The sequence below is a fragment of the Macaca fascicularis genome, chromosome 18, assembly GCF_037993035.2.
Source record: "Macaca fascicularis isolate 582-1 chromosome 18, T2T-MFA8v1.1".
NCBI classification, from domain to species: domain Eukaryota; kingdom Metazoa; phylum Chordata; class Mammalia; order Primates; family Cercopithecidae; genus Macaca; species Macaca fascicularis.
The window spans coordinates 57,285,745-57,862,460 of NC_088392.1; the positions used below are offsets into that span (position 1 = coordinate 57,285,745).

The 576,716-nt window shown below is 40.2% G+C and overlaps 4 protein-coding genes, 1 non-coding gene and 3 pseudogenes across 19 annotated transcripts; 3 read left to right on the plus strand and 5 right to left on the minus strand.

The window, feature by feature from the left end:
- Nucleotides 1–86,831: 86,831 nt before the first annotated feature.
- LOC102144251 (WW domain-binding protein 11-like) lies at nt 86,832–89,185 on the minus strand (annotated as a pseudogene).
- Nucleotides 89,186–132,783: 43,598 nt separating this feature from the next.
- GAREM1 (GRB2 associated regulator of MAPK1 subtype 1) lies at nt 132,784–452,321 on the plus strand. 9 transcript variants are annotated; one of them, XM_045378109.3, is made up of 7 exons: nt 132,784–133,338; nt 140,172–140,317; nt 205,702–205,842; nt 288,136–288,266; nt 309,765–310,937; nt 326,523–326,689; nt 328,155–333,351. In XM_045378109.3, the coding sequence occupies exons 4-7, from the start codon at nt 288,240–288,242 to the stop codon at nt 329,050–329,052; spliced, it is 2,265 nt and encodes a 754-aa protein (XP_045234044.1). In that variant the 5' UTR covers nt 132,784–133,338; nt 140,172–140,317; nt 205,702–205,842; nt 288,136–288,239; the 3' UTR covers nt 329,053–333,351. The 9 variants fall into 9 exon arrangements, with proteins under 9 accessions (XP_045234044.1, XP_073878765.1, XP_005587004.1 ...); XM_074022664.1 differs by having other exon boundaries at nt 328,158–333,351; XM_005586947.4 differs by lacking the exon at nt 140,172–140,317.
- MEP1B (meprin A subunit beta) lies at nt 373,788–402,423 on the minus strand. Its single transcript, XM_005586952.4, has 14 exons — nt 402,361–402,423; nt 400,659–400,677; nt 399,802–399,846; nt 399,675–399,718; nt 396,998–397,076; nt 389,192–389,309; nt 387,851–388,029; nt 384,745–384,963; nt 383,948–384,100; nt 381,179–381,394; nt 378,344–378,787; nt 376,640–376,819; nt 374,802–374,928; nt 373,788–374,155 (listed from the first exon to the last, which is right to left on the minus strand). The coding sequence occupies exons 1-14, from the start codon at nt 402,421–402,423 to the stop codon at nt 373,942–373,944; spliced, it is 2,100 nt and encodes a 699-aa protein (XP_005587009.3). The 3' UTR covers nt 373,788–373,941.
- On the plus strand, nt 389,924–396,469 carry LOC135968303 (clustered mitochondria protein homolog pseudogene; annotated as a pseudogene).
- A 5,924-nt stretch (nt 452,322–458,245) lies between the features above and the next one.
- On the minus strand, nt 458,246–497,492 carry RNF138 (ring finger protein 138). 5 transcript variants are annotated; one of them, XM_045378230.2, is made up of 7 exons: nt 497,294–497,492; nt 478,489–478,654; nt 476,556–476,671; nt 466,278–466,334; nt 465,026–465,137; nt 462,784–462,891; nt 458,246–460,587 (listed from the first exon to the last, which is right to left on the minus strand). In XM_045378230.2, exons 1-7 carry the CDS (start codon nt 497,401–497,403, stop codon nt 460,519–460,521), a joined length of 738 nt encoding a protein of 245 aa, XP_045234165.1. In that variant the 5' UTR covers nt 497,404–497,492; the 3' UTR covers nt 458,246–460,518. The 5 variants fall into 5 exon arrangements, with proteins under 5 accessions (XP_045234165.1, XP_005587014.1, XP_065390014.1 ...); XM_005586957.4 differs by lacking the exon at nt 497,294–497,492 and adding an exon at nt 496,647–497,231; XM_065533942.1 differs by lacking the exon at nt 497,294–497,492 and adding an exon at nt 491,732–496,747.
- LOC123570117 (small nucleolar RNA U13) lies at nt 495,751–495,853 on the minus strand. The gene has a single exon (XR_006694123.1). It is a non-coding gene; the product is annotated as a small nucleolar RNA U13 (small nucleolar RNA).
- A 2,451-nt stretch (nt 497,493–499,943) lies between the features above and the next one.
- RNF125 (ring finger protein 125) lies at nt 499,944–569,216 on the minus strand. 3 transcript variants are annotated; one of them, XM_074022670.1, is made up of 6 exons: nt 569,014–569,216; nt 549,035–549,188; nt 545,422–545,516; nt 541,947–542,037; nt 524,041–524,148; nt 499,944–500,870 (listed from the first exon to the last, which is right to left on the minus strand). In XM_074022670.1, the coding sequence occupies exons 1-6, from the start codon at nt 569,175–569,177 to the stop codon at nt 500,799–500,801; spliced, it is 684 nt and encodes a 227-aa protein (XP_073878771.1). In that variant the 5' UTR covers nt 569,178–569,216; the 3' UTR covers nt 499,944–500,798. The 3 variants fall into 3 exon arrangements, with proteins under 3 accessions (XP_073878771.1, XP_045234168.2, XP_005587016.3); XM_045378233.3 differs by lacking the exon at nt 499,944–500,870 and adding an exon at nt 515,857–521,103; XM_005586959.5 differs by lacking the exons at nt 499,944–500,870; nt 524,041–524,148 and adding an exon at nt 515,857–521,103.
- On the plus strand, nt 512,739–513,163 carry LOC102122611 (small ribosomal subunit protein uS8-like; annotated as a pseudogene).
- Nucleotides 569,217–576,716: the final 7,500 nt, after the last annotated feature.

The following is a 576,716-nucleotide window of genomic DNA, read 5'->3' on the forward strand; positions in this document are numbered from 1 at the left end:
TTGTTTATTTAGTGGAGACCGGGTTTCACCATGTTAGTCAGGCTGGTCGCAAACTCCTGACCTCAGGTGATCCACCCACCTCAGGCTCTCTTACTGCAGGGATTACAGGCATGTGCCACTGCGCGGCTAGAGCTTTTAATAAGAATAAAGTTTTGACACATAATTCAACATACATGAACATTGAAGACATCAGTGTCATCACTGAATGGCATTAGATCAACAATGAAGACATCAATGTGAAATAAGCCAGACACAAAGGACAAATATTGTATGATTCCACTTACATAAGGTCCCTAGAAGTAAAAATCATAGGGACAGATAGCAGAATGGTGATTACCAGGGAATGGGGGAGGACAAACTGGGGAGTTATTGTTTAATGGTTGCAGAGTTTTAATCTGATGAGAAAAAAAATTCCTGGAGATAGATAGTGGTGATGGTTGCACAACAATGTAAATGTACTTAATGCTAGTGAACTGTAAACTTAAAAATGGTTAAAACTGTATTTTTTCTAATATATACACATACATGTGTGTGTGTATATATACATATGCACACACACACACATACGTGTGTACATATATATTACATCAGTAAAAAAGATCTCATCATGAGAAAGAAATCAGAAAATGTTGGAATGTGGAACATTCTACCAGAATGTTTAAAAAAGAAAAAGCAGTGTTATGAAAAACATAAAAAGGTGCAAGTATTGTTTTAGAGACTTAGATTAGTGACATAATGACTAAACACAATGTGTGAACTTTAATTGAATCCTAGGTTCCTTTTTTAAAAGCTATAAAAGATCTTTGGGGACATCAGAAGATAGGCTATATTAGATTACATAGAATTATTGTTAATTTTCGTGACAACAGTATTGTGATTGTGACGGGGAATGTCCTTATTCTTGGCAGATTTTGTGCTGAAGTATTTTTGAGCTGTGCTGTGATCTACCACTAAATTTCAAATTGTTCAGCAAAATATAAGCATAGTGAGAGACAAAACAAATGTGGCAACATGTTAACAATTGGTGAATCTAGATGATGGGTATATGGGTAGTCATTGAACCACTTCTTCAACTTTTTAAAAGTTTGAATTTTTCAGAATTAACCATTTGGCTTGAGGAGTACTGTTTGCTGACTTCTCTTCAGTATGGCAGATTGGGCAGAAGCAAGAAATTCTCCCAGTTCCTACTCTAAATATGTAAAAATTCCATATAAAAATATGTTTTTCCCTTAATACATGGTGAGGCTTGCAAGCGAGAAAAAGAAATCTCAATTTCCAGAAATGAACAGAATTTAAAGGCAAAGAGTTGAATAGAAGCTTAATCAAACAGCCCAGAAGCATCCAAACCAGGAAAGGGTGTTGAGGGCTGGAGGGGACCATTCCTGGGTGTCTGCTGACAGGGGCTCGACTATCCTTCTGGGATAGTCAATAAAAGCCCCTCTCATATACGGAATCTGTTTGTTTGTTTTGAGACAGAGTCTCGCTCTGTTGCCCAGGCTGGAGTGCAGTGGCGCAACCTTGGCTCACTGCAATCTCTGCCTCCTGGGTTCAAGAGATCCTCCTGCCTCAGCCTTCTGAGTAGCTGGGATTACAGGCAGGCACCACCACGCCTGGCTAATTTTTGTATTTTTAGTAGAGACAGGGTTTTCGCAATGTTGGCCAGGCTGGTCTTGAACTCTTGACCTCAGGTAATCTGCCCACCTTGGCCTCCCAAATGCTAGGATTACAGGCATGAGCAACCACACCTGGCCCCATATATGAAATGTAAAAACAAAAAACCCAGCCAAGCACAGTGGTTCACGCCTGTAATCCCAGCACTTTGGGAGGCTAAGGCAGGCAGATCACAAGGTCAGGAGTTTGAGACCAGCCTGACCAACATGGTGAAACTCTGTTTCTACTAAAAATACAAAAATTAGCCAGTCCTGGTGGTACACGCCTGTAATCCCAGCTACTCAGCAGGCTGAGGCAGGAAAACTGCTTGAATTCCAGCCTGGGTGACAGAGTGAGACTCCATCTCAAGATAGACAGACAGACAGACAGATAGATAAGATAAACAAATAAATACAAAACACCCTCGACCTCACAGACTCTGCATGTCTGCTGGCTCTCTGCCCAGAGATATGAGTGGAAAAAGAAAGGGAGAAATCAGAAACTCAGCCCAGCCCCATGAGTGGGTGTGGGAAAATTCCCCACTGCTCCAGAATCTATAAAATCCCAGCGAAAGCAAATGGGAATGAGTCCTGCAGGAGCATGTCCATGATCCATGCAAGAAGAGAAGCCAGACTGGGATAGAAATGAAAGAATTTGTTGTTACTTCACTTGGCTTTGCTTTTTAAAAAAAAACAAAAAAACAAAAAGTCAACTCTTGGTAAATGTTGTTAGAATTTCCCTTGCCTCTTTGCCTCTTTGCAGGAACTGGAGGGTAAGAGAGAGATATTTCAAGGTGGTGTGGCCTTTCCTCCCTAACCTAGCATCTGGAAATACGTTTTAAACCTAAGCATCAAATGTTTCTGTGTGGCCTTAATTAAGTGCCCTATTATTAAACAACTAGTATTACTCGGGGGAAGGAGTGTCATTTTCTCTTTTATTTGGAAGCAAAGGGGCACAGATTGTTTCCTGTTAATGTAGCACTCTGGATATTTCAAACCTTCACCAAAATGCATCCTCTCTTCCTGCTTTGGTTATACATTTCTGAAAGTGACTTCCTCCCAGAGAACTTTCTGTCTTTAATGTTCTGATGATTTACTGAAGAACTTATTCTTCCAGTTCAGTGACCTTTCCTTATCTCTTAGCATTTTCCTCTTCACTGTTCTATAATCTACTAAGTGCTGCTTGTGGCTTCCAACATCTGACAGCTTACAAGAATAAAGGACATTTATGCACACATTCCCAGTTAAAAGAGCATTGCTTTTTTTTTTAATGCTAGATATTGTCCTGATTGAAATTCCCTTTTCAGTATGAAAAAATGGAGATTGATTTTATAGAATGATCATAGTGATGGTAACTATATTTGGCTTTTTCTACTCTTTCTGCAATCATTGCTCATCTCATAGCTTGTGGCCTTCTCTCAGGACCTAAATACTTTTCGCAAGGCCACTTAAATCATGCCCCTTCTACTAGAACACGTGCAATGATAGGGGCTCACTGGCAAGCCTGTTGTTCTCTTGATGGACAATTATAATTAGTATAGGGAAACACGCTTTTTGAAGCAATGTGAAAACTGCTCTCCTAGGATATCCACCAGTCAGTCCCAATTCTTCCCTCCATAGGTAGTCAATCCTTATGATTTGCAAATTCTGTATTTGCAAATTCACCTACTCACTAACATTTATTTGTAACCCTACAATTAGGACTTGCAGCATGTGCAGACTGGCAAAAAGACAGAGTCCAAACATGCACAATCCCAACTGAAGTCAAACAAGGCAACATCCTGCCTTCCTGTTTCTGCTTACATATACAAGCATCCTTTTCATGGTCTATTTAGTGCCCTTTTTCTTTTTTTTTTTTGCATTGTTGTGCTTTTTTTCAGTGATTTTGCTATTTAAAATGGCCCCCAAGCATGCTGCTGAAGCATTGTCTAGTATTCCTAAGCACAAGAAAGCTGTGATGTTCTTTACAAAGAAAATATGTGTGTTTAAATAAGCTTTATTTAGGAATGGATTGTAGTGCTGTTGGCTATGAATTTAGCATTAATGAACCAACAATATATATTAAAAAAAAAAAAAACGTGTCTAACAAAAACACACATAAAACAAGGTTACATGTTGATTGGTTGACAAAGGAGTTGTGACCAGAGGCTCTCCGGAACCTAACCCTGAATTTCTCCTAAGAGGAATGGTTCATTATTTACCAAATCAGTGTTGACAGTGAGTTTATAAAACATAACTACCTTGAATAATGGAAATTGACTATACCTCTTTATGCTGGCACATAGTTCACTTGTTATTCAAGAAAACAAACAGCTTTATATGGGTTTCACTTCTTTAGAGATGGAATAGATGAGGACAATAGTAGAGATTAGTGAGGAGGAATGGGGAAAGCTGTGGACACAGATAACCTTTGAATTTTTCTAAGTTCTTCTTAGAAATACACTGGGTGTCTCTCAGTACATGTTGAGAGTCTGAGAATAATTACACTAAGAGTATTTCAATCATAATCATCATAACAACCACTTCACTCATGGTGTACTTCACATTTTATGAAGTGTTGTCATAGGCATTATTTCACTTGCCCTTTGCTTATAACCACACTGTGAGATAAGGCAGGGTGTTATCTTTGTTCCTAAACGAGGAACTGCAGGACTTACAAAGGAAGCAGATTGATCGGGTGTTACAGCTTGTCAATAGCACAGCTGGAGTTAGTTGCTATTATACCACGGTTTTCCAAGCAAGCTGTGGCTCTCCTGCCTCTTTTTGCTCCTTCCCTTTATAAGTGCATCATAATTGACCCTCAATTTCATAATCCATCAAGCTAGATTATTACTAAGGACCAAGCCCTCAAAAGAAAAGATACATGTCTTGGCTGCACATACAGCAACTTAGAAACATACCATTGTTAAAGAATCATTTATCAAGAGCAGGTTGTATGCCCAACTCTAGACAATGGGAACAGAAAAGTAGAAGTTTTGTTGGTCTGGGAAGGCAAAATAGACATATGTAAAGCTGAGTAAATGAGGACTGTGTAGTTAAACCATTACCACTTAAATCATTTCACGGTTGGGGCATGCTGGTAGTGCAATCTGGAGACGGTAGTGATTTGCTCGTTGGCAAAGGAAAATTTAGCTTTCAGTTTGGAATATATCTGCACATCTAATATGGAGTACAGCCATACCCCCATTTAGTGCTGAATATACATTCTAGAGAATGGAGAGGTTAAGGGAATTAGCAGAGACCTTTCGGAGAAGCAGTTTCAACATCATTTGTATTGCCTATAATCACAGCCTACAACCACTACTCAACCAGGGGGTGATTGGCTGTTATTTATATATCTCCGTATTCTACAGAGTTGTTCTAATGGTGTACCTAGTTAGGCCTAGGTAGCCTAGGTACTATCTAAGTAGACTCGAAGCTGCATTTACCTGACCAATGATTACCTATATCCAGTCAAACTTGCAGCTGTTAACCTTTAAAGTAATGTCATTTATTTATCTTTTGGGGAACAAGCAAATTATTGGCTATGAATTAACAGACTATGATAAACAAATAAGCTACTAAAGGCCAAAAATGTCCCTATGAAAAAACAAAACAAAGAGATGAGCTAGTGTTTGTCAAATTAAAGATGGCAAAGTATGACAGCCTCTACTTTCTCGCTGGTCCATCAGCTGCTCAGCCCCAAAATGAGGTGGCTCTAAGGAGATAAGGCTCTGCTGGATACAATGATTTCAAAAGCTCAGAATCAGCCTACCTAGTGATGTGGTGCATGGAGTAGCCCTACACACACACACACACACACACACACACACACACACACACACACACACCTGCAGAGAAGTACCTTGCAAACTCTGGGGAATGCGCTGGGTACTTTAGAAAAGCATCCCTTAGGGTCGCTTACCTGGGGATAGGGAAAGAGTGAGGAAGGGGTAGAAACCCTAAAGTTACTCTAAATTTATCTTCAGGTCACATATGTAACAGTCCACATAGTCCACATTCTCCTTCCTGAAACTGGAAACAGAGTGGATGCAGAGAAAGCTGGACAGACAAATAAAGCCCCTCTCTAGATACTCCCCGCTGCTGACCTGGGGCTTCCAGACTCCAGAAGGCCATCCTAACACCCACGCCATTTATCTTCCTGGGCTGAAAATTCCCAGCCAATGGAGCAAGGACTCAGAGAGATGAGAAGGGAAAGACTTCAAAGACCCGAAAGATAATGTTTCTTAAGGAAATACTAAGGGATAGTAAGGCTGGGAAAAGAGGTTTAGGAATCAGATACATTTGCCATGTTTTAATAATTGAGAAATACTAAAAATATCTATTCTATTCAGAATTAAATGCTAGTTTAAAGGATAGGTGAAAAGAAAAGCTCCACTCATCCACACTCCTGGTCTCACCTGGGCAGGCGGGGATGGAGAGAGCCAGTCCTTTTGAACAGAAAATATTTGCTGCTGCGGCTGCTGTTATAGCTATTATTATTATGAGCAATCTACTTCCTTAACAATGGAAAAATGTATTGACTTATTCACCTGATCAAAACCGTTTTGAATGTCTAAAAGCCATTAGCAAATAATTGGGAAGGGGCGGGGATGACCCATTGCATTTCTACGCTTTCCTAACTGTCACCAACAGACTTTGGGTTTGTATTTTACATAAGAAGGAGACTGGGATTCTAGGTCTGCCCCTCAGTGAGGGGGAAAAAGAGGAGGAGGGAGGTGAGTAGCAGGTCACTCATTTTTGCCTTTCTGACAGAAAGTGACATTTATCCTTACCACTCTGCCAGATTCCTGAAACTCTCGTGTCTTTACAAAATATTTTTCTATTTAGTTGAATCAGGCAGCACAACTACAATATGTCTTCTCTCTGTGACTGCCTTTCACAGCCTTTGCCTTCACGAGACTTAGATGAGGTTTGGGTGATTCATGGCGCTTAAACTTCTCCAGAGCACTTTTTCAATTGGAAAATTCTCCTAAACTGAATGCATCATCAGCAGGGTTGTCCATGCATAAAAGAACTACAAGCAAAACAATGAGCACCATTTTTTAAAACCTACGCTTAAGCCAAGAAAAACAGTTATATCACAAAATGTTAAAAGACCTTATTTTTCAGTTTCCAGGGATCTTTCATGGAGAACATGGCCTATCTTAGTCTTAGAGCCCCTTATTCTAGGCTTTCTAAATTACAAATAAAAGAAATAGTTTATATTCAGTTTAGCTTGTTTTCAAGTTATTAACATGATATATAGCAACATAAGTAATTCCACCTGCTATATTTATGTAGAAGTGATTATCCTTCACCCTCATTAATTCTTTTCTGCATTCTCTGGGGAAATGCTTAGAAGTTTTTTGCATTTTAGGTGGTTTTCTCATTATTTTTATTTTTTATGCATTAAAGAAGCAGTCCTTTAAAATATTTTAATGTAGAAGCTAGTCTTTTGGGAAAACATAAGTTATACTGATAAGCCCCAAATCTTACCTGGAACTTCAAATTAAAAATAGTTGCCTGGATTTTTAATTCATAAGTCAGCATTTTATAATGGCAAAGGTGTCTTAGTAAGAGTTGAGAGACACAGGCTCTAGTTCTGCTCATTATTGACTCAGTTTCTCCAAAGGTAAAATGGGTATCATATCCCAGTGTCAGAGATATTTATTCCTTCATTTAACAAGTAATTACAAAGCATAACTGTAAATCAGGGAAAGCAGTGGAGGGCACTGGTTAGGAAACTGACTGTGTAAGATTGAATCTCAGCTCCACCACTGACGAGCTATAAACATCATTTCTCCATCTATAGAATGGTACCCACGTCCTAGGTTTATTGTGAGTATTAAACAAGTAAAACATATGCATCTGTGCCTGGCACACATAGTAAACACTCAACATGTGTTAGGCACTATCAATATTGTTTTAACTGTTTTCTAAAGATTTTTTAAAGGGAAATACACAGCCCCTGTCCTCAGGAGGCTTACGGTCTAGTGTGAGGTAGGTAAACAGAAGAAACCAATGACATAATTTCTACCACAGTAAACAGTGTAAGAAGGTAGTGGCACACACCTGTGGTCCCAGCTCCTCAGGGGGCTGGGGTAGGATTGCTTGGGCCCAGGAGGTCGAGACTGCAATGAGCTGTGATCAGACCACTGAACTGCAGCCTGGATAACAGAGACAGATCTTGTCTTAAAAAAAAAAAAAAAAAAAAAAAAAGAATTTAAAAAAACCTAAAAAATAAAGCTATGTAGGAATGACTTGAGTAGAGGTGAACTTCACTTGCCAGGTTCGGTTGAAAAAAACTGAAGCTACTTTGTTCTTCCAAAGTTACATTTGAATCCACAGGGTTAAACATATGCTGTTGCATTGTGTCTTCTCCTTGCAAAAATGAACATTTTTCACACCAATAAAAATGTTAGAAATTTTTATAATAGGACTTGAAATCAGAAGACATGATGTATAAGTTAGAACTCTTATTATATGGAAAAGAAATTCAAATCAAATTCACTTAAGCAAAACGAGAATTCATTGCCTCATGTAGCTGGGAAATCAGAGTTCAGCTCACTTAACAAGGTCGGTATCTCCCACTCCTGCTTTCTTTATTCAATGTGTGCTTCCTTCTCAGGCACAGTCTCCCCAAGGTGGGACCAGAAACCTCCAGGTTCATGTTCTCCCCTTTAAGTAGACTTGGCATGAATAGAACTCCTCTGCCCATAGGCTCCAATCAGTCTCCCTGTGACTCTGACCTAACTTGGGTGACAAGTCCATTCCTGAACCAGTAGGGGGATGAACTACTTTGCCAGATTTTGGTCACATACCCACCTTTGGAGCTAGGGGTGTGGTTATTTCCATCAGAACCACATGAAGTAAAAATGAGGAGTGGGCAGTTCCCACAAGGGAAAAGGGATGGTGTGGCATGGAAAGGGTCATTACAGTCAGAGGAAATGGGTGCAATGTCCTGAGACAACAAAGAGCACGAAAGCCAGACATAGTGGTATGTACCTGTAGTCCCAGCTACTTGGGAAGCTGAGCAAGGAGCATCTCTTGAGCCTAGGAGTTCAAGACCACCCTGGGGAATATACCAAGACCCCCATCTCTACAAAAACATGAAAGAAAGATAAAAGGAAAGAACATGGAATTTTTGGTAGGCTGCAAGTATGCTGGAGGGCATGTGGAGTGGGGAGATGAAAAACTGGTAGAACCATGTCATGATGATACTTTATGCCCCTTCCTCCTGTGACCACTTGAGAGTGTCTCCTGGTAGACACTGGGGGTTCTAAGGGAAAACTTTAAAGGATGAAATGGAGAGAGGCAAGACTTACATATCTGAAAAATGTTGAGGAGATGCTGTTAGACACTGGAGGTTCTAAAGGAAAACTTTAAAGGATCAAATGGAGAGAAATAAGACTTACAGATCTGAGAAATGTTGAGGAGATGGACAAGACAGTATTTGCTCATTCAGTGAATAATTCTGACCTGTTTAAATTAGATCAATGAAACTTTTAATTGACAAATTACATGCATAAAAGAGACAGAAGACAATCTCATTCAGGGATGTTTGTTAAAAGGTGCATTTTTTTTACTCATATTCTCAGCAGTTAATCTTCTAAAAAATAGTTCATAAATTTATGTTTCCAAAGTACCAATATTGAAACCAATGTTCATCATCACATATGATGTTGAACGTTTCCTGCACAATCTTCTCTTCCTATGGCTGGCTTCATCTTGAAAGCTTTCAATAGGTGCCCTATGACTCAACACCATAGTAACACTTTGGTGACCGTCATTCCTAATTAAATCCAAATGGCTATTTTCTACTCCTTATCCACGTTTCAGCGTAAACACTACTTCCTCCAGGAAGACTTTCTTGATCTCCCAATCACCCCCATCCAAGTTAAGAGACTTTTCCAAGTATTCCCAGAGCCTCTGCCCTTCCACCGTCATAGAACTCACCTCACTGCATGATAATTGCCTATCGGTCATCTGTCTCAACCACCAGAATGTTGGCCTCTGAGGACCATAACTATGTTTAGCATGTTTACTATTATCCCCTTAATGTTTGATTCAACATCTGTCACACAGTGAGCACTCAATACTCCTTGAATAATCAAATCAATGCATGAATAAACAAGTAGGAATTGAGAGAATCACTGTCGATCAATCACCATTGCACAATTTATAAACATATAGTGAGTGCTAGCTATGTTCCAGGAATAATGACAATGTTGAATTTATATTTTAAAGGACAATAGGGGGCGGTTCCAAGATGGCCAAATAGGAACAGCTCCAGGCTATAGCTCCCAGCGTGAGCGACACAGAAGACAGGTGATTTCTGCATTTTCAACTGAGGTACCGGGTTCATCTCACTGGGGCGTGTTGGACAGTGGGTGCAGTCCAGTGGGTACAGTTCACCAAGAGAGAGCTGAAGCAGGGTGAGGTATTGCCTCACCTGGGAAGCATAAGGGGGAAGGGAATTCCCTTTCCTAGCCAAGGGAAACCGTGACACACAGCAACTGGAAAATTGGGTCACTCCCACCCTAATACTGCACTTTTCCAAGGGTCTTAGCAAATGGCACACCAGGAGATTATATCCGTGCCTGGCTTGGAGGGTCCCATGCCCACGGGGCCTCCCTCATTGCTAACACAGCAAGTCTGAGATCTAACTGCAAGGTGGCAGTGAGGCTAGGGTAGAGGCGCCCACCATTGCTGAGGCTTGAGTAGGTAAACAAAGCAGCTGGGAAGCTTGAACTGGGTGGAGCCTACCGCAGCTCAAGGAGGCCTGCCTGCCTCTGTAGACTCCACCTCTGGGGACAGGGCATAGCCAAACAAAAGGCAGCAGAAACTTCTGCAGATTTAAATATCCCTGCCTGACAGCCTTGAAGAGAGTAGTGGTTCTCCCAGCATGGAGTTTGAGATCTGAGAATGGACAGACTGCCTCCTCAAGTAGGTCCCTGACCCCCGAGTAGCCTAACCAGGAGGCACCCCCCCATAAGAGCAGACTGACACCTCACACGGCCAAGTACCCCACTGAGACGAAGCTTCCAGAGGAACAACCAGGCAGCAACATTTGCTGTTCAGCAATATTCACTCTTCTGCAGCCTCCCCTGCTGATACCCAGGCAAAGAGGGTCTGGAGTGGACCTCCAACAAACTCCAACAGACCTGCAGCTGAGCGTCCTGACTGTTAGAAGGAAAGCTAACAAACAGAAAGGACATCCACACCAAAACCCCATCTGTACATCACCATCATCAAAGACTAAAGGTAGATAAAATCACAAAGATGGGGAAGAAACAGAGCAGAAAAGTTGAAAATTCTAAAAATCAGAGCACCTTTCCCCCTCCAAAGGAACACAGCTCCTCACCAGCAACGGAACAAAGCTGGATGGAGAATGACTTTGACGAGTTGATAGAAGAAGTCTTCAGACAATCAAACTTCTCCGAGCTAAAGGAGGAAGTTCAGACTCATTGCAAAGAAGCTAAAAACCTTGAAAAAAAGATTTGATGAATGGCTAACTAGAATAACCAATGTAGAGAAGTCCTTAAATGACCTGATAGAGCTGAAAACCATGGCATGAGAATTATGTGACAAATGCACAAGTTTCAGTAACCGATTCGATCAACTGGAAGAAAGGGTATCAGTGATTGAAGATCAAATGAATGAAATGAAGCAAGAAAAGTTTAGAGAAAAAAAGAGTGAAAAGAAACGAACAAACCCTCCAAGAAATATGGGACTATGTGAAAAGACCAAATCTACATCTCACTGATGTACCTGAAAGTGACAGGGAGAATGGAACCAAGTTGGAAAACACTCTGCATATTATCCAGGAGAACTTCCCCAACCTAGCAAGGCAGGCCAACATTCAAATTCAGGAAATACAGAGAATGCCATAAAGATATTCCTCAAGAAGAGCAACTCCAAGACCCATAATTGTCAGATTCACCAAAGTTGAAATGAAGGAAAAAATGTTAAGGGCAGCCAGAGAGAAAGGTCGGGTTACCCACAAAGGGAAGCCCATCAGACTAACAGCAGATCTCTCAGCAGAAATTCTACAAGCCAGAAGGGAGTGGGGGCCAATATTCAACATTCTTAAAGAAAAGAATTTTCAATCCAGAATTTCATATCCAGCCAAACTAAGTTTCATAAGTGAAAAAGAAATAAAATCCTTTACAGACAAGCAAATGCTGAGACATTTTGTCATCACCAGGCCTGCCCTACAAGAGCTCCTGAAGGAAGCACTAAACATAGAAAGGAACAACCGGTACCAGCCATTGCAAAAATATGCCAAAATGTAAAGACCATTGATGCTAGGAAGAAACTGCATCAACTAACAACCAAAATAACCAGCTAACATCATAATGACAGGATCAAATTCACACATAACAATATTAACCTTAAATGTAAATGGACTAAATGCTCCAATTAAAAGACACAGACTAGCAAATTGGATAAAGAGTCAAGACCCATCTGTGTGCTGTATTCAGGAGACCCATCTCATGTACAGAGACACACATAGGCTCAAAATAAAGGGATGGAGGAAGATCTACCAAGCAAATGGAAAACAAAAAAAGACAGGGTTACAATCCTGGTCTCTGATAAAACAGACTTTAAACCAACAAAGATCAAAAGAGACAAAGAAGGTCATTACATAATGGTAAAGGGATCAATTCAACAAGAAGAGCTAACTATCCTAAATATATATGCATCCAATACAGGAGCACCCAGATTCATAAAGCAAGTCCTTAGAGACTTACAAAGAGACTTAGACTCCCAAACAATAATAATGGGAGAGTTTAACACCCCACTGTCACTATTAGACAGATGTACAAGACAGAAAGTTAACAAGGATATCCAGGAATTGAACTCAGCTCTGCACCAAGTAGACCTAATAGACATCTACAGAACTCTCTACCCCAAATCAACAGAATATACATTCTTCTCAGCACCACATCACACTTATTCCAAAATTGACCACATAGTTGGAAGTAAAGCACTCCTCAGCAAATGTAAAAGAACAGAAATTATAACAAACTGTCTCTCAGACCACAGTGCAATCAAACTAGAACTCAGGATTAAGAAACTCACTCAAAACCACTCGACTACAGGGAAACTGAACAACCTGCTCCTGAATGACTACTGGGTATGCAACGAAATGAAGGCAGAAATAAAGATGTTCCTTGAAACCAGTGAAAACAAAGATACAACATACCAGAATCTCTGGGACACATTTAAAGCAGTGTGTAGAGGGAAATTTATAGTACTAAATGCCCACAAGAGAAAGCAGGAAAGATCTAAAATTGACACCCTAACATCACAATTAAAAGAACTAGAGAAGCAAGAGCAAACACATTCAAAAGCTAGCAGAAGGCAAGAAATAACTGAGACCAGAGCAGAACTGAAGGAGATAGAGACACAAAAAACCCTTCAAAAAATCAATGAATCCAGGAGCTGGTTTTTTGAAAAGATCAAGAAAATGGATAGACCGCTAGCAAGACTAATAAAGAAGAAAAGAGAGAAGAATCACATGGACACAATAAAAAACGATAAAGGGGATATCACCACTGACCCCACAGAAATACAAACTACCATCAGAGAATACTATAAACACCTCTACGCAAATAAACTAGAAAACCTAGAAGAAATGGACAAATTCCTGGACACATACACTCTCCCAAGACTAGATCAGGAAGAAGTTGAATCCCTGAATAGACCAATAACAGGCTCTGAAATTGAGGTAATAATTAATAGCCTACCAACCAAAAAGAGCCCAGGACCAGACGGATTCACAGCCGAATTCTACCAGAGGTACAAGGAGGAGTTCGTACCATTCCTTCTGAAACTATTCCAATCAGTAGAAAAAGAGGAAATCTTCCCTAACTCATTTTATTAGGCCAACATCATCCTGATACCAAAGCCTGGCAGAGACATGACAAAAAAAGACAATTTTAGACTAATATCCTTGATGAACATCGATGCAAAAATCCTCAATAAAATACTGGGCAAACCAAATCCAGCAGCACATCAAAAAGCTTATCCACCATGATCAAGTGGGCTTCATCCCTGGGATGCAAGACTGGTTCAACATACACAAATCAATAAACATAATCCAGCATATAAACAGACTCAAAGACAAAAACCACATGATTATCTCAATAGATGCAGAAAAGGCCTTTGACAAAATTCAATAGCCCTTCATGCTAAAAACTCTCAATAAATTTGGTATTGATGGAACATATCTCAAAATAATAAGAGCTATTTATGACAAACCCACAGCCAATATCATACTGAATGGGCAAAAACTGGAAGCATTCCCTTTGAAAACTGGCACAAGACAGGGATGCCCTCTCTCACCACTCCTATTCAACATAGCGTTGGAAGTTCTGGCCAGGGAAATCAGGTAAGAGAAAGAAATAAAGGGCATTGAATCAGGGAAAGAGGAAGTCAAATTGTCCCTGTTTGCAGATGATATGATTGTATATTTAGAAAACCCCATTGTCTCAGCCCAAAATTTCATTAAGCTGATGAGCACCTTCAGCAAAGTCTCAGGATACAAAATCAATATGCAAAACTCACAAGCATTCTTATATACCAATAACAGATAAACAGAGAGCCAAATTATGAATGAACTCTCATTTGCAATTGCTTCAAATAGAATAAAATACCTAGGAATCCAACTTTCAAAGGATGTGAAGGACCTCTTCAAGGAGAACTACAAACCACTGCTCAATGAAATAAAAGAGGACACAAACAAATGGAAGAACATTCCATGCTCATGGATAGGAAGAACCAATATCATGAAAATGGCCATACTGCACAAAGTAATTTATAGATTCAATGCCATCCCCATCAAGCTACCAATGACTTTCTTCACAGAATTGGAAAAAACTACTTTAAAGTTCATATGGGACCAAAACAGAGCCCGCAATGCCAAGACAACCCTAAGCCAAAAGAACAAAGGTGGAGGCATCACACTACCTGACTTCAAACTATACTACAAGGCTACAGTAACCAAAACAGCATGGTACTGGTACCAAAACAGAGATATAGACCAATGGAACAGAACAGAGCCCTCAGAAATAATACTACACATCTACAACCATCTGATCTTTGACAAACCCGACTAAAGCAAGAAATGGGAAAAGGATTCCCTATTTAACAAATGGTTCTGGGAAAACTGGCTGGCCATATGTAGAAAGCTGAAACTGTATCCCTTCCTTACACCTTATACGAAAATTATTTCCAGATAGATTAGAGACTTAAATGTTAGACCTAAAACCATAAAAACCCTAGAAGAAAACCTAGACAATGCCATTCAGGACTTAGGCATAGGCAAGGACTTCATGTCTACAACACCAAAAGCAATGGCAACAAAAGCCAAAATTGACAAATGGGATCTAATTAAACTAAAGAGCTTCTGCATAGCAAAAGAAACTACCATCAGAGTGAACAGGCAACCTACAGAATGGGAGAAAATTTTTGCAGTCCACTCATCTGACAAAGGGCTAATATCCAGAACCTACAAAGAACTCAAATTTACAAGAAAAAAACAAACAATCCCATCAAAAAGTGGATGAAGGATATGAACAGACACTTCTCAAAAGAAGACATTTATGCATCCAACAGATACATGAAAAAATGCTCATCATCAATCGCCATCAGAGAAATGCAAATCAAAACCACAATGAGATACCATCTCACACCAGTTAGAATGGCAATCATTAAAAAGTTAGGAAATAACAGGTGCTGGAGAGGATGTGGAGAAATAGGAACACTTTTCCACTGTTGGTGGGACTGTAAACTAGTTCAACCATTGTGGAAGACAGTGTGGCAATTCCTCAAGGATCTAGAACTAGAAATACCATTTGACCCAGTCATCCCATTACTGGGTATATACTCAAAGGATTAAAAATCATGCTACTATAAAGACACATGCACATGTATGTTTATTGTGGCACTATTCACAATAGCAAAGACTTGGAACCTACCCAAATGTCCATCAGTGACAGACTGAATTAAGAAAATGTGGCACATATGCACCATGGAATACTATGCAGCCATAAAAAAGGATGAGTTCATGTCCTTTGTAGGGACATGGATGAAGCTGGAAACCATCATTCTCAGCAACCTATCGCAAGGACAGAAAACCAAACACCACATGTTCTCACTCATAGGTGGGAACTGAACAATGAGATCACTTGGACACAGGAAGGGGAACATCACACACTGGGGCCTGTTGTGGGGTGGGGGGAGAGGGGAGGGATAGCATTAGGAGATATACCTAATGTAAATGACAAGTTAATGGGTGCAGCACACCAACATGGCACATGTATACATATGTAACAAACCTGCACATTATACACATGGACCCTAGAATTTAAAGTATAATAAAATATTAAAAAATTAAAAAGTATAATAAAAAATAAGTAAAATAAATAAAACATAAATAGAAAAAATAAATAAATAATAAAGGACAATAAATGTAATCACTTTTTTCCTCTTACCAAAATGAAATGCATTATAAGAAATATTGCTTAATCATTCAGAAGATTGTTTTTTAACTAGTTAGTAGATAGTAGTCAATTTTAGTCTTCCCAAGATGGTCATCTTTGGAATGCCAAAATCGAAATGCTTAGAAAGACCATAGATCAAAATAAGCTGTAGCAGCCCCATGCAGGAAAGGCTACCCCTAGAGACCCGACAGAGGACAGCCACAAATCAAGTGAGCTCTTTTTATTTACTCCTACAAAATTTATCACCATTAAAGCTTTTAACACTTTATTGCCAGCATGTGTTGTTAACACAGTTCTTATCTGTTACATCTATTGTAAAGATCACTTAACCAGCAATTGAAATGTTGTGTCAATATAACTAGAGACAAGGTATATAAAGTATAGTAGTACAAAATGATCAGTGCCTAACATGAGGCAGGGGCTGGGAGACTTGGGCGTAGATGGGATTCAACAACTGAGTTTTACCGTCCAGTAGAGGAGTGTGGTTGTGAGGGGAAGAAAATAGAGCACCTGCTAACTAGAAAGTGGGAGGAGGATATTTAGGATTGCAAGGATATTCTAAATGAGTTGATATTTTAGTATATCTGGGTCTGCGAGGAACGTGTCAATAAAGAGGGAAAAATTGAAAACACAGAAAAGAGGGAGGAAGAAGGCCAGAGAATAGTCCAGAAGGCTCCAGAAAGACAGGAGAGAGGACACACCTAGAAAACATCTACCTGGGGAAAGTCAATGGAATCAGAGGATGCTCACCAAGGAACAATCCTGGCAATGCTTAGAGTCTAGTCCTCCAGGGTACTACTTCTCATCCAAGCTTCACAGAACCCTGGGACCAGGGGATTAGTACAAGGGGTCCAGGAATTCAGAAGTGAGCTAAGCATTATAAGCTGACAAAATAAACACTTATTCTCAGCTGGACTATTTATTTAAAGTACATAGATGCTGTTGTGAATACTTCCATACAACTGCAGTTAAAAGTGTAGTGAATCCATTCTAATGCGGAAATAAGGTGCTTCTCCTTTTTTAACTTTAAAAGGCATCCTTATTACTCTGAAAGATCGGGAGTTTGGGTCTAGATAATGTGGAATCATTTGATTCCTGAAATAGGGAATAACATGATCACTGCAGAGTTTTTTGAAAGATCCATGTGTCAGTAGTGGATCAGGTGAATTGAAATAGGAGAGAGAATCGAGGCAGGAAAGTCATCCAAGCCAATCCGAAAAGCCGTGAACAACTCTCTGCAAGCATCTCACAGCACCTATACATTCTGTCTCTTCCTGACATTTCCTCTCGGCTTCCAAAAGAAAACAATGCTCCCAAGGATCCAATGTCATTTAAAATAGCAAACCTGGTTTTTGTTTTTGTTTTGAATGCCCTCTTTTTCTGAAGATAAAATCAGCTGCAGCATCTGGACAAAACAATGGAATCTGTGGTTCAATCCCGCCACAGCTGTGCTCTGTCCTTTCTAAAGAGTGTGTCTGTCTTAACTTGATAGAATTCTGCTGTGAGAGCAGCAACAGCCGACTCTGACTACGGCACTTGCAGCCCCCTAGTGGGGCCTCGGCGGTTCCAAGTTGTAGTAAGACTAACTGAGAACAAATGCAGATAAAATAGTAAAACCATAGTAGGTGAATGTAAGAATGTCCTGAGATGTAATGAAGTATTTTCTATAAAAGTCCCATCATGGAAAAAAAATACAACAAACAATAACAGCAACAAAAGCTAAAGCTGAGACAATGAGACTGAGTTTAAGAGAAACTGAACATGGAGACAGGAGGAATGCTGAGAAAAAAAGATTAAAAGAGCAACATCGTTTGCAAAATGGATGTATGTGGAAATGTAAATGACAAAACTGTCGTCCCAATGAGAGAGTAAGGTTCTTTTCCTTTTTTAATTTTTTTTTTATTATTATTTTTGAGACAGAGTTTCACTCTTGTCGCCCAGGCTGGAGTGCAACGGCGTGATCTTGGCTCACTGCAACCTCCGCCTCCCGGGTTCAAGCAATTCTCCTGCCTCAGCCTCCCAAGTAGCTGGGATTACAGGCGTCTGCCACCACGCCCAGCTAATTTTTGCATTTTAAGTAGAGACGGGGTTTCACCATGTTGGCCAGAATGGTCTCTCTCTCCTGACCTCGTGATCCGCCCACCTCGGCCTCCCAAAGTGCTGGGATTACAGGTGTGAGTCCCCGCGCCCGGCCAGGGTCTTTTCACAAAGGGCAGGCAGCACAGCCTGCAAGGCTGAGGATCACAGCCATAGCTTCACTGGGTCCCCACAGTCCACAGGGTTTTCTTCTGGTGGTGTCACCCTACTAGATTCACTGCTTGCTTAATTTGGAAACTTGGGGCTGGTTAGGGGAGGAAGAATCGTTGTTTTGTTTTGTTGTTTTTTTCTAGAATTTTACTATCTTTTCAAACACAAAAGTAAAAATGGTGACGCTTAGACCTGCTGTGTCTCTGTGCTAATTACCACCTTCCATACAGTCCTGTTGGGTCAAAATGCAAATCACACTGGTAGCTGTTGGTGACTCACGGATAGTCACCAAGCTTGTTGGACCCTCTGAGGAGCATAAACTGCATTAAACCCGGGACTGCAAGTTGGCAAGTCACATCTAAGATGTGGGACTAGTAGAGAAAGGCCATTAATCTCTTCATCCCTCTCATCACCCCACAGCCCCCCACTGCACTCACCCTCCCTTCACTGCAAACTTAGGCTTCAGTTCAGGATCCTACTTTGTCCAAAGAGAGAGAAATCTATGCTACTCGAATATCCCATGCTCCCTTGTTGATTCACACCAATAAATAATTCTCACAGTCTGGAAAGTCTTCCTTATCTTCAGCCAAAATCTAGGGAGGCTCTGTCCACCCTATTTCTTCTTTTCTGTCCTCAGGGAAGATATACTAAAGTTGATCATTATGTTTCGTGTAAGAGCCCTTTGTGTCAAAGAAAAATTAGATTTGCTCCTGATCTTAGAGAAACCTCACATTTTACAGCTGGAAGTGATATCAGAAATCATCTCAAGCAATTACCCTCTCATTTTCATCCCACCCTCCACAACTTAAAATATGAAGGAACTGAAGCCCAAAGAGTTTGGGTGACTTGGCTAAGGACACACAGTGAATTAATCGGGTTTTTCCAGGGTACTACATATTTTTCCCTGGTTCCTTTAACATTTCCTCATGTATTTTTCAACTACAAAGAAACGCTGGGTTTTCTTGGAAGTAACAACCTGTACCCAGGTGATCACAAGCCCTAATGCACACAGAGGCTCCCAAATGTGAGGGGAGGAAGATAACATAATAGGAGTGGTGTATTAGTCTGTTCTCACACTGCTGATAAAGACATACCCAAGACTGGGTAATTTATAAAGGAAAGAGGCTTAATGGACTCAGCTCCACATGGCTGGGGAGGCCTCACAATCATGGCAGAAGATAAAGGAACAGCAAAGGGATGTCTTACATGGCGGCACACAAGAGGGCATGTGCAGGGGAACTCCCCTTTATAAAGCCATCAGATCTCATGAGATTTACTATCATGAGAACAGCATGGGAAAAAAACATCCCCATGATTCAATTACCTCCCACCAGGTCCGTCCCTCGACTTGTGAGGATTATTACAATTCAAGGTAAGATTTGGATGGGAACACAGAACCAAACCATATCAAGTGGCAATACTGTAGCAAACTAAATTTCCTATGTCTAGTACAAAGATGGCAACCCTGCAGATGGTTATCATCGCTATTATTCAAATTGAAAACTATGACTCCAAGTGGCTAAGCAGCTTGTCCATGGGCCCCAGCAGGTGGACAGCACAGGCAGCCTCTGAACTCAGCTCTGCCTCCAAAGTCTTAACAACATAGGATATATTGGCTCTGATTAAGAACACTGATTGCTATTAAAAACATAGGGCATATTGAAAGTGCTTTTTTAAATTAACAGAACATTTGTTCCTAAAGTATTACAATGCTTTACTTGTAAGTTCTGCATTGAATCTTCAAGACTTCATGTAGAAGTTAATCTGAGTGTTGTCCCTTTTAGCCTGTAAGATGCTGGAGAACAGATATCATATTTTTTAGAAGAGTTGCACAGGCAAATATGCAATAACAAATACTGCATTTTACTGGTCTGAAGTTGGCAATGCTGAGTACAAAAGGAGCATTTTCTCCAGTATCAAATATGCCCTGCCTGTGCTTATCACTGAACTAATTTTGCTTTTTAAACCAACTGGCTACATGGCTGGCCCAGATGCAGTGTCTATTCTGCCATTACTGCTCATTACAACTACATGCACTACCACATGACATATTTCATGTAGCCCATCGCCTTCCCGTTGTTTTTCAAAGGTTGTTTTTATTTCCCCTGCATAATCACACCACCTTTCACTGTCCATGCTTCCATCTCTCCTCCCAATTCACAGGGTCACTGTAGATTCTGATCTTACTCCCCAAGGATCTAGACACCTGATGACTCTGTTCTGCCAAGCTTTGGAAAATGTCTCTCATTAACTGACGTACTGTAGTCGAGGCTCTTCTTGTTACATGGAAAATAAATTCTCTCATGCCAGATCAAGAAAGCAAGAGGGGTCTGTTCAGAGAATGTGAGACAATCTCACGCTTTCTAAGGGCAACAAGTAAAATGGACTATTATTTCCAATGTCTTATGCTTTGTGTATACTTATCCTTCTGCATTTAATGTCTCAACCTTCTGTATATGATGGTTCATCTGAGTGCTGTTTCTTTAATATTATAAGCCTATAGAGAGCAGAGGCGGTATTTGTTATTTTAGATGGGCTCCAAAGTCAAACATGTGTCTCCTGGGATAGGAGATGGGAATTGAAATGTGAGGCACAAAGCGCTCTCAGTCTCTTTGAAAAGTCTTTTCTTCTGTCTAGTCTTTGTCATCATCTCTTTCTCCAATGTTATCTCTGCACTCTCTTCACCATCTTTAGCACCATTACTATCTCTTCATCATTTCTTAACATTGTCATTTTTCTTTCTCCTTCAGGTTTCCTTTCCTGTGGATGACCCATTATTTGTTCCCTCAGTCCCTAAGTCTGCATGAACTTAAAGCTCAAGGGTTCAGAACCAACCATCAACAATGCTCTCTCCTTTCCTTCACTGCAGTTCTCAACAGGGATGCTGACTTGGCATCAGTCATCCATGGCATCAGCTGGTCTCGGCTGAGAGTCCGTGCCTGGTAGCCACAAGGGAAATGGTTTAGGTAGCCACATGGGGAATGGTCGAGGAGAGAGATGTGTCTCCTACTGAGCTGCTCCAACCAGCAGCAGTGAGTCCAGCAGGTTCTCTAGGAGGAGCCAAAGCAGTATAGTCAATCAAATTTTTCTGGTACATTCCCCTGCCATGGCATTTACAATTCTAAAGGCATGTGTACATACCTGACATATTTAGAGTATCCACATTAAAATCATAATTACTTTTACCTCTACCCAACAATCCTAGATCACAGACAGCTATTCTGTCCTGAGGTGATGCCACGAAGGTATTTTTCTCCAAGTAAAGTCTTCTCCTCTTATAGCTCTACCTCAGTTTTTCACATTATGGATGCAATCATAGATTTAATCACCACCTCCAAACATATATTAACAGAGGAAAAACAGAACGCCTACCAAAAAGATAGAGGAGAAAAAGAAAAAGGTCTGCAAGATGGCACCAGTTTAAAGCACATACACCAGAAAATAGAAGCTCTGCCTTACCATCCTTCCCCACCCCAGACACAGACACATACTTTGTTGCATCAGGACCCATGACTGGCACTGGAGGTGAGATGATCACATTATGGTAAATTATAGGACAGGTTCAGCAAACCCCAACCACATCAGCCTATTGACATTTTCTTCGCAAGCTAGCGAACTGCCTTAAATTTGATGTAGGAGGAAGGCTGCCCACTGGAGGATTTCTCCTCTCCATCTTCCATCAATGAGACTAGCACTAGGGAGCATTCCCACCTCTCGAACACTGCAGCAGTCCATTTTTACAGACATAACACTTTCTGGAGATTTGAGTCTGACTTGGAAATTACTTGAGACAGGAACCTACCTGAAGTCTTGGTCTGAGTTGAAGGCCCTTGTCTTAGCTCTTACATCCGGTTCCCTAGAAGCAGAGCCTGACATAGGGAAATTTTATTTAAGGGATTTATTGGAAGAGTGCTCTAGGAGAAGGGCAGAGGAACAGCGCGGAGACCTTATCATATTAACCCCAAGAAGAAGTGGCTCTTATTTGTCTGAGGCAATTCTCTGACAGGATGCCAGCAGCATCCACTCCGTGTCTTAGTTCAAACTCTCAAAAACAATCTGAATTGTTGGTGGCCAGGGCTGTAATCCCATGGCATTTAGCCCTGCCCCTTTTAGAGGCTGTGAGTGATGCAAGCTTTTTGGAAGTTGTGGGCAGAGTAAGCAGTGAAATCTGCACATATGTAACATAAATTAATGAATATTTATTTTACATCCGTTTTATCTGCATAAGACTGTGGGAGAAACAAAGGAAAATAGCAGAGTTTCTGCCTTTGAAGAAATGTTAATGTAATTGGAGGGCAAGATAACCACACCTAAAAATAACAACACATGATAATAAATTAACAGTCAGATGACTGTATCAGAAAATAAATACTGGCTGGGCACAGCAGCTCATGCCTGTAATCCCAACACTTACGGAGGCCAAGACAGGAGCACTGCTTTAGGCTAGGAGTTCAAGACCAGCCTGGGTAATACAGTGAGACCCCCATCTCTACAAAACAACTAAAAATTTTAAAAAGCTTAGTCAGACATGGTGGCATGCACCTGCAATGCCAGTTCCTCCAAAGGCTGAGGCAGGAGGATCATTGAGCCCAGGAGTTTGAAGCTGCAGTGAGTCATGATCATGCCACTATACCAGCCTGGGCAACAGAGTGAGACGCTATCTCAAAAAAAGGAAGGAAGGAAGGAAGGAAGGAAGGAAGGAAGGAAGGAAGGAAGGAGGGAGGGAGGGAGGGAGGGAGGGAGGGAGGGAGGGAGGGAGGGAAGGAAGGAAGGAAAAACCAACACAGGAGTTCAGAAGAATGATCAATTTTGTCTCAGAGAAACTAAGATATGTGCCAAGCTAAGTGTAGGAGTTGGCACACTTTTTCTGTAAAGGGCCAGAGAATAAACTGTTTAGGTTTTGTGGGTCACACAGTCCTTGTTGCAATTGCTCAACTTCACCATTGTAGTACAAAAGTAGCCGAGATAATATGTAAACTAGTTAGCATGGCTGTTTGCCAACAAGACTTTATTTACAAAAGCAGATAGTGAGCCAGATTTGGCCCATGAACTATAGTTTACTGCTGTGGACTGAATGTTTATGTTCCTCAAAATACATAAGTTAAAGTCCTAACCTCTGGTGTGGCTGTATTTGGAGATGGGGACTCTTAGGAAGTGATTAAGGTTAAATGAGGTCATAAGGATGGGGTCCTGGTGTGATACAATTAGTGTCCTTACAAGAGGAGCCATCAAAGGGCTCTCTCTCCACTCATGCTCTCTTCCTTGAATTATCTCCCAACCCCCAAGGGCATCCATGGAGGAAAGGCCATGCGAGGACATAGAGAGAAGGTGGCTGTCTGCAATCCAGGAAGAGAGTCCTCACCAGAAACTGAATCAACCAGAGCTCTGATGTTCGATTTCCAGCTCCAGAAAGTGTAAGGGAAAAAGTTTCTCTCAAGGAACTCAAGATTTAAGACACCCAGAGTGGGGTATTTTGTTATGGTAGTCTGAGAAGACTAATACCTTTACTAACTCTTAGCTAAACGTAATTTAATACACAGGTAAGGAGCAGAACACTTGTGCAGGGCAAAGTGTGAAGTTGGACTCTCGTAGAGGGCTCCAGTGACCCCTTTACTCCCAAAGCCAGTGGTCAATGCTCTTCTAGTCCTCTTCTTACCTGACCCATCAGCAGCATTTGAAGCAATGGATTCCTTTTTTCTTCTTGGTAATCTTTCTTCATTGGGCCTAGAAGCCATTGGTTTCTTAGTTTTCCTATTCTGTCCACCCTAGCTCTTCAGTCTATCTGATTGGTTATCCCCATCTTCCTTCCACTCTCTTAATGTTGGAAAGATCCTGGACCTTGTCTTTGACCCTCTTCCCTTCTCAGTATATCTACACTCACATCCAAAAAAAATTACAAATGAAATAACATGAGTGTTTTTGGAGTTTAGAAGGCTTATGTAAATTAAGCCCTCACTCCTTTTTTAGAAAAATGTCAATTTGGGGGGAACAGGTGGTTTTTGGTTGCATGGATAAATTATTTAGCGGTGATTTCTGAGATTTTGGTGCACCTGTTACCCAAGCAGTGTACAACATATCCAATGTGTAGTCTTTTATCCCTGACCCTCCTCCAACCCTTCCCCTGAGTTTCCAAAGTCCATTATGTTATTCTTATGTCATTGCATACTCATATTTTAGCTCCCACTTACAAGTGAGAACATACAATATCTGGTTTTTCATTCCTAAGTTATTTCACATAGAATAATGGCCTCCAACTCCATCCAGGTTGCTGCAAATGCCATTATTTCATTCCTTTTTATGGATGAGTAGTATTTCATGGTATATAAAGACAGATATACCACATTTTTTTATCCACTTATTGGTCGATGGGCATTTTGGTTGGTTCCATATTTTTGCAACTGTGAATTGTGCTGCTACAAACATGCATGTGCATGTGTCTTTTTCATATAATGACTTCTCTTTCTCTGGATAGATACACAGTAGTGAGACTGCTAAAATCGAATGGTAGTACTACTTTTCATTCTTTAAAGAATCTCCATACTGTTTTCCCTAGTGGTTGTACTAATTTACATTCCCACCAATAGTGTAAAAGTGTTCTCTTTTCACCATATTCACTCCAATATCTTTTTATTTTTTTAATTTTTAAATTATGGCCATTCTTGCAGGAGGAAGGTTGTATCTCATTGTGGTTTTAATTTGCATTTCCCTAATGATTAGCGATGTTGAACATTTTTTCATATGTTTGCCAGCCATTTGTACATCTTCTTTTGAGAATTGTCTGTTTGTATCCTTTACTCAGTTTTTGCTGGGATTGTTTCTATTTTTCTTGCTGATTTGTTTGAGTTCCTTGTAGATTCTGGATATTAGTCCTTAGTCAGATGTATAGTTGGAAAATGTTTTCTCCCACTCTATGGATTGTCTCTTTACTCTGCTGATTATTTCTTTTGCTGTGCAGAAGATTTTTAGTTTAATTAGATCCCATTTATTTATTTTTGTTTTTGTTGCATTTGCTTTTGGGTTCTTGCTCATAAATTCTTTGCCTAAGTCAATGTCTAGAAGAGTTTTTCCGATGTTATCTTCTAGACCTTTTATGGATTCAGGTCTTAGATTTAAGTCTTTGATCCATCTTGAGTTGATTTTTGCATAAAGTGAGACATGAGGATCTAGTTTCATTCTCTTACTTTGCGGCTTGCCAATTATCCCACCACCATTTGTTGAGTAAGGTGTCCTTTCCCCGCTTTATGTTTTTGTATGCTTTGCTAAAGATCAATTGACTATAAAGATTTGGCTTTATTTCTGGATTCTCTATTCTGTTCCATTGGTCTAATATGACTATTTTTATACCAGTACTATGCTGTTTGGGTAACTATATCCTCGTAGCATAGTTTGAAGTCAGGTAATGTGTTGCCTTCAGAATTGCTCTTTTTGCTTAGTATTACTTTAAGCCATCACTCCTGATTAAAATTTTTAGTGTGATACAAATAGAAGCAACTTACTAAAATTGACAAAGGATATAATACAGAAATATATGACAAACATCTTACTTAAAAGTGAAATATTATAAATATTTATGTTAAAACTATAAACTGAACAGTGGTGCCTGCTAACAATACTTCTATTCCACATTATTTTCTATACCTCTATATCCTAATATTTATTCATGAGAAGACAACAGTATTTTTGTGGAGGTGATATAATTGTATATCTAAAAATATCCAAAATAAGTAACCGAAAAACTATGAGGACTAATAAATATACTTTAATGATGCACTAGATTGAAACATAAATTAATTGCTTTCCTATCTAAAAGTAATACTCAGTTAGAAACAGTAAAAAAAAAAAATTCATTGACAATTGCATACCAAGAAACAGTATGCCTAGAAATAATCTTTAAAAGCAAGCAAGAAATATAGACAGGAAATAATATTTTGCTGAAGGACATTTTTGAGGGACTGAGAATAGAATACATTACTATCATCTTGAGTGAGAAAACTCAATATTCTAATTGCTCTTAAATAATTCACAAAGTCAATGTAATTCCAATAAAAATCTCATTGAGAATGTATTTGTGTGCCTGTCAAAATTATAAAGTTTATCTAGAAAAGAAAATGTACAAGAGCCAAAATATTTTGGGAAAAGAATAGTTTAGTCAAATTTGATCTACTAGTTATCAAAGCATAGTATTATAAAAACACTATAAAGTTATAGGAATTAGAACAGTGTGATATTAAGGTTGGTAGAGAAAGATGAATTAGCCAAAGTAGAAATACATACACAGAGCCACGTACATACGAAAATTTAGTACACCATTATAATGGCACTTCATAATAATAGGAAAGGATATAGTATTCAGTAAGTAGTATTGTTAGCGGCGGCAGAGATCTGAGTTACACCGAGTTACCAGAGGCGTATTCGTATGGGTCTGTAGCAACTTCAGCCCTTGCCTCCTCAGAAGAACGAACTTGACTGAAGGACATAAAACAGAAAAAGAGACTAAGGCAAGTTTCAGAGCAGGAGTGGAAGTTTATTAAAAAGGTTTCAGAACAGCAAAGAAAGTAAAGAACCCTTGGAAGAGATCCAAGTGAGCCCCTGAAGGTCAAGAAGAAAAGAAAGACAAAAGAAGCACCTTTAAACTTGATCCTGGGACTTTATAGGCTCACCTCTTTCCCATGATTCTTCCCTCAGGGTGGGTTTTCTGCATGCGGTGCCTCCTTACCCTTGCGAATTGAGCACATGCAGTACATTTAGGATTTGTATTCATGCCCATCTGAGGCTTTCTTCCTTTTTCCGGCGGAGTGATCCGGGAAGATCATACTTCGCCATTTTTGTTTCTTAATGTGCATGCCCAAGAAGCTGCTTCTCTCTGGGGCCTGCATTCAATTAACACTTTAATGTTAACAGGTGTGAACCATCAGAAAATGGCCTCTCCCTGGCGCCAGCTGCCAATTTATCACTTTTAGAGATGCAATGCAATCATTGCCGAACCATCACCCAACATTTCTAGTGGGTGGTGGGAAGAGCCCTCTCCTGCCCCACTCATGCCTATCTACCTGTAACAGTATTGAAACAATTAGCTACTCATTTGGGGAAAAAATTAAGTTTAATCTGTATATTATGCAAGTCATAAAAATATCATTCCAAAAACGTTTAAAAATCTAAAAGTTTTTAAATTAAAACATCTGTGTAGTAAAAAAAATACTACATCTGTGTAGTTAATTGACCCAAACAGAGGTATGACCTTTGTGCCAGCCTTGGGAAGTAACCTCTAAACCCTTAAAATATCTCCAGTGATTGGAGTGCCTTTGTTATTCAGAAGGGGTTCCTCAGACCACACCTGATAATCAGATGACTCATCATGGGCCCCTAGATAGTTTGTGCTAAAGAGTTAACTCAAGATGAGAACTGGCCACACCAGAAAGACGAAGGCCATGATTAAAGGATTGAGGCTTTGAGCCACATGGTATCAAACTGATCACCCCAAAAGAAGGGGCTGGAAATTGAGTTCAGCCACATGGCCAACAATTCAATTATCCCTATGCAATGAAACTTCAATAAAAACTTAAGATATCAAAGCATGGGTGAACTTTCCTGGTTAGCAACACTCTGAATATTGTCACACACCAGAGCTGGAAGCGGTAACATGATGAAGGAATCCACAGGGAGAAGATAACTGGAAGCTTTGCATTTGGACCCCTCCCAGATATCAGCTATGCATTTCTTTTAGCTGGTTCTGATTTGTAATTTTTTGCTATACTAAAATTGTAATCATAAGTATAGCACTTTGGGGGCATTCTGTGAGTCTTTCTAGTGAATTATTAAACTTGAGGGTAGCCATAGTAATCCCTGAATATGTAGCTAGTTGGTCAGAAGTAAGGGTGACCCCAGAGACCCCCAAACTTGCAGCTGACATCTGACATAAGAGCAGTCTTGTGCAGGGCTGTGCCCTTAACATTGATTTTCACAAACATTTTAATGTTATGGTTTGAATATGTCCCCCCAAATTAATGTGTTGGAAACATAATTACCATTGTAACAGTGCTAAGAGTTGGGGCCTTTAGGAGGTAATCAGACCATGAGGGCTGTGCCATCATGAATGAATTAATTCCATTATCACTAGAGTGGGTTAGTTATCACGGGAATTTGGCCCCCAGCTTGTCCTTCTGTCTCCCGCACTCACTTCTGCTTTCCACCACAGACGACCCTTGCCAGATGCTGGCACCATGCTCTTTGACTTCCCAGCCTCCAGAACCATGAGCCAAATAAAATTCTGTCCTTTATAAATCACCCAGTCTGTGGTATTCTGTTACAGCAGCAGAAAATGGACCAAGACAACATCCAAAATAAAATAGAGGTATACAATAGAATATACAAGGCCTTCCTAGCACAACTCAAAACATAGAAACTATAAAGAAAAAGATGGACAAATCTGATAATATAAATATGTAAACTTTCTGTACAAAAAAAAGGATACCATAAAACAAAATTAAAAGATAAGAGACAGATAATGAGAAATATTTGAAACCCATGATAGAAAATGAAATGTTATTTATTAAAGGAATTTCCTTAAATCATAGGAAAACGACAACTCATATTTTTAAATGGGATTCATAGAACTACAAACATCAAAAAAAAAACCACACCAAAAAAAGAGACCTCTTCAATCATAATCCAAAAATGCAAATTAAGCAGTGAAATATTATTTTTTAGTCTTAGAATGGCAAAAAATAAACATCCAGTATTCACAAAGACTTGAGCAAAGAAAGAACCTTCTGAACTGGTCAGTGGAAGATACTTTGTTTCAATATTTTTGCTGTTGAAATTTGGCAATATCTGACAAAATTTAAATAAGGATGTTTTTGAATTTTAGGAATCTATGCCATAAAATCACTCACATTGTAGTGTCCCCCCTTCCCTCTCAGCTTTCTTTTTGTGTCCTGACCAGAAGTCACAGAGTGCCTTGACCACTCTGTGACTCAGCCAGCTGCAGGATTTTTGAACTCAAACTGGGACCTTGAACATTTCCAGGCACTGATAAAGGTTTCTACATTGTCGCCCAAAACACTGAAAGAAACTGGTCCTGGCCTTCTACCAAATTCCTTAAACTCTCACACAGACTTCATACCCTAACCCTCTTGCTGTAGACAAACCTAGATAGAACACCCCTTTTCTCTTGATGTCCATCACAAACATTGCTGCAGTACTCTATAAGTAGGTACCCCTTATAAGCGCTTTGGACTGATTACCCTGGTATTTAGTGCTTGTTTCTTTGGAATCCCAGCCAGCCTCATATCCAGTTTGGGGCATTCTCTTGTGGGAATTCCCCTGCTACCATTTTTGGGGCAATTCCAACTGCATGTTTGGTGGATGAAAACACACATATGCACCAAAATGTACATGCAAGTATGTTTCTGCTGCAGTTTTAGTTCCAGCAAAAACTAGAAACAACTTATATGCACATGCCGGACACTGTTAAAAAAAAGAAATAATGGGCTCCATTCACATCCACTCATGAAGAAAGCTCTCTAAGACATATTTTGTGTCACCATACAATATGTTTAAACATATTATACTTTTATAAGTCATATACTAGGCCGGGCGCGGTGGCTCAAGCCTGTGATCCCAGCACTTTGGGAGGCCGAGACAGGCGGATCACGAGGTCAGGAGATCGAGACCATCCTGGCTAACATGGTGAAACCCCGTCTCTACTAAAAAATACAAAAAAACTAGCCGGGCGAGGTGGCGGGCGCCTGTAGTCCCAGCTACTCGGGAGGCTGAGGCGGGAGAATGGCGTAAACCCGGGAGGCGGAGCTTGCAGTGAGCTGAGATCCGGCCACTGCACTCCAGCCTGGGCGACAGAGTGAGACTCCGTCTCAAAAAAAAAAAAAAAAAAAAAAAAAAGTCATATACTACACATGTAACATAATTAGGAAAAGCTGTATTAAAAAAAAAAAAAAAAAAAAACTAAAACAGTTCACCACATTGTGAAGGGTAGTGCAGTTTGGCTTTCTCAGTCACCTTTATGGCCTCATCCTAGTTCAAAAGGTTGAAAAGCTAAAAATCACTAGGATTCTGGATACGAATGAGGCTTAGCATATTACAGGAACTCAACACAAGATTTGGGAGATGGCTCTCAGGCAGAGGCAATTTCCCTGTTCATCTTGACTGTCTATTTTGCTTTTTCTTTTTTTTGAATTTTTATTTTTCTGAGACAGGGTCTTGCTCTGACACCCAGACTGGAGTGCAGTGGCGCCATACTCCTGGGCTCAAACAATCTACTCATCTCAGCCTCCCAACTAGCTGGGACTACAGGCACATGCCACCATGCCCAGCTAATGTTTTTTTTGTTTTGTTTTGAGAGACAAGGTCTCCCTAGGTTGCCCAGGCTGGTCTCAAACTGCTGAGCTCATGCAATCCTTCGTCACCAGCCTCCCATAGGGCTGGAATTACAGGCGTGAGCAACTATGCCCAGCCTTGGCTGTTTATTTTGGCAAGCAAGGTTATAGAAACAGCTTTTCTTCAGAAATATTCTAGCTTCCTGGTGCTGACATGCAGTTGTGGCGACAGCTGGTATAGTAGTGGATGCTCGATTCTGGCTTTCTAATCCATCACTTACAGCCACAGGTGTCCACCTTCCAGCTTTCTGGATGTCAGGAGGCTGTTTCAATAGTGACCTTGGCAGCAGCAGCAACTTTTTGAACTCGGGGTCACATCTACAGTGATGAGTTGTTGAACTCATGTTAGCTCCCCTAGTGAGTCAATTCTAGATCATTCTAGAATCCCAGCCTATACCTTATTCCTATATCCCTTTCAATGATTTTGTAAGCCCATAAAGCCCTGTTATGGTTTGAATGCTTGTCTCCTCTAAAACTCATGTTGAAATTTAATTGCTATTGTGATGATATTGGGAGGTGGGATGTTGAGAAGGGTGTTTAGGTAATGAGGACTCTGTGCTCACAAATGGACCAATGCTATTATCATGGGAGTGGATTTGCCTCCTTTTACTCTTTCTTGGGCACCATGTGATGTCTTCCATCATGTACAGTGCAACAAGAAGGCTCTCACCAGATGCTGGACCTTGATATTGGACTTTCCAGCCTCCAGAACTATGAGCTATCATCTTTCTGCTCATTATAAAGTACCCAGTTTCAGGTATTCTGTTACAGCAGCACAAAATGGACTAAGATAGTCCCTGTCTTCAATCTCTCTATGTTTAGAATGCCTAGAGAGTTTTTCATTTTCTTCACTGAATCCTTACTAGCTGAGAATAAGGAAATTGGTGCAGAGACCCAAATCATTTCACACTAGGAAATTCTCAGGTGTTTCAGTCATGTTTCATTTTGAGATGCAATGCTTTAGGAAGTGAGTGTCTGCCTCAAGTTTCCCAAATATATCTGTAATACAATTTGGTTGGCTTCCTAAATGCCTCAAGACTTGGGGTATCACCTAGAGGCTTGGCAACAAAGATGTCCCTATTGGGTAGCAGGGCCTCTAGTTAGCTATACTAGAGCTTACTAAGTTTATAGGTTTGGGAGGAGTGATGTCAACACAGAATTACTTGAATTACTTATCTGACAAGATACAATAAATTGCCATCTAAAGAATAATTTTTCCAGTTTTAATATAATTTAGGGTTTCCTGGTTTGATAGATAATCACAGAATACATTATGGTCAAATTTCCACAGTTCACATATAAGTTAACAACTAAGTATAAAACATTATGCCTTTAAAAGAACTCAGAATCACAAGAACAGAAAACCAAACACCGCATGTTCTCACTCATAGGTGGGAACTGAACAATGAGATCACTCGGACTCAGGAAGGGGAACATCACACACCGGGGCCTATCATGGGGAGGGGGGAGGGGGGAGTGGGGAGGGGGGAGGGATTCCATTGGGAGTTATACCTGATGTAAATGACGAGTTGATGGGTGCAGCACACCAACAAGGCACAAGTATACACATGTAACAAACCTGCACGTTATGCACATGTACCCTACAACTTAAAGTATAATAATAATAATAAAAAAAAGAAAAAAAGAAAAAAAAAAAAAAGAAAAAAAAAAAAAAAAGAAAAAAAAAAAAAAGAAAAGAACTCAGAAATCCTAACTTGCATTCTAGTGCTTTTTTTTCACCCTAACACTATGTAATAGACATATGATGACTTTATTTGCCCAATATCCTTTTTCCCTTATTTTGGTAACAACATCTCAGTGTTCCCTCAGGAAGCTATGCCTCCCCACCCTCAGTGCAGAGCGAGGAGGCCAGTCGCTGAGCCCATACTCGTAAGCCCAATGATTGGCTTCAAATGGGTACATAACCATTTTGGTCCAATTAGACTCCCTTTCAATATTGTAACTGGAAAGTCTGGGAAAGAGAAGCTTTCTTTTCATTGGGGGTGACTACCCTGGAGCTGCTGCGGGGGAGATTCTACCCAGGAGTGAAGCCACACAGACCCGAGAGACAAGGATCCTGGAGGCATTTTGAGGACCAGCACCTCTTCATGCTTTGCAACTTCATGAAGCAGTAAACTTCCTTTTCTGCTCAGGCCAGTTTGAATTGGGTTTCTTTCACTTGTGGCCAAAAATCCTGACAACAATTGCCCTGAAAATTATAAAATAAAAACAATTGCCCTGACTTATTAAAAAAAAAGTCTTCTTGGCCTGGCACAGTGGCTCATGCCTATCATCCCAGCACTGCGGGGGACCAAGGCAGGAGGATCACTTGAGGTCAGGAGTTTGAAACCAGCCTGGCCAACATGGTGAAACCTTGCCTCTATTAAAAATGCAAAAATTAGCCTGGCGTGGTGGCATCCACCTGTAGTCCCAGTTACTTGAGAGGCTGAGGCAGGAGAATTGCTTGAACCCAGGAGGTGAAGGTTGCCGTGATTTGAGATTGCACCACTGCAGTCCAGCCTGGGTGAAAGAGTGAGACTCTGTCTCAAAAAAGAAAAATAAAATTCTACTTGACCATCTATTTTGGTATTTATAATTCAAAAAGAAATGAGGCAGCCAGTTCTTACTCCTCCTTCAGAGATTCAGTCTTACAGAGGAGACATATAGGTTTTTGGGGGGTTTTTGTTTTTGGGTTTTTTTTGTTTTTTGAGACAAAGTCTTGCGCTGTTGCCTAGACTGGAGTGCAGTGGCACGATCTCAGCTCACTGCAACCTCCACCTTTTGGGTTGAAGCGATTCTCCTGCCCAGCCTCCTGAGTAGCTGGGATTACAGGCACGTGCCACCAAGCCCAGCTAATTTGTTTTGTATTTTTTAGTAGAGACCGGGGTTTCACCATGTTGGTCAGGCTAGTCTTGAACTCCTGACCTCATGATCCATCCACCTCAGCCTCCCAAAGTGTTGGGATTACAGGTGTGAGCCACCGTGCCCAGCTGGTTTTGTTTTTTAATGTAATACAATGAGGGAGGTCACAAAGGTCAAAAGAGCTCTTGATGCAGAGATGGGACAAACTAAAACAGCTTGGAGGTTGGTCAAGGTCTTCATAGGGTTTCCCCCAAATAAGGAAGAAAATGAAATCAAGGCGCTTCAAGTGGAGGATTTTCAGGTCAAGAATGGCAACTTGTTCTGCGGAGCTGAAGTGCACAGGACACTGGAATGAAAACCAGGGGAGGAGCTGGAAAGGCAGATGGGAGCCAGCATGCAAATTTCGTTACTGTGACAGGGTAAGGAAATTAGATTTTCATCCTGGAGACACTGTGCTGAGATTTTGAAGGATTTTTAAAGGATAGTGTTATGATTGGATTTGCACTTTAGAAAGATAATTCTAGTTGTACTGTGGAGAGCAGATCACAACATGGGACCACTAGGAGCATGTGGCCACCATATTTAGGAGTCTGTCTGCAGTAGTTCTCCACATGAGGAATAATATTAATAGATGCTTCATCAAGATGCAAAGGAACCTGGGATCTATTTAGCAAGACTCAGAGACTTAAAGAGTAATTATACATAATGGACCAGAAGGGCAAGGGCAGTGGAGAGTTAAGATTTCTATCATGAGAGGCTGGGCACAAGAGAAGAACAGCTTTGAAAAGCAAAGTAATGAATGGCTTGGGACATAATAAATTGGAGGTGTTAGAGATACATCAAGGATAGAAGACAAAGATCAGCAACAAAAAAGATGGGGTAATTACAATCAGAGAGGCAATAAATAACTACTGAGATAACATACAGGCCTCAGTTAAAAAAAAAAAAAAAATCTTAATTCCAGACCAGGTGCAGGAGCTCATGCCTATAATCCCAGCACTTTGGGAGAAAAAGGTGGGAGGATAACTTGAGGCCTAGATTACCCTGGGTAACATAGCAAGACTCTATCTCTACAAAAAATTTTAAAAATTAGCCAGGCAGGTTAACACACACCTGGAGTCCAAACCACTCAGGAGGCTTAGATGGGAGGATTGCTTGAGCCCAGGAGTTCAAGGTTACAGTGAGCTATGATGGTACCACTGCACTTAAGCCTGAGTGAAAAAGTGAGACCCTGTCTCTAAACTTAAAAACCTTAATTCCACCACGTTATAACTGTGGAATCTGTTTGAGATTTTTCTGATGTGTATAATGGGAAGAACATCACTTCTCAGAGTTGTTGAATGAACAATATGAGACCACACATGGAGAACAGCTACACACTTCATGACACAAGAAATAAACCCTAAATGTTAGTATCTTTCCTTCCTCCTACTGGCTCTTGCTCCCTGAAATTTTACAGCTAACCTATGTGGCCATAGGAGTGAGGTAATGACCATTGCTTGGATACATCTACTCTGCTGTATTTGAGAGAAAAGTACAGTGTAGTGGTTAAGAGCAAGACCTATAGTTCAGGCATTTAATCACAAAGACTAGGGCAACCTTGCCTGTTCTTTACAGTCACATAAATATGCCACACTTTTAACACAACTGCATACATTCAATATATTCTGAAGGAAGAAAAGGTAGATTATAATCACATATTCCCATATGTGGGTTTAAAGAGGAATGCTAACTTTACCAGTAAACCACCTTCTCTTCTGGCCCATCAACTGGAGTTTTTGTATTCCTGTCAATGAGCCTTAAGCTCTTGTAATTGGTAAATTTAATAAGTATTTTATTGACTATGAACAGGAAGTTGATTCTTAAGGAAAGAAATATTAAAGATTGATCTTGCAACTTTCCATTATGTTACATGATGGTTGGTTTCATATTAAGAAACAAGTTGCAGATTTTTTTTCAGAATAATGATCAATGTCAGTGTATGATATTTATGGGTATTTCTTGGGAACATGGAAAATTTTATCTGAAATCAGTGAGCTCTCTTGGTGTTTCTTATTTTTCACTTTTTCCTGACCAGTTACTAAAATTGCTTGAAATGTCATATAAAGACAAAGAATTCAGGCATGCAATGAATATTGACTTGTGTATTTTTCACTAACATTTGCTGACCTCTTAGGTCAATATGTTTTGAAGTTTACTTAACAAGTCAATATGATTTATTTCAGCTGAGATTTAGATTGTTTTAAATTGTCAGAATTGTTTCTTGTTTACTCATACAAAACCACTGCCAGAGTATAATAACATATATGTTAAAAACGAGTTCTTTTGAGAATTAGAAATGTCCTGCAAGATTATGTTATTTTTCCAAATAATATAAGCAAATTGAAAATGACCCTTTGTCTTTCTCTCTTTCATTTCATGTGCCCTTATTTCCTTTAAAGAGCTCTAATGTCTAGAAAGCTGTACAAACAATTAAGCTAAATCATTTTGTAAGCGGTTCTACGAAATGCAAGAGTGATTTTTTTCTTAAAGTCCAAATGTGTAACTCAGCTTACATGAGCATATAAGCATATTTTGCTTAAATTACATTTCCATCTGACAATATTAATTTCATCAAGGAAGCTTAGTATAAAATTAATTATAGCTATCATTTATGTTATTTCATCTTCCCCTTCCATTGAAGCTTCAATGAGAATTCATCAACTGAAGGGCATGATTCACATTTTAACAACAATAATAAAGAAAATAACCAAAACTACATTTTTCCCCCTCCTACTAGAATTCCGTGACTAAAGACCTATCTCTTAATGTCATCCGAAATGTAATAATGTATTTTGAGGTTCAGAGGAAATGCTTCCAACGGATATAATGAGACCTCTTCTAGTCATATTCTCCTGCTGACATAGAACATTTCAGTTTCATTGACTTTGGTGAATAACCTCCTGTGATTAAGAAACAAGTTTCAAGAAGGAATCTGTACAAGTACTCAAATGCCATACTGTTAAACATGCAGACAAGGACACCAGCTTTTATTCACTCACCAATTCCAGAACATCAAGATTTACATAGAAAATAACCTCAGCTGGGCACAGTGGCTCATGTCTGCAATCATAACGCTTTGGAGGCTGAGGCAGGAGGATCACTTGAGGCCAGGAGTTGGAAACCAACCTGGAAAATAGAGCAAGACCCTATCTCTATGAAACAATTTACCAGGCAAGGCGGTACACACCTGTGGCTCCAGCCACTCAGGAAGCTGAGTATATTGCTTGAGCTTAGGAGGCAGAGGCTGCAGTGAGACATGATTGAGCCACTGTGCTCCAGCCTGGGCAACAGAACAAAACCCAGAAGAAAAGGAAGGAAGGAAGGAAGGAAGGAGGGAGGGAGAGGGGAGGGGGGGAGGGAGGGAGAGGGGAGGGGGGGGAGGGAGGGAGAGGGGAGGGGGGGAGGGAGGGAGAGGGGAGGGGGGGAGGGAGGGAGGGGGGAGGGGGGGAGGGAGGGAGGAAGGAAGGAAAGGAAGGAAGGAAGGAAGGAAGGAAGGAAGGAAGGAAGGAAGGAAGGAAGGAAGGAAGGAAGGAAGGAAGGAAGGAAGGACCGACCCATATTTTAGAACTCCACAGCCCAATTTCCCATGAAAGTTCACTGTTGGCAATGGAATAAATGCTTCTAGGAATTGACAGTAAGGCATGATCCACATTGCAGGAAGCAACATCAAAGCAAACAATAACAATACACACCTCAGCCTGGGCCAGTGGTTCATGCCTGTAATACACACCTCAGCCTGGGCCAGTGGTTCATGCTTGTAATACACATCTGAGGCTAGGCTAGTGGTTCATGGCTGTAATCCCAGCATTTTGGGAGGCCAAGGCCAGGAGTTTGAAACCAGCCAGAGTAACACAGTGAGACTCTGTCTCCATCAAAAATTGAAAAGTTAGCTGGGCATGATGGCACATGCCTGTTGTCCCAGCTACACAGGAGGCTGAGGGGCAGGAGGATCACTTGAGCCCAGAAGGTTGAGGCTGCAGTGAGCTATGACTGTGCTACTGCACTCCAACCTGGGCAACAGAGTGAGACTCTGTTTCAAAAAAAAAAATACACATTTCAGATATCCAACAAAGTGAGAAGATCCCTGAAAAAGACAAAGACTTTCTGAGGTGTACAGAGTATGGATAATTATTTTAAAAATCAATTTTCATGTCTTCAACTTTATTTGTACATCTTCCCAGAACTGACCTGCCTGAGAACCTGGGGGAGGATTAGCCTGTTTCTCTTTCATTCCTTCCCCTCCACAGCTGTTCAGTACTGGAGGGTTTCCACTTCAGGAATAAAAGACTCACCTCTCACACACTGTGAACTGAATTATGGTGTAAAAACTTCCAGGACGACACAGAACGGGACATTCCAAACACTGGTACAGGTGAAGCCTCCCTCGGCCATCATGTTCATTCTGCTGGAGAATGGGAAGGCAGAAGTGAAGACTATTTCTTTTAACCTTACCTCTTCCACCCCCTAATTATGGTCAAAGAATGAAGCACTTCTGAGAGAGGAGCCTGGGAAGGCAAAGCAACAAATGTGGGTACAAATGGAAAGAGTGGGCCGGGCGCGGTGGCTCAACCCTGTAATCCCAGCACTTTGGGAGGCCGAGGCGGGTGGATCACGAGGTCAGGAGATCGAGACCATCCTGGCTAACATGGTGAAACCCCGTCTCTACTAAAAATACAAAAAACTAGCCGGGCGTGGTGGCGGGCGCCTGTAGTCCCAGCTACTCGGAGGCTGAGGCAGGAGAATGGCGTAAACCCGGGAGGCGGAGCTTGCAGTGAGCTGAGATGGCGCCACTGCACTCCAGCCTGGGTGACACAGCGAGACTCCGTCTCAAAAAAAAAAAAAAAAAAAAAAAACAAATGGAAAGAGTGTCACTCTTATTCCATCAAGGTGACAACACCCAGCAAGATTCCAGGCCTTTTCTATGTATCTCACAATAGGAGATGTTCGTAAAAAACAAAACAGAGGGTGCTGAGAAACACCAATTTGCTGCAAAGCCAGTCTTTCTGCATTTTCACCATTTTCAGTACTAACAGTTTAGTGTCAAGATCTATAGATGAGATACTTACTGCATCCTATTGTCTACCTTTTAGGCCCACCTTTGCATGCCAGCCAACCAACTGCATTCCGGGATAACCTCATTATCACTCATCTTCTACCCCAGTGCCTTTCTGCTGCTGCCATGTGGGATGCTACATTTGATGTTTGCATAAACCTGGAAGTGGGGTAAAATTAATATCTCATGAGGTGACCCTTGACCAATAGTAACAAGACCCAAAGGCTAAATACTCCTCTAATACATCCCTTGGGTGGGCAATTTTGAGGCGTATCTGACACGGTTCCTCAAAGGGTCCCTAAGAGAATTGAACTGCAGTTGCCCACAGTGGTGACCCAACTCAGTAACATTCACCTTTAAATAGCTTTTCCTTCTTCTTTCTTTCAACCCTTCCTATCTCCCACTCCCATTCCTTGGGAATCACTTCTCAAAAGAAGCCATCTGCATGCAATACCTTGTCTCAGGCTCTGCTGTTGGGGGAAGCCCAGGCCAGGGTGTCTTCGTTGCATATTTTGCATGATTTCAGAAGAAAAGGCCAAAATTTCCATTATCACTTCTGTAGAAGGACGGTATAACTTTGAGTATAAAGAATATATGGTAATAGGTAAGTTAATGTCTTTTTTTAATATTATTCACACAGGTAGAAGAAACATTTTATTAACCTTTGCCAAAGCATTATTAGCTATAGGCTGGGTGCGGTGGCTTGCACTTGTAATTCTGGCACTTTGGGAGGGTGAGGCAGGTGGATCACCTGAAGTCAGGAGTTTGAGACCAGCCTGGCCAACATGGTGAGATCCCATCTCTACTAAAAATACAAAAATTAGCTGGGCATGGTGGCACGTGCCTGTAATCCCAGCTACTCAGGAGGCTGAGGCAGGAGAATTGCTGAACCCAGGAGGCAGAGGTTGCAGTGAGGTGAGATCGCACCACTGCACTCCAGCCTGGGCAACAAGAGTGAAACTCTGTCTCAAAAAAAAAATTTATTAGATGCTATAAACAGGTATTCATTTTTCATTTGGGCACAAGTCTCCCATTTGCCTGCATTTGTCAACTACATCCATGCGTATATAATCCACAGACTTCAGAGTTTAAGATTAAAATAAAAGGATTATGTTATCGGCGTCTATCATAAATCATGTACTGAGAGCAATATTTAATTCATCTTTTAATTTAGTGCATCTTTTAATTTAAAACATCTTTTATAAGCCCTATAATTAATAATGGTCTACAGTTTTTATGTCAATTTTTACAAAAACTTAAACCTATAGTCTTAAAACAGAATATCCTCCTATATGCAGGTGTCAGACAAAATGTTTCCATATCATATTCTAGTACATAACATATTAAATCCTAGAAAACCAGCTTCATTGAATTAGAATTAGTTTCTCTTTTGAGGATTCAAATCTGTTCTAATTCTGTCAAATATATAATTATAAAAATTTATTTTCCATTAAAACATAATATTAGAATTTATATATAATTCTCAGATGTCATGACTTTTAAAGACTTTTGAAATAATTTCCTAGATAATTGAAATTTGGCAATAATATATAGATCTCTGCTCAGAAAAAAATGGGTACATTCCTAAAGTACAAAGCATCCAATTTATGGAATTATTTTTACCCCAGTTTTATGTCATTTTAGCCCCATAAACAAGGGTCTCTAAGTTAAAGACTAATGGGAATAATAGCTAATAAGTTGTATTCAAGTCTTTTCAATATACTTCCTAGATATTGGGAAATTAAATGATTTGCAAAATCAGAGGGTTTCCAATGCTTGCATTTTATAAAATTACATGAGGTCATCAGCTGCCAAATAATTAAAAATATTTTTGATTATGGATTACTATATTGTTCTGGCATACAACTTAGAAGGACTTCAAATAACAGAATGATAGTCCTATCTCAAAACTCCTTCCATTCCGCCAACTTTTGCCAGCAAGATTTCTCAGGACCCACCCCTAGGTTAAGAAAGAAAGGGAAAAAGAGAATGAGGAAGAAGGATGGAGGAGATGGGGAGGCACAGAAGGAGGAGAAAACTGAAGGTGAATTCTGTCCCTTTATAGAGACAAGAAATATTCATCTGTAGATTGGCAAACTGATGGGAGGAAATGCCATCTTTATCTATTTCAATGGGAGATGCATTTTTCAATAAACTTTACACTTTATATTTTATAATTATGAATTTTGCAACACATTTACATGCTTTTGATGAAGTCTATACAAGTAATTTTGTAGACAATTCAGCATATTAAAAACTGTTAGCAGTTACAGACTCATCAAGGGTAGTAACGGCTCTTTAATTGAAATGTGCAGGCATACTTTTATTGTCATAGCAGTGTGCTTCTAGGAAGCAATTTTAGCAATCCAGGCTTGAGATTATTAGGTCGCAGACTGACGTGACTTTAGACGTAGAAAGGAAGGAGCAAAGCTCAGATATTTTTTAAAAGATTCTAAAGGCACGATGACTTACAGGATATGGGAGATGAGATTAAAGAAGGTATAAAAGAAGACTCAGGAATTTTGACTCTGGGTTCCTGGGAGAATTGTGATTTTAGTGACCTGATAATGATTAGGCCACTGCTTTTGTGAAGCTAAGGCTTGCGAGGGTAAGTCAAAACTAGTGTTCCACAAGGTCTTAAAAATGCAGAAGGTAGGATAGCAGGGGGCTTGTAGTCAGAGTTTCATATCACCTGGCATCTTTACCTTTTTTTTTTTTTAAATATTTCAGCAATCTTGGACCAAATTAGGCAAGCTTGGACCTTGCAGCTAGGCTCCATCTATATATAATGGTCATCTCTATTTAGATTATTAGTGGCCTCTGACATCATTTTAATTTGAAGAAGTCATTATGATTTTATTCTTGTTTTTCACAACACTCATTGACTAAAAGCTTAAGCACCAACTGTGCCCACTTTTCTCAGGAATCCTGCGGCTTCACTGTTCTAAAGAGAAGGTACCAATTTTGCTAAATCTGCCCAACTATTCTGTATAAAGCCATTCCCCAAGAGTTAAAATGCTAAATCACAAGCACTTCCTTGCTTTCAGACATGACTCATTCTTCAACTCCAGACCTGAGGGGTTGATGCTTTTTACAAAATTTAATGCTTTTCAAAATGCATTTTTTAGAACTGTGCACATCTCTCTGTAATTACATGCCACATGACTCAAGTTTGAGACGCATGTTTTTCTTCTCCCCAGTGACGTCTGCTATCACCAACTTCTCAACCTTGTCTTATTGTTAAACATTTATTTTAAGTGACACCAACAGCATTTTAATTTCACTTGAAAAGATGTCGAAATTAAAACAATAAGATGGGCTGGTTTACTTCAGCTGCTGCAGTGCCATGTTGTGTATGAGGCCATTCTCACACTGCTATAAAGAACTACCTGAGTCTGGGTAATTCATGAAGACAAGAGGTCTAATTGACTCACAGTTCTGCAGGCTGTACAGAAAGCATGGCTAGGAGGCCTCAGGAAACTTACAGTCAGGTGTAAGGTGAAGGGGAAGCAAGCACCTTCTTCCCAGGGCGACGAGAGAAAGAAAGACTGAAGCGGGACGTGCCACACACTTTTAAACCATCAGATCTCGTGAGAACTCACTCACTATCACGAGCATAGCAAAGAGGAAATCCACCCCCATGAACCAATCACCTCCCACCAGGCCCCTCCTCCAACACGTGGGGATTACAAGTCAACAGGAGATGTGGGTGGGGACACAGAGCCAAACCGTATCATTGTTGTTTTAGGAAAACTACATTGGGGGCCGGGCGCGGTGGCTCAAGCCTGTAATCCTAGCACTTTGGGAGGCCGAGACGGGTGGATCACGAGGTCAGGAGATCGAGACCATCCTGGCTAACACGGTGAAACCCCGTCTCTACTAAAAATACAAAAAATTAGCTGGGCGTGGTGGCGGGCGCCTGTAATCCCAGCTACTCGTGCGGCTGAGGCAGGAGAATGGCATAAACCCGGGAGGCGGAGCTTGCAGTGAGCTGAGATCCGGCCACTGCACTCCAGCGCGAGACTCCGTCTCAAAATTAAAAAAAAAAAAGAAAAAAAAAAGAAAACTACATTGCATGGCTCATGTAATGGTCCATATTTTCATCTGCTTTTAATAGTCTTTTCCACATTGCAAGTTCTATTTCATAAATTTGTGTACTTGACAATAGGTTAATATTCCTGCCATCATTTGTTTACTGACTTTACTGTATAAATCACTACATGTTGACCAATGAAATTATGCTTACTTCTGCTCTACCAAACTTCAAATATTATGATTCTTGAAGCATATGGCAACCAGAAAGATTATTTTGCTTTTTTGTAATTTCAAATGGCTCCCCACAAAAATAATTTTTCCATTCTTTGTTAACAGTGCCTCAAATGGCTTTTTTTTCTGCTTCTCTTTCCCATTCCCTGTAATCATGTTTTGTCTTCCTCATTCTACTTCATTTAGCTAACTGCAACTCCACCTATATTTCTTCTAACATCTGGTGTAACTTCATTCCTCTCCCATTACCATGTGTATTTTTCCTTTTCACTTATCTCCTTCAAGAAAGGAGAAATAGGTAGGATGGGTAAGGAAGGGAGGGAGAGAAAGAGAGAGGGCAGGCACCTACAATGAACATTGACAGTTCTGCATTCCTCTTCATGCTTGGACCACTCGAAGGCCCATTCGGCTGTATGTCCTTCAAATAAATTGTGCCTTATTTAGCCAAAGGCATTTACTGATGACATCCATCCATACACATATTTCTCTCTTCATTATTGTTACAGGAGTGAGTTATGCCTTCCTGTGCATTCTACTAGAACTAATAGAAAGGTGATATTAAAAATTATTTCTTTTACCCTAAGCAAGTCAATCTTTCATGAGGTCTAGAGTAGGCTAAACTCCTACATATAAAGAATAAAACCATGCATGCCTTTGCCAGTACTGCAGAATAGTTTCTTGGGTTTTCAGTATTGCTTTAGGAATGTGGAAGCAGTGAAGTCTCAATATCTGAAACTCCATCATTTATATAGATAGCTCATTTCAAGATTGTTTTTAAAAACTTTGACTTCGAAAGTCACTTCTATGGAGCTTATTGAAAATGATCATTTAAATTTAGTTTTTAACAAAGAAAAAAATCTTTGACTTTATAATATGTTTCTAATATCATTAAAAATTTTATCAGGAATTTTAAATTTGCTTTTTAACATATCATTCTAACACGTCATTTTAACAGTGACAACTTTTTAGAGCATTAAATTTATTCTGTTTCCGTGACTCTTTTTTATACTAAGAATCATACAATCTTAAACACTCTTGGTAACTCATTCTATTTCTTTCTCATTGGAGATCAAGAGAATTAATTTGTCTAGAAGCCAAAGACATTCATAGAGTTGATGAATTTTCAAGGATATATGTGCAAAGGCCAATCCTGCAAAATTATAAAATATTCACACTTCATCTTGAAATATGCAAACTTTGTGCTTTGGCCTGTTGGTTTTGAACATTTTTCCCAACTTTAAAATGATCCTTTTTTCATCTGCCAAGCATCCACTAACTTCATGCTCACTCTGTTATAACTGCCTTTTGGAAGAAAATTTGACACTAATTCTCATTGGACTGTAATTATTGTTTTCCAGGTGGGGATGTGAGGCCAGGAACTGCTCCAGCTGAATTGAATATAAGTCTTTAAGCTAAAAGATTCAATCTTCTACATAGGAATTTCAGAATGCTGTTGGAACAAGATGTGTCAATGTGAAGATCTCCAGCTGTTAAGGTTCACTAGGCTCTCATGCCAGCCTATATTTTCCGGGCCCTTAGCCTGTGGTACAGGCTAGGCCCTCCTACTTGGGGTCCTGCCACTTCTCACGAAGAGGACTTACCCAGCATACTTTGTGCCTTTAGATAAAACCACTACCATTCTATCACTTTGGAGATTTGAAATTACAAAGAAACTATTCATGAGGCTTTCTCCTTTCTGTGTATTCTTTCACTGGAAAAGTAGGCCCTGGCCTTAGTGAAGATAAACCTAATGTGGGAGGTGGGGAGGTGAGAGCCAAGTTACAATAAAGTAAGATAAAGGTTTTAAAGAGAGGACATTGGTATCCTCTAAAAACAGAAAAGGAGCACTGATCCAGGATTAGGAGGTCAAGGAGGGCTTCCTGGCAGAGGAAGCTCAGCTGAGCCCCAAAGACCAATCGGGATTAGCCAGGCAAGGAGGATCACAAATATAGTGACAAGAGTAGGGATGCAAAGGCTCTGACGTGAAAGTGACTATGTTTCACTTGAACAGCCACTTCCAAAATAGAGAGTGAATGGCGCAGGAAAACGGAGAGAAGGGAGCTGGACGGGAAATCAAGGCTCAGGTCCTGGATGACTCTGTAAGTCACTTTAAGGAATTTAAACTTAACCCTAAGACAACAGGAAACAATTGTAGGGTTTTCAGCAGAAAAACGTCATGCAAGTTTATATTCTAGAAAGTCTTTTCTGGCAGCAGTGTGAAGACTGGGTTAAAGATGGGCAAAACTAGAGTCAGGAAGACCAGTTAGAAGGCGGCTGCAGCAATAACTCAAGCCAGCAATACTGAAGGCCTGAGCCAAGATAAGAAAGGCTGAAGTGAAAAGCAAATAGCCACAAGCATTCCTAGATAGTAGGAGCCATAGGACTTGGTCATTGAGTGGACAAGGTGGTGGTCAGGAAGAGAAACCAGCATTGCTAGATAGTAGGAGCCACAGGATTTGGTAATTGAGCTGATGAGGTGGTGGTCAGGAATAAAAGTGCCAGCAATGACAAAGGAATGAAGGGAGCATCATACCCGGATAAGGGCTTTCAGAGGGGCAATAATGAGTTCACTTTGGGTCATGTTATGTTTGAGATTCCTGAAGAAAGCCTGCTGCAGTGCACTACCTAACCCCAGGGGGATGCCAGTCACATAGACTACCATGAGAATGGCCCCCCATGGAAGTACAGGGACCAAACTGTGTCAATGTATATGGTGGCTCTGGCTGGAGCTCAGGAGAGAGATTCTTGTTGGAGATGAGGACGTAAGGGTCATCAGCATGTAGATAGTATTTGAAGCTCAAGAGTAAATGAATTTCTCCTGCCCCTCAAAGAGAGACTGTAGAGTAGGAGGGTCAAGAACCTAAAGAAACCACGATATTTACTGAACAGATGAAAAAAGAGAAACTCACAGACAAAAGTGAGAAAGAAGAATCAGTAGGAAGAGAGAAGGCAAAGAAAAGTAGTCACCAACACCAAGGGAAGAGGTACTTGCAGTTTAGGTAAATTGCCACCAGGTGGAGTGTGGTCTCTGAGTAAGCGTCTCTTCTTAAAATCAGCTACGAGGGTGTCGGGCTGGCAAACAGATTCGCACACCCTATAGGTCACGTGGTTCCTGACTCCTAATAGACCCAAAAAAATGGAGGAACAAGAGTTTCATGTAATAATGTAGAGAAGAAGAGCATTGATAGAGGAACAAAACTAGGTTCTAGTCTCACCTTTGCTACTCTCTAGCAAGAAAACCTTAAGTAAATCTCTTTCTCTCCCTGTCCTCAGTTTCTACATATTCAATATAAAAAGGTTGGATTAGGTGTTTTAAAGCCCTTCCAACTATAGCATTACGATGAGAAAATAACAGGCCAGGCACAGTGGCTCACACCTGTAATCCCACCACTTTGGGAGGCCGAGGCGGGTGGATCACCTGAGGTCAGGAGTTGGAGACCAGCTTGACCAACATGGTGGAATCCCATCTCTACTAAAAAATACAAAAATTAGCCAGGCGTGGTGGCATGCGCCTGTAGTCCCAGCTACTCGGGAGGCTGAGGCAGGAGAATGGCTTGAACCTGGGAGGTGGAGGTTGCAGTAAGCCGAGATCACGCCATTGCACTCCAGCCTGGACGACAGAGCAAGACTCCGCCTCAAAAAAAAAAAAAAACGAAAAGAAAATAACAATGACAAACACATATACAGCACATATCTGGGTCTGATACTATGTTGGGAGCTAGAGATGAAAAGTAAAAAAAAAAAAAAGAGAATAGAACAAAGTCAATTCCTGCCATTGCAGGTCTAATACACTAGCGGGTTAGATACACTTGTAAGCTCGGAGTCACAGAAGTGTGGCAAGCGCTGTAATGGTCGTACACACTGCTATGGAAGCACAGAGAAGAAGCTAACTGCTCTCAAGTCTTCACGGAGGAGGTGACCCTTGAATGAACTTTAATCGCGAGTAGAAGTCTTCAAGAGATCATGGTGAAAGGCATCTTACCCAGAAGATATAGGCTGTGCAAAGGCCTGGAGGTATATGACAACGCTATGTTTTCAGTTCAATATGGCTAAAATAGAAGCACACGGAGGGACATAGCTGCAACTGGAAAAGTGGACATGGACCAGAGAGGTCACTACAGGTCTTAAGTATTATAGTACATGTGTATGTTTAAACCTTATTTAGTTAACAAACATTTCTGTAGAGATAGCTGTATACTCCAAGTACTGTTTTAAGTGCATTATGAGTATTAATTCATTCAAACCTTGCAAAAATCCTACACAATATATACTATCATCAGCCCCTATTTTACAGTGAAGAAACTGACACAGAGGTTAAGTAACTAACCCTTGTATAAACATAAGCCTATCAAGTGATGGAGTTGGGGTTCCAGCCGAGGCTGTCTAGCTCCCAAGCTCCTGTTCTTAACAATGCCATATGCTATCAGAGGAGAGAGTCAATTAAATTTAACTGGGAATAACAGCATCTAATTTGCATCTTAGAAACGTCAACCAGCAGAGGTGCAAAGGCTGAAATAGAAGGAATGACACGCGGGGGAGGGGGTGGGATGCTGTTACAGTATCTCAGGTAAAAGACAACATGTGCTCAAAGCAGTGGAAATTTTGAAAAGGAAGAGACTTACAAGGTGTTTAACAAGTATTCTTTCTGGGCGTGGTGACCAATTGAATGGGAAAGAAAAAGAGCAAGAGAAATCTAAAATAACACCCAGATTTCTGACTAAGAGTACTGGGCAAATGAGCACATATCACATATGTGACTAACTGAAATTGAGAATAGAAGAATTTTGAGCATATTGAGTTCAATATATAATAGATCATTAAAAATGTAGGGTCTGGAACTCAGGAGGAACATCTGGATATTGACTTGGGACTTATTAACATGAATGGTAGGCCGGGAGCAGTGGCTCACGCCTGTAATCCCAGCACTTTGGGAGACTTAGGTGTGCGGATCACCTGAGGTCAAGAGTTTGAGACCAGCCTGGCCAACATGGCAAAACCCCCGTCTCTAGTAAAAATAATAATAAAAAAAAATTAGTGTGGTGTCGCATGCCTGTAATCCCAGGTATTCCAGAAGCTAAGGCATGAGAATCGCTTGAACCCGGGCGGCAGAGGTTAGCGAGGCTGGCAGTGAGCCGAGATTGTGCCACTGCACTCCAGCCTCAGTGACAAAGCAAGACTCCATCTCAATAAAATAAAAAATTAATAAAGATAAAGTGAATGGCGGTTGAAGCAATAGAAATGAGTAAGGTCATCAGGAGAGAATGGGTAGAAAAAGAAAGCTAAAATCAGAACCTTAATGTTGAACAAGCAAAAGAAAAACAAATAGGGATAAGGCTATAGAAGACAGGAGGAAAGCCAGGTAAGAATGGTACCACATTTTCATTATTTAATTTTGTGATTGTTGTTTCTAAGAGATTACTTGAAGTTGTGTGATAGAATAGAGGTATGAGATATGACATCACATGTCTACAACTTTATAAGTTCTTTGTGGGCAGGAATCATATTCAATTCATTTGTATTTCTCCATACCTAGAATAAAACAGATCCTTGATAAATACTTGCTAGATAAATAAATCTTCTTAATTTGTAGGCTTTGACATTCTAACAGATTTAACCTTTTCTCACTTCTCTTGGATACCCACACCACCTTGGCAAAAGATCTCATCCAGTATTCCAAAAGATGAACAGTATATCATTTTGGTATGACAAATACTTATTCTTAAATGTGCCCAAAAATGAATACATTAACTGTGGGTCTAAATTCTGGATCGATCCCTTAAAAAAGTCATAAGGCATCTCACCACCCTTTCTTATGCCAAATTCAGGCAGTAAGCTTTGCAAAAACTATGGGCTCTGGAGTCAGGCAAATCTGATTTCAGCCCATAGCTCTGGCAGGCCCAGTTCTCTGAGTCTGGGCAAGTCACTTGATCTTGCTAGGTGTTGGTTTTCTCAGCTGCCAAACAGTGATATTATATACAGCATAGGGCTGCTAGATGAGATACACAAAGTCCTAGAGTGGTTCCTGTCCTAAAGTAGATGCTCAGTATAGTATTAGACCCTTTCTCCTCTTTGGCAGTATAGCAACTGAATCATATTCACTGAAAAAAGAATTGAATTTGTAAGAAATGCTCCCCAGAAGCTAAAGGCTTCCTCTGAGCCTTTACTCCTGCAACGTCATCAAAAGCCACCAGGTGGTGGTGGTGCCTGTTAGGGGACCCTAGGTCAGGCATCCTTCCCAGCAGGGTAATTACCTTCTCAGTGCTTAGCATGGAATTCTGTATCTCATATGCTTCTTTCCATAGTATTTTATATATAACCTTACTAAAATAGCAACCTCTACAGATTAAACATAAACCACCCCCACATGTGCATGTTAATGATAATATATACAATTTGAAATAAGATTAAATGAAAAAGAAATACTTAGGTACACATCACATAACTTCCTGATTCCCTTAAATGGTTTTTAATTATTTTTTGACTTAATCTAACCTTGATTTTAATTCCCTCACATTACTTGTGATTCATTCTCATATTGGCAGAAGGCTAATAGCTTTTGGACTGTGCTTAACCTTAGAATCTGGCAAAACACTATGGAAAGAGCCCTTTGTCCTTTTCACCTGCTGGGAGATGAAATCCCCTAATTAGCAGGCTTAGATGAGAGCCACTTCAGCCAGTACTTAAGAAAATCTGGGCCTTTGTCTGCCATTTCAGAGCTCAGCTGTCTTGGTGCTTCCTGTATTTATCCACGCTGAAATAGGAAATTACTCACTGGTCTCTCCAAGCCCCATGACCACTGACTTCTAATCAAAACCCGGTTCCCAGAGGTCCCTTGGGTCCTAAAAGGGTACCCTGATTCTCCATGCTTGCTAACAAAGCTACTCCACAAGACCACTCTGCTTTCTTTTGAATGCTGCTGTAGAGTCAGGTTTGGGTTGCTTTGTGTCCTGCAGTTCTTGGTACCCTGTGCCCATTTAAGCCCTCCGCTTATAGATGTCAAGCATGCTTCCTAAACTTTTAAGCAATATTGAGTGCTAAAAACAAGTGATTTTTTTTATTAAGGTGTCATTGTCTATAGGGCTGTCAAAGTGCTCTGTGTGATGCTATAATGGTGGACACATGTCATTAAATATTTGTCTAAATCCATAGAATGTACAATAGCAAAAGTGGACCCTAATGTAAACTATGGACTCTGGGTGACAATGTGCCAATCAATGAAATTAGTTTCATCCGTTGTAACAAATGCATCACCCTGGTGGGGATGTTGATAGAGGGTGAGACTATGCAGGGACAGGGGAGTAAAGGTACTTTCTCTGTACTTTCCACTCAATTTTGCTGCAAACATAAAGCTGCTCTTTTAAAAAGTCTTTTTTTTTTAATAGTGTCACTGCCCTGACAATTTTGCACTGTGATGTAGGTCCTTGAGGCAACTGTGGAGAAGGAAACAGGAGATGTGCTCTTGAGGGTGTGTTTATCAGATTGTTATTAAGCACCCACTCTGTGCTGGTAACTGTGTTGCTGGAGGAGGGGATGAATTAGGCACATCTGGCCCCTGCCCTTAGAAATCCTGCAGTTGAAACAGAAGGAAAAAAAATTAAACATCACATAAGCCACCTAATTAATTACTTAATTTCACTGTGATAAATGCAAAGAAGGTGCTCTGAGAGTGGTTCCCAGGGAGCAACTGGAAAGGGCTATGCCTCTTCCCCGTCATTCATTCTTTCCTTCTTCAACAGCAAAATGTTGAGTAGTTGAGTTAGAGCAGTAGGTATCAGTTGCTCACCCATTTGACACCCCAATCGTGTTAAAAGCAGGCCTTTAAGACCCAGAGAGCTGAAATATGACTACTGTGAGCATCTTTGAGCTTATACCTGTGCTAACCTCAGCCGGGCCCCACCAAAGAAGCAATGCTGTAGTTCCAAAGCCATCCAGAAGTCAAGAGGGTTCAGCCTCCCCCAGCTGCCCTCAAGCTTCTAATTTATGTACTTGCAAGCCAGCATGGCAAGCCAGGCAGAAGGCCATCAGACCCTTTGTCTCCACCTGTCTCCTCTATTTGTTCTCACCTCTCCTTGCCTCCTGGCTTTCTCCAAAATGTCTTTTCATTTGGTGTGCAACAGAGAAAAGGGAGAAATGTAGACCGATATCACATAATAGGAAATTGTATCTTGAGAGTATTTTCATCAGACTCCGTAATTGTCATCTTGAACATGTGTAGGGAAATGGACACTGTCATCCATTGTTGGTGAAATGAAAGAACCTTTCAAGACAGTGATCTGCTATCTTCCAACAAAACAAAAGTATCCATAACTTTTGACCAAGCCATTCTACTTTTGGAGTGTTTCTTTAAGAAATCAAGAGTACATCCATGAGGATATCAATTGCAGCACTATTTAATATAACAAAGAAATAGATAACTCAATGTCCATCAATTGGGGATGGTTAAATTATGGGTGATCTGTACAATGAAGTATTATATATTTGTCAAAAGACCATGAGGGAGAACTGTATTAACTCAATGGAAAGAAGGCTAAGATACAGAAAGTAAAAACATTATTCTAGATACACTGCAGAACAGTGTTCTAGAATATCTAGACTATACAGTGTTCTGCAGTGTATCTAGTGTATCTAGAATAATCTCATGTTATTTAAAAACAGAATGCTTACATATGTGTTTGATATGCATTATTAAAAGTCTGGAAGTATGCAGATGACTTTAAAACAATTTCCCCTAGGGAGTAAAATTTAGGAGAAAGGAGCATTTTTTTTTTTTTTTTTTTTTTGAGACGGAGCCTCGCTCTGTCGCCCAGGCTGGAGTGCAGTGGCCAGATCTCAGCTCATCACAAGCTCCGCCTCCCGGGTTTAGGCTATTCTCCTGCCTCAGCCTCCTGAGTAGCTGGGACTACAGGAGCCTGCCACCTCGCCCGGCTAATTTTTTGTATTTTTTTGGTAGAGACGGGGTTTCACCGTGTTAGCCAGGATGGTCTCGATCTCCTGATCTCGTGATCCGCCTGTCTCGGCCTCCCAAAGTGCTGGGATTACAGGCTTGAGCCACCGCGCCTGGCCAGGAGAAAGGAGCTTTTATTCTCTAGATGAGAGAGTAGCACTTTGGGAAGCCGAGGCAGGTGATCACTTCAGTCCAGGAGTTCGAGACTGGCTTGGGCAACATGGTTTCTACAAAAAATACAAAAAATTAGCTAGGCATGGTGATGCATGTCTGTAGTCCCAGCTACTAGGGAAGCTAAGGTAGGAGAATCACTCAAGCCTGGGGAGCTCAAGGCTGCAGTGAGTCATGATCACATCACTGCAGTGCAGCCTGAGCAATAGAGCAAGACCTTGTCTCAAAAAAAATAATAATAATTTCATTTAGTTTGACCGTTGCGTATAGTGAGCATGAATTACTTATTAAGGAGAAATAAATTAACGAACCAGCATTAAAAAAAACTTATGTGCTTTAGAACAGGATAGTAATAGTAGACTCATCGGTCTATTTAATGTAATGTTGATGCTTATTTTATGACAGTTCAGTATTTTATTGGAAACAGCTCATTTTTTTTTTTTTTTTTTTTTTTTTCAGACGGAGTCTTGCTCTGTCACCCAGGCTGGAGTGCAGTGGCCGGATCTCAGCTCACTGCAAGCTCCGCCTCCTGGGTTTACGCCATTCTTCTGCCTCAGCCTCCCGAGTAGCTGGGACTACAGGCGCCCGCCACCGCGCCCGGCTAGTTTTTTGTATTTTTAGTAGAGACGGGGTTTCACCGTGTTAGCCAGGATGGTCTCGATCTCCTGACCTCGTGATCCGCCCGCCTCGGCCTCCCAAAGTGCTGGGATTACAGGCTTGAGCCACCGCGCCTGGCGGAAACAGCTCCTTTTTTAGAGCCTCTCTTTTTCCCTATACTTGGCACTTCATATAAAATACATATCTGGAGATTGTAGAGATGGAAAGGTAGAGAAGAAGGCACAGGAAAAGGAAGGGGATTCAGGAAGAAATAAGGACTTATCCAAATTTTAAAAAGCCATCAAAATTATGTTTGGGGGAAATTTTATAATAAGGTGAAATATAGATAATGAAAAATGCCAAATTCAAAGATGCATAATTAGTATGACTATTCTAAGAAATAAATGGCCTCTTCCAGCCTCCAAAAAGGATGCTGGAGAAAAGTAAACCAAAATGTTAACAATGATAGACTCTGGATGGTGTGACTTTAAGAAATGTTTCGGCTGGGCACAGTGGCTCACGCCTGTAATCCCAGCACTTTGGGAGGCCAAGGCGGGCAGATCACAAGGTCAGGAGATCGAGGCCATCCTGGCTAACACGGTGAAACCTTGTCTCTACTAAAAATACAAAAAATTAGCCGGGCGTGGTGGCGAGCGCCTATAGTTCCAGCTACTTGGGAGGCTGAGTCAGGAGAATGGCGTGATCCTGGGAGGTGGAGCTTGCAGTGAGCCGAGATCGTGCTACTGCACTCCAGCCTGGGCGACAGAGCGAGACTCCATGTCAAAAAAAAAAAAAGAAATGTTTCATTCCTCATTCTAAAACGTTTTTAATGAATTGATTAGTTTTATCACATAAATAGTCACACTTTTATTGAAGATACGCCTATCATTACCCAACATTTTACCCTCCCAAAATACCAACACAAGTACAGGTTATACAAGGCAGAGCTGTGTCTAGTTTTAGTAGAGATGGGGTTTCACCATGTTGTTCAGGCTGGTCTTGAACTCCTGACCTCAGGTGATCCACCCACCTCAGCCTCCCAAAGTGCTGGGATTACAGGCATGAGTCACCGTGGCCGGCCCCTAAACTCATTTTTGAAGCCTGGGTATCTTGAGTCTGAGAAGCCCATTAAGTTTTGAGTCTTCCCTTCTCTCTGCATTAGAGCAACAACTTAAAGATTCCTTTATTTTCATAAAGAATACAGTCTAGGGAAGTAAATTTCAATGGGTTGTTTGATCTGTGACTGGGAGATAGAGTATAATATTCATTGAAAGTATTCAGTACCTCAGGGTAAGAATCCATAACGTAATGTAGATTGTCTTTATTGCTTAAATTTTATTCACAAAGTTGAAGTGAGAAACTGTAGGAGTTCAACAAAAAAATCAGTCTCAGCCCCTCAAATCCCTTGCTCTGGATTTACTGAAATTTTTTTTTTTTTTTTTTTTTTTTTTTTTTGGCCAGAAGGCACTCACACCCAGTATTTTCTGGTGAGAATTTATGTTGGCCTGCTGTTCTTGGTTTGGTTTGTTTGCTAACAATTGCCAACTGTGCAAGCTCCCTCTATAATTTCTTGTAACTTTTTTTTTTTTTTTTTTTTTTTTAAGAATAGAGCCTCAAATACAGGGTTTCATGATAAGGTCTCAAGTTCTATGTAAAGTGGAAAATGTTCAGTACCAATGCATGCCAAGGAGGGGTGGGACTGCTTTACTCCCTTTAACCACTTCTAAGTTAGAAAGACGTCCTGTCCCTGTAAGCCAGGTTTCTCCGAAAGTATCACAGACTCAAGAGAAGAGATGCTAGTTGTTTTTTAACTTTGAAATCTATGAGTAAAAATAGCCCCTGTCCCTAGATTCTTCTCCTTGAAAGCTTATCAAAAAGGGACTTCTGATCCCTAATCTTATCCTTTAATACTCACTCACTCACTGCATTTGACAAATAATTCTATCTTGAACAGTAGATCTGAAGAACTATGGGTAAGGGTTCCTTTACCTAAGAAGTGCTAGTCCTTTTTAATCTAAGTTTCTCCTATTATCAGAATTCAAAATGTTATTGTGGCTTACTTTGCATTTATAAAATATTTGACTTCTAGTACCCCAAGTAGACAAGAACTTATACTGACATGAGCCATGAGTTTAATATAAATATATGGTTTTTCTTTTAATTTTTGCAGTTATTCGATAATTTTATAAATGAGGAAATTGAAGCTCAAAGATGTATGTAACTTGTGCAAGGAGAGGCCACACTGCTGTTAATTGTAGAGTCAATTTCAAGTCTGTTTCCATCAAAAGTTCATGCTTTTTAGTTGTATCATGTTGTTTCTAACAACTTAATACAAGAAAACCAGTATTAATTGGCCACTTATGATACAACAGATGTTTTCAAGATATTCTTTTTTTTTTTTTTTTTTTTTTTTTGAGACGGAGTCTCGCTGTGTCGCCCAGGCTGGAGTGCAGTGGCCGGATCTCAGCTCACTGCAAGCTCTGCCTCCCGGGTTTTTACGCCATTCTCCTGCCTCAGCCTCCCGAGTAGCCGGGACTACAGGCGCCCGCCACCTCGCCCGGCTAGTTTTTTGTATTTTTTAGTAGAGACGGGGTTTCACCGTGTTAGCCAGGATGGTCTCGAACTCCTGACCTCGTGATCCACCCGTCTCGGCCTCCCAAAGTGCTGGGATTACAGGCTTGAGCCACCGCGCCCGGCCAAGATATTCTTTTCATCCATAACCAAAACCTATTCTACTAGTAGTTATCCCATTTTTATAGAAAAACCTGGGGCTTAGAGAGGTTAAAAATGTGCCCATGACATAGTTTGCAGGAGACAAATCCAGGATTGAATCCCAAGTCTATTTGTCTCCAGTGCCTCTACTTTCTATGCTATCATGTGTAGCATTTTACATGAATTCACTCACGAGAACAACTTCGAGATGGGTCCTATTATCGTTCCCATTTTACAGATGAGAAAAATCAAGTTTCGAGACATTAACTAACTTGTCCCTCAAGTCTAGTTAGAGTGTAGGAAAAGGAGATTAAGTCCCAGGCAGGCTGACTTTGGCATTCTCAATCACTTAATGGACTATCCCTTCAGAAACACTTTTTAAGAATCAATGTTCTAACAAAAGTGAGAGAAATTTTCTTAGGTGTGCAAAATACAAAATGTAATTTTAAACACAAGAAAAGATAAAGAAACTATCTGTCAAACTTGGCCATTAGGGTCTAGCTTAGAGAATGCTCCTCCACAAATACCTCATACAAATTACTAATTAATGTTCCCAGAATTTTCCATTAGCATATTGTCTCATTCCTCTTAACTACTGCACTAGTGAAACCTTGCAACTTCAGAGGAAAAGGAAGGCAGCTCTGGAGTAGTATAAACAAGAACATTGTGCAATGAACCCTGTGGGTGCTGGTAAGGCATCTAGTATTCAGTCCCTCTGCATTTTAAGATTAGCTTACTCATCCTCAGGATTCTGGGTCAGGAAAACACTCTGCCAAATGAAGGAATGGGCCATCCTTCATAGGTGAGGCCAGAGCCACTGACCCAGCATCAGGAGGGCATGGCTTTGAAATTGCCAGTTCAGTAGTGGTGATGAATTTGCACGTGTCTCTATGTGAGCTCTCAGCTCCTCTGGCCCATTGTGAGTAATGACAAGTACTTCGGAGGGCATTAGAAGTCAAGGGCCATTGTTGTCATGATATATGAGATTAGCAACAATTTAAAACTTTAGCTACTTGGGAGCCTAAAAAAAAGAAATGGAGCAGGATTTCATACGAACTTAAACCCCATAAATGTGTGACCCAATTTCTCTCCAGCTTTGTGCAATTAAGGGAAGAGATAAGAAACTATTACAAGATGCTATGTTTTTAATGTCAGCAATAGTTCATTTTTCCAGGAATAGGATAAAACAGAACTCAAGCAGGGTACCATAAGCCTAGTCTAAGACAAGTTCTTTTTATGGATATGTGTTAGATTTATATACCTCCAACTTCTATGCTTTATAACAAGGCCATCCAGCATGAATCCCCTTAGTGAGACAGATGCAATATTTCCTTCGAGTGGGAAGCAAGGAAGCAGAGGAGGGATGGCCGGCCTTATTATGCAAAGAAGCTATAATAAAGCTGCTTTTCAGCACTCCAAGTGGCCCTTTGAGAAGATGAGTAGTGAAGGAGAGCATGCAAAGGGCTATATGTCTATTTATCTAATAAAACCTGATTACAAGCAACAGGTGCACTCGCATATAAACTACCTAGGAGTCATCAAGAAATCCTGAAGAAAGCTGCATCAAATTGCAAATGATATGACTTTCATCTAATGATAGGTATTAATTATACAGAGAAGACTGCGATAGGCCCATAAAATGGGTGTTCGCATCCTCATTATTCAGTATTTCATGTCATGATGATAAAGCAATAATGACAGAATAATAAACAAGCTTTTTATTTATTTATTTGCCTCATTGAAAATGAGACTTTGAAAGTCAAATCTCAAAGTTTACAGGAAGTGGGTAAAAGACTTACAAAGACACCTGCAAAAGGTGAGCAGAGATAGCAGGGATGAGAAGAATAAAGAAGAGACCAACCAATAGATAGATGGGGGAATAAAATCAATAGATAGAAGTTTTTCTCTATGATAAACACACTCCTAAAATTCAATCAGAATTAAGATGGCAATTTTCCCTTGTAGGTAAGAGCAGCATTTTGTTGATGTGTTTGAAAATGCCTAAACCCTTGGAAAGAGCAATAATTCCTTTAGGTAACATGATAGAGGGGCCGTGATGATACTGAGGGGAAGGAACACATGGGGTCCCCTGTCTTGTATGCAACAGCGCCTGTCACTTTTATGATTGCTAAAAGCTCTACCAGCTCATGAGGCCCTAGTAGATCACACAGCCAGGAAGTGAGAGATGAAGAGTGGGTAGGAAAGAACTGGAAGGACTGAGATTGCTTGGAAGGAGAGAAGTGAGAGCAGGAAGTGGTGGGCGGAGAGGCAAGGAGAGCGGTACAGGGGAGAACACTGGGAGCAAACCAAACCACCACCACACATGTGCAGAGGGATGGCCACAATCTTTATCATGATAATTTACTAAATAGTGCCTCATAAAGATTAAGGGAAAATGGGGAGAGGAATGTGGTGAGTTGGGAGAGAGGGGAGTCACAAGAAATGACTACCTGGAATCCTAAAATAACCCTCTCAGAAGAAATTCTGCCCAGAATGCCCCATTTGGTTTAACACAAATAAACCTGCATCCCGACACCATCCAGCCAGATCTCCTTCCTGCCTGCATGCCTGCCTCTTCAGTATTTCTCAATGCTTTGAACTCTCATCAGTTGAATGTTTGGATAGATGTATTTTACGAAACATTGGAGAGTCTTGATTGCTTATGACTCAACTAATTTTGTCCTAATGAAGATGAGGAAAATATTTTTCTTTAAAGAAAAATAAAGTGACCTAATTGTGTATCCATGGTAATTTTTATTTGAATATTATCTCTGGAGACAAAGGCAGAGGAGTCATTTTGGGTGTTTACAAATTATGTTATTTGCATACAGATATAATCTCACCTAGTTTATCTGGTTACTGATATGGGCACGGAAAACCAAACTGGAAAAGACAGACGATGGATGAATGTGGAAAACTCATTAAGTTAGATCCCACTAATTCAGAAACGGTGACATATCCAGCCTTGAAAAAACGTACCTCTCATTTATTTAAAGAAAACAGTAGGCAAATTAATAATGTAAAAATAGTAGAAGAAAATACTGTTTGACCTACTAAAGCAAACAATACCTCACCTTGCTCAGATATCAAGTACTATACATGTCTAAGTTTCAAATAGGAAAATCATAGCCTATTTTTCATGAACACGGTCATGAAATAAGCCAGTGGCAGACTTTTTCTTTTAAAATTTGGAACAATCTCTTGTTTATAAAGTAAAATAAAAGCGTAGCTAGAATACTTTGTCAACTTAAAAGGACACTCTCGATTTACATACAAGATGTATGCTGCTATGTTCTAAAGTTAAATTTGTATTTACTTAGTAGTTATTTTATTTCTGGATCCTGGGACACTTTATCCCAAGGAACAGAGTCACTTTGTTCAGCAGACTCCAAAGTTCCCTGATCTTTGGTGAGATGGCTGCAGAAAAAAAGACTTAATCATTGTCTGGAACACTGGTTTTTATGTGTACATGGAGGATTTTCACAAAAACAGGTGTCAAGATGATTCAGGGCGATTATATCTTCTGAGTGGGAAGAGAACAAGGAAGACAGAGATGTGACACTATCACTTGCTCCATTTTCACACCTTAAATATTTTTTTTTTTTTGAGACGTAGTCTCACTCTGTTGCCTAGGCTGGAGTGCAATGGCATGACCTTGGCTCACTGCAACCTCTGCCTCCTGGCTTCAAGTGATTCTCTTGTCTCAGCCTCCTGAGTAGCTGGGATTACAGATGCCCGCCACCATACCTGGCTAACTTTTGTATTTTTAGTACAGACAGGATTTCATCAGGTGGGCCAGGCTGGTCTCGAACTCCTGACCTCAGGTGATCCATTGCCTTGGCCTCCTAAAGTGCTGGGATTACAGGCATGAGCCATTGTGTCCGGCCAAAAGCTGGGAGATCATTGGTAACACTTGTCATTCGTTCTATCTAAATTCCACAGGAACCTACTGGCTTATTTAGACTTTGGAAGATATGCATGATAGCTACAAGTCCTCCCTGAGATACTTCAAATATGAAAATTCAAGAAGGGAAGCCAAGGTCTCTTCACAAAATTTGCCTGGGCTCATTCACCTACGTTCATTGATTCATTGGTTCCATGCATACTTACTGGGTCCTATTACATATACAGTAATTAGAAAAAGTAAAGATTTAGATTGCCTTCCTCCTAAAGTACGTATAGTCTGGAGGTTCTGGAGTTAGGGGTAGCACTTTGAGCAAGATTTGAATGGAAGTAAACATAAAACAGTAAAAAAATAGAAAAACAGCCACCTTTGCTCTTTTTAAATGAAGCAGCAAAATGGAGTAGAAAGGGAGAAAAATCATTTTCCTGGGAGGAGACTTGAGAAAGTATTTAGAGAATATAGTGGTAGTTGAGGTGGATTTGCAAAATTGTTTTCAAGATGACATGAAAGTGAGCTGTCCAGGAAAGAGTAACTTGGGAAGCTAAGAAATTGACATGGAAAACTAAAAATATAGGGTGATGTTAAAATCATAACTTGGGATTTAGGTACACGAAAGGAAATATTAGCAAAGACTTTGGAAAGGTAGAATAGGCTATTTATTCAACAGACATCTGTCCAAAAGTCTGCTATGTACCAGACCCTCTACTAAGCACGGGGGATAAAAAGTTGGATAAAGACTTTTCTACCAATAGTAATCCCCTTAGACGAACAGCAGTGGTGTCACCTGGGTCTTATTAGGAAGGAATCAGATTCCACTCCACATCTAATGAGTCAGAACACGCATTTTAACAAAATCCCTAGGTGACTCCTACTAACCTTAAGTTTAAGAACCGCTGACGTAATACATTGTTCATATTTAAGGAGCTTACAAATTATTGGAGGAGACAAGCAAACCCGTAAACACAGTGTACTATGATAAAGGCTGTGAGAGGAGACAGGGAAGCCTACTGAGGTAAGCAAGTCAAACAGGGGGAAATGTCAAAGGAGGCAGAAAAAGAATGCAGTTGTAAACCCATATTACAAATGCAGCACAGATGTGCCAGTGTCATCTAACTGAAGCCATTTACCAATTGATAGAACATTTATTTTATTCTTTTTTTTTTTTTTTTTTTTTTTAGAGACAGGGTCTTCCTGTCACTCAAGCTGGAGTGCAATGATGTGATTGTAGTTTAGTGCAGCCTCCAACTCCTGGGCTCAAGCAATCCTCCTGCCTCAGTCTCCCAGGTAGTTAGGACTATAGGCTAGCACCACCATGCCCAGCTAATTAAAACAATTTGTGTGTAGGGAGGGTTGGGTTGGTAGAAATGAGGTCTCACTTTTCTCCCCAGGCTGGTCTCAAACCCCTGGACTCAAGTGGTCCTCCCAATTTGGCCTCCCAAAGAGCTGGGATTACAGGCATGAGCCACTGCATTCGGCCACTTTTTCTTGATTGCCTTTGTGTACCAAGTTCTATTCGATCAATTATTTTATTTAATCCTTCACCTCCACTTGTTTGGTTCAAGGCACCATCATCTCTTGATTACAGGATGTGTTAGCCGCAGCCTTAGCTGGCTGATAAACTCCACCCATTCTTCTCCCCACTAGTTGTATTTTGCTGCAGCCTGAATAATCTTTTCAAAACCTGAATCTAATTTTGCCATCCACTGTTTAAAGTCTTCAATAGCTCCCTATTGCTTCACACCTCAACATGCTTTATAATGCTCCAGTGATCCCTCTCCTGCTGCATCTCCCTCGCAGCACTCCTGAGTGCTCTCCATTCAACCAGACCTTTTTTCAGTCCTGTGTACTCTTTACACTGCCTCCTGCCATAGGCAATCTAAACATGTTGCTCCCTCTGCTTAAACACGCTCCTGTTTTTCTCTTATCCATGCTAAGGCTGGAACACCCCTCAGATGTCCATGTAAAGGACTTTCCACAGGAGCAGCCTTGCCTCACCTCTCTGATGAGGTCACATCTCCCTGTTGGAGGATTGCTTGGTCACTCTTTTCACAACTGCAATGTTAATTACTTGTGTGATGAATTGACTGTCTCACCCACCAATTAAGCTTGAACTTCCAGCAAGGATCAAGGACCTCATCTGGTTTTGCTCACCACTTTTTCCTCAGGATGGTGCTGGTCCATACCAACTTCTCAATATTCGTTTGTTTAATCAATCACCATAGAGATTAGATTTTAGATAGAAATGTTGATGGTCATATTTTGACAAAAAGTCAGCAGTGTGAGATGCTTCAGAGAGGTTTAGTGGATTGACCACTAAGAAATAATATATTTTGTGACTAGAAGATCACTGATAGTGGCTAAGTAATTTCAGCAACATCACCAAATCGGATAAATGGTGATGAAATGGAGGCCCAGATGTAGACAACCTGATTAGCAATGAAGAAGAAACCACGATTTAGAGAGAAGCTCAAAAGAGGTAACAAGGTCAAAGGAAGGGATGATTTTAGAGTAAGGAAGGCTTAGGCATATGTGTTGGAAGCAGAAGGAGCAAGCATAGAACATAATATTGAAAGGGAAGAAAGAAGGTATGTAACTGATGAACAAGACAAGAACAAGGTTAACATCCCATGTGAGAAAGCACCCTTGAAAAGAGACTAACACATCTTGCTTTGAAACAGGAGGGAAAGAGATGAAGATGGGTTAAAATACAGAATGGCTTTTTGGTTTTGTTTGTTTTTTATTTGCTTGTTGGGGTTTGGTTTTGTTTGTTTTGAGACAGGGTCTCATTCTGTTGCCGAGGCTGGAGTGCAGTGGTGCAATGGTGGCTCACTGCAGCCTCGCCCTCCAGGGCTCAGCAATTCTCCCTACTAAGCCTCCTCAGGAGCTGGGACTGCAGGTGTGCCCCACCATGCCCTGCTAATTATTGTGTTTTTGGTAGAGATGAGAATTTCACCATGTTTCCTGGCTGGTCTCAAATTCCTGGGCTCAAGCAATCCACCCTCTTCAGCATCCCAAAGTGCTGGGATTACAGGCATGAGCCACTGTACCCCATCAAAATACAGAAATGTTGTTACTCGGGAGGCGGAGCTTGCAGTGAGCTGAGATCATGCCACTGCACTCCACCATGGGTGACAGAGTGAGACTCCATCTCAAAAAAAAAAAAAAAAAAAAAAGACAAAACAAAACAAAAACAAATTTTGAGTGTGAGAAAATAGATGACCTTGAAGAGTCTCTCTCATCATCTCTATCACCCTCCTTCCAGTTTGTTTCTTGTTTTTTGACATTCCTTGAGGATAGAATGATGGTTCACTACACAGTCCTCTTTATTCTCATTTTGACCTTCATATTTTTTTCTCTGCTTCTCTGCTTTAAAAGGTCATTCTCTCTACTTATTACCCTTGTCATCACTGGTAATCAACACACAAGAAACTCTCTCACCTTCTGAGACTTCAGCCCTGGTTCCCAGTCATCCACTTTGCCTTAACCTATGGACTGCATAGTGCATAATAATGATCCTTTCAACACAATGATCTAAAACTTTCCCAACTAAAACCCCTACTGAAACTGTTCATCATTCATTTTCATTAAGCAAATAAATACTTATTAAACACCTTCTCTGCTCCAGGCTTTATGCTAGGGTTTGAAAATACATAGGTGAATAAAATATGGCTCCTGTCTTCAATGAGCTTACAGTCTGGCATATGAAGAGAATTATTTTTAGTGATAAAAAGTGGTAGATAATATAAAGCATATAGGCCAAGGGCGGCAGGTTGGCAAATTCTATCTTGGAGGGCTCAGGAAAGACTTCAGAGAAAATAGCCTAATATATGATGTTTAGCCCCAGAGACTTCATGGCAGAAATTGGGGTCACCCAGGTTTCAGGTTGAGAACACAATGAGGGCTCACCAGGAAGTGTCAGAATTCACGCATTCAATAAGCATTCGGTGGGCACCTATGGGTGGCAGTCACTGTGCAAAGATGATACCCAACATGAACCCACTCACAGGCTAACAGTCTGCTTTGACTCTCAGGAAAATTGTGGAGCAACTCAAATTTGTCCATCACTACCTCCATTTCTGAATCTTTTGCACTCCTTATTCATGGAGCTCTTCTTCCTCACCTCTGCAACGTCCACTGATATTCAGGAAGTCGGCTGGGGGAAGAATATATAGTTGCCCAATATACTAAGTAAAAGCCATTTGTCTATGTCCAGGCTTTGAAATCCATCACCAACAACAAAGCAAAGGCAATAGCACTTCCACTTCTCCCTCTCAAAGAGTTTTAGGCTTAATAAATAATAATGAAGATAACACTAATAAGTTCAAGTAGCATTTATTGAGCAATTAACAGTGTTCCAAGCTTTGCGAAAAGTGTTTTAGAGGAATTATATTTTTTAATTCACATAAGAATTCTATGATGTAAGAATAACGATTTTACAGAAAAGGAAACTAAGTGTCATGTTGCTAGTAAACAGTGCCTCAGACTTCCCTGTTTATGGCTTTTCTTCTTCCAGGCAATCAATCAAGTTCATCTTAACTGAATTTTATATATAAATTATGCTGAAGCAAAGAACTGGCTCAGGCCTTAATTAGAAGTAGCCCTCTCTAGATGTTTCTCTACTTCAAAGTGTTTATTAATAGATACAGAATTCACTAATGTTGTCAATAGAGGTATTTTAGACTAGAGGGGTCTTCTACCACCCTTCAAATAATCCTAGGTATATAACCCCAGTGGATCTGCCCATCCTACCTTAGAACTGGCCTTTGTTCTACAGTTTCAGTCTCCATACGTATAATAGGCCTACCATCTGTCTTTATTATGACTAACCACATAAAATGTTTAATGGATTTTTAATAGATTTCAAAGGGCTTTTTTTCTGTCTAGCTCTCTGTAATTGCTGCTTTTGTTACTCCTCAAGCAACTACTTCGACATTCTACAGTTATTGTTAAGACATGAGCTGCTTGTTATTTTATTCCACCTAATGAATACTGTAGCAGGCAGAATAGTCTCCCAAACATGTCCACACCCTAATCTCTGGTACCTGTGAATGTGGTAACTTGCGTGGTCAAAGGGACATTGCAGATGTGATAAAGTGAAAGATCTTGTGACAGGAGATTATCCTAGATTAGTTGGATGTACCCAAGGTAATCACAAGCATCCTTATAAGTGAAATGAAAAGGCAGGAGGATCAGAGTCATAGAGGTGTGAAGATACTGCACCGCTGTATCTTTGAAAAGTATCTTTGAAAGTAAAGTGGCCGGACACAATGGCTCACACCTATAATCCCAACACTTTGGGAAGCCGCGGCAGGCGGATCACCCAAGGTCAGGAGTTCAAGACCAGCCTAGCCAACATGGTGAAAACCCATCTCTACAAAAACACAAAAATTAGCCAAGCATGATGGCAGGTGCCTGTAATTCCAGCTACTTGGGAGGCTGAGGTGGGAGAATTGCTTGAACCTGGGAGGCGGAGGTTGCAGTGAGCCAAGACTGTACCATTGCACTCCAACCTGGGCAACAGAGCGAGACACCATCTCAAAAAAAAAAAAAAAGAAAAGAAAAGAAAAAGTAAAGGAAAGCACCATGAGCCAAGGAATGCAGGCAGCTTCTGGAGCCTCCTGAAGGCACATAATCTGCCAACACCTTGATTTTAGCCCAGTGGAGTATATTTCAAACCGGTGACCTCCAAAACTGTAAGATAACACGTTTGTTTTCTTTTAATTTGTGGTGATTTGATGGAAGAGCAATAGGAAACAAATTCAAATTATTTTTTTCTATTCTTGATACTTTGGTATTTGTCAGGCCTCTGAGCCCAAACTAACCCATTATATTCTCTGTGACCTGCATGTATACATCCAGATGGCCGGAAGCAACTAAAGAATCACAAAAGAAGTGAAAATGGCCGGTTCCTGCCTTAACTGATGACATTACCTTGTGAAATTCTTTCTCCTGGCTCAGAAGCTCCCCCACTGAGCACCTTGTGACCACCACCCCTGCCTGCCAGAGAACATCCCCTTTGACTGTAATTTTCCACTACCTACTCAAATCCTATAAAACGGCCCCACCCCATCTCCCTTCACTCTCTTTTTGGACTCAGCCCACCCGCACCCAGGTGAAATAAACAGCCTTGTTGCTCACACAAAGCCTGTTTGGTAGTCTCTTCACACGGATGTAGGTGACATTATTGGAAATACTATATGCCCCATAAAATGAACAGGTTAAATTACCAGTATATCAGTAGCCCCAAGTTTCTTTTTCAGAAGTACTCACGTGATAGCTTTAGAACTAAGTCCTCTACTGAGTCCTCTATTACAGTGTTTCTCAAACTTGAGAGTGTATCAGAATCACCTAAAGGGCTTGTTAAAACACAGATGGGTGTGTAGTAGGACAAGCCGCAGACAAAACTCCTCAGACACCGAGTTAAAGAAGGAAGGGGTTTATTCGGCCAGGGGCATCGGCAACACTCCTGTCTCAAGAGCTGAGCTCCCTGAGTGAGCATTTCCTGTCCCGTTTAAGGGCTCACAACTCTAAGGGGGTGCACGTGAGAGGGTCCTAATCGATTGAGCAAGCAGGGGGTACATGACTGGGGGCTGCATGCACCAGTAATTAGATCGAAACAGGATAGGGATTTTCACAGTGCTTTTCTATACAATGTCTGTAATCTATAGATAACATAACCAATTAGGTCAGTGGTCGATCTTTAACTACCAGACCCAGGGTGTGGCGCCAGGCTGTCTGCTTGTGGATTTCATTTCTGCCTTTTAGTTTTTACTTTTTCTTTCTTGGAGGCGGAAATTGGGCATAAGACAATATGAGGGGTGGTCTCCTCTCTTAGGTGGGCCCCACCTCTAGCATTTTCTGAGTTAGCTATGCTAGACACCTTGACTGTACAGGTGAATAAAATGCAGTAAGAGCTAGAATGGGTATGGAATGACACTAAATTGTTAATTCAGAATGAGCGCAAAATCTGCCATTCACTATATTACCACTTACAACTAGGCACAGTGCTTAATGAACGGTTCTTGAACGAATGGATGAATGAATGACTGTTTGTCGTGACAGCAATTCTTCATTCACTCAGTTGCTATTTATTGATTGTCTCCTTTCTCCAGGTTCTGTTTTAGGTGGTCTTATGGGAACATAAAGTAGGGAACCAAACAAGGAAAAAAAAAAAAAAAAAACTCTTTGTGGTAGACTGAGATAAATAAGAATAAACTAAATAAGTAAGCTATGTGAAATAGTAGAAAGTGTTAATTACCATGAGGAAAAAAATAAAGCAAGAAAAAGAATCCAGGCTGGGGAGCCAACTCTAAATTTAAATAGTGTGGTCAGAGCAGGCCCTTCCTCAATCCCCTCAAGCACTACAAACTCATTCACAAAGAATATGTTTGTCCTTATGCTGCCATAACAGAATACCTGAGACTAGGTAATTTACAAAGAATAGAATTTTATCTTGTCATAGTCCTGGTGGTTGGAAAGTTCAATTCAAGGAGCATCTGGTTGACCTAAGAGGAGGTCCTTCTTGCTTCATCCCCTTGGAGCAAAAGAGCAAACTAGGCTAAGGCTTTGTGAAGCCTCTTTTATAAAGGCCTCAATGCCATTCACAAGGGAAGGGGTCTTACTGCCTAATCTCGTCTTAAAGGCCCACCTCTCAATGTTATCACATTGGCAACACCTGAATCTTGGAGAGGACACATCCAAACCATAACAACGTTCCTTGAACTGCAATTCGGCTGCAATTTGGACTGGACCCCAAGATACCACAAATACAGAGAAGCAGCATGTAGTCTTTGTCCTCCAGGAGTTTACAACCCGTAGGCCCAATCTAGAGGATGTAATGACCTAATGCCTGCCCAGCTGTGCCCATCTTCTAATTATAAGAACTTAGATGTAGCTGCAGAAAACACAATCATTCTTCATGGGTAAACCTATGAGCACTGGGAAGTCAGTGGAAGAAAAGTCACCTTTTTTTCTAATCTTTGGGCTATTACCTTCCCAAGCTTTAAAAAGAAAATGTTGAGAAAGAAAAACGTTAAAAACTTTTTTTACACTTTTACTTTACATTTCAATATTAGTGTCTTTTTCATTTTCAAAGCTCTTCTACACATTATCTTACAGGATCAAAAGAGGGGAATAATTTAAAAAGCTAGTTCAACTTTACAATCCCAGACCGAATTACTCTTCTAAAACAAGTGGATGTAAATTATACATAGCCTCAGGTATCTTGGGGGAAGGAATTAAGTAGAATACGCAAAGCAATATGCAAATTTTTTAACATTTCAATAAAGTAATGATGGAACTAATTAAGCTCTTTCGGAGATGCTTCCCCTTCCACTTGAGAAAGACTCAAGAGCCAACCTGCCTGTCTGCACACGTGACTGGAAATACAGACCACAAATCAGTCTTGTCTGACTACACAATGAGTCCGATGCAACAAAGCAGTTCTTGGCTTCTCATGTAAGTATGTACAAGACTAGAAATACTGACACTTCCTTTAATATACCGGTACAGTAAAACCACAATACTTTGAAAGGTTCTTCTTGAGGTCAAAGCAAATTCGTTCATCTTTAAAAAAAAAAAAAAAAAGGTATCTCTATTACTATCATCTGTTCTTTTCCCCAGCCTACTTCTAAAACACTAGTTCTCAAACGTTATTTTTCATCAGAATCACCAGTATGGCTTGTTAAAAACAATTGCTGGTCCCTATCTGCAGATATGATCTGATATGGGTCGGCTTTGGGGCCTAAGCATTTGCATTTCTCACAATTTCCCAGGTGATGCTGATGCTGCTGGTTTGGGGCCCATGTTTTGAGAAACTCTGTTCTAAATAAAATTGAAGTAACCAATTGAAATTACTCTTCTTAGCCATTATAATAACCAATACACTTAAAGAAAGTAATAAATAACTATCTTAGTTTCTCCTCAGGATAAACACTTCAATCAGATTTAATCTTCCAATTAATATCCCTTTAATCAATTCTTCTGCTCTTCCTTAAATTCTCTGGGTAAAATAAATCACCCTGAAAATATAAATTAAAAGTGGACATCATGTGTTATTAAGGACCTAATAGACAGTGAATTAAGTGGAAGTAGCGTTCCCCAGCTCTTGCAAATAACCCAATAACTTAAAAATATCCAAGTATCGTATTAGTTTTTCAGGTTAAAGCACAACATTGCTCATGAAAGTCCCCATGACGCTAGTCTATCAAGCAAAACACTTATTGTTTGAATTTCCTGTTTATTTAATAAATATGTAGAGATGGGTAGTCTATTTTCCTTTTAATATTTTATAATTGGAACAATTATTTTTAAAAATCTATCTTCCCAAACCACATTTTAAAATAAGGGTTAAAAATTATACAAAAGGACAACAAATTTATTTTCCTAACTGATTAAATGAAACAGGACTCCTATAGCAACTAATAAAGCATGTCTTAACATTTGTAAATTCAGTAGATGCCACTTTAATACAATGTAGAAGTGTATATTGGTCCTCAGTTCATTAGTTTTAGTATGCCCTGTTAAAATATCTTACTTGCATTTTTGTATCTGCCAGGATGTCAGTTCTGACATGACTCTCTTCAGGCGAAATGCAGTTGGCCTTTTCTCATTTTTCGCTGACACAGAAAATGAACAATTTCTTAACATCATTTAGGATAATGCTATCTGAATCATAGCAAGTTCAAGTATAAATGAGGTGCACATGTTAAGTCATCTGCAGAAAGGTACAATTTTACAACTGGCTGAATTAGTTCAGGGCATGAAAATTTAGCAGCCAGACTCACTAGTTCTAGAAGTACGTCTAACAGGAGAAAAATTTCAAAATACATAAAGACAACCAGCCTTTAATGGCCTCATTTCCACTTGCATATAACATTGGACTTTAATCTAATGTATATGCAAGTTGCTTCCTGCAATGTTAAGCATTAACTATAACGCACCCTTATCTAGAGCACATTTGATAATTTGGGTTGGCCATTAAAATATTTAAATTGAGCACTTAAGTACAGTTCAGAAAATTATATTCTCTACATTTGAAATAACTGTAAATAAAACTCTCTTTAAATTATTATGGAAGAATAATGCTAAGTGAAAAAAGCAGAATACAAATTGAATCTACACTGTAATTGCAACTATATAAAATTGGTTATGCATGCAAACAAGACTGGAAAAAAACATGGAAAATACGTGACTGATTTGTTAAGAAAATAGATTGAAGGAGTTTCTTTACAAAAATGCTATAGTTTGTATAAAGTTACTTGTATCATTTTCAAAAATATTAAAACAACTTGGGGGAAGAAACTGTTTTCTCCTTAGATTGAATGTTTTCTTATGTTGGATGGTAATTTAAATTATCAAAACATAGGAAAGATAGTTTCAGTATTAGAGTAACAGAAAGGTATCTTCTTTCCTTCAAAGAAATTCATTTTTAAAGCACATATTGTTGTAGATATATTAATGCATATTCTTTACATGCACACATTGTTATTGCCATTCATCACTAACATTACAATTCTCAAAAATACTAGTCTTCTAACCAGAAGTAATCACGGAATCATAATAAAGACAAATGAACTAAATTACTGATGAAGTTGAAAGTTGCACTATTTTGATTAAACAGCCAGCAGGAATTGTCAGACTAATTAACTAAGGGTCAAGTTGCTGCTCAACCAAATGCCAGAACTATCAAAATCCAATACAAGCTATGCCCCGTTACTTCACTAAGACTATGTATTTGTACTTAAGAGTAATGATCTGATATGTTAAGAAAGTTTAGCTCAGTAAAATAACTGCTGTTGAAAACTGTTTGTGCCAGGGCTGTTGTCAGCAAATCACTCAAGTTCTGATAGTCAAGTTAGATCTTAAATCTGAAAGCTAGGGATGCCTGGCATCTTTATAGGTAATGCACAAGTGGGCTTGGGCAGGGTCCATAGTCTAATGTTCATATCCCTGACCACAGTAATATATGGTGAGAAGCAGGGATGAACTGAGGCCTCAAGAGAACCAGAGCACCCTCTTAAAGACTCGGGATTAAGCTGATAGATATTAGTCGTTATGCAAGGAGAAGCAAAATGACCCATGAGCCAGAACTGAGCTCTTCTTACCCTCTTCATCCATTCCCTACAACCCCCAACATTTGTCCCTAAAGTTAAGATTTTGAGCCAGGTGCAGGAGCTCACGCCTGTAATCCCAGCACTTTGGGAGGCCGAGACGGGTGGATCACGAGGAAAGGAGATCGAGACCATCCTGGCTAATACGGTGAAACCCTGTCTATACTAAAAACACAAAAAATTAGCCGGGCGTGGTGGCGGGCGCCTGTAGTCCCAGCTACTCGGGAGGCTGAGGCAGGAGAATGGCGTGACCCCGGGAGGCGGAGCTTGCAGTGAGCCGAGATCGTGCCACTGCACTCCAGCCTGGGCAACAGAGCCTCCTTCTCAAAAAAAAAAAAAAAAAAAAAAAAAAAAAGATTTTGAGCACTTAAACCACTCTGGTCTAATTTGTCTCCTTCCTTTCTCAGTTTCCTTCATTGCTTTCATTATTATAGTAAATGTTAGTCCATTGTACAGATATTTAGAGAGTCTACTTAAAGTTACTAGCCCAAGTTGCAAGTCAGTAAAATGTCTTAAGCTGTTAGAGTAGTGATGTTAACTGCCCACGCTTCCCTCCCCCCAAAAGCTAACAAACAACTGAAGTCTACTTTCTAGCTTCAATTTAAGTAAAAAGTGGGATTGAGGCCGGGCACAGGGCCTCATGCCTGTAATCCCAGCACTTTGGGAGGCTGAGGCAGGCGAATCACGTGAGTCCAAGAGTTCGAGACCAGCCTGGCCAACATGGTGAAACCCTGTCTCTACTGAAAATAGAAAAATTAGCCGGGTGTGGTGGCGAGTGCCTGTAATCCCAGCTACTTGGGAGGCTGAGGCAGGGAGAATTGTTTGAACCTGGGAGGTGGAGGTTGCAGTGAGCCAAGATTGCTCCACTGTACCCTAGCTTCAAAGACAGAGCAAGACTTCCTCTCAAAAAAATAAAAGGCCGGGCGCGGTAGCTCATGCCTGCAATTCCAGCACTTTGGGAGGCCAAGGCGGGCAGATCACAAGGTCAAGAGATTGAGACCATCCTGGTCAACAAGGTGAAACCCCGTCTTTACTAAAAATATAAAAATTAGCTAGGCATGGTGGTGCACGCCTGCAGTCCCAGCTACCTGGGAGGCTGAGGCAGGAGAATTGCTTGAACCTGGGAGGCGGAGTTTGCATTGAGCCAAGATTGCACCACTGCACTCCAGCCTAGTGACAGAGCAAGACTGTCTCAAAAACAAAAAAAAAGTGAGATTGACTAGGAAACCAGATCATTATTGTACACATTAAATTGGATAAGATATAATGGGAACATGATATTCAGGTGTACATTGGCAGTTTTCAACCAGGGCAATATTGTATACTTGTCACAAATGAGGGAGAGGGGAAGATGCTACTGGCATCTATGTGTAGAGGCCAGGAATGCTGCAAAAATATCCTACAAATGCACAGGACCACCAGCTACAGTTTTTTAAAAAGTATCCAGCCTGGAATAGGCTGAAACGTTCCATTTTCCTACCTCCCTAAACCTTCCTGGCACTCTCTCCAGATGATTCTAACAAATCTAATGAGGACTGTAGTGATTGGAAATCAGATTTCATCTCCACTCCAGTAACTATACATGGGAAACCCATTTAACATCCTAACTGGATATAGTTTTGGGTTTTTGTTTTGTTTTTTTACCTCCTCAGATCCAATGACCTTTACTTCCTCTTCACTCCAGTCACATAATCACATAACCATTGCTTAGACCTTGTCACCATGAAAACTAATGACTTTGTCTACCTTCTTTCCAGCTCCTCTAATGAACATGGACCTATCCAGGTTAACCAACTCTCCTAGGGGGAAAGAAGGGAAAACCTGGTCTTTTTTTTTTTGTTTCGTTTTGCTTTTTTCAAGAGTGTCTGGAGGTGGGGGGCATGAGGATCCAGGCCCTGTTACACATATATCACCAGTAGCTAGGTCCCAAATATCCACTGACTCTCTTACGTGGTGATCTTGGCTGACCTATATTGGAAAATCAGTTCTTGTATCTACATTTAGCCCCAGATTAAAAGTTTAAACAGTTTATTCCACCCCCTTTCCCCTAGACTCCACCAGATTGCTCTGTTTGGGGGAGGTGTTTCTGCCCAAGTGTTTCTTGCTGTACCTGATGAGATAATTATCAAGACTGATAGCAGAAAACAGCCAACAAGAGAGACAAGAGGAAGACAAACCGAAAGAGAAGCAACCCAGAGAAGACGATCTCCCTTCAGAAAAGTGGGTCTCAGTTGGATTTTTGATTTTGATCTTAGTATGGCTTCTACATGGGGGTAAACACAGATGAGAGAAAGGGCCTAGGCCCCCAGGGGTTCACATGTATCCCTAACGTTTCCTTTGACTATTGCTCCTTCTTCAATGACCCCAATGGATTTAACAGCCAACCCTAAGGTCATCTACAGGTGTTGAAGTCCCTCTCAAGGAAGAAGAGTAGAGAAGATTAGACCTGTCTGCCCCCTCCTAACCATTCCCCTACATATCCATTCCAGACAAATGAAATGGATGTTCCAGTTGCTCACGGGCCTTTCCATCTCCAGGTTTTCCCTTCCCAGTCCTCCATTTTTGCTGATCCTTCTTCTACGGCTTCCTTTTCTGTGCCTTCACTCTTGCACTCTCTGTGCCCTCACTGGTCTTCCCCTTTTCTTCATCAACTGACATGAATTCCTTTGTTGTTCAGGTAGGTATTTTGAAGCCATCCCTGATCCCCTGAGTCTGGAAAAGCAACCCCCAAATTTTTGTTCACAGAGTATTTATATATATCACTATTGTTATTACCATCACATTATACTGAAAATATCCATTAGGTTGGTGCAAAAGTAATTACAGTTTTTGCAATTACCTTTGCACCAACCTACTATTCAGAAATAGTAGGTCTCCTCCTCTGGAGTCTGAAGTGTTTTTAGGCAAACTCATCCTATTAACTTTTTTATCCTCTGCACTATGCCTGTCACAAAGAATACACACAATAAATGTTCAAATGAATTAACTAAACATATTGTAAGAGAACGTCAACATACAGTCAATGTTTCATTCACTCGACACACATTTACTGAGTATCAACCAAGTGCTAGGTATATGCAAAGCTATTCAATTATATCCTTTTATTTTCTCTAGGAATGCTTTTCACGTGTAAAAATTTTGACCTTTGCAAATATTTAGCACAAAACTATTTTATTGCAGTTAAAAAGAAACTTAAAATGTTCCCCTACAATCAACTGTGCATTAGCATGCACAGCCTAATTAAAAAGCAAGAACTGTAACAGGAGAAAGGAGATGGGCCATACATGGTTTGCAAAGAAATAAAAAGAACTAACTTGTACAATAAAGATAAGACATTCTATATCTTAAAGGTCAAATGAACATTGTCAAACTAGTTTTTCCACTTGGGCCCCTACTTATAAGATTGTAGATACAGCATTTTAAAAATCACATATAAATATATTTTTGTCTTCACTTTATAAAGAAAAAACATATCCTTTTAAATAATGGAAAACGGTCTTTGTCAAATCATAACCTTCAAATAGGCCAAGACCCTAAGTGTCTTATCGCTATCTTTGGTTGGTATAAATGTGATCTCAGCAACTAGGATAGGGTCATCTAAATGTTCTTATTCAGAATTGTTCAGCTATTTTGTTATTTACAAATTAAATTATTCTGGAGGATTAGAGGACTAGTGATCACTTTTTAGTTAAGTTAGAAAAACTGCAAATTTCCCAGGAAGAACATTTTACTTTGAGGGTAGAACCAAGGAATTGCAGGGACTTAACGCTTCATTTTGAAATTTAAAAATTAAGCTAGGATAAAACTATGCATCTATTTATGGTAAAAACCATGACTTTCATCTTTATGTTCCACAAGCCTAGTACAGCACCCCGTGCAAAATAAGAGCTAAATTAATATGTTTAATTTTTAATGGACATATTATTCTCTCTTTATTACCATTTAACTCACTAGTTGTTCCTTTGTTATTTCTATGCAATATTCCATGATGTGAGTGATCCACAGTTAACCATTTATGACACATTTTGCCATTTCCAGTTTTGAGAAATTACAAATAAAGCTGCTATGAATGTTAATATCCAGGATTTTGTGAAGACATAAATTTTTATTTCTCAGAGATAAATTTCAAGAAGCATGACATAGTTATTTCAAATATAAGCCATGAAGTAAAGCTACATTACGTAATAGTGCAATCTATAGAGTGATTGGCATACCATAATCAGAAATTTCATTTCATTTGAAGAAAAGCTAGCAGAAATGCTTGCTAGCATTTCTTTAAATGGCATATGCTTTGCACATTTCAGATTTCTGCCTCTGCCTCCAGAGATCTTTGTGTTTTTACTTCATATGAAATTCATGTCATTCTCTGCTAGAACGCTTTAAAAGCTATGTTTGATGATGAATACACTTGTATTCTTACGCCAGAGATTCTCGGAGTGTGGTCTGAGGATGCATGTGTCTCAATGACTTTTTAAGGGAATCTGTGAAGTCAAAACAATTTTCATAATAATTTGAAGATATGACTGGCCTTTTCACCCTCATTCTTTCCCAAGTCTACATGATACATGTGGACATCACTACTAATGGAATATATGCTTGTATACTAAAATTTGTAATTTAACTTTTTATATATTATATATAATATATAAATAATATAATAAATATATATAATATAATATAATAATATAATAAATAATATAATAAATATTATATATATATATATATATCCCATATAAACAAAAGCTTTTGGGGGTCTTTAATACTTTTAAGAGTGCAAAGAGTTTCTGAGACCAAACAATTTGAAATCACTAGTTTTCATTATTTCTGTTATTTCTAGTAGTTCTGTGTATCTCCTTATACTATAGAGTTTCAATGGCAGGAACTATATTTTTGCAATTCTTTACGACTATCAATAGTGCTTATAACAGTGATATGGGAACACAACAAATAGTGATAAACGGATGATAAAATGAAGATGTGATAATCGAATAATAGCTTTGCTTTTCTGAAACACGTTTATAAAATGTAGTGTAAGAGGGAAATTATTTGAGCTATAAGACAACTTTCATTCTTAAGTTTCAGATATAGGCTTCATGATTCTATTTGAAACAGAATCTGAAAAGCATCAGAAGCAAACTTATTTGGGTAGAGGTTTTGGGAGAGAACTGATATGTTTTATCATTTACCCAATGTCACCCTCTATTGGAAGAATAATTAATAGGATAGAACTTCGAATGGGTCCCTACTCAGCTACCTCCTGCCACATGCTCATATACTAGAAAGAAGCCATTTTTCATAGAAATAATAGATTAAAGATCTATTATTTCATTTTCAGGGGTAGAATAACAACACATGTATAGAAGATGGAAGCTCTCTTGCCTCCTCAAAATTTCCTAAACTGGCCAAGTATGGTGGCTCAGGGCTGTAATTCCAGCACTTTAAGAGGCCAAGTCAGGAGGATCACTTGAACCCAGGAATTCAAGACCAGCCTGGGCAACATAGCAAGACCCCATCTCTATAAAATAATTTTTAAAATTAGGTGTGTGCCTATAGTCCCAGCTACTCTGGAGGCTGAGGCAAGAGGATCACTTGAGCCCAGGAGTGCAAACCTGCTGTGAGCTATGATCCTGGGTGACACAGTGAGACCTGTCTCAAAAAAAAAAAAAATTCTAAACTGTTTTGTTTTGTTTTGTTTGTGAGGGGAAGTTGGTTGTATATAGAAAGACAAACTATTGAAACGTAACATTTATATGGATCTCTGAGTGAAAAAATTAACTCTTAAAAGGTCACATATTGTATGATTCCATTCACATAATGTTCTCAAAACAAGATTCTAAACATGGAAAAGAGATTAGTAGTTGAGAATTACTGTTTAGGGATCATGACAAGGGAGGGGGTAGGGAGATGAACATGACTATAAGGGGGTAGCAGGAGGGAGATCTTGGTATTGATGGAATAGTTCTGTATCTTTTTGTGGTGGTCACATGAATCAACAAGTGTTGAAATGTCACAGAGCTATACACACACATTTTACCAATGTCAAATTTCCTATAAAAATGTAACCATCACGAGAAACTAGGTGAAGGGTATACTGAACTTCTCTGTACTATTTCTGGAACTTCCTGTGAGTCTATAATTATTTTAAGATATAAAGGTTTTTGGTTTTTGGTTTTTTGAGATGGAGTCTTGCTCTGTTGCCCAAGCTGGAGTACAGTAGTGCAATATTGGCTTGCTGCAACCTCCGCCTCCCGGGTTCAAGCAATTCTCCTGCCTCAGCCTCCCAAGTAGCTGGGATTACAGGCACCTGTCACCATGCCTGGCTAATTTTTGTATTTTTAGTGGAGATGGGGTTTCACCATGTTAGCCAGGCTGGTCTCAAACTCCTGACCTCAAGTGATCTGCCCACCTCCGCCTCCGAAAGTGCTACGATTACAGGTGTAAGCCACGGTGCCTGGCCTAAAAAGGATTTTTAAAATAATTTTTAAGATGGAGAGACCTCAGTATGAACCCCTGTTTAGCTTAATATAGATAAATGGTTACATTCAGAAATATTTATAGACATGTGTATTGTTATGAGCTGAATTTTGTCTCCCCCAACCACATAAATTCATATGTTGAAGTCCTAATCCCCAGTACCTCAGAATGTGGCTGTATGTGGAGATAAGGCCTTTAAGGAGATAATTAAGGTAAAATGAGGTTATGTGGGTGGGAACTAATCCAGTATGGCTAGTGTCTTTGTAAGAAGAAGAGATTAGGACAGACACACACACAGGAAAAACCATTCAAGGACACAGAGAAGGTGAACATCTACAAGCCAAGGAGAAAGCCCCAGAAGAAATCAATCTTGCTAACACCTTGATCTCAGACTTCCAGTTTCCAGAATTTTGAGAAATTTCTGTTGTTTAAGCCACCTAATCTATTGTATTTTTACAATAGGTTGTTAAAGCAACCCTAGCAAACTAATGCATATATATATAGGTTTGCATTTATACATGTTTATATATTCATACATATATTTTCTTTCTGTGTCAGCTGAGAGGCCATAAATGCAATGACACTCCAGTAGTAACAAGCACACCTAGCACCCTAAGTCTTGGTTTCTAATACCATTCTCTAATAAAAGAGGCCAAGGCTACTTGGAGTAATGGCTGATTCCAAGATTAGGGCAGAAAATCTACAAGATGACTTGGGAACGTCTTATATTTCCAAAAAAGAAGGCAGTGCTGAAAAAGAAAACCACAGTGATGGTGATATGTGAAAAGGGAACAGGAGCCAGCTGAAAGGGCTCCCAGTGGCCAAAACTGGAACAATTTGAGCAACAAAATAAATAAAATATGATAGGATTGGCCAGGCATAGTGGCTTACGCCTGTAATCCCAGCACTTTGGGAGGCTGAGACGGGTGGATCACGAGGTCAGGAGATCAAGACCATCCCGGTTAACACAGTGAAACCCCGTCTCTACTAAAAATACAAAAAAATTAGCTGGCATAGTGGTGGGCGCCTGTAGTCTCAGCTACTCGGGAGGCTGAGGCAGGAGAATGGTGTGAACCCGGGAGGCAGAGGTTGGCAGTGAGCCGAGATCATGCCACTGCACTCCAGCCTGGGCAACAGAGCAAGACTGTCTCAAAAAAAAAAAAAAAAAAAAAAAAAAGGATTATCCTCAAAGTATAAAATAAAAATCTATCAGTTCATCCTGTATACGTAAATAATATCCTTTTTTTTTTTTGTAGACAGGATCTCACTTTGTCATCCAGGCAGGTGACAATGGCACCATCTCACCTTACTACAGCCTCAAGCTCCTGGGCTCAAGTGATCCTTCTGCCTCAGGCTCTGGAACAGCTGGGAGCACAGGCACACGCCACCAAACCTGGCTAATTTTTATATTTTTTTGTGGGTTTTGTCATGTTGCCCAGGCTGTCCTTGAACTCTTGGGCTCAAGCAATCTGCCCACCTCAGCCTCCCAATGTGCTGGGATCACAGGCGTGAGCCACCACATCCATCTTGATACACGTACATTATTGAATAATGAAACAAATCAAAAAGAAGAGATCAAGCTCCTGTGCAGAAGAATTCTACATAATTTACGTAACTATTCCACCCTCAGAAGTGGAGCACAACTCCCATTTTCAAGCTTTGGCTATGCATACTGACTTCCTTCCACTAAGTGTCAGCTATGTATAGTGACTTACTTCAAAAGGATTCAGTATAAAATGAGGTTAAAAGAAAAGGAGTAACTGTACAGTGGAGAAACCTGACAAAGATTATCTCAGCCAGGCGATCAAGATCAACATTAAGGGGGATGTCACGTAGGGCCTGGCGTGGTGGCTCATACCTGTAATCCCAGCACTTTGGGAGGCTGAGGCAGGTGGATCACCTGAGGTCAGCAGTTCAAGACCAGCCTGGCCAACATGGGGAAACCCCGTCTCCACTAAAAATGCAAAAACTTAGCAGGACACGGGAGCAGGCACCTATAATCCCAGCTACTTGGGAGGCTAAGGCAGGAGAATTGCTTGAACCCGGGAGGCAGAAGTTGCAGTGAGCTGAGATTGTGCCACTACACTCCAGCCTGGGCAACAGAGAGAGACTCAAAAAAAGAGTAATGTCAGGTTGATATTATGTACCCTTGATATGATGGCATGAAAATGGTACTTTATGTTCATGGTCTTGCTCCAAAAACCACATAATCTCAACCTAATCACAAGGAAAACATTATATAAACCCCAAGTAATGGACAGTCTACAACTACCTGTCCAGTAGTCACCAAAACCATCAAGTTCATTAAAAGCAAGGAATGTCTGAGAAACTGTCACAGCTAACAGGAGTTTAGGGAGACATGAGAACTAAAGGTAATACGGTTTTCTGGATGGGATCCTGGAATAGAAAAAGGAGCTTAGGTGAAAACTAAGGAAATCTGAATAAAGTATGAATTTTAGTTAATAATAATGTATCTTTCTCTTTCTTTTTTGTTCTTCCATTTTGTTTTTTGTTTTTTGTTTTTTTTTGAGATGGAGTTTCACTCTGTCACCTAGGCTGAAGTGCGGTGGCACAATCTCGGCTCACTGCAACCTCTGCCTCCCCAGTTCAAGTGATTCTCCTGCCTCAGCCTCCTGAGTAGCTGGGATTACAGGTGTCCACCACCACGAACGGCTAATTTTTGTATTTTTATTAGAGATGAGGTTTCACCATGTTGGCCAGCATGGTCTTGAACTCCCGACCTTGTGATCCACCCGCCTCGGCCTCCCAAAGTGCTGAGATGATGGGCGTGAGCCACCGCACCTGGCCTTGTTTTGCTTTTTTCATGAATTCTTTTAAATTTAGTAGGCCATGGCATCAAACTTAGATTTGTTCAAGTGTAGGACAAGATAGAAGAGTGGTTTACCATTTAATAAGATGTCATGATTGTAAGCCTGAAGGCCTTAAGTCTGATATGATCCTAATCAGAAAATTGCTTCATATTCTTGCAAAAGAGAAAACTACCTATTCTAAGCAGATATGTGTAAGTGAACTGGAATCAGAAGAGATTAAAATTGGTAAGACTAACTCAGAATTTTGCAATAATGCAGGTGAAAGATATCAGAATGCCTATGAAATATTTTTTTGCTTGAGGCTTTTTATGTCTTTTCGTCTTTGGCATTTAATATTTGTAATGACAGACATATCTTCTAACTATCTTTTTTCTTAACATTAAGTCCTTGTTAACTCATTAAAATGTGGGAGCTTCTGCAGTATATAATATGTTTATATACAATAATACCACTTAGCTAACCTTGATAAAGAGCTTAAGAGAGGGTTAATTTTTACTTGGGGAAAGGGTAAAAACTATTCTCTGAGTATCAGTACCATGTAAGTAACTATTGCATTGCAGAAAAACCAAATGGTTACTTTCCTATGTCGTCTTTTGTTGCTTTTGTCTCCTGTGTTACTTTCCTATGTCAGATCAGATTGTAAACTTTGATTGCAGGGATTGTATCTTACATTTATTTGTCTCCAGATTAACATTTAGCTTACTGCCTTACCCGATGCTCCATGCATTGTTGCTGATTTTGGCTTTATAAAATAGTCATCATTTTCAGAGAGAAAATTTAAAGGAGTGACACCTTGTAGTAGCAAAAAATAAAGAGTCTATGACTCAAATATTAAAATCTCAGGATTGATTAATGTATCTCCATTCTAAACAATGGGATTTTTAATTACCAATTAGAATAATTACCAACTTTTAAATGAAGATTTACTATGGACCAGCCACTGTGGTAAGTGCTTTACAACGCTCAATATTATCTCATTTAATCCTCTTAACAATGCTTTAGTTGGCTATTATCATTATTCTCCTCATTTACAGATGAAAAACAGGCTTAAGGAAGTTAATGGTGAAATAATTAGTTAATTACATTTTACTAATGCATTCTTTCTTAGTATAAAGCCTACAAGTTTATTTTCTAACTAATCTTTATTTTCTTTTCTGTGAACTCAAAATGTCTTAAATTGTCTAAGTTTGTTACTAAATACAGGCTTTCTTAAATTACTACTGCTCTTCCTTAAAGAAGATGTTAGTATGATTCTAGTAAAAAGCAAGTTATCTTACCAAGAACTAGAAATCAGCTGTCCTATTAAATACAAGACCATCATTTAATGCTTTAATGTGTGTATATTTAAAACAAATGAACATGCTTTTTCTGATTTAGGCTATGGAGTTATACAAACCTAAATTTGTTAATTATATCTTCAATATAACTATCAACCACATAGTATTTATAAGATGAATTTGAATATGAAAACAATTATTCTCTCCATATCAACGTAATAATATATTTGTATCCTGATAATCTGGTTTATATTTGCTCTGACACTCTATTTTTATAACTGGATTTGTCTTTTTTGAGATTTAGTGTCCAACAATTGATAACTCATTACTGTACACTTGAGACTTCTCAGGAAGATTTACCATATAGATGGCAACCACTATTTGAACAGGGTCATAAGTTTATGGACATATCATATTAGAAGTTACAAGCATTTCCCGAAAAATCTCACATCCTCCAAAACTGCACGAAATACGACAAGATGTATGGGGAAAATGGAATTAGGAGCAGTAAACTCAAAACTTTGCAGTCAAAGAACTAATGAGATCAATAACGGTCTTTAAGAAAACATTATACAGTTAAAAAGACATGCTAAATTTTTAAATAAACAAAACAATACTACAGAATATAAAAGACATTACCTTGAGAAAAAAATGATAGTAGCTTGACAGAAGTGGACATAAGGAAAGTTGAGGCTGCTAAATGATAGAAAAGAGAAAACTGAACAAGATCTGAGAGTATCACTCTCAATAGACAGAGTGCAGGGCCAAACAAATAAGAGGAAACCTGAGTGTGAAAATACAAAACTGGGCTCCTCTATGGCTTGCTGCTTTCAACCCTGCACTTACTTTCCAATTTGCTGCTGTTACTGTACTTGAGACCACAAAGCATTAACGTGCTTGAAAAACTGATATACTATTTTATTCACATTATTTCTCGATTTTTCCATCCCATATGAGCTAATTTTGCTAATTCTAATTTCAAAAATACATATCGTAGCCAAACAAACCTAACCTGAAGAGATTACCTTTGCCGCTCATCTCTAGATTAGTGAATACACATCCAATGTATTAATTATTTACTAGATTTTAATCATTTAAAAAATCTTATAAATAAATTAAAACCTTATTATATGGAGCCTTAATTTATTATACCCACAACATACATGTTAAGATTAGATTTGGAAGAATAAGATAGCCATTAGATTTTCTCATTGTTTCCTTGGGGTTTCTTGTGTATTCAGTTTGGGATTTTTAACACTTGAAAAATTTTTAGACACACTTTTTACCCCGTTTTAAGCCATAATTTCAGGTTTATCTAAGTAACTTTTAAGCTCTAATTAAAGTGGGTTTGAAATAAATCGCTTCAACATTTTATTAGTCCTGTTATGTGCTGCCAAAGGTACTTTTTATTTCACTGAAATTAAAACTTTTCATGAAACAAAAATACAGTTGTTATATAGTTATTTTTAACTTTTTAATGTGCTTTCACACTTACCATTTTATCAGAAGTAACTATCCTCTGGAGAGTCTGAACTATACACCAGATCTACTTCTGCTACAATTTCCCTAATAATGAGTCCTTGGATCCTCAGTATGAAAATTATTTTTTCAAGGCAAATTATTTTTTATGGCAACATTTCATCCAAATAATTTCATTCTCACCTCAATGTTCTCACCTTAAGTTAGTTTAAGGGCACAGATGTTACCTTTATGAGCTTGGTTTCCAGGTTCCTTGACCGTTCAAAGTTGTTTGTTTTTTAATCCCCAGACAGGTATACTTCTTTTCCAGACTTTAATCTCTTCTCCGGAAATCCACTTCTCTGCTTCATTAAGCCTCCCTGTAATATCCAGAATTAAATCTCATACCTCATTTATTGTTGTGGCTGTGGGTTGCGTTTTTTCTCCCTGCAACACTGGAAATGACTTTGAAAGGAATGACCTGAAGTTTTCATCATTCAATTTATAGTAATTTTTACTTCTAGATAGTTGTGGAATAAGAATTCATTTAACCTAAAAAAGAGAGAGAGAAAAAAAATTCATTAAAAGTATTGGGAGAGGGGAAAGAAGGGCAATAATGGCTTTCTGCTAATAATCAAAGGGATTTGTCATGTGAAGAAATAGTATTTTTCTGTATAGTTTTCAAGATAGAGCCAGGACCACTTGGGAAAATTCGTAAAATGCACAAGACTTCTTATCAAATGAGTTTATGAGTCTGAATCCATTTTAAGTCTTTCGTGTCTTTTTTTTTTTTGAGGAAAACTCTCCCTCTGTTGCCTCGTCTGGAGTGCAGTGGCGCAATCACAGCTCATTGCTGCCTCAACCCCCTGGGCTCAAGCAGTCCTCCCGCCTTAACCTCCTCAGTAGCTGGGACCACAGGTGTGCACCACCACAGCCAGCTAATTTTTTGTAGAGACAAGGGTTTCCCTACGTTGCCTAGGCTGGTCCTGAACTCCTGGTTTCAAGCAATCCTCCCACCTCGACCTCCCAAATTGCTGGGATTACAGGTGTGAGCCCTCTGTGAGACTTTGACTAAGGCCAATTACAGCAAAACAGAATCCTGCGGTGCGTTAGAACAAAGACAATGAGGATGAATGAACCAGGTTCAAGTCCAGATTCTGCTGCAGGCAAACTTGTATGACATTGGGTGAGTTTTTTAACTTCTCTTTGCCTCAGTTTCCTTGCCTATAAAATGAGATTGAAAGTCGTGTCATAGAGTTTTTGTAAGGAGTAAATTAGTGTATCTAAAACATGCCTGACAACCTGTAGGCATCATCTGTTAACTCTAAATATTAAGCTATTTTGTAAGAATTTCTGTGCTCTTCTAAATTTTTTGGAATTGGAGAATAAAATGGAAGGCAGCCTATGCTTCTGAAAATTCTTCCTTCCACTTTCCATAAGTACACAATACATTTTCATGAAAACGCACAGATTCTCAAGAACAGGGACCTTTGATTTGTTCAATGCTGATTCCCAAGCAGTAGGAACAGCTAGTCTGTAGTAGGTGCTCAGTAAATAGTGAGGAGCCCTAATTAGGGAAAAGGAGTCAGGCTGGTGGAGGTAGCAAGGGAAAGTAAGGAGATAAAGCAAATAAGCTATAACTCTGCCTGTCTTCATGGTCCAGGACATATAAACAAAAGAGGAGGCAGATGAGCTATAGGTCTGCTTTTCTTTATGGCCCAGGATAGATGGTCCTCCTGCACAGATAACATACATAACTCACAAACTTCCTGCTTACCATCAGATGCCTCAATTTATCTAATGCCTTGGCTGACAGAAGAATGCAATTTAAGCTCTCTGGTGCCTTGGCATTATCAATCAACCCAAGAACCATCCTATAAAATCTCCAGCAAGCCTTTGTTTCCTTGCAGTCAACCTCTCTTCTGCTGGTCTGCCCATTGCCTTCTCACAAAATATTTTCCTACTTTCTCTAATAAATCTGTGTTTCTTTACTTACAACTGCCTTGGTAAATTCTATTACCCCTGCACCACTGGCCCAGCTAGTCATCGCTCACCTGTGACAAAAATATATTGAAGAAATAGATGAAAATGTCCAATTGCCTCACATTCTGAAGAATAAATAGATGTATTTAGAAAGGTTATACCATGATAATTCCATTAAACCAATATGAAGGCCTTGTTTGTCATAATCAGGACACTCAAAAAAAAAAAAAGTCCTCAAAGTCAGGAAATGTCTAATTTCTCTGTTTTGCTTCTTTTAAAATCTACACTGGGCCAGGTATGGTGGCTTATTCCATCATTTTGAGAGGCCAAGATGGGAGGATCATTTGAAACCAAGAGATCGAGACCACCCTGGGCAACATCATGAGACCCCATCTCTACAAAAAAATTTAAAAATTAGCTGGGCATGGTGGTGTGCACCTGTAGTTACAACTAATTGGGAGTCTGAGATGGGAGGATTGCTTGAGCTTTAGGAGTTCAATGCTGCAGTGAGCCATGATCACACCATTGCACTCCAGCCTGGGTGACAGAGCGAGACCCTATCTCAATCAAGCAAGCAATCAATAATCTTCACTGGAAATGATCCCTTGATGTATTAGTTTGTTTTCACACAGCTGATAACGACATACCTGAGACTGGGCAATTTACAAAAGAGGTTTTTTGGACTTACAGTTAGTTCCACGTGACTGGGGAGGCCTCAAAATCAAGGGAAGGTAAAAGGCACATCTCACATAGTGGCAGACAACAGAAGAGAGCTTGTGTAGAGAAACTACCCTTTTTAAAACCATCAGATCTTGTGAGACTTATTTATTATCAGGGGAACAGCAGGGGAAGGATCTGAGCCCATGATTCGATTACCTCTCACCGGGTCCCTCCCACAACACATGGGAATTCAAGATGAGATTTGGGTGGGGACACAGCCAAACCATATCACTTGATAAGTGATATGTGACACTTTTCTATTCTTGGCATTTTAAACATCAGTGTAAGTCTTTTGGTGAGAGGGCAAATATATGGAGCACGGACCAGGTGCAGAGCTGACCCGCAGTAAGAAGGCTCCAGAATTTTTATTTAAATGATAACAAACGAGATTAGTATATAATATGAACCCTGTAAACCACGTGTTTCACTATCAAATGATCAAGGAGTAAACATTTTAAGTGCATTGATGGTTTGGTAGATCTTGGCATGGTCTAAGGTGTGTGGTTTTCTGCTGTGAATGGATGACTAAAATCTACTCCAACTGATTATTGTTTCCCCAGCCTCTCCCACTCCTTTATGGTTCCCACCCGTGGCAAAGGAATTAGCTCATTTCCAAATAAAAATTAGATAATTAGTTTGACGTATCAACAACTATATAAACTGTATAAAGTTTCTCCTATTAAATCTTTCAAAATCTGCACATAATACCACAAAATTTACATCTTATACTGTGTGAATGACCATGTTAGTGTCATTAATACTCAGATATTTGTACCTGAATGAGGTTCAAGATGGGACTAGGAAATCTTAGAAAATATCAGCAAAATATCAACCACTCAAAAGACCTAGGTTTATTCTTTCATTTACTATGACTTGGACCAACTATTTATACTCTCTAAATTTCAATTTACTCATTTATAACACAAGAATGTTAATCCCACCTTATAGAAATATTGTGTTAAATGAGATAATGTAAGAAAACTGCCACATAAAAATATTAAGAAAAATGTTATTGTGAATAATAATACTATTTATGATATTCATCAATTTATTAAAAATATTTACTGAGGACTAAATATACATCAGGCACTGCTCCACCCTGTTGATACTAAGAGGCATTCATTTGACTCTAGAGAAAAATAAACTTTTTTTTTTTTTTTAACAGGGTCTGGCTCTATCCCCCAGGCTGGAGTGCAGTGGCACCATCTCAGCTCACTGCAACCTCGGCTTCTCAGGTTCAAGTGATTCTCATGCCTCAGCCCCCCACCAAGTAAATGGGACTACAGGTGCTCAACACCACACCTGGCTAATATATATATATATATAAAATATATATGTATATATGTATATGTGTGTATATATGTATATATACATGTCAGTGCAAAATAATTTTAATCAAAGGATTGTACATTTTCTTCCCACATATCCTGCCTGGTATTAGGAAATGACATTATGATCTATTTCATAACAAGTAAAATATTTCAAAATATTTTACAGGAAAATATTAAAAGTAACCCAAACACAAAAGGCAAGATGAAATAAACTGGCTTTTCAGAAATCTCTACTCCAGTGTCCACAGCACATAAGAAGACAGTCAAAACAAATAAGCAACTAAGATCCTCCTGATCACAAATTTCCAAAGGGGAAGAAACAGGATGAAGATAGTTGTGTGAAAGGGAATGGATTTTAGCAGCACTGCTTCAATAACTGATCTATTCTGAATGAAATACCCTCTTTTATGTGCAGGAAATTCTGAACAAGGCTAAATTTTAGGATATTCCTTGAACTGAAATTAGAAAATACACTGACAATGGAAGCAGCTCTTTCATCTAAGTTTAAAAAGGGCCTCTTTCTCCATGGGCTACTGTTGTGAACAGAGGCCTGTTCTGGCATCAAAAGCTGTCACAGTAGCCCTTCCATCTCTTTCATGAAAGCCTCATAGACATCATCCTTAGTTTGTACTGAGACAGGAACCGAAGGACCAGATTTGGGTGCTGCTTTGGCAAGAGGCACAGGAGAATTATCCTCTAACTTTCTTTGGGAAGCAGCAGTCGCCCTTTTATTCTCCCGACATACTCTCAATGCAGTGGGCACAAATCGAGTAATCTCTGCCTTGGGATTAGTGATCTGTGGCTTGGCACTGATGGTTGTTGTGGCTTTCTTCTCAATGGTGGCTGCACTTGTATCCTCTACCTTGGGTCGCTGAATCAAGTTGGGTGGGGCACTTAAAACCCCAGGGTTTGGCAAAGGAGCTGGTGGCAAAAGTCCGGGGGGGGGGCAGATCCCAACGGGAGGCACCAAAGGTGGGTGCATCATGCCAGGACAAAATATACTTGCGTTAGTAAGTATATTTGCTCTTGTATTTGGTATTTGGACTAAAAGCCAAAATGAGCTTATGACAAAATATACTTGCGTTAGTAAGTATATTTGCTCTTGTATTTGGTATTTGGACTAAAAGCCAAATGAGCTTATGGTGAAGCCTACAAACTCCAGGAATACCTGGAGGTGCAGGGGGAGGTATCCTTGGTGGGAGTCTCCGAGGAAGGAGACCAGGAGGCAGACCTGGAGGTGGACGTAGGAGACGTAGTAAAAGTTGGTGGTCATGGAGGTAAAAGTCAGGGTAAAGGCCGAGTCCTGGCATTCCAGGTGGTCTCAGGAGGACCTCCTGGAGGCGGTCCAGGAGGAAGGTCCATAGGTGGCCTAAGAGGCCATAATGGTGAAGCAGGTGGTGATCCAAGAGGTAGTGGTCCTGGCATGGGTAGTGCTTGTATCTGAGAAGGAGGAACAGACTGAGGGGGAGTCTGCTGCTGTGAAGAAGCAGTGGATGTGCCATCAGAATGCGATTCCTCTTTATGGAATCGCTGTTTTTATGGTTCCTTTTCTGCTTCAGAGTCAACAGAATCATCTTCATCACCGTCCTCTGAAAATTCCTCTGCTTCCCGTCCCTCCTCTGGGATTTCTTGACCTGCCATACGAAGCATCGTGGCTTGAAGAGGAGTCAGTTCCCTCATGTTCTTCTTTTCCTTCGATTTTCCAGGTATATCTGCAAACCATACACTCAGACCTGTCTTCTTTTCTTCATTGTTGTCTCTCTCACCATCATCACGGTGCACACTTTCTCAATCCGATCCGTCGGTGTCACTGTCATCAGTACTGCCATCATGCTTATCTTGATCCATGTCCTCAGGATAGCCATCATCTTCACTGGTGCTAAAAACATCATCATCACGACCTCACTGGGCAATTTCAGGACTATGTAATATGTCTTCATTTCACCTAGGAGGGGGAAGATCTAGGGCCAAACCCACTTTACGGCCATATATCTGCACGACTTGAGAAGGAGGTGGAAAACGGCGAGGACCAAGAGTTTTTCTGCCAGGGGGCAAATGTGGAACACAATGTCCCAAGAAGAGGAAGGATAGAAACTGCCCAAGTTGGAAGTCCATAGGCTGAGGGTTTCTTAAGGATGGAGGGTGACTGGACACCAGGAAGTGGAATGTCCTGGATCCAAATGTTAGAAGGAGCCTGCGGCATATCTGGCAAAGGAATACTCTCCACTTCCACATGCTGAGCATGCTCCACAGCATCCAAATATTGATTAAGTTGAGCCCTCTTCTGTTCATAATCTATTTCTAGCTTTCTCAATTCTTTCTAAATATCTGGATTCTCTTTGTCATAGAGTCGTAGAATATGTTCAAAGGTTTCACGCAGCTATTTTTACACTTGTCTTTCTGTCCTTTCTCATTTAATTGTGGCTGTTGCACTGGGTTGAACTCCATTTCATCCAATTTCTCCATGTCTCGGATCATCTGTTTGGGATCCTTCATCTTTAAAACTGCAGCTGGAACCATCATAAGCGGTTTTTTGTTCTTCAATTCTCTCTTCCGGGCTTCCTTTCGGGCTTGGTCTGTGGCGTTCATAAATTTTCCACTCTTGGTGGATGATGTAGATCCCCTTCCCATGTTGACAATTTGTATGGCTTACTTGTTCATTTAAAAAAGAAAAAAGAAAAAGAGGCCAGGCGCGATGGCTCACGCCTGTAATCCCAGCACTTTGGGAGGCCGAGACGGGCGGATCACGAGATCAGGAGATCGAGACCATCCTGGCTAACACGGTGAAACCCCGTCTCTACCAAAAATGCAAAAAAATTAGCCGGGCGCAGTTGCGGGCGCCTGTAGTCCCAGCTACACGGGAGGCTGAGGCAGGAGAATGGCGGGAACCCGGGAGGCGGAGCTTGCAGTGAGCCGAGATCGCACCACTGCACTCCCGCCCGGGCGGCAGAGCAAGACTCCGTCTCAAAATTAAAAAAAAGAAAGAAAGAAAAAGAAAAACACTTCTGCTGTGCTCCCACGACTGCGAGAAGCCAGGAGGGGGTGATTCCCAGCCTCTTTCACTTCGTAAGGGCCTTCAACTCAGCCTGGCGCTCAACCCCTCAGCCCCACCATCTTGAAACCTCGCGCCCCTCGACAGTCCTTACGTCATTTCCCATTCTTCTGTCCCGCTGTCTCTCCAATTTTTGTATTTTTAATAGAGATAGGGTCTCGCCATTTTGGCCAGGCTGGTTTCAAACTACTGGCCTCAAGTGATCTGCCCACCTTGGCCTCCGAAAGTGCTGAGATTACAGGTGTGAGCCACTGCATCCAGCCGAACATAGACTTCTTAATAAATGGTACAATCAAATATGCCTGGTTGTGTGATATAAGTCTGCAGTGGGTTCAGTGAGAGCAAAAAACTTCAATTCTACCCAAAGAGGTGGTGTCATAAAGAACCGTACTGCATTAGTCATTGTCCCAGCAAGAGAGAGATAGCACACTCAAAAGCTACATGACAAGTGTTTACTGGAAGGACTATTTAACGAGACAGGGCAGGGTTAAAGGGACTCACAGGGACGGTGAAGGTCCCAAGGATGAACAGGAATGGGAAGAAGTTAACACCCCCAGGCTGAAAAGGATGCAGAGGTTTGTTTCCAGCGTCAAGCAAAAGCTGTAGCCATGGGAGCTGTGGTGTTAGTTAGAGGAGCAAAGCCACTGCTAAACCACAGTCCAGCAGGGATGAAAGTGTGGGGAGGTGGAGGTCAAGTGATTCGGTTAGATGGTGAGGGCATTTAAGGGAGGTAGTACTACAAAAACAAAAATACAGAGGCGTGGGAGAAAACCATGTCACATTGCTGGAATTGGAGTGTAGGATGAAGTAGAAGTCAGATCATGAAGGGCCTAGTGTATCGCGCCAAGGCATTTGGACTATATCCTATATAACCAATAAGAGCCTGTGCCCCATAAATGACTAAAAGAATCTATTGCTAATTAAGTCTTTGTGTTTGTCTTGTGGGTTGGGTTGGGGGAGTGGGGGAGGGGGGGAGGTTGAGCGATCATTTTGAGTAGTTTGTGTCTGTTCCCCAGCTTAAGACTTTTCTGAACCAAGGCTGCTAATACAAATCACATATGTTATGGAGGACACTGTACCATTCCTAATTATTTTAGGGTAATGTATTTAGTTACACACTAAATTAACACTAATTGAAGTTGGAAGAGGTTCAGAAAGCAATTAAATATTATTTGGAATTGAACAGTGGAGTAGGATATGTTGCTCTTTCAATACAGAATTCATGCTGAATGATTGCACTGGGCTAAATTGACATTTTTCCCCTGAATTCCAGCAAGCAATCCTGTCTTCTTCACTTTTATCCAAATCACATGAAAACAAGAGAAAAGATGCTAATGTAAGTATATTTGCTCTTGTATTCAGTATTTGGACGAAAGGCCAATATGAGCTTATGGTGAAGCCTACAAACTCCAAGTCACATAAGATGAATCATCTGTTCTGCTTCTTTCCTACTCTTGCCCATGGAAGTACCAGGGAGGTACTCAGAAGCTTATTCAAAGAGAAATTGAAAAATCGTTATTAAAAAGAGCTCTTAGACACTGTATCTATGGCTTTTTTGGTCCTGTTTATTATTATTATATTTTTTGTAAAAAGAGAAAAGATACACTAATTTTCTTTGTATACAAACACACATTATAATTTGCAGCACTTTTTTACATAAAAAGCAGACATTCATTTTGCAGCAGATATTTTTGTGGCACAATCTGGGGCCACAGAGCAGCATGGCTCATACTAACCAATTATAATAATTAAACCCTCAGTTCTAGCTCTATTGGCTACTATAACCTGAACTAAAAATTAAGCCTGTTTGTGGAGGTTTTTTTTTTCTGTATGTATATTAGGTTTTATAGCATGAAAGAGTATCAAGTTATACTTGCTACCTAACTGTATTTTGGCCTAAGTCAGTTATTGCTTTCTATCCAGTTTTAGAGTGTTAAAAGCAGCAGACTAGCTTAACTTGTGGACAGTACGTGATGGTATGCACAGTTCTATTTGCTAAGCTTATATACATTCTGGCTTTTGATCAAATTAATTTTTAATTAATTTGTTGCATCTTAAAATAAGTGTGGGCTTAAAACCCTAATCTGATAATGTATTTACTCAGAGATTTCTTGAGAGTTTAGCTGGAATCAGAGGAATAATTAAATTACTTTGGGTCACTAGTGTATCATGGCAGTTCAGAAGTTCAAAAAAAGATTTGCTCCCTCTCACAAGGAAGGTTTTCTACAGTGGAAAGAAGTAAGGATGAAAACTCAGAGGAAATGATGACATCCAAGGGAAGAAGGGAAGATTTTACTCCAAAAGGAGAATGATTTAGACCAGTTACTCTGAAGCCCGAGGAAGAAACAGACCATAGACATTCAAGAACTCTAGCTCATCTTTTAATGAGCAAAAAGAGAACCTCCTCCAGGGAGGAGGCTGTACATCGTTCAGTGTTGCTGGAAGGCAGAATGTGTAGGAGGAAATGGTGTCAGGTAGCTGGAGAGTGGTCCTTAAATAGATAATCATGCCAGGAATGTAAACATCCTTCTTAGGAAGAGGAGGGGTATGCTAAAATTTGCCTTTCAGAAATATCACTTATAGTAGTATGGAGGCTCCATTGAAGAAAGGTGAGCCAGGAAGCATCTTAGTAGATGGGGATAATTCAAGCCAGGTTTACCAAAAGAACTATTTACACAGCCGCGGATAGAGTGCAGGAAAATGTAAGAGACAGCACAGAACCCAGGGGCTAGGAGCTGTTAATACCCCTAGGCCTGAAGAATGAAGGAAGAGAGCAGTTACTGGAAACCCGAAGGGGAGTATTGTGGGAAAGAGACCACCTTGGGAGGAACCATGACCTTGGGCAAGGGTCACAGCCAACTTAAGGCAAACCTGCAGTGAGAAAGCTGAAAAAATGTATACCCTCACCTCATACCCCTCCCTCCTCCGAATATCCTACTTGGTCTCCTCATTGGCCAAGCCCAATGAGAAAACAGAAGGCAAGGAGGATTTTCGATGTAATTTATACAGAACTGTCTCCTGGAGCAAAGAGTATGGTGGAAAAACATGGCAAGAGGATCTAGAAGGACAAATGGAAGCTATCTAGCACAGTCCCCATTTTCTGCCCCTCCACATCCCCTGTTCTTCTCCATTCATTTGAAAACTTTATGTCCTAAGCCACAGTACACATGAAGTTCCATCAGCTACAAAATCATAGCAGGTTTGCATGCTTATGCCATGTAATCGCAAAAGCAGTTGGAATAGAATGGTAGAGTAGGATATGTTGTTCTCTCAATACAAAATTCACATTGAATTGCTAAATGATTGACATTTAGCAATTACATGGTGTATGCATAACTACTACTGGTGTGTGTGTGTGTGGCTAGTCTAGTGGTATATGAATAACTACTACTGCTGTGTGTGTGTGTGTGTGTCTGTGTGTGTGTGTGTGTAGGCTAGTCATTTAGCAATGACTAGCTAGGTGACATATAGCAATTACATGGTGTACGCATAACTACTACCACTGTGTGTGTGTGTGTGTGCGCGTGTGTGTGTGTCTTAGGCTAGTCATCGGAACAGCCTCTCTCCTCTACCCATTCCATGTTCCCCTTACTCTCTGCCAGCACCTCAGTTGGATGGGCTTCTTTACCTGGTAGAGACCAAAAACTTCATTTATGTACACGAGTCTTTGGTGGTCTTGTCTTTATTAAACTGTCTCAGTTTTCTATCAATAAAAACATTAGAAAGGAATACTAAACAAAAAGGAGTACAGCCCCATCCTCCAAAAAAAAAAAAGCCCTCTGAGTTCCAGACACAGTCCTCCTTTTTCCATGGTGTAGCAGCAACCCAATTTCCCCCATAATCAATTATCCAGGCAGCACAATAACTGGGGAGATTGGCTACAAGTCAAAATCCTATGTGTAATCTTCCAGGCCCTAGCAGAGGTAATTTCAAAGGCTGAGGAGGTGGGAGGGTGGGTGCTAGCGTGGGACGGGAGAGGGCATCTGTTTTTCTCACGCCAGACTCGGTGCACAGCTACTGCACTGCCACCTTTGCAGGGAGTTACAGGCAAGAATTCAGGCCCCCTGGGTCAGCCATGCTCTTGTGCGTATCTGTATTCCTGCCTTGGCGCCTCCATTTGAAAGGCTTTTTACTGGGACAGGCCTCCGGTGAGACATTGTTCAGATGGTTCTGACAAAGCCTCCTTATTGAGGGGCCCTGAACACTTTTTTTCCCGTCCGACTCAGAACTTTTTTGACTCTACACTTTTCTTTTTTTTTTTTTTTTTTGAGACGGAGTCTCGCTCTGTCACCCAGGCTGGAGTGCAGTGGCCGGATCTCAGCTCACTGCAAGCTCCGCCTCCCGGGTTTACGCCATTCTCCTGCCTCAGCCTCCCGAGTAGCTGGGACTACAGGAGCCCGCCACCTCGCCCGGCTAGTTTTTTGTATTTTTTAGTAGAGACGGGGTTTCACCGTGTTAGCCAGGATGGTCTCGATCTCCTGACCTCGTGATCCGCCCGTCTCGGCCTCCCAAAGTGCTAGGATTACAGGCTTGAGCCACCGCGCCCGGCCCGACTCTACACTTTTCTACCACTAGCCCTTCTACCTCTCCTCCCCACCAGTCCCAGAGACCATAAAACAGCAGGAACTTTTTATTCGGAGCTCTTCCAGCATGAGACAATCCCCTAGTCAGTATGGACGCATTCTCCCCTTGCCCGTGCCATTTCATAAGGGGTAAGTGGGACATTGGGGAGCTGTCACCCTTTCTTGTTTAGCCTCTCGTTTATACTGTCAAAGTAAGTAAATAAAGTGTTACTTTCAGTTTGGCTCATGGTCTTAACCGAACACCTTGACACCTGGCTTCTCTCTCTCTGAAAAATAATGACCTCCTTCCCTATCAATTCCATGGCAGGAGGAAGCTAAAGTTATTATGGAACAATCTCTGCTTCCAATTTAACCCCCAGCCTCTGCCAAGAGAGTAACCTAAAAACAATGCCACATCCTGGGTAGAATGGGAGGTCTTAGTCCCACTATTGTACTCCCATTTATTTCGCCAGTCTGGCCCGCAGAAAACCTGGGTAGGTAGAAGACAGTGGACCACCACAAATGTAACCAAGGACAAACTCCAGTCTCAGCTTCTGGTACTGAATGCACTATTGAATGCATTCCCTTTAATACCCATGAGAAAGAGGCATCAGAAGCGATTCAGATTTAACCGAGATGGACAACAGATTATATCTGCAGTCTTGTCCTTCGGCTCTCCTGCCCTTTATCATGATAAGGGCCAAATGAACATGGACCATCTGAACATTCTAGAGAACATTACATGTGTCTGCTATATTGTTGATATCATGTTACTCAGACCAGATGAGTAAGAAGCAGTAAGTACTCTGGATGGTCTGATAAGACCCAGGTATTCCAGAGGGAGGGATATAAGTTCTATAAAGATTTAAAGAACACCACAACAGTGACTTTTTCAGGAGTCCAATAGTCTGGGGCATGCCAGGACATTGCCTTCAAGGTAAGGGGCAAGTTATTGTACTCGGCACCTTCTAACACCATGAAACATAGTATTCGGTAGGCCTCTTCATGTTTTGGAGGCAACATACTACGGTTGGGAATACTGTTCCAATCCATTTACCATGTGATGCAGAAGGCTGCCAGTTTTGAGAGAGACCTAGATTGTTCTGGTGGGACTATAGTACAAGTATAAGCCAGATTGTAATACAAATCATCTTGTTGCTTATGCTGTATGACAAGGTATACCCCATTATACTAGAAGTATATATGATAGATCAATAAATCATAAGGAATACTTAGCAAGCTCCAATAGGAAGCTGCAATATGGACCTCCTAGAGTTCTGAATTAAGACCATGCTAAAAGCAACTGCTGGCATATTATTAGGTTTTGTTACAAACCAAGCTCTGACCACTAAGGTCACTAAGGGAGTATTTGACTAGAGGTGCCCATTATGAGTTGGGTGCTGTCAGACCCACCAACTCATAAAACTAAGAAGGCCCATGAGCAATCTGCCATACAATGAAAATGATGCATTTTGTATCAGGCCCAGGCAGATCTAAGGAGCACAAGTGAGCTGCATGAATAGGTAGCCCAGAACCACACGTAACCCATTACTACTGCATATATACTTTGCCTTCAGCTTCTTACTACGACCTTATCAGAGTTCTCTGTGACCAGTTGATCAAGGGTTGTTGTGTAGATGGGATGGCTCAGCATTTTGGTAGGAAGCAAAAATGGATTGCTATTCCACTATAGCACCCCCGGGGTGGGGGGTGGAGATCCTAAATAGTGATAAGGGAAAATCCTCCTGGTGAGCAGTGCTTTTGGTGGAGGGAGAAGGAGTCAAAATAAGAATATGTATAGACTCAGTGGCAGTGCTGAATACTTTGGCTAGTCAGGGACTGAAAGGAGCAAGATTGAAAGACTGAAGACAAAGAGATCTGAGGGAAGAGATATGGGGATAGACCTATGGGGGAGGATACAGAGGGAGAGGATCTTTGTATCACACATCAATGCCCAGCAGACAGCCTCCACTGAAGGTGAAACACAAAACAACTAAGTGGAGAGGAACAGTCAGCCAGTAGATGTTGGCTGGCTCTCTCCTCAGACTTACCAATGTTTGTACACTGGACACATAGTTGTAGCCACAGGGGCTATACACACACTGTGCAGGCACCTAATAAGTTGGACTTCCTCTTTCCAAGGCTGATCTAGCTACTTCTACTGCTGGGTATGTTGTGTGGCCTGCTGTCAATAGAGAAAATGCTGAGACCCCACTTCAGTATATCCCTCAGGGAACCTAATTAGCCCAGTGCTGGCAAGTTATTGGGCCCCTTCCACCCTGTTAACACCAACAGGGATTGACGTGCTTTCCAAACATGGGTTTGACTTTGCTGACTATGCTTTGACTGATACCTATATGAGAGTTCTTGAGTGTAAGGTTTTCTAACATGTGTTCCTGCTTCACTTCACTTTGTACCAAGGGACACTGTTTGGCAAAGGAGGTAGGTCAGTGAGCTCATGACCATGGACTCCATTGGTCTTATTATATGCATCATTATCCAGGGCCTGGCAGCTTGATACAGCATTAGAGTAGACTCAAAGGTGAGTCTAAGGCACCATTTTAGAGATGTCATTCTTCGATGATGAGTGGATGTTCTTCAGAATGCACTATGTACCTTAAACCAATGCTGATATAGGATGCTGTAACCCCAATAGGATATGTTGGTCAGAGAATCAGGGAGTAAAAACAAGAGTGTCCCTTTCTACTGCTACTCCTCATGACCCACTTGGAGAATGTGTGCCTCTCCTCTCTGCAAGGCTCTATGAGTCCAGAGGCCCTCGTTCTTAGGGTACACATTAAGAGTCTCACTAAATTGAAATCTACAGCTGGCATCTGGTAACTTTGGGATCATTGTGCCAGTAGGGCAATAGGCACCAAAGGAGTTAACAAATCACTATAAAAATATGAAGTTGCTACTAAATAGTTTTGGCATAGAAAAACATGTTTGTCATTCAAGTGATCCCCTGTGGTATCTCTTGCTATTCTCTTGTCCACTTTTAACTATTAATGGACAATTACAGTAACCACAGTCTGTTAATGTCTGCACCACTCTGCAAGTAGTAATAGTCAAACAATTTTGATGATGGTTAGACACAGTTGGTAAGCCTATGTACAGCTTGGTGTACATTCCTGTCACCATAGCCTATTAAGCATGCACTTAAGTGTCTGGAGAAAAAGAGTAACTGACAATGACCGAATGAGTCACCTTGCCCATCTGATTATTGAGAGGCTCTTCTACTATGAATGGTCTCTGATGGGCATTTACATGGGACACAAATATGTTCATGTTCTGTTCATTCCAAGAAGCCCATCCACATCTCTATCTCCCCTTCCACATTGTGATCAATATTCCAATAGTGTCCTTTCCAAGTTCCTGAGTGTAAAAAACTATTATCAACTGCTCTTGAGTGAATGTAGATCTACTTCTGAGGCCATTTCTCTCCACACACAAAGTGATCAACTGTATATGCAGCTCAAGGTTGAGCCCACCAGCAGTGGGATCATGGTACAGCAGCCATCCCTGTTTTCCTATTGCCAGCACACCAGACAGATCCATCCATAAACTGAGCCTATGTCTTTTTCTCTGCAGTTAACTCATCATAGAGAGGGTTGAAGGCAAAGCAGTAGGAGCAGATGCCAGATGGGAGTTGGAGCCACTGGCTCTCCTGGGACAGTTTGTTGTACCTTCTGGACCTGCTCAGGTGTGGCTTCATATATACCAGGAACTGACAAACCACAGCTCATGGACCACATCCAGCCTGCCACCTGTTTTGTAGCTTGCATTCTTTGCAAGCTAAGAATGAGTCTTCCATTTTTAAAAATGGCTGGAAAAAATCAAAATAAGAATAATATTTCATGATACATAAAATTATCTGAAATTCAAATTTCAGTGTCAATAAATAGTTTTTATTGGAACACTGCCATATGCATTCATTTACATCTTGTTCATAGCCACTTTTGTGCCACAGCAGCAGAGTTAAATAGTTGCAACAGGAACCATATGGCCCACAAAGCCTAAAATATTTACTATCTGGTCTTTGATAGATAAAATTTGCTGACCCCCTGATATATACTACTTCCATTTTATAATGCAATGCACTGTGCACATCCAATTTTATGGTTCAGTGAATCAGAAAACAGAAGTTTGGCAATTTGGATATCCTATGGTCAAGAATTCAATCTGTTCCAAGACCAGCACAGTCAGGATCTTTTTCTCTAATGAATAGTTGTTGGCAGAATAGAACATAGCCTCATTCCAAAACTCTAGGGTGTCTGTCTTGTGATTCTTCTACTGGGGCTTGCCAGATGCTCTGCGTAGCAATTCTGTCTGCCACTGACAGAGCAGACCATTGGTTTGGCTTGGTCACAGGGTCCATGTGGCAAGACTGGCTGAACTGCAGCCTGAACTGTCTAAGAATTCTTTCTTATTTCAGGTTCCAATCAAAACTGTCAACTTATGAAGGTACCCAGTAAGCGGGTTGGTACAGCATGCCTAATGTGGCAGATGTTGCCTCAATAACCCAAAGAGGACCATAAAGCATTCTGAGTGGTACAAGGTACAGTAACTTCTCTTCTACTTCAGATGGATGTCCCAATATGACTCAGACCACTTGTCCTCCATAAACCTCAGTATTGTAGGCTCTTGACCTTCACAGACTTTCCCTCTCATCCTTGGGCAAACATGTACCATACTCTTTTCACAGGTGTTGATCTTTATGGGGATATGTTTATGCTAATTAATATTCTGAATGCTTAGCTCCTTTTCAGAGAGTGCTTTCTGGAGAACTCAACTTGTGAGCCCTGGAGCAAGATTGTAATGGCATATTGCTGTCCCTGCTATGTAAGTGCAAGCCATTTCTGAGTCCACTTACTAACAGAAATAGAAAAGAAGGTATTTTTATACCAGGTGCCAGTTGTTCTATCAATTTGCACTAGTAAAGATACTACATCTGGAACCTCAGCTATGCTAGGTATCACCATCTGTAGTAGAGTTCTTTAAAGAATATGAATATTTAGATTTGGATTGTGATGGCGGAGGGGAGGCAGTACTAGATTGCAGCTCTGACTCGGATGGACAGAGCAGCATGCAGAGGCTCGCATTGTGAATTTTAGCTCCAGAACGACTGCGAGAATAAATCAGGAATCCTGAAAGGAACCACAGACCCTCTGAAGGAAGTGGACTACTCTTGCAGGATCTGGGAGACACCCCAAATACTGTGAGACCCCAAACTGCAGAAGTGGGAAAGGGAGTTCCTCTGCCGCTGAACACACATCCCCACTGGGGAAACTGAAGGTCTAGTTTGAAAGTTAAGATTCCAACCTTATCTGGAGTTGAGTCCATTTAAAGAGCTGAGTGAAATACAGGGGTAGAGCAAGCAGTGGGAAAGGCCCTGGGAGCTTGCTGGGTCCCCAAGCAGGCCATTCCTACCTGGCATCACAGGGATCCTTCAGGAGGACTGCCAGCAGCTTTGAACTGGTCGAGAAGCCTCCTGGCCAGAACTCAGGGGAGGGCGTGAATCTGGTGTGCAGACTTCCCAAGCGGAGGAAGAACTAAAGCCCTTTTCTTTTGCAGCTGGGAGGCGGGTAACCTGGGGCAAGTTCTCAGCCCTGCTTGCCCACTGCCTGGAAACAGACTCAGTGCTGTTGGCGGGGGCACGGTTGAAGTGAGACCACCCCTTCAGATTGCATGGGAGCTGGGTGAGGCCTATGACTGCTACTTTCCTCCATTTCCCTGATAATAGCATGACTCAGCAGAGGCAGCCATAATCTTCCTAGGTACACAGCTCCACTGACCTGGGAACCTCAACCCCATCCCCCACAGCAGCCACAGCAAGACCCACCGGAGGAGAGTCTAAGATCAGACATGTCTAGCCCCGCCCCCACCTGATGGTCCTTCCCTACCCACGCTGATAGCTGAAGACAAAGGGTATATAATCTTGGGAGTTCTAGGGCCCCACCCACCCCAGGTTCCTCTCCATACTACCATAGCTGATGCTCTCTGGAAAGTGCCACCTCCCTGCAGAAGGCCAACCAGCACAAAAATAGAGCATGAAGCCACCAAAGCTAAGAACCCTCAGAGAGTCCACTTCACCCCCCTGCCACCTCCACTGGAACAGGTGGTGGTATCCACAGCTGAGAGACCCATAGACGGTTCACATCACAGAACTCTGTGCGAACAACCCCCACTACCAGCCTGGAGCCTGGTAGACATGCTGGGTGGCTAGACCCAGAAGACAGATAACAATCTCTACAGCTTGACTCTCAGGAAGCCACATCCATAGGAAAAGGGGGAGAGTACTACATCAAGGGAACACTCCATGGGAAAAAAGAATCTGAGCACCCTTCAGCCCTAGATCTTCCCTCTGACAGAGCCTACCCAAATGAGAAGGAACCAGAAAACCGACTCTGGTAATAAGACAAAAACAAGGCTCTTTAACATCCCCCCAAAATCACACTACCTCACCAGCAATGGATCCAAACGAAGAAGAAATCCCTGATTTACCTGAAAAAGAATTCAGGAAGTTAGTTATTAAGCTAATCAGAGAGGCACCAGAGAAAGGCAAAGCCCAGTGGAAGGAAATCCAAAAAACAATACAAGAAATGAAGGGAGAAATATTCAAGGAAATAGATAGCATTAATTTTAAAAAAATCAAAACTTCAGGAAATATTGGACACACTTAGTTCAATGCAAAATGCTCTGAAAAGTCTCAGCAATAGAATTGCACAAGTAGAAGAAAGAAATTCAGAGCTTGAAGCCAAGGTCTTCAAATTAACCCAACCAACAAAGACAAAGAAAAAAGAATAAGAAAATATGAACGAAGCCTCCAAGAAGTCTGAGATTATGTTAAGTGATCGAACATAAGAATAATCAGTGTTCCTGAGGAAGAAGAGAAATCTAAAAGTTTGGAAAGCATATTTGGGGGAATAATCAAGGAAAATTTCCCTGGCCTTGCTAAAGACCTAGACATCTAAATACAAGAAAAGCACAAAGAACACCTGAGAAATTCATTGCAAAAGGATCATCGCCTAAGCACATTGTCATCAGGTTATCTAAAGTTAAGATGACGAAGAAAAAAAAATTTTTTTTTTTTTTAAGATGGAGTTTCACTCTTGTTGCCCAGGCTGGAGTGCAATGGCGTGATCTCGGCTCACTGCAACCTCCGCCTCCCAGGTTCAAGCCACTCTCCTGCCTCAGCCTCCTGGGTAGCTGGGATTAAAGGCATGTGCAGGCACCACGCCTGGCTAATATTTTTGTATTTTTAGTAGAGACAGGGTTTCTCCATGTTGGTCAGGCTGGTCTTGAACTCCTGACCTCAGGTGATCTGCCCACCTCGGCCTCCCAAAGTGCTGGGATTACAGGGGTGAGCCACTGTGCCCAGCAAAGAAAAGAGTCTTAACAACTGTGAGAAAAAATACCAGGTAATCTATAAAGGGGTGGGGACTATCAGACTAACTGCAGATTTCTTAGCAGAAACCCTATAAGCTAGAAGGGATTGGGGTCCTATCTTCAGCCTTCTCAAACAAAACAATTATTAGCCAAGAATCTGTATCTAGTGAAACTAAGCATCATATATGAAGGAAAGATACATTGCTTTTTAGACAAACAAATGCTGAGAGTATTTACCACTACTAAGCCACCACTATAAGAACTGCTAAAAGGAGCTCTAAATCTTGAAACAAATCCTGGAAACCCATCAAAACAGAGCCTCTTTAAAGCATAAATCTCACAGGACATATAAAACAAAAATACAATTTAAAAAACAAAACGAAACAAAAAACCAAGGTATACAGGCAACAAAGAGCACAATCAATGGAATGGACCCCCACATCTCAATCCTAACATTGAATGTAAATGACCTAAATGCTCCACTTAAAAGATATAGAACTGCAGAATGCATAAGAATTCACCAACTATCTTCTGCCTTCAAGAGACTCGCCTTACTCACACATAAGGACTCATATAAACTTAAAGTAAAGGGATGGAAAAAGGCATTTCATGCAAATGGACACCAAAAGTGAGGAGGGGTAGCTATTCCTATGTCAAACAAAAAAACTTTAAAGCAACAGCAGGTAAAAAAGACAAAGAGGGACGTTATATAAAAGGCTTTGTCCAACAGGAAAACATCACAATCCTAAACATATATGCACCTAACGCTGCAGCTCCCAAATTTATAAAACAATTACTAATAGACCTAAGAAATGAGATAGATAGCAACACAATGATAGTGGGGACTTCAATACACCACTGGCAGCACTGGACAGGTTATCAAGACAGAAAATCAACAAGAAACAATGGATTTAAACTATACCTTAGAACAAACAGACTTAACAGGTATATACAGAACACTCCATCCAACAACTGCAGAGAACACATTCTATTCAACAGTGCATGGAACTTTCTCCAAGATAGACCATGTGATAGGCCATAAAATGAGCCTCAATAAATTTAAGAAAATTAAAATTATATTAAGCACTTTCTCAGACCACAGTGGAATAAAACTGGAAATCAACTCCAAAAGGAACCTTCAAAACCATGCAAAACCATGGAAATTAAATAACCTGCTCCTGAATGATCCCTGAGTCAAAACCAAAATGAAGATGGAAATTAAAGTTATTTGAACTGGGCCAGGTGCAGTAGCTCATGCCTGTAATCCTAGCACTTTGGGGGACCAAGACAGGTGGATCACCTGAGGTCGGGAGTTAGGGTCCAGCCTGGCCAACATGGTGAAACCCCGTGTCTACTAAAAAATACAAAAATTAGCCAGGCATGGTTGCAGGTGCCTATAATTCCTGTTACTCGAGAGTCTGAGGCAGGAGAATTGCTTGAACCCAGGAGGCGGAGGTTGCAGTGAGCTGAGATTGCGCCCATTGCACCCCAGCCTGGCTGACAAGAGCAAAACTCCATGTCAAAAAAAAAAAAAATATATATATATATATATATATTCGAACTGAATGACAGTAGTGACACAACCTATCAAAACTTCTGGGATACAGCAAAGGCAGTGCTAAGAGGAAAGTTCATAGCCCTAAATGCCTACATAAAAAAGACTGAAAGAGCACAAACTGACATTCTAAGGTCACACCTCAAGGTATTAGAGAAACAAGGACAAACCAAACCCAAACCCACCAGAAGAAAGGAAATAACCAAGATCAGAGCAGAACTAAATGAAACTGAAACAAACAAACAAACAAAATGCAAAAGGTAAATGAAACAAAAAGCTGGTTCTTTGAAAAGATAAATAAAATTGATTGACCATTAGCAAGATTAACCAAGAAAAGAAGAGAGAAAATCCAAATAACCTCAATAAGAAATGAAAGAGGAAATAATACCACTGACACCCCAGAAATACAAAAGATCATTCAAGGCTATTATGAACACCTTTATGCACCTAAACTTGAAAACTTAGAAGAGATGGGTAAATTCCTGGAAAAATACAAACCTCCTAACTTAAATCAGGAAGAATTAGATACCCTAAACAGACTAATAGCAAGCAGCAATATTGAAATAGTGATTTTTAAATTACCAACAAAAAATGTCCAGGACCAGAGAGATTCACAGCAGAATTCTACCAGACATTCAAAGAATTGGTACCAATGCTATTGACACTATTTCACAACATAAAGAGGGAATCCTCCCTAATTCATTCTATGAAGCCAGCATCACCCTAATACTAAAACCAGGAAAAGACATAACCAAAAAAGAAAACTACAGACTGGTATCCCTGATGAACATAGATGCTAAAATCCTTAACAAAATACTAACTAACCAAATCCAACAACACATCAAAAAGATAATCCACCATGATCAAGTGGGTTTCATACCAGGGATGCAGAGATGGTTTAACATACAAAAGTCAATAAATGTGATATACCACATAAACAGAATTAAAAACAAAAATCACATGATCATCTCAATAGATGCAGAAAAAGCATTCAACAAAATCCAGCATCCCTTTATGATTAAAACTCTCACCAAATCGGCATACAAGGGACATACCTCAATGTAACAAAAGCCATATATGACAAGCTCACAGCCAACATAATACTGAATGGGGAAAAATCGAAAGCATTCCCTGTGAGAATGGGAACGAGACAAGGATGCCCACTCTCACCACTCCTCTTCAACATAGTACTGGGAGTCCTAGCCAGAGCAATCAGACAAGAGAAAAAAATAAAGGGCATCCGAATCAGTAAAGAGGAAGTCAAACTGTCACTGCTTGCTGATGACATGATCATTTACCTTGAAAACCCTAAAGACTTCTCCAGAAAGCTCCTGGAACTAGTAAAAGAATTCAGCAGTTTCCAGATACAAGATTAATGTACAAAAATCAGTAGCTCTTCTATACACCAACAGTGACCAAGTGGCAAATGAAATCAAGAACTGAACACCTTTAACGATAGCTGCAAAAAACAAAATAAAATACTTAGGAATATACTTAACCAAGGAAGCAAAAGACCTCTACAAGGAAAACTAGAAAACACTGTTGAAAGGAATCATAAATGACACAAAGAAATAGAAACACATTGTGCTCATGGGTGGGTAGAATCAATATTGTGAAAATGACCATCCTGCCAAAAGCAGTCTACAAATTCAATGCAATCCCCGTCAAAATACAACCATCATTCTTCACAGAATTAGAAAAAACAATTCTAAAATTCATATGGAACCAAAAAAGAGCCCGCATAGTCAAAGCAAGACTAAGCAAAAATAACAAATCTGGAAGCATCACACTACCTGATTTCAAACTATACGATAAGCCCACAGGCACCAAAACAGCATGGTACTGGTATAAAAGTAGGTACATAGACCCATGGAACAAAATAGAGAACCCAGAAATAAACCCAAATACTTACAGCCAACTGATCTTTAACAAAGCAAACAAAAACATAAAATGGGGAAAGGACACCCTTTAAACGAATGGTGCTGGGATAATTGGCTAGCCACATGTAGGAGAGTGAAACTAGATCCTCATCTCTCACCTCATACAAAAATCAACTGAAGATGGATTAAGGACTTAAATCTAAGACCTGAAACTATAAATATTCAAGAAGATAACATTGGAAAAACTCTTCTAGACATTGGCATAGGCAAGGATTTCATCACCACTAACCCAGAGCAAATGCAATAAAAACAAAGATAAATAGTTGGGACATAATTAAACTAAAGAGCTTTTGCATAGCATAAGGAACAGTCAGCAGAGTAAGCAGACAACCCACAGAGTGGAAGAAAATCTTCACAATCTGTACATCTGACAAAGGACTAATATTCAGAATCTACAGCGAACTCAAATCAGCAGGAAAAACAAACAAACAATCTCATCAAAAAGTGGGCTAAGGACATGAATAGGCAATTCTCAAAAGAATATATACAAATGGCCAACGAACATATGAAAAAATGATCAACGTCACTAATGATCAGGGAAATGCAAATCAAAACCACATTGCCGTACCACCTTACTCCTGCAAGAATGACCATAGTCAAAAAAATAAATAAAACAATAGACGTTGGCATCAATGCAGTGAACAGGGAACACTTCTACACTGCTAGGGGAAATGTAAAATAGTACAGCCACTATGGAAAACAGTGTGGAGATACCCTAAAGAACTAAAAGTAGAACTACCATTTGATCCAGCAATCCCACCACTGGGTATCTACCCAGAGGAAAATAAGTCATTATTTGTAAAAGATATTTGCACACACATGTTTATAGCAGCACAATTCACAATTGCAAAATCGTGGAACCAACCCAAATGCCCATCAATTGACAAGTGGATAAAGAAACTGTGAGATATATATATGATAGAATACTACTCAACCATGAAAAGGAATGAATTAATGGCATTTGCAGTGACTTGGATAAGATTGGAGGCTATTATTCTAAGTGAAGTAACTCGGGAATGGAAAAACCAGACATCTTATGTTCTCATTGATATGTGAGAGCTAAGCTATGACAATGCAAAGGCATAAGAATGATACAATTGTAACAAGGCTGCACATTCTGCACATGTATCCCAGAACTTAAAGTATAATAAATAGATTTTGAAAAGAATGATACAATGGACTTCGGGAACTTGGGGGGAAAATTGGGAGGGGGAAGAGGGATAAAAGATTACAAATAGGGTGCAGTGTATACTGCTCGGGTGATGGGTGCACTAAAATCTCACAAATCACCACTAAAGAACCTACTCATGTAACCAAATACCACCTGTACCCCAATAACTTATAGAAAAATTTAAATAAGAATATTAATATGTTATTTGTTTATTTATACATGTATTTTTATGTACACATACATAAAGCCAAAGATTAATGCCACTCCCAGGTGCTCAGGAGACCCTAGTCAAAACCTTGAATAAATTGATTCATCTCTCTTGCTCTAGCACTTCTATATATGTTCCCAGGCTTTTGCTGATTAGAAAGCTTTGGTAACTCTTTCAAGATATCCTCCTTGAATAGGCATTTTACCTCTCCCTCCATGTTCTGTTGGGAACTAACTCCCATGTGGGCTTAGAAGAAATGAGAAAACAGTGAGAAGAATTGGCATCAATTTATGAGTTTTAAGGAGAGCTTGAGGATCAAAGTTCTTAGAGGCAGCCATGATGCTAATGTGACCATATTATCTGTTTGGAGGTCTCATTTCTTATCCAATATTGCCCTTACCCTAGGCTTGGTTCTCAAAGCTATCTGTCATGAAACTATGGAAAAGAGACTGCTTTAACGATGCCATGGTAGATTTCCGGCTTTCCACACATATTCTTAATTTAAATTTGTAAAGCTTTTAAATTCTCTTTTTCTTTCTGTATGCCCTCTAGGGCCATAAAAGCCAAGTGACTCCACAATATTGTATAATCCTTATTGTTGCCACAGCAACTATGTGCCACATCATTTGCTCTCCTACAGCCCTTGTCTTCTATGGCTCTCCATCCTCTGCTAACACCTGTGATCGTATGAATATCATAATGACACCACCATAATGCTATTGATTACCCACATTGCATTTCTCCCTGGAAAAGTGTTTATTCCTGCACTCCTCAGATATATGAGAAACTAATCCCAGAATCCTATTTTAAGGACCTGTTTTCTTGGGTCAATTATGGAACCAATCACGGTATTGGTCAAAGTTGAAGCAGAAAACAGATGGCAAAAAAGTATCAGGATAACTCTAGAAAAAATTCATAAAGGAACTATCCACAAAAGTGTGGATGAGATAAAAGAAAACTGCAAGAGATGGTAACCACAGAACCAACACAATCTCTAGGCCCAGCAGATATAACCTCTGGGCCCAAAGGGAAGAGAGGAGACACTAGTTCCTGGGACCCAGAAAGAGTCATCTAGCGGGGCTGCCTTGAGGGGAGTAGTGACCTTCAGTTAACTTACACAGCCAGCCCAAGAGGACCCTGATGCACGGGAGTTGGGGAGATAAATTCTCTCTTCCCTCCTTTTGATCTCCCATTGTGGTTTCCCATTGGTTCAACTCAATCACAGTTAGTAAGGGAGAAAAGAGTCCATCGGTCTAATAAATACACTCTTTGAGTAATAAAAATGGCTTCCAGAGGCAGACAGCAGGATAAAGAAAGGTAGAAGGTGCATTCAGAGAGACAAGTGGAAGATACCAAACACAGATCAAATAGAAATTTGCAGACTGAACGACAAGACCTTAACCCAAGCCCTTTCTTGGGCTATAATATTCTTCTTTGTAGAACTGAATACCTCCAGAGGAATGATATACAGATAAGGACTCTGGAAATCTCCCAGTAAAAAAAGTCAGCTTGTTGCCCAATTATCCTACTGCAAACTCATAAATATAAAAGCCTTGTCCGTGTAGAGAGAATATCAGATCATTTTTAATGCTTTGATCTCAAACATGAAAGTACAATAATGAAAGCTTACCAAGTGAACAATGGCTGAAACAATCAAACAGAATAAAAAAGAATGAAAGAATAAAACAGGGAGCAGAAAAAAATAGTCTAAATATTATCAATTTCCTAAGAGGATTAAAAGGAAAAATTATATTCATGAAATAATAAATAAATAGCTGTAAGAAGCCACAATAATTTTTTTAAAGTTCAACATTTTGAGTCTAAATTTAATATTCAGTGGAAGATTTTTAAGGTAATATCAAGGAACTATCCAAGAAAGTAGAACTAAAAGACATATGGGCAAGAGAAAAGGTAAGAAAATTTAAAAGGAAATCCAGAGAATGCAAGATGTCACTGATGGTTCCTCAAGAAAAAAAAATATTGAAGGAAATTATCAAAGAAATAGTGTGAGACAGTGTCTCAACACTGAAAATATTGAATCTCTAGACTAAAGGGACCCCCATTTTAGCTTAAGGATCATGGAGAAAAATCATTACCAAGGCACATCACCTCAAAATTTCAAAACATTGTTAATGATGAGTAAATGCTTTCATAATGTAAAATGTCAAAAATTTCTGAAATTAGTATAGTATTGTTGAAAGCTAGAAGACATTGGAGCAGTGTCTTGAAAATCAATTGAGAAGGTCTAACAGACATTTGCAGACATGAAAATAATCCAATTTATTTCAGGCGCATTGTTCCTTGAGAAGGGATGGACAGAAGATACGCATTTTAAAATGAGGATGGAGAGAACTACTCCAAGAGATAAAACATGAGATTCAAAAGAGAGGGGATTCCAACACTGGAAAGCAATAGAGCGAAGTCCCAGAACAACAGTGATACAGCAGACACAGAGAGTACCTCTCTAGGTTGGAGTTGGAGCCTGAAGTTCTCTAGGTTGGAGCTATATCTCCAGCACATGATAGATCATCTGCTGCCTTTGAATTTACAGAACATTATATCAAAAGTTATTTTATAAATATGCTGAATTTGGGAATAATTTTTAATATATATATTGAAAACTAAGCAAAAGAAAAATGAGTCAATAATTCATAAAAATCCAAAAAGTTCATGTAAGGATATGTAATTGTTATACTCTACTTAGCTCAGCTGTCAACAATATTTACATAGTCAAAAAAACATAAACACTGAATATTGATATAAGAATATTGAGACAGGCCAGGCAGTGGCTTACACCTGTAGTCCCAGCACTTTGGGAGGCTGAGGTGGGCAGATATCCTGAGGCCAGAAGTTCAAGACCAGCCTGGCCACCATAGTGAAACCCTGTCTCTACTAAGATTGCAAGTTAGCCAGGTGTGGTGGCGTGCACCTGTAGTCCCAGCTCCTTGGGAGGCTGAGGCACAAGAATTTCTTGAACCCAGGAGGCAAAAGTTGCAGTGAGCTGAGATCACCCCACTGCACTTCAGCCTGGGTGACAGAACAAGACTCCATCTCAAAAAAATATATAAATATTGGGAGAATGTGGGAATGGGAATGAGGGCATAAGATAATTCAATCCTTGTCTAATATAATAAGAAGTTTATTGACAATATCTAAAATTAATCAAGCAAGGATATTACTGATAGCTTCTTAAGACTCTGCCTTCTGTCAACCCATACTAGACTCAATTTCTTACATTGTCCTAGTGCTGGGCCTGAGCAGTACTGTCATGTCAGAATAGGTGGCATGGGGATAGTGGTGTGCTGGTGGACGTTTAACAGTTGGATCTCCAAGAGAAAAGAAACCCCTGCTTTGTAGCATTTGCCCATGTCCATGGTGTAAATATTCTCACTGTGGCCAATGTCAAGCTACCAACATGATGTCACTGAACATAGAGTTGGAAAGAGGTGCACACAATAGGTGCTCTTGAGCTACCACGAGCCAGCCTCAGCACACCACTGTGTGTGAGAAAGAGTTCATCCTTCCTCTCCTGACAACTGTCCCTCTTCCTGCTCTAATATTAGCAGCAAAAGCATCCCAATCTAATGCCTTCACCTCTCCTCAAACCCTGCTGTACAATGAAAAACTGTGAAGAAAGAATAATCTTTTATTTTTATTTTATTTTATTTTATTTTATTTTTTTACTATTATACTTTAAGTTCTAGGGTACAGGTACACAAAGTGCAGGTTTGTTACATATGTACACATGTGCTATGTTTCTGTGCTGCCCCCATTAACTCGTCATTTACAGTAGGTATATCTCCTAATGCTATCCCTCCCCCATCCCCCCACCTCACAACAGGCCCTGGTGTGTGATGTTCCCCTTCCTGTGTCCAAGTGTTCTCATTGTTCAATTCCTGCCTATGAGTGAGAACATGCAGTGTTTGGTTTTCTGTCCTTGCAATAGTTTGCTGAGAATGATGGAGAAACAATAATCTTATGATTGTAGTATGCTATTTTGTTATCAAATCTTATGATAATTATATTGTCTTAAACCATGTATAGGCTTATAGGCCCTTAGAAGAAGCTCCCATGCCAGGGATCCTTTTCTCTGGTAATTCTGAGTCAAATGGAGGAAAGTATAGAATAAACCGTTAGAGCAATCCAGCTAAATAGCATCAGAAACCTTGACTTACAACAAGATGACTATTACATTTTTTTGTACATCTCATATGTATTCTCCTCTTTGCTCTTTTAGTAAAGTATTTTTGTAAATTTTAGCCTCACCTATCTAATAGAAAACCAGGTAAGATTTTAAAATATTATAAAAATATATTAAGATAGTCATAATAGGCCTGGCATGGTGGCTTATGTATGTAATCCTAGTACTTTGGGAGGCCAAGGCAGGGGGATCACCAGAGGTCAGGAGTTCGAGACCAGCCTGGCCAGTATGGTGAAACGCCGTCTCTACTAAAAATACAAAAATTAGCTGGGCGTGATGGCGGGAGCCTGTAATCCCAGCTACTTGGGAGGTTGAGGCAGGATAATCCCTTGAACCCAGGAGGCAGAGGTTGCAGTGAGCCGAGATCACCCCATTGCATACCAGCCTGTGCATCACAGTGAGATTCCGTCTCAAAAAAAAAAAAAAAGATAGTCATAATAGTTTATCAAGTAAAATATAGCAGGATGCACACAGCATGTCCTGAATTATCTCATTTTTATAAAATATATAGATGTAGAAATATATGGGAAGCTTCAAGAACATCAAGATTCAGCATCCTAGACTTGGACCAATGACATTCTCTTTATGATAGGCACTTTTAGCATCACATTATTAATAATTATTTCAACAGCAATGGAGAGGCATCTGTCAAAATGCACTGAAAGGAAAGGACTTTTGTTGAGGGAAAGACTAAACAAAAGAAGAACATGTGGATGTCTCATGACCATTGTCCTAATAGAATGACTTAGAGGTACAATTTAAATTATTTTTATCATAGAAAATAGAACAAAATAGCATAATGAACACTTATGTATCCATGACCCAACTTCAACAATTATCAACTTGCAGTCACTCGATCTTGTGTTATTTATATCCAAATCTACTACCTTCCCTTAGCCCTGGATTATTTAAAAGCAAGTCACAGATATCATTTTATTTTTATTTTTAAAACTTTAAAATTACATACTATATATCTCTAAGACCTAAGGACTCTCTTAAAACATAACCATAGCACATTAGCATACCTAAAAATTGACAATAATTACTTAATTTCAAAACTAAAAGGTCAGTGTTATAATTTTCCCAATCATCTCCCAATTTTATCTCAAAATTTTAGTTAAGTCTGGATCAAGTTTAAGTCCACACATAGACATGATGTGGTTTGTCTTTGAGTTTATTTAATCTTTAGGTTTCCCTCTCAACTCTTTTTTTTCCTTGAAAATTTCCCTGAGTATCTTATTGAAGAAACCAGGTCCCACTGTGTAGATTCACTTATTACATCATGCTGGTGTCATTAAACATATTCTTCTTTCTTCTGCATTTCCTATAAATCGGTAGATAGATCTAGAGCCTTGATGAGATTCAGGCTCAATTGTCTTGTCTAGCCCACTTCACACATGATGTTGGGTACTCCCATCAGGAAGCACATAAGGACTTACTGTCTCCTTTTTATGATGCTAGTAGGCCTTTGTGATCATCACGCAGGTCCATTAATTCAGTAGGGGTTGCATAACAGTGATAAGTCTTTGTTTGTTGACTACTTGGAATCCTTCTATTAAAGAATATTTTACCTCATCAACTATCTGGCTACTCTAAGATACTCTGTATAAAAAATAGGCAGGATAATGCTTGAATTGTTCTCTTTATTTACCAATATTAAAAATATTTAACCAGTTCTTTAGTACTTTCCAATGGTGACCAGTTAGTTTATTGGTAAATATATTTAATGAATTTCAATCCAATTTATTTTTATTTTATTTTATTTTTGAGATGGAGTCTCACTCTGTTGCCAGGTTGGAGTGCAGTGGCACGATCTCGGCTCACTGCAACCTACACCTCCCAGGTTCAAGTCATTCTTCTGCCTCAGCCTCCCAAGTAGCTGGGATTACAGGCACCCACCACCACGCCCGGCTATTTTTTTTTTTTTTTTTTTTTGCATTTTCGGTAGAGATGGGGTTTCACTATGTTGGCCAGGGTGGTCTCAAACTCCTGACCTCAGATTATTCGCCTGCCTCGGCCTCCCAAAGTGCTAGGATTACAGGCATGAGCCACCATGCTCAGCTTCAATCCAATTTAAATATTGACGCTCAAACTGACCAGTGAGAGCCTACCAGGTGGCTTCTGAGTCCTTTGAACACATCTTTGTTAGTCTTGGATTCCTTCCTGCTTTCATATATGACAAGATGCTTCAGGTTCATATTGTAGAATTATTGTCCCATATCTGTAACTAGTCATTTCCTGAGGAGTATGGGTTCCTTCTCAAGGGAAATGGTGTTTTGAGATACAATCTAAGTGCTAAGAATGCTGATTGCCACTGTAATGATTTTTCTCAGCCTTTTCAGAGGATATAGAAAATATGTATTTTTAAGATCCTGTTGATACTTCCTATCAAAATCAAGACTACAGGATTTTAATTTAACCTCTTTCTTCTTACTTCTGTATTTCCTTTCTCCTGTGCCAAAAATTCAAGTAATTAAAATAAGCCAGCATATTTATTTGATTTATCCTATGATATGCATCAACAAAATAGGAATAGCAATAACAATGTCTCATGAGAACATTTAAAGAATCTCCTGAGGACTTTCAGATATAATTTTTGAGAAACTAAATATCCTGTGTGAGCAGGTATGGGCAAAAACAAATACAGGAGTTATTAGACGGAATGTGCCATAATTTGTATTCAGAATCTAGTGATCTCTAAGATAAGCAGGGTATATATTCATTGGATATATTGTGGGCCACGGGCCTTAACCACATATTGTAAATTGCATTAGAAATGCAATTTATTATCAAGCAATTTTCACATATTTTGAAGAGTAATACTAATTCATCAATTGAGGACTTACTGTACTTTTTCTTTTCCTAATAGATATTATTGATAAAACAAATCAGCAACATAATGGTTGCTTCAAAAATATCAACATTGGTGCAACCTCTTACAATTCCTAGTTGTATAATTCTATGCCCCAAAGTGAAACTATAGGTAGAATGAGCAGTACCAGTTTTCTAGGTAGCAGGAGGAAAACCAGTTGACTGTGCTCCAGAGAGAGATCTAATGCATCTCTTTAGAACTTACCCAATCTTCAACAGGGACTATGAAGTCAAAGTGAATGATCATCAAGAGAAAAAACAAGGTAAGTGCCCAAGCAGCATCTGTTTAATGAGAAACCTACAAAATACAGGAGTCCTCTCTACTGAAAGGATTGTTCTTCTGTAGTGAACAGAGAGGGGGATAATTCAGAATGTACTCGTATTTTCATTCCAGGACTTAGAGAATTTTCTGTCATCTCAAAAGATGATATCTAGTATACATAACTTAAAACGTTCTTGGCTGTGATGTCCATGCCTATAATTCCAGCACTTTGGAAGGCCAAGGTGGGAGGATCACTTGAGCCCAGGAGTTCGAGACTAGCCTGGGCAACAAAGTGAGATCCTATCTCTACTTTTTTTTTTTAATAGCTGGGCATTGTGGCATGTGCCTGTGGTCCCAGCTACATGGGAGGCTGAGGTGGGAAGATCACCTGAGCATAGGAGGTCAAGGCTGCAGTGAGTCATGTTTGTACCACTGCACTCCAGGCTAGGTGACAGAGCAAGACGCTGTCTCAAAAACAAATTCTCTTTCTGTCATTTAGGCAACTAGCTTATTTCATTTTTTTCAGAACGTTTTCCTATAGGACTGGAGGTTCAGAAGTAATTTATAAAGGAAATTTGTAAGGAAAAACATTTACAGCCATGTGACTTAAAAGTTGCCTTGCAAATATGTGTCTTCATTAGTCTTCTTAAAGGCCATGTTTCCTTTACTTTGTATCATGCACTTTCCTTCACTCACTAAATTTGGTCTGCGTCTGTATTAAGGGCTACATTATTGTCTTCTGACTTCCAGACAAACTGCTAAGCACCAAGAAAGAAAGCACTTAGCTGCTTTTAGTCATGATCAACAGTTTGCTCATAAGAGCCTAAAAGGATCAGAAGTGGGCAGGGAAAGGATATAGAAAACCTCTAATAGATCACTACAAGACATCTGAGGTTGTTTATAGAGAAAACATCATGTTTAGACTTCATTACAAGCACAGTTTGGCTTATAGAGTAGTGACTGACAGGTAATGATCACAACTGATGTTGTTGTAATTCTAGATGGGATGTAATAGTATGTATATTTAATGTACAATATCTGTATAAAATTTATGTCACATCCTATTCTAATGCTCCCATACACTTCTGCACAGGAATAGAAGGAAATGGCATTCATGTTCTCTTTAATCTCTCTCTGGGGCATTAACCTGTGCCTGGGGAGCTTCTCCACTCATTTGTCTCTGTATTGGTTTGGGAGTAGTCCCAAGACAAATAAGTGGTATTAAATAAAGAAGCATTAGCTAGAGACGTTTAGCTAGAGACCATATAGACAAATCTAACTTACTCATAATTTTTCGAGAACATGCATTTCTAGGGGTAATAATAACAATAATGATTACCAGTTATAGGATAAGCATTATCTTATTTAATCCACAAGTACTGTACCTTCATCCCTGTTTTACAGCTAAGGAATCTGTAGCCTGGGGAGATTAAGTAGCCTGTCTAAAGTATTCAGCTAGCAAGGAATTAGAATAAACATTAAAGTGCAGATATGTATGACTGCAAAGCCAAATTTATGAATATCATCATCATCATCATCATCATGTACATTAATGTTCATTATCAGCCTTGAATTTGCCTTAAATTCCTTTGTAGATTATAAGCATATAGAACATTGATTTGCGGCCCAGGTACCACATCAGGAATGCCCTGGACAACTGATTTGATGATCATTTAGTATAACTGGCATCCCGGATTTCTAGGTGTTAGATTCTAGAAGGAATACTCATTCCTAGAGTTAAACATGTCTCAATTAAAAAAAATGTCATACATTCAGAGGTAAATCATGTGATCCTAAAAAAGACTTCAGTGACAAATATGTTATATATTTTCTCTATGGTGTGCTTTGAGAGGCTGTTGATAGAGGAGGTGAAATAGGTACTGATGTCCTTAGAAGCTTAGTTTGGGGCTGGGCATGGTGGCTTACACCTGTGATCCCAGCACTTTGGGAGGCCGAGGCCAGCGGACCACCTGAGGTCAGGAGTTCAAGACCAGCCTGGCCAACAGGGCAAAACCCTTTCTCTGCTAATTTTAAAATACAAAAATTAACTGTACGTAGTGGCAGGCACCTGTAATCCCAGCTACTAGGGAGGCTGAGGCAGGAGAATCGCTTGAACCTGGGAGGCTGAGGTTGTGGTGAGCTGAGATCATTCCACTGCACTCCAGCCTGGGTGACAGAGAGAGACTGGTTTTTGTTTTGTTTTGTTTTGTTTTTTTAAAGAAGCTTTGTTTGGTTTTGGGAAGAAAGGAAGCAGGGGTGAAGGGCACTGCATGGTTAGGTGAAAAGAACACAAGGTTAGTCCCACCTTCTTCGTGTACTGGATGCTTGGCCTAGGATGACTAGCTTAATCTTGTTGCCCTTAGTTTTCTCATACATTAAAAGGGATTAATAATACATACTTCATAGGATTATTATGGGAACAGAAGGGAAAACTTCTTTACCTTTTTTTGCAAAAGGTCTCAAGCATAGTACACACTCAACAAATAGTGGCACTTAATTTTTACTTTAAGAAAATCTAGTTCAAGAAAGATTTGTTGAGCCTTTGCAAGTGCAAAACAGATTTTTAAAATTATTAAGAAACAATCCCCCATAAGCTAGAATAGGAACAGATGGGTAAACAGATACCTGCATTGTGAAATTCAAAGTGCTACTTAGCAGAATGGACAAAGTGGGAACATTAAGAAGAAAAAGGTTAATTCTTTCGTTGGGATATCAAAAATCTTTTGCAGAAATGGTAGAGTTTCAACTGTATTTATAAGGAAAGAAATGGTATGGATTCTGAAAGTTTTCAGCTCATGTAAGGTTAATAGAGATTTGCATGACACTCATCCATTCATTCTAACATTTCTTGAAAGCCTCCTATGTGCCAGGCACTGTTATAACCTAACAGGGTGAACCCATGGTACTTCCTTCAAAGAGCTTACAGAGTAGTGATTTATACAGAGAGACACTTTGTATTTTTATTCTGAAATTTCCTATAACTTATTATTTTGAAAAAATTAATAGTATCCTTGCGCATATTGTAAAAAGCAGTCATTGAGGCCATAACTCAGATCGGTAATAAAGTACAATGGAAATTCTAGCACCATTGCCATTCTTTCACAGTAATTTGTCATAAAGAAAAAAATCACTCTGTAAATTCCCATTTTTTCCTTCTTCCCTCTACCAAATTAAGACTTAGCTCAAGTCAACCTTTGAGCTTCAATTGTATGCACTAGATACACAAACATGAACAAGACACATCCGTCTTTGAAGAGTTTACAATTTAGAGAGGGTATGAAACATTTAACATCATAGATTATGGCAAAATTCCTTCCCAAGATTTGTTTTCTATGAAAACCTAAGGGAAAAATAATAGAAAGCAAAGTAGAATTTATTAAATTGTTCTTGTAGTGCACCTGCAGAATCATTTCTATCCTAATTTCTGTAGGCACACAAGGAAACCAAATTAAGTCTTGGGTTTATTGCCTGTGTTGGGCATCTTGATGTGCTACTGTGTAAACTTAAATTTCTGTTTGCTCAAAACTGTTAGCCAGAGGCATCTTGTATTTCTCACTAAGAAATTTTATAAAAAACAGACAAAGGAGATTAAGGCAATAGATAAATTGGAATGGCTTAAGTAGACCTGGCATTCTTCCACAATAAGTGCTCCTGTTTCTAAGACCAGATCGTATTTTTTGAAAATTCAGCTACACATTGTTTTTAAGAGACATTCTTAAAACATAATGGCACAGAAATATGTAAAAAAAAAAAAAGGGAAATATATATTAGGCAAACATCACCCAAAAGAAGGCTGACGTAGGATATCAATATGTAAGGCAAATATAAATAAAGATGGATAACATAAGAATAGAAGGAACAACACATCAAAAAGATATGACAATCATAAACTTTTATGAACCCAATGACAAACCAAAATGGAAACAACAAGGCAGTTACAAGTTGAAATTGACAAATCCAAATCATAGTAGGCAATTTTAACGAATCTCTATCAGAAGCAAACATATCAAGCAAACAAAATTTTACAAGTGAGAAGGATAGAAAACATTTCAACAGTAAAATTAATAAGCTTGTACAAATGAGTGAGTATAACAACCTGCAGTGAACAGAGAGAAAATATACACTTTAAAGTATACATAAAACATTTATGCAAATTGATCATAAATGAGTCACAAAAGAAGTCCAGTGAATTTTGAAGAATTATCTACTTAATACATTTCTTGACTACAAAGCAACAGTTAGGAATCAATACAGTTGTCTCTGGAACAACATGGGTTTGAATTGTGTGGGTCCACTTATGCTGAGATTTTCTTCTACCTCTGCCACCCCTGAGACAACAAGATCAATCCCCTTTCTTCCTCCTCCTTCTCAGCCTACTCAATGTGAAGATGACGAGGACAAAGACTTTTATGATGATCCACTTCCACTTAATGAACAGTAAATATACTTTCCTTATGATTTTCTTAATAACATTTTATTATCTCTAGATTACATTATGGTAAGAATATAGTATATAATATACACAACAAATAAAATATGTATTAATCGATCATTTATGCTATTGGGAAGGGTTCTGGTCAACAGTAGGCCATTCGTAGTTAAGTTTTGGGGAAGTCAAAAATTACATACGGATTTTCAACTGCATGGAGAGTCAGTCCCCCTAACCCCCACATTGTTCCAGTGTCAACTATAATTGGAAAAAAACCAAGATGTTTATAATGTTTTAATACATCCCTCGTAACTCATCAAAGAGGGACTCATCATAGAATTTACAAATTATTTTGGTTACATCAAAATATTTTGATATATTAAAACATGTAGGATGGAACCAAAGTGGTTCTTAGAAGCAAATTTGGAGCCTATAGATATATTCATTTTTTTAAAAAAAAGAATAAAAGGGATTGAAAATAAACTAGTTAAAAATTCAGCTCGGATGTTAAAAGACAACAGAGTAAACCTGAAGAGAATGAAAGGTAAATAAAGTATTGGAAATTAATAAAATAGAAAATAGAGGAAAAGTAGATCGACCAAACCAAAAACTGGGTCTCCCCAAACAACTAACATATTCGTAACTCATAATTTTTAAGATGATTTTTACAGTAATCTTGTAGACACTTAATGTTTCACAATGGAATGTCAATTCAATCTTTCTTCACATTCCTATGTCGTAGCCCATGTTGCTGGACCAAACAATAAAAGTTTCCATTTCATACCAAAGGGAACAATGTGAGACGTTTGTACTCGAGTAATCAAAATGGAATATGTGTTGGCTTAAATTAGCATCTACATATGTATGAAGCACTGTTCCCACTGGTGTATGTTACAGATGATTAAAATAAATTTGGCTTGGGGTCTCAGACATCAATAATGGATTTCTCAGGACATAAGAAAATTTTACATTCCTGTACCCACTTTCAAGAAAATAAAACTGCCACAAATTAGATTTTATCTTATGATTTCCCTCCCCTCTTCCCTCCCTCCTCTCACAAACCTAGCTCCCAAATTTTGGATTGAAGTTTTCTGCATATCCTTCAGTGTTCCGATAATCCCCAGCAACACAGTTCTTCCCCATGTCCATAGCTTGGTTTCTGCCTCAGGCACCCCACAGCTCTCCACTTCTTTTGTACCACCTTGACTTTCCTTTTTCATTTTCCCCATTTTCAGGTTTTCTCTCTCTCCGCTCTTATCCTGTCTTTTAAACTTCTCTATTGCTTTAGTCAGACAAGTATAATAGGACATTCTCATCTTTACTTCTCAGGGAACCTGATATGAATTCATCCTAGAAGATAGTAACCTTATTTCCCTTGTCATTGTTTCATTTTATACCTTGACCATACAATGTAAAGAAAGCGGAAAGACCCACTTAGCCAACTGCACTCTTCCAAGTGTTTTTTAATCCTGAGAAAAGGTGACATAAACTGCTTACTGAGGGGGCTCTCTGAAAAACCAAAGGCACTAAATCTCACATGTACGTCAATGAGACACAAGAGTGCTTACTTCAAATAAAAGTAAATTAACTACGTCAATGCATATCTTGACATCAAAGAGATTTACTAATTAAAAAAAAACCTTATTAACTCTAAATGGAATTATGGCTAATATGAAAAGGCCAAATGCTTTATTAAATTACTGCCATCTTTCCTCCAGATGTGGGATTTGCTTTTTGACATTGCATAAACCCAGTGGCAACACTTAACAAAATTCTGAAAGCACCAAATGGATTTCATCAGGATTTTTTCATTTTACATGAAATAAGCTTTAAATAAATACTCTTGTCATCTGCCTTCCACTTCCTGATTTGGTCTGACCTACTGACGTTTTCTGGGCAGAATAGCAGGACATAAATAAGAAATCTTTGACTCCCTCAATATCTTTGAGTAATTATTATTTATAAGTACAAATAATATCAGAGGATTCTATATTAAAATAAAATTTTAGGAGCAACTTTCTAGATCTTCAAATAATTTTGAAATTAATACCTTCCCTCACTACTAGAAATGTAAAATATTGTAATATTGAACATGCATTCCTCTGGGGAGTCTGATTGCTTCCTTCCAGTTAAGTATCAGCGTATTAAAAGATCAACCCCAAATAAAATGAGAAGCAATTGAAAAATTCATTACCTTTCTTTATAGACAGGTATGAATCACATAACCCATACTAAATGAAACGGACAAGACCTTGGAAAGACACAGGGCACCAATATTTAAATTGTCTAGGAATAGTGATAATTTATTATACTTCTTAGGAATAAAACTTGGTAATAATGTCTTTCCATGATCTATGCAGTGATTTACCACATCAGAGTATAATTTTTTCTTAAGTTCAATAGTAATCTTAAAATTTTATGCTACTACAAATACATTTCTGGGTTTAACATATTTGTGCTTAAAACTTCTTTTCTATAGTTAGATTAATTTATTTGGGGCAGTTTTTCCAAAATTGAATTGCTGAGTAGGCATTTAAAACCTCATTGAAAATAGCCAAATGCAGATATAAAGATTATACCAATTTACATTTCCATGAACAAGGTATGAGAAAACCCATTTAATCATATCCTTGACATCCAGCCTGCTCTTGATGTAAAAAAAAAAAAAAAAAAAAAAAGAGAGAAAGAAAAAACTTTCTGAAGGAGTAATCTACCAGTTTACAAACATTCAAACATTTAGCAGGAATTGGTGTCTTCATTTTCCTTTCTTTGGCTACTTTAAAGGGTATAAAGACTGCTGGCATTGTTGCCAAAGAGGACCGGAAGTGCTTGAGGAGGAGCAAACAACCTTGTCAGTGCTGCATCATTCAGATTGCTGAGCTCGTCCACATATTCCAGTTGATTTAACATATCTTAGTTGATCAAGTATTATGTTCTAGGCCCTGTTTTAGACTAAAGGAAGCAAAAAGGATTAAGATACATTGTTATTCTCAAGGAGGTTATAGTTATGACTAAACCATTTTTCTAAATAGCTTATATCAGATGTTTAAGGCAACCTTCATACTGCCTATTATAATTCTAGGGGAACATCTTCTAAACCATGGGTCCCCAACCCTTGGGCCATGGACTGATAGCAGTCCATGGTCCCTTAGGAACTAGGCCGCACAGCAGGAGGTGAGTGGCTGGCAAACAAGCAAAGCTTCATCTGTATTTATAGCCACTCCCCTTTGCTCACATTACCGCCTGAACTCTGTCTCCTGTCAGATCAGCAGAGGAATTTGATTCTCATAGGAGGCGAACTCTATCATGAACTACACATGTGAGGGATCTAGGTTGGGTCCTGTTATGAAAATCTAAGCCTTATGATCTGTCACTGTCGTCATCCCCAGGTAGGACCATCTAGTTGCAGGAAAATATGTTCAGGGATCCCACTGATTCTACATTATGGTGTATAATTATTTCCTTACATATTACAATGCAATAATAATAGAAATAAAGTGCACAATAAATGTAATGTGCTTGAATCATCGAGAAACCATTCTCCACTGACCTGGTCCATGGAAAAACTGTCTTCCACAGAAACAGTGCCTGGTGCCAAAAAGGTTGGGGACCACCGCTCTAAACTATCTCTGATGTTGATATCATTTCTAAGTCATTATTTCAACAACTATTTATTAGCAACTTTCATACGCAAGGCACTAACCTGGGAGATGCAAGTGGCACATAAAAATACACAAGACATTAAGCATGCCTATTGAGAGACAATATTCATGGGTCTCTAGGGTTTCTGAACATCTTGTGAGCAGGGGCATTGACACCTTTTGTTCTAGCTCATCTTTTGGAGAATGTTTGTATCATGAACAGCCTTAGAAGGTAGAGATAATGTCTCCCTTTGGATCAGAGGGCAGTGTCCGTGCTGTCTAGCATAATAAATTCAAGGGCTACCTCTGGAGGAAAAGGTAGGTCAGGTTTGCTTATAAAGGATTTGGTTTCCTAATCTCTGCTATAACACAAGCCCACTCGGTGTGCAGAACCTACTTGGGCCTCTCTGAGTCACCTCATGAGACTTGGGGAAAGAGGGGACTTCGTGTGAACATGAAGTTCATGCTGACTGCTGCGCCAAAAGCAATCAATACTTTGTCTGTGATCTAGGAGTCTCTTATCTTCTGCCAGCTTCCATGTAAGTGTGGCACGCTTACTTGTTAGCTTCCAAGCAGGTAAACTCTCAGACTTTCACACTTCTTGATTTACTGTTTAATAAGGAGATTAAGAAATGCACAAAGATAACCATGATAACCACAATACGTTATTATTGTGGTAATAGTCACTCAAAATACTATAGAGAAGGACAAAATTGATTCTGACAAACAGATGTTTTCTTGAAGGCAGTTAAAGATGAGCCTTTGGCCGGGCGTGGTGGCTCAAGCCTGTAATCCCAGCACTTTGGGAGGCCAAGACGGGCGGATCACGAGGTCAGAAGATCGAGACCATCCTGGCTAACACGGTGAAACCCCGTCTCTACTAAAAAATACAAAAAACTAGCCGGGCGAGGTGGCGGGCACCTGTAGTCCCAGCTACTCGGGAGGCTGAGGCAGGAGAATGGCGTGAACCCGGGAGGCGGAGCTTGCAGTGAGCTGAGATCCGGCCACTGCACTCCAGCCTGGGCGACAGAGCAAGACTCCGTCTCAAAAAAAAAATAAAAATAAAAATAAAGATGAGCCTTGGAGAATTTTCAAGGTGTAGGAAAAGAACTTGTGCGGGAAAAGGAAAGCCTAACAATTATAATTCGATTCATATTTCTCTGACTATTCTTTCTCGGTATCTTCTGCTTTGTCCTCCTCTGTGACCCTTAAGTGTTGGTATTCCCCAAGATTCTGTCATTTGCCCTTCTCTCTTTGCAATCTATGTCCTTTCTGGGGATATCACATCTGTTCCTATGACTTAAAATGTGCATCTCTTTCCCTAATTTCTTTCCAAGCTCCAGATCCGTATTTCCAATTGTCTACTTCATATATTTTACAGGTGACTCAATCCAATATGTCCACATGGAACCAATTCTTTCTCTTTCCCTTCCTCCTCCTGTTAACGGAATAATCATTCCCAGGACCCAAAGCAAGGAATCTACAAGGATTTCTCACTACTTAGGCGGGCAAGTCACCAGAAAAAAGAAAGTCAGTTTAATAGCATCAGTCTGATATCAACGACATTGCTAGAGTTCACTAAATGTTGAGACTGTCAATAAAACCTGCTCTGACCTGGGAACTATCTTGTCCCTTCAAGGTGACTTTGCTTCCAAATAGTGGAAGTGAAAATTCAAACATTTCTGGAAAGTAGATTTTCAGTTTATATCAAAAGCCTTTAAAAAAGTTCATACCTTCTAATACAACAATTCCCCATGTAGGAAATTATATTAAGGGGAAAAATGTCATGGTTATGCCCAAAGATAAATCTACAAGGATAGTCATGAAGGAATTATTAATAATAAAAAATTATAAACAATAAAAAGGTCAAATAATAAAGAGTTGGATAAATTACAGTATGTGCATATGATGAAATACTACACAGTCATTAAATATCACCTTTTGGAATATATATCAATGTGGAAAGTGTTGACAATATATTGTTAAATGAGAAAGGTAGACTACAGAATTATACTATAGTTTAATCCAAACTAAATAGATATACACATACATATATAGAAAAAGTAAAATACACAGCCAATATGAAGAGTGATAAAAAGTTAACTTGGGGTGATGGGATTATAGGTCATATTTTTCCTTCATTATATGTTTTGTATCTTAAAATGTTATAAAATAGATATTTTAAACACAATTTTTGGGAAATTTTTAATTTGCTTCTGAGGTGAGGGAAACGCACAAACTCTTTAAGACATGGGTTTGGAAATGATTAGAAATTCTACTAGGGAAGTTAAGTATAATCTTAAGCAGTTCTAAGTACATTAATGTGATACTCTCAAGCCTTCAGAGACCAGGAACTTAATGTGTCCAGTTTGAACAAGTATAGCCCAGGGAGGTACCCAGCATAACCACCATCTTTCTTGTCTTTCCCTTCTCCCTGCTTACTACAAGAGATGGGAGAAGAATCTGCAACCTAGGAAAATATGTATGACAGCCTTTCTTTTTTTTTTTTTTTTTTTTTTTTTGAGACGGAGTCTCGCTCTGTCGCCCAGCCCAGGCTGGAGTGCAGTGGCACGATCTCGGCTCACTGCAAGCTCCGCCTCCCGGGTTCACGCCATTCTCCTGCCTCAGCCTCCCGAGTAGCTGGGACTACAGGCGCCCACAACCGCGCCCGGCTAATTTTTTGTAATTTTTAGTAGAGACGGGGTTTCACCGTGGTCTCGATCTCCTGACCTTGTGATCCGCCCGCCTCGGCCTCCCAAAGTGCTGGGATTACAGGCGTGAGCCACCGCGCCCGGCCAGACAGCCTTTCTTTAGAGGACTTGTCAGCAGGGAGCTAAGATCTCATTATCTTTCTATGGAAGGCTTAAAACTGGAAGCCGTCTGTAAGTCACTGACACTGAAACTCCTTTCAAGATTCAAATCATCAGCTCAACAACAAACTCGTATACATCCTTGGAAGATTTGGGGCACTAATAAATATTTAATAATATGAATGATTAGTTTGACACTAAAAATAACAAAATGAAAGGTTTCCTACCTCTGCTTTGCCACATTAAGTCAATAAATACATTGAGAAAAATCTAAATTATGTCATAAACCATAGACTCTTGTAGGCGCAAAGAACCTCAGCTTATTTAGTTAATGAATGACATAACCAATTAAGCTATCTGTTGCTTTAACCAATAGTTTAAGTGTAGTATTAAAAACAGTTCATTCACATATGCACAATGAATAATTAGTGATTAGTTAGCAATTCTGCTTTATTTTCAGAAAGAATTTATTCAAATGGCAGAAAAGCCACACCCCACGCAAGACCATTTCTCACTACCAGCAGCTTCTCAAGAGGAGGTCTTGTGCTCGGTTGAGAGTAAAAGTAAAAGCACCACCTACAAAGAGGTAGCTTTTTCATAAACCCAAACTTACAACCTATGAAGTTACACATACACATGCATACACATACACATAGAGACACATATATGATGATTTTGGTAAATTAAATAATTAAGTTATCATCTACATTTTTGCTTCTGAGTATTCATAAATTTTAGAAACTCCTACAATTTTAACCTTTAATGCCCCCTCTTTTGATGAAATGTAAATACTTAATGCACAAAAGGAACTATTATTTTGAATGGTGGATTTTAAATTGCAGGTTGTGGCCGATTATAGACTGTGAAAAAAAGTTAGTGGGTCATAATTAGCACTAAAAATAAAGAAATAAATAAAAAGTAAAAGATCAGGAGGCAGTAGATACGATAAATATGCAAATAAATATTGTTTGTATAACTTTTGTTTCAATTTATATGTATGTGTGTACCGGGTCACAATGTGATATGTATTTCTAAATGGAGATTTGTTATGTATTGTTTTGAAAGCAAACAAGCCTGCATCAAATTTCATTTGCAACTGGTGATATTTTCCTTAATATTCCTATATTGGCACTGTAATATCTGTCTTATCCAGTGATCTACTTAAGAAAGGCATGTCCTATATCAAAAGGGAACAATGACAAAGTAAATTTGAGCTTTTTTTTTTTTTTTTTTTTGGAGACAGAGTCTTGCTCTGTCGCCCAGGCTGGAATGCAGTGGCATGATCTTGGCTCACTGCAACCTCTGTCTCCCAGGTTCAAGTGATTCTCCTACATCAGCCTCCCCAGTATCTGGGATTACTGGCACGCACCACCATGCCTGGCTAATTTTTGTATTTTTAGTAGGGATGGAGTTTCACCATGTTGGTCAGGCTGTAACTACTGACCAAAAGTGACCACCCGCCTCAGTCTCCCAAAGTGCTGGGATTACAGGTGTGAGCCACTACACCCAGCCGGTTTGAGTATTTTTTAAGAGACTTTCAGAAAGTGTCCATATGAGATATGCTTTTTTATGGTACTTTTATCCATTCAACATATGTATATGAAAATATACATATGCATGCATATATGTCACTCTATATATCTATTCAACACACACACACACATACAGACAGTCTACTATATGCCAAATGCTAGGGATGCAGAGATAATAAAGAAAGCTCTTCTGGGGGTAAAGTCCTAGTAAGGAAGATAAAAAATTAACAAACAATAACACATATGCTAATGATTTTAATACATGTTAGAACTGCTAGTCTAGAAGCATAATCTCTAGTTGGGTAATAAGAGTGCAGATCTTGAATTCAATGAAATTCCAATTTTCAGATGAATAAAAAGAATTGGGGCCAATCTGATAGGAAACATTGCCATTTGGAATTAGAATCTCAAAAATCTTGAACATTTCTAGACTTGATGAATATTGTTTATAATCAAGAGATTAGAGCAGCGTGAAAAAGAGGCAAGAGTGACCCTGGGACTGAGCAAAGCCTGCAAGCTGCTGCATCTCTGATTCCAGCACTTATGTCCCAACCTGCAGTCGCCAACCTGCAGTCGCCAACCTGCCCAAGAGAAAAGATGAAGGGGATGCTAAGAAGTTGAAATCAAGGTGAAGGATGGACCACAGAAGACTTGCAAGGTTGTCTGCTAAATCTGCTTCTCCTAAGCCAGAGCCCAAACCTAAAAAGGCCCTTGCAAAAGAGGGAGAGAAGGTACCCAAATGAAAAAAGCATTCCTGATGCTGGCAAGGATGGGAATAACCTTGCAGAAAATGAAGATGCCTAAACAGACCAGGCACAGGAAGCTGAGGCGCTGCAGATGCCGAGTGCAGTGTGTGTATTTTCGATATCTGTGTACTCTGGTGACAGCACTTTGAAATAGGATTTTTTACTTTGAAATAGGATTTTTTACCAAATTATATGAAACTGCAGAATTTTGTTTTCCTGTTTTTTTAGGCTATGTTGTTAGCACACCGAACACTTCATTGTGGTTTTCTGAGGAAGGGGCATATATTACCAATAGAATGTTCCTGAAGCTGGATTGATGTGGGAAAATACCTTTCCTTTCTCGTTTTGAGAGTCTTCCTCTTGGCGTCCAGGAGGAAGGATTCCCTGAGGCTGACACACATAGCCACCTTGGCACAAATGCCTGGTGGTGTGGAAAAACTAAACTGCATTTTTATGTCCTCCTCTCGCTCTCTGCCTTCAGCGTAGACTTAACTCCCTTAAACCCAGTCACCTGTTGGAACCAGACCTTCCCAAAATCAGTTACCCGTGTGCCAGGCAATCTGGACTTTCCAGTGGTACCATTCAGATGGCATCCCTCAAAAGAGCAGCGGTTCCTGTTCTAGATTGTGGCTTGTCAGATAAATTCCACCATTTCTTTTCATTTCTTGAAAGTCAGGGTTGGCTCATGAAAAGTCAAACAACATGCTAACTGTGAAATGTCAACCCTTCATCTAAACTTTCCCTTACATGTTGGTTTTCCTCATGACAGAGTGTCCTGGCTCACATAATATTCTCGCGGTCAAGTGTGATATCAAAGTTCACAGCCCTAGTGATTTTTTAGGTCTCCACTTTCTTTTCCCTTTCACTTAATTGCCATGTGATCCCCAGAGCTAACTTGAAAGACACTCCCTGGCTAACGCCTTTTGCAATATCTATATCCTCATTGTCTATGAAATTAAGTGTAAAGCCCTTGGCATGGCATAGAAGGTTCTTCCCTTATGTGGCTGGGTCAGGGTATCAAATGAAGAGTTCGTTTGGGTTTTAGAATGGCTTTCTGATTTGAATAGTCCATTGAAGGAGAGAATTTGAAAGCTGTTCTATATTCTTAATGACTGTCTGCACATGTCCTGCCTGATACCATGATTGTTTACGAAAAGTATCTTTTTTTTTTGAGATGGAGTCTTGCTCTGTCTCCAGGCTGGAGTTCAGTGGCATGATCTCAGCTCACTGCAAACTCCTCCTCCTGGATGGCGATTCCCCTGCCTCAGCCTCCCAAGTAGCTGGGATTACAGGCACGCGCCACCATGCCTGGCTAATTTTTTGTATTTTAGTAGAGATGGGGTTTCACCATGTTGGCCAAGATGGTCTCAATCTCCTGACCTCGTGATCCACCTGCCTCAGCCTCCCAAAGTGTTGGGATTACAGGCGTGGGCCACCGGGCCTGGCAGGAAAGTGTCTTAATAAAGCTGGATACAAGGCCAAGCATAGTAGCTCCCAGCACTTTGAGAGGTCTAGGTGGGTAGACTGCTTGAGCCCAGGAATTCAAGACCAGCCTGGGCAACATAGCAAGACCTAGTTTCTACAAAAAATAAAAAAGATTTTAGCCAGGCATGGTAGTATATGAGTGTAGTCCTAGCTACTTGGGAGGTTGAGGCAAGAGGATCGCTTGAGCCCAGGAGTTGGACGCTGCAGTGAGCCATGATAGTGCCACTGCATCCAGCCTGGGAAACAGAGTGAGACCCTGTCTCAAAAATAAATAAATAAAATAACAAATGAAATGAAATAAAATAAAATAAATAAAATTTTAAAGCTGTATACCGTTTGGCTTGGGGGAAAAAAAGGAGTTGCAGTGACCTACAAAATAATATAGTGTGAGAAGATGACAGTGCACTGATTACTCAATTCAACAAACATTACTTGAGCACTTGCCATGTGCTAGGCATGGTAACAGGGGCTGGTGAAACAGAGGTGAAAAATAATACTCTTTTTATGTCCACAGTCAACTGTTGTCTAGTAGGCAAAGCTAATATAGGAAGATAATTAATCAGAGCACAATTAGTACAGGCAAAAGAGGTATTGCAAGTGCAATGGTAACACAGAAAAAGGAATCTCCTTGGAGAAGGAGACACAACAGTTCATGGAATGCAGGAAGTTGGAGCTGGAATTAGGTTTTCACAGTAAGAGAAAAGGAGAAAGGCATTCTAAGCTGACAGAACAAGCTCTGCGAGGGTATGCATTAGCATGACACATTTGGGCAACTACAAGCAGGTGCTACCCCGGATCATAGGGTATTAGAAGGTAGCCAACAGGAGTGAGGTTAGGGAGGCAGACCCAGCCACATAAGGGAAGAACTTTCTATGCCATGCTAAGGGCTTTACATTTAATTTCATAGACAATGAAGATATAGATACTGCAAAAGGCGTTAGCCAGGGAGTGTCCTTCAAGTTAGCTCTGGGGATCACATGGCAATTAAGTGAAAGGGAAAAGAATGTGGAGACCTAAAAAATCACTAGGGCTGTGAACTTTGATATCACACTTGACCTCGAGAATATTATGTGAGCCAGGACACTCTGATATGAGGAAAACCAACATGTAATATTTTTATCTTACAAAGCTGATAATGCAGAGAATTAACAAGTTATGCATATATAAACAGTAGACTCACAGTTAGGAAGCCGGCAAGTGTCTGTCACTTGAGTCCTGTAGTGTCATCTACCTGATTCACCTTTGGGCTTATCAATAGCATATACAGAGTCGTCATGATCACTGCCTGGGTCTGCTGGTAGCAGGCTGGCTCGCTGTGGAATAAATTAACCCCGCAGACTCTAGATTTGCAATGAAGTCCCCCAGCTAGGTTTTTCATTTAAAAAGTGTTCTTCTATTCGTTGCCTGATACAACTATTTTCCCAAATCTAATCATTTCTTACTTTTCAAATCTATTCAAATCATCATTTGTCTCTTCATCTTTTCTGTAAATTTTGCCCTTTAAAGCCAATGGTTATTTTAATAATAATAGCAAATGTTAATACTTCCATAGCACTTCCTAGTATTCCTAGAATAGCACTATTCTAGTATTCTGATACTAGAATAGTATCAGGCACTATTCTAAATGCTAAATGTATACTAAATGATTAAATCCTCATATCAACCCTATGAGATGAGTACTGTCATTATCTTCATTTTTCAGAGGAGGAAACAGCAAGTTTCCCATGACACTAAATAGGAGCAGAGCCACTAATCCAATCCAATCCATTTGGTCCTGGAGCTGATATTTTAATTCACAAGTCTTAGTTTGTAAAGGTACTCAGTAGGAACAAGGGACCAGTGCATCAAATGTTGCCTCAAAGAAAACTTTTCTTGGATATTCCTTTTTCATAAACTTCAAAGTCCTGTAAGTTTTGCTCCTGCACCAAGTTGTAATGCTTTTGTAAACATAGTTTGCATTGTTCCAACAACCTTAACAAACATGTTTGGAAGTACAGTTCAGCCAGACTGAAAGATTACCACTCTCAACTGTTTTTTGTTTTTTTTTTTTGGTTTTTGACAGTTTAACCTATACTTTCCATCTCACAAATAAGATCCTTCTGTAAGAGTTCTTCCAGGACATGAAACTTACTAAGGATTTGCAGCTCATTAAAATTTCCTCCTTTTAATACTCAAGATTGAAATAAAACATTTTCTGCAAGGTCAGCAATAGCAGATCTAATGTAAGTCCTTTATTGATTTTTAAAAAGTTGACTACATTAATCTTTTTACTTTTTATCTTGTCTTTAGGTCATAAGTCACCAGTCCTTTTGTGAGAGGAAACTACTTCTCTTATTCTCTGAAGCTTTTCAAGAGAATATAAAAGTAACAAAGTAATTTTTTAAAAAATCAGCCTACCATGTAAGGGTTTAGGATCTACTTAGAGGTTGAAAGACCCTTGACCCTGCACAGTCTTAGATGTTTCCTATGCCATTTTTGGAGTCTGAGCTTTATTTCCAGAAATGATTAATCATTCAGAAAAAAAAAAATAGTTGCCACTTAAATCTTTAAAGTTTTGAAACTTTTTTTTTTTGAGACAGAGTTTCGTTCTTGTCGCCCAGGCTAGAGTGCAATGGCAAGATCTGCGCTCACTGCAACCTCCGCCTTCTAGGTTCAAGCGATTCTCCTGCCTCAGCCTCCCGAATAGCTGGGATTACAGGCACCTGCCACCACGCCTGGCTAATGTTTGCATTTTTAGTGGAGACGGGAGACAGGGTTTCACCACGTTGGCCAAGCTGCTCTCAAACTCCTGACCTCAGGTGATCCGCCTGCCTGGGCCTCCCAAAGTGCTGGGATTACAGGTGTGAGCCACCGCGCCCGGCCGAAACACTCTATGTGAGCCATTCTTAGAACTTTATGGACTTCTGATTCTCCATACACTCTATAGTAAACTACTCCCCACTTTTTTCCACAATTTTTTCAAAAAATCAATGTGAATGACTCAAAGGGCAAAACTTTCAGATGAATTTTGTGAAAATTATAGCTAATGCTTCAAAGGGAGAGGATCAGGAAGGTGGGTGTAGAAGAATCTGTTTTTCTTCAAATGTTAATGGAGTGGTTTATTAGCACAGACCTTTTAAACCAAGCCAGGAAAAGGCAGCGGGATGTTTTCAAGTCCCCTTGGGCTGGCGAAGTGGGTACTTGCTGTACCTTATCAAGCACTAAACACTGAATACGTGTTGAAAACAGAGCTGATACGCATCCTTAGCAACCACTCACCTCTGCTATTTTAACAAAATGTCAAGCAAGCAAGAGAAAGAAAGAAAGAAAAAGAAAGAAAGAAAGAAGGAAAGAAAGAAAGAAAGAAAGAAAGAAAGAAAAAGAAAGAAAGAAAGAAAGAATTAGCATACAAGGCAGGACATGCCACCTTTATATTCTGAGCTCTGTCCACAGTGAGCAGGCCATGCCAAACATTGGGAGAGACAGAATGGTTGATCATGCAAAGCAAACTGTAGGTTTGAATCCCAGCACGGCCATCTACGAGTTATGAAATCTTGCTAAACTACCTAATGTCTCGGTACATATACCTAGAAAACGAGAATGATCCCAACCTTTAAGATGAGAAGGGAACTGAGTGGGAAAAGCGGATGAGAACAGCTGACCCAGCAGCCTCCCAGTAACCTAGTTTTCCCTTCCCATCTCTGTGTCTACGGTGTTTGGTGGCCTCACCATCTCCCGCCGCCTCCAGCAGTTCCTTCACTCAGTGAAGGTCCTAGACCGAATGGCCACCTTCCTGTATGTGGGTACTGATCACCCACCACCTTTCTGCTTTTCAGTGCTATGCCCTTTTTATCTTGTCTAGCAGCCAAAGCTGAGACTGGTGGGAGTCATTTCCAGCTCCGATGGTGGAGGAGTAGGGTTGACGGGAAATGCCAAGGCGTGCTCCACGCCTGCTGTCCCCAGCCGCGTTGGGCTGTGGCACTCTCCTGACCAATGTCTGGGTCACCAGGAAGCAAGACGGAGCGCCACTAAAGGTCTCTTGTGCCCTGTATTTCGCCACTGCATTGCCAGGATAGGAGTGGAGGCGGACGGTGTCCGACACCAAGACTCAGGGAGCGATCCCTGAGCTCGCTCGGCAATTCCCGGGCTCCGGGAACGGGCCTGGGCGGGGAAGGAGTCGGGACGCGCAGCGGCACCCGGCGAGACTGCAGGGCGCCCGAGCGGTCGGACGGGGGAGCGAGAGCTAAAGCTTGCGGAGCGCGCCGAGCCGCGGGCGCTGGCGGCCACGGCCAGGGAGCTGACGCCGAGCGGAGCCCGCCCGGCCGCGGGAGCTGCGGGAGGCGGAGGCCGAGTGGGGGGCGGAGCAGGCGGCGCCGGGGAGGCGGAGGCGGTGTCTCCCAGAGCTGCGCAGGCGTTGCTCGCACCTTGTTGATTAGTCAGTGCTGGGAGCGCTGCTATGGCGTTTCTCAGACCCGCGGCTCCTCCTCACACGCTCGAGGCGGAGGGAAGGAGGGGTAAGAGGAGGAGGAGGCGAGCGGGCGGCCGCCGCAGCTGCAGACCTAGGGCCAGAGGAGGAGGCGGAGCGGGAGCCGCCGCAGCCACCCGGGCCGCTGCCGCCGCCGCCGCCGCCCGCAGCCGCGGGGCTGCTCTAAGTCTTCTCCGGGCGTGAGGGCACGCGGGGCGCCCCAGCCATGCCCCGCAGCGGCAGCTGAGCCGGGCGCCGGTCCCCTCCCTCTGGGCCGCCCCAGTCGCCGCGCCCCCCGGCTGCCCGCGGCCGGAGCTGCCCGGCGCCTCCCGCGCGCCCCAGACCGCGAACGCCAGCAGCGGCGGCCGCTGAGGCGCGGGTGGTGCCGGCGGCGGCGGGGGAGATGGACCCGGCGCCCTCGCTGGGCTGCAGCCTCAAGGATGTGAAGTGGAGCTCGGTGGCCGTGCCGCTCGACCTCCTGGTCAGCACTTACCGGCTGCCCCAGATCGCGCGGTTGGACAACGGTGAGTCCCAGCTGGGGCGCGGGGCAGACGGGCGAGGACAGCCGTCTCCACGCGGGTGTGCGCGCGTGTGCTGGAGAGGGTGGGACCCGAGGGGAGTGGGCTGCCCGCCCCCGAGCGCCGGAGTTGGCCGGAGCGGCTGCCGCAGCCCTGGCGCGTTGCTCTCAACTCCCTCCAGCAGCAGACAGGGAGGTGGAAATCAGAGTCCTTGCAGTGTAATTAAAAAGGACGCCCTAAAAAAAAAAGTCAACATAGGGAGACCTCTGCAGATCGTAATTTTGGACGCCAGCGATCCCTCCCCACCCGCCTGCAAGAATTACTCAACTAGGGAAACCCTGAAGAGTTATCTTAGGCAACTTTCTTGAGACTATCATTGTGCTCTGGGTGGCATCTTAATTTGGGTGCTCTCCTCCCTGTCTCCCCCATCCCCCGCCAAACAGATTTAAGAGGAAAAGCTCCTGGGTGACCATTGAAAAGGATCATATTTCTCAGAGACCTTGTATTACCGCTTGTCTGTTTTGTTTAACCCAACCGAAAGTAATTTAGGTCTGTGTGTAGAAAATGTTTTTAGCAGAAGTGATGGTATGCTTAAGGTTAATCATTAGGTTAGCTCATTTCCAGCCTGGAAAAAAAAAATAAATCACCAAAACATATTGATTTGGAACCTGAGCTCAGAACTAACAAGGGTGTATTTCCTGAAACTGACCACCAGAAACCCACCCAGCTCCTTCCCCCAACTGTTTATTCTGCGGTGTGACAGCTGCAAACACATCGTTGCGCATACTGTCAAGCAAGTAGACACCTTTCAGTTTGAGAGTGATGACATGTAAGGTGGCAATTTAGGTGTGTTTGGGCTTCTCTTGTTTTCATCATAACTTCAGTGGGCTTTGGCTTCATGCGATTTTAGACTGTTTGCAGAAAGAAGCCTGCCCTGCTGTGGGGCAGCTGTGGAAGTACCCGGGCCCAGGCTGGCAGACAGGCAGGCAGAGCTGTGGCTGCACAGGCCAGGTCAGGAGAACACTAAGCAGAAAGATGTCATTTCGAGTCACAGGCACTAGGGTTACTCCTTGTTTCCTAGGGTAAAAGAGTGGGTAACATGAGATGTATACATATACAAAGGAGTTTTTATTCTGTTTCTTATCTGTGGGGTTTGATTAGACATTTGTATATCTGATGTGAAAAATAAATGCAGGCAACTTCGTGAAAGCTGGAAAACAGCCTTGGCTTGCTTGCTATCCTCGTTTGATTGTTGGTAGTAGTAGGGTGCATCGGAAATAAGCTGGAAGTTTTAAAACTAGTGATGAAGTGCAGATCACAGTAGCTGTTGAAGCGGAGGGGGGGATTGGGCGGGACACACGGGTGGTGTGCTGAGGCGTTTGTGCTTAGAGTGGGGGTGGGAAAATGTTGTGTGCTTTAAATAGCATCTGCAGACCTGAATTGGTGTGTGTGTGTGTATTCGCAACGTTTCATTTCCTCCTCCAAAATTGTGTATATTGGAAGGTTGTGAGTCTTACCTTTTCCTACCTTCTCTCATCTCTGCACACTGCCAAATTTGGTAGCTAGGCAGAGAGCATTGCTGCATGTGGTATAAAAGTCACTCAAAAGCTTCATTAAACTGAAAGTTTAAAGGGGCGGAATATCACTTTCAGACATGACTTTTAGTTTTATTTCCCACTTTTCTATCCCTGCCATTCATAAAAAGGATCTGAATCAGCAGTGTACTCATCCCACACTTCTTTCTAAAATGAGGACGTGGGTAGTGAGTCTTAACACTGTGTCCTTTCAAGCTGTGGAATGGATTTTGATCACTACATGTAATTCCAATTCTTCATTGTAAATTTCTCTTATTTCCTTATTGCCGCTTGAGAATCATAGTGGCACATACACATTTGGAATCATTGCCAGATACTGCTTTATAACTTGCTTCTTTCACTTAACAGTCCCATCTCATTTAAACATTTTTGTTAACATGATTTTTAATAACTGCCAAAGAGTTCATGGGCTAAGCTATACCATGTAATTTCTGCCCCTATTGTGGACATTATTAAGCTATATCATTTTGTGCTATTAAAAATTGTGGTATAATGAATACTCTTGTACATACATCTGGGAGTTTTTTGGTTAGAATATATTTCTACTTTGCTGAACAAGCATGTCAGTACTATTTGTTTTTTTTTTTTTTTTTTTTTTTTTGAGACGGAGTCTCGCTCTGTCGCCCAGGCTGGAGTGCAGTGGCCGGATCTCAGCTCACTGCAAGCTCCGCCTCCTGGGTTCACGCCATTCTCCTGCCTCAGCCTCCCGAGTAGCTGGGACCACAGGCGCCCGCCACCTCGCCCGGCTAGTTTTTTGTATTTTTTTTAGTAGAGACGGGGTTTCACCGTGTTAGCCAGGATGGTCTCGATCTCCTGACCTCGTGATCCGCCCGTCTCGGCCTCCTAAAGTGCTGGGATTACAGGTTTGAGCCACCGCGCCCGGCCGCATGTCAGTACTATTAAAATCCTTGATACACATTGTCAAATTGCTTTAGCGACTAAAGGAAATCCTCATTTACACCAACGTGAGCATTGTGGTAGTATCAGTCTGCCCACATCCTGAAAATACTAAGTATTTACAAAAAAATTCTCTACTAATTTGATTGGGGAAAGTGTTGTTTCAGCAGTTGAATTTGGGTAGACTTTAAAAGAGTCAATTGTAGATTCTGTGCATGTTTTTAAACATGTTTCACACAGTTTAGGACAGGTTGAGGACATGCTGGCATATTTATAAATGTTATAGGTGAAATCTTAAGTTTTGTGCTATCCTCATCCTGTGTTTGCCTTTTCCCCAGTTTTAGTACTGCAGGTACATTTTACATCGCACACGCCCACCCTATACTTAGACATGAAAGGTAGTCATTTTCCAAATCACTTGTTTTTAAAGAGACTAGAACAAAATTGAAAAACATGCCAGTAGTTGACATTATGCCAAGAGGAAATGATTGGCTAATTTTAAATACTTTTTAAAGAACATTAAAAAAATCTAATTTCACAACTATTGACTATCAAAAGCCTACTATGGGCTGGTACATTTCTGGATGCATAATATGTATTGTCTCAAATCCTCAGCAACACAATTTTTAAGAACTTCAGAAACCTAAGATTCAGAGAAATTGACTTGCCTGAACACTCGTACCTAGTAAATGGTGGAGTGGAATTTCCAGCCGACCTTCTGTCTCTGAAGACTGACCTCTTATCTCAAACTGGGCTACCTCCTTATGCTAAAGGAGAGAAGGGTTGAGGTTGTTCTGACATCTGCTCTAAATAGGTTCACTGTGTCTCTGAGAGCTTGAGGACTGGAAAGTCAGTATTTTAAAAACAATGTAGATACCAAATTAAGTGCTGGCCTCATCCATCATATATACGACTTTCTGCTTCCCAAAGGAGTGGCTGAAAAGAGGCAAGAGGCAGTGGGGAAGAAGAGGTTACAGAACAGGAGAAAAAAAGGAAAACATTGGGGTTCGAGGGCCTAATAATGTAGATGTGTCTGTTGAGATGACTCTTCAGGACATTCGCCATCCCTAGAATATTCACTACACGATATGTAAAGAACTCTCCAATTCTTTGTATTATATGTGCCACTCCTGAAGTGCCAGGTAGATAGATGTGTTCAATATTACATCCTTGATGGTGAAATTTGCCTTTGTATGATAAGATAAATACAAAATAAGTGAGCCTTTATAAATATTGCCCCATAAGTTTTTTTGGAGAACCGAAGGAAAGGTACTCTAGCAGTTCTCCTTGGGAGATTTGATGAGATATATCTCATGAGCTGAGGTCTAAGCCCAGTCAGCAGTACAGTTAAGATCAGATATTTAAACTGATTGATATCAGTCTTATAAACTGTTGGCTGTAGAACTGGGTTCAGCAAATGTACTTAGGACCAAGGAGAGGATGGAGAAAATACTAATCCTCACTCCACCCCCAGCCATCCTCACTGAAAACTGGATAGGTGGGAAATTGTTCATTTTCTCTCTCCTCCTCATTTCATCTTGGATAGACCCTGAAAGCTTGTATTAGAGTACCATTCTTACAACCTTTTTGCTTCTGTGCCTTGTAAAAGATTTGGTGAAACTCTATCCCTAAGCACATTCTTCAGTTAAATGCTAAAACTTTTGATCCTAAGTTTAAATACTTCCAGGGGATGTAATTTCTCAGCATATTGTAACTGTTAATATTTTAAAGTGTTACATCATTCTAAAAACTCTAGTAAAATATATATTTGATTTCCAATATCATTTGTTTAAAAAATTCATGAGATTCAAGAATCAATCTTTTGAAAGTTAAACATTTTACATCTTTTCTTTATCTCTTTAAATTCTTACTCCATTTCCCTTCCACTGTATAGAATTCTCTCTCAGTGTAATATATTTTTATGCTTGAAAGTGTTCTATTGATCACTCTGCCATACTCTCTGTAACTTAAAAAAAAAGTATATAGATTGAAATCCAGTATTTCATATTTATTTTGATCATAAGACTTTCCACATTTAATGATTTCTGGTTGTTTTTTAAAACAAAGAATTGGAAGTAACCTGACTTAACAGAAATAGTTGTTACCTAAATACTAGAGGCTTTCACCCTGCAACATGAGTGAATATTTTTGTTCCTTTGTTTGGTTCTCTACCCAAGGTCTTTGCACCCTTGGGCAGTGCATCTTAGAAAGATGTAGAGAAAGTAATACAGGTGCATTACTTTTGTAAAGTGGTTGAAGAACCATTGTGAAGGGGAGATGGTGAATGACAGCTTCCTTCCATCACAGTGAAGGTCATCACTGGATGGATGTCCAATACAATCGTGGACCCAAGCCCATTAATTTTTAAACAAGAGTACTTTTGGAAATTTCGAATATAGAAACTGATTCCTTTACAGTTGGGATGATGAGACCCTTGGGAAGCATTAGCTTTGCCTCAGACATGTATCCCAGTTTAAAGAATGCTGGTCTAGCACAGTAAAAGATGTATTAATGGCCCTGTTTGCTGAAAGGAAAAGGAAGACCAAGGCTGTATGGAAAGGCAGGGAGAGAGAAGAACAGAAGGTAGTAGGGGTAGGAGACCACTAAGTAGGTAGAACAGGAGCAGTGACCGTGTCTTTGTCCTGTGTGTAGGAATCACATCGGATTCTAAGTCCCGGATTTGTTGGGACTGTGGGAACTTTGGTCCTTGCTTTACACTCGGAGACTTCTGCAGCTTTATCATTTACCGGCCTCTAGGAGCAAAAGCATGGACACTTAGGCCCCAGGGAGGCTCCAAGTGTCTGTAAATGTCAAAGGTCTTTCTCGGATCCATGTTTTATCACTGAAATTGATGTAAGTTCTCAAAATCTACTTTGTAATTGATGTCTTTTTCTTTTCTTTTCTTTTTCCCAAAGTAACTTACTTTTGCTCTTGGAAGGTGTTCTGTGTTTATCTTGTGGCTTCATTTCTCCTGGCCTTCTGTATTTTAAGAGAGTACACATGGCCAGGGTGGGGGGAATGGTAGTTTAAAGAATGCTGGATTTGGAGCCAAGAGACCTTCGTTCTGTTAGAGGTACTGCCATTTCATAGTCATGTGATCTTGGTCAGGTCTTGCAACCCCTTTGATTTGTAGTTTTCCCATGTAGAAAAATTGGACATTATACTTGCCCATATTCTTCATTCAGTAAATTGTTTATTAAGTCAGCTAACACTTATTAAGCCCCTACTATGCGACAAGCGCTGTTACAGGTGTTGGGACTACAGCACTGAACAAATCAGACAGAAATGTCTGTTTTTGTGGAGCTTACATTCTTGTGTATCTACTTATTATCGGAATTAAATGCAGTATTATATGTCAGATACATGTGTGAGATAGCTGTGGTAGAGCTACAGATCAGTTGAGGGAGGCTTCAGAGTATAGCATATCATTCAGGCAGCAGCAGCTTTTATTGTCTTTGTACAGAAGAAGAAGCTGAGAGAAATGCTCTGGGTGACTTGAGTGTTTCCATTTGAGTATTCCAGGTTACTGATGTAGTAATCCACAGGTTATAAAAAGGTGGCAAAAGGTCTTTATCAGACAGAAAGTGTTATAAGCTGACTAATCTAACCAAGATTGGCCTTCGGAGGGACTGGAAGAGTTAGGAAAGGAACTTTTCTTTTTTTAAAAAAAAGGGATGGGTTCACGTTATGTTGCTCAGGTTGCCCTCAAACTCCTGGGCTCAGCTGATCCTCTGGTGTCAGCCTCTCAGGTACCTGGGACTGTATAGGCCTGAGCCACCACATTAGGCCAGGAACTTTTAATTTAATCCAGAATCACAGGTGAGTTTTACCAAATGGTACCAAAACAATGAGCTTAGACACTTGTATCTTTTTTTTTTCTTTCTGTGTCGCACAGCCTGGAGTGCAGCGGCTCAGTCTTGGCTCACTATAACTTCCTTCTCCTGGGCTCAAGCAATTCTCCTGCTTCAGCCTCCCGAGTAGCTGGGATTACAGGCATGCACCACCATGCCCAACTAATTTTTGTATTTTTAGTAGAGATGGGGTTTCACCATTTTGGCCAGGCTGGTCTTGAACTCCTGACCTCAAATGATCTGTCCGCCTTGGCTTCCCAAAGTACTGGGGTTACAGTCATGAGCCACCGCACCCAGCCTTGGTTTTTTTTTTTTTTTTTTTTTTACCATGTACTCATCATTATATTCACTGATGGATGATCATTTGTTTGTAACTATAGTTGTATAATGGTTTACAGGAAAGAGGTGCCTACTATAATATTATACATAAAGTGAGTGATTTTAAAAAGTGTCTTTAATATTCATTGATACATGGTATACTTTCACTTTCTTTCAGTTTTCACCTATTCTGACTATTGGCTGTGCCTAAAAATGATGAGAAAAGAACAAGAGAGGACATTGTAGCAGGCAGTGGACAGTGACAAACATAGACCCACAGGACAAGATTTGCAGATAGCTCTCTTCCAGTGTCTTTTTTTTCAAGTAAGATGGCTGTTTTGAAAGTCTTATTTTTTTTTCCAGAGAACAGTACTGTAATATCTATTTAGAAAGGAAAGCAAGTATCTTGAATGTAAGGTGAATATTTACATATTCTAGTTAAAAAGTATAACTTTTTAATTGACACAATCATTAATACATATTTATGGAGTACAATGTGGTGTTTCAATATATGTACACATTATGTAATGATCAAATAAGGCTAATTAGCCTATCCATCACCTCAAATATTTATCTTTTTTTTGTGGTAGGAACATATAAAATCCTCTCTTCCACTTAAATTGAGATACACAATACCCTATTGTTGACTGTAGTCACCCCACTTATTCTTCCTTTCATTTAATTGTAACATTGTACCCAATGGCCACCCTCCCCCAATTGCCCTGCTTTTCTCTGCCCTCCCCAGTCTCTGGTAGCCACTGTTATATTCACTACATGCTGATTTCATGTCCTTTTTATATATACTCCGTAGTGGGATTGCTGGACCGCTATCTATCATCTATTACTGAACCCCTATTTAATGCCATATATAAAAATCAACTCCAAATGGATTAAAGACTTAAATGTTAGACCAGAAACTATGAAACTACTCATGGAAGAAAACATAGTAGAAACACTTTATGACGTTGGACTAGGCAAGGATTTTTTGGATAAGACCTAAATATATAGGTAACAGAAGCAAACATAGGCAAATGGGATTACATCAAACTAAAAGGCTTCTGCATGACAAAGGAAACAACAGAGCAAAAAGTCAACTTGCAGAATAGGAGAAAATATTTGCACACTGTGTATCTGAGTGTTCATATCCAGAGTACGGGGAACTCAACTCCATAGCAAAAAGACAAATAATCCTATTTAAAATGGGCAAAAGGCCTTAATAGGCATTTCTCAAAAGAAGACAAACAAATGGCTTATAGGTATATGAAAAAAATGGTCAACATCCGTCATTAATCAGGGATGGCAAATCGAAATCGCAGTGAGAGCTCATGTTACTCTAGATAGAATGGCAAAAAGACAAGATATCCAAAAGACAAAAGGTAATGTTGGCAAAGATGTGGAGAAAAGGGAACCTTGACATACTGTTGGTGGGAATGTAAGAGTGTAAATTTCAATTAATAAAGTCATAATGGAAAACAGTATGGAGGTTCCTCCAAAAATTCAAAATAGAATTATCTTGTGACTCAGCAATCCTACTACTTAGGTATATATCCAAAGGGAATAAGTCTTAACTGAAATGAGCGTCCACATTGTCGGTAAAAACCTTAAGACACTCAGTTCATTTCTAAAAGGAAAACTGGTTTGACTGTTGTGATCAACTGCATTATAGTTTAAAGAGGGAGTATTTTAGTCTCTTTCACTCATTGGCTGCCTTACTGAAATAGCAAGTTCTTGTGGACCAGCTTGTAAACTCGTTTATTTTTGTTTGAGATTCCTGAGGTATCTGTCTTTTCACTTACTGAGCTGCTGGTTCTAGGAAGACTCCTAAACTCCCCACTCATCTTCAGCAGGACTGTCAATCTTAAGAACACCAGCTATGATATGCCATGGGAAAAGTAACTTTTATTTCTGGTTTATGTAGTTTTTGTAAAATATAAATACCTGCTAAAATATTATTTATTTATTTATTTTGTGAGACAGAATCTTGCTCTGTCCCTCAGATTGGAGTGCGGTGGTGCGATCATGGCTCACTGCAGCCTTGAACTCCCAGGCTCAAGTGATCCTCCCACCTCAGCTTCCTGAGTAACTGGAACTACAGGCACTTGCTACCACACCCAGCTAATTTTTGTATTTTTTATGGAAATGGGGTTTTGCCATGTTGCCCAGCCTGGTCTTGAACTCCTGAGATAGAGCTATCTGCCTGCTTTGATCTCCCAAAGTGCTGGGATTACAGGTATGAGCCAACACCCCTGGCAGGATGAATTCTTTTAGACCTTTCCGCATGAAAAGCCTCCCCTAGCCCAGGTGCCGTGGCTCACGCCTGTAATCCCAGCACTTTGGGAGGCCCAGGCAGCGGATCACAAGGTCAGGAGATCGAGACCATCCTGGCTAACACGGTGAAACCCTGTCTCTACTAAAAAATACAGAAAAAATTAGCCGGGTGTAGTGGTGGGCGCCTGTAGTCCCAGCTACTCGGGAGGCTGAGGCGAGAGAATGGCATGAACCCCAGAGGCGGACCTTGTAGTGAGCCAAGATCGCGCCACTGCACTCCAGCCTGGGCGACAGAGCAAGGCTCCGTCTCAAAGAAAAGGAAAAAAAAAAAAAAAAAAGCCTCCTCTACCACCCTGCTGTACCCCTACTCCCAGTTTCATAAGAATTGCTTACTTGAATTTCAGGTTAAAGGCATCTAAAATTATTTTTGCGATTTCTCAGCTCTTAGCACAATGCCTGGCACGTAGGACACACCTGATAAACATTTAATAAATGAATGAGCAAATCTCGGTACTAAAAATTATCAGGCCCGAGATATCTGTATTACTACAGCAGTGTATGAGCTCTGCAAATCTGAAATAGAATGTCACTTTTGTTTGATTTGAGGTGACATTTTATATTTTTAAATATATAAATTGGAACTAAGATGGCAGGTCTTAGTATTAGCAGAAGGAAAAACAGAGACTATCGTGATTTATAAAATAATGATTCTTAGGGTCATTAGTTATCCATAAATAAAGTATTTCTGGAAAGTACAGCTTATTTTTCGATTTTTCACTTTTTTGCTAGTTCTTTTCATTCTGAAGTTAAGATGCCTCCTTTACATATTATGTGTTGCCATGTCACTGAATTTTTAATCTTTGGTATTATCATGCTCTTCATATGACTCTTGAGTATGTGGACTAAAATGCAGTATATCTTAGAAACTCGTCAGTTCTTAACAAAGACCTGATGGCATAGTCAGCTAACTATTTATCTATATCTCATCTCTGGGCTCCACGAATTTTACTTCTAAGCAAACAAGCCATTTGGTTCAAATAATGTTACAAAACTACAACTGCTAATTTGGTACAGTTGTCATCTTCCTAGAATAGCCCCAAGTTTGACTTGAAAAAGTAGTGTCTGAATCCCAGACAATGAGTTTCCTTTTATGCTGTGCGGGAGCATTACATGGTGGTAAAAGAAGAAAAAAACAGTATTCCCAAGCTCCTTTCCAGTTCTGTGGATGAATTGCTTTACAATTACAGGGCAAGTTATTTTAATTGATTCTGCTCATTGTTAACCTAGTTTGAAGTATTTGAATACCACGTGGGCTTTGATGACCTTATGGTTGTTTAATAAATCCCAAGTTATTGAGCTTAAAATACAATATGAATTCTTTATAGTTATGAAGACATTTTAGTTAATATTTAACATACATAGTAAATTGTTATGATTAAGCTTGGTGATAGTGTTCAGAGGAATGTAACTGTCTCTGAGCAGTGCTTATGTAAGTGTCCCTGGGAAGATTTAAAATGAGTTGTGTTCTGTTGTTTTTTCTCCAACTAGTAGAGAAAAATTTCCTTGGTCAGACTTTTTTTTTTTAAAATAAGATGACAGTTTTCTCAATTATCAGACTTTAGGATGTTAGAAATGAAAATTTGCCTTCCTAGCAGGAAACTAGAGTTTAAATATCTAAAAGTACCAGAAAAAAGGTAAATGTTTATTTTAAAAATTTTAAAACATATCTGTTACTATTAGGTAATTAGAAAGCACTCGTCATAATAGAGTCTGTCATCCACTAAAGAAAAGGTTAGTGAAATACCTGAGGAGGCCCACTTGAATACCCCCAGAACAGCTGTCTGTGCAGATGCTAAATTCCATGATTGATTCTCATTTTGGATTGCTGCTCTCTTCTTTTAGCAGCAATGGGCAAGTAAGGGTTGGTTTGAATAAAAAAACTAACATTGTCATTTCTGGTCCCCGGTAGTTTATGCTCCTAGATCTTCATTTTTAGCCTGCTTTAGGTTTTTAAAATAATGCAAGATTCATTTTTTACCTTTGGATCACTGACCCACAAAATCAATCAAGCACTAGACCCAAGTTAAAAACTATTTAATTGGTTGTGTCGAGAGAGAGACAGAGCATGAGAGAGAGAGAGAGAGCATGCACTTTAGGAGGTTCAGATTACTTATTTAAAAATAAATAACAAGTAACCAAAAGCTTTATTAAGATATTCTACTCTTATTTTTTTCTGTTTATTTTGGTCCTGTCTTTGGCCAGTTAAGAGGAAGTCAGCCACTAAGAGGAGATAGGATCAGAGGGAATCTTCAGAGCCTCATTATGGCCAGGGACATCAGTTAAGGTTAATTTCAGTTGTATGTACGATAGATGAAAAAACAATAGCAGCTTATACAACATTGAGAGTTTATTTTGTTTTGTTTTCATATAGAGGTAGTCTGAAGATATGTAGTCCAGGACTGATAGAGCAGTTCCACAGAATGAAGAATCTAGACTCTTTCTTTCTGCTCTGTCGTCTTCTGCAAGTAGTTTTCACTCTCAAAACTTCATGGTCCTAGATGGTTGCTGGAGCTCTAGCTGTCATGTCTACGTCCCATACAACAAGAAAGGCAAAAGGCTATGTCTTACCACTTGTCCTGCACAGCAGTTCACTTACATCTCATTTGGTCAGCACTTCAACAGTCCTATATGGGAGTACAGGAAGGCAGAAGCTGAAGTCTTTTAACTGGGCATAATGCCCAGAGCTTCCTACTGCAGGAGAAGGGGGCATTGGATATTGGGATCCACTTAGCAGCCTTTGCCATCTAGATTGTTGCTGTGATGCCTTTCTTCACTTTTTTTTTCCTACTAACAAACTTATTAAAATAGCCATGCATTGGGCCCTAACTCCTTGACATCTCCGGAGTAGCTGGGATTACAGGCATGAGCCACCATGCCTGGCTAATTTTGTATTTTCACCGTGTTGACCAGGCTGGTCTCAATCTCCTGACCTCAAGTGACCCTCCCGCCTTGGCCTCCCAAAGTGCTGGGATTACAGACATGAGTCATTATGCCCAGCCACTTATTTTACTAGTAAGGACAGGGTCTCGCTGTATTGCCCAGGCTGGTCTTGACTTCCTCAGCTCAAGGGATCTTCCCACCTTGGCCTCCCACAATGCTGGGATTACAGGTGCTAGCCATCACACCCAACCTGATTTGATACACACAATGATAATAGTAGTTCATTTAAAAAAAAAAAAATAGAGATGGGGTCTTGCTGTGCTGCCCAGGCTGGAGTGCAGTAGCTATTGACAGGTGCGGTTATGGCACACTGCAGTCTCAAACTCCTGGACTCATGCTGTCCTGCCTCAAACTCTCAAGTAGCTGGGATTACAGGCATGCCACTGCCCAGCCTAGTTGTCCAGTTTTTTTAGAGGTGCTTTTTTTTTTCCTGCGCTATTCCTTTTGTCAGAGAGACTTTATGTTTGTGTTTAAAAAATAATATTTACTCTTCTCCCCAAAAATATTACCATTATAGACAGCTTGTAAAATATAGACAAGGAAAGACAAAAAATGAACATCAGTTTTAATTCCAGATATTGTATAACTTGTTAAATAACCATGACCAACATTTTGCTATTATGCAGGCATGGGATGTAAATCAAGAACACATTTACAAATGGGACCAAATTATATATAAAACTGCTTGTTAACATTTACATTAGATCATGAGCCTTTTCCTTCATTATTAATATTCTTTGGAAATAGACTTTTTGTGACTCAATGGAATTCTGTTATTACCAATCAACTATTATTTATTTGACTGTTGTGAGACATTAGTTGTTTTGAGTGTCCTGTTTTTGAGACTTTTTACTTAAATTTGCCAGTTTTACATCATTTTATTATTTGGGGTTCCTGGAAGTGGGATGATTGTTTAAAATTCGTTATTTTTGGATTGTTGGTATGTATTGGTAAATTGCATCCAGAAGAGATCCTACCTTCAGCAGTGGATGAGTAAGCTCATGACTCTGTATATCATTGAATATCATTTTTTTTTTTTGGCCTTTGCTAGTTTAGATAATTAAAACGTTGTATTTCTTTGCTTGATAGTAGAATAGCTTTAGCTTCAATAATATCATATTTTGTTTGTGAATTTCCTGAGCTCTTTGTTAAATTTCTTTTGCTAGAGTTTTTTTTTTTTTTCAAATCTTCTGTAATAAAATATCCTCCTGTACGTTTTTCTTAGTTTTCTATGGGATGTTTATAAATAATGTTTCGGTTTCATGTGGGTTAATCACTTTTTAACTTATTTGTCTTCAGCAGTTCATAACTACTAATAGCTATTACCTCTGGTTTTGAAATTGAATAATTGTGATTCATTTACTTTTCTTAACCAACCTGGATATTGGATTTAAATATGATATGTTCACTCTTGTATTGCAACTGTCCTCTGAAAGAATCCCCTTGCATTGTATGAAATCAAATAGTCTCATGAAAATCTTGGTAAAACCATGTTGTGTGTTCACAAATATAGTTATATTTGTGTCCCATTCATGCAGAGTTCCCCAAAGATACTTCATTGTTGATAAATTCCTGTGCATTGCGTGAAACAAAGCTGATGAATGATTGTCATTTTTTGGCTTTAAATACTAATAAGTAAATGGACATGTTTGTAAAAATATTTAATTATTTTTACATGTAATACATAAACTGAAGTGCCACATTTGGAATAATTAGATAAGAGATAGACGACAACAACTTCGGAGTCTGTTGAAGTTTAGTATCTATGTACGGACACTAGTGAATAAATAATAGAAATTCACAGATCACTTCCAGATATGGGGAGAAGCACAGGTGATAGTTTGAAAGTCATTTCATTTTTTTCTATTGAATATCTGTGTAAATATTGACTTCACTGTAATGACTAAGAAGAAGATAAATTAAAAGTCCAGTTTACTTCTCTCTGGACATAGATCCAGGGGTCGATGGGTAATAAAGTACATATCACCAACAGGACACATGTATACATATGTAACAAACCTGCACGTTGTGCACATGTACCCTAGAACTTAAAGTATAATTAAAAAAATAAAATAATGAAAAATAAAGTACATATCACTCTGCCAATTTAGCACCTGAGGACTCTATAAATAGTTGTATTTATCAGAGTGTTGAGGTGACAGTTGCTAAAAGTGAAATAACAAGATAGCTTTAAGAGAATCTTTTACTGCCAAACCAAAGAAGCTTCAAATTAACTTTATAGTAGATCAGGTAGACTGTGAATTTTACTCACCCCTCCCCCATCTTCTGTTTCTTTTTTTTCCCCCTTGACTCGACTGGGAAGATACGTATCTGAGTAGATTGTGTACAATTGAATCCTGTGTGTTATCAGAGGAGAATTTCATGCTAAGCAGAGACCACAGAGTTGGGAGGGAGGAAGTGTATGAACTAAGTATAAATACTATTTGTAGTCTTCATTCCCCTCTGATTGTAAACATATGTATTGTGAAGAATTTGAATACCTAAAAATATTTAAAAATAAAGGTATTCTGAAGTCTTGGGATAACCACCAACATTGTGATTCATTCTCTGTTCTTTCTCTGCACACACACACACACACACTCTCTCTCTCTACACACATACACACAAAATTTTACATAATAGTGGCATTTTAGCTACTTTTTTAACAAACTTTCTTCCTTCATAACAGACCCCATTCCTCCAACCCTGCCTACCTACATAATCCAAACGTAATCCACTCTAACAGTCCAGTGCATATTATTCCTATCTTCTTCATACTAATGGAATCCTACATCACTATTACATATACATACAGACATGAAGAATTCTGTCATTGTTCCATAAAAATTGGATTATATGACAAATACTTTTTGGCCTCTTGCTTATATCACTCATGGGAATCTTTCTAAATCACCCGGTATAATTGAAATTCATAACAACTGCGTAATATCCCATGATGTGAAAATACTCATTCTTTTATTGACAGGAGTTCAATTTGTTTCCTTTCATTGGCCTCTGTGAATTATACTTCACTAAACTTTCCTGTACATATCATTAATTTGTTCATGGTTTCTGTAGAATTCTGTGATTTCCAATAAGTTTCACTTCTCCAAAACATTTTTGATAACATTGTTTTCCTGATTCTTTTCATTTCCTATGCAGCTACCCAAACTAAATAATTTTAGGAAAAAAAAATGTAGGGGAAATATGATTGTCTAGCATCCCAATAAAACTCAGTTCACAGAAGTGGAGTTGATTTAATAGATTCTGCCAGAATGCTATCCAAAAAGTCCATAGCAATTCTCATTTCTATCATGGATGTGTGAGAATACCATTCCTCCAAATCTGTGTCAACCATAGTTATTATAATGTTTTAAAAAAAATTCGCCAGCGTAATGGATATAAAGATCTTATTGCTGTGTTAATTTGCATTTCCCTGACTATCGGTGATTTTGGGGGCTCTCTTTTTGTGTATCTGTTCACCACTTGGACCTGCTCTTCTATGGATTAAAATCATACTTTCTGTTGGTTTTTCTGTTGTCGGCTTGTTCTTGTCAATTTCTAGATGCTGTTTGTATATAATGGAAATCTTTTCTCTTATTTACATTTTTGCTATCAAATGACCTAATATACATTTTTCCATTTGAGAGTTTTAAATTTTCACATGTACAGAGAAGTCTGTTGTTCCTGTTTTCAATCTTGTCTAAGAAAGTTTCCCTGACACCTAGATTGTACATGTGGTCTCTAAGATTTTCTAGGAAGATTAATTTTTTTGTTTTTAATCCATCTGGAATTAATTTTTGCATATGATGTAAGATTTTTATTTTCTTCCAGGCTGTTGTGCCAGCCCATTTATTCAAAGACCTGTTTATTCTTGATATGAACTATCTTTGCCAAATTTATTTTGCTCTTTTAGTAGTAGAAAAACACTTCAGCAACACCTGTCTTTCAGGGACTACCTTGGGCTGTGTTCCAAGAACACATAAAGTTAATGAAATCGGAAAACAATTATTTTATTCCTAAAGAAGTGAAGTTGTAGCTAGAACTGTTCCTGATCCTGACTTACCCTTCTTCTCCAATGGCTATGAGAGGTCTGATATGTGTTTTTCCAAAGAAAATTTAAATACATTTTGAAGCCAGTGTACCCTGGTGAGTCTCTGAAGTAATAGTAACTTGTTAAATGCCTTCTAGAAGGATAGTCCAGATGCTTTGGCAGTAAGTTTTCTCCAGGGAAGAATTTGCTTTTAAAATGATACTTTACAAAGCTGCTGCTCAAGTAAGTGTGTGTGCGTGTGTGTGTGTTTCAGAATTTAAGAAGGATTTGCACGTTGCACTCAGCTTGACTACTTAGTTGAAAGTGTATTTCCCCCATTATTTTTTGTAGGAGGGGCAACTTTCACGTGCTATTCTCAATGTATACGTGTGTCTCTTTCTTTGAAATCCCATAATGACCTACATCTGTAGACTTAAAAATTCTTAAATTTCTCTTATATTTTGTTTACTTTTCCCCCAATTTTTCATGGCCTTATCTTCCTGATTCCTCTTAATCTCACGTGCAAAGACCAGAATGAAATATACATTTTAGAAAAAAAAAAATGCAGGGCAATGTGAATCTCACATCTTAATGTCAAAACCCAGACTGAATAAATATAGGAGAAATGAGTGTGAGAAGAGGACTCATAACGTAGATTAGTCCCTGAGATTTTGTCTACTACATAACCTTTGTGTGAGATTATAACAAAACTTTGATCCTGGATTCCATGCAGATTTTATTAGGTTGGAGTTGTGTGTGTTTAAAAGTTTTATTACTTCCTTTTTCATATTTGTCTTTCTAAGCTGTCCAAGAGCAGAGAGCAGGAATCCTGCCTTGTCTTTGCACTGTTCATTTCACACGGTTCACATGATCTGGTGTGATGTTCCAACAGATGGATCAAAAATTTTGTCTGAATGACTCATCTACAGAGTTGTTGGGATACTCCAGCCTATCCCTAAAGTATTTACAATCTTCCCCGACTAATACACAGGTGCACACACTCTGTTCTTTACAATCTGACTTTTTAGCAGGTTCTGGGCAAGGAAAGAAGTGATGATTCCAGCAGCCTCTTCCTGCTCAAGGAATTTAGAGTTCTTTCTCAGTCTCTGACTTTTCCAACTATCTCAAGCCTGGAAGAGACCCAGCATATGAGAATATGTCCTACTTTTAAGAGTTAGTGAATTATATTTACATATATTAGCCTGATAGAAAGAGGTTGAAAAATACTCTGAGGCTTGTGAAGCCAATTCAGCATTAAAAGTTTGCTGGGAAATCATTGAGATTTGGCCATACTATTTAATCAGAAGCTGTTAATTTGTCTGGATGTATTGTAAGAATGTATTTCAGAATGGAAATTAACATGTTTCATTGATTCTAAGGTGTACATTTTAATATCTCTGAAATCAGCATGTAACTTATAACTAATAGTGTGACAGTTTTATCAACAGTCTTGGTTGTTGTCAAACAATGATTGTCTTGCAAGTGATGGCATTCTAAATTGTATGAATTATGGTAGTGCCATGGAGTATCTTTGGGTCCAGTAATTCAATGTGCAAAGCAAACATATGAAACAAGGACTTTTTGTGAATGTCCCAGTACAGGGTGGGAGATAATCTAAACTGAAAATCAAGTAGTATTCCCCGAACCCTCCATCCCTAATGGAGAAAGTGTTAGCTTACTCATTTAACAGCAGGTAAGATGAGGTCACTATTATATACAACCATGGTGTAATTTTTTCTCATACTACATTTTCCAACTTTAAAGAATAAATTAATTTTCATATTCACCCCACCCCCCTATAGATTCTGACTCTATGAAGGCAGAGATTGTGTATTTCATGTTCATCATTGTGTCCCCAGCACCTTGGTAACATGTAGGTGTTCAATAGAGCTTTGTTTAAGGAGTCTTCTTTGTACAATATACAACACATATGCACACAGGCATGTGCACACACAGTGTAGTTGATTGAATGGGGGGCCTACCAAAAGATTTGTCCACATCAAAATCCCTGGAACCTGTGAATGTTACTTTCTTTTGAGAATAGATCTCTGAAAATGTAATTAACAGTCTTAAGAGGAGGTCATTCTAGATTACCTGAGTGGGCTTTAAATCCAATGACAGTGTACTTATGAGAGAAAGGGAGACAGAGTTTTGACACAGAAAAGGAGGCAGGGTAACGATGGTTGCAGAGATTGGGGTAATGCAGCCACAAACCAAGGCTTGCCTGAGCCACCAAAAGCTAGGAGAGGCAGGGAACAGAATCTCTCCTAGGACCCTCAAAGTAAGTGTGGCTGTGCCTGCAGCTTGTTTTTGGACTTTCGGCCTCTAGAGCTGTGAGAGAATAAATTTTCTATTGTTTGATGCCATTCAGTTTGTGGTAGTTTATTATAGCAGTCGCGTGGTTTGGCTGTGTCCCCGCCTAAATCTCATCTTGAATTGTAGCTCCCCTAATTCCCACATGTTATGGGAGGGGCCTGGTGGGAGATAATTGAATCCTGGGTGCAGTTTCCCCTATACTGTTCTCGTGGTAGTGAATAAGTCTCACGAGATCTGATGGTTTTTTAAGAGGTTTCTTCTTTTGCTTGGTTCTCATTCTCATTCTCCCTGTGGCCACTTAAGACATGCTTTTCACTTTCCACCATGATTGTGAGGCCTCCCCAGCCACATGGAACTGTGAGTCTGTTAAACCTCTTTTTCTTTATAATTACCCAGTCTCAGATATGTCTTTATTAGCAGCATGAAAATGGACTAATACAAGCGGTCACAGTAAACCTGTTACAGACACATACTCAAACACACACCCACGTGTAAACACACACACACACACACACACACACATAAATTTCGCTACCCTATAGTTAATAACATGCCAAGTTTCTTAAACAAAAAAACTTGTAAGTGTAAAACCTCCTTCTCTGGATTTTCAAAGTAACAGTTTCCCCTAACATTCATCAATAGGCTGATGGGTAAGTGGGAGTACGGAATGTGGTTTCCACAATGCTATTCATTTAACAGCTGTGGAGCATGTGCCTGCTGCTGTGCAAGCACAGTAACAAGGGCTAGGCGCCCAAAGATGAATACATGTGATACTCATTCTCAAGGGGTTCAGAGGCCCACCGAGTAGGTAGGTTCTTAGACAATTAAATGCTGTCATGTGATAAGCAAGGAAATGCTTCAGCCCAGAGGCCGGTTAGTGTTGCCGACAACGCTTGGGACAGGTTTTACAGAAAACATTAATTGACCACTGAACTAGTTGTTGAATGAGTAGAATTTTGCGAGGTTTTAAAGAAGAAATGGTGGCCTGACAAAGGTTTGGAACGCCCTGAACAGAAGAATGTGAGGGGAGGGCAAGTTGGGAAACAGATTTTGAAGAGCCATAATATACTGACGTTTGACCTTTCTCCTCTGGCTAACCTGGTGGTTCTTAACTTCCCTTCCCCTTCCGGGACACAAGTAACAGAGGGTGTTACAACAGAATGGATTGCAACAGAATTCACTGGGGTCCTAAATTTGATGAACTCTATTATAAAAATGGTAACAAACTACAACGATGTATGTTATAATCATATGTAAGCTGCTAACATCAGTAGAGTCTCAGGAGGGACTTGATGCAGAATCTTGGGCCATGTGCACATCTTGGCTAGCTAGTAATGACCTCCATCTCTTCTCCATCTCAAGAAAGCATGTCAGAATATGAGTGAAAGTCAAGTCTTCATAGAACTTGAATTAACTCTAAACTTGAATTAACTCTAATTTTTATTTTTTTTATTTTTTTTATTTTTTTATTTTTTTTTTGAGACGGAGTCTGGCTCTGTCCCCTGGGCTGGAGTGCAGTGGCCGGATCTCAGCTCACTGCAAGCTCCGCCCCCCGGGTTCCCGCCATTCTCCTGACTCAGTCTCCCGAGTAGCTGGGACTACAGGCGCCGCCACCACACCCGGCTAGTTTTTTGTATTTTTTTTTTAGTAGAGACGGGGTTTCACCGTGTTCGCCAGGATGGTCTCGATCTCCAAACCTCGTGATCCACCCGTCTCGGCCTCCCAAAGTGCTGGGATTACAGGCTTGAGCCACCGCGCCCGGCCTCTAATTTTTATTTTAAAAATACCTTTTTCACAGATTTCAGTATTTTACTAAATGCTAGTATCAGGCAACATTCTGCAGCTGGCTCTGTCACTGCATCATGTTGAAGATCATTGTCCAGGCACATGGCTCATCCTCATTCGTGTGATACCTAGCACAGTGCCTGTTTGCAAATATGCCCCTCCAATATTTGTTATGCCAACAGTGGGAAGTGCTGAAGGGCTGTAAATATGGGAAAGGCCCAGATTTTTTTTTATTATTTAACAAGGGTTATTCTGGTCATTTTGGAAGATCATTTAGAGCAGAAAAAGTTTGGAATTAGACAATATTTGGAAGCTGTAGGGTTTATAATCAAGGAGAAAGAGGGCCTCTAGCCAAAACTAGATTTGTGGGAATGTAGTGGAGCAGGGTGAGTGGGAAATATTTTAACGTAAGATTTCCAGGATTAATAACTGGATAATGGGATATGAGGAAGAGGGAAGCATTAACTAGTCCTGAGGTTACTGGCTTGGGTGCTAATGCCCTTATCAGAGATAGAGAAGCAGGTTGCAGGTGAGTGTATTAGGCAGAGTAGGCCAGATTAGGTGGTGGTAACAACTCCAAAGTGTTAGTTGGTTTAAAACAGCAAGGGTTTATTGCTCACTTGTACTGCATGAAATTTTGAAGAATTAGAATAGCTGTAGGAATAAGAAATAATAATTTTGGTCTTCACAGTTGAGATGAAATGAGCTGGCTTTGGGGGGTGGGGGGGGGGGTAGGGGCTCTGCTCTCCGTCATCATCCTCATTGAGGATCCCAGGCCTAAGAGCCTCAGTTTGTGCTTCCATGGTTGTTTTCATTCTTGTTTTTGTTTGAGACAAGGTCTCACTGTGTCATCCAGGCTGGAGTGCAGTGGCACGATCGTGACTCACTGCAGCCTCAGCCTCCCAGGCTCAAGTGATTCTCCCACCTCAGCCCCTGTAAGTAGCTGGGACTATAGGTGTGTGCCACCACACCTGACTAATTTAATTTTTTTTTTAATAGAAATGAGATTTCCCTATGTTGCCCAGGCTGGTCTCAATCTCCTGGGCTCAAGCAGTTCTCCTGCCTCAGCCTCCCAAAGTGCTGGGATTACCACAGTAGTTGAGGAAAGATAGAATATGGTAAGTCATGCCCTGGCCCCTTAAAGCTTCTGCTCAGAAGCGATGCACCTTGTATCCCTCTTACATGTCATTGTTAGTGGCAAGTCCCATGGCGACACCTAACTTTCAACAGGGCGAGGTACCATCTTTCCGTATGCTGGGATTATGACTCCAGTAACTGTTAAAGGCTGGAGGTATGGGAAAGCAGCAAGATAATTTGTGGCTGTGTTGAGGTATTGAAGGGGAAATTCAGTTCAGGAGTCAGAAATCTGCACTTGCATCTTGAGAGAGTTCAGGGCCAGAGAAATAATACTGGGAGACTTCAAAGTAATGGTCATAAATCAAGCCATGGAGTGAATCACATTGATCAAGAGGGAATTGAGCCAGTGCTGATGATGGTAAAGATCAAGGTTAATGTTTGTGGTTACAAGTGTCGCAACCCCTAAACAGTTTTTTTTTTTTTTTTAAGCAGCTTATTAGAACTTTTAAATAATTTTATGTAGCAATTGGCATAGGGGTTGAATTAATCACTTAAACAGGATTTAGCTTTTTTAAACTCCAGATTTGCTGACTTGCATTTAGGGATTTAAAAGATACCCTTAGACTTTACAATAGGATTTCAGCCAGTTTTCTAATCCAGCAGGGAAGAAAAAGTATTGCAAAGGATAGCCTTTATAGTTGGAACAGAAGATCAGTTATAAGTTGATTGATACTGATTGCTGACTACTCAGAATATTAGAATATCTTCAAAAATTTTCTGACTGGTTGTGCCACAGACAGCAAGATATTAGCTTAACCTTACTGTAATAATACTCTTTTTGTAGCTCCAATTACTGGCAAATGGAGGTAGTTAATGGCACCTTTTCCCATTGGCTAGTGTTCATACATAAGGAGACTTGCTTTTTCTCTCCATTCTTTTTAAAGGTTCCTATGCCTTTGCCTGACCAACCTCCATAGGGCTCTCCACCTAAATTATTCACCTTTTAAACTTTTTATGTAGACATTGGTGATTACCCAAAATAGACTCTCCTCCCTTCAAGATTATGTATTAACAGGAAAATGAAAAAAACAAACCTGGTTTACTGCATGTCACCATTCTCTCTGCAAAGGAAATTTTGAAGAATTAGAATAGTTGTAATGATAAGAAATAATAATTCTGGTCTTCACAGTTAAGATGAAAGAATATTTATTAAACTTCTACCACGCCTGCCCCACAACCCTTCGTTTTTTTGAAACAGAGTCTCACTCTGTCGCCCAGACTGGAGTGCAGTAGCACAATCACAGCTCACTGCAACCTCAGCCTCCCACCTCAGCCTCTTATGTAGCTGGGACTACAGGTCCCACCACACCCAGCTAATTTTTTTTAATATATATTTTTTGTAGAGATGGGGTTTCGCCATGTTGTCTAACTCCTGGGCTCAAGCAATCCACTTGCCTCTGCCTGCCAAAGTGCTGGGATTGCAGGTATGAGCCACCACGCCCAGCCTAAACTTCTACTTTTTAATAACACTTTACTATGAATGATTAAAAACTTAAAAAGGAAGCTATAGCTTTTACCTTCTTACCAAAGGCACGTAAAATTGTTAAAAGTAAACAAACAAATCCACTGGTGTTTCTTTCTCTATAATAATTATAGTTAGCGTTCATTGAGGACTAATTATGGTGCCAGCTGTTGTACAACACTTTACGTACATTATCTCATTTACTTCTCAAGAGCTCTTTAACATAAGGAATAATTTGCTCAAGGTCACATGGCTGAAAAGCGGAGAAGCCAGCAATGGAGGCAGTTCTAGAGCTTGTACTTTAAACTCTGGCCTGCCTTTCCTAATTCTCAGACCAACAAGTAGTGTTTTCCCATTCATATTGCTTATCATAAAATGAGAGAGTCTTCTGTCCATCATCTTTATTGAAAGTTGAACCACTGTAGGCAAAAATATCAAGGATAGGTCTGATCCCACTAATTGAAATAAAAAGAACCATGAGAGCCTCGCAGAATTGTTAATAGAGGATGGGAACTCAACTGGACCTTGGGGATTGCTCACTGAAGAAGGTTTTCCATTTTGAGTGTTTATTGTCTTCCTACCCCAGTCTCCCCAACAAGAAAGACTTGGGGTGGAAGGTGACATGTAACAGCAAAGTAAGAACTGTTTGCATTTTTCCTTTTTGGTTTGTAAAAGAGTTGTTCCCAAATTGTCCTCAAAGGTACATTAATACATACATACGATATTTGTATATATAAACACATATGTATAGTAATATCCTTCATTTACCTTGGGGTGAGACTTGAAGAAGCTCCAGCCTTCTTTCTAGAGAGCCTCTGCTTCTGATATTTACCTGTCACAAAGCCCATACCTGCTGCTAAACCCTTTCCCTTAACTGAGGAGCAGTGCATTTTACGATTGTGGAGTAGAGTAAGTAGCAAATGCTATGGAAACTAAGCAGAAACAGGCCAGTGCCATCATAAATGACAAGAGCATAACAGACATGATCGGGGATGTGGTCAGGTCCTACTTAGGTTCTGACATCAACAGATAATCTCCCCTCCCCCAGTATACATTTGTACCAGGTGATAATTTTACATATTTTATTGATTACAGCATTAGCAGTGATTCTTGCTTAGCTTTTTGGAGATCCTATGAAAGCTGCAAATGAACATAGGTATAAACACAGTTCTTCACATAATTTCAAAGTTTTCATGGACCACCCTCCACCTGCATGAAGCCAAGGACTCAGACCCTGAGCTAGAGTGTTCTGACATTGCATGGTTCCTGGACAGCACCTCACTGTAGGGGCGAATCCCCATGCAGAGTTCAGTCGCTGATGAAATTAAGAGTGGAAAGGCCCTTTTATTTTATCATTTTATATTAAAATCTTTAGTTTGCTGGCTAGCATTCAATAGGTAGTGGTTTTATCAGAGTGGGAGTAGAGGAGATGGCAATGCTTTGGGGGTAGGAAATGATAGAGAAGGCTTCTCAAAAATGAAATATGTGGTGGTCATACAAATCTGATTTTGCTTTCAGTTCTCCCCTACCAAATGGCAAGGAGTTTACCCTAAGCCAGGGGTTGGCAGACAGGCCCATGGGGCGAACCTGGCCTACTGTCTGAGTAAGTGAAGTTTTATTAGAACACAGCACACCTGTTTGTTCACCTCATGTCTGTGGTTGTGTTTGCACTACAGTAGCAGAAGTAGAGGTGTGGTAGACACTTTATAGGCCACAGGCCTGAAGTCTTTACTACCTGGCACTTGACAGTAAAAGTTCACCAAAGCCTTATCCTGTGCCATCTGTTCTTCTTTGAGACCAGTGTTTTTCATCTACACAGATGAAAGTAGAGATGTCTATAGATTCTATAAAATTAATGTGGATTTAGGCCAGTCTTATGTATAGAAACTCCAGCCTTCTTTCTAGAGAGCCTCTGCTTCTGATATTTACCTGTCACAAAGCCCATACCTGCTGTCAAACCCTTTCCCTTAACTGAGGAGCTGCATTTTACAATTATGGAGTAGAGTAGCAAATGCTATGGAAACTAAGCAGAAACAGGCCAGTGCCATCACAAATGACAAGTAAGAGCATAACAGACATGATCGGGGATGTGGTCACACTTAGGTTCTGACATCAACAGATAATCTCCCCTCCTCTAGTATATATTTGTACCAGGTGATAATTTTATGTATTTTATTGATTACAACATTAGCAGTGATTCTTGCTTAGCTTTTTGGAGATCCCGTGAAAGCTGCAAATGGATATAGGTATAAACACAGTTCTTTATATAATTTCAAAGTATTCATGGACCACCCTCCGCCTGCGTGAAGCCAAGGACTCAGACCCTGAGCCCTTAATAGTGCTTTGATAAATGGTAGGTGTCTCTTTGACAATGGGGCAAGAGAGATCCCACAATAAATCCCTTTAGAAATACACTATAGCAATTCTTTATTATCTGTGTCCATATTATTTATTTGTGAAATGACGTAAGTTTCATTTTACACCAGGTTCTCCAGTGCTCTCTTACAGTATACTTAGCCAACGCCAACTGATTTATTGCATGTAACACACAGTGTAGGATTAGGAAGGCAACACCTCAGTAATAACAAAGAATTTCAACAACATAACTTCTAAATTATGTAGTTTCTTGGTTCATCCATGGCACATCTTTTAATTAATATGACTTAAGAAATGTCTGTAGAAATAAAAACAATTTTGTGAATGTGCCTATCATGTGTAAAGCGGATGGGGAAGTATAAGGTCCCTACCCTCAAGAAATTTCAAAATTTGGTACTTTTAGTACTGAAGTTACATCAGTTCTTACAACTGTTTCTATAAATTTGAAAGATTTAAAAAGGACCAAATATGTACCAATCCTGAGAGGTAACAAGTCATCATTTATTATTTTCCTGTAAAATAAATAGTTTTCTAGACTTCACCACTACACTGATATGATGTGACAAGAAAATGTTGCATTAATATTAATATGACTATGTATCTTCTTTTAAAAGGCTTACTTTTCTATAAAGTCAAAGGAATTTATAATATGGGGAGAAGGAGTGTATGCCCGTAAGAGTACGACTGAGAAATTTATTTGACGAATGGTTTTGTGTAATAAGCTTTTAAATATGCGAAAGTAAAACTTCAAAAGTAGAGAATTTAGTTGAATGTTTTGATATATAAATAAGTTAGCTAGTTTCTTAAAGGTATGTATGTATATATGTAATTCCAACCAGGAAATAGTCTTAAATTTGGTAATATTTTATTCAGAAATTTGGCTCAAAACATGGAGGAGTAGTGTAGTAAATGTAAATGAATTATCAGAAACCCACACACAGCTTCCTACTGAATGTAAATTAGGTGGTGATGGTTTCTGTGAAATGGTTGTAACTGCTGTTTGTGCACACTTGTAATAGAAACAGTGTATATAGTTTTAAAAGCAGCAAAGTTGCATGTGATTAGTGCTCTCTATGGATACAGGACAATCAGGGCCATTGATGGCCTGTGGCAGTTGAGCCTGCTGGGATGATGTATACAGTAAACGTCCTTTAATAAGATACTGCTCCTCAGTTACTGTTTGGAGGTTGTGCCTGATGACACTCACCACGGCTGGATTTTTTGTTTCCACTCTGCACTCACAGAGTTTTATCATCCCAGTGTCTTGAAGTTTTAACCCCACATTTATTTACCTAGAATAATTATAGGAATTGCAAGGGGATTTGAGAAAAAGTGTAGATGGAAGCACTATTAATCAGCTCAGGAAGCCTCATACAAGACATATTGATGAACTCACAATTATAACAAAATAGGGAAATAGAGAAATATTGGTACTACATTCATCAACTTCTGTTTTTTGTTTGCTTTGGAAGTTGTTATTCTTTTAAGCCAGTCAGATACGGATTTCATTTCCAATTTCCACTTGTCCCTGTGTGTGAACTTGGGGAATTAAGAAACTTTTCTGAATTTGTTTCCCTCTTTGGAGAATCCCAGCATCCCGGTTTGGCCAGGATAGTCCAGTTTGCATTTCTTATGCCCTTTTTCATTCTCAGAAGTGTCTTGGATTGGGCAATACATTTTATGGAAATTGTATTTATAGGTGAAGTGGAGATAATACCTACCTCCTTGTCTTGTTGTGATGATTAAATGAAATAATATAAAGTGAACTCTGTGGTGCTTTTGGTTTACAAAAATTTTGTTACAGCAGATAACCTTGAATATTGTGTTAATGGTGAGCAATTCTATTGTTAACACACACACACACACACACACTATGGGGAACTTGCAGTCTGAGAAATGGATAGACTATTTTGGTAGCCATTTATTGTGTACTAGTAATCAACAGTCCCTGTGTTTTGAAAGGAATAATTACTACTGTATTTATGTCATTAGAGATTTCTACTGCACAGCTCTGTGTATCATTGTTTCAATGTCTCCATCTGTTATTTGAATTAATTTGAAGGCTGTGCTATCCCCGTGGCAGAGCATCATGTAAAATTAAGAGCATTTCTCTTGATGAGCAACATGCATTTTACCTCAACATGATACTTCCTGGAATAACATGGTTCTGCTACTGAAATAATTTGTGAGACTAATTTCTACCATGCTGCTATTGCCTTAACCTATATTTTTTTGCCAGAAAAATGAATTTAGTTTAATACCCTATGGCTTGATTCTGGGATTATTATATATGCATATCAGATATTTATGACTTACTATAGGGATTTTAAACTTTTTTAGGAGGTGGAAATAATTTATTATGTTCTAGTAAGATGATTGAGCATTAGATTCCTGCAAAACAAACTAAATCACATTTACACATACAACTTTGACTAGTTAAACTAGGAGTCTTTAGCTTCAACCAGTCAGCTTGATTATCTTACGTCAGAAGACTTCTGGTTTATATTCATTAATTCATGAACTTGAAATATTACTATAGCAATAGCTTTGACAAGACTATTGATGCCATTCATTTTATTTTCTTTCTCTTTTTAAAATAACAATGTGAATGGGGTTCTGGGGGAGAATATATACCCCTACTGGAGGAGCAGGCTGCTGCTAAGCATTTCTGGTGAACTATTTTACACAGAGATCATAGGTGTACTGCTTACAAATCAATTCTTTTATCTTCATGAAAGATGCCCAGATAATAGTTCTTTAGTCTTTTTTTTTTGGCGGGGGGAAGCAGGGGCTGATCCTGAGTGAAAGTAATATATCTTTTAATAATTCTGTAATTTACCCTTTTTACTAATGTGCGTATATTTTCCCACCTGCATTCATTAGTTTGTATAGATGCTGATGCCTTTCCAAAATGAGAAATCAAAGAGTAGGTTTGCTTTGGGGAGTGGGAAAAGTAAGATGATGAGGTCAGGGGTTGAATGTGCTGACTTTGAGTTGCTGATGGGACACCCAGGTGGAGATGTACCCCAGGTGGTGGTTTTCTCTCTCATTCACCTGTGCGCATCCATGGGCACAGGCATTCTGGAATCTCAGGTCATGGACAGAGCCATAGTGATGGCTGGGAAGGGAGGCAGGATACGCTCCAAAAAGGAAGTATTGCCTATGCTGAGTCTTGAAGAACAGATAGGAATTAAGCCAGATGAAGAGGGCCTGCTTTATTTTCCTGTATCTCTCAAACATGTCTATTAATTTTACAAAGTCATACCCACTTAAATGTTTGTGCCTTAGGAACATATGCATTCGATCTAGAATTTGCTGAACCAGCCCGTCTAGGAAAAGGGATATAGAGAGTTTTTCACTTGCTAGCAGTAGGTTAATTCATCGGGGCAGGTTGGAAAGAACTGGGGTGAGACCTGGCATTGTTGGGTGTTTGGAATTCCCAGGGATAGCTTAGTTCAGCTGGTTTTACTGTGATTCTTTCTGTTTTTTGGAAATATTAACCCTCTTGATGGTTATTTCTCATGTGATGACTATACTTAAACCAGAATAGAATGTGAAATTTCTAGTGACTCCCAAATATGCAGTGGAATTGCTGCTGTTATGTTGATATCTGGCATGATCATAGAATCATCCCGTTGAAACCAGAGGCCTTGTTTTCCTAGCACCCTAGCCAAGCAGTTAACATAGGTGGCAACTGAGGTTCACAGAGCCATTGTCTTTTAGCAAACCTGGGGGCAAAAGCAGAGCAGGACTTGAGCCCCTTAACTCTGAGCCCATGCTATTTGCATATAGTAAATTACTTTTAAAAAGACTTTATTAACATGTTTCATTGAAGAATAATTCACGTACTATAAAATTTACCCTTTTAAAGTGTACAATTCAGTTTTTTAGTATATTCAGAGTTGTGCAACCATCACCACTCGTTAATTCCAGAACATTTTTATCACTAGCAAAAGAAACCTTGCACCCATTTGCAGTCACCTCATTCCTTCCTTTCTCTACTGCTTGGCAACCGCCAATTTATTTTCTGTCCATGTAGATTTGCCTACACTGGACATTTTGTGTAAATGGAATCATACAATATGTGGCCTTTTTGTGACTGACTTCTTTCACTGAACATAACATTTTCAAGGTTCATAATGTCGTAGGATGTTTCCACACTTCATTTCTTTTCATGGCTGAATAACACATCATACCGATCTACCACATTTAGTTTACTTATTCATCAGTTGATAGACATTTGGATTGTTTCCACTTTGGGCTGTTATGAATATTGCTGATGTGAACATCTGTGTACAAGTTACTATGTGGACATCTGTTTTCATTTCTGTTGGATTCATACCTAGGGCTGGAATTGCTGGGTCATATGATAACTCTGCGTTTAATTGTTTGAGGAACTATCAAACTGTTTTCCAGAGTGTCTGTGCCATTTTACATTTCCAGAACAATGTATAAGGTTCCAATTTCTGCACATCCTTGCTGTTTCTCTTTTTGATATCAGTCATCCCAGTGCAGTGTGAAGGGGTATCTCACTGTGGTTTTCATTTATATGTCCCTGATGACTAATGATGTTGAGCATCTTCCCATGTGCTTGTTGCCATTTGTGTATCTTCTTTGGATAAGTGGTTATTCAAATTCTTTGTCCATTTTTAATTGGATCACTTTTCTTTTCATTGTTGAATAGCAAGGGTTCCTTGTGTATTTTGGATACAAATTCTTTATCAGATAAATATTTTGTAAATACTTTCTTCTATATGGGCTATCTTTTCACTTTCTTTCTGAAGCGCAAAAATTTTAATTTTAAAGAAGTCTAATTTAGTTTTCTGTTCTGTTGCATATGTTTTTGATTTCACACATAAGAAACCATTGCCAAATCCAAGGTCACAAAGATTTACTGCTAGGCTTTCTTCTAAGAGTTTTATCGTTTTAGCTCTTACATTTGGGTATTTGATCCATTTTGAGCTGATTTTTATATAGATTATTTTTTAATGAAGAGTTATCTGTGTTTCTTAGCTGTTTTATCTTCACTGTGTTTCTAGTGTTTGAATCCACATGAAATTACATGAAAAGTTTTAAGAAAAATACCCATTTCATTCTTCTTTGTCTTATTTTTGGTCATTTGGTGGAATCCACTTACTGACATAGAGTTATTAATTTTAATTTTCTTTAACCTAATGCTATTGTGAGTTGAAGAATACACATGTTCTCTTTTACAGTAGCAAATACAAGTCAGTGTAGTGCTGAAGGCTCTTGCTCTGTTAACCTGAACAGTTGGTCTCTGTTCTAGAACAATATCTTCATTTTCTGAGAACATTTGTTTGGGATCTTTCATTGAAAGCATCTCTCTTCCCATCAGCCTCTTATCTGCACAATGAACAAAGCTACTGAGTAGAGGGCAAAAGCTTAAGACATGCAGGTGACTTGGGAACTGCCACATCCCATATGCTGTCAGTGCTGACAGTTAACATGCATACTAAAGTTGAGTTCTGGCAACTTCACAATATATTCTCTTCCTCAAATAATATGCTGTAAAGTTTTATTATAAAGTCATCTTTTAAATTTTTTATTAAAACAAGATTATTTTTTCATCCTTTAATATGCTTAATTTAGCATTTCGTGATACTGCTCTTTTTATAAATAGCATGGTTTAAATTTAAAAGTGTTAAGATCTCTTAAAATGTACTTTGTATTTCAAAGAGCTTCTGCTACCCTGAAATATCACATGCCGAGTAAAAAGCTGAAATGGAATTTTTGCACTGAATTCACATAAATTTGTTTCTATTCTTTGGTTATTATTTTGGTATACTTAGCTTATCAGGTTGTTAAATAATTTGTTATAAATAGCTGAGCTTCACATTTTATGGTTATAAAAATTGGTAATTATCTGATAAATACTGCTGTAGTTGAGATATAACAGGCAGTGAGCATTGTATCAAGCCATAAAATAGTTTACTTAGCAGTGCAAAGTAGAACAACAGATTTTCAATATAAATTTTATTTTAAAATGATAGATCAATAATATTTTTCACGTAACAGCTCAGTAATTTAGCTTAGTATTTGGCAAAGCTGCTTCTAGCACTTCAGAGGGATTTTTTTTTTTTCTGTAAAACAAATTGCGATTTGCACCTGCCTTGAATATGGATGGAAGTAGCTTTCAGCTGCGTGGTGTTGTATTCTGGGGGTTGTTATGAATTGCTTCAAGTTCTGTTACAGTGACCTTCCAGGGGACTCGGTAGGTTGCATCAGGGACAGGAAGTTTGCTGTATTTTGGAATACAAGCAAAAATATTGGCACATTGTTTCTCCAGCTGACTCTAAGAGCACTTTTCTTTCTCTGCAGGGTTGGGAGGGTAGCCTCTATGTGGAGAGATTTGCCGTGTGGGTTGGCTTGTGTCCGAAGAAGGAGCCCTTTCAGATTTGGAGCTGATGACTGAAACGGGGAAATAAAGCAGCAGTCGGGCTGCTTTTGTTTCTGGATATAAGAGAAGGCTTCTGTATGTTTAAAAGATGTTTGTGTCTGGGTGCGCAGTCAGTAAATGGAGAACACAATCTTGGAAAGAGTTTTAGTCATGCACTTGAATATAGTATGTTTCAGCTTTACTTATCTGCTGCTTTAATTTTTCTTTTCAAAAGCTGTGTTTTCCTGATTGTTGGCTACTAGGAGTAGCTCACATATATTGAATATTTACTCTGTATCAAGCAATATTCTTTCTTTAGATGGATTATTCAGTCCTCATAACAACTGCAGCTGAGTTCAGTATTGTTGCTATTCCCATTTTACGCTAGATGTTGTTATTGGACTTTGGCCGCTAGTCCACATAGAACCCAAATTCTTAAATGAATTTTAGAAAAAAATTGTGAAGTATTCTTAGTTAAAGTATACATTGTCTTCCATATCTTTAAATGTATATTATCTGAGAATTTGCTTCTGTCCCTCTAGGCTTTCTCAGGGGGACTTTTCCCTCTCGAAAAGAACATAGGAACTAGAGTCTTGATGTCTTTTAAGTCTCTGAGTCAACTGTTAGTTACGATGCTAACTTCTACCTTTTATTAAATCTTAAGCGTCACTTGTGAGAGGCACTATTTTTTATATATACAGCTAAGAAAGAAAAAGATGTCATAAAATGGTGCTTCTTAATCACTTAAAATTGTATACTTGTTAAACTCTTTGAGACTTATGTAGACACAGATTTTTACTCTTGGGCTCATAAAGACAAAAATGCATATGTGAAATAAATGAAGGTATTTCTAAGACTTCTTTCCATTCACAGTTGAGGAGTTCTGCATTGCTTTTCCACGCAGCTGCAGATGTCCATGTATTTCCACACAATATGGTCCTCTGTGCCATCAAGAGCATCACTGATACAGCATTTCTTAGGAATGCCACTGTTGTCTACAGAATTTTCTTCCAAGCTGCTGACAATCGTTCTGTAAGTTCTATGGGTATGCACAGGCAATGAGGATACATCACAACCGCCACCTGCTCAGCAATGATTGTAGGATACATTCCAATTTTGGAGATTCATTGTAGAATCAAAACTTAGTATTGTAATCTTAAAGGAAGAAGCAAAATCAAAGGCTGAGATTTCTTCACTTCATCACCTTTCACAGGCTCACCATTACATTTTCCGAATGTGCTTGTGTTAATTATTAGTAATGGTAACAGAGTACAGACAGTATACTAATTATAGTATTAAGCAGGGCTGGCTGGTTAATTCTCTCTTGAGAATTTGAACTAGGACATATCAACAGCCTTGGGATCTGAAGCTATAATAACATGTGATAGAGAGGTTCCCAAAACCTATTAGTGTCATGTAGAAGCCATGTGATCTTAAGCAAGTTATTTAATTGCCTCACTTCCTTCAACTAAAAAAAGTAAGGATGATAGTTTCCATATCAAGAGTTTTGGATTTAATGAGTTAATATCTGTGGAGTCTTTAAAACATTGCTTGATGTACTGGTAAGTGCTATTTGTGTTAAATAAGCTAATAAACAATCAAATAAATGCCTAAAATCATCAGGAATTAGGGAACAATGTATGAACAGAAGAGGCCAGCCAACAGAGAGAGGAGAATGGAGCAGATGTGCAGAAACTGTGCAAGAGTGCCCACGTTGGTCCTAAGGGACTAGGCAAAGATGCAATTTCTAGAGCTAACTCTTGGGACTGGGGGATGAGGAATGGGAGGCAGCACTTGCACCTTCATTCACCTTCATTCACTAGAACCATCCCTGAGTGTAAATAAAGGTCATTTGTTTGTGTGACCGTTTTTGTAAGAGAGTGTGTGTGTGTGTCAGAATGGAGGTTGGTGGCTGATGGAGACTTAGAGGGGGTGGTTGGGAATGATGGATGCTGAGGCTCAGTACCCAACATTGCCCTTACTTAGCTATGTCAATCAATGACCTCTTGTATTCTTGCCAGAAATAACCCCACTTTTTAAAAAGTGCTTTTTAAAGAAAAAAAAAAAAAAGACTTACTCGGTCACTCTGTTACTTTCTAACCAAAACATTTCAGGTGTTTTGTCAATATCTTTGGTCTAGAAATGGCCCACGATGAGGTCCAACCTGCAGGGCTGTCAGTCTGCTAGGTTCTCTTGAGTTGGAGAGGTTTAATAGGGCCGGACGAACCCCCTGGAGCATCACCTTATCAGAAGTAAATTGACTTAAACAATCACAGGAAGTTTCTCCTTATACAAAACGTTGCCTGCTTTGGGCTCTTTCTGTGCTTATGTGATGTCAGCCTAGCAATAGAACCGAGGCTCTTATTGTCACCTAATTCTGGTTTTTCCTTCCATGTGTGTTCTTTTGAGAAAGAACTCTTCTTTCTTTTCTCTATAATTCTTCATGTTAAATAACTGAAGTTGTAATGATAGGTGAAGAAAGTGGGCCTTAGAATTCTATTGACCGACCTTTCAGTGCCCAGCAAGCCTTCAGAGCCTCAGTCTTGATGTCTGTCTTGAGGATCCTCTGCAATTATGCTGTTTAAGCTCCAGGTCTTGCAAATAATAGTATTGACTCAATAAAGGCAGTGACACCTGTTCACAATTAGAGCAGCGGGGTGAGGGTGAGATTGAGGATCAGTATATAACACGCCCCCTCCACCTGCATCTCACCACCAGAGTCCTTACTGAAATGAGTCACTGTTCCTCATGGGAGGATGTGTGGGGGATAGGAATGAAAGCTGTGCTACTTCTGTTCTCATCCCTTCCCATCTTCCTTCAGTTCCTAGGGCTCTTGCTTAGCAGACATGGTGCCTTCAGATTTGTCACCTTGAGGGGCTAACTACTTATTTCAGTGACAATTCCCTTAAATGTTTCTTGGCAGTCCTATATTTTGAAAGCAATCTTGGAAGGTAATATCATAGATTTCATTTTATAGATAAGAAAACTGAGATTCAGCAGTTGGGTAATTCCCAAAGATAGAAGTAAAAGATAAGTTCCATTATAAACTTATAAATCAGCCCAAGTTTCTTGCTTCCATATTTAAGTGTAATTATCACGATGAGGATTTGACATGCATTTGTTCTTGACTCGCCTTTGTTGCAAGGTCTGGAAAGAAAGGAAGGCTGTCATTGTCACTAACCCCTGTCCTCAGCAGCAGTTAGTTCCTGTGGCTCACGGCCTCCCAAGGGGAACAGTCAGTTTGACAATGGGTTCAGCTGCCTCTAGGGCAGAAGGGGCCGTGTGGAGGAGCTCTGGCTGTCATCACAGGAGCCAGGCAAGCCAGGCAGATGGCCAAGGTGAGGAAAGTGTGAGGGCTTAGCACGACCTGTGAAAGGAAGTTCACGGATGGAAGCCATCAATTCACAGGGCTGGTGGCTGGCATGGGAGTCTAGCTTTCGACCATAGCAAACAGACCCGCTCTGCCAGATAAAGCCGGTTTATTTTTGTCCTTTATTTAGTTGTATATCGTAGGCCTTCTCTCTTCCTTATTGTTTTGCTTGGAGTAGGAATGGCAGCTGAAGTTCGTTCCTTTCCAAGGAAGAAAGAATATAGAACTGGGGGAAGGTACATGTTTAGTTCCTCATACTTTTGGTGAAAGCAGTAATTTGTTCAAGCAGTTGTTTTTTTATCTTAGACTTTAGAGGTGCTGGGGTTTGGTTATTTTGGACTTTTGGACATTAGTTTACCATTGTAATGAGATCAGTTCTACTGTTTTTTGATGGAACATCATGAGAGTCATGAAAATGCTGCTTAAAGGTAAGCTCAGTTTGTCTAATTTAAGAATGAGGAGCACAGAAACTGAGTAACAGCAAATTGTAAATAATTTAAAATAATTTAAAAAGGAAACATTCTTTAAAACTTCTATTTGCTGGCCGGGCGCGGTGGCTCACGCCTGTAATCCCAGCACTTTGGGAGGCCGAGGCAGGTGGATCATGAGGTCAGGAGATCGAGACCATCCTGGCTAACACGGCGAAACCCCGTCTCTACTAAAAATACAAAAAACTAGCCGGGCGTGGTGGCGGGCGCCTGTAGTCGTAAACCCAGGAGGCAGAGTTTGCAGTGAGCCGAGATCACGCCACTGCACTCCAGCCTGGGTGATAAAGAGCGAGACTCCATCTCAAAAACAAAAACAAAACAAAACAAAACTTATATTTGCTATTGTCTATGTGGGATTTTTAAAGAATAAAATATGGGCCACCACTGAAGGGTCATTTTCTTCCTCCCACTTTCTTGTGTTTGAAAGCTCCCTGGTTTGCCGTCTGTAGGTAAATCTGTCTCCGCATTCAGAGGTGGAACTGCCTTGACTTTCTCGGGGTATTCAGCTTGGCTCCCTGTTTCAGGATTTAATCATCATCCTTGTTGTTCATTGCCCCTGCTGCTCATTTTCTTCTTTACCTTTAACCCCTCTAGAAAGTCAGTTTCCGCTGGTCATGAAATTCTAGACACTGAAGATCTTGGGATAACCCCCCAAGTGTGCAGACTATCGGTTGTCTTCTCCCTTTTCCTTTTCTTTAGAACTAATTTCAGTTGCAGTTTTTACAACATTGCTCACTGATGTCTTTCTCAAGCACCCAGCACGGAATAGTATGTTGAGCTCTCAGGATTCTGTAGCTGCAAGGAAGCCCTGAGATGATCCCATCCCATCCCCTTCCTATGGCAAAGAGAACAGCAGGAGAAAGCAAGCATAGGAGCTACTGTAGTCCTCTCAAGGTCATTGCTGAGTCACACGTGAAGTAACAGCTAAAGCCCACGTCTCCTCGCTCTGTCTGGTACTATTTTCACTATAACACATTGCTTTGCTTGGTTATACTTGCTAGTTGCCCATTTGTCACTTTCATCATTTTAATGATTGTATGTCATTATAATGGTCTAAATCCAGGTGTAAAATTAAGAACATGATATAGTTACTTTCCCTCTACCTGTATTAAAGGCTCTCTCTCTACAGGTGCTGGATTGGGATTTATATGTGTTATTTCTCATTTAATTCCATGATGACTTTTCAAGTGGGCTGCACATTTATTGACTCGAAAGATAAGGCTTGATTAAGGTCCCCCAGCTAGTAAGTAAGGAGGTTAGAATTTGAAAAAGGAGTCTAGGATTTGAAACTGTTCCTCCGTCTACAAAATCTGTGTCCTTTCAGTACCTCCCAGTTACATATTCAGAATAAATAAATCTCTCTCACTTGAGATTTTGTCCATTTTAGGTTTGAAAATGCATAATCAGAATAATGGGTTTTTCTTAAACTATTATCCTACCTTTAATTTTAAAATGAAATTCAAGGGAAATTGTTGGTACAAATAAGGCATTACACTTAAACACTCCTAATAATGAAGTTGTTTAAACTTGCAGAAATGACATTTGACTTTAGCTGCTTCGTCAGGTTAACTGTGTAAGAAAGAACATTGGTATTTAGCAACAGACAGAGGGCTGGCTTCTAATTTTGTAAACTTTTACCCAGAATTTAAGTTACAGCTGCTAATACGAAGTGTTTCTTTTAGGTTAGAAGAATATAGATAAATATATGTCCTCTTGTAATTATTTTTCTTGTGGATAAGATGTTGCAAGTCATACACACACACAACTGGTAAACTAGAGCTAAAATAAATTCAAGAGTGTGACTGTAATGGCTCTATGTTCTGCCTGTTTCCCTTTAACTTGACCTTCAGAGGTCTACAGGTTGGTTCTGTGCTGCGTTTCTTACATCCCTTTTCATATTTCCCCAACTCTGAAATTCTTGTGAGGAGAGCGCTCATCTAAAACCTCTTCCACCGTTGTCTTCCCTTTATCATTTAACAACTTAATTGGTTCTACCGTATACCATCTTTAATCACATATTTTTACTCATCCCCTTTGATATATTTTATTCTTCCTGCTAGCCTCTAAGTTGTGCCCTTTACCAGAGGAAAATTACTCTCAGTTTTTCATCAGATGCAGTAAATATAGAGAAGAGACTTTAAACTTTGACTTGAGATTGAAACTCAGTTCTACTGCTTAACTAGGAGACCTTGGGTGCAATTTTTTTACTTGTAAAGCAGGGCTAGTAATAACCTTTCTCACAAGGTAATAAGATTAGCTAAGATTATGCGCCAAGCCACTTAAAACTGCCTGGCACACTCTAGGAATTCAAACATGAATACTTCTCACTTGCCTTTCACCCCTCCCAGATTCCGTGTGTGAAATTAGCCATAGCAGCTCTTCAGAGATTGCGTGGGATTTTACCTCGACAGCAACATCTTTCTTCTCTTTTAATTTACTACTTTTTATCATATAACAACGTTTTCTAAAACCCTGATTTTTATTCTGCGTCACCATTTTTCATTGTTATTGTTACACCTATACTAGTTTCTCCCATTATTTAAAAAAAAACCCTCCTTGTTGGCTAAATAGACTTTTGTGAGATATCTTAGAAAATCTACCAGTGATGTACAGTTGTTCTGCAGACAAATGTGATCTAGTATTCAGACAGCCAATTAATTAATGTTAAAACTAAAACTTGTTTTTTCAGCTTTTTATTTTGAAATAATTTTAGACTTAAAGGAATTAGAAAAATAGTTTCCCATATTCCCTTAATCCATCTTCCCCTAAATACTGTAGTATAATTATCAAAACTGTAAGATTAGCATTCATTCATTAGTACTAAGTAAACTGTTGACTTCATTTGGATTGTATGAGTTTTTTCACTGCTGTTTTGTTTTTTTTTTTAAATCTCAAGATTCAATCTAGTATCCCACATTGCATTCAGCTGTCCTGTCTCCTTTGGCTTTTTAAATTTTTGACAGTCCCTCAGTCTCCTTGTCTTTATTGATCTTGACACTTTTGAAGAATTCTGGTATTTATTTTGTAGAATGGCATTCACTTTGGATTTGTCCAATGTTTTATCTTGATTGTGTTGAGGTTGTGCATTATTGGGAAGGATCTGAGAGGGAAAACATGCAGAGATGAGACGATGTGCTCTTCCCGGTGCATTGTGTTTAGGGATACGTGATGTCAATATAGCTCATTACTGGTGATGTTAACTTTCCTTATTGATTAGAGTGGTCTCTGCCAGAGTTCTCTATTATAAAGTTACTACTGCTGTCTTTATAGTTAATAAATATTCGGAGAGAGTTACTTGGAAATGTGTATCTATCCTGTTCCTGCTTAAACCTTTGCCCACTCATTTTAGCATTCACCTGTGGATCTTGCCTGCAGCAGTATTATAGTGGCGTGCTGATGGTGATTTTCTGTTTCCCTCCTTCCTTCTGTGTTTACTAATTGGAATTCTTCTGTAAGGAAGATTTATCTTCTCCCATATTTATTTCCTTATTTGTATTATTAATTTATATCAGTATGAGTCATTGGATATTTTATTCTTTTGGTTTATAATCTAGTATTATTCCTGTTTAATTTGTTGCTCAAATTGTTCTAGCTTTGGCCATAGGGAACTCTGATTTTGGCTTTTGTGTCCTCCAATGTGCCTCCATATTTTCTAAAAAAAGTATTTTCTTACTTTCTGACACATCACAAGATGCTCCTGCCCTAGGCTTGGAATCAGTGACCTCTCCAAGGAGCCCTCCTTTTTTAAAGATCCGGGTACTAGGTGTGCTTATTACTACTAGTGACAGCCCTCGGCTTCTAGAAGCTCACAGTTAGGAAATATATGTATATCTAATAACAAATGTCCACACACCCCTATATATTTTATTCTGGATCCATCTGTCTGTGTATGAACTCAGGAGTTCATACTGTATAACTGATACCTAACACAACAAGGTTCTTTTTAATAGTCCTCGTTTTCGTATTTGGAACTTCTTTTTTCAACAGTGAGAAGCTGGCTTTCATTATCAAAAACTGATTGGCTGTATTTGGGTGGATCTATTTTTGGATTCTCTATTCTGTTGTGTTGATCTGTGTCTCTCTCCATTCACCAGTACAACACAGTCTTGATTATAGTTTAGTCTTATATAGTGTGAGTCTTCCAATTTTATTCTTGTGATTAAAAATCACTTTGACAAATGTGATTCCTTTGCCTTTCCCTATGAATATTAGAATCAGTTTGTCTGTATCTACAAAAAAATCCTGCCAAGATTTTAATTGTATTAATTCTATAAACCATTTTGGACAGACTGACGTCTTAACTATAGTGAGCATCCAATCCATGAACATGTTATTTCTTCATTTCTTTACATCTTATTTTGGTTTCTCTCAAAGATTTTGTCATTTTCAGCATGCAGATTCTGTACATATTTTATTAGGTTTATACTTTTTTGAACTATGTAAATGGTATTGTATTTTAAACTGTGTTTCCAATTGTTTATTGCTAAGATAGAGAAATGTGATTGACTTTTGTGAATTGGCTTGATACTCTTAAGCTTTGCTAATTTTACTCATTAGTTCCAGGAACTTAAAAAATAGATTTTAAAGGATTTTCTATGTAGATATTTATGTTCTCTGAAAATGGGGACAATGTTATATTTTCCTTTCTAATCTATATGTTTTTAATTTCTTTTTTTTTTTTGTCCTTAATTGCAATGGTTAGAACTTCTAATATTGTGTTGAATAAGAGTGGTAAGAGTGGGTATCCTTTCCTTGTTCTTGATTTTAGGGGGAAAACATATGTTCTTTCACTGGAAAGTATGATGTTATTGTGGGGTTTTTGTAGATGTCTTTTATCAGGTTAGAAAGACTCTCCTCTCTTCCTAGTTAAAGTTTTTTTTTTTTTGTTTGTTTGTTTTAATCATAAAGGTATGTTGAGTTGTGTGAAATGCTTTTTCTACATCAACTGATATAATCCTGTGTGAGTTTTTTTTTTTTTTGGCCTGTTAATGTGGTTAATTAAATTAACTGATGTTCAGTTGAACCATTTCAAATACTGAATTCCTGGGCTAAATTCTATTTGGCATTGATATTTTGATGTTAATATTTTGTTGAGGATTTTTACTTTTGGGTTTATAAGGGATATTGGTGTGTAATTGTCTTTTCCTGTACTCTTTTTGTCTGGTTTTGGTAACATGGTAATGCTGGCCCCATAGACTGAGTTAGGAAGTATCCCCTTGTCTTCTATTTTCCTGAAGAGATCTTATGGAATTGGTGTTATTTCTTCTTTAAATGTTTGGTAGAATTTGCCAATAAAACTGTCTTGGCTTTGGGATTTCTCTTTTTGAGGAAAGTTGTCTCACTACAAATTTAATTTCATTAATAGGAGACTATTCAAGTTATCTGTGTCTTCTTCAGTGAGTCTGGTAGTTTGTGATTTTCAAGAAATTCGTCTATTTTATCTAAATTGTTGAATTTATATGTGTAGAGTTATTCTTAGTGCTACCTTGTTATCCTTTTCATGTCTGTTAGATCAGTAGTGACATTCCCTTTTTTCTAATATTGATAATTTTTATCTCTTTTGTTCTTCGTCAGTCCAGCCAGACATTATCAATTTTGTTGATCTTCTCAGAGAATGATCTTTAGATTTATTGATTTTTGTCTATTGTTTTTCTGTTTTTAAACATTACTGATATCTGCTCTCATTTCTAAACTCTTTAAAACATTTTTCTTTTATTTGTGTTCTTCTTTCTTTTGGATTGCTTTCAAGTTATTCTGTTCTTTTTTTCCAGTTGCCTAAAGTGGAAGTTTAGATTGATTTGAGCCCTTTCTACTTTTATAATGAAAGCATTTAATGTTACAGCTTTCTTTCTAATCACTGCTTTAGTAGTATCCCATAAGACACTGAAAATCCCAAAAGACAGTTAGAGTTTTTCCTTTGAACCATCATACTTATTTTAAAGAAATTAAGAAAAGAATAGTCTGTGGTATTTACCCAGATATTTACTGTTTCTGTTGTTCTTCCTTCATTCCTGATGTGTCCAGTTTCCTTCTGTTACCATTTCCCTCTGTTTGAAGGACTTTTAAAGCATTTATCTAGGGCAGATCTGCTGACAACAGATATTTCTCTTAGTTTTTCTTCACATAAGAATGTCTATTTCACCGTCATTTGTCAAGAATATTTTCACTGGGTATAGAATTCTGGGTTGACAGTTCTTTTAGGACTTGAAAAATGTTCCAGTTCCTTTTGACCTCCATGATTTTTTATTTCTGATGAAAAATCAACAGTCAATTGAATCTCATTTTTTCTATAGGTAGTTGTTGTTTTAATCAGGTTGCTTTCAGGACTTTTTCCTTCGTCTTCAGTGTTGACCAATTTCGTTGTGATGTGTAAGGGCATGGATTTCTTTAAGCTTACCCGGTTTGGTATTTGCTGACATTTTTGAATCTGTGAATTTATGTCTTTCACTAGATTTCTAGAGCTTTTAGCCATTATTCCTTTATTTATTTGTTTATTTTTGAGATGGAGTCTTGCTCTGTTACCCAGGCTGGAGTGCAGTGGCATGATCTCGGCTCACTGCAACCTCCACCTCCTGGGTTCAAGCAATTCTCCTGCCTCAGCCTCCCCTGTAGCTGGGATTACAGTCATGCACCACCACACCTGGCTAATGTTTGCATTTTTAGTAGAGACGGGATTTCACTGTTTTGGCCAGGCTGGTCTTGAACTCCAGACCTCGTGATCCTCCTGCCTTGTCCTCCCAAAGTGCTAGGATTACAGGCATGAGCCACCATGCCTGGCCTTTCTTTATTTTCTTTTTTAGTACCAAACTCTCTTTTCCTTCTGGACTCTCATAACATGAATATTAGACCATTTGGTATTATTCAGTAGTATCCTGAGGATCTGTTCATTTTTTCCCCTTTAGTCATTTTTTAATGTTTTTCATATTGGATAGTTTCTATTGACTTATCCTCAAATTTACTGACTTTTCTCTATATATCAGATCTGACCTCTGTGTACATCACCCAGTAACCAGTCTTGGTCTTGGGTAGTGGTCTGTACTGCAGTTCAGTTCTTAAAGCATTTGACAAGTTGTTTACGGTCACATCCAGGCTTGCAAAGCTTTCATACAAAGGGATTCATACTCAAATTTATAGGATCACTCTGTTGAGCTCCCTTCTTTCTGTGATATCGCTGACATTTTCTAGCTCTCTGAAACCCCTTTCCCAGTCTTCTGGCCAGAAAGTCAAAGCTTTAGCTTTTCCTCTCTGCCCTGCACTCCCCACAATTGCATTTACAGGGCAAGTGGCAAGAGTACAGAGATTTAAAAACTAACAGTTATTTGCCCTATACTCTTGGAAACACAATTTCTCTAGTCAGAGAGGATTTTTAGGGACCTGCTTAGCTGTTACTGCCACTGTCATTGCTTGTGGATTGCTTGAAGAGCCTAATGTGATGCTATATCAAATTCATGCCCTCTTCTCCTGGCTGCTCCTTACTTTTTAGAGTCCTCAGAATGCTGCCCCATGCACTCTCTCCGTGGTTTATAATTGCATTCAGTGGAGAAACAGGGTGAGGTGTCCTGTATCTCTTAAGGAAGAATCCTTAAGAGGCTGTGGCTCTCCAGACTGACGCTCCCTTCCTTCCAACATATTTGTTTATGTGTTCAATTCTATTATATATAGAGAGAGAGTCTGTGAATCCATACTCTTGTGAGAAACAAGTTTAGCAACTAGAATACAGTATTTGTGTACAGGTCTTTTTTTCTTTGTATTACAGCATGAAGTCAAAAATACTATTTCCAAAACTACTAGGGACAGCTCCCTTCATGCCTCTCAGTGTGTTTGTATATGCCATTCATTTGTAATATAGTTGATTCATTTGGTAAGAGAGTGTTCTAAAGGTTGGTTTTCATATTTCTGAGATACCCTGAAATACTAGCATTCTCTGCCATGATTTTGTCTTTGGTCTGTTTTCTGGGTCTGACAGCCTGCAGAGTTGTACTTCAGTGTTAATTGTTTCTTCCACTTACCACCCTTCGCTTTGATCCCACTCAGCAAACAACTGTTTCAGTGTTCAAATGAAAATATAGTACAGTGACATGGTGTTTGAAACCAAATTGTTTTATCATGTCCTTCAGTTTCATGTTACTCGGTTGTCCATGACAAGCCATGGTTTCTAGTATTTTTGAACTTGTTTACCAGTCTTTGCAGTGCAGAAAATGGTTGAGTATTCAACTGTGTTTTGTTTTTGTTTTTTTGTTTTTCTATCTTACATGCATACTGTAGGCCAACAGCAATTAAGATTGAAGAATGTCATTCCTCCTGTGCACCAGGAAGGCGTGAGATAGAAAGGCTGTTCATTTAGAATTAAAGTTCACCTTTAGTTGGATTAGTGCTTTTCATTAAAGGAGTAAAGTGTCTTTTATCAGCATAGATTAAAATGGTATCAAGCACCTAAGCCGGAAACACAGCCGGCAAGCTGAAGCACTTTCTGGCTTTTCTCAATTCATAGCTTCACAGCTTGAATTCTCTTTTAGTATTTGAAGTACTGTGTTGTGGAGTTCAAAAATATCGTGGTAGCAACAGAATTCAGACTGGCATGCAGCCTCTCCTTTAAGGTGACTATGGCTACAGTGGAATAAAGGATTTGTTTTGTTAGAAAGATTTAGGCTTGGTTATTGAATATTAACAATAGTGATTCTGGGAGGTGGACATTACCCAGAATGCTGAAGTTGTTCTTTGAACTATTTCTATTTGATTCTTACGATAGAAATAATCCTAAGTGACTTTTGATCCTTTTTGGATCCCTTGATCCAAAGCATCATTGACTCCAAAATTACTAAAATGATTTAGAATATCACTGGGAAGATCTAGGAGAAATAAATCTCTCATAGTGTAGAATGACATATAGTTTTATTAAGTTATTGATGTAAAAGCAGTCCAACAGTGAATCAAAATTTGAGACAGGGCATTTCCCATTAATTGATGGAGATAATAAAAGTTAATATGGACGATAGAGACTCTGAAACTTATCTTACCCATTTCCCCTCCCCCATAAAAAGAAGGTGTCATTGCAAGTCTTTAGAGAGTTATTTTTTGAGAGGAGAGGGTAGTATATAAAGAAACATAAATTCATTCTATAAGCATTTTTAAAACTGTAAATTTTGCTAGGGCTTTGCAGCTGATACAAAAGATAAGAAAGTTTTGCTAGGGCTTTGCAGTTGATAGTATCAAGGAATTCAAGGGCAAGAATGCAGCAAAGAACTAAAACAAGGAACCGAAAAGATGGAAGATGATTCCACATATTCATTCTTGAGCCAATCAACTGTGTCTGGAGAGTTGAAGCATTTAGTATTAAACGTTGTGTCTGAGGGTAAGAGTGACATTTAATGGTTGTATCAGTCTGTTCTTGCATTTCTATAAAGAAATACTTGAGACTTAAGTAATTTATTTGAGAAAGAGGTTTAATTGGTTCACGGATCTGTGGCAGCATAGGAAGCATAGAAGCATCAGTTTCTGGGGAGGCCTCAGGAAACTTCAAATCATGGCAGAAGGCAAAGGGTAGTGAGGCATCTCACATGGCTGGAGCAGGAGGAAGAGAGAGAGGGGAGAGGTGCTGCACACTTTTAAGCAACCAGATCTCATTAGAACTCACTCACTGTCCCAGCCACAGAGGGTGATGCTAAACCATTCATGAGAAACCGCCCTCATGATCCAGTCACCTCCCACCCGGCCCCACGTCCAACACTGGGGATCACAATTCTGTGTGAGATTAGGGCAACGACTCAGATCCATACCCTATCAATGGTTAAAGGGTAAACTATACAGAACTCGCAAAAGCTGTCTTTTACAATACCATGTTTAAGTTTCTAGCTTATAATAATTAAAGCGTCTAATGGTGTGTGGCCATCAGGAAGATTACAAAATTTATCAAACTTGCAAATATAAGTTTTTTAACCATTTGTGTTCATAAGCGTGTCAAACCGTTTTAACAATTTTCCTCCAGGTGGCTGCTCTATATCTTAAAGATCACTGCATTTTTAATGGCATTATATTTTTTAAAAAGATGATTTCCTTTTCCTCTTACATAATCTACCACCATTTTTAGAACTCTCCGTATAATACACTTTCCCTCCAGACATAGTCATATTTTTTCATGCACTTTTACTTAAATTGCATAGGATCCCTTTCTTGCTCTTTATTCATTGTGTGTTGGAAGTTTTTTGAGACCTAAGAAATTTTAACTTTCAGATTTAGAAAATATAGCTTTAATATACCCATAAATGATGTGGCATTTTTTGAAAGGTCACATTTTTTATGGTTGGAAGGAAAATTGGAAATATTTGTGAGTCATTTTAGTTGTCCGAGTTTAATGCCAGTTTTTCTCTCCAAGGTTAGATGCTTAATTTAAACACAGAGTATCACTTATCTTCACGTGTCTGATTTTGATTTTTGTCATGTGACAGAATATAATAATACAGTCCCTTGGAGGAGAAATTTTAATGGGCATTTGTGGGTGAATAAGCATGTTGCTGCCATCAGCTTTTCTGTCCATGCCTCTGATAGTAGTGACATTGCACCAGACCTCAGCTCCCTCAAACATCACCATTGCAATCTTTTCACAATTGAACTCTCAATTTCCATGTCAAACTCAGGGAGGCAGACATTCCTGGTTCTCTCTCCAGCTCTGTCATTTATTAACAGAATGATTTGGGGCTGGTTACCTCACCTCTTTGAACTTAAGTTTTTCTCATCTATAAATTTGGGAAGAATAACTTATATACCTGTTGACTGTTAAACACTTAATATGTTTCCTGGAAAATAGTTGCTGCTCAGTAAATGGTAGCTACTGAGCATACTTAATGATGTAGGTGTTTCCTTTGCAATATAACTTCCCCAGTGAAAAGTCCCTATCTTAGTTCATTTGATATCTATTTTATTGATTTGCAGTGCAGATGTATATGGCTCTCAAAAGTTGGAGATCCCAGAAACTACCATGGGAAGTTGGGACAACGAGAGTAAAACAAATTTAGGAATAGAATGGATTAAAATTTCTTAGGTCTCAAAAAACTTCCAACACACAGTAGCATGAATAAAGGGAAAGAAAGGGATCCTATGCAATTTAAGTAAAAGTGCATGAAAAAATATGACTGTGTCTGGAGGGAAAGTGTATTATATGGAGAGTTCTAAAAATGGTGGTAGATTATGTAAGAGGAAAAGGAAATCATCTTTTTAAAAAATATAATGCCATTAAAAATGCAGTGATCTTTAAGATATAGAGCAGCCACCTGGAGGAAAATTGTTAAAATGGTTTGACAAACTTATGAATACAAATGGTTGAAAAACTTATATTTGCAAGTTTGAGAATTTTGTAACCTTCCTGAAGATTACAAAGGTTAACAAGCTCATTAGCTAGTCAAGTAATATTAAATTGGTGGAGTTGATTGAATTGTGAAAACACTTAAGTAGAGGTGGAAGAGGAATTTCTGTAGAAAAAGAAAATGGTTGTAATACATTTGAAGATGTACATGGAGATGTACAATTGAAATATATGAAGTAGAAAATGGAAACTGAAAGAACAGATCTGTATATAGTAGAGTGAAGCATAAGTTGAAGCCAGAATTTCTGTCATGTGTGTCTTTTACCTTAGATCCTGGATTCCTATTTTAATGTCAATAAAATAATATAATTTTTAAGAATAGGAAAATAATCCTGCTTTGCCTGTTAGCCAGGCCATTAGTCAAACATCCTATTTTCTCTTTCAGACTCTAGAATCAAAGAAAGAGGCTGGGTGCGGTGGCTCACGCCTGTAATCCCAGCACTTTGGGAGGCTAAGGCGGGCAGATCACGAGGTCAGGAGATCAAGACTATCCTGGCTCACATGGTGAAACCCCATCTCTACTAAAAATACCAAAAACTAGCCAGGTGTGGTGGTGGGTGCCTGTGATGCCAGCAACTCGGGAGGCTGAGGCAAGAGAATTGCTTGAACCTGGGAGGCAGAGGTTGCAGTGAGCCGAGATCACACCACTGCACTCCAGCCTGAGCGACAGAACAAGATTCTGTCTTAAAACAAAGAAACAAACAAACAGAATTAAAACTGGAGAAAATTCAGAGAAGAGCAGTAGAAATAATCTTATTTATTAAAAATAAGGCCCATGAATGAGGAAAGGGTAAAGGAGTTGTGAATCTTTAATTTGAAGAAAAGTTTAAAAGACCACTTACCTGTCTGAATATGTAAAAAAATTGTCATGAAAAAAAGGCTAAACAACTGTTTTCCTTCTCACAAAGAATTGAAGAAAGAGAAACAGTTGAAGAGCTACTTAGATTAGATGAAAAGACGTATTTCTTGCAAAAGAGAAATCCATAGGAGTCCGACTTACTGTTCAACATACCTTTGTTTGGCTGTGTTCTTAGGAGGTAGGGTACGAGCCTTTACTAAACATTTGTTGACTTACAGTCTTGGACATAAAATTAGCACTCAGCCTCAAAATTAGCATTTTATCTCTCAGTTTTCTTTATTTCTTGGTTCTTTTATGCACATTACTTTCTCTTTTGTGTCTCCAACCCCTGTTTCTCTGTTCTAAGTTATAAGGTAGTGCAGAGCACAAAACAAATTCTTGTGGCCACTAAGAGACTTTCCAGGAACTGATCAGTTAGCAGACTATGGAGGAAGATCTTTTCCCACAATGTTTATGAAAACACTTGGAATCACCGTTTACCTCAAAAGATAATTTTTACTTAAAAATGGTAGGACCTTTCTTAAAGAAATCTTCCCAGTAGTTAATGGGAAATGTCTCCAAATAAAATTTTGTGCCACAGTGATGGTTTAGTAAATTGGTTAACTGTGTTTCCTGTCATTAATGTGGAAAAAATATATATTTTTAAAGTGGGAGCTGCTGAGTTAATAGGGTTTAAAAGCTAAGTATATAGAAAATACTAAGCACATTTATAGTGGAATAGTTAAGTGAGTAATAACAAATTAACATATGCCCAACCCATTGAGATAAAAATAGTGGAGGGGAGGAGCCAAGTGATCATTTGGTTGACCCTTTACTCAATCACAAACACTAAATTGGGACTGGTACAGAATTTTAAGTGCCTTTTTCTTGGGCCTTACTGTTGTGATCTTTCTTTAGAACAGTTTGATATACCCTTTGGAGGGCTGGCCTCTGTGGATGTTGTCTGTGCCAAATTACAACACAGAACAAGGGACTGTTCTGTTTCATTTACTGAGAATAGTGCTTAATAAGTACTATTTGACAACATGCTGAATTAAGAGAATGTTATAAGGATGTTTCACAAAGGAAAGTGAGTAAAACATCTGATGTTCACAAGTTCTATTTATATGTATGTTGATAGCAATATAAAGCCATGCTTAAAGCTTTATTTTTAAAATTTTATTTAATACATGTGAATATGTATGCTGAGAGAAAATGACCTCATCTGGTTCCAAATATATACAGTATCTTGATATAGTTAATGCTATTTCAGAATGCAGTTTCTTTTTTGTTGTTTGTTTGTTTTTTGCCTTGTTGGTTTGAAATATATTAGACCCTGGTAAATTGATTTATGTTAACCAAAACACATGCAATACTGACTTGTAACCTGGGACATAGTCATGATTCTTTCCTTTCTCTTGCCTTTGACTTTTATCTTATCCTAATATCTTATCTTACTTTATCATCATAAGTAACTATGGTTTCCTTTCTAAAAATGGAATCTCAAGTGGAAATTATACTGAGTGATCATACATTTATGTAACTGTGTTTGCACAGGTATAAAAAAGATCAGTGAGATTTAATATCCAATGGAGAAATAACTGTCAAAAATTTTTATAAAAGTTCTATTTATACTTCAGTGTCACAGGCTAAGCATTTATGTTGAGTTTAATTCATCATAGATTTTAGCAGATGGAAGTACTCCTGTGAGACATTTGCTTTTTTTTTTTTTTTTTTTTTTTCTTCCCAGCATGATCTGAGCTCACTGCAGCCTCTATGTCCTGGGCTCAAGCGATCCTCTCACCCCAGCCTCTTGAGGAGCTGGGACCACAGGCATGTACCACCACACCCAGCTAATTTGTAAATTTTTTTGTAGAGACAGGGTCTCCCTATGTTGCCCAGGTACGTCTCAGACTCTTGGGCTCAAGTGATCCTCCCACTTCAGCCTCCCAAAGTGCTAGGATTACAGGTGTGAGCCACCATGCCCAGCTCCATTTCTTAATAGACATCTATACTCCATAATCAGGTCTAACATATGAAATAATTAACTTGTGTGTTGAAGTATAAAATACTATAATTTGTCATTTAAAGGAATGTAAGATTTAGATGATCCTTAATGCTCCTTGCAACTTAAAGATTCTGCACCTCACTGACATTAAGCTTGTGTGAGACCTGTAGTCTGTTTGAATACATAAGCAGCTACCTGTGTCACACAGTTGTAAGGTGGTATTATACTTGTGATGATTTTAAAGAGCTATTTCTATTTTGTCACTGACAACAGAGTCTAAGAAAAACCTGAATTATTGCATAATCAAATAAGACCTAATATCCCTTTCTTTTTCTTACCTTGGAGCTGGTATAATTCTCTTGAACAGAGCAAAGGCCAGCATCAAAACAAGAGAAAGATTAAGGATAAACAGAATAATGAAGTCGTGACTAGTTTTCACATTCACATGTGAATGTATTTTTCAGTGCAAACTAAAATACAATGTAAACTAATACCTATTTTATATTTTATTTTATTAATATCTGACACTCGTGTAACATTTATGATTTGCAGAATGCTCTCACTGGTGTTCTCATTTAATTCTCACAACAGTTTCTGAAAGAAGTACTGTTCTCACATTGCAGATGAGAAGACTGCCCGCGAGTAGTTTAATCAGGAGCACACCGCTAGTGGCCCACTGGGATTCTAACTCTGCCCTTGGACTTCAAAGCTGACCCTTCTCTCTGTTGCTTCACTGTGTTCCCCTGGGCTGGGTTTGCTTTGATATTACATTGAGATACACAATTTAGGTCAATGTGTATGTGCTCATATGAAATTTGAGTATCTCATTTATTTTATAGAATAGGCGATTTAGTTTTCCCTCTCAGATGGTGTAATGTTTGAGACCAAGAAGCAGGAGGCCGAGTTCTAGTCTTGCTATTGCCACTGACTGATAAGGGACCTTGTACATATTTCCTTAATTATAAAAGGAAAGCACTTGACCTTTAGTTTCTCCAAGCAACCTTCTAGTTCTAAAATTCTGTGATTCCAAATTTGTTCTTGTTCCACTCAAAATTGTTGCTTTAAAAAACTCCAACCTCATATGATTAGCCCAAGTTTTTACATATGTTGTTTCTAATTGTCTAAGCCAGGAATTTTTAGCCTTAAAGTTTTGGATAGTGTGGTAATAAAATCCCTTTGTAATGATACAAGAAAACCTTTCTTCCAAAAAATTCTATTCTGTAATAAATAGTGTTCCTTAGTAAAGCTCTCATCCTGAATTTGGAGAATGGAAAATGACAGCATAATGCCAGTTACACAGGAAACTTAATCCAGGAAACATACATTAAGCATCATTATTAAGTACTGGAGTTGCTAAGACCTTGAGCTCTCAGGCTAGTGTGGAAGGCAGACCTACAAATACGAAATGCCACTGCCGTTACAAGAACCCTGGGGAAGAGGTGTCCCAGGGCCAAGGGAGTGAAGGGAAGGAATCAGTTCCATCTATTGGATGGAAGATGGAAGGCATGCCAGCAAAGGCTTCACTGGGAATGGGAATTAGAAGTCGGAGAAAGGATAATTTTAGGCAGAGGGAAGTGTGTACAGAGGGGCAGAAGCTGTAAGGTTTGTACTTTGAGAACCTCAGGTAGTTTGTTTGTATCACCTGCTGGAAGAGGATGAGTTGCTGGAAAGGTAACTTGTGTCTAGCTTGGGAAGGTTTTATGTGGATTTGGGAATATCCTAGGCATTAAGGAGACTGTTAAGAAGGGAAGGAAAAACAGATCTCTTGCAAATATGACAGAGGAGACTCTCCCATTTCTAGCTTGGGTAACTATAGGGGAAGGGCTTTCTAGGCAACAGAATAAGCGTGAGAAAAGAAAGCATGGAGGCCTGAGATAGCCCCTGGAGTTGTGCTGGTCTTTATCTGTGCACCTTTCTTTGATTCTGCCTTCTGGTATACATTACCAGTGTTACTGCTGTGGCTGGGTCCTAAAGGGTTTCATGCTGGACCCCATGGCATTTGGACTTTTTTCTTAGAGTAGTAAAGAGCCATTGAAGGTTTCAAAGCAGGAGAATGATGTCAGCAGATTGGCATTAGGAAGGTTCTCATAGCTCCAGGATGGGAACCAGTTTAGATGGGTATTAGAATGTAATCAGCTGGGAGCTGCTGGGATCCTTCTTAAGCCTAGAACAGAGGGGATGTGCAGAAGAGGATGGACCTGAGAGACAATGAGTTAGAACAATGACAATCAATTTACCCTGCTTTATTGAGTGCTTACTGTATACCAAGTGCCTGGTCCAAGTGCTTTGCATTTACACACACATTTAATCCAGCCTACAACCTTACAAAGTAGACACTATTATTATTAATATCTGCATTGTGTTGATGAGGGAAGTGGGTTAAGTAACTTACTGGGCCTGTGCTTGACAATTATGTATAACTTTAAATATTATACAACAGCTATTGGATTAGTGAAGCTTAATATAGTTTCATTGGCCCTTTCATAATTGCCCTCCATCCGAAGGACTCTGAATGGGACTTGAGGTTATGTCCTTTCTGTATCTCCCTGGGTATATTTATAAATGTTACTCTAAATAGGTAGATCCAGCGCAGATACTGAGGAAGGAACTCCAGCTGCTGTATAAGTGAGAACAGTCTTAGGTGCCCCAAGGTGGTTGAATTCTCTGTAATGAAGACAGAGCCACAGCAGAGAATGTTCATGTTTATTAAACCAATGCAGTTAAGTACTATGTGACTCTCTTGCATCCAGTTTTACGATTCTTTTTTTTTTTTCCTTCCATTTTTGAAGAGAAGGGCATCTCACTATGTTGCCCAGGCTGGTCTCAAACTCCTGGACTCAAGCTGTCCTCCTGCCTTGGCCTCCTAAAACATTGGAATACAGGTGTAAGCCACCGCGTCAGCCGGGATTCTGTTCTTTGCAAATTAAACGGAAACGTTTCTTTACAAACTTCCCCATGGGTATTTGTTTTCCCAGTGGTGGTCGTTTGGATGGATGGGTGCCCCAGGGTGGCAGTTCAGGGTCGGGAATAGTGAGTCCATAAAGTAGGGGAGTCAGTGCCCAGCAGCAGTCGAAACCATTAGCTGCATCCCAGGAGGTGGAGATGGCATTGGAGTTTAAATCATAGCGCCCATTTCCCTCAGTATCAGTGGCCAGCAGGGTTTTTTGGTTTTTTTTTTTTCCTCCTGTTTTTAAATATTTTCTGGTTCCTAATATAGTTCTTTTGGCAAAAAAACAAAGACTTCCCTTTCTTCTTTCCCCTTCCTATCTAGGGTTGAAAAGTACAGTCAAAGGAGAGAAGAGAGGAAGTCTCAAGACCTCAGCATGACAGTTAGAGTAATAATTTTAAAACTATTTAAAGCTATGATAATTCTGTTCAATTAACTTTAAAAAGCCAAGCGAAATTGTTGAAAGTTATTTCAAACTTTATTCTTAAAGACTAATAGGTTTTGGCTGCTTTTATTTCTCAATTAAATGTGTCTGAGTGTAAGATTCTGTTTCTCGCCAGAGCCTGTGGAGTGTGTTCTTGTGGCCTAGTGGCAATGTGAATGAAGTCGGCTGGGCTGCTCTGTGGCTCTTCCACTCACCTTAGGCGAGGTGACAACTGCTTTTGTGTCATCATATCTCAAAGTATAAAATGGGTTTTGGTTGCTTTTTACCCATAAAGTCTTCTTGAAAGGTACTGTATAAACACAGCACTTGACCTGTCATTCTCTTCAATTCTGTGTCTACTCTGTACTGAAATAACGAGCTTCCTTCCTATATTAGCATGTGTGACAGGCAGAATTCTGAAATGGCTCCCTTGTACTCATCCCCTGATGTTATGCTAGATTATGTTATGTGTATGGCAAAAAGGGATTTAAATTTTACAAATGTAATTAGCGTCCCTAATTGGTTGAATTAGTGTCTTAGTTCAGGCTGCCATAACAAAGTCCCATAGACCAGGTGGCTTATAAACAACAGGAATTTATTTCTCACAGTTCTGGAGACTGGCATTCCAGGATCATGGTGCCAGTATGGTCAGGTTCTGGTGAGGGCCATCTTGCAGATTGCAGGCTGCTGACCTCTCCTTGTATCACGTGGCAGGAAGAGAATGAGAGAGGTGCCTGGGGTCCCTTCACTAATCTTACCCATGAGGCTCTATCCTCATGACCTGCTTACTTCCCAGATGCCCCACCTCCTCATACCATCACCCTAGAAGTCAGGATTTCTCACTTTGGGAGAACACAAGCATTCAGCTTATTATCCATGCAGGGAGACTATCTTGGTGGCCCACCCTAATCAGGCAAGCCCTTTTGAATGCAGGAGATTTCCCTAGCTGGTCACAGAAGAGAAAGTCAGAGATACTTGAAGCCTGAGAGGGATTTAGCATGAGACAGGTTTTCTGGTGCTGAGAAGGGGATGGGGCCACTGGGCAAGGACCTGAGAATAGGAATCAAGAGCAGTTTCCAGTGAATACCCAGCCAAAGGACAGGGACTTCAGCCTTAACAACTACAACGGAATTCTGCCAACAAGAATGGGCTTAGAAGAGGACCCTGAATTCCAGATGAGAAAGCAGCCAGCTGACACTGATTTCAGCCTGAGTGGAGAGCCCAGCCTTGGAGTGCTTGACATCTGACTATATTTAAGCTGCTAAGTTTGTGGTAACTTGTTGCACAGCATTACAAACTAACACATTTCCTTCTCTTCATTTCTGTCTACTGATGCTGATTATTGGTCTTGAGAGTTGCAGTGTTAGCATCTCTCAAGCTTACAATATGTTTTCCATCTGTGGCCGTAACAGCCACTGTTGCATTGAATGAAAGAGAACCCCACTCATTTCTTTCCCCTTGTCTCTTTTGAAACCCCAAGTTCGATCTTATTGGTTCTGTTGTATTATGATACTTGATGTGGATTTCAACCTCTGGGGCAGGTAGGAAAGACCTTAACCTCTCAATTGAGAGGTTACTTATTAAAGAATCATCATGCTTAAAATGATTTGAGGATACAGGTTTCTTTCCCTTTTACTTTACTGAGTTAATTCTTGGTGATTTTATGTCATGCTCACCTTACCCTTTGGAGTGAATCTGTTATTCCCATTTCATATGTAGAAAACAAGCAAAAGAACAGTATGTAGCTATTCCAGAGCGAGGTGGAATTGAGCCCTAGAACAGAGAGAGGTGTGTGGGATGAACAGAGGGTGTTTACAGTACACAGCAACCAGGAGCCGTTGACTTTGGCTCATGGACTTTGACACCATGGACATCTGAGACTCATCAGGGAACTCTGTAAGCATAGCAAGAAGAAAGTCTCTAATTTTGACTGTCTCACAAGGGGGAAAAGAACATGCGTTACTGTATTACATGTATGTGATTATTCTATTTTAGTCTCCTTGGTGTTTTTAGACACTTTATCTACTTTCCTTTTGCATCTAGAAAATATTGAAATGGAAATATTGAAAAATATGAGATGGAAGAAAATATTCTCCTTAAATTGATGGAGAGTTGGAATGGGGTAGAAAGGTTTTCATATTCATTTTTTTTTTAATTTTGTGGTTACATAGTAGGTGAATATATTTATAGGCTACTTGAGGTATTTTGGCACAGGCATGCAGTGTATAATAATCACATGAAAAGTTGGGTATCTATCTCCTCAAGCATTTCTCCTTTGTGTTACAAATAATTTAATTATACTTTTAGTTATTTTTTAATGTACAATTAAATTATTAATATTGTTGACTATAGTCCGCCTGTTGTTCTATAAAGAGGGTCTTATTCTTTTTAACTTTTTTTGTGTGTGCCCATTAACCATCCCCACCTTCCTCCCACCCCCACTACCTTTCCCAGCCTCTTGTAACCATCCTTCTATGTGCTGTCTTCATGAGTTCAGTTGTTTTGATTTTTAGATCCCACAAATAAGTGAGAACACGCGATGTTTGTCTTTCTGTGCCTGGCTTACTTCACTTAACATAATGACCTGCAGTAGCACCCATGTTCTTATAGATGACAGGATCTCATTCTTTTTGATGGCTAAATAGTACTCCATTGTCTATAAGTACCACATTTTCTGTATCCATTCATCTGCTGATGGATGGACGCTTAGGTTGCTTCCGCATCTTGGCTGTGATGAACAGAGCTGCAACAAACATGGGAGTGTAAATACCTCCTTGTTATACGGATTTTCTTTATTTTCTATCTATACTCAGCAGTGAGATTGCTAGATCATATGTTAGCTCTAATTTTAGTTTTTTAAGGAACCTCCAAACTGTTCTCCAAAGTGGTTGTACTAATTTACATTACTACCAACAGTGTACAAGGGTTCCCTTTTTTCCATGTCCTTGCCGGCATTTATTATTGCTTGACTTTTGGATAAAAGCCGTTTTAACTTGGATGAAATGATATTTCATTGTAGTTTTGATTTGCATTTCTCTGATGATCAGTGTTGTTGAGCACTTTTTCATATACCTGTTTGCCATTTGTATATCTTCTGAGAAATGTCCATTCAAATGTTTTGCCCATTTTTAAATTTGATTATTAGATTTTTTTCCTATAGAGTTGTTTGAGCTCCTTATATATTCTGGTTATTAATCCCTTGTCAGATGAGGAGTTTGCAAATATTTTCTCCTATTCTGTGGGTTGTCTTCACTTCAATGATTCTTTTCTTTGCTGTGCACAAAGCCTTTTTACTTTGTGACCTCATTTGTCCATTTTTGCTTTGGTTGCCAGTACTTGTGGAGTATCACTCAAGAAATCTGTGGTCCAGTGTCCTGGAGAGTTTCCCCAGTGTTTTCTTTTAGTAGTTTCATAGTTTGAGGTCTTAGATTTGAGTCTTTAATCCATTCTGATTTGAATTTTGTATATGGCAAGAGATAGGGGTCTAGTTTCATTCTTCTGCCTATGGATATCTAGTTTTCCCAGCACTGTTTATTGAAGAGACTGTCTTTCCCCCAGTGCATGTTCTTGGAACCTTTGTCAAAAATGAATTCATTGTAGGTGTGTGGATTTGATTCTGAGTTCTCTGTCCTGTTCCATTGTTCTATATGTCTGTTTTTATGCCAGTACCATGCTGTTTTGGTTACTATGGCTCTGTAGTATTAACATAATTTGAAGTCAGGTAATGTGATGCCTCCAGTTTGTTCTTTTGCTCAGGATAGCTTTAATTATTCTGGGTCTTTTGTGGTTCCATATAAATTTTATGATTGTTTTTCTGTTTCTGTGAAGAATGACATTGGTATTTTGGTACGGATTGTGTTGAATCTGTAGATTGCTTTGAGTAGTATGGGCATTTTAACAACATTGATTCTTCAAATCCATGAACAGGGAATATCTTTTCATTTTTTTGTGTCCTTTTCATTTCTTTCCTCGGTGTTTTATAGTTTTCATTGTAGAGATCTTTTACTACTTTGGTTAAGTTAATTTCTAGGTATTTAATTTTATTTGTGGCTATTGTAAGTGATTGCTTTTTTGATTTATTTTTCAGATGGTTCACTGTTGGCATATAGAAATGCTGTTGATTTTTGTATGTTGATTTTGTATCCTGGAACTTTACCAAATTTGTTTATCAGTTCTAATAATTTTTTGGTGGAGTCTTTAGTTTTTTCTGGATATAAAATCATATATCATCTGTAAACAAGGACTTTTTCCTTTCCAATTTGGATGCTCTTTATTTCTTTCTTTTGTGTGATTGTTCTAGTTAGGACTTCCAGTACTATGTTGAATAACAGTGGTGACAATGGACATACTTGTGTTCCAGATTTTAGAGGAAAAGCTTTCCGTTTTGCCCCATTCAGTATGATACTAGCTGTGGGTCTGTCATATATGGCTTTATGCTGTTGAGGTATGTTCCTTGTATACCCAGTGTTTTGAGGGTTTTTATCATGAAGGGATGTTGAGTTCTATCAAATGATTTTTCAACATCAATAAAATGACCATATGGTTTTTGTCCTTCATTCTGTTGATATGATGTGTCACATGGATTGATTTCTGTGTGTTGAACTGTCCTTGCATCCCTGGGATAAATCCCCCTTGGCTTTGATGAATGAGCTTTTCAGTATATTGTTAAATTTAGTTTGCTACTATTTTATTGAGGATTTTCTGCATCAATATTCATCAGAGATAATGGCCTGTAGTTTTTTTGTTTGTTTGTTTGATTTGTTTTGGTGTGCCTTTGTCTGGTTTGGGTATCAGGGTAACACTGACCTCGTAGAATGAGTTTGGAAGTATTCCCTCTTCCTCTATTTTTCTTTTTTTTCAGAACAGTTTGAGTATGATTGGTATTAGTTCTTTTTAAATGTTTGTTAGAATTCAGCAGTGAAGCCATCAGGTCCTAGGCTTTTATTTACCAGGAGACTTTTATTATGGCTTTGATCTCATTACTTGTTATTAGTCTGTTCAGGTTTTGATTTCTTCCTAATTCAGTCTTGGTAGATTGTATGTGTCTAGGAATATATCCATTTCTTCTGGATTTTCCAATTTATTGGCATGTAAGTTGCTCATAGTAGCCACTAATGATCCTTTGACTTTCTGTGGTATCAGTTGTAATACCTCCTTTTTTATTTCTGATTTTATTTATTTGAATCTTCCCTCTTTTTTTCTTAGTCTGGCTAAAGGTTTGTCAATTTTGATTATCTTTTAGAAAAGCCAAGTTTTCAATTCATTGGTATTTTGTATTGTGTTCTATATTTCAAATTCATTTATTTCTGCTCTGATTTTTATTATTTCTTATACTAATTTTGGATTTTGTTTGCCCTTGCTTTTCTAGTTCTTTAAGATACATCACTGGGTTATTAATTTGAAGGTTTTTTTCCTTTTTGATGTAGGCACTTATAGCTATTAACTTTCCTTTTAGTACTGCTTTCGCTGTATCCCATAGGTTTTAGTATGTTGTGTTTCCATTATCGTTTGTTTCAATACGTTTTTAACTTTTCTTCTTAATTTCTTCGTTGACCCATTGGTCACTCAAGAGTATGTTGTTTAATCTCCATGTGTTTATATAGTTTCGAAAATTTTTCTTGTTACTGATTTGTAGTTTTATTCAGTTGTGGTCAGAAGAAGATGCTTCATATTATTTCCAATTTTTTTTTTTGCATATTTTAAGACTTGTTTTATGACTTAACTGTTTTTTTTTTTTTATGTAACCACTTACTGCAGGTAAACTTCTTCAATTAGTTACCCTTGTCTGAAAAAAAAACTCATATGTTTATATATGCTTAATAATATTCCAACCGTCTTTCTTCATGTCTGTATACTCATCTATTTGTCTGTCTGAGAAATTTAGAAAATAGTCACTGGATCAAGTCGACACAGTGATTTGCTGATGGATCATGGTGAAGGAGAGTCTTTAATTTATTGAGCCAAGCTGTACTGATCCCTTATTTTGTCATTGTCTGTGAAAACCTTAAAATGTTATTCCAATTTAATGTAATTTAAACTTTGCAAATAGCAACCTTTTATCTATAATTTTTTGTACACTTTCAGTCATTAAAATAGATTTTTCATTTAAAAAAAGTATATGTGTATACAATAAACTTATGAACTCTCACAGCTATAGCTTGCCTCCCCTTAAGCCAGATAAATATTCCATGTCTCAGATTACAAGTTTAGGAAATATTCCTATGTAAGTGTGACTAATGTCAAAGTGATTTTCTTTTGTTACATTTTGCCCCAGAAAAGTATACTAGTCATTTATTCGTAAGCAGTATAATTGCTTGGGAATGTAACTAACCACAGTACCAATTTAATTGATGATATCTTTCAGTCAATATCTGTAAACTCTTGGGGTTGGTTTTGGTGGTTTTTTTTTTTTTTCCTCATCTTTAGAGTTTTAAAAAGAAATGATAGCTGTTTTGTTTTCCAGTTCAATTTTAAGAAGTTGCACCCTACTTAACAGAAACACTTATTTTACTTCTTTTAGGCCTATTATATCTTTATAGACCTATCTATAAAATTTAATGATCTGGATTTTTTTAGTGTTTGCTTATTTCCATTATTTGGATATAGTGCCCTTTCACGTTGAACTTTTTTATTGTGTGCATTTTGAAGTCATGGATGTAGAATGTCATCTAGCCACTGTCTTCAGGGCAACCCACCTGGCAAAATAAAATAGTCTGCATTTTTCTTATTAACCCTCTGTTATGCGTACAGATAATATTAAAATTCAGTGGTTTTATATATTGATACTGGAAACATCATTAGGTTTTCAACATTGACATTTGTTTTTTTTTTTTTTTTTTTTTTTTTTTTTTTTTTTTTTTTTTTTTTTTTTGAGACAGAGTCTCGCTCTGTTGCCCAGGCTGGAGTGCAGTGGCCGGATCTCAGCTCACTGCAAGCTCCGCCTCCCGGGTTTACGCCATTCTCCTGCCTCAGCCTCCCAAGTAGCTGGGACTACAGGCGCCCGCCACCTCGCCCGGCTAGTTTTTTGTATTTTTAGTAGAGACGGGGTTTCACCATGTCAGCCAGGATGGTCTCGATCTCCTGACCTTGTGATCCGCCCGTCTCGGCCTCCCAAAGTGCTGGGATTACAGGCTTGAGCCACCGCGCCCGGCTCAACATTGACATTTGTATGAGTCTTTGTTTCTTTCAAGTTTTATGTGGTTTTGTTTTTAAGGCGAAGCAGTATTTTTGGAAATCTACTTAATGTGAGTGACTCCCCCGAACTGTCAAATATGTAGTTGAAATATTTTTCTGAAGGATATATATTTGGTATAACTTCTGGTACAATGAATTATATTTTATAATTTGATTCTCTTGTATTTTATGTTTGTTTTGTTTGTCACATAATAAAGTTCAAAGGAAGCTATGCCAGATTTGAAACTGACACTGAAAATCCCTAACATTTGACCTGCAATCCCAGCTACTTAGGAATCTGAAGCACGAGAATCGCTTGAACCCCGGAGACGGAGGTTGCAGTGAGCCGAGATTGCTCCACTGCACTCCAGCCTAGGTGATGGAGTGAGGCTCTGTCTCAAAACAAACAAAACAAAACAAAAAACCGAAGTCATATTTGTTGAGACTTCTATCTACACAGTACTATATTGAGTCCTTTATATTTATACTCATAAAAGCATCTCAACTTCCTTATGTAATTGTTAATACTATTATTTTAAATGTGAGAACACTGAAGGCTCAAGATGTTAAGTAATTTACCCATGATCATATAGTTAATTAATAATAGAACCATGCTTTGGGAGGCCAAGGTGGGAGGATCTCTTGAGACCAGGAGTTTAAGACCAGCCTGGGCAACATAGGGAGAGATCCTGTTTCTACAAAAACTAAAAAACATTCAGTGTGGCAGTGCATACCTGTAGTACCAGCAATTTGGAAGGCTAAGACAGGAGAATCATTTGAGCCCAGGAGTTCATGGCTGCAATTGAGCTATGATCGCGCCAGTGCACTCCAGGCTGGGCAACAGAGTGAGACTGTCTCTAAAAATATATCAATAAATATAAATAAACCACAGTTTCAACTAAATCTGGCTGTAAATCCAATCCTAGGCTATTTCTGAGAGAATGCACACTGTGTTTCACCTACCAGGTAGAATAATACATTCATTTAAGTTACTGGAAGCAGAGAGCTGGGAATGGAGAGGTTGGGATCTTAGAAACATGGCTGGTCATTTGGCCTCTGATGTCTGGTATAGCCTGAGATGACACCTGTCTGCTTCTGTGATTCTCTTACTTTCTCTGTCTTCTGTGTGCCTTTTATGGTGTGAGCATCTCTTCACACAGTGTTACAGATACACACATTGCACACACCAAATGCATCATCTTACGACCTGTCCAACAGTGGAGGACAAATGGATGTATCAGACTTACTGAGAGGAATGTCTCTATATTGTTGTTTAATGGATTTTCAAAGAGTAATTCTCTTATGTAAATCTGAGCCCCCTCTCTCACCTGCCTGCCTGAAATATTCCATGGTATGTGTCATGTCTTGTGCTAGGAGATTTAGTATATTTTTTGCAGAAATACTGGTACTGCAGTTGCTCATCTGTTTTTCTGAAAGTTGCTTGGTGTAGAAATCTTATCTTTTAAATATTAGTTACAGTTCAGTATTTCAGGGTGTAAAATTTCAGATTTGAATTAAGGCATACTTCTGTTTCATACAGCAGGAGTCTATTATATATAATTTCTGGTCATTCTACTGTTGAGAAAGGAGTCTTTTGTCCAAGGGTTCATTTGAAAAGAGGTAATAATATATCCCTAATCTTTTTTTCTCTTTTGTATCATGCATTCCTTTTTGCTTAGATTTCACCTTGAAGTTCTTTGACTTCATTACCACATATTGCTTTGTCTAGATTAATCTCGATTTTCTTCTTTTCTTGCTGGGACTTCACAGTAAACTGTAAAATGTAGAAACAAAATTCTTTCACTTGCTTGGAGTTCAAGTTTATAGTCTTTGGGCCTTTGAATAAAGTACTCACCCAAAAATGGGATTTTAATGTAGCTTTGTTGATGTTTAAGGTAGGAAGATATCAATAGAAAATACTTGAAAAAAGTTTTCGTATATATTCTGCTTTCTTTGAGGGGCTTAAATGTTTAAAATCTGAGTGCTTAATTTATATTTAGATGTATTTGATATGAACATTCACCAATTTATACCTAAGATAGTTCATGTAGAAAGCAGTTTTTACACATCTGCTCTATTGCCTAGTGGTCTTGTGGAATGCAAACAGCAGAGAAAGAGATGGTGTTGAGTCTAAAGAGCTGATAGGCTAATTGGGGAGATGAGGGTTTCTGCCTGTTTCATGGTGTACACCCCAAGGAAAGATAGGTGCTGTGCGGACTTAAGTGCATCTTTAGCACTTATTCTGTCATTACTTTTCTAAACATTTTATCCTTCTAGTAAATATAGGAATTAGAAGTCAAAGGGAAAAACCTTTCTGATTTGATTGGCATATAGATTCTGCTTCCAAAAGTTAAGTTGCTTTCTTTTAAATTTTTGGACATTTTCAGAAAACAGGGAGCTCCTAATCATGAGTTGCACTAGAATTTCTGTGCTGCATGTTTAAGGCCTACGGTACAAGAGAAGGGATTGAGAGTTGGTTACTGGGTATTTAGTCTTAACAATGGTCAAATGGGTACAGAAGCCACAGTCTGTGCAGTGGCTTTCCGTTTCTGTTGTACTCACTGTTTGATATCAGTCAGGTATTAATGCTGACGTTAAGTTCTCCTGCTTATGGTTAATTCCAGGACAGATGTTTCATCTGTATTCCTCACAATTTTTTGCCATTAATATAAAAGCACTCATTGTTTTTCTCTCTGCATTGGGGATACTTGATATCACCCCATTTAGACTTATGCCCCTGACTTAGTTTATCAATAACTTAGAATCAAAGCATATAATATATACGAATTTAACCATTCAAATTGTGAGTTAACAAATACCTCTTTTTTGTAAATAGACACAAGTAAGGAGTTTTTTTTTTATTAAAGGTGTGACAATATTTTTAGTGATTTTAGGGTAATCTTGGCTTTCTGAAGTAATCTAGAGTTAGCAAAAGTAATACAGCCTCTACAATCAGAAACTAGTTAGGAAGCTTGAAAGAATATATTAGAAGCATAATATTGGTAAATACTGTAAACCCAAAGGAATTATTTTGAAGTTGGAAAAAATTAGATACCAAACCTTGTTCAAAATTTACAATCTAGAACCAGGCTTAGACGGTACTTCCTTAGATTGACACCTTTAGTAAAGTTGGTTTGTTTTTTTTTTTTTAAAAAAAAAAAACAACAAAACTCTACTTTTGTGTGTTGAAAGTAGTTCATATATTTTGATTGAGTCATGCAGGCATTGCAGTATTTCTACTTTATTTAAATGCTCTTGTGCATCAATTTCAGCTTGGACTCAAATCACAGAGACCCAAAGTGAAGTCTAGCTAGGAGATCTGAGGTTGATGTTGCTCAGGATGACAGGGACCCAGGTTTTTTTCTCAGTTGTTGCTATTTCCTGGCCTCAATTCCAGTCCTAAGATCTGAGATGGTCGCTGCCACTCTAGTAATGTCATCTACATTCCATCTGTCAGAAAGAATAAAGAGGGAAAAGAAGGGCCCATTCTCTTTAAAGATAGATCTTTGTTGCCACTTATGTTCAGCATTGTACTGGAGATTCTAGCTAGGGCTGTTAGGCAAGTGGAAGAAAAAACATGGCATCCAGTTTGGAAAAGGAGAAGTAAGACTGTGTCTTTTCAGAGATGACATGAATTTGCATACAGAAAATCCTAAGGAATCTATTTGTTTTTGGTTTTTGTTTGTTTGTTTTTGAGACAGAGTTTCACTCTTGTTGCCCAGGCTGGAGTGCAATGGTGAGATCTCGTCTCACTGCAGCCTCCACTCAGAACCACTGTCACCGTCTTCCTTAAGGCTGCCGATCCTTCTCACACACAGGGACCATTGGCCCTGAGACAAGCAACTGTGTTCTCATTTGTACACATGATTAGAACAGGACAGCAACTAAACTCAAGTGCCACTGTTGCTGTCTATAGTGGTTGTTTTTCCAGAGCACCACGTGTCTTAGTATCCACAAAATAACAGCACTCAGTAATGCACTGCATTGTTGAAGTGAATGAGAGTAGAAACGTAGGCACTTGCATAGTGTTGGAGGATCATTTGGGATAGCTGAATGTTAGAGGTGATTTTTAGCATAGTAATAAAATTATTCATTGTGGCTGCTCAGATTTAGGACACTGATTTTCTTTTACATTCCTGGTATCTGTCCAGAAACTTTGTCTCTTTAAAATCCATACCATGCTTTGCAGGAAGCTTTTATCATCAGGTCGCTTCAGATAGTTTTATTTGATTGATACCAGTGTCTGTTCCTTCCTCTTCAGTCTTATACTTTCTTATAATACCTCAACCATTGGGCTAAAAGCAGTTTCTTCTCTTGTTCCAAGAGCTTTCTTTTCCCACTGAAGACATTTTGGTTTTTTCAGTTTCCATTGACTTCATTTATTACCTGTACTTCAGTGATGTCCTATAACCACATCCTTCCTTATCACTTTATCATTTCTCCCTCTTAAAAGATTAGTTGCCAATTAGTTATGTCTTTCAGAGTTCTCCTCCTCTTTTTTGACTTTCTGTTTGGAACACCTTGCTGCCTTTTCGCAGACAACATTTTCATTTTTTGATTTCATGATTGTTCTTTCATTGTTTTATAGCAGTTTTCTATGATTTCACCTCTTTCCCCCCACCACATACCGTTTCTTTACTCATCATGTAATTTGGTTATAGTCCATTGGGACAGAGAAATACTACCAGAATGTCACGTTGTATTCTCACAGTAAACAGTTCTTGTTTGTTTATAAGACAGGAAAACAACTAAGACATCATTTGTTTTAAATGTGTGAGGATGCTAGGCTGGGCGCAGTGGCTAACGCTTGTAATCCCAGCACTTTGAGAGGTTAAGGCGGGTGGCTTGCTTGAGTCCAGGAGTTTGAGACCAGCTTGGGCAACGTGGTGAAACCCCATCTCTACAAAAAAGAAAAATAAAAAATAATGTTTGAAGATGCTAATTAAATAGTGTTTAATTATATCCCTCAGTTTATAGAATCAAATGTAACTAAAAGAATGAGGAATAGCATTTTTTAATCTAAGCTACCTTTGCAAGGTGAAGGTAAGTTTGTGTGTGTGAAGAATAGTTAGAAAGAACAGCCTGTGTAATAAAACTTTAGTGATTATTAGAATCAGAAGACTGCTGGTGTTGAGGGTTATGTATATAGATGTTTTAGTTTGGGTAGGCTAACTGCTGTAACCAAAAAGAAAAACTGCAACATATCACAGGCATAATATCACAGTAGAATGGTATTTCTCACATAACAACTCAGTATGTGACTGGTCAGGGCATAGGTAAGTGGTTTGTTTGAATACATATGAATTGAGAAAACCGGCCTGCTTCCAGCTGTGCTATCTTCACTTTGTTCCAAGGTATTCCTGAGAATCAGTATTTAGCCATTGGTCCAAAAAAGAGCACAGAGGATAGCTTATGAGCAGCTTTCATGGGTAAGGCCAGGACAGGAAGTAGGAAATGTCATTTCTATTCACACATCATTGGCTAGAACTCAGTGACATGGCACACTTAACTGCAAGGGCAGTTAGGGATTGTGGTCTACTGTGCACCTGGAAGGAAGAGGACTCTTACTTGGTAGTCAGCCCCTTCCATTGAAGGTATTTTGAAAAAAGTTTAAATTGTTAAGAGAAGGCTGGGCTCAGTGGCCCAAGCCTGTAATCCCAGCATTTTGGGAGGCGAAGGTGTGTGGATCACTTGAGGTCAGGAGTTCGAGACCAGCCTGGCCAACATGACAAAACCCCATCTCTACTAAAAATACAAAAATTAGCCAGACATGATGGTGTACGCCTGTAATCCCAGCTACTCAGGAGGCTGAGGAAGGAGAATCACTTGAACCCGGGAGGCGGAGGTTGCAATGAGCCAAGATCGCACCACTGCTTTCTAGCCTGGGTGATAGAGCGAGACTCTGTCTCAAAAAAAAAAAAAAAAAAAAAAATTGTAAGAGAAGTACAGTGGTTTGGGTATTTGACTCAGTAAGTTTCCTTTCTATGTGAAAAGGACAAGTAAACATAATTAAAATTATGCCACACTATTTATTAAAAGAGGAAGAATAAGTACAGTATTATAACTTGAATAGCTTTCCTTTTGATGTTGGTAAAATAATACACAACTGTTAAATTAGATTTTTAATAAGTGCCAAGACAGAAGTCATAGAACTTATTAAATTATTCATTGTTTAATAGATCTAGCTAAGACGTAAGGAACAGTTTATGTCTGTGACAGATAAAAACAGTATCAAGTTCAGCCAATCTGATTCTTATTATATATGTACTAACAAATCAGATTATTTCAGTGGAGCCATATTAGTCAGTCAACAACTATTTAAATGTCCACTACTGTAGACAAGGCTCTACCACAGTGCTGAGAAAAAAATCAGGCTAATGAGGAATAAAAACATATTTTAAAAAGAAAAATAATCTGTCATATAAGATTATATATTTGCAAAGTTAGGTATTTTGGAGTTGAAAGGATTAAACGTGCATGCTTTTTGCAGGGATATAGCTTCAGATGGTTTACCAAGCCGGTTACTCTGATGTGAAATACAATACTCTAAGTACAAAGAAACACAAATGTGAAAAAAAAAAAACCTTAATATACGAGCACACAACTTACAGAGTTAACTAAAATCACGTATACTTGCCTTTTCTTTGTTCTGTCAACTGGGGTTTGTTTTGTGCCACATAAGAATGGCAAGAAACAAACCCAAAAACCCAACATGAGCGTGTGTCTGTTTTGTTCTCTGGATTCATCCCAACCTTAAAAGAAAACTCATCAGCAGTTAAGCTAACAAGTTTATTATCCGCATATTATATTTAGTCATCCGAATGTCTTTCCTCTTCATGTTTAAAAATAAAAAAGCATTTAATAGAGATTTGGGTTCTGCTGTGACAGATGTTACATAACTACTTACCTTGATTCACAACCATCCTAAGTAATTCAGAAGGGTGCTTTAATTCATAAAGGCACTATAGTTATGTGGTAATTCAGATACATTCAACTGTAAGGAAGGTAATGACAATTTGGACAAAGCTAAAATACTTACAATCAGCATAAAAAAATAAGATTCAGTGTCCAGGGAGAAATATTCTAAATTAAGATTAACAGCATGTTATGGTCCTGCATACCTTTGTTCCTTATTCCCTACAACCATGTTTCTCAAAGTTGGTGAATGTATAGACCAGTTTTAAAAGGGAAAAAAATGCTTGTAATTTCTACAGGTTAAGTTATTTTTATTGTGTTGGCATTTAAATATTAATACATAAACATTAAAAAGTTGATCTAAGATTTGTGTACTCATAGCTTTAAAACAAACTTATAAATTCAGCATAGACTGTAAGCAAAGCTATAAAATCAGTGCAGTTTAAATGAGTAGGATTAGGACCAGGGCTGGGCTCAGTGGCTCATACCTGTAATCCCAGCACTTTGGGAGGCTGAGGCAGGAGGATCACTTGAGCCTGAGAAGTTGACGCTGCAGTGAGTTGTGATTGGACCACTTCACGCCAGACTGGGCAGCAGAGCAAGAACCTGGCTCAAAACAAAAACAAAGAAAGATTAGGATCAGGAAGACATTCACAAAGGTAGCACTTGAGTTAGGGTGAGGAACTGGGTAAGTAAGGATTGAGAGATAAAGGCCAAGGCACGGAAACTGAAGTGAGCAGAGGGCTCATATAAGTGAGAATACAGCATGTATGTAAGCAGGGAACAGTCCCTTTGGGTTTTGTGTAGGTTGGGAGCGGGAGGGGGTAACATAAGATGGTAAACTATTAGAAATAAATCATGGGGACCTTGAGTATTGGACTCAGGGCCTCATTCTGTATGAATGGAACTGTTGAAGGCATGTGAGTAGTACCACATTTTCATTTTTTAAAATGTTATCTGCAACAATATTTAAATACATTAGGAGAATAAAAAGATTGAGACCGGGCACAGTGGCTCACTCCTGTAATCACAGCACTTTGGGAGGCCGAAGCAGGCAGATCACTTGAGGCCACGAGTTTGAGACCAGCCTGGCCAACATGGTAAAACCTAAAAATACAAAAATTAGCTGGGTATAGTGGTGCATGCCTGTAATCCCAGCTACTTGGGAGGCTAAGGCACGAGAATCGCTTGAAGCTGGGAGACAGAGGTTGCAGTGAGCTGAGATTACACCACTGTACTTCAGCCTGGGCAACAGAGCAAGACTCTGTCTCAATAAAAGAAAATGAAAGAAAGAAAAGATGGAAAATCCAGCCAAAAGGTCCACTCCACAAGCACAGGTACATGGTTTGTTACCAAGTGTCCAGGTCCTAGAACATAATTGGCCCTCAATAAGTGTGTGGTGATTGAATATATGATGCCTAATGAAGGGCAGAGGGACAAATAGGACTCAGAATAAAAGTTAGCAACTGGTATTAACAAGGATTTTGGAGTTGTCTGCAACTAATTGAATTCTTCAGAAATATGTAAGATTGTAGAGGAGACAGGGTGAACAGGCTAAGGGGTGGAGCCTCAATAACTCCTACAGTTATGGCAAATGTCGAGGAGAAAGCACTGAGAGAAAATAGCAAGCAGGGATCAGAAAGGTGGCTCAGGAGATCTGTTGGCCCAGAAGCCAAAGGAGCAGAAAAGAGAATTACCCATTTGTGCATGTCCAGCTTATAAATATTTATTTTGGATTTTGAAATTGAATCCTTTTTTTTTTTAAGCAGACTAACTTTGCAGGTTTCATGGATTCTAGTTATCCTAGTGTTAAAAATTATTTTAACAGGTAGGTAAGACTTAATGTTGAAAGGATCAAGGTCAAATGGGGCAAGTAAAATCCAAGCATATCCCAGAAGCATGTTAAATGTGGGGAAATTTCAGGATGGCATTCACATATTTTGGAATTTAACATGCAGTTCTTTTAGACTTCTCCTTACTACATCATTGAGTTAAATATGTAAATTTTAGTACATTATATGTAGTAGTTAAGCAACAGAATAATTATGTCACAAAATTGTTTACTTTATGAATTCATTTAGTGTAATGTCTCTATTAGTGGCCTACCCTGGGATATTTTAAGTGATTATATTAAGTTTTATTTCTGGACAATTTTTCTGGAACTTATTTTGCCTAAAGCAGGCACACAGCTCAGTTAAAATAAAAAAAAAAATACATAAGCTCAAAAATAGGCATTGGTTTCTTACTACTTTATAGCTTTAAAAATCATTCTGAATCCTCTTACTGGAGTGTTTACTACACCAGCTAGCAGTAGGACTTAACATTACATTTTCATTTTGATTAACTTGACTGCAGTTGTTTCTTGGCTGCCTCTTTAGAGCCCACTGTGGGATAAAATTAAAACAGTTTTTATGATACAACAATTTAGTTGCAGAAAACAACCTTTTTTTCCCCCTGAATGGCAGTGTGTTCTACCTCTGGGTTTTCTACATACGCCCCATGGCTCTGGTTTCTCTCTTCTCCAATCCACCTTTTAGAGTTCCACCAGATTAATTTTTCTAAAGCAGAGCTTTGGCCATCTTCTCATCCAAAACCCTTCAGTGGTTCCCCTTGGCCTCTCTCTTACCTAAGCCCAGCTCATTTTTCAAAGACAGAGCAGCTCACATGCTGTATTTGCCCTTTCACATTTTTCTCGATCTCCTCTGCTGGAATCCCGATCTCTGCCCTGCATTTCTTATTCCTCTTGCATAGCACTCATCATGGCTTCTCTTGTGTAAAATTACATAGGAACCCACCTCACCCTCAAGAATGACTTCTTGAATGTAGGGACCAAGTCTTCTTTATATTTTTGCCCACTCGCTCATTGCCATTTGCATAAAAAATAATAAATGTTTGTTGGATAACGAATGAATGTTTGTTGGAATAGTTAAAAATAAATGTGTGAACTGTCCCCTGTTCTAGATAATCCTGATCCTCTTACCCATTACTTCCCCCACCCAGCATCTCTCACCTTTGAATTAATTTGTCATGTAATTACTTATTTTTGTTACTGGTGTTGGCTGTTTTCTCCCTGTTGGATAGTAAGTGCCCTAGGGCAGTGATCTTGGGTTTGTTCACTGGTGTGTGCCTAGCACTCGGAACAGTGGTTGTCATATTGATTGAGGGAATGAATGAAACTTGAAGCCAAAGGTCAGTTTCTCCCTGTTCTTTGGATTATTGTCAGTGGTTTTCAAGGTAAGGGACGTTGTGGCATTGGAAGAGCGGGAAAGAGATGGAGAGAGACCCCAAAGTCAGCTTCTGCCACTTACTAAGCTGTGCGCTTTGGGCAAGTTTCTCGACTCCTCTGAAGGTCATTTCCTCATTTGTTAAAGGTTAATATAACTTGAATTGCAGTATTTATAGAAGCATTACATTTTAGGGGGAAAAAAGCGTACCATAAAATTAATACCTTATGTGTCCTGATCACTGCTAATACCTGCTAGACCTGGTGCTACACACTTGCCATTCAGTGCCTCTGTGCATCTCCACATCCACGCTGTGCAGCAGGGCCTGTTGTATTAAGAACTCTGTCTCACAGGTGACAGGAGGAGGTTCCTGCCCCAGACCACACCGTGGTGGGTAGCAGAACATCGCTTGAGACCAGGTCTGTGGGACTCTAAACCTGCTGCTTGTAACTCCTGCAGCAGGTTACAATGATTTCTCCTTTGGAGCAGCAGTTCTAGATTTTTCCTTCCTGCCCTAAGGTGGTTGAGGGAATACAAAGGGCTCATGAGTACCACTGGCCCCCAGGCAGTATCTTTCTGAAAAAAGGAGGCCACATCTTCACAAGAGGTGATGGGCAGCAGAGCCTGATTTGAAAAATCCCCCCTGATGAATTGGATTCTGCCCCTCCTGCTAATGTACCTCTACTTCCAGATCTGTTTCTTTTCTCTCCCTGTCCTCTTATAAAGTTTTTAACTCTTTGTATTTTGTACTATAAAGTATTCCTGCTTTGAGACTGTTTTAATCTTTTTATTTTATTTTATTTTATTTTTATTTTTTAAGACAGAATCTCGCTGTGTTACCCAGCCTGGAGTGCAGTGGCACAATCTCAGCTCGCTGTAGCTTCCACCTCCCAGGCTCAAGCGATCCTCCCATCTCAGCCTCCTGAGTAGCTGGGACTACAGATATGCAGTGCCACACCTGGCTAATTTTTTTTTTTTTTTTTTTTTTTGTAGAGATGGGGTTTTGCCTTGTTCCCCATGCCTGTCTCAAACTCCTGGACTCAAGCAGTCCTCTCAGCTGGAGTGCTGGGATTATAGGCATGAGTCACTATGCCAGGCCAACACTGTTTTAAAGGTTGTTGCATTACTGTTTTGGAATCAAATTAGATAGTTTAGGTTGGGATAGCCAAGTTGATCATTACAGTCTCCTCTATTTATTGCAAAAGTACTGAAACTTTTAATAATTTTTGAGAGATCTACAAATGCCATTTCAAAACACACAGTTAAATCACTAATAGCTTAATTACTGTAATATAGTAAGTGTCAAAATAAGGAAGGCTGTTTTCTATATAAAAAAATAGCCTTTTCAGGTATTTTCTTTGAGCACTTAAAACCACTAAACCAGGATTAAGGGGATGGATTATTTCAGCATCTAGAAAAACATCTTTTAAGTTTCAGGGAATGAATTTCTCTTTTGAAATAGTTTGTCGTCAGTTCAAATGCTGAAAAGTTACTTCAGAAAATATTAAAATGAAAAGAAATTTCATTTGTATGCTATAAATCATTATTTTTAATTGAGAAGTTTGGTAGGAGGCCAGAGAAAATTGGCAAACATAAAATTTAAAAGGAACTGTGAGCATTTAATTTCAAGTACTCTCTCAACAGAGATAAGATTATTTATTTTTGTAGCTTTATTGTAGTGATTAAATCATAAGCTTTCAATCCATCTGACCTAGCTTTGAATCCTCGCATTTCAGTTTATTAAATCTGTGAGCTTAGGCATGTTAACATTTCAAACTTTGATTCTTCTCACCTATAAAGAAGGAGCATTACCTTTTACCTACCTCCTAAATTATCTTATTACATGAAACAGTATATGCAAAGCATCTAAAGAGTACCTAATGTATCCTAGGCACTTAATAAATGTTTTATTATCATTAAAATATAATCATTTAGGTATAATGTGATATTTGAATATCTATTTGCAAATCAGTGGGAAACATTTTTATGGACTTCTATGTACAGTTGTCAGCTTGGTGTGGAATACCCTTTAAAAAAAAAAACCAATTCAGAGGTAAACTTTATCTCATCTTGGGATGAACTATCAACTTCTGCATTCGTCAAGTTTTAACTAATGAAATTTTATTGCAAAGTATGGAGTAAGCAGATGATGAATTCTGAGTGTCTCATATAAAATTATATTTCCTAGGAGAGTGCGTAGAAGGGCTGCGGGAAAATGACTACCTGCTGATTCATTCCTGCCGCCAGTGGACCACCATTACTGCCCACAGCTTGGAGGAGGGTCACTATGTCATTGGGCCAAAGATAGAGATTCCGGTACATTATGCAGGTAAGACTCCTCCAAGGGCCAAGACGAGGCAGAGAGACAAAGGGGATGTGAATAGCTAAACTTTTCCTCTAAGAATTGTTTGTAAACTAGAAAGTAGAATGACTTAGAGAAGCAAACATTTGTGTGTGATTATCGATCAGTGAAAGCTCAGATTCATTTTGTTAGAAGTCTTTGTAATTAATGCATGTAGTTAAATGGGGATTCTTATTAGGTATTTATAAGATAGAAATTTTACAAATAAAACACCTCTATTGTCTTGGAATTAAAATCAATACATGTAGCCAACCTCGGAGCTTCAGGGGGTCATGTCTCTGAGGAATCCTGTATACAGTTTGAGCATTGCTTTTGTGAATGACTTTGTGAAGATTTCACAAGATTCCATGTCACAAATTAACACTGTGGTCTGATTTTAAAAGTATTGGATTGGTAGCTCATATACCTGGATATGTCTCTCCTTTCAGTAGGCATTTAGATTACAGGCAACTGAGATGCCTTCGCTGCTTTAGTTAAATGAGGGTAATACCTGCCTTCTCACCTCACTTTGAACTCGACTCAATGCAACAGTGCCATTTAACTGATGTTTATTGAGTATATTCTGTGTGCCAGTACTGTTCTAGGAGCTTGGGATACATTTAGTGGCTTAAATAAGCTCTAAATAGTGATAGCTTATAAATGCAATTAAAAAAAAACTTATGTTACCATATGCTTTTTCTGGCACTTATAATACATTATATAAAGGATCTTAGTCTTTTCTCTATTATTGTTCAGTATTTTCCAAGTCTGTTCAGAATATCTTAATCAACTAACCGTAAATTGTGTAGCCCTGGACTGCCATTGTGTTCTCAAATAACCCCTTTACAATGCCCAGAGAGTTATTATTTGGAAAAGGGACCTTACTGTATTCCCACTGTCTAGACACAGCAAATGGTATTTGTTTGATTAATATTTAATGAATGAATGAATAGTTTGGTACCATTTTTGATTCCTGGGAATCTTCAATTGCCGATACAACCCAAGGATTACTTAGCTTCTCAAAAATCCTTACTCAAAAAAATTATAAGAAAAAAAAATTTCTCTGGCCTAAAACTTAGTCCTCTAGAATTGTATTTCCTAGCCCTAAGAATAGCCTTCATGGAAGAAGAGAGAAATGTGCAGTTGTAGAAAGCATTACATCTGTTAGATTGTAACTCAGGCAAATGGGGCAATTTTCATAGGGGCAGAGAATGAAACAAACCCCCTACCCTACCCGTTCTTTCATCAGAGTGGTTCCTACTAGCAGTGAGATCCATGCTATTTTCAGCAAATCCAAATTCTGTTTCTTTGTGGAAAACTGGAAAGAAAGGTAAATTGCTACGTTGCTTCATGCTATATTCTTTTACCTAATCTGCTGTATTCTTCTATGAGGAAATTACATTTTAGTCTTTCCCCCAAAATCATTGTGAAAAGCTCTGTCAAATCAGTCTTGCCAAGAGTGCCCTCACTTTATCACTTCCTCAAACCCCTTTAGAGACTGCATCCTGCCACTAGATTCTTTGACTTGTTGAATGCCTTCCAGAGGCTGGTTCTAGTCTACTTCTCCAAACTGATCTTTTCTACTCCAAAGAGTGAACCTCCCACTCTAGCTACATTAGTCATCTCACTGTTTCCTGAACATACTAGACACTTTTCCTTTTACACAGTCTCTTACTGGCTGGAGTTGCCTCCCTCAACTCATCATTTCATCAGGAGGGTGCAGCCATCCTCCGCAGCCCCACGTGGTCTCCTGATGTGTCCCATTCATTTAGCACACGTCCTCAGTCTTCATTGTTACCTTTTCCTGTGTGCACACTCACCAGTTGGACTATACAGTCCTTCACAAGTTATACCAATTATAAAAAACACCTGAAGCCTTTGGATCTGCACTCAAAAGATAATTCTTTGTGGCCATGGGTGTTCGACTCAGGGATCTCAAACTTGGTTATACGTTAGATTCACCTGGAGAGCTTTAAAAAGACTGATGTAGGGTCCTACCTGCAGAAGTTAATTGGTCTGGAGTGTTGGCTGGATACCAGAATTTTAAAAAGCTCCCCCATGGTTAAAATATACAGCCAGTGTTGGGAACCCATTGTTCTAGAATGAGCATCCACAATGTGAGATAAGATTTCCTCAAACACCCACAAATGTTTGTAAATATTTTGGTGTTTGGAACTTCTTTTTTTTAAAAGAACCATCCAGCTTCCATTGGGAAGAAAGATGTGATATTGTTGAGCAGCTTCCTTTTGATCCATAAGGAAGATGATAGATTGTGTTGCAAATGATACATTTTTAAAAAATGAAATGGAGGTGCCAAGACTAAGAGGAAATATGGGCACGAAGATCACGTCATTCAACAGAAAGGAGAGAAAATATATTAAAGAAAGAAGAGCTTGAAATAGGACCAAATAGTTCATGATCATTTGCCATTAATCAAAATAGAATGAATGGTTGGTCACGAGTGTCTAAATGTTCTAAGCTGTCTTCCTGAATTTTCAACAAGAAGTTTAAGTAGAAGTTTTGAGGTACAAATAGATTCCAGCTGATCATTTTGTTTTGGGTTTCATGTCTTAAGATAGCACCATGAAACTTGCTTTACAAAGACAAATTTAGTGATTTAGTAGTTTTTGTAAAAAAAAATCTTACAAACAGGTAAATAAGAAGGCAGTGTGGTTTTATAAGTGTTTTTTGTTTGTTTGTTTTGAAACAAGGTTTCACTCTGTCACCCAGGCCAGAGTGCAGTGGTGTGATCATGGTTCACTGCAGCCCTGAACTACTGGGCTCAAGGGATCCTCCCACCTCAGCCTTTTGAATAGCTGGCACTACAGGCTTGTACCTGGCACCATGCCCAGCCAACTTTTAAATTTTTTGTAGAGACCAGTTCTTGTTTTGTTGCTGGTCTCAAACTCCAGGTCTCAAGCCATCCACCTGCCTTGGCCTTTCAAAATTTTGGGATTACAGGTGTGAGCCATCACACCTGGCCTGGGAGTATGTTTTGATTACAGTGTAAAATGGAGACCTATGAGTCTTGATATGATTGATCATTTCAAGGTTATAGTAGATACATTTTGTTTCCAAGAATCTATTTATTGCCAGGTTTAGCCCTTGGAAGAAAGAGAACATATAATACATTGTGGAGACCAAAAATCATTTATGTCTCCCTAGCTTATTTGTGCTCTACTTTTAATTAGAGGAAACCCTTATATATGTATATGTTACCAATTTTTCAGAATTTCTTCTAGGTTGAAATGAATCTCACATTCTTTGAGGACAGTTAATAAACAGTAATTTAAAATGTTTAACAGAGTAGTAAAGCCCACCAGCTTTGTAATCAAACGACGTAGTTTGATTTCTCATTCTGCCATTTTTTGTCTATATTACTTTGGGCAAGTTACTAAACCTCTTTAAACCTTTGTTTTCTCATCTATAAAGTGAAGATAATTATAGTGCCTTTCTCTTAGGGTAATTGTGAAGATGGAAAGAGAAACACCTTTCAGAGTGTTTACCACTTAGTAAGCCTCCATAAATGTTAATGGTGATGATTATGATCATGTTAGCAACTAAATGTTTCTAAGGATTTAATTCTTTCTCCTTCACTACTAATTACAAGTCGAATTACTTTTCTCTTTATTCAAGCTAGTTGAATACTGACACCCCTCAATGTTATTTGGGCTGCTGTTGTTTGTTTTGCTTTTGGAATTTTATTTTGAAGTTGCAGTAGTATAGTTTACTGCCTTGTGCCATTTCCCCAGTTTTACCCATTTTTAGCATCATTTTGCCACATTTGTTTTTCATCATTCTTACCCTCCTCCCTCCCCACCAAATGCACATAAAAATACAGACAAACATACTATTTATTTTTTTCTCGGTTATTTGAGAGTAGACAGCATACATCCCCCTAATACTTCACTGTGTATTTCCTAAGAACAAGGATATCTTCTTATGTAACCACAACACTGGTAGCAAATTCAGTACATTTAATACTTTAATCTACTGTCCATGTTCCAGTTTTGTTGATTGTCCCAATAAGACTTTACTGTATTTTTTTTCCCCTCCAGGACCACATCCAGTCTAGGACCACTTATAGTATTTTGCTCTTGTATCTCTTTAGTCTCCTTTAATCTGGAACAAGTTCCTCAGCCGTCTTTGTGTTTCATGATATAGACATTTTTTAAAGAATACAGACAAATTATTTTCTAAAACAACCCTCAGTTTGGGTTTCCCCATGTCCTCATGATTGGATGAGGCGACGCAGTCTTGGCTAATCTGCTCTGTGTTGTGATAGTGCCAAGGGATGTCCTTTGCTCCTTATTGGTGATCTTAGTTTTGATCATTTGGTTAACGTATTGTCCAGTTTCTCTGCTGTATAATTACCATTCACTTACAATAATTACCATTACTGGGAAATTTGAGAGTACATACTTTTAGACTCTGTAACTCTCTTGCTGTTTCCCTAAATCTTCTCCCCCCACCACTCCCCTTTTAAGTAGCTGTTGATGATTACTGTCTGATTCCATTTTTACTATGAAGGTGGCAAAACAGTGCTTTTCTAACTTAACTCCATCATTCCTTCTTGTATTTGTTAGCCGTCATTCTCCTGTAAGGAAAGGCTTTTTTTCTCTCTTCTATTTATTTATTTTTTTGCTTACCTGCTATTATGAGCATGGACTTGGGATTCTTATGCCATTCAGTGTACTATGATATGTTGCTGTCCTTGTTTCTTCAAACAGTCCTATGTTTCTGCATTTGGGTATAGGCTGGCACCTGTGTCTCTGTGACATGCCCCCTTCATTTTTTAAATCATGTCCTTATTTTCTGGCACACGTAGCAGCCATTCTTTTCAATCAGTATTCTCCTTTGATCAAGGCTCCTACATTTTCCTGTTCCAAGTAGTACTCCTTGCTTTGTGATCTTTGTTAAGACAGTCCCTTGGAGTTGGGCAGTGCACAGCCTGGGCAGCCATAGGCCACAGCTCCATTCATGCATATTTTGGAAAGCGATAAAACTCAGCATTTTAAAGATATATGCTACATCAGAGATTTTCATGAAATTCTTAATATGAAAAATAATTTCGTAAGACTTTGAAAAAAGATAACTATGACTTCCGTAGTTCTTATCAGAACCTCATGCTGAAATGGTGGTGATAAGAATCTCCTTATTCTGAATTCTGAAATTATTTAGATGTGCCTTGGGGAAATAAAGACATTCCCTATTCTGGCAAAATAAGTTTTAGACAAAAGGTGTTTTCTTGGTATACCTAATAATTGATTCTGAGAGAATGTGTCCAGTCAACATCATGTATTTTGCTAATAGTAGAGAACCCACTTAAGAAAAATTGACAGTGTTTTTTTAGAAAAGAGATTGCCACATTCATAGAAATTGTATTCAAAAGGCATCACAGATAAATGTAATCTGAACTTTCCTACTTCACATTGCTACCAAAGGGGCAAACCTTTCCTAAGAAATGTACAATACAGAGCTCAGATTTTTTCTGCGTTCTGTGTACTCAGAACATTAACTCCAAACTGCCTGGACCTGTGTCAGACATTGCTAGCTCAACATGCACACCAACTCTTCTTCCCACACTTTTACCCTGACTTATTAAACAAAAACAAATATTAAATTTTTTAAACCTAGCAACTTAATTCTAGCCAGGAATTTCTAAAGTTGAATGGTTTTTATTCTACAATTAATATATCTATTCATCAAATTCCTTTTGTCTCTGCAGCTCAGCATGATCAGTCACGCAGATCCCCAGTTGGTTACCACTAAAGCTGGTGTCTCAGAGGCCCTTGTTTATGCTGACCCTTTCTAGGGCCTGAAACCTAACTTAGTATGCATAATGTGACTTTAAAACAAAACAAAAAAAAGAATATAAACCTCAAGCCCCACGAAAGCCTAGATATGCCATTCTCTCTGGAATTTTATTTGCTGTCCTGAGCTCCAAGTCTCCACTCTATAAAATGGAGATCTGCTGTAGAAAAATGTTGTGCAGATTCTCAGAGATCTGACTTGCGTAAATGGCTCAGCACAGTGCTGGCACGTGAGTAATACAAAATAAATGGTATCTCCTGTCACTCCCCTCTGTCATGAAAGACAACAAAGAAAACTCTACCAAGAGACAGCTTTGAGAAACCAAATGGATCAGAATGTGAGGTGTCTGCCTGCCGATTTGCAAAGTAATGGAATTCTGATTGGGTTTATGAAAATTTATAGCATTCCGTGGCAAGTGTGCTGTCATCATGGATGAACAGATGCTGTCATCATGGATGAACAGATTGCTACTTGAACATAAGCATCTGAGATAAACTCCAGCCACGTTTGGCTTCTATTTTTAAATTCTCATCCTCCTGCAAATCTGGTGAATCTATAACAAGCTAAAATGATCTCAGTACTTTCCCTCTTAGTTGTAATATGTACAGAAGTAAGTGACACTTGAGCACAAGATGGGTAAGAATTGCTTATGCAGTTTTCAAGGCCCTTATTCAGCAAGCACCTGGATTTATATCAGCAGTGCCTGTTTTTAAAAATTGTGGGATGTGCAGTGTTTGTCTCTTGGGCAAAATTATAGTAATGTGGCATCTAACATAACCTTGAATTGTAATTACTGAACAAAAGGAAATGTTGAAACAAGCTAATTTTATTCTCCTGGGTTGCAAGTTTAATTAGCATGAATCATCCATTTATAAAAGTAACTACTAGTGTTGAACAACGCCTGGTGTACTTTCCCTGTTACATGGGATAAAGCTTATGTGATGAAATGGAAAATAACCAAACTTTCTTTTCAGAAGTCCTCAGAACTAATATAGTATGCTGAGGAACATTTATCTCAGCCATTCTTGCCATTAAAAAATGTTATAGATCTAAAAAATAACCATTTTTGATGATTTAATTTTTAGGTTATCAACAATAACTAAAATTTATTTAGTGCTTACCATTTCTTAGGCACTTTGTTAACTCAGCATTTTACTTTTATTTCTTCATATGACTTTCACAACAAACTCATGAAATGGTTGCTATTATCTATATTTCATACAAGTACAAACTGAGGTTTAGAGATGCTAAGTTTTTGTAGTAATACACAGTTAATAAGTATGATTTGAACCCAGGATATGTGGCTTCAGAGCTTGCCCCCATCTCCACTATTCCCTGGAAAGTGCTAGGAGGCACTTTTACTTGGAAGTCATCCTAGAGAGGAGAGATCTGTTAGAATTAACCGAGAAGCTGGGTAAAGCTTTCATTTTTCTTCCTTTCACAGTAGCTCCCTACTTGTATTCTGACTCTAGGAAAAAATTAAGTAGCTATATAAGTCTTGACTTTTTTCACTTTTACAAGTCATCTGCATACAGGTAACATTCCCATTGCTCAGTAAATTTCCAGGAAGAGCTTCCAGGGGAGCCCCTTGGGCCTCCGAGGGGACAGCTGCTGGGCCTGGGGAGGTGATCAGATCAGAGGCTGGAGGCCTGGGGAAAGAGTCTTTTAAGTGTTGAAGAGGGAATTGGGTGATGTTCAACAGGGCAGTCTCAAGTAAGGAAACTGAGGAAAATTAGATTACAAGAGAGTTAAAAATGAGTGAAAGGTGGGCAGCAAGCAAGGATCAACTATTTTTGTAAAGATATTTTGTATTAAAGGGAAACCAGTGACATTTGATTTGGGGGGAGCAAAGTAAATATAAAATTTTATTTAAAAAAAGGGGAAGCCAAGAAAGAGGACGTAGGAGTGAAATCGGCTTTCCAGTGTTTCATATTTTTAAGAATAATGGAATCTGAGAAATCTTTCTAGACTAAGGGAAATGATTCAGAAGAGGAAAAAAAGAGAAAGTAATTAAGTAGTATATTAGCCTGCTGTCTAGGAAATGGTCTCTACCATTTTTTTCCTCAAGAGTCAAAAATGTTATTCTCTTCCTCTCTGCACTTCATTTTACTTAAATTTCATAGCTGCTGTAACATAGTGTTTGTGGTTAGAGGGTGAATGTATTTTTCACACATTGGTATTCACACTCATATTTTAATGCAAAACAAAGATGAAGCGATTATCTGAGTGTGTCTTTGCTGCAAAAATGGATTGAAGATTGTCACCAATCTTTAGTGTAGCTTTCTAGTCCTACTTCACATTGCTTAAGAATAACTCAAGGAAATTTGAATATGAATGGTATTCATGATGAGATGATTAGGGAATTATTGTGAGTTTGTTATTTGTAGTCAAGTTTGTATTATAGTATGATGGAAAATATCCTCACTTTTTAGGGAGACTTACTGAATTATTTAAGGGTGAAATGTGGTTATAAAATACTTGAGCAAAAGTGGACATAAAAATAGATGACTCTGGCAAACAAGTTGTTAAATCTAGGTAAAAGGTATATGGGTGTTCATTACCCGAATTTTCCATATGTTTGGAAATTATTGTAATAAAAAGGAAAAAATTGACTCAGCACAACCACCAGTGGCAAAATAAATTGTAGAGTTGAACTCTTATATGGCATTTTTATCAAAACCACTCTGCCTCCATCCTTAAATCCTATTTATAGTCTTAATTAATTTTTCTAGGAGTGAAAATTCATCTTTCACTGGGTTGTTTTGTTCCAGTGTTAAATGTTTGTGGCAACAACACAGTGAAGGGTGAATTCAGGAAGAAATGATGTTGTTTTCACCATGTGGTAGAAGCTTCGGGCTCATGGCTTCGTATGGAAACCTGATTGCTCCCAGCTGTGGCTGGTTTCTAGCAGCTGACCCAGTTGATAGTAGTGATTTAAGTATTAAAGGGGAAAAAGTTTGGATTGGTGTATGTAAAACTTGGAAAGAAAGGAACTTTTTAAAAAATTATTTTCTTAAAATAACGTTATGAGAGACATGGAAAGGGAGAATATGAGCAAATACATTGCAGAATTATTTGGTGACATACTCTGTGGCTTTTCTAGATTGCTCTATAAATGCCAGTAAAGCTCTAAAAATTTTAGAGTCTTTTGATTGCTATTTTCACATTTCAGCCTGTGTATTCAGAATCCTTGCAAATTATTTACTGAATCTACAAACAAAGTATAGTATTTAAAAAAAAAAAAAACATGAAAATTATAGCACAAAACAGGGATGGCATCTGGGGTCCAAAACCCCTAGGCTACTGTTTTCCATTTATTTATACTTACATTTAGGTACTTAGTGGAAAGTTGGTTACTTGAAAGGGCTAACTCCAGTTTAAATATAATTTAACTTATGAGATAATGTGAGTAACATCAGGTGGAAAGTTTGAACAAGCTGCCTGTGACCACACTGTTAATGGAGTGTTTATAGCATAGGTGGGAAAGTGCTTGTCTCACTTCATAATTTGATTTCCATATTGGATTTGGACCTCTAAGTAGTGTGACCTTTTAAAAGGTTCTTTTTTAGGAATTTCTTTGAGGTTTTTCTATTTGTGGAAAACAGACTTCATGGATTCCAAAACTGATTGCAGTGCTAGCACAACTTCCTGAATTGAAGTCACTCTGCTCCATTTTTTAAGCTTGGAATCACTTGCCATTGTGAGTCACTATCCAAGGAAGTCGTGTGCTGGCTTTCTGTTAACCCTGACCCATTTCTGTAGTTGTTGAGTGTACTGCAACAGGAAAACAACAAACTGTGTGTACCATGTGAACTTTTCTGACATTTGGAGCAAGACGGTAGATGATTCAGACATGTCTGTGTTGATTTTTGGTGAGGTATACATTGCATGGTGCCTCCAACATGTTAGAACTGGTTTACAGAACACCATAGGGTTTGTCCCTAATAGTGAGTCAAGCCAGTGCGTGAGTGTGAGACAAGCAAAGTAAACAGAGCTTTTATTTTTTAGATGTTAAAAATCACTGTAGGTAAACCAAATGCAGTGGACACATAAGACATGTGAAGGATTCCGTTTCTCTGTTCATGCCTTCTATATTCCATACGTTTCTCAGTGGCAATTATATTTTTCCTTACAGCCCTTCATAGCATTTTATAGTCCCAACTCTTTTCCTTTAATAAAACCGGTCACCTTGTGTGGGAGTCCCAGTTCTCTAGCCACCTAGGGTCCTTTCCTCCTGACCCACAGAGTGATTATGCAGCAACTCTTGTTGATTCTCTGTCTACACAATTCCTTTCAAAACTCCTCCTCCTTTCCAGCCTACCCTGACTGTGCCTCCCTTTCCTCCTCCAGTCAGTCATCTGTGTTACTGTCAGATTATTTTTTCAAGTACAGCTCTGTTATTTTAGCAGCTAGCCAGGAGTTTTCAGAAATGTTTCCTTTGTGAGTATAAACTGTGGTCTAACGCTGGGCCCTTCTGAGGTCTGGGGTTCCTTTGACTACACGCATCATTCTCCAGCAGACACCCCAGCAGGCACTCGCCACACCAGGCTGTTTGTGTTGCTCAGGTAGGCTCTGCCCTGCCTTGTTCCCTCCTGTGTCTCCTGCTTGTAGGGCTCCCACATCATAGCTACCACCCAATAGGAAATCCTGCCCCAACCACCACCACCTTCCTCAAGAAGAATAGTGAAATCCGGCTTCAACTACCACCTTCTTCAAGAAGCTTTTCGTAATCTTTCTCACCATGTAGATCCTGCCCCTTCAGAATCCGTGTATTAATTTGCACCCATGACTGTTTATCTTGCTCTCACTCCTCCCACCACTAAAGGCTCCTTGAGGACAGTCGTATCTCATACAGCATCTAACACAGCCTTGAATAGTTTAAGGACTCAATAAATAATTTTAACCCAACTGAAATGGATTCTTCTTTCAAAGAGAAACAGCAAAGATGCCTGAGAACTACCTGGAGAACAAGTCAGGTGTCTAAATTCCCTCCAGTCAGGCAGGTGCAGCTCTGAGATATTGACAGGGAATGGTGATTGTGAATGCTCTAACAGGTGCAAGCAAAATGCCATGGAATTGTTGAGTAAGGAGTCATGATGGCTGTCCAGGAGTGGGAGGCGTTCAGGTGAACGAGGTCAAGGGCAATCTAGATAGAGTACCGGGCACCATTCCTGAAGGTAACAACTGGCTGTGGGATAGAGGGGAAGGAGTATTTAGGAGATAGAGTTAGAAACCTAGTTTGGAGCAAATTCCAGACTGAATAATGGGAACTGTAATCTCTGTGCCCTGGGGAGTTCCTCCCGGAATCTACTTTTAAGAAAGATTAAGTGAAGGCAAGCGTCCTCCCTCCCCTGCAGGTGAGTTAAATTGGTCAGGAATGGAGGATGAGAAGATAGTGAGAAACTGCAGGTAGAACTAGTTAGGAAGTTGTTAAAATAGACCTGATAAAAGATAATTAACACCTGATCTAGGCTGGGAGGGAGATGCTCAGGAGGAAACAACAGATACGTAGATAAGAGGAATGAGGAAAAGGGAGCGAAAGATAATTCTGAGAAAAATTTTAAAATTTTTTCCCCTTGCTTTTAAGGAAACATTTTTAAAAATTAACTTCCTTAGCACAGGCACTTGCTTTTGCACACTTTTTCTTACTCTGTTTATTATTAAAGGAAGAATTTTTTAGGTTCTTCCTAATAAGAAATAGAGTAAGAAACCAACAACAACAACAACAACAACAACAACAACAACAAACCTTTTTGTAATCTTTTGGGACCCTCAGGGTTTTCTAGCAGAGAAGTTTCACATCTTGTCAGGTATTGGACCTCTAAACTGGCAAGAATGTCCTTTTAGTTCTTGGGCTTGACAGATATGTTAGAGATCGGAGATCCACAGAAAAGTGCATTTGGAGTAAAAGATTGTGTATTGGAGAAAAATGGTGCACAAAAATCTCAGGCTCTAAAAGATTGATACCATAAAGGTTTGATAGTTTTACGTATATTTGGGAATTACTTATTTTCTGCCTCTAGTAGGAGGAATTCTTTGTTCTACATATAAAAATCTAGAAAAATCTGATGAATGAAATATTCTGGCTATATATTTTCAGTACTATGACAGATTCATCTGTGTGGGAGAATATGTTTGGTAGGTTGACTTGTTGGGATCAAAACATCTATTCAGGAATTTGTCACAGTTTTTAACTCTCTTACCTCCTTATTTGAGAAAAACAATTCTCAACAAAGTTGAGTTGGTTCTCAAGAAAGTTGAAAGTTTGCACCCGCTTCCCCACCCCACGACAGGAGGTTGGGAAGATAGTGAAATCTGGTAGGCAGAAGCCAAGGATGTTGCTGAACATCCTACACTGCACAGGACAGCCTCTGTGTGACAAAGAATCACCCAGCCCAAAATGTCAATGGTGCCCAAGGTGGAAAACCCAGATATTTTATAACTGTTAATACCTTTATTGTTGGTAATCAGTTTTATTTTCTGCTGCATTAGCAAAAGCTCTCACTTTTTGGACAGAGGCTACCAGACTTGATTGCTTGCTTGCTTGCTTTTTTTTTTTTTTTTTTGATGGAGTCTCACTCTGTCGCCCAGGCTGGAGTACAGTGGTGAAATCTCCGCTCTCTGCAACCTCCGCCTCCCTGGCTCAAGTGATTATCCCACCTCAGCCTCCCAAGTAGCTGGGATTACAGGCACATGCCACCACACCCAGCTAATTTTTGTATTGTTAGTAGAGATGGGGTTTTGCCGTTTTGGCCAGGCTGGTCTTGAACTCCTGACCTCAGGTGATCCACCTGCCTCGGCCTCCCGAAGTGCTGGGATTACAGGCGTGAGCCACTGCGCCCGGCCCAGACTTGATTTCTAAATCATAACCAGTCATTGCCCAGACTTACAGGAAAAATGTTCCACAGATTGTTAATCAACATTACTTTCTGTGCACACTGTGTGAGACTGATGGCAACCATGCGTGTCATGGTGGAAAAATTCAGGAGGCAGCAATGGAGCCATCCCTTTAGTTGCAAAGCTTTGTTTATTTTCCAGAACTATCCTGGCTCTTCTTCCTTTATTTTAAAAAAGGGTATATCTGTAAATGCCTAGAATAAACAGATTTTTAAGGAATTAAAACAAACCTGGTCTCCCTGCTTCAGATTGTAGTATACATCTATATGACACGTGATTCTTAAATGGTGTTGAAATTAAAATTTTCACATGTATCTGTATGAGGTCAAGATTTGGGACTCCCTTACTCAGCTTCCTTAGCCCCCCAAGAGTATTTTCCATTTCTCTTCTATTGCTGATTTTCTTCCCTTCCCAACGATTTTTTTTTTTTTTTAGACTGAGTCTCGCTCTGTTGCCCAGGCTAGAGTACAGTGGCGCGATCTTGGCTCACTGCAACCTCCGCCTCCTGGGTTCAAGTGATTCTCCTTGCCTCAGCCTCCCGAGTAGCTGGGACTACAGGTGCCCACCACCACACCCAGCTAATTTTTGTATTTTAGTAGAGACAGGGTTTCACCATATTAGTCAGGCTGGTCTTGAACTCATGATCCGCCCACCTCAGCCTCCCAAAGTGCTGGGATTACAGGCATGAGCCACAGTGCCCGACCCCTTCCCAGCGTTTTTTAAGTTTGGGCAACTTCATAGAAAGTCCAAGTCTAGGAAGGAGAGACTCCATTGAAACCCTGTTGCTGCAGGTCTGTGGATCTATTCAGATATTAACTGAATAATTGAAGACCTACTAGATGCTGGGCAGTGAGTGAAGAGGGGACAACTGGTGACGAGGCAGTGTGGCAGTTAAGACCCATAATAGTGAGTACTCTGGGAGCACCTCTCATGCAGTATCTGGGCCAGGGCTTCATACACTGATGTGATCTCATTGAATATAGAAACTGTCCTTTTCGGGATGAGGAAAGCAGGCTTTGGGACCTTAGCCAAGGTCCTACCATCTATAGGTGGTGAAGTTGAGATTCAAACCCAGAGCCTCCCAGTTGGAGAGCTAAGCACTCAATGTACACCCTGCCTCAGGGGGCCAGGTGGCAGAGTGATTAGGAACCTTTTGAATTTGGTCTGTCTCCTGTAAGCAGTGAGCTCACTCCCCTGATACCATATTTGTGTTTTAGAGATAACCCTTTGGCAGCAGATGGGAATGGCCCTTTGTGACTAGCAAATTGCATAAGTAAAGTGGAAATAGCAAATAGTACATTCCACTGTTCCCTGAGTCTGCTGAGGAGACTCAGAGGCAGGCTGTGTGGGTCAGGAAGAGAAGGATGGCACACTCTCGGATATGAGAAAGCGTTTGTTTTTTCGTCTTTTCTTTACCTTTAACCCTCTTGTCAGCCAGTATCATTAGGTAGTGTTTTTAACCACAGCTCTTCTGTAGCAGGAAAAGCTCACAAGTGCCAGGGCTTTTTGTTCCACCTCCCTCCCATTGGAGCATCATGCAGAAAAGTCTTCTATGTTTTCCCAAGGTGTAAACGGGCTTGGGAAAGATTTGTTTTTTGTTTTTGTTTTTTGTGAGACAGAGTCTCACTCTGTTGCCCAGTCTGGAATGCAGTGGTGTGATCTCAGCTCACTGCAACCTCCCCCTCCCAGGTTCAAGAGATTCTCGTGCCTCAGCCTCCCAAGTAACTGGGATTACAGGCGCCTGCCACCATGCCTGGTTAATTTTTGTATTTTTAATGGAGACGGGATTTCACCATGTTGGCTTGGCTGATCTCGAACTCCTGACTTCAAGTGATCCACCTGCCTTGGCCTCTCAAAGTGCTAAGATTACAGGCATGAGCCACCACGCCCAGCCAAGCAGTTCTTTTATTTGAGCAAAAACCCAATGTCTAGATTGAAAGAACAGACAACTATAGAAACTTAAAGAATGAAGAGATGTAAACTGAACTACAGAATTCCTGGTATTTATCACTTCACTTCACCTCAACCCTGCCCTCCTCCAAAACACACACACACACACACACAGAGTTATATAGCAAGTGATCTTTGGGATCTTGGCTGAGATCCCAAAGCCTGCTTCCCTCATCCAGTAAGTGGTTAGTCTTTTGTGAGGTGGTAAAAGGAAAATCATATGATGCATTTGACCTCTTGCAGGAACTGTTAAGAAATAATCTTCTGGCCGGGCGCAGTGGCTCACGCCTGTAATCCCAGCACTTTGGGAGGCTGAGGCTGGTGGATCACGAGGTCGGGATCAAGACCAGCCTGGCTAACATGGTGAAACCCCATCTCTACTAAAAACACAAAAATTAGCCAGGTGTGGTGACATGCGCCTGTAGTCCCAACTACTTGGGAGGCTGAAGCAGAATTGCTTGAACCCGGGAGGCAGAGGTTGCAGTGAGCCGAGTTTGCGCCACTGCACTCCAGCCTGGGTGACAGAACGAGATTCCGTCTCAAAAAAAAAAAGAAATAATCTTCTCTTTTTTATCCTGGTTCTGGTGAGTTCCCATGTGGCAGCCGTGGAGCATGTGGCCATTTAGAGGGAGGTGGTCCACAAGTGTTGCTAATGTCCCAGTCACCTTAGACCACTGTCTTCACATTTGGCAGCTGGGCAGTGCCTCACTTGCCCAATAAGAATGCTAGATCTTGGATGACACAGGCTCTGAGATGTCCAGGTGGTAGGAACCACCTTGGAACACCTCTGTGATGCCTGCTGGAGACTCAAGTTCATCCCCTTCTTCCTTATGGCTTAAAACAACAACAACATATTACTGATCCTATTAGAATCAGGAATAAGATAAAGGCTCCCACTTTCATTTCTACTCTTCTGTGGCCTAACACCTTGGGGTTTTCTTCCCAACTGAATACTCTGTAAATACTCTGCCAAAATGACAGTGTAAAGAAGAGCTCATTGTCCTCTTCGTTAGTGGCCATGTGGTCTTATATATGTTGCCTAACCTTCTTTGTGCCTCAGTTTCATTATTTCTAAAATTAGGATAATAATACTTATCTCATAGGTATCTGTCATGAGGATTAAATGAATTTGTAACTAACATACTTTAGAAGAGTTACAGCTAACACACTGGCTTATACTAAACACCATGTAAGTGTCCTGCTGCTGTTGCTAGTGTTTTTTGTTTGTTTTTGGTTTTTGGTTTTTTTTTTTTCCTGAGACAGAGTTTCGCTCTTGTTGCCCAGGCTGGAGTGTAGTGGCACGATCTCGGCTCATTGAAGCCTCCGCCTCCCAGGTTCAAGCACCTCTCCTGCCTCAGCTTCCCAAGTAGCTGGGATTATAGGCATGTGCCACCACGCCTGGCTAATTTTTGCATTTTTAATAAGATGGGGTTTTGCCATGTTGGTCAGGCTGGTCTTGAACTTCTGACCTCAGGTGATCCACCAGCCTCAGCCTCCCAAAGTGCTGGGATTACAGGCATAAGCCACCATGCCCGGCCGCTAGTGTTTTGTAGTTAATGTAAGAAGACAAAAAAGAAATTCGATTTTAAACATTGGAAAGAGAAAAATATTTACAGTTTTCATGATTGTCTCACCAGAAAATCCAAGTAAATCAACTGAACAAAAGATTATAACTAGTATCAGATTTTAGTGACCAGATGTGAACATCAATGATGCTTCAGATATACTTGAAATAACCAAGTGGAAAATGGAATTTTTACAAAGTAGTACAGAGTAGCATCCAAGACACATTCTTGTTTACCCTGTAAAGTCCTTGGCCTGATCTAAGTGGAGACAGTTAAATCTTGAGATGTCAGTGCATCACTTATTCAGTTAGACAAGTGATTCTTTGCTGGCATGTAAAAACATGTTAAATGTTATGTATAAATTTGTACATTTAAAAGTCTTTCTCTTATGTTTACATGGAGGATTTTATCGATAGGTTTCCTCTGGAAATTATTAATCTGTACTATACTTTTAATTCAGCCGTTTGCCTGAATGTAATAAAGCATGATGATACAGTGTTCATAACATTATTGCCCAGATTTTTTTTTTTACATTCAACTAAGTTCATGCAGACTTCTGTTAGAAATTAGGATGCCTAGAAATCCACTTGTGGCTGCACAGCAGTGATTATAGCACCGGGGATTTGAGAAAAATAAGTGATATTCAACCCTTTTATGAAGACCCCTGCCCCAATCAAGTTTTTGCTCTGGGGTGGCCATATGAAGTCAGTATTGAATCTTGACCAAATCTATTATATTCCATATAAAGTAGATGTAGATTGGATTGAAGAGGCAGGCAGATCCTATTGTCTTTTATAATCTATTCAATATTGGAATCAATTCCAAATCACTGCCTCTTAACTTCCAGACATTGCCTTTAATCAAATGATTTCTACTTTGGCTGCATGTAGGAACAACAGAATATCTAGAATGACAATTCTGTATCTATGTGAGACCTAAGTCAAGGAAAGGATCATTCCAGTTGGCAGTTTTTGAATGGATTGGTTTCTCAAGTGATTCTTGACTCACTAATCTGATGACAGCCAATAGAGTTAGACTGGCATTGAACTCAGTTTAATTGGTCTGAATGAATAAGATATGAAGGTCATCCAAACTCAAATGAACCTGTGAAGAAACCTATGTAGCTTGGGATTTACAGCCTCACCAATATTTAGAATGGCTCTTTTGGGTGTTCAGACTCCAGGGTAGCTATGGTGAGGTAGAATCGGTAGATTCTAGTGCTTGCCTCCACAGTTTACCAGCCTTATAACCTCAAAAACTGTCTATATAGTTTCTAAAACTCAGTTCCTAAAATGTTTAAATAGTGATAATAATACCTAGGTTGCCAGATATTCAGAATATTAAATATATCTCAGACCATATAAATTTCATACACTATAATTTATATACATATATAGTGTGTGTATATATAATTTATAATAATTGCAAAGTATTACTTTTAGACTAGAATTTCCTGGACCTTCATATTTAGCATTTTCTTAGGAGAAAGTAGATGCCTTTTGTGCTTAAAATAAATGGCATCTGATCTCTAAGCCTGTTGAAAGGGTCTTTTCTTCTAAATCTGATGGCACTCTATTGGAACCATGTCTGCACTTCAGTATATAAAATGCCTTTTACATACATCTGCTACTTTCCTGAGAGTTCTTGAATATAATATTTCATTTATCTTTGCATTCTTCACAGTACCTTTGTGGTGTGCCAGGTACACAGTAGATGCTTAAATGATTTAACACTTAAATACCCAAACAGATGTTAACTTACTATACATCTTATTCCCCGTGGAAAATTCTTCTCAAGGCACATATTATACAGAACAGTTTTATTTTTAGAATCATTCAGGCATTTTCATTTTACCTTTCATTCTCTACTTTTCTGTTTTCCCTTATTATCGTGTTATACATACTTCTCCAGAGGTACCTGTATAAAACTCATGCAAATTTTAATTGCTTTTGTTTGAGCTATATTGTTTTGCTAAGAAAGAGTCTAGCATAAGGTCTAGCACACTTGTTTACTATCAGTGTAGCTTAAGCTGCAGGTAGAACATTCTCACAGGGGCACATGCTGACAAGGAGAGCAAAACTTGCAGAGAAGGCGGGGAGTTCAGTTGTTCATCCAAGAACATGTAGACGTCTATCTAGAAAACCAACCTGCAAATTAAAGGAAGCACTCTAATTATTGTCCAGGGCAAGAAGTGGAGTGAGATGTAATGACTGAACACAATGTAGAAAGTTGGCTAGCTGCCCAGAAAAGGAATTTATGACTGTGTGACCTCATTTTGCCTTCAGCAGAGTGTCACTTTTCTAATATCTACTTGAATGTTCCTCATACCTTTGAAGACCATGTGTGAAATATCTGATAGGAGATATGTTGTGTGAATGCTGGGTTCATGGTCTTTGGTGGAAGCTGAAATATTTCACATCTGAGAGCTCAACCAAGTCATGTCTCAGTTTATGAAAGCTGCTGAACTCACACATCAGATTTTAAGCATTCAAAATTCCCAGGGAGTGTATTGGCAAAGTGAATTCTGTAAGAACATTGTCCATCATTAATGAACACTATATTGGCATGGTTTACTTAGGTGGATACCAGTGTGTTCATTTTGCCAGGAATTACCATCTATTGTTTTATAAGACCTTAAAGACTGATCTGTAAAATAATTCTGAGACTTCCCATGCATTGATACCATTGGCAATAAATCTGGTCCACTGTAAAGCAGGTGATGGAAAATTACCAGGTTCATATCTCCCTGAAGGTTGAAAAGAAACCAAGATGTCACCTAGTGACCAACCTTAGAGATATGCTTATAGAAATGCTTGCGGGCGGCTGGAACGGAGCATGTGTCAGCTGTCCCCTTTGGCATTAGATTCTTCCAGATGCCTTATTTTCAGGTGTCTTCGCTTAGAAAAGTATCCGTGAAGACCTGGAAAATAAGTTGTTTCACTATTTCTTGTCAGAGTCTTCTTGGGAAAATGTGAAGGAAGAGAAAATGTAGGTCTAGGTCTCTCTGATAAGGGCAGTTCCACTCTCATGCCCTAATCACCTGCCAAAGACCCTACCTCCAAATACCATCACATTGGGCATTAGAGTTCAACATCTGAATTTTGTGGGGGATACAGACATTCATCAGCTTAGAGTAGTGGTAGAAAGAAATCCCTCCTCCCAAATGGGACTTAGTTTTTATTAAGTAGATATTATTTCCTTTTATTAAAATATATTCGGAAAGAGTTGAGTTTTGACATTGTAAACAAGAAATAGGATTCTCTTCCAAGTTGATACAACAATTTTATGTGAACCCTTCAGCTAGACTGTTTGACTATTTAGTTTTTCATTCTCCATTTAAAAATAAAAATTGAGATATTTATATACTATATAAAGAGATACAGCATGAATACTTGTAAATCTTCTATTGTTTACAGACTAGGGAGAGTGATTAATACAGAAAAGCATTATCAAATATGTTCCTTCTGATGTCTGCCAGGATAACTTCCATGGAAGAGAATTAGCTTAAGCATTGAGAGTAGGAGTGTGGGTAGAGGCGGGAGAGAGCTGCAATCAAGATGAAGCTGCCTGGGAGCTGCTCTGCTCCTCTACTAAAAAATCTACACAACTCCCAGTTTTCTACAGGAACCACCCCACGTCCTGTTCTCTTTTCCGGAAGTATTTGTGGGCCACCTTCTCTGTGTTACAATTCTGACCTCTTACCCCATTTCCTGGTAGGGCAAACCCAAGCCAAATCCAGTGGCCATTCAGCTGACTAGGCCAGTTTAGCCAGTATTCCCAGTTTTGTTGACATTGCAACACCACACTAGAGAGCTTTGTGTGTTGCTCTTTTCCATGGTCGTGAAGCAGAAGGCAGATGTGGAAGCTCCACAGGGTGGGTCTTGTCCCTTTCTGATGACTCACTGGGTGTCACTCTTTGGGTGTATATTGTCAGTACCCCCTTGCTAAAAGGTTGTTTGTTTTCAGAGTCATAGCTCCTAGGGCTCTACTCATAAGATTGTGTTTAAACCCCTGGAAACATTTCAAGTGGGTAATTTCTAACATCTAAAAATCAGTAGGATTGGGTGTGTCTGTTTCCTAGGCTGACTGTGCTGTGTTGTTTCTCAGTAGTAAGAAACAGATTAGTGTGCGTCACATAGATGCATTGGGTTTTGATTTAGAAGAGAAACTATACTTCCTTTTAGGTGTATGTTTACAATTCTGATAACTTAAAGAGTGGTTTGGGGTAAATATTTAATTCGCCTTCTTAGTACATAATAATCTTGTGGACAATAAATATTTTACGTCTGCCTTGTGTGTGTACGCATATACACAGAAGAATGTATGAAAAGATCATCACCAAAACGTCAGTGTTGGTTAGCTGTAGGTAGTGACATTTCAATTAATTTAAAAAACAAAACAATCCAATCCACCTTTAACCCTGTTTCTACATTTAACAGCTACTCAATGAAACGTCTCCATTCCTTACCTCTTACCTCTCATTTATTTCATAACTCATTGTGGTCTGACTTTCTTATAACTTTACTGAAATAGTTTTAACTAAGGTCTTCAGTGCATCCTGCTTTCTATATCTAGTGGCATTCCCCGGCCCTGACCTGGCTGGGCCTTTCTACTGCATTGAAGATTGTCACTTGTGCCTTTTTCCTTGGCATTCTGGACCTCAGGGCTACTAGGACATCACCACATGCACCTAGTTTTCCTCTTGGCTCTCCTGCCCTCGGTGCCACCTCTCTGTGGTACTTGGTATCATCCAGAGTACCATCCTAGGCCCACTCCTTTCCCTCCTGGGATATGTCTGTAGGAGTGTCCAGCTCCACTCTCTATAGCCAGACCTACTACCCACCCTTAATCCCACTCTTCTTCCTGTATCCTGTTTGGTGGTATCACTGCCCAAGCCAGAAATCTGGGAGCCCTCCCACGACTTCATCCCCCACATCCTGTGATTAAAAATCCCACTGATTCTATCTTCTCTGCATATCAGATGTGACTTAAGAAGAAAACAACAACATACTTCTGCTGCCCTAATTCAAACCCTTTTCATTTTTCACTTATAGGGGCCTTTTAACTGCCTCCAGTTTTGTTCCCCTAAAATTTGATAAACCATCGGAGTATTTAAATCCTCAGTATTTAAAAACACTATTTAAAATCTATCCGCCTCAAACTTTTGGCATAAATCCTTTTGAGGATCTCCATACCAACAAGAGAAAGGCCAAGCTCCCCAGTGTGACCAAGTAGGTACTCCCCGGCCTGGGTCCTGCCAGTGGCTCTCTTCAGTGTTCAGTGTAGTTCCCTATACATGTCACCTCCACGTCCTTCCTTTGGCCACGCTGTCCTCTGCACCTGTAAGATTGGGCTTCATCACCCATCATCTAGGAAGCCTCTTCTGTTGCTTCCTGGGTGTTCCTGTAATCCTCTGTCTCTGACATTGAATGTCCACATTTATCATTCTTGTTTCCCCCAATAGATCCTGAGCTCTTTGAGGGCATCTACAGAGTTTCTTTTGTATCTCTAGTGCCTATCAGACGATTTGGCTTGCAGTAAGACAGTAAGTTTTCAGATCAATGATGTGTCTATGTAGTTTGGATTGCTGATAGGAAATAGGGTGTGTATATATATATATAAAGATTGTAAACAGCAGGTAGTTTGAACACAATCTTAACGTTAGTATTAGCATCTACTACTGATCGCCAATCTAAGTGGTGAAGATGAGGAGAATTGTGCTCAGTCAGTTTGGAGGGGCACACTCCATATTGAAACTTCTCTTGTTTTATGCACCACACTGTTTACTTTATGTTGGAATTTCAGATACACAAGGAGCATGAGAAAATTGGAAACCAGAGGAATATGATATATAAATTAAGGAATATTGACAAATAATATAGCAAAACATGATTGTAAATATTGTGTGTTATGCCTATGGTAAAAATTCACCTTACGCTTTTTTTTTTTTTTTGAAACAGAGTCTCGCTCTGTTGCCAGGCTGGAGTGCAGTGATCTCGGCTCACTGCAACCTCTGCCTCCCGGGTTCAAGCGATTCTCCTGCCTCAGCCTCCCAAGTAGTTGGGACTACAGGTGTGTGCCACCATGCCCGGCTAATTTTTTAGTTTTTAGTGGAGATGGGGTTTCACTATGTTGGCCAGGATAGCCTTGATCTCCTGACCTCGTGATCCTCCCGCCTCAGCCTCCCGAAGTGCTGGGATTATAGGCGTGAGCCACCGCACCTGGCCCACCTTACACTTTTTTAAACATGTTGATATGAGTGATATAGCCACATTTACTTTAAAATTGCCATGAAGTAGTGTGCGCCCTACCAGTCAGTGGAAACTTTGTAATTTTCTTCATGTACAACCTGTTTAAGAGCCTTGTCTCAGGTTCTTTCTAGCGATGCATGTAGCAGCTTACAGCTCCAAGTGAAGGGTCACCTTGTTCATCCCCCAAACCTCACAGCTGAAGAAAATGAAGGACACGTACACAGTTAGCAGCAGACCCAGCATAGCAGCCAGGCCGCTGTAGTCATCTGCACATTACTGTCTACATAATATGGACAAATCCATATCCAGAGGGAAATGCCAGAATGATGATGATTGTGTCAGAGTGATGCTAAGAAGCCTAAGGGTATAGGTGGTTTTTTCTTTATTTACAAGATACCCTGTGATACGGTTTAGGGAATCAGGAAGAAATTAAATAAATGTACTTTGAATGATACCTGACCTTCCCTTCCACCAAAAAAAGAACCCTTGATGTTTTCAACAAAAGTATTATTAGCAACCATAAAATTGTCATTCTTTTATTTTAAAAGATTCTGGGGGGTTGATATTGATCTGTCTATAAATCCCTCCATCCATCTCCGTATATTCCATCTGTTTATAAATCCCTCCCTCCACCCATCTCCATATATCATACACATAGATAAAACATAGCCAAATAAAGTGTACACGTTTTTAACCTCCAACCAATGCCATTACCAACAAAGTCTGTCTGCTAGTGCTGAAAGTAGAAGGAAAGAGTTCCAGACTGGTAAAGTGACAGGCTTCAGAAATACTCTCTGACTAATTTCTAACTATGTCTGCTCAAAAACATATAAAAATTATTTGACATATGCAGACATGAAGTAATTGGCATCATTGTCCAAATTCATGATGTGAAAAGCCTTTCCGCACCTTTCAGAGCAGCATATGGGCCCTGAAATGTGAATACACACTTGGAATTAGCTTTGCCTTTCACTCACTCACTCTCAGGATGTCCCTGATAGCACGCACTTGTGCCAGAATGTAGTCATCTGTAGAGCTTATTTGCGGGGAAGGCAATAGGATAAAAGTAACGTTTGGATGCCACGACAGTTCAGATCTTCACTAGGAACAGTGGTATGGGTGTACTGTTGAGATCAAATACAGACTAATTATTCACCTTCTACATGGGCAGTTATTACATTTTATGTTGAATTCACAAAGCAGATTTTTTTGGCTCGCTATATTTAAACTGAAGTGCTAGGCATTACCTTTTTTTGGTTTAATTTTACTGGTGTTATTACCAGGAAACTAAGTTTCTCAGATTTCTGATCAAAAGACAGAGCCTACTTGTGAAAAGCCACATTCATATTGCGTGTGTGAGAGACACGAAGAGAAAGAAAGAAAATATGTGAAGGAATGAGCTAGAAAAGTATGTAGGACAAGGTTGTAGAGGGTCTCTATAGATCCATTTCATTCATTAAAATTAATAATTTAGCCACTTGGTACTTAGCACTAGGGTCTGTGGACACTTTAACATATAAGATAGACTTTCTGCCATCTAGAGGTTATAAATAAGGCAGTTGAGCAATGATTCAGAGTAGAAAAAGGAGACTAGTGTTTTTACCAACTGGAGAAACCTTGAGCCCTCTCTTTTAATTCTACTAGGCGGAATTTTGGCCTGATATTCCAGGAAAGTAACTTGACAACTGTGACACTTTGCAAATGTTGCAGCAATCCAGAGGTACATGGAAGTGCAATAAAGTTGTGAAATAATATGACTCAGTGCTGATCAGTGGCTCCTTATTGGCAGCAGACATTCATTAAAACATAGCAAATTTCCCAGGCACTGACGTTACAAGGGAGAGGCTAGCAGGACATGGCCCTATGCTCGAGGACAGAGAGACCTAAGCTTGGAGACAAGTTCCAGCACAAGTCAAAAGCACCCTGGATCTATTGAGGAATACCATGAGAACTGTAGGAGTTAGTTTTGGAGGGGAGGAGGGAACGAAAACTGCCAGGGCTTCTTGGGAGATCAAGGCCTGGCTTGAGCTGGGCCTAAAAAGGCATCCTGGATTTAAGCATGTAAAAGGGAGGGGGAGATAAAAGAAAGGGGGTAAGCACGGATAGGAATGTACTTGAGATGTTTAGAGAAAAGTGAATAGATGTACTTGCCTGGAGTAGGATCTTGGTTTAGGAGTGAACATCTCAAACATTTCATGGTCTTCTTTCACTCTGCCTTGTCTCAGAAAGGCCCTTCTCTATGCCCATCCCTCAAGCTCCAGACTCAAAGTCACCTCCGGTGTGAAATCTCACCTGGCTCCTGTAGGCAGACAGCCATCCCACCTGTGAAGGTGCCTGACTTCTCCTTCTTGTCTCCCTGTTGCTTTGTATGGTCATCATGGTTCGTATATGTCTCGCTGGCTTGCTCAGAATTGGGACTCAACCGTGTCTGCCATCCTTGTATCCCTAAAACCTAAGAGAGTGGCCAGGTTGGAAATGTCCGATCAATAAAACAAAATAAAAAATAAAATTTGGACTTTGGCAATGAGGACCTGAGAGATTGCTCTTCTTGTATTTCTTTTGTAAGAGAGGTAATCTCAAACTGGGTGAATGAAGTATGAGAAATTTCTCAAAGGATTTTATCTTCTATAAATCAATGGAGTTTGGATTTTTCCTAGATGCTGTGTAAATCTGTAAAACTAAGTATCTTAGGAGAAGAAGAGGCTTAGTCTGAGTTTTAGACTCAGTGTATAATCTTAGACAAGTTTATGGCCTCTGTGAGGAAAAGCAGGCTGCTACCTATATTAGCTGTTATTACATGTATATATATACCTGCCAACCAGTCAGAGATCAGTATCCCGTGAAAACTTTAAGCACTATTGCTATTAGGTAAATGGTATTTCTTTTAAAATACTGTTTGAAAATAGTACTTGATCCGTTTTATAAATAGAGACTATTTTCTTGGGCTTTGCAGAAATGAAAGTATTTATATAGATATATTTTAAAAGAGAGTACAGTGTCCTGTTTTTATTTTGTGTGGTTTTGTTGTTTGACATGAATGAATTTGAAAACCTGAAATACAAGGTTAAATATTAAAGACATTAGCACTGCTAGAGGGCTGTGGGATTAGGAAAGAGCTTAGGAGAGATTATTCAGAGTACTTTTTGACAGGGTGTTCCCCGTGAAGTGTGTGACCCTAATATCATGATACTTGGTTTCTCAAGCTTACATTTCACCTGTTGACAATAAAATCTGTATTACTGAGGACCCAAATTCCATCCACCGGTTTTTCCAGAATATTTGCAGGACTTTCTCAACAACTAAGAGCTGCCAACCCAGTTTTGGTATGTAGACCTCCCAGCTAGCCGGAAACAAAGCATAATTTAAATCACTCTTTATTGCATAACTGCCCACTGACTGTACCATTTAAGTTAATGATTTTAACCAGAGTTGATATATTATGATGTGATCATTAGGCTCTCTTGTGAAAGTAGATGAGGAAAATAATTAAAAGTGCATTGTCTCAGCTTTCTAGTCCACCAGCCATTTTAGGTTTTTGAATGGATGGAACTCCATGAGTAACAAAGTTTCTCTATTATATAGAGGTTCCCTTTCCTATAAAAATATATAAAATGTAGTATACTTTAAAGTCTCTTTCTTGCCTTCTCCTGGGGTAGCCCTTGCCATAACTTTATTTATCAATTCATTCATGCAGCAGATATTTGTTGAGGACTCTTCTGTGGGACGCCCTGGACTAGTCTTTGGGTCACAAGGAAATCATAAGCCCGCCTGAAGGGAGGCGTGCTTCTGAGGTTTACCATTACGATGTTTACTGTTACAATGTGAGGTAATAAGTAGTATTATAGAGGGAAGCATTAGGTGCTATGGGACCGTTTAGAAAGGGGCTCCTAGCTGGTACTAGGTAGAGTTGGGGGAACTAAAAGGTGATGTTCTGCTGGGTCCTAGGATGTGTTAGGTGGGCGGGGTGGAGTGAGGGGAGGAGACAAGTGTGGCAGGCAGGGAGAGGTAGCAGTATATTTCAATGAAATAAAACTACTCATTTGAAACTACTGGTGCTAACAGTTTGAAGCAAGAAAATGGAGAGATGGAACTGAACTGATAAACAGGAATCCGATCTGGAGGATCTTTTGTGATTTACTAAGAACTATAAACAATATTTAAAGGTGTTCTGGAAATGCACCTGCACCTCTACAAATCCTCCCCAACCATGGAATTCCCTCATTTAACTTTTACTTACCAAATGTATTACTTCCAGAAGTGTAACTCATAATGAAAAAGCTTCATACTACTTTGTGCATTATTTTAATGGGGTTGCTTTCCTTCTAAGATGAGCCTGAGGGAGTTCGGATTAGTACCCAGAGTGCCTTTTGATGAGGTGCTGGTGACAGAGGTGGGAGATGCCACAAAGTAGTGAGAGTGTGAAGCAGGGCAAATCCTGAAATGAGACTGGGGTGGGATGCAACAGGCCAGTGGGAGTGGGAACAAGTCAGAAAGTACATTGTCACCATCCTTGGAGTTTTGGCCAACCCTACCTGCTCTTTTCTACTTCCCATTTCCTCATCGTGGTATACAAAGGTTATTTACCTATGTTTTCCATAGTTTTGTACTACATGTGAGATATTTGGGTCCTTAAGTATTGGATTTATAGGAAATCTCATTGATATATATGCATAGTGAACAGATTATTTGAAATCAAAATAATCTCTTCAGTTGCTTTAGTAGACTTGGGTTTGGAATGATAATATTTCATGATATGAAGAGCTAGTATTTTTTGTTCTGTTGAATAAAATATCATTGCCAGAACAGAACATCTGGCAATGATAAATATTGGAATATCAAAATGATATTTATTGTTTCCCAACAAAAATTAAATCAGTTCCACATATGTAAAGGTTCTGGTTATATTTTAAATTATTGTTCTGAACCAATATTCTTTGTGAAGACTAGGAGTAAAGACAATTCCATCTCACAGCCCTCCACTCATTGTCACCACAGTGTTAGCAGGAAAAAAACATTCTATAGATGGCTAAGGGCACAGGTTTTGCACAATCTTGGGTGTGAGTTTTTGCTTTGCCACTCACCACTCTGTGATTTCATTAACACCCTGAAGATCAGTTTCTTTCTCATTTTGTTTTAGAAGTAATATATCGAGAAGTCTGGAGAAGTGAAACATATAAAGTGTTTGATTTGTGTGTGTGTGCTCTTTTATGTGCCTCGCACATGATATTCTCGTATTTAAAAACTTTCATCTGATTTTCTTTGTTCATCTCTGGTGTACTTTTTCCACATTTTTCTACTGCTGTGTTAACATGTCTTGTGTTCATAAAGAATTTTTCTGTACATCAGTGCTACAAGCTAGATTAGACAATTGTACAAGTATATTTTACCAATCTTAATTTGTTCACTAGAAATATTATGTTAACACTGGCACATCAGACTTTTTAAAAAAATTTAATTGTAAATTCTGGGATACATATGCAGGATGTGCAGATTTGTTACGTAGGTAACTGTGTGCCATGCACACCAGACTTTTATAAAATCAATAAATATAGTTCTTGCTTTTAGATTGTGCTTGTCTACCATACTTATGGTTTCTGTGTTACATGCTCTGTGTGCATGCACACACTTGCACGTGCATGTGTGTGTGCACATGTGTACGTGTGAGTGGGGGTGGAGTGGTGAAGACAGGGGTAAATACTTTTGGAGGTAAGATATTAAAATGATAACCTTGGCCAGGTGCAATGGCTCATGCCTGTAATCTCAGCACTTAGGGAGGCCGAGGCAAGCAGATCACTTGAGGCCGGGAGTTAGAGACCAGCCTGGCCAACATGGTCAAACCCCATCTCTACTAAAAATAAAAAATTAGCTGGGCATGGTGGTGGGTTCCTGTAATCCCAGCTACTCAGGAGGCTGAGGCAGGAGAATCGCTTGAACTTGGGAGGCGGAGGTTGCAGAGAGCTGAGATCGCACCACTGCACTCCAGCCTGGGCGACAGAGCAAGGCTCTGTCTCAAAAAAAAAAAAAAAAAAAAACTATATATATATGTGTGTGTGTGTGCGGGGGGGGATGTATATGTATTTATAATTATATATTTATATGTGTGTATATATATGTATATGTGTGTATGTGTATATATATATTAAAAAAACCTTGACCAAAATATAATGAAAGATAACCTTCACCAAAATAAGCCTTAAAGTCAGCTCTGGCAAGGGTTTCTCCTGTGACATTTCAAAAAGTTCTAGGAAGATTACCTTGAGCCTCTTCAAAATAACCTTTCCTTTTACATGTCGATGACTGAAAATCACAAACTGTAAAGCTTTGTCTCTTTTGAAAGTTCAGAATCTGCCAGTGTTCCTGTAACAGGGAGAAAGGGGATTGATTTAACTCATTAAACCTTTTCTAATCTAATATTTGCTTTTGAAAATTTGCAAACTTTTCAGATCCTTTACTAAAACCTGATTAGTTAGGGGTGAAGACAGAGAGTTAAGCCTTCAGTGCCTGGTTCAAAAAGGATTCTTCACCAAGATTCAAAAATCTTACTGAATCAGGGAAATGCAAAAGAAATTGTATCTATTTTAGTTTTACCTACTGTAAATAATTTATACATATCATCGATAATTTAACCAGGAGAGTTAACTATACAATTATAACATATTTACTTTATTAAAAAACAGTGTTAAAGTAATGTCCAAGGTAACATTTACCTTTGCAAAGGAATGGAACCATGGATTACAATTACAGTTAATGGCTAGGCAGTTGTTTTTCATTTGCTTAAAATAATTGGTGTTTTAAAGGTGTACTGTGTTCTTAAGTAAGATTTTTTTTTTTTTTGCCTTGAGACAGGAAAATTTTTTTTTCTCATAAGAAACATGGATAGACTTCTGCAATATTCGCTAGGGAAATTTTGGTATATCCAGTTATTCAGGAATATTTGTTTTTATTACGACAGGCCTATCAATTTGGATTCAAAACTAAACCCCTAATATAACTTTTTGCCATAGCTGAATACTTACAAGCTACAATTTTAGTTTACCCCAATTTAAGCAAACTTGATGGATGAATTCAGATATAAAGGTATATAAATTAAATTATACTTGACATATTTGCCATAGGATTCCTTGGAAGAGCAGTCTTGCTAGTTGGTATGAAATGATTCAGTGTAGATGCAAATATACGGTTTTGCAAAGAAGTACACAAATGAGTAAGCACATAATTAGTGGGATACTACTGTTTTTCAAATGCATACATGGCTGATAAACATCTCTCCTTTCCTCATTAGTATCCATCTCTTGTTATGATAGTTACAATATCTTGAAATTTGCTGTTTTGCAACTGAAACTGGAAGGGCAGGTTGAAGCATAAGTGGATGGTTAGGTGATCTCTGATGTCTTGCAAAATATTAGAGGTTTTATCCCAGTAAACACCAGCTTAGTCATCGTTTGGTTAAACCATATAAATTTATCTCTTTTAGTCATTTCACAATTAAGGTTTTCCTGGTTCCCAGGAACTTCTCTCTCTTTTCTGTAATTTGCCTTTAAAATTGATATATAGAAAACAGAAAATCACACATTGCAGTTATTATTGACCTGCTACATATATTTAACAACCAAAGGAAAATACATAATTTCAAATATTATTTGTAATTTAAAGTGCATCTAAATTAGGAATACACTAGGAATTAGATCATTAACCCACAAAAAGTCTCATAAAGGTCTTTGCAAAAGACAAGGAAAGATATTACTCTAGACAGTGACTTGTTCCAGAGAGATACATTGTTTGGGTACCATAAGGATAAATGTACATGAATGGAAAGAAATTGTGGATAGTGAAGACTGATGAGAAAGATGAGTGAATGAGAGTCTGTCCTGGAATCAGAATCCTTGGAGCTACAACATCTGGTATGGGAGATGGTGAAGAGCATGGCAGTGCAGGCCACGAATTGGGGATTTCCATGTCTCATCATTATTCCTCTGGCTTCCCATCCTCCTTGTCAGACCAAGCATGATAGTTTTTAGTTGCTATTGGAGGTGGCAGAAGTGGTTTATATACTTTGATTTTTGTAACATTGCTTGAAAGTAGTCATTTTTCAAGTATAATTCATACACTTAAAGTGGAAATATACACTCATGTAAAGATATGTACTGTATTCAACATTTACATTTTTAATCTGGTACATATGTCTCCAAAAAAAGGATCAAACAAAGGATTCAAAGGAAAGAAATTCCATTCCATCATTCTACCTGTCAGTTTAACCCTCTTGATGTTGATTTTATGTAAGGTAAACATCGTACATTTTATAAACCCTACTAGGAAATAGAAACAGTGTACAAATTTTTCTAAAATAATTGGCTTAAACAGGATATTGGGAAATTATAAAATACTGATGTAAAAGTCTTTCCTAAAATGTCTTAATTTCATTTCCTATTAGTTTTGCAGAGGAAAGAAGGAATGTCAAATTTCCAAACACTTTTGTTTGAAACTAATTCTCTTCGTAAAATCAAAACTTGAAGAGAGCTCACCTGTGCACCAAATGAATTTGTGGTTAATTATATTATTCAATTGTTATAAGATCCAGTTGTTCAGAAGTAATATATTCTTCTTAATTTCACTGAGGCAAAACAAATACCCAAAAATATTTTCATTTAATTTTGCATTTTGTTTTGGTTTGGTTTTTTTGCAACAGATTTGCCTTCCTCACCATGCTTGCCTGGCTCTAACATTAGAAAATAGCCAAGATCTTTAAAAGGCTCAGGCCAACAAAAAGTGAATGAGGAAGTAGACCAGGTGTATGTGGTTATTGATAGGGAAGTAAGGAGCCAATCCAAGATTTCAGGATTATCTGTAGGTGATCCCCAAGGCAGATAATCTACTTATGAACTGTGTGGGGCAATGTAGGCAACGACAGTGATGTCAGGGAAGAAAGAAAAACCTACCTGCCTAAGATCTGACAAAACTGTGCTTCGTTTTCATGTGGTTGTATGGCAAAATCTAACAATGAGATAAAAAATCAAAAGTCTATCATTTTTGAAAATTTTATTTCTAAAACAGTATTAAGTAGGAGAATATTTTGACATAACTGGAACTGTTGCATCATGAAGAGTGTTTTTAACTCTGAGGCAAAGGGAGAATGCTGATTCAATGTGCAGCTTGAGCGCAGGTGTTTAATACTTGTTCTCTCCCAAAACAAAGGAACAAGAAGTGAAGAACAAATCAGGTACAGGCTCTTAAGAGCAGACAGGAGAGTGAGATCGCAGAAAATGAAAGATATTAACAAATCTCTGGAATAAGTTACAGAAATTTCAAGCCTAATTTAATCAGTTTTCAACAGAATGGAGCTATAGTGACAATGACATGCCAGTAGTATAAACAAGAGCCCTGTGAAAGTCAAAACCCCCACTACAGTCCCCAAAGCCACTTGGTTTTGTGGTGTTTGCTGGCCAGGCATAACTCCTATAGCAGGAGGATTCTTTTTTGGAAAAATGCCCCCCCCCAATCCCCCCAAAAAGATCTGTAGATATAACATTTGAGGGTCCTCTAATAAACCAGTAGGCCAGTAGGCTTCCCAGGTGACCATCTTGCAGTGAGATTAACCAGTCAACAAGCCCCTTTCTTGCACCTAAAACTTCCATCTGAATTTTAGTGTTTTCCTCTTAAATGAGAACTGGCAACCAAGGAACATCAGACTTGTGAGGAAGGTCCATAATATGACTGTTAGGAACAAACAACAAGCCAGAAAAGAAGAATCTTGGAAGAAATACCGTATAGGAACCAGAAAAAAAGTTCCTTAATTGCTTGAAAGGGATCAGGGAATAGAGGATATATGTATTTTTTAAACAGGATTTTTTTTTCTTTAAGAAGCAGCTGGAAACTAAAAATTGCAGAAATAAATTCAGAATGATTGGATGACTGAAGGGGAGGAACTTTCCCAGAAAGTCAGAATTTTCAAAAGGAGAAGGGCGTAAGATAGGAAAGGAAGAAAACAAATTAGAGAATGTCTCCATGAGGATCAACATTTAAGTAATAGATGTCCCAGAAAAGGAATAGAGGTGATCATTTTATACATTGTATAGATAGAGGTGATTCTATTTATTTATTTATTTATTTAATTTTAAGAGACAGGTTCTTACTTGGTTGCCCAGGGTGGAGTGCAGTGGTGCAGTCATAACTCACTGCAGCCTCAAACAGCTGGGCTCCAGCCATCCTCTATCCTCAGCCTCCCATGTAACTGGGACTACAGGCATGTTCCACCACATCCAGCTAACTTTTTAAAAAGCTTTTGTAGAGATAGGCTCTTGCTATGTTGCACAGGCTGGTCTCAGTTGATCCTCTCACCTCAGCCTCTCAGAGTGCTGGCAAGGATAAGAGAAAACTGATAGATCACGTGATGTGTTCGACCATATTGAGACAGGTTTTCTGCTTTGGATTAACAAGACCTTGTGATAGTTATGTTAAAGACAAAGCAACTGTAAAAGGAAGGCAGTTACCCTGGGCTGGGGAGTGGGGGCATTGCACAGGAAAGGATATATAATCCATTTGGCTCCACTGTGAACTGTATAGTATAAACTGAATTTTTATTATAATCACCAAACTGTGATAGGCCAGATTGGGAGGATCGGGGAGGGAGAATGTGGAGTGTGAGTGTATGTAGTGTGATAAGCTTCCTACATAATGGAAAATCAGTACATAACATATACAAGTCATTCGTATTTAGAAACATGGAGACAAGTATCAACAGAAACTGCTCCAAGAGTTAGAAATACATACCTCTAGGGAGAAGGAATCAGGTGGGAGGTACGGGGCAGGGGGCTGCTGTTTTTCTTTTATTAATTATAAACCTTTTAAAACCATCTGATTATTAAAACCATGGGCATATTTTAGTTTGACTTAAAAACTAAAGCAGGCAGCACAGTTTTTTGCTTTTTCAAAACCTACCACTTACAGTTTTGAAACAGCACACAAATATCACAGTATGAGGGTTGCAAACTGCACAGCTGAGGACGGCTGATGGGTTCTTCCAGTCAGGTGTGGCTTCACAGGCGAGCATCCCGTGCAGTGAACAAGGCCCAGCACTTGGTTTAATACTCTGCTGTTTCTGTTTTGAAATTATTAATAATTTAGGCACAAGAGAGACCCCACGTTTTTGTTTTGCACAGAAACCTGCAAATTATGTAGCCAGACCTGCTTCTGATAGATACATTGTTTGGATTCTGGCGTGAGTGAGGTTGCTACTACTTCCTTCGACCCTGACCTGCTAGTGGCCTGCTGTTTTCACCACTCACATATTGATAAGGCCACCAAGATTGACGTAAACTGACATCCCTCACAAGGGAATTTGGAAGTCATGTATTGCATGGTACTGTAGAAGGTTGTTATGGTGGCTTTTATGGGTTAATTCTCTGTCCTTTTAAGGAAGACATTTGGTGTGGGAAAAGGTTATTTTTTATTCTAATTAATTATGTACTGAGGGAAATGGTTTTCACAGGAAAGAATGTCAATACTTCACGACAGAGAAGCGGAAAGCTAAGCTTGCAGCACCCTTTTGGGGGAAAGGAAGAAGCTTAGTTCGTCGTCCAGATGGGAAGTCTGTGGTTACCCTGGGGTGTGAGGAGACCCCTGTGAGCGAGGACACAGAGAGAACTAAAATCTGGCCCCTTTTGACAACCTGAAGCCCTCACTTGACCTCCTGTAATGAGCTATGGCCCCTGCAGGCAGTTCCCTTCCCTTGCAGGGGACATATCTCATTGGTCACTGTGTGGCAGACTGGGAGTCCCACCTGTGAGATGGGGAAGGTGTCATGGGAAGCACACAAGCCAGGTGTGCTCTCTGAAAGGGTCCCTGTGAAAGCCTCCACGTGGGGTGAGATGTCATTGAAGCTTAGTCGGCAGCGGGGCGGGGCTCAGCTGAGTAAGTCACATAGAGAGAGGGAGGGGATAGACAGTGCCAACTAAGGAGTAATAGCTTGTCACCTTCCAATGAGAAGGCAGGTTTTCTTGTTTGGTTAGTAAAGTAATTTTAAAGGCAGTTACCAAAGAGGAACCTTAGAAATATGTAGAGTAACAATAGTGTATGAGTAGTCATTGCACAGCCCCCACCCACATGATGTAATAGAATTCAAGGCACCACTAATTCGGGTATATGTGTTCTGCTGTATTTCTTAAGTTATTTATAGTTATAGCTTATTTATTCATTACAATTATTTATAATTGCAATGTTCCGGAGATAACCGTGTAGCTATGTTTAGTATAAGGAAGCATTTGTCTTAGATAAATTTTTTTCTTTTCCTGTTTTGCATTTTGGATAAAACAGTTTTATAAAGGATGGAAGCTCCAATGCAAGTAACATGAACTCAGGCATGCCTGGGAGTGCTAGGTAGAGCTGATGGCAACAATCAGAGCCTTCCTTCTTCTCAGTCTGTGATGGCTTTTGCTGTCCCTTCGGTTCCTGTGCCCATCGCTGTGCTAGACAGCAGAGATAGAGGGCTGAACACAAATCAAGTCTGTCTCTGTCATTGGGGAGCTCACGGTCCAGAGAGAGTGAGAGGCTAAGCACTTGCACTTTGAGATAAAGGCAGCACGTGAAAAGTTCCAGGTTTCTTGAGAGTTTAAAAGGAGAAGCTACTTTAGGTTGAGTTCAGGCAAACCTTTTTAAAAATCTTATGTATTTTTAATTGAGACAGGGTCTCACTGTGTTGCCCATGCTGGTCTTGAACTCCTGGGCTCAAGCGATCCTCCTGTTTCGGCCTCCCAAAGTGTTGGGGTTACAGGCATGAGCCACCGTGCCTGGCCAAGGCAAACCTTTTTGTGGAAATGACTTGTAAGCCGAAACCTGAGTGACAAGCAAGGAGGAAGTATTGCAAGTACAGGGAACAGAGTGTGTGAAGGATGTGAAGCAAGAACAAGTTCTTTGTATGAAAGGAATCCAGAGAGTCTGTGTCCCTACTCTCAGAAAGGAAGGAGCAGAGTGGCACGGGATTGTGCTACGAAGGCTGTGGGGCCGGAGAAGCTAGGACCAAAACCTCCATTAGGGATTTTCATTTTAAAATTATACATACAATGGAAAGCCCTTGATTGCCATTGTTGGGGTTGGGGGTGGCGGTTAAACAGCAGAACTTAAAGTCTTGGATCTTCAAATATCAACATAATGATGGTTCTCTTAGGAGACAGTTTTCACACTTTGACACTTCACTGAAGGTTTTTGGATTCATCAGATTAAGGTGGATTTGAATCCCATTTCTCTTGTTCATTGTGTGGCCTGGGACAAATGACTTAATTCCACTGAGTCTCAGATTTCTACCTTGTAAAATTGGTGTGATAATACCATATGTCATAGGGGAGATTGAATGATATATGATATATAAGACAGTTGTACAGTATCTGGCATCTAATAAGTTTTCAATATATGATAGTGATGGAAGTAGTAGTTCTTGAGTTTGTTATTATTATGTATTTAGGACATTAAACAGGTGTAAGTGGACAGAGGAGCAGAATAATAAATAATTAACCTATTGGGTCATTAAATAGGAGAGGGATATATAAAAGAATTTGTTCTAAGAATCAAAGAGAGGAGCTAAAAAATGATATTTGTCTTTGTAATACCGAAACTCAAAAAGCATAGCAGTAAAATGTGAATAATTTCACTCCTTTTCCTCCTGGGTGTTTTTACTTCGTGGAGTTGCAAGGTTAAATAGCTTGTATGTGAGAGTTCAGAAAGCAAACATGGAGATGAGTGTGACTGGTCATTAGACATATTCAAATATTCCTGGTATATAATTACCAGTGCATTTTGAATTACTCATTTTCTCAAGGAAAAGTTTTTGGAGACTTATAACTTTTTTAGAAATGGGGAAAAAATGCTAACCTGACCTGCTTCATGGTGATTCATTCCTTTCTCATTTTGCTCCTTAAAACAAACCAAGAAGCCAGATGTTTAGTTGCCTAAGATGAAAGCGGTTTCCTTAGAAATCCTGAATGAAAGAAAAACTGCTTCTCTAGAATGGCAAAGTCCATTTAGAAGGTAATCATGACCTGATTCAGGCAATAGAATGTGGTTGAAAAATGTTGCTCATAGCAACCAAGAACACTTGTAGATAAATTAGTTTTCTAAAATAAGCCTTCTCCAATAACTGTATATGGAATTTTCCTGTTCAACTGTACTGTGCATTCTTTTTTGTCCAATGATTGTATTGACCTAAATAGTTCTGTTTGGTGGGCTTATAACCTTTTGATTATATCCATTTGCTTAAAAATCTTCCATTTCTTTTATAAAATGTTTTTCACCTGTCAACATACTCTTGTTCTTTCTTTGAATTTAAATTGAATGTAATGGTGTCAAGGTACTAGAAAAAAGTCCAAGTTCCCTATAAACAGCAGACCGAAATTGGTAATTTTTAATTGTCATTACTTAAAAAGATAAAAATGAAATAAATTACTAATATGTCTGTTGATTTTTGTTTCACTCTTGTTAGTGATGAAACGTTGAGCATAAAGCCCTGAAACACGAGTGTAAAATTAGTATTTTGACCACTTTTCTCTCTACTCTTGATTCCTTAAGGTAAAATTTATGAATATCATAAATAGAAATCTAGATAAAATAGTCATATCTAAAAATGAATCGACTCCAAATATGCAAAAAACCTTTCACAAAATAAAATTTTATTTATCCACAGATAGGGTTCTAGGCAGCATTACTTCATTATTCACCATAGGCTTCTTGCTTTGTGAGTTGTTTTTTAAAAAGGAATTAGATGTAGATTTGTAAAAGTGTGAAACTCCTAGATAGATGTAGAAAAAGAATACCATAATTAGACACAAGTTCTTCAATATCTATAATGATCACAAGACTTTAAAAAAAATTTTTTTTTTCTTCTATCTTGATACCACAGTTTAGGCCTGACCAGTTACCCTACTTTCAGATTCTCAGCACATTCTTTGAAAAGATGGATTAAAATATTAGTTTCCGTGCCATAGAGAAATGCCTGTGAAAAGTAATTTTTTTCTTCGACGTAGGTACACAGCTGTTAATTTCTCCTCCTCACTTATTTCTAATTTTTATTCTTTGCATCACCTGTAGAGATAATTTTGTTTATGGAATTTTCTGGAACAGAGTTCATTGACACAGTGGTCTCCATGGTAAATTTACTATCAGGCAAATACCGTCGCTGCTTCTGGCACTCCCTCTTCACTTATTTGCCTGTGTCTTCTGGTTTCTTACAAAACATTCATTTAAACAGTCAGTAAGGAGCAGAAACACTGGAGATCAGAGGACTGAAATTCCAGTGACTGCTCTGCTTCGTGACCTCAGCCACACCACTTCACCTCTCTGGGCCATGTTTAGCCAGTGGAGGGAGTTGACCCCACTGTCTCTGCAGTCTCTTCTAGCCCATTCTGGATGATCAAAATATTCAGTTTTGCTTTTGCGGAGAAGCTTTAGAGAGGAGGATTGTAGCTTGTTTCTCTCCTAGCTTCAATGTGTTGTTCAAGTTTTAAATTTGTATCGTAGATGAAAAAGAAACACACTTTCATCTGGAGGGAGTGCTGGAGGGAGGCAGTTGGAGTTAATTTTGGACTCTTCTGATGAAAACTGCAGTTCTAACCATAGCCTATCTCCCATTTCTCTTAAAATGTATTCAGTCAAGTAACAAAGATTTATTGACCTATGTGCCAGACACTCTTTTTGGCGCTGAAATCCAGTATATTATGTAATATAGTTGTCTTAAAGTTGGCACCTGTATCTTGAAAGTATGATGCGTTCATACTTTCAAACTAAGTTATTATTGTTTATAAATGTACACAAAAGCTGTGAACTTCTTTCACATAGTCCTTTCTTAATTTTGTTTTGCTTATGATATAAAATATAAATGGGGAACAGATAAGCCACAACCTCTGGTACTAAATTATTCTTTTATGTTTACTGCTACCTTGTAATGCTAATGAATTTGTCAGTTTCGATTTTCAAAATGATTTACATATGTTATTTGTGGTTCCTTTGGTTTTACTGATACTCATCAATTCATTTCTTAACATATAACAATAGGGCATCTTTTATTTGTAATCATCTATTTCTAATTAATCAACTTGTTCAGAGATTTTGTAATCTAAGGACAATAACCTTGTTTTCTTGACTTTGAGCATTTTAGTTCTCCCTTTTCTTCCTTCCCCTTCCTTCTCTTCTCGTTCTTCCCTATGAAGTCCTTCCCAGATTTCTATCAATTCTAAATCATAAAGGCCCAGGTTCAACTTTCTAGTATTTCCATATACTTGTAGAACAGCACAGAATTATTCCATGGAACACCTTAGAATTCACCTGCCAGTGGTGGTATGATTGTAATGAAGTCAAAATGATTAGCCATTTTCTCCTTTTGTGACTCATCTTTGTCTCCTTATTCTTCATCTGTTGGTAAACCTGAGGTTATTTTTAATGTGCTTTTACCTAATGTAACTCAGAAGTCAAAGCCCATAGGTAAAGAAGGCCCTATTGTAATTAAAGCAAGAAATTCAGTACTTTAGGCCAGTTACTTGAGGACTTATAAAAGTGTGACAAATTATTTTAACCCTTATAGTTGGGCTAAGTTCAAAAGCTGGCTGTACACTAACAAAATAGCTATTAGGTAAGTAAATAGTGGTCTGAGAGACCAGCTAGACATTGAGTAGCTGCCTTGTTTAGGTGGAATTATTGTTGCTAAGAAATCAAAGTAGGATAGAGAACTTGGAGGCCATACCACTGTGTCCCCTACGCTCAGAAAAGACATGGCCCACAATATGCCCTCAAAAGATATTTGTTGAAAAAAAATGTTTCTGGCTTTGTTGTCATCTGATTAGAACTTTTGCACATTTCTTTATGTGTGGACATTTTAAAATATTAATGTAACAAAAATGGACTAAGGTCAGTGATAAATGATATACATACAGGTTTTCATTCTAAATAGAAAATCACTTAACTTACCTATCTGTTAACATCTGACTTATCTAAAAATTCAGTCTGCTAGCCATGTAGTCAGGGTATGGAAATTTGTAACTGAAAGATTGTGTGAGTTGGCCTCTCATTAATAAAAATTAATTGACTCCTTTGTTTATATTTTATGTCTGTTATGTTATCTGCTTATGCCACTTCTATATTAGTGCTAGTTCCAGAAGGAAGGCATTGAGAACTACTCTGTCCCATGGCCACTGCTGGGGAGTTTCCTCTTCTACAGACTCTGAAATCAGCCCAGACTTCTCTCGCCTCCAGCCCCATCCTCCTTAAACCCTTCTTCCATGGAGATTCTTTCCTTCTCTCACAATCACAGGTGTGATCACAGATGTTCCCAGGTGTGATCTTCTTGATCTGATCCTGAGGAAAGAAAAGGTAAATCAGAGAAACGAGGGAAAAGTCCTCACTGGCCTACCCTAAACCCCCTCTCCCCTCCTTCTGTTCCACTTTCCACTCCATCTCAACTCATTACCCTCATCCACCTCCTTCCAAGTTCCCGTTTCATTTGTCATCCCCAAGCCCTTGGCTCTGCCCCTCACCTCCCCGAAACTGTAGCCCTCTTATAGGCTACTCTCCATCCCCTCTCATGGCGTCCCCACCCCACAAATCCCCAGGAGTGACTGTGAAAAGATTCTGAGCTTACAATGAAAGAAACAGAATTCCCTGCTCCGGCCAGCAAGGCAGGATAGGAAGATGCTCCTGCCGCCCCATGTGGTGCTGGCCGTGGGATGCATTTTCCCCAGTGTTCTGAGGAACTCCTGGCCCTGTCTTAGTATTATGTTTTAAATCCAGTTTTGTGGGCTGATCTGACAGCTTAACCTCAAATTTTATTCTTGTTTCCCGGGGAAAATATTAAAATTTTGAAGAACTGACTAATAAATTAACTTTTGGAATACCGTATGTTTGTAAATGGGTGACTGCCTGTTTTCTGATAAGGGTGTAGCCTGTAATGTCTCAGAATGCCTTTGTTTGGGTTTGGAGGTGACGAGAAAGAAAGGTTGTTGGTTTGTTTTGACACTGAGAATTTTTGGCTCTGAAAGTACTTTGTAAATCATTTTAATTTTTATTATTATTTCATTTAAATTGGGGCATTTGTACCAAAAATGTCTTTCAGATTCACATAATTCCTTATATCTATTAACAGCTGTGTACCTATGCTGAAGAAAAAATTACTTTACACAGGCATTTCTCTATGGCATGGAAACTAATATTTTAATCCATCTTTTCAAAGAATATACTGAGAATTTGAAAGTAGGGTAGCCGGTCAGGGCCTAAACCTTGGTATCAAGTCATGCTGAGTAAAAAATGGCTTTTCATATAGTTGTTTTAGTGATGTTTTCTGTTTGTGTAAGTAAAAAAAGAGAGAGAGAGAAGGTATTACTTGAGAGATATTTACGTTTCCATTTTTCTGTATATTTTTTAGAATATTTATTAACCGGGTTCCCAGGACACTGTGTGTGTAGCATCATCCTGAAAGTAATTATCCACACGCTTCTCTTGGTTAAACTCAACTGCATAAAGTGTGTCCTCAGGAACTTAGCTGAACTGTGTGAAACCCATTCAGTTCACACAGGCCCTTGAATGTGCACTTTAAAGCATTTCATGGAAAATGTCTGAACCTTTATTAATATATTGTTTATATCTGAATTAAGTTAGGGCCAAGAACTGTAATTATTATCCTCCTGCTTGCATCAATAGTTTTACATACACCTTCTCTGCTGATAAATTTGAGTCAGATTAATGAGTAATAAATCTAAAGATAACCTTTTAAAACCATTGGAGAGCCAAGAAAGTGAACATATAATTATGATTTAAAAGGATATGTGACTAAGGCACTCAGATGTGTTTCATCTGGTGCATGGGTGTTCATTTCTAGTTTTAACGCAATTGAATGAAAATTACTTCCTAATTCCATCAAAATAGCATCATTGGCTACTTTAAACTTTTTAGAATTGATATTAGGAAATACACCAGTACACCATAAAAAATCAGAAACTGAGGAATCGGAAGTACCAGAAGTTCAACCATAGGACTAAAAAATAATAAGTTGCTAGAAAAATTCAAGTCAACTTTTTCGACATAACATTTTGCCAATATTTGTACTCTTCCTAATTAAGAATGAATGTACCATTTTAAAACATACTGTATTTATCAAAAGTAGGAATTTGTCTAATAAATTGAAATTTTGTTTAAACATCATGCTTTACATTCCTGATATGCCATAAAACTTAATGGTGGGCCAGAAATGTAAAACCTTGACCAGTTGGGTTTCATGTATACTTTGAAACTAGAAGGCCGTCACTTGGTTGGTTGTTTCTGCAGTAGAAATGGAAACAATTTATTGTTTGCTAAATAATGGACACACTTGAAGAATTTTAAAGTGATTCATAACCTTCAAGAGTTTACTTGGCATGTACAGCTATTTTTAAAATTGCATTGAAATGCTGTTCTCAAATATCCTAGAGTTAAGGGGTCTTGTTTTTAGTTTGAAGCAGTATCAGATCACATATATAGTCAGAAATACCGTAAGTTTGACTAGAAATGTTTATCCTTCCTTCTACCTAAATTAAATGCCTTTGGATCCCTATTTAATGTGTTGAGAACCCTTACTCTATTTTTAAAGAAATTGAGGCAAGAGTATACTAATATTAGCCAAAAATCCTTCAGTTGGATACATTAAATAATTTTAGGAAACAAAACAAAAAATCGAATCAGTGCATTATAATAGTAGTTTCATTAAGGTTGAACTGTTAGAGGTGATTTTATTTCTTATTTTCCAAACTATAAAGTGGTTATATTACTTTCATAAATAGACTTTTAAAAACATGTCTCCATGTGTATATATATTTAGAGAGGAGAGAGCCTCTGAATGACTCATTCTGGAAAAAAAAGGGGGGCAGTTTTAAACGTTTCAAATAGCTTTCTTTTCTCTTCTTCCCATTTCTTCACTGAAAATTGCCAGTTACTGTACATAAAAAGTGTTCCTTTTCTTTTAACCATCTCTGCTTGCTGCCAAGGTGTAAATCAGAAAGCCCAAGTTTTCTTTCTCCCACTTCATAAACAAGACTTCGTTCTGCTTCAGACACTTGGAGCCCTGCCAGAGTTGTCATGATGATGTCAGTTTACCAAGAATGTTCACATTTCTCATGCTGTGTTCCACATTCCCTGGACTCGAGCAAATGTCCTTTTAGAGCTCACTGAAGTTTCAGGATTGGATTTAAAAAGCATGCCTTGTTTTCAGTACTTGCCCTTCATGTGCTACCTTTTCAAAATCAGAGATCCATTTTTAACAGCTTGACAGTTTACAAGCCCACATGATACATTAAATACAAAATGACCGTGACCAAAAGTTTATCAGTTGGTGAAACCAGTCAAATTTGCTAGTTTAATAAATTGAAATTTTATTAATAGTATTCTCTCATTTAGCAAGTATTTATTTTATATTTATATTTATAATTAATTTACAATCTTTCATTGATTTTTCAAACTTCCTTTTCACAAATAACAATGATATCTACCTATTTTGGGGGAAGTAATACGTCTATATAGGAGATGGAACTTATCAGATGAATTCTGATACCTTGTATTATTTCTTGGTTCTTGGCTAGCTGATTGGAAACCACTATGATATACATCATTGTATCTAATTATTTAATAAATGATTTGAGCCTGTAAGCCATAAATATTAGAAAATCCAGACGGTTTTTGAAACTTACTTAGAGAGATGGCTGTGATTGGAGGGAGTAGTTGAACTTTGTGTCTACCTTATCCTGGTAAACTTAATGGACATCTCGTTTATGCAGAAGTTAAGAGGGCCATGAAGAGTTCAGTCCTTCTAACATTTAAAATGTGTGAAGCCCGATTTTATGGATTTTCATAGAACAAAGGTTTAAAATAAAACCTGTTCTATTTTATATCTGCTGCATTTGATCTAGTTATCCCATGTAATTCAGTACTGTGCAGAATTTTATTTCTGAAATGATCCTTGAAAATCATTTAGTCTGACTATAATTTTACAGGTAAGTCTTGGATAACTGAGTGATTCTGGACAGTTTTAATTACATGTTCAGAAAATTGGACTAAATAAGATAAATTCTGTGAAATATATTAGTCCTCAGAATTCTTTGTAAATGCCCAACAAATATGGATGTGTTTATGTGGATTTATTATAGTAGTTGCACATTGATGCCCTAATTAACCTAAGAAACAAAATATCAGTACGTTATTATTTATATTATAAACATTTGATTTTTTAATATCCCCTTAACTTGAGTTGGCAGATTACATCTTTACAAGGAAAGAAAGGGGGAATTTTCTTTATTGATTGATTGATTGATTGATTTAGAGATGGAGTCTCATTCACTCGGTCACCCAGGCTGGAGTGCAGTTGTATGATCTTGCTCACTGAAACCTCTGCCTCCCAGGTTCAAACGATTCTCCTGCCTCAGCCTCCTCAGTAGCTGGGATTACAGGCACGTACCACCACACCCAGCTAATTTTTGTATTTTTGGTAGAGACGACGTTTCACCATGTTGGCCAGTCTGGTCTCAAACTCCTGGTCTGAAGTGATCTGCCCACCTCAGCCTCCCAAAGTGCTGGGATTACAGGCATGAGCAACCGCGCCCAGCCTTGACTTAATTTTAAAGTGGGCTTTGTTTGACTTTCTAGGCTGATGTTGAATATTGCCTACTTTTCATTTCTCTTATAATAATGTGAGGTACAGTTTTCTTTTAATCACCAAGTTTTGATTCACTCAAAATAATAGAACTTCTTGAGATGGGTGCCAGCCAAAACACTAAGAGAAGTATTGTTAATCATAGGCAAACCCTGGTCCTCAGTCCTTTGTTCTGATTGAGTGGCATAATGACTTGCTGAATTCCAGTTCATAAACTCAAATCATTGTGAATTTTATGTTTAATCCTCCTAGCATTGTTCTATGGCAAATGTATCCTTTTGATAATTTTTAGAGCATTCCCTTGCGGCTTTTTATAGAAGTTTCAAAACAAGTTTAAACTAGGCAAATTAAAATCTAGTTTGAATACAGAGATTTTTAAATCTCTATTTTAAGAAATAATTGCAGATTCTAAAAGTAGTTTTCAAATTAGCAAGGAAGCCTCAACCAGTGTTTCATTCCCATCTTTGAACTCTTCATCACATTCTCTAGAATTTCAAGAGTGAATTTCCAGCGAGAAAAGGACCTGACACACACGTGAAATAATTACCTGGCATGAAAGGATACACAAGATGGTCTCCTAAACCACAGCTGTACTGTTTTTCATATTACCGTTGTCTCTTTATGGATAAGAACTGTCTTATAAATCCTGATATCCTGTTTGTCCCACTTGTATGCATTGTGTAAAATAAGTAAATGTTTTGTTAATTGACATTGATTCAGTCTTTCTGTGGTTTTGAGTTTAAGTTGTTGCTGTGTGCATCTTAAGGCATTTCTCCAGGAAGTATTTCCTAATTGACCCAGTTTACTTTAGGAAAGTTTCCTCAGTTCACCTTTGAAAAGATTGTTTTTCTAAATGTAGTGCTATTTAAGATTTCTCTTCTCTCCTTATTTTCCACTATGAACTTGAGTTTCTTCCTTTGTTCCCAGGCAGCCAGCTAGAGTACTAGAGGATACTCCCTCAGCAAGGACATGAGGTTTATTTCCTTTGCTGCAGAGCAATGCTTTCCATAAACTAGAGGTGCACTTTGTTTTCTTTTGTTTGTATTTATAATTATTATTATTTTGAGACACGGTCTCACTTTGTTGCCCACGCTGGTCTCGAACTCTTGGCTCAAGTGATCCTTTCACTTCGGCCTCCCAAAGTGTTGAGATTACAGGCATGAGCAGCCAGGCCAGGCCTTGTTTTTCTAATGGTATTGTTACTAAGACTTTAATCTTTTATTCTCTCAAGTATTTCTTTTTATCCTTAACTGTCTTAAAAGTCACTTCCTTTTTTGTTGTATGCACACAGCTAGCATTTGAGGACACGATGTATGCATATTTCCATAAATTAAAGGCCTCAAACCTGGCTCTCTTGGGGAAGGTTTATATTCAGACTTCTCCAAATTCTGTTTCCAAACAGAAATGTAGCGTGAACAAAGCAGAGACTGAAGAGTGAATTGCACTGAGACGGTGCCGACACAGCGTCTCCTCTCTCCTCTTCAGCCCTGGTGACCGGCCTCCTTCCCTTTTGTAGGAAGTTCTTTTCAGATCAGTAGCTGTCTGCAAGGCCTTTTCTCCCCTGCATTTCAACTCTACTTTGTAAACATTCTTTTAACGTTAGCTTTGTGTTTTGGAACCTTATTAAAAGTTTTTGAATCAGATTCTCTCTTAAGTTCTCCAAAATGCAGTGATTCTGCACCGCTTCCCTTTCAATGTCTGACACAACCAGGAGTAGTAATTCAGTTGTTTTTCTGATTCCTGTAACATTAATGCATGAAAACATAAGCAGAACAATAAACCATTTGTTCTCCTACCCTGAAGGAGAGCCCAAATCCTTTGGTTGTATTGGAATTTTATTTTCTATGTGGTCTGCAACAAACCAATCATTGAACCCGTGCTTGGTCACCTTTTTAAAATAGCAATTTATCTGTGATACTAGCTATCGCTTTATAAGAGGATTCACTTTATATTGATGAAACATTTGCTAAACACAAAGAAATTCCCCAAAATGATGGTCCAATTATAATGGTAGTTTATATTGGTCAATAATTTTATTTTATGTGAGAGTATCTTGAAATATTTGTATTTATTACATTTAAAATTATAAATTTGCTTGATTTTTGCCTGGTTTTCAGTTATGTTTATAATGAAGCAGTATGTTGATGTTGATCTTGTCAACTTTTGATAAACATGCCCATTTACATGGGAAATGTATTCTATCTTAAAAACCAGACATGTGAAGAGACAAGATAAAATGATTATTTTATAAAAAATAAAGCACCAGGCAATAAAAACAGACCACAAAGGAGCCAAATTATGAAGTTTTCAGACACATGTTTTGAAGTAACTATACTTGTTATATTCAAGGAGTTAAGATTGAGAGTTTAGCGGAGAACTTGAAACTGAAAAAAAAAGAATTAAATTCTAGACTGTAACTCGTCTTTTTATTCTTAATTGTCTTAAAATTCACTTTAAGGTAGTTAACGATAAAAAGTTAAAACCAGCCCAGAGTGTGATATAAAATAAACTTAATATCACCTTAATAGAAAGCACATTTACTGTTTAGACCATCAGGATGATTAACTGCTGCACCATCAGTAATCTGCTTTTGACCAGCTGGACCCTTTTTCTGACCACCCATTTCAATAGTGCCATTATCACCCAGTTCTCAGATCCAGGTCAAGTTGCCCCAGTGTCACTTTCATCATCTTAGCGATGTGAATCCCAGCCAGAAATTCATCAGTTACTTTTCATTCTGGGAGTCCAATAAGCATTTGCTTGTTTGGGCATATTTGACCAGAAACTGGCATTTTCTTTGTTTATTGCCAACTTAACCAAATCATCATTGCCTTATCAAGGTTTTAGAGAGAGGACGTCTCAAAAGTTTTCCTATTTTTTTACTCCACTTGAAGACCTTGGTGCAGGTTCAAATGGAATACATTTTATCTTTATCTAATTTATATCATAAAATTGTGTTCTCCTAGTTTATCATTTAATGATATTTCTGCCAATTAAAATTTTTTCCCAAATTTTAGTTTGGGTTTAGATTTCAAAAACGTAATTAGATTTCAAAAATGAAATATGATAGGAGAAGACTCCCTGTGCTATATTGGTAATACTAGTTTCCTAACAATGGTCTTTCTAGTACGTAGATATTTCACTAGTTTGTAGTTATTTTAACCATTTCATGAATGAAATCTTTATGATTAGTCTGTCCTTTGGAGAATTGAGAATTAACTGTACTCTGCATGTATTTGATTTGCTTATATATTTTACTTGTCTGATTTGCTTATAGACTGCAGACTGTTTCTTTGTTTGTTTGTTTTTTGTTTTTGTTTTTGTTTTTTCGAGACTGAGTCTTGCTCTTTCGCCCAGGCTGGAGTGCAGTGGCGCGATCTCAGCTTACTGCAGCCTCTGCCTCCTGGATTCAAGCAATTCTCCTGCCTCAGTCTCCTGAGTAACTGGGACTACAGGCATGCGCCACCACACCCAGCTAATTTTTTTGTATTTTTAGTAGAGACAGGGTTTCACCATATTGGCCAGGCTGGTCTCAAACTCCTGACCTTATGATCCGCCCACCTTGACCTCCTAAAGTGCTGGGATTACAGGCGTGTAATCCTGTAATCCTGGATTACAGGCTACCGCGCCTGGCCTACAGACGGTTTTATTGGGACTATTCGTTAGCTTTCTGACCTGATACTTCATTATTACAAATTTTATATAAATGTATACATATGTATTATCATTTGACAGTGTTTATTTTGAAATTTTTTTTGTAGCAGAAATCTTTACAGTTAATTTTTTTAACCCAAATAATTTAATTTCCAAAATATTATTCAGGTAATTAGGCATTTCTAGATAGAGTAAATTGCTATTTACTCAGCATAGTGAGCAGTTACTTTTTTCCCATTTAGCATGATTCGGCTCAATTATGGATAATTTCTGTTGATAATCTGTTTTGTACCTTATAAATCCAAACATCAATGCAACATGTTGAGCTGCTTTACATGTCCCAGTTGTCCACATTGGCTCTTAGCAGAAGGTTGATGTATATTGCCAAGCCTAAGAGAGAGAAAGTTACCGGTCAGCATTGCTCCAATTTTGAGAAACTTTGAAAGCCCCTGAGTTTTAAGGAAGAGGTCAGTGGTTCAGGACCAGATTTCAACAGGAATGCAGCCTATTTACACTAAGTCTAGTTAAGTATCTGGGTCCAAAAAGAGATCAAATCCTAAAGAAACAGTGTACAGTTGGAGACTGGGAGTGAGAAGGTTGGGAGGAGGGCAGCACAGTTCTGTGACTATAATGCAGAGGTGTTATTAATACCACTTGTCAAGGTGGGCATTTCCAAGACTCCCTTCAAGGTGAGATGGGAGGAGACCAGAATAGGATACACACAAGCCCCTGGAGATCTGAGCCTTGGCAAAAACAAAGCAAGGAATGACCTGAAGATTTCAGTGTGCCTAGGAGGGTATCAGAGAGGCTTGTGGGGGAAGGGAGCAGCCCATCTATATTCAGGTGTGGGGCAGCAGAGCTGGGAGTGGGAGGTGCCTGTGGATATCCTGGACAGCCGTCCTCCTAGGCTGCGAGGAGTGGGTGACTTACTGACACTCAGATGTCCATTCTGACTGCTCACACGGATCTAGGCAGTGCCAGATGGCAACAGTATTTCCTATGAAGTTGCCATAAGTGCATATTAGGCAAATGGTAAAATGTTATACTAAGATATTAATATATCATAACCTGGAATATATGAAATTGATTATATGATGTACACATTTTGTTTCATTTTCTTTGAACTAGCTTAGTTTAAAAGGACTCTTGTGGTCAGGCATGGTGGCTTATGCCTGTAATTCCAACACTTTGGGAGGCTGAGGTGGGCAGATCACTCGAGGCCAGGAGTTCAAGAGCAGTCTGACCAACATGGCAAAACTGTCTCTACCACAAATACAAAACAAAATTGGCGGGCGCCTTTAATCTCAGCTACTCTGGAGGCTGAGGCAGGAGAATCACTTGAACCCAGGAGGTATAGTTGCAGTGAGCTGAGATCGCACCACTGCACCTCAACCTGGACTACAGAGCAAGACTCTGTCTCAAAAAAAAAAACAGTGAGGGAGAGTACTCTTTTAGCTTTTCAGAAATTACTTGAGGATTCTCAGTGATGGTGCTTTTTCTCTACCTGCCTTCCAGTTTGTATCATTTTTTTGCCAACTCTGGCATTTTCTGCATAGTATGCTTTCTGGAACTAAATTTGTTTTTTACATTTATGGCTGTGTAGCAGAAAATTCAACAGTAATTGTCCGAAGTTTGGTTTGAGCAATTTGGGAAGATAGCAGTTCATAAAACAACTTAGCAACGTTCTTACCACATGGGATGAATATCAGAGATACAGGGAGACTGACTGTCAGACATGTTGTCTTCAAGGCTCAGAGCAAATACTCTGATTTGAGCTCAGGTTATCGCATCTACAGACTGGAGATAGTATCTGCCAAATTGTTTAGTACAAAGGAAGCATAGATAGTACATAGACGGGGCAAAGGAAATTGTGGCTAGAGTGGGTCGGTGGTCGTGGTACCATAAAAGTAGACCTCTACCTGTCTTTGCTGCAAAGTCCCCTGAGCTTTTATTCATGCAGCACCCCCTTCATTTATTCAACAGACATTCGGATGTATATAGTATTCAATTATTTACTCTTCCTTTCCATTCGTATGTATAAGGGGTTGGGGATTCAAACCAAAGAGACTGCCCTCAAGAAGCTTCTGTTTGTTGGAGAGACAGTCAGACAATTTTGCTGCAGTAATTGCTATAGCAGAGTAAGGTTGTGGAGTCCGCTGTGAGCTGAGGTGTGCAGGAAGCGTAGAGGACAAGAGGAGAGGTGTCACAGACACAGGAGAGAGCACTGCCTTCCCTAGCTATCCCATGTGTCTCAGTCTCAGGGAAAAAAGTCACAGGACAGGTTGGTGGGGTCTAGATCATGCAAGGTTCTGTGTGCCATACCAAAAGGGTGGTAAGCAGAGCCCTGCAAAAGTTTAGGCTGGGAATGACATGATCAAGTGAGTGTCCAGCAGCAGCGTGGAGGATGAGATTAGCATGGAGGAGAGCAGGTCATTTCAAAGGATACTGAGATAACACAGGAGAGTTATTGATGGTAAATGTGCTTTAGGGCTCTGACTCTCTTTAGCTTCGAGACCTCAAGCAAGATGCTTAACCTCTGAGCCTCATTTTTTTTCACGTGTAAAGTGAAGATAATAATAGTACCAACTTCAAAAAAAGGTTATGGAGTGGCTAGAAATGATGCTTATGCAATGCCTGGTGTATAGTAGGCTTTTAGTAAATCGCAATGATTATTATAATGCCAGGTCTCAAAGGTCCTTCAAACACAACTAATTCAAAATAAACATTTTTTGTTGTTGTTGGCCTCCAAAATCAGTGTTCTCCACCTCACTTTGTCATCCTCCTAGATGTACCTCATCACCAGCAACATCAACATGATCCTTGACAGGACCCTCTCCCTCCTGTTATATGGGCTTTATCACCCATTGCTGATGATTTTATCCTCTGTGTAAATCTGGAATCCACTCACCTCTCTGCAGCTCTTCCATTACGACTGTCTTAGCCCAGAGGATTACATTCTGCTATTAAATGGTTGCTGGGTATCTCCTCTCCATTTCACCTCTCCCTGCTCCACCCCATTCTCCACTTGGGAGCCAGAGTGTGACGATCTTCCAAAAACAGAAATTAATTACATTGCTGCCATATTAAAGAAAGAAACTCCAGTGATTTCCCATTGCTTTAAAGAAAAATATCAACATTTATCTTACACTGTTGGTGGGACTGTAAACTAGTTCAACCATTGTGGAAGACAGTGTGGTGATTCCTCAAGGATCTAGAACTAGAAATACCATTTGATCCAGCCATCCCATTACTGGGTATATACCCGAAGGATTATAAATCATACTGCTATAAAGATACATGCACATGTATGTTTATTGTGGCACTATTCACAATAGCAAAGACTTGGAACCAACCCAGATGTCCATCCACGATAGACTGGATTAAGAGAATGTGGCACATATACACCATGGAATACCATGCAGCCATAAAAAAGGATGAGTTCATGTCCTTTGTAGGGACATGGATGAAGTAGAAACCATTATTCTGAGCAAACTATCACAAGAACAGAAAACCAAACACTGCATGTTCTCACTCATAGGTGGGAATTGAACAGTGAGAATACTTGGATACAGGGTGGGGAACATCACACACCGGGCCCCGTCACAGGGTGGGGGGAGTGGGGAGGGAGAGCATTAGGAGATACACCTAATGTAAATGAACAGTTGGACACAGGGTGGGGAACATCACACACCGGGGCCCGTCACGGGGTTGGGGGAGTGGGGAGGGAGAGCATTAGGAGATACACCTAATGTAAATGAACAGTTGGACACAGGGTGGGGAACATCACACACCGGAGTCTGTCATGGGGTAAGGGGAGGGGGGAGGGATAGCATTAGGAGATATACCTAATGTAAATGATGAGTTAATGGGTGCAGCACACCAACATGGCACATGTATACATATGTATCAAACCTGCACATTGTACACATGTACCCTAGAACTTAGAGTATAATTTTAAAAAAGAAGAAAAAAAATCCAATACACATCAATTCTTTTTCATCCAGTTGTTTTTATATATTTAAACACAGAGAAACCCAAGCAAGGGCATGTAACATACTTTACATCAGTCTTTAAGGGGTGAGATTGGAGGTGGGGCCAGTTGGTGGCTCTGAGCTGGGCTCTAGAACTAGACTGCTTGGGATATCTAGTTCTCACTTGCTAACTTTATGGCGTTGGGCTTTTACTTTGCACCTCCCTATGGATAATAACAGCATGAAAACACTTAGGAAGTACCTAGCGTCCAGTAAGTACTATATAAATGGCATGCTGCTATTATTTCTTTTCCTATTGTTGAGTTGTTGCAGTAAACATACTTTACTTTTACAGCCCCCTAAAATTTTTAAGAGAAAATTTTAAAGAAAGAGAGCTGGAAGAGTCCAAGGAAGTCTCGGTGAAATCTCGTTACTGCCTGCACGTCCCTGTGACAGGCCCCTGCCTATTCTGCAGCTTCATCGTGTGCTGCTTTTCTTCCCCTTGCTTTCTGGACCCGAGTCATGCCAGTCTTCTCTCAAGTCCTGCAGCCTGACCTCTGCTCATCTTTCAGGTCTCAGGTCAAAGTTACTTCCCTGGGAAGCTTTGCCCTGGGTCTCTTAGACAAAGTCTGATTCCCATGATCTCACAGCACTTTTTCTCTAGAGCATGGATCCTAGTTGTAATTACATACTCCTTTGAGTGATTGTTTAATAACTGACACCCATCACTTGACAAGAATCTCTAAGAGGCCGTGACTGTCCATTTTGCTCATCATTATAGCCCTCAGGGCCTAGCGCAGCAGTTTGCCTAAGTAAGTAGGAAAAGGGCATCCCACAGAACCAGGAGTAAGGCCAGGTTTGAAGTAGATAATATAAGCTCCTTGAGGACATCGAAGAAGTGCCACTGGAGAACACGGTAATTGCTGTGTTCTGAAGGAAGGACTTTGAATTGTATCCAGGTACTTTGAGGAGCTAGTGACAGATTTTAGCCAAGGCCATGATTATAGAATTAGATAGCACTGTAGAGCAGTCACTCCAGCACCAGTGTGGTGGATGGGTGGAATACAGGGTCAGAACTTACACAACAGGCATGGAGCAGCTGGAACAGCCTCGGGAAACATTTGGATGGAAGGACTTATGATACTATGTGTGGAGTGGATGTGAAGCGATGCCATGATGATGAAGATGACTTCCAGTTTCCTGGTTTATATTACTTTCTGAATTTTGACTTTCATTTGGGAAGTTAAGGAACAGAGAGTGAAGATCAGATTTAGAGAGAAATACTGTGAAATTAGATTTGTACATGTTAAACACCTGCAAGGCATTGTAGAGGAATTGTCCAGTGGAGGCAGGCATAAGGTGGTCTGGGCTAGGAAGAGATTTAGAAGACACAGGTCTGCACAAGGTGGGTGCTGTAGGTGTGAATGGGATGGACCAGACAGCAGTCCTTCCCACAGGTCCAGCCCAAACCTATCTTCTGTAAAGAAAAGTTCAATCTATGGGGATTCCAAGTTTTTTGCCGCAAGTGCTTCTTAATATTCAGAAGTTTTTCTTAGAGGCCTGCAGGGAAGCTGTAATACACAGAAATATCTGCCCTCAGAGATTTCCCTACATAGTAGGATAGTGTTTTCACATAGTCGTTCTGCAAGAATCATGGCAGGTGTGCTTCCTCCACACACTGATCAGTGGGCCGTGGACCAGGCATTCATATCAGCAAGGGAAGTGGAAGCAAAGGTCAATAAGAAATAAATATTCATGGTTTCATGTTACAAACCAATTAAGAAGGGTGAAACCAGTATATCTGTCATACTTCTCCAGAGAAACAGAACCAGTTGGCAGCAGAGTTGGGGGATAGGGGGTGGTATTTATAGATAGAGGCGGGGAGATTTACTTTAAGGAATTGGTTCACACAGTTATAGAGGTACAAGTCCAAAGTGCAGGATAGAGACCTAGCAGGCTGGAGACTTGGTGAAGAGCTGCAGTTTGGGACCAAGGGCCATCTCTTGGCAGGATTCCTCCTTTTTTTTTCTTAAGGCCTTTAGCTGATTGGATGAGGCCCTCACACATTATGGAGGGAGTGTGCTTTACTCAAAGTCTACTGGTGTAAAATGTTAATCCTGTCCAAAAATAGAACTTCACAGAGACATCTAGAAAAGTGTTTGACCAGATATCTGTATAGCATGATCAAACCAAGTTGACACAACATTAACCATCACACTCAGTAAGCTGCCCTGTCTGCTTCAGGAAAGCTCTGCAATGCTGCAGGTCTAGAAAAGATGGCCTCCATGTGAGGTTCTGATTATCTAGAGCTTAAATGTCAAGTGTCCAAAACATTCAAAATTTCGAGACCTTAAAGAACCAAAGGCCATTACTTGTTAAGGAGCTTTGCTGTTGCTTTAAGGGTGTTTAATGCATCGTGGTTTCTTCATTTTGTCTTACAGTTTGTATTACAAAACTAAACATTCATGCACTCACACACAGAAGATAAGCATTTCATGGTTCCTTTCCATTTTACAGATGAGGAAACAGGTCGAGCCAGTGTTAGGTTCCATGCCAAACTGAGGACCATTAAGTGGCTAGTTTGAACCTAAGTCTTCTCCCTGTAAATTGAGCCCTTCCTCTCCCTCCCTGCCATCCCCCAAACACCTTATTTCTAAAAGAGAAGGAAGGGAGAGAGAGAAAAACAGAGCAGACTATGGGAATGAATATTTACAGAACTCCTACCTGAATTCACGGTAGGAGAACTAAAAATAAATTGACCAGATTGTATACCTAGCTTGATCCCTCTGGGGCTGCAGGTATTTCAAGCTACTTGGAAATTAGAGGAATTTAAGTTTGCAGTCCATTCCTTCCTCAGTCTGCGTTTTTTGTATTTGTGGATGAGTAAGTTTTGAAACTCTGAAGAAACCACCTCCTTCACTCACTCAGGTCACCTCCCTGCCGCCCCGTAGCCTTTGAGAGGGTGATTTCACAGTCATCGAGTCTGCCGGGTTTGGGTCTTGTGGTATGCCTCCTTCCAGTTTGTTTGGTTAGTTAGCGAATGTGTTTTGCATTCAACCAAGGAAGTTCAAAATACTGTCTCTGAGAGAGCCGGCTAAGGTAGAAATGCTGTCCAAGTTACGAGTGGCAGACTGGCTGAGTTCTCTGGGTGATGATTGAGAAAACCACCCACTAATTTTAGGCTGGAAGAGCTTGGAGCACAAATTGAGTTTTGAGTAGAAAACAAGGTCCTACTGAGATGTCCTATAGTCATTGGAAACACCTTCTGGCTCCTTAGCTCTTGGCCACTGGGAAAGTTCATATCCCTTACTCATTGTCATATCAAATGTGGTCAAGATCTTAGTTTTGAATATTCTGCATTCTACCTAAGATCATTTAGGTCTCAAAGGTCATGGCAGCAGAACTTGTCCTTCTTTCCTATGACTAATGCAGATGGGAAGCCATAAGCCTCAGGCAGCAGTCTCACTTTTAAGTGGATAAGCCGGGTAATAGCACACAGAATTACCACGTTACCAGTTTCAAGCTTGTGGGCCAGATACTAAATCGTAGTGTCCCAAAATGTGTATTCACTCACCCCACTTACATACATATTGTAACTTTTCAAAGATCTGTCCTGGGTTCATCAGATAGTTTCATCTGCTTTGTTTTGCCAGGATGACATTTAAGTGTGTGGCCAAAGCTCCAATTGGTCTTTCACAAGGAAATTGCATATGGCTCTGTTAGTCCCAATTCTGGCACCTTTTCGAACTTTCTGGAGCCATAGCCAGGACATTAAAAAGTAAACATATTTTCCAGGAATTGATTTCCCAATGTATTTGTGCCTTGAATGTACAGGTGCTCATGTCTAATTCTTTATGGCTTTGAGTATCTCCCTAGAGACTCTCACTGGGTTTTCACAGCAAATCTGCAGTTGGCAGAAAAGCTGATGTCATTACTATTATAAAATAAGCAAAAACAGAGGAATGGTATTTACTTAAGGAGCCCTAGACTGCATATTTTTAGCAGTCACCATTTTCTGTCACTAACTTTGAGCCAGGAATTGTGCTATCTGTTTTACAGACGGCCACTAATATTATTTAATCCTCGTAACAACCTGTGAAGTCAGGAAGGTAAGTTTCAAGGTAGTTGTAATTTTTCAGGTAGTTTTAGTTTTACCGAAGGGCTGGTAAGTGGAACCCATCTGGTCTAAGGCCCATGTTTTTTCCGATTCAAGCTGCACTTCATTTCAGGTTGATACTGTTAAGTTCTATGGCTATTTATGATCCATATTTAACTTTTCATCCATCAGAGTGTTTGAGTGGTGAGTAAATAGGTCAGAACTGATGTAGATTTAACTTTTGTTGGTGCCCAGCCTCACTATACGCAGACTTCAATTAATTGTATAAATTCCTGTATTTACATTTTTATGACAATTGAGATGTTTCAATCAGAAAGAAAGTATAGCATGAGGGAATTAAGATATTTAAATTTGACAAGTACTTACAGAGCACCAGTATTTGCTGGGCACTGTGATTGCTGCTTTCATAGATACTGTGTGATTTTTATAACATCCCTGCAGGCCTTAATTATAGTTTGTTTACAGATAATGAAATAGATCCTCAAAAAAGAATACATTACTTGGGGAAGGGCACACAGCTAATAGTAAGTAGAGCTGGACACAAACTGGCATCTTTGAACCTCACGCCCGTTACTCTTTCTGGTGGTGTCAGTGTTCGCTGCTTACAGTGCACTCCATTGCTGCTGTGGTCACTCTGCTTTTCCACAGCCCACCATCACCCCAACCCATTGCTTGCTATTTGCATACCCTCACTTGTGAACTTCAGATTATTTAAGCATCAACCCAGAAAGCATTTCCTGAATTGTAACTAGAATTGTCTACAGGAAATCATGCATCTAAAGAAGGTATTATATTATGCAGTCATTAGCATCTTGTTTAGAAACCTGTGTTTTTCAGAATTAATTTCACAGAAAGCAGTGGAGTTATCTATCCAGCATTTCTGAGAAATAAATACAAGAGATGGATACATGTAGTTCAAATCAGGACAGCTCATTAAATCTGCAGTGGGTATTGAAGGAGTCCTGAGGTAATTGAACATAGTAATTGCATTGCTCTATCTGAAGGGTTTCACTGACACCTGTTTTGTTTGTGTTTTGCTGGAGCCCATAATTGCAGAAATATTCTCCCATGGTGATTAGTTCCCAGTTCAAAATGGACGTTTCATTAAAGGTAACTCCATAATGAGACCAGTAAGGGCGCAGGCTGTGTCCTTTAATGAGAGTAATTCCCTCCTCACTTGCAACTTGACCATGTGCACACAGAACCGTGTGAGTCAAAGCCTCCAACTTAAGGCCTATTTGAACTGCAAGAAAAGAGGAGGTTGAATTACATTGCCTTTAAGGTCTGTTCCAGCTTTAGCATTTGTGATTCTTTGGAATATTCGCCAAATAGAAGTTCAAAAATTGATTCAGCTTTCACACTGAGAGAGAAGAATGCCCACAATTGAATAAAAGATTAGAGGCTGGAGAGAGGAAATCGTTGTCTTGAGTGAGTTCTTTTATTGGAAATCAGCCTTGGACTACTGGACAGGAAATTAAGTTCTTGCCTGGGTCATTAATCATTGTGCCGATTTGAAAATTGGCAGTGGGGGGAGGTGGCTATATTTGAGGAGGAAGGAAGGAGTGGGCGGAAAGAGCGGTCCTCAAAGCTCCCAGTCTGAGTGGACATTCGCCAGCAAAGAGAGGGTAGTATCAGCCACCTCCTTCTGGCGGAGGTGTCTCGATATTTTTGTCAACTCTCCTGAGGGTGCCCACATATCTCCTACCCAAACCTGTTTCCCACTTCTACCACGAGGAGGGAAATGGAATCACGGGATTTTCACTGGGTAAGGGCAGAGAAGTGATCTATCAGAGGTTGTATTTCTGTGTTTAGCTCAAGAGAGGTAGACAAAATTTAGGATATCCTTAATTTTTGTCAAAGTTAACATTGATAAGAAACCTTTAAAACCAGCAAAAACACAGGGAATAGGTTATGCCGTGTGAGGGCTGCCTGTGCCCCTCAAAACTACACCATCTTTTACTATCAACTGTTCCTCCCCTTCCACGTGGAACCCACGCGGGGGAAATGTGTTTTGCTGTGTAAAGCCGGAATCTCCCTCTGCATCTGTTCCTTGGGCTAGAAAAATATTAAGACCCTCCTGGCTTTTGCTTTTTCATCCTCCCGCCACTCCCTGTGACTGTTTAAGAGTATTTACACTTTTCTGTTTTTCCTGTAGGGTGAGACGTTTTGGTAAATAAAAACTTGGCAGCAGGTTTTATTTCCACAAAAATAACAATCTTGACATCTCAGGGTGTCGTGTGTTTTAAAGCCATTGCCGGTAGAGTCTAAGTATACCTCTGGGCTTTCTCGTCGCTCATCCGAACTGCCTGGAAAATGTGCCCCCCTCGGGGTGTGACTGACTAAGTCTTCTATAAAGCTCTGTCTTCTCTTATAGATTTTTCTGATGGGAAAGTGGCTAAGTTAGATTGGGAATTTAAGTGTCTGGCTGGGTTACACTTTGTGTGGGTTTTTCCTCTTTCTCTCAGGACACCTGCTTCTTTCCGACTGCAATTTCACAATGTTCCGAACTGCTCAGTGCACAATATGGTCCTCAGTATCCCTGACAGCTCCTGCCCTGAATCATCCTCCGGAGCCATCTAGGGACTGGCCTGTGTGGTTGTGGCTTTCCTGTTTAGGTGGAACAAATAGACTCCTCTCTTCACTCTGCAGACTGCACAATAGCCTGTGTAGCAACCTGAGTCCTGACTCCATGCTGGTCACAGCTGCTCCTGCCCCCATTGTTGACACCAATGATAAGCACCTAGAGATCATTTCCAAAACTGAAGAGGAAAAAAAATACCAAATGCAATCAGGTTGAGCGTCATTGTCAGCCGAGGAAGAGCATTCGGAGCAGCTAATGATGTAGAGGATGAGATCTATTGCCGTGGAGCCACCTCTTCACAGGAAATCACACAGGCTTTCAGTAGTGGAGGTTCCTTTGAATTAAAAAGAGGAGGTGAGGTTTCCACTTTACTGGAGTTTATATATTGGCTCAGGAAGGGATACAAACTACTCAAGAACTCCTGTAGTTCTGACTTGGAATACTGGATTGCGGCAATGCCTGCAAGGGGCCTCAATCTGCTCTTTTGGCCCTTGCCCTTGAAACTTGGCTTCTGACATAGCAGCTTCTCACCATCAGACCCAGGGTCTTTCCCTTGTCTGCTCCTTGGCCCTCTGTAGCACTGGACACTAGTGCGAACTCTCCTGGGACTCCTCTTCCCACTCTCCCTAACATTCCATTCTCCCAGCTTTCTGTCTACTGTTCATTTTCTCCTTTTTGGTCCATCCACTATGTTGACCTGAAGATTCAGTGCCTGTTCCCTGCCCCCTACTCCCCTTCCTTGTCTCTCTTCCTCCTCCTCCTCCTCCTCCTCTATCCCTCTTCTTCCCTCCTCTTAATGTGTCTTTCTTTTCCCTCTCATCATCTCCACAGAAAACCTAACCCTCCTAGCTTCCCTGCCACCTGCTGTAGGTCTCACTCTTTAATCAACTCCCTTTCCAAAGTTCAGCAGCCTGCTGAATACATTTCCACTTTTTTATTTTATTATCATCTCAGCCTCAGCTTCTCTAAAGAAAAAAAAAAATTCTCCCCTAACAGCACCCCCCTCTCCTCTCCTGTGTCTGTTTTTGTCAATGTCATTTCAATCCACGTCCTAGGCCACTATATTGGCCACTGATACTCTCTCTCTGTCAGGCCATCGTTTTCAGGAAAGAGTCTACACAGGCGCCTAGGGCACAGATAGGAGGGACCAGCATTAAGAGCTTAGAAACAACAGGTTCCATCTCTGAAGCATCAAGTGCCAAGCACTGCACTGAACTCTCTAGGCTTACTCCGTTTAGTCCCAACAGTGTCCTGTCAGATGGTAGGGTAAGAGACACAGCAGGGACAGTATGGTGGGCTTGGTGACAGGTGGGGAGGCTGAAGGAGAGTGGGATTCAGCTACTGAAGTGCTGAGAGCAGAGGACTGATAGGATTGAACTGCTGCCTCCACAGCCCTCCTTGTCCAGCCGCGACACTGCACTTACAGTTCCTCAGGTACAAGGAAAGCCACACCAGTGCCAAATGCCCCTACCAGTTACAGCTTCTGCATGCCACCTTTCTGTAGCACTTACTGCAGTGTCAATTAAATCTTAGCTGCAAAACTGGTTGTAGAAAGTGTATTTCCCAAGCTCCACATGTGAGCATGAGGGCTGGGCTGCGTCTCTGGTGGTTACATGGCGTGCCTCTGTGCAGTAAACACCGCATCCCCTGAGCGAATGAATAGCAGCATTCAGGACCTCAGACCCAAGCTACTCAGAGCACAATGTGCTCTTCCCGGCCCCGCCATTGCTCTCTCAAAACCTGTTAGGCAAAGACTACACTAAGCCATGTAGTTCTCACTCCTCTGAGCAGAGCCAAAAATGTACCCCAAAGGAAGGCACACGAGAAAGTCTTAGCACTCCCAAAAGGGAGGATAAAAGAGGAAGAGGACGCAAGTCCTCAACCAGAAATTCCCCAACTGAGTTGCCTCTGTCAAGCAACCTAGATGATACTCTCTTCACCCTTCCTGTGCGAAAGGACACAGTCGGTTCTGTGGGTCTAGAAGGGAGGAAGGAAAGACCGATGTCTGTTCCCGTGCCCTGGGTCACCAACCGTGTGAGACTGTCCCTGCCATGTGTCCTTGCCACCCATGGCTCTGCCTGTGCCCAGGTGTTCTCACCACTGCCAATGTTTCTCTCTTCACTCTTCCACTTTCACCTTCTTTTAATGACCCAAAACCCAACTCACCGCCAGACCTCTCTCATATCCCAGTTTCTTCTCTGTCCTAACAATACAATTGTGACCTGTCCCTCCTCTTATTATTTAGGCCAGGAGTTCTCAAAGGGGAACCTTGTCACCTGGGAACTTGTTAGAGATGCAGCTTGATCCCTATCTGACACCTTCTAAACCAGACACAGTGAGGCCCAGCAATCTGTTTTCATGGCCTTCCAGGTGATTTTGAGGTTCACTAGTGCTTGAAAACCACTAGTTTATGTGACTGCTGTAGAACTGTACTATGTGTTGCCTTATTTTCTTATTTCATATACAGGATTAATATTTTGCTTCCACACTGAGATAATAAGTCCACTATTTCACCCACATATGTGTTTTTACATAGTGTTAACATTTAACAATTTAATATACATTTGGCTAAATCACTGAAAACTAATTCAGTCAATTTTTACCTCCTTCCATATGGCTAATAATTTCATCTTGATCTGCTTAGGAATTCATAGTGTGTGTAGAGAAATGTTAAACTCTTCACAACCTCTGACATAGGGTTGTGAAGGGTGTAACTCCAAACCCATTCTTTGTAGGGTTTTTAAGTATGAGGGAGAAATGTTCTTGAAATTTTAAATTATTGCTACCCATCAAAGGAATAATAATAGAATTAAAGAGGGGAAAAAACCTAGAGTTATCTATGATGTCAGTTTTCTAGAAATGATCAGAGAAAAGGAGGAACAGACTTTTTGTGAACTACAGCGCTTGGTTTGGTTTTGAGGTTAGTATGTATGTATGTCAGAGCATGTCTCTAGGAGCCTATATGGAACTGTGAAGAGTGCTGGAAAGGCAGTCATTTCAAGAAAGAATGTTTTAATTTTTTGATCAACTGCAGTGCTTGGCTGTAAGACTCTCAAAATGTTCCCTTCTTTCCTGCTTCCCTTTTCCCGCCTTCTCTGTTTCCTTCCTGATATGTTAAATAAATGTTTAAAATACTAGTCTTAACTTTTCTCCCCAGAAATAAAAGTGTGGGGAAGATTTTGTTTTATCCCATTTCATCCTGATAGTACATTCCCCTCCCACCCTCCCATTTAAATTTATTTCTTGTGCCTTTTTCCTTTGGCTCTGTTTTTCTAAAAGTGCAGTGGTTTGTATACAAACACTTTAAATTTACATAAATTGTATTGTGTTTTAAGTCTCATGTTTTTCATTTAACATTATTTAAAGATCCACTCTTGTTTCCAAATCTATTCTTTTTTTAAATCATTTCAACTTTTGTTTTAGATTCAGGGGGTACATGTGCAGGTTTGTTATATGTGTACATTGCATGATGCTGAGGTTTGTGATACAAACGATCCCATCACCCATGTAGGTGAGCATAGTACCCAATAGTTAGTTTTTCAACCCTTGCCTCCTTCCCTCCCTGCACAACTAGTAGTCCCCTGTGTCTGTTGTTGCCATCTTCATATCCATGAGTATCCAATGTTTAGCTCCCACTTGTGAGAACATATAGCATTTGGTTCTCTGTACCTGCCTTAATTCACTTAGGATAATAGCCTCTACCTGCATCTTTGTTGCTGCAAAGGACATGATTTTTTCTTTTTTATGGCTGTGTAGTATTCCATGGTATATATGTACCACATTTTCTTTATACAGTCCATCATTGATGGGCACTTATGTTGATTCCTCATCTTTGCTATTGTGAGTAGTGCTTGATGAACATATGAGTGCAGGCATCTTTTTGGTAGAACAATTTATTTTCTGTTTGTCAAAATCCATTTTTTTTTTTGCTCTGTGTGTGTATGATCTCCAAAGGGTGAGCAGCAAAAATGATGCTGCCACAAATGTCCTCATGCATTCCCCTTACACTCTTGTGTGAAGTTTCTTTGGAACTTACACACAGGGGTAGAATTGCCGGGTGTTAGTAATATGAAGAGTTAATTTGACTAAATGGTGCCAGATCACTCTCCACAATGACTGCCCCAGCCCCACTCCCACTGTAGCCCAATAAAATTCCTTACCCACATCAGGAATTTATTTTTTTAGCTTTTCAATCTTTCTTTCTTTTTTTTTTTTTTTAATGGAGTCTTGCTCTGTCACCCAGGCTGGAGTGCAGTGGCGCAATCTCAGCTCACTGCAATCTCCGCCTCCTGGGTTGAAGTGATTCTTCTGCCTCAGCTTCCCAAGTAGCTGGGACTACAGGCATGTGCCACCACGCCTGGCTAATTTTTGTATTTTTAGTAAAGACAGGGTGTCACCATATTGGCCAGGCTGGTCTCAAACTCCTGACCTCATGATGCGCCCGCCTCGGCCTCCCAAAGTGCTGGGATTACAGGCGTGAGCCACCGCGCCCGGCCGGGTTTTCAGTCTTACTAGGTGTGAAGCAATACCTTTTTTTTCCCCCCCAAGACAGGTTCTTGCTCTGTTGCCCAGGCTAGAGTGCGGTGGCACAATCATAGCTCACTGCAGCCTCAAACTCCTGGGCTCAACTCACCTTCCTACCTTAGCCTCCTGAGTAGGTAGGACTATAGACGCTTGCCACTACGCTTGACTAATTTGGTTGATGTTATTGTTGAGGTGGGATCTCCCTGTGTTGCCCAAGCTGGTCTAGCATTCCTGGCCTCAAGTGGTCCTCCCACCTAGGCCTCCCAAAGTGTTGGGATTACAGATGTGAGCCACCATGCCAGGCAGAAGTAATAGCTTTTAATTTGCATTTATTTGGCTGGTTGAGCTTCTTTTCACATGCTTGCTAGTCTTTAGGGATACCTCCTTAGTAAATTGCCTGTTCATCGTGTTCTTTGCCCATCATTGTATTGGTGGTGGTGTCTTTCTTGATTTTCAGGATTTTGCTGGTATCAGGTAGGAATTCATTTTCATTTTTCTCCATGTAGTGAGCCAGTTTTACCAGCACCAGAGACTAAGTGATCTTTTCCAGTTGGCTTGTGGTGATATCTTTATCATATTATATAAAAATGTTTTGCATTTACCTAACCCTCTCTAACGTCATTTATTCCACAAATTGCTTAGGTTAAAATGACTCAGAAGGCTAGAGGAAGAAGCTGCCTCCTGATGACTAGCAGGAATAACAGTCATGAAAATAATGTCAAAATGCTCTTATCCTGGCCTTGGAAAGTTTCAGCTAGACTTTAGGTGGAAATATAGTGTAACTGCTGAAAGAAGCTATTACTTGTTTACTCTGTTCTACCTACAGATTATCAACCATACCAGTCAGCATAAATTTAGGTCCTATCCTACTATCTCCTGTAGTAATTGAGTTTATCAATTCTCTAATCATTTTGTATTTAATAATTATTTATGGGATATTCAAAATAAATATGCCATCCTAAATCACTCGTCTTAAAAATTGAATGGACATTGGAAAAAATTCAAATCCATATGTAAATGAAAGACAAGGACACACAGAGATTTCAAAGTATATTTCTGAGTGCTTTGAAATATCCTTAGCACTTCATATACTGCTTTGAACAGAGTAATACATTGATACATACCTTTGAAATTGTAATATTTTGACTAATAGTTTAAATGGGGAGGAAAAATTAACTTGGCCTTTATATTTAATTCTCTTATGGAATCTTGATAATAAAAAATAATATTCATATTATTAACATATTACTATGAGGCAGGGACCTCTTGCCCTTTGTTGAGCATTGTACATATATGGCCTCATTTAATCCCTGTAACAGTCCCACGAAGTAGGTATCAACGTCCTCATTTTATATGTGAGGAAACTGAAGCCCTGAAATGTCCTCCTCCCAAGGTCACATATCTGCTAAGGCCAAGGCTGAGATTCAAACTTGTCTGTCCACTCCAAAGCTGGGCTCTTGTTCACTACTCACATTGCCTCATATTAGTCTCACTAAGTGATGTCTCACTAAATGAGGTTGTTTTAAAAAATATTTGAATACCACATTGTGCATTTCATGCCAAGAACCCAACCTCAGACATTTAATATCCAGTCACACTATAGGTTTTACAATAAAATTGTAAACATAATCTTACTCCTTCACTTTCTACTCATTCTTTTCTTGTCATGCTTATTTGCTAGTGTCCAGTTTTGGGTATCGCAATCTCTGTTTGCTTTTATCTTACCCGCTTTCTTCATCATGAGCTATTGTCACCTTAATATAATGAATTTTCTGTGTATAATCTTTTGTTTGCAAGGCTAAATACTTCATCACTTGTCCCATGTACTAGATATTAATGAAGATAATGCTGTCTTTCAACAGTAAACATTAACATGAGTACATTAATGAATCCATCTACTCATTATCTGATGATTATGTTTCTTATTTGTTATAAAATATTAGCCATAATTCCCATTCAGCATCTGTATAGGTTCTTAAATATTAATCAATTCTGAAAGTAGCCTTTTCATATCTCTGGCACTTAAGATGTTTTTGGTTTTTCTTTTTCAAGAAATAAAAAGTTACAACCACAAAAAGAAAAAGTTGATCCCCTTTGTACAATATCAGAAATCATAATTGCTGACTCAGTTATTACAGTTCTTTTTACATTTCTCCCAGTGATTCCTGTTTTTAAAAAGCCTGCTCTTACATTAGAAACAAGAGTGTTTTTTAATTTGGAATGTATCACTGTCCCCTGACAAAGCCACTCCTCTCTAAAAGTACTTCTTCTTTCCAGCCTTGTTTATCCCATCAGACATTCCTGCCAGAAAGCAGCCCTGTTGGCATAACTGCCCCTGTTGGATGGAATATTTTACTGAGCAACCATCCTACCCTTGCACCACAGCCTGTTTAACATGGAAGAGGGTCAAAACCTGAAAGGCACTAGAGAATGCTCGCTAAGCTGGATCTGTACTGAATAAAAGCAGAGGCATTTGGATGAAAATGAAGTATCGGGAGACGGGAGCAAGAGCGGGCATTTTGTCAGCAAAGACTAAAGAAAACAAAAGAAGAGAGTGTCGGTCTCTTGTGAGGGGGTGGAAGGGAAAAACCGTTTGCTGGTTTGGGAGTAGGACAAAGGTATGTATTGACTGTTTGAAAGCATACTCATTCATTAAGCACTTTAGCAAAAATGGTGCTGCAGGTCAGCGGAGGAGCAACATGGCTTTTTGCTTCTCTTCTCCATTTTTTAATTAAAAGAAAAAGACTTAGCAAGAGTGAGGGGCTCTCTACAATGTAGGGCCTTTGTGTTTTACTAGCCTTTCTGTTTTTACTGCAGTTTTGACTGATTCCTAACAAGCATAGGACTCTATGCCACTGTCATTATGGTCACAAACTTATTACAAGAATTATATTTTAAGCATGAGCCATTTTAATTGCATTTGCTCTTGGATTGAGCAGAGTTTAGTAGGTAGCTTGTCCTGGAAAAGAACATGCTTGTTATTTCCCAGTCTCTATCTTTCCCATAACCGGAGTCTCCAACCCGGTGGCAGTGAGCCACCCTGAATACCTTCTGCATTGCTCTTTCCTCTCTTCTTCCTATCTACCAAACTACTGATTGTGCCATCTTTTTATCTATGTCAAATTTAGAATACTTTTTGATGTCTCATATTCTGGAGGAGTTTTTCCAGTGTTACTGTAAGAAGGAGCTAATAAGTTTCTCCTATTCAGTAAGTAAATCAGAATAATAGTGTGATTACATTCCTTTTCATTCATGACAAGTGTATCTTCATCCCAAACTTAGACTTCTCTCTGACATACATGCTCATTGAGTCCTTATCATGTGCCACTTACTGTGTTAAGCCCGTCATATATGTTAGTCATCCTCCTAAGTCCAGTGTTGGTATTATTGTCCTGTATTATAGAACTGGAAAGCAAATGGAGGTGTAGAAGGTTATGATGCAACCAAAGCTGCATGATAGGAGGGAAAGCCAGGACTCGAACTCTGGAAGTTAATACACTACCTGCTGTGCAAAGACGTAGTGGCAAAATGATCATCAGTGAGTATATGTTGAATCCAAAATTAACATTCCTGTGCTGAGCCATGAGAACAAAACATGCCTGACTGAGGCTGTCCTACCTGAGTCTTGAATCAAATGGAAGACTTTAAGGAGTTGCCTTCCTTTTTTCTATTTTCTAAAGGCTTAATTTTTTAGAGCAGTTTTAGGTTCACAGGAAAATTAAGAAGAAAGTAAGGAGATTTCCCATGTATTTCTTGCCCCCATACACGCAGAGCCTCCACCATTAACATCCTACACCAGAGTGGTATATTTGTGACAATCGGTGAACTTGTGTTGACATGTCATAATCACCCAAAGTCCACAGTTTACATTAGGGCTCACTCTTGCTGTTATACATTCTGTGAGTTTGGAAAAACGTATCGTGACATGCATCTACCATTAAGGTAACATACAGAATATTTTCATTGCCCTAAAAAAATCTCTGTGCCACACCTGTAATCCCAGCACCTTGGGAGGCCGAGGCAGGTGGATCACAAGGTCAGGAGTTCAAGACCAACCTGGCCAATATGGTGAAACCCTGTCTCTACTAAAAATACAAAAATTAGCTGGGCATGGTGGCACATGCCTGTAATCCCTGCTACTCCAGGGCTGAGGCAGGAGAATTGCTTGAACTGGGACTCAGGAGGCAGAGGTTGCAGTGAGCCGAAATCGCGCCACTGCACTCCAGCCTGGGCTACACAGCAAGACTCTGAAAAAAACAAACTTCTGTGTTCCACCTATTCATCCATTCCTCCTCCCTAACCCTTGGTAACCACTGATCATTTTACTGTTTCCATAGTTTTGCCTTTTCCAGAAATGTCATTTATGGTATAATTTTTTTCAGATTGGCATCTTTCACTTAGTAATAGGCATTTAAGTTTCCCCCATGTCATTTCATGACTTGATTGCCTTGCTGTTTGTAGCTTAAATTTTTGGTGAAAATGTATCTCTAACCTTTACAGAAATGCAGTGCGGGACCTATAGAGTATGTTTTTATTTTACTTCGTGTCTTTGCTAACTTTCCCATATCCAAGTCAATGCACAGGCCGGCGTGGGTGTTAGAATTTGGACTGTCCTCCTATCCTCTTTTGATAATAGCGTGTGTGCCCTATACTCCACTTTTAAGAAACCATTCGTGTTTCTGTACATGGAGTTTTAATCACTTCAGTTTTGGCACAGAGGTTAAAAACTAAATCTCTCATAATCAAGGAACTTTTTTCCTAATGAAAACCACAGCTCAAGCAGCTGCTTGTATTATAGTCTCTCCTCTGTGGTCCCACTGGTGTGTGGGAGTTTACTGTTAGGCTGTGGAAAAGGGAGCAAATAAGAAGCCAAGAACAGGGTCATGTTTCAATTGAGAAATAATGGTGGAATGTTAAAATCCTTGAGTGTTTTCCTCACCCTCCTCACACTCTGTGTACGCAGTCTGGCTTTCTTTTTCCTTTCCAAATACTTCCATAAGGCATAGAAGAGAAGCATAAGCACCATAGTATTGAAAATTCCTAGACACCTCAGCTTTGATTCTACACAGCTTGCCTTCACTTTTGCCTGTAGTTGTACAATGGTAGCGTAGCTTTAAGGTCTGTCTCTGCTGCATATGTCCATCTTTTGTCCATCTGTGTTGGCGTGGTCTTCCTTTCATTTGTCTGGGTTGAAATCATGTTTATTTGCGTAACTGTCATTTTCATAGGTCGATTTCTATGTCTCGTTTTCTTTTTGTATCTATTTCCCTTTCTCCCTCTCTCCCCATTTTTCTCTTCCCTTTATATTTTCTACTCACCTTTGTTTTCCCCTTCCCTTTTCATACTAAATAACTTGAAATTCTACAAATAAAAATTAAAGTGTAATTTTTGCTGCTCTTTATTTTTTATGTAGATTTAAAAATGGATCATTTTATATTTCTCCAAAAGGTTCTTCCTCAAATAAAATTGCTTTTTACATATTAGAACCTTGATTGATCGATTGATTGATTATTTATTTATTTATTTATTTATTTGAGACAGGGTCTTACTCTGTCGCCCGGGCTGGAGTGCAGTGACACAATTTCAGCCCACTGCAACCTCTGCCTCTCGGGCTCAAGGGATTCTACTGCCTCAGCCTCCCAAGTATCTGGGATTACAGGTGCGCACCACTACACTTGGCTAAGTTGGCCAAGCACACCACGTTGGCCAGGCTGGTCTCGAACTCCTGGCCTCAAGTGATCTGCCCACCTCAGCCTCCCAAAGTGCTGGGATTACAGGTGTGAGTCACTGTGCCCAGCCAATAGTATACATCTTAAATGAACTTTCTCATAATGCTTATGCTAAAAGCTGTAAAGAGTAGCCTACCACTTCAGGACCATGGTTTCAAATGAAGGTAGAATGAAGAGTTCCTAGACCCTAGACTTCCACACATTTCTTGACCAACATTAACCCATTCACAAATACAATAGCATCAGCTAGATCAGTGATGTTATAAGCCCTTGCTCAATCCACACCTATGCCCTACTCTCTAAGAAATACAGAGCAGTTTTGGGGCTGGGTGACGTTTTTTATTTGAGCCATCTATTAAAAACCATTAAAAGGTAAACACATTTACATAAAAGTCTCCTGCCTCTGGGATCCAGCAGGTGCTGGAGCTATGAGGTCATCATTTCTATGTTTATCGATTTTACCAATTTACAAGACTTTGTGGTCTCATAAGTATTTGAGTTCAGGACTCCGGAAACTATGTATTTCTCCTGCTCTAAACACCTACTCTTCAAAGAAAGCATTTGTTCAGTTTCTAGTTTGGACTCACACTCAGCTACCAGAGAAGCAGAAGACATGATTCCAGCTGTTAGGGCACCATGGTCTAATTAAGAAGACAGCACAAAAGGAAGTAAAATAAGTAGAGAATTGGTAAACAAACTCTGGTAATCAACATAAATGAAAATCATTTGAGCTGAAGTTGTCAGGGAACACTTCATAGATTATTTTGGACTTGAGCTGGCTCTTAAGCTCCTTCATTCAACCATCATTTATTAGGCACCTTCTGTGTGTCTTGCCCAGTATTGAGTACTGGGAATAAAAAAGTGATTGACACATCTGCTGTCTTTACAAAGTTTACTGGTTAGTTTACAAAGACAAGAAAACAAATAAGGACAATAAAATACTATACATGCTTTGATAAAAATCTGTAGATAATGAAATCATTCAAAAGATAAGATTCTTTCAGATATATAACTGAATCTTTATAGTTTAGGTAATAAGTGAATTGATTTTGGAAAATAAATAGATTGGTGAAATCTGGGAATAGAGGAAAGGTATTCCAGATGGTGCATTTGGTATAGTTCACTGTGGATGGATCTAGATGGGTTTTAGCATGATGAAAGGAAAGTGAGAGCCGGATCTTGGAGGGCCTGTATACACATCTCCTATGTGCCACCGCCTCCCACAAATCTACTGTCTACCACCTCTACCCTGCTCCACCCCAGAGGCTAACCTGTAGGGTTAAATCAGCAGACTGTCATGCCTTTTAGTTTCAGCCAGTGGCTAAATCGGCTCAGCCAGAGGTGGGCAGGAACAGAGTGAAGTCAAGGTCTTTTTTCTCTGTTGGCTTCCTCCCTTAAGAAAATCACTAGAGCCAGCTGCCTCTCCTTTTCTCAAAGCCAGGGTATTTATACAACTCTTTGTTTCCATAACTAGTCCCTCTCTTGTCCCTTGAGGCCGTGGTGGTAACATCTTCTCTGATACTATCCCCAGGTTATCACTGTGGTTCCCCTATAGCCTACCCACATCATGACCAATAGTCCCATTTTACATAAATTCTGTGCAGATTATCCTAAATTGAAATATGGTTAGATTTGAATTTTAAGCAATGGTATGAGGATGGTTTCCTGGGGTGGAAATCTAGAGGCAAGATAATCAACTAGGAAAACTGGCCAAAGTGAGAGATGCTGTGGTTGGGAATATGTGGTAGCAGTGGAGACAGAAGGAATTGATCGATGTAAGAAAAAGAATGGAGCTGAAGTTGACAGTAATTGAATGTGAGAGATTAGGGAAAAGAAAATGTCAAGGATGACCATCCTTTCTGACCTGTATGGTTGCTTGATTGAGGAAGTAAAAAGATGATTTTAGTTTTGTATATGTTGATTTTAAGATTTTTGTGGGAGAGCCCTTGGAGAAGTATACCAGGTATTAGATAGGCTGATGTGGAATTTAGGAGAGATCCTGCTAGAGAGAAAGGTTGACGTATTGTCAACTTATATTAGGTGGTCCTTGGATCCAGGATGATAGAGGAATTCCCCCAGGAGAGTTAAGAGAGTGAGAAAAGAAGCAGAATGAGAGAGGAAGATGGCCGTGCACAGAACTCAGAATGTCATTTAAAGGGTCTGTATTTTTGCACAGACTGAGAAAAGGGCATGAGCAAAGGCAAAGTGGAAAGAGTGAGTATTGGTTGCACAGATGGCGGGGAAATGTTTGCATAACCTAAGTGGAGTCAGATCATGGAGGGACTTAAACAAAAGCCAAGGCAGAGGAGTCTGGGCTTGGTGGTTAGAGATTAAAGAGCTATTATATGTTTATGTATTCATTTATTCTATGAGTGTTTATGGAACACTTAGGTTCTTGAGTGAGATGGGTTTGTTTTAGGTTGTATTTTAAGGCGAATGTGTGATAATGGAAGGGCAGAGATGGAAACAGCCTTAAAATATGAAGCAGTAATACCATTACAGAGTTATGAGAATCAAAACCAGAATAGTAGCAGTGAGTGCTCAGGACAAAGAGATTTCAAGGAAAGAAGTGCCAAAATTTCATAATGTATTAGCAACCATGTTCAATCCAAGACCTTTTCAGGTTCCATCATGTTTATGATAAATTTGTCTCAGAAAACTTCTGGTAATTCTGAAGAAGCAATTAACCAATGAGATACAATGAAAAGTGCAGTCTTCCCATTTTCAAAAAAATAGGGAAACCAATTTGCATGGTGTGAAATGGTTTGGCTGCTTAGAACATAGATCCCAGAATGGTCCAGTTTTGAATTCTGGGCCTACTTAAGTTCAAGAATGTTGTTTCAGAATTGAAAGTAATGGTCTGACCACTTGCTTTATAAAATCTTAGATGGAGAAATAAATAGAAATAACCACAGATTATCTATGGTACAGTTCATTATTTTTGATTGATGCCTTCTTTTCTTTGGTTTTAATTCCAATTCTCTATGGTTGTATGTTTTGAGACTTTGTATTGAGACTTGTTCCTTATACCTCCTTTCCCCCAAGTCCACTTCCATTTCCTCTGCTATGAAAAAATAGTAATTTTAGGAACTAACTACAAGTGATGTAGGTAATCAGATTTTAAAATAGGGAATGCCATGTTGTAGAATTTCAAGTTTTTCTTTTTATCATTAAGACTGTGATTGAGGTCAGCAGAAATTTCAAAGATTGGGAATAAGAAAATGAACAGAAAAGTCACAGAATATAAAATATAAATTATTTATAAAATAATTATATCCTTTATAATAAGAAAAACACAATTACAATCCCAATGGGATACTATTTTTCACCTATTGGATTGGCAGTGATTATTTTTCAGTTTGGTAATGAACTATTGGGAAAGCGTGAGGAAATGCATTGTTGTAAGAATGTAAGTGGACACAGACCTGTTAGTTTGACGATATGTATCAAGAATAAAAATGCATTTACCCTTTGGCTTAGCAATTCCTCATTTAGGCATTTTCCCACCAATGTACTTGGATTAAGTACTCAAAGCCTTCAGGACAAGCATATTTAACTTCAATATCACTGTGGCTGCAAAAGATTGGAATAAATGTGGGTGTCCATCAACAGCAGACTGGTTAAATTAGTTATGGTATATGCATGGGATGAAATAGTGTGCCGTTCTTTAAAAGAATGAGACAGATTTTTATGCAGTGATGGAATAACTGTACAGAATGCAACCATTTGTTTTGAAAAGGGTGGCATTATGTGTGTAGACTATATCAGATACTGCCTCTGGACAGATGTACAAGATACTATATAGCAGCTGCTTCAGCAAGAAGATCTGAGGGTAAGATTGGGAGGGAGAATTACTTCTTCACCCTACACTCTCTAGTACTCTTAGAATTGTTTGGCACGTACATATGTTAGGTAATCTTTAAAAGTCTTCCACCTTACTCAAGGAAAGAGAAGTGAGGTAGCATTCACTGTTGATGAAGGGTTTAGGTAAATGAGGTTTCATACACTTAGGGGAAGTGAACATTTATTTATACAAAGTTTAAAAAGGCAATATATATTGGTTGGTGCCATACAAAATGAGGTGCTGCTTATCTTTTATGGGACAATCCTACTTTTACATTTTAATCCTATAGAAACTCTAGCTTACATGCGCACATAAGATTAAAATACAAGAGTGTGTTTGAACTTTGGTATTGTTTTGTAAGTCCACATTCCTACCCAGGTTTATTTACTTAATTGAAAAATGGCAACTGGCTAGTTGTTTCTGTCACTTGAGAATTGCTGATCTCATCACATTTGGATATGGGCCAGTGGTTTGAAGGGCCAGTTATTTGAGCCATTTTAAATGCATTTTGTTTGTACGATTGACTTGGAACCATCTAACTTTGTCTGGGGCCCATCTCTGAGAAAGGTAAGAGAAGAAAAGTTCATTCGTTCACTATTTAGTGAGCACCTGCTTTATGCCATGTGTGGTATGATGCTGGAGGCACCACACTGAATCACAGACCTGGGCCCTCCCCTTCATGGCCTTTTCAACATTCTGGGCTTCCTTTTTCTTAATCTTTTTCCTCACATTAGCCATTTTTAGGTTTCTTTGGTGTTCTGGTGCCATTTCTGTCGCTCTTGCTTTCTTTTCTACTTTATCATTTTGGGCTGGTTTCAGCAACATTTTTCTGCTCCCGGTCATGGAGGAGATGACAACAGAATGTTCCTCACTTGAGTTGTGGGTCTACAGATGGACACTGTGGGCCTCAGCTCTCATTCCGTTTCTTTTCATTTGATACACAAAGTAGACTGCCGTGCTGAAGGGATGGCAGACAGTTAAACTATAGCTGCAAAAGAGGGGCCACCCCAGGTCGTGCTCACTGCCAGCGATAATGGCGAACAGTGAGGCACACGTCATGGGGAGCTGCATCCTCACTGGTGGCACAGAATGGACTTCCCACTAACCCTAACTTCCCAACCAGAAGCAAAATGGACAGACCTGAATTTGACCCCCTCTAAATCTCCCTTTTTTTTCTTTCTTTTTTTTTTTTTTTTTGAGACGGAGTCTCTCTCTGTCACCCAGGCTGGAGTGCAGTGACGCAATCTCGGCTCACTGCAAACTCCACCTACCGGGTTCACACCATTCTCCTGCCTCAGCCTCTGGAGTCGCTGGGACTACAGGTGCCCGCCACCATGCCCGGCTAATTTTTTGTATTTTTTTAATAGAGACAGGGTTTCACCGTGTTAGCTAGGATGGTCTCGATCTCCTGACCTCGTGATCGCCCGCCTCGGCCTCCCAAAGTGCTGGGATTACAGGCGTGAGCCACCACGCCCGGCCCCTTTTATTTCTTCATATGTCAGCATTGTTGCTGTCTTCTTAATTAGCAAAATTTGTTTCCACTTTTCATTTCTGACAAGTGACCTTTCCCTATAAGTAAAGGAGAGTGAAGCTTAGTCCCTTCAGCCCCATACAGATGATCGAAACTTAGATGAAGGAAGGATTTGTAGCGTCTTAACTGATGTGTTGTCCATTCTGAAATAACTCACTGTGGCTATCTTGAGGGGCACACACAAAATGGATATTTTCTAGATGACAGTTATTTCATAATGTCAATTATGAAATACAGTTTTAGAAATACATCATGAAATATAGCTTCCATCTTTGCTTTTTAAATATTACCATAAATTTATTTAAACCATAGTTAGCGAGCATGTCATTGGTGTTGAATTTGTGCCTGGAATTTTCAGGGGCCTGCAGATGGAAAAGCTCTTACAATGGAGACATCTTATGAAACCATCAAAGCTCCTGAAAGACAATGCAGCTTCCTCCCTTTCAAGAACAGAGTTTGACAGTAACATCTCAGAACAGATGTTTTCAACAATCTCCAAATGTTTTTATTTTGTGGCACAAAGACTCTGTTATTCGTGAAATGGTCTGTTAAAAAATTAGTTCCTCCATGTGGGGATTGTGGGAATATGTGTCATGTAAATTGATTTCACTTTTGGCAGGAAACTGGCTCTTAACTCTTTAGATTGTCTCCAAGATTGGACTCCAAGTTCCGATTTCCAGGCCACAGCCATCACAGAGGAGGTAGTAATACTCAGCATTTTTCCCAGAGTTCTTAACGTTGGCTAATCTGAGAATGTTACATTCTTTTTAAAAGAAAAGAAAAGAAAAGAAAAGAAGAAAAAGAAGAAGCAAAATAAAAGTTCATAGAAATTTTATCTTGCAAAAACACAGTGAGAAAATGTAGGCCTTCATGTTTGCTGGTTGTTTACAGTATTCTTTTAATATAAGTCCACTTCTACAGCTTTTACTTGTTGATATTAGATTCCTAGTTAAAGGGAAAACTGCCTTTCAAAGACAAACATGGGCAACTTAGAATGTGATTTCAGGTACCTTACAAGAGACCCTGGTATGACTGTTCAGTGGTATGCAATAAAAGGACTAGTCATTTTCTTTTTTTTTTTTTCCTTCCTTCCTTCCTTCCTTCCTTCCTTCCTTCCTTCCTTCCTTCCTTCCTTCCTTTTCTTTCTTTCCTTCTTTCTGTCTGTCTATCTTTCTTTCTTTCTGTCTTTCTTTTGTTTTTGAGACAGAGCTCTGTTGCCCAGGCTGCAATGCAATGATGCAATCTCAGCTCACTGCAACTTGTGCCTCCTGGGTTCAAGTGATTCTCCTGCCTCGGCCTCCTGAGTAACTGGTATCACAAGCATGTGCCTCCACTCCAGGCTAATTTTTGTATTTTTAGTAAAGACGAGGTTTCACCATGTTGGCCAGGTTGGTCTTAAACTCCTTGCCTTCAGTGATCTGTCCGCTTCGGCCTGCCAAAGTGCTGTGATTACAGGCGTGAGCCACCACGCCTGGCCCATTTTCACTTCTAATGTCTTGTCTTGCCACTTCCCTGACCTATACTTTCCACTCCTTCCAGCAGGACACAGGTCAGCACACTGTGGCCTGTTTTCGTAAATAAAGTTTTTTGGAGCACAGCTGCTCTTATTCACTTGTGTATTGTCTATGGCTGATTTTGCCCTACATGGCCAGAGTTGAGTAGTTATGAATAGAGACTGTTTAGTTCATGAAACCTAAAATATTTACAGAACAAGTTTGCCAACTCCTGCAACAGGAAGTCACGTGTGTATTGTGACCCAGTGTTTAAACATTACATTAAGAAAATATTTTATAGGTTTTAGCTGTTTCTATTTTAAAGACATTTGTGGGGTGCAAGAAATGCAAAGTAGGGCTGTGTGCAGTGACTCACACCTGTAATCCCAGCACACTTTGGGAGGCTGACGTGGGCAGATTGCTTAGGCTCACAAGTTCAAGACTGTCCTGGGCAACATGGCAAAACCCCGTCTCTACAAAAAAATACAACAATTAGCTGGGTGTGGTGGCATGTGCCTGTAGTCCCAGCTACTTGGGAGGCTGAGGTGAGAGGATGGCTTGAGTTTGGGGGGCCAGTAAGCCAAGATGGTACCACTGCACTCCAGCCTGGGCAATAGAGCCAGACATTGTCTCAAAAATAAGGAAATGTAAGGTAGTGTTTGGTTTTCAATAATTTAACATCACAGGAGAGTGTTTAAAATATAATATATGTACACAAATATGTAAATTAAAATCTTCCAGGACCACCTGAAAACACTATGGAAAAGAGAAGAGAGAAATTAACTGACAATTGGGTATTCACTAAACAATTAAAAGAACGAATGAAAGGAACCTATTCATCTGATATACTATATGCATAAATGTTAAAAGTTGTAGCTTTTGGTCATATTTAGCTGTTAGTTTTTCCCCTTGTTCTCTTATCTGTGTGTGTTAATCGTTCTCAGTAGAATTTCTTATACATGATCCCGTGCACATGTGATTCTGAAGTCTTTCTGTCCAACAGGATGACAAAACACAGGTGATTATGCCACGTAATATGGACTCTATGACCATACCAAAAGTGATTATTCATTTGTTCTATATGCCAAAATATGTTTGAGGCTGCTGATAGTACAAGATCACAGACACAATAGAAAAATAATTAAAGAACAAGAACCCAAGTTAGGAAACAAGGGGATAAAGGTGGTTATATCAAAAACCAAGATTCTGTTATTTAAGCCAGAAAATCGGCAATCATGGCATACAGGGCAAAAAGGAAAATAGGAATTCGAAAGCTCTTCTTATTTCATGAGAAGAAATATTTTTCTTTTTCAGGAAATACATCTTTTTCCCAAAGAGGATTCTATCATGTAATCTTTATTTAAGGACTCGAACAATACCTGCAATCACAGTTTTAAGGGAATGCAGAGATATTCGAGACCTGTACCTACTGTCCAGTATAACAGCCAGTAGCCACATGGAGCTATGGAGCATTTGAAATGTGGCTAGTCTGAACTGAGGTGATCCCTAAGTGTAAAACATACACCAGATTTAAAAGACTTAATGCAAAAGTGTATATATATACATATATACACACATCATTAGTGATGTTTGTATTGAATTTAGATGTATTGGTTTAAATAAAATGTGCTATTTAAATTTTACCTCTTCTCTTTAAATGTGGCTACTAGAAAAAATGTAATTGCACATGTGGCTTGTTATATTTCTGCTAGATAGCTCTATAGTGTATCTATATCTGCTAGATAGTCTGTAGTGTAATGTTTGATATATTAGGGTGCAGGGATGCATCCTTGGCCTATGAGTACATTTCTGAAGGGACAGAATGGAATTTATTACAGGCATGATGCTTTCAGGTAACCTCTTACCTCAGAGATTGAGCATCTCTGGACTACTCGATGAGTGGCATACATATGAATCCCTGCATCTTGAGAACATTTTTCTAAAATATTGATCATAAAATTACAATAAATTAAACTTACTAAATACTCTTGGAAAGATACCATTTGCAGGTTTTCATGAAAATATACCTGGCTTAATGATAGCTTGAATTGTGTTCATATTCCAAATCTATAATTTCTTTTGTTAATCAAAAAAATTGGCCGGGCGCGGTGGCTCACACCTGTAATCCCAGCACTTTGGGAGGCTGAGGCGGGCGGATCACGAGGTCAGGAGTTCGAGACCAGCCTGACCAACATGGTGAAACCCCGTCTCTACTAAAAATACAAAAATTAGCCAGGCGTGGTGGTGTGCCTGTAATCCCAGCTGCTCAGGAGGCTGAGGCAGGAGAATGGCTTGAACCTAGGAGATTGCAGTGAGCTGAGATCGCACCATTGCACTCCAGCCTAGGAGACAGAGTGAGACTCTATCCAAAAAAAAAAAAAAAAGTGACCCAAGAAATGACAATCTGTATGCATCTTGAGAAGAGGAATAGAAGCTAGGAGTTGTTGAATGGTCACTTATGCTAAATACTTTGGATGCATCATAGCATTTAATCCTCATGGCAGCCCTTGAAGTATCCCCATTTTACAGGTGAGGAAACAAGGCTCAGGCGGATTTGTAACTTGCCAGCACCACAAAACTTGAAAGTGGCAGAGTCTGCAGTTAAATTAGGCATCTGTCTAACTCAAACTAATTATGTAAGAATGGAAAAACAGTTAAATCCATTATGAAATGCTGTGCAGACACGGGTATCATTGTATGGGGAAATGCTCAGCTCGGCGGGCAAGGGCATGGTATAAAACTGTAGAACACCATAATTGTTAAGAATGTGTGCATGGACCAGGTAAGAATAGAGACAAATGAAAAGTTTAACTTGTGACAGAATTTGTTTTAGTATATGTGCTGCCGAAGCGAGCACCAGAATTTGTTTAAATAAGTATTATTTTGAAATTGCCTTATTTTTTAAAAAAGAAACTTATTTTTTGTCAAAAAGTATGTACTGTAACATATTCATACTGTATATTCAAATGTATTATTCATACCCCTACATATGTCTACATGGCATATTAGCTGTTCTTTCATGTCTAGATTTATCCTCTGTGTTCTCCTTATCACCTTCCTCTTAACTCCTGAAAACTCCTCCCTCATGGTCCGTCACCAGCAAAACGTCTATATCCTTAAAGCCTCCTCTGAAATTACTTTTATCTTGTTAAACCCGAACTTGGATATTCCCTGAGAGAAGCCCTTTCAGGTTACAGCTCTATTTTTTGCCCCAAAGTAGAGGAGTATAAATGGTCTCTTTATTCTTTCTCATCACCTTTACCATTCCACTTCACAATTCCCTAAAACTCTATGCTTTAAACCACTTGTCCACCAGGCTTTAAACCTCTTGTTCATCAGACTGTATCACCCACTACCCCATCATTGTTAGTTACCTACTAAGCCTAGGATTCTGTCCTCACTGTGACATCATTTTAGTTCCTGGCTCACTGTTATTCTCTCCAGAAATACTTCTCTCCTTATCAAGGAGGATTTTCCTTGGAAATATGATCCTTTTAATACCCCTGGGTTTCTCAGTCCTTTAGCTGTTTGCCATCTCAGCCTTTAGCAGACATCATCACCTTAGACCACATCATCACCAACAACTCCATCATTCCCTTTTCTCAACTGCATACACTGACTTCTCTCCTCTGCATGGCTTTTGCGCTCACTCCCTCTAGGGTTCAAAACTCAATTCCATCAAAATCCATGATCCATTGATCCCATTACTTTTTTCCTGGACCCCCTTCCCTCCCACCCAGGATCTTGTGTCCATTTTATCCAGCTCAGGGTCCATGTTCAGATGGCATAATTGCTTCCTGTGACATCCTGACTCCTTTGCCCCTCTCACTTCTCATATTCACTTGGTAGTCTCAGCTCTGGCTGAATCCGAATCTCTGGCTACTTTGTACCAGCCTCTGTGCATCTGACTTTGGCTGGACAAAAACACAACCGTACTCTGTGGTTTTACTTTTAATTAATGACCATGAACCTCAAGTAGGAACTTAAAAAATGCTGCCCAGCAATCATACTACGTTGTTCACTCTGATTGGACTTTTTAACAACCTTCTCCTCTTTCCTTAACCTTCTAACAACTCCTCTCTCAACCTTATTCTCAACCGATACCTTCCTTCCAACTTTGGCTGGAAAAATTAGAAGCTTCCAACAGCTTCCACTGCTGCATCTTTTGGGGCTGGAGATGAACGACCTGTGCTCCTGTCTGAAAGCAACTCCTCCATTTCAACATCAGATGCACCTTCTCTGCCTGCTCAAGGATTGGGTTCCAATCATTCCTCCTGTCATCATCTTGTCCCCCTCTGCTGGTCGTTCCCATCAGCATGCAAGCATGCTTGTTTCTTCTCCCATCATACTAAGGAAAATAAAAACATTCCCTACATCTCACTTCTGCTTCCTGTCAGTAGCCTCTGTTCCATCTCTCTTCTCTGTTTTATAGCAGAACTCCCAAAATATCATCTGGTGTCCGTTCTTATTATTTCTGGTTTCTCTCTTCCCAGGCTGCCTTCAATCCAGTTCAGCCAAGCCTTTGGCCTAGCTCTTGAAGTCTTCTGCTGCTGCTCTTGTTGAAGTCCTCAATTAAATACAAGTTGCTGAATCCTACAGTTTTCAATCCTCATTTCACTGTCCAGTAAGCAGCATTTGACATCCCCTCCCTGCTCATGGGAGGAATCAGATCACCTTGCTTCTTGGATGCACCCCTCTTGGTTTTCCTCTCACTCCCCTGGCCAGTCCTTCTCAGTCTCCCAGGATTCAAACCTTAGACCTCTTCTCTGTCCACACTCAAGCCCATGGTCATCATCATCAAAATGTCATGGCTTCAAATAGCATCTGTGTGCTGATGAATGCCAGATTTATTCTTTCCAGCCAGACTTCTCTCCTGACCACTACACTTCTGTGTCTATCTAAGAACTTTTTGAACATCTCTGTTTGCATGTCCAATAGACATCTCAGACTTACCTGTCCTGACTGAACCCCTGATGCTCCCTTCACCCTCCAAAGCTGCCCCGTCTCAGTCAATGTCAGCTCTGTTCAGAGTTGTTCAGGCCGGAATCCTCACACTTTGTTACCACTTCCCAGCCCCTCCCATGTCATACCCAAATTATTGTAGGAGCCTTCTACCTGGTGTCATCTTCCTCTGTGCCTTGCACCTTTATGATCTTCTCAACATGCCAGCTAGAGGGATCCTTCTGTAGCATTGGTTAGATCACCTCCTCTCTGCTCAAATCCCCATTCCACTCAGGTGAAGAGTGCAACTCTTTAAAGGCCGTATACAGTCTGCCTACCTGCTACTGCTCTTTCTTTTCCCTCTTCCCTTATCCCACTCCAGCCATAGTGGCAGTACGCCAGGCAGGCACCCCACCCACCTGAGAGTCTTTGGGCAGACTGTTGCCTAGTCTTAGAATTCTGAGGCCTCTACCTGCAACTACCAAGCACTACCCTCCCTCACCTACACCAAAGGTCACCGTCTCAGCGACACTGACTGTTCTCCCTGCGCTCTCCATCCCCCACACCCTGCCCTAAATTTAATAGCACTTCTCACCTTCTACCATGGTATACTCTTACTCGTGTATTATAGTATCCATCTCCTGCTGGAATGTAAGCTTTGGGAGAACAGAAATTTGTGTTAATTCCATTAATTGATGGATCTCCAGCATCTAGAATAATGTCTTCACCTAGTAGATGCTCAAAAAATTGTGTTGAGATTATGAATGAAAGCTTTCCTGTTTCTGCCTGAGAGATCTGCCCCATGATAGCTTTTAATTCCTTTTATGTTTCTGAAGTATTACATTATAGCCAGGATTCAGAAAACAACTACTAAGAAACACTGTATCCCTGACATGGTTGCGCATGGTCTTGATTCCAAACTGAAAACCCTTCTTCTCAAATGCTGCAGCAGGGTCACAGATACTGAAAATGTAAACAACATGATAGATCCTTGATGTTTTAGGAATATGTTCAAAGTTCTTCATAAATCCTGTGAATTGTGGAGACCGTGATATGGCCTACTCGCATGATTTTCCTATATAGCAGTAAAAGGAAAGAAAGGAGCCACGTGGAGCTCCAGAGGCTGAGTGGCCGGTGGGCTCAGTGGTTGGGAGGAAGCTCACCAGACAGCTGTCTGCTGCTGCTCCATGCTTCTGCCTCAGCAGCATCACACATTACAGCAGCTCATGAGCCCTAGACATGACCTGCATATTGTTGTAACCAAGAATATGAGTTATGTGAAAGCCAGGAATCCATTATATCGTTTTGTTCTATTTGCAAAAAAAATGTAAATACTAATTTTAAAAACTTAGCTCTCTCAGGCTTCTAAGACTTGGTTTTGGAATGTAAATGTGTGGTTCTTATTACAACTAATGGGCAAGGTAACTTCAATGTTTAACTTACTGTTAGAAACAACCATTTATAACAAAGTGAGTTTTCACTTTGAAATCAAACAGCAAGTAAGCATTCATTCAGTTTGATTTTGGACATCTGTGAATAAACTCTAAACGTAAACAAAAAGAATGCAGTTTATTTTCATTTTAAAGCTGATTTTAAAATCTCTCTACCTTCTAGTTTGATGGAACCTACCATAATGCCTTTTTTTAAAAAATTAATGATGAACAGGAATCTTTGACAAGGAAGGGCTGGACTAAAGAGAGAGGATGCTGTTGCCATGGTAACAGCAGTCCAGCATAAACATCTCAGATCTCTTCTGTTTATCATGTGTTTTAGGGCAATTCAAGCTGCTGGAACAAGACCGAGATATAAAGGAGCCAGTGCAATATTTCAACAGTGTGGAGGAGGTGGCTAAGGCATTTCCTGAACGCGTGTACGTCATGGAGGATATCACATTCAACGTGAAGGTAGCTCTTGAAGCACCAAATATTTACACTCACTAAAGATAATTTAACTTTCAAGTCTGGATGTACACAGTAAGTGTTCATCTGTGTCTCCCAGGAGAGTTTCACCTTCCTAATGGGTTAGTGGCAGTAGCCAAAAACCCCGTATATTGTAGCTGCCCTGACTCCCTGACTGCTTCTGTATTTATTAGCATTATCTTTTGTTAGAATTTAAAACTGATATCTGAGTTCAAAACTGTAGCTGTTGAGGCAGATAAGTGATATTTTTTTTTAAATTTGGACTTCATTTCCTAATATGTATCAGTGTTTAGCCAGATCTCCACTTCTGGGAGCAAAAGGGATATGATGAAACTAAAGAATACCAAGCACTTATTTTAAAAAGAAAGAAAGAAAAAAATACAGAGAAAGAATAGGTGTCTAAGCATTGCTTGAAGTCAGCATGTATTCATTCCATTTTTTGCGGACTATCTATTTCACTATACACAAAGAAAACTGATGTCGCCCAGAGAAAAGCTATATCGTGTTTGCTGTGCTCCATTTGTTCTGCATTCTTAAAGGGACAGTACAGTCCCCGTCCAGATGTTGAGCGAGGTTCTTTGACTAGCCTTGCTGCTGAAGAGGGACTGACCAGAGAAGCAAGCCACCAACCAGGCCCATCGTGTTGCCTGCAAATCCTCTACTTTTTCTCCAGCAATACCCACAGTTATAAAACACTTTAGAAAGTGTTCACATTGAAGGGGTTTTCTCCTTAATGTCATTTCAGCCCAAAGTCCACCTAAATCACATTCTCGGAACATTTCAAGGTTTAGCGGGGCAAGATTCCTGTTTCTTAGAAATCCACTCTATGTGAAAAACAGACTACATGGTGTGTTGTTGGCCCAAGAATGCAGCAGTGTCTTTGTGGATGAGTCACTCCACCCACACTCTTCAGGAAAGGGAGGAGATGTCCAGAACAGCCCCTTATTGGAGAAATGGTTCTGCCCATTTCATTGTCTAAGCTAAGTCATTTCTTCTTCCAGTTCTCAAATACAGCTGCTTTGGTCTACGCTCTTTTAGTTTTATTATTAAGATGAGTGAGATTTTATATTTTGTAAAAATCTTTACTAAGTAAATTATGCTTACATACAAAAATATTTATCATTTTTAACTTTTTCAGTGGCCCTAGTATATGAGCGGTCAAGACAGCTTGCATTTGTTTACAGTGAAAACTTGTGCAAACATGTTCATTTTTAAACATACCTAGACTCATTGGTCAGAAGTTAAATCCTATTCCTTTAGTGTTTTGATATGATTTAAATTTCTCCCTAAAACATATTTAGAATTCTCTAAATGAAAAAAAGAAGTTTTTTTTAGAAAGGAAAGTTAGTAGTTTTAAACTCCTTTCTAGAAAAATATTTCATTTGCTAATAATAAGAAATCAAATGTAAATTTTAAAGTGATTTTTAAAGATTTTCTCCAGTATTAAAATGCAGCATTTCCATCTTTGGTCACATATTGCTCATGTATACTGTTTTTTAAAAATGCCTTTAGCAACTTTTCTTGGTGAATTTGTATTAAATCAGGAATGACTGAGAGGATAATACTGAAATTTATACATTTTGTTAGAGTTCTTTTTTAAATATAGAGTACCATGACTGAATGTATTCATTAAAATGTGTTTGATAGAGAATATCATTTAAGAGTTCAAAGGCACAGTTAAGTGTGTGAAATGTGAGCTTATAGCATCCATAAAACTAATTGGATTTGGGTTGAGTTCCGTGCTGTGCAAACATAAATATTTAATATTTCTAGTCTGTTACTTATGGAGTTTTAAGGTGCCATCACCTCTAGCTTGCATGAGTCATTTATTCAATTCTGTTCAAAGAAGGATTGTTATAGGAACCTCAGGAAATTTACATAAAGATATACACAAAAGGTTTTGTGCTTAGTGATAAACACACAAGTAAATAAATAAACTAAGGATAGTTATCGAAAAGTTTGTCTGGATACTACCTGGACTAAAAATAAAGGCTGGAAGTCATGGTCTTCTTTAATTAAAAATAGACTGGATTAAGCCAGGGCATGGTGGCTCATGACTATAATCCCAGCACTTTGGGAAGCTGAGGCGGTTGGATCACCTGAGGTCAGAAGTTCGAGACGAGCCTGACCAACGTGAAACTCCATCTCTACTAAAAATACAAAAATTAGCTGGGCTGGTGGCGCACACCTGTAATCCCAGCTACTTGTGGGGGTGCTGAGACAGGAGAATCGCTTGAACCCAAGAGGCAGGGATTGCGGGGAGCTGAGATCGCACCACTGCACTTCAGCCTGGGTGACTGAGTGAGACTCTGTCTCAAAAAAAAAAAAAAAGACTGGATTATTGTCTGTGTGAGAACTAAGAACTAAGCAGGGGAGGAGTTAAAGAAATGGGATTTTGGTTATTCTGATGGAGAAGGTAGGAAAAATTTAAAAACAATACTCTTTACTCATAAATGTAGCTATTATCCAAGAAGCAGTTTTTTAAAGAAAGATTTCAAACCTCCTTAGAAGATTTCACCCTCTGTCCTCTACTTCAGATACAGCATAAATTAAACCAAAAGGATAAACCACTGAGAAAAGCACTTGCAGTTAAAAATTGATAGTTATCTGGCATCATGATAGTCAAAAGACATAATTATTATTAGAAATAAATATACATATGTATTTTGATATATGTATTTGCAAGTCCAAACTGAAATTAATCATAATGAGAATATAAAATAAAGCAAAAGTATTGAAAGAATGGGAACTCTAGTTCTGGGTTTCTTCCCAAACTGTAGCAAAATTTAAACTTCAAATTTTAAATGTACTGGCGAATACTAGTACTATTTATACATTTGTTTAAAAATGAAACGTTATTTTTAATTTGGAACTAAAATTTGTCTTTAAAAGATACCTTGATGTGTTGAAAACTACCTGCTTGATTGCCCCCATCATTGATTAACTGCATGAAATGAATTCATATGTATTAAGTGTTTAATTCTTTAACCAGCACATATATTTTGAGCACCTACTATATGCCCAGCACTACTCCAGGCACTGGGGCTGAATGGTGAATATGCAAGTCCCTCACTGCATGGAAATTAGTCTAGTAGGGGAGGTAGAAGATAAATACATAAACAAGCATTAATACTATCTCCAAGTGGAGATACCAAGAATCAGTTGGATCTGCAGGCCAGGAGCTTAGATAATAGGCTCAGAATATATAGCTGGGACTCATCATCTTCTGGAAGACATTTGAAGCCACGGGTCTAGTTGATTTTACCTATACCAGTGGTTCTCAACCAGGAGTGACTTTGTACCTCAGGGGACATTGGCAGTGTCTGTACACAGTTTTGATTGTCATGACTGCGGGGTGGAGGATGTTACTGTTATCTAGTGGGTAGAAGGTGGGGTTGCTGCTAAACGTTCTGTAATGCACAGGACAGGCTCTCATAACAAAGGATTATCCAACCCAAAATGTCAGTAGTGCCAAGGTTGAGAAGCATTAACCTACAGACAAGATTAAAAGGAGAAGAGCTCTGAGGACTGAGCCCTGGAGTACCCCAGCAGTTAGGGGTCTAGAAGAGAAGACTGGATGGGATAGCAGTGAGGTAGGAGGATGGCTGGGAGCATATTGTGTCCCAGAAGCCAAGATTCAAGAAGGAATGAGCAACTGTGTCAAATGCTACTTAGTAATTGAATTAGATGAGGACTGAGAACTAACCATAAAATTTAGCAAAATGTGAAGGTCATTGGTGGCCTTGATAGGAAGCAAATAATAATCAGCTCTGAGACTGGAAAGTGAGTTAACCAGGACAGTACAGTGGGGTGGTCCTAGAGTTTTGTCAAGGTAAGTTTCAAGTGAGATTACTCAGCACCACCCTTTCTTTCTTGCAGCCATTTTCAGCTCCCTCGATGCAGGTATAAAGTAGAAGAGGAGCTGAGTTTAATCAGAGTTGAGGTTCTCCCAGTGAATATAGCAGAGATCAGAAAAGATGTTGATGGAGTGTTCCCTAGAGTGAGTGACAGGTCGCACTGAGCCATGGAATCCTCACTGGGGGCTGGGTGCAGTGGCTCATGCTTGCAGTCCCAGCATTTTGGGAGGCCAAGGCGGATGGATCACTTGAGGTCAGGAGTTCGAGACCTGCCTGGCCAATATGGTGAAACCCAGTCTCTACTAAAAATACAAAAATTAGTTGGGCATGGTGGTGCCCGCCTGTAATCCCAGTTACTCGGGAGGCTGAGGCAGGAGAATTACTTGAACCTGGGTGGCAGAGGTTGCAGTGAGCCGAGATTGCACCACTGTACTCCAGCCTGGGTGACAGAGTGAGACTCCATCTCAAAAAACAACAAAAAAAGAAGAATCGCTACTGGCTAACCAAGTGTGAATAGAAGTGTAGCCCCAATGAAAATTGGACTTAAGAGATAGATATGTTTGAGAAAATGAGATGCGAAATAGGAGGTGGTGGTAGAGTATAAAACTCTTGAAATTTAACTTTAGGCAGTGAGGTCAGTAATGACAGGAGTAGCTCTATTTTCCAATCTAAGTATGTCCATTTGAGTGAGCAGCTGAGGTAGTAGAAACAGAAAATGGAGATGAGAGAGTCAAGAAAATAAAAGGCTATGTGGGCAGGATACCTCTCACTGATCATTTGTTTATATCTCCTCTAATCCCTGCAAAGCTAAAGGAATTCCATGTTTTGGGAATAGCAGTCACCTGTCTCTTTCACATTTTTTTTCTTTATCCATCTGGTTTTTAGTTTTCAGGGTAAGAATACTGTTTTTGTTTACTTGCTTTCCTGCATATTTGTGGGGGTTTTTTTTAAACTGTAATAGGCTTTTTCTCTCTTATCTCTCTTCGTTTTTTCATTAACCACCTTTCTTCTCATGTTTACTTCCAAAGTCAGAAAATGTCCTCTTTCTGAGTTGCCCATTCCAACTGAAGGCTCATACCCCTCCTTTTAATAATAAAAACAGCTGCACTAACAATTTTCAAGCCATATATTTTTCTCCAAGCAGGCCACCATGATCTAAAGAGTGAGTTGGACTGTGTAGTGGCTCAGGCTCTGAACTCAGAGCTGAGTTCAGAACCCTGCCCTAGGCATTGACTCTGACCATGGGTGGGTCACACAACCTGAGCCCACAGTGTCTTCACCTACAAAATGGAACTGATACTACCCACCTCATAGATTTGTCATCAGAATTAAGTAAAGTAATGCACTCAAGTACTTTGCAAATGTCTAATAAGGGGGCTGGCAAGCTAGTCTGTGGGCAAACTGCCTGTTTTTGTAAATAAAGTTTTATTGGAACAAAGCCATGTCCATGTGTTTATGTATTGTCTATGGCTGCTTTTATGCCAACAGCACAATTAAGTAGTTGCAGCGGAGACTATATGCACAGGACAGGCTCTCATAACAAAGGATTATCCAACCCAAAATATATAGATATATATATCTATATAGCCTATAGAGCCTAAAATTATTGCTATCTTGACCTGTAAGGTAAGGTTTGCCAATCCTTGGTTCAGAACATAAAATCATAAAAAGTTTAGTTTCACATTTAAAAAATTCCCACCACAGATTAAGATTATTTCACTTACTCCTTCTGTTTCTTTTCTTTTCTTTTTCTTTTTTTTTTTTTTTTTTTTTGAGACAGAGTCTCACTCTGTCACCCAGGCTGGAGTGCAATGGTGTGATCTCAGCTCACTGCAACCTCCACCTCCCAGGTCCAAGTGATTCTCCTGCCTCAGCCTCCCGAGTAGCTCGGACTATAGGTGTGCGCCACCATTCCTGGCTAATTTTTGTATTTTTATTGGAGACGGGGTTTCGCCATGTCGGCCAGGCTAGTCTTGAACTGACCTCAAGTGATCCACCCTCCTTGGCCTCCCAAAGTACTGGGATTACAGGGGTGAGCCACTGTGCCTGGCCTCTTTTCTCTTATCCCTCCTCTCCCCTTCCTTCCTCTCCCTCCCTCTTTCTCTGTTTCTTTTTTTCACCTCTCTTATTTCTCTCTCTCTCTCTCTCTCTCTCTCTCTCCCTCTTTCTTTTTTTTAAGAAACATGCTTTGTCACTCAGGCTGGAGTACAGTGGCGCTCTCATAGCTCATTGCAGCCTCAAACTCCTGGGCACAAGTGATCCTCCTGCTTCAGCCTCCTAAATAGCTAGGACTACAGGCATGCACCACTACACTTGGCTGATTTTTAAAATTTTTCTGTAGAGATGAACATCTCACAATGTTGCCCAGGCTGGTCTTGAATCCCTGGCCTCAAGCAATCTTCCCGCCTCAGCCTCCCAAAATACTGAGATTACAGGCACGAGCCACCATGCCTGGCCTGCTTACTCTTTATGTAATACTTTCTCCTTAGTGACTTACTGTTAACAACTCAGTACATAGTAGCTGTTCTTTGTTGTGGTTTCGAAATACCCCTTCACTTCAAATACTTTTTTGGAGACCTTACTACACTACTAACTACTGAATTATTTTAAATGTCTTCCAGCCTTTCAAACTCAGCCCAATAAAGATGAGAAAATTTACCCCGCCTGCATTTCCTGCCATCAAAATAATGACTAACCAATTAAGTTTTAATTTAAGTTCTATCTTTACTGTGACAGTTATAGAGAGAGAGGGGGAAAAGGGTGGCCTTCGATTTGGCACTGGGTCCGAGGCATCCTGTCTTCACTGATGTAATCCAGAAGCTTTCTACATTAAAATTACGACTCTCAAGTCTGAGAGCCCAAATACCCTAATCTGGATACTATAATGTTGCTATTTTAGCTCCAGCTAGCTAGTGAGAGCCATACTTTCAGCTGTTCCAGCATAGATTTCCCCAGAGGCAAAGTAACAAGTTTACATTGTCTCCATTAGAGAAAGTTACCCCCTCAGGAATGTGAAGTTCAGTCAGATGTGGTATACAGTCGCCGCCTCTGCCTGCCTCGACCTCTTCAGAACCACTTCCGTACTGTGTGCATCGTCTGGCCAGGAGCTGAGGTGACAGCCCTGTCACCAGCATATCAGCTTCTGATTAACTGCTTTGGTACCTGCTGTGGGCTGGGGTGTCAGTGCCTAGCAGCAGAGCCACTGTGATGTGGGGAGAAGGATTTCAGCGGTACCTTTTCTTTGGATATTGATAAAGTGATGCTGTGATACACGTATACAGTGTGGAATGGTTGAATCAAGCTAATTAACATTTCCATCACCTCTCAATACTTATTTTCCCCCATTCTACCTGGAACATGTACCCTTTGACCAGCATCTTCCCATTCTCCCCACTCTCCAGCCTCTCACAGCCACCATTCTCTCTGTATCTATGAGTGTGATGTTTTTAGTTTCCACATATAAATGAGACCATGTGGTATTTGTCTTTCTGTGCCTGGCTTATTTTGCTTAGCATAATACCCTCCAGGTTCATTCATGTTGCCACAGATAACATGATTTTCCTCCTTTTTAAAGCTGAATGGTATTCCATTGTGTATGTATACCCAGAGGTGCCTCTTTTTAATTGGAGAAAACATAAGTTTCAGAGAACTTAAGTGAAAAAACTAGAGTCTTGCAATACTAAGAAACGTGACCAAGAGTAAAATGATAAAATACTATATAAATTATCCAACAGGACTAGGAAGTTTACAGACTTTGAGTTGTTATAATCATCACATTTGAGATCTGGAAAGGCCCTTCCACGTTGCCTAATCATACTTCTTTTAGCAAATATGAAAACTGAGAAACAGCTGTGTTAGCTGACTTCACTGATTCATGTGAAGCCACAAAATGACTCAGCAGCAAAGCCCAACATAGAAACCAGGTCTCCTAATACAATCCATTCACCTCTCTGCTCCATCACACTCTGTGGATTTGAGATAAGGCCCAAGATTGTGATCAGAATGTACTTTCACTTTGACACAATAGCTTGTACAGTTTAATTTATTGTCCTTTTTAAAAAATACAAACATGTTCAATCATTATGGCATGTAGTGCAGTATAACCAAAATCCTGTCATTTGTATTTCTGAAACATTTATGGTCTGACACACAGGATTTGGCAGCTTTTATGAATGTTATACATGTACCTTTTTATATCTTATTAATAGTAAAGTATGGTGCCAGTATTTAAAAAATAAAATCTTGCAGCTTATATGAACAAAAGTTCTCTGAAATAGGAATTTGAAGGAAAGACTCCTCCAGTGAACAATTTGCAGACTGTGGAGAGATAGCCTTCAGTGTAAAATGAAGATGCAATTTCAGAGAACAAAGGGAGGGTCCCGGGTTTTATAGCAACAGTGCCCACTCAAGTTCTCAGTCAGGTCCATATAGCAAATGAAGGATTGAAACACAATTAGTTAGTGCTGCTGAGCCCTGATTGCCTGAGGCTGGTGAGTTCTAATTGGTTGGTTCGCATTAGCTCTGAAAGTCCCAAAGTTGAATGGAAGCATGGGTTTTCCAGGAGCTCAGAGCACATGTGTGACCTCCAGTCAGCAAATGGTTGGTTGGCTGTCTTTTAAATTTAGACCCGGTTAGCCATTCAGGATCCATCTTAGAGGATTGGCTCTTTCATGTTCACATTTGTTCACACTTATTTTGATCTTTTCACTCTATCAATATCAATGTAGTTTCTGATAATTTAAACATCACATGTCAGAATGAACTCCTTCAAACTCCATAAGGTCTTAACCCACAATTTTTAGAGTGCTAACCAGTATTAATAAAACAGCCAGACCAGAGGTTGGGGTCTTATATTGTTGCTTGAAGCAGTGTTAAAGATACACCGACATGACTAAAATGCATTGCTGAATAAATAAGCACAGATTTTAAAGTTTAATATGATTAATGCAACTTGATACCAAACTCTGAATGTCTTCCAAGACTTCCAAGTTACTGAAAAGCAGCCAATATATTTTCTAAAGTCGTAGATTTGATGCAATCCATGTGCCTTTTATTTTAACATATTAGTTACACTTTTAAAAGTTGCCATCTGAAAAAGTGCTGAAAAAATGAAGACTTTTCACTTCTGCTGACCAGTTAGACTGTGCCTTCTCTTTTGGGGGGCGGGGGGCGGGGGGGAGACGGAGTTTCACTCTTGTTGCCCAGGCTGGAGTGCAGTGGCGCAATCTCAACTCACCACAACCTCTGTCTCCCGGGTTCAAGCAATTCTCCTGCCTCAGCCTCCCGAGTAGCTGGGATTACCGGCATGCACCACCATGCCTGGCTAATTTTGTATTTTTAGTAGAGACAGGGTTTCTCCATGTTGGTCAGGCTAGTCTCAAACTCCCGATCTCAAGTGATCTGCCTGCCTTGACCTCCCAAAGTGCTGGGATTACAGGTGTGAGCCACTGCGCCCTGCCTATGTTACTTTCTTTATTCATTTTAGCAGAAAAAACTACAGACTGGGCCGCTTGTGATTCTACTCTTGTTATAACTACTTATGCTCTGCCATCCTCCTGGTCATTTTTTGTCTTTGAAAACACAAAAATAGTTTATTAGTAGACTTTGCTCTGCGTACATGGGCCATCCTGTGGTTGTCCTGTAAAATCATACAAGCTAGTAGTACTGAAACATTTAGTATTCTTCGGGGTTTTTTGTTTTGTTTCCAGAGTGTAGTTCAGTTGTAACTCACCATTCCTTGTTTAAAATGTAATTCTTAGTTTCCATCTCAAGAATTCAGAAAAAGAATCATGCGTTTTAAGTTAATAATAATGTCAGAGAGACCATCTTTTCCTGTGATTTTTCAAAATGGGTAAGAATTACTTGCTCCAGCATTTTCTACCTACTCTCTGGAGTCTTTAGGGCATGAGTAGTTCTAACTAGCCAGTTTTTGGAGTAACTGTGAATGTTAACAGAATTTTGTCCAAAATGACTATAATTTCCTTTCAGTATTTTATAATACATTTTCTACTATCTTAAAGACAGTACTTGAACAAAATTTAAACTTGCCACTGTCTCCGGTTTTATAATTGATGAAAGCACTCAGCCCCACTTGAGATGAGTATAACTTTTGCCTTTATATGTAAAGACCATCAGCCCTGAGAATTTGATATTTTATGGTCTCATAATTTAATTTTTTTAAATTTTTTTGTTTAAAAACCTTGAAAGGTTTGTTGTCTTGTTTGCCTCTTGTGTCTTTTTCAGAATATCTTTCTTAACAGTCCCTATTTTTAGTTTAATTTTTCACTTCAGTTTTGCTAAGGCTGTAAATTGGCAATCATGTTTAGTGGAGTTTTAGGAATCAGTACACTGATTTAAGGACCTCACAGGCTTTCACCATAAGCCCTAACGTCAACAACATCCCATCGTTTTGGTTAGCTCACTGCCTCATTCTTGGCTATGGTCCAGAGAGGTCAGAAATTACTGATTCCTGCGCAACCTGAATTTCGTCAGATGTGAAAAGGGATATTTAAAATGAAAATGGAATGTATTTAGATATAGCCACTTTTTATTTTCCAGTTTTTCAAAATTATATGTTTCCTTTAGGGTGAGTCAGATGTCATTATTTTCAAGATCCATTCAGAATGATAAATTGGATACAATTGCGAGGTTAATTATTTCAATGTTTGAAGATAGCTGTGCTTTTTTTGTCATCTGAGATTTTGGGCCCTCTGAAAAACTACCAGTTGGCAAGCCCTCTGCTGTGGCATCACAAATGAAACCTTTGCCATTGTACTTGTCATTCTTGCCCTATTTTGTGTTAAAAAAAAAAAAAAATATATATATATATATATATATATATATATATATATATATATATATACCCTAGGATTAACATTTATCTTAACTCTTAATGCAATTTTCTTTCATTTGCTGTCATTTTCCTAAAATAAAGAGTAATGAAAATTTAATTTGGGAAGACATAACATAATACTAATCAAATATTGTCTATATAACCTATATATCAATCAGATCATTCCTGATTTTATCTTATGAGTTGGAATTTTAACCTCTTACATGTTTGAACAATTGTTATTAGAACAATTGTTAGAGAACAGATTTCCTATTGCCAGAACCTTCAGAGAGAGAGAGAGAGAATGTGTGCATGTCCACAAGCTTAAAATTTTACGTCAGTGTTTTAAAATGTTTCTTGACCATGGGATATTAATTCTGAGCGGCATTATGAGCAGTAAAAAGTAAAACCCTGATAGTTTCCTGGATTAGACCTATTAGAGTTGTTTAGATAACACACTTCGAATTACTTCCTCTCAGGAAACACTGAAACTGGAAATGTTAACCAGACACACATACGGAAGCACTTAGACAGAATGCATTGTTTCTTTTGCTATTAAAAAAAGAGGAAAGAAATTATGCAAATAAATTACATCTGTAGAAACCTGAGGAGACGATTTGGCTCTACTGCTAAGGAAAGAGAAGTTATTTATGAGATTTTTCATCTGTCACTGGCAGTGACCACAAAATTTGGTCAGTACGTTAGTTTTATAATTTATTCAGGGCTAATTGTTAGCATTAATAATGACTTCAGAGTTGGAAGCATGGGATTGCAGATTGTTCTCACGTATGTTACGCATTTTTATGTATGAGAGTAGGAGTAAGTTACTTAAGAAGTACACACCTACACGAAAATGTAGACAAAACTGTTGAATGTGCCCAGATAGTGACATTTAGTAAGGATAACTTTGATCTGCTTATTCTGTATGTGTACTGTCTGATATGAGTCTCAAAAACTGGTGAACATTATCTTTCAGTTCATTTGCTGTGCAGTACTTCACTAGACTTATTTCTTAATTCTGGAAGGTGTATGTTTATAAAGATAAATTAGGAAAAATTTAGTAAATATTGATTTAAACAGATAGAAACGTATTTTTTAGTTTGCAGATCCATGTCTGCATCTTCATCCCTGTCTCCATCCCTGTCTCCATCTTTATTCAAATGGGTAACTCGCCAAGTTTTTCACAAAGTTCTAATAAAAAGGAAGTATAACAGTGCAGCTGAGAGTTTTGCAGACTAGACTATTCTAAAATGGTATATTTTGAATTATTTCCGTATGTTCACATCCTTTGGGATATAATTGTAATGATATTTCAGGCTCTATTCTGGCATTAAGTTTTATTCTGGGATAACATAGTCAATAAAAACATGAACAGTATTCAGTACAGAGAGAAGGATAATGCTTGGAAGTAGTGGTTTGGGCTTGAACACAGTAGGAAACAAAAACTTAGAAATCCATGTGAAAATACAGAGATGTGAAAGGCAATGTGAAACAATTTAAAGAAGTAAAATGGTTTGTTAATAAAAATAATAGGGTAACGATGGCCTCCATTTATTGAGAGCCTACCATGTGCCAAGCACTGTAAGCATTTGTTTACATACATTCACTTAGCCTGCAAAATAGATGGTGGTGTTCCATTTTATAGGTGAGGAACCTAAGGCTCAAAAAACTAAAAGCATTTTGTCTGTGGTCACTACACTGTAAAGGCAAGATTCAAACTCAGCTTGTAGTTTAGCTAATAGTATTGTACCTGTCAGTTTCCAAAGGCCATGGTTCTTTTCATCCATCTATACCCAGTATCAGCAAACTTTTACTGTAAAGGAACAGAGAGCGTGTATTTTAGAGTTTGCAAGCTGTACAGTCACTGTTGCAGCTACTCAGCACTGCCATCATAGCGTATAAACAGCTATAGACTATTTATAAATGAATGGGTGTGGCAGTGTCCCAATAAAACTTTATTTACAGAACCAAGTCGTGGGCTAGGTTTGGACTGTGGGTAGTAGTTTACTGACCTTTGATCTATATTTTTATAAGTTTAACTAGATGCTGGTTGCAAGTAAAAGCCTTAGGGATAAACCAAAAGCTAAAATTGATAGCAGATGATTCTTGGTGACCTAAGTCAAGAGATAAAATAACTGAAACCAGGACCCAGGCAAAGCAGCCTGTTCCTCTAGTCCCAGCCACTTGGGAGGCTGAGGCAGGAGGATCACTTGAGCCCAGAAATTGAAATACAGCTTGAGCAGCATAGCAAGACCCAGTCTCTTAAAAAAAAAAAAAAAAAAAAAAAAAAGCCGAGAAAAAAAAAAATAATAATAACTGAAAACTTGAAACTGCAGGTCCTGTGGAAAAGGAAAGCCCTTGTATGTGTCAAGCACTGTCATTTACACATGATATATTAGCTCTAAAAAAACAAAAACCCTAAGCTATGTTCTTCAAAACTGTCAAAGCCTTAGAAACAAAGCCAAGAAATTCACAGATCAGAGGACTAGAGGCGATGTAGTATCCTGGCTTGATCCTGGGATATCAAAATGACACTCATGGGAAAAAACTGGTGAAATCCAAATAAAACTTGTACTTTATGTAACAGTATTGTACTAATGTAAATTTCTTAGTTTTGATAAACATGCCATGGTCACATAAGATGTTAACAGAAGCTAAGTAAAGGGTATACAGGAACTTTCTGTACTGCCTTTGTAACTTTTCTGCAAATCTGAAATTATTCCAAATAAAAAGCCGCCCGGGCGCGGTGACTCATGCCTATAATCCCAGCACTTTGGGAGGCTGAGGCGGGCGGATCACAAGGTCAGGAGTTCAAGACCACCCTAGCCAATATGGTGAGACCCTATCTCTACTAAAAATACAAAAATTAGCTGAGCATGGTGGCACATGCCTGTAGTCACAGCTGCTTGGGAAGCTGAGGCAGGAGAATCAAATGAGCCCAGGAGGTGGAAGTTGCAGTGAGCCAAGATCACACCATTGCACTCTAGCCTGGGCGACAGAGCGAAACTCCATCTCAAAAAAAAAAAAAAAAAAAGGTAAAATTTATTTAACTTCCTAGGCTTGAATTTAGATCCCTAGCATCTATGTTAGAACCAGATGAATACTGAAGTACTAAAAGTAAACACAGTTAGGTTGAGATCTTGTTAAAAAAATAATAGCAATACTTATCTGAATCATCCAAAATGGACTCTAAGCCTTAGCAGCATATATTCCTGTTAAAACAATATTGTGCTGTCATTTCTGTACTTATAATGTCTCCTACAGAGAAATTCACTTCACTATGGAAACAACAAAGCTGTTTGTTTTTTACAGTACTAATGTTGATTGACAAATTACTTGTTCCAAAGATTAAAATTATACAGAGATGACCTAGAATAGAAGGTAAGAAATTATTTACAAAGGTTGCTTTTCCTAGTTTTCTAAACACATATTGCTGATCGCCACTCAGTATGTGGTATGAATATTGTCAGTTACTTTACCCAGACATTTTTATTAACGTGAGAAAAAAATTCAAGCTTAGGTTTAATGTAAGCCTGATACCAAAACCTGATAAAACATGCATAGTAAAACTGTAGGCCAGTCTTATCTGTGACAAAGATGACCACATCATAGATCAGGTACTATCAGAGAATTATACAATATTGTCTTAAGTGTACTATGATCATGTAGAGATTATTTCAAGCATGTAGAATTATTTAAATATTTGGGAATCTATTATATCATCAGTGTATTAGAGAAGTGAAAAATGAACATATGGGCCAGGCATGGTGGCTCACTCCTGTAATCCCAGCTACTCAGGAGGCTGAGGCAGTAGAATTGCTTGAACCCAGGAGGCAGAGGTTGCAGTGAGCCAAGATCATGCCACTGCACTCCAGCCTGTGTGACAGAGCAAGACTCCATGTCAAAAACAAAACAACAACAACAACAAAAATAAACATATGACCATCTTAATTGGATATAGAATCAACATTTTATTAAAACTTTTAAAAATTTTATCTGTAGAAACTTTTAGAAAACTAGTATTGGAAAGACATTACTTACATGATTAAGAATATCTTAAACAAACTTCTCATATTTTTATATTAAAACACTGACAATATTCTCATTAAAATCTGAAACACTAAAATGCTCACTGTCACCACCACCACTCTGTTATGAGAGAGAATGGATGAAAATTGAAAGGATAAGGATAAATTTTTCATCATTTGTGTAAGATATAATCACCTAATCCCAAGAGAAGTAACTGAAAAAAAGAACTATTACAGTAAGACACTGGACATGCAGAATAGCAGTAAAACGTATTCAACAACTATGACTCAACAGCAGTGTCCAGGGGTTGGTAATGCAGGCAGAATTAAATACTAATAAGGGAAATAAAAGATCTGAATAAATGATGAGAATTATGTGCCTCTTTGGAAATGCTATTACAATGATGTCACTTCTTGCCAAAACACCATGTAGATTTAATGTACTACAATAAAATTATCATTACAAACCATAGATAAAATGATTCTAAAGTTTATGTGGAAAAGCCACATTTTTCAACCTTTCATTTTAAAATTATTTCAGTTCTAAAGAATTGTTGCAAGAATAAAAAGAGGACACCCTATCACTTTACCCAGATTCACCAACTTTTGTCTTTTTAGCACATTTGTTTTACCCGTTTCCCCAGTCTCCACCCATATACACATACACACATGCGTAATATAACTTACCTTTTTCTGAATGCATTATGTCCCCTACCCCTTAATACATTAGTGTATATTTCCTAAGAATAAGGGTTTTTTCTTATGTAAACACAGTATATTCAGGAACATTAGCAGTGATAACAATACTTTTATTTATAGTCCTGATTCCAAGTTGGCCGGATGTCCCAAAAGTGTACTTTATTGCTTTACTTTTCACTTCTCTTTATTTCATGTTAATCTGGAACAGTTATTCAGCCTTTCTTTGTCTTTTCTGGCATGGACATTTTGTTAAGAATATACACCAGGTATTTTATAGAATATTTCTCAGTTTGGGTTTGTCTGATATTTCCTCATGATGAGATTTCCATAGTAGTTTTGGCTAGAATGGTACATAAGCAAGGTCATGAACTTCTCAGGAAGTCACATTCAGAGGTAGAGGATGTCAGTATGCCTCTCTTTGGTGATACTAAATTTGATAACCTGGTCAAGGTACTGTCCAAGGTATATTCTCCACTGTATAGTTACTTTTCTCCCCTTGCGGTGAATAAGCATTCTGGGAAAAGACACTAAGACCATGCATATAACCTCCTTAATCAAACTCCTATAAATTTGGCATCTATTGATGATTCTTATATAAAATGATTTTTTACTATAATAAAGTTATAATAGTAGAAAGTATAATAGTAATAAATAATGAAGTAAATAATAAGTTGCAAAATTATGATTTTCCAGTCTTCCTTGTTTGTCATCTTTTTGCTATCAGCATGGACTTAGGTGTTCCTGTTTATTCAATAGATTATAATTCATTGTGGTCTTTATTTATTGTGATGCTCAAATTGTCCCAGATTTTAGCAGTAGGAGCTCATTTAGGCTGGTTGCTGTGTCTTTTTGGCATGTTCTCATCATCTTATGAGCACCTTACTTTCTGGCACGACAAAATGTTCCAAGCACACCTTGTACCATTTCTGCCCTACCCTTGGAATTCATAATTTCTCCAGGGAGCCCTGGTTCGTTTTAGTGGGGAACGATTTGGGCGGTTTCTGGTTGCTTGGAAAGGAAAAAACTAAGATACACGTTTGTGTGTCTGTGTGTGTGTGTGTTTGTGTGTGTGTGTTTATGTGTGTCTGTGTGTGTGTTTGTGTGTGTGTGTTTGTGTGTCTGTGTGTATAACTGCTGAAAAGTGTGAGTTAATATGGATACCTCTAATTTCAATCCAAACCCCAAGGAGTTCTGTCTTGCCTTTCCTGCTCTTCATTCCATGTTTCTGTCTCTCCTTCCAAAATGAAATCTCTGTACTCCCAAGACATCAATATATTTGCCCATTCATTCAATCTTACAATACACATACATTTGATTCAGAGTTGTTCTACCCTTATCCCTATGAAAAACAAATCTACCAAAAGGATCAGAGTATTTATTGGTGTTTTTTCCCTACTGGCATTATATGGTCAAAGTGTATTAGTCCGTTCTCACACTTCTATAAAGAACTGCTCAAGATTGGGTAATTTATAAAGGAAACAGATTTAATTGACTTACAGTTCTGCATGGCTGGGGAGGCCTCCGGAAACTTACACTCATGGAGAAAGGTACCTCTTCACAGGGTGACAGGAGAAAGAATGAGTGCCCAGCAATGTGGCAAGCCCCTTATAAAACCATGATATCTCGTGAGAACTCACTATCATGAGAACTCACTCGCACGAGAACAGCTTGGAGGAAACCGCCCCCATGATTCAATTATCTTCACCTGGATTATTACAAGTCAAGGTGAGATTTAGTTAGGGTCACAACCAAACCATATCAGACAGCATTCCAAAGCTACTTGGATTATTTCTCTTTCCCCAGAGTGGTTATTTTGTTGATTTAAAAAACAGTTGAATTTTGCATTTGTTTCCATTTGTACTCAGTTTTAAAATAACTTAAATTTACAAGAAAAAACACCACCAAAAAGTGGGTGAAGGATATGAACAAACACTTCTCAAAAGAAGGCATTTATGCGGCCAACAAACATAAGAAAAAAAAAGCTCATCATCCCTCGTCATTAGAGAAATGCAAATAAAAACCACAATGAGATACCATCTCACGCCAGTTAGAATGGCAGTCATTTAAAAGTCAGGAAACAACAGATGCTGGAAAGGGTGTGGAGAAATAGGAACGCTTTTACACTGTTGGTGGGAGTGTAAATTAGCTCAAACATTGTGGAAGACAGTGTGGCGATTACTCAAGGATCTAGAAACAGAAATACCATTGGACCCAGCAATCCCTTTACTGGATATATACCCAAAGGATTATAAATCATTCTACTATAAAGGGAGATTTATTTTGCAGCACTGTTCACAATAGCAAAAACTTGGAACCAACCCAAATGCCCATCAGTGATAGACTGGATAAATGCGGCACATATATACCATGGAATACTATGCAGCCACAAAAAAGGATGAGTTCATGTCCTTTGCAGAGACATGGATGAAGCTGGAAACCATCATTCTCAGCAAATTAACACAGGAACAGAAAACCAAACACTGCATGTCCTCACTCATAAGTGGGAGTTAACAATGAGATCACATGGACACAGGGGAGAACATCACACACCGGGGCCTGTTGGAGGGGGGTGTCTAAGGGAGAGAAGATAACATTAGGAGAAATACTTAATGTAGATGATGGGTTGATGGGTGCCACAAACCACCATGAAACACATGTATACCTATGTAACAAACCTGAACATTCTGTACACATATCCCAGAACTTACAATTAAAAAAAGATTCTTGTTGACCTAATTTTTAAAATATGTAGCACATTAGCATACATCCTTGAAGTCAAAACTCTGTGGCAAGGTATACTCAGAAAGGTTTCATTTCCTCCCTTGTCCCTAGCTCCAGTAAGTAACCAGTGACATTGTTTTCTGTTTTTCCTTGTGCTTGTTTTTGTTTTTGTTTTGTAACAAAAATAAACAGAAAATGTATATACTAATTTTTCCTTTCTTCTTAAACAAAAAAAAAGTATACTGTATAAACTTTTTTTGCACTTTGCTTTTTTTTATTTAACAATATATTCTTGCAAGTAATTTCATATCCATTCCTTGGATTCATTATTCTCATTGTCTTTTGCATAGTACCAGGAAGTGTGTGTACCATAGTTTATTCAGTCAGCCTCCTATATTTGAGCATTTAGATGAGTTCCAATATTTTGCAAAGACAAATAATGCTGCAATGAATAACCTTATACATGTGTACTTTCATATTGTTGGAGGAATATCTTCAGGGTAAATTCCTAGATGTAGATTGCTGGATGGAGGGATAAATGCATATGTCATTTGGCTTGATATTGCCAAATTCCCCACCACACAGGTTGTATCATGCTGTATTCTTACCAGCTATGGACAAGGATCCTTTTTACCCCATAGCCTTACCAACTGAGTGTGATGTCAAGCTTCTGAATTTTTAATCAATGTGTTAGGTGAGAAATGGTATCTTAGTATAATTTTAATTGGCATTTCTCTTATAAGGAGAGAAGTTCAACATATTTTCATAGGTTTGAAAGCTATTGTACGTCTTGTTAGTTAATTAATTTTTCATATATTTTGCCTATTTTTCTATAACATTTTTGTTTTTGTTTTTGTTTTTTTCTTTTTTTCTTTTTTTTTCAGACAGAGTCTCGCTTTGTCACCCAGTCTGCAATAATGCAGTGGCGCAATCTCAGCTCACTGCAGTCTCCGCGTCCTAGGTTCAAGCGATTCTCCTGCCTCAGCCTCCCAAGTAGCTGGGACTACAGTCGCGTGCCACCATGCCCTGCTAATTTTTTTGTATTTTTAATAGAGACAGGTTTCACTGCATTAGCCAGGATGTTCTCAGGTCCTTACTTTTAAGAAGCTACTTGTATATTAGAGATATTAGCTCTTTATCTGTGATATGTTTTGCAAATATTTCAGTCTGTCCTTTGACTTTTGACTTTATTTCTCTTGTTTTCTGCCATCCACATACTTTTTGAGTCAGAATAAACACAATTCAGGGCTTTTGTTATCAGATCTGAAAATGTAAGATGAAGACAAATTAAAAACAATATAGTTAAAGTGGGAAAATAGAAAGGTCACTAAGATAAATGGCCCCCAAATAAATGCAAATATGGGTATATATTTGAATGTATTTTATGAGCTTAGTATATAATACTTTATATATTTTACATTTATGATACAAAAGTATATAATATTAGTATACAATAAAAGTGACGCTTCAAATTAGTGATGAAAGGGATGGCTATTTAGGAAGTGTACTCAACACTCAGTTAATTTACACACACACACACACACACACACACACATGCAAACCTACCTTAAATAATCCACCAGAGTAAATAGAGTTACGTTCCCTGTTGAGTTCGGATTTAAAAAAAAATAGAGCTACATAGCAAAGTATTAAAAGAAAACACTGGCAATTATACCAGCGTTTCTCAACCTCAGCACCACTGAGATTTTTGCACTGGCTAATTCTTTGCTGTGGGGAGCTGTCCTGAGCATTATAGCATATTGAGCAGCTTCCCTGGCCTCTATCCACTAGATGCAAACAGCAGCTTCCCCAGTCGTGGCAATCAAAACTGTCTCCAAACATTGCCCCCTAGTGGGTACAATCACTCCTGGTTCAGAATCATGAATCTGTATCATCTTGGCTAGAAACATAGCACCCAAGAATGAAATCACAAAGGAAATTTTGAAAATATTGACTACATTTTAAAAAAGACAACTTTAATAGTTAAGCTATAAAATTGCCATTCAAACAACAAATGGAAAAATGCATAGCATAAATTACATTTTCATTTACATAAAAAGTAATCAGTAAGAGATCTAAATAATTAGATAAATACTGAAAAATGAATATACCAATAAATATATTTAAAATAAAAAAATTAATTCAGCATGGATGCTTTATCTCTCATACTGGTAAACATGAAATAAACTTCAGTATGAGTATAGGGAGTCATAATTTCATAAAGTGATAAAAGTATAAATAAGTATAACATTGATGAAAACACAGTGGGCAGTGCATATTAGACCTTTCAAATATATGCATATTAGCCAGGGGTGGTGGCTCACACCTTAGTCTCAGCTACTCGGGAGGCTGAGGTGGAAGGATTCCTTAAGCTTGGGAGGTCAAGGCTGTAGTGAGCTATGATCATGCCACTGCACTCCAGCCTGGGCAGCAAGATCTTGTCTTCAAAAACAAAACAAAACCAAAAAACAAATATATGCATAGCTTTTGTCCCTGCAGTTTTTCTGGTACTTTATCCTAAGGAAATAATTGAGCTGTAAAAAAGTTCATTGCAGTACTATTTATAATTGCTAGACATTGGAAAAAATCCATCTATATTTTTATTTTAGAGTAGGGAGCTAGTCAAATAATGCACATTCATACAAAATGGAATACATTAGGTTAGTATTACTATTGATGAAGTATATGCCCTGGGGAAATGGATACAGTTAGAAACTCAGGTAACAGAATTGTGTATATATGTATCTGTTTGTATCTCTGAGATAGATGAATCAATTCTATTTCTTTTTTCTATTTATATTTGACAGATTATCTTTAGTGATAAGATAGCATAGAAGTTCTTCATTTTTATATTTGTATTTTTAAATATTTCTTCCAATTAAATAATGGATGTATAATTTTTTAAAAATGGAGAAATACCACATTTTTAAGTTCTTTATCTCAATTTCAAATTTTAAAAATTTAGTAAAATTTTAAAAAGTAAAAAATTTAAATTTAAATAATAGAAAACAAGGAATTTTCTACATCAGCCTTCATGAAAACATTTATAACTAAAAAAGAAAAAAAATTACAATGTCCCTGTTAGTATCCATATGATAGACTACTCTGCATATATAAAGAAAAGAGATGTTTATAAAATTCTAGACTAATATCATCTTGAACAAATAGTAGTTATTGTTAACCACATAAGTATAATAAAAATAAAACCAAGTGTCTAAATTTAGTATTAAAGAAAAGCACAGCATTTTCATCTGTGTATGTATTTGTGTGGGTCTTAATAGGAAGTTCTTCTTTGCATGAGTAGATCAAAGGAAATGAACCTAAAATGTGCTTTATTATATTGTAGGTTGCTTCAGGTGAATGCAATGAAGACACTGAAGTTTACAACATCACCCTGTGTACTGGGGATGAACTCACTCTAATGGGGCAAGCAGAAATCCTTTATGCAAAGACATTCAAGGAAAAGTCACGACTCAACACAATCTTCAAAAAGATTGGGAAGCTCAATTCCATAAGCAAGCTGGGAAAAGGCAAAATGCCATGCCTCATTTGCATGAATCACCGGACCAACGAAAGCATTAGCCTTCCATTCCAGTGCAAGGGCAGGTTTAGCACCCGAAGTCCCCTGGAACTTCAGATGCAAGAGGGCGAACACACCATCCGCAACATTGTGGAGAAGACCAGGCTTCCTGTGAATGTGACTGTGCCAAGCCCTCCACCGAGAAACCCATACGACCTCCACTTCATCCGTGAGGGGCACCGCTATAAGTTTGTGAACATCCAGACCAAGACGGTGGTGGTTTGCTGTGTGCTGCGGAACAACAAGATCCTCCCCATGCACTTTCCTTTGCACTTGACTGTCCCCAAGTTCAGCCTCCCAGAACACCTGGTGAAGGGAGAGGGATGGCCCGAAACCCTGGTCCATCACTGGCTAGGTATCTGCCAAGAACAGTTCGACATCGATGAGTATTCACGGGCTGTCCGTGATGTGAAAACCGACTGGAATGAGGACTGCAAGAGCCCCAAGAAGGGCCGGTGCTCTGGCCACAACCACGTGCCCAACTCCCTCAGCTACGCCCGCGATGAGCTCACTCAGTCCTTCCACCGACTCTCGGTCTGTGTGTATGGCAACAATCTCCATGGCAACAGCGAGGTGAACCTTCATGGTTGCAGGGACCTGGGGGGAGATTGGGCCCCCTTTCCTCATGACATCCTGCCCTACCAGGACTCTGGAGATAGTGGGAGTGACTACCTTTTCCCAGAAGCTAGTGAAGAATCAACAGGCCTCCCGGGAAAGTCAGAACTTCCCTATGAAGAGCTGTGGCTGGAGGAAGGCAAGCCCAGCCATCAGCCTCTCACTCGCTCCCTAAGCGAGAAGAGCAGATGTGATCAGTTTAGAGGTTCTGTCCGATCTAAATGTGCAACTTCTCCTCTTCCCATCCCTGGGACTCTGGGAGCAGCAATGAAATCTTCAGATACTTCCCTACCTCCACCTCCAGTGCCTCCCAAATCTGAAGCCGTAAGTCATTTCTGTTTTTGAATGAGGTGCCAGTCTAACTGTCTCTCTGCTCAGTCATCCACTACTTTATTTTCTTCAAACTCCCCAACTGAAGATTATCAGAGTGAGCAAATTTGTTTAGTTTGGAGTGAGATATACATGCTAGCTTGATTATTTTGACCAGTTAGAAATTACAGTTTTACTCTATGTCTAATGAGAACCTCTTGGAGAGTTTTTAACAGTAGAGTTTTAAACATGACTTTTGCTGCTGCCGGGAGAATGGATTATAGGGAGAAGAGAGTGGAAGGTGGGAGGCAGAGAAGAGGCGACTGCAGTAACGTAGGTGTGAGGTGGTGAGGCCCTAAACCGCGGCAGCTGGTAGTGGCTGGCAGAGAGGGACGACTGCTTCAGACTGTTTCACAGGTAAACCCAACAATATTTACTTGTGAATTGGATGTTGGGCATGAAAGAAAGAGAGCAATCAAAGAAAACGCCTAGATTTTTAACCTGGGCACCAGAATGGATATTATTGTCATTTACTGTGATGGGGAAGACTGAAGGAGGAGTAAATTTATTTGGTGGTGGGAGGGGAAGCAGAGGAAAATCAAGAGGCAGCAGCCTCACTTACAACTCTCTCCTATACCCCGGAAGTTACTTTGAGATCAAAGCATAGTGGATGTGCTAATGTATACACACACACACCCTGCCCCCCCCCCCCCCCCCCCACAGAACCAGGTGCCAGGGCAGTTCTATTTAACACCTTAAACGTAACTCACTCAGAGCTTGATTTTAATGTAAAACTAAAATTTTGGTACAGTTCTGTTTAGAACAAAAGAAAGGGCCCTCTATTTTGACCATGTTCTTCGACTGACAGCCACTCTGAACCTTTGCTATTCATTTTTAATCATTGAATTTCGTTATCCCTGAGGGAGAAAGAGCTACAGGTACTAAGTGTAATTTTATTAATTTATTTGACAATATCTGTTACAGTGGCTTCCTTTTTTCTATCTCTAGAAGAATCCTTTTTAAAAGAATTATATGAATCCCAATATATAGAAGAGTTCAAATCAAAACCTATCTGACCAAAGCACATATTGTGGGGAAGCGGTCTTCCTTGGGTCCCTGCCCACTCTGCCCCTACCAGGTGATCTTAGGATACCTTTCTAGAACCCTGGGGCTGTGCAGAACCCGGTTTTTTAAAACTATGGAATTACTAGGCTAGATGCTAGAAATACAGGCATCAAGAAAACCTGGACTCTAGCCCCTCATACTTCTCAGTTTTACAGGGAAGGTAACAGATGAAAAGAAATGACTGTTATACAAGTTAAAAGGTGATAAACAATAGGAAGATGAGAGAGAGAGAATGTATGGGGAATTCAGAGGCGACAGAGAAACTTCTAGTCGGGGGATGAATGAGAGGAACCTCCATGGAGATTGTGACATTTTAAATGCGTTTAGAAAATGTACCTGAATTGGAAGAGAAATGAGAAAGAAGGACATTCCGGACAGAGCAGCATGAGCAACGAGCTGGAAGCTGGGGCAGCTTTAAGCATGTACGAGGGAAAACAAGGAGTTCTGTGGGGCAGTTAAATAGGGATGGGCAGTGCTGACTGAGAGACTGGCACCAGGGCATGGACAGCCCTGGGTGTCAGGCAGCAGTTTGTGCCAGGCTCCATGCTTAGCTGTCCATAAAGAGCCCTCATTGCTGCAAAGCTTTCCTAAGAGGACCCACCTCTGGCCTTTTGTTGCAGGGCGTGAGAGCTGCCCAGCAGCTACAGATCTGGACTTGCCCTTGCTCCTTACAGGATCCTGTGGGGACCATCAGGCACAAGCCCAGAGATCCCTGTATTCACTAAATGTCATGGACTGTTTAGGGAACTTAATGATAGAGCTGGGGTCGTTGGCCCTTGTGTTTATGTCAGTGATTCCCTAAGAATGTTCATCAAAAGCCAGGTAAAAAGTAAGGGGGCAGCCCTCCAAACAAGTTCTCCCGGAACTTGAGGGATGTCTTAATTCGGCTATGTATTTCGTGTTACTTGAAGGTTGGGACTCTGACCTTCAATAGAAACATGACTGTATGAGCTTTTCCTACTGAACTTGGGTCCTACCTGGCACACAGTGGGGGCTCATGTTTGTTGACTGACTTACAGACTTATCCGAGATGGTCACACCCAGCATCATTTATGTAACCGAGTCTGGAGGTAGGAAACTAGCATCACTTGTTTTTTCTGTGGCTAATGAAAGATGAGTAAGAACATAAATATTAAGAGGTCCAACTCTGACCTTGGTACTAAAAAAGAAACGCTAAATTTGAAACTAAAAGCAAATCTCACAGAAGAAAAAAAAAATTGGCCTCCAGTCTAAGCTGTAATTTCTTATGACGTAAGAGAATCTTTTCAGAGCGTGTCCAGTGTTTGTAGAATGCTATAAACCTAATGAGTTTTTTTATAAACACCTGAAATCATTTAATTTGGTTTTTTAAAAAAATTTAGGCATTTCAAATGAAGTCATGTTTTTTATTGGTTCTGTGACCATGAAATGAATTTTCCATTTTTAGGATGTGCGTGGGATCCAGAGAACATCATAGTTGTTAGATGTGGCTTCAGCTTGTAATTTTCAAAAGGGAACTTTAATGGGGCATAAATTTAAGTGCTCCCACAGAATTAAGTAAAAGTTCTTTGGATAGTTCCGGTGGAGTGAGGTCTTGGGAGAGAGATGTGCCATGTGTCCAGCCAACTCTCCTACCCAGTAATTAAAGATGTTGGCTTCACTTGAAAGTTCACCAGCTAGATATTAGCTGGGAAGGTGACAACTCTCACAAGGTCCTTAGGAATAGAGGGTGCCAGGGCAACGGAAAGGAGTCAAAGAAAGGGGGTCTTCCTCCCCACTTGTGCTGCAGCTCTGGCATCCTCTGGGCTCTGCTTGTCAACCCTTTTCTGTTTGTGTCTTAAACAGGGAAACTACATTGTGAGCCAAACAGAAAATCGTTGGGGGCAGAGTCATCCGTTTAATCCCGTTCGTATGTTTTGTTAATATACCTTGCATATTCACTTGTGTTTGACGCTCTAGTCCTTTTGTATCTTTGTATTTGATGCTCTAGAATTGTGTGCTCTAGTCCTCTTATATCTTTGTAAAGATTGTTTAAGAATTATTTATGCTTGTTTTGTTTTGTTTGAAACAGAGTCTTACTCTGTTGCCCAGGCTGGAGTGCAGTGCACGATCTTGGCTCACTGCAACCTCTGCCTCTCCAGTTCAAGTGATTCTCGTGCCTCAGTCTCCTGAGAAGCTGGGATTACAGGCACGTGCCACTACACCTGGCTAATTTTTTTGTATTGTTAGTAGAGATGGGGTTTCACCACGTTGACCAGGCTGGTCTCGAGCTCCTGACCTCAAGTGATCCACCCACCTCTGCCTCCCAAAGTGCTGGGGTTACAGGCATGAGCCACTGAACCCAGCCATGTTTAATAAGTTTTTAAACAAAACACTGACACTAACCTCTCTGGAATATGAGAGGCCGTTCTCTTCCTAACGGGAATGTCACAGGGAAAAGTAAACAGTTCCTGGTTCAAGAAATAGACAAGATGCAACACCTAGAACTGTTGCATCTGAGCCCAACTGAGGGAGCATGCCCAGTCTGGCATTTTCCCTTTTTAAAATTTTGCAAGCTGCCCCCAGATCAGAATGACCTGACAGTCCCTTTTGAGTGGATTATCCTTATTGATCTAAACACATTCTCTATTCTATAACATTGCAGGCGTCTATTCATCAGGTAGATTTTCTGGTTATTGGCTGATATGTAAAGTATTTACCCAGATGTACTCTACAAAAGGCAATCTTCAAGAGCAATCTTCTTTTCCCCCTCTTTAGAAAATGCCATTTTGGAGAGCAATGCTGGGAAGACTTTATATTGCACAAGATGCTATAAATAGAGCATTTGACTTCCAGTCTGTTCTCCTCTATGCAATGAGTTACAAATAGTTATCAAAACTGCAGGGTCAGCCTGGTATGGTGGCTCACGCCTGTAATCCCAGCACTTTGGGAAGCCGAGGTAGGCAGATCACTTGAGCTCAGGAGTTCAAGACCAGCCTGGCCAACATGGTGAAACCCGGTCTGTACTTTTAAAAAAAAAAAAAACAACAACACCTGGTGTGGTGGTGCATGCCTGTAATCCCAGCTACTCCGGAAGCTGAGGCAGGATAATCAACTGAACCCAGGAGGCAGAGGTTGCAGTGAGCTGAGATCGTGCCACTACACTCCAGCCTGGGTGTCAGAGCAAGACTCAGTCTCAGAAAAACAGACAAAATAACCCTGCAGGTTCACAGCTCTTCTGAAACCATTTGTGTAGCAGTATCCTATCTGAGGACCCCAGCACCCAGTGGTCAGTGTTCTCTATCTGTCCTTTTTTTTTTTTTTTTTTTTTTTGAGATGGAGTCTTACTCTATCACCAGGCTGGAGTGCAGTGCTGCGATCCCGGCTCACTACAACCTCCACCTCCTAGTTTCAAGCGATTCCCCTGCCTCAGCCTCCCAATGAGATGGGAATAGAGGCTCACGGCACTACACCTGGCTAATTTTTTTTGTTTGTTTGTTTTAGTAGAGACAGGATTTCACCATGTTGGCCAGGATGATCTTGATCTCCTGACCCCATGATCCACCCGCCTTGGCCTCCCAAAGTGCTGGGATTAAAGGCATGAGCCACCGTGCCCAGCCTCCATCTGTCTTTAATAACAGAAAAAAAACACATTCCCTCTTGGATAGTGGTTGATATTATAGCAATTCCTGGTAAAAGGAAAATCATAAAAGAAGCTCTTTTGTGAACCACTGATTTCAACCATGTTTTACTGCAGTGTTGATGAATTTGTGAACCTTTGTGATAGACAAGATTGCCCCACAGCTTATGAGAAACAGAGTTTAAGAACTAAGTTTTAAGATGGGTTGGTAGCACGCATTCATTGTTAGAAGGCCGAAAGTTCATCATAAAGTTTCTTTAATGAAGCACACTGTGTTGTTGGTGTTTGAGAAAAATGGGACTTAAAGAGTAAATTTAATGCCAGATTGATGGGCCTAGCCTAGTAGGTGCTTGCAAAAAACTGATTTAACTATAGAGAAGTCTGTTGGGGCATCTGAATCTGCCTCAGCCAGGCAGAACCCTCGCTATGTGATAGATAATTAGAGGCGTGCAGCATTGCATGTGAGAGCTGTATATCGATTTCAATCCTCACGCTACCACTTTGTAGCTTCATACCTTGCACAAAATATTTAACTTCCCTGAGTCAGTTCCTGTGGGGATAATAACATCTTCACTGCATTTTTGTACTGTGCAAAGAACTTGGCACTTCTCCCTGGCACTTGGTAAACATTTATAATAAATAGCAATAATTTAATATAGGATGGATTCCAGTTTAGGGTTAGGTAGACAGTCACTGTTTAGAGGTTTTTTCCCGCTGTCTTTCCTTGACTAAAGAGTGGAGAGAGGAAGTCACACTTTCCAGGTACATAAGGCCCCTCCAAAGAGTCAGGAGGTGGGTGGGAGTGGACATATCCACCCCGACAGCAAATGGGCAGAGCCAGCTACCACGGGGGTCAGTCAGCCTCCCATTCCAGAAGTGGGTGTGCTAGTTCATTCTGCTGGGTTTCTGAGATATGATAAAAACACACAATTGGTTTTAAAAATAGCAAAACATTCTTTTAATCTGACTTTTAAAACGTCTACTTGGTAAGGTAGGTATTATGTTTTAGTTACATAACTGTGGAATCATCACAAACTTTGTAATCATCATAAGCCCAAAAACAGAGCTCCAGAAATGCTTGGCACCCTGTGGATCCCAATAGCATAATCTTTTAGTGGCAGAGTCAGGGGTTTTAAGAACTAGAGTGCCTGTGAAAAAGCCACATGAGGCTCTAAGGCTGTGAACAAGTGTCAAGAAACTGGTATTACACAGAAATATCAAAGGTGAGAAGTGGCCTTGGAAAACTGACTCCCTTCCTCAGGCTTGGCCAGGCCAGCTCCTGGTGCTGCCAGGTCTCATTACTTTGGATATGCCCAGCCTACAGAATTAGTGGCCTCACATGACTACTCAAGTTAAGAAAGTACCATAAAATATGTTTGTTGATAACAAGCTGTGGGAAGTAGCTAAGAATTGATTCTACTCTGCATTTTTATTTTATTTTGTCTTTGGGCTTTTTCTCTCTGTAAAATATTAATATTAGGTATTGACAGATTTTCTTAAATCTGATGTATTAATATTTAAGCTTAGTGATTATTTACTTTTCAAAATAACTGCTCTACAAAAAGATAGTCAGGATTCCACTAGTTAATGAGGTTTCCTAGGGCATTTGATGTTTAATTAATTTTAATTACAAGCTTTGAGGAGTATTTTGTAAGCAAGCCATACCTAAGTTCCCATTTGTTAATTGAAATAAGGACTAAATTATTATTGTGTTTGGTAACTTTGAAACTAATTGCCTTCTGTTTCATGTAGGTTCTTTTTAAATGAAAGCTTCTAGGTCAAGATGTATTTTCTTCTTCTTCTGTGTCCATTGAAAATCTTAATGATTAGAATGATAATAAAGATAATTATAATATTCTATTGCCACAGTCCCCAACCTTTTTGGCACCAGGGACCAGTTTCATGGAAGACAATTTTTCCACAGACCCAGGGTTGGGAGAGGGAGTGGTTTCGGGATGACTCAAGTGCATTGCATTTATTGTACACTTTATTTCTATTATTACTACATTGTAATATATAATGAAATAATTATATAGCTCACCATAATGTAGAATCAATGGGACCCCTGAGCTGCTTTTCCTGCAACTAGACGGTCCCATCTGGGGGTGATGGGAGACAGTGACAGATCATCAGGCATTAGCTTCTCATAAGGAACACGCAACCTAGATTCTCATAAGGAACATGCAAAGTTCCCTCACATGTGCGGTTCACAGCAGGGTTCGGGCTCCTATGAGAATCTAATGCCACCACTGATCTCACAGGAGGCGGGGCTCGGGCAGTAATCCGAGGGATGGGGAGCAGCTGTAAATACAGATGAAGCTTCACTGGCTCACTAGCCAGCTGCTCGCCTCCTGCTGTGTGCTGCCTGGTTCCTCTCAGGCCACAGACCAGTACCAGTCCATATCCCAAAAGTTGGGGACCCCTGTTCTATTGGGTAAGTCTTGTTCCAAAGCTGTACAATTAAGTACGTACCATTTGTATAAAATCACATTAATAGGAAGGTTATACATGACTTAAGTATATTTATCACATAGTATACTCCTTGCTCAGGAAGGATCTTTATTCTACTCTTCAATGGCATATACTTTCTGAGTCCATGAAAGCACCCTACATTTTAAACAAGTACATCTTTTCAGAACCACTTGACCCTCCTGCCACTGAGTGAGTGGCTGCCCGCTCCTTCCCCTGGGCCTCCTTTGCCTGAGGCTGGAATATTGGAGACCATTTCTGAGAAAGATCTGTCTTAGGTCCTTATCATCAATGTATAAAAATGGAAAAAAAAAGCTCATATGTCTAAGAATCAGGATTTTGACTGTAAATCACATTTGCCCTCGTGTAATTAATCAAATAGAGGTTCATTTATTGTACTTTGTCATTATAAAACTTTAATTTTTGTTTGGCTGAAAATATCCACTGATGGTTACGCGACAGGGTTATGAACTCTTTGTATAAAAGCCTCTTTATAAATAAGATTTCTTACGGCTGTAATGATTTTGTTATCTGGGAGTGTGGGAAGAAATGTAAAATACAGGGCAGAGGGCAGTCAGTGAAGGCAAAGTTACAAAGTTCAAGGAAGCATGGTTACAAAACTCCTTTCTTTAGGTTGCTGACTTGTCCTGCATTTGGCTTTTTAGGGAAGAAAATGCACAAGAAAGGTGAATCTCATTTTAAATCAAGTTCCCCTGCAGTATATGTATTTTCTTAATCATTGTCAATATGGAAACAAAACGATCCTTACTCCACCTGAGTGTGCCAAAATATCTTTATTGATTGTCCACAATTCCGAGCAATATGATCTTTGAGACAGGAGGTATACTCCCTCCCCCATGCCCCTGCCAGGCATGTGACAATTGGTTCTAGAAGGTTAACTAAGGAAATACATGGCCCGGTCAGCAGATGTCCCTAGATCCATTGTCTTGTATGTAAGATTGAGCAGCCACCACTGCTCTGAAACTGATTTTTTTCCCAAAAGGCCATCTGAAAACTGTTAAGTAAAGACCATGCCATAGTTAACTGTCCTTTCACCTTTCTTAAGCTCTTTGGTCCTGTTAGTGACTGCGTGTGAAAGTTGTGTTTCTTCCACAGAACAGAGGAGTCGAAGTTGTGAGAAACAAAGGCTTTCCAAGAAATGCTGTTGTACCAGAAAGCCCCCAGTCTTAGTGATGCTGCTTCATAAACCCCTAGGAAGTGTCAGAGAAAAAGATGTAACAGAAGAAAGAAAGTATTTCATAGATACTATGTAGAAAACACTCCAATTGTATGTATGTGTCATTTTTTTCCCTCCAGAGATCTACATGTAACTCTGCTTTCCACTCATGCAATCATGAGCTTCCTACTGTTAACAAATTCTCATGCATTATTTTCAACATGTGGCAATTTAGAGGAGACCTTGTTTTCCACTTTTCAAATTACTGATCCTTGACCTGTGCTCAGTTCCCTCCCAGCTAAGCAAGAGTTAGAACTGTAAGAAAGGGAGAAGGGAAAAGAAGGTTAAATGTCTATTCTAGGACTCAGGAAATGACGTTAAGCTCTCTGGGCAGTATTCTGAAAGTAAAGAAAATAGTTCCATTTTATGATGTGTTTGATTTGGACCATGGATTGGAGTTGCACTTGACTTTGTTGACCACCTCCACTTAGAAACATGAAGCTTTCCAAAGCGTTTGTTCTATTAGGTGTGTTTCATCTTTGCTTTCACTGCTAGATGATATGCTACCATTAATTATTTTTCTAGCTTTATGTGGCCACTGATGGCATGACAGAGGCAGGGAACAATGGAAAAATGGTCTCCCCTTTATCTTCTTAAGTTAAAGGAGAGCAGAGTCCCAGGTGTCAATGTGCACTTGACCTCCAGCTTACATGCATGCATATACATACCCAGGCACATTTTTTCAAGTTTCTTTAAAGTTTTTTTGAAAAGGCATGCCTCCTTCAAACCAGCATCCTTTTCTAACAACTGCCTCACTCCTTCCTTTCTAGACAATTCCTGAGAAGAGTGGTCTGCCCTCACCAACACCACTCTTCCCTCCTGTCTAGCTTTGACGCACTAGAGTCTGGCTCTGCCCCCTCACTTGACTCACACCTCATTTGCTAAGATCACCAGTGACTTGCTAACTGTCACATAAGGGGAACCTCTTCCAGCCCCTTTTCTGACTTCGTGACATCTCTCCATCTTTGCACTGTTGTTCCCCTGCAGCTCTCCCTCCCTTGGCTTCCTTGATGCCATTCAAGCATGATTCTGCTCTGTGAGCATTAAAGTGCAGTTACCTGTTTTTCCCCTCCTCTGTCTTCTCTTCTGCCCATCCCTTGGGGGTTCAACCTTCTTCGCTTCTCATCTGGGATCTCAGTGCCGCCATAACTTCAGATTCTAACTATCATTAGAACACTGAGCTCAAAGTTAGTATTTTCAAAACCGACCTCCTCTGCTTCTCCCAAGCCCTGTTCTTTTAAATTTCTGTCTGATGAACAGCACCAGTGTTTTGTTTCATCATCTAAGCCCGCAGACCAGATCATCATTCTGGTTCTTCTTTCATGCCATGTTCTTTTATCTTCTACCTTTTGCACACTCATAATCCCTCCTAAGACTTTCTCAGTAAAATCACCTGTGAATTTGTTCTTCTCCTGCCACCTTGAGTAAATTCATGGTGATCCCATGAACCTTGCATATACTTCTATTATTACACTTACCAGATTGTATTTTAATTATGTGTTTGTTTCCCTCCCTCATAAGTCATTCCATGAGTTACTCACTGTTGTAACTCAACGCTAACTCAATGAGCACATGATAGGCACTCAGTATATTTGAACAAATAGCAAAGTGGAATTAATAGAGGCTGTAGGAAAAGAGAAAGCGACAGCCATGTTCTTCAGACTTTTAGGGATGATGGAAGTCGATGCTTGTGATCCCGGCTGGCAGCCCCCAAGACAGACACCTTTTACAGTTTGCTTTAAGCCCCCACTCTTAGATTATTTCAGTTGCCTGAATATGCCTCTCTAGGAATAGGCCTCATTGACTAAAGAGGGTGAAGTTCAAGAAAGAACAGAACTCACCATTTCTACCTCTTTAATAAGTGAGCTTTCTGTTTAGCTCTGCATTCGCGATCTGCCATGTGAATACCAAGGAGACTTGTATCAACACCAGGTTAGTGGTGTCTCATGCTTGATGATAATTGAAACACTGAACATTTTAGAAAAGAGACAGACTTACTCTGAAGGAGCAAGAGGAGAGACGTATGCTCGCGGTGGAGCCGCTGCGAAGAAAAGCTTTAGGCCAGGGAATTGCTCAGGAAGCGAGACTTTGGGTACTCCCTGTATCCACACTGTGTCCATTGAGCCTGTCATCAACAGGACTGTGGTTCCAGGAGCTTCTCTGTGAATACTCAAGGTACTCATAACCAGAAATTAACTACACATAGGCAAAGATCACCGTCATCTGCAGTGGACAGTAACACCCACCTCAAAACAGAATGCCAGCTCTTCACTGAGCACGAGGGTTGGAGGTTCGTTCCTGATACTACAGGGGCCCCTCTCTCCTTGTGTTGCCGGTGGAAGTCCAGTTGTAAACGTTGCATTGGAAACAAATAGTCCATTAGGCACAATATAGTCCTTTAGATCTTCATTTTAGAGTAGTCATTACTCTGGGGTATGCTAGATTAAAGCCACAGCATTTCCTAGTTCAGGAATACTGTCATTGTCATTTTCACCGTGACACTGTGTCAACGGGTGGTGGTAGAGTTGGTGGTGATCGTATGTGCCAGGTCTGCTGGTGCCTTTTTTTCCCTAAATTGACTCAGTGTCACCAAAAAAAACTTAACATCCAGCCCAAATGACTTGTCAATAATAATTTCCACATAAACATATAAAAGATATTCTATGGTATATGAGTTTTTTAAGTGCCTTTTTTTTTTTTTTTTTTGGTATTTTTTGTGACATTCCTTAACATCTACCAGGCATTCTGTGTGACATGCTTGTGCCAGGAGTGACAAATTCCCAAACTCTGCTATCCCCAGGTTGGTGATAACAAGTATGGCAGTCCCTACGTTTTAGCTCTCAGGCTCATTAAATATAGATGGAGAGTAAGTAAATATGAACAGTGTGTGGCACACAGAGTGTGTAATGTGTGGGGCTGGCCCACAGGAACTGGTGTTGAGGTGTGGTGGGCAGTAAAAACTAAACCAGAGAAAGTGGCAGGGAAGCACAGGGTGTGCTGGGGGGACACTGAGTCCGCCACTTTGCAGGGACCTGTGTGCCCATATAGACTAGGAGCAGTGGGAGAGCTTGCTAGAAAGATGCGTGGGACCCTGACTGCACAGAGCCTTGGGTGGCAGGCAGGGGGGGCCGGCCTTTATCCAGGAATCAGAGGGAGCCACCGGAGACAGCCAGTAACATGATGAGAGCCACATGCTGAGGCTTCCACAAGGGATGTGCTGAAAATTGTACACTTAAAAACTAAATTGAATATGAAGGAAAACTGGAAATAGGGTGATTGACCGTCTAGTCTTACAAATTGTCTCTTATTGACAGATAAAACTCATCTAAAACACAGCTACCTTCCTCCTGGATGTAAATATCCCACGTGAATCAAATCAAGAAGCAAAGAGTAGTAGAACTGTTACTGTTCCGATAGTAAGAGATAGAATGTAAGATGGTACAATATACCCTCACTTTGTCATTTTGTCTGAATCCCAAAATGCATACATCCTACCACAGCATGTCATTCTTCCCTTAAGATGCAGATAAATAGGCCATCATCAGAGCGGCCACCCATGCAGCAACAAGTTGAAAGTTATAATGCCACTTAGCAATGTGTCTGTGGAGTCCTCAGCTGTGCCCACCTGCCATGGGCTGCCCCCCACCTGCCTGGCGTAGCGCAAGCCACTCACTCTGTGCCTCAACAAAATGACACTCGAAATTCTTGTCATGAATGGAGTCCCTTTAAAGTCATCCTTTAAAAAAAGAAAAAAACAAAACAACAACAACAAAAAAACCACCTTTCTCTAAAGTGAGTTTCAAGTAAGCCTAATTCTTTTACCTTGACCTCACATAGCAACACCCAGATTGCCCTCCCATCACAACAGAAAAAAATCCTGGCCTCATATTCTTGCTTCATCACTGACAACATCCCATCTCCTAAGAGTAAGAATCAGCTTGTTTCTCTCTCTGTCTCTCTCTCTCTCTCTCTCTCACACACACACACACACACACACACATATATTAGTTCTTTAACTCCCTTCAGGAGTCATGTGGCCACCCCAAAGGCTTTCCGTGTCTCAAATTCTGTCTTGAGCGCCAACCATAAACACTCCAGTTGGCCCCGGCTACCTCCTCACCAGGCCCTGGAGCTTGGAAGTGTTTCTCTTCACTATCGCCCTCTCCTCGCCATTGTGGGAAACCTGTTAGCCTCAGGAGTCCCTAGTTATGAAGGTGGCGGAACCAGCTCTAAGTGACCTTGGGTACCTGGGATTGGTTATGAGAACAGGAAGAGGGGAGTTCCTTTAGGTCAATTTCAACTGCAAGTGGCTTTTCTGAGTTTATAGACCGAAGTCAGCCGACTATTGTAAATTAAAATGCGTATTGTAATTGGCATCTGAGCATATTATAATTGGCATCTCAGGTAAGTGTTTCCTAATGAAATGTCATATTTAATGGCTAATTCTAAAGTTTTGAAAATGCTAAAATGAATCCAGCTTAACCATGTTTTCCTCATGTTCCACTCTAATCCAATATTGGGAAGTGACTAAGTATTTATTTTAAAATTAAAAAGTTAACTGACAGAGTCCTTATCGTCTCGCATTTTCCATGAGCCCTATTACTATAAACATAAATAGAACCAAGCACATCTGTAATGAAGTGACACCCATCCACCCTAAAGTCTACAGATATTCCCTAAGAAACAAACACATTTGGCTACCTTACAGTTCACTAACAAGGCAGTGGAAGATAAACCAAAGCCAGAAAGCGGGGTCGCCCAGCCTAAGCTGCAACATCCTGGTCAGTTCTCAGCCTCTTAAGAAGACCCAGCTGGCCAAGGAGGGTGGATCACCTGAGGTCAGCAGTTCGAGACCAGCCTGGTCAGCATGACGAAACCCCCTCTCTACTAAAAATACAAAATTAGCCAGGTGTGGTGGCGCATGTCTGTGATCCCAGCTATTCTCGGGAGGCAGAGGCAGGAGAATCGCTTGAACCTGGGAGGCGGAGGTTGCAGTGAGCCGAGATCACGCCATTGCCCTCCAGCCTGAGCAACAAGAGTGAAACTCCGTCTCAAAAAAAAAAAAAAGGAAGACCCCAGAATGGTGCAAGGGTCTTTCCTGGGCCAGCCCCGCCAAGCATTCCTCTCATGTCGTTATCCAAAGCTCATTTCCTCGTGGGCATCCTTTCTGCAGTCATCCACCACCTTTTTAAAAGCTCACAGGGGAAAGCCTGCATCTATTGTGGAAGAAATCTGCTGCTCCGAATGTTTTCTTTTAGTCTACAGAGCTTCTCCAGATGAAACCATTCCCTCTCCCCAACCCACTGGGCCCCAGTAACCAGGGCTGTCGGCCCTGCAGGTAGGGGCAGTGATCGGCAGCCCCGGGAAGAAATGTAGCCAATGAGAGACTTGCTTCCACTTCATTTAGAATTGGGTTTACTGGGCTACCCATAGCCATGCGTCCTTTCTTAATGGCCGGTTTTCTCTGGCAAGTGGATCAGGCCTGGGGTGTGAGGTAGAGATCCTGGGTGCGGTGTAGATAGTAGGAGATGCAGTGTGATGACATGAACCCATTTCATTTCAGCTTAAGCAAACTCAGTACCAAAGCTAATAGGAGCTTGCTGTTTTCTTGTCTTATCCCAGAGCTGCTTGGCCAGAAAGGAGTTGAAAGTGAAGGTGAAAAACTTGGTGGGGACATAGCCTAAAAGTAGACCGGGAGAGCATTTCAAAGCATAGCATTTTTGACAGAGTCAGAATTGGCTATTGGCTCTATTAATATTTTTACCGCTATAGCTTAGGGTAGACTGGCAGAGCCAGGTATAAACTGCCCCCTGCTGCCTGACACGGAGAAGTACATGAAAAATGTCGCTTCATTGGTGATTATATTCTGAAATGCCTGCAAGGAATGGAAAGCAAATTAGGGGAACAGCAGGCAGTCTCAGAGAAGCCATGGACATCACAGATCAGCTAGATCCTCTCCAGTGTGAAGACGAAGGAAAGGAGAGAGCTAGAAGCAGCTCTTTTAAAAAGTACTTTCTGGATGTAGAGAGCCGCTTCATGACTCCTTCTGCAACCTTGTCAGTGAGTGGACCGTGGTCCAGTAGCATCAGTATCACCTGGGAACTTGTTAGAAATGCAGATTCTCAGGCCCCACCCGGTGTCAACAGAATCAAAATCTGCATTTTAAACAAGATCCTCCAGTGATACTCACATTTACATTTCCGAAGCCCTTGCCAGGCAGGCGCAGTGTCACATACCTGTAATCTCAGCACTTTGGGAGGCCCAGGCAAGTGGATGACTTGAGATCAGGAGTTCAAGACCAGCCTGGCCAACATGTTCAAACCCCGACTCTACTCCAAATACAAAAATTAGCCGGGCGTGGTGGCAGGTGCCTGTAATCTCAGCTACTCAGGAGGCTGAGGCAGGAGAATCGCTTGAACTCGGGAAGCGGAGGTTGCAGTGAGCCAAGATGGCGCCACTGCACTCCAGCATGGGCAACAGAAACTTCATCTCTACTAAAAATATGAAAAATTAGTCAGGTGCCCTCTCGGGAGGGTGATGTGGGAGGATCACCTGAGCCCAGGAAGCAGAGGTTGCAGTGAGCTGAGCCAAGATTGTGCCACTGCATTCCAACCTGGGCGACAGAGTGAGACTCCATCTCAAAAAAAAAAAAAAAAATTCCCTGAACATGACTTCAGAAGGAGCTTTAGCCCTGGACCAGGTCCAGGGTTCTCTAAGGTTTGGATCAGATTGAATTCAGCTTGAACAGTGAAAAAAACACAACCTAATAGAAGAGATGAATCCTCAAGTTAAATTTGTGAATGCCTTATGTTCTTATTTTCTTAATACTTCCTTTTTATCCATCCTCACATGTCACTAGCTCTTTAACCATAGATACTTTAACTTGCCATATTTCATATTACTTTCTGTATTTCAGTAGCAGCCAGCATTTGCGAAGCAGTTTCTTTCAAAAGTCATTCTGTCCCAGCAAGTGTGTGACAGGCGTCTGATTTGCTCTCTGGCAGCCTCTGTGCTTCCCATCATTCTTGTTTACTTCAATCTTCTCTCTGCCGTGCTTACACCCTGCTGTTATGGTTTAAGAGGAGTGACTTGAGCAAGTCTGCAGGATTGAGCTGGCCCCCCGTGGCATTGTCAGTCTGTTGCTAACCTGGAGTGTTCTTTTCTGCGCCAGGTCAGAGAAGAATGCCGGCTCCTGAATGCCCCACCTGTTCCACCCCGAAGCGCAAAGCCTTTGTCCACCAGTCCCTCCATCCCTCCTCGCACAGTCAAGCCAGCGCGGCAACAGACTCGCTCTCCCAGCCCCACCTTGTCCTACTATTCTTCAGGGCTACACAACATGTAAGTCTTCTTGCCAGGCCCCGCTGCACGCTTATCTTCTCATCCAGCAGTTCATGGGTTCTTGAGAGCATTTTCAGGGTAGCCCTAACTGAGGCAGGGTGGTGGGAGAGGAAATGGCTTTTTAGTTTTTTAAATAATTTCACTGGGTGAGCATGCCGGGGCCCCTTAGCTAGGATGGAAGAGCCAGTGTGTCTTGGGAAGAAAAGATACCACACCAATCTGAGAAATTCAGAGGTAAAGGCCAACTAGATTCTCCTGGAAACACCCCAGGGGCTGCCGTCAGTTCTCACAGATCAGCATCTAGTTCTTTCCACTCTGACTTTGACACGAGCAGACAGTACCTTCAGCAGACAGCACCTTCGACCAGGACCTGAAATGGAAAGGGTGCCATTGGCTGTCTACTCTGAATTCCCAGACAGGAGTCCCCTTTTGACCATCACTGTTGGGTGGTCATTTCCTTTTGTCTGGATACTTCCAGTGCTCTGAGCTCATTCTTCTACAACACAGCTCATTCCATTGTTGGCAAGTAGCAATACTTAAAAAAAAAAAAAAAAAAAAAAACCTTTATTATATTGAGTTGAAATCAATCTCTATGTAACTTTCAATCATTTCTTAGGTCTAAAGAAATAAAAATAGGTCCATCCCGTATCTCTTTGTCGACTCATGAAAATTCCGAGTCAGCTATGATAGAAGTCTTCTCTTCTCCAAAAGAAACATCCGTGCCTCCCTCTGCTGCTTCCCTGACGTCACTGTCAGACCCCTCACCGGCCTGCTCACCCTCCTTTGAGCACACTCTAGTTTCCTGTTGCTCTTAAAACACGGCCCCCCCAGAGCCTAATCCACCACTCCACATGCGCTCGTTACAGTTTAAAGTAGCTCTCTTTGCAGGTATTTTTTGTTCTCTGGACATTTAAATCCTTGTGCTAATGTTACTCGATTGTTCAGAAACCAAGGCAAGGATTAGCATTTTATTTGAAGCATTTCCTCCTACCTCAGACTTTTGGATGGAAATAGAGTCACGGGTGGTGTGATGCCATCATGTCATTGTAGCGCAAGCATGGCAAGCATGCGCCACCCATTTACTATTCTCTCACTCTACCCTCGCTCACTGCAGACATTATTCATCCATCATGGCACCTGTTGGTGCAGAGCCTACACATGACTTAATAATTTTCCTCATCGTAAAGACCCAGGCACCTATTAACAACGATTTTCTTACTAGGTGAAATACTTATTTTATCTCCTCTGTAGCATTTTAAATCATTATGTACATATCTAAAATTACCAATGTATTTTATTAAAGATTCTTTTAAAAAAAAAAAAAAACAGTGAAGTTAGCAGGAACTTTATTGAATTCAAAGCTAACTGCACTTTTCTATTCAGCAGTAACATCTATAAATAACGAAAGCCTTGGGATTTGGCTTTTTTCTTGTAACTGATTTCTCTTTTTGTGTTTGCTTTTAAGCAGCGTCACTAAAACTGACACAAGTCCTTCTGAAAGCACTCCTGTTTCCTGCTATCCATGTAACCGAGTGAAAACTGATTCTGTGGACCTGAAATCCCCATTTGGAAGTCCTTCTGCTGAAGCTGTGTCCTCTCGGCTCTCGTGGCCTAATCATTATTTGGGAGCATCAGAGAGCCAGACCAGGAGTGACTTCCTTCTGGATCCAAGCAGGAGTTACAGTTACCCTAGACAAAAGACGCCAGGCACACCAAAGAGAAACTGCCCAGCACCTTTTGATTTTGATGGCTGTGAGCTCTTGTCCAGCCCCCCTAGCTCAGTCACTGCAGAATTCAGTAGCAGCGTCTCTGGTTGTCCCAAGTCAGCCAGCTACTCTCTGGAGAGTACAGATGTGAAAACTCTTGCAGCTGGCGTGACAAAGCAGAGTACTTCATGCCCTGCCTTACCCCCCAGGGCTCCAAAACTAGTAGAAGAGAAGGTCGCCTCCGAAACATCTCCTTTGCCTCTGAAAATTGATGGTGCTGAGGAAGACCCCAAGTCTGGGTCACCAGATCTCTCTGAGGACCAGTATTTTGTTAAAAAGGGCATGCAGGACATCTTCTCTGCCTCCTACCCTTTCTCATCCCCGCTCCACCTCCAGCTGGCCCCCAGATCCTGTGGCGACGGTTCCCCGTGGCAGCCACCGGCTGACCTATCAGGACTCTCTATAGAGGAAGTGGCCAAGTCACTACGGTTCATTGGTTTGTCCGAAGATGTCATATCCTTCTTTGTTACTGAAAAGATTGATGGGAACCTGCTTGTTCAGCTAACGGAAGAAATCCTCTCAGAGGATTTCAAATTGAGCAAACTGCAGGTGAAGAAGATAATGCAGTTCATTAATGGCTGGAGGCCCAAAATATAGCCAAATAACCCTCAGCCAGCATGGAACAAAACTGATCAATGCGTGTGCTAGAAGGGGTGGGCTGGGACACAATTTCATGTTTTTGCACTAAAAACCTTCTCTGTAAATAGGGATAAGAGAAACTCTTACTATGCAGATTACGTTTTTGAATGGTGAACAGGCTATTTTGTACATCAATAAAAATGCTGTACAGAACACTTGGAGGTGTGCCTTGTACGTCACTCAACAAACACTCAGCAGCTGCTAACAGGAAAAAAGGCATGTGCAGAGAAGTCATTCTTACCCAAGTAGGTTTATGCGAGAAGGTATGATATTTATTACAAAACAGCCAAAGCTGAAAGACATAAAAATCTTTAAAAAAAAAAAAAAAAAAAAAAAAACAACAATTCCCTTCTTTTAGGAGGGTTGACTTTAGACAATTAACTATGTTCTGTGCTCCGTCATTCAGATTGCTTCATGCTAATTGTTTTACTCTTGTGCCTGAAAATGTTAGTGATATGAATTGACACTTTAATGTTATATGCTTGGTGGGGATCTTTTTATGAGAAGGCATTTTCGAAAAGTCATGTGTTGATAAAGGGATATATGTTGTCCTTAGAAATCACACAAATCATGACCACAATAATTTATCTGTAACTGCTGCTAATTTTATTGAGCAGAGAAAAAATAATATACATATATAAACATGTCTAGATGCATACACAATACACCCGGATATGTTTTACACATAATTTTGATTCTGATATTTTAGGTAACATCTGTTCACTTTTAAATAATCCATTGAGGTTTGGGGACTGTTATCTACATTGATTCTATTAGGATTAGTGGACAGAATGACTCCAAAGATTCTCAGAACCCTGTCACTTGAAGCTCAGTCTTATTTGGGTTCATCACTGAAAACTTAGAACAAGTCAGTAAAGAGTCCTGTATTGAAGAATTAAGTTTGAGTTTAAGCCCACTCACTGCAGGGCTGGTTTTTGCATGTAATACTCCCATGACATCTGGGGAAATGACAGTTTCTGTTGAATTATAATTCTCCGGTTTGAGGGTCTCCTTCCCCTGGTGTCTGATGACGAGAGGTCTGAAGAGCATTTGTCAGCATGCATTACCCTTTCTCAACCTGCTTCGTGCTTTACGAGAGCTCAGAAATCAGATGCACCAGCCTTTCTTATTATATATGCCACATCTGTTGAGTATTTTTAAAATACCTAGAAGAGGACTTGTTTATTTCATAAACCACTTCTTCCCTCTCTTTCAAAGAAAATACATTATTACCATACTTTTACATTAGTCTCAGAATTTTTGCTAAATATGATTAAGTATTCCAAAATATAATGGCATCGTCATTATTCTTTTTTAGAGAATATACATCTGAGGATTGTGTTAGTTCTCAGAGCAAGGCATCATCTACCCCCCTGCACCCCAGAGTCTGGCCCCAGATTCCAGACGTGCGGACAGCCCATGACCGAGGTGCACACTGTGCCCTCTTGAATAGCAAGGTCAGCCAGCGAGGCGGCAGCAAAACTTGCAGGATGGACTTACATCTTATCTCTTCCTGCTACCAAAACAAAAAAAATAAATTGAAAGACAAGACCCACCAGTCTAGTTTTATAGACCTGTGAAACGTGTCTCTGTTTCTTGGCATTAGAAGAAAGATACTTTTAATCCATATCATGGTTTAGAGTTGAGGTGAATTGATACCTAATTTTCCATGTTAGATCTCATTTTCCATCTTAGATCTCTTTATCAAAAAAAGTATTTTTTTCTCCTAACATGTCTCCCAAAATGTAAATACTATAGGCAAAAAGAATACTCTGTAAAATTTTCACGCTGGAGCACCTCTTCAAAAGTCACTGACAAGTCAATGAGGAAGTGTCTGGTACTGCACTCACAGGACTTGAGACTCATGAGGCTTTCGTGTTCTGAAAGCATCCTTCTGTGTGAGGGGGACTGCCTCCCTTAGGAAAGTAAATCTCTCAGAACTTCTTTCTAAAATAAAAACAGGCAAGATGCAGTTACTAAGCGGCAAATTTTCATTGGCAAACCTAGCTGAATCCGTTTTAAAATACTTAACACTCAGACACGATTCTCAAATTCAGGAAGAAGGAACAGGGTTGGTTTGGGTTTACTATGAAGGTTGCCTCACAAAAACAACTGACTCCTTTTAGCGTTTTTTTGTTTTTATTTTTCTTTTTGTAAAAACTTTACACAAAATAGGGTTTTAAATTCTTTTTGCTTGTTTGGGACTTGGCGTATTTTTGTCAAGTTTATATTGATTGGCAATGCGGAGACTTCTTGAGGGCAGGGACTGTGGCCTTTGGTTCACTTATGCATGAAACAGTCTAGTATCACTCTACAGTGCTGAGTAAAAGACACAGCCCCTGCCCTCTTGGAGATGATATTGTTTATATTTGAAATCTCAGTTGCTAAGAGTACGTATGTGTGGGTAAGAAAGATGTGAAGTCCTCTGGGCAGCTGGGTATATGGAGAATTACATGTGTCCTGTCTTTAAAATGTCAGCCTCTATTAAGGGGTACAGAACACCCCAAGATCACTAAGATCTCTCTCACTGCCTAGTGTGTTGTTTCTTTGTTTTGTTTTTTTTTTTTACTGACCTGCAATTCTTTTAATTGTAATAAATATCTTCTGTCATCTCTAAAAGCCACAAATATATGAAATTGCCATTCCTAAGCCGAGCACCTGTCTATGAAGGACCTTGGCGCCCTGACTAGACAAAGCATTCATAGCTCCAAGAGAATCCTGACAAGATATGCAAAGCAGTGATAATAAGGAGACAGCAGAAAAGTGATGCCCAGAGATCCACACACAGAACCTTTCTAACCAACCAGGTCAAGGCTTATCATCTTATGTCCTCTGGCAGGTCCCCTATAATCAAAAGAGAGGAAGTGTCTGTCTAAACAAGACCCTTTTGGGTCCTTAGATTCATGGCAAAAATCATCATGGCCCCCATCAGAAAAGAAAATCAGCAATAAACCAAGCCAAGCAGCTAAAATGTATAATGTGGGCCTGACTCATGTTGGGAGGCAGAATTCAAACACTCACAGATCAATCTTGCAAGTTTTCTCTTCTTTAAGTTGAGCTGCTCAACTTTATGAACTGTGAAATTTACTTACATTCTTTCAACCCACATATATCATTGCAGTTTATGAAGTTGCAGCGGACTGCCCATTCATCTAAATTGCAGTGTTTATTCTTGTCTCATGTCGAAATACAACAGTCTTATAGGAAATATTATGACAGTCCATTCCAACTGTTTTCAGACACATGCATAAACAGTCTCTGCTCACATTCCACAGCCACCTGCATGTTATCCATACAGCTCCCTGAGAAGTCCAGGGATAGGAGGCGGGGTGTGGCAGGATGGAGGGTCCTTCATTTTCTAAACACTTTGTATAAGTCACTACTCATCGTGCCTAGCAAGTATAAGATTAACATTTTGAATAACAAACTGGAAAACAAATAATCCTCTGAAGAACCTAGTGAACTGTTCAAAGGAAATTTTGATTTCAGTCTACCAGAAAAGTTAAATCTGTTGTTGGACATAGGAGGTTTTCAGAAACATGCCTCTTTTATCAATTTCCACTATCTTTCAAGTTACCTAAAGGCACCAGGCTGCTTGAGCAAGAAGAATAAAAGGCCTAGAGTGCAAATTATGTGAAGTAGAGCTTTTAGATTGTGGGATTGTAATAATATGGGATGCTCATGGTCGCATCATGTTAAATCACACCGTTTAGTCTTCAAAACTTGGTGTTTTAAAATGTGTCTCATTGTGATAGCCAGAAACAAGGAATAAACGTGATTTCAGTTTAAACTATATACAAATATCTTCTGTAATTTTGCTGCTCTAATTTTTAGGCTATAAATTTTGTAATAGAGCTTATCAGATTGCGAATTTCCTTTGTTTACAATCTCATGTAGTAGGGCTCAGATAATTTCTTAGCTATAGCTATAAACCTTTTCTCCCACTCTCATATTAAGTTTCATTTAAAATATTTAAGCTAAGCCTAAAAATTGAAATCAGTTAAGAATTTGGAGAGTTTATCTTAAATGGAAATGGTGTATTCTTTTCAAAGAATTTTGTAACCGTCTTTACAGTTTCTTTGCTTGGAAAACTTGGGTTGTTAACTATCAGTTAACAGTTGCATTACTTTCCAAAACATTATCTAATGGGCCCAATGTGTACCTCAAGATAAACACAGTATGTTATGTCTAAAAATTTCATTGTCTGTTGATTTAAATGGTTCTGAAATGTCTCTAATAAAGAAATTTTCAAAGTTGCTTTTCTTGCAGTTGTTCCTCAGTGGTCAGACCTAGTGCATAGTTTTCCAAGGACTTGTTTCCCATCCTCACTTAGGAGTAGGGAATTTGGAGGGAGTCCCAATACTGCAAGCCCATTCTGTATTAATAAAGAGATGGAAGACTGTGGCTATTGTGCATAGTCAGAAGATGCAGGTAACTAGGTGACTTGATGGCATACAGAGAATCCAGTACCTGTGTGGTCAGGAGATAACGCAGAAGATAAAATAGATGAACTGGTGAGGAAAAAAAAAAAAAAAAAACTGGTCCAAAGATAGTTGTCTCAATTGATCGTTCACTGTCAGTTACAGATCAAACTCCTTGTTCTACTCTTTCCCCACTCTCACTACTGCACCTGACTAACTCTTAAAAACTAAATAAAAGTATACATTTGAATGGGGAAAAGAAAGATAACAAATTTATATCTCTTCGGGTTACATACAGTTTAACTTATGTAACTAGCAAATAGCAGAGATGGCTGAGGTGACTAAAGAAAAATTGAGTGCTCAATATGCTGCAGCATCCAATGGGAAATGTTACACAGAAGCTGGAGAATTGCCAGTGGAGTTTGGTTAAGAGAACTTGTAGCATAAAATAGTTTCTCAATATTTTGTGCCCCAAATCTTCCTGTCTTCTTTTACTAGACTAAAAGCATCCCCAAATTATTCATTCCATCTTAAGCCTTCAACCCTTCTTTCCTGTTTCAACAGGGATAAACCTGTGACTAAACCCATACGTGGCCACGTTACTGGATTTCAGGAATGTGTGCTAGAAGAACCTATAGGCTTGACTTAGATTGACCAAAACTTCCTGAGATCTATCTCGAGATTTAGAGTATTTCATCAAGTAGTATACACGAGAGCATTTGACTCCAAAAATTAGATATTGCAAAGTAAATTTGAGTTTAGAAATAAGTTGGGTTAGAATCAGATGTCCTTTCATTCCTTATATGTCTGAAGTTAGAAAAAGCCAAATCATTGAAAACAATAAGTGCTGATTCAATTCTTATTACACTGAAATGAGTAAAAAGATGTGCTCAGCCCCTTCTTGCTTAGGTGATTCATGCACATCCATCAGGATTTACCAAGTGTCATCCCCAAGCTGATTAGATTTCACTCCTTTGCACTGATATAGCTCTCTGTGCATATCTCGGTCCCCTGGAAAGCTATAAGCTCTTTGATATCAGGGCTTATGTTTTCATTGTTGTATCTTCAGAAGTAGGTGCTGTTTGAGGTTCTGTTGAATGACAATGTGAAAATCACATTCCTGATGGTGGCCGGTCTTTGTGCCGTCAAGCTCAAGACTGCAGCCATGTGACAATGTAACGAAGTAAGGTCAAATGAGTGATATCAATGAAACTTGTACTCATCATAAAATATCTGAGTGCCTAAAAATGGATGAAATGTAAACTTGTCTAGAAATCCCAGGTTGAGTTTGTATCGCTTCCCAACGAATAAATTTTTCTTAGTTTATTTAATTCAATGACTTCCATTTAATGGCTTAAAAAAATGACTTGAAAGGATGCGTTCCCATAGATTGACTCAAATACTAGCTCTAAAAGACACAGGCAACTGAAAAGTAAGAGATATGGTTGAATGACCCAAGCTAAGAGTGGTCTCAGGGTCAGAGGCAGTGATAAGTAAAGATAAGAAACAGATTCTGTGTGCTCAGAAACACATGGCCAGGAGACATAGTGCCAAGCATGGAAAATACCATCTGTAGGCAGATTATAGAAGTTTAGAGACAGAGGGGACCTTGGAAAGGATCTAGTCTCCCTCCTTATAGGAATGAAACCCATAGAGGGTGAGTGACGGGCCCCAGACCTCATATGGGTCATGGAATAACCAAGGCTAGAAATAAAATCTCCCGGTTCCCTGTTTTGTATTCCTTCCATTACAACACTGTTTCCCAGTTCCCTCAGCTTTTAGCTTTCAAAAATAACTTGTTTTCTTAGTGCATGGAACGCCCTACCCTGGTGCTCCAACTTCTTTGTCTAAGACTGAAAAACAGGACAGTCCTCAGTTGATACTCCTCAGTCAGTGTTAGGTGGAAATCAAGAGAAACCTATGTATGAAATGGAAGCTCTGGGTACATCTGCTCTTTGATAACACGGATCACTCAATGGAGACACTAAATGAGATGAATGGGACAGAAAATGTGAGATTCACAGATAGCACACATTTCATCCAGGCTAGCTGCTAGGAAGAGTTTATAAACTGTGGCACCTAGGAAGGGATGCAGCTCTGTAGCACGAAATATGGCCACAGGGTGTGGAGCTTTTCCACCCAGCCAGTGCCTGTGCAAGGATTACCCCGGTCAACTCTTAATGGAGTACAGTGGAGAGCCAGGGATTAGGAAAGAGTAAAATTTCAGTCCAGCCATTTTGGAGGTCTCTCTTTCCATCAGTCACTTTTCAACTTTCCTCAGTTAGCCAAATGCATTGGAATCCTAGTTATAGAAATGAATAAACAGAAGTAGCTCAAGAAAGATAAGGGGCCAGGGGCGGTGGCTCATGCCTATAATCCCAGCACTTTGGAAGGCCGAGGCAAGTGGATCACTTGAGGCCACTTGAGGAGTTTGAGACCAGCCTGGCCAATATAGCAAAACCCTGTCTCTACTAAAAATATGAAAATTAGTCAGGCATGGTGGTGGGCACCTATAATCCCAGCTACTCGGGAGGCTGAGGCACAAGAATCACTTGAACTCGGGAGGCAGAGGTTGCGGTAAGCCGAGATCGCACCACTGCACTCCAGCCTGGTCAACAGAATGAGACATCTCTTAAAAAAAAAAAAAAAAAAGAAAAGAAAAAAAGAAAGATAAGGAATTTGAGGATGGGGCACTATGCATTTTTTCACAGGTGTCCACTGGGGAAGAGAGTAGAAAACTGATCTGTCATATGCCTTGCCACCTCTTGGTTCTGAGTCTGGGATTTTTTTTTCTTTTCTTTATTTTTTTTTTTGAAGTGGTCTCATTCTGTCGCCCAAGTTGGAGTGCAGTGATGTCATCATGGCTCACTACAGCCTCAACCTCCCTGGGCTCAAGTGATCTTCCCACCTCAGCCTCCTGAGTAGCTGGGACTACAGGTGCGCGTCACCACACCTGGCTAATTTTTAAATTTTTTTGTAGGGACGGGGTTTCACCATGTAGGCCAGGCTGGTCTCGAACTCCTGGGCTCAAGCAGTCAGCCCGCCTCAGCCCCCCAGAGTGCTGGGATTACAGTCGTAAATTAGCATGCCAGGCCTGTCTCTGAAATTTTAAGAGTGAATAGCTTGAATCAGAAGCTCTTGAGTAAAAAGAAGTTGTACTTTAAAAAAAAAAAAAAAAAATCCATTGGTTTGTTTTGAAAAACAAAACCCTCAACCTGAAACTAAATATATCAACTAATATTATGCTAAAACTGACTTTCAAGTTTGGATTGAGAAGCCATATCTCAATCCTCCTCCTTGGCCTTCAGAGTCAAACCATGAACCCACCCAATTGGCCATGGAAGAAAGGACAAAGAAAAGATACATCATAATTAAGAAAAAGAGAATCATCAATCTATAGTTTTTGCATAAATGTTTCTGCCTCATTCTGTGTGCCCTTTACTACTCTTAGGAACACAGTTATTGACAAAGTAAAGCAAGTCTATTTTTTTTCAATTCACCCTTTAAGGAGATGACTGATTTTTATAAATCCAGTAAACTACCAACAATTTCGTTTTCCATAGTTTAAGTTGCCATCTTGAAGCAGTATAATTGCCTGTTAAAAGTTTTCATGGCTGGGTGTGGTAGCTCATGCCTCCCAAGCCCCAAAGGGATTACAGGCATGAGGCACCACGCCCAGCCATGAAATGCACTTTGAGAGGCCGAAGCAGGTGAATCGCTTGAATTCAGGAGCTTGAGTCCAGCCTGGGCAACATGAGGAAACTCCATCTCTACCCCAAAAAATACAAAAATTAGCTGGGTATGGTGATGTGCCTTGTAGCCGCAGCTACTCAGAAGGCTGAGGCAGGAGGATCACTTGAGCCCAAGAGATCAAGGCTGCAGTGAACCTAGATTGCACCACTGCACTCTAGCCTGGGTGATAGAGTGAGACGCTGTCTCAAAAAAAAAGAAAAAAATTTCATATAATCATGTTTTTATCACACATCAGTGATTCATGAGTAAGAGTCATGGGGTAATGTGATTGTTCTGAGAGTAGACCACAGGTTTGTTTTGTTTTGTTTTGTTTTTAGACGGAGTCTCACTCTGTCACCAGGCTGGAGTGCAGTGGCGAGATCTCGGCTCACTTCAACCTCTACCTCCCAGGTTCAAACAATTCTCCTGCCTCAGCCTCCCGAGTAGCTGGGACTATAGCCGTGCGCCACCATGCCCAGCTAATTTTTGTGTTTTCAGTAGAGATGGGATTTCACTGTGTTAGCCAGGGTGGTCTCGATCTCTTGACCTTGTGATCCACTTGCCTCGGCCTCCCAAAGTGCTGGGATTACGTGAGCTACCACACCCGGCTGACCACAGTTCCTGTTGTAAAATCGTCTGCTCCACTGGCTTTATGTTTTTAAAAAAAAAAAAAAAAAAAAATCTTAACCCTATCCTGCACACTATGCCCTCGCTTTTGGTTTCTTTTCTGTGAAGGCTGTATAGAATCATGCCAGTTCTGCATCTGTATCCTATTTGCCCCCGTCTAAAGCTGGAGAAGTTTAGCCATGTAAATTACCATTTTCCCATTGAAGCAAATGCAGTCTTGAGAGGACATGTGACTGACCTCCCATCCTTGAGGCAAATCACTCACAAACCCACTTAGTCTCAAAATCTCAGTCCTGGACAGGACTTCAGCCTCCTCAGGCTGTGATGATCTCTTCCTGTATTTAGAGATCTCTATGGAAGTTTCTGTTCCGACACTGAACAGTTCTCAGTTCTTTCTTCTCTGCCTCATTTTGCAACTTAAATCGTTCACCTACTTTTATGGTATGTGAGTTATATTTCCATTTTTTTAGATGTTTACCTATTTCTCCGTGGAGATAAATTGCGAATCAGGTCATTTTCTATCCTATTGTTTCTCAGGCCTAGAGAATGTTACTTTTCTTTCTAGTTGTCCTATTACATGAAAATAGCACTCGAGTTCTTGTCACTGTGATTCAGTTCTGTGTGCACCAGTTATCTGGAGCATATTTGGGAGAAATATGATTTCCCTGCATTAGTTATTCTGGATAATAGATGTGGACATTATTTGTTCTGGCAACAGGAAAAGGCAACCTGTAGAGACACCATTATGATAGCAACCTAGAGAGGACTATGATCCATGAATCAGTTAATCGCTAAGAGCCTGTTCTTTGGAAGGCTGAGATAACTAACTTATCTTTCACAGATAACTCACTGTAAAAGAACAGTTTGAAATATGGACTGGGAGAATGAGAGACATGCCCTTATACAGTTAACTATTAGGTACATCTCACTAGAATTCATGCTTGAGGGGGAAATGCTCTTATTTTAACCCTTGCCAGCTTCTTCAAGAGGAGTGTTGTTTTATTTAAATTTTTTGCCTTAGCGTGTTGCCAGTGTTGACCATTTTTGAAGCATCTGTCTTTTGTCTATTGGCTTTGTCGCCTCCCGACTGTCGCCCAGTGTCAGGGCCTGATTATGTTTTAGGAGGATTGAAAAGGAGAAGTGAACAGTTGCTGCTGGAGGAGAACCTGATACACAGCAGGTGTATCCAGCACCCATTTCCAAACTGTGGATGATCCCATTACCAGCTTATCTCCTGACCTCGCTCAGGTGTTCTCCCAACTTACTGTTCACAGAAAGAGAGGATCCCCTCTACCACTGTGCCTTCTGTTCTAGGTTTCTGCTCATACCCTGAGACTTCTTGTATTTTTACTCAGACTTAGCCCAAATTTCACATTTCCTTGAATTCCCTTTTTTCTCTTTTATTCTATCTCCAGCTAGCTCATTGTGGTGCTTTAAAACATTCTGTAATCTGATTAGGTCTGCCAGGGTAAACAGCATTGGAGAAATTCTGTCGGTCTCCTAGGCAGATGGAGGGAGGAAGGAAGGGCAGCTGGTGTGTGCTTGTATGGGTTCATTCACTGAAGTAATTTGGGGGAAGTACCTAACATCATTTCCAAACAGTAAAAGTTTACCCTTCAGTAAATACCAGATCCACTGAATGCAGAAGACAGGTTAGAAGTTATTTTTAATATCAATCGACTGTTTATCTGCCAGCTCCCCATGCCCTGGCGTGCTCCTAAGAGACTTCCCCAGAATGTTTCAGGGAAGGCGTGTTTCATTTGTGCCTATGTTGATCAACACAGTTATTCTCTGGTTCTCAGCCCTGGCCACAGCACCCAGGCCTGCCCTGGCCGCAAGCTCACTTCCCACTAGTCATCACTGCCAGGAGCTCCCGGACACAGCCTTTGGTTAGACAGCTAGTCCTGTGAACAGGCACCACCTGAGAGGTGCATGGGGCATTTCCTGTCTCCACTGTGACTTCTTCTCCCCAGTGCCACTATATCATCCATAGGAAATCACATGCATACATGCATTATTTCATTTAATTTACACAGCAACATTAAGAGGTAGCAACTACTGTTGTTCCCTTTTTTTTTTTTTTTTTTTTTTTTGAGATGGAGTCTTGCTCTTGTGCCCCAGGCTGGAGCGCAATAGAGCAATCTCAGCTCACTGCAATCTCCACCTCCTGGATTCAATTGATTCTCCTGATTCAGCCTCCCGAGTGGCTGGGATTACAGGCATGTGCCACCGTGCCCGGCTAATTTTGTATTTTTAGTAGAGATGGGGTTTCTCCATATTGGTCAGGCTCCATATTGGTCACCCTGACCTCAGGTGATCTGCCACCCTCAGCCTCCCAAAGTGCTGAAATTACAGGTGTGAGCCACCGCACCCAGACTGTTGTTCCCATTTCTATAGATAAGGAAACTGCATCTAAAAAGGATAACCCACCCAAGATCACATAGCAAGTAAATGGCCAATCCCAGGTTGTAACCCATCTTTCTGACACAGGGTCCGTGCTCTTATGAGGGGATATATACACCATGCTCCGAGAGCTCGCAGTTGTGGGGTGGGAAACTTCACTGTGTCTTAGAGCTCAGAGAGGGCGTCCTGAAAAAAGTGATGCCTAAATAGGAATCTGAAGGATAAGTAGGAATTAGGAAGATAAAGGGGAGGCAGGAGAAGGTGGCTGATATTCAAGGGAATAATACAATACAATCATCCCTTAGTTCCAGGACCCCAGGGAATACCAACATCCGAGTCCCTGGTATAAAACGATGTAGTATATTTGTATATAACCTATGCACATCCACCTATATACTTTAAATTGTCTTTAGATTACTTATAATACCTAATACAATATAAATGCTATGTAAATAGTTCTTATCGTATATTTTTGGGGTTTTTTTTATTGAATTGTTATTTCGTGGAGTTTTTTCGGATGTTTTCCTTCAGTGGTTGGTTGAATTTGTGGATGTGGAACCCATAGACATGGGGGGCCAACTGTATTTGCAGAGTCCTAAAGATCCAAGGGAGCCAGGCGCGGTGGCTCACGCCTGTAATCCCAGCACTTTGGGAGGCCGAGGCGGGCGGATCACAAGGTCAGGAGATCGAGACCACGGTGAAACCCCGTCTCTACTAAAAATACAAAAAAAATTAGCCGGGCGCGGTTGTGGGCGCCTGTAGTCCCAGCTACTCGGGAGGCTGAGGCAGGAGAATGGCGTGAACCCGGGAGGTGGAGCTTGCAGTGAGCCGAGATCGCGCCACTGCACTCCAGCCTGGGCGACAGAGCGAGACTCTGTCTCAAAAAAAAAAAAAGTAAAAAAAAAAAAAAAAAAAAAAAAAAAGATCCAAGGGAGCACACGTTGCTTACAGAATTGTCCAGTAGGACTGGAGGGTAGCGAATAAAGAACACTGGTGAGAAACAAAGTGGCAGGAAGGAGTCTTTGCATGAAGATCAACCACAAGGCAGATGAGGGAGTCTGTTCTTTCATCCTGAAAGCATCAGAGAAACTCTGTCACTGAAAGTAGGGGTGATGTGACATGAACAGACAGGACTTCTGTGAATGCAAGGTGGAAAATAGAATGAAAGAAGGCAGACCTGGGGGCTGAGAGGTCAATCAGGAAGCTATAGGAATTCATGCAAGGGATGAGAGGAGCTGGGTGGAGTACCACCTGTGGGGATGTAGAGAAATGGACCAAGTAGGGCAGTGTTTATGAGGTAAAACTGAAAGGGCTTGGCAATTCATCAAACATGGCAGCCAGTGTTTACCTTTGAGAGCCTGTGCCTAAAGCTCTCATAGCCCACATGCTTGCGAGTCTCTCAAACTTTTGTCACTCCCCCTCCTAATACAATACGAGAAAGGAAACTAAAAGATTAATATTATAATAGTATTTCAAGGGCTTCTAGGTATAAAAAGAAACAATAGCATATGAATTTTGTGACAAACCATAGCGCTTGCTGTGTCCCAACAAAATTCCTATGTTGAAAACTAATCACTGATGTGATGGTATTAGCAGGTAGGGCCTTTGGAAGATGATTTGGTCATAAGGGCAAAGCCCTGATGAACGGAAGCAGTGTCCTTAGAAGAGACCCCAGAGAGCAAGCTAGCCCCTTCTGCCATGTGAGAACAAAGCAAGAGGTGGCATCTGTGAAGAAATACACCTTCACCAGACACCAAATCTGCTAGTGCCTTGATCTTGGACTTACCAACCTCTAGAACTTTGAGAAATAAACTCGGGTATGGTATTTTATTATAGCAGCTCAGACTGAGAGTGCTCAAGCCAGAATCCCTGCCAGATCCTCTTTGCGCAAAAAGATAAAACAGAGGCTCTGTCACACAGACTCCATCTGCAGAGAAGCTCAGTAAGGAGCTACCAAGATGGTGGCCCCAAACCAGAGTATCCCTCTCTCCACCCAGCCACACTGGATTCTGCAGCACCCAAATACTGCAAGCAGGGATTTCCTCAAAGTCAGAAGCGCTGGCAACTGCCTGCCAGGAGCTTGAGAGGTTGCACTCGGTGGGTCGCAGTGGCTGGGTAGCAGGGGTTGTGCTCAGAGCACCTTTGGTGGCAGCAGCACAACAGGTGTCCCAGCTAACAGCAATGAGGGAGGAGCAGGAGTGAAGATGGCATCCAGGTTGTCCACTTGGGCAACTGGATAGAAAAGAAACAGAAGCAGCATGAAGGAGATGCTCACTCAGCTTTGGGTGTGTTGCATTTCAGGCCTTCCACCAATCAGGATCGCGTTTGGCCACACAGACCTAAAACCCAGCTACAATGGCTTTGTCAAGTAGGGGTGTGTTCTTTTGAATAACAAGAAGCTCCAAGAAGGCAAGTTAGGACTTTTGCAGCTGCTCAAGTGGGTCATCCAGGAACCAGGACCCTTCAGCTCTCGTGCTGCACTGCCGTCACCAGGGGCTTTAATCCTCACCATCATAACTTGGACCCAGTACATACAAGCATTTTTACTGACTTCCAAGAGAAAGAATGGTTGGAAGTGTCAAGAGGCAAAAACAAATGGCAACTGAATCTTTCCCTTTTTCTTTTTCCTTGAGATGGAATTTCACTCTGTTGCCCAGGCTGGAGCGCAGTGGCATGACCTCGACTCACTGCAACCTCTGCCTCCTGGGTTCAAGCGATTCTCCTGCCTCAGCCTCCAGAGTAGCTGGGATTACAGGCATGCGCCACCACGCCTGACTAATTTTTGTATTTTTAGTAGAGATGGGATTTAACCATGTCGGCCAGGCTGGTCTCAAACTCCTGACCTCAAGTGATTCCACCCCACTTGGCCTCCCAAAGTGCTGGGATTACAGGTGAATCTGTCCCTTTTTAATAAGGAAATATATTCCTCAGAAACGCCACCCATAGATATCCAATTGGGCAAAACTATGTCACATGATCACCCAGCTGCACAAGTTGCATTGCTGTGTTATTTCTTTTTTTTTTTTTTTTTTTTTTTTTTGAGACGGAGTCTCGCTCTGTCGCCCAGGCTGGAGTGCAGTGGCCGGATCTCAGCTCACTGCAAGCTCCGCCTCCCGGGTTTACGCCATTCTCCTGCCTCAGCCTCCCGAGTAGCTGGGACTACAGGCGCCCGCCACCTCGCCCGGCTAATTTTTTGTGTTTTTAGTAGAGACGGGGTTTCACCGTGTTAGCCAGGATGGTCTCGATCTCCTGACCTCGTGATCCGCCCGTCTCGGCCTCCCAAAGTGCTAGGATTACAGGCTTGAGCCACCGCGCCCGGCCTGCTGTGTTATTTCTAACCCTGAACTAATAGAGACTCTCTATGAGCAAGGAAGAAGAGGAGATCAGATATTGGACAGGCAACCAGCAGTGTCTGCCATGGACTTGCAGTGAATATTCATTGCCTCCATGTTGGCTGTAGGAATATAGGACATCCTGGTGGGAATTTTTTTAAATTTATTTTTTGTTTTTTATTTCAGTAGGTTTTGTGGGGATCAGGTTGTGTTTGGTTACATGGATAAATCCATTAGTGGTGATTTCTAAGATTTTAGTGCACCCAGGACCTGAACAGTATATGCTGTACCCAGTGTGTAGTCTTCATCCCTCCCTGCCCCCCACCCTTTCTCCTGAATCCCCAAAGTCCAATGTATCTTTCTTATGCCTTTGCATCCTTGTAGCTCAGCTCCCACATGTGAGTAAGAGCATATGATATTTGATTTTCCATTCCTGAGTTACTTCATTTAGAATAATAGTATCCAGGGCCGGGCACAGTGGCTCACAGATGTAAACCCAGCATTTTGGGAGGCTGAGGTGGGTGGATCACCCGAGGTCAGGAGTTCAAGACCAGTCTGGCCACCATGGTGAAACCCCATGACTACTAAAAATACAAAAATTAGCCAGGCCTGGTGGCATATACCTGTAGTCTACTTTTGCATCCTCCTCATTTTCTCTTGCCACCGCCATGTAAGAAGTGCCTTTCACCTCATGCTATGACTCTGAGGCCTCCCCAGCCATGTGGAGCCGTAAGTCCAATTAAACCTCTTTTTCTTCCCAGTCTCAGGTATGTCTTTATCAACAGCATGAAAATGGATTAATATAGTAAATTGGTACCAGTAGAGTGAAGTGTTGCTGACAAGATACCCGAAAATGTGGAAGCAACTTTGGAACTGAGTAACAGGCAGAGGTTGGAAAAGTTTGGAGGGCTCAGGAGAACACAGGAAAATGCAGGAAAGTTCGAACTTCCTAGAGACTTATTGAATGGCTTTGACCAAAAGCCTGATAGTGATATGGATAATAAAGTCCAGGCTGAGGTGGTCTCAGATGAAGATGAGGAACTTGTTGGGAAGTGGAGCAAAGCTGACTTTTGTTATGTTTTAGCAAAGAGACTGGTGGCATTTTGCCCCTGCCCTAGAGATCTGTGGAACTTTGAACTTGAGAGAAATTATGTAGGGTATCTGGCAGAAGAAATTTCAAAGCAGCAAAGCATTCAAGAGGTAACTTGGGTGCTGTTAAAGGCATTCAGTTTTATAAGGGAAGCAGAGCATAAAAGTTTGGAAAATTTGCAGCCTGACAATGTCATAGAAAAGAAAAACCCATTTTTTGAGGAGAAATTCAAGCCAGCTGCAAAAATTTGTATAAGTAACAAGCACCCAAATGTTAATCCCAAAGACAATAGGGGAAATGTCTCCAGGGCATGTCAGAGGTCTTCAAGTCAGCCCCTTCCATCAGAGGCCAGGAGGCCTAGGAGAAAACGGTTTCATGGGCCAGGCCCAGGGTCTGGGTGCTGTGTGCAGCCTAGGGACTTGATTGAATGAATTTTTTGACAAGGCCCATCAAAAGATTAGAGAAACTCTCCAGACAGCCAGAGCTAGACCCAGGCACCCAGGCAAATTCTAGTGAAGCTCAGGATCTACTTTTCAAGCACCAATCGTTTTGTTAAGTTTATCTGGAGTTCTAAAATTTAAACTTATGCCAGTGAGTAGGAGCTAGTCATGTGACTACGATGAATAACTCCCCGACCCCCAAGCATACAAGCAGCAACCACAAATCTACTTGGTCTTCCACATTGAAGGAAACACCTAAAAACAGGAACATAGTTTTCATAATTGGAACTAGGTTGCAGATCCTCTTAATTAGGAATTTCCTTTGAAATCTCTGGAAGTGGGCAAGAATGATGTAATGGTTTAAACAGACTTACCCATAAGACCAACTAAGCAACAAAAAATAATGAAGCTGATTTCTCTAGCCTTAGCTCCAGGCAAATATGCAGTTTTTAATTTATTTGTTCACTGTTCTACCACTTTCAGCCTAAAATATATTTATATCAATGACTGTTATCACCACAGCCTTCGTGAATGGAATGCAACAAGGTATTAAACACCTTGTAGGAAAAAAAAAAATGTGTAGTATTCCACAAAGGGTAGTTAATGAGTCAATATACCTTTCTATCTAGGATAATCCATGCCCAACTTTCTTTGACTTTAAAAAGCTTAAGCAGAGTCTTGGGAACAGTATCAAAGAAATAAAATTGCCTTTGGGAAGCAAGATCCAGGCTTTCATTTCTTTGAAAGAGGAAAGTTAAACCCAAAGGAAAACAAAAAACCATCAAAATGACAAGGCTTATCTATTAGCAGAAAGAGGGAAGGAAATTCTCTGTCATTGTTTGTCATGTAAAGTGGCAAGATAATGAACCAACAAGGACTGACCTTTTCACTGGAGGGAAAGAGCTGGCATTTAGATTATTTTTCTGAGGTCAGGAACTGGGTCTTATTCGTCTTTACATCTCCCTCACAGCAACCAGCACAGCAATTTGTCTGCAGTGGATGTGCGGTAATATCTATTGGTTATTTGATGGGTGAGTGGGTGGTGCAGTGCATGGGTTGGTTGGCTGGTGGATTTAAATTAAGCATCTTTCCTCCTCCAAGCCTATATAGCAACCTCTTTCTCCTGGTCTCCTGCCCATAATGCCTTGCCCCAGTGCTATCACCAATGTTGTCTGAACGAGCATGCATGTCCTTGTATCAGTACCACAGGGCCATTCCCCTCTAGAAGGTGAATGGGTTTCCTCCAGAAGGCTTCTCCTTTTACCACTGAATGGTAAACTCCTATGTCTCATTTATCATTGTCCTGTTCTCCCAAGGCTGTCCCACCTGCTCCTCAACCTGTCCCTCCCAATAAATATTTATGTCATTGGCTTGGTGAATGTAAGCAAATTGCACATTTAAATTCTGTTTTTGAAAACAAACTTTTCTTTAAGTAATTTTTTTAAAAAGGAAGATGAATGTTTGCCAAAAGTGCTAAATGTCTTAAGATACCTGTATTTACCTATGTAAGAAATCTTTTTTGTCCTTAAAATTGAAGTTTACGTTTAATTTTCAATCCAGTGAAATAATCTGTCATAGCTTTAAAAAAAATACAAGGCACTCACTTTTCCTAGCTTTTTTTAGTTTTTCTTTTCTCATTCAAATGGTTTTTTAGAAAAGTATTCAACTTACTGAATATATAATTCTCTGTAACATATAATGTGATTTACTCTGTAAAATTTGAAACATTTGCCTCTGTTAGGTTTCTTTCTCTTCCTGTGTTAACAACCACATGCACTGTGCTAGATTTGCCTCAAAGCAGAGGGAACATCGGTATTGAAGACCTCTAATTCTCATAGACCATTTCATAGCAATCTTTTTACCAGTTCCTTCTTTAAGCTTTACGAGAGCTCAAGTCAAAAACAATACACAGTTAGGGTTGTATCTGAGATTTAGAAAAGACAGGCAAAGGTTAACAAAAATGCAAAGAAAATTCAACTCATTCCATTTTACTGAAAACAATTTCCAAGTAGCTTATCTGTTATGAAGATAACTTCATCCAAGCATTTATTTAATAGTTAATTAGCAGCAGCTCTTAAAATATTTCTGCAGCTTAGAAAACACAGGGCCATCATCCTAGCTAATAATATCACACTGATGAGCAAAGACACAGTACCTACGTTTTCAGCTGATGATGTGGCAAAGATCATGAAATTCTGCAAAACTCAATGTAAAGTGAGTTATAAATTGCACAAATACCAGCTAATGGATAATGAGATTCTATTCTAATGTTGATAATGTGCAATGTAAGTGTTTCCTGTTTCTTAAATAGGATATCTTTGACCATTTAAACAAGTCTTTAGTACCAGGCATCCACAGACATGAGTATATTAAAAAACCCATTTTGTGTATGCTGCTCGGAGGTAATGAGAAAGTGCTTTTCAATGGGACACGCATAAGAGGAGACATCAATGTCTTATTAATAGGTGAGAGCATGCTGAGTTAATAGTGCATTGATAACTTATTTTTATTGTCCCCTGCTCACCACGCTTGTGTGACTTGGTGATGTAATATTAGCAAGAAAACAAAAAGCCAAACCAGCACAATTACTGTGTCATGATTTTCTGGTATAAAAATGTGCTTGCCTTTTATTGGAAACATTTTTTATCCTTGAGAACATCATTTGACCTTTTTCACAAATGTCTTGTGTCCAATACATCAACCTCCTACCCTAAATTCCCCTTTTCTTCTCACTCCCACCCTTTTATCCAGCACCATGTCCCAACTTTGATCTACTGAAAAATCCCAAAAAACACCCTGAAAAATCTGACTCTCTTTATTGTCTAAATCTCTCTCTAACCTAGGCTGTTCCCCATCTTTCCACTGTATCTTTTCAGCGAAGGTTCAAAGACCAAGTACAGCTTGAGCCAAGACTTCGGGGTGCTTTCATCTGTTTAAGAACTTGAAATCGGCAAATCTTCATCCACTACTAACTCTGTCCCTCTTGATGCCAAGCACTCGGGGGAACACAAAAATACATGTGATACAATATCTGCCCTTTTGCCTAGTTGTGGGATGAGACAAATACATTTATTGAACATACATTTATTAAATTCTTACTCCACATCAGATACCGCCAGCCATGGACAAAACAAAAAATGAGAGATACAAAGCTTGTCCTTAAGGGACTTATAGTAGAGAGCAAAGGGATAGACGTGGAAAGGAATTAGTGCCTCAAAGTGATCTAGGTGCTATGATCGAAACATAAGCAAAATGTTGAGAGGGCACTAACAGAAAGTACCAGAAAGGGGATATTATTCAGAGGAGGAAGATATTACACAGGTGGGAAAAGGAGGAGAAGTTTCCAAGAGTAGGATTTTAGCTTTCAACACCTCCTCTTTAATGGTCGTTTCAAGAACTTGTTAGAAAATATTTGTAAAGAGGCTATAGTTACCAAAACAGCCTGGTACTGGCCAGCACAGTGGCTCACACCTGTAATCCCAGCACTTTGGGAGGTTGAGGAGTTCAAGACCAGCCTGGCCAACATGGAGAAACCCCAAATCTACTGAAAATACAAAAATTAGCCGGGCGTGGTGGCAGGCGCCTGTAATCCCAGCTACTCAGGAGTCTAAGGCAAGAAAATCACGTGAACCTGGGAGGCAGAGGTTTGCAGTGAGCCGAGATCATGTATTGCACTCCAGCCTGGGCAACAATGCAAGACTCTGTCTCAAAAAACAAAAACAAAAACAAAAAAAACAGCATGGTATTGTTATAAAAATAGGCACATAGATCAATGGAACAGAATAGAGAACCCATAAATAAAGTCAAATACTTACAACCACTGATCAACAAAGCATACGAAAACATAATTTGGGGAAAGGACACCCTATTCGATAAATGGTGCTGGGAAAACTGGCAAGCCACGTGTAGAAGAATGAAACTGAATCCTCCTCTCTCACTTTACACAAAAATCAACTCAAGATGGATCAAAGACTTAAATCTAAGACCTGAAACCATAACAGTTCTAGAAGATAACATCAGAAAAACTCTTCTGAACATTGGCTTAGGCAAAGAATTCCTGACTGACCCCAAAAGCAAATGCAACAAAAACAAAAACAAATAAATGGGACCTAATTAAATAAAAAGCTTCTGCATAGCAAGAGTAATAATCAGCAGAGCAGACAGACAGCCCACAGAGTGGGAAACAATATTTGCAAGCTGTGCATCCCACAAAGGACCAGGATCCAGATTCTACAAGGAACTCAAATAAATCAACAGGAAAAAGACAATCCCATCCAAAAGTGGGCAAAGAACATGAAGAGACATTTCTCAAGAGATTATATACAAGTAGCCAACAAACATATGAAAAAAAAACTCAACATCACTAATCATCAGGGAAATCCAAATTAAAACCACAATGAGATACCACCTTACTCCTGCAAGAATGGCCATAATTTAAAATTCAAAAAATAAAAGTTGTTGGTGTGTCTGTGGTGAAAAGGGAACACTTTTACACTGTTGGTGGGAATGTAAACTGGTACAACCACTATGGAAAACGGTATGATTCCTCAAAGAACTAAAAGTAGAACTATCATTTGATCCAGCAATTCCACTACTGGGTATCTACCCAAAGGAAAATAAGTCATTACATGAAAAAGACACGTGCACATGCATGTTTGTAGCAGCACAATTCACAGCTGCAAAAATATGGAACCAACCTCAGTGCCCATTGACTAATGAGTAGATAAAGAGAATGTGTATATACACCATGGATACTAGTCAGCCATAAAAAGGAATGAAATAATGTCTTTTGGCAATTTGGATGGAGCTGGAGACCATTATTCTAGCGAAGTAACTCAGGAATGGAAAACCAAGCATCGTATATTCTCATTTATAAATGGGAGCTAAGCTATGAGGATGAAAAGGCCTAAAGGTGATATAATAGATTTTGGGGACTTGGTGTGGGGAGAGTGGGAGGGGGTGAGGGATAAAAGACTACATATCCGCTACAGTGTACACTGCTCATGTGACGGTTGCATGAAAATCTCAGAAATCACCACTAAGTAACTTCTCCATGGAACCAAAACCACCTGTACCCCAAAGACTATTGAAATAAAAAAAAAAAAATAAAGCAATGTTGGAATAAAAGTAAAAAAAAATCGTAAAGAATATCTGTTTTCATAGTATTCCTCAGTATCTCCCACACTTATGCTGTAATTTATTTGGATTTTCACTTAATTATCACCTTCAGGAGGTTTGATTGGACTTCCCAAAATACAGTAACTACCCAGGCACTCTCTCTTATGTAAATGGATGTCATCCTTTTTCTAACACTTTCAAAATCTACCGTTTTGTTCTCTCTTGTCTCCCCAGTGCCTAGAACGGTTCCTGTCACATAGAAGGTGCTCAATGATTTTTTTTGAATAGATGAATGGTAAATTCGCAGGATTTTCTCAAATCAGCTTTGTAGACAGGCCATTTTCCCTTTCTCAACCCTCTATATTCTGCACACTTTTCCTCCACTGTCATCAGCTTTGAATCAATAACCAGTATTGTTCCACAGAGAAATAAGTTTTACAGCTGAGAATGCTCATCGCACCCTATTGCCCTTTCACGGTGCTCAGGTGCCTTAGACAAAGGTCATAGTCAGAGCCAAAGCCTGTGGCAACTAGGAAACTAGCTAAGTCTGCACAAATGTCAAATTATAATATCAATTTTAAACAAAATATAAGCTATATAAGAAAATGAATTCTGGACTATAGAAAACTGTTGTCTTTTTGCTGTAAGTTTATTGTCTTTTAGTTCAGATTTCATGAGGATTTAGAATTTGGAGTGATGTGTTTTACTTATTTCCCAATATTTTATGTCAAACAGAAGGACTGTCATTCTGAAAAGAGGGAAAATGGCACGATTACATTTGAAAATAAATATTATTTAGTCCTAGCTAGCTGATAATTCTAATAATACAAATGAGACGTTATCTCTGCTATAAAGCTTCTTCTTAAAAAATAAAACATGCAGCCGGGCATCATGGCTCACACCTGTAATCCCAGCACTTTGGGAGGCCGAGGCAGGTGGATCACCTGAGGTCAAGAGTTCGAGACTAGCCTGGCCAACATGGTGAAACCCTGTCTTTACTAAAAATACAAAAATTAACTGGGCCTAGTGGTGCATGCTTGTAGTCCCAGCTACTTGGGAGGCTGAGGCAGGAGAATGGCTCAGGTCCAGGAGGTGGAGGTTGCAGTGAGCCGAGGTTGCGCCACTGGGGGCACTCCAGCCTGGGCGACAGAGCGAAACTCCGTCTCAAAAAAAATAAAAATAATAAAAAGAAAACATGCTTGTATTTATTGTTACCGTGCCTTTGAATATGCTAATCTGTTCAACTCAATTTCACAAGTATTTACTGAGTACTTCCAGATAGTGGGAAATGGGTTGGGGGTGCTGCTAGGTATGTAAAGATGAATAAGAACCTCAAGAAGCCTGAAACCTCGTGTCTTACCATGAGTTCTAGAATGTTTTTATACTAACATCTCATATTTAAAGGAGAATTTGGCCAGGTGAGGTGGCTTACGCCTGTAATCCCAGCACTCTGGGAGGCCGAGGTAGAGGTGGGTAGATCACTTGAGCTCAGGAGTTTAAGACCAGCCTGGGCAACATGGTAAAACCCTATCTCTACCAAAAATACAAAAAATTAGCTGGGCATGGTGGTACACACCTGTGGTCCCAGCTACTTGGGAGGCTGAGGTGGGAGGATCGCTTGAGCCTAGGAGGCAGAGGTTGCAGTGAGCCGAGATCATGCCACTGCGCTCCAACCTGGGTGACAGAGTGAGACCCTGTCTCAAAAATAAAAATAAATAAAAGAACATGCCTCTCTTCACTTTGTGTTTTCAATATTCAAAGTGGAAACGAAGTCAGGGAAAGCTATGCCGCAGTAGCAGAAGCCCTTGCTAGTGGTGTAGAGTCCCCCAACCCCCAGAACTGCATGGTTGTAGTTTTCCTGGTTGCCTTCTCCACGGGAAAATTAGGGGAGCATCTGTTGCTCTGAGCTCAAAAACAAAAACGTGCTCTGCTGCTCTAGGAGATAACATCCACAGAAGGCTGAAAATTAAAATAAACTAAACAGAGGACTGCAGATTGTTCAAATTAGCCCACATGAAAGCCAAGGGAATAGCCAGTCATTTAACTGTTAAATTAGACTGCGGCTGCAGCTGATTTGAGAGGACAGATGACTGAATGACAAGTGTTAATAAACTCGGGAAAAGGTGTAAAGTAAGCCACAGGGAAGCAAGGGAATGCAAAGCAGATGGACAATTGGATTTGAACAGAAGGAGAAAAATTAAATTTTTAGATTGAATTTTTTAAAAAGATAGCAATAACCTATATTTCCACAGACACACTCTGTTTGTTTCTGAAAGATTTCTAAGTCCTTCTTTTTCTGTTTACTGTCTAAAAGGAAGGGACAGGGGCTGCTGATAAAATGTTACAGATAAGAAATACCTGAGTGAGAATGTCGGATGCTTTCCATAAACCTCCAAAAGCGTTGCATCACTTGATATGCTGTTAGCATATATAGGCATTCTATGAGATTTTAAGCCCAAATACAGGCCAGTGAAATCAGTCAGTCAATGAACATAGTCTATTTCTAGTAGGCTGAGATACAAAAGAACTATTCATTCACTGACATTTGAAAATGAATGATTTAGGTGACAAGTCTTGCCCTTTTAAGAACCAAAACTTTTCCATTTGAAACTTGGTGAATTCTGAATTTTGAAATTTGAAATGGTGAATGCCACAAACCGGGTCGCTCACCATTCATACATTTGTTGAACAAATATATGAATAAAACTTTTTGTTGAATGAGTGTAGTAATAAAATCTTGTTGAATAAATGGATGAATGAATGAATGAAATGGATTATGCAATTGCGTTCAGCAGTAGGGACTGAAAATAATTTCTTGGTGACGCTGTAAACAGAAGTTATACTGCAGTCCCACCATATGAGAACAATCTTGAGGGCTCAAATGTGAGTTGGGATTACAACTTCACTTGGGTAGTTCTCACTTGGGGAATTGGATGTAATGGAGAAAGTCTAGAACGTCAGTGGGATCGGCCCAGCAGGAGACTGCCAGTGATGGTCACTAGGGCACCTACTGAGGGAACGTCACCTGAGGGGCAAATGATCAGACCTCACAATTTGTTAAAAGAGCAGTACCAGGTTCCTTGGAAGCGAGGTGAAATTTTGAGTTCTGCACATCATTAGTGAGTCTGATCGTTTTCCTCTAGGCAGCTTTCATGGACTCATATCTAAGTCTTAGGGAAACAGTGAAATGTAAAGAGAAAAACAAAGAAATTACTCTTATATAAGCTCTCCACACAATGCTGGTAATACTGCTTTGAAGAAATGAGTTCTCTTCCGTTTGGCACAAAACTTAGCATCGTTTCAGAGAACGTGGGACAGCTCCAACATACCAGCTGCATCCAGCAGCACCCAGCTTCACCTAGGCTGCAGCCCTGACCACCAACAGTGGCAGCACAAGCAGTAGTGACCCTCCACTGAAAAACACCCTCACGACAGCCACGTCCCCAGCACAATCACAAATTATCCACCGCGACACAGCTGCACTGCCAGATCTGTGGGCACTGGCCCTGGGTGAGGATTGGGCTATTGTTAGCTATCCAGGCTGACTGAGCACAGTATATCAGACTCTGGGCTAAACTCTGGTGACACAGTGACAAATAAGACACACTTGACTTGGTCTCTGCCCTTGTGGCACTTGCATTTCGGAAAGGTCTTGGCAGGTGTCTTAGTTTCCTAGGGCTGCTGTAACAAACTGCCACAAACTGGGTGACTCACAACAGGAATTTACTGTCTCTCAGTTCTGGGGGTCAGAAGACCAAGATTAAGGTGTCAAGATTAAGTGCTGATTCCTTCTGAGGGGGCTGTGAGAGAGAATCTATTTCATGCCTCTCACCTACGGTGTTTGCTGCAGTCTTTGGTGTCCCTTAGCTTGTAGAAGCATCACCCTGATTTCTCCCTCATCTTCACATGATGTTCCCCTTGTATGCATGTCTGTGTCCCAATGCCCCCTTCTATAAGACATCACTCAGATTGCGGCCCACCCTAGTATGCGGCCCACCTCTAGTATGACCTCATCTTAATTAATTACATCTACAAGTACTCTATTTCCAAGTAAGATCACATTCTGAGGTACTAGAAGCTAAGACTTCAGCATTTGAATTTGGGGAAACACAATTATAGTGGAGAAAATTTTTTTCTTGACCCTTCTGAGTTCTCAGCTGGGACTCCTGGATCAAAAGACAGATTAACAAGAGAAAAGCAAGCAGAAGTTTATGAACATGTATATTTCAAATGTACATGAGAGAAAACTCAAGGACAGAGTAACCCTCAAAGAGGTGGCTTAGATCTCCAGCTTATAAAGCATCTTCAACAAAGAATTAGTACATTTTTAGAAAAGTGACAAGGCGAAAGGAAAGAATGTTAATTAAGCCTGTAAGTAAGTGCAGCAGTTGTGAGAAGCCAACGATATAGAAAACTCATGGTAAATAGAGACTAATTAGTAAAGTTTGTTACGTAGATTCCTCTGGTGCCCTCCCCAGGCTGATAAGTGTCTAACTGTGTCTCCAGTGACCAACCTTTGCCCTTCCTGGTAGAAAGGGAAGGAGGGACACATTTGTAAATTTATGTCCTGCTTTTAGACTAATGGGGGGGGCGGGGCACAGAGCTTTTCTTGTATCTGATTCTTCTCAACTGCCTTTAGCTCAAAATAATCTTTATACCAAAGTGGCACATTTTGGGGTGGCATATTCTGCTCCCTCCACTATGCCACCCATAAGAGCAGAGAAACACTGGTGGGAGCTGAGCCACAGGGGGTAATGGTGGATGCCACATGTAGCTGAGAGAACATGTTTTTGAGCCCATGTGAGAAAACCCCTGAAATTCCAAAAACTACGATGGACCCCTTGTGAGTGGTGGAAGGTCTCACAGAGCAGATGGAGGCAAAGGACAGAAAAATCTGACTTAATACTCGAAAACCTCAATTTTACTGCCTAGGCTAGGAAACATATGTTCATACGTTATTCTGTTTTCTTCTAGTTTTTCACATATTTTTAAACGTTTAGCCATCTGAACGGTTTCAGATTCGTTGTGGTATATAGAATAAGCATACTTCTAATTAATTTTTCTCTCTCCTGATATCCACTTACCCCAATCATCTTTATTAAGCAATGACTTGAGAATAACATATAGTGAGTTTTTATTCTATTGCAGTTGTAATCCAAAAGGTTGTCTGACACAGATCTCAATCAGTTTTGAGATTTATTTTGCCAAGGCTGAGAATGTGCCTGGGAAAAAGAAACACAAGTCACAGTAGGATCTGTAGCTTGTGCTTTTTCCAATAAGGGTTTTGAGGCCTTCAATATTCAAAGGAGAAAGAGCACGCAGGAAAGGAAAGAGAAAAGAAAAAAAGGGGGAGGGTAGATAATGAGGCAAGTGGTCTCATTCTTGTAAGGCTTTGATTAAGGCTCACTGAATCCACATTTTACATGTGAAAAGAGAGGAGTGGGGAAAGTCAGTTGTGCATTTGTTTCATGCTCAGCAGATCTGCATTTTGCGTAAGTGTGTGAAATTACAGCTATCTGTTTAGGAACAAACAGAAGGCAGTTTTTGCATGACCCAGTTCCCAAGCTTAACTTTCCACTTTGGCTTAGTGAGTTTCGGGTCCCGGGATTTTATTTTCCTTTCACATAGTTAAGAAAGCAACTCTAACCCATTGCCCTATCATCAAATGATTATTCTAATCTATTATAAAACATGTCTTAAGGTTTATAACACTCTGTAAAAGGATGCTTTTCTAGTGTTATTTTGGAGGAGCTCATGATATAGCAACATTGAACCGTTCTAATAAAAGTTGAGAATTAGATCACCAAAAAAAAAAAAAAAGCAAGCAAGCAACTCTGTCAGCCATACCCATTCAAGCCTTCCCTTCTGCTTGAGACTCCCAAAAAAATTTGCTACAAGAAATAGCAAATAAGAAAGTACTGGTTTGATAGGACTGAGTTGGTGCCCAATACCCCAAGTGCAACCCTGCGATGAAGCAGAGCTGCAGCATGCAACTGGGCCTGCAAACCGAAGCCTGCTCCAAAATCCTGAGATAATACCATTCTCCAGCCAGATGCAAGATCCAACAACACACCCAATCTGTGCCTTTCGACGTGTGTGTAGAGAAGAGAGAAACCTGGAAGGCCCTAAGTTCACTTAGCACCCAACACATGAAAGCAGCTCACACCTGGAGGCAGGGAGGCAGAGGCAAGCTGAGCGCCCTAGCCTCCCTCTCCAGTTGTCATATTGCTTCTATTTTGCCTTACATTCATTTTCTAATAGATGTACAATAGAATAGACTCCTCTGGTTAGTTTATCCTCTTTTAACCCAATGGTATACTGTCTTGGTTTTTATTACTTTCTAAAATGTTTCAAATTTGATAGAGCAATTTTACATAAACATATACATATTTACTATTTCATATCGAGTCCTTTAGTTCTCCAGGAGACTACCAAATTGTCAAGTTCTGTTTTCTGTTCTGCTATAACTTCAACTGGTAATGCATCAATGATGCAAAAACCTATGTGTTGTATTTAGTTAAGAATTACTGTCTTCTTTACTTAAAATTCTCAACTGGCGATAGCATATATCTGTCCATTTATTCTTGTCCTCCTTTCTCTTTCATGTTAGGATTTTATGATTTCCTTAAATGTTTTGTGTCCTGAGTTAATTCTCAGTAATTCAATATTTATACAAACAAAAAAAGCAATCTTTTCTTAGCATCATATATTTTAGCATTATGGCATTCACAGGTACAAATAATAAATCTTGCAGACTTATTTCATATGTGCATTTAAGAGAACTTATTACCTCTGATAATTTTTGATAGATCCCTTTGAATTTTCCAATGATAGACTCATAAAATCTACAAAAAGTAAAATATTTATTTATTTCCTTTATTTGTAATTATTGTTTTCTTCTCAACTATCACTAGAATTTTTGAATAATTAGGGTTATTTTTTTCCATTTGGGTATATTCTTTCTGTCTGCTAAGTCTACCTCTAATGCTAAGTTAAGTAATTTTTTTATTTCTACAAGTCTTAACATGTGCTGTTTTTAAGATCACATGGACCAGGCATGGTGGCATACACCTGTAGTCCCAGCTTCTCCAGAGGTTTAGACAGGAGGATTACCTGAGTCCAGGAGTTCAAGGCCACAGTGCACTATGATTGTGCCTGTGAGTAGCCACTGCACTCCAGCCTGGGCAACATAGCAAGACCCTTTATCTTTTTAAAGAATCACTTGGAAGGAGCTATTTGTGATTAAGCATAAGAAATTCAAACGCTAAGTAGAGTAGCAATCTTTCATTTCCTTTAATGAATTAGGAAAACATCTCTAAAGAGTTAACTATTTGGGGCACATCTCAGAAATCACTAACTTTTGAGGGCCATTAATTGCTTTCTGTTTCCCTGAAGTCTTCAAGAATAATGCAGCTTTGAGTGAGGGTTTGTGGGGGAAGCAAAAGGATGGGATTCTGATAGTCAGGGCTAATCATGTCTAGCAGAAGAGTACCTTGGAGAAAGTCACTCTCCCAGCTCTGATCCTAATGCCTGTGGGTTTTTCAAATAGATAAGCGGATAATCAATGAGTCTAGTTCCATGGGCAGCTGGTTAAGGGATGGAATCTGCCTTCTAGCATAACTGCTTTAAAAACACTTTATCCTTTTAAAAATTATTAGTATTATTATTTTGAGATGAACTTTTGCTCTTGTTGCCCAGGCTGGAATACAATGGTGCATTCTTGGCTCACTGCAACCTCCAACTCCTGGGTTCAAGCGATTATCCTGCCTCAGCCTCCTGAGTAGCTGGGATTATAGACGCCCACCAGCACGCCTGGCTAATTTTTTGTATTTTTAGCAGAGACGGAGTTTCGCCATGTTGGCCAGGCTGGTCTCGAACTCCTGACCTCAGGTGATCCACCCACCTCAGCCTCCCAAAGTGCTGGGATTACAAGCCAAAATTATTGTTTTTTAAATCATTCCAACATTAGTTACTTGTAGCTGACACAAAATACAGTGGCCTCTCAATCTTGAGTTCCCAAGGCCATGTTTCCATCCCCCTCCTTGGCCACAGGGCTGAGTACTTGAGCCAAATTGAGTCAATCATGACACCTCACCCCTGGCCACAAGAAATTGGCAAATTACTAAGTCAGGGCAAGCAAAATCTTTCACCACAATGCTCCAAAATGGAGCTGAAGGCAGAAAGAACCATGTCCTGTCTGTGGCAGAGCTGTTATGACCTAAGTATGGCACCGCCTGCAGCCGCATCGCCTGCCACAGAGAGAGAACTGGTTGGATAGAACAAAGTCAACACACAGACAGAGGTGGAGGCGGGAGAGCAGAGGACAAGAGGAAGTCCTGGTGGCATGCAAGTTTCTGATTCCTGTCATTCCTGGGGCCAGCTTGGGTCCCAGCCTTCCCAAGTTTCAAACTTGCAAGCCAGTAAGTCCCCATCTGCTTAAGCCAACTTGCACATTTTTCACTTATAACCCAAGGAGTCTTGAAGCTGTTCCTAGATTTTTTTCTCCCTTCTCTGGATTCCGTTGGGATATCTATCACTAACCAACAGTCACTGCACTGTCTTTAAAGGCAGCTACAATTTCTCTGTCATTTCTTATACACTCTGCGACTAAATACAGGGACTCTTGAGTTATGAGTCTCCCTTAGTCCCCCTACTCCTCGCTCCCTAGTCAAATCCCAGCTCCAGCACTTATTAGCCGGAAGACCTAAAAACCCACTGTGACACCTGGAGAAAGTGGTCTGTTTCGGTGGACCCTATTTAATCGGAATTCCTTCTTTTTTGTGGGCTGCTTTGTAGGTTGGCAATCACATAGCTTATGAATGTCACTAATCCGGGGGCTGCTGGAGCATTATCTCAAGTACACATTCCCATTTGGTCATTCAGGGCCATCATTCCTTAGCTTCCCCTTCCTTCATTATTCCTTCATATACTACACTGCCGTTAAAAATGATCCAAAAAGCTAAAACCAGAAGAAAGAATAACACATAGGCAGCACCTGCCAAAAGAAGACACAAATGGGAGGGAGATTCAGAGTAGAAAATGGATGTTTCTTGGGACTGTTGGAGCTTCCAAGGAGAGAAGTGTATTGTGTTCTTTTTTGATATTAACTATCTTCTTCTTCTTTTTTTTAAAGATGGGGGTTTCACCATGTTGGCCAGGCTGGTCGTGAACTCCTGGCCTCAAGTAATCTGCCAGTCTCAGCTTCCCAAAATCTAGGATTACAGGCATGAGCCACCATACCCAGCCAATACTAACTATCTTTTTTTTTTCTTTCTTTCTGTGTTTAGAGACAGTGTCTTGCTTGCTCAGGCTGGAGTGTAGTGGTGGGATCATAGCTCACCACAGCCTCTAACTCCTGGGATCAAGGGAACCTCCCACCTCAGCTTCCTGAGTGGCTGCAGTCACAGGCACACGCCACCATGCCCAGCTATTTTTTTTTTTTTTTTTAGGATAGGGTCTCTCTATGTTGCCCAAGCTGGCCTCAAACTCTTGGCCTCAAACAATCCTCCCGCCTTGGCCTCCCAAAGTGCTGGAATTACAAGCATAAGCCTTGGTGCCCAGCCAACTGCCTTTTTTATATTTACCCTAATATTGGTTTATAAGCTGTCAGAGGACTACGAGAATTAATTCACGAAATACTGCCAAACTGGAAACGGAGAATTTCCTCATGAGGAGAGTGCTGTCGTGGCTAAGGTTTACAGATAAGCCAGTGTTTGTTACTGACTGTACAAGCGCTGCCTAATCAGCTGGTGCATTATCCTGACAATTCCACGTACTTATTACACACAATCCTTTTCCAACGATCCATCTAAAGTGAAATGTTTCGCAATCCTAGCTGCTTTAAGGTGTACCAAATCACTGTCATTAAGGTTTATAACAACTGAGTCATCTGCCAGGAAGGGGAAACCTTTACCCTAGAGCTCTTCATCCAGAGAAGGTAAGTTCTTGAGGACCTGGGATGTTTTTTGTTTTTCTTTGTTATACAATGATCAGAAAGATAACAAAATATTAAATCTTTTTATTATGACCATTAGAGTAAGAACACAAGAAAACCCCAAACTAGTAATATTTGAAAATACTTGGAAAAGGAAAATGTAAAAGCCTAGATAGCTAACCCAGCGCAGTATCTAAGTTATGGACACTTGAGGCAGTTATATAAAGGATATAGAAATCAGAACCTTTAAAACAAATTCCCCTCACAGAGTAGATGTTCTCATTGTAGTTATTGGAAAAATATGTTAAAAATGTAATCACTTAAATTAAAAAGGGAAATGTTGTACTTCTCTCTTTCTCCTTCTCCTGTCTGTGTATACCTTTCCTAGGCCCCTCGGAGATCTGTTCAGGTACATACACATGTGTGGGTAGAACTGTAGCAGGAAGAGGACCTCAAGCTCTCCTTCTGGAAACTGCTCTAGCCATCAGCTCCTGGGCAGAAGGGTTTACCGAATTTTGAAACCTGGAAATTAGCCTTAAGTCTTAGGGAAATGAAAAGCAGTTAAAAGCAGAGATGAGAAAAGGCCTTAGGTGAGAGGACCAATCCTTTTATTGGCAGGTCAAGTTCCCTAGTACAGCAGGCTGCTGAGTCTGAGGAATGGCTTTGTAGTCTCAGTCAAATTGCAAATCAGATTTTTACCTCCATTCTCACACTTATTGGTCTAATTTCCTTTCCATTCGTTTTGGAGGTAGAGCATTGATTTGTTTGGGCTCTGCTTGGTAATTTACCACCTTAAAGATCTCCATGTAGGTTCTGTGTAAGTTGCACTTAAAGAGGAGACAGGTTGCGCCCTCTCCCCCTCCTGAGGCATGATGGGACCCTCCTGGGGTGGCGTGTGCTGCCTGGGGACTGCGCGGTGGTCTCACAGAAGAGACATGACTTGATGGCCAGACTGACAGAATTCTAAACCCAGTCTTTCTCCTCCGCCAAAAAAGGATTAACAATGTCCCCTATCACAAAAGACTGTTTGGAGGATTAAATAAGATCATGTACAAAACACCTGACACAGAGGCTAGACCTGAGTACAGTGTCCCTTCCTCCAAAACCGCATTATTCCCTCAGAGCAGGGAGTGATAATCTCTAAAATCCCAAAACTCATGCATGTCCACCTTGAAGAGTCTGTTTCCGCCTCCCAAGCTAGTCTGAAATGAAATCTCATGGCTATTTAAATGGACAGTGATTAATTATATCTTTCCAAAACAGCTTTTCACAGGCATCCGAGAACACTGAAGAAATTTCTTGTAATTGGCAACTGTAAAGATGGCAAGCCCTCCATTTCTGATGTAAAATACAGCTCACACTGGGGTTAATGTTATAGAAGCTTCTAATCTAATGACTCTAGCAGTCAGACTTGACTTCAGTGGTGAAATTTGGTTTTATGTTAAGACCGTAGATACCAAAGGATAATTGTCTTTCCTGCAGTCCACACGCTTATTTAAATACGATTACTGATACGGAAGATGATCTGAATCTGAATGGAGTCCTATTTTTTCCAGGGCCTAACTAGTGATATCAGTAGAAATGCAGGAACTTTAAGGCCATTTTGAGCCCACAGATTAAATAATGTTCAATCTCTCCCTGGTATTTAAGAAAATAGATTAACTCATCAATTTCCCTGGGTACCAATAGGCCCAAAAGAGAGAATGAGTGTTCAACTACTAGAGGATAATTTTGCCTATGAAATGTGATGTGGCAAAATTCTATGCAAAATGTGGAACTTTAAATCTGAAATAACACACTATTAAATGCAGGCATCAAGTCTCTGTACAAAATTTAAAATAATGTGAAACATCCCAAATTAAAAACTCTTCAAGAATCTCATCATTTTAAAGCTAGTAGTCCACATGAATTGAAACTAATTATGTGACAGCCACAAAGCAGTCCATTTTCCACAAATATCCATTGTCCCTTGTCAGTCAAAACTGGTAGAACCCAATGGCATCACAAACGTGCCACGATAGGCATCACAAACTTGCAATGATACACAAGTCTATCTTGACAGCTTGCTGTCATAAGGGGTATGGAACTATCAAAGGCTAGCAGGGAACCAAATCTGGAGATTAGCAAAGCCGACCCCTTTCTACAGCACTGAGACCTTCCATGGAGGGACCTATTCTCTGCTTTGAAACGATACTGAAAATTCTTGGATTCCCACTTGGGAAGCAGTTAATTATTACCTTAGAACACTTATCTTAAATAATCACAGGGAACCATAGAAACAGTAATCAAATGAAAGTCTCCTGGTACTATCTGGTACTCCTGGTACTCATTGTAAGTACTGGGCCATGACAGGCTAACATGGTTCCATTTCCCCTCTTGCTTTAAAGATAACTGGATGTGGGATGGGAGTTCTCCTATAGTTGAAAAAGAGGAAACGTTTGCTACCAATTATGCACGACTACGTAAACTGTTATATGCCCTAGACATAATCTTTAAAAACAACTATAAAACAAAAATCCATATACTATCAAAAAATTTAAAGTCTAAAACTAACAGGTCACTAAAATTTGGACCAAATATAGCTACATGATATTTTAAAAGGCATTTGACTAAAATGTATAGATACCTGCTCATTGGTTTGTCCTTATAATACATTCTTATACTACATATGAGTAATATGATTATATTCCCATGTAAGAAATTGAAGGTTTTTTTCTTCTGTTGACCCTAGAGTAAAATATAAAATTCTTAAAAATTTATCTCGATCTCAATTTGAGAATTTTTTTATTATGGAGCAGTAACAATTTACTCATAACTTGGTAGTGTTAACCACCCAAGGGAACCGTAGAACTTGTGGCTCAAATGGCCATGACCCTACATAGAAAACAATGATGAGATCAACCTTCAAAGGGCTGACTTTTCTTAATCAGGATTTTTATTGTAAACCATCGTAAACACATACTGCAAGGAAAGGCACATATGCTATTGCTTTTGCTTATCAGACTCATATTAGTTTATTTTCACTCTGCCATAAAGAAATACCAGAGACTGGATAATTTATAAAGGAAAGAAGTTTAATTGACTAACAGTTTTGCATGGCTTGGAAGGCCTCAGGAAACTTACAATCATGATGGAAGGGGAAGCAGGCATGTCTTACATGGCAGCAGGAGAGAGAGGAGAAAGCAAAGCAGGAGAGCCCCTCATAAAACCATCAGATCTCGTGAGAACTCACTCACTCTCAGGAGAACAGCATGGGGGAAACCACCCCCATAATCTGTCAACTCCCACCCTCGACACATGGGGATTACAGGTCCCTCCCTCCACAAGTGAGGGTTACAATTCAAGAAGAGATTTGAGTGGGGACACAGATCCAAACCATATCACCTATTGAAAAACCACTTTCAATCCATTCCCCCTCTTTATCCTCCTTCTTCCTTTCTCCAGTTCACAGAGAATAATCTGTTTTTCTCTAATGTTCTTCCTCCTGCTTTTCTACCACCCCCTGCTTTCTATCATCCCCTCATATTTCCTCTTCTAGCACTAGCTGTTTTTACTTACACAGAGCTTATGATGTGCCAAGCACTATTCTAAACACTTTACGTGTGTTATGTAATTTAATTCTTGCAACAACATTACAAGATGTGTATTTTTATTACTCATTATAGAGATGAGGTAATTAAGGCATGGAGACATTAAGTAACTTGTCTAAATGCACACAACTAGTTAGTGTGTGGCTGGGATTCAAACCCAAGCCATCTGGCTCCAGAGTCTCCACCTTCACCACCAGCATGTGGGCCACAAGTATTCTTCTGTCACTAAAGTGACTTGCTACACCTTCCTTTTTGGGGGGTGACCACACTTCCAGGTTTGCCAGGGACAGCCAAAGTCTACTGTCCACAGTGTTTTGTTGTTGTTGTTGTTGTTGTTGTTTGAGATGAAGTCGTGCTCTGAAACCCAAGCTATAGTGCAGTGGTGTGATCTTGGCTCACTGAAGCCTCCATTTCTCAGGTTCAAGCAATTCTCCTGCCTCAGCCTCCTGAGTAGCTGGGACTGCAGGCATGCACCACCACATCCGGCTAATTTTTGTATTTTTAGTAGAGATGAGATTTCGCCATGGTGGCCAGGCTGGTCTCAAACTCCTGACCTCAGGTAATCTGCCCACTTTGGCCTCCCAAAGTTCTGGGATTACAGGTTTGAGCCACTGCACCCAGCCCACAGTCATTTTTAACATCACCTTTTTCACCCTCAAAATTGTTCCTGTTTAGGTAATAAAGTATATCACACTTTTAAAACTACCTACTTTTTATATCTACCATTTGTTGAATGCCTGCTGCATACCAAAAAATCTGTACTTATTATTTTATTTAACCTCATGGGAATTCCATGGTGCAGTGATTACTGTTTCCATTTTATAGCTGAGGAAATTGAGGTTCAGAGAATTAGGAAGCCTCCCAAAATTGCATAACAGCAATTACTGGCCCAGGATTGAAATTCAGGTCTATCTGATGCAAAAGCTCATGGTCTTAACCACTACCCCCGTATTTACCCCTTATGAAAGGCAAGAAGCCATGAAAAATCATCTGAAATGTCACTAGCCAGGTAAAGAAAGGTCTACCATTACTGCCTGCATAGCGTTCAACTAGGGCAGTTATTCTGAAAAGGTGATTCACAGACCCTGGCAACCTCAGATCCTTCCATGGGTCATTGAGATTCAAAATATTTCCTATTGTTACTAAGATGTTATTGGCCTCTTTCACTGTGTTGACATTTGAACTCCTGGTGCAAAAGTAATCGTGAGCCCATGACAAGATACCATTTCACACCCACTAGGATGGTTACAACTTTTAAAAAGAAAAATAATATTGGAAAGAATATGGTGAATTTGGAACTCTCACACATTGATGGTGTGAATGTAAAATGGTTCAGCTGCTATGGAAAATAATTTGATGGCTCTTTAGAAAGTTAACACAAAATTACCATATGGCCCAGCAATTCCACTCCAAGATATATACCCAAAATACTACAAATAACAATGCACACATAGCTTTGAAGAAGTTGATCAAATTTTTTGAAAAACAGCCACTATAACCTTCATGAAATATGAAATAGATAATTTGACTAGCCCTGTAACTATTTTAAAAAAAGATTGAATTCATAATTTTAAAACTCCCCCAAAAGAAATTCCAGGCCCAAATCATTTTACTGAAAATTCTACTAAATATTCAAAGAATTAACACCAATTCTACACAATCTCTTCCCTCTCCCCCAACAAAATAGAAGAGGAGGCAACATTTTCCAGTTCATTTTAAGAAGCTAGTAGTATCCAGATATCAAAACCAGATAAAGACAATACCAAAAAAGAAAACCTGACTGGGTGCTGTGGCTCATGCCTGTAATCCCAGCACTTCGGGAGACAGAGGCAACTGGATCCCTCGAGAGCAGGAGTGCGAGACCAGGCTGGCCAACATGGTGAAACCCCATCTCTACTAAAAATACAAAAATTAGCTGGGTGTGGTGGTGGATGCCTGTAATCGCAGCTACTTGGGAGGCTGAGGCACAAGAATTGCTTGAACCTGGGAGGCAGAGGTTGCAGTGAGCCAAGATCATGCCACTGCACTCCAGCCTGGGCGACAAGAGTGAGACTCGGTCTCAAAAAGAAAACCCAACAGACCAATATCCCTTATGAATTTAGAGGCAACAATATTTAACGAAATTTAAGCAAATACAATTCAGCAATACATAAAAAGAATCATACGCCATCACCAAGTGTGGCTTGTTCCAGAGAGTAAGGTTGGTTCAATATTCAGAATCAATCAATGTAATCCACAGTATTAACCAGTTAAAGAAGAAAAATCTCATGGTTATATAGATTGATACAGAAAAAGCATTTCAAACAATTCTACACTCATTTATGATAAAAATTTCCAGAAAAACAGAAATAGAGAACTTTCTCAGCTTGATAAAGAGAATCTATACAAATCCTGCAGATAACATTATACCTAATAATGAAAGGCTGAATGCTTTTCCAAGACTGAAAACTAGGCAAGAATGTCCACTTCCATCACTCTATGCAGCGTAGTTCTGGAAGTTCTAGTCAGTCCAACAGGCAAGAAAAGGAAATAAAAGGCATACAGATTAGAAAAAATAAAACAAAACCATCCGTATTTGTGAATAGCATGATTGTCTAAGTAAAAAAAATCTCAAAGAATCTACAAAAAAAAAAAATCTCCTAGAATTAAGTGAGCTCAGGACACAAGTTCAATATACAGAAATCAATTACATTACTGTATACTAGCAATAAACACATGGGCACCAAAATTTAAAATATGATAGCATTTATAATAATAGTTTCCTTGCTGGGCGTGGTGGCTTACACCTGTAATCCCAGCACTTTGGAAGGCAGAGGCAGTGGATCACCTGAGGTCTGAAGTTTGAGACCAGCTGGGCCAACATGGTGAAACCCCCGTCTCTACAAAAATACAAAAATATTAGCCGGATGTGGCGGCAGGCACCTGTAATCCCAGCTACCCAGGAGGCTGAGGCAGGAGAATCACTTGAACCTGGGAGGCAGAGGTCGCAGTGAGCCGAGATCACACCACTGCACTCCAGCCTGTAATCCCAGCTACCCAGGAGGCTGAGGCAGGAGAATCACTTGAACCTGGGAGGCAGAGGTCGCAGTGAGCCGAGGTCACACCACTGCACTCCAGCCTGGGTCAGAGAGTGAGACTCCGTCTCTAAATAAATAAATAAATAAAACGTTTCTCCTAAAATGAGATACACACAGATGTAAATCTAACAGAGCATGCACAGGACTTGTGTGCTGAAACCTAGACAATGCTGAAGGAAGAACTCAAAAACGAACATAAGAAAGGGAGAGAGAAACTGTGCTCATGGATTGGAAGACTCAACTTAGTAAAAAGGTGTCGATTCTCCCAAAATTGATATTCAGATTTAACTCAATTCTTGTCAAAATCTCAGCGAGACTTTTTTTCAGATATAGACAAGATTATTCTAAAATTTATATAGAAAAGCAAAGGAACTAATATAACTAAAACAATTTTGAAAAAAATAATAAAGTGGGAGGAATCAGTCTACCCAATTTTACAACTTACAACACAGCTATAGTATATGTGTAGTGATCAAGACTGTATGGCATTGGCAGAGAAAGACTATATAATCAAGACTGTATAGTAATCAAAAGTATATGGTATTGGTAGAAGAGTAGATACATAGATTAATGAGATAGAATAGAGAATCTAGAAATAGACCCACACAAATATGTGAAACAAAAAATGCAAAAACAAATCAAAAGAGGAAAGATAGCTTTTCAACAAATAGTACTGTAGCAATTGGACATCCATAAGCCCACTCCCCCCAAAAAATGAGTCTTAACCCAAACCTCACACCTTATACAAAAATTAACTCAAACTCTATTACTGACTTAAATGTAAAACTTAAAATTATAAAACGTTTTTTAAGATATAGGAGAAAATCCTCAGGATGTACGGCTAGGCAGAGGGCTCTTAGGCTTTACACCAAAAGTTCAATCCATTAAAAGGAACAATTGATAAATTGGATTTCATCAAAATTTAAAACTTTTGCTCTGCTAAACACCTTGTTAAGAGATAAAAAGACAAGCTACAGAGTGGGAAAATGTATTTCTAAATGACATATCTGACAAAGGAATGGTATATAGAATATGTAAAGAACTCTCAAAATACAATAATGTAAGAACAAAAAAGCTTGGGGCCAGGAGTGGTGGCTCACCCCTGTAATCCCAGCTACTGAAGAGGCTGAGGTTGAGAATCACGTGCATCTGGGAGGCGGAAGTTGCAGTGAGCCAAGATCGCACCACTGCACTCTAACCTGGGTGACAGAGTGAGACTGTCTCAAAAAAAAAAAAAAAAAAAAAAAAAAGAACAAAAAATCTAATTAGATGATTAGAGCATGAGCAAAAGACATAAAGAGATATTTCACTCAAGAGAATATGCAGATGGGAAATAAACACATGAAAATAGGTTCAATATTATTAGCTATTAGGAACTGCAAATGAAAATCACGCAATATCACCGCATATTTATCAGAATGACTAAAATAAAAAATACTGATGATAAGTGAAAAAGGTGCATCTAAAAAGGCTACGTACCATATCATCCCAACTCTACGATATTTTAGAAAAGGCAAAACTATGAAGACAGTAAGACTCAGTGGTTACCAGTGGTTGGTGGGGAGGGAAGGATGAATGGGCACAGCATAGAGGATTTTTAGGGAAGTGAAACTATTTTGTATGATACTACCATGGTGGATACACGTTATTATACACTTGTCAAACCTATAGATTGTACAACTCCAAGAATGAGCCTAATGCAAATGATGGACTTTTCAGTGAAATTGATGTGTCAATGAAGGTTCATCAGTTGTAGCAAATGTACCACTCTGGTGCAGGATGTTGATAGTTGGGGAGGCTGTGTATCTGTGGGAACAGAGGTATATGTACTTTTGTTCAGTTTCATTGTGCATCTAAAACTGCTCTAAAAAATAAACTCTATTTTTAAAAAATCATGACAACACCAAGAACTAGAGAAAATGCAGAGAAACTGGATCATGCATCTATTGCTGGTGGGAATGCAAAAGGGTATAGTGCTCTGCAAATCATTTTGGTAGTTTATTTAAAAACTAACCATGCAATATCCCAGAGAAATGAAGACTCAAAAACTTGCACACAAACATTTATAACAGCTTTATTTGTAATAAACAAAAAGCTGGTAACAACCCAGATGTCCTTCAACAATGAATTATTCAACAACCTTTAGTCCATCCATATCATGGACAACACCAGTGAAAAGAAACAAACTGCTGATGGGCATGATAACCTGGATGAATCTGCAAAGAATTAAGTTGAGAGGGCAGAGGGAAGCAAATCCCAAAATGTGCCACACTGAATGGTTCTATTAATAGAATGTTTTAAAAATAACAAAATGATATAGAGAACATATTAACAGTTGCCGGAGGATAAACAGGAGGTGGGAGAAGAGAGAAATGGATGTGGCTCTATAAAGGCAACTTTAGGGATTCCTGTGGTGATGGAAATGTTCTGTGTCTTGATTGTATCAATGTCAATATCCTGATTATGCTATTGTAGTGTATATAGTTCTGCAAGATGTTACCATTAGGGGAAACTGAGTGAAGGGTAGATGGATCTCTCTGAATTATTTTTTATTACTGTGTGTGACTACAATTATCTCTAAATAAAATTTGAATTTAAAAAATTGAGTAAAGTGAGCCTGATGCTACAAGAAAGATGGGATTTATTGCCAATGATAAAATTTAATATTTCAAACAAAAGTTAAAATTTTGGAAAATTTGTTTCTGCCACCATGAGCATAACAATTTCCCAAGACTTAAATACATATATATATATAAAATTGGGGGGTTTTTAGTCATGTTTTTACTTATTTATTTTGACATGGAGTCTTACTCTGTCCACCAGGCTGGAGTACAGTGGTGCAATCACAGCTCACTGTAGCCTGACCTTCTGGGTCCAAGCAATCCTCATACCTCAGCCTCCCAAGTAGCTGGGACCACAAGCACGTGCCAACATGCCCAGATAATTTTTTTATATAGAGAGAGACAGAGTCTCCCTGTGTTGTCCAGGCTGGTCTCGAACTCCTGGACTAAAGTGATCCACCTGCCTCGGCCTCCCAAAATGCTGGGGCTACAAGCATGAAAGACTTTAAAATGAGATCAGTAGTGCAATTAACTAATGTTGTTTTCATACCGTATAATGAAATGTGTCAAATGTTGTAAGAGCTGTATAACTCAGTGAACCAATATTTTCTAAATTATCAATGCACAGTATTGCAAAATCAGACATAGCTGAAAGACTCAAAATACAAGATAGACTAATGGATTTTACAGGACAGAATACAAAAGTTCATTGATATGGTTTCGGATTTTGATTGCAACTAACCTTTAAGAAGTTACCATTGTCAACTTTTAACAAAATTATTTCAAAAGAATATTCATATTTACCTGAGAAAGCTATTCAAATATGCCTTCCTTTTCCAAGAACATATTTGTGTGAGGTTAGATTTTCTTCACATCCTTCAAACAAATTAATATATCACAACAGAATAAATGCAGAATCATCTGTGAAAACTCAGCTGTCTTCTATTGAGCTAGGCATTAGAGATTTTCCCAGAAAATGTAAACCAATGCCCCTCTCTTTGCTAAATATTCTCGTGTTTTGAAAAATACAGCTATTTTTCATAAAAATATTTATGTTAGTATAGAAGGGGCTTATTTTTTGTGATTGATAAATACATTAAATTTTTCCTGGTTTGAATTTCTAATAAACACTTATTTAAATCAATGAGCTGCTTGTAAGCAAAATAGATCCTCGGTAATCTATTTGAGATCCTCAGTAATTTTTAAAATGTGAAGATTCCTGAATAATCTATTTGAGATCCTCAGTAATCTGTTTGAGATCCTCAGTAATTTTTAAAATGTGAAGATTCCTGAATAATCTATTTGAGATCCTCAGTAATCTGTTTGAGATCCTCAGTAATTTTTAAAATGTGAAGATTCCTGAATAATCTATTTGAGATCCTCAGTAATCTGTTTGAGATCCTCAGTAATTTTTAAAATGTGAAGATTCCTGAATAATCTTTTTGAGATCCTCAGTAATTTTTAAAATGTGAAGATTCCTGAGTAATCTATTTGAGATCCTCAGTAATCTATTTGAGATCCTCAGTAATTTTTAAAATGTGAAGATTCCTGAGTAATCTATTTGAGATCCTCAGTAATCTATTTGAGATCTTCAGTAATTTTTAAAATGTAAAGACTCCTGAGACCCAAAAACTTTGAGACTTGCCACTCAAAGAGTGAAAGGTTTTCTTGCTGATTATAGTCATTTGCTCAATCAAATTCTTAACCAAGCTCATGTACCATAGGGACTATATAAGAAAACAAGAGAGTAGCCGGTTGTGGAGAAGAATGTATATTAACAGAGAGTGGGGAGCTATCCCATTACCCTTCCCAATGCTGGGAAAGGATGGCACTGAAACTGCTGCAATTCCGCATGGTGGATCATTCCCACTGGGTGTTTCTAGTGGGTTTCTAAGGAATCACTTGTGAGGACACCACACGTGGCCCCCATATGGAAGGATCAGTAATTTGAAAAGCAATCTCTAACTGTTGCTCTCCCTTTTTTCTAGACAATATTATACTTTCAGAAGAGCCTGAATTGCTTTTCTCTCATTTAAAAGAAGGAAACACAAACAGTATTTCACCAAATTGACTTTGACCAAAATAGTGATTTATAGTATTTCCAGCTATTTACAGAAAAAGATCCATTTTTATAAGAATGAGGTGGTTGTAATATCTCTTAGGCGAATCCATGACGAAGAATCCTTTTTAATTTCATTTGCTGGCCGTATTGTCGAGTTAATCTTCAAAAAGCATGCTGCTAAAAGAGGAAAGAACAATTGATGATTTAATTTCTAAATTTAAAAACTGTTATTTAAATGAATCACAGGAAAACGATCTAGTCTTTAAATGAAGTCCCCATCAGTAGTCTCCTGGCCTCCCTCCTAGCTGGCAATGGCTCCTGCTCCTGGTCTCCATTTAGAGCCCTGGCTTTTTGAGCCCACATTATTCAGATGCTAAAACATTATGGTGAACACATACATTTGCCTCAGAAAAAAAGGTCATTCTGATTTAAGATCTAAACAACATCTGTGAGATCTGTTATCAGTGAATTAACTGTAGAAATGCCTAGCCTAAGATAATGTAAGTCAACTGCCTTGTCCTTGGGAATGTGTTTAAATGACCCAGACACAAAATAGTTCTGTTGTAATATTATGGAGTGTGTGTGTGTGCGTGTGTGTGTTTCCACTTACTATCCTTACCATGTCCCTGATACTCTCATGGTTTCCCCACTTTATTGACTTAGTTTCCTTCTGTCTCTTCTCTTTGGTTTTGTCACTTTTCTTTAACTCCTTCTAATTTTTACTTGCTAAGTTAGAGTCCTTATAACAGCTGTTACACTTCCCATTGTCAAGGAAATATCCTGGCAATCCCATCCACCCAGTTAACTTGTCCCCTCCTGCCCTGCCACTGTTCCACCTTCCATGCACCAACTTCTGGCTCATCCCAATGGCCCAGGAGACCGAACTTGCAGGCACAGCTGCCATCAGGTTGACATACCAGGCCAAGTATTCGCTGATTTTTCCCTTTTATTTTGAGTCATAAAATAAGCTGAAAGTTGTCTTAAAACAAAACAATCTGTTTATATTTTAAGCACTTTTGTAATAGTTTTGTGAGGTAATTGATCTATTGCCATATTATTAGCATTAAACATCTTCCTGATGTTGAGGAAATAGGACAACAGCCTACGATAATACAACGATTTCCTTTCAGTTCGTTATCATTGTCCAGGTTTTGACTGACTGGTCAAACATGTTTTTATTATTTTATATCTTGATATAAATAATAATATCTTGATACCCATCTGTCCCCTTTAAAAACTCAAAACTTTAAATATAGTATGTCTTGAATAATCGTTTTTCTTAAGAAAATGTACTCTTGCTTTAGCCAATTGCGGTATTTTTATTTTTGGAGATATTCTAATTGGGCATGTTTTCTGACTGGCTTCAGTAGCAATTTTCAGAGACTCCAATTGGAATGAACTAGAACTGGAAGAATTTTAGGGCTTCATTTTTAGGTAATGTTCAGATTTCATGCCACTTTCTCTGGGCTCCTTTGCGAGGAAGAATATGAATCGGCATGTAAAACTCTGTGCTCTACTGCTGGAGTATGTAGTGGATGCTAGGGCACTGCTGCTTGGTCCTGTCCTTTGAATGAAGGCTGTCATGCAAGAAATGCCCTCCCCCAAAGGCCGTTGCCTTGTCCAATTTTATGCCCCTCTTTGGGGGCAGCCCCATTCCAGCGATGGGAGTACAAAGGCCTGGCCCCCCTCCCTTGATTCAGGATGTGCCTAAGAAGGAATCATCCCCACTCCAGAGCTCCCTGGAGGATGGGCTAAGTCCTCAGCTGCAACCACATCACAGTCTAACCTCACCCTCTGCCCAGGCCAGCTCCCTTGGCCTATTATATGTGTTCCAGGAGCCCTCCCCAATCAACCTCCTGTGTACAAATATCCATCTCAGAGTCAGCTTCCCAAGGGACCCACTGGAAACAGGGTCGTTTCAGGAGTCTATTCACATTTTAGAGATTTTTTGAGGGAAGACTAAATCCTTTACTTGAAAACTTGCCTTAGAATTAGTTACTCCACGTGAAGCCAGAATGAACTGGAACCTTCTTTAATGCAAAAGCTTCCCCAAACATGCCTGCATCCCCCTCCTACAGGCCTCAGCTCAGCACCACTCTAAAGCCTTTAGAACAAAAACACTTGCAGGCCACCTCTCCACTTTACCAGGAAGGTTTGAACTTGCAGGCAAAATCAATTGTGCCTTTCAGGTCACAGACCACACCACACTCCAGGAAAAAACCCCTACACACAACTGTACACAAGGTTGTATACAATTCCAGGAGGATAATGAACCTCCATAAATCCCAATTTAAGAATTGTTGATTTACAGTGAAAGTAATAGGAACTTTTATAGTCTGAAATCAGTTGTCCCAGCATAGGAAGCAAAGAGAAGAAGGCAAGAACCAAAGTATGTTAAAAATGTCCTAGTTCCTCTCCATAAGATTTCACCAATAGGTTGTGAATAATCAAATATCAGCCTCAACTTACATTTTGCAGAGTCAGATTTGGTCCATTTGAGCTCATCCTTTCACGATATTTCTTCCTGGTGCAATAGACACTGACAAGAGTGATGATGAGCATCAAGGCAAACACAGCGACAGTAGATGAAACGGCAATGACGATGGTGTCTCGGGTAGAGCCTCTCTTTTCACACCTTTCTCCCATGTACCACCAGTCTTCCCCTGACTGGCACCTGCACATTGAGAGTGTGACTCAGAGTTATGAGTTGATATGTAACTCCAGAAATCTTCACAGTTAAAGATGTGGATCACCTTTAGTCTATTTGATCACCAATAGGTCACTGCTATATGGAACTATTTTACCCACTCTGGACTGGAGAGAGACAAGCACCTAGAGCACAGGTGTAAGCAATGGAAAGAAAAAATGGAATTCCTCCTAATCTGATACTAAAACAGCATCTGCAAGTTAGGAAAGGCTGTTAGCACAGGTAATAGAGAAAGTTTAGTTCTCAGCGTCCCATGCCCACCACCCTTCAGCTTCACATCTTGGCCAAGGGCTCCTCAGAACGTCAGTATCTTCATCTAGGAAATGGAGGCAGCTACACTTAAAATGACTGGACTGTTGTGAGGACTTTTTCAGACAATTAGAATATAGTGTAATATTTTTTTCATAAAAAATTGTGTTGGCTATCACAAAGATAGTTTTTGTGGTTATCCAAAGCCCCAAAAGGAGGACAACACCACAAAAAATTCTATGAATGACTGTGAGATGGGAATCAACTGATTTCATTCATAAGAACTATCAAGTATTTAATCCTACATTATGGGAATAAAATTTCTAACCAAAGAATGGAGAGATCTCTTCCAAATGATCCTTACCTGCACTCAGCTTTGCCATCTCGAACAGTGCAGACACCATCATTTTCACAGGTGGTTTTTGAGCAGAGGTCTTGGACACTAGGGGTTGGTGTTGCCTGGATTTGCGTAGAGTTGAGGTGAGATATGTCTAGGAAGATGGGGAAGAGTGTGGATGGAAATCAGCTTTTGTTTAACAATCATTTGATCTTTAAGTTTCTTTTTCTTTTAATGTCTCTTTTTTCCTTTTTTCTTTTTTTTTTTTTAGAGGTGGGATCTTGTAATGTTGCCCAGGCTGGTCTTTGCTCCCGGGCTCAGACATTCTTTCCACTTCAGCCTCAGAGTCCTGGGATTGTAGGTGTGAGCCATCATGCCAAGCCCAATCTTAAGTTTCAAAATAGACAATGATCAGATTTTAGGCTTATGAGAAATTCAGGTAACCTTGAAGCACAGTCTAGCAACATTGATATAGGCAGCGAGATAAGAACTAGGCAAAGGGAAACTAGGCCAGCCTGCTGGGGCTCCAACTCAACCACATGCTGGCCTGGATTGTGGGAGCCCAGAAGGGTACAAGCCCCTGATGCCAACTTTCAAGAGACAGATAAGGAAACCAAAACTCAGAAATGTAAAGTAATTGAGGGCATTGCCCAAGGTCAGAGGTCTCTGGCTTGGTAGAGCAAGTTGGTGGAGACTTGGAGAAAGACACCAAGTGCCCTGACAAATAGTGTTATGCTCTCTGCAGTATGTTATTGCTTCTGGTTGAAATCGCTATGGTCAAAGAGAACTGATGCATATCTGATTTTTTTTCTCTGCTACATAAAATGTTTTCTCTCTTAACAAAAGTTATTTCTGAATAATTTCTCCAAGAGGTATCATCTAGATTTACTCTAATGGACACTGGAGTCAAATTTTTGTGGGTTTTAATTGCACCACCTTTCATCACAAACAACAATCTGATTTACTGAGACCCAAGTGGGTCTTTAATAGAAAATGAGTTAAAATCCTACCACATAAAAAATGAAAACCACCAGAATTGCTGCAAAATGTATTTATTGGCTGCAGGAGTAAGAAATTTAACAATCTAACAAGAGATTAATATCATTTCTGCCAACATATATATATGTGTGTGTGTGTGTATGTATATATGTATGCATGTATGTACATTTGAAACAGATAAGACACAGCCGTTTCCAGTCATTTCATGTGCTGATGTGATATTTTTATTTCGGGAATCCTAGAGTATAATTGTTCTATTTTAATTTATTTCTTTTTTTTTTTTTTTTTTTTTTTTTTTTTTTTTTTTGAGACGGAGTCTCGCTCTGTCGCCCAGGCCGGAGTGCAGTGGCCGGATCTCGGCTCACTGCAAGCTCCACCTCCCGGGTTCACGCCATTCTCCTGCCTCAGCCTTCCGAGTAGCTGGGACTACAGGCGCCCACCACCTCGCCCGGCTAGTTTTTTGTATTTTTTAGTAGAGATGGGGTTTCACCGTGTTAGCCAGGATGGTCTCGATCTCCTGACCTCGTGATCCACCCGTCTCGGCCTCCCAAAGTGCTGGGATTACAGGCTTGAGCCACCGCGCCCGGCCTATTTTAATTTATTTCTAAAGAAATTTCCCAACCTAAAGATTTCCACTATAGCTTCATGTGGTATTCATTAAATTCTTTATTCTGGAGTCCTTACTGTTTGAAATTAAATTATTTTCATGTTGTCAATAATTCATGTTCCCCTCACACCCCACTCATGCCCATTTTCCCCCACATCTCTACATAATACACCTAAAAATGGAATGCAGAAATAAACAGAAAATAATTAGCGGCCACAACAAAAAACTAGCTTATATAAAACGATTTTTATTGACATACCTTCCACTGTCAGTAGGATATAAACATCATCTCCTTTTATAAAATCTCCGCTTTTCAGCCTCTCGTGGGTTATGAAGGCACTGGTTCCATAGCCACCACCTCTTCTAAACTGAGTTCCATTAGGGAAAACAGCCACTGCTCCCACTTTGGAAGGCCTGTCCCAAAAATAGCTTCCATTATCTGAAAAAGCAATTTATATTAATGGAGTGTGTTTATCATCATCGTAGCTTTTGGTGGTAGGAAAGAACAGGCAATGTGAAACACAATTAGGCTGGAGCTCAAAATAATTAAATGATGCTATTGGCCTGTGATGTATTCCCTGGCAAATCGCTGGGGCTTGTTCATTTATACTGTCCTAGAGGAAATGAAATTACCTGGCAGGGAGGACCACACTGTAGAATAAGAGTGGAGAGGTACCAGAAGTTTCCTAGGTGCCAGATATTCCTGGGAATATCATATCTCTACTTATTGAACGGTATAGAAACCCTCCTATCTATTAGAATAATTTCTTAGTAGCCTAAGGCTACTAAGAGAGTCCTTTTACAAAGTTACAGTTTGTCTAGTTAAAGCAATATATTGCTGAGAGACTTTTTAATATCAGCATAGAATGATTTATCTTATTAACTGAATTATCCACCTAACAAGCAAAGTGCTTCAGAAGTAGAAGACAAGAAGAAGTACTGCTTCTGGGAAAAGATAATGACCTACCCAGCCCTGAGCTGCTTTTAATGTCATTCAGGAAGAAACACTTTAGGAAAAAGTGAAAAAATTCTGAATGTCAAGTCCCTACAATTCCATTGGTGAATATTATTGTTTTCCTATGAGATTAAGTTGGATTTTTTCTATGCCAATTTGGTCCATGTTTTTCATATACAGAATTCACATTTGGCAAAAATATTCAGCTTGCCATAATTTCATTGTTTTCCTTTATGAGGGTCTCAGAAGCAAAGAGTTATTAAAATTAGAAGTGTGATCATTGCTTTCAGTGGGTTACTTCTTTTTGAGATGGGAAAGATGGGGAATGATGTCACGATTAGCAAATCCTCTGTAACTTTTTACTAAGAAATTATAATGTATTCTCACACCCTTCCCACCAACACTTGAATGCACCTGCTCAATACCTTCCTTCTGGTTAAAAACTACCCCCATTTCCAACGCTGAATTATTTTTGACATTCCCAGTGACGTGAACAAGGTAGCATGAGTTAGAAAAACCCAACATCTGAGGGCCTCTCCACTGCAGGCCTTTCCACAGCTTCCACACTTGACCTGTACTAATTCTCATAGCAAATCTGTGGAATGGTTACTACAGCCCTGGCTTTACAGTTGAGGACACTGGGGCCCTAAGAGATTATCAGCTCAAGGTCACATAGCTAATAAGAAGCAAACCTTGGACTTGAACCCAGGCATGTCAGACTCTAAAACCAACACTTCTTGCACAGAAGTGGAAATCTGAGGAGGGCCATCAATTCCCAGGAATACAGTCAGTATCTTCTTTATTTGTTGGAGTCCTTGCTGACATTTCTGATGAGCTCCTGTCTGAAAGACTCTGTCCACAATTCTTGAAACCTTTCTCCTAAATATCTTAAGATTTGGGACTCAAATTTCCCTAGGTAACTAACTGTGCAATCTCTCATTCCCAAAATTATCCATCCCTCCTAGAGCAATGATTGTTTATTAGCAATAAAGAAAATGAGTTACGAACTGGTGGTCATAAATGGGTCCGTAGTTATACTCCGCTGATTGGACATACGCTGTCGAATGTCAGGATTTTGATCCAAAAGTGTCATTGTGGCTTGTTGCCAAGGACATGGCCACTGTAATTGATCATCATTGGCTCCAGAGATCAAGTGGAAATATATCCCTGCATTAGTCACATGGGTTAGATTTAAGTAAATCTGAAAGGCATAACCTTTAGAAGAGTAAAATGGAGGGCTATACAAAGTTCCATTTGGGCTGCCAATAAACTGTGTGAAATTCCTTATATGCCAGATATGATGAGGGCACCGTGTTTCCGAAAGATTGATGTCATCAATAGACAGACCACCCAGTGATGTGCCAGAGCCTTTGCGTCCTTCAAACACCACTCTAAACTTCTTGGTCACTTTCAATGTTACATGATAAAGTTGCCAGCTCCCAATGGGTATTTCTGCAAAAGAGTTATTATTATTTCAAAGACAAAGAAGTTTAAATTATATACATGTCAACATTAGATTTCTAGCCTTCTTAGACAAAGGATCATCCAAAACCGATTTATTTCTATGGGTCAGAAGTATGGTTTTGCCAAAGCTCCAGCCTAGAATTATTTACTTAAAGGTGCTTCTATGGGGTCACACTGTTCTCTGGAATAGCTGAATATTTGTCTAGCTGTTTCTCAAATAGATCACTCTTTCCTAGAGATCAGAGAGTAAATAACAACATCTAGCTCATGAGTACTTCATGCCCTACCTATGAGTTACCTGGCATTCTCCATTGTTAAACAGCCAGCAAGCCCAATACTCGTAATACTTCTACCCAAGATTCCTATAATACTCAGGCAAAGCCTTCTTTAATATATTTATGGTTTGATTGGAATACTTCCCTCACATACAAAATCTTCAATCAACCTTTTGGTAATATTAAACAAAATCCACCAAACCCTGGAAAGCCCACATCCCGCAATCTACTCTTTAGATTACTTCCCAGTGACTCAGCATTGTAAGTATTTATCTGATATTTGGTACCACCTTCTTTCTTTCCAACCTGCACTCCCTCCCCAACTATTAGCCCATAACCCTCGCTAGCAGCACATGATATGCCATTTTGTCTGATTTTCTTATATCACATACTCAAATAAGAAGCAGTATACTAAATAATCTGCAGAAACCCCCAGATGGACAGCAGCTGAGAAATTCATGTCAAACTAGTGGTTAACACAAAGTCTTAAAACAAAAATATATTGGTGCTTAATGTGAAACACAGCTACTTGAGAATAAGTTAGACATACCCAAATGACAGAAAATAAGGAAGTTTCTTAAGTGCCTTTTTGTGTTATTGTGTATCAATGACACACCCACAGATTGCTAATAGAAAGGATCCCCCTTCCAATCCTGGACAATTATATATATTATAGATACATTATATCAATATTTATATTAATTTATATATTAATACATAATATATAATATTTATAGTAACATATGGCTTATATATAAGACTTTTATATATTTAATATATAATACATATTATATATAATTATACTTTATATTTTATTTTGTTACATGAATAATATATATGTATAATATGTGTATATTCTTAGTGAGCTTAAAAACCTCACTGCTTATAGGTGTTCACAAAGAAAAATATCACCTGTATTTCAGATTGTTTCTCCTTGTTAAAAACAGGAGGAAAATGGCATACTATATTGCATAATATGGATCCAATTGTGGAACAAATTGAATTACTCAATTCATTCAAGCCAGGAGATGATTAAGTGGAATAGACAGTAATATATCTGCCAGCCCACAGCCCCTCCCTTTCTCAGTCACCCCCTTAACCATCTACTTGCATAGGTGCTCAACATGGCTCTCCTCTCCGACATATTGTTGGTAAGAAGGGTGGGTACTCACTTCCCACTCAGGAATTGCTCCAGAGGCTGTGTTTGACTGAAGTCATAAGCATCCCAGTTCTTCACTGGGATTTATTTTCTAAGCTTTATATTAGAGGAAGAGTCCCTTTTCCAGACTGATAGCAAATTTGGTCAAATGTAAGCTGGGAAGTGAAACAACCAAAGTACCAGTCCTATAAAGAAAGCCATTCTGAGGTAAAACAAGAGGTGCCCAGCAATGTTCAGAGACAGAGCTATTAAAAATTCCCCCTCAAGCCGGTGTCTCCCTCATCTGTCCCACAGGCTGTAACTACCCTTCAGCCAGGAACCTGTCCTATTTTGCCTAAGCTAGTTCGCATCGTATTTTCAGGTATTTTATTTTACTTTATCTATTTTTTCAGAGATAGAGTCTTGCTCTGTCGCACAGGCTGGAGTGCAGTGGCGTGATCTCAGCTCATTGCCACCTCCGCCTCCCGGGTTCAAGCAATTCTCCTTCCTCAGCTTCCCAAGTAGCTGGGACTACAGGCGTGTGCCACCACTCCCAGCTAATTTATGTATTTTTTCAGTAGAGACAAGGTTTCACTATATATTGACCAGTCTGGTCTCGAACTCATGACCTCAGGTGATCCGACTGCCTTGGCCTCCCAAAGTGCTGGAATTACAGCTGTGAGCCACTGCACCCGGCTTTGTATTTTTATTATTTGCCAAGAACTGACCTCCATAGTGCCAGAGACTGATCTACAGTTTCTTAAGCGAGTGTCACATAACAGAGCACTCAGAAAGAGTCTTCATTCTAGCTTCCTTGCCACCACTTAAAACAAGAAGAATCTAGTTCTTAGTTGAAGGGTAGTGACTCAGTAGCCCCTGCCCTATTGTAAATTGTTGCATTAACTAAAGAAAAGACCTAAGATTGCCTCACTTTGAATCCAAACAATAAGAATGTTGACATTGTACCTTTTATTTCTTCCACAAGGGTTAAATTGCCATCCACATTGTCTGTAGAATACTCCCTGATGTAGATGTTCAGTTGATCACTTTCACTGCCACTGTTATATAAGTAAAATTGCAAGCACTGAAATCCTCTTTTAGGGTACAGCGTTCTACTTTCCAGCACTGCTGTGGCCCCCACATTTACAGAGCTGCTATCGAAATGCATGAAGAAACCAGAACCTGTTAAAGAAAAGCAGAATTGAGAGAAAACAGATACTGGGTATGGAAATGTGTGTTTGTTAATAGTGGTGCTAGATTCTTTACACGAGGCGTAAGTAACATCCATATATAAATCGCCAGGGAGAAACGACAGAAGCCTAAGCTACATATCTGGCACTTGCAAAAGCTAGCAGATTGACATAACAGTATAAAACTCAAACTTCTCTATTATTTATAAGACGTTTACTTACAATAGTAGTTTTCCGTGGGCACTAATCCTTGCTTATCTTCATTTGTTATGAGCTATAAAGATACAGCAAGTTTAAGTATCAAATGCTAATTTTTTAAAAATCCACTGTAAGGCTGCAGGTCAAGACCAAACAGCAGGGCTAAAAGGTAGAGTCTACACAGGACACCTTTCAAGTGTCTGCAACCCTGGTCCAGCTCCAAGTGGGAAGAGCTACCACTGGAAAAAGATGCTACAGAGGGTTGTTCCCCTCTAAGAATATGAAAAAGGAAAATGGAAATTAAGTCAAAAGGAGGGTTTGAAACTTGGGTGGGTAGAGAGTTGTAGCATCTGTGTCTCCCAAGGCTAATTCAGCGTCAACTTCTAGGTCTTTCTGGAGAGGTGAACACACAATGCGGACAGGAGCGAGAGCCCAGCCAGGAAACCAGGGCCTTGGCTGCCCCCTTTTTTTAAAAAAACACTTTCTAACTTCTTTGGCTTCAAACTGTCACAAAAAAAGAAGGAAGAATAAAAGAAAAGAAAGAAAGAAATTAAACTCTCAGAAGATACTGTAACTACAGCAACCATCTGGGGAGATTCACATTTTAATATTTTTTAAATGATATTTGTAATGAAAAAATAGAGAATAACTGAACCTGATAATTTCAGAGGTACCTCCCAGTTCTCTGCTTTCATTATCTGCAATACTTAATCTTCCAAGCCATCTCTAAAGAAGGCAGAGCTAGTGATTCTGGTTTGAATGTATATATATTTTGTTTCCTTTTTTTTTTTTTTTTTTTTTTTGAGGCAATGTCTTACTCCGTTGTCCAGGCTAGAATGCAATGGTACTATCTCAGCTCACTACAACCTCTGCCTCCCGGGTTCAAGTGATTCTCCTGCCTCAGTCCTGCAACTAGCTGGGACTACAGGCATGCGCCACCACACCCAGCTAATTTTTGCATATTTAGTAGAGACGGGGTCTTACCATGTTGGCCCAGCTGGTCTCAAACTCCCAACCTCAGGTGATCCGCCCACCTTGGCCTCCCAAAGGCCTGAGATTACAGGCATGAGCCACTGCACCCGGCCCAATTTTCTTTACCTTATTTCAAGTATTTGCTTAGTTTCCACTATATGCAGGGAATTGTGTTGGGCATTTAAATATGGTTCTAGGAGCAGGCAATTTCTGAAAGACACAACGTTAGGGAACCTTTCCCTTACTACAGAAATTAGCTTTCAAAAACAGAAAAAAGTGAGAGCTGCCTGGTCTGGATTCTTCTTCCTTTCCTCCCTCCCTCCCTATCTACTTTCCTCTGGTCTGAGGAGGACCATTATCCGCTATCCAAATATGCATTTAAAAAGAAAAATAGGGCCGGGCGCGGTGGCTCACGCCTGTAATCCCAGCACTTTGGGAGGCCGAGGCGGGCGGATCACAAGGTCAGGAGATCGAGACCACGGTGAAACCCCGTCTCTACTAAAAATTACAAAAAATTAGCCGGGCGCGGTTGTGGGCGCCTGTAGTCCCAGCTACTCGGGAGGCTGAGGCAGGAGAATGGCGTGAACCCGGGAGGTGGAGCTTGCAGTGAGCCGAGATCGCGCCACTGCACTCCAGCCTGGGCTGGGCGACAGAGCAAGACTCCGTCTCAAAAAATAAATAAATAAATAAAAATAAAAATAAAAAAAGAAAAATAAAAATAAAAGGAAAAGCACCTTTTTGCCATTGAAGGCCTCCAATTCCTGCCTAGATCATCTGAGCTATTATTATTAAGCACTGGCCCTAAGTTCTGAAGTCTAGTTTTACATATTTGTTGCCAGAATAAGCAAATAAGTAAAAATGTGGTCCTTGTAGCCAAATAGCTACTTAAGGCAAAACAAAATGAAAATGGAAAAGGATATGCATCTGAAGAAAATTAAATAAATGGTGCTTTTTAGATATTTTTGTAACAGGAGCATATAATCACATCCAGCTACAGTTCTGAAACAATAGTTCACAGCCTAGTGCTGTCCATTGGGAAGAGTCTCTTGTATTCTGCAAACTTCTAGAAAACAATAGTACTGCCCCTGAGATAAAAGGCCTTGCAGGAGGCCCACTCTGGTATGCTCTCCTATGGGAACGCACTGGTAGAGGCATCACAGAGCCCAGCTCTGACTTGTAGAAAGAAAAATAAATGCAGAAGGAAAAGCAATTAACAATGTCTTTATCAGGTGCAAGACCTACTTCTCAGTAGTCACCTAATGAATAATCATTAATTAATCTGATAGAAATTAGAGATAAAATCCCAGTCTTTCATAGAGAAGAACATGGCTGTAGCCACTGGGTATACAATCTAGGAGTATCCCACTCCTGTTACCTTGGCACTGGCCCATGTTGGAGTGATCATTCTCTGGCCCCCTGGGAACCTGTGAAACCCGTTGCCAGTCAGCATTATCTCCTGAACTTTGGATCATGCCACACACATTTTCCAATTCAAAACTGCACGAGTCCATAAAACTCAAGGAAGAGGCTACAAAAGCAAAAAACAATTATTGACACTCATACAACATGATAATCTAAGTAAGAAAAACTGAACTTATCACAGTATTAGAAATGCCAGGTTGGTATTACAGGGAACACCTGACTGATTCTGGGTGATGGTGGCTCAAAGATCCCTCTTCATTTGCAGAACCCCTACAAAGAAGGTAATGAATTCTGCACATCTGAATAAGCTCTCTGCCCCATCTTTTTTAAAAAAATTATCTAATTTGTAGAAATCTGAGTCTACACTCCCCTAGTTATTCGAATCATTAAGCCACAATCCAGTTTATTTGATCCCATTCATATTACAACTAGACATATCATTCTAGCTAAAAGGAAGTGTGAGTATCAGTCTTACCCATGTTTGAATTAGTAACAGCTTTTAAAACCTGCCTGAGGCATATTCCTACAGGACCCAATTTGTTTTTAGATCTCAACACCAGACGTGGTGAAAAGAAAAATGCTGCTTCCAAGGTGTAGATTGAGATCTGAGTACTATTCTGTTTACTTCCTGAATATCAAGTCTCCATAATCTCAGAAACCCCACCGGTGCTCGACGAAATGGCACAGACCATCATTTTTTCCTACATAACAGAGGGAAATACAAGTCATTTCAAAGAACCTGTCACATACAGCAGTTATACAGTCGATTCAACTTTAGGAGATCAGAGTCACTGAAATCCATTCGTTGGCCAATCACATCCTCGAAGTCTGAGATTCTTGTGACAATTGTCGGCTCTGTTCCGTTTTGGAATGCAGTTTTACTGTAGTGCATTACTGAAGTGTAATCATAGGGAACGTTCAGGGAATCTGATACGCTGTCACTATAGGTGTTAAAATTGTGTTCTCTGCCTAAAGGATAAATAAAAAATCTTTACTTGATGTTCAGAAAATTCAGCTTATCTTACTCCAAATACTGCTCACTTAGAAATGGAGAATATAATAAACTCAAACAATTTTTGCTACAACTAACAACAGTTTCATTATTCCCATCTTACAATATAACATTCAAACTTAGAACTGTAATACAAGCAGTGACACTGAACATATCTAAGGTTCTATTGCAGCCCATAGTTAGGACACTGGCATTTAGTCTAAGGCTGTAAAAACTGCTCGTGGAAAGGAGGATTCTAAAAAGTGTTGCTAACCAGCCGGGGCAACAAAGTGAGACCTCATCTCTAATAAATATTTTAAGCCCAGGCGTGGTGGCTCACGCCTGTAATCCCAGCACTTTAGGAGGCCAAGGCAGGCTGATCATAAGGTCAGGAGTTCAAGACCAGCCTGGCCAACATGGTGAAACCCCGTCTCTACTAAAAATACAAAAATTAGCCTGGCGTGTTGGTGCGTGCCTGTAATCCCAGTTACTTGGGAGGCAGAGGCAGGAGAATTGCTTGAACCCAGGAGGCGGAGGTTGCAGTGAGCTGAGACTGCACCACTGCACTCCAGCCTAGGTGACAGAATGAGACTCCATCTCAAAATAAAATAAAATAAATATTTTAAAAATTAGCCAGGCGTGGTGGTGCATGCTTGTAGTACCAGCTACTCAGGAGGCTGAGGTGGGAGGATTGCCTGAGCCTGGGAAGTCGAGGCTGCAGTGAGCTGTGATCACGCCACTGCACTCCAGCCTGGGTGATAGAGTAAGACCCTGTCTCAAACAACAACAACAAAAAGTGTTGTTGAACTACTCAGGGCATTGGCCAGCAGTGATGGCAGGCTGAGGACATCCACCGTAGATGGAGATGGAAGTAAGAAGACTTTGAAGGGATGGTGAGATGAAACCTGGGAATGATAACTTTCTAGTTATCCTACAAAGAAGTCATTAGAAAGCGTTGACATGCGGTTATTGACTAACCATAATTCATGGTTACTAGAATATGTGTAGATGTATTTAAAGCATGATGAACCAGCCTGGCCAACATGTTGAAACCCCATCTCTACTAAAAATACAAAAAGTAACCAGCTGTGGTGGCGGGCGCCTGTAATCCCAGCTACTCGGGAGGCTGAGGCAGGAGAATCACTTGAACCCAGGAGGCGGAAGTTGCAGTGAGCCAAGATCATACCACTGTACTCCAGCCTGGGCAACAGAGCAAGATTCTGTCTCAAAATAAATAAATAAGTAAAGCACGATGACTATAGTTAATAATAATGTAGTGTATATTTCAAAATTGCTAAAAGAATAAATCTCAAATGTCTCACCACAGAAATGATAAGTGAGGTGATGGCTATGTTAAGCAGCTTGTTTTAGTCATTCCACATTGTGTACACATGTCAAAATATCACTGTACCCCATAAGTATTTACAATTATGATTTGTCAGTTTAAAATAATAATAAAAAACAAAAATGAATCTATTTAGAGAAGATATCAGGCTGTTTAGCATTATACCAATGGGCAACTGATTCCAATTTGAAATGGAATGATTCTGTGGACACATTGAGGTGGTTCTAATCTCCAAAACATAAAGATGTGTTGTCAAATGTGGGCAGAAGTTTTGATCAAAAATAAGACTTTGGGAATCCTAAAGAGTATGGCTGTGGATTAAAGCTAAACACTGCTGTTTCTCTAGAAATCTTTTAGTTTGCTGCTATGCCTGACCCCATTTGAGATAAGCAGAGGTGGGGGATGAAGAGCAAGATCTATGATTTCAAGAAGTGTGGTGTCAGGCGGCTTGTGTAGGGCACTCCTCACAGTGCCTCAGACATAATAGCAATGCCCTTTCCTCTGTCTCGCCCCGCACAGGCAGGACAGATGAGGAAGCTGAGTGTCACTGTGGAATGTGGAAAACATGAGCTCTAGTCAGACATGGTTATTAAGACTTTGTGACTTTGAACACAGAATCACAAACAGTTCATGCTACTCAACTATTACTGAAAATTGTTCCATGAAACAATAAATCCAAATACTCTACAAGCTACTCTGCAAAAAGAAAAAAAGACCATGATCAAATCATTTTGTAAATCACTTTTCTTAGAGATTTACAATTCCTGTCAACCTAATAAAGACTCAGAGCAGTATAGTGGGATAAATAAGTCTAATTTCTTTTAACGTAGGTGCTATGGCTTGAATATGTCCCCCCCCAAAAGCATGTATTGGAAACCTAATCCCCACTGCAACAGTGTTGGGAGGTGAGGCCTAATGAGAGGTAATTAGGGCATGAGGGCTCTGTCTTATAAATGGATGAATCCCATTGCTGCAGGAGTAGGTTTGCTACTGCAGGGGTGGATTCCTTGTAAAAGGACAGATTTGGCCCTGTTTTTTCTGACTCTCCCTTGCCCTTCTGCCCTCTGCCATGGTATGCGACACAGCAAGAAGGCCCTCATCAAATGCCCACCCCTTGATTTTGGACTTTCCAGCTACCAGAACAATGAGGAATACATTTCAGTTCTTTATAAATTACCCAGTCTGTGGTGTTTTGTTATAGCAACGCAAGATGGACTAAGACTTGGGGATTTGCTAAACTAATTTGGGCACAGACTCCATTCCACGTAATACTCAGGAACATATTGTGGGACTGAATGTGCTTTAAAACCACAAACCCAGTTTCTAAGAGCATATCTAGCTCATATGGGTTCTGGAATACCAGTGTTCCAATAACTCAGAATGAGTTTGAGCTGAATGAATTAAGACATCAAAACATCAAAGTTTTAAAATTATTAACAGTTGCCACAGATGACAAGAGAGGACACATGCTTAGAAATTCAGTCCTTGACTAAAAACATAGGAAAATAAGAGAAATGTACCTGACAGAATTCTGTCCCACATTATCCTGACATAGTCATCCCGGTCAGAACGCGACTGCTCATGCCAGAATCCCAGAGCGTGGAGGAACTCGTGTTGAACCGTTGCTATTCGGTCACAGTTTGCCCCGATGGAAAGTTCTTGCTTCCCAGCCCGCCTATTTCCCACTGAAGACCAGCAGCTTATAGGAGAGTTTACAAGAAAGGGGGAAGAGGATGTTACAATCTGAGGTCTCAGGGCAGAGTCTCCACTGCCTAGTCCACCTCATTACTCACCTAAATCCTTTGCTGTTACATCTGAACACTGTGCATTTCTCTCATAACCCAGGTGATATTGTTTGGACAATTGTCCCCACTCACATCTCATGTTGAAATGTAATTCCCAATGCTGGAAGTGGGACCTCATGGGAGGTATTTGAGTCATGGGACAAACCCCTCATGGCTTGGTGCTGTCTTTGCAATAGTGAATTTTCATGAGATCTGGTCATTTAAAAGTGTGTAGCACCTCCCCCTCCCCACTCTTTCTCTGGCTCCTGCTTTTGCCATGTGACATGCCTGCTCCACCTTCACCTTCCACCATGATTGTAAGTTTGCAGAGGCCTCCCCAGAAGCTGAGCAGATGTCAGCACCATGCTTCCTATAAAGCCTGCAGAACTGTGAGCCAGTTAAACCTCTTTTCTGTATAAATTACCGAGTCTCTGGTATTTCTGTACAGCAATGCAAGAACAGCCTAATATACCAGGTATTGTATAATATTAAAAAACCTTGTAGACCAGGTGATCTTTAAAGAACTTGCCCTAACGCCAGATATTACATAGGAGCAAATCATCCCCAAGGTGGTCCAGACCTGGTTTTTCCTGTGAATTTCAAAGTCTTTGAGATCCTCCTTGGTATGCCTGTGCCCATTAAACAAGGACTTTACAGGGACAGCAATCACTCAGAATTGCTGAGCTCAAGACAAATAATACTGTCGCCTTCTTAACTCAAGAAATAAGAGTGGTTGGGTTAAAATAAGCTTAAATACAGACATGGACATGCATAAATACACATTTTTTTACTTGAAAGGGATAAAGAGTATGTAAATTACAAACGGCCTGAAATTCACAAGGTTGTGGGTCTGATGGCATGCAATCCCATCCACTTTGTCTAAAGGTGGTTACATGTATGGGAATATAACTTCTATGTCTACGAAAACTAGATCCAGTTGTTTTTTACTCTCCAGCAACTAGCAAGAAAGTCCCCACCCCTTCCTAAAGATCAGAGCCTAGGACGATTGCTGTAATGTAACGTCCCAGGCACTAGAGTTCTCCTTAGATGCCTTGGAAGACTAAGTCTTCAACTTACCCACTGCCCTTGATCACTGATATATAGTTTGTTTCTCCAGCCCAAGGCTTAAAGTCAATACAGGTTTTTAGGCGATAACGTTCAAATGCATTGAGGATAACTCCCTTAGCGTTCATTTCTGAAGGAAGAAAACAAACAAAAATATACTTATTAAAACAATCACCATTGAAAAATCTACCATGAAAGCAGGCCATTGTAATGTATTACTTATCATGAGTTAGTCTCTTCATGAATGTTGAGTCTTTTATTTTTACAAAAATGAGAATTCAGTACCCATTGAATATCATATACAGTATCTGCTTATTCTTCAGATCCCTTATTTGGCCTCATATTTCTCTAGCACTCACTAATGGTGCATTACTAAACAATAAAAATGCATTTCTTTACCTCAGAGAACATATCCATTAGATCACAGGCAATCAAAATAGATAATCACCATCACATACTTCATCTGAGAAGACATAATATGTATTTAAAGCCGCACAGCTGGGCTTTTAATCTGAGGATCTTGAGATGGGAGAGTCTGTGAACAGCCTGAAATAGTATGCAAAGCGTGCAGTGTGTGTGTGTGTGCGTGCACATCTACATATGCAAAGTGCATTTTCTAGAGAGCGCTTTCATGAGGTCTGCAAGTGAGTTCGTGGCCCAAAATAGGGGTAAGAGCCAATGCTTTGGATATAAGAGTGATATGGATATGGAGCTCAAAGAAGGCAGAGGCATGGAAGAAACAACATGCAGGAAAAGAAACTTGTGAGTGACCAGGAGGAAGGGGCTGTATCAGATGCACATGGAGAGGCATCATATGGACCAGGTCCTAGTGAAGTGAAAAATGGGAGCCTGCCAGGAGGTAGGAGACAGTATGGCAGAGGGGAAAGTGCTTGGACTTTGGAGCCAGACACACCTAAGTTCTTCTCTATCCTCACCACTTACTTTTGACATAAAACTTTTGCCAATTCAATCAACCTTTGGAGCTTTGGTGTTATTATCAGTTAAGTGAGGAAATAAAATCAACTTTGCAGGATATTGTGAGGATAATAAGAGAAAGTAAACGTGAAGTTCCAAGTAAAATTAGCATTTGTCAAATGTTCATTTCCTTTCTCCCTTCTTGAGTAACCATTGCATAGACATTCAAGGAAGATTACTTGGTATGCCTCTGTTGAGGCAGGTCTAAGAAGATCAAGAACAGGATTCACATAGGGAAGACCCTAAAATCCATAAGTTGTAAAAGGCACTAAGTTCAGACTTTTACAATACCACATAAGTAATACACTATCATTATAAATAAGTTAAAATGTTGATATGAATAAAAAGAAATTTAAAATCCTATCATCCAGGTATAATCAGTCACCCTTACCATACATTTTGCCTTTGAATACACATATAACATACATATGTTAATATTTCTGTAAAAAATAAAGTCACCTACATAGCATTTTACCAACTATTTTTTCGCTAAATATTATGTCATCAAAATCTTTTTTCATCATTGAGTATTGTTTTTATCATTTTAATGAATAGAGGATTACAAATTGGATCCATTGGACATTGGATCACAGGCAATCAAAATAAATTGTCACCACATACTTAATCTGAGAAGCTATAATATGCATTGAAAGCCTCACAGCTGGGCTTTTAATCTGAGGACATTCAGATGGGAAGGTCTATGAACACCCTGAAATAGTATGCAAAGTGTGTGTGTGTGTGTGTGTGTGTGTGTGTGTGTGTGTGTGTGTATCTACGTATGACTGTAACATTCAAAATGTTCTGTCCTATAAGTATCATGTTTGGGTCGTTATTTCAAATGTAATATTTCCTTCAAATAAGGTATGATAATACTGACTACCATATCACTGTTTTAAACAGAACTTTAAAAAGCATACTAGTTTAGGCCATTTATCAAAACTTAATGAGGACAGTTTCTTGAATTAATAAAGTAACATGTGAAAGCTTTATAAACACTGAGGCCCTTTACCAAGATAAGATCTTTATTTTCCATATGCCTTTATTTACCAAGGGCCTTAGTTAACCTTGCTTTATAGATATAGAAAGCTCCACTTGGAACCATATCATAGAAATCCCCAGGCTTCGGAAAATGAGGCAAGTTGCTGGCAGTCCTAGGAGTTCAGTAAGCAACTGTTCAGGATTGTTTCCCCTTAGTAGCCCCTTCAGGTTTCTAGCACCTTCCCCTTCATTTCTATCCCCAACTCTTTACCCTCAGCCTCCCCCACTGCCTTTTCTCCCTTGGTGCTAAGGCAAGGAATTATAACTTAGGCCCTGGAAAGTATAAATGGCTGCTTTGAGTGTTACTCCTTTCAGGGAAGTTGCATCTACCAGCCAGGTAACATCTGAAGTTCAAGCTCAAAGACTACAGTCCTACTGGTAGAATTTCACAGGTTGACCTACTAGAATCTGAGTAATAGGGTCTTCCAGAAATCAACCCTTCATGGGCATTTACTTTTGCTACCTGTAAGAGTGGCCTTGCTTAGTAATTTTCTTAGTCTGAGTCATTTGAAGATGGTATACATTTCTGAAACATAAGGATACTTTTCTTAATTTGAACATAGAAAATAAGTTGAATTCTACAATATTAAACAAAGGTGTTTTCTAAATAAGAAATAATCAAAATCACATAATTTAAAAAATTAGTCTATAAAAATTTGAAGTTTGATTCTATTATAAAGACTATACAATACGAAAAAATGCAATAACATTAAATGAAAAATTAGAACAAAAAATTTAAGACGTCATAGTTATAACTATGTAAAAATGTGCACAGTTTGGATGGTAGGATCTAGGCTGAATTTTTACCTAACATTTTTTATTTATATATATATACATATGCTTATCAATTTATTTCAAAAATATTATTACATATAACATGCTAGAGACTATGTTAATCCTCCAATTTGCAAGATGAAAAATAGCTCTTGTCCTCAAGGCATTCATTATGTTGTTTATAATGTTGTTTAAAAAATAAATAAAGCTTATAAGGTTAGATGGCTTTGGTTAAATACATGGCAAAAAAATATATAGCCTAAGAGATATATAAAATTAAAGCTCCCTAATCTTTCATGGAACATACTTAGGAGAATAATTAAAAAAAAAAAAAAAAGAAATATAGCTGGATGTGGTGGCTCACACCTGTAATCCCAACACTTTGGGAGGCCGAGGCGGGTGGGTTGCTTGAGTTCAGGAATTCAAGACCAGCCTGGACAACAGATGAAACCCCATCTCTACCAAAAATACAAAAAATTAGCCAGGCATGGTGGCATACATCTGTGGTCCCAGATACTTGGGAGGCTGAGGTGGAAGGATCACTTATGCCTGGGAGGCAGAGGTTGAAGCCTGGGTGATGGAGTAAGAACTCATCTCAAAAAACAGAGAGAGAGAGAGAGAGAGACAGAGAGGAAGGAGGGAGGGAGGGAAGGAAGGAAGGGAGGGAGGGAGGGAGGGAGGAAGGAAGGGGGGAGGGAGGGAAGAAAGGAAGGATAATTAAAATAAAAGAACTTAAAAATTTTTTAATCAAAAGACTAAACTAAAAAACATATATATTCAAAATCTTTCAGGTTCCTGATTCCAAAAGTCAATGAACCTCTTTCTCTCCTCATGCTCCCTTTGCTCTTTATGGCTTCCAACCCTGCTAACTACTCCTGCCCTGGCTTTCCCTACCCTACTGTTAGTTTTTCATCTATGTTTCTGGCCAATTCCCCCTTCTCAATAACTTCCACCAGATCTTCCTTCTATACCAGTTCCAAAACATGGCACTGAGTTTCATTCTCGACCATCTTCTTACTTATTCAACACAACCTTCCAGGATAAATCAATAAAATCCAGTTATCTATGGAGCACCTGTTCTATGCAAGGCACTGTGTGAAATGCTCATCCATACTCACAGCTTCAACCATCTCTTATATCCTAATAACTCCCAAATATTTCTCGATCTTGAATGACCAGGTCATATACCACCACTTTATTTAGTATCTCCACCACAGTGACTCTGATACATTTCAAATTCTGCATGCCAAAAGCTAATTTCCACCACACTTCTCTGTCTCATGCTCCTCAAGGTTAAATTCTCCATTCTTGTTAAAGACATTACCATCCACTCAGCTACCCAGGACTGAATCCTGAGCACTAGAATCTCATTACCTACATCCACCTTCTTTTTGACCTCTTACAGTCAATCACTAAGTCTAACAAATGCCTCCCAAATAGCTTTTAGATTTATCCACTCTTGTCTATCCCCATTGAGAAAGTCTTCGTTAGGAATCTCTTAATTCTTTCTCTGAATTTCCTCACTGGTCTTCTAACTGGTCTCCCTACCTTCTTTTTACCCCACTAACGACACATCTTCTATACTTCAACCCAAGTGATTATTTTAAACTGCAATTTTAACAATCTCACTGCCACAATAATACTTTTGGTGGCTCCATGTTATTAGTATACACAACAAGTTCTTTAACACGGGAAAGACCCAAGTCCTTTCCCACCTGGGTTCTGCCTACCTGCTCAACTTCCTATCTCCCAACTCTCAATCTGAATTCCAGCTCAGGGTTTTCTCCCTTCTTCAAGCCTTAGCAGATCGTGGTGCGTCTGGCTAAAGCACCCTTCCCTTGTTATCAGAGGCCACGCTAGCCCACATGGTGCCTGTGTGCAGATTAGAAAGAGGCACTACATCTGAGCAGGGGGTGCAGTTGCTGGCTGTCCAGACGGGTGAACAGCACTTTCACACAAAGAAACAAATGCCTCCTGGTGAATAGAAAGAACGTACACCTGGTATCAGCTCCACTTGTTTCCTGGCCCAGCCACCTGAGAGCAACCTCTCGAAACAGCTCTGCATCATTAATGGCATTCTTCATTCATTCCTCTCAGTCAAAAAGTCTTGCAGAATCTGAAAGCCGAGGTGGCATGGCAGCACCAACTCCAGGAGGTCATGTCTGTTGTATAGTGTACAAGTTACACAACCTTTGTGGCAGTCCTGCTATATAGTGTCCTCTGCTTATAATGCATATGCTTTTCTATCCAGGTTGAGTTTAATGCCCCTCCAATGTGCTCCCATAGCTCTTTGAACATATCACTAATCATGTTTATTCCATTCTATCATAATTCACTTTTATGTGACTCTCCACTGAAATGCATGATCCTTAAGGAAAATAGCAGGGTTTTCAAATACCATATGTTTTCCCATAAGTGGGAGCTAAATATTACATACACATGGATGTAAAGATGAGAACAAAAGACACTGGGGACTACAAGAGGGGAAAGGGAGGGAGAAAGGGTTGGAGAAGCCACCTATTGGGTGCTATGCTCAACTCCTGGGTCATGGGTTCATTTGGACCCCTAAACTCAGCATCATGCAACATACCTGTGTAACAAACCTGCACACTTACCCCCGAATCTAAAATAAAAGTTGAAAATTAAAAAAACTATAACAGGCTGGGTGCAGTGGCTCATACCTGTAATCTCAGCACTTTGGGAAGCCGAGGCAGGCAAATCACTTGAGGCCAGGAATTTGAGACCAGCCTGGCCGACATGGCGAAAGCCCGTCCCAACTAAAAAATACAAAAATTAGCCAGGTGTGCTAGCACATGCCTGTAATCCCAGCTACTCGGGAAGCTGAAGCAGGAGAATTGCTGAAACCTGGGAGGTAGAAGTTACAGTGAGCCGAGATTATGCCACTGTACTCCAGCCTGAGCTCGTGCCACTGCACTCCAGCCTGAGATCGTGCCACTGTACTCCAGCCTGAGATCGTGCCACTGCACTCCAGCCTGAGCTCGTGCCACTGCACTCCAGCCTGAGCTCGTGCCACTGCACTCCAGCCTGAGATCGTGCCACTATACTCCAGCCTGAGCTCGTGCCACTGCACTCCAGCCTGAGATCGTGCCACTGCATTCCAGAGCAAGACTCTGTCTCAAAAAGAAAAAAAAAAAGAAAAAGAAAATTCAAAAACTATAGCAGGGTTTTTACTCAAACTTTCCCCAAACAGCAATTTCTACACTAATGCTGGTCAGTGACATCATTGTCACTAGTCCATAGATAAAATGAAGACCATGTTTAGAGTTTTCCAACACATTTAAGTTTCTTCTATAGAAAAGCTGCCCTTAGTTTTGAATTTGATTCTTCTGACTTTTTAACATTTTAATACTAAACTAATAACTATTTATTGTATGAAAAGAGGATGATAAGAGCTCTTTTATCATGTTACGTTGTTGTTGAAGTTCCTGACCTGGCAAAATAAAATGTTGATAAAACAATGCCAGTTCTTCAAGTTGTGTTTAGTTGTTTATTTTATGCGTTTTGTTATATGTATACTTGGTCACAGGGGAAACCACTGCTTTAAAATAAAGACTGGCTCCCTGTGAGCCCATCAATCAGGCCCTGCACCTGTTTAGCAAAGTGTAGGGAGCAGTGCACGTGGAGATCTGCGCCTGCCTGCGCCTCCTCGCCCGCCTCCACTACATCATGGGCGAGTACGCAGAGGCCCTGAGAAGCCAGCAGGAGGCAGTGCTGATGAGCGTGCGGGTGACGGGCATCGAGCACCCCAACACCATCCAGGAAAACACGCACCTGGCCCTGCACTGCTTCACCAGCAGGCAGCTGTCTCCGGCCCTGAGCCTGCTGCGGGGCGCCGGCTACCTCACGCTGCTGGTGCTTGGGGAAGACACCCCGAGGTGGCGTGCTGGACAACATCGGGCGGTTGCTCGACCTGTCACCACGCTTCCTGGACAACGCGCTGGCCGTCAGCACCAAGTACCATGGGTCCAAGGCCCTCAAGGTGGCCTTGGCCACCACCTCATCACCTGGGTCTATGAGAGCAAGGCTGAGTTCCGGTGGGCTCTGCAGCACCAGAAGGAAGGGCTGCACACCCTCCGTAATACCCAGCTGGGCGAGGACCAGGAGAAGACCAAGGAGAGCTCCCAGTACCTCAAATGCCTGACCCAGCCAGCCGTGGTCCTGCGGAGCGCCATGAATGAGATCTACCGCAATGGCTCCAGCAACAACATCCCGCCCCTCAACTTCACAGCCCCCGGCATGGCCAGCATCTTGGAGCAGTTCAGAGGCATCAGTGGCATCCTCTTCATTCCTCTCAGTCAAAAAGACTTGGAGAATCTGAAAGCCGAGGTGACACAGTGACACCAGCTCCAGGAGGCCAGTAGAAACAGGGATAAGGCCGAGGAGCCCAAAGCCACGAAGCCCGAGTCAGTGGAGGCACCAGAGGACCTGGGCTCCCAGCCCCGGGCTGCCAAGGACTCTTCTTCCCCAAACTTGCAGGGATAGAGAGGGACAGGCAGACGGACAGTCAGTCAGTGGCCCCATTCACCAGGGATCCAGACTCCAGGAGAAGGAGGCATACCTGCCATGGGAAGAGGAAGCAAGGCCCTCTTCTTCCATGTTTCACCCCCACCGCACCCCCAGTATCCTCCCGGGACCCTGGCCTGGCCTGCCTGCTCCCCAAAAGATGTTTTTGCACTGGTTCAATGAATATATGAGGCAGAGCCCCTCCCCCACAAAAAAAAGACTGGCTCCCTAATCGTTATGTCCCTAGGGTAACACAGTAGGCTCTCCATAACTGTTGGTTGAATGCATTGCTGTATTGGTCAAGACACTAAATATTTCAGACAGAATCATTTAGGTTACGTTCATTGTTCATTTTGCTTATTTTTTTCAAAGTAAATGTACATAGCCACACAAAGGAGCAAATCAAACAAAACCTTAAAGACCACATAAGCCCACCCTTTGAAACATTGTAATCATATTTTATCAGAAACATACATTAGTTGTGAATACTCCAAGGCGCATACTAACCCAAGCTATCTTCTAGAACATATGGAATGGTATGAGGCCATCTATAGTTTTCTCCAATGATGGAATTTCTAATTTGTGCCTGTCAAAAATAAATGCAAAAGGGCTAGTTAAACGAATAGGGCAAACACTTAGGAAACAATCAGTAGTTAATCTAGAAATAAATGAATTTTAAAGCTCTCCCAGTTCGCACAAACTGTGTGTGTGTGTGTGTGTGTGTGTGTTTGTAGCCCTACTTTTATCATAATATAACAAAGTTTCTAGGAAGAAATTACTAATTTCTATCATTAATTTTGTTAATATAGTTGAAGAAGGAATAATGCAAAAAATAACTGTTGGAAAACTGAACTACAAATATTGGTAGATTTATAGGTTAGTTTCCCACACTTAAAGATTAAAAATATGCAAGAAAACAGTGATAGCAAGACCTTGATAATCTGGATATCACAATATCAGAAAAAGTCACACATGAGCTGGGCCAAAGTTTTCAAAAATGTTTAAAGGATTTTAAACTGTGTAATGGAAAATGGGAATAATATTTTACTAATGTATTTACCGAGTCAACAAATGGAATATTGTCCTAGAGAATAGAGAGTCCTTGGCAATAAAGGTCCCTGGCTTCATGGAGCTTATATCTAGTGGAGGAGAGAAACAGTATGAAAAAATATATATGTTTAAGCAGGATGAACCAACAGGGAGGAAATTAGAAAGACAGATGTGAACAAGGGCAGAGGGATGAGGGAGTACATGAGATGGAGTGATCAGGACAGGCCTCTCTGAAGGGATGACATTTAAGGGGAAATAGGATCGCAAGAAGAACCAGGGTTGAAAGGGGTCCTGGGAAGGTGGTTTCAGGCAGAGGGAACATTAGTTATTCTGCTTCTGAGGTGGGAATATGCCTGGTATGTTTTGAATATGTGTTGAGACCAGTAGCCTAATGAGTGAAGAGAAAACATGGATGAGATAGGAGGAGAGGAAAAGAGAGGAGAGGGGAAGGGAGAGGGGAGGAGAGAAGCAGGAGCTAAGTCATGCTGGGCTTAGAAGGCTAGGGCTAAATCCGGAGATGATTCTAAACCCATAGGTAACTATGGAAGGGTTTCAAGCCAGGAGGTGAAATGAAGTCACTGCCTGTTTGAAAAATGACTTTGCGTGAGAGATAAGGACAAGTAACAGGGTAGAAAAGATTATGGGGGAACCATATCTGAAATAGAAAGATAAATTAGGAGGCTAATGGAAAAAGCCAGGCAAGAGATGATGGGGCCTGAATTAGAGTGCTGGAGAAAAGTAGACAACTTGCAGTGCGTGTTAGAGCTAGAAATGACAGAACTTGCTGATGGGCTGGATGGGGAGTGAAGGAGAGAAGAGAAGCAAAGGTGACTCTTGAAGTTTTTATGTGTTCAGTTGAGTAGAGTCAGGTTGTGAGGATGACTTTATGAAGAGAGGAGAGTGGGGAAGAACAGTTTGGGGGGAAGGTCAGGGTTCACATGATCAGAGGACACCTTAGGTCTGAGATGTCTTGTAGACATTCAAGTGGAGCTGGCAAATTAGCACTTGGATAGACCAGTCTGGAGCTCAGGGAAAGGAAAGGACCAGAGATATGCCTTTGGATTAATTGGCATGGAGATGACATTTAAATCCCTGGACCAAGGTGAGATCAAGAGAGAGTACAGATAGAAGAGTAGGCTCAGGACTAAGCCTGGGACACTGCAGCTCTGTTTCCTGAGGGTGGGAGGACTGTAAGGGATGTTGATGCTTATGACATAGGAAGTAAGGGACTGACTCAGGACTGTGTTGGAAGGAAGAGCAGAATTTTACACGAAAAGATCTACTGGATAATTTCTAGGCCATATGGTGTACATATTTTAAATTATGATAGCTCTTATCAAATCAAATCTTCTTTCTTTTTTTCAAGCTTATGTACTCTCCAGTATAATAACATGTTATAAACACATTCCTAAACAAGCATACTGGTTTCTCTCTATCATCACCAAAAGGGATAGTAAGTAGTAAGTTTCTTAATATTTTTCAATCTAGTGGACAATAAACTATATCTTTTCTTTTGAAAACTAGTGCTTATTTCCATTCTGTGAGAGAACACTGAAAAAAATAGTGCTTTTATGATAATGAACTTTTTAGTCCCCCTAATCTACATGCAAGGTACCTGTGTTTATCTGTGTGGCATGATGACTTAGATGAGAATCAGCACTCTTTATGAATAGGTTTGGGAGGGTCTTAACTTGGCAATTTTTAGCTAAGGCCAGGGTAGAAGTCACAAAATCTATTTTTTTGTGTGTGTGGTAAAAAGCCTGATTCATTGAAGATGTTTACAAATTCAGTTTAATTTTGCTTCCACCAGATTGAATCTGTGAGGTCCTATTTTAAAATGAAAATGTCATATTACTCCAATGATGAAAATCAGTCAAATCAATAAGACTAAGACATATGTAATGAGTTATGGTGGCTTGAACCACACAGAAATCTGAGTAATGAAAGATGAAGACACAATTATATGCATTTCTTTGAGTATAACATATTTATTGAGTAAATGTGTCGCCATGATTCTACACCCTTAGAGACAGTTGGGCTTAACAAAATTCATGCTGTCTAATCTTTCTTAGTTACTCTGAACTTGGCTTGCAGTGGTTAATGGAAGATTCTTCCTTACACTGTTTCAACTCACCCTATCAAGTCTGATGTCACCCTCAAAAAGATCCAGTCCCAAACCTAAGAGTAAAGATAAAAATTCATGTTAGCAAATTGGATTCAAACTCTATACTTAAAAGATTATGTAAAAAAAATCCACAAACCTTCATTGATATCGAATATGTCCTGGTCCATTCCGCCATCTACGTCTTTGATTAAAACAACAACAACAAAATTGAACATTATGTTTATAAAAGGAGAAAACCTTTATCATTTATATAATCAGAACTAAGTGAGTTTCTTTTGGCCTCAAGTAAGTTACTACTAGATTCAGACTCAACATACATTGATTAATTGATTGATTGAGTGATTGATTAAGAATCTCCTATGTGCCAGGTTGGGCTCCAAAGAGCTTTTATGTATGTATTCTGTCCTATCGACTTTCCTTGAATGTCAAATGACTTCAGGAATAAGAAATTGGTCACTCCATATGTTATTAAGCTTAATTTGAAAGACTAGAAGACTAGATTAAATAGGAAACAAATGATTAAATTTGGTCAAACTAGCCCAATCTACTCATACATGTATATCACTTGCTAGTAGTATACCTTGGAACTTTCAAGCAAAATTCTTAAGTTAAACTTGAATTATTATTTTAAGTTGCAAAGGTGTATATAATATGGCCAAATCTCTGAGTATGCAAGTGAATACTGAGTAGACTGTTATTAATAGGTCCATCTGATTTGACACAAAAAAACAATAACAGCAAGCCTTTATGGGATGTCTATGTGTCAGTCACTGTGCTTGGCCTTTCCTATACCACCATCTATTTCTCTGCTGGGCATATGAACCTTGGAACATGGACAATAAAATGTCGCTCCATAAATCAAAAGAATCCAGTGTTAGATCAAAGTTCAATGCAATTATGCATCAATTATGCATATGTAATTATGTATGATATTTAGCATTAAATACGTCCTAGGTTCTCTATAGCCTAGAGCAAAACTCAAAATAGACTCACCAAAGTTTTCTGGAGTTGACTGGGAAATAAACACATAAACAAAATATATTATTATAATGCCCATGAATGGTCTTCTTGGATTCAGTTTATATCTAACCATTTGTTGTTTGTTTGTTTTGTCATTAATATTATGGATTATTTCCTGACATGTATTTAGGATGGCTAAATTGAAGTCTAAGATGACTTTTTGACCAAAGGATCTTCTCATTTCGTATAGAAAATGAAACTGCCTGTTAAATCAATTTGAAGGTGAAGGAAACAAGAAACCAACTTCAAAAAATGGGGGGAAAAAAGGCAGAACGTAAGACTCCAGCTCTCAAATAAGTGCTCACTTTACACATGATTTTCTAAAGCATTCATGGAGCAATGTTTGAAAAAGCTAATAATTTATATTCTCAATGTTGAAATAATATTGTAATTTATAACAATTCTTTAAAAAGAAATTTTATTCATGACTCATTTATCAAGTTATTTTACGTTCATGTTTCTCCCAGAATAATTCTGCCTTCAAAGACAATACAAATATTTAAGGAAAAAAGGGGACCTTTTGTGATTAATTTTTTCCCTGAAAATAGATTCTCCACAAATGGTCAATGAAACTCAGACTGCATGTCCAAAGAAAAAAAAAAACTAAGTAAACCTGAGAAATGTCTTAGTGTAATTAAATAAAAAAGCTCATAGGACTGTCTGGGTTATGTTACTGGTTCTTCTAACTAAGGGTAATTCAGTTCACCTTCCAAGTACTTAAACTATCTATAAAATATGGTCAGTACCTGCTTTGCCTGGGTATTGTGAGGGTTACAGTATATAATGTGAAAGAAAGCACATTGTGAGCTGTAATAAATTGTCACAAAAGTGTAAAGTACAATTTTATTCAAATACAGCTTACATATCTAAATATTAGAATCATTTGGAGTGTTTAATAAAATGTGGGAATGAACTGGATGGAAGGTTACCATCATTTTTGACATTAACAAGTGCTTTGCATGTTTCACACTATAACCACACACAGGCATACACTCCCAGAGGAATGCCAGGGCACCTACAGAATAAAATTATCAAGGATTTATTCCTAATTACAGTTTAATATGTATTCATCAATATCTTTTGTTTGCAATGCTCTAGTTCCTATTTATTGAATATCACCCCAATATAATAATTGTTATTTTAAAATAACAACTGAAGGTTTTCCACCAGCCATTTGAAACCTCATTTAAAACCTGGAGTTGGTTTATGATACAAACTACCTGATAGAAAAGATTAGTCCAAATTGTAGAAGGATTAGTCTGAATTGATGAAGAAGCAGAAGAGAAATACCATGTTACAAAACTTTGTAAGCACTGACGATGCCTGTGACACTCATTTATGTCTCAAGTTAACTGTGGAGCAATCTGCATTTCATTCACCAGTAAAAATGGAATGATTTTCAAAATTCACATTTACAATCTCATCAAAAGAAAACTTGTTACACAATGATGAAACTAAAAGGAAAACATAACTTTATGTCAACATCTCTACTCTGGTGTGGCTATTTGTCACCTCCTACACCCTGCACACCTCTACTCTCCAAGAAGAAACACTCATTTGAGATCAACATTTCAAGATGTGTAAAGAACAAAAAATTAACAAACAGTTGTTTTTTGACAATCAGTATCAACTGTCCCAAAATTTTTAAATTGTTTTCTATATATTGTTTACTTACCAAGCCAGAAATCATGAGAAGAGCATCCAAGAACAGAAACCAAGACAGATTCCATAAATCCATGTTGTAGCTTCCAGTTGAAAGTAGCTAACTATGACATTCAGGGTTGAATTTACTTTTTTAAAGGCAAACATTATAATTTATAGCCTTTGATCTCAGTGATCCATATTGCAGGTCAGCTTGACGCTATAGTAATACCTCCAGTCGAGGGATGAAAGTCCAGTATTTTTAACCCCGCTCTGCAGAGTTGTTTCATTGGGTTTTTTTTTTTTTTTTTTTTTTTTCCTGTGTCAACAGTTTAGTGCCTGGCTGAGACGTCTTAATGAATACATTCTCTAATATGTATGTACTGGTCCCCAAGACTCGTAAACACCACTTGAGCAAAAAGTATATATATCAAATGAATTTTTAATCTTGATCTTATGAAACTCCTTCTGCTCATATAGCCCCATGCCGCTTTAATAGTTCCAGTTACGTCCACTGCTTTTTATCATTCACTCATTTAATAAAAATTTATTGACTGCCTATAATTTATTGAGTTATAAAATCCATTAACGTGCTAGAAATCAGGCACACCCGTTATTCAGATATAAAGTAGTAAGACAGCAATGTACCTCATCCCTAAAAATTCCCATCAAGCAAACACTGGTGGGACATGGGTCATAAAGGTAGGAATGGTCACTGATTTTCTAATAAAATAATGTTCCCATTCATCTGTTAATTCTTTCTCACTTTTTGCTTCTTTTCTTGGGATAATTTCTCTTTAGAAACAACCTGCTCTCTCAGTTCCCATGGCTTCAACTTACTTATGATGCAGTTATTCAAGTTACTTATGATGCAGGATAATATTTTTCAAATACTCATTTTGGCCATGGTGGCTCACACGTGTAAGCCCAGCACTTTGGGAGGTCAAGGTGGGTGGATCACCTGAGGTCAGGAGTTCGAGACCAACCTAGCCAACACAGTGAAACCCCATCTCTACTAAAAATACAAAAATTAGCCAGGTGTGGTGGTACATGTCTGTAATCCCAGCTAGTCAGGAGGCTGAGGCAGGAGAATCACTTGAACCTGGGAGGCGGAGGTTGCAGTGAGCTGAGATCGCACCACTGCATTCCAACCTGGGTGATAAAATGACACGCCATCTGAAAATAATAATAATAATAATAGTAATAATATTTTTCTAGTTTCCCCTTCCCCTCTCCAGCTTAGCCTTCACCCCATTTTGTGCTAATAAGAAGACTATCAAGAGACATGTAGCATAGACAAGAGGTTTGAGAGGTTGCTCTTGAGTACAAGCCAGCCCTTCCCACCCTATGAGGGTAGGATGAGAATTAAAAGGGAAAATTGAAAACTGTAGTTATAGTCAGTTCTTCACTTGATCCCTGAGATCCCCCAGATATATTGTAGGATCCAAAATCAAATGGGCCTGCTTCTTGGCTAGAGCTACAAGGAAGCAAAGGGACTCTACAGAAGAAGGCACATCTTGGGAAGAGGAGAATAACTCCTGAGGCCAAGGGAAGCACAGAAGTATCAGAAAAAGCTGCCATGCCTGAAGGGCCATGTGGATAGGAATAAGGATGTCACCATAGCAGACTGCATAGAATCACAAATAAGGACCAGACAGAGGGACTGATATTTTAGAGGATGCCTGTGAGGATAGATGACATCAGGGATCATAAGGGACCTTCCCAATGTATTAGGACTATTAATGAAGCCTAAAGGTAAATGTGAGTCCTGAATTGGTCGCAATTAAATTTTTGACACCTGTGTGAATGGGAGCCTAAAATATCAATTATTATTACAGACCAATGGAACAGACTAAAGAAGCCAGAGAAACCAGATGCCAAGAACTTACATTGGGGAAAGGACAGTCTCTTTAATAAATGGTGCTGAGAAACTGGATATCCACATATGGAAGAATAAAACTAGATCTCTGTCTTCCATCATATACAAAAATCAACCCAAAATGGATTAAAGATTTAAATGTGGTCATGCATGGTGGCTCACGCCTGTAATTCCAGCACTTTGGGAGGTCTAGGTGAGCGAATCACAAGGTCAGGAGTTCAAGACTAGCCTGGCCAACATGGTGAAACCCTATCTCTACTAAAAATACAAAACTAAGCCAGGCGTGGTGGCACACACCTTTAATACCAGCTGCTCTGGAGGCTGAGGCTGGAGAATTGCTTGAATCCAGGAGGGAGAGGTTGTAATGAGCCGAGATTGCACCACTGCATTCCAGCCTGGGTGGCAGAGCGAGACTCTGTCTCCAAACAAACAAACAAACAAAGATTTAAATTAAACTATAAAACTACTCAAGGTAAACATTGTAGGAAGATTTTTGGGAGATAAGACCTCAAAGACACAGGCAACCAAAGCAAAAACTGACAAATGGGATTACATCAAGCTACAAAGCTTCTGCACAGCAAAGGAAACATTCAACAAAGTGAGGAAACAACTCACAGAATGGGTGAAAATGTTTGCAAACTATCCTTCTGACAAGGGATTAGTAACTAGGATATATAAAGTACTAAAACAACTCAATACCAAAAATGCAAATCATCTGATTTTAAAATGGCCAAAAGACCTGAACAGACATTTCTCAACAAAGACATACAAATTGCCAATAGCTCTATGAAGAAATGCTCAACACCACTAATCATCAGGGAAATGCAAATCAAAACCACAATGAGATATCATCTTACCTGAGTTAGAATGGCTATTATCAAAAAGAACAAAAGATAACAAATTCTGGAAAAGTAGTGGAGAAACAGGAAGACTTATACACTGTGAAAATGTAAAGCAGTAGAGCTATTATGGCAAACAGTGTAGAGGTTCCTCAAACAACTAAAAACAGAACTCCCATATGATCCAGCAATCCCATTGCTGAGGATATTCCCTTCCAAAAGAAGGGAAATCAGTAAATTGAAGAGATATCTGCACTCCCGTGTTTATTGCAGCACTATTTGTAATACCCAAGATATAGAATCGACCTAAGTATTTGTCAACATACAAATGGATAAAGAAAATGTGGTCTATATACACAATGGAATATTAGTCAGTCATAAAAAAGAAATCTGTCATTTTCAGCAACATGAATGGAACTGGAGGTCATTAAAAGTGAAATAATCCAGGCACAGAAAGACAAATATCAAATGTTCTTATTCGTATCTGGGAGCTAAAAAAAATATTTATCTCATGGAGGTAGAAAATAGATTGGTAGTTACCAGAGGCTAGGAAGGGAAGGAAAGGGAGGAGGAGGAGACAAAAAGAAGTTGGTTAAGGGGTACAAAATACAGTTAGATAAAAGAAATATTTTAGTATTTGATAGTATAGTAGGTAAATTATAGCTAACAATTTATTATATATTTTTAAATAGCAAGAAAAGATTACTTGAAATGTTCCCAACACAAAGAAAAGATAAATGTTTGGGTTGATGGATACCCTAATCACCCTAATTTGATGATTATACATTGTATACAGGTATCAGATCATCATATGTACCCCCAAAATATAAACAATTATATATCAATAAAAAGTTTAAAATCGAAAGAAAAGAGTATGATTATAGAAAAATAAAGACAGGCCGGTTACAATGGCTCAAGTCTGTAATCCCAGCACTTTGGGAGGCCAAGGTGGGGCAGATCACCTGAGGTCAGGAGTTCAAGACCAGCCTGGCCAACATGATGAAACCCCATCTCTACTAAAAATACAAAAATTAGCTGGGAGTGGTGGTTGGCACCTGTAATACCAGCTACTCAGGAGGCTGAGACAGGAGAATTGCTTGAACCCAGAAAGCGGAGGTTGCAGTGAGCTGAGATCATGCCATTGTATTCCAGACTGGGTAAAAAGAGTGAAACTCTGTCTCAAAAAAAAAAAAAGAAAAAGAAAAGAAAAGAAAAGAAAAAAGAAAAAGAAAGACATTTATTAAGCACAGTTGTTTCTGGGAGCTTGTGAGCTAAGATTTGTAACTGAAACACCTGAGTGAATTCTCTGTGTTGATAAAGGCTGTTCATATTTGAAGTTGGGAAAAGTGGAAGCAGGAAGAACAGGAAGCGATCATTCTTACGATGTTGGAGTCTGTTTTGAACCCTAATTACAGGACATGGGCAGAGCCTCACTAGGAATCTCATGGAAGTCATTGAGGCATGGCTGAAATCCAATTTCCAAAAAATGTATTTTCCCAACAATAAATAGATATCTTTTACAGTGTGTTCTTTTCTGAGGTTGTCAATGAAGCTCTACTGCAGAAGCTACACTTGGCTGGTCTAACATACCTCCAGCTTCCATCACTTGTATTCTGCCTGTAGGAAGCCTTTCCAAGCTTCATCATGGCATTAGGAATCTGATCCCAGAAACCTGTCTCTGCCTTTGGTCATTGGTCCACCTCTGGTGTTCATTTCTCCCCAGGCAATATAATCAACAGGAAACCCAATGCTGAGATGATAGGATTTATATACTGCTCTGAGATCCCCTGGCACCATCAGGAAAGCATACTTCTCTTAGGAATGTGATTCTTAAAAAGTTTTTGTAAGTTATGTCATGCTTCCCAATACTAGCTCTTTATGAAATCTTACAAACATTTCCCTAACATATTAGAAAGTTATATATATATTTGAATTTCAATTAAATTAAATGGATTTAGGAAAAAGAAAAAAATGAAGATAGAGTAATTATAGAAGTCCCTGGGAAGAGAGCACAATTTCAATTGGAGTCTTCTATGAGAGCACAAATTCAATTGGAGTCTGGCCAACGAAGGGGTGGAAGGGCTCATAAGACATCTTCCCAAGACATCTGTATTGCCCAGTATTTGACAGACTAAATCACATATTTCACACAGATCTTCCAAGTCCCTCCCCCAAATTACCATCTTTTACCCCATTTTTCAAAATTATAGTATGTTACTATATTAGTCAAGGTTTACCAAAGGAACAGAACCAATAGGGTGTGTATATAGATAGATTGGATTGGCTCAAATGATTTTGGAGGCTGGCAAGTCCAAAATCTGCAGGGTAGGCCAGCAGGCTAAAGACCCAGGCAGGAGTTGATGTTGCAGCTAGAGTACCATGGCAGTGTGCTTCTTCTTCCTCTAAAGACCTAGAGGAAGAAAAGGAAACTCTTTTCTCTCTTAAGGCTTTCAACTGATTGGATGATCCCCACCCATATCTGGATGGAGTAATCTATATGTTAATTTCATCATTAGAAAAAAATACCTTTGCAATTATGTTTAGACTGGTGTTTGACCAAACATCTGGGTAGCATACCCTAACCTAGTTGACACATAAAATTAACCATCACAGTTACTTTTTTTTGCTTCTTTTCTTGTGTTTCCCAAGGATGGGATTGTGTGTACCCAACACTAACATGATTTTAAAAGCCATTCATGGGATTTCCAGTTTCCAGTCTGGCTTGTGAGAAGTCACCACTCTGCCCTAACAAGAAGTGAAAATATGAACAAACTGAAAAATCACCAATTCTTCTTAGATTTATAAAAGAAGTTAGGTTAGAGGAGAAACTGCTGGTGCTAAAGTGGGAAAGACCAACAGGTGAATACAAAGAATCACAACAGGGCAGAATCTGCCGTAAGGAACCATCACTGGGTTAAGGAAACCTGAACTGTAACTGACAAGTTCCTGGAGGGTCAATGTGGAAAAATCTGAGTGATAAAAACTCCAGGGGGATCTGTCATGGGGAAGGGGTGGAGGGCATGCTTTTCCAAGTTTTACCTCCAGAAGCCTCATCAAGCCTTCACAGTGAACATCAGAGAAAAATTCCCTCATGATTACATCAAGAGCAGCTGAAAGAAACTATTCTGAAAACCACAAAAGCACTATGTTCTTCTTAACAAGGAGAAAGTAGTTAACCACAGCCTCACCTGCTGGGGTTTTACCAGAGCCTAACTCACCCGAGGGAAGGAAAACACCCAATTCCATCTGATTCTACCCTGCCATGTGGAGGAACTACCCAACTCCAGTCCACTCTAGCCATCCTGCCCCACCTATGGGGGTGAGGTGGAGAGGTCTGAGAAGCACATGTGGAGTCCAGAGGCACAGGCTTACTAAAACACTGAGATCTAATCATAAGAGTATAGAATGCTTCCCCTCCCCCCACACCTTACCAACACATCAATAAAGATCTAGTTACGGCAATTCCTTTTACCTGGTACACTATGTCCAGCTATCAAGAAAAAAATGCAAGGCATACTAAAAAGCAGAAACACAGTTTGAAAAGACAGAGCAAGCAATGGAACAAGACTCAGATATGGCAGATATGTTGGAATTATCAGACCAGAAATTTAAAACAACGATGATTAATATGCTAAGGGCTCTAACAAATAAAGTAGACAGCATGCAAGGGGACATGGGTAATATAAGCAGAGAGATGGAAATTCTAAGAACCAAAAAGAAATGCAAGAAATAAAAAACACTGTAATAGAAATGAAGAATGCCTTTGATAGATTTATTAGTAGACTGGATACAGCTGAAAGCAATCTCACAACTAGAGGAATCTCAATAGAAACCTCCAAAACTGAAAAACAGAGAGAAAAAAAAGACTGAGGGGAAAAATCCAAAACAGAATATCCAAGAACTGTGGGCCAGTTACAAAAGATGTAATGTACACATAATGAGAATACCAGAGGAGAAGAAAAAGAGAAATGAACAGAAGAAATATGTGAATCAGTGACTCAGAATTTCCCCCAAGTTAGTGTCCAACACCTTAACACAGATCCAGGAAGCTCAGAGAATACCAAGCAGAATAAATGCCAAAAATCTACACCCAAACTTACCATTTTCAAACAACAGAAAATCAAAGATAATGAAAAAAAGATCCTGAAAGAAGACAGAGGAAAAAGAACATCTTACCTATATAGAAACAAAGATAAGAATTACATTAGAATTCTCAGAAATTATGCAAGCAGAAAGAGAGTGAAGAAATGTTTAAAGTGTTCAGAGAGGAAAAAAAATTACCCAAGAATTCTTTACCTCGGGAAATTATCATTCAAAAGTGAAGGAGAAATAAAGTCTTTCTTGAACAAACAAAACTTGGTGAAATTTTTTGCCACTAAACCTGCCTTGCAAGAAATGTTAAAAGAAGTTATTTAGAGAGGAAGAAAATGATATAGATCAGAAACTTAGATCTATATCAAGAAAGGAACAGCATGGGAGAAGGGATAAATGAAAGTAAGAGAACACCTTTTATTATACATATTCTTAATTGATCTAACAGATAACAGTTTGATCAAAAATAGTATAGCAATGTATTTGATTATATATGCACATATATATGTCCATGTCTGTTTATATATAAGTGAAATGAATAACGGCAATGATAAAAGGATCAGAAGGAGGAATTGGGATTATTTTGTTATTATAGGGTGCTCACAACTGCCCATGAAGTTGTATAGTCTTATTTAAAAGCAGACTTGGATTAGTTGTAAATGTATATTACACACTGTAGGACACCACTAAAAAAAGTTTAAAAGGCAGTATAACTGATATGCTAAGAAATGAGAGAACATCCAATAATATAAAATGCTCAACAAAAACCACAAAAGGCAGAAAAGAGTGAAAGACAAAAATAGGAACATAGAAAAGGGCAACAAACAGAAAACAGCAACAAATGTGGTATATATTAATCCATACATACAAATAATCACTTAAAACATCAATGGCCTAAATGCACCAATTAAAAAACACAGTTTGTAACAGTAGATCATAAAACAAGATCCACGTATACCTTGTCTATAAGAAATCACCTTTTTTTTTTTTTTTTTTTTTGAGATAGAGTCTTGTTCTGTCACCCAGTCTGAAGTGCAGTGGCACTATCACGGCTCACTGCAGCGTCAAACTTTTGGGCTCAAGCAATCCTCCTGCCTCAGCCTCCCAAGTAGCTGGGATAACAGGCATGTGCCACCACACCTAGTTAATTTTTTAAAAATTTTTTTGTAGAGACAGGGTCTCACTATGTTGCCTAGGCTGGTCTCCAACTCCTGGGTTCATGCTGTCCCCACCCTCAGTCTTGCGAAGTGCTGGGATTACAGGTATGAGATACTGCATCTGGCCAAGAAACCCACCTTAAATATAAAGATACAAAAAGATTAAAAGCAAAGGGATGAAGAACATCAAACCCAACTATGTATAAAAAGAACTGTATACCACAAACAAGTGGGATTCTTCCCAGATATGCAAGGCTGGTTCAACATTTTAAAAAGTCTTGAAACTTAACAATAAGAAAACAACAACCAATTCAAATATGAGCCAAAGACCTTAACAGATACCTCACCAAAGAAGATACACAGATGGTGAAGGAGCATATAAAAAGATGCTCTGCGTCATATGTCATCCAGGAAATTAAAATCAAAACAATAATGAGATACCATAACAAACCTAATGAGAATGGCCAAAATCCAAAACACTGACAACACTAAATGCTGGTGAGGATGTGGAACAACAAGCACTCTCATTTATTACTGATGGGAAAGCAAAATGGTGCAGCCACTTTGGAAGATGGTTTGGCAGTTTTTTACAAAACTAAACATAGTCTTACTATGCTCTGGTTTCTCGTCAGAGCATATAAATCTTTCACCTCTTAAATATATCCTTACCATATGATCCAGCATTTGTGTTCTTTGGTATTTACCCAAAGGAGTTGGAAACTTACGGCCACACAAAAATCTGCACATGAATGTTTAGAGCAGCTTTATTTCTAATTGCCAAAACTTGGAAGTGACCAATATGCACTTCAGTAGGTGAGTGGATAAATAAACTGTGTTACCTCCAGACAATGGAATGTTATTCTGCACTAAAAAGTAATGAGCTAGCAGGCTGTGAAAAGCCATGGAGGAAACTAACTGTATATTACTAAGTGAAAGAAGCCAACCTGAAAAGATTACACACTGTGTGATTCCAACTATATGGCATTCTGGAAAGGGCTAAATTAAGAAAACAGTGACAAGTTCAGCGATTGCCCAGGGGTAGAGAACAGGAAGGGATGAATAGGCAGAGCATAAACGACTTTTAAAAGAGTGAAGCTATTCTGTACATTACAATTGTGGATACAGGTTAGTATACATTTGTCAAAATAAAACATACAGCACCAAGAGTAAACCCTAATGTAAATTATGAATTCTGGGTGAGAACGATGTGTCAGTGTAGGTTCATCAGTTGTAACAAATGTACCATGCTTGTTGGGGATGTTGATGTGGGGAAGCCATGCATGAGTGGGGCGAAGGATATATGAGATATTTCTGTACCCTCCACCCAACTTTGCCATGAACCTAAAATAAATAAAGTCTCTAAAAAATAAAATCCAAGAAAAAAATTTAAGAAATAAAAACCATTCAATATTTTAACAAAAACACGTAAGCTGAGAGTATCAAGTGTACATGTTATAGGCCCCTGACGCAGGATCACCAAGATTCAGTTAACCCAGTTTAACCACTAGCAGGTGGCTTCTTCTGTGCGCCCAACACTGAGCATCATCTTGCTTCTGCTCTGCTGCAGTGACTTTTTGTTTTGTTTTACAGTGTGTGCCTTCTGAGAAAACTACTAGAATAACAAACATTTTCCAAAGGATGTAAATGACACTACCTGCAGTCAACAACAGAAAGAGGCCAAAAAGTAAACAGGATCATACACTTAGTTCAAGACTACGCTGTTGCCTTGGAGACTGCACTACAACGTGTTCCTGAAGTGGGAGGGGGTCCATGGCATTGTTTAAGCATTCGCTGTACCTCACAGTAGAAAATATCCTGCACAAAAGCAAAAAAAAAAAAAAAAAAAATACTTGTCACACACCCATGGGTAGATGGGTGGATGGATGAGCACGTCTCCCGTGCTCAAGTTGACTTCAAAGAGAAATGTAGTTGAAAAAGTTGAAATAGCCTTTTAGATAATTGTGGCTGTTCTACTTAAGTACTACGCCCAAACTCAACAAGCTGTAGTTTCTTAAACCACATCAATGAACTCTTCATATTCTGTTATTTTTAAGTCCATTTCGTATGCCGTTATATTCAAATCTATTGGTCTACCTTACATTTGAATGGATCCTTTACCTAAGCATGATTTTCATTTCATAACATCATTCATCTTTTAGAAAAATCTAGGTTCACTGAGTTATGCAGATCTTCCAAATGTTGACACATTTAGTGATACTTTATGAAATAAATCACTTTGTTAATATCACCACCAATCTCATCAGAAAACTTTAGATGTGTCTGGGAAACTGTCAAGTTCATAGTAGCAGATACAAGCTTTCTAAAATTCCAACTTTCTCTTGAAACCTTAATTTTTTTCATTGCCAGTAAATGCCATCAATTGATTTCCTTGATGTTTTAGGCTCACTCCATTCACTTTCTTTTTTTTTTTTTTTTTTTTTTTTGAGACGGAGTCTCCCTCTGTTGCCCAGACTGGAGTGAGGTGGTGTGATCTCAGCTCACTACAACCTCCCCCTCCCAGGTTCAAGCGATTCTCCTGCCTCAGCCTCCTGAGTAGCTGGGATTTCAGGTGTGCGTCACCAGGTCCAGCTAATTTTTGTATTTTTAGTAGAGATAGGGTTTCACCATGTTGGTCGGGCTGGTCTCAAACTCCCGTCCTTGTGATCCACACACCTCAGCCTCCCAAAGTGCTGGGATTACAGGCGTGAGCCACGGCGCCCAGCCTCCATTCACTTTCAGGTACATGTCTGCCAAATGCCTAGTAACCATAGTTTGCATGTCAGTTGTTCTTCAAGTAAATATGATGTACCATGAGAAAGGCATCTTTTCCACAACTCAGTCACACAAATGCTTTTCTTCCAAATGTGTTCTTCACATTTTGTCATGCAGAATATTAAAAAGATGTGTACTCAAGGGTCTAGATATAATAAAATTAATTTTTATAGCATCATCTGGACATTTTAAAGTGAGACTGTTTTATTATTATTGTTTTTACTGAAAGTGCACAGTGGTGAAAAATACAATGACTACCGTTATCACTGCTTTTGTACCAAGATACTGTTCTCAACATAGTTTTGTTTGTTTGTTTGTTTTTAAGACAAAAAAAAGTCAGTATTATTGTAAAAATAGTTTTGACCTGTGGACTCTGAGAGAGTCTCAGGGACCCTCAGGATTCTATGGAACACACCTTGACACTGTTGCTTCATGGTGATGGGAAGATAGAGCTGCACTAAAAAAGACGGGTTTGAACCCTTAGCTGAGAAGTTCAGCTTTGTATTAGCCACCTGAGCATAAGAAAGTTAAACTCCTTGAGCCTCAACTTTTTTTTTTCTGTACAGATGGGGTCTCCCTATATTGCCCCAGATGGTCTTGAACTCCTGTGCTCAAGCAATCCTCCCACCTCAGCCTCCCAAAGTGCTGGGATTACAGGCCTGAGCCACTGTGCCCAGCCTCAACTTTCTTACATATAAAATGAAAGTAATAAAAGGACAGGATTAGCATATTAAAAATTATGTATGTAAAGTAAGTGCCTGGAAATTAGAACAAACACTACAATATGGACCACAGACATGTATGTAAGGAAGTTCATGCACAAGGGAATTCTCATGCACAAGGGAATTATTAGAGAAAACTAAAGTGTTCTTTAATTGACATATTCATGCATTCATTCAAAATATTTATGGAAAACCACATCCTGGCATTGTGCTAGATACTGGGGACATAGAAACAATTGGCATGATCCCTCCTCTTAAATAGTTTACAGGGGACACAAGCATTTAAATAGACTGTAAGGGCTTCATCTGATCAGTTATAAGAAAGGTATCCACCAAGTATAAAGGTCAAGCAGTGAAATACTTGCTCATAGTCTATATCTGGACCTCGGAAGCCAATTTAAAAGGGAGGACCCCCTCCACTTGGGTCAGTCCAAGTAGAGAAGAGAACAGAGAGCCTAGTTTGGGCAAGGTTTACTGAGTCACCTAAGGGCCTGATGGGCTGAGAGGGAGAGAGGGAGCCGCACCATTCTGAACTTCAGACTCTGCCCTTGGATGGGGAAGTGGGTCAAGGCGAGAGTGTCATGTGTGCTGGGTTTTCAGATCCCCACCACGGTGGTGAGAAGAAGCTGCTTCCCCTACATATGGACTGTGGGAACCCTAGGATCTATGATAATACTCAGCTGTTCAATGACTGAGGACTTCTGCTTTGACAGCTGCTGCGTGTGCTGGGCCTTAGTTGTTGACTTTGCTCCGTGTGGCCAGAAGGGCCAGATGAGCATGGAGTGGGTGAGATGTGACTCATTGCAGGTTTTGGTTACAGTAAAAGGGAAAGAAAAACATTTGCTTCCCAGTTCAAATGTCTTAACTTAAGTCACAGGTAAGTGTTTCCATGGAGTCAGCTACCAGATGAGAGTTCTGAAGGGGTATCCCAGGGCCCAGAACACAAAAGAATACCACCATACAGGCACGGAATATTAGCTTATCATTTTTTTATGACAAAAAAGAAAGGAAGTACAAGCTGCTGGTCTGTCTTCATCTGAGAGAGGAAAGAAAAAAAAAACCAGAGAAATAATGAACAGTCTTGGAAATCATGACCACACTTACATGTGGGATAGGCAATTTTACTATCAGTATTAGACATTTGAGATCTGAGGACCAGAAGTCAAGAATAACTACCAGTTTTCACAAATTGGCCCAAAAACTGCATAGTGCAATGACTTGATTTGCTTCAATTATGCTAGAAACATCTGAGGATGACTTTAGCATGCACAATCTTTTGCACTAATGTAGATATTTCTTACTATGAGGTTATGAACAAGGGGAGAATTTGAAAAGGGAGGTAAGTTACACATTCATACCTTTATGGTGTGGGCTCATTACTAAATGGATGGATCGATGGATGGATGGGTGGGTGGATGGGTGGATGGATGGATGAGTGGATGAGTGAATGGGTAGATGGGTGGGTGGGTGGATGCATGGATGAGTGGATGGGTAGATGGGTGGATGGATGGGTGGGTGGGTGGATGGATGGATGGATGAGTGGATGGGTAGATGGGTAGATGGATAGGTGGATGGGTGGATGGGTAGATAGGTGGGTGGATGGATGGATGGATGGGAAGGTGGGTTAGTGGGTGGTTTGGTGTGAAGTATGAACTTTAAAGTATATAAATTTTAGAATGAAATTAAAAGCTTCCAAGGTAGGGAGGCTCAGGAGAGCTTTTTGGGGGCCATTTGGTGAGAGAATAGAAAGCAGACTTGAGAGTCATAATCTTGGCCTGGAACAGGAGATTAGAAATCCTGTGAAATTTTCTAGGACTCTGTATCAGCAAAGCCACTTACTTTCTGTTCCACTGATACTATATCAGAAGAATTCAAGACAGTGTCTTTGGGAGCTGAGAGATCCATAGACTCTGCTTCAGAATCTCTCAAGCTTGAGAGTCGTATGGTATCTATAATCCTCTCGCCATAATAATTCACCAAAGTGGGGACATTCTTCACCTCCGTTGATCTTAATTTGGGGCCCACAGCCATGGATAGAAATCACAGGTTCTGAGAATCAGAAAGAAAAAATAATTACACCTTAATTTCATTAGCTTGTAATTAAAATGTAGCATTTCTCTCCATTGTGAAAATAGACATCTATATCCTTACCACCCTGAATCCACCCAATCTTGTTTGATTTCCAAAGCTAAAAAGGGTCAATCCCAGATAGTATTTGGATGAGAGCCAGCCTGGGAATACTGGGTGCTGTAGGCTTCAAAAATAGATAGATAGGTAGATAGATAGATAGATAGATAGATAGATAGATAGATAGATAGATAGATAGATAGATACACAGATAGATAGATACACAGATAGATACATACATAGAAATTTTAAAAAGAAAATAGGCAAAAAGTCATAGTCATGGTATAAGTACCTGTGATTTTGTCATCAATAGACACATCAAATATTTTCATATCAGATCACATTAAGGTCCTATATCTCAAAATATTGTTTATACTCATTGCTACTTTGAAATTACTATAGGTCTTAGGCTCACAGCTAGATCTTGTCATTTAATACTTAAAAAAAGAAACGTGTGTATTACTATATCACGAATTTATTCTTTTTCCTAACAGTATCTCAATAAGAATTGATTTCCTTTGTAATCCTATGTGTATTTTATATTGCACATCTAAAACATTATTCTGAGGAGGCATCCATGAGCTTCATTAGACTAACAAGTCCATGGCTCAAAACTGTTAGAATGGAAGCTGCCTCTTTCAATTGTCCCCACTGTCCCTGCATAGACATTGCCCTGAATTCTCATGAAGGGATAGGCAGTGTTTTCATGGCATTTCCAGGAAGCAGCCCAAACCATCAAGTCAGAGGACTGTCAGCAAGCTGTTTTATCCATTAGGAACCATAGAAACAGGGCCCAGGGCCAATGAGCTTGAACAATGCAGTCTACAAACATGCCTGAGACAGACCTAGGGGGAAAAATTATTTGCTCCTAACTAAAAATAAAGCTACAGATGTGAATCAATAAATGTCTAATTAAACATTCTACCAAATAATATGTCAAACTCATCTGTCGCTAAATTTAATATTCATAAATATTTTTGCATTAAAAAATGACAAATCAAATTTTCTCACTTTGCAAGAAGCCTCAAGTAAACATGGTTATGAAGAAAGGCATAAAAGATTAAAAGTTACTCAGAGCCAAATGTTTTCAAAGGCAGAATTATAAAGATATGCCCAATATTTTATGGGAAGAAGAATCTATTTATGTGATGTGGAATGTCTGCATTTTAATATGTTTGACAAGGTGTGAGGTGGGCTCCAAAACAAGATGGGAAAGGGGTGAAGTCTTCCTAGGTTGCAAAACCATGCCAACTCTAAGTCGTGACTTGTCCTCTCGGCTCAGAGTTTAGGACTTGGGAAGATTTCCAGCATTGACATCCCCTTCCCCTTCCTCCTGTGGGCTTCCCAATCCTCCCGCTGCCCTCTCCAAGCCCTCATTTTCAGCCTCACTGCCCTCTCCTGGGCACTTCACTCTCTAAGAAAAGTAAAGAAGCCCCAGTTTAGTGAAAAAAGCCAGGCCTGGTGGCTCACTCCTGTAATCCCAGCACTTCGGTAGGCCGAGGTGGGAAGACGGCTTGAGCCCAGGGGTTCAAGACCAGTCTGAGGAACATAGCGAGATCCCGTCTCTACATATCAAAAACTATTTGAAATTTGATACATTTATTTAAAGGGCATCAAAGACAGGGAAAAATCAAAACATTAATGTTCTTCCTCACACTTACACTAAAATGTAAGATTTGTGCAAACAACATTGTCCCAAAGCCTAGACTTGGAAAGAACTTCTCGTGGGAAGAAATTAGCATTCCTGATAAAACTAATAAGCCATTTTCTAAGGAGGTTTTTTTGTTTGCTTGCTTGTTGTTTTGTTTGAGACCAAGTCTCACTTTTTTGCCTAGGCTGGATGGAGTACAGTGGTGTGATCTCGGCTCACTGCAACCTCCACCTCCCAGATTCAAGTGATTCTCCTGCCTCAGCGTCCCAAGTAGCTGGGATTACAGGCACCTGCCACCACGCTCAGCTATTTTTCGTGTGTGTGTCTGTGTGTTTTTAGTAGAGACAGGGTTTCACCATGTTGGCCAGGCTGGTCTTGAACTTCTGACAGGTGATCCACCCACCTCGGCCTCCCAAAGTGCTGGGATTGCGGGTTTTGAGCCACCACGCCCAGCCCTGAGGAAGTTTAATAGGACTAAGATTTGTTCTGGGAATCTAATTCCCTGCCCCCTGTTTTACTGTTAGCTGCTTTTGACCAACTTGTAAAATTTCTGTATTTAATCTAACAAGGATTATATAAATATTCTCTTTTTCTATAAAATAGTCCTACTGAGCATAAATCTTTCAGTTTGCCTCCCAAAGGCCTCTCCCTGTTTATGCAACATTGTCATAAACTTTATCTATTTATGATTAAATCGTCTGAGAAGTTTAGCATGTCTGTTGTTCTTGTTTTCAAATAAGAGGTTGGGCAATATGTTCTTTCGGAAATTTAAGTCTAAGCACGGTGGCTTCTGTACAGTTGAATTACTTTATAAGCATATATTACATTTCTAGAAGAATTCCTTTAAAGGGTGTAAGCAAAGGAATTTGCTTTAATCACATTTCTCACATAGTTTTGTTAAGGCACAATACAACTACAATACAATATTTAGAAGCTCATATTATGACCCTCATGCAAATATAAAATGTATGTATGTCAAAGATTGTATTCAATCAAGAAAGAAACCAGTAAGATGTAAGAACCAGTTTAAGAGAAAATTTGAACAGTCATATATACACAGAGGCAATTAGGAATGCTGAAATAAATATGCTAATGGTTGTAAAACTTATTAATATTATGTAAGAAAATGAAATGCAGCATTTGGGATGATCTTTCTACAGGTCAGAAATCAATTATATCTCTACTGGACAAAAGCATTTGCATTTCTGTTGACAAGAATTGTTTGCCATGACTACCAGTTTCCTGCAAGTTCAATTCTGCCCTAGTCATTAGGAGACAATCAAAGGTACACATCCCTATAAAATCAGATAACATTCTCTGGACTGTACATAGAACTCCACTGAAATTGGCATTCTGTTTAGCCAATTTTTATATCTCGGACTATTTTTCTTGATAATACATCATTTTATCAACAATTTTACCTTATCAAAAACCAATGCACAGAACAAATTAATGGTAAGGACTACACAAATTATAGTTGAACAATTGCTAGCTCTTCCGTTTTCCTCTTTCTGACTTTGTAAGAATAAAATGATACTTTATAAAATTGTTTATAATTATAGTAGTTTCAATCTAAATCCCTTTTTTGTTTTGAAGAAGGAGAAATGTGAAAAAAGAGATTCTAGCACTCACTTGGAAAAGTAAGCATCTGAAAATAGTCAAGAAAATTTGACCAAAAATTGACTGATATGGCTAGGCACGGTGGCTCACATCTGTAATCCCAGCACTCTGGGAGGCCAAGGCAGGTGGATCACTTGAGGCCAGGAGTTCGAGAGCAGCTTGGACAATACGGTGAAACCTTGTCTCTACTAAAAATATAAAAATTAGCTGGGCAGGGTGGTGCCTGCCTGTAATCCCAGCTACTCGAGAGGCTGAGGTTCAAGAATCACTTGAACCTGGGAAGCGGAGGTTGCAGTGAACTGAGATCATGCCACTGCACTCCAGCCTGGGCAACAGAGTCAGACTCAGAAAGAAAAAAAAAAGAAAAAAATGGAAACAAAAAGTCTCAAAATAAAAAGAAAAAAATTGACAGATGGGGTGGTGGATATTAGTAACTATGTAGGAAAAAGGTGGAGACGCTTGCCTTCCCTCACATCAGATATTAAAAGTCATTTGAAATTTTTAATAATAAAAATAGTAACAACACAGGAATGGATGTATTAATAGATTAAATAATATAAGGCCCCAAACCAGACCTAAACGTAAGAATCTACCACATGCTGGAGAAGACACTGAAAATCAGTGGAGAAATGATGGGTTGTCAACAGATGACGGGACAGATAGATACTTCATTATTTCAAAAAATTTAAAAGACCAGGGTATTAAAACATCAACTGGAGTAAGCTGGATGGAGATGAGAGAAGAAATTCAGACATTTTAGACAGAGGGCACCCAGAGCAAAGGAATTACAGCAAAGAAAGAGTTGCTGCGTGCATGAATGAAACAATGGATTCAGACAAAGAACCCCATCAATTCCCAGCAGAGAAATGTTGAGAGATGAGGTGGGCAGAGCGGTCAGGAGCCAGCCATGTCAGCTGAGGATGCCATTCGAAAGAGGCTTGAACTTGATCCTAAAAAAGTTGGGAAGCCTCTGCAGTTTTTAAGCAGGAAACTCTCATGATCAGGTGTTCCTTTTAGGAACAGGTGTTCCTTTTGGTTACTCTGCTGCCTGTTTAGCAAATGGGTTCCAAAAGGTTAAGATAGTGATATGGTTTGGCTGTGCCCCCACCCATATCTCATCTTGAATTGTAGTCCCCATAATCCCCATGTGTTGTGGGAGGGACCAGGTGGAGATAATTGAATCATGGGGGCAGTTTCCCCACTCCTGTTCTCGTAATAGTCAGTGAGTTCTCACGAGATCCGATGGTTTTATAAGGGGCTTCCCCTTTCACTAGGTACTCATTTCTCGCTCCTGCTGCCACGTGAAAAAGGACGTGTTTACTTCCCTTTCTGCGATGATTGTAAGCTTCCTGAGGCCTCCCCAGCCCTCTGGAACTGTGAGTCAATTCAACTTCTTTCCTTTATAAATTGCCCAGTCTCGGGCAGTTCTTTATAGCAGCATAAGAACGGACTAATACAGATAGGATGCAGAGAGACCATTTAGGATAGTTACATAAGAAGGAGGTTCCAGAAATATCTAGGAATAGGAGCCAGATGGTAAAAGCTTCAGGGAGGAATTGATGGAAAGAAAGAGTTGTCAGCACTATCCTCACGATTTAGGATTTGGGTGGTGAGAGAAAGGAGAAAGGTAGGGTAGTAACGAAGGGAGCAGCAGGTTCTAACAAAGCTTAGACCTAGCCTTGGCATGCTGGCAGCAGAGCAGGAGCCAGTGGAGACAGGGGAGAGGAGAAAACGAGAGGGAGGCCTGGGGAGAGTGGGGAGGAGTGGGGCAGGGAAGGGTTGGGACACCGCTGAAGACCCATCGATTTAACTTTACGAAAAGGAGAAAGGGGCTAACTTGGGGAATGGGCTAGTGCCATGAACTAGGCAGGCCTCATACTCAGCCCTCACGTTCTTGTCTTTACCAGTTTTTGAAAACTGATTCTAAAAGGGTAATATGCCTAATAAAAAGGACAAATCAACTTATTGCTCTAGAAAGCTCATAATCATCCATGTAACATATTTCCCATAACTGTTTTCTGCCAGTGTTCTCAGTCCTGGGGATGAGGCAGTAAACGAAACAAAGACCGTGCCCTTGTGGAGCTTGCATTCCCGTGGGAGAGAAGACAATTACCAATTAGTTACCACGGAACACAATGTCAGGGATACATAAGTGCGGGGAAGAAATAGAACTCGAGAAAGGAGGCAGCAAGGCTGAGGAGGGGAGCTATTTTATACGATGTGGTCAGAGGAGGAATCTCCAGTCAGATGACATTTTTCTTAGACCAGAGAGCATAATTTAGTGAATGGTGGGCATAGTAATCAAAGTTCCAGGATTAGCCTCACGTCTACCCAAGACATGACTTCTATGACTTCTATTCTTAAGTCACTATTAAATGTTTTTCTGAGGGCGGAGTGGGGGAAGGACCTTTCAGGATTAGAGATCCTGTAAAACACAACCTTCTAAGAAAATAAGTAAAAGAAATCTAGGCTAGTTATCAATTACACAGTGGCATTTCCCAACTAAAGATTTATTTGGGCCTCAAATCAACCTTCCCTTAATCCCAAATGTGATTTGTCTCATTATAAACTGCGACTTAATATTTATTTCTGGTTCCAAAATCAGAATTTTGGAGAACTGAAGGATACAGTTGGTATTATAATATTTCAATTTCTGATAAGTTTCCGTGGAAAACAATGGGGAAAAACTAAGAAAAGCCTGTAACAAATAGCTGGGATGTCTAAAATGTTTTAAATCTCTTTGTAATTTAGTTGTTGATCAAACATGGTGCTGTGGGTCTTCAAGTGCCGAGCACTGGCCTGGGCACCAAGGGCACAAGTTTTTATCAGCCCTGTTCTCTAAGATCCCACTGCCAGGCTGGGGGCGAGACTCACTTCTGTAATCCCAGCACTTTGGGAGGCCAAGGCAGGCGGGTCACTTGAGGTCAGGAGTTCAAGATTAGCCTGGCCAACATGGTGAAACCCCATCTCCACTAAAAATACAAAAATTAGCTGGATGTGGTGGCACGCACCTGTAATCCCAGCTACTCCGGGGGCTGAGGCAGGAGAATTGCTGGAACCCTGGAGGCGGAGGTTGCAGTGAGCTGAGATCGTAGCACTGCACTCTAGCCTGGGTGACAGAGTGAGACTCCGTCTCAAAAACAAAACAAAAACAACCACCACCACAAAAAAAAGATCCCACTGCCAAAAGGGATGGCTGTTGGAAAACGAATTACATCAGATGGCTACAACAGAACATGGTCAAAGTATTGGGGAATATAACATCAGAGAAAGTAGTGTCTCAGAGAAAATCCGCTGTAACTTTTCCAATTGCTCTGTAAAGAAGATACTTCTCAATCTCTTAATCATCCATTATGCTGCCTTTGGCTCTATTGAATATTTCTTCATTTTAGAAACTCTCTATGTCCTGCTTACCCTGAAACCTCTCTCCCTTTTTCTCTAACCTTGCTGAATTCAGCCAGATTGGCAAACATACCATATTCTTTTTATGATCTCAGTAGCTCGCAAGATACCAGACATATGATAGGTACTCAACAAATATTTGCTGAACTAAACCAAACCAGGTCACGCCTTGACAAGTTCCAAGAATTCTTACTCAGGTTCTTCCTCTGCCAGACCCAGGGTTCTATTCTTGCCGCATCCTCCCATACTACGTTCATTCACTCAGTAAATATATGTGGAATGGCTATTAAGTGCCAAGATCTGTTCTGATAAGATAGAAATGTACAGAAAAGGCTTCTTTCTATACAAGAAACTAGGGAAGGAGAGTTAAAATAGTTGCCTTGGTATTAAAAAAAAAAAAAAAAAAATTTTGGCTGGGCGCAGTGGCTCATGCCTGTAATCCCAGCACCTTGGGAGGCTGACATGGGTGGATCACTTGAGGCCAGGAGCTTAAAACCAGCCTGGCCAACATGGTAAAACCTCATCTCTACTAAAAATACAAAATTAGCAATGGCGTACACCTGTAATCCCAGCTATTCGGGAGGCCGAGGCATGAGAATTGCTTGAACTGAGGAGGCGGAAGTTGCAGTGACCTGAGATGGCACTATTGTACTCCAGCCTGGGTGACAGAATGAGACTCTGTCTCAAAAAAATATATATATATAATAAAAAACAACTTTAACATATATAGAAGCTATCATAAAGGAGCTGTTCTACATGCTCATTTTTAGAGATCAAACTTACTTGATAAACTTAATTTTATGATTATATAAAAGGGCAAAAAAGGCCGGGCGCGGTGGCTCGCGCCTGTAATCCCAGCACTTTGGGAGGCCGAGGCAGGTGGATCACGAGGTCAGGAGATCGAGAGCATCCTGGCTAACACGGTGAAACCCCGTCTCTACTAAAAATACAAAAATTAGCCAGGCATGGTACAGGCACCTGTAGTCCCAGCTACTTGGGAGGCTGAGGCAGGAGAATGGCGTGAACCTGGGAGGCGGAGCTTGCGGTGAGCCAAGATCGTGCCACTGCACTCCAGCCTGGGTGACAAAGTGAGACTCCGTCTCAAAAAAAAAAAAAAAGCAAAAAAATCTGTTCTGAGAGCCAAGAATACAGCAAAACAGGCAAAAATCCCTGCCTTGATAGAATTTACATTTCAAAGTAGGACACAGATAACTAAAATATAGAGCATGGGAGAAGGTGCTAAGAGATGTGGGGGAAAAAAATAGGTTTATTAGGATTTGACCAGAGAAACAAGACCATTAAGAGGTATTCACAGTGGTGGGCTGGAGCTGGCTAGGACTGGACTGAGAGAACTATTAGCATCTTCTCTTCTCTCTCCTTCCCATTCAGTGATGTGACATTAGTGGCTTGAAATTGGCCGTAGTCAGAATATTTATACCAGGGAAATTGGCAAATGCTACAAATTAGGGTTTTTTGGGTTTTTTTTTTTTCTTCCAGAAAGCTGGTTGTTAAACATTTATCCACATACCACACGTAAACATGTGGAATGGCTTATTATAGGCACTTATTATAGGGATTTGCCTTTATGCAAATGTGGGGGCTGGTTAAACAGTCTATATGGACACTATTGCTTCTGTGTCAGGCGCTGGTGCCTGCAATCAACAGGGCAGGTAGTCAGGAAAGGAAGATGGACATGAAGTTAAGGGAAGCAAGATGGAACCTACACAGCTGAGCTGTAAGCCAAGAGGATTGACTGGAATTCTTATGGAACTCTCACTGTCTCTAAGCATCCAACTTTGGTGATGCGGAGGGTGGGAGGAGGGATACTGAGGGAGAAGCTGGCCTCCTTCACCATGAAGCTAAATACATCCCTCACCTAAGAGTCTGAAAAACTAGAGGAAGATCCAGCTAGAGCTAGAGGAGTTGTCAAGGGTCCAGCAACTGCCATGTGCTCATCAGGCCAACAGGTAGCAACAGTGCACTGAGCTGCGCCAGTCTTCTAAGTGTAAAACAAGATGGTGGTTCCTTCAGTTCTGCCAGGTCACTTTGTCAAGGCGTAACCTGGTTTGGTTTAGTTCAGCAAATATTTGTTGAGTACCTATCACATGTCAGGTTCCTATGTGTCTGCATGTGAGACACCTATCTGTGGCCCATGTGACTTCAGAGGTCTCCAGGAAAGAGAATCTGGGAATAACTCCAGCTCAGCTAAGTTAGCACAACACTCATCCACCATGGTTAAGAGAGGGAATAAAGAGTGTCAGGGGAGGGGAAGAAATATACAATAGGATTGTCAGGGAAGGACTTAACAAGGAGGTGACATCTGAGTAATTATATGAAGGAAGTGAGGGAGCAAGCTCTGGGGATTTTATGGGAAGAGAGTTCCAGCCATAGGAGATGGCAAATACAAGGCCCCGAGTTGTGGAGCAAATGAAGAGAGTAGCAAGAGGGGAGCTCAATTTGTTTAAGGAGTGGGGTAGAGAGAGGGAAGGGCTTGTAGGACATTCCAAGACTTTGGCTCCTCCTCGCTGTGGCATAAGTGTCCATTGGATGATTTTTAAGCAGGGGAATAACAAGATCAAATGAGTCTTAGCAGGATTATTCTGGCTGCTCTATTGGGAATACACTGAAAGATTGACAAATGCAGATTATGAGGTTATTGCAGAAATCCGCAGGGGAACTGAGGACAGTTCAGACCAGGGGAGCAGCAGTGAGGATGGTACAGAGAGGTCAGATCCCAGGAATATTTTAAAGGTGAAGTCTGTGGAAATTTGGGCTGGATGTGGAATATCAAAGAAAAGGAGGAATCCAGGCCAGGCATTGTGGCTCACGCCTGTAATCCCAGCACTTTGGGAGGCTGAGGCGGGCGGATCACGAGGTCAGGAGATCGAGACCATCCTGGCTAACACAGTGAAACCTCGTCTCTTCTAAAAATACAAAAAAATTAGCCGGACATGGTGGTGGGCGCCTGTAGTCCCAGCTACTCGGGAGGCTGAGGCAGGAGAATGGGACACGAGGAGTTCAGGGACATGAGGAGGAATAAGCAAAAGAAACTAAGGGAGTGAGCAGAGAGGTAGGATAAGAACCAAGAGCTTGGTAGCCTCCGACTCCAGTGACGGAAGAGGGAGGAGGTGATCAGCTGAATCAGGATGCTGCAGACGGGTCAAATTAGATGAGACCTGAGAGCTGATTGTTGGATTTACCAAAATGAAGGTCTTTGGCTACCTTGTTAAGGACAATTTAGACAGAGTGGAAGCCATAAAAGCCATACCAGCATGAGTTCACATGAGAATGAAATAGAGAAGGTAGAGACAATGAGTACAGACAATTCTTTTGAGGTGTAAAAGGAAGGACAAAAATGGAACATAAGCTGGAAGGCAGAATGGGGTGAAGGGTTTTGGTTGTGGTTGTGGTTTTGGCTTTGTTCGAACTGGGAGAAATGATAGTATGTTTGTATGCTGAGAGGAATGATCCGTAGAGAGGCTGGATTTTATGAAGGACAGAGGGAGGGGACAATTGCTGAAGCAATGTTATTTTAGTAGGTGTGAGAGGATGAGATCTATTCCACTGTGGAGGGGTTGCACTCTGAGGAAAGTTATTTTCATCCATAGAAGACCAAGCACTTGAGGTCAGCAGACTGAGGTGGGTAGATAGGTAGGTGTGGGGGTAGGGAGACTGGAAGTTCTCTTATTATTTCTAACCTCTCATTTCTACATAAATAGGGTTTTGGGAGAATTAAGTAAGTTAATACATATGAACACATAGAAGAGGTGTAGTGAATGTTAACACCTATTAGATATTATTCCATGTTAGTCTGGGTGACCTAATTTGTTCTCATGGTTTCACTGACCTCCTATCCTTAACCTTCACATTCAAAATCCAGCTCCTGCTGGATGTATCTCAAAATCAACTCATTTAGAACTCAATTCACTTTGTTCCTCCTAGAGAAAATCTATCTCCTGCAAGCTTCTCTCTGTTAATGGCTCCTCCCCCTACCTGGGCACATCACTAAGAACACCTGAGTTTTCTGGACCTCATCCTGTCCTTCATATTCACACCTAAGCCATATCAAGCATGACTCATTTTTCCTCCTCAACATTTTGGAAACCCCCTTCTCCTCCCCACCCATCATCCCTACCACATTATCCTTTCAGACTCTCAGCATCTCTCTCTTCTGGACTTTGGCCTCCTAACTGGCTCCTTCTGCCAACATGACCCCCTCTTCTGTATGTACAGAGTGGTCTGTCCAAAATGCAAGACACCATGTCACTTTCTGGGTTCGGCCCTTCAGTGGCAGCCTATAAGCTACAAGAGTCGATGCAATCTAGACAGCATGGCGCTGGAGGTCTTCCCTCTGTATTTATAACTTTGCCTAGTTGTTGATCTCCCGTCCCCTCCAATCTTGTACTTGATATGCCAATTATACCAAGTGTTTACAGCTTCCTTGCACATCCCTCCCCAAAGCTACATCCCCCAAACAGTTTTGTTTTGAGACAGTCTGACTGTCACCCAGGCTGGAGTGAAGTAGCATGATCACAGCTCACTGCAGCTGTGATCTCCAGGGCTCAAGTGATCCTCCCACCTCAGCCTTCCCAGTAGCCAGGACTGCAAGCGCACCACGATGCCTGACAAACTTTTTTGATTTTGATTTTTTTTTTTTTTTGTACAGACAGTGTCTCACTATGTTGCCCAAACTGGTCTCAAACTTCTAATATCAAGTGATCCTTCTGCCTCGGCCTCCCAAAGCACTGGGATTGCAGGTATGAGCTACTGTGCCCAGCTTGTCTGGATGACTTTTATAAAACAAAATAACATCTAAGTCTCTAATTAAACCCATGTCAATATATCCTGCATAATCTTTCAAAAGTTTAGCCTCCACCACGTCATTACCCTGTTCAGAGGCCTGCAGTGCCTCTGGGGTAAAGGACAGACTCTGAGGACAGACTCCCAGGCGTCCTCACGATCTGGCCCCTCTGCATCTCAGTCTTATCTCCCCATGCCACACCCTCCTGAACTTCTGCTCTGATCACCCTGTTCTCACCCTCACCTGAACACACCTTCCTGAGCCTCTGCCCCAAGAATGCTTCCCGCTCCTGTTATTATATAGTTATGATTCACCTTCCAAAGTCCAGGCCAATGCTAATCCCTTCTACGAAGACTTCCTCCCTCCTCTGAGCATCTATAGCACCTATTTTTGCCATATTTTGTCGAAACTGCACTTATAGATATGTTATCATTTTCCAGTAAGTTATAAGTTCCTGGAAACAGGATGATACCGCACCCTTTGCCCTATATCCATAGTTTTTACCCTACTGCTGGTCTGAGAAAATATGATTTTACTAAAATATAATTTTGATTTGTTGGAAGTTTAACAAAAGCTATGTTTTAGGTAGTATCTATCTATATGGTTTATTGTAAATAACATTTCCTTTTAATTCAGTAATTTCCCACATTCATGTGGTTCTGTGCTTAGCTTTTGGACTTCTTATTGGGTGGGTTAAATTTATAACCAACCTTTATTAAATGCCTACTCTGGGCAAGGTATGCAAATATGATCTTTCAGACAAGGCATTGACTCTTATGTCATTTGTCTTCTAGAAATCTAAAGTTTCATGATTATGTTATAAAGGCTGCTGTTCAAATCACTAGAAGGACATGTAGACATTGTGATAGTATGGGTCAAAACAAGGAAGGGGGGCTGGGCATAGTGGCTGACACCTGTAATCCCAGCACTTTGGAAGGCCGAGGCAGGTGGATCACCTGAGGTCAGGGGTTCAAGACCAGCCTGACCAACATGGTAAAACCCCATCTCTACTAAAAATATTTTAAAAATTAGCCTGGCGTGGTGGTGGGCACCTATAATCCCAGCTACTTGGGAGGCTGAGGCAGGCGAATTGCTTGAATACCTGGGAGGTGGAGGTTGCAGTGAGCTGAGATCATGCCACTGTACTCCAGCCTGGGCAACAGAGTGAGACTCTGTCTCAAAATAAAAAATAAAAATACAAAAATTAGGGCCGGGCATGATGGCTTGCACCTGTAATCCCAGCACTTCGGGAAGCCAAGGCAGGTGAATCACTTGAGGTCAGGAGTTCGAGATCAGACTGGCCAACATGGTGAAACCCCATCTCTACTAAAAATACAAAAATTAGCCGGGCGTGGTGGCATGTGCCTGTAGTCCCAGCTACTCGGGAGGCTGAGGCATGAGAATCACTTGAATCCGGGAAGTGAAAGTTGCAGTGAGCCAAGATCAAGCCATTGCACTCCAGCCTGGGCGATAGAGCGAGACTCAGTCTCAAAAAAAAAAAAAAAAAAAAATTAGCTGGGTTTGGTGGCTCGCATTTGTAATCCCAGCTACTTGGGAGGCTGAGGCAGGAGAATGGCTTGAATATGGGAGGCGGAGGTTGCAGTGAGCGGAGATCATGCCACTGTACTGTAGCCTGGGCCACAGTGAGACTCTGTCTCAAAACAAACAAAAAAACTAGGGAACGGGACCTTGAGTTTCATGGACCCTTGGGTACAGCAGGTTTGCTCTGAGAAGTAGCAGAGAGGTGGATATTCTCTTCTCCCTTTTGCCCCTTTATGATCCTCTACACTATGTTGAAATACTCCTCTGCTACTGTGTCCACACCTTTCATTTTCCAAAATATATATTCTGTTTCCCTTCGGTTCAGCAGACATATATTGAGCAACCACTGTTTCAAAGGCATGGTAGAAAGCACTGGTTTCCTGATTCATCTATTAATGCTACATATTATTATAATAATGTATAATATAGATGTATACAGTCTATAATATATGGATTTCTATATGTATATTTTTATAAGCAGAGTAGAGTAGCAATTTATAAGAGAGAGAGGTTCTAAAGTAAATGTTACATGAACCCCAATGAAAGTAAAAGTACTCTTAAGAAGTCCTGGCCGGCGCAGTGGCTCACGCCTGTAATCCCAGTACTTTGGAAGGCCGAAGTGGGCAGATCACCTGAGGTCAGGACTCGAGACCAGCCTGGCCAACATAGTGAAACCTTGTCTCTACCAAAAAATATATATATATATATATTTATGCAAAAATACAAAAATTAGGCAGGCATGGTGGCATGCGCCTGTAATCCCAGCTACTCAGGAGGCTGAGGAAGGAGAATCACCTGAACCCGGGAAGAGGAAGTTGCAGCGAGCCGAGATTGCACCACTGCTCTCCAGTCTGAGCAACAGAGCAAGACTCTGTCTCAGGAAAAAAAAAAAAAAAAAAAAAAGTCCTTATATAGCCTATAAAAGCTCCCCATAAGAGGTACGAAGGACATGAGGCCACCTCAGGAAACAGCCAGTTAGCTACAGCACAGGAGACTCATTCTGGGGTTAACATTTCTTAAGAGAGAAATTGATGAGTCTTTGCTGTGTGTATGTGCTTAAGTGTGTGTGCCTGTGCTTTTTTCTAGGGCAAACAAAATTATAAAGATGTGTGCACCAAGTACAATAAATCATGGTCTCTTTCTCCTTTCCCGGTTCTAATTGCCCCAATAAACCCGCTCCCCACTCTCCAGTCTATCCTATTCCCCCGCTGTTCGGTCTTTGAATGGTCGATGCGTAATGTCACGGTTCTAAGCTGCCACCTTGTGGCTGTCCCGCGTGTGTGTTTTAAGCAGCCTCTTCAATGTGCCGCTTGCCTGGCTGCATTTGTAATTTGATGCGGTTCCTTTTGCTTTCTGCGTTTTTGCTTCCTTCCTCCAGAGCTGCTAGTTGTCCTGTGGTAGATTCACGAAACTGGATTACACTTGACATCATTCAGGATAACAAGTATACCAAGAGCTTAAAATCATGGCAGAGTTGCACATTGCTTTTGAACTCTAGTAGACACAATTATATTTTTCTCCCGAAATACTTTGTAATGTTTATTTTAAAGCCCCAATATCCGAAAAGCAATAACAAATTCCTTTCCCAAGCATTGATTGGGCACCTATTAGCCACTGCCTTCAGGAGTTCCCAGCCTCATGAGGCGACATATGGGACCATGTAGCAATTGCAAATAATGCAGGTGAACCGCTGTACATTGGGAACCCGGGAAATCACTCTAAAATCTCTCTGAAGGGGTCAGCAATGCCTTCACAGAAGAGTCCAGACTGAAGCTTAAGTCTGCAGGTCAGAAGGCCAAAGTTGGAGACAGGTTAGACATCCCAGACAGAAGGAAAAGCAGCACTATTTTGGTGAGGAAGTGCACACATCATTCTTGGACTTGATCCCCAGATCTTTGCCAGCCCAAACAGCACTCCAGGTGCTTTTAAGAATGTATTTATGCCAGGCACAGTGGCTCACACCTGCAATCCCAGTGCTTTGGGAGGCAGAGGCAGAAAGATCACATGAGCCCAGCCTAGTGATTTGAGACCAGCCTAGGCAGCATAGTAAGACCCTGTCTGTACTACAAATTTTAAAAATTGGCCAGTCATAGTAGCGCATTCCTGTAGTCTCAGCTACTTGGGAGGCTGAGGTGGGAGGATGGCTGGAGCCCGGGAGTTTGAGGCTTCCATGAGCTATGAATGACCCACTGCACTCCAGCCTGAGCAACAGAGTGGGACTCTGTTTCAGTTTTTTTTAAATAATGTATTTAAATATCCTTAAGAGAACCCCTCCCTTTTTACCCAAATAAAATATACTGAACCATAAGGGCTTTCTGAATTAAAGTTTGACCAACCACTGCATTACCCAATATTTGTGCTGTCTTCCCTTAATAGAGTTTTTCCATATCACAACTACTTATTCTAAAGCAATACTAGGTCTTTTCACAGCCTGTTCACTCTTGAAACTGGACTGCAAACCGACACTGATGTCCCCAAGAAGCCACTGAAAAAATGGACTTTTGGTACCTAGTAGCAGAGGACAGAGAGAAGAGGAAAGCTCCTGTTTTCTCTTGTCTCAACAGTACATGCCCACAAATTAGCTCAGAGATGGTAACTCATGGGCAGCAAACCCTTAGGAGCCTTAGACACTATAAGAGGGCCACACCTTGTGGCAAGTGTTATCTGTATAGTAATAACATCCCACAAAAATAAGAAATATGGCTCAAATGTATCTAAAGGTTGGGTGATTAATAAATGATAAATCCATTTAGAGTTGTTAGTGGATTCATAGGACTGTATATATTCCCCAATCAGCTACTCTGAGCCTTCCGCAGAAGACCATTAAAAAATCAGCTACTCATCATGTAGAGAGGTCTGAGAAATTTTGCGAGGTTCAAAATTTTACCATGCTGGACAAGACAGGAAGCACTAGTTTAGTTTTGTACAACACTTTGGTCAGGTTAATGCCTACTCTTCCCTCAGATCTGGCTTTAACTGGGATCTTTTCTGACCTGCCTGACATAACTAAATTCTGCTATTATGTGCTCCATAGCATCGCAGCACTTAACACAGTTGGAGTTTTCGAGTTGTGTGTGAGTGTGGATGTAGACTGTCTCTCTCCCACTACTGTAAAACATCATACGGGCAGGCCTTATGTCTTTCTAATCATTATTGTCTGTCCAGGGTTCAGCGCAGTTTCTAGCACACACTAATAACTCAGTGAATAAGTACGATAAGCTAAAAGTTCCTGTGTCCCAGTCCTAGGAGATAAATCCAGGGATGACATGTCAAAGTAAACCATCTAAAGGAACTTGGTGGCTGGTAGATTTCTCCAGAGAAAGTGGGTCTCATAGGAGAGGAGACCCAGATATGTAGAGGAAGGGAAATGTGAAGCTCATAAATGCATCCTGCCTAACAGCCAAAGTCAGGAGCAATTCCGCCTTTTATGGACAGTTCTGTGTGTTAGAAAGAGCATTAGATTAGGAACTACATAGTGGGTTCAAGTTCTGGATCTACCTACCATCAACCTGGCATGTAACCTTGGATTAGACATCTAACCTCATCAACCGTGAATCGGATTCGTAATCTGTAAAATGGGGATGATGTCGTCCCTATCTACATCATCGTGAAAATCAAGCAAAATGATGGGCCCAAAAGTATAGTGAAATTATAGAGTATTCGATAAATATAAGGGTGGCATTTTTTTCTAAATACAGTAAGTCCTCACTTAATGTCATCAATAGATGCTTGGAAACGTCAACTTTAAGCAAAACAAAACCAATTTTACCACAGGCTAATTATTATAAACAAGAGTTTAGTTTCTTGTGGCATTTTTCTGGTGACAGAAACATCACCAAACTTCTAAATAAAGACACAAAACTCCTAATATTAAACATTGAAATAAATGTGAGCTATACATTTAAGAAATATTAATAAAAACAAGTAACATAATTATTTACCCAATTTTTGGTGAATCAGTGAGTGACAGGGGTTGCAGTAGTGGTGGATTAAATCAAGGAATAAATGCTTGCAAAGCAAAAAATATCACAGCACTTCCTACCACTATGCAGCTCAAAAACAATCACAAACATGGCAGGCTCAGTAAGCGCTTTTGTCCTGCATCATTTATTTTCATGCATGTATTAGTCTGTTCTTACACTGCTATAAAGAACTGTCTGAGACTGGACAATTTATAAAGGAAAGAGGTTTAATTGACTCACAGTTCTGCAGGGCTGTGGAGGCCTCAGGAAACTTACAATCATAGCAGAAAGGGAAGCAAACACGTCCTTCTGCGCAGGGCAGCAGGAAGAAGTGCCAAACAAAGGTGGAGGCCCCTTATAAAACCATCAGATCTCGTGAGAACTCACTATCATGAGAACAGGATGGGGGAACTGCCCCCATGAGTTAATTATCTCCACCCGGTCCTGTCCTTGACACATGGGGATTGTTACAATTCAAGGTCAGATTTCAGTGGGGACACAGCCAGATAATATCAATGTATTTATGATTTTCATATATTTTGTGAATTTTTATTTTACCATCATATGTATTCCTGTATTAATTTTCTAACCCACTTATTTCAGTTCAGGCTCACAGATGGCTGGATTCTCTTCCAGAAGCTCAGGGTGCAGGGTGGGAACTGACCCTGGAGAGGATGTCATTCCATTACAGGGCACACTCACAGACACCCACATGCTCACTCCAAGTGGGACCGTGGAGACATACCAATTAACCTAATGTGTACAGCTTTGAGATTTGGGAGGAAACTGGAGTATCCAAAGAAAACCCACTCAGACATGAGGAGGATGGACAAACCCCACAGAGACAGTAGTCCCCATTGGGAATCAGTTTTTTCTTTTTCTTTTTTTTTTTTTTTTTTTTTGAGACAGAGTCTCGCTCTGTCACCCAGGCTGGAGGGCAATCGAGTGAACTTGGCTCACCACAACATCTGCCTCCTGGGTTCAAGCAATTCTCCTGCCTCAGCCTCCCAAGTAGCTGGGATTACAGGTGTCTGCCACCACACATGGCTAATTTTTGTATTTTTAGTAGAGACGGGGTTTCAACATTTTGGTCAGGCTGGTCTCAAACTCCTGACTTCAGGTGATCCACCCGCTTCGGCCTCCTAAAGTGCTGGAATTACAGGCAGTTTTTCCACATTACAACAAAACCATGTTGAACAAAGTCATGTTATTTGAGGCCCTGCTGTGCTTCTTTTTTATGATTCTCTTCTTCAGCTTCTCCTAATTTATAAAACATTATTTATTTTCTTTTTAACCCTTCAGTTTTCCCTTTTCTTTTTTTCTTTTTTTTTCCTGCACAATCACAGCTCACTGCAGCCTCAACCTCCTGGGCTCAAGCAATCCTCCCACTTTTGCCTCCCAAGTAGCTAGGAATATAGGCACACACCACCACACCTGGCTAATTTTTAAAAATTTTTGTAGAGACAGGGCCTTGCCATGTTGCCCAGACTGCTTGTTTCTATAGTTTTTCTGGATATTTGTTAACTTTTATTGATTATGCATCTTAATAATTACCTAAAATAAACCAAATTTCTTAAAGGCCCCATAAAGACTATTTATCTTAATGCCTTAGCAGCTCAGTGAAACAAGAGCCAATATCATTTCCTACTGTCACAAAGCAGATCAACAAATACTTATTGATTACCCCACTACATGTTAAATGTTAGGTAATACCAAATAAGTAATATAACATCAAAGTTTCAAAAATTTCACAGCCGGGAGACTCCTGGTTTCAAAATGACAGTGTAGAGGTAAGCTGATTTCACTTTTTCCCCAACAGAGTACCAAAAACTATATATACGGCACTGAGATTTTCACCAGCAACAATCCAGAGCTTAGGTCTGAGGATGAGACAGTTTTCAGGGCCTTAGAGAAATGGAAAATCTCTGAGCAGACAACAGGAGAAATGGATTTCTGCATTTGCAATGACCCTCCCCACAGATTCTGCCCAGTACCAAGTATGTGAAAAATCTCTCCCAAACTCACAGTTTCTACAATAGAAAGTGAAACCAAGGTGGTCAACCAGCTTCCCCACTTTCTTGGGTTCCCTGACAGGAGCCCTGTCCTTGCTTTAACCTATGGGAAGCATTGTGACTGCCTGATGACAAAAATATCCCTGAAAACAGGAAGAGACAAAGTGGGGAGACAGGACTACCATCTCCAGCCCTAGGACCTCTGCTCTGTAACTCTGCCAAAGGACATGATAAATCAGAATGGCTGTTCAGCAGCACCACACTGTACGAAGTAAGTCCCACAGGTCCCCTGGGCATGAACCTCTAGCCAGCCTTCTGACACTGTCAGGATTATCCCTTTGGGACCTCCTCCATTTAGGACCAGAAGCACTCTGAGCATTAACTAAAGCTGAGGCAAACCTGGGCTTAAGGTGTCACCTAAAGCTGAAAAGGAAGCAATGATCTGCAGGCAAAGGTATGCTAAGCAAATACATTCAATAAAAAACAAGACAGAGAAAACGGATAAATAATCATTCAATGCAAAGACCGAGACATCCACAAGAAAGAGCAGAGAACCATGACCTCTCCAAAAGGATAAAGCAAAAATCCAGTAACTGACCCTAACAAGACAGCAATTTGTGAGCTCTCTGACCAGTAATTCAAAATGGTAGTTTGAAGGAAACTCAGTGATCTCCAAGATTGCACAGAAAAGCATTTCAGAAATTTATCAGATAAATTTAACAAAGAGATTGTAATTAAAATATAGAAATCTTGGAATGGAGAAATACATTTGCGGAACTGAAGAATCCTTTAGAGGCTCTCAACAGCACAATGAATCAGAGGAAAGAATTGGTGAGCCCAAAGACTGGCTATTTGAAAATATACAGTCAAAGAAGAAAAATGAAAAATAATGAAAAGGAAAGAAGACCACCCACAAGATATAGAAAATTAGCTCAAAAGATCAAATCTAAGAATTATTGGCATTCAAGAAGGAGCTGAACATGAGCAAGGGGTAGAAAGCTTATTCAAATAAATAACAGAAAAGTCTCCAAAACTTGAGAAGGATAAATATCCAAGTACGGGAAGGTCTTAGAACACCAAACAGATTTAACCCAAATAAGACTAACCCAAGGCATATAATAATGCAACTCTCAAAGGTCAAAGGCAAAGGAAGGATCTAAAAGCAGCAAGAGAAAAGAAGCAAATAACATATAAAGGAGCTCCAATTCGTATAGCAACAGACTTCTAACAGAAACCACAGAGGCCAGGAGGGAATGGAATGAAATTTTCAAAGTGCACCAAGAAAAAAACCAAAAAACTATCATTCAAGAATAATGTATACAGCAAAATTTCTCATTTAAATATGAAGGAGAAATAAAATCTTTTCCAGACAAACAAAAGCTGCCAGAATTTATCAACACCAGATCCATCTTACAAGAAAAGCTAAAGGAAGTTCTTCAATATGAAAGAAAAGCAAAAACATACCAACATCCCAAAGAAAACATTTCAAGGCATAAAATTCATGTTAAAATTAAGTACAAAAACAAACCCAGAATACTCTGTTACTGTATTTGTGGGGTACAATCCACTCATAACTCTATTATGAAGCCCAAAAGATAAATCTATTAAAAACAATAATAGCTACAGCAACCTGTTAAGATATAGGTAATATAAAAATATATAATTTGAGACAACTAAATCAAAATGGAGGAGGGGATAGAGTTCAAGAATAGAATTTTTGTGTGTGTGCTTTTCTTGGCCTTTGTTTGCTTCTATTCTTTTACTTGTAATCAAAGATAAGTTATCAACTCTTTAAAATAACTTGTTATATGTGTAAGATGTTTTCTGTAAGCCTCATGGTAACCACAGTACAAAAACCTATAATACAATTACTAAAACTAAAATACAAAAAAAATTAAAATATACTATCAGAGAGAATCACTTAGCCACAAAGGAATACAAAAAAGAAGGAAAAGTGAAAGAAGAGTCTCAAAACAATGAGAAAACAAGCAATAAAATGGCATTAATAAGCCCCTATTAATAATAACACTGAATGTAAATGGTCTAAATTCTCCAACTAAAAGGCATAGAGTGTCTGCATGAATAAAGAAACAAGACCCAACTATATGCTGCCTTCAAGAAACCCACTTTACCTAGAAAGACACACAGATTAAAAGTGAAAGGGTGAAAAAATATGTTTCAAGCAATTAGAAACCCAAAAAGAGCAGGAATAGCTGTTCTTATATCAGATAAAATCAGATGAAATACTTATTTCAGACAAATCAAAGACTACAAAAAAAGACAAGGTCATTATATAATGATAAAGGGGTCAATTCAGCAAGAGGATATAACAATTATAAATATCTATGCAACCAACACCAGAGCCCCAACTATATAAAGCACATTAATAGATCTAAAGGAAGGGCTGGGCATGGTGGCTCAGTGACAGGCTCAAAGTGCCTATAATCCCAGAACTTTGGGAGGCAGAGGTGGGAGTATTGCTTGAGGCCAGGAGCTCAAGGCCAGCCTGAGCTGGGCATGGTGGCATGTCCCTGTAGTCCTAGCAAATTGGGAGGCTGAGGTGGGAGGATCACTTGAGCCTAGGAGTTTGAAGCTACAGTTAGCTATGATCACACTATTGCACTCAGCCTGGGTGACAGAGCAAGACCCTGTCTCCAAAAAATAAAAAATAAATAGAACTAAAGGGAGAGATAGACTGCAATGAAACAATAGTAGGGGATTTTAATACCCCAATCTCGGTAATGGACAGATCATCCAGATTATCTGCAAAGAAACAGTGGAGTTAAACTGAACACTAGCTCTAATAGGCCTAACTAACATTTATAGAATATTTCACCCAACTGCTGCAGAATACACATTTTTTTTTTCATGAGCACATGCAACATTCTCCAGAATAAACCCTATCTTAGGCCACAAAACAACAAAATTTTAAAATTATCGCCAGGCATGGTAGCTCACACCTGTAATCCCAGCACTTTGGGAGGCAAAGGCAGGTGGATCTCCTGAAGTTGGGAGTTCACGACCAGCCTGACCAATGTGGAGAAACCCCATCTCTACTAAAAATATAAAATTAGCTGGGCGTGGTGGTGCATTCATGTAATTCCAGCTACTCAGGAGGCTGAGGCAGAAGAATCACTTGAACCTGGGAAGTGGAGGTTGCAGTGAGCCGAGATCGTACCATTGCACTCCAGCCTGGGCAAGAAGAGTGAAACTCTGTCCAAAAAAAAAAAAAAAATTTACAAAGTATCTCTTCTGACCACAATGGAATAAAACTAGAAATCAGTAACAAAAGAAACCTCAGAAAATACACAAACACATGGAAATTAAACAACATGCTACTGAATAACTAATGGGTCAATGAAAAAATTAAGAAGGAAATTAAAAATGTTCTTGAAACAAATGAAAATGGAAATACAACATACCGAAATGTTTCCATATGAGATACGGAAAAAGTAATAATAAGAGGTAAGATTACAGCAATAAATGTCTATATCAAAAAAGTAGAAGGACTTCAAATAAATAACAGTGCACCTCAAGGAACTAGAAAAGCAAGAGCAAACCAAACCCAAAATTAGTAGAAGAAATAATAAAGATCAAAGCAGAAATAAATGAAATTGAGACTAAAACACAATACAAAAGTTCAACAAAAGGGTTGTTTTTAGAAAAGATAAGCAAAATCAACAAACCTTTAGCTAGACTAAGAAAAAAGGGAAGAAGACCCAAATAAATAAAATCAGAAACAAGAAAGCGATCTCAGAAATAGAAACATTAGAGACTATTATGAACAACTATATGCCAACAATTGAAAAGCCTAGAAGAAATGAAAAAATTCCTGGACACATACAACTTACCAAAGATGAACCAAAAAGAAATAGAAAACTTCAACAAACTAATAACAAGTAACAAGATCAAAACTGTAATAAAAGGTCTCCCATCAAAGAAAAGCCCAGGAACTGATGACTTCACTGCTGAATTCTACCAAATATTTAAAGAAGAACTAATACCAGTCCTACTCAAACCCTTCAAAATAACTGAAGAGCAGAGACTGCTTCCAAACTCTACAATACCAGCATTACCCTGATACCAAAACCAGACAAGGGCACAGCAGAAAAAAGGAAACTATAGGCCAATATAATTGATGAACACAGATGCAAAAATCCTCAACAAAATATTAGTAACCCAAATTCAATATTTACAAGATCATTCACCATGATTGAGTGAGATTCATGCCAGAGATGCAAGGATGGTTCAATGTATAGAAATCAATAAATCAAGGAAATGAATATGTAAAAGAGATATCTGTACTCCCATGTTTATTGCAGCACTACTCACAATAGCCAAAATATGGAATCAAAGTGCCCACCAGTGGATGAATGAATAAAGAAAATGTGGTACATATACACAATGGAATAATATTCAGCCATAAAAAGGAATTATGTCATTTAGCAACATAGATAGAACTGAGGGGCCATTATGTTAAGTGAAATAAACTAAACACAGAAAGACAGATATTGCATGTTCTCTCTCATATGTGGGAGCTTAAAAAGTGGATCTCATGAAGATAGAGAGTAGATTCATGGTTACCAGAGGCCAGGAGAGGGAGATGGGAGGATAAAGGGGAAAAAATAATAAAAGTGTATTTTATTGCCACTAACCTGTACCTTAAAAATGGTAAAGATGGTAAATTATATATGTATATTTGGTCTAAATAAAAAATGCAGAAGTAAATAGAAGATATTAAACAAACCAAAAAATAAAAATTGAAGTGCAAGTTAAAAGCAAAAAAAAAAAAAATTCACAGCAGTTCTTAACTCTGGCTGTACATTAGAATCATCTGGGCCCTGCCCCAAACTAAATCAAAATCTCTGGAGGTGGGACCTGGGATATAGTTGTTTTTCCAAAGATTCTTTCCAAAGATTCTCACGTGATTCTATTGAGCAGACAATGTTGAAGATCTAGCTGGGAAAGAGACTTACACAAGTTGATGGTAATGCTGTGATAGAGGCATGAAAAAAGTGCTATTGAAATCATACATTCTGCTTGGGGCTCCAATAGAATATGAGCTCAATTAGGATAGAAGCCTTTATCTGTTCTGTTTACTGATATGTCTCAAGTACTAGAGCCTTTATTTCTAGCATAGCCATTCAATTCATATTGTTGAGCTGTAGTTTTAAGAGTGAACAACTAGAATGTCAGCAAGGCAAGGTATGGGAAAGGCATTCAAAGAAGAGGTACTTGGAAAAGAAAAAAACATAAAAGTAAGTGCAGCACATACGGGAAAAATTTCAAATAGTTGACTAAAGCTAGATTATAATGTATAATCTATAATGTATGGTATATAATGAACTAGTGTAAAACTCCTTTTATTTCTATAGAAAGAAATTTGTTCTGTAGTGTGCAAAAATTGGTAAGGTACCAAAGAACAAAATGGTACACAATTTATAGTTTTCTTTTTTTTTTTGAGACGGAGTCTCACTCTGTGCCCAGGCTGGAGTGCAGTGGCCGGATCTCAGCTCACTGCAAACTCCGCCTCCCACGTTTACGCCATTCTCCTGCCTCAGCCTCCCGAGTAGCTGGGACTACAGGCGTCCGCCACATCGCCCGTTTAGTTTTTTGTATTTTTTAGTAGAGACAGGGTTTCACCGTGTTAGCCAGGATGGTCTCGATCTGCTGACCTCGTGATCCGCCCATCTCGGCCTCCCAAAGTGCTGGGATTACAGGCTTGAGCCACCGCGCCCGGCCCACAATTTATAGTTTTCAAAAGGATTACAGGCTTGAGCCACCGCGCCCGGCCCACAATTTATAGTTTTCAAAAGGATTACAGGCTTGAGCCACCACGCCCGGCCCACAATTTATAGTTTTCAAAAGTAACACTCAAGTTCTAAGGTTATCAAACATTTCTCTTTATGGACCTGGATTCCTATTAACACAATAACTGCCTCCATTTTTGTAGTGGAAGAAAGTTGATGAGGTCAGTCTTCCTGTGTTTAAAACTCCACTAATAGTTTGATCAAAGAAGCTGAACTGGTAGATGCCTGGCTTTTGTTACAGAAGCACAAGACACAAACAGAGATTACACTAGAGATGCAATATTGAAATATTGGAATTTACATACTGAAAATATGTAACACTGTTGGAAATAAGTATCTCCTAAGATAAAGGAAATTATAAAACTATTTAGGTACTCCTGAACAGAATTCTGAGTTTAATGTCTTAACAGATTGGAAAGGCAATTCTTTAAAGAAAATTTCTTTTTGGAGGAAGACTCATGAATTAGTGAAAAAAAAAGTCATATTTCAACAAGTTCAGACTAAGGTAATATGATCCTTAGGCAAGAGATATTAAAAAGAAAAAGTAGAGAGGATAGTCTAACAATGTTATTATAAATTGATCCCAATGGGGAAGGAAAGGGGGAAATATTTGAAGAAATTAACTGCCATTCTAACAAGATGAAAAATCAGTGTATAAAAGAGACATGTATACAAGGATAAATAGCAGTGAATCATTTCAAGAAGGTTAGTACCCCAGATATCTAAGACTCTTGAAAAATTCTGAAGATTTTATGTTTTAACCTTTTAGAGAAATTTTTGGAACAAGAGAAAAAAAGATTGATAGGTTTCTGTTAGGAGCGGAAGATAATAATGTCATTCATTTACTCCAGTGGTTCTCAAACCTTGCCTGCATGAGAATCGCATGGAGGCCTTATGAAAACAAAGATTGCTGACCTAAGCTCCAGAGCTTCTGTATTCAGAGGACTGAGATAGGACTTGGGAATCTGATTTTCTAACAAGTTCCCAAGTAATGCTGATGCTGCTGGGACAAGCACCATGCTCCAAGACTGACTTAGTGTGTGTCTTGGTTTGGATTCCACAAAAAGTAGACACTAAGACAAGGATTCAAGTGTAAGTAATTTATTTTGGAGGTACAGAAAACACCTGTAGGGGGCTGAGCACATTGACGAGACTCTGTCTCAAAAAATAATAAATACATGCTTTCCTATGTTATAAATTTCACAAGCCTCAGATCAACTTGCATTTTTTTTTTTTTTTTTTTTTGAGAAAAACCTCGTGTTGTTTTCTATAGTGGCTGCATTAATTTATCTTCCCACCAACAGCATGTAACAGTTTACTGTTCTCTGGAACCTCAGCAGCATTTTTTTTTTTTTTTGTCTTTTCAATGAGAGCAATTTATTCAAATTGAAGCAAGATTATATCACATTGTAGATTTGATTTGTATTTCCCTGAGGATTAGTGACACTGAGCATTTTTAAATTTATTTATTGGCTATATGTATTTCTTTTTTTTTTTTTTTAATACTTTAAGTTCTAGGGTACATGTGCACAACGTGCAGGTTTGTTACATATGTATACTTGTGCCATGTTGGTGTGCTGCACCCATCAACTCGTCATTTACATCAGTTGTAGCTCCCAATGCCATCCCTCCCCACCCCACCATAATAGTCCCCAGTGTGTGATGTTCCCCTTTCAGAGTCCAAGTTATCTCATTGTTCAATTCTCACCTATGAGTAAGAACATGTGGTGTTTGGTTTTCTGTTCTTGGGATAGTTTGCTTAGAATGATGGTTTCCAGCTGCATCCATGTCCCTACAAAGGACACGAACTCATCCTTTTTTCTGGCTGCATAGTATTCCATGGTGTATATGTGCCACATTTTCTTAATCCAATCTGTCACTGATGGACATTTGGGTTGATTCCAAGTCTTTGCTATTGTGAATAGTGCCGCAATAAACATACGTATGCATGTGTCTTTATAGCAGCATGATTTATAATCCTTTTGGTATATACCCAGTAATGGGATGGCTGGGTCATATGGTATTTCTAGTTCTAGATCCTTGAGGAATCGCCATACTGTTTTCCACAATGGTTGAACCAGTTTACAATCCCACCAACAGTGTAAAAGTGTTCCTATTTCTCCACATCCTCTCCAGCACCTATTGTTTCCTGACTTTTTACTGATTGCCATTCTAACTGGTGTGAGATGGTATCTCATTGTGGTTTTGATTTGCATTTCTCTGATGGCAAGTGATGATGAGCATTTTTTCATGTATCTGTTGGCTGTATGCATGTCTTCTTTTGAGAAATGTCTGTTCGTATCCTTTGCCCACTTTTTGATGGGGTTGTTTTTTTCTCATAAATTTGAGTTCTTTGTAGGTTCTGGATATTAGCCCTTTGTCAGATGAGTAGATTGCAAAAATGTTCTCCCATTCTGTAGGTTGCCTGTTCACTCTGATGGTAGTTTCTTTTGCTGTGCAGAAGCTCTTTAGTTTAATTAGATCCCATTTGTCAATTTTGGCTTTTGCTGCCGTTGCTTTTGGTGTTTTAGACATGAAGTCCTTGCCAATGCCTATGTCCTTTTGGTGTTTTAGACATGAAGTCCTTGCCCATGCCTATGTCTTGCATGGTATTACCCACGTTTTCTTCCAGGGTTTTTATGGTTTTAGGTCTAACATTTAAGTCTCTAATCCATCTTGAATTAATTTTCATACAAGGAGTAAGGAAAGGATCCAGTTTCAGCTTTCTACTTATGGCTAGCCAATTTTCCCAGCATCATTAAAGCCTATTAAATAGGCAATCCTTTCCCCATTTCTTATTTTTCTCAGGTTTCTCAAAGATCAGATAGCTGTGGATGTGTGGTATTATTTCTGAGGGCTGTGTTCTGTTCCATTGGTCTATATCTCTGTTTTGGTACCAGTACCATCCTGTTTTGGTTACTGTAACCTTGTAGTATAGTTTGAAGTCAGGTAGCATGATGCCTCCAGCTTTATTCTTTTGACTTAGGATTGTCTTGGCAATGCGGGCTCTTTTTTGGTTCCATATGAACTTTAAAGCAGTTTTTTCCAATTCCGTGAAGAAAGTCATTGGTAGCTTGATGGGAATGGCACTGAATCTATAAATTACCTTGGGCAGTATGGCCATTTTCACAATATTGATTCTTCCTATCTATGAGCATGGTATGTTCTTCCATTTGTTTGTGTCCTCTTTTATTTCACTGAGCAGTGGTTTGTAATTCTCCTTGAAGAGGTCCTTTATATCCCTTGTAAGTTGGATTCCCAGGTATTTTATTCTCTTTGAAGCAATTGTGAATGGAAGTTCATTCATGATTTGGCTCTCTGTTTGTCTGTTACTGGTGTATAAGAATGCTTGTGATTTTTGCACATTAATTTTGTATCCTGAGACTTTGCTGAAGTTGCTTATCAGCTTAAGGAGATTTGGGGCTGAGATGATGGGGTTTTCTAAATATACAATCATGTCATCTGCAAACAGGTACAATTTGACTTCTTCTTTTCCTGTCTGAATACCCTTTATTTCTTTCTCTTGCCTGATTGCCCTAGCCAGAACTTTCAACACTATGTTGAACAGGAGTGGTGAGAGAGGGCATCCCTGTCTTGTGCCGGTTTTCAAAGGGAATGCTTCCAGTTTTTGTCCATTCAGTATGATATTGGCTGTGGGTTTGTCATAAATAGCTCTTATTATTTTGAGATATGTTCCATCAATACCGAATTTATTGAGAGTTTTTAGCATGAAGGGCTGTTGAATTTTGTCAAAGGCCTTTTCTGCATCTATTGAGATAATCATGTGGTTTTTGTCTTTGGTTCTGTTTATATGCTGGATTACATTTATTGATTTGCATATGTTGAACCAGCCTTGCATCCCAGGGATGAAGCCCACTTGATCATGGTGGATAAGCTTTTTGATGTGCTGCTAGATTCGGTTTGCCAGTATTTATTGAGGATTTTTGCATCGATGTTCATCAGGGATATTGGTCTAAAATTCTCTTTTTTTGTTGTGTCTCTGCCAGGCTTTGGTATCAGGATGATGTTGGCCTCATAAAATGAGTTAGGGAGGATTCCCTCTTTTTCTATTGATTGGAATAGTTTCAGAAGGAATGGTACCAACTCCTTATACCTCTGGTAGAATTCGGCTGTGAATCTGTCTGGTCCTGGACTTTTTTTGGTTGGTAGGCTATTAATTATTGCCTCAATTTCAGAGCCTGCTATTGGTCTATTCAGGGATTCAACTTCTTCCTGGTTTAGTATTGGGAGAGTGTAAGTGTCCAGGAAATTATCCATTTCGTCTAGGTTTTCTAGTTTATTTGCATAGAGTTGTTTGTAGTATTCTCTGATGGTAGTTTGTATTTCTGTGGGGTCAGTGGTGATATCTCCTTTATCAATTTTTATTGCGTCTATTTGATTCTTCTCTCTTTTCTTCTTTATTAGTCTTGCTAGCGGTCTATCCATTTTCTTGATCTTTTCAAAAAACCAGCTCCTGGATTCACTGATTTTTTGGAGGGATTTTTGTGTCTCTATCTCCTTCAGTTCTGCTCTGATCTTAGTTATTTCTTGCCTTCTGCTAGCTTTTGAATGTGTTTGCTCTTGCTTCTCTAGTTCTTTTAATTGTGATGTTAGGGTGTCAATTTTAGATCTTTCCTGCTTTCTCTTGTGTGCATTTAGTGCTATAAATTTCCCTCTACACACTGCTTTAAATGTGTCCCAGAGATGCTGGTATGTTGTATCTTTGTTCTCATTGGTTTCAAAGAACTTCTTTATTTCTGCCTTCATTTCATTATGTACCCAGTAGCCATTCAGGAGCAGGTTGTTCAGTTTCCATGTAGTTGAGTGGTTTTGATTGATTTTCTTAGTCCTGAGTTCTAGTTTGATTGCACTGTGGTCTGAGAGTTAGCTTGTTATAATTTCTGTTCTTGTACATTTGCTGAGGAGTGCTTTACTTCCAACTTTGTGGTCAATTTTGGAATAAGTGCAGTGGGGTGCTGAGAAGAATGTATATTCTGTTGATTTGGGGTGGAGAGTTTTGTAGATGTCTATTAGGTCTGCTTGGTGCAGAGTTGAGTTTAATTCCTGGATATCCTTGTTAACTTTCTATCTCGTTGATCTGTCTAATGTTGACAGTGGGGTGTTGAAGTCTCCCATTATTATTGTATGGGAGTCTAAGTCTCTTTATAAGTCTCTAAGGACTTGCTTTATGAATCTGGGTGCTCCTGTATTGGGTGCATATATATTTAGGATAGTTAGCTCTTACTGTTGAATTGATCCCTTTACCATTATGTAATGGCCTTCTTTATCTCTTTTGATCTTTGATGGTTTAAAGTCTGTTTTATCAGAGACTGGGATTGCAACCCCTGCTTTTTTTTGTTCTCCATTTGCTTTGTAGATCTTCCTCTGTCCCTTTATTTTGAGCCTATGTGTGTCTCTGCATGTGAGATGGGTCTCCTGAATACAGCAAACTGATGGGTCTTGACTCTTTATCCAATTTGCCAGTCTGTGTCTTTTAATTGGACCATTTAATCCATTTACATTTAAGGTAATATTGTTATGTGTGAACTTGATCCTGTCATTGTGATATTAGCTGGTTATTTTGGTCATTAGTTGATGCATTTTCTTCCTAGCATCGATGGTGCTAGGCATTTTGGCATGTTTTTGCAATGGCTGGTGCCGGTTGTTCCTTTCCATGTTTAGTGCCTCCTTCAGGATCTCTTGTAGGGCAGGCCTGGTGGTGACAAAATCTCTAAGCATTTGCTTGTCTGTAAAGGGTTTTATTTCTCCTTCACTTATGAAACTTAGTTTGGCTGGATATGAAATTCTGGGTTGAAAATTCTTTTCTTTAAGAATGTTGAATACTGGCCCCCACTCTCTTCTGGCTTGTAGAGTTTCTGCTGAGAGATCTGCTGTTAGTCTGATGGGCTTCCCTTTGTGGGTAACCCGACCTTTCTGTCTGGCTGCCCTTAACATTTTTTCCTTCATTTCAACTTTGGTGAATCTGACAATTGTGTGTCTTGGAGTTGCTCTTCTTGAGGAGTATCTTTGTGGTGTTCTTTGTATTTCCTGAATTTGAATGTTGGCCTGCCTTACTAGGTTGGGGAAGTTCTCCTGGATGATATCCTGAAGAGTGTTTTCCAACTTTTCCCCCTCACTTTCAGGCACACCAATCAGATGTAGATTTGGTCTTTTCACATAATCCCATATTTCTTGGAGGCTTTGTTCGTTTCTTTTTCCTTCTTTTTCTCTAGACTTCTCACTTCATTTCATTCATTTGATCTTCAGTCATTGATACTCTTTCTTCCAGTTGATTGAGTCAGTTACTGAAGCTTGTGCATTTGTCACATATTTCTCGTGTCATGGTTTTTATCTCTGTCAGTTCTCTGCATTGATTATTCTAGTTATCCATTCTTCCATTCTTTTTTCAAGATTTTTAGTTTCTTTGTGCTGGGTATGTAGTTACTCCTTTAGCTCTGAGAAGTTTGATCGACTGAAGCCTTCTCCTCTCAATTCATCAAAGTCATTCTCCAACCAGCTTTGATCTGTTGCTGGCGATGAGCTGCGTTCTTTTGGAGGGGGAGATACGCTCTAATTTTTTGAATTTCCAGCTTTTCTGCCCTGCTTTTTCCCCATCTTTGTGGTTTTATCTGCCTTTGGTCTTTGATGCTGGTGATGTACTGATGGGGTTTTGGTGTGAGTGTCCTTCCTGTTTGTTAGTTTTCCTTCTAACATGCGGGACCCTCAGCTGTAGGTCTGTTGGAGATTGCTTGAGGTCCACTCCAGACTCTGTTTGCCTGGGTATCAGCAGCAGAGGCTGCAGAAGATAGAATATTGCTGAACAGCGAGTGCTGCTGTCCAATTCTTGCTCTGGAATCTTCATCTCAGGGATGTACCCTGCCATGTGAGGTGTGAGGTGTCGGTCTGCACCTAGTGGGGGATGTCTCCCAGTTAGGCTACTCAGGGGTCAGGGATCCACTTGAGCAGGCAGTCTGTCCGTTCTCAGATCTCAACCTCCATGCTGGGAGAGCTAATGCTTTCTTCAAAGCTGTCAGACAGCTATCAGACTCCACCTCTGGGTTCTGATGACAGGCAGGCCTCCTTGAGCTGTCATGGGCTCCACTCAGTTCGAGCTTCCTGGAGGCTTTGTTTACCTACTTAAGCCTCAGCAATGGCAGGCGCCCCTCCCCCAGCCTTGCTGCCACCTTGCAGTTAGATCTCAGACTGCTGTGCTAGCAATAAGGGAGGCTCTGTGGGCGTGGGACCCTCCGGGCCAGGTGTGGGATATAATCTCCTGGTGTGCCATTTGCTAAGACCTTTGGTAAAGCGCAGTATTAGGGTGGGAGTTACCCGATTTTCCAGGTGTTGTGTGTCTCAGTTTCCCTTGGCTAGGAAAACGGATTCCCTTCCCCCTTGCACTTCCCAAGTGAGGCGATGCCTCGCCCTGCTTCAGCTCTCGCTGGTTGGGCTGCACCAGCTGACCAGCACCGATCGTCCGGCACTCCCCAGTGAGATGAACCTGGTACCTCAGTTGAAAATGCAGAAATCACCCATCTTCTGTGTCACTCGCACTGGGAGCTGGAGGCTGGGGCTGTTCCTATTCGGCCATCTTGCTCCCCACCCCCTTCTTCTTTTTTTTTGAGACAGGGTCTTGGTCTGTCACCCAGACTGGAGTACAGTGGTGTGATCTTCGTTCACTGCAGCCTCAATTTCCTGGGCTCAGGCAGTCTTCCTCCCTAAGCCTCCTTGTGTAGCTGGGTTCATAGGCACTTGCCCACACCTGGGTAATTTTTGGGCTTCTTGTAGAGATGGAGTCTCACTTTGTTGCCCAGGCTGGTCTTGAACTCCTAGGCTGAAGTGATATGCTCACCTCGGCCTCCCAAAATGCAAGGATTACAAGCACAAGCCACTGCAGCTGGCCTCAACTTGCTTCTTTAACATGATATTAGCCCATATTACAAAATAAGCGGCAGGATATTTATGAGACATATGAAAGAAACAAGGCTGCAAACTGAATTTCACTTCAGTTTAGACATATTTGTACTGAGGAGTCTCATACTCCTGATGTCATAGGCCCTTGATAAGCCCCAGCCACTCAGTACTTAAGAAAGCCTATCTGGATCAAACTGCTCCTGATTTTTTGTTGCAAGACATACTTTCATCAGAAATGCCCCCCAACATCCATGGCCCAAATAACAAGAGGAGGAAACAAAAACTTTCAGCTCTTTTGCAGTAATACACCTATCACCAGTGAAGCATATACAACATTTTACATGTGGTCACCTTTTACTGATATATATATATTTAAACATTTTGTAGAGACAGGGTTTCGCCATGTTGCCCACACTGGTCTCGAACTCCTGCATGCAAGCAATCCACCCTCCTCGGCCTCTCAAAGTACTGGGATTACAAGTGTGAGCCACTGCACCCAGCTAACCTATCTTTCCAGAGAAAAAGAATGCGTGTTCTGGAAATTACCAGTGAGAATCATGTTGTTTGACAAAATTATAGAGTATCTGACTTGTAAGCAATTAGAAAATGAAATAGTAATTAAAGGACCCAAGGTGTATTCACTAAGTCAAATCAAACTAAATACATTTCACATTTTAACACATTTAATGGGCCAGAAGATTAAGAATTGTTATCATTGCAAACAATATGCTATGCAAGGGGTGGAGACTAGAACATTTAAGCATAAATACTAAAGTAATAGTTTAATAACCACACTCAAAGATTATTGATTAATAGATGAATCCCAGTCTAAAATAGCCTTTAATGATTTGTTCCTGGGCTCACCTTGGTCCTGTGCAATAAGGTGAAGGCCTTGCTTGTTAGTCTGCACATGAATCTGGGAGTGGTAGCTAATATGTTGAGTGCCAAAATCAAAATTCAAAACATCTTCATAGGTGAGAACAATGGCCAAAACTAAAAACAATGAAATTCAGTAGTCATAAATGTAATGTCCTAAATTGTGAAAAACATTTTAGGGATTATGATTGACATAAACTGCCATCAGTGGTCATGTAGTCTTGAGCAATTTTGATTAAAATGTGGTTTCTCATACAATACATGTAATGGTACCAAATTATTTTGCTTTGATGGGAAAACAATTTAAAGCACTGGACTGGAATTAAGGAGCCAACAATTTAGGGCATTGACAAAACTGAACTGAGGCCAGACAACGAAAACCAGGAAGAGAAGTGATCCTAAAACCAGGCCATGAGGAATGATCAAAGCAAATGAGAATGTTACCCTGAAATGAAGTAAAATTTTGCTGATATTGTAAGAAACTCGTATGCATTCAAAATTACATCATAAAAGGACAGAATTTTATGTCATTTATTTTGATAAGACGAGAGTATAGAATTACGAAGTTGTTTTATGGCAATCACTTGGATGGAATGTTATCATGCCACAGCCTGAAAACATTCTGTAAAAGCCTACTAACTCAGAAAGTCCTCCTCTCAGCTCCATGGCACTAGTTCCACAGAATTAATTATTATGGTTTTGTTTTTTTTTTTGTTTTCTTTTTTTTTTTTTTGCTAAACTATCATATCTGCTTCACTTAATCTTCTTCATAATCTGCTGCAGTTTGCTGCTTGTCAGTTGAAGACATGGTTTACATTTCAAAAGACACAATGTAAACTTCTTTCCTTAATAAAAGTACTTTTTAAAAAAATGTTAATGCATTTGTTAGTTCCTTTTGAAATAAATCCAAACTTAAAGAAAATTTGCGGCTGGGCAGCCAGGCGTGGTGGCTCACGCCAGCACTTTGGGAGGCCAAGGCAGGTGGATCACGAGGTCAGGAGATGGAGACCATCCTGGCTAACATGGTGAAACCCCCTTTCTACTAAAAATACAAAAAATTAGCCGGGCGTGGTGGTGGGCGCCCGTGGTCCGTGCCCGTGGTCCCAGCTACTTGGGAGGCTGAGGCAGAAGAATGGCCTGAACCCGGGAGGCGGACCTTGCAGTGAGTGGAGTGAGTGGAGATGGCACCACTGCACTCCAGCCTGGGCGACAGAGCGAGACTCCGTCTTATGATCCCAACAATTTGGTATTACAGAGAAAAAAAAAAAAAAAAAAAAACCAAGATGCAATAAAGAAGCCAGTCAAAAGCTGTCAAAACCAAGATGGTGACCAAAGCGACCTCTGGCTATCCTCACTGCTCATTATGTGTTAATTATAATACATTAGTATACTAAAGGAAACTTCCATTAGTGCCATGACTGTTTATAAATGCCATGGCTACATCTAGAAGTTACCCTACATGCTCTAAAAGGGGCACAAACCCTCAGTTCCAGGAACTCCTCACTCCTTTCCTGGAAAATTCATGAATAATCCATCTCTTGTTTAGCATATAATCCAGAAATAACTAAGGATAGCCAGTCAAGCAGCCCACACTGCTACTCTGCCTATGGGGTAGCCACCCTTTTATTCCTTTACTTTTTAATAAACGTGCTTTTGCTTTACTCTGTCAGCTCACTCTTGAATTCTTTCCTATGCAAAGCAAAGAACCTACCTGGCCTTCTGGGCTAAGCCCCAGTTTTGTGTTTCACCCTGTGACAGAGTGGTAAGACACATAGATCAATGGAACAGAACAGAGAACCCCAGAAGAAACTCATGTATGCTCAAATGATTTTTTACAAAGTTGCAACAGCAAACTCAATGCAGGATGGATAGTATTTTCAACAAATGGTGCTGGATCAATTGGAGAACGATAAGCAATAACAAGATAATGTCAGCCTAAACCACACCACTTATATAAACATCAACTCTAAGTGGAGTAGATTTAAATGGAAAGCATAAAATTATAAAGAATTTTAGAAGAAAATAGAAAAAATCTGCAGGACATAGGACTAGGTAAAGAGTTTTTAGGTATGATACCCAAAGTATAATCCATAAAAGTAAAAATCAATAAATTGGATTTCGTGAATATTAAAAACTTTGCTCTCTTAAAGGTTTTAATTTATTAAAAACTTATATATTTTCTCCCCATCTGCATCTGTTATTTCCTCCTTCCCTGTAAGATGAGAGATCCAGTATATGAGAGACCCAGTTTCTCTGCATCCTTACCAGCATTTGGTATTATGATTATTTTTTCTATTTTAAACATTCAAATAGGTTTATAATGACATTTCATTTGTGGTTTAAATTTTTATTCTGTAATAGATCATGGTATTTGACATCTTTTATATCCCTTATGTCCCTATAAGAATAAGGAAACAACAGATACAGATGGGGAGAAAATATGCAGTAGAAAAACAAATAATCCAATTAGAAAATGGGCAAATGATAAGAACATATAAAAGGACATTTCACTAAAGAGAGATGGCCAGTAACACACTAAAAGATGTCAAATACCATTAGCTATTACAGAATAAAAAATTAAATCACAATGAAATGTCATTATATATCTATTTGAATGGCTAAAATAGAAAAAATACTCATAACCATGTGACTTGTGCTTGTAATTCCAGCTACTCCAGACACTGAGGCACGAGAATCGCTTGAACCCGGGAGGTGGAGGTTGCAGGAAACTGAGATCATGCCACCGCACTCCAGCCTGGGTGACAGAGTAAGATGCTGTCTCAAAAAAAAAAAAAAAAAAAGCTATAAAATTTTAACCCTTAAGTACAAGTCTTTTTTAATGTTCTGGAAAACAAAATGGGGAAGACACACAAAGCATATTTCCTGCATAAGGAGGTGCAATGGTTGTCTCAAGGAAATATATTTGTGCAAATTATATTGAGTTATGACCTCAACCAACTTTTTTTTTTCATGGCATGGCCACTTTCACTTAAAAGAGTGGCTGGCAAAATATTTATATGTGGGTATTCGGAGGGAGAAAACCAGCATGTCACTTCAGGGTAACAACCATTTGTTGTCAAAGATAAAATTTGAGGTTTTAAGCAAAAACCAGAGTTTTGTAAGCTTCCTGGCTTCCCAGTTTTTAAAGATTTGATGAGATCCATGGTGATATTGATGTAATTGCTACAGTATAAAAAGCGAGTCAATATTTGGAAGATCTCCATAACTCTTTTGGACTGATCGTCTTTTGGACTGTCTTTTGGACTGACCATTACATAATGCTATGCAATCACATGCAGGTAAAAGGTCCATTCAAATACAAGGTAGATCTATGGATTTTCCTGTTAAGTGTACAAAAAATTTGATATGGTTCGGATTACAACCAACTTTTAAGAAGTTACTATTTGTTCAGGAGGCTGAGGCAGGAGAATTGCTTGAACCCGGGAGGCGGAGCTTGCAATGAGCTGAGATCGTGCCATTGCACTCCAGCCTGGGCAACAAAAGCGAAACTCCATCTCAAAAAAAAAAAAAAAAAAAAAAAAGTTACTATTTGTTGTTTTTGTTTTGATGTAGTGTGTAAGAATACCCAGTCAACCTTTTCTTTTTGAAACTGAGTTTTGCTCTGTCACCCAGGCTGGAGTGCATGCAGTGGCACAATCATGGCTCACTTCACCCTCGACCTCCCTGGGCTCAAGAAAACCTGTCACTTCAGCCGCCTTGGGTAGCTGGGACTACAGGCACATGCCACCACACTCATTTAATTTTTGTTTTTTTGGTTTTTTTTGGTAGAGACAGGGTTTTATCACATTGCCCAGACTGGTCTCAAACTCCTGAGCTCAAGCCATCTGCTCAACTTGGCCTCCCAAAGTGCTGGGATTACAGATATGAGCCACCTTGCTGGGACTCAGTTATCTTTTTTAAAAGGCTATTAAAATATTCTTCCCTTTTCCAACAACATTATCTGTATGAGACTAGATTATCTTCATATCCTTTAAGCAAAATAACCCACAATAGGTTGAATGCTGATGCATATATGAACAATATGAACAATCTAGCTGTCTTCCATTAATCTAGATATTTGAGAGATCTGAACATTTTTGTCAAGTTATTTTCCATTACAAGTGTTAATGATAATGTAATGAGCTTATTATTTTAAATGTTAATGTTTTCACTTTGTCAATTCTTTATCAATTCCTTTTTTTTGTTTGTTTGCTTTTGGTTTTGGTTTTTTTTTTAGAGACAGGGTCTCATTGTGTTGCCCAGGCTGGTCTTGAGCCCCTGGCCTCAAGGGATACTCCTACTTTGGCCTCCTAAAGTGCTGAGATTACAGCCATCAGCCACTGGGCCTAGTCCACTTTATCAGTTTCATATGTGATAAACATGTGATAAATACAGTCACGCATTGCTTGATGACAGGAATATGTTCTGAGAAACATTATCATTAGGTGATTTCCTCATTGCGTTAACATCACAGAGTATATTTACACAAACCTCAATAGTATAAGCCTATTACACACCTGGATTACATGGTGTGGCCTATTGCTCCTAGGCTACAGAACTGTACGGCATGCTACTATACTGAATACTGTAAGAAACTGTAACACAGTTTATCTAAACACATCTAAACATAGAAAACATATCTAAACATAGAGAAGGTAGAGTGAAAATACAGTATTATAACCTTAAGGGACCACCATTGTGTATGTGGCCCATCAACAACAAAATGTCTTTATGTGGTGCATGACTATATTCACAAAAACAAAACTGCTTTTGGGTTCTCAATAATTTCTAAGGGTAAAGGGTTCCTGAGGCAAGAAGTTTGAAAAGTGTGAGCTAAGTAAACCTAAAATTACTTCATAAACACAGAAAATGCTGTTGTGACATATCAATTATATCTGGAAACAGAAACAGTTGGTACAGAGTAGTATTCTCAACCATTACTCATAAAATTTTCAAAAAGGTCAGAAAAACTATTTTATACCCTTTGATACTACCAAATAACCTAGATATCATATGTAAGCTAGTCAAGTGATTTGCTAATGTTGCAAAATAATTTTTCTCCTAGAGACAATAGTTTCATTGTAATTATTGGACTAAGAACCAAACATGTTAAAAAATGGGTGGGTTAAGTAAATTTCTCATCATAAATCCTAGGTATACATTCAATTGAGAAGTATGATCATCAGCTGATTGTTCTTTATTATTCTTCTTCTTTTTTTTTTTTTCTTTATTTTGAGGAGTTTCGCTCTTGTTGCCCAGGCTGGAGTACAATGGCACAATTATTCTAAAAGATATGTTTTATTTAGAATTCCTCATGTGTGGGGTGTTTGTACTTCTCGGAAACAAAGACAATGTCTCAGATGTTCCCACAAAAGTTGAGGCTAGCAAGCCAGGTGCAACACACACCTGTAGTCTCAGCAACTCAAGAGGCTGAAGATCCCTTGAGACAAGGAGTTTAGGCTCAAGGGATTGAGGCCTTGAGGCCAATGCAGGATGATCACTTGAACTCAGGAGTTTGACCCACCTGGGCAACATGGCGAAACCCTGTCTCTACAAAAAATACAAACAGTTGAGGCCAGCAAATAAAGACTAATAACTCTTTAGACTCTATCTTTAAGGGGGGAAAAAATCCAGACTGTCCTGACAGGATTTTAGACTAAAGTAGGACCTGCCAGATATAAATACAATAGGTTGACTTGTATTGGATACACAGTAATAGTAAACATAACATGCTGTCTTCCAAGCTCTTTGTAATATTAACTAATTCAATCCTCACAAACCATAGAGGCAAAAGGGGCTAAGAAATGTGTCCAAACCACACAAGTGGCAACCAGCAGAATCATCAAAACTAGGCTGTCTGGTCCAAGAAAGTAGGCTCAGTTGTTTTAAACGTGTGGTCTTCTGACAAAGATCTACCCAACACCCTTCTGTATCTGCTGTAACCCCTTTTGTTTCTATTGGTGGCTTCAGATCCTATCCCAGAAAATATAGTCCTTAAATACTTATTAAAATCTCATACTTCCCATGATTTGAGGGAGCCTAGCAAAAAAATAAAATAGAAAAATAAAATTCTATACCTACAAAAATGCCTTGAAAAGAAAACATCCAGGCTGAGGTAGGGCATGGTGGCTCACGCCTGTAATCGGACTTTGGGAGTCCGAGGTGGGCAGATCACCTGAGGTCAGGAGTTTGAGACCAGCCTGGCCAAGATGGCAAAACCCTGTCTCTACTAAAATACAAAAATTAGCTAGGTGTGGTGGCGCATGCCCGTAATCCCAGCTACTTGAGAGGCTGAGGCAGGAGAATCACTGAAACCTGGGAGGGGCTGAAGTGAGCCGAAGTCACACCACTGCACTCCAGCCTAGGTGACAGAGTGAGACTCCATCCTCCCAAAAAAACAACAAAAAAACCATCCAGGCCCTGCACGGTGGTGCACACCCGTAATTCTAGCACTGTGGGAGGCCAAGGCAGGCGGATCACTTGGGGCCAGGAGTTTGAGACCAGCCTGGACAACATGGTGAAACCCATCTCTACTAAAAGTATAAAAATTAGCCAAGTGTAGAGGCACACCTGTAATCCCAGCTACTCAGGAGGCTGAGGCAGGAGAATCATTTGAACCTGGGAGATGGAGGTTGCAGTAAGCAGAAATTGCACCACTGCATTCTAGCCTGGGTAAGAGTGAGACACTGTCTCAAAAAAAAAAAAAAAAAAAAAAAAAAAGAAAGATAGAACATCCCATACACAGCTCATGGAAAGTCAGGTAAGAGCAACGGAAGGTCATTTGGCTAGGCTCTTCACTTCCTTCCTCAGTTATAGGAGAAGACCAACCTGTTTTGTTTTTAGCTACATTTGGGATCCCCAGGTGCCAGCATACATAAAAGAATCACTTGTAATACATTTAATACAACTTTTACAAATATTAAAATGTAACTTTAGAAGACTAAGCTTTCCTGTTCTGGACAAAGACAAGTCACTGCTGCTGTAAACACAAGAAAAAAAACAGAAAAATCACAAAACAATGTTATAAAAGCCAAATATAAAGTAATATTTACTGTGTGCTTCCACTTATCACAAACCCATGTGTGGTATTAGAAGTTACATGCTGATAGTAGTTAGTTGTGACTGGAAGTAGAAACAAAAAGACTTAGGAGATTCTAGTAATGCTTTTTTTTTCTTCTTGACCTGAGCATGGATTACTTCAGGTTATTGTTCACTTTGTACACTTTCAGCATCATGTACCATTATTGCCCACTTAGACAAATATGAAATCTCCCTCACACCCTGTTTTCTTCCTCTCCATATCCTCCACCAAATGGCTGTGACTCATCTGGTTACCAGTCTTCCATATTTATTCCCCTGCCTTGCTCGTCTTAAATTCTGCAGTATGTCTTTCACTATTACAATCTTAAGAATTCCTGTTTTTTTGGCCGGACATGGTGGCCCACACCTGTAATCCCAGCACTTTGGGAGGCTGAAGTGGGTGGATCCCCTGAGGTCAGGAGTTCAAGACCAGCCTGACCAACATAGTGAAATCCTGTCTCTACTAGATACAAAAAATTAGCCGGGCGTGATGGCACGTGCCTGTCATCCCAGCTAAGGCAGGAGAATCGCTTGAACCCGGGAGGTGGAGGTTGCAGTGACCCGAGATCATGCCATTGCACTCCAGCCTGGGCAACAACAGCAAACTCCATCTCAAAAAAATAAAAATAAAAATCCTGTTTTTTGTTTTGTTGAGTCTTGCTGTTATCCAGACTGGAGTACAGTGGCACGGTAACAGCTCACTGCAGCCTCATCCTCCCAAGCTCAAGCCATCCTCCCACCTCAGCCTCCTGAGTAGTTGGGACTACAGGTGCACACCACCACACCCGGCCAATTTTTTGATTACTTGTAGAGATGGGGGTATATGTTCCTCAGGATGGAGTTCGTTATACAGGACATAGTACAATATAGTTTAAATTGTTTGTCAATAAAGTACAAAATGGAATACGCCCATTTTACTCCTCTTGGGGGAAGAATGCAGTGTATGTCATCTTTCTCAATCCCAGGACTGGACCACTGTTGTTGAAGCAGGGAGACAGGCTATAACACCCATTTTCCTGAGATTCCTGTATCCCCCTTTAACTCACCTCCCTTCCCTATCTTTTTTCAAAACTGTACTGCACAGAGAATTATGTTACACACTAACTGGTATCATGGAATGGGTGCTTTACTTATGTCTATTATGAGTTTTATGTGTATTTACATGTTTTCTGGGTCACACCTTTTCTACATAGTATGATAAAAAATCACACTTCTACAAGGGGTTTGAGTAGCAGCTGTAAGGGGTTTCTGTAGAAGTTATGATGTATTGAAGATCGTAATTAATACTTACCAAGCAGCCCATAGGTATATGACATTGTATTTGGCAATGCAGTCTTATAATCCTGATATCTTACTTAAAAGTAGTATCTCCATATAAAAGTATTTATTAAGCAATGAACAATCTTTCTGCCTAGCGGCTAACAGGGCTTGAAGATCTTGCTCCATGGACACTTCATAAAATTGCTTTATAAGGTGATTAACAATTTGAAATGGATAAAATAGGTTTATAAAGTTAAATCTGACATAGAGCACCAGCATGTGGTAGCTTTTTCTTATCCACGTTTTTAAATGCAAAATAATGGGTTATCTCCTATATGTCTTTCAGGGTGAATTATGAGAGTTAAATGTTTGCCTCCAGACAAAATTTTAATTAGACACACAAGTAGGAGAAAACCACTTTTAATTGAAAAATAAAGCAATACATCTCAAATAAGGCTCTGTTTAACAACAAAACTGTAATTTGTTGAAATAGCTTTCCTAAGTGGTACTGTGAAATTTAGGTATTGGGAGTATCAATACAGTTTCCCTCTTTTAATCCTGACTCAGCTATAATATTAAAAATAAAAACTTTTCCCCATAAATTTAATTTCCATAAATTAAATCTGTAAAGTCTATCCCTATTCACTGACAAAAAGAAGGGAAATTTTAAACAATCATTTTCATACTGAGAAATTCTCAGATAAAAGCAAATAGTATTTTCCTTATGAAAAAGCTGGTATGTGAGACACACAAGACTATCAATGATATTTAACTCATTCACAAAACTTTAAAACACAATTCCATCAAGATGACCTCTACTACAATTTTCCTTTAAAGAAGTTCCCAAATCCCAGAATGGTTTAACTTGACATATTGGATGTATTAAACTTTGAAAGAAACTATGAAAGTTACTGCTTTAAACTGGAAAAAACTATGGTCAAAAGTCTCTTAAAAAAGAGCTGTTTTTTAAATTACACCCATGTAACTGCAGAGAAAATGCTCAAGCACATACATAGTAAACATCACTCTTTAAAATGACAGAACAAAGGCATATGTTCATTAAGATGTATGGCTTTTTTTGTGGTTATTACAATCCATAAATAAAGTCTTTACTGTTTGACTGAAAAAGGTTTTTACAAAACTCCACTTCCAAAATTAACATTTTTATTAAATCAAGTTAAAAAAACGTTCAGTGTAGAAAAGTCAACAAGGGTTTTAACAAAACCAAAATATACCTTTTTATACAATATATGTATATATTAGCAGCAAACTACTTCTGAGATTCTCTTTTATGTTTAGTTATTTTAAAGAAAGCATAAACAATGTATATTAGTATGGAATGTCAGCGAATCCATTCTTAGTCCTTTATTCTGTGATTTGGGCCTTCTACAAAATACTTTATGATTTTCACTAATGAATACTAAGAACAAACCCAATTTTGACTAAAAAGTAGTGAAACAGTGGTTGGTAGAATCTTTCTCATTGTATCACGGTCACACATTATATTTGAGAATAACAAATGAGCACCATATACACAGGTAATTGTGTGTGTGTGTAAACTCAATTTTTAAGGTGTAATAGCAGCCAACTAGATCACTTAGCACTGTGACTATCACTTTTTAATTTGGTGATATACAAAATTTTAACAAATCAGATAAACACTTCAACCCCCTATTGCTTGTCCATTTAAAAAATCCTTAATAGAAATTCTATATATAACCTGACAAACTGCATACATACATACATGTGTGTATATATACACACAAAAGTATATGTATATATACATATACATCTTTAGCTTTGAATAAATTTCTAAACTGAGATGAAGTCAAACCTCTCATTTACATCTTCTAGAATACAATATCACCAACTGAAAGTTTCTAATAAGAGTTTCAACTTAGTTAATCAGAAATACTGGCTACTGAAAATTCTGAGGCCAAAGAGCTGTCATTCAGCTTAGTATATTCCAGGCTTACAAATCAGTCAAATACTGAAATTACCAAATGCCCATGAAAGAAATAAATTTTTCTCTTTGTATTTCCTTCTAATAACAAAAAGAAAGTATCTTTACAACAAGCTTTCACTTTTTAAAGAACTAAAATTATTACAGAAATCTCACTAGTCTTCAAAAATAGCAAATGTTATATAAATACAATTTTCTTATAGTTGAATTTTTCAGCTAGAATCTGCATTTTAAAAATTTCCTTTGGATTATTCCATTTAGCACTTCAAGTTTCTATTCTGCAACTCTAATAACTGGCTCAGATTTGTTAGGTTATATCAATCACATCGTTCAAAATTTGATACTGTGTGTTAAATGTGTACAATAATAAAGTAAATGGGAGGAATGCACCAAATTCCAAAAGCAACATAATAATGAAAAATTCAAGAATATTTAATATTACAAAAAGATAAAGTACAACAGGGATTCTCTTTTACCATTACATTAGTGAAACATCTTTTTTATGCTTTTAAAGCTCATGTCATAACTTTCATTTTTTAACTTATCAAGAGGATGAAGTTTTTAGAAGCCCCACCTTTATTTTCAATAAAAAACTAAAATGACTGAATTACTTTTATTAATATACACATCAAGTTACTGAAACGGTGACTTCATGTAGTTTCCCCCTTAAAGATGGCACTTGCAGGTACAAAGATGCAGAGATGTCTACAGCCTTCAGATGTTTACTTGAAAAGATTCTTCAACAGCAGTTTGATATTGGGTTTCTTCATCTAGCTGAAGATTCTAAAAACAGTAACAACATTCATGTCAACAGGAAAAACATACTCAACTACTCAATACTTTGCCCAATACATTAGACATCTTGATACACATTACACACACTCAGGACAGTTATGTACAACATATATAACGGTATCTTTTAAGATACAAGATTTGAATACCTAAACTTTAATAAAAACTTAAGTTCAGTTGTAAAACAGAGAGATCAGCACAGAACAAAATCTGAGTTTTATAATGCCTTATAAGTCATTAATAAAAAACGTGGTTAATTGTAAAGCTGGGTAAGCATGCGCCTGTAGTTGCAGCTATTCAGGAGGCTGAGGCAGAAGGTAAGTTTGAGCCTATAAGTTTCAGGCCAGCCTGGGCAACACAGGGAGACTGTCTCTTTAAAAAATAAAAATAAAAAATGAAAAACACAACTGAAGTTAATCATAACACACAATCATAAATATTTTTTGATTTATGAATGTTTTGAAAATTTCATCTCTAGAAAATAATGCCAAATATCTGACAGTAAACTGATCTTAAGAAAACAAGCATTTATTGAATTATAAGTTGAGTAAGAATTTTTTTTTTTCGGGAGTTTGGCTCTGTCACTCAGGCTGGAGTGCAGTGGTGCAATCTTGGCTCACCACAACCTCCACCTCCTGGGCTCAAGCAATTCTTATGCCTCAGCCTCCCAAGTAGCTGGGATTACAGGTACACACCATCACACCCACCTAATTTTTGTATCTTTAGTAGAGACAGGGTTTCGCCATGTTGGTCAGGCTGGTCTTGAACTCCCGACCTCTGGTGATCCACCTGCCTCAGCCTCCCAAAGTAATGGGATTACGGGCATGAGCCATCATGCCCAGCTGAGTAATAAATTCTTAACCATCACATGAAGTCTACAGCTTATTCAATCAGTTATAAAACTACTCCTTAATTTTAAAAATTACATTTGCTATATTTGCTATCAATTTTATGCCCTATGAGTTTTGCTTTAAAATTAAGGCCTCTATTTGACAATGTGAAATAATTAGATTATTGACTTTTCTTGTCTTTTTTTTTTTTTTAATACAGAATCTCGCTTTGTCATCCAGGCTGGAGTGCAGTGGCATGATCTCTGCTCGCTGCAAGCTCCACCTCCTGGGTTCATCCCATTCTCCTGCCTCAGCCTCCTGAGTAGCTGGGACTACAGGCACCCGCCACTACACCCGGCTAATTTTTTGTATTTTTAGTAGAGACCGGGTTTCACCGTATTAGTAAGGATGGTCTTGATCTCCTGACCTTGTGATCCGCCCACCTCTGCCTCCCAAAGTGCTGGGATTACAGGTGTGAGCCACCGCGCCCTGCCTAGATTACCTACTTTTCTATGGCAAGGTAAAACAACTTGACAATTAGATCAAAAGTGGTTCACAAATTTTTGTATTTCCAAATACATTACAATCTTTCTTACAATGAGAATTTAATAATAATCTAGAATCAACACTGGAAGGCAGACAAAAATGTAGATTTTGTTCATGTCACTGTGCTTACCTAAACTGGAAAACAAATAGCCATTCTTTGTCAGGGCTAATTTTAAATAAAGTTTTGATTAAACTGAAGTTGAATAAAATGCAATTTAACAATTAATAAAACAGGTATTCACCTAATTTTAAAAGTACATCACACATATTTAGATGTAGAAATTAATCCATTTTGCTCTATGAATTCATTTTTACATTATATAACTTCTCTTACACTCTTAGTCTCTTTGTAACCTAGCTTTGCCTGATAACTAAGCTCCCTCATTTTAAAAAGGATGTGTCTTACATGCTTGTTAGATGTGCGAAATCTAAGATTTCTAGCATAATACAAGCAACTTATATGACATGAGAAATATATCCTCCATATGTTGTACCAATTTTACTTCTCTTGTAGGTACAATTTTCCCTTAAATCTACACAGAGTTTTCATGTAAATCCTCATTTTGCTAATCTGGGTGCTTGCTGTTCCTCTATTAATTCTCTTTAGTACAGGAGGTAGAGAATAAACTCCATTTTTACCATTTCTACAAGCTAAAGTTCACCAATATTATTAAAAACCTAAGAACTTGCTCTAAATCCATCCAGTAAGATACAACAGCTTGCTACAAAATTTAAGTCTAGATTTTTTTAAAAAGTTATTTTAACTTGAATATTTAAACAGTACTTTTTTAATCTTGAAGAATTCACTTACCACAAATTCTCCATAATCAAACTGATGTCTCTGATTTAGATGACTAACAAAATTTCTGGTAATCTGGCTAGGATCTCCCCAAGGAAGAGACACACAAATAGGACATGTCTATAAGAAACGGATTGTTTTAAACAAAAATTAATAAAAACAATGAAATATTATACAATTATTGAGACTATTAAAATAGCACAGGGATATGTAACCAAAAATATCTACGTGAGAAGCATTTTTAAAGGCCAAGTTCCATGACTAGATCATTTCCCAATTAATTACCTTAGATAAATGACATTAATCTAACACAGTAAGAATATCATTCTATTCCTTAAATCTCTTATTACACAAATGTTTCAACAGAAACAGCACATCTAGCTTTTAATAATACCAACTGTAATAGTTATCACTAACTGGTTGCCTGCAACATACCCAATATATTATCTCATTTGATCTATACAATAATCATGTAATTAGTATTAGTTTTATTTCATTTGTAAGTAAAATAAAAATGAAGTAAACTGGAAAATTTACTTTAAATTGTATCCTTAGTTTTTCTTTTCTTTTTTTAAACTAGAGACACGGTCTCGCTGTTGTCCAGGCTGGGTCTCAAACTCCTGGGCTCAAGCAATCCTCCTGCCTTGGCCTCCCATAGTGCTGGGATTAAAGGCGTATGCCACCACACCCAGCCATATCCTTACATTTAAATGAAGTACATCTTAAAAAGTGAATGGAGGCCGGGCGCGGTGGCTCAAGCCTGTAATCCCAGCACTTTGGGAGGCGAGGTCAGGAGATCGAGACTATCCTGGTTAACATGGTGAAACCCCTGTCTCTACTAAAAATACAAAAAACTAGCCGGGCGTGGTGGCGGGCGCCTGTAGTCTCAGCTACTTGGGAGGCTGAGGCGGGAGAATGGCGTGAACCTGGGAGGCGGAGCTTGCAGTGAGCCGAGATCATGCCACTGCACTCCAGCCTGGGAGACACAGCGAGACTCCGTCTCAAAAAAAAAAAAAAAAAAAAAAGTGAATGGATAACATAATTGTAATAACACACAAAAAACCTTCAGTAATTAAACTCTAGTCAAAGTTTATGATACATCGAATATTATGCAGAAATGAATAAAAATTTGGTAATCCAATATAAAACTAAGTAAAATCTTAAATATGAGCGAGATTTCCTGGAATTTCTTTGGCACTGTATTTGTCTAAGCATAACTGAACCCATTCTAATAAGCAAAGTAGGTAGTACACCTTCTTAGGTGGTATGTGAGAGCTTAAGATCATCCCTCAATGGTTATTGAAGGATATTCTTTTTATTTTCTTTATTTTTAAATAGACAGGGTCTCACTATGTTGCCCAGGCTAGTCTTGAACTCTTGGGCTCAAGCAATCCTCCCCTCTTGGCCTCCCAAAGTGCTAAATTACAGGCATGAGCCACCGTGCCCGGTCCTGAAGCATATTCTTTCACAACTCTTCCTAGCATACTCAATAAAACAACTTAGTAATATCTACAATTCTTATTGATAACATTTTCCTTCCTCTTCTTTCTGAAGACAGTATTTATATATCCAAATGTTCAGCTGAAAGGGAAATATCTCTCCCAGCTCAGTTTCTCCTGTTCCATTCACAGCTGAAATAACCTACCTGTGAAACACTTCTAGGATCATTGTATGCTGGAATCCTGAATTCTGCTCTATCTCCCTCACTATCAAAAAGCTCTCACCATTTTCTTACATACTCTCAAAATGTCATAAAAAATATGTAGGCATCAAATAGAAAGTCTAAGTCTTTTCTTTCCTTGCTTTATGCATTCACATACTATATTCTGCAAGAAAACAATAAAAAGACCTGCTGACTTTATTCTTACTTATAGGTATTTTCACCTATAGCAATCTACCTGACTAGATCTACTTGTCTGCCATCTACAGAGCAAGTACTAACTGAGGCCTCAATGGACAGGTTGTGCTACTGCGCAGGAATGAGTTCCCAGTTCATCTTTCATTACTTCACTCTTCTCCAGACTGCTATATTACCTCACACTATGCATCTCCCTTTTTATAATGAGAGTTACTGCAATTTTAAATATCTCATTTTGCTTCACAGTCATCAATCCTTTGTTGACAAAAATCTACCTTACTGATAAAGCCCCAACCAAATATAAATCAACTACTTTCCCTCGTATACATAAAGTGAAATAAATAGAACAGCACGTTTTATTCTAAGCAGAAGACTGTCTTAAACATATGTACTTACCACAGGAACTATCTGAAATAGGTGATTACTGTTACAGTGATCCAGTAAACGCTGTCTGGTAAAATTTGATTCTTGACACAGGGGACACTTAAAAGTAGGATGACCAGAAGAACTATAAAACAATTTTAAACGAAACATACTTACTTCAAAATCATAACATAAAAATAATGCTCTCCTATTTTTTGAGGAATCACTACACATTTTTTAAAAAGTTATAATTTTTAGACTATTCAAAGATTCTCTCATTTTGAACATGTTTTCAGGAAATGATGCATTACAGAGGTTCCCAATCTCAGTTTACAGTACTTTTAGTGTCCTCAGTAAATTTTTTCATGGTGTCTCTAGGTCAAAACAAAAACAAAACCAAAAACCTAGCTGACTCCATTTATTGCGTAGTTAGGTCCAAACTTAATTGTAGTCGTTTGTGTGATGCCAATAGCTGTCATTGTATGTCCCTTGAAAATTTTTAATATTCTGTAGTATTCCACATTTTGCAAACCTTATATCTAGGAACTTAAAACTTGTAAAAGACTTCCATCAATATTGTATCTCTAATAAATATCAGGCCCTAGGAATTCAACATCCAAAATTCAAAGGAAAAGCAAAAAAAGCACTGATCATGAGAATGAAATACTCGAAAACATTCTAAGGGCCAAGCATCACTGAGTTTTAATACTTCTGAATTTCAGGAAGGGACAGTTCAACATGGACAACTTTACCTGAATAATGTGTGGAAGAAACCTGACCACAGTGAAAGAGAATAGCTAAACTCTTCTAACCTAATGTGATTCTTAAAAGCAGTAACTGCATTTTCTATTTCTAAACTGCTAACTTCAAACACTATGCCTAATGATTTAACTGAATTTTTAAAGTTTAATTTACAGCCAGGCACGGTGGCTCATGCCTGTAATCCCAGCACTTTGGGAGCCCGAGGTAGGTGGATTATCTGAGGTCAGGAGTTCGAGACCAGCCTGGCCAACATGGTAAAACCCTGTCTCTACTAAAAATACAAAAATTAGCCAGGCGTGGTGGTAGGCGCCTGTAATACCAGATACTCAGGAGGCTGAGGCAGGAGAATCACTTGAACCTGGGAGGCGCAGGTTGCAGTGAGCCAAGATCACACCACTGCTCCAGCCTGGGCAAACAAAGCGAGACTCTGTCTCAAAAAAAAAAAAAGTTTAATGTAAAAAGCTATTTGATAAAGTAATAAATATATTATTTGCTAAAGTGGCAGGATTTTTCAAAAGCTTACCTTGTATTCTCTTGGTAAGTTTCTGTGTTATCAGATGTGGATGTTTCACTCCTATTGCTTAAGAAGCACAGGGGGAAAAAGTTAGTACCTCAAAGTTATGAAAACACATTAAAGGTTCATTATCTTGAACCATTAATGAAGAAGACTAGTCTGAATTTGTTTTAAAATTCTGAACTTCAATACTCCTTTTTCCTATTGAGTCTCAAATGGTTCTGAACTATGAAATAATTACAATATTAATTACTTTTAAATAAACTGCTTACTAGATTCTTATTCATGTTCTTTAAAATTAACTTATGCACAGTTACAGAAGTATGGAGAATTTTGCAGAATTACCTTAAATCCCATTCCTCTACCTTTACCTAGACTAGTAAGCTTTTAAATGCTAGGGTAGACTCAAGAATTTGTGAACTTTTTTACTTGAAACTAGGACGTGGTATAAGGTTATGCCCTCCAAAGTGGAGTAATTTAAGAAAATATGTAAATGTTCATTATGTTTGTATTTTATTTCCAAAAAGGAAAGAAACCAGGCTTCACTAACATTTAATATATAGAACAACTTGACATCTCTACTTTTACCATATGCCAAAGAGTCATGTGTCATATGGAATATCAGAGGAATCCTGAGGGAAGAGTAAGTATTCCATACAGGGACTGTCACTTGTGTGCTACGGAATTTGATCAATGTGGTCAATTTTTATTTATTTATTTATTTTTTGAGATGGAGTCTCAATCTGTCGCCGAGGCTGGAGTGCAGTGGTGCAATCCTGGCTCACTGCAACCTCCGCCTCCTGGGTTCGAGCAATTCTTCTGCCTCAGCCTCCCAAGTAGCTGGGATTACAGGCGTGAGCCACCACGACTGGCTAATTTTTGTATTTTCAGTAGAGATGGGGTTTTGCCATGTTGGCCAGGCTGGTCTTGAACTCCTGAGCTCAGGCGATCCACCCACCCCAGCCTCCCAAACTGCTGGGATTACAGGCGTGAGCCACCACGCCCAGCCCAACGTGGTCAATTTTATAAAAGCAAATGTCTTTCAACAGTAGAAATCTTAACACAGTAATAAGATAGGTAGTGGCTAAGAAAAAATTGTACAACACAGGTTGGTTCTATATCTCAATGCCAAAGTTTAAAAAGTTGAACTTAAACTGGTTATTCATTTTTCCTTTATAAAAAGACAAGGAGTACTATATCATCTACCTAGCAGCTGATCTTTCTTTTCTGTTTACTTTCATAATAAATGTATACACAACAATGTATACACAGTGAAAAAGCACCATTCCAATGACAGTTCACTTCTGTGAAGATAACCATGTTATGTCTCCACACATAGCCCAAGCAAGCAAGCAAACTTCACTGTTAAAATACATAACCTGGCTGGGCGCGGCAGCTCACGCCTGTAATCCCAGCACTTTGGGAGGCCAAGGTGGCGGATCACAAGGTCAGGAGATCGAGACCATCCTGGCTAACACGGTGAAACCCTGTCTCTACTAAAAATACAAAAAAATTAGCCAGGCGTGGCGGCGGGTGCCTGTAGTCCCAGCTGCTGGGGAGGCTGAGGTAGGAGAATGGCATGAACCCAGGAGGCGGAGCTCGCAGTGAGTCGAGATCCCGCCACTGCACTCCAGCCTGGGCAACAGAGCAAGACTCCATCTCAAAAAAAAAAAAAAAAAAAACATAACCCAGGCTGGGCACAGTGGCTCACACCTGTAATCCCAGCACTTTGGGAGGCCGAGGCGGGCGGATCACAAAGTCAGGAGTTCGAGACTAGCCTAGCCAACATGGTGAAACCCCGTCTCTACTAAAAACAAAAATTAGCCGGGCGTGTAATCCCAGCTACTTGGGAGGCTGAGGCAGAATTGCTTGAAACCAGAAGGCAGAGGTTGTAGTGAGCTGAGATCGTGCCACTGCACTCCAGCCTGGGCAACAAGAGCAAAACTCTGTCTGAAAAGAAAGTACATAACCCAAATAGACTATTAAACTACTATTTGCACCTTTCTGGAACTAAAAACTTGCTCTTCAAAATAAAGTCAAATTATGGAGAGTGCATTTATTAAGGGAGTGTTATATGATTTTGTTACCAAAAACAGCATGTGTCACCAATTAAACAACTCATATCTATACATTTAAAATTGGTAGATTTTTTCTAACCAGCTTAAAAATCTTCCAAATTAACATAATCAATAGGTTTTAAATGTGCCCTTTAAAAATACTATAACAACTTCTAATTGGTTTATAGAACTATAACATCATTGGGGAAGATGCAAATTTCAGCAACAGTCCTTTTTATATTTAGAAAATAGGCTTAAAATTTTGGGGCTTTTTTTTTTTTTTTTTGAGATGGAGTTTCACTCTTCTTGCCCGGGCTGGAATGCAGTGGCACAATCGTGGCTCACTGCAACCTCCGTCTCCCGGGTTCAAGTGATTCTCCTGCCTCAGCCTCCTGAGAAGTTGGCATTACCGGCATGCACGACCACACCCAGCTCGTTTTGTATTTTTAGTAGAGACAGAGTTTCTCCACATTGGTCAGGCTGGTCTCGAACTCCCGACCTCAGGAGATCTGCCTGCCTTGGCCTCCCAAAGTGCTGAGATTATAAGCGTGAGCTACCACACACAGCCAGGATTGAAAATTTTTATTTTATCCTATGGCATACATTTTCCATTTGGATCTACTTTTTTTTTTTTTTTTTGAGACAGTCTTGCTCTGTCTCCCAGGCTGGAGTGCAGTAGCGCAATCTCGGCTCATTGCAAACTCCTCCAAAATCAAGTGATTCTCATGCCTTGGCCTCCCGAGTAGCTGGGTCTACCGGCACATGCCACCATGCCTGGCTAATTTTTGTATTTTTAGTAGAGCCAGGGTTTTACATGTTGTCCCAGCTGGTCCTGACCTCAAGTGATCCACCCACCTCGATCTCCCAAAGTGCAGGGATTACAGGCGTGAGCCACCGCACCCAGCCAGTACTATGCATAGCTTTAAATAAACAAACACTGGGGGTACATACTCAATTATTTTACTGATAGGGTAATGCAATCACAAAACTTCTGATTTAAAGCATTTAATATCAAAGTTAATACCCTTTTTAAACATGTTCTCCTTTCTATCTACCATTGTAACTTCAATTTTTCCATTATTACTATCATTATCATCATTCTAGTTCTTAGTCATCCTTGTTTCATGCCTGGCCTGTTGTATTCATCATGCCTGCTCATCCTTGTATCATGCCTGCTCATTTAGCTCAGAATAGGTTCAACAATAGAAAATCAATTACTGACAGTAAATTATTATTTTTTAAAAATTATGTGATTTTATCAGATACAGAAACACCAATAAAATTCAATCTCCATAATAAAACAAAAACAAAAATTTATTTTCCCATAGTTATGTCTGTTGCTTTTAAATTTAATGTTCTATATCTCACTTGGTTTACTGCATTTAATAGGATCTCTATCCAATGTTAAAGAGTAAGCAAAATGCTTTTTAAAAATATAAATGCCTAGACTCCAGATATCAGAATATCTGGAACTCTAGCCAGATGTATATATGTTTTTAATTTCATATATTACTCTGATTTGAGTAAAACTATTTAATGGGGAAATCTTAAATTCAGGGTAATACTGACATGGAGCAGATAAACTGTAAAACTAAAAGATCTATGCTAAAAAACTATAGTAAATATTATACTTATTTGTAAAATTATAGTTGTATTCCCACTAAAATCAGGAACAAGAAAAAGGTGCATGCTATTTAACACTGAATAGAAAACCTACTCAATGCAATAAATCAAGTATTATCTAGAACAGTAGGTTTAAAAGGAGCAGACAAAACTGTAGGAAAATATGATTTTCTATATAATAAATGTAAAAGAATCAACAGATAGATTTTAAGAACTACCAGATTAGAACTATTACAACTAATAAATCATCAAAGTTGCTGAAAACAAGATTAACATAAAAATCAATTGATATTTCTACTCTCTAGTAATAACTAATTAGATAAACAGGGAAAAAAGGGCTCATTTTTATAGCAACAAAAACTATAAGGTTTTACTAGAAAAAGATATAAAACATTTACTCATGTTCTAAATGAACTGTTAATGCATTTTTTTAAAATGAGAAAGAGGCTAGGCGCAGTGGCTCACTCCTGTAATCCCAGCACTTTGGGAGGCTAAGGCAGGTGGATCACCTGAGGCCAGGAGGCCAAGACCAGCTTGGCCAACATGGCGAAACTCTGTACCAAAAATACAAAAATTAGCCAGGCGTGGTAGTGCATGCCTGTAGTCCCCGTTACTCGGGAGTCTGAGGCAGAAGAATCACTTGAACCCAGCGGCGGAGGTTGTAGTGAGCTGAGATAGCACCACTGCACTCCAGTCTGAGAGAGAGAGTGAGACTGTGTCTCAAAAAAAATAAAAATAATAAATAAAATAAAATGAGAAAGAGGCCAGGCACCACAGTGGCTCATGCCTGTGATCTCAACACTTTGGGAGGCTAAGGCAGGAGGACTGTTTGATCCCCAGAGTTTGAGATCGGTCTGGGCAACACAGACCCTGCTTCAATAAAATAAATAATAAAATAAGAGAGGTCATATTTCTAGAGGAATGAAAAATGGATCACCTCCTACTGCCACCCCTCTACCCCCGGAAAAAACACCAGAATGCAGAGATGTGTAGAACAGAAGTGGCATTATAAATCAGTAGACAAAGAACCGGCTCCTCAATGAATGGTACCAAAACAAATGGTTTATCACATAGGGAAAATTTTTCCTACCTCACATTATACATCTCAAATAAATGTGAAAAGCTCAGCTTTTAAAGTTTAAGAAGAAAATATCTTTTATAACCTTGATGTAGAAAAAATTTCTCAAGCATGATATAAAAAGAAAATTAAAGAATATACATATACATGTAAATACAAGTGCTGTAATCCCAGCACTTTGGGAGTATAATACATGTAAATACTTTTCTATGTCAAAAGACACCATACAAAACCAGCCAAAGACTAAACAAAGATATCTGCAATGCATGTAACAAAGGATTTTTTTTTTCTTTTTTTGAGACAGAGTCTCGCTCTGTTGCCCAGGCTGGAGTGTACTGACACGATCCCAGCTCACTGCAACCTCGGCCTCCCAGGTTCAAGCAATTCTCCTGCCTCAGCCTCCTGAGTAGCTGGGATTACAGGTGCACATCACCACGCCCAGCTAATTTTTGTATTTTTAGTAGAGACAAGGTTTCACCATGTTGGCCAGGCTGGTCTCAAACTTCTGACCTAGTGATCTGCCCACCTCGGCCTCCCAAAGTGCTGGGATCACAGGCGGGAACCACCACGCCAGCATTATCATTATTTTTTGAGAAAGAGTCTTGCCCTATCTCCCAGGCTGGAATGCAGTGGCCAGATCTCGGATCACTGCAACCTCTGCCTCCCGGGTTTAAGCAATTCTCCTGCCTCAGCTTCCTAAGTAGTTGGGACTACAGTTGTGTGTCACCACACTTGGCTAATTTTTAGTAGAGACAAGGTTTCACCATGTTGGCCAGGCTGGTCTTGAACTCCTGACCTCAGGTGATCTGCCCACCTCAGCCTCCCAAAGCTGGGATTACAGGCGTAAGCCACTGCACCCAGCCATAACAAAAGATTATTATCCAGAATATATGAAGAATACCTATAAACAAGAAAAAGAACATTTTAATACTATGCCAGATTTCTTCATAGTTATTTAGCCACTTAAAATATTAAACAATCTGGAGAGAAATTTATTAGGAAAAATAAAAGACTGCTGGCAATTTTCCTTTTTTAGTTTTTGTGAAGAGCTGTATTTGAAATAAACTGTATGAGCCTACTGATACCCAGTTATTAATGTTTACAAAGAGTCAAGATTAGTAGGAACAGTCTGAAAACAGACCAAATGATTTCCAAGGAAGATAAAATTGAAATGTCTTCTGTATCTTAATGATTACATTCATCTTCCCTCCTCCTCCCCACCTCCTGTGGTTAAAGAAAACAAAAATATATAACCTTATGTTAGAAGCAGAATTTTGTTATAAAATAGGAATGGCCTTAGTAAAATTAGCACTGCTATCTAATTATTATGGGAAACTACCCCACACCAATGCAAGAATTTTACTAAAACATCCTCCAATATTTACTAATTTATAGTAAACAGTACTACTCTGAATGATATGAATGAAAATGGCATAGATTATTTTAGATGGCTCAACTGGAAGTTATAGCTTACAGTTAGATATATGGAAAAAATAATGTCTGTTTTACTGATTCCTGTATATTCAATAACATGTGGAGTGTGTCCAGCACTTCAGAAGGTATAATAAACAGTATGAATTTGTGAAATGATCCATGAATTTATTTTGCAATTTTTTTTTCTACTCAGATAATGCCACTTTAAGAATTTCCATAGCCATGCTCTATTCAGCTGTCTTCTTCAGGTTCTGGTATCTATTCCCTCCTCTCTCCTGCTTTCAGCAGACCCAGAGCACACCATTATTCCTTGTGGCTTCCTATACCCTACTTATATAGTGTACCTAATATACTATTCTTTGAAAATAGTCCCTTTACTAAATTCTCCTCAAACTGCATAATTAGAGCCCACCGTTTCCTGCTCAGACCATGAGTATACCATGGATCACATCTTATTTTTCCTACCATTAAAACAAACAAACAAACAAAAAATTTCTGGCTGGGCACGGTGGTTCATGCCTGTAATCCCAACACTTTGGGAGGCCAAGGCAGGTAGATCAATCACCTGAGGTCAGGAGTTTGAGACCAGCCTGGCCAACATGGTGAAACCTCATCTCTACAAAAAATGCAAAAATTAATTAGTTGGGAGTGGTCGTGGGCACCTGTAATCCCAGCTACTTGGGAGGCTTAGGCAGGAGAATCACTTGAACCTGGGAGGTGGATGTTGCAGTGAGCTGAGATTGCGTCATTGCACTCCAGCCTGGGCAACAAGAGCAAAACTCTATCTACAAATAAATAAATTAAAAATAAAAAAAATAAACATTTCTGGCTGGGCATGGTGGCTCACACCTGTAATCCCAGCACTTTGAGAAGCCAAGGCAGGTGGATCGCCTGAGGTCAGGAGTTCGAGACCAGCGTGAGCAACAAATTGAGAACCCCAGCTCAATTTGTTTAACACCAAAAACTCCCCGCCCCCCAAAAAATCAAAAATTAGATGGACGTGGTGGCATGCGCCTGTGGCCCTAGCTACATGGGAGACTGAGGCAGAAGGATTGCTTGAGCTCAGGAGGTTGAGGCTACAGTGAGCCATGTTCACGCCATTGCATTCCAGCCTGGATGACAGAGCAAGACCCTGTCTAAAAACAAAACAGAACAAACAAAATAAATTTAAAAATTAAAAAAAAAACACTTTTCCTTCCTTTGCCAATTTTCTTACTGACTAAAAATCCATATGCAAACTCAGTTATTCCATTGCAATCAGAACTCTGCATAGGATATAGAAATAAATAAGACTAGGCCGGGCGTGGTGGCTCAAGCCTGTAATCCCAGCACTTTGGGAGGCCGAGGCGGGCGGATCACAAGGTCAGGAGATCGAGACCACAGTGAAACCCCGTCTCTACTAAAAATACAAAAAATTAGCCGGGCGCGGTGGCGGGCGCCTGTAGTCCCAGCTACTCAGGAGGCTGACGCAGGAGAATGGCAGGAACCCGGGAGGCGGAGCTTGCAGTGAGCCGAGATCGCGCCACTGCACTCCAGCCTGGGCAACAGGGTGAGACTCCGTCTCAAAAAAAAAAAAAAAAAAAAAAAAAAAAGAAATAAATAAGACTAAAAAGCTCATTCTAGGTGAGGAGACAGGCTGAAATAAATAAATAAATACAACAGTTCTACCAAGAAGAAGAAATTCTAGAGTTCAGGAAGAATTTTACTGAGTAGCTAATACTTGGTCTAAGTCTTCAAGGAGAAGAAAAAAGTCGACCAGCTGGCAAAATGCAGGTTGGGATATTACTGGTAAAAGTGTGGAGGTGAGGGAGTGATAATGATGATGATGAGGAAGAAATAACATTTTTCAAGCAAAGTACCATTCAAGTTTCTTTACCTGTATTAACTCATTTATTAACTTCAACCCAATGAGGTCCTAATATCATCATCGCCTCTCATACCTTTCCTTAAACAGATGAGACAACTGTGGCAGTTTCTTGCCAGTGTAATACAATTAGTAAGTGACATCTGAAATTTGAACCCAGCACTCTGGGTGCAAGCCTACATTTTTAACCACAGTCATATTGTTTTTCAAGAATGGCAAAGATACGGAACAAATAATTCAACATGGCTAAGGCATGTGATGCAATGATGGATAACCAAGAAAGAGGCTATAAAAAGAGAGGAAAGGGCCAGATCAGAAAGGCTTTGGAATAAGGAATTTTGTCGTGTGTGTGTGTGTGTGTGTGTGTGTGTGTGTGTGTGTGTGTTTTAGACGGAGTCTGACTCTGTCACCCAGGCTAGGTTTCCTAGGTTCAAGTGATTCTCCTGCCTCAGCCTCCCAAGTAGCTGGGAACATAGGCACGTGCCACCACGCCTGGCTAATTTTTGTATTTTTAGTAGAGACAAGGTTTCACTATATTGTCCAGGCTGGTCTTGAACACCTGACCTCAAGTGATCTGCCCACCGTGGCCTCCCAAAGTGCTGGGATTACAGGTGTGAGCCACCGCGCCCAGCTGGAATTTTGTCTTTTATACTTCATTAATATTACTTTGGCAACAGAATGCAACACAGATTAGAGGATAACTACCAACTAAAAGGCTATTATAGTTCGAGTGAGAGATGATGAGGGCCTGAGCTAGGGAAGTGACAAGATAAAAGTATAGATGAGGAATATTGCTATTAGGAATCAAGTGTCTATGACCAAGTGGATCTAAGAAGTAAGGGGGAAGAAGGCCTGTCTCCTGACAAGAAAATTTGGTCATTAAAAGCAGTGATTATAGTCATGTACACTAAGAACTTTACTGAAAGCTGGGGATATGCTCAACAAGACAAACACCATCCCCTCACACAAGAACAGTCTACTGGGTAAAAAAGCAGATAGGAAATTACAATAAAGTAGAAGTACAACAATAAGAAAAACATAGAAATGAAGAAACCCAGAAGGACTAAACAAAACTACAAGAGCAACAAATTTCAACCAAATTTCCTTGACACTAACAAATCAAGTAAAATGAGAACCTGAAAAGATTTTTCAGACTAGGCAATCAGAAAATTACTACAGATCTTTACCAGACAATCACTAAAGATCTTTACCAGAAATTTCAACTGAGTAGGGAAGATGCCCAATGTAGTATGATCAACATGAAGTGCTCACGGGCGCTTAAGTTACTAAAAATTAGCAATATGTAAAATGAAAAGCCACTAAAATAAAATCTTACAGACTGCTTAACATACTGCCTCCTGGGAACCTTTCTATAATAGTGGCAATATTGTCTTTCCTTACACAGTTATGTGTGTGCTTACTACTGAAGTTTTCAAAATTAACAATGCATTGTTATAGGGATACATGCATGGGTGATGATACATAAAGAAAATCAAAGGAATGAATAATCCAAATAAGAGGATAGTGGTTGCATCTAGGAGTATACGGTTCAAATGGGGCAGGAGTTCACATAGACATTCTAAAGTTCTGAAAAATGTCCTATTTCTTGACCTGGGTTAATAGGTAACTGGATGTTTATCATTATTTTTTTAAACCACAAGTGCATTTTGGCCATTTTTCTGTGTAAAATACATTTCATAAAAATGTTTAATGTACATAAATCTGAAATAAGATACAAATCAATCCAAATCTAGTTGTTTAAAAGAAATGAGACTCAAATAGAACTGCATTGCACCTGGTTTCACTTTTACATGACATTTTAGAATAAAAATTTCAAACTCTAAGTCTATCCCTTAGATAGCAAAGAAAAAATAGGCTGTAGTTTGCAAATACATTACTGAAAAGCTTTTCTATAGTTTTTCAAATCACTTCAGTTGCAAAATCAGTAAGAGAAAAATCTCCAACTGATTTTTTACTCAAAAATGAAAATTCTTAGAATGATTTTAAATAACATAAGCTTAAGTTCATGAAGTTCATCTCCCAGATGAGATCTTACATGTGCCAAACAGATTTTGAAGGCAAATGCTGTAGTTCTGATACTTGGCAATTCACTTTAAAAACACATGTGTACATACACACACATATCACCCCAAATACCTTATCATATAGTTCCCAAAACAATTTCCATTTCAATTATGAAAATTCTGTATTTAGGAATAAGTATTGCTTACCTGTTCCCTACTGAATCTTGAGAGATCTGAAAGTTTGGAATGATAGAAGAAACACCATATTCATCCTGATACTTCTTACAAGATTTGTAATGATGTCTCATGCGATAGAATTTAATCTGTAAATTATTAAAATGTGACTTTTAATTTAAAATAGAACTCATAAGATTTGAGATAGTGTCAAAAAGAGGGAAAAAAACTAAATACTCCTTTTAAACACGAGTTGTATTTTTTTTAAGTAAATGATTTCATCCTTAAGTAGGAGTTAAAAATAGATAATACATTTCTGTTCATTAAATGAAGAGATGGAGAAGAGTCCATCTGTCCATAAATTCACTGCAAAAAATAGCAAATAACTTCACACTTGAAAAGATACTACTAGTAGTAGACAAAAAAAGTAAAAGCACTAAGAGGATGCCAGATGCTATTGGGCATGTCTTATTATTTAACTTCTGCAGCCTGGCAGAGTTAGAAAGCAGTTTTAAAAAATTAAGTTCCTAGCTGGGTGCGGTGGCTCACACTTGTAATCCCAGCCCTTTGGGAGGCTGGGGCGGTGGACTGCTTGAGTTCAGGGGTTCGAGACCAGCCTGAGCAACATTGTAAAACCCCGTTTATAAAAAAAATACAAAAATTAGCCACGTGTAATCTCAGCTACCTGAGGGGCTGAGGCAGGAGGATTGCTTAAAGCCTGGGAAGTCAAAGCTGCAGTGAGCCAAGACTGTGCCACTGTACTCCAGCCTGGGTGACAAAGTGAGACCTTGTCTCCAAAAAAAGAAAAAAAAATTAAGTTCCCAGGAATACTTGGAACATTTTTCAGTTTCTCACTGAGAGGAATAGCCAGAATCCCTCAAGTGTGTTTTCTAGCTTCAATTCATTGCCCTGTCAAACACTTCCTTCAAAAAGATGGAAAAGCAGATCTGACTTGTGTGAATGCATGAAATAGCAACCAGTTTTGCTCTGAATTCATTAGCTATTAGAAAAAATGTCGGTGATAAATCTATAGACACATGGATATACTCAAAGCCTAACCACCCCTCACTATTTTATTCCTTCTCCAAATGCTAGAACAATAAAATCCAGATTAGAGAATTAATGCTGGTTATTTGTTAACACCTGATTTTCCTACATGTTCCTTAAAATTAACCAAATATGTTGTGATTTCTTTTTTTTTTCTAACAGTTTTGTTCTTGTTGCCCAGTGTGGAGTGCAATGGCACAATCTCAGCTCACCACAACCTCCACCTCCTGGGTTCAAACAATTCTGCCTCAGCCTCCCAAGTAGCTGGGATTATAGGCATGCACCACCACACCAGCTGATATTTGTATTTTTAGTAGAGATAGGGTTTCACCATGTTGGTCAGGGTGGTCTCGAACTCCTGACCTCAGGTCATCTACCCACCTTGGCCTCCCAAAGTGCTGGGATTATAGGCGTAAGCCACCATGCCCGCAGCTTGTGATTTCTTAAATACATAAATATATAAGTAAAGTGAGCAGCTAGAGAGTTCCTTAACTACATAAATCCATGTGCCCAAACTAGTAACATGTCTATGTGCAAAGCTGCAATAATGATGCTACCATGAGAAAAACTTAAGGGTTGAATTTGTACCAGAATGAGGTTTAAATGAGCTAAATGCCAGTTTGCTAATTTAGTTACTTTAAGTAAGTAATCAATGAGAAACTACTTTTAGAAAAATGCCATGCTAAATATCATGAAATTCAGTGATTTTTTTTTTCAGTGTCATTTCTCAGTAAGTTTATAATCTAGTAAGATCTATGACCACAGCTTTTTTTGGCCTTTTCTATCCAATTCCCAGTCTAAATATCTTTCATCTTTTAAAAAAAAACAAACAAAAAAAGCAGCAACCAAGAAAATTCAAACAAGAATTTCAGAGTAGAAACTTGGCTTCCAAAGAAGAGATATGTCACATTTACTCTACCTGTTTTGCACAGCATCTGCAGCTACCAGAAAACTTCCGCATTATATTTTCAAGGTCTAAGGCCCGTTCAGGACATGCTCTCTCTCTTCTAGTCACATTTCCACGACACAGGGGACAATGTGCTCCGCTTTCCCTCATTGCAGTCAGGAAACATTTTCTACAGAAGCTAAACCAAACATTATGACACATTAATTACAGAAAAAAATTACTCTTTTCATCTCTATAAATACAAACAAGTGATTATAAATATGTATTCAAATTAAATAAGTTAAGCTACTCATATGCACATAAATCTCAGAAGTTTAAGAACTGTATATGTAGTTATCAGAGAGTAAGACTGATAACTGGACTAGATGGTAAGGTTTTAAAAATTACACTCAAGTCTTCTTTACAACTTCCTAACACAGTATATGATGAATAAATATTAATGCTACATATTAATAATATTACTAGAGGAAACATGGTACAAAGGAAGAACTGGATCCTGGCTCTGCCATTTAGTAGCTGTGTAATCTTAGGCCAACAAATTAACCCACACTGGATCTCCATTTCCCCCCCTTACAAAATAAAAGGATGAATGACATAAGCTTTTGTCTCAAACTGATGTATTTGTGACATGTTGTTCCACAAGACATAAACAGGTCTACTACAAAAGAGCACACAAATGATTTGGGAAGTTCTAGAATAAAGTTAATAGGTTTTACCCAAAGTTAGGTGTTACCCAAAGTTATCTGCGTGTTAATAGGTGTTACTCAAAGTTATCTGGTCAGGAAATAGGAAAATTTCCCAAACTGTGCAATGGAATGTAATTTGAGAAATATTTAAGAATACTTCCGGCTTTAAACATTTATAACCAACTTTCTAATTAGAATCAAACTAAAATCTTTTTATCTTCTCTAGCCCTACCAAATACCTTATTTGATCATTTTGCTTTCAAGAGAACCAGTTAAATTACAGACATATATATCTGGGATCTAGAATATATATACATTTAATCCAATCTTCTATAAATATATATGAATATCCTCATAACAAAAGTTGAGGGGAAATGGTGCAGTAACAGATCACATAACCTGAGTTTCCTAACCATGTAGCACCTTTTTTTTTTTTTTTTTTGAGACGGAGTCTCGCTCTGTCGCCCAGGCTGGAGTGCAGTGGCCGGATCTCAGCTCACTGCAAGCTCCGCCTCCCGGGTTTACGCCATTCTCCTACCTCAGCCTCCCGAGTAGCTGGGACTACAGGTGCCCGCCACCTTGCCAGGCTAGTTTTTTTGTATTTTTTAGTAGAGACGAGGTTTCACCGGGTTAGCCAGGATGGTCTCAGTCTCCTTACCTCGTGATCCGCCCGTCTTGGCCTCCCAAAGTGCTGGGATTACAGGCTTGAGCCACCGCGCCTGGCCAATGTAGCACTTTTAAACAAGTCAGTTTTCCCCTATAAAATCCGTTTCCTCAGTCATGAAATATTAAAAGTATCTACAATTGACTGGGCTGTTCAGAGGATTAAAATAGATAACACATATAAAATGCTTAACACAGTATTTGTGATAGTCAGGAAAGTGCTCAACAAATGGTAGCTAACATCATTAAAACAGCACTAGAAGTCATTACCAATTAATACTACAAACCAAAACATTAGGCAGGGTGCAGTGGCTCATGCCTATAATCCCAGTGCTTTGGGAGGTCAAGGCTGGAGGATGGCTTGAGGCAAGGAGTTGAAGACTAGCCTGGGCAACATAGCAAGACACTATCTCTATAAAAATTAAAAATAAAAAAAATTAGCTGGCTATGATAGCATGCACGTCCAGTCCCAGCTACTCAGGAGGCTGAGGCGAAGGATCACTTGAGCACAGGAGGTTGAAGCTGTAGTGAGCTATGAAAGTGCCACTGCATTCCAGCCTGGGTGACAGAGCAATACTGTCCCTCAAAACACAATAACAATTAAATATATTTACCATAGCCAGAAACCAAAATAACGCAAAGTAAACAAGATGCCAGTTTTCACTTGTCAAACTAAAAACTAATTTTATTTATTTATCTTTACTTTTTTGAGACAGAGCTTTGCTCTGTCGCCCAGGCTGGAGTGCACTGATGCAATCTCGGTTCACTACAACCTCCGCCTGCAGGGCTCAAGTAATTTTCCTGCCTCAGCCTCCCCAGTAGGTGGGACTACAGGCACACACCACTGCGATGGCTAATTTTTGTACTTTTTGTAGGATGGGATTTCGCCAGTTGCCCAGGTTAGTCTTGAACTCCTGAGTTCAAGTGATCCAGCCGTCTCGGCCTCCCAAAGTGTTGGGATTACAGGCGTGAGCCATGGTGCCCAGCAAAACTAGTTTTAAATATAGTAAAAGTAACCAAATCTGGGCACAGCAGCATGTACCTGTAGTCTTAGCCACTTGGGAGGCTGAGGTGGGAGGGTTTCTTGAGCCAATGAGTTCAAGGCCCACCTGGGTAACACAGCATGACCCTATCTCTAAAAAAATAGTAATAATAAAACAATGGCCAGGCACAGTGGCTCACACCTGTAATCCTGCACTTTGAGAGGCTAGCGCAGCAAATGGCTTAATCTCACAAGACCAGCCTGAGCAACATGGCGAAACCCCATCTCTACTAGCCTGGCATGGTGGCGCATGCCTGTAGTCCCAGCTACTCGGGAGGCTGAGGTAAGAGGATCACTTGAGCCTGGGAGGCGGAGGTTGCAGTGAGCCAAGATTGTGCCACTGCACTTCAGCCTGAGCGACAGAGTGAGACCTTGTTTCAAAAAAAAAAGAAAGGAAAAAGACAAAAATGAAAAAGGTAGGAAATACCAAGTGTTAGGGAGGATATGAACCAAACTCACATTGGATGCTATGGGAGTATAAATTTATACAACCATTTGGAAAACTGGGTGGCAATATCCATTAGAGCCCATAAATTCCACTCTGAAATATATACCGATCAAACCTATATACATAAAACCATGGGCAGTGGCTTATGCCTATAATCCCAGCACTTTGGGAGGCCAAGGCGGGAGGATTACTGGAGGCCAGGAGTTTGAGGCCAGACTGGACAACATAATGAGATTCTGCTCCTATAAAAAATTTAAAAATAAAAATAAAATTAGCTGGGCATGGTGGTGCATGCCTGTAGTCCTACCTACTTGAGAGACTAAGGAGGATTGCTTGAGCCCAGGGGGTCAAGGCTGCAGTGAGCTATGATCACTCCATTACACTCCTGCCTGAGCAAAAGTGAGACCCTGCATTTGAAAACAAAAATTACATATATAATCAGAAAAAATTTGCTAGAAAGTTCTTAGCCACACTATTTATAATAGCCCCAAACTGAAAACTATACATAGGTCTGCCAACAGAAGAATGCATAACTAATTATGGTATATTCACAAAATGAAAACTACAATATGATGTATTGAGAATGAAAATGTTACAGCTATAAGCAACAACATGAACATAATGATAAAATGTTGAGTTAAGCCAGATATAAAAGAATACAAACTGCATGATTCTATTTTTAGAATCTACAAAAAGCAGTTCAACTATTTAAAGGTCAGAATAATGGTATCCTGAAGGAGGTGGGATATGTTCCCTTGGTGAAGGGAACATTAAGGGAGTTTCTGGGATGCTAATGTTCTGTTGCTTGACATAGGTGCTGAATGGTTGCTTGATATGGGTGTACTCAATTTGGGAAAATTCACTGAGATGGACATTTGTGATAGGGACACGTTTCTGTATGCATTTTATACTTAAATAAAAAATATTTGGCCAGGCATGGTGGCAAATGCCTGTAATCCCAGCACTTTGGGGAGCCGAGGCGGGTGGATCACCTGAAGTCAGGAGTTCAAGACCAGCTTGGCCAACATGGCAAAACTCTATCTACACTAAAAATACAAAAATCAGCCAGGTGTGGTGGAGGGTGCCTGTAATCCCAGCTACTCAGGAGGCTGAGGCAGGAGATTCACTTGTACCTGGGAGGCGGAGGCTGCAGTGAACCGAGATCACGCCACTGCCCTCCACTCTGGGCAACAGAGCGGGACTCTGTCTCAAAAAAAAGAAAAGGAGTACCCCTTACACAAGGGGAGTTATATTAAAACTGTTATAAAAATAACTAAATAAGACCGGGAGCAGTGGCTCACGCCTGTAATCCCAGCACTTCGGGAGGCCGAGGCGGGTGGATCACAAGGTCAGGAGTTTGAGACTAGCCTGGCCAACATGGTGAAACCCCGTCTTGACTAATGATACAAAAAATTAGCCAGGCGTGGTGGTGCACGCCTGTAAGCCAGCTGCTTGGGAGGCTGAGACAGGAGAATCATTTGAATCTGGGAGGCAGAGGTTGCAGTAAGCTGAGATCATACCATTGCACTCCAGCCTGGGTGACAGGGTGAGACTGTCTCAAAAACAAAACAAAACAAAAAACAAACAAAAAACTAAATTAAGATTATCTTCTAACTGGCCTTAAAAAAAACCCTAAAATTTAAAAAAGAATGAATTACTAGAAAAAAAAGAAAGTGGGCCAGGTGCAGTGGATCACACCTGTAATCCCAGCACTTTGGGAGGCTGAGGAGGGCGGATTGCTTGAGCTCAGGAGTTTGAGACCAGCCTGGCCAACACGGTGAAACCCCGTCTCTACTAAAATACAAAAATACAAAAAAAATTAGCCAGGCATGGCGGCGTGCACCTGTAGTCCCAGCTACTCGGGAGGCTGAGGCAGGAGAATTGCTTAAACCCAGAAGGCAGAGGTTGCAGTGAGCCGAGATCACGCCACTGCACTCCAGCCTGGGTGACAGTGCGAGACTCCATCTCCAAAAAAAGAAAAAGAAAAAAAGGAAAGTGAATTTAACTAGAGACAGTTAACACATTAGAGCCCTAATCCAGTGGCCCAACAGCCACAGAAGACAGACAGAGAAAATTATGTTTAAAGAAACAAAAGGAGAAAGTGAGAGTGTGAGGGGAATTTCCAGAGCTAAAAAATATGTCAGCAGAATAGAGACAAGTGAATGACCTGTACAATAAATTTAAGAGTCACAACCAGATAGATTACTGGAAAAAATTTCAAATAATAATTTTTCGGCCAAGCGCGGTGGCTCACGCCTGTAATCATAGCACCTTGGGAGGCCGAGGTGGGTGGATCACGAGGTCAAGAGATCAAGACCATCCTGGCTAACACGGTGAAACCCTGTCTCTACTAAAAATACAAAAAATTAGCCGGGTGTGGTGGAGGGTGCCTGAAGTCCCAGCTACTCAGGAGGCTGAGGCAGGAGAATGGCATGAACCCGGGAGGTGGAGCTTGCAGTGAGCCAAGATTGCACCAGTGCACTCCAGCCTGGGTGATAGAGACTCCATCTCAAAATAAATAAATAAATAAATAAATAAAAATTAAAAAATAATTTTTCAACTTCTAATATCTTCCACAGAGGAAGTAAAAATAGATCACCTACTAAGGAAAGAGAATCAGATTAGCATTAAACTCATGAGCAATAACAAATGACAAAACAATAGAATGATGTGTTCAAAGTTCTGAGGAGAAATGATTTATAACCTAGAACTGCATCTTCTGGATACTAAATCATTTAGTATCACTTAAGGCATTTCTGATATAATGTAACATACGAAACACTGAAAAACTTTGCATTCTGCATACCTGCACACTGAAACTTATAGGGCTTATGGAAAAAAATGGTTGGAATAGACCACTCGTGCAACCTTGTTTCCTGACGACCAACAAAACCCAAACAATCCAAATAAAAATACAAACGATTCTGAAAAGGTATATAAAGTTCCTAACAAACATTTCACCCTAAAATTTTTTTAAAAGAAAAGAGGGATAAGTGGTTGAAGCTGGTAAATTATGGAAATAAATTTAAAATGCACAAGGGAAAGGTACATGCAATAGGTATTCGGAGAGAGAACTCATAGCCAAACTGAACTAAGAAGATGAAGGCTGGGCACCTTGTGTCACAGTGCTTAATTCCATGGTTTGTTATATTCAGCTATGTTTTTAGTGTGCTTTGCTTCAGCTGCCATTTGTTGATGGACCAAAACAATTTTCAGGGGAAAAAAAGTCACATATAAATCTATCCATTCTGATATAATCTGTTGTAGCAAGCAGAACAGACTACATTACTGTTTAGTCCATCATTTGTCTTTAACCTTGCTTGTGGTCTTCTGATATGGACATTTTTTAACTTTCAGTCATGGCATTTTCCTAAAATTATGGTTTATGTTTTTGCAGTCTTAAGAATTCTCCACTTCAAGATCAGAGATATTCCCCCACATTTCCTTCTAAAGTTTAAGCTTTGCTCATTAAAGTTTTCAATCCATCTACAAATATTATTATGTATAGCACACAGCAGAGATTCTACATATAAAGCTATTGCCCAAATACTATCTTACTGATCAAAGCCACCTTTTCCTCATTCATTTGCAATGTCACGTCTATCAAAGATAAAAAGTTTCAAAATATACGTGGAACTATTTCCGGACTCTATAGTATATTCTAGTCATTTATCTACCGCTGAATGAACACAATATGATTTGGCCAGGTGCAGTGGCTCATGCCTGTAATCCCAGCACTTTGGGAGGCCGAGGTGGGAGGATCAGTTGAGGTCAGGAGTTCAAGACCAGCCTGGCCAACATGGTGAAACCTGTCTCTACTAAAAATACAAAAATTAGCCAGGTATGGTGGCAGGTGCCTGTAATCCCAGTTACTCAGGAGACTAAGGCAGGAGAATCACTTGAACCCAGGAGGCGGAGGTTGCAGTGAGCCAAGATGGCGCCACTGCACTCCAGCCTGGGACAGAGAGGGAGACTCCGCCTCAAAAAAAAAATAAAAGCATATGATTTTTTAATTTTCATCTTGTATGTTTGTATTTTTAATAACATTTTGACAGGAAAATCAAAGAAGCCAACCATACTATTTTAATTACTATTGTTTCCTAATATCTCATTATATCTGATAGGGTTGTGCTATCTCTATGTTCTTTTTCAAATATTTTCTTAGTTATTCATAGTCATTAACTCTTCATTAGAATTTTTTAATCCATTTTTCAAGTTCTACCAAAACATCATGTTGGGACTTCACCAGAACTGTATGTTTAGAACTGTGTGGAGAAAATTGATACCTTAAATTTACTAAATCTTTCTAACCATAAATGTCATGTTCTCTTATGCTTTTCAATAAAGTTTTGTAATTTTCTTCAAGAAGCTATGTATATTTTTATTGTTTAGTCCAAAGAACTTTATAATTTTGTTGCTATTGTAAGTGAGGTTTTTCTTTTATTAAATGTTTTATCTGATTGATTACTGCTGGCATAAAGATATGTTGTTGATTTTTGTCTGTTCTTGCATCAAATCTCTCTGTACTCTTTTGTTTCTCTCGCTTTTAATCGACAAGTTATGACATTTTATCTCTTCCTTTTCAATCTCTGTGTATCTTATTTCTTCTTTTCTCATTGAATTGTCTGAAACACAATGTTAAATGTCAGGGGTGATGCGGACATCTTTGACTACTTCCTAACTAGAAAAGCACCTAAAGTTTACAACTAGGTATATTTGCTATAGATTTTAGGGAAGCCACCCTTAAGGTAGATTTGTTTGTTTGTTTGTTTTTTAAGTTTTAGGCCAGGCCCCGTGGCTCATGCATGTAATCTCAGCACTTTGGGAGGCCGAGGTAGGGGGATCACTTGACCTCAGGAGTTCGAGACCAGCCGGGCCAACATGATGAAACGCCGTCTCTACTAAAAATACAAAAATTAGCCAGGCATGGTGGCGTATGCCTGTAATTCCAACTATCTGGGGGGCTAAGTCACCAGAATTGTTTGAACCCAAGAGGCAGACATTGCCGTGAGCCAAGATCAGGCCCCTGCACTCTGGCATGGGTGACAGAACTAGACTCTGTCTCCAAAAAAAAAAAAAAGAAAAAGTTTTTGAGCCTATTCCTAATTTGCTATAAAGTTTTCAAAAGCTCAGCATGTATTCTGGTCTAAAAAAAAAATTGTAATGATAAAAAGGGATAAAAAAATGTTATTTAGTGGAAAATTGCTGTTTATTGATTGTATTCCTTGAAGGACAAACCTTTTTCTTTTTTCTTGGTGCCTTGAATATCAGGTACACAAAAATGTTTAATCAAATGCTGAATGAGACCAGACACAGTGGCTCACACCTGTAATCTCAACACTTTGGGAGGCTGAGGCAGGAGGATCACTTGAGCCTAGGGGTTCAAGACCAGCCTGGGCAACATTGTGAGATTTCCCCATCTCTACAAAAATTTTTTAAAATTAGTGAAGTGTGGTGGTGTGCACCTGTAGTCTCAGCTACTTGCAAGGATGAGGCAGTAGGATTCCTTGACTCCAGGAGTTCAAAGCTACAGTGAACAATGATCACACCACTGAAATCCAGCCTGATCAACAGAGTTAAATTAAAATTAGTCTCTAACCAAAAAATGAAAAATAAACAAACGCTAAAGGAATTTTTACTAAAAAGGAGAAACAAAGCCAATAATTTCTATTCAGCATTTACTTTCAAAAATACTGACACACAACTAATAAACCGAATGGTCTGGATTCAAAATATATATATACACACACACACACACATATATATAGGCTATAAAAACAAAGCAAATATTTAAAGGCAGAAAAATACAGAAAAGCAAAAAATCAATTTAGATCACAAAATGATTTTGTTAGAAAATCCTAAATTGGCAGGGCATGGTGGCTCACACCTGTAATCCCAGCACTTTGGGAGGCCAAGGCAGGTGGATCACCTAAGGTCAGGAGTTCGAGACCAGCCTGGCCAACATGGTGAAACCCCACCTCTACTAAAAATAAAAATTAGCTGGGCGTGGTGGTGCACCCCTGTAATCCCAGCTACTCGGGAGGCTGAGGCAGGAGAATCACTTGAATCTGGGGGATGGAGGTTTCAGTGAGCCGAAATAGTGCCACTGCACTCCAGCCTGGACAACGGAATGAGACTCTTTCTCAAAACAAAACAAAACAAACAAACAAACAAAAACAAAACAAAAACGAGAAAAGAAAACCCCAAGTTAACCTCCAGAATTATTACATGTGATAAATCAGGTGACAAACTGTACAATACAAACTCTTCAAATATTAATTACATTACTACAGACTAGTGATATTATTAAAAACATTCATATAAGAAACTAAAAAAAGGTCAGGTGTGGTGGCTCACACCTGTAATACCAGCACTTTGGGAGGCCAAGGTGAGAGGATCAGGAGTCCAGGAGTTTGAGGCCAGCCTGGGTAACATAGCGAGACCTCCTCTCTACCAAAACAAACAAACAAACAAACAAAAAATCAGCCAGGCATGGTGGTGCACGTCTGTAGTCCCAGCTATTTGGGAGGCTGAGGTGGGAGGATTGCTTGAGCCTAGGAGGTTGAAGCTGCAGTAAGCCATGATTATGCCCCTGTACTCCAGCCCGGGCAACAGAGTTAGACCCTGTCTCAAAACAAGCAAGCAAAAATGTAATATGGAAAAATGCATGCAGCCTTGCTAGCAACTAAAGAAATACATTTTAATGTGACTTCTAGACACCATTGTGAACTGTATTAAAATAGCATAAAAATGCTTAAACAAAATTGGCAAAGATGATGGATTACAAATATACTTTTATAGTACTAATGGCATTTTGTAAATTAGCTCAGTTTTGGAGAAAGCAACATGACATGTATGAATATAGCAGTTACCATTTATTGAGTACATAATATGTGCTAGGTGCTAGGCTGGGTCCCAGAAACTATCCATTCATGATCTTGAATTCTTAAAAAAAAAAAAAAAATTTCTTAATAAGTTCCTTTATTTTACAGATGAGGAAACTACGGCTTAAAAAGTAAAATGTTAATAAACCTATAAGAGTGAGGCGGGCAGATCACTTGAGGTCAGGAGTTTGAGACCGATCTGACCAACATGGTGAAACCCTGACTCTACTAAAAAAAAAAAAAAAAAAAAAAAAAAAAAAGAAAAGAAAATTAGCCAGGAGCGGTGGTGCATGCCTGAAATCCCAGCTACTCGGAAGGCTGAGGCAGGAGAACGGCTTGAACCTAGGAGGTGGAGGTTGCAGTGAGCCAAGATTGCGTGTGCCACTGCACTCCAGCCTGGACAACAGAGCGAGACTCTGTCTTAAAAAAAAAAAAAAAAAAAAAAAGGCCGGGCGCGGTGGCTCAAGCCTGTAATCCCAGCACTTTGGGAGGCCGAGACGGGCGGATCACGAGGTCAGGAGATCGAGACCATCCTGGCTAACACGGTGAAACCCCGTCTCTACTAAAAAATACAAAAAAAAAAACTAGCCGGGCGCGGTGGCGGGCGCCTGTAGTCCCAACTACTCGGGAGGCTGAGGCAGGAGAATGGTGTGAACCCGGGAGGCGGAGCTTGCAGTGAGCTGAGATCCGGCCACTGCACTCCAGCCTGGGCGGCAGAGCGAGACTCCGTCTCAAAAAAAAAAAAAAAAAAAAAAAGAAACCTATAAGAGGTTGAAGCCCAGAAGATGCTTCTGTCATTCAAATACAAAGCCCTGCATGTTCCCTCCTACCTCAGGATCTTTGTTCAGAATGTTTCCTCTCCCCAGAATGTTCTATACACAAACACAGCCCTCCACAAATTAACACCTATAACTCACTTAGATCTCAGCAACAATATCGCTTCCTCAAGAAAGGGTCATCGATACTCACCCACTCACCCACTAGATCTGGTCCCTCTCTTATACTCTCTCAAAACCTATAAATTTGTAATTACACCATTTTTCTGAGTGTTTATTTTAATTTAAATGTATCTCAGGCCAGGCACAGTGGCTCAGACCTGTAATCCCAATACTCCAGGAGGCCAAGGTGAGCAGATCACTTGAGCTCAGGCGTTCAAGACCAGCCTGGCCAATATGGTGAAACCCAGTCTATACAAAAAACACAGTCCAGGTGCGGTGGCTCCCCCCTGCAATCCCAACACTTTGGGAGGCCGAGGTGGGTGGATCACCTGAGGTCGGGAGTTCAAGACCAGCCTGACCAACACGATGAAACCCTGTCTCTATTAAAATTACAAAATTAGCCAGGCCTGGTGGTGCATGCCTGTAATCCCAGCTACTTGGGAGGCTGAGGCAGGAAAATCACTTAAACCCGGGAGGTGGAGGTTGTGGTGAGCTGAGATTGCGCCACTGCACTCCAGCCTAGGCAACAAGAGTGAAATTTCGTCTCAAAAAAAAAAAAAATTGGCTGGACGCGGTGGCTCAAGCCTGTAATCCCAGCACTTTGGGAGGCCGAGGTGGGTGGATCACGAGGTCAGGAGGTCGAGACCATCCTGGCTAACACGGTGAAACCCCATCTCTATTAAAAATACAAAAAAACTAGCCGGGCGAGGTGGCGGGCACCTGTAGTCCCAGCTACTCGGGAGGCTGAGGCAGGAGAATGTCATGAACCCGGGAGGTGGAGCTTGCAGTGGGCCGAGATCGTGCCACTGTACTCCAGCCTGGGCGACAGAGTGAGACTCCGTCTCAAAAAAAAAAAAAATTAGTTGGGCATGGCGGTAGCACATGCCTGTCGTCACAGATACTGGGGAGGCTAAAGGGGGATCACTTGAGCCCAGGAAGGTCAAGGCTGCAGTGGGCCATGATCATGCCACTGCACTCTAGCCTGGGCAACAGAGCAACAGAGCAAGAAACTGTCTCAAATATATATATATATAAAATAATAAAATAAAATAGAGGTATTCAGGTCTTTTATCTCCAATTTTACTGTTCCTTCCTCTGTAAAACCAAGCATGTTTCCATATATATATATCTCAATCACTAACACCCAGCTCCAAAGGGGCAGGGATCCTATCTATTTGCTCTTTACAACATCCCTGGCACCTAACAGTGCCAGGCACCTATTAAGCAGTCACTAATATTTGCTAAAGCAATGAATGCCAATTTACCTTAATTTAAAAATTATTAAATCGCTTAACCAAAAGATATAATTGACAGTTCTCAAATCAAAACCATGAGCACGTTCCATGAACAAGACACTTCACTAGGGCTGCAACCATTCTTGTGTGATGTATCAGAAATATTTGTTTGTATCTACCCTTTGACCCAGCAATTCCATTTGTCAGAATTTAGCTGGCAGGAAAAACTCTCATATGTGAAACGATATATTAGTAGGCTTAAATAAGTAAAAGCAGATCTTGGATGCTGCCTTTATAAAGCTTGCAGTCTAACCAGTGAAAATGACATTGGTCAAATCATCTGATTCCAAAAATGTTTTGATTACAAACTGTGATAAGAGGTACAAAGAATGGCTGGGTGCAGTGGCTCACACCTGTAATCTCAGCACATGGGAGGCTGAGGCGGGCAGATCATTTGGGGTCAGGAGTTGGAGACCAGCCTGACCAACATGGTGAAACACCATCTCTACTAAAAATACAAAAAAATTAGCCAGGTGTGGTGGCGCATGCCTGTTCTTCCAGCTACTCGGGAGGCTGAGGCAGGAGAATTTCTTGAACCCATCGGGTGGAGGTTGCAGTGAGCCAAGACTGCACCACTGCACTCCAGCCTGGGCAACAGAGCAAGATTTCGTCTAAAAATAAAATAAAATGAAATAGAGATATTCAGGTCTTTTATCTCCAATTTTACTGTTCCTTTCTCTGTACAACCAAGCATGTTTCTTCAGACACAAAACGAATTATTCTCATCTCACTTTGGGCTGGAACAGAAAGTGCTAGACAGAATTATTTCAAAACAAACCAGAAGTAAGGAAAATGGTACAAATCAAGAATTACTAAAACTAATTTTCATGTTTCTGAAAAGGCCTGTATCTTCAGAATAGGGCATTACCCTATAACCAAAAAAGTTCTGTTTACATTTCTCTCAACTTTAAACTAGCAGATGCTAGATGAATTTCCGTTACGCATTCTCCCAACAAAAGGCTAATCAACAATACTGGGAGAGTGAAAACAATAGTCCCACTCATCATGCTCCCAATTTCAGTATAAATTAAATAATTTAAAATCTGGCACTTAGTCTATCTATCTTCCTAGTCTATAATTGAGATCATTCCCCAAAAAAACTTAAAAAAAAAAAAATCAAAGGTTTTAAATTAGTCTTCAAGATTTAAAATGAAGTCAACCTTTTGTTATATAATTAAATAGCATAGACTTTAGGAAACAAAATTATTTTAAAGTATATACTTAGAGCACAACTTCTCAAGTAACAAGATACCAATAAAGCTGTTAAAATTACAAAAAGCCAGATGCTGTGGCACTTACCTGTAGTCCCTGCTGCTCGGATGGGAAGACCGCTTGAGGCCAGGAGTTTGAGATCAGCCTGAGCAACACAGCAAGACCCCATCTCTAAAAAATTTTAAACTATAAGAAATATATTGCCAGGCGCAGTGGCTCACACCTGTAGTCCTAGCACTTTGGGAGGCCGAGGCAAGCGGATCACTTGAAGTCAGGAGTTCAAAACCAGCCCAGCCAACATGGTAAATCCCTGTCTCTACTAAAAATACAAAAAATTAGCGGAGGCCGGGCGCGGTGGCTCAAGCCTGTAATCCCAGCACTTTAGGAGGCCGAGACGGGCGGATCACCAGGTCAGGAGATCGAGACCATCCTGGCTAACACCGTGAAACCCCGTCTCTACTAAAAATACAAAAAACTAGCCGGGCAAGGTGGCGGGCGCCTGTAGCCCCAGCTACTCCGGAGGCTGAGGCAGGAGAATGGCGTAAACCCGGGAGGCGGAGCTTGCAGTGAGCTGAGATCCGGCCACTGCACTCCAGCCCGGGCTACAGAGCAAGACTCCGTCTCAAAAAAAAAAAAAAAAAATTAGCGGAGTGTGGTGGTGCACACCCGTAATCCCAACTACTTGGGAGGCTGAGGAAGGACAATCACTCGAACCAGGGAGGTGGAGGTTGCAGTGAGCCGAGACCACACCACTGCACTCCAGCCTGGGCAACAGAGCGAGACTGTCTCAAAAAAAAAAAAAAAATTATACATATACACACACACACACACACATATATGTATATGTATATATATATACACACACACAGCCTGAATAACAAAGTGAGACCCTGTTTCTAAATTAATTAATTAGGCCGGGGCCAGTGGCTCATGCCTATAATCCCAGCACTTTAGGAGGCCAAGGCGAGCAGATCACTTGAGCTCAAGGGTTCGAGACCAGCCTGGCCAATATGGTGAAACCTCATTTCTACTAAAAATACAAAAAAACAAAAATTAGCCGGACATGGTAGTGCATGCCTGTAGTCCAGCTACTTGTGCCTGTAGTCCCAGCTACTCAGGAGGACGAGGCAGGAGAATCGCTTAAATCCAGGAGATGGAGGTTACAGTGAGCCAAGATCCTACCACTGCACTCCAGCCTGGGCAACAGAGAGAGACTGTCTCAAAAATAAATAATTAATTTAAATTTTTTTTTTAATTAAGGATTAAAAAAAGTAAATATGAACTAAAAACTCAGGAATTGGATATTCAAGCTGGTCAAATAGGAAATTACACAAATTTGTGCTTAACAAGAAGTAGAAGTTCATTTTAAAAGATGCCTACTTACAGAGAGGCCTAAAAGCAAAAACAGATTAGATTTCCATTTTTAAGAGTTTAGCAAAGAATCAAACTTGTTATTATATGTAATTTTTATTGCAATAGTAGCTTACTTCTGCCATGTACAAGAATTATTTCCTTGACTGTTCAAAACAAGGAAGAACAGAGGTTTCCAAGAGCCTTTGAAGATTACAGAATAAACACCAAAAGAGATAAACACCTTACTCCTACGCCAGTCTTACTTTCTTCTGAAACCTTGCTTTGACTACCTGCTCAACTTTCATACTAATTTGTCTTAACATGTTTTCAAAATATTACATCTGCCAGGTGTGGAGGCTCTTGCCTGTAACCCCAGCACTTTGGGAGGCTGAGGCAGGAGGACAGCTTGTGCCCAGGAGTTAGAGACTAGGTTGGGCAACAAAGCAAGTTTAAAAAAAAAAAAAAAAATTTAACAGCCAGGTATGGTGGTGAGTGCCTGTAGTCCCAGCTACTTGGGAGGTTGAGGTGGGAAGATTTCTTGAGCCTGGGAGGTCGCGGTTGCAGTAAGCTATGATCATGCCACTGCACTCCTCACAACAGAGCGAGACCCTATTTCAAAAAAAATAAAAACAAAATTACATCTGACCACTCTAAGGCATCTGACAATGCTGACTGCTTCCTTAACAGTCATTTGCAGATTATTTGAATCCTCAGTTTCCACTCATTTTATTCCTGGTGTTCTTCCTATCCTTCTGTTCATTCCTTGTCAGGCTGCAATTTTCTCCACTCAGTATTTAAGTACGCATTCTCCAGCACTTTGCTTTATCTAGATGCTCTTCAATCTTTCCATTTATATACCTCACTCGGTGACTACGTCGACACCCACAGCTTTAGCTCCATGTATTCCAGATCTACATATGGTATATACACTTAACTACTGAACACACAGTCAACAAATCTCACACACTGTCCTTAAAATGTCAGGAGTCTCTCTGCTCCATTCCTACTATCAATTCCTTAGTTCAGGTTCTAATCATTTCTCTCCCTGACACATCAATGAATGACCTCTTCACTAGTCTCACCACTACCAAGCTGAAAACCCTGCTATGAAGGTAAATTTTCTAAAAATGAAATGTGACCATGCTGCTCCTCTGCCAAAAATTATTTACTAGGTCTAGTATTATTCATTAGGTTATCTAATTATTTAATAGGTTTTCAGGAAAACGCTCAAATTAGCTTACTCAGTAAGTTCCTGCCAATAACTCTAAAAGCTCCATCTCCACTACGCTGTCTTTGGCTCCAGCCAAATTTCAAAGTCCAGCTCACATTCATCCTCTGTACCCTCCTTGACTCTGGCATTCCCCACAAACCCTGAACACAAACGCTGACCTAAGGCGTTACTTCATCTAGGAAATCATCCCTATCCTTTAGGCTAATTTAGATACCTGCTCTAGATGCTCACATAAAATATCTTCTGTATCAATCACACTCATGTATAGGTCTCTCCAGCGGACTATTAACAGTCTCCAGGGAAACAGTACTTAGTAGTCCCTGCACCAGACAAATAGAAATCATTCAACAACTGCAGGGAACGAATGGGGATTAAATGGGAATTTATATTTTAGTAATGTTATTCTAATGATAATGAACTTGCTCCTTTAACTAGGAGAGTCAGTAGTCAAATCCTGTACTGTCATTGAAATGGCAATTAAAATTTTTCATTTTCTAACTGATCCACAGTAACCCAAAGTCCTTATCATTTCAACTCTCTATTCATGAATCAAAAATTGATTTTGTAGCCAAATATAAATTTCTTTAAAGGCACAGGTCTGTCCTTTGTGAAGAAGGCAGGGTAAATGACATAGATAACTATGTTACTTAAAAAATAGGTCAGGCGCCATGTCTCATGCCTGTAATCCCAGCACTTTGGGAGGCCACGGCAGGAGGCCAAGGCAGAGGATGACTTCAGCCTGGGAGTTCAAGACCTGACTGGGCAACATAGTGAGGCCCTGTCTCTATAAAAAAGAAAACAAAATTAGCCAGGCATGGTGGCATGCTCCTGTAGTCCCAGCAACTTGAGAGGCTGAGGCCGGACGGTTGCTTGAACGGGGGAAGTCAAGGCTGCAATGAAACGTGATCACACCACTGCACTCCACCCTGGACAACAGAGCAAGACCATGTCTCGAAAAAATAATAATTTTTAAAAATTCTCTCCAATTCCCCCACTAAACTCCAACTGATTAAGATCCTGTTCCTCCATTACCACCTCTTCCAAATTAAACTTTTTTCTCCCTCTGCCTATTCTTTAATTCATTGTTCAGGCAGAACTGTCTAAGCATAATGAGTTGATTTGAGAAAGGTCCTGAATTAAATACAATCATCTCCAACATTTTCCACAGTCTTGAGGTCAAACCAAATTATAGTCCTTGATTTAAAATGTCCCACAAGGGAAGTGGACTAGAGCAATCTACACGGAATTTTGGGGAGTGCTAAAAAATTACAATGAGGCCCATGAGGTCAATGACCCAAAGGATAATTAGAATGATTCTATCTAAAAAAAATACCTGCTTTGTATATATACAGTTAGCAGCTATTACAACTTCCTCTCACCTTGCCCTCCTCCCTCCCTTTTATCTACCCACTGCCAACACAGCACTTAAATTTTTTTATATATTGGAAAGGGACCAAGTTATGCTAGATTAAAGGTGAAAGATCTATATTGTGCCCTAGACACCTCCAAACCTTTTTTTTCATGTCAAATGGGTAATGTGTTGACCTTGTAACAAGGTTTGAGGGTGGCACATCTCACACATGCCTGTGAACACTCAATCATCACATTATGAACTACAAAAGGATCCCTCAAAACATTTCTCTAAGAATCTGCATTTGTTGCACAAAATAATAAGATGCCATTCATCTCCCTTAAAGAGCGAAAGCGTAACTGGCATAATCTCTATCATGAAAATCCACACACTCTTGGCTCACACAACCAGCACAAAATAGAAATAAAGTAGACAGTGCAGTTAAGATTGGGGAACAAAATGAGAAGAGGTGGTATCAAGAAAACAACCAGAGTAAGGGCATTTGCAATTAAGACCCAAAAATTCAATCCATCCTTTACAAAATTATAGAGCCTTACCTCAAAAAAAAAAAAAAAAAAAAAAAAAGTGGAAGGAGAATGAAATACATTTAGAAGGTTAGTCAATTCTTTTCGGTTGTTTGCAAGCACACGTAACTTTCAAGCCTGAGTGTATTTTTTAAAAATAAAGATTTCCAGGCCCCACCTGCCCAAAAATTCTTTTGTAAGTTTGGAATGGAGCCTGGGAATTGGTATGTTTACTTAAAAAGCTCCCGGGGGACTCTGATCATCAGTCAGGTCTGTCAGAAGGGCTATACACCTTTTCAAGAAGGGCGCTTTCCAACCCTTACTCACACCCTAGCCGTCCATAAAATCTTATCAAAGTTCCTGTAAATATGCCTGCCAATCAAACGCACGCGTTATCTCACCCAACCCCTTTGTGCTCTCCCCCCACCCTGGGGAGCATTTCACTTTCGGCCCATTCCTCGTAACAGAAGTCTGCCTTTCTCCTCTCCACCCTTGTATTAATCAAGTAATAAGCAGAAAGGTAAAACAAAGGGGAACGCTCACTTCCATGCCCGAAAATCCTGTCGGTTTTCACAGACCAGAGAAGAAAACTCATTCTAGATCCCTCTAACACACAGTGGACTGGAAACGAAACAAAACGCTCTGGAGGGTGTTCTGTGAAGCAGGGTTGAGGGGAAGTTACAGAAGAGCTCTTGGACCGAGGGGACGCACCAAGGTTCTGAAAGAGGAAACTTGAAAGCTGGGCAGGTCGCGGGGCGAGCGGGCCCGCGTGGGCACCGCCGGCCGCTTTTGACACTCGACACCCCAACCTTCACCCGGGTTGCTAAGAAACAAAAAGGCTCCAAGTTCCCTGCAATTCCTCCCGGGCCTGGCGGAGACTACAGGGGCCTCCGGGGCCTGAAGACGCCGCAGGGAACGGCCTGGCCACTGCCCCGGGGGCGCGAAAGCCAGGGAGAGCGGGAGAGCGGGAGCTCGGGCTGAGGGGGCAGGACGCGCAGAGCGGGCCCCGAGGCTAAGGAGGAGGGCGGCCCGGGGCTCTGAGGGGCAGGGAACGGGACCTCGGGGGGCAGCGACGCTCGAGCAGGCCGCGGCGGGCTCGGTTCCCGCCAGGCGGCAGCCGGGGGTCCCGGGCCGGAGGCCGGGCCTAAGCAACAACCCGGCTCCGCGCGGGGGAGGGGGCGTCTACTCACACGTGCTGACAGGCCGCGGTCCGCACGGGCGTTTTGAGCACCTCCTGACAGACGGGGCAGTAGAAATCATCTTCGGTGTAGGACGTGGCCGCGGAGAGGTCCTCGGCCATGGCGGGGGATGGGGAAACAAGGCGATGGCGACAGCGGCAGCGGCCGAGGTGACGGTGGCGGCCCGGGGCCCGACTCCCTACGCGAACCCGGAGGGGGGAGGGGGATCGCGTCAGGATGCGGCGCGCTCCAGGAAGGGGGCGGGGCCCTGGGTAGGGCGGGGCCGAACGCAGAGACGCGACTGCCGCACGCGCCGGGCAAGAGGCGACCCCTCCCACGGCTCCTCCCACAGGGGCTGGATGGGGGCGGTGCTTGGCGGGAGGCTGGGCTTGCAGCGTGCCGTGGGCCCGCCCGGCTCGCCCCCAGGCCGCGGCCTCACGCCCCAGGCCACGCCCTCACCGAGCTCCAGGCGCGGGCTGTCGCTCCGCCCTCAGCCGTCGTCTTCGCCCAAGGTCTTCCTTTTCACCGTTTTCCCGCTCTTCTCCTCACCCCGACCCCGAGCCCCGAGCCCCCAGGTCGTGTCCGCGACTTCCTCCCCGCCTCGCTTCCCGGCACCCCGGCCCCTCCACGCTTCCGCCGGGGGGACCCTCACCTAGGAGCCCCGAAGCGGTGCTGTGGACGGAGCTGCTTTTCCTTCACGTGTTCGTAGAGACGCGGCCCTGCGCTTTCCTCGGGCTTCCTGTCCGGCCGCCACTACCTTCGCAGCCGAGGCCCCGGGGCAAATGGAGGGCGGCCTGCGCTGTGCTTATCAGCCCCAAACGGGGCCTGACCCGAGGCTCATGGTGTAGGGAGATTCGCCCGCCCCCGCCAGCAGCTCTCTCTTGGCATCGCGCTGCCTACAGCCTACTCGGCCGTCACCGAACGCGGGAGCGCCTGGGAGCTGGGACGGGGTGTGAAGCGCGGCCTCTATAGCAACCGGCGCGTGGCACCTTCTGCGGGTTGTGACATAAGCAGCTGGGCGCCCGCGGTGACACCTGCGCCTCCCCGCCCTGCCTCCCTAGGCCCGGGACCCCAGCCACCTCTCCTGTCAAATACATTGGGCTTTTCAGGAAGTTTTCGTCAATGTTCAAGATTTAGTCTTTACTATTTGCCCCACCAGAATGTTTTGATCTTGTCAAGATGTGTTATAAACAAATATTTGTTATAGGATTTTAATCCTTTGGGGACAGGATTAAAGTTTCCTTGAGAGGATGTCCACTTTCTCCTTTAACGGCATGACTGATGCTTAAATACGGTCGCAGATGGAGTCTTCTACCCACACCTTTGGGTTGATTTTTGATTTTTTCTTTTTTTTTTTTTAGCTTTGAAGAGAAATGCTGTAGAAGCATGGACGTGGATTTTCACCAAGGTTATTCACTAATTTAAGTGTTTTATTTTATTTTATTCTCTTTTTGTTTGTTTTTTTGAGACAGGTACTCACTCTATCTCCCAGGCTGGAGTGCAGTGGAGCGATCTTGGGTCACTGCAACGTCTGCCACCCGGTTTCAAGCGATTCTGCCCCCTCAGCCTCCCGTATAGCTGAGACCACAGGCGTGTGCTACCACACCCGCTAATTTTTGTGTTTTTATTAGAGACAGTGTTTTTTTTTTTTTGAGACGGAGTCTGGCTCTGTCGTCCAGGCTGGAGTACAGTGGCCAGATCTCAGCTCACTGCAAGCTCCGCCTCCCGGGTTTACGCCATTCTCCTGCCTCAGCCTCCCGAGTAGCTGGGACTACAGGCGCCTGCCAACTCGCCCGGCTAGTTTTTGTATTTTTTAGTAGAGACGGGGTTTCACCGTGTTAGCCAGGATGGTCTCGATCTCCTGACCTCGTGATTCGCCCGTCTCGGCCTCCCAAAGTGCTGGGATTACAGGCTTGAGCCACCGCGCCCGGCCTAGAGACAGGGTTTTACCACGCTGGGCAGGCTGGTCTTAAACTGACCTCAAGTGATCCACATGCCTGGGCCTCCCAAAGTGCTGGAATTACAAGCGTGAGCCACCACGCCTTGCTTGTTTTTTTGTTTTGTTTTGTTTGTTTGATGAGCCCTTAATTTCCAGATATATCTGCACAATTGATAATTTATAAGATGGTTCAGCCTGGATAACAGAGTGAGACTCCGTCTCAGAAAAAAAAATAGAGAAGGCTGGACGCACGCCTGAAATCCAAGCACTTTGGGAGGCCAAGGCGGGTGGATCACTTGAGGTCAGGAGTTCAAGACTAGCCTGGCCAACATGATGAAATCCCATCTCTACCAAAAATACAAAAGTTAACCGGACATGGTGGTGGGAGCCTGTAATCCCAGGTACTCGGGAGGCTGAGGCACGAGAATCGCTTGAACCTGGGAGGCAGAGGTTGCAGTGAGCTGAGATTGTGCCACTGCACTCCAGACCTGGCGACAGTGAGACTCTGCCTCAAAAAAAAAAAAAAAGAAAAACAGAAAAAAAGGATAAATCTATAAGATGGGATCACAATGACCTGAAAGAAGCTAAGGAAAATCTGGAACATTATATAGCATATTCAATTAGCTTCAGAGAAAAGAAAGGTTTTATTACCATACTTTGTTAAAACCCTCCCCCATGGTCTAAATGAATAAATAGAAGCCATTTAAGGGACTAGTTAAATCAATTCTGCCATTTATTGTCTATGTTGACATTGGCACTGTTAGGTGTTATGCAGATGTCATGAACTTTGCTTTCAACTAGTTTACATTATTACATATCTATCAGAATGAGAGAGAAAAAATGGTATTTGCCAAAGTATCAAATTTTGCATTAAGCGATGGCTATAATGAGGATCAGAAATGGAATGATTAGAAATATATGGATTTAACAGAAAACGTTATGGAGGAAACGGGTTTTAGTGTACATCTCAAAAGCAGCCCAGGAGGCGGAAGTTGCAGTGAGCTGAGATCACACCACTGCACTCCAGCCTGGGTGACAGAGCAAGACTCAATCTCAAAAAATAAAAATAAATAAAACTCTTTAGTCAAATGAGATAGACCTTGATATGCTAAAGAGAAAAATAAAATAATTTAGAATACTGATTTCTTGACAAGGCCTGGCTTTATCTTACTACAAACCCTCAAAATCCTGTTTTGCTGGTAAAAGTGATCGCCTTTGAAGAAGTGAACTGGGAAGCTGGAGGATGGAACAGGAGAGAGGCTCATGTGTCACTCTCTACCCTTTGGTATCTTTGTAAATTGGTACCACGTGCAGTGTTGACGCTCACCTGGTTTGTACCAGTACCACTTTCCCGGTCTTTTTCAGCCTTGTCCATCCTGATTGGTCAGTAGTCTGTTCTGAATGACCAGCGCCAATTTGGTTCCAGTTGCTACATATTTTTAATATTACTCTTGACTATGTACATACATGACTATTCCATGAAAGGGCTATATATGCAAAGTGACTCTCAAATGCAGAAGAAGCCAAAAATCCAAAGAAGAGGCAAACAAACCCAGGAGTTGGCTGGTAGCAGGTGATTTACTGGGGAACTTCTGGATGGAAGTGTGGTCTTGGGCAGCAGCAAGACAGGTGGGTGTTTGTACTGTTATCCTGCAGACCCAGGGCTTTTATACCATTAGGAAAGGGTATACATAATGTGTAGGAAAATTAAAGTTCACCCCTGAGGGAAGGACAAGAATACTATGTGGATTACAGCCTATAATTTGCTTAAGGGCAGGATTTATGATTAAGAACATGCTCTTTTTACACAAGGAATCATAAAGAAGAACTCTTAGGGGCATTCCTGGAACTAGGGTTAATCGGAAGTTAACCTAGCATGTTAACATCCATGATGGAGTTCTTTAAGCTCCACGATAACCAATTGTGTAGGGAAAACTCTAATCCTATTTTACCTTTACTCTCATACCACCACAACAATCAACACAGAAGAAGACTTCTGTGAACAAATATGTGGGGGTTTTCCCCTCGCACCAAGCAGCAGACAGCAGCTGGGTGTCCCCTAATTCAGTTCCTACCTACCCAGAGACAGTGTCAGATCCCACAGGTTGGGGGCCCAGTTCCCAAGACTGGCTTCCATACCCCCAGACACCACTTACGAGTCCGGGCCTCCAGAACTTCCGACCAATGAGCTTCAAGTTGCGGTTCCCACAGTCCACTCTTTGGGTTTCATTAATTTGCTGGAGCAATAACCTTTATAATACACCAGTAATTGTGTTTCTCTGAGTTCTGTGCGCTGCTCCAGCAAATTAATGAAACCCAAAGAGTGGGCTGTGGGAACCACAACTTGAAGCTGGAGCAGCGCAGAGAACTCAGAGAAACACGATTACTGGTGTATTATAAAGGATATTGCAAATGATACAGATGACGAGATGCATGGAGTAAGGTATGGGGGAAGAGGTGCAGAGCTTCCATGCTCTCCCTGGATTGGCCCTTTCCTCTTACCAGTGGTTTAAGCATGAGTCTGTATGTGACTCAATTATGACCAAAAGGCTGTGAAGGGAATTATTATGAGGGGCATCAGCAAGTACTTTTCTTTGATGATCAAAGACAAGGCCAGGCATGGTGGCTCATTCCTGTAATTCCAGCACTTTGGGAGGTTGAGGTGGGAGAAGAGCTTGAGGTCAGGAATTTGAGACCAGCCTGGACAACATAGTGGGACCCTGTCTCTACAAAAAAATTTTAGAGAGCCGGGCGCGGTGGCTCAAGCCTGTAATCCCAGCACTTTGGGAGGCCGAGACGGGCGGATCACGAGGTCAGGAGATCGAGACCATCCTGGCTAACACGGTGAAACCCCGTCTCTACTAAAAAATACAAAAAACTAGCCGGGCGCAGTGGCGGGCGCCTGTAGTCCCAACTACTCGGGAGGCTGAGGCAGGAGAATGGCGTGAACCCAGGAGGCGGAGCTTGCAGTGAGCTGAGATCCGGCCACTGCACTCCAGCCTGGGCGGCAGAGCGAGACTCCGTCTCAAAAAAAAAAAAAAAAAAAAAAAAAAAATTTTTGAGGCCAGACATGGTGGCTCACACCTGTAATCCCAAAACTTTGGGAGGCCGAGGTGGGTGGATCACCTGAGGTCGGGAGTTTGAGACCAGCCTGATCAATATGGAGAAACCCTGCCTCTGCTAAAAATACAAAATTAGCTGGGCATGGTGTTGCATACCTGTAATCCCAGCTACTTAGGAGGCTGAGGCAGGAGAATCGCTTGAACCTGGGAGGCGGAGGTTGCAATGAGCTGAGATCATGCCATTGCACTTCAGCCTGGGCAACAAGAGCAAAACTCCGTCTCAAAAAAAAAAAAAAAAAATAGAAATTAGCATGGTGTGGTGGCTCACACCTGTAATCCCAGCTACCCAGGAGACTGAATTAGGAGGATTACTTGAGCCTGGGAGGTCGAGGCTGCAGTGAGCCATGATCACTCCACTGCACTCCAGCCTGAGCAACAGAGAACCTGTCTCAAAAAAATAACAAAAAACTACAAATATCTAGGTGCAGTGGTGTGCACCTATAGTCCCAGCTATTCGAGAGGCTGAGGCAGGAGGATTGCTTGAGTCCAGGAGTCCTACCTAGGCAACATAGCAAGAGCTTGTCTCTTAAAAAAAAAGACAAATCTACTCCCCCATCTAGATGTTTCTGTGTCTATATGTGCTACGTGGAACTGCTGCAAGCAGGATGAAACCATGCAAAGAGTCAGCTGTGAAAAGATAAGCCAATGTGCTGAAGGTGGCAAAGTTGAAAGATGGAAAGAATATATAGGTTCTTGATGTATTAATAGTTGAGTTATTCAATTAGTCAACCCCGAAACTGCCCTGCCTCCTATCAATCAAGATTAATTAAACACCTTCTAGTTTGAACCATTCTCAGTGGGTTCTTTGGTTATTTGTAGCTGGAAGTATCTGACCTAGGCATTTGCTTGTTCACAACTCAATCCCTTTCCGCATCTCTTTCCCTGTTCTGCTTTGTGTTGTTGGAGCTGACTCTTATAAACTGTTTCCCAGTTTCCCTTGCCAGCTGACATCTGGCTGTATTCAGCCAATACGAAGCACCAAAGAGAGATCAGGAAGGAAGGAAGGACCAAACCAAGTTATTCCTCCCTCTCTGTCTCTCTCTCTCTCTCTCTCTCTCTCTCTCTCTCTCTCTCTCTCTGAGAAGGAGTTTCACTCTTGTTGCCCAGGCTGGAGTACAATGGCAGTCTCGGCTTACTGCAACCTCCACCCCCACGTTCAAGCGATTCTCCTGCCTCAGCCTCCCAAGTAGCTGGGATTACAGGCGCCCGCCACCACACCCGGATAATTTTTTGTATTTTTAGTAGAAATGGGGTTTCACCATGTTGGTCAGGCTGGTCTCAAACTCCAGACCTCAGGTGATCCTCCGGCCTCGGCCTCCCAAAGTGCTGGGATTACAGTTGTGAGCCACCTCGCCCAGCTCTCTCTCTCTCTCTCTCTCTCTCTCTCTCTCTCTCTCTCTGCTTCTGGCAGTGGTTTCATTTCTTCCTCAGTTTTGGCTTCTGTGAGGCTGCACTTCCTTTGGTCCTGCTTCCTGCTGGGCAGGCCCTTCCTTTTCTCAATGCCTTGTGTATTTGCCTCACTGTCGCACTTGGCCTTTCCGCTCTTTCAATGTCTTTGTAATTAGTTTCCCATATCAATCATCCTGTACTGAACCACCCTTGCAAGCTCCGCTTTCCTGAATGGCCCCTGTCCCATTTTCCTAGCTGAATCAACAGTTCAGAAGGAGAGGAGAGGCAAGTGAGAAAGAAATGCCGCAAAGTGGTTCTTCCTTCCCAAAGACAAGGAACTGGGTTACTTTTCATTGTAAGCTTAAATTCTCTCCTCACAGCTCTACAAAGTAGCTGAAATGGAAGTTCAAAAGTGAGATTAAATTAACTATAGAAAATGAAGGAATTTATCCTTTTTGAATTCACCCCAGTTTGAGACAGTTACATTTCAACTTCTTCATAAATGTCGTTATGAACATGAACTTTCATGACATTTAATTTCATATCATCCATATTTTATGTATTATTATACAGCTTCCATTTTTAGCAGTGTTCCTATGAGTAGCCCCAGTGACCCTGTTCATCCTGTGGGATCTGGCCTCTGTGTTACCGTTGATTAGAATAGAGGTGAATATAATCCCAGCCTGTGACAGCCACTCTCTCTCTCCCAAGTCTGTGGAACTGAGATTTTGATATTCTAGTTAGTCTATATTAAATCCCTTAATTTGGAAGGCATGTTAACACAGGAGCTGTGGGGCAGCCACCTTCTCCCTTGCCCAAACACACAAATCAGTTAGTAGAAAGAGAGCAAACCAACAGTGAAACAGATATTCAGAATGCAGCTAAAGTCGCTTCACTGAATAAACTATGCTGTCCTAGGAGGCAGAGCCCTAGATTAGATCAGTAATGATGAATAGATTTCAACAAAACAAATCTCACATTTCAACTTTTCTTTGATACTGTTCTTGGTTTTTTTGTTTGTTTGTTTGTTTTGGAGACAGAGCCTTGCTTTATCCCACAGGTGGGAATGCAGTGACGCGATCTCAGCTCACTGCAACCTCCATCTCCTGGGTTCAAGTGATTCCCCTGCCTCAGCCTCCCAAGTAGCTGGGATTACAGGCATGCACCACTAAGCCTGGCTACTTTTTGTATTTTAGTAGAGATAGGGTTTCACCATGTTGGCTAGGCTGGTCTTGATCTCCTGACCTCAGGTGATCCACCTGCCTCAGCCCCCCAAAGTGCTGGGATTACAGTTGTGAGCCACCGCGTCCGGTCAGTTGTTTTTTAATCTTTGGGAGAAACATTTAAATTTGAAGCTAAAAGATCTTTCTCCCTTTCTCTCTTGCTCTTCTCTCCCTTTCTCCCTTCTTTTTCTTATCTTTCCTCCCTCCCTCCTTCCTCTTTTTTCCCTTTTTGTTTTTCCTTTACTCCACATTTTTTTTTTCGAGACAAGGTCTTGCTCTGTTGCCCGGGCTGTAGTACAGTGGCACAATCACAGCTCACTGCAGCTTCAAACTCCCAGCCTCAGGCCATCCTCCTGCCTCTGCCTCCTGAGTAGTGGGAACTATAGGCGCACACAACCACACTCAGCTAATTTTTGTAGAGATGGGGTTTTGCCATGTTGCCCAGGCTGGTTTCAAACTCCTGAGCTCAAGCAATCTGCCTACCTAGGCCTCCCGAAGTGCTGGGATTACAGGCATGAGCCACTGCGCCTGGCCTTCTCCACATTTACTAACATCCTCTGGGCATTGTTCTGCCCTGGCTTCCTCACCAGGACAGAGGCAACTATAACAAGATTAGTTCCACTATCACACTGGAGGCAAAAACCTGACACCAGTTTTAAAAAGCAAACAAAGCCTACATTTTAGGGAAACAGAAGAACCCTCTAGCACACATATAAGCCCTTCTTTCTGTACATGAAGTTCAGTTATTCCAGCCTTCCCCTCAATACATAGGCATTTATTATTTTCTCAAAAGGAGGTAACCCAAAGTCCCTCCTAGCAGCAATGTCACAAGGTCATGAGACCACTATTTTTCCAGTTCAGTATCTCAAAAAAATTAACTTTCCCTTTACTTGGGTCTTAATCTGGTCCAACTTTGAGATCTCATGATACTGCAACCTTAGACCAAATAAGAAATGTAATTCCTATCAACCATCTGTTATATACCACAATGGAGAGCAAATACAACTACAATGAAAACTTCCATTTAGAACATGGAAAAGGGGGAAGAAACCACAGGACATGTACCATCTGTTGCTGGACAGGATTAATAAAGCAAAGCAGAGAACCACAGCATCTCATGGGCATCATTTGGTTGACATTGCAACAGTGAGAGCTCTATTGCCAACAAATCTAGCTTCTCTGATACTGCCTTCTGGGATTATTTCTATTGTCAAGGGAGCATCTGAAAGGACATTAGAGGAGACTACCCTGTTTGGGGGAGAGAGGATGGATATATCTCACTTACAATTCACTTTTTGTTAAAGGCACTGGAGTCCAAAAATGCCCTGAGGACCTTAGGGTCTCCAAAGAACTGGTTTTAATAAATCACAGGCCTGTTATACAAATTGTGTTTTCCCAGTGCTATAATTCTAATAAAAACTTAGTCACCTGACCATCAGTTTCATTTTAGGGGAAATTCCTAAAAATAAACACCAAAAATGTCAGGTCAGCAGGGCTGCTAAATTGAAGAGCCAAGGCTGGCCTACACCCATAGAGTTTCCATTTCTTAGCAGCAACTCTGGGGGCAATATATATCCCAGTACACTCTGCTTGACAAACTATATCAGGACAGCATGAAGAAGACTGACTGGGCTGGCAGAGAGATCTTCTCTATTCCCTAAAATATTGCCTGGTGATCTGAATTCACAGCATCCTGAATCTACGCTCCCAAGTTGCAGACCTCAAACTTGGCCCAAATAAACTCTCTACTTACATTTAAACAGACATATAATATAAATACAAATATAATATATATGATGTGTGTGCATGTATATATGTATGTGTGTTTGTGTGTGTGTATATATATGTACCAGTCCAATGTATTTTTACAGGTAGTGACATCCTATTTGATTTGCCAGGAGAGAAACCAGTGTGAAGTTTTGATTTCCTATTTGATTTGCCAGGAGGGAAGCCAGTGTAATGTACTGAATACCAGTCCAATGTATTTTGTACTGGTAGTGACATCCTAGTTGATTTGCCAGGAGGGAAGCCAGTGTGAGGTCCTCTAATGTAGCTCAGGGAGCCAAGATTCCCCAAACCCTCCATTCCATTCATGCCTTCCCACTCCAGTTGCCAGGATCTCAAACTTTCCCACTCAGCATTTCACACTTACATACAGAAAAGGAAGTGAATCAAAGAACTTGACGTCTGTACCTCAGTCCATAAAATGATTACTTTCTTCATTCGGACCTCCACATTCTCAATTCCCAACTTCCTTTTTTCTACTCACATCCAGAAAAATCTCCATGGAAGAATGGAAATTTCTGGTTGTACCTATTGTAAGTACTCAGGAAAAATCAACACAATCTGATTTATCAGTCTGGGTCTAATCATGAGATAGAAACCACACAATAATTTGAACAGAGAAAGTTTAATATTAAAAATTTTAAATTGTAATATATTTTATAGGCTGAACCGTATCCTTTTCTCTCCCCAATTCCTATGTTTAAGTTCTAACCCCCAGTACCTTAGAATGTGACTCTTTTTGGAGGTACAGCCTTTTAAAAAGTAATTAAGTTAAAATGGGGGTGATACTAACTATAACTGGCAACTCAATAAATACCTAAGAGATGGTACAACCACTGCAAATGGTGGGGGAAACAAGCAAACAATGTTCTGTGCTTTAAGCTTCATCCAAAGTTTGGAGAGAGACCAGTGGGTGAAAAAAATAGCAATAGAGAGTAAAGTTGTTGTCTCTATATTTAAATACTTTATTTTTGAAACCCTAAGAACTTTGCCAGTAAGATGACATTTCTTCTTTCCTAAATTTCACTGACAATTATAATTTCCTAAACTGGGTGTCATAGAACTATATATACGCCGTGGTATTTGCTTAAGATTTTTTGTTTGTTGTTTTTTTCTTTGTGTTTAAAAAACACAAAACATGACATTTACCATTCTGACCTTTTTTTTTTCAGATGGAGTCTCGCTGTGTCGCCTAGGATGGAGCCCAGTGGTGAGATCTTTGCTCACTGCAACCTCTGCCTCCTGGGTTCAAGCAATTCTCCTGCCTCAGCCTCCTGAGAAGCTGGGATTACAGACTTACAGGCCTGCGCCACCACGCCCGGTTAATTATTGTATTTTTAGTAAAGACAGGGTTTCACCATGTTGGTCAGGCTGGTCTTGAACTCCTGATCTCGTGATCCGCTTACCTCAGCCTCCCAAAGTGCTGGGATTACAGGCGTGAGCCACCACGCCCGACCCTTATTTGTTTGTTTGTTTATTTATTTATTTTTGAGATGGAGTCTCGCATGGTCACCCAGGCTGGAGTACAGTGGCACCATCTTAGCTCACTGCAAGCTCCGCCTCCCGGGTTCATGCCATTCTCCTGCGTCAGCCTCCTGAGTAGCTGGGACTATAGGCATCCACCACCACGCCCGGCTAATTTTTTGTATTTTTAGTAGAGACGGGGTTTCATGACCTTTTAAACCTTTTTTAAGTGTATAAGACAGTAGTGTTATCTATAGTCACCTTGTTATGCAACAGATCTCTAAAACTTTTTATCTTGCGGAACTGAAACTCTGTACCCATAAACAACTCCCCTTTTCTACTTTCAACTACCATTCTGCTTTCTGTTTCTAAGACTTTGATCACTTTATTAAGTTTTTTAAATTAGAAAGTTACTGTTCCTCTCTTTAAGGTAGTTTTAAAACCAGCATGCCTCAAGGCCAAAATTTCTGGAGGATACATCCTTGAAATCCTGTCAAAGGACAGTATGATTTTGTTATAAGACTTTGACCTTCTTGCATACATTACTAAGAGTGTTTCAAAGGCACAAAGTGAAACACCCTTAGAGGTATATCAAAACATAGTGGATAGGCCGGGCGTGGTGGCTCATACTTGTAATCCTAGCATTTTGAGATGGGCAGATCACCTGAGGTCAGGAGTTTGAGACCAGCCTGGTCAACATGGTGAAACCCTGTCTCTACTAAAAATACAAAAATTAGCTGGGCGTGATGGTGCGTGCCTGTAATCCTAGCTACCCGGTTGTCAGAGGTAGGAGAATCGCTTTAACCCAGGAGGCGGAGGTTGTAGTGAGCCAAGACTGCACCACTGCACTCCAGCCTGGGCGACAGAGCGAGACTTCATCTCAAAACAAAATGAAAACAAAAACATAGTGGATATGAGAGCTAAATATTTTCTTCATTTTACCTGATTACCTAGGTTAGTCCATTTTATTTGGTTACCCAGGTTGACTCTGTAGCAGATTATTACACTGTATCATCTAGAGCCAATTAAACTCAGCAACTATAATATATAATATACAGTTGCACTTCAGAACTAGCACTGTAGCTTTAAAATGAACACAAAATAATACTGCTTCTCCTATAAGAGCTATATCACTGGACTAAATCTTTACTTTAGAACTCTGTCCAGGAGAGAAGTTGTCTGTAGTTGGGTTCACTTGATGGGCATATCTCTAAAGAGAAGGAATGCATCTGGCTTGAAGACATTATTCATGAAGAACATCTTGTGTAAGCTTGTCAAACTACTTAGTCACTAATTTATTTATCAGATGTTTATGTAGTGCCTACAGAGATGCATGACACTGTGCTAACTTCCGGAAACAATAATGCACAAATTTAGACATACGGCTGCTTTCTTCATTATAATTTTGCTCCCCATGTAGGTTTTATTACTAAGAAAGTACACTGAAAAGCTAACATGAATATTTTCATCCATTTTTTAGCCATTCATTCATCTAGTCAATGAACATGTTGTTATGGACTGCATGTTTGTGTCTTCCAAAATTAATATGTTGAAGCCCTAACCCACCATTTGATAGTATTTGGAGATGGGGCATTTGGATGGTAATTAGGATTAGATGAGGTCTGGAGAGTGGAGCCCTGAGAGGAGATTAATCCCCTTATAAGAGACTCCAGAGATCTCTCTTTCTCTCCCTCCCCACCATGTAAGGATGCAGTGAGAAGTCGGCTGTCCAAAAATCTGTTACTGAAGTCACCCAGTCTTTGGTATTTTTTTATTGTAGCCTGAACAGATTGACACATGAATTGAATTTCTAGTAAAGCCCTGTGATTACAAAGATAAATCCCAACCTTTGCCCTTAAGGAACTCCCCATCTCGTGGATCTCAGATACATTTAATGTGATACCTATAGCAATCGATGTATGGTCAAGGGATACTGGTGATATAAAGGATGGTGTGACTGACTCTACTTGGGTGGGTCAAGGAAGTCTCTTTAGAAAAATAATGAAATTTATTTCAGGCTGAGGAAAAAGTGTGCAAAATCACAGAGGAATGAAACAACATGATGTGTTGGGGATGGAAGGACTAGGGCAACAATAAATATTTCCTAAAACAGAAGCAGTGACAAGGATTGCTCTATGAGAATTAAATTAAAACTAACTAAAGCAAAGTTTAAATATAGTAATTTAAAGATACACATTTCTTCCCAAGCTAACTTGACAGTAAACTGAATGATGTATTTTTTTTTCTTTTCTTTTTTTTTTTTTTAGAGATTTGGTCTCACTCTGTTGCCCAGGCTGGAGTGCAATGGCATGATCATAGCTCATTGCAGTCTTGAACTCCTGGGCTTATACAATCCTCATGCCTCAGCCTCCCAAGTAGCTGGGACTACTACAGGCACATGCCACCATGCCCAGCTATGAATGATGTATTCACCGATCTTTTTTATTATTATTATTACTATTTTTAAGCTATATCCTACAGGAAGGATATTCACTTATCTAATGGCAATAACAATTAAAAAGTGCCACTATTTAACCGTTATTAGACTTTATTACGTACACTCCTTTTTTTGTCGTTATGAATGGTGTTGCAATAAATTTCATCCTGCATATAGATTCCATTTGGATTAGAGTGCCAGGAAATATTTCCAGATGTAGAATTACTGGGCCAAGAGGTAAGATATCACTACCAACTTGCTTTGAAATGTGTAAGTTATACCACTATCACCAGCACAATATGCCATATCATCCTTTCATGAGGGATTATTAATTGAGAAATTTTGCTAATAGACTGAATCAAAAAATATTTATTGAAGACTGGGCCTGGTAGCTCATGCCTGTAATCTCGGCACTTTGGGAGGCTGAGGTGGGTCACTTGAGCCCAGGAGTTTGCAACAGCTTAGGCAACATAGTAAGACCCTGTCTCTACAAAAAATTTTAAAAATTAGCTAGATGTGTGTGCCTATAGTCCCAGCTACTCAGGAGGCTGAGGCAGGAGGATCACTTGGGCTTGGGAGGTCAAGGCTGCAGTGAGCCATGTCACACCACTGCACTCCAGCCTGGGTGAGAAGGTGAAACCATGTCTCAAAAAAAGAAAAAAATTTATTAGAGGTAACACTATGCCACACATTATGCTAAGAGAGAAAAATGGTACATGATTAGAGTGGTCAAGTTAATGTCTTTGATTACTGGTAATATTAGAATTTTTTTCTTCTTTCAAAAATGGGGTTTTATGGCGAGGTGGCTCACACCTGTAATCCTAGCAGTTTGGGAGGCCGAGGTGGGTGGATCGCTTGAGGTCAGGAGTTCGAGACCAGCCTGGCCAACACCACCTCTGCTAAAATACAAAAATTAGCTGGGCATGGTGGTACATGCCTGTAATCCCAGCTACTCAGGAGGCTGAGGCAGGAGAATCGCTTGAACCCGGGAGGCAGAGGTTGAATTGAGCTGAGATCACACCACTGCACTCTAGCCTGGGTGACAGGGCAAGACTCTGTCTTAAGTGCTGGGATTTCATGTCTCAAAAAAAAAAAAAAAAATGGGGGGAAGTGTTGCTATGTCGCCCAGGTTGGAGTACAGTGGCTATTCACAGGCACTATCATAGTGCACTATAGCCTCAAACTCCTGAACTCAAGCAATCCTCCTGCTTCATGTTGGATATTTTATATATGTGTTATCATCACACACTGATGATGTATATGCGTATATATCATCAGTAGTTCTCATGATAGATTAGACAGCTGAAATATTTACTAAGTACCTGACATGTGCCATTGTTTCAGATTTTGTAGACTTTAGTGGTGAATACTTGCAATCAAAAATGTATATTCTAGAGAGAAGAAATAAACAATAAAAATGAAAATAAATGCATAAGATAACTTCCCATTCTAGTGCAGTTATGGAGACATTACAATAAAACAATAGACAAATTTGGTGGAGGAGTGACTTTGACTGGAATTACAAGAGAATTCCTTTATGAGAAGATGACATTTGAGCTGAGAGTTGAATAATTTAGAAGGCAGTCATGTCAAACTCCCAGGGAAGAGCTTTTCAAACAGAAGGAATACAAAGTGCCAAGATACAGGACTCACCGTAAGTTTGGTGTGTTTAATAAACCTAACAATGTGGATGAAGTATAAGGATCAAGGGAGAGAGTGGAATGAGATGAAGTTAGAGAGGTAGGCAGGGACCAGGCTGTGAAGGGTTTGGAAGGGCATGGAAGGGCATAGAAGGGCCTTTAGAATTTATTCTCATAATGATGGAGGCTGGGCATGTTGGCTCACACCTGTAATCTCAACACTTTGAGATGCCAAAGCAAGAGAATGTCTGGAGTCCAAGAGTTAGAGACCAACCTGGGCAACATAGTGAGAGTTTCTACAAAAATTTTAAAACTTAGCCCAGCATGGTAGTGCATGTCTGTGATCCCAGCTACTAGGGAGGGTGAGGTGGGAGGATGGCTCGAGCCCAAAAGGTCGAGGTTGCAGTGAGCTGTAATCATACCACTGCACTCAACCTGGAAGACAGAGCGAGACCCTGTTTCAAAAAAACAAAAAACCTCTTTCCACCATCTTTCCACATCACCACAATGGTGCACATAAATGTCCTGGCTGATGCTCTCAAGAGAATCAACAATGCCAAACACCAGGTTCTTATTGGGCCATGCTCCAAAGTCATCATCCGGTTTCTAACTGTGATAATGAAGCATGGTTACATTGGTGAGTCTGAAATCATTGATGATCAGAGCTGGGAAAATTGTGAACCTCACAGGCAGGCTAAACAAGTGTGGAGTGATTAGCCCCGGATTTGATGTGCAACTCAAAGATCTAGAAAAATGGCAGAATAATCTGCTCCCATCCTGCCAGTTTGGTTTCATTGTACTGACAACCTCAGCTGGCATCATGGACCATGAAGAAGCAAGACGAAAACACACAGGCGGGAAAATCCTGGGATTCTTTTTCTAGAGATGTAATATATATTTACAAAGAAACTGACTCGTGGACACACACACACACACACACAAACAACAACAAAGAAAACAATGGAGGCCCTGGAAGCATTTTAAGCAGTGAGAACGTGGCATGGCACAATCAGATTGACGCTTTTAAAGATCTCTCCAACTGCTGTATGAAAAATGGACTTTTTTTTTTTGAGACAGAGTTTTGCTCTTGTTGCCCAGGCTGCAGTGCAGTGGCACAATTTCAGCTCACTGCAACCTCCGCCTCCCAGGTTCAAGCAATTTTCCTGCCTCAGACTCCCGAGTAGCTGGGATTACAGGCATGCACCACCATGCCCAGCTACTTTTGTATTTTTAGTAGAGTCGGGATTTCTCCATGTTGGTCAGGCTGGTCTTGAACTCCTGACCTCAGGTGATCCACCCGTCTTGGCCTCCCAAAGTGCTGGGATTAGAGGCGTGAGCCACTGTGCCTGGTCAATTTTTTGTATTTTTAGTAGAGATGGGGTTTCATCATGTTGGCCAGGCTGGTCTCGAACTCCTGACTTTAGGTGATTCACCCACCTTGGCCCCCTGAAATGCAGGGATTACAGTCATGAGCCACCATGACTGGCTGAGAAATGGACAATTTCTTACGTGTAGGCACGGAGTCCAATTACATAGCTCTAGGGATCCAGGCAAGAGATGCTGATGGATAGAATAGAATTGTAAAAATGGAGGTGATGAGAAATGGGCAGATTGGAATACATGTCAATGACTTCCTGATGAATCCATAATTTCAGATTCTGTACATCTGGAGAGGGCCCAGGAAAGTGCAGTTATATAACAAGTATCCCAAGTGGTTCTGATGGCAGCACACAAGGAGTATACTGAGAAAATACTGTTATAAGGGACAGAGAACATATTTGGCATTTTTGTTAATAAATAAGAAAGAACGATTCAAAAAAAGAAATCACTATCTTATGTCTGAGAAACTGACAGGTCTTTCATTTGGTAAAATAATCCCAAACTTTAAGTAAAATTAACAAAAATATTACCATGGCAGGGCCAGGCGTGGTGGCTCATGCCTATAATCCCAGAACTTTGGGAGGCTGACGCAGGCGGATCATCTGAGTTCAGGAGTTTGAGACCAGCCTGACCAATATGGTGAAACCCCGTCTCTACTAAAAATACAAAAATTAGCCGGGCATGGTGGTGCATGCCTGTAGTCCCAGTTACTCAGGAGACTGAGACAGGAGAACTGCTTGAACCTGGGAGGTAGAGGTTGCAGTGAGCTGAGATCATGCCACTGCACTCCAGCCTGGGTAACAAACCAAGACTCCATCTCAAACAAACAAAAAAAGAAAAATAAAATATTACCATGGCAAAAATGAATATCACTTCATGTTTTAGAAAGCTAGTCTCATTTTTACTTTTCACCCCTTCTTTCCACACATATTTTTAATGTCTTTACCCTGTGTACTTCCTGTCTTTGTCAACTCTGCCTGGCTTGTACTTTCATGGTTGGTATTACTATTATGCCCCAGTATCCAGTTCTCTTCTACATGAGAAGACTGCACTTCCTCAATGCCTTGACATTACATATGGCCATGTGACTTGCATTGGCAAATAATGAACAGAAATTACCTGTGTAGCCAACACAGCAGCCTGTTGTGAGGGGTGATATAGGAACACACAGTGATATACAAATGCCATGAGATGAAAGTACCCTGGAATTCTGAAGCTGGAGAACAGCTTCCCTAGAGAATAGCCAGGAACCACTGTAGACTTTGGGTGAGCCTGGGATTTGGGACTTGTAATTGTAGCATAATCCAATTCACCTAGATCAATACTACTCCCTGTGATTCTCCTTCGTTGGGCTTCTTATATGGCTACTTCGGTGGCAATGATTAGCCTTAAGATCCATGCACTGTCTTCGCTGAAATATTTAGGATTAAGACATCACATGATTTTCTAGTAATAATACAAAAACATAACTATTAGCTTCAAGGATCTCAGACATGAGTATCCCTCTGTAATATTTTGTCTTACTTATTTCAATAAAGATAATCTAAATGATAAAGGTAAATCTTCTCAACTGATCCTGGGTTCCCTCAATCATCTAGAACGTCACTCAGCAAACAGAGAAGCATCAGAGGTTTCGTCAGTAACACTTGTGTTCTGTCCTGTACATGTTCTTGCAAAAAATCAAAAAATTAATATGCTCATGACATATGGGTACACATGGCAGCTACGGCCATTCAAAACTTAGTATGGATTTAGCAGGGGGAAGAATCTATCTACATCTTACCTTCTAAATTTCAGTGAAGCCTCTTGCTAGCAGAATGAATAATTCCACAGTGCTCAGTATTATGTTGGCCAAATCAGTTTCTAAGCCTTGGCACTATTGCCATTTTGAGCAGGATAATGCTTTGTTGCGAGGGGCTGTCTTGTGCACTGTAGAATGCTGAACAGCATCCCTGACCTCTATCTAGATCTCAGGCCACTAGTACACCTGAGCCCTGTTAGGACAACCCAAAATGTGTCTAGACATTGCCAAAGTCTGCTGGGAGACAAAATTATCCCCAGTTGCAAACTACTGGCCTAAATGAATGTATACCTTTCATTCATCATTGTTGCTCAATGATGAAGATTTAAAAAGCATTACTAGGTTTGAATAAAAAAGTAACCAAGATTAATGTTTAAGAATAGACACAGTAGATATTTTAATAAAAACAATGGTCCTGCCATTTTTTATTTATCATAGCAATATATACTTACAGAAGAAAAAGAATTGTACATTTTAAATTCCAATCATTACACTAATTTTTTTGTAGTTGAATAATAAAAGAATGAATCTCTTAGTGACTTTTTAATGTTTGAAAAACTTAATGTTTGAAAATACAAATTATGATATGATAAACATTCAATAACTGGAGTAAGTTCACTTCCAAATGAAAGACACTTGGCACCCAGTAACAGTAACGAAATGCAACATCACTGAAGACAGTAAGGAGGTCTGCCTGGAGGTCTCTAAGGAGGTCTGCCTGGGACCATATGTTTAGTGTAGATTCACAATCAATCCACTCTTTCAACCTACATTTTAAGAATTTAGCTTTAGAAGAATAACATGTGAATCAGTTTTTCTCTAATAAGCCTTGAAAAAGTTGTATCCTGAGGCACTATAAAGACAGTGAAACTTTTTTGTTGGTAATCAATAGCTTCAAATACTGGTTTTTACCAACGAATTAGAAATACCTTTTTATAAAAGGCCAAAGGCACAGTGAAACAATGAGTATTTGCACTTTACCATTTTAGAACTCAAAATAATTCAGAACACAAAATAATTCAGGCGACCAGCACCTAATCTGTCCTGTAGGTGGCAAAATTATCATAAGAGGAATCCAGGCACAGGAGTCAGAATTGCTGCATTGAGGTTAATAGTGACAGATGACTTAAAGCTTTATCCAAAATACAATTTTTTTTTTTTTTTGACACAGAGTCTCGCTCTGTCACCCAGGTTGGAGTGCAGTGACCGGATCTCAGCTCACTGCAAGCTCCGCCTCCCGGGTTTACGTCATTCTCCTGCCTCAGCCTCCCAAGTACCTGGGACTACAGGTGCCCACCACCTCGCCCGGCTAGTTTTTTGTATTTTTTAGTAGAGACGTGGTTTCACCACGTAGGCCAGGATGGCCTCAATCTCCTGACCTTGTGATCCGCCCGTCTCGGCCTCCCAAAGTGCTGGGATTACAGGCTTGAGCCACCACGCCTGGCCTATCCAAAATACAATTTTTAACTTTTTTCAAGTTTTATAGATTCAAAGGTGCCTTTTGTACTGCTCTGAATTAACAGAAGTTTGTCTGCATGGTCAACACCAATGCTTAAAAATATGTTTTCATCTCTCAGGCGCTAGACTTTCAGTCTGATGATCATTTTTCTTTTTATGATTATTCCTGAAAGATTCCTCTCCTTTTTCTCTTGTTTCCCAACAGGTTTTGCTTGATTTTTATTTATATTTAATTATTTATGTTTTTGGAGACCAGGTCTTGCTCTGTTGCCCAGGCTGGAGTGCAGTAGCATGATCATAGCTCACTGCAGTGTTAACCTCCTGGGCTCAAGTGATCTTCCAACCTCAGCCTTCTTAGTAGCTGAAAATAACAGTGTGCATCATGCCCAGCTTTTTTTTTTGTTTTTTTTTTTTAAGAGGAGTCTCACTATATTGCCCAGGTTGGTCTTGGAACTCCTGGGCTCATGTGACCCTCCACCTCAGCCTCCCAAAGTGCTGGGATTATAGGTGTGAGCCACTGTAATCAGCCAGGTTTTGCTTTATTGTATGATCCATCCAAATTTAAGAAAGAGAGGTTGTGCAACTAAAAATTAGTTGTTACTTTTTAGCAGCTGTGAAAAGCAAACTTAAAACCAATATCTAAAAGGGAGGCTATGAGGCTCACTAGATTTCACTCAGCTTTACATTTTCCCAGTTATTTGTACTGGATAGAAGAACTGTAGCAAGACCTTTAAGGAGTTACAATAACTTACAGAAAATTTTGGGTACCATGGTTATGACTATGCTTATATGTAAGGAACAAAGAAGTTTATAAATGATCACAATTAAAAAGCTAACTCTAGTCAAATAACATTTTATCCTCAAGAGTTGATATCACTCATTTTCATGGCTTCTTTGCTTCCTTTCAAGATAGAGATACTAATCTATGCCCTGGATTCATAATTAAAGGGTCAGATATGAGAAACAGTCAGAGCCATCAAATAAACACTGGGGGCAACTGCCTGGCGCAGTGGCACACGCCTGTAATCCCAGGACTTTAGGAGGCCAACACGGGTGGATCACTTAAGGTCAGGAGTTCAAAACCAGCCTGGCCAACATGGCAAAACCCATCTCTACTAAAAATACAACAATTAGCTGGGCGTGGTGGTGCCCACCTGTAATCCCAGCTACTTGGGAGGCTGAGGCAGGAGAATTGCTTGAACCTGGGAGGCGGAGGTTGCAGTGAGCCAAGATCACACCACTGTACTCCAGCCTGGTGACAGAGCGAGACTCCACCTCAAAACAAAACAACAAAAACTGGGGTAAGTGTTAAATACACAGTTGAAGAACTAAGAATAAATGGGGGATAAAAGGAAGAAAGTACAGTATGCTATACCAGTATGTTCTGAAAATGTTGATATAGTATAACTATTTTAAAAATTGGGGTGCCAGGCGCAGTGGCCCACGCCTGTAATCCCAGCACTTTGGGATGCCAAGGTGGGCAGATCACCTGAGGTCGAGAGTTTGAGGCCAGCCTGACTAACATGGAGAAATCCCATCTCTACTAAAAACACAAAATTAGCAGGGTGTGGTGGCACATGCCTATAATCCCAACTACTCAGGAAGCTGAGGCAGAAGAATCGCTTGAACCCGGGAGGCGGAGGTTGCAGTGAGCCGAGATCGCACCATTGCACTCCAGCCTGGGCAGCAAGAGCGAGACTCCATCTCAAAAAAAAAAAAGAATAAAAAAATAAAATTAAATTAAAAATTGGGAAAGAATGGGAAAAGCAAATGGAACACTTATTTCAATTGCCATATTGGTTGTGGTTGTATTCTGAGGCAATTGCAAGTGTAAGGTAAATAAATGAAATGAGTAATTGTGGGATGTTCTAATTCTATCATGCTCTGTGTTCTTGAAAACCAGGACTCTCAGTATAGAAGAAGAGTGGTATAGTTGTAACAGAAAGGTTAGATAAAAACCCTGTAGGCCGGGCACAGTGGCTCAAGCCTGTAATCCCAGCACTTTGGGAGGCCAAGGTGGTCGGATCACAAGGTCAGGAGTTTGAAACCAGCCTGGTTACTATGGCGAAACCCCGTCTCTACTAAAAATACAAAACTTAGCCAGGCGCAGTGGCTAATGTCTGTAATCCCAGCACTTTGGGAGACCAAGGCGGGTGGATCACTTGAGGCCAGGAGTTCAAGACCAGCCTAACCAGTATGGTAAAACCTCCTCTCTACTAAAAATACAAAAATTAGCCAGGCATTGTGGTAGTCCCAGCTACTTGGGAGGCTGAGACAGGAGAATTGCTTGAACCCGGGAGATGGAGGTTGCAGTGCCCACTCCAGCCTGGGCAACAGAGAGGAAAGAAAGGAAAGGAAGGAAAGGAAGGAAAGGAAGGAAAGGAAGGAAGGAAAGAAGGAAGGAAGGAAGGAAGGAAGGAAGGAAGGAAGGAAGGAAGGAAGGAAGGAAGGAAGGAAGGAAGGAAGGAAGGAAGGAAGGAAGACACCATGATTTACAGTCTTGCCAAAGGACTGAACCAAAGTCTTCTCAAATACAATGTGCCTGAACCTGCCCCATGTGCTAATATCTAGAGGACAGGGGAATGTGCTGAACTGTGCCATGAGTGTGCAATCAGCAAAATACAAAGTATGTGAAACTCTATAGGTCCTAGGATCAGGTTCTTCACCAGGTAAATTCTAAGGAACTGGAAAGAAGAGGGAACTTCTAGATTAAAAAAGAGATGTAAAATAAAATATACATTTAATAATTTTAAATTGATAATATTAAAATATAGATATATGCATTTAGGTGTTGCAGCAGTAATCAAATGCAACAAAGTGATTACCATTTAAATCAGTCTAGTGGTTACTTTTGTGGGGTTGTAATTGTGACAGGATACAAAAACGACACGTGTGGTGACTGGCTGAGTCCTAAAAGCGTATTTGCTTATAATAAAGCATTCAGCTATAAATTTTGTGTCTGGTTTTCAGTACTTTTATTTCATAATTTTTAAAATGTTACAATCGAAAAAGAAATCAAAACCCTTAGGGTTTTCTACTAAAAAGTTTGGATGTGAATACTTCTACTGTAAGTATCACCTGACGGTTTTTAAGAAATTGCCTATATTGTAGAAATATTTCAAAATAAACTACAAATATTTGAAAAATGTTGAATTCTTATGTATGCAGTTACAAAAAGTCAAAGAATTAAGTATACTTTTCTAACACAAAACTTATTTTGTTACAGTATTATGTAATGTAATTTGGTTAAATGGATTTTTTTTTTTTTTTTTTTTTTTTTTTTTTTGAGATGGAGTCTAGCTCTGTCACCCAGGCTGGAGTGTACTGGTGTGATCTTGGCTCACTGTAACCTCTGCCTCCTGGGTTCTAGCGATTCTTCTGCCTCAGCCTCCCAAGTAGCTGAGATTATAGGCGCCCACCACCACACTCAGCTAATTTTTGTATTTTTAGTAGAGACGGGGTTTCACAGATACCAGTGTTGGCCAGGCTAGTCTCAAACTCCTGACCTCTTGATCCGCCCGCTTCAGCCTCCCAAAGTGCTGGGATTACAAGCGTGAGCCACTGCATCTGGCCTAAATGGACTTCCTTGACTTCCAAAATGTTCCTTTCCAACTCCCGTACAAGATTATTAATGTTAATCTATTAGAGATTAGAGCAAGGGCATTGGAGCAGATTTCTTATTTCTTTGAATGTCTGCATTTTGTTTCACTCTCTATTTTCTTACATAGAACAAAGATTAGTTATCGTGCCTAACCATGATGGTAGTTATTAATATGTAGTATTATACACAGAGTGTTATCTAATTTGCAAACCGAGATCCTCCACCCACTTGCCTACCATGTGCCTTTTCCATAAATAACGACTGATATAGACAGTTTTTTTTTGTTAGATGTGTAGGAATCTCAAGGATGTAAAACAGATTTAAATCATCAAAATTAAAGCAGTTTTTAAATGCACTATAACAATAAACATGGACAAACATATAACTGTGTTGTACATTTTTGCCCATCAAGCATTGACAACTTCCCTTCAATTTGTTCAAGCAGCATCTTAAATGGTGCAATTCAGTGGTCCCTTTTCCCTTCGTTTTAATAAAATTATGTGGCGTTCGACTGATTCACATATTCAAGAAGTGACCGGTCTAAGACTCTTCGGATAAGAGCTTCCTCAATTATATTAAAATCCTATAATAAAGAAAAATAATTAGAAATATTCAGAGTCAATAGTATTTCAGAAACTGGAGGATGAGGGTCAATCCAACACCCTCATTTTGCAGGGAACTAAAGTTAGGAGACTTGTTCAAAGTTCCACAAAGCTTGTCATAGAACCCAGGACTTTTGCTTTGGGGCTAATGAATTTTCTCCTTCACTTTGCTGCCTATCAATTAACTAGTTACTGTCATAATAAAAAGCCTTGATTCAAAATTTGAAGTTTTTATCTGATATAATGAGAAGTTTTTAGTCATCATTACAAATCCTGCTCAGAGTGCTATGTTCCACACAAACCTGTAAAATGGAGCAAAGTTCAGGCACCCCCACAGGCTTCACCAATGCCAGCAGTACCACTGAATAGCTATTTCTGAAGAAAATGTTAAAAACAAAACTTTCTCTTTACCTCCCTATGTGTCAAAGTGGAATTCAAAATTCTATGTCAGCACATTCTATAAGTAAAACAAAAACCATTAAGAACCCTATCCTCTGCAATCCCTCTCCTCTTCCACAATAACAAAAGATGAAATCTCTATTCAAAGTCCATTCTGCAACATAAAAACAAAAAACAAAAAAAAACTCCACAAAATCCAAAGGAAAGCCATAAAGCACAGCAGAGCACAAGGTTTGGTCTTGATACTGGCTTGTTCTTAGGTAATTTAGTTAACCTTTGAGCTTCAGATATTTCAGTTAAATGAAGATAAAAATACAGTATTCACTTCACGGAAGTTGCTACAACTTATGTACATATCACAATTTATTGTGATATATACATAGAGTGCTTAGCTTAGTATATAGTAGTTCAGGAAGCAAAAAATCAAAACAAAGAACACTACTTCAAGCTCACTTCCACACCCAAGAAGATGGCTGTGAGTGGCTGCAAAGTATTCTTATCAAAGTGGCTTCATCCTGCCTAGCTCTGGATCATGCTTTGTCTGAAAGATCTTTTTTTTTTTTTTTTTTTTTTTTTTTTGAGACGGAGTCTCGCTCTGTCGCCCAGGCTGGAGTGTAGTGGCCAGATCTCAGCTCACTGCAAGCTCCGCCTCCCGGGTTTACGCCATTCTCCCGCCTCAGCCTCCCGAGTAGCTGGGACTACAGGCGCCCGCCACCTCGCCCGGCTAAGTTTTTGTATTTTTTTTTTTTTTTTTTTTTTTTTTTTGAGACGGAGTCTCACGCTGTTGCCCAGGCTGGAGTGCAGTGGCGCGATCTTGGCTCACTGAAAGCTCCGCCTCCCGGGTTCCCGCCATTCTCCTGCCTCAGCCTCCTGAGTAGCTGGGACTACAAGCGCCTGCCACCGCGCCCGGCTAATTTTTTGTATTTTTAGTAGAGACGGGGTTTCACTGTGGTCTCGATCTCCTGACCTTGTGATCCGCCCGCCTCGGCCTCCCAAAGTGCTGGGATTACAGGCTTGAGCCACCGCGCCCGGCCAGTTTTTGTATTTTTTAGTAGAGACGGGGTTTCACCGTGTCAGCCAGGATGGTCTCGATCTCCTGACCTCGTGATCCGCCCGTCTCGGCCTCCCAAAGTGCTGGGATTACAGGCTTGAGCCACCGCGCCCGGCCTGTCTGAAAGATCTTGAGAACAGACTGAACATGATTAGCCAGAAGAGCCATAGAATCGACCTGGCTTTAGAACATCTCATAGAGCTAAGGTAAAGAGAAACCTCTTAAGATGGAGTCTCCCTCTGTCGCCCAGGCTGGAGTGCAGTGGTGTGATCTCGACTCACAGCAAGCTCCACCCCCCCCCGGTTCACGCCATTCTCCTGCCTCAGCCTCCTGAGTAGCTGGAACCACAGGCGTCTGCCACCACGCCCGGCTCATTTCTTTGTATTTTTAGTAGCGATGGGGTTTCACCGTGTTAGCCAGGATGGTCACGATCTCCTGACCACGTGATCTGCCCATCTCGGCCTTCCAAAGTGCTGGGATTACAGGCGTGAGCCACCACACCGGGCCAAGAGAAACCTCTTTGTTTTACCAGAGAGAACACACAGACCAGAACCAAGTTCTGTTGAGGCCTGTGTGCCGTATGGGCCACAAAAGACACATGCTTAGAGATATGGAGCTGAGGATTTAAAGCCTCTGTCATGTTCCTTGTTCAGTTCCTCAAGTGGTCCTAACAATTCTACTCCTATCCCATCTCCAATTTGCCAAACATCTGTGCCTGAACTGTGCAAATCACTTTATATACATTATCTCATTTAATCCTAAGAAGAGTTTTGAGAGTAGGTGCTTTTAATCTCTTCCCTTAACCAATGGACAAACTGAGTTTCAGAGGTTAAATGCCTTCTGCAAGGTCGCACATATGTGACAGAGCTGTTGCTTAAAACTAGTTTAGAACCTGAGCTCCTTATGTTCAACCTGGATAATAATAATTGGCAGATAGAAAGCATGGAGAAAATTCTCAAATGACGATCTTGAATCGTTATTAAATTTTATCTTGAAATTGCTTTTTTTTTTTTTTTTTTGGAGACAGAGTCTCACTCAGGTGCCCAGACTGGAGTGGAGTGGCGTGATCTCAGCTCACTGAAACCTCCGCCTCCTGGGTTCAAGCGATTCTCCTGCCTCAGCCTACGGAGTAGCTGGGACTGCAGGCGTATGCCACCGCCTGGTTAATTTTTTTATTTTTAGTATTTTTAGTAGAGATAGGATTTCACCATGTTGCCCAGGCTGGTCTTGAACTCCTGACCTCAAGTGATTTGCCCACCTCGGCCTCCTGAAGTGTTGGGATTACAGGCATGAGCCACTGTGCCAGGCCAAAACATTCTATTTTCTTGATTTCTTACATAATGCTAATACTCAACACTATAGCTATATATACATTTTTTCCTCTATAATTTTATTCACTTGGATCAGAAAAGTAAGCTTAACAAAGACAGCATAAAAACATAATGTAAAAATAAGAAAATATACTTACTATGAAATCATCATAAAACAAAGTGTGACTAACTTGAAGATGTCTTATTAAACTGCCACTGAAGCTGCTTGGATTCTCATCGGTTATTAAACGGCAAAGTGGACAGAACTGGAAACAAACAATATCAGGGGTTCAAGAAAGAATTTAAAACAGTTATTAGTGCCAGAATTAAAAACAACGGCCGGGTGCAGTGGCTTATGCCTGTAATCCCAGTACTTTGGGAGGCTGAGGCGGCCAGGTCACGAGGTCAAGCGATGGAGACCATTCTAGCCAACATGGTGACACCCCGTCTCTACTAAAAATACAAAATTTAGTCAGATGTGGTGGTGCACACCTGTTATCCCACCTACTTGGCAGGCTGAGGCAGGAGAATTGCTTGAAAAAAGATTTCACCAGGTTTTGCCTGTACTCGTATCTTTCAGTATGTGTGTGTGATATCGTTTGGAAACTTGTCCCCACCCAAATCTCATGTTGAAATGTAATCCCCGGGCACAGTGGCTTGGACCTGTCATCCCAGCACTTTGGGAGGTGGATCACTTGAGGTAGGAGCTCATGACCAGCCTGGCCAACATGGCAAAACATCTCTACTAAGAAGACAAAAAAATTAGCCAGGCGTGGTGGTGCACACCTGTAGTCCCAGCTACTCCAGAGGCTGAGGCAGGAGAATGGCTTGAACCCGGGAGGCAGAGGTTGCAGTAAGCCGAGATTGCGCCACTGCACTCCAGCCTGGATGACAGAGTCAGACTCTGTCTCAAAAAAAAAAAAAGATACAGACCATTCTGTCACTACAAAAGAATGTCAGTGCATTGCTATCCTTTATTTCCTTCTCTCTCCCTAACCTCTGCTCTGTTCCCCATATTGTTATTATTACTATTTTGAGAAACTTGTATAAATAGAACTATAGAGTATTTAACCTTTCGAGATTGGCTTTTCCCATTGAGCATGACTTTGAGATCCATCTAAGTTGCTGGGTGTATCCATAGCTCCCTCCTTATTACTGAGTAGTATTTCATGGTATGGATGTCCCACAGTCTGCTTATCCATTTATTTTGTAAAGGGCATTTGGGTTGTTTCCAGTTTTTGGTTGTTACAAATAAACCTGTAAGAAATATTTGTGTACAAATGTTTGCATAAACATAAGTTTTCATTTATCTAGGACAAATTTTCAAGAGTGTGACTGCCTAGTTATATGATAGGTATATGTTTAACTTTGTAAAAACTGCCAAACTGTTTTCCAGAGTAGCTGTACTATTTTACATTCCCACCAGCAATGTATGAATTATTCAGTTTTTCCTTATTTTCCCCAACATCTGGTAATGTCCAAATTTTTTTTATTTTAGCCACTTTGTTAAATGTATACTGGTATCTCACCATGGTTTTAATTTGCACTTTCAACATTTTGGCCAGGCTGGTCATGAACTCCTGACCTCAGGTGATACACCCACCTCAGCCTCCCAAAGTGCTGGGATTATAAGCATGAGCCACCCCACCCAGCCCATGCATTCATTTTTTAAAGTATGAGACGCAGACTCATTACTGAGTGCCAAGTATGTGTTGTTAGGTAGTAAATTAGGTGGTATTCTCATTTGATCCTCACAAAAACTCAGTGAATTCATTGCTATCCTTATTTTGTTGATGAGCCCAATTTCAGAGAAAAAAAAATAGCTTGAATTTCCTCAGCTGTAAGTATCAGATCTGGAATCAACTTCAGTTCATTCCAGTGCTCTTTTCACATTCTAACAGTGTCCAATGTATCAACTTGGGTGATAACGTTTTTTTTTATTTAAATGAGGTTTTTATATACTTCTTATTGTTTTATGAGGATCTCAGTTTCAATATGCTCAATTTCTATAATTAAAGGTCTGAATTTTGCTCAACTTCGCTAATTTTTACATCTTATTTTTAGTAAAATTACATCCTTTTAATTATTATTGAATTTATAATCATTTACAATTTCCTAATGTTCTTGGTTAATTGGCACCACTGGTCATTCCAAGACAGCATTTAATTTTCCCTGATGCCACTACGTGTAATGAGAACAGAGCTGAGACCGAGAAATATTTCAACAGAAGAGCACTATTAATACTTGTAGTGTGGGAGAAGGAACCTGCTTACAGAAATTTGTTCATCCAACACTCTTTATTATGCCCCTACTACGTGCTCGGCACTTAGAATATGGAGATCAGTAGGATACTTTGAAGTTAGATACTTTGGGTTCAAATCCTTGCACCAGCAGTGTGATCTTGAGCATGTAAGTTTCCCTTTCTGTGAAATGGGGATAATATCACCTGCCTTGTAGAGTAGCTGTAATATTTACAGATAATGTCTTCAGTGTGCCAGGTAAACATCAAACATTCAATAAATGCCACACATTTACTACTATTTGACCCCTGTCCTTGAAGAGTTGGAGCTCCCCAGGGGAAGAGAATACCATGTGTCTAGTTGATCCCTACATTCTTAGTACCCAGAAAATAGTTTCCAATTTCATCTCAGCCTCTTGCTGATTTTCTGTGTCTCAGAGCTGTTAGATTTAAAATCATACACCATTTAATATTATAAAGCTCAGTCACATTAACTCAGTCTTTAGCACATGTAATAAACAGCTGCCATTATTATCACTTAAGCAGATACTTTCAAGAGTGTATCATGCACCATATTCAAGATGTGAACAGACAACTATTCAAGACCTGTAAAGGGAATTACTAATTTTGCCCAAGGGTTCAGAAAGGCTTCAGCAGAGTTGCTGGTAACTGAAGTGGGTCTTGAAGAATGAGCCAGCCACGCCAGCATGGAGGAGCATCACAGCAGAGGAATCAATGTGGGAAAAGGCAGTAAATCCTAAAAGAAAAAGGCCTGCTTAGGGCAATGGAAAAAGCTCAGTGTAACTGAAGGTAGGGCAAGTTGGGGAAGTGGCGGGGGATGAGTTTGGAATGATAAGTTGGAACTAGCTCTGCTCCGTATTTATTCAAGCACCTGACATGGTTTTGGTAGACTTGATGCAAAAAGTCAGAGGTACAGAGATGTCTATTACCTTGATCCCTACCATTAAGGAGTTGATTAGAGTCTAGTGGAGAAGACAAATACAGAAAACCTGGAATTTTAGGCTGGGCGCAGTGGCTCACGCCTGTAATGCCAGCACTTTGGGAGGCTGAGGCGGGCAGATCACAAGGTCAGGAGATCAAGACCATCCTGGCTAACACGGTGAAACCCCATCTCTACTAAAAATACAAAAAATTAGCCGGACGTAGTGGCGGGCGCCTGTAGTCCCAGCTACTTGGGAGGCTGAGGCAGGAGAATGGTGTGAACCCGGGAGGCAGAGCTTGCAGTGAGTCGAAATCGTGCTACCGTACTCCAGCCTGGGCGACAGAACAAGACTCTGTCTCAAAAAAATAAAAATAAGTTTTAAAAAAACTGGAATTTTAAGCAAAGAAGTTTTTGTTTTGTTTTTGAGACGGGATCTTACTTTGTTGACCAGGCGAGTCTTGAACTCTCAGATTCCAGCGATTCTCCCGCCTCAGCCTCCTGAGTAGCTAGGATTATAGGTACAAGCCATTGTTAATCTGACGTTGATAGGGAACTATTGGAGTCTTCAGTCTCTGGTGTACATAAAATTTAATTGTGTGACTAAAGACACATCTGTCAAAACAACATTGCAAACAATGGGCTGAAGTCAGTACTAGTGGAAAAACTTCTTTTTGTTTCTTAAATTGGGAGATTAGACCTGAGGGAAGAGAGGGTAAGAATAGGAAGGAGAAAGAAATGGTAGATAAGAGACAGACTGAAGGTTACCTAAGTATTGACTTACACTCAATGTTGTCCATTTCCTAATATCAGCTCATCCTTTCTTGCTTGTCTCTACTCAATTACTTATATTAAGAGCCAACAACTGTACCGTGTACATTCAAAATATGTTGGCTTCATCTCTGTATGGATTTTTTCTGATGGTGAATGCAATGGGTGAATAATAGCTACCATATTAGAAGCTACTACCAACTTCAGATAATTGAAAACTGTTTCTAAGATTAGCCTCCCACTTATTATGATAATATCATAATAGTGATATTATCATGTCCTTATGCTCCCACCAACCTGCCCCAAACAATGACAGGTCTGTAGTGGATAAGCTTACAGCCCATTCACTGTGCAGGCCAGTGTGTCAGGGACCGGACATCTGCCTGTCCTGATTTGTGACCTGGCAGCTTAGAAGAGCTTCACCTCATCCTACTGATGCCTTCAGTTGATCCCCTCAGCCCTGCGGTTTCTATTTTCTGGCCTTGAGCATGCTGACTCCAAATAGGCCCTTTCTGTGCAGTGAATCTTCATTTATTGTTCTTTCTTTTCAAGAAATTATAAAGCCAAAAATAACCAAAATCATTCAGTAGATTTTCTCTACCTTTGTTTTACAAATGACCAAATTGAGGACCAAAGAAACCCTCTTGCTAGGAAAAGGGAAAAGATCTCCTGACCAAGCCTGCTTTAATAGGATTAAAACAAAACAACACTTGATGTGGATGGAAATCAGATGAGGAAGATTCTTTTGAAAGGATATTTATTCCTCCAAAACCTTAGGATATAGATTATTCAATGCTGGTCAAAATATAATCAAATTTTTAAAATAGTCCAAATCAAAATAGATTAAAGACTTGAATCTAAGACCTCAAACTATGAAACTACTAAAAGAAAACATTGGGGAAACTCTCCAGGACATTGATCTGGTCAAAGATTTCTGGAGTAATACCCCACAAATACAGGCAACCAAAGGAAAAATGGACAAATGGAATCACATCCAAAAGCTTCAGCACAGCAAATGAAACAATCAATAAAGTGAAGAGACAACCCACAGAATGGGAGAAAATATTTGCAAACTCCTCATCTGACAAGGGACTAATAACCAGAATATATAAAGAGTGCAAACAAGTCTACAGGAAAAGAAATTAGCAATCCAATTTAAAAACGGGCAAAAGATTTAAACAGACATTTCTCAAAAGAAGACATATAAATGGCAAATAGGCATATGAAAAAGTGCTCAGCATCATTGATCATCAGAGAAATGCAAATCAAAACTACAATGAGATACCATCTCACTGCAGGTAAATGGTTTTTATCCAAAAGTCACACAATAACAGATGCTGGCAAGGATGTGGAGAAAAGGGAAACTTCATACACGGGTGGTGGGAATGTAAATTAGTACAACCACTACGGAGAAGAATTTAGAGGTTCCTCAAAAAACTGAAAATCAAACTATCATATGATCCAGCAATCCTACTCCCAGGTATATTCCCCAAAGAAAGGAAATCAGTATATTCAAGAAATATCTGTACTCCCATTTTTATTGCAGTACTATTCAGAATAGTCAAGATTTGGAAGCAACCTAAGTGTCCAGCAACAGACAAGTGGGTAAAGAGAACGAAGTACATACACACAGTGGAGTACCATTCAGTCATAGAAACGAATGAGATTTTGTCATTTGCAACAACACGGATGGAACTGGAGGACATTATGTTAAGTGAAAGAAGCCTAGCACAGAAAGACAAACTTCATATGTCCTCATTATTTGTGGGATCTAAAAATTAAACCAATTGAACTCATAGAGATAGAGGGTAGAATGATGGTTACCAGGGGCTGGGAAGGGTAGTGGGGATTGGGGGAAGTGGGCATGGTTAATGGGTACTCAAATATAGTTACACAGAATGTGTAAGATTTAGCATTTCATAGCACAACAGGGTGATTACAGTCAACAATCATGTATTGTACATTTAAGAGTATAGGCCAGGTACAGTGGCTCACGCCTGTAATCCCAGCACTTTGGGAGGCCAAGGTGGGTGGGTCACCTGAGGTCAGGAGTTTGAGACCAGCCTAACCAACATGGTGAAACCCTGTCTCTACTAAAACTACAAAAACTAGCTGGGCGTGGTCACGTGAGCCTGTAGTCCCAGCTACTTGGGAGGCTGAGGCAGGAGAATCCTTGAACCTGAGAGGCAGAGGTCGCATTGAGCCAAGATCGCACCACTGCGCTCTAGCCTGGGTGACAGAGCAAGACTCCATCTAAAAAAAAAGAGTATAATTGGATTGTTTGTAACATAAAAGAATCCAACTATATGCTTAAGGTGATGGATATGCCATTTACCCTGATGTGATTATTACACACTGCATGCCTGTATCAAAGTATTTCATGTGCCCCATAAATATATACACCTACTGTGCATCCACAAAAATTGAAAGTACCTATACGTTCATACTTCTCACTTGCCTTCTCTTTAATTTTTTTTTTTTAGAGATGGGGTCTCACTGTCACCCAGACTGGAGTGCAATGGTATGATCATGGCTCACTGTAACCACAAATTCCTGGCTTTGAGTGATCCTCCCACTTCGGCATCATAAAATGCTGGGACTACTGGCATAAGCCACGGTGCCTCGCCACTTCAGCCCTTTAAAGGAAGCAATGGTTCTCAGCGTGAGGTCCTCAGACCAGCAGCATTGCCACCATCTGGTAACTTATTAGAAATGCAAATTTTCAGGCCCTAGCTCAGACCTATTTTATCAGACACTCTAGGGGCAGAAGCCAGCAATCTATGTTTAAACAGGTCTTCTAGGTGATTCTCAAGCATGATAAAGTTTAAGAACCACTGCCTTAAAGACAATGTAATTTCTTTCAGAGAGACAAGAGAAAATAGTAGGTGAACAAATGAGAAATTCTACATCTAATACCTAGGCTGTAATGGAGAACACCTTTCTTAACTCCAGTACCTATAAAAAAAAACAGTCATTTGGACCGGGCGCGGTGGCTCACGCCTGTAATCCCAGCACTTTGGGAGGCCGAAGCAGGTGGATCACCTGAGGTTAGGAGTTTGAGACCAGCCTGACCAACATGGAGAAACCCCGTCTCTACTAAAAATATAAAAATTAGCCGGATGTGGTGGCATGCCCCTATAATCCCAGCTACTTAGGAGGCTGAGGCAGGAGAATTGTTTGAACCCGGGAGGCAGAGGTTGCAGTAAGCCGAGATCGTGGCACTACACTTCAGCCTGGGCAACAACAGTCTCAGAAAAAAAAAAAAAAAAAAAAAAGTCATTTGGGGTTCTGTTTTACTAAGAATCATTATTAGGCCAGAAATATGACTTAATCATAAAAAAGCTAGTATAGTGCTAAATAATGAACTGTATGGATAATATTCAATTATCTAGAATAATGGTTGTTTCCTCTGTTCTGCATCCACTGACCATACTTGGAGTGCTGTGCTCTATTTTAAGTGCTGGGTAAGGAAAACATCAATAAACTGCAATAGACACAGAAGCGAAATGAAGATGTTGAAAGGTCTAGAAACAAAATCCTTGTAATAACTGAGTTACCATTCTGGAAAACTGCAAGCGCTCACACAGTAAGTTACTTATCACCTTGAGAAAGAGTCTACATTAGATCACCTCTGAGGACCCTTTTCTCTACGACTGTGTAAAAACCTTTATTAGCTCAAGACTATAAACAGTCCAAATATATTGTAGAAATAGAAATGCCACTGTATGTCTATTATGTAGAAGCTTGAGGAAGAGAGGAAGAAGGTTTGTAATTTTTTGCCATGTAAAAAAAATCATTGTTGGCATAAAGCCAAGGGCATTGAGTTTCTTTGTACCTGTTCTCATTCTTCTACTGTAATCCACGAGAATTAGAAAAACTTCCCACTCCTTTTGCTCTTTTTTAAAAAAAAAAATTTTTTTGAGATGGAGTTTCGCTCTTATCTTTTTTATTTTTTAATGTTATTATCTTTTTTTCTAAAATCGTCTCTTTTTTTTTTTTTTCCTGAGACAGAGTTTTGCTCTTTTTGCCCAGGCTGGAGTGCAATGGCGCGATCTCGGCTCACTGCAATGCAACCTCTACCTCCTGGGTTCAAGCGATTCTCCTGCCTCAGCCTCCTGAGTAGCTGGGATTATAGGCATGGGCCACCATGCCCGGCTAATTTTGTATTTTTAGTAGACACGGAGGGGTGGTTTCTCCATGTTGGTCAGGCTGGTCTCGAACTCCCGACCTCAGGTGATCTGCCCGCCTCAGCCTCCCAAAGTGCTGGGATTACAGTTGGGAGCCACCGCACCGGGCCAGTCCTTTTCCTCTTTATTTATGTGAGTCATTTTCTCAGAGCTTTGTAGGGCAATTTTAGAAAAGTCTAGATTTACGAGGAGTCAGAACCTAAAGTCTGTTCACTTTACAGAAAGTCTACGAAATCTCTCCTTCTTCCCACATGATCCACTTACTTTTGTTTTCAGAAATATTGAAGAGAGTTAAGAGTCCTTGCAAATTCCAGGAAAAAAAAAGTCCTATATGACGTTTAAAAAAAAAAAAAAGTGTCTTTTATAAAGGCAGCCAGAAATAATAATGGATTTCTTAAGTTTCTTAAAATTAGGATTTAAATCTTTTTTAATTTTAATTTTTTTTTTTTTTTTTTTTTGAGATGGAGTTTCACTCTTGTTACCCAGGCTGGAGCGCAATGGCGTGATCTCGGTTCACTGCAACCTCTGCATCCCAGCTTCAAGCGACTCTCCTGCCTCAGCCTCCCAAGTAGCTGAGATTACAGGCATGCACCACTACAGCCGGCTAATTTTGTATTTTTAGTAGAGATGGAGTTCTCCATGCTGGTCAGGCTGGTCTTGAACTCCCGACCTCAGGTGATCCGCCCGCCTTGGCCTCCCAAAGTGCCGGGATTATAGGCATGAGCCACCGCACCTGGCCTAAATGTACTCTTAATAATCCCCACAATCCCCAAGTGTCAAGGGAGAGACCAGGTGTAGGTAATCGAATCATGGGGCAGTTTCCCCGATGTTGTTCTCATAATAATGAGTTCTCACAAGATCTGATGGTTTATAAGTGTGTGGTAATTCCTCCTGCGTTCATTTTCTCTCCTGCTTGTGAAAAAGGTGCCTTGCTTTCCATTTGCCTTCTGCCATAATTCCTGAGGCCACCCCAGCTATGTGCAACTGTGAGTCAATTAAGCCTCCTCCTTTCTTTCTAAATTACCCAGTCTTGGGCAGTTCTTTATAGCAGTGTGAGAACAAACTAATACAGGGAGCAAGATGTTGGAACGGGAAAAACTAAATCAGAATAACTTGGCCTAATTTTTTTTTTTTTTTTTTTTTTTTTAAGAGACATGGTCTTCTTTTGTTGCCCAGGCTGGAGTGCAGTGGTGCCATCATAGTTCACTGCAGCCTCAAACTCCTGGGCTCAAGGGATCCTCCCACCTCAGCCTCCCTAGTAACTGGGATTACAGGTGTGCACCACCAGGTCCAGCTAATTTTGTCGTTGTTGTTGTTGTTGTTGTTGTAGAGACAGGGTCTTGCTCTGTTGCCCAGACTGGCGTTGAACTCATGGGGTCAAACAATCCTCCCACCTCGGCCTCCCAAAGTGCTGGGATTACAGGTGTAAGCCACTGCACCTGACCTAAATTCTTGCTATGTTAGCTTGCACAGGATTTGGCACATAATACAAGCTCAAATTCAATTTTTCATATCTACAGTAGGAATAAAATATATACTTTGCAGATTAGATAATATATATTTTATTCAAATTTTCTTCTTCCTTAGAATAAAGGATCCTAGGGCAAGAACAAATCATATTTACCTTATTTCCTTACGCCTAGACCTAACATAACTTGACACACAGTAGACACCTCATGAATAAAGAATTCCTTTTTAGGATAAAGATTTCTGGTACTTTTCTTTCTCTTCTGATGGATTTTTGCTAGGTTTTAGGTTTTTGTTTGTTTGTTTTTTCCAAATGTCTTCTATTTCACATCAGTTCCTAAAACAGAGCACTTGGGCAGGTCAGAAATGGGAGAAGAATGGTTGATACACAGAATCAGATGGGAGTTCTTTTTCAGTGACATTCCCTTCCTTCCCTAAATTCTGATACAACCACATTTTCCCCCCAGAGGAGTTCTCACCACTCTTATGCGTCACTATTACTTATGGGAAAATAAGAATGATTTCATTCAGCATTATATTTTTTAGGTGATAGGACAGGGAAAAGATTAGGAATCACCAATGTAAGGGCCTCTGAGAACACATAAAATGTACAGGCCAGGTGCAGTGGCTCTTGCCTGTAATCGCAGCACTTTGGGAGGCCACAGCAGGAGGATCACCTCAGGTCAGTAGTTCGAGACCAGCTTGGTCAACATGGTGAAACCATGTTTCTACTAAAAATACAAAAACTAGCCGGCGTGGTGGCGCATGCCTGTAATCCCAGCTACTTGGGAGGCTGAGGCAGGAAAACTGCTTGAAGGTTTCTCAAGGAGGTGGAGGTTGCTCTGAGCCTAGACTGCGCCATTGCACTCCAGCCTGGGCAACAAGAGTGAAACTCTGTCTCAAAAAAAAAAAAAAAAGTACAAACATCTTCACAGGATCATATGAGCTTTGATCATCAGGATCATAGGTGAGAGCATCTAACATGGGTCCATTAGGATACATTTCCTAAAGTTTCTCACACCAAACACCAAAGACACAGAAATGGATTTGATACTGCTTCATGGATACATGGAGTCAAATATCCTGTCTCCCCCCTAGTCTTTTTGAACTGGTCCTTACTAGGGTTTTCAATAAGACACCCCTCCCTTATCCCATTAAGAATAAAGGCAATATTACTGACAGATCATAACCAACAGGGTAGTCGGCTTTCCAGTTCTCCTATTTTTCTTTTTTTTAAAGACAGTGTTTTACTCCCATCACCCAGGCTGGAGTGCAATGACGCGATCTCAGCTCACTGCAGCCTCTACCTGCTGCGCTCAAGCAATCCTCCTGCCTCCTACAGGTGCACTCCAATGTAACCGGCTAGCTTTTTAAATTTTTTTCTGCAGATGGGATTTCACCACGTTGGCCAGTCTGGTCTCGAACTCCTGACCTCCTGACCACAAGTGATCTGCCTGTCCTGGCCTCCCAAAGTGCTGGGATTACAGGTGTGAGCCACCATGTCTGGAGAGTTCGCCCAATCTTGACAGTGTTTCCCCATTTTTGTATTGTTATAGGGAATCCCTAAAAGTATACCATACTCAGTGCAGGTCTGACAGCCCTCACTGTGAATGACAAGTATTTTCTTTCTTTTTTTTTTTTGGTTTGAGACAGAGTTTCACTCTTGTCGCGCAGGCTGCAGTGCAATGGCATGATCTCGGCTCACTACAACCTCCACCTCCCAGGTTCAAGTGATTCTCCTGCCTCAGCCTCCCGAGTAGCTAGGATTACAGGTATGCACCACTATGCCCAGCTAATTTTGTATTTTCAGTAGAGATGGGGTTTCTCCATGTTGGTCAGGCTGGTCTCGAACTCCCGACCTCAGGTGATCCGCCTGCCTCAGCCTCCCAAAGGGCTGGGATTACAGGCATGAGCCACCATGCCCAGCCAATGACATATATTTTCTACTATAAAACTTGAATTCCATTTCTAAAGTCTGTACATGACTGATTTAATATTTAATAGAAAATAGGTGTGTCAGAACTTAATTTTTTGCTGGTACCCTTTTCTTAGGTTCTAATAGCATAGATGCATGAACACCATATTTTACCTTTGAGGGCTTTCAGTTGCCAAGTACTTTGTATGCAATCTACTATCAATGACCCTTAGTGAACAGCATGTTCTATCAAGTTCTCCTGAAGCCAGAAGATGAATTCTAGGAGTACAAGTGTAAAAGAGCTGGAAGACAGTGCACTCATGTTACAGCCATCCCAAGATGCAAAGGATTCGATCCTTCGCAATATATATGATAATGGACACTCTGCTCTATCTGTGGCTTAGATTAACCTCCACAGCAACTCAGCTGATTATAGAACCCTTTCCATGTGATGACAAGTGCCATTTGAGGAGGTAATTAGAGGTTACTCAATTCAATACCCAAAGAAGAAAAAAGGAACATGCACTGAAAATATTCACAGGCAACTATGTAATTAAAATCAAGGTACAAGGCTACCTATGCATACCTAATTTTTTTTTCTTTTTTTTGAGACGGAGTCTCGCTCTGTCACCCAGGCTGGAGTGCAGTGGCACAATCTCGACTCACTGCAACCTCCACCTCCCGGGTTCAAGCGATTCTCCTGCCTCAGCCTACTGAGTAGCTGGGACTACAGGCATGTACCACCACGCCCGGCTAATTTTTGTATATTTGGTAGAGACAGGGTTTCACCCTATTGGCCAGGCTGGTCTTGAACTCCTGACCTTGCGATCCGCCCACCTCAGCCTCCCAAAGTACTGGGATTACAGGCATGAGCCACCACACCCAGCCACTGAAAGCAAATCTATTGGAAATTTTTTTTTCCTTCCAGAATTATTACCACATAGATCTTCACTGTCGCATCAAGTCACAGATATTCTAAGTACTCAGGGAAATTAACTGCTATGGGGAGGGGTAGCCCAGTATGTAGTCACCACAGTTTACACTTCAAACCAAAAGTCCTCTCCCTTCCTTAAGGAATAAGCCCCCAGGGTAAGGCAGAAAATATAGAACTCAGGCTGGGCGCGGTGGCTCACACCTGTAATCCCAGCACTTTGGGAGGCTGAGGTGGGCGGATCACGAGGTTGGGAGATAGAGACCATCCTGACCAACATGGTGAAACCCCATCTCTACTAAAAATGCAAAAATTAGCTGAGTGCGGTGGCGCATGCCTCTAATCCCAGCTACTCAGGAGGCTGAGGCAGGAGAATTGTTTGAACCAGGGTGTCGGAGGTTGTAGTGACATCGTGCCACCACACTCCAGCCTGGCGACAGAGCAAGACTCCGTCTCAAAAAAAAAAAAAAAAAAGAAAAAGAAAATATAGAACTCACTGGAACCTTTGAATCAGGGTGAATGGAATCATGTCTTTTTTTTTTTTTTTTTTTTTTTTTTAAGACAGAGTCTTGCTGTTGTTGCCCAGGCTGGAGTGCAATGGCGTGATTTCGGTTCACTGCAACCTCTGCTTCCTGGGTTCAAGCAATTCTCCTTCCTCAGCCTCCTGAGTAGCTGAGATTACAGGTTCCTGCCAACATGCCCAGCTTATTTTTGCATTTTTAGTAGAGACGGGGTTTCACCATGTTGGCCAGGCTAGTCTCGAACTCCTGACCTCAGGTGATCCACCTGCCTTGGCCTCCCAAAGTGCTGGGATTACAGGTGTGAGCCACCGCACCCAGCCTGTCTTTCTTTACTACCCTTTTTCCACATCAGTACATCCTGCTATGTTCTAGGCACTCTGCCAAGAACTGGGCATACAGTGTTGAACAAAGGACTTAGGTCCCATAACTCCAGAAGCCTAATAAATTAGAGGAAGAGACAGACATGAAATGAATATGCAATTTTAAGTTGTGGTAAATACTGAAAAGTACAGGGGAGAAAAGCAAAAGCTGAAATTAATTTGAGTGTCAGGGAGGGCTTCCTGGAGGAAGTAAAATTTAAGCTAAGTTCCAAAGCATGAGTAAGAGCCAGCCAGTGAAAGAAAGAGCACCTAGAGGCCTGGCGCCATGGCTCATGCCTATAATCCCAGCACTTTGGGGGGCCGAGGCAGGGGGATTGCCTGATGTCACAAGTTCGAGACTCAGCCTGGGCAACATGATGGTGAAACTCTGTCTCTTCAAAAAAAAAAGAAAAAAGCACTCTGGACAGAGAGACTAGCTGGAGAGCATGGTTCTTGCTAAAACATCTTCCCTTTACAGAATAAAACACATTTCTCTCAAAAGTAGTCTCATTAATGTTATCTACATTTAAGGAAAAAGAAAAAAAGTGGTCTCGTAATACAGTCTAAAGCATGCTGTTTGTGTCATCTGCTTCCTTTGAGTCTAATATTCCAGAGATAGAATTATTAAAAAAAAAAAAAAAAATGACCGAGCTTAGTGGCTCATGCCTGCAACCTCAATGCTTTCAGAAGCCAAGGTGGGAGGATAGATTGAAGCCAAGACTTTGACACCAGCCTGGGCAACATAGCAAGATCTCATCTTTACCAAAAAAAAAAAAAAAAAGAATTATCCAGTTGTGGTGGTACACACCTGTAGTCCCAGCTACCCAGGAGGCTGAGGTAAGGATCACTTGGGCCCAGGAGTTTAAGGTTACAGTGAGCTACTACTGCACCACTGCAGTTCAACCTGGGTGATAGAGAAAGACCCTGTCTCCAATTTTTAAAAAATGGCAGAATATAACAATATAATTACTGCTTGACAAAAAGGAGCTATTGGCTCTTAAGGCTGCATATAAGAAAAGTCAAAATCCCTTGATGTTTTTTACATACATTTGATCATTCTTGAACAGCTCAGAAAGAAAAGATTGCTTATCTTGTGGTTTGATCTCTGAGTTACCTAATTATTTTTGGAAGTCAGAAGAATCATTTACCCAGGAAATCTCCAACTGCCAGGAAACCTCTTATGTGAGGTAGGTCAGATAATGTCACTGATCTTATCTGCTTGCAAAACCTGTAATCCAGTCCTTTAAAGCAATAATTCCTGGTTAACTTCCACACCCATCCAGAATCAGCATGGGACCCAGCTCTCCTTGCCCAGGATTTCCCTCAGGGTGTTTTCACCCACATGTCCCCATCAGGGATTCCTAAGCATGTGAACCCCAGCTATACCACATATCTGTCCCCTGCCTTTTCCTAACCATGGGGTAAATCATGACTTCTAGCGGCTCTAGATCCTTCAGAGTGACATGCTCTTGAGTTTCTGCTCAAGAGTGAAACACTAACACAGGACACCTGAAGGTCTTGTGTTCCAATTACCACCTCTAGACAGCCCTAGGGTATTACAGAACCTCGGATTTCCGAACAGTCTGCTCCTGCTTCAATGCCATGACAGCATCCTGGTCTTTGTGGTGAGATTTTACCACTTCACTTCCCCATCCTCCTCCTCCCCGCCACCCCCCAACTCACACCATCACCCCATGTGGGTTCTCTAACTGTGAGAGGACATCACTTCCTCTAAGAAATCTTCTCTAGGCCCAATTTTATAGACTTGAAAAGCATAGTGAACCTCCACTATCACTACCACCCTCTTCTATTAATGGAGTGATCGCCAGGTGACAGTGCTTACTTTATTATATGCCTGATTGATGTATTACCTGTGAAAAAGGTATGAATGTCATCACCATCCGCATTTTACAAATGATGAAACAGTGCAGAGAGAATGTAATAGACTTCCTGTGATTAGAACCAAGCCTATCCCCTTTAAAGCCTAGGATTTAACTACAAAATCCCATAGGCAATCTGATCCCACCATTCCTAGTTTGTTTCCCTGCTTAGGTCAGCTGTCTTCAATGACCCTGAAGACCTGTAAAATCACAGAGGACCTAGTTTCATGGGCCACCTTCAATTTGGGCCAAACTGAGCAGCACATGGACTGGATTTCTGCTGGAGCAGGGACACAGTACCACAGAACTGACCAATCTGTGTCCAATCTGTGGCCTGCCCCAGATTGCTGCTTAGATGCAGCCTAGGACCGCAGTCCAGAGGGCCTGGCATTCTTCCAGCCAAAGCAGCACCCTGGGTACTAATAGTCAGGGTTCAACCTTCTTCATAGAGTTGCTAGGAGACAAGAAAGTACTTAGAACTCAGTAAACTCCGTGATAGTAGTCACTATCATTCCATCCTTATGCTTTCTTCTAACTTCCTCTAGCTCCCCAGGGACCTATTGTGAAACAACTCCCTAGCCCAGTTCCTCCTACAGAGCAACTTGAGCAGGAAAAGCCCATGACCATCTCCTCTGCTCCCTCCACATCTAACAAGCTCCTACTTAGCCATTCCAATTGTCAACTCCCTAGGCCATTAAGATCAGTAACAAATATCTCTGCATGCTTTTCTCTTGAACTTGCTATAGACCACAGGGGTTTCCCACGCAGCCCTGGAGCTAGATTACTGTATTCAAATTCTGTCTTTGTTACTTACCAGCTGTGTGACCTTGTATGATTGACTTAACCTCTCTGAGCCTCAGTTTATCATTTTTAAAATGGGGATAATCATCAAGCCTATCTCACAGGATTGCTGTGAGGATTTTCTCTGTCTCCATCTATTTTTCTTTTGAGACAGGGTTTTTTTTTTCTTTTTGAGACAGAGTTTCACTTTTGTTGCCCAGGTTGGAGTGCAATGGCGTGATCTCAGCTCACTGCAGCCTCTGCCTCCTAGGTTCAAGTGATTCTCCTCAGCCTCCCAAGAAGCTGGGATTGTAAGTGCCCCCCACCACACCCAGCTAATTTTTTAAAACATATTTTTAATAGAGACGGGGTTTCACCATGTTGGTCAGGCTGGTGTCAGACTCCTGACCTCAGGTGATTCACCCGCCTCGGCCTCTCAAAGTGCTGGGATTACAGGCGTGAGCCACTGCGCCTGGCCTCAGACAGGTTCTTGTTTTGTCACCCAGGCTGGAGTGCAGTGGCACGATTTCAGTTCACTGCAACCTCCGTCCCCCTGGGCTCAAGCAATCCTCCCACCTCAGCCTCCCGAGTAGCTGGGACTGAAGGTGCACGCCACCACGCCTTGCTAATTTTTGTATTTTTAGTAGTAGAGATGGGGTTTCACCAAGTTAGTCAGGTTGGTCTTGAACTCCTGGTCTCAAGTAATCTGCCCACATTGGCCTCCCAAAGTGCTGGATTACAGGTGTGAGCCACTGTGCCCGGCTGTATGTATCTTTCTCTTTATTCTCTATTGTCTTCCTATCTATTATCTATCTACCTACCTAATATACTTATGTTTCAATCTCATCCACTTTCTGAAAGGATTTTATGGAAAAAACCCTAAAACTGAAAAACCTCTAAAAACTTATATAAGAAAACAACACACACCCATTTGTGTATATATTACATAAAAATACACACTACATAAAATAATCTTCAAAGTATCATTTTATATTTGTTGAGCCAGGGTAAATTAAAAATAAATGTTCCTAATTATAGCCCACTAAGGTCAAAGTGGTTTACTCATAGATTGCTGACACAAATATAAATTGACTCAGACTTTTTGGAAAGCACTTTAAAAGTACATTTCAAGAGCTTTTAAAAAGTCTGCATTATTAATTGCAGAAACAATAATGTAAAGAAAGAATTTCCTCTTAGAAAAATTCCAATATAAGGAAAAGTTTAAATGTACAAGAATAGGAACTCAAATTCTAAAAATTGGTAACAATCCAGGCCAGGAGTGGTGGCTCATGCCTGTAATCCCAGCACTTTCGGAGGCCAAGGTGGGTGGATCACGAGGTTAGAAGATTGAGACCTCAGCCTCTCTAGTAGCTGGGATTACATGTGCCTGCCAATGCACCCAGCTAATTTTTGTATTTTTACTAGAGATGGGGTTTCACCATATTGGCCTAGCTGGTAAACTTAGATCTTTTTTTGTTTGTTTGTTTTTGTTTTTTTTGTTTTGAGACAGAGTCTCGCTCTGTTGCCCAGGCTGGAGTGCAGTGGCCAGATCTCAGCTCACTGCAAGCTCCGCCTCCTGGGTTCACGCCATTCTGCTGCCTCAGCCTCCCAAATAGCTGGGACTACAGGCGCCCGCCACCTCGCCCGGCTAGTTTTTTGTATTTTTTAGTGGAGACGGGGTTTCACCATGTTAGCCAGGATGGTCTCGATCTCCTGACCTCGTGATCCGCCCATCTCGGCCTCCCAAAGTGCTGGGATTACAGGCTTGAGCCACCGCGCCCGGCCCGCTAAACTTAGATCTTAATTGTGCATTTTGGATCATTTTAGTTGATTATGCCCATGATTACCTGTTAGAGATAATGTGTAATTTCATAAATGAGTGATCACACATTAGTCATTCTTATCAGTTTCAACGCAACACTTTCACATATCATGAATAGTCACAGAGTTACCATAACCTTAACATAAATCATTATCCTTTATAATATATCTATAAGTAGAAATCTATTAAATGGCTTTCCTAATGTGTCCTGAATTCAGACACTGCTGTAATACGTATAACAAAAATCCTTACCACAGGCCTCCTTTCCGATCTGTGATGAGTAATACAGTGATCCAGCAAGCTGTCTTCATCCAGTTCCCTTTGACAAAAGGGACATACACACCTGGAAATAACACAGAATACAAATATTACTAAAATGGTTGGCAACTAGATAGTAGTCACTTTTTTTTCTTTTTTTTGAGACAACAGTCTTGCTCTGTGGCCCAGGTTGTAGTGCAGTGGCATGATCTCAGCTCAATGCAACCTCCCCACCTCCAAGGTTCAAGGGGTCCTCCTGCCTCAGCCTCCCAAATAGCAGGGATTACAGGCCCCCACCACCACACCAAGCTAATCTTTGTATTTTTAGTAGAGATGGGGTTTCACCATGTTGGCCAGGCTGGTCTCAAACTCCTGACTTAAGGTGATTCACCCGCCTCGGCCTCCCAAAGTGCTGGGTGGATTACAGGTGTGAGCCACCACACCTGGCCACATATCTGAATTTGGACTAGCCACATTTCAAGTGCCCAGTGGACACATCTTGGACAGCACAGATAAGGGACAAATATTCCTAAGTGTACATAAGGATTTAACAAGGTAGCTGCAGGTCACTTTTCTTTTTCTTTCTTTCTTTTTTTTTTTTTTCTTTTTGAGAGGGAGTCTCACTCTGTCGCCCAGGCTGGAGTGCAGTGGTGCAATCTTGGCTCACTGCAACCTCCACTTCCTGGGCTCAAATGATCCTCCTGTCTCAGCCTCCCAAGTAGCTCAGACCACAGGAACGTGCCACCATGCTAATTTTTTGTATTTTCAATAGAGGTGGGAGTTTCAACATGTTGCCCAAGCTGGTCTCAAACTCCTGAGCTCAAGCAATCCACCCTCCTTGACCTCCCAAAGTGCTGAGATTATAGGTGTGAGCCACCTTGCCCAGACTGCAGGTCATTTTTCATTCTTCACTGGAAACTAACAACATAGGCTTACGCGTGTAGTTATATGCTAGTGAAGGTGGAAAACAAATAACACCCCTAAATGTTATGTGAATTTGGAAAGGGAGGAAGAAAAAGGTAATCCAAGGACAACTGGGTGCTGCAATCCTCAATTTCTCAGTTCATGCATGCTCAGATTGCACTTCTCTCCCAAAGAGAAGTGCAGTGATCCGGGATCGCACCATTGCACTCCAGCCCGGGCAACAAGCGTGAAAAGTCTATCTCAAAAAAAAAAAAAAAAAAAAAAAAAAATTCAGATTTGCTGGATGTATAAGATACACACTGAATTTTGACGGCTTAATATAAAAAGAAAAAAGAATGTGAAATATCTTGATAATTTTTATACTGATTACATGTTCAAATGATAATATTTTAGCAATATTAGGTTCGATAAAATATATTGAAGGGTAATTTAAACTTTATCTTCTTATTTGTTTAAATGTTGCAACTAGAAAATTTTGAATTACATGTGATTAACGTTATATTTCTAGGCCGGGAGCGGTGGCTCACAGCTGTAATCCCAGCACTTTGGGAGGCCGAGACAGGTGGATCACGAGGTCAGGAGTTCAAGACCAGCCTGGCCAAGATGCTGAAACACCGTCTCTACTAAAAACACAAAAATTAGCCAGGCATGGTGGCACACGCCTGTGATCCCAGCTACTCGGGAGGCTGAGGCAGGAGAATCGCTTGAACTCGGGCGGCAGAGGTTGCAGTGAGCCGAGATCGCGCTTCTGCACTCCAGCCTGGGAAACAGAGCAAGAGTCCATCTCAAAAAAAAAAAAAAGAGAAGAAAAAGAAAAAAAAAATCATTATATTTCTATTGGACAATACTGCCTTAAGTTCTTAGGGACAATATGGAGTCTGTTACAGACGTAACTTCCTGTCCCCCAAAACTTGTACTCTGGACAAACTCTATGTGTAAGAATTTTTACAATTTGAATTATGTGGTAAATTCTTCTGTAAAGCAAAGATTTTTTATCATAAATCCAAATATTAATTTATCTTGTAAAATAATCAACAACCCTCCCCATTTTCTATTATTTTAATTCTTTACTATTTAATTCTAACCAGTAAAATAATTGGGATTCAAATTAGCTTTCATATATTTTTAAATTTTCATAAAAGCCGTCAACCTTGCAATCAAACCCACACTTTCTCAACCTGTTTGTAATGCTTCCTTTCTATTGGTCATTGTGGTCAATCTAACAGGATCCATACTCTGTTTATAGCTAAAATACTCATTTGAAATTTATAATGTCAGGGTATAAAGCTAATCCTATAATAACAGGTGCTTTTGCAAGACAATCTCTAGTAAAACAAAAGGAATGAAGTGATTGTTTAGACTTTTAATTTTGAAATGTAAGCTCTATTTTGAGTGTATTTTCTAAAAATGAGCAGAACTAACATTTTTCTCTGGGAGAGAGAAACTATACAGAATACCAATATTGGATACATGAATGTGTAGACAGATTAATGTCTGGAAAGCCATCAACCTTTGCTAGAGAGCACAAATCACTTTATTTGGTTAGTAGGAGCAGATTACAAAATTTATAATTACTCTGATGCAGCTAAATTTCCTTTCTCATCGGGACAATAATAACCTAGATGTGTTTCTTTCTTTCTTTTTTTTTTTTTTTTTTTTTCCTGAGACAGAGTCTTGCTCTGTCACCCAGGCTGGAGTACAGTGGTCAGATCTCAGCTCATTGCAACCTCTGCCTCCCAGGTTCAAGTGATTCTTGTACCTAAGCCTCCAGAATAGCTGGGATTATAGGTGTGCGCCACCATGCCCAGCTAATTTTTGTGTTTTACTAGAGACGGGGTTTTGCCATGTTGCCCAGGCTGGTCTCGAACTCCTGACCTCAAGTGATCTGCCCATCTCACCCTCCCAAAGTGCTGGGATTGCAGGTGTGAGCCACTGCACCCCATGAATGTTTCTTTCTCTCTTTTTTTTTTAAAGAATAAAATATTATCAATATCCTCCATTACATCTACCAGCTACCTCCCTCCTTCCCCTACCCCCATACCAGATTACCCATCAAAAAGGCAAAGGATTCAGGATGCCTGCCCAGCCTGTTCTCTTGTATACTGAGATGCTGCTGTCTATATTCTAAAGAGAAACAAGCAAAATGATAAAGAACGAGCTGGTGAAATGAGCAGTGGTGACAGAAGATGGATAATCCCAACCACGATCTACTTCAGGAATCATCTATTGGAAAACAAAGCCTAGCAGAAATGTAACAGTTCTGCATTCTATTTTTGGATCTGTGTTAACACAAACTTGTTTGAGGAAGTTGCCCCAGTCTCTCCAGTCTGTGGCTGGTTGCCCCTGGAAATTTTTAAAGTAGAGAGAGCAAAATTCTTCAACAGTGATTGCTGTCAACAAATGATTACCAGTACCAGGTACTATAGTTGAGAACGTAAACATAAATACATAAATATTTTCATGAGAATGTTAAAGTTTCCAGCCCATTAAATTCTTTATAAACATTATCAATTATAGCATTAAACTATATTGTATGGAAACAAACCTTGCTGCTGTCTCCTCAAGTTCTTGTAGTGGTCCATACTTATCTATGTACTTCTGACAAGTCCGAATATGTGCCCTCATTTCACCGAGGCAAACCTACATAAAAACAAATTCAAAATGAACTCACTGTTAAAAAAGGGCTCAATGAAAGCTTATGCGATCCAGCCTTTTAACTTTCAAATAAGGTCATACTGTGGGATCAATTGACTAAATAGATGCATTCATAACACCAGTACCACCAAAAATTAAGGCATTATCAGGAATACTACTATTTTTCAAATTCTCCAACACTTAGAAGACCCAACTATTAAGTTCTTGAATTTGGTTCTTCTAAAAAGCATATACATTTCTTAAAGTAGATAGATGTGTAGCAACTCAAATTTACTTCTTTTGCATGCCATTACATAAACAGGTTTTAGAAAGAAGGAAGGGGGGAAAAGGGTGAAGAAAAAGAGCGAGAGAGAGAGAGAGAAAAGAAGAAACAATCTAAGATAGAAAAAGAGACAGAAAAAAGAAATGGAGAGATAAGAAGAATAAATGGATAAATTTTAGAGGTGCCTATAGTAAGCTAAATGAAACACTGTGCCTTAGGGAAAGATATCAACACCATGGTTTTATAACACCCCCAACAGTATTACATGAATTCACAATACACCGTATACTTAATGGTCCCATTAAGAGCAAACATAAAAGACAGCTCTTGCAGTCCATTTTTATCAATGCAGAATAAAGAGCCCTTGTTCTTTCACATATACATTCAGAGATCCTAACCATGAGGGATCTGTTGCTAACATAACACACCCTATTAAATGTTTCATTAGAAACTCTGATAAGATCTTGTGCTAAAGGAAGCTCTGTACAGCTGTGGTAAGGTGGCCGACCCACTCTGCTTCATTTTGCCCAAGCTACGGAAGTTAAACCTCAAACATGAAATTGCCATGTCAAGGAAACAGTTATAATTGTTTAACAAAGGGCAAAAATAAAAGCCAGTGGAAAAGTAAGAACAAAACCCTGGCTTTACAAATATCCACCTAAAAGAGATAAAAACTAGGATTGATCTGCATAAGCTGTCTTAAACAGATGTATTTTACAATCTGTAACATCCAACTTTGCACATTAGCACTCTATCATGTCTTTATGACTTTTGCTAGTAAAAATTTCTATTTGTATTCTTTGTTCAACAAAGATATGCATTAGTCATGAAAATTAACAAGCTGTAGACTACTGACAAATGAATTGATCAATTCATAGTCTAGACACAAAATTATCTGAGACGTTATAAAAAATGGCAGAAGAAATGTAATTCATTGTGCCTATTCTAATGGTGCTTATAATCTAATAGAGGAAAAAGGATGTGTAGACAAGTAGATAAGAAATTGTCTGATATAGGTGCTGGGCATGGTGGATCACGCCTGCAATCCCAGCACTTTGGGAGGCTGAAGTGGGTGGATTATCTGAGGTCAGGAGTTTGAGACCAGCCTGATGGAAGCCCCTCTCTATTAAATTAGCTGGGTGGGGTGGTGTGCACCAGTAGTCCCAGCTACTTGGGAGGCTGAGACAGGAGAATTGCCTGAATCTGGGAGGTGGAGGTTGCAGTGAGCTGAGATGGTGCCACTGCACTACAACCTGGACGACAGAGCAAGACTCTGTCTCAAAAAAAAAAAAAAGAAATTGTTTTATATAGGGAACTGGAATACTAAGGCCAGGTCTCAAGGAATGGAGATCTGGTCGGGATTCTGAAGAACACAGAGAGTGCAAAATGGGAGAGGGCAAAATGTGCGTAGAAGGAATGGGGAGAATTCCTAAAAAGAGGGATAACACAGAAAGGAAAAGACAGAATATAAGAAGTATCTCAAGGCTGGGCGCAGTGGCTCATGCTTGTAATCCTAGCACTTTGGGAGGATGAGGTGGACAGATCACCTGTGGTCAGAAGTTCAAGACCAGCCTGGCCAACACGGTGAAACCCCATCTCTACTAAAATACAAAAATTAGCCGGGCGTGGTGTCGGGACCCTGTAATCCCAGCTATTCGGGAGGCTGAGGCACGAGAGTCGCCTGAACCCAGGAGGTGGAGGTTGCAGTGAGCTGAGATCGCACCACTGCATGCCAGCCTGGGCAACAGAGTGAGAATCTGTCTCAAATAAAAATAAAAATAAAGATATAAGCCCGATCTTGGCACTCCAAAATTTGCTCTCTTTCTCTGGCTTACTATTGCATTTAAGATAAAATCTAGAATCTTCTCCATAACCTTCAAGACTTTACATGATCTGGAGAGGCTGATATAGTACCCAAGCTGAAAACTGCAACAGGCAAGGTGTGCTTGATAGAGACAAATACGGCAAAGTTCAGATTAATACAGGTGGAAATATGTCACTGGGTTTGATAATAAAGCATTGGTGGCCTGCAATAGAGTAGTAGAAGTGGAGGACACATCATAGAGGATCACTGGAGTAATGGGAAGAAGGGAAAATGGAGGTGGTCAATGAAAGCATTTGTTTGACAAATTAGGGGTGATGGCAGGAGTTCAGGGTTTTTTGCAGAAAATATATATATATATAAAAATATATATATATATATATATATATGAAATTGGAGGCTGGGTGAGATGGCTCACACCTGTAATCCCAGCACTTTGGAGGCCAAGGTGGGCAGATCACTTGAAGCCAGGAGTTTGAGACCAGCCTGGCCAACATAGCAAAACCCTGTCTCTACTAAAAAGACAAAAAAATTAGCCGGGCATTGTGGCACATGCCTGTGGTCCCAGCTACTCCAGACGCTGAGGCATGAGAAACACTTGAACCTGGGAGGTGGAGCTTGCAGTGAGCCGAGATTGCGCCACTGCACTCCAGCCTGGGTAACAAGGCAAGACTCTGTCTCCAAAAAAAAAAAAAAAAAAAAAAAAAGACATGGACCCAAAGAGTGAGCGGTAGCAAGGTTTCTTGTGAAGAGCAAAAGGACAAAGTTCCCACAGCCTGGAAGGGGACCCAAGCGGGATGCCACTGCTAGCTGGGGTGGCCCGCTTTATTCTCTTATTGTCCCCTTTTTTCAATCCAACCCGCGATTGACTACTTTTAGAATCCTGCTGATTGGTGCGTTTTACAGAGTGCTGACAGGTGCATTTCATAGAGCAGTGATTGGTGCGTTTCATAGAGCAGTGATTGGTGCGTTTTATGGAGCGCTAATTGTTTGACAATCCTCTTGTAAGACAGGAAAGTTCCCCAAGTCCTCATGTGACCCAGGTAGTCCAGCTGGCCTCATAGCTCACCACCACTTTGGGAGGCCGAGGCAGGCGGATCACGAGGTCAGGAGATCGAGACCATCCTGGCTAACATCGTGAAACTGTGTCTCTACTAAAAATACAAAAAATTAGCCAGGTGTGGTGACACGTGCCTGCAGTCCCAGCTACTCCAGAGGCTAAGGCAGGAGAATCGCTTGAACCCGAGAGGCGGAGGTTGCAGTAAGCCGAGATCGCACCACTGCACTCTAGCCTGGGTGAAAGAGCGATACCCCGTCTCAAGAAAAGAAAAGGTGAGTACCATGGGGTCAGAAGCAGAGGTGAAATAACTTTCACAGGGACTTAAGCTGGTAACCATGAACATAGGTGGGGTCACATACCAGGGTGTCACACTCAGCGCAGTTCTTATACTCTGATTTCATTCTTTTGGCTACATCAGTTGCTGGAACTCCTTCTGAAGGAAGATATGCCCGGCAATAAGGACAGGTCCATTTGTTGTTCTTTAGACTGGTAGCAATACAGGAACGGCAGAATCTATCCCAAACAAACCAAAACTACATCACTTTCCTTGAAAGCTGTAAGGAGCCACCACCATGTATTCATTTGTGTAAATTGTAATTTAATGACACCTTGTACCCCATGAGCCATACTACCAAATTACAGGTCCACTTGCACCCTACACATCCCGAGAATTGCTTAACTTCCCAGCAAGACTTCTTCAAAATCACACATTCTTACCATATGCACTTTCACGCATTTCAAGAAAAGTAAGAATTCAAAGTGGGTGAAATAGCTTTCCTATAGGCTAAGTTTAAACGATAATTTAAAGAATGTCTACATTAGATTTTACCTCAAATTTCTTGAGAAAATATGTCTTTCTTCTGTGCAGTTCTGTGTGTCACATAAGAAAATCGCAGGAAGTCAAGGAAGTAAAAATACCAGACACATTATAATTCCCTATAAAACCATTTTCTCCTTCCCTCCCTGCCTTCCTCCCTCCCTCCCTCCCTCCCTCCCACCCTTCCTTCCTTCTCTTTCTCTCCCTCCCTCTCTGCCCACCTCTCTTTTTCTTTCTTTCGAGAGCCAGGGTCTCGGTAGGTTTCTTAGGCTGGATTCAAACTCTTGGGCTCAAGAGATCTTCCCCGCTTAACCTCCCCAATGGCTGGGACTACAGATGCAAGCACCACACCCAGCATAAAATAATTTTAAAGTCATCCCCAGATATAGAAAATTAGCTAATTAAGATGACCACTATTAGGAATGTCTTCCAAGTCAAGAAATACGTTCTCTGGTTTATTTAAAGGTGCTCATTATGAAATCTTAACATAATCAACATTTCCAGAAAATTCTCACCTATTTATAGGAGTTGTTGAAGGCTCCATGAACATAGAAATAAAAATGAGCATTTAGGTATTTATACACATCAGCATGAACCTCATACTTCTTAAACTACTCAGCACATAATATCTATTTGGGAGTATTAATACATGTCAAAAGGTAGGCTTTTTTAATTTAAAGTATACTATACATACTGGAAAGTTCTTATATCATAAGCATATAGTTGAATGAAATTTCAAAATTGAACACATCCATATAACCAGTACCTATAACAAAAACAGCATGGCCAGCCCCTAAAATTTCCCCTCTTGCTTCCTTCTTTTTTTTTTTTTTTTTTTTTTTTGAGATGGAGTCTTGCTCTTGTCACCCAGGCTGGAGTGCAATGGTGCGATCTCAGCTCACTGCAACCTCCACCTCCCAGGTTCAAGCAATTCTCCTGCCTCAGCCTCCTGAGTAGCTGGGATTACAGACACCCACCACCATGACTGGCCAATTTTTTGTATTTTTAGTAGAGACAGGGTTTCACCATGTTGGTCAGGCCGGTCTTGAACTCCTGACCTCAGGTGATCCACCTGTCTCAGGCTCCCAAAGTGCTGGGATTACAGGTGTGAGCCACTGTGCTCGGCCTCCAGACACAATTCTAACCCCTCCAAAGTAATCACTGACTTTAAAAAATGTATTTTAACATATAAAAATTATACTTATCAAACATTGTACCAGCCTATAGACCACAGCTTTCTCACCCCTGCTGTCTTTGGTGGTGGTAATCACTGACTTCTAATAACAAAGATCAGTTTTGCCTGTTTCTGTACTTCCTGTAAATGGAACCCTCTGGTATGTATTCTTGGTCTTCTTTAGCTCAATATTATGGTCAGAAGATTCACCCATATTGTTGTACATAGTTGAGATTGTCCATTCTGATTTTGTGAAGTCTATGGTATGAATACACCCAAATTTATTTACCATTCTGTTGTTAATGGGCATCTGAATAGTATTTAAATACTTGCAGATGATAAACTTTAGTGATGAGCAGGCACAGCTATTTTCCAAACCATTCTTCTTCTTTTTTTCCTCTTTAACTCCTAATTATATTAGTCATTACTGATTTTTTCCCTCTTTATTTTTTTCCTTCTTACTATGTTTCAATTTGGCTTGGATCATGACTGATTCATAACAATATTCTCTTCTGCATCTGTTATCAAATTACTACAAGCACACAGAGGATGCTCAGTCGTGCGGTGATTGAGACATCTACTTGTTTATACCTGTCCAGCATCCATTCCTCCTTTTTCTTGCAATAGCATCCTGCTCTTGCTCTGCAGGAACAATACCTTTTATATTACATATAGACTCAGTGGGACCTCAGTCAAGGTGCCTGCCAACTCCTGCTGAAGGTGCGAGCACCTGGCAAGCCAAATCATGTACAGACCATGTCTCTGGAAGTTGAACACTGCACACAGTGACATAATGACTGATTCAGTAGCAACTAGATGGAATTTTTCTCCGTTTACGTAGAACTCCATATCTGCCTTGGTTCCTACCCTTTCCTTCTAGCTATTTTTGTTATTTTTTGGTAATTTTTTTTTTTTGAGACGGAGTTTCGCTCTGTTGCCCAGGTGCATTCTCAGCTCACTGCAATCTCCATCTCCCAGGTTCAACCAATTCTCCTGCCTCAGCCTCCCGAGTAGCTGGGATTGCATGTGTGCACCACCATGCCCAGATAATTTTTTTTTTTAACTTCCAGTAGAGACGGGGTTTTGCCATGTTGGCCAAGCTGGTCTCGAACTCCTGACCTCAAATGATCTGTCCGCCCGCCTCGGCCTCCCAAAATGCCGGGATTACAGGCGTGAGTCACTGTGCCCGGCCAGTAATTTTTTATGTCTGATTTCAAGCTTGATACACTGGCTCTCTACAAAACTTTGTGAAAACACTTCCATATACCTTAATTCACTTAACCTTAATAAACTCCCAAGAAAGATCATTATTTCCACTTATAGATAAGGAAACCGAGGCACATATAGGGTAAGTTGCTTCTGCAAGATCACCTAAAGGAGCAGTGTGAAGAAGAAGCAAGAACAACCTTCAGACCAACTATAACCCATATGCTGTTGCATCCCTTACCCAGGGTTTATGTCCCACTGCAGCTGCTGCCCTGCTCAAGAGAAAGACTGAGCAGGATGCTAAGGAGATAACGCCAAGGTGAAGGACGAACCAGAGAAGACCCACAAGGTTGTCTGTTAAACCTGCTTCTCCAAAGCCAAGTCTAAGGAAGCCCTTGCAAAGAAGGGAGAGAAAGTACCCAGAGATAAAGGGAAGAACTGATGCTGGCAAGGAGGGGAATAACCCTGCAGAGAATGCAGATGCCTAAACAGACCAGGCACAGGAAGCCAAGGTGCTGAAGGTGCCAGGTGAAGTCTGTGCATTCGTGATAACTATGTACTTGTGATGACTGTACAGTTTGAAATACTATTTTTATCAAGTTTTACAAAAATGCAGAATTTGGTTTTCTTTTTTCTTTCTTTCTTTATTTTAAGGTACGTTGTTAGCACACAGTGCACTTCATTTTTGTTTTCTGGGGACGGGATATCTGCCAGTGTCACTAATAGAACGTCTTGAAGCTGGATTGATGTGGGGAAAACACCTTTCTCTTCTAGTTTTTTGTTTGTTTTGTTTGTTTGTTTGAGACAGAATTTCACTCTTGTTGCCCAGGCTGGAGTGCAATGGCAAGATCTCTGCTCACTGCAACCTCCACCTCCCAGGTTCAAACGATTCTCCTGCTTCAGCCTCTTGAGTAGCTGGGATTACAGGCATGCGCCACCACACCCAGTTAATTTTGTATTTTTAGTAGAGATGGGTTTTCTCCATGTTGGTCAGGCTGGTCTTGAACTCCCGACCTCAGCTGATCTGCACACCTCACCTGAGTGCGGCCTCCCAAAGTGCTGGGATTACAGGCATGAGCCACTGCACCCAGACCTTTTTTTTTTTTTTTTGGGGGGGGTCGGAGTCTTGCTTTGTTGCCCAGGCTGGAGTGCAATGGCATGATCTCGGCTCACTGCAACCTCCACCTCCCGAGTTCAAACAATTCTCCTGCCTCAGCCTCCCAAGTAGCTGGGATTACAGGCATGCACCACCATGCTTGGCAAATTTTTGTATTTTTAGTAGTAGAGGAGGGGTTTCACCATGTTGGCCAGGCTGGTGTTCCCTTGTAATTTTGAGAGGCTTCCTCTTGGCTCCCAGGAGGAGGGATTCCCTGACTTTGACAAACATAGACAGCTTGGCACAAGAGCCTTGTGGTACGGAAAAACGAATTTGTTTTTATGTCCTCTTCTCCCTTTCCATCTTCAGCATAAACTTAACTCCGTTAAACCTAGACACCTGTTGGGGCCTGAGCCCCAGTCATTGGTTAGCAGTGTGTCAGGCAATCTGGACTTTCCAGTGATGCCCCTGAAATGGGGCTCCTCAAAAGAGCAGTGGTTCCATTTCTTTTTTTTTTTTTTTTTTTTTTTTTTGAGACAGAGTCTCGCTCTGTCGCCCAGGCTGGAGTGCAGTGGCCGGATCTCAGCTCACTGCAAGCTCCGCCTCCCAGGTTCACGCCATTCTCCTGCCTCAGTCTCCCGAGTAGCTGGGACTACAGGCGCCCGCCACCTCGCCCAGCTAGTTTTTTTGTAGTTTTAGTAGAGACGGGGTTTCACTGTGTTCACCAGGATGGTCTCGATCTCCTGACCTCGTGATCCGCCCGTCTCGGCCTCCCAAAGTGCTGGGATTACAGGCTTGAGCCACCGCGCCCGGCCAGTGGTTCCATTTCTGTACTGTGTATCTTCAGACAAATTCTGCCATTCTCATTTCACTCCCTGAAAGTCAGGCTCGGCTCATGTTGAACAACATGCTAAATGTGAAATGTCACTCCTCGCCCTAAACTTTCTTGTTCAGAGCATCAAATGAATACTCCATTGGGTTTTGTTTGTTTGTTTGTTTTGCCAGATGTCTTGCTCTGTCACCCAGGCTGCAATGGCGCAATCTTGGCTCACTGCAACTTCTGCCTCCCAGGTTCCAGTGATTCTCCTGCTTCAGCCTCCCAAGTAGCTGGGATTATACAGGCGTGAGCCACCAAGCCCGGCCCTCCACTGCGTTTTAAAGAGGCTTTATGTTTTTTGGTAGTCCATTGAAAAAGGGAGTTTGAAAGTTGTTGTATACTGTTAAGGACTGTCTGCCCATGTTCTGCCTGAAATACTGTGACTGTTTATGGAAAGTATCTTTAATAAAGCTGGATAAAGTTTGGCTTGGGGGAAAAAAAATCACATAAATAGAAAGTGCTTGAGCTTGGCTGGGCATGGTGGCTCACACCTGTAATCCCAGCACTTTGGGAGGTGGATGGATCATCTGGGGTTCGAGACCAGCCTGGCCAACATAGAGTGAAACCCTGTCTCTATTGAAAAAAAAAAAAAAAAAAAAATGCAGCCAGGCACAGTGGCTTCAGCCTGTAAACCCAACACTTTGGGAGGCTGAGGCGGGTGGATCGCTTGGGGTCAGGAGTTTGAGATCAGCCTGGCCAACATGGTGAGACTCCATCTCTACTAAAAATACAAAAAATTAGCCAGGTGTGGCGGCACATGCCTGTAATCCCAGCTACTCGGGAGACTGAGGTGGGAGAACCACTTGAACCCAGGAGGCGGAGGTTGGAGTGAGCCGAGATCGTGCCACTGCACTCCAACCTGGGTGACAGAGGAAGACTCCATCTCAAAAAAATACAAAACAAAACAAAATACAAAATTTAGCTTGGTGTGGTGGTGCATGCCTGTAGTTCCAGCTACTTGGGAAGTTGAGGCAGAAGAATCACTTGAACCCGGGAGGCAGAGGTTGCAGTGAGCCGAGATCGCGCCACTGCACTCCAGCCTGGGCAACAGCAAGACTCTATCTCTCAAAAAAAAAAAAAAAAAAAGAAAGAAAGAAAGAAAAGAAAAGAAAGTGCCTGAACTTCGTTGGTCTTAGGCTGGGGTTTTCTGATCCAAATTTTGGTAACCTTTTATTCCACCACCATAGCTACCCCAGTTGGAAAGAGCAATATTTTAAGATCAAGATATCTGCCGGGCGCGGTGGCTCACGCCTGTAATCCTAGCACTTTGGGAGGCCAAGACGGGCGGATCACGAGCTCAGGAGATCGAGACCATCCTGGCTAACACGGTGAAACCCCGTCTCTACTAAAAAAATACAAAAAAAAACTAGCCGGGCGAGTTGGCAGGCGCCTGTAGTCCCAGCTACTCCGGAGGCTGAGGCAGGAGAATGGCGTGAACCCGGGAGGCGCAGCTTGCAGTGAGCCGAGATCCAGTCACTGCACTCCAGCCTGGGCGACAGAGCGAGACTCCGTCTCAAAAAAAAAAAAAAAAGATATCTAAGTCCTCTGCTATACATATTTTACTTCTTTCTATCTCAGCTGATTGTAAGTTCTAAGGTACAATCTGACCTTGGATGTCTCTGAGTCTCTAAGAACTGGTTTTCAAAGTGTAGTCTATGAATGAAATTTATGACAAATGGCTCAAATGCTCAACTCATAATTAACATTTCTAATACACCACCTGTGGTTCTGACATGAATTATCTGCTTACATTATTTAGAGGCAAGCAGATAACATTTTGTTTTTTGTCAACTAGCATTTTCCCTTTTTCTTTTCTCCCCCACACCCCCCACAATTTGAGTTGTATGCCAGTGCAAGCAGAATACAAATACTGGTGCCGAGCCTTATGGGGGACACTTGTATACATTATACCCTATTATTATAGGCTTCTACGATAATTCATAAAATGCTGCTGTGCTAAGCTGGGCGTGGTGGCTCACGCCTGTAATCCCAGCACTTTGGGAGGCCGAGGCGGGCGGATCACGAGGTCAGGAGATCGAGACCATCCTGGCTAACATGGTGAAACCCTGTCTCTACTAAAAATACAAAAAATTAACTGGGTATGCTGGCAGATGCCTGTAATCCCAGCTCCTAGGGAGGCTGAGTCAGGAAAATGGCATGAACCCGGGAGGCAGAGGTTGCAGTAAGCCAAAATCACGCCATTGCACTCCAACCTGGGCAACAGAGAGAGACTCTGTCTCAAAAAAAAAAAAAAAAAAAAAATGCGGCTGTACTTTCTCCTCATTTTATTGATGGCAAACTAAGGTTCAGAGTAGTGTAGCAATGTGCCCAGTTTATGCAGCCACAAATAGTAGTGCTCTGATCCTTAAACAGTTTGGGTAGGGCCTCAAATTTTGTAGTCTTTTCAAGAAACCTCAGTTCTTCCCAGTGACAAGTGGAAGCCACAAATATAAGACCATGAATGTGCCTATATAACCAGGAGTCTTGATATAATGAATGTGTCCCCCAAAGTTCAGGCATAACTTGGTTCCTGTTTTGGTGGTATTGAGAGGTGGAGCCTTCAGGAGACATTTAGGTCATAGGGGCTCTACTATGATGAATGGATGAATGCCATTATCACAGGACTGGGCTAGTTCTTGCAGAAGTGGCTTTGCTATAAAAGTAAACTCTCTGAGGCAGGAGGATCGCTTGAGCCCAGGAGTTTGAGTCCAGTCTGGACAACATAGTGAGACCCCCATCTCTAAAAAATAAAATAATAAAATAATAAGCGAGCTCTCTCACGTGCATTTTCCCTCTCTTCTACCTTTCCACCAGGGGATGACCCTAGCCAGGTCCCAGCACCACGCTCTTGGACTTCCTAGCCTCCAGAACTGTGAGCTGAAAAAATTATTTTCTTTATCCATTACCCAGTCTGTAGTATTTGATAAATACCCATTCCCATCATAGCCTGAACTAGTGTTTCTGGTTTACTTTAGAATGTCCTTGGCAGAGAGGAAAGGTCCATTCAGTTGGTTGGGGGCCTTAGAATTTTATTTTTGGTTTACACTGGGATTGTACATGTCCTGTAAGAATGAAAGCATTCATGCATATTTCTGGATCAATTTTAAACTCACCAGGAAGACTCTCAGACTCTACTTAGGAAACCACCAATTTAGTGCAGGCTTTACTGCTCATACTTGACCACAAATTGAACGTTTCAATCCATTTACCTGAAAGTACTTCAGAATTATCCTAAACAGAGTTTCATTTTCTAAAAATTAGGTACATTCACTGCTGGGTGGGGTGGCTCACGCCTGTAATCCCAGCACTTTGGGAGGCAGAAGTGGGCCGATAACCTGAGGTCTGGAGTTTGAGATCAGCCTGGCCAACATGGTGAAACCCTGTCTCTACTAAAAATACAAGATTAGATGGGCATGGTGGCATGCGCCAGTAGTCCCAGCTACTCAGGAGGCTGAGGCAGGAGAATCTTTTGAACCCAGGAGGCGGAGGTTGCAGTGAGCCAAGATCGCGCCACTGCACTCCAGCCTGGGTGACAGAGCAAGACTCTGGCTCAAAAAATAAAATAAAATAAAATAATACAAAATAAAAATAAAAATTAGGTACATTCTATGACTTAGAGCAGTTATATCTGAGGTCAATGGAGACTTGGCTCTATCTTCTGGTGTGCTCCAGTTCATTGAGCTCTCTTCGGCCCATTCTCAACCTCTAGATGCTTTTTAGATAACTCAGTCTCTAGCCCTGATCTCTTTCCCCCAGTCTATTCCTCCAGAGCCTTTGGCTATTTCCATTTGGATATCTGCCTATCAGACCGCTGTACATTCAGCAGGCCCATTCATGAGTGCACTCACTTCCTCCTGGGCCAGTATCTCTGACCCTGTTTATCCACCTGCCTTAAAGCCCAGCAGTTGGCTTTTATATCTTTCTCCCTTGCATCTACTATTTTCAATCTGAAAACAAATGTCTTTGAATATTTCCTTTAAATGTAAATCTGTTTTTTGTTTTTGTTTTTGTTTTCTTTTGAGGCAGGGTCTTGTTCTGTCACCCAAACTGAAGTGCAGTGGTGCAATCACTGCTCATAGCAGCCTCCCGAGCTCAAGTGATCCTACCACCTCAGCCTCCCAAGCAGCTGGGACTACAGGCATGCACCACCATGCCCAGCTATTATTTTTTTTTTTTTTTCTGTAGCAACGAGGTCTCACTATGTTGCCCAGGCTGGTCTCAAACTCCTGGGTTCAAGCAGTTCCACCTCAGCCTCCCAAAGTGCTGAGATTACAGGCATGAACCACCACACCCAGACTTAAGTTCCATTTATACAGCTCCAAGTTATCTACTGGCTCTCACCACAGCTCTCTAACAGAAGATAAGGCAGAAGTGAGAAGGCTTTTCCCTCAAATCAATTTTTTACAACTGATACAGCAATATGAATAAAGTCCATTTAAAATTATAAAACATTAAAGTGAAACTTCTTAAAGTCCAACAAACGAAAAAGAACTAAGCTAAAAGTGAGGCTATCTGAGACATCTTGGAAATGTCATAGATCAACCTTTGGTGGCACAGTGTTCTTCCAAAAGAAATACAGAGATAAGAAATAATACCTGTTCCTGTGGGTTTCGCTTATGGAATGACTGAAGGAAACAGAAACCATGTTTTGAGCCTTTACTATAGGATATCTTTACATTTTAAATATTCATAAAAATAGTACTACTCACCCCGTTTTACAAATGAAACTTGAGATTCAAAGACATTAAGCAACTTAGTAGTAAAGAAAATCGGCTGGGCAGGTGGCTTAACCTGTAATCCCAGCATTTTGGGAGGCTGAGGTGGGCAGATCACTTGAGGCCAGGAGTTTGAGACTAACCAGGCCAACATAGCAACACCCCATCTCTACTAAAAAATACAAAAATTAGCCGGGCATGGTGGCACACGTCTGTAGTCCCAGCTACTGAGGCAGAGGTTGCAGTGAGCTGAGATCACGCCACAGCACCCCAGCCTGAACAACAGAGCGAGACTCCATCTCAAAAAAAAAAAAAAAAACAAGCCGGGCGCGGTGGCTCAAGCCTGTAATCCCAGCACTTTGGGAGGCCGAGATGGGCGGATCACGAGGTCAGGAGATCGAGACCATCCTGGCTAACACGGTGAAACCCCATCTCTACTAAAAAATACAAAAAACTAGCCGGGCGAAGTGGCGGGCGCCTGTGGTCCCAGCTACTCGGGAGGCTGAGGCAGGAGAATGGCGTAAACCCGGGAGGCGGAGCTTGCAGTGAGCTGAGATCCAGCCACTGCACTCCAGCCTGGGCGACAGAGCCAGACTCAGTCTCAAAAAAAAAAAAAAAAAAAAAAAAAAAAAGGAAACAAAATATTTTACCCCAAAAAATAATTATTTGACATACTTCGAGATGGCTATTGAGATGGCCTGCAGAAAGGAAAACCCCTGAAAAGCTGCATGTTGTGGGGGAGAGCGGCATTGGTAAAGTCTACATTGGTGAAAGGCTTTCTCTGAGGTCTCCTTTGCCCCATCTAGGATGATTAACCAAGAGTCTGAAATGTTTGAAGGTCTAACAAAGAAACTTACCATGGACTACTACCTATTCGTTTTTTTCTTTTTAAGATGGGGTCTCGCTCTGTCGCCCAGGCTGGAGTGCAGGGGCGTGATCTCGGCTCACTGCACGTTCAGTCTCCCGGGTTCACGCCATTCTCCTGCCTCAGCCTACCGAGTAGCTGGGACTACAGGCACCGGCCACCACGCCCAGATAATTTTTTGTATTTTTAGTTGAGACGGGGTTTCACCGTGTTAGCCAGGATGGTCTCGATCTCCTGACCTCGTGATCTGCCGGCCTCGGCCTCCCAAAGTGCTGGGATTACAGGCGTGAGCCACCATGCCCGGCTGACTAGCACCTGTTCTTTCTGAGAGCTGCTACCTGTCTAACTTTCTTCTGTATAACAAGACCGCCTTTGCCCCTTGCCATTTTTTTCCCTCTTATAACCTCTCGTGCCATCTTGCAATCCCCCATTCTTCTGTAACCTCAGGTATAAAAACATCAAGCATCTGCCGGGTGCAGTGGCTCATACCTGTAATCCCAGCACTTTGGGAGGCCGAGGCGGGTGGATCACAAGGTCAGCAGATCGAGACCATCCTGGCTAACACAATGAAACCCCGTCTCTACTAAAAATACAAAAAAATTAGCCGGGCATGCGCCTGTAGTCCCAGCTACTCGAGAGGCTGAGGCAGGAGAATGGCGTGAACCCGGGAGACTCAGCGTGCAGTGAGCTGAGATGACACCACTGCACTCCAGCCTGGGCGACAGAGCGAGACTCCGTCTCAAAAAAAAGAAAAAAAGAAAAAAAAATCAAGCATCTGGTCCTTTCTTTCACTTTTCATATTTTTTATGACTCCCATGCCCATATGTACATTAATAAATGCGTATGCTTTTATCCCATTAATCTGCTATCTGCCTGTTTTATAGACTCAAAGTATCTAATCTTTAGGGGAAAAATTTAAGCTTCACTAAATTTTTGGTATTGTGATCTGGATATAAGTCATTTTGTTCATTCTAGAGCCAAAGAATGGGATCTTGGAACAACAGATGAAAAGCCAGCAAAGAAAGGCAAATTCATTTTTTTTAACCAAGTCAGTTCTCCTCTCTGATCTCTGCCTACAGTGCCTGGTCAAATGTGGATGGGATGAGTCTCTGTGTTTTACCTTTTCTAAATTTGGATCAACAGGGAAAAACATATAAATTAGTTCTTGTATTGGTCTGAATCGCTTTTAAAATAAATGAATGGCTATATTTAAAAGAAAACTTTTTAGAGCTCACATCTTAAATAGCTACCTTATTGGTACCTATGAAAAGATAGAAAAGGAATACAGGTTTAGAAACTCCCTCGGCAAGATTGTTGAAAAGTAGAAATCAGATATAAAACAAAGTTAAAATTCTTTGTACTCAAACTGCATGCTTTAGATCCCTTATGAAATTTGTTAAAAAAAAAAAAAAAGACTCCATCCTGCAGTCTAGTGGTAAGGATTCTGCACTTTCACCTCTGCAGCCTGGATTCAATTCCCTTTCAGGGAACAAGTCCCTAGGAGACATAAATCCTTTAACTCAGGAAGGAAAAATAAAAGAAACACTTGGAAAAAATTGGTTTGAATTGTTTTGAATTTATATTTGTATAACTTCTTAACCTTTGGGGTACCCGTTCCTATTGTAAGCCTCTCATCCAGCTGTTGTTTTCCTCTGTCTTAAACAGTAGAGAAGGCCGGGCGCGGTGGCTCAAGCCTGTAATCCCAGCACTTTGGGAGGCCGAGACGGGCGGATCACGAGGTCAGGAGATCGAGACCATCCTGGCTAACACAGTGAAACCCCGTCTCTACTAAAAATACAAAAACTTAGCCGGGCGAGGTGGCAGGCGCCTGTAGTCCCAGCTACTCGGAAGGCTGAGGCAGGAGAACGGCGTGAACCCGGGAGGCGGAGCTTGCAGTGAGCTGAGATCCGGCCACTGCACTCCAGCCTGGGTGACAGAGCGAGACTCCGTCTCAAAAAAAAAAAAAAACAGTAGAGAATATGGCCAGACAAAAATGTGGGTTGTACCCTATTCGCGGCTGGCAAAACTTTCCTTTCTTTAAGCTGTTGTAGGCAATGATCTGGATTTTGAAAGGGTTGCAACTTTTGCTCCCTCTTAGGAAACCTTGGTTAAAGCCATCAAGAGTTTCTTGGTTTCAGTCTCAAATGTTCTTATTTGTTTTGATTTTGAGTTATTTCCTTTGGCTAAAACGCTGGTTTATACTTAGAGTGTGATAGTAACTTTTTCCCCATTAATCTGCTTCCTCTACAGAGAGACATACCTCCTGCTACGGCTGGGAACCAAACAGATGAGGAGAGGTGGGTACCCCTCAGACAGGGGGTGCTGGGAGGGTCTGGGGAGAAAGAGGCACGAATGCCACAGCTACCATTCTCTCTGCTCCCACAAAAGACTGGGTGCTCAGGCTGGAGACAGTGGTTCACACCTGTAATCCCAGCACTTTGGGAGGCCGAAGCAGGCAGATCACCTGAGGTCAGGAGTTTGAGAGCAGCCTCATCAACATGGTGAGACCCCGTCTCTACTAAAAATACAAAAATTAGGTGGGCATGGTGGCACACCCCTGTAGTCCCAGCTACTTGGGATGCTGAGACAGGAACATTGCTTGAACCCGGGAGGCAGAGGTTGCAGTGAGCCCAGATAGGGCCACTGCACTCTAGCCTGGGTGACAGAGCAAGACTACGTCTCAAAAAAACGACTGGGTGCTCAGAGGACAAAATGTTTGCTGCTTGCATATTTAAAAGGATTTTTAGGCTGAGGCATGAGAATCGCTTGAACCCGGGAGGCGGAGGTTGCAGTGAGCCGGGATTGCGCCGTTGTACTCCAGCGTGCGCAATAGAGCAAGACTAAAAAACAAAAAAAAAAAAATTTAAGAAAAATGGCTCTGTGGTCAAAAGCCAGCTTAATTAATAGCTATATTCTCTATTCTCTTTCAAATCCTGTTTATCCCATGGGAACTTCTTAGTCAACTAGACCTTTGTTTGTTCCTCAGACTCCTACTAACTAAAACTGTATTGGCCTTTTGAAAGCTTAAAATCTCCCCAAATTGGCTCCTCTAAGACTTGTCCTTCCATTTCCTTCCCCTTCTGCCCCTCCTCCTTTTTGCCATTTTTGATACCACATGAAGAGGCCTAGAGGGGACCTCTATCAACTGTGAGACTCCTTGAGGAACGCACACACATGCATACACAAACACAAAAGCCACCAGTCGCCCCTCTTTAGGGGTTCCCTGTCTTCTTCTTCTTCTTCTTTTTTCTTTTTTTTTTTAGACAGAATTTCACTTTTGTCACCCAGGCTGGAGTGCAATGGCGTGATCTCAGCTATTGCAACCTCCGTCTCCTGGGTTCAAGTGATTCTCCTGCCTCAGCCTCCCGAGTTGCTGGGATTACAGGTGCCCGCCACACCCCTGGCTAATTTTTTTGTATTTTTAGTAGAGATGGGGTTTCGTCATGTTGGGCAGGCTGGTCTCGAACTCCTGACCTGAGGTGATCCACCTGCCTCAGCCTTCCAAAGTGCTGGGATTACAGGCATGAGCCACCGCGCCTGGCCGTTAAGGGTCCTCTCTCACTGAGCCACAGAAGCCATGGGCAGGGTCCATCCTCTCATGTCTAAAGTTCTGCTCTCATGAATTAAACATCCTAATCTCTTTGGCTTTTGGATACTGGGGTGTGCGTGTGATATATGTTGTGTCTACATGTATATATATGTTTACACGTGTGTTTGTACAGTCTGTGTGATACCAAACTGACTTCTAAATAAATGAGTACTCACAAATTAACTATCCCAAATGTTTTTCAAAGTTCATATGACTTTAGTAATCTTTGGTAAATCAAGCTAGGATTTTTGTTTGTTTGTTTTTGTTTTTTGAGAACGACTCTCACTCTGTCACCCAGGCTGGAGTGCAGTGGTGCGATCTCAGCTCACCGCAACCTCTGCCTCCTAGGTTCAAGCGATTCTTCCACCTCAGCCTCCACGTGCACCACCATGCCTGGCTAATTTTTTTAGTATTTTCAGGAGGGACAAGGTTTCGCCATGTTGACTAGGCTGTTTTCCAACTCCTGGGCTCAAGTGATCCGCCTGCCTCGGCCTCCCAAAGTGTTGGGATTATAGGTGTGAGCCACTGTGCCCAGCAATAAAACTAGTTTTAAATTGTTGGTTGGCTGGTGTGGTGGCTCATGCCTATAATCCCAGCAGTTTGGGAGTGCTCATGCCTGTAATCCCAGCTCTTTGCGAGGCTAAGGCAGTAGGATCACTTGAGCCTAGGAATTCAAGACTGGCCTGGGCAACATAGGGAGACCCTGTCTCTATAAAAAAATAAAATTTTAGCAGGGTGTGGTGGGGCATGCTTGTCGTTCCAGCTACTAAGGAGGTTGAGGTATGAGGATTGCTTGAGCCCAGGAATTTGAAGTTGCAGTCGGCTATGATCACATCACTGAGTAGTTTATTCTTAGATCATGTCTCTAAAAACAAACAAAATTACTGGAAATAAAAGAAACAATTCTTCAGGCAGAATATACAAAAAAAGCAAGATTATGTTTTTGGAGAGAAAGGTTATAAGAATGGCATGAGGCCGGGTGTGGTGGTACACGCCTGTAATCCCAGCAACTCGGGAGGCTGAGGCAGGAGAATCGCTTGAACGCAGTAGGCGGAAGTTGCAATTAGCCAAGGTCATGCCACTGCACTCCAGCCTAGGTGACACAGTGAGACTCCGTCTTAAAAAAAAAAAAAAAAAGCCGGGCGCGGTGGCTCAAGCCTGTAATCCCAGCACTTTGGGAGGCTGAGACGGGCGGATCACAAGGTCAGGAGATCGAGACCATCCTGGCTAACACGGTGAAACCCCGTCTCTACTAAAAAATACAAAAAACTAGCCGGGTGAGGTGGCGGGCGCCTGTGGTCCCAGCTACTCCGGAGGCTGAGGCAGGAGAATGGCCTAAACCCGGGAGGCGGAGCTTGCAGTGAGCTGAGATCCGGCCACTGCACTCCAGCCTGGGCGACAGAGCCAGACTCAGTCTCAAAAAAAAAAAAAAAAAAAAAGAATGGCATGGTGTGACTTTTTTGTTAATGGAAAATTAATTTTGTCCAGAAGTTATTTAAAGATTGTTTCAAATTGAAAGAATAAAAAAAGATATAGATAAAACTAAATGAATACAGAAAGTTGGAAATAGAAGAAAAATTCTAAGAGGTTATAAAAGATATGTAAATCTTACCTTGTGTGGTCAAAGCTGACTGAAATTAGATGGACTTGTTTATTAGGCTTTATTTAAATTAGCTTTATTATTGATATATTGATTCAAAAGTAAAATACGGTTTTCTCTTGAACAAGACTTTTGTGTATTAGAGATGGGGTCTCGCTATGTTGCCCAGGCTGGTCACAAACTGCTGGTCTCAAGTCATCCTCCTGCATCGGTCTTCCAAACTTCTGGGATTACAGGCATGAGCCACTGCACCCGGGCAAGTATACTTTTGTGAGCAAAATAATTTACCTTTTTCTCTTTGGATTGACAAACTGTTTTTTGCGTATTCTTATTTCATGGCAATATAGTTACATGCATAAGTTCAGTAACAATCTGAACAGGACATAATTGGAGACAGTGGTTATTTTCCCAAGGCTTTAACTGGAATGTCATACTTAGATACATGATCAAACTGCTTTGAGGGACTGAGATTGACATTAAAACACCAATAGACTTACAAAAAGATTGGCCTGGTACCCTGTGTATATAGTTCCCTTACAAAATTCCTGACCTTGCGGTATGTAAAGAATTGTCACTTTCTTGGCTGGGTGCAGTGGCTCACTCCTGTAATTCCAGCACTTTGGGAGGCCGAGGCAGGCAAATCACCTGAGCTCAGGGGTTCAAGACCAGCCTGGGCAAAATGGCGAAACCCTGCCCCTACAAAAAACACAAAAACTAGCTGGGCATGGTGGTGCGTGTCTTTAATCCCAGTTACTAGAGTGGCTGAGGCAGGAGAGTCACTTGAACCCGGGAGGCGGAGGTTGCAGTGAGCTGAGATCACGTCACTGCCCTCCAGCCTAGGCAATAGAGTGAGACTCCATCTCAAAATAAATAAATAAGTAAAAAATAGCCAGGCATGGTGGCAGGCACTTGTAGTCCCAGCTACGCGAGAGGCTGAGGCAGGAGGATTGCTGAGCCCAGGAGGTAGAGGCTGCAGTGAGCCATGATTGCACCACTACACTGTGACCTAGGTGACAGAGTGAGATCCCACCTCTAAAAATAAAGTAAAAAATAATAAAAGGAAATAAAGGAAATGTTAAAATGGGGGACTCAAGGAAACTGAAAGTATTTCACCCCAAAATGTACTTCTTTGATATATTCCCGCATACAGGAATAACCCTAAAAAGCTGCCTTTTGTGGCGGAGACTTGTATCTGTAGAGAAAATCTACACTGGTGAAATAAACAACCAGGCTTTCTTGGAGCCACCCCCTTATCCGTACCTAGGAAATTATTAACTGAAGGTCTGACACCTAGGAAGGTCTGACAGAGCAACTTAACACAGGCTCATGCCTATTCTTTCTAGGAGCTGCTATCTATGAAGTTTCATCTGCATAACTAGACCATCTTTGCCCCAGTCTCTTCTTTCTGTTGCCCTCCCATAACCATGTTCCAAGCCCCTATTCTGGTGTAACCTCAAGATGGTATAAAAGCATCAAGCATCTGGCCCTTTCAGTTTTCATAGTTTGATGACTCCCGTGCCCATATGCACATTAATACATTTGTAGGCCTTTCCTCCCCTGTTAATCTATTAGCAGTTTGTTTCATAGACTCAAGTGATCAAACCTTTAGGGGAAAAAAATCAAATTCAAATTTCCCTACAGTGGTCACACAGCTTGCTAGTGGCAGAGGGGAATTTCAAATCCAGCTTTCTATAAGGGCCAGTTACTACTGCATCACAATACAACTTATAAAGTGCTCTGTACATATTCAGTCAAGGTACTGCTGTTACTATTAAACTTGTTTGACTTGAAAATCAGCATAAACCACCTAGTTCAATATGTCTGAAACTGTAGCTTCAATATGGGATAATAAAATACAGAAGGTTCATTTGCATTTATTCATTTTCCAACTTAATTTCAATGGAAAAGAGTAATTCATTTAGAATGTACAAATGGCATTAACAACGCTCATAATCTCTACAGCAGAAAAGACTCTGGTTAACATTTATAAAGTGGAAGGGGCCCAAGTAAGTTTGCCAAAAGGAGGAATATGGAAATTCTGCCCACAGCTAGAACAATGGACATAGATTTGTCAAAACAAAGAACAGTAAAGAGAGGAAAGGCAATTTGTTCAGCCCTTGTAATGCTATTTTATGGTTATTTTTCCAGTTGCTAGTTTCCTATTCACTTTAACAAAGAAAAAGATTAAACAAAAAATTGAACATTTTGCAAACTTACATTATCCTTTAGTAGAAGGAAAAATATTGTAAATGGTAAGTTATACTATTCAAAGTCCAAAACAGGAAAACAATCTCCAGTCAGATAATTGAATTAGCAGCAAAGCGGTCTATTCCAAAAAGAATCTTCAAAATGCCCACTGTTTATGTTTTGCACAACTTCAAAGTTTTAAGGCTAATAATGATTCAATTTCAATGGAGGTATCTTTAGGCTGTTATTGCCCTAAAATAATCAATATATTTTATGACTCACACAGCCCATCTTGGCTTCCAGATTGGCCTGTGGATATTACGTTAATGAGCTACATCTGGACAGCTGAGCAACATTAGTAATCAGAAAGGAGGGTAAATTTAAGCCTCGAGTTTTAAGAACAAAGCTGAAACAACAGGCCTCGAAAATACAGCTACGAAATAATGCCCAAAGCACTCTTTATTTATACATTGTGCAGGCTGCACACTTTTTTCCCTGGCTCACAGGTTGGGCAGTGGTGAAAACTGCTTTTCAGATACAAGGCTATAGGTATTAAGGATCACCTAAGGATTCCAGGTGTGAGCCACCATGCCCGGCCTCAAAACTTCTGAATGCAAGTGCACAACATGTTTTTAAGGACTACCTAAATCCTTTCAAAAGTGATCCTCAGAAGCAATAATGCTATTTCTTTCTTCCTGCTAAGCCAAATGCATTTCTTTCTTCCTGCTAAGCCAAATACAAGTACATGCCACTGTGGTATCACACAGGGCTTCATCATACTATAGTCACCCTTCAAAGGACATTAAGTAGGCTTCCGCTTCTGATCCGTGCAGACACACACACACACACACATCCACGAACAAAATTCAAACCAAAGAGAGAAGGCTGGGTGCAGTGTCTCACACCTTTAATCCCAACACTTTGGGAGGCCGAGGTGGGTGGATCAATTGAGGTCAGGAGTTCAAGACCAGCCTGGCCAACATGGTGAAACCCCATCTCTACTCAAAATTCAAAAACTAGTAGGGTGTGGTCGTGGGCGCCTGTAATCCCAGCAACTCGGGAGGCTGAGGCAGGAGGATCACTTGAGGCGGGGAGACAGAGGTTGCAGTGGGTGGAGGTTGCAGTAAGCCGAGATCCTGCCACCGCCACCGCACTCCAGCCTGGGCGACAGAGTCAGACTATCTCTCTCTCTCTCTCTCTCTCTCATACACACACACACACACACACACACACACACAAAGTAAACAGCACGAATTCACAGATCCAACTTCACCAGTTACTCAAGCACACATTAAGCATGTGCCAATTTTATATAGGAACTTTGTTTTTAAACTCTTCTTAGAAACGACCACGGCTTTGCACCAACTGTGAGTTTTAGCTAAGTACTATGCCGTTTTGAGAAAGTTATTTTACTCTGTAATTTCTGCCGGTTTGGAGAGACGGCGTGTAAAGCAGGTAGTCTGTCACCTCCTGTCACGTTGTGGCTGGGTTTTGGAGGAGTACATTCAGGGGCTTGCGGCTAACGTCCAAGCCCCACCCTAGCAGGTTGTTAAACTCTAACGACTTGTGGAAAGTCACTCGGAAGCTCCAGTTTGACTTGCTCTTTGAGGGGATGGGTGTCTGTGTTGGGAAAGGGTAGCAGGGGTGGGGGTGGAAAAAACACTTTGCACAGATCCTTGTTTGCTTAAGACGAGCCTCTGTGGGCATTCTGGGAACACGTGCACAGCTCCAGCAAAACAAAACGGACCCGAGTTTCTGGGGCAGAGGGAAGCGCAGCCTGTTCCACCGTGTTCAGCGGGGTACCTGCGCTTTGAGGGAGCCCCTGCCTTGCAGTTGGAGCTCGTTTCTTTTTCGTGCCCGGGCGAGCGCTCGTTCTCCAGCCAAGAGCACCCTCCCCTGTTGGCGAGCCCTGGCTCTGGGCGGGACCCGTGCCTGGATCCCCTTCTCTGGAGCTCCGCACCTGGACTTCGGGAGGAGGCAGCGCAAGGGGGCTGCAGGGCCCGATTGTTTCTTTTTTCTCCTCCCGAAATCCTGTGTCACCTTCCGACCGGCGTTTTCCCCGTGGCCCCGCACCCGACGGGTCCAGGTTTCTCTCTGCAGCAGTTTCCTAAGGCGCTGTCTTCCGTCCCCCTCCTTCCCCACACCATGCCCTCAGCTTCCCGACATCGCCCTCCTTAGGGGTGGGCCCAAACCGAGCTCCCCTGGCACTTACACGTGGCCACAGCGGGTCCGGACAGGCTGGTGTAACACCTCAAGGCACACGGCGCAATCGAAGGACGTGACGGGCAACTCCGGGTCCCCCCTGCGCTCCAGGGCCCGCGGGGTGGCAGAGGGGGGAGCCGATTTGCCGCTGTCGCTGCTCAGCACGGAGCCCATCGCTGTGCCTCTCGCCCAGACAGCTGCCAAGCACTCAGTGCCTGCTGCAGGGTTGTTTTGTTGTCGTGCGGTGGAGGAAGGAAGTCCCGGCCCAGCTGCGATCGCCGCCTCCCAGCGCGCGCAGCTCGCGCAGCCAAGAAGCAACCTCCGCCGATGCGCCCAACCCTGGTCTAGGGCAGGGCGAGTGCGCGGCCGCGGGGCTGAAATCTTCGGCAAACCGCCTAGGTTAAGGCGCGGAGGCGGAGGCGGCAGCCGCCAGGTGCTTTGTCTTGTGGTATTGGGAGGATTGAAACCTGAAACCTCAACTGCAGAGAAGAGGACTTGAGGCAGTAGTAAACCTTCCAAGCTGTCACACACAGCCTCTTTCCCCACTGTCAGAAGTTAAGTGCGGGCGTGGCCATGCTTAATGGTAATCAGAGAACAGCCGCTTGTAAGGACCATCCTCCACTGTTGTAATCACAATAAGCTGCATTGAACTATGACCTATGATTGGACGTCTCCTAAGACGGTGCTATCATTACTCTGTCGTCCAATCAATAGTCCATTAATGGAGAGAGAGCCTGGGTAGTGGAAAGAGTTCTGGAGATTCAGATTCCAATCCTACCTCTCTTACAGATATTCTAGTGCTAAACCCTGCCGTCTCCAGTTTCCTCTGCGGCTCAGGATTTCCTCTGTTGTTTGTACTCTCCCCATCCCGCCCTTTAAATGTGATCAGCCGGGCGCGGTGGCTCACGCCTGTAATTCCAACACTTTGGGTAGGCCGAGGCAGGTGGATCGCTTGAGGTCAGGAGTTCGAGACCAGCCTGGCCAACATGATGAAACCCCGTCTCTGCTAACAATGCAAAAATTAGCCGGGCGTTAATTCACACTTTTTTCGAAGACTTATTTCGTGCCCACTGCACGCCAGACTCAGTTCTGGTGATGGAGACACAACTGTCAACAAGCAAACAAAATCCCAGTTCTCACAGAACTTACTTTAAAAAACAAAAACAAGGCTGGGCGCGGTGGCTCACGCCTGTAATCCCAGCACTTTGGGAGGCCGAGGCGGGCGGATCACAAGGTCAGGAGATCGAGACCACGGTGAAACCCCGTCTCTACTAAAAATACAAAAAATTAGCCGGGCGCGGTTGTGGGCGCCTGTAGTCCCAGCTCCTCGGGAGGCTGAGGCAGGAGAATGGCGTGAACCCGGGAGGCGGAGCTTGCAGTGAGCCGAGATCGCGCCACTGCACTCCAGCCTGGGCGACAGAGCGAGACTCCGTCTCAAAAAAAAACAAAAAACAAAAAACAAAACAAAACAAAAAAACAAAAAAACAAAAACAAAACTTTACTTTGAGGTAATTATAGATTTGCATACAGTTGTAAGAATAGTACATAGTATATAATACACATATACAATAATATATAATGTAACACATGGGATATAATAACGCATATAATACATGTATGTATTTAACAGGCCGTAAACTTCATCCAGTTTACCCCAGGCTTTACTTTTAATTAGGAGATATAGGCCGGGTACCGTGGCTCACGCCTGTAATTTCAGCACTTTGGGAGGCTGAGGTGGGAGGATCACTTGAGCACAGGAGCCAAGATCACGCTACTGCACTCCATCCTGTGCGACGGAGCGAGACCCTGTCTCAAAAAACAAACCAAGCCGGGGCAGTGGCTCACGCCTGTAATCCCAGCACTTTGGGAGGCCAAGGAGGACAGATCACCTGAGGTCAGGAGTTCGAGACCAGCCTGGCCAACATGGTGAAACCCTGTCTCTACTAAAAATACAAAGCTGGGTGTGAGCTACTTGGAAGGCTGAGGCACAAGAATTGCTTGAACCCGAAAGGTGGAGGCTGCAGTGAGCCGAGATCATGCCACTGTACTCCAGCCTGGGCAACAGACGGAGACCCTGTCTCAAAAAACCAAAAGAGGCTGGGCGCAGTGGCTCACGCCAAAGTGCTGTAATCCCAGCACTTTGGGAGGCGGAGGCAGGTGGATCACGAAGTCAGGAGTTCAAGACCAGCCTGGCTAACATAGTGAAACCCCGTCTCTACTAAAAATACAACATTTCTTTAGTAAAAATTTTTGTACTAAAAATACAAAAATTGGCCAGGTGTGGTGGCACATGCCTGTAGTCCCAGCTATTCGGGAGGCTGAGGCAGGAGAACCGCCTGAACCCAGGAGGTGGAGGTTGCAGTGAGCCGAGACCACGCCACTACACTCCAGCCTGGGTGACAGAGGGAGACTCTGTCTCAAAAACAAACAAACAACAAACAAACAAAAGGAAGATATGTATAATCAATCAATAAACAAATAAAATCATTTCAGATAATCAGAGCCATGAAGAAGATAAGACAGTAACTGACAATGAGGAGAAGAAGAAACTCAGAATAATTTTTGGATGAAGTGACATTTGAGCAGAGCCATGAATAATGAAAAGAAGTGAGCCGTTCAGAGATTTAGGAAAAAGTGTGGTAAGCGCTGGGAACAGTGAATGAGACAGGACCAAAGAAAGGAAAGACCTATGGAGCTGGAGCATTGGGTGGTGGGGGGCAGGCAGTGGGGGGAAATAAGATGAAAAGATAGTTATTCCTATCTTCAAAAGGAAAACAAAAACCTCCCTTTCATCCCACTTATGCCTCAACTCCTGCCCCATATCCCCTTCAAGGCCAAATCTCTTGATCTGATCCTCTACATTATGTCATCATTTCTTATTTATTCACTTCTTATTCAGTCCATTCTGAGTTCTGAGCCAACCTCTGCACCTCCATCTGTCCAAAAACTGCTTTATTATCAGTGTCACTGGTGACGTTCATGTAACTCATTCCAATAGATTCTTTTCAACTATTTTTGTGCTTGACCCCTCGACTATTTTTGTCAGTGCTGACCATCCCCTCCTGGAAGCACTCTGACTTTCCTTCTTTCTTTCTGGCTGTTGTTTCTCTCCTTTGCCAGAGTCTCCTCCACTGGCTCTGGGCTAGAGATCCTAGGATTCTGTCTTAGCACCTTTTCCCTTCTCCTCTCTGTCTCCCTCTCTCTTTCTCTCTCTCTCAAAAATCACACAGGTTCTGTCACTATTTTGGTTCCAAAGACTTTCACATCTTTATCTCCACCCCAGGCCATTCAAATGCCCAATAGCCCAATAGCTTACATGACTGACCATTTGACATAGACACCCTCAGCCCAATGTCTCCAATAATGAACTCATTATAGCAGCCACCACCTCACCTTCTCCAGTGGTTGATCTCTCTGTTAGCAAATGGCACTATGATCCATTTTATAGCTCAGTCTAGACACCTGGAAGTCATCCTTGATTTCCTCCTCTTATTCACATTGAATCAATCATAATCACAATCCTGCCTCCAATATGTATCTCAATAGTTATTTTTTTTTCTGAGATGAAGTCTGTCTCTGTCACCCAGGCTGGAGGAGTGCAATGGCAGGATCTCAGCTCACTGCAACCTTTGCCTCCTGGGTTCAAGTGATTCTCCTGCCTCAGCCTCCTGAGTAGCTGGGATTGCAGGCACATGCCACCACGCCCACCTAATTTTTTTGTATTTTTAGTGGAGACAGAGTTTCACCATGTTGGCCAGGCTAGTCTTGAACTCCTGACCTCAAGATCCGGCTGCCTTGGCCTCCCAAAGTGCTGGGATTACAGGTGTGAGCCACCATGCTCATTTTCTTCTATTTCCATAGCCACCGCTTATTTTAAATCACTGCATTCTCTTGCGCGACTTATGGCAATAGTTCCTAGCTGCCCTACCTGCATCCATCATTGCCTCTCTCCAGTTTATTATCCACATGGCCACTAAAGTGATCTTTCAAAAAGCAAACATCTTGTGTCACCCCATGCACAAAATCCTTTAATAGGTCTCCTAATCCTTAGGATTAAATTCCAAATCCTTAATATTATCTAAAAAGTCCTGCAAGAGGCCGGGCGCAGTGGCTCATCTCACTGCTGCAGTCTCAACCTCATGGGCTCAAACAGTCCTCCCACCTCAGCCTCCTGAGTAGCTAGGAGCACAGTCATGTGTCATCACACTCAGCTAACTTTTGTATTTTTTGTAGAGACAGTGTCCCAATATGCTGCCCAAGCTGGTCATGAACTCCTGGGCTCAAGCAATCCTCCTGCCTCGGTCTCTCAAAGTACTGGGATTATAGGCATGAGCCACCATGCCTGGCCTTGGAAACCTTTCCACATCACATTCATCTCATACTATCCTCTTAGTCTTCCATAGCCTGCTATATTTGCCTTCCTATTTATCCTGATAGTGGCTACTCTGAGGGCTAGAGGACCTGGCATGTGAGAGGTGACAAATATATTCACATTTATACATGTCTTTCAATAATTATCTCACAAGGTCAATATTATTATTCCCATTTTATATGCTCAGATTATTTAACTTAGCAAAAGTCACATAGGAAATAAGTTGTAGAACCAGATTTTAATTCTAGATTGTCTTTTATTTTTAAAAATCTATGCATTTTTTCACTAAGTCTCTGCTGTAGAGATGAGAAGCATAAAAATTCTTAGAAAATAATAAAACAGTATTCAACAAAATGAGGCAGGCAAATAGATATGGGAGGATAAAGCATCTGATATAATAAGATTCTTTTGTAGAAACGGGGTCTTGCTGGGTGCCGTGGCTCATGCCTGTAATCCCAACACTTTGAAAGGCCAGGGTGGGCAGATCACCTGAGGTCAGGAGTTCGAGACCAGCATGGCCAACATGGTGAAAACCTGTCTCTACTAATAATACAAAAAAATTAGCCAGGCATGGTGGTGCATGCCTATAATCCCAGCTACTCGGGAGGCTAAGGCAGGAGAATCACTTGAACCCGGGAGGCAGAGGTTGCAGTGAGCCGAGATCATGCCACTGCACTGCAGCCTGGGTGATAGAATGAGATTCCGTCTCAAATAAAAGAAAAAAAGAAACAGGGTCTTGCCATGTTGCCCAGGCTAGTCTTGAACTCCTGGAGGCAAGCAATCCTCTCTCCTCAGCCTTTCAAAGTGCTGGGATTATAGGCATGAGCCACCACACCAGACCAATAAGACTCCTAATAAATCAATCTTTCTTTCTTTCTTTCTTTTCTTTTTCTTTCTTTCTTTCTTTCTTTCTTTCTTTCTTTCTTTCTTTCTTTCTTTCTTTCTTTCTTTCTTTCTTTCTTTCTCTTTCTCTCTTTCTTTCTCTCTTTCTTTCTTTCTCTTTCTTTCTCTTTCTTTCTCTTTCTTTCTCTTTCTTTCTTTCTTTCTTTCTTTCTTTCTTTCTTTCTTTCTTTCTTTCTTTCTCTTTTTTTCTTTCTTTTTTTGGAGACAGGGTCTTTCTCTGTGATTCAGGCTGGAGTGCAGTGGCGCGATCTTGGCTCGCTGCAATCTCCACTTCCCAGGCTCAAGTGATCCTCCCATCTCAGCCTCCCAGGTAGCTGGAACTACAGGCGTACGCCAACATGCCCAGCTGATTTTTTGTATTTTTTGAAGAGATGGGGTTTCACCATGTTGCCCAGGCTTGTCAGTCTTTAAACTTGTAGATGACAAGGGTGATGATGATAACAGTGATGGTGATGGTGTCAGCCTGAAAATAAATTCACAATTCCGTTTCTAATCCCTGAAGTATATCAAAAGTATAGATTAGTACAAAGAAAATTTGAAAGGCCTATAATCAACTTCCTGTCACCAAGAAGACTAATGTATCTCTCAACCAACCCCAAAAAAACAAAGATACAGCTCTTTAAAACATCTAGGAAAATATGTACTTCACTTATTTATTTCCATGGAAGGGATGAAAAGAAATTAGTTCATAATTTCAAGCAGTGTTGAAGAAATGAGAAAAACATTCCTATATTCTTTGAAGTTTATTTATCAACAAAACTATTAGAAAACCTGAATGTTCATGATAGAGAAATGTTTTTCTAAAGTATGATAAATTCACTCAACAAATAGATAAAACAATGTTAAAAATGTTTGGCCCACCATTTTTAGGTCCATTAGAAAGTATTTCATAAAATAAAAAAAAGTACGTAGACAAGATAATATATGGATATTTACTGTAGTGTTGTTTGTTATAGCAAAATATTAGAAACACTTTATTTTTGAGATATTTTATTTATTTATTCATTTCTGTGTTTATTTTATTTTGAGACAGTGTCTAGTTCTGTCACCCAGTCTGGAAAGCAGTGGCTCACACATCACTGCAGCCTTGGCTTCCTGGGCTAAAACAATCCTCCTACTTCAGCCTCTTGAGTAGCTGGAACAACGGGCACATACCACCATGCTCAGGTAATTTAAAAATGAGTTTTTTGTAGAGACAGAGTCTTGCTATGTTGCACAAGCTGGTTTTGAACTCCCGGGCTCAAGTGATCCTCCTGCCTTAACCTCACAAAGCACTTGGATGACACTCATGAGCCACTACAGCCAGCTAGAAACATTTTAAATATTCAGTCACCAATAGGTGACTGGTTAAATAAATTATGGCTATCTCCAGATTGCCGTGAGCCGAGACTGCGCCACTGCACACCAGCCCAGCGACAGAGTGAGACTCAAAAATAAGCAAATAAATAAATAAAGGCATCTCCATACAATGGAATACTATGCAGCCATTAAAAAGCAAGTCAGCTTTATAACTGTCCTAGAGAAACCCCTCTGAGATGTATTATTAAGTGAAAAAAGCAAAGTACACAACTGTATTTATTGTACACTATCATTGATTTTTTTGAAAGACTATACATGTGCACACACGTAGGTATAAGGGTTTATGTGTATGTATAACATATGTAGACACACAAAATGTATATATACTGTTTATGCATATTGATTTTTTGAAAAGATACACAGGAAATGAATAACTGTGGTTGTTGCTAGGGAGGGGAACTGGTTCCTGGGAAACAGGAATGAAAAAAAGACTTTTACCATATGATCTTTTGTGCATCTTGAAATTTGTACTGTTTGTATGCAGTGCCAAGTTAAATATTAATAAATAAAAATTAATAATTTTAGCCAGGCATAGTGGTGTGTGCCTGTAATCCCAGCTGCTCAGATGGCTAAGGTGAGAGTGTTACTGAACTGAAACTGCCTTTGCCAAATTATGACTGAGACAGTGAAAGAGATCTAACTTAATTGACTCCATCCTGCTTCTAACCTCCAAGTTGTCCTTGTTCATTTCCTGGGCATAGGCTGAACTAGCTTTGGGAGAAACTTAGTTTATAGTTTAAAACAAAGACAATAACAGCCCATTTCCAAAGCAGACCTCCTTGCCTGGGGACTAGACTGCCTTTGTAGGACTAACATTAGCCACAAGTTTAGAAATTACGGTTTAGGAGTCATGCAGCTAGAGGCTACAAGATTCTGACCCTCCCTAAACTGCTCCTCAGATGAGTGCTTGAGACATTTTACAGATCCTGCACTTGATGGATCAGCTGGTACCACCCAGATCAATAAACTGGCTCATCTGATCTTGCGGCCCCCACCCAGGAACTGACTGAGTGCAAGAAGACAGCTTCGACTCCCTGTGATTTCATCTCTGACTAATCAGCATTCCTGGCTCACTGGCC

What these genes read in the sequence shown, in the direction of transcription:
- GAREM1 (XM_005586947.4), top strand. Translation starts at nt 133,218, where the DNA reads ATGGACCCGGCGCCCTCGCTGGGCTGCAGCCTCAAGGATGTGAAGTGG. An exon ending in ATATCACATTCAACGTGAAG is followed by an intron (nt 288,267 to 309,764) that starts GTAGCTCTTGAA and finishes ATTATATTGTAG; the next exon opens with GTTGCTTCAGGTGAATGCAA. An exon ending in TGCCTCCCAAATCTGAAGCC is followed by an intron (nt 310,938 to 326,522) that starts GTAAGTCATTTC and finishes TTTCTGCGCCAG; the next exon opens with GTCAGAGAAGAATGCCGGCT.
- MEP1B (XM_005586952.4), bottom strand. Translation starts at nt 402,423, where the DNA reads ATGGATTTATGGAATCTGTCTTGGTTTCTGTTCTTGGATGCTCTTCTC. An exon ending in CCTTGTGGAAGAAATAAAAG is followed by an intron (nt 378,788 to 381,178) that starts GTACAATGTCAA and finishes ACTCTTTTGCAG; the next exon opens with AAATACCCATTGGGAGCTGG. An exon ending in GGACCCATTTATGACCACCA is followed by an intron (nt 376,820 to 378,343) that starts GTTCGTAACTCA and finishes TTGCTTTTTCAG; the next exon opens with ATAATGGAAGCTATTTTTGG.
- RNF138 (XM_045378230.2), bottom strand. Translation starts at nt 497,403, where the DNA reads ATGGCCGAGGACCTCTCCGCGGCCACGTCCTACACCGAAGATGATTTC. An exon ending in GCAGATGCTGTGCAAAACAG is followed by an intron (nt 476,672 to 478,488) that starts GTAGAGTAAATG and finishes AATAATTTACAG; the next exon opens with ATTAAATTCTATCGCATGAG. An exon ending in CAAGATTCAGTAGGGAACAG is followed by an intron (nt 466,335 to 476,555) that starts GTAAGCAATACT and finishes GTGCTTCTTAAG; the next exon opens with CAATAGGAGTGAAACATCCA.
- RNF125 (XM_045378233.3), bottom strand. Translation starts at nt 569,177, where the DNA reads ATGGGCTCCGTGCTGAGCAGCGACAGCGGCAAATCGGCTCCCCCCTCT. An exon ending in CGGACCCGCTGTGGCCACGT is followed by an intron (nt 549,189 to 569,013) that starts GTAAGTGCCAGG and finishes TGTTTGGGATAG; the next exon opens with ATTCTGCCGTTCCTGTATTG. An exon ending in GCGCTGAGTGTGACACCCTG is followed by an intron (nt 545,517 to 549,034) that starts GTATGTGACCCC and finishes GTTTTTATGTAG; the next exon opens with GTTTGCCTCGGTGAAATGAG.